At 40.8% G+C, this 476,506-nt stretch overlaps 3 protein-coding genes and 1 long non-coding RNA gene across 9 annotated transcripts; 3 read left to right on the top strand and 1 right to left on the bottom strand.

Annotated features, from left to right (window-relative positions):
• Positions 1-1,097: 1,097 nt before the first annotated feature.
• ola1 (Obg-like ATPase 1) lies at positions 1,098-271,899 on the top strand. Of its 5 annotated transcripts, XM_069935751.1 has the most exons (14): positions 1,098-1,166; positions 2,686-2,769; positions 30,954-31,117; positions 61,642-61,745; positions 80,010-80,153; positions 101,072-101,199; positions 169,182-169,357; positions 171,360-171,440; positions 171,678-171,775; positions 244,557-244,697; positions 246,763-246,859; positions 251,062-251,184; positions 269,958-270,056; positions 271,225-271,899. In XM_069935751.1, exons 3-14 carry the CDS (start codon positions 31,091-31,093, stop codon positions 271,324-271,326), a joined length of 1,320 nt encoding a protein of 439 aa, XP_069791852.1. In that variant the 5' UTR covers positions 1,098-1,166; positions 2,686-2,769; positions 30,954-31,090; the 3' UTR covers positions 271,327-271,899. The 5 variants fall into 5 exon arrangements, with proteins under 5 accessions (XP_069791852.1, XP_069791854.1, XP_069791857.1 ...); XM_069935753.1 differs by lacking the exon at positions 30,954-31,117; XM_069935755.1 differs by lacking the exon at positions 269,958-270,056 and having other exon boundaries at positions 1,103-1,166.
• sp9 (sp9 transcription factor) lies at positions 3,038-4,893 on the bottom strand. The gene is made up of 2 exons (XM_069930537.1): positions 4,873-4,893; positions 3,038-4,699 (listed from the first exon to the last, which is right to left on the bottom strand). Exons 1-2 carry the CDS (start codon positions 4,891-4,893, stop codon positions 3,371-3,373), a joined length of 1,350 nt encoding a protein of 449 aa, XP_069786638.1. The 3' UTR covers positions 3,038-3,370.
• A 24,851-nt stretch (positions 271,900-296,750) lies between the features above and the next one.
• LOC138762187 (transcription factor Sp3-like) lies at positions 296,751-389,564 on the top strand. Of its 2 annotated transcripts, XM_069935749.1 has the most exons (7): positions 296,751-296,842; positions 296,930-297,021; positions 297,223-297,318; positions 336,848-338,303; positions 367,414-367,639; positions 381,307-381,506; positions 388,081-389,564. In XM_069935749.1, the coding sequence occupies exons 1-7, from the start codon at positions 296,836-296,838 to the stop codon at positions 388,407-388,409; spliced, it is 2,406 nt and encodes an 801-aa protein (XP_069791850.1). In that variant the 5' UTR covers positions 296,751-296,835; the 3' UTR covers positions 388,410-389,564. The 2 variants fall into 2 exon arrangements, with proteins under 2 accessions (XP_069791850.1, XP_069791851.1); XM_069935750.1 differs by lacking the exon at positions 297,223-297,318.
• An 18,971-nt stretch (positions 389,565-408,535) lies between these two features.
• On the top strand, positions 408,536-423,298 carry LOC138760180 (uncharacterized). The gene is made up of 2 exons (XR_011355489.1): positions 408,536-408,651; positions 422,933-423,298. It is a non-coding gene; the product is annotated as an uncharacterized lncRNA (long non-coding RNA).
• The last annotated feature ends 53,208 nt before the right edge of the window (positions 423,299-476,506 follow it).

Genomic DNA, 476,506 nt, shown 5'->3' with positions numbered 1-476,506 from the left:
CACTGGGAGAGGCGACGGTAGATGGTCTTTGGGAAGGGGCACTGGGAGAGGCGACGGTAGATGGTCTTTGGGAAGGGGCACTGGGAGAGGCGACGGTAGATGTCGCTGTGAGGTCGTGACTTCGAAAAAGGAGACCGTGAAGAAACGAAAAGCAGGAATCTTCGCTAAATGTTAGAAGAAGGTTAGCAGAACAGTTACACTTTGTGGACATCACTGCCTTTTGACGTTGCTGTTAGAAAGTTGGGGAAACTGTCCTTTCACCCTTTTCCGTTTCATGAATCCCACCCAACTCGCTGAAGTGACAAGCCTCTATCCTTGCGCTGAGTGGCTTGTCTCCAGAAATTTTTGTTCGGAGGAACTTCATGCACAAAATCAATTGGACATTTTTTCTCCGTCAAATGATAGCTGCAAAAGGAACAGTTTAAAGAAAAATGCTCTTCCACGCAAAAAAAATAAATGGAGCCGCCTCTCAATAGAGATTCCAATTAGGTTTAAGAGCAGTTTATAATAATTGTGGCCCTACCAAGCTGGCGTCATGCAGTCTGCCCAACTATTATTATTTAATGTTCTGCGATGCTCCGTTTTAGGCTCACAAATGCTTGTTTCTCGAAAACTCTTCCTATTTGTTTCCTCCACATAATTCACAAATACTCGAAACCGTTCCCGAAAATCTAATTTGAAGCGTTTACTAGGACAAAAACTGAAGTTTCCTGCATTTTGTTAATTCTTTCGCGTCGGTGGACACAATTGTTCCTTTATCCGGCCAAGATTGTCTTTCCATCTTTAATTGGTGAAATAGCTACAAATCTTTGAGTTTTGATCGTTATTGGGAATGATCATATAAAGTGAAAATTCCGTGTCCTCGCCAGCTGGTTCAACGATTTGAGTCCCGAGGAGGGAGTGGAGTGGCCTATTTCCCATTTCCTCTCACACACATCTGATGGCCATTTGAATATTGATCTCCAAAATTCTTTAAAAACGGAATATTCGAAGTTTGTGAACAGTGGCAAGTTTTTAAACAATTTTAACATCGCGCTTTTTTGGGAAAGCACATTCCACATCACGTGCGCATTCGCATTGTTCTGTTAAACTGGGGAACGGTTTTCATTGAATTAAAACAACTTGGGTGACAGCTGAATTATACAACGATTCGACTATTTTAGGGGGTGAATTTTACATATTATAGTGTTTTGTTTTACCGCGTTCTTCTCAATGTATCCTATATTTTTCCCGCGTCTAACTTTTATGATCTATGTCTGACAACTCAAGACTTCACTTAGCCAATTCGGTAATCGTTGTAGGTTACCTATCTGAAAATTAATTATTGAAGTTAGCCGACGACTTGCGTGACGTCTCGTGTATATATTGTTACAGTCTTTCCAGCCCCGTAGATTTCTTGAGTTGTCTAACCATCATTTCTCATTCGGGGAGTTTCAAATGATGGACAACCGTTTGACCTGCGAGGGGCAAAAGCAATCCAAACTGCTCCTTGATCATTCAGCTGGTCATTGTAACCCTGTGGCCTGTCGTGAAGCGGACCAGTAAGGTTTGCTTTGATCTTCTTTGGTTCGGTCTGGAAAACAATGCTGACTTCTGCCCAGCGCTCACTGAGAACGCATAGCAGAAAAAAGCACCAGCAAACAAGCGTTCCTGGTGTGCAGACACCAGCCCACCTTCCCCTGCAAACTCGCGCACGCACAATGATCTGGAGCAGAACTTGTTATTTCAATTTCGTGACTTTTGCACGGACAAACCCGTCTATTGACAAGTCTGCTGATAAACCTTGACTTTGATTGTGGAGGCCGATTCTCATGTTGCAGATAATCACCCTAATGTTTATGGCGCCTGCTTGTGTGTTTAATATTAGGCAAACCTCAGAATTTTGAGAGAAGATCATGGGACGGATCCTTCAAACTATTGGGGGGGGGGGGGATCTCCGCAGATTTGCAGTTGTGATGCGCGCGTTTGAGAACAAAAGATAATTAAAACTATTTTCTTTCCGATAATTACCTTCTGGTCAATTTAACTGTATAGAGTTTGAAAGAACCTGGGTAAATGAGATCCCGGTCCCAAACGTGTTCCCATGCCCGAGTCTGAGCTCTCTAATTATTCGTTTGGTTTCATTTGCTTCAGACGCTGCAGTGAGTAATCACAAAGAAGTCCGAGAGCATCCTTCAACCTTTTCAATACCCAAGCCAGTGATATTCAAATAACGTTTAAGGGCCATTTGACTGGGAACATAAGCATTTCAAATTCAACATTAGCATACATTTACTGCGTCTGAAAAGCAATGAAACAGTTGCCTTCATAACATAAAAAAAGCAAGGTTATCAAATCGAGGGCCCCATTACCCCCCCCCCCCCCACCAACGCTCACATTTTATCTTGAAATAGTTTTTTTAAATTCGTTTGACATGCAAATATGTCCAGTTAATTTGAAAAATTAAAATTGATCTTCAGTGACGCTTTGTCGCGAGAAGTCTCAAGAGTTTTACTCGGACAAAGTTCAAGGGAACAAATGATGTCTAAGAGATTAATTGGATATTTGATAAGACATGAATCTCTAATCGGAGTACAAGGCACTGGGGGCTGCTATGTATTCCAAGTCAAAATTACTAACATTTAACATGCTTTCCATTAAGGCATGAAATGTTTGCTACGGGGTATTAACTGTTCTATTCCACAGAGAACTCGGCTGAACCCCCATCCTAACAGCATTGTAATCGCTTTGGACGTCAAACATGTTCATTCAAACGACTTATAAAAACAGGTAATAGTATACGCAAAGAAACTATTCTGCAATTGTCTAAATCTATAGCTGAATAAGCAATTGGAATTTCTTCATGTTTGAAAACCATTTGATCTGTTGATATCAAGTGCGTTCGATTGAGTTTAGCAGATACCCTGTTAATATTTGGGGCTAAAAAAAAGGTAACAAAGAAATGTCCCAAGTTTTTTACTTGCACAATTTATTTATACAGATAGATGCATATAATACTTTAGGCGGCGCAGATTTGCTATTCATATAGTATGTGGACGAGCTGATTAATATGTAATTTATTACATATCGACTTTCACAAAGTGCATCAATATCATATATTTCCCAGTTTCAAGTGCGACCCGGTCACAAAATAGTTTTATGGAACACTTACAAGAAAAAAAAGAGAAAACACAGGACATTTTGAACTTTTTTTCTGTACATAGAATGTTAAACAATCTTATACATAGAGAAATAAGTCCCAAGCATTTGATGCACATTTGCTCACCTCCTTCTAAGATGAAGCTTCGGTCAGAGCACAGGGCTTAGAACTCCAGGTACTTTAGAGTCATTTTGGACACGCTTTAATAATTTCCCATGGCAGGGTTTAGATTTAGGAATCATTTTGTACCGGGGGGGCTGCCTTGATCGCTCTATTGGAGTGTATAGCCTCCATTGGGATATCTGGCGATTCTGATCTGGGGGTCTCCAAGTTGCTGGTGTCGGTGTCACTGTCGCTGCCCTTTTTGCCGCCGCCGCTGTGTGTTTTGATGTGTTTACTTAGGTGGTCGCTTCTCATAAAGCGTTTGTTGCAGACCGGACAGGCGAAGCGCTTCTCTCCCGTGTGGGTTCTCAAATGTCTCTGCAACTCGTCCGATCGCGTGAAGCGTTTGCCGCAGAACAACCAGTTACATACGAAAGGTCTCTCACCGGTGTGCCACCGTAAGTGTGCCTTGAGGTGAGACGTCTTGCCGTAGACTTTCCCGCAGCCTGGAATGTGACAGCTGTGCAAGCCCTTCCTCCGAAGGCTGGCTCCTGCAGGTCCAAGGCGCTCGGCCTCCTGGCAGTTGGGGCAATCGCAGGTTGCTCTGCCGGAATATCGTCGGGAGGACCTGGCTGAGCTCCCCAGTGCAGACGGACCGGAAATCATGGAGTTCGCCGTGATTCCAGCCGAGGTGGAATCCGTATAAGATGGAATCATAGGCTTGAAGCCATCTTGGGCGAGGAGGTGTTGGCCAGTGGACAACAGGTGAGAAGCGGTGGAACCGAGTCCGGTGGAACTGAAGGCGGAATGGCTCAGAGTGGAGAAGTCTGCGTTGTAAGTGCTAAGCTGGGTGTGCAGGGAAGCCTGGGCTGTCCCGGAGTGCAGGGCGGGCTGGAGTCCCCCATTCGGGTTCTGAACTTCCAGCCAGCTGGGGTTCGTGTGCGCGTCCCACCAGGTGGAAGCCCCGCTGCCAACTTCGCCAGAAAGGCTCGGATGGAACCCGGACTTGTACCACGATTCATATGGATGAGCCATCCCGACCCTCGGGTACATTCCCTGGAGAGTGTCAGCGGAAGAATGGACTTTGGAGATGAAAGCCGATTGCCCCGTGTCTTGCGGGTTGACACTCGCGGAGACGGAATTGGAGAACAGATTGTATTCGGTGCTAAATGCAGAAGACGTCGGAGAAGTGGAAGCTAAACAGAAGGCGCTGTTCCCGGAGCCGTTGCTCACGGAAAAACTGTTGCTGATACCGCCTGAAGCTCGACTGTTGGCCACGCTGAATCCTGTCAGGCCTGATCCCAAATTACAATTGGAGACAGAACGTTTCCACGGGTGAAATCCGCCTTTCCCAAATGCACTGGATTCTGGCAGAGTGGTCAATGGGCTTGTGTTGCCAATCTTGTTACAAGTTGCGGCCAGCATTGCCAACGGAGTGGTTCCAAATCTGGGTTCTTCCTGGTGGGTCGAAAATGGAAACAAAAAACACCAAATACAATCATTGAAAAACTATCTCCAAAGTTTCTGTATTTTCCGCTTCTTTAAAATCAATCACTGCAACGTCTAACTGTCCGCAAACTATTACGACATATCCGAAGAAGCTTATTTACCATTAAGTTTTCGCAACTTACCCCAAGTATCGAAGTTGCCATGACCGTTTCTTTCTTTTGCTGTGCAATGTCTTAAAATTCAAGGGAACTCAACGGTCACAGTTGAGGATGATGTCGACTTACTGCCTTGTTCTCCGGACTACTCGACCTAATTGTAGTGAGCGCACCCTTTGAAGTACCGCTGTGGACCTCTTAGCCAATCAAACATTTCATTACACGGACAGGGCGAATAGTCAGCCACTCAGAGTGCCCGGCACACCGCGAAAGAAGGTCACAGCCAATCACGGGATCTGGAACTGGGCAGCACGCGTCAATCACCCGTTGCAGCTTCTCAGTGCTCTCCACGTTGATGTAAATAGTACATTCAAGTTCGCTTAGACAGTACACGGTCATTCAGCAGCCAGTTTGATCCATTGCCAGATATTACGAGCCTCGAGTATTACGAAATGTTTTAGTATGCCGAACATTTTCAAAGGGGTGGAGAGAAAATGGGCCCTTCATCAGTTGAAGGAGGGCCTCCAAACTTGTTTGCTTTCCAATTGAAATAGTATCTTGACCGAAACACAAACGTGGCATTGATGCAATTTGGGGGGTGAAACCTCTGGTGGGGATCAGGATTGTGGCATTCCCCGCACTCTCTTGTGGTTGCGAACATCTTATTTAAGATTCTCTGTGCTAATTTATCCGATGATTTCTGAATGCCATTCCAGAGCATTTACTGAAACCTACTTCGAGAATTAAAATCATTTTTTTTTAATGGATCAGATGTTACTCTCGACTTGTGGCTATTTGCATTTACTTTGCCACGGTTATTAATCTGTCAGGTTGCGATTTTGTTGTTCCATTTTTTTCTGTGTGGGGGGAGGAAGAGGGGGAGAGGTGTGGAAGAATAATTTCAACTCCGACTAAACTATGTCGAAAGACTTAATGGACGTGTACATAAACGGCCAAATTATATCCTTGGCTTCGATGTAAATGTTTCACGTGCATGCAATTCCGATTGGTTTTGCAAAGTGAAAAGAGCGTTAAAAAATGCATGCCGACTGCACAGAGGCTCAACTCAATTGTTTGTGTAAGTAAAAATAGCGGAAGAAGAACTGGAGATGAGTATTAGAGAGTTAAACTTGTGTCAAGATCCAGAGTGCGAATGGCAGATCTGAATTAGTAACCGCACGTTGGTCTCAAGCCTGAAACGAACTAAAGCTTATCCTTGGGGGCTGAGATCTTCATCAAAATGACGCTGTGGTTCTGGTTCTTGTTTGATCTGCTGAGAGCAAGAGCGAAGCTGTTTAGACTTGCCCTTATTGGAGCAGGTGAATATGGCTGTGGACTGTGTTTCAAGGTGGTCAGTCTGTTTATTTCTGCAATGTCTGCTGGGTTTTACCGACAGCCGTGATTACAAGATGTCACTGAGGCGTTTCCACCCGGCCCAGGGGCAGGAGAGGGAGGGAGGGAAGGAGAAAGGCATTTTTTGTGTGTCGAAGGAGGCTGATTGACGGTGTAACAAGCGAATTTGTGAAGAATCGTTTTGTTCTTATTCATTTTGTTTGAACAAGTGGTCAAGGGGTGTAAAGATCTGGGTTCTTAAATCTCGACAAACATCGTCAGTTAAAAGACTTCTCAGTATGTGTACCCCGTGGATTAATTGAGAGGCCTTCGTTTTATAAACATTGGTTTTAACAGTCATCTGGGAGTGAAATAATTCAGATTGCTAATAGAACCTGAAAAAAAACTTCGAGTCGGTGAGCATTTTGAAACATTAATCCGCGAGGAGGGAGAATTTAGAACTTTTAAGAACCATGAGCAGAACGTGGCTTGAAATGGAGAATCGTGCAATTATGCGAGTTAGTTTTGCAAACGGTTAAAACATTTAGAGGTAATGACAATCTAACAAAGGCCTGGTGCCGAGTGAGTGTAATCGCTTAGGACTCATCATCCTTTTTAAAAGTTAAAGCAATTTCAGGAGGAGAGATGCTTTCAGTAACTGCTTTACATTATTCAAAACGGCCCAAATAATACTATTACGGGGTTTGAATGCTGCCAGTCAGCAGACGTGCAATTTATCGAAAACCTTTAATGTGCCCAAATACCACAGTCTTGATAAGGTACTGAAGCTCAACCATTTTCTTCGACTCTCTGCACAAATTTCGAAAATTGCTGCCCATAATAATCATCCCAATTTGAGGAGACGGCAATTAGTACTATTAAACCTGGCTTCTGCATAAACAAATTGAATAGAAATGCAACCAGTTACTTTGTCACAAAGGAAATTCAGTTCCATAAATGCTTTTCTTGATCACGTTTCTCATTCTGCTCGTGGAAAATCAGATTTAAAGTTTATTTTAACGACTGTTGAACGTTTCAAGTAGTCTGGTGAGGAGAAAATGATTTCACTTTGACATCAATTGGACACTATATACTTGAGTATAGTTGGAAGCTTTTAACCCCTCGCCATGTTTACAGTATTTTTTTTCCGATACCTTTAATAGCCCATTTGTACTTAATGATTTTTAAAAAAGTAGCGATTTGTAACTTTAAGAATGTAACGTCAAATTAATTCAATTCGACATAGGTTTTGCCAATTTTAGTTTGAAGAAACATTTCTTCCATTCTTGACCATCTCAATTCTACTAGGTTCGGGGAAAACGCTCTCAGACATTTGGGTCTGAAATGATAAGCACAGACGTTGTTGTCTCCATGTTGAGACAAGCCGCCATCAAAACACATTTCTATTGCAAGACAAGTTCCCACACCTTCATCGCTTCAAGTTGGTTAAAACCTTTATTTTCACTTTTGCAATCTTCAGGTGTAATTAAGCAAACATAATTTGTTGTTGATTGGCCTTGCCCAGGTCAACTCCTCGATTCAATTTGTTCCTTGTTGGTCAAAGTTAACGATAACGGAGTCTAAAATTCAAGCAGAAATGCGATTTAAAAATAAAATCGGCACAGAGGGAGTTTCAAAATTCTCACTGCAGAATATTATTTCTGTTATCAATAACCCCGTTTTATGGGGTGCCCAGTATTTTATGAGTTATCTTTTGTTTCAAACAATACTTCATTGATCTTCAAATCCAATTAAAATTGGATCACATCAAGGGAATTCTTAGTTTTTAATGATCGGCTTAAAATACCGTGGAATCATTACAGACATCAATAAGAAAATACCGTTGAAGTACACTGCGGACAAAGAACAGATACATGTGATTGAGTCTGCTTTGTTATCTTGTCCCTGTGAATGGAAGTTTGATTCACCCACGTTTTGGGAAAACCCCCGGGCCTCTCGCGAAAGACTCCGAAAGGCGAAAGCAGTGAGAAGTGGCAGGTTGCCGAAGATGAAGGCTCCATCTGGGATGCAGGGTTTGAATTCGAGTGATTATGCACAGATCGCCCTCATTCATTCATCAGCTGATCAGTAAGTGACGCTGTCAACGCTTGGCAAAACACGGTGGTGATCAGGCAAATTATTGCAAATGAGTCGCAATATTCTGATCTGAAGTGGCCCCAGAGTAACGACCGACCCACTCGATCAAGTCTTCCACCATCACGTGTTGTTGAAAGTATAAACAAACAACATTTATAAATATTTATTCGGGCTCGCAACTGTTGGCCGAAGTGTCAAGACCACCCCGAGCAGTTTTATTTTGTGGCTGGACCTCGTGTTTGGATCTGTGGCGGTCCCGGCCTCACTGGGGATGTGATTTAACGGTCGGTGCCGGTCATAAACCAGGAGGAAGAGACGGGGAATTCAATAGAACGGGTGAGATGTTATTTCGGGATTGCCGAAGAAATGTCAACCTTTCCGTCTTGTAGCCGCCATGTGTGAGGTTAAGGTAAGGTGGAAGAAAATGAATAGGTCGATTTCTTCAAAGTCGTTTTTCTCCAGAGTTGGTTTTTGTTCCTGGTCCGCCTGGTGTCCACGGGTCGCGCCGCCGCCTCTTCTCGGGCTCCGGGCAATACGCGCAGCCACAAACACGGTCCAGGCGCATGAACTCACCTTGGGGCGAGAAGCCGAGTCGCACTGAAGTCGGCACCAAGGCCCGATGATCTATCTGCGCGGGGTGGTTTTGACTGAATTTCCTCTGAAGGCTGGAAGTGAACGATCTCCGAGTCCAGGCAAAAGCCATATCCGAAATCTGGGCAACAGATGCATCTGAATCTCTGAATCCTAACGTTAGAAACGTTACCTCCAACGGATTGGACAGGAGCGCCGACTTTTCCACTGGTTTTCAATTCTATTCCACCTTTCAAAGGTACCAACCCCCCTCCTCCCCCCGAAAACGAACTGTGCGTGTTTGGGATTTGACACTAAGATTCGCCTAACAGGGATCTGCGATGAGCTTATTGCACAAAGAAGCTTCAGTCCACTCGTCCAGGCCTCGTTGTCTGAGCCCCAAACACTGAGGAGCTCCACCGCGCTTCCAGGTTTATTTCCCACTCATTGTCTTATTGCACCTCATGACGTGGCGGCTTTCCATTTTCCCCTAAGGTATCTGGGTGAGTTCCTACAAGTGTTCATCAACCTTGGCTACGGTCGTGATCTTTTCGTTTAGGAAAGAGCACAGCATGACAGGTTTTAGTCAAAGCAAGCCAATTCTTAGAAGAGCTTCCGGACCTCAATTATCTGGCGCTATTAGAAGTCCTTTGTGTGGTTCTCAAAATGATGCAATTCGAATAATAAGTGTTTAAAAATACAATCGGACAGTTGAAGTCTTAATGCCCATCACGGAAAAACACTTGCAGTTCCATTTGACGTTCACTAATGAAGCGTTATTATACTTTTAATGTCTTAACATTCGTTATTTCAACAAGCTGGAAGTGTCACCTGAAGACATCACGTTATTCTGAAATCAATTCAATGTGCAGTGTGAGGAAGTAACTTCTCCGGATTTCCCTTTCTAACAGGCCACATTTGCCACATTTAATTTAAGAAGATGGATTTTCTTAGCTCGTGTTTTTTCTTGCATCTTTTTTAATTTGGTGCTAATATTCTTATTAATTAATCAGCAAGCTTCAGAATGGCTGACAAAAGGGTCAGTCTTTTCATTGATGTTTTCGGTCATTTTTTTTATAGCTTTTGCAAAAGTTATTCGGCTGTGCTTTTATAGTCAGTCTTAGAATATTAGACTTAACAAAAAGAAAGATGTTATTATCATATTTATTATAAAAAATTCTTTCTGGCCCCCACAGAATGAGTTTGATTTGCAACATCATTTATAAACAGTGCAACTAATTTAAATCTTAAAATAAATCTGAAAAAGTGCGCATGTGGACCTTGTCCCGCACCTCGACTTCCTCAGGAGTTTGTGGAGGTCAGAAACCTTGGCACATTTCTGCAGATGTGTCGTGGAAAGTGTGCTGGCCAGATGTAGGGGGCATCTCTGAGCGGAATGCCTTCAAAATGGTAGTGGACGCCACTGAGTACATCACAAGCAGAACCCTCCCCCGCCAGCGAGAAAATCGCTATGGAATGCTGGCATCCGAGAGCAGCAACAATCATCGAGGATCCACACCTCCCAGGATATGCTCTGTTCTCATTGCTGCCGTCAGGGAAGTGGTAGAGGTGGCACAAGACTCGTGCTATCAGGTTCAGGAACAGTTGCTACCCCTCTACCATCAGACTCCTAAACCAGAAACTCAGAGATTCATTTAAGAACTCTCACTTTGCACATTATTTAGTACTGATTTTTTTTCTGTATTGCAGTCAGTTGACATTTTTTGTTCACTTTTCTCTGTTGGATACATCACTTTTCTTGAGTCCAGTTTTTTACACTATGGATAAGTAGAAATTCTGCCTGAACTGCAGGCAAAAGAATCTCAGGGGTGTATGTGATGTCATGTATGTACTCTGACAATAAATTTGAACTTTGATTAGCTCAAAATTATGAGAAGTGTAATAAAACTGTAAAGCATTCATTTCTACAGAGTTCCGATAGTCTGTATTGTGCTGTGTGATTATAAGTTGTGGATGTTTCCAAGTCTTTCTCTGCTGAGATATTTTCTGGAAACCAGGAGATATCTACGTGGCTTGTAAAATTCAACCTCGGTGTCAGAATAGCTGGGGATATGTCTCTGATTAAAAATTACTTTTCATTTTTGAGGGCAAGAGTTCTGAGTTTTGATGTTAACCTGCTCTCAGAATATGATAAAGTGAATGCACAGACAATAGACAAATAGTTGAATAGAGAAGAAAAAATAAAGGTTTGAGTGGTACAGAGCAATTAGTTCGACTGAAGAAAGTAGGGTACTGAAGGGACAATTGTTATAATCATATACATTTGGATTTATATTTAAGTATCATATAAAAATGTGTAAATGATACCCAAGGATGGAGTATCATTGAGTATTGAGTATACCAAGGAACAATGCAAAACTGTACAAATAGCCAATTAATTGTTAAATTACCTTTAACAAAAGTGTGAGTTGATCACTTACAAGGCTAGGGGGTAGGTCAGATTTTAAAAACTAAAAAAAAATCTCAAACCCTATTCCAATTTACCCACTGTCAATTTTAAGAGCCAGAGTGGAAGGCAAGCTACCACCTCTCTCCCTCTTTGGGGAGGGATGGTTGAACATTTATTATCATGAAGCTTGCCTTGAGTTTAAACATTCCTTCATATTTAACCTGACTTGCCTGGTTTACATAACATTTAGAATTATGGCAGCTAAAGAGAGACAAGGACTGCATTTCTGAATAATTAAGTGGTATTCCTGCATTTCTTGAGAGATATGGAGTGTTTTCTTGACCTTGATCAGGCCATATCATCAAGTCTAACAGGTGGCCTTCATTCCTGTCTTTCCAGACAACCACAATTTCTGTCTGGATTAGCACTTGATCAGGATCTGGGATTATGTATCTCTTGGTGTCATCCCCTTGGGATGGATCAGACCACCTATTCTCTCCACTAAGATTAGTTGACTCTTCCGAGTATTGTACCTTCCCAAAGTCGTCAACCACTCCTCAAGATCTATACTTTCCTCCTTCTACCAGCCTGAGTCTGTTCTCTGATTCTGTTCCTAAATTGTGGTCTCTTCCATCGAATTGCTTACCCGTAAGAAGGTCGGTATTGTTAAATTAATTCTCCTTTGGTTGAAAAACCAGCTGGAAAATGGTTGCAAGATGCAATGTTAAAACTGCACAGCACAGTGAAAATATTGGTTCCCTGTTAACCTAGTTACCTTCTTTCACATTATCCCATTCCTGCACAGGTCAGTCATAACACTTAATGCACAAGATCAGAAACCGTATTCCATCTTGGGGAGAATCCAAAATTAATAGCCTTAAAATCAATATATTAAAGTATTTAATTCAATTTTTTTCAAACTCCTCCCCCCCCCCACCCCGAACTCTCATTTCACCTTAAGCAATCCCTATGGCATAAGTGCTTTGTGATTAGTAAGGGATTGCTTAAGGTGGTATGTGAGTGGAAAGAAAGTTTGAAAACCACTGTTCTAATCATCCCTAATTAACTCATTATATGAATGGTTTCATAACTCTAAAATGAGCCCATGACAATTTTTCTCAAGCAAACTATTTCCGTAACATTTGGGTCCAGAGCAATGGTCTAGAGGGGCAGTTTGAAAACCACTGATCTAATTCAACAAATATCAACACTTTTCTACTCAGAGTTTCTAGACTTGAATTTGCAGCCATAAGAAGCTCCTGAGAAAATAGCTCAGATGCTTTCAAAAGGAAACTAGATGAGTGCATGAGAGAAAAAGGATTAAAAAGATATGCTGACAGGATAACACTGATAGATGGAAAGGGAAGATATGTGAGTGGCGCATACATACGTCTGTGGATTGGCTGCCACAAATCCAAGATATTCTGTCATTCTAAGTAGGGCATCAACTTGAATTCTTGGCAATATTTGAATATATTCAGTGAATGGTGCATAGGATCAGAAAATGAGTGGCCTTGTCCCTTTGAAAAGGGGATGTATCTCTTAGGGTAAGTTGCACTTCCTATCATCATTTTGATGTCTTGCTGGAGGTGTTTAAGAGTATGATGGGAAAGTATTCAGTAGGCATAGACAAGGATGACTGAAATGGTCAATATTAAGAGTTTTAACCTCAAAAAGGAGAAAGGGTGAGTTCAGCATTTCTTTTTCAATTACTATCAGTTGTGTCTTGTTATGTATGTTTTACCTCTTCATCCACTCTTTTCAGTTATTCATTCCAAACACACTATTAATATCCAACAATGTGCAAGATGTGGCTTCTCTCTATCTCATTTTATAAATATTCACCCTTCTTTTCCCAGCCATTCATAATATAATCAGTATTCTGTCCTCAGAGTGATATTTGCAAAAGCAGTAACTCCTCTCAGGACTTCTTCCTGACTTTATATGCCAGACAGTTGGTTTTCTATTCATTATTTTCCCATCCTGATAACATTCAGTCTCAGTCTTATGCAATGTTGTCCCATTGTCCCTTAGTCAATATTAATGAGAATTTACCATCTGTTATCCAACACATCTCATTACTCTCAGTGACATCAGAAAGAAACAGAGAGCTGAAGGTTATCCCAGCATCACACTGCTCATAGTAGCTCCAAAGATATGCCATCTTAAATAGGAGATGGGAAGTTAATGTAGGGCCCTCACAAATACCTGGTAATGAAGTAATATCTCATGCAGTCACATGTATTCAACCCTCACTTGTGGAGTTGAGGTGAGCAACAACTGAAAATAATGCAGTGGACACTAAAAATCTTAGTTTCTTATATTAACAGTTCTAATACATCTCTCACTTCTGAAAAATCCTCCCAAGAGAATGTACCAGCTCAGATACTCGTACTTCAGTAGGAAAGATAATTAGATTTTCAGTTGGTGACTGAGATATAAAAAATGAGCAAGTACAAATGGTGCAGATGGGGGAAAACTATAAAATCTGTGCTGGAGGGTGCAATATGCATAAGCATGAATGAGATATAGAATGACAGGGATATTTGACAAATACTCTGGGAAAGCAGCAGGGGAAACATGAGGTAGGGAGTTACACTGGATGTGTTTGGAGAGACAAGAAGAATTTGATGAAGCAGGAGAGGCATACGTCTTGCAGTTTTAGCTTTTATTCATGGGAAGAATGGTTTCTCACATGGAACATGAAATCTGACAATCTCATAATCAGTCTATCATTCTAAATAGAGCATCAATTTGAATTATTGGCAATATTTGAATATACTTCAACTCATGGATGGGTTGGAAATGGATGGCCCAGTTGATTTTTTTTTAAAAAGGGAATGTATCTCTTAATGCAATGCAATGCATAAAGGGGGTGCATACCATGAATACAAGTGTGATTTTTTTTTCTCCCCCCCCCCCCCTAAATAAGGTGAGATTGCCAAACAAGACAGGGGTCCATGGTATTACAACATGGGTAAAACATGGATAGATGATTGGCTGACTGGAAGAAGGCAAAGAGTGGGAATAAAGGCAACCTTTTCTGGCTGGCTGCCAGTGACTAGTGGGATTCTGCAGGGGTCAGTGTTGGGTCAACTACTTTTCATGTTAATGATTCAAATGATGGTTTTGTGGCCAAGTTAGCAGATGCTATGAAGGTAAGTGGATAGTGTTGAGGAAGCACTAGAGGGACAGAGAAAGTTGGGAAAATGGGCAAAGTGATGGCAGGAAAAGTGGGATACAGTGAAAGCAAGTGTATGGTAATGGACTTTGGCAGAAGAAATAAAGTTGTAGACTTTTTTAAATGGGGAGGTAAATTAGAATTCAGAAAGCAGAGATCGAAAGGGATTTTGCAGTTCAGTGCAGGAATGAGTCAATGGTAAGAAAGTCAAATGCAATCTCAGCCTTTGTTTTGAAAGGATTAGAATATAAAGCAAAGGTATATTGCTGAGGCTTATTAGGAATTAGTGACCACCTTTGGTGTTTTGCGAGCAGTTTTGGACCCCGTATCCAGGAGGGATATGTTGGAGAAGGTCCAGAAGAAGTTTGCAGGAAGGTTAATGCATGAGGAGCATTTGATGTCTCTGGGCCCATACTCACTGGAGGTTAAAAGGATGATGGGGATCTCATTGAAACCTACTGAATTATGAAAGGGCTGGATAGAGTGGACATGGAGAAGATTATTCCAGTAGTGGGGGAGTCTGGGACCAGAGAGCACAGTCCCGGTAGCCAGCTATTTCATTTCTGCGTCACACTTTCATATTCACATGTCTGTCCATGGCCTTGTGTATTATCCCACCAAATCCACCTGTAAATTAGAGGAACAACACTTGATTTTCTGTCTGGTCACTCTCCGGCCAGATGGCATTAATGTTGACTTTTCAGGTTTCTGCTAACCTGCTCTCCTCTTTCTTCCCCCCCCCTCCCCCTCTATTCCAAGCCATCCCTCCTCCCCTTGCTTGCTGCTGTCCCCTCCCTCTCTTCACCTATTACCTCCTGCCACTGTGGCCATGCCTCTTCTCCCCCCACTCCCCACCCCACTTTTTTTTATTTGGAGACCTGCAGACATTTTTCCATACCTTGATGAAGGGCTCAAGCCGGAAATGTCGGTTACATAAGGACATAGTTCTACCCGCTGAGTTTCTCCAACATAGTGTTTTTACTCCCATTAGAACAGAGTTGAGAAGAAATTTCTTCAGCCAGACGGTGGTAATCTGTAGAATTCATTGCCACATATGGCTGTGGAAGTCAAATCATTGGGTATTTTTACAGTGGATGTTGATGATTAGTAAAGATGCCAAAGATTATAGAGAGAAGTGTTAGCATTATGGTTAGGAGTTGAGAGGAAATGTACATCAGCCATGATATGAATGACGGAGCAGAATTGATGGGCTGAATGGCTAAATTCTGCTCCTCTACCTTATGGTCTAATTGGATAGGCAACAACCTAATCGTAGCATTCAGCACTTTACTAATATGCCACCAAGAGAGAGTGGTTAGTAACTTGCTTCCAGGTGGCGTGTAGGGTTGCCTTGAATGTGGCAATTGTGATGCAGACATGAAAGGAGGGTCTCAGATTAAAGTCCTTCCACCTGATCCATTTTCCCCCATCTGATTAAAAGGTATAAACAAGAAATTCCCGATGAGGGGCTCAGGCCTGAAGTGTTGATGGGTAGGAATTTTATTTCCTATGTATGCTGCGTGACCTGTTAAGATTCCCCAGCACTTTTGTGTGTGCCACAAGTACCTTCAAAGCTCTCTTGACTGTTGATTGTGGATCCATCTACAGTGGGACTCACATAGGCTGTAAAACTGGAAATGTACCAGGCAAGAACATCTCAGAAACGAAAAAAAAAGATTCCAGGAGCTTGGCCTGTTATCTCTCCTGGAATTACAGGAATTGCACGGTTTAGGGCCTGTAGGGAAAGAATGGTAGAGAGCATTCCAAATAATGTTCATTAGGTTTCAATTCATTTGACTCATATAAACATTATTTATTGGTCTAGTATAGAAAATTTTCTGTTCATGAATGTCAGATGGCCTTTTAGCATGAGGAATGGGAAGAACTGGATTGATACCAAACGTTGGGAGGTAGGTAAGAAAGCATGGCTGTTTGCAGGACTGATTTGCATTTTTGTAAATTTCTGGAGGGAAGGTTAAGCGATGAGGAGAACATGTAGGTAATGAAAAAGGAGTGGTACAACTTCCTTTTCATTCCTGCTTCTCCTCTCTTCTTATTCAAACAGAGCCCTTAATCTCAAAGATACATCTTCAACTTTTGCTGCTGGAAACTGTAGAGCCAAGGGAACCTGACTTGAATATCAAAGAGAACCGCCACATCTCTGCAGACTACTGAAGTGCAGCTTCAACAGGCTGATGGATTTCAGTCAGAATTCTTCTTGATAACCAGTTTGCTTATACTACACCTGGGGCTCATTGTTTTATTTCCTGTTGGGCATTTATTAAGGGGGGGGGGGGGAAAATCCCTTGACTCTGAAAAGCCTGCTTGGATCTGCAAAAGCCTCTGAGAGTAGACTACTGCAAGAAGAATGCTTCAAGGCATTGTGAATCTTGTTCACTCTACATGGAATCCAAGGGTAGAGTTCAAACTTATTAAGATTTAGATCTGGTGCTAGATCCATAATCCATTGAACACCACCACAACCCTTCAAACCTCTCCCATCCATGTACCCATCCAAATGTTTCTTAAATGTCAAAATTGAGCCCACAGTCACCCCTTCAGCTGGCAGTTCATTCCACAATCTCACCACTCTGCATGAAGATGTTCCCCTTAATGTTCCCTTTAAACGTTTCTCCTTGCACCCTTAACCCATGCCCTCTAGTTCTTCTCTCACCTAACCTCAGTGGAAAAAGCCCACTTGCATTTACTCTGTCTATACCCATCATAATTTTGTTTACCTCCATCAAATCTCCCCTCATTCTTTTGCGCTCCAGGGAATAAAGTCCTAACCTGTTACTCAGATCCTGAAGTCCTGGTAACATCCTAGTAAATCTTCCTCGACCCTCTTTCAATCTTATTGCTATCTTTTCGGTAATGGGTGACCAAATTTGCACACAATACTTTAAATTTGGTTTCACCTACGTACAATTGCTTCATTGCATCCCAACTCCTATGCACCATACTTTGATTTTAAAAGTCCAATGTGCCAAGAGCTCTCTTTATGCCCCTATCTACTCATAATGCCACTTTCAGGGAATTACAGTACCCTCCATAATGTTTGAGACAGACGCATTTTTCCTTTATTTGTCCCTGTTCTCCACAGTTTTAAATTTGTAATCAAACAATTCACATATGATTAAAATGTAATTCCAGACTTTATTCAAGGTTATTTGTATACATTTTGGTTGGACCATGTAGAAATTACAGCACTTTTTATACATAGTTTCCCCCATTTCATGGCACCATAATCTTTGGGACATTTAGGTGTTTATGATTACTCAGGTATGTTTAATTGTATCATTGGTGCAGGTAAAAGAGACTCAACTTGCTTCTAAGCTTTTGATCACCGTTGCCATTTTTCAAATCGAGGACCAGAGTTATGCCAATGAAAGTCAAAGATGCTTGATAAGACCGAAAACAAGAATAAAACAGAAAGAGACATTTTGCCCAAATCTTAGGATCACTAAAATCAACTGTATGGAACATCATTAAGAAGAAAGAGCGTACTGGTGAGCTCAGTAATCACAAAGGGACTGGTAGGCCAAGGAAGAGCTCCACTGCTGATGGCAGAATAATTCTCATCACAATGAAGAAAAATCCCCAAGTGCCTGTCTGACAGATCAGAAACACTCTTCAGGAGGTAGGTGTGGATGGGTCAATGACGACTGTCCGCAGAAGACTCCACAAACAGAAATACAGAGGCCACACTGAAAGATGCAAAGCACTAGCCCCAGAAACAGGATGGTCAGATTACAGTTTGCCAGGAAATATGTAGAAGACCCTGCAGAATTCTGGAAAAAAGGTTCTGTGGACAGATGAGTCCAAAATTAACCTGTATCAGTGTGGTGTGCTGGGGTAGCAGCAGGCAAGCACAAAACTGTACAACAGGCTTTATTCCAGTAAAAATCTGAACACTAGTTCATTGCCTTTGTGGCTCCCTGGGTGACTGGCTCAGGAGGGGCCTGGTCTATATTCAGCTAATTGACAGCCGGCCGGGTGGAGTCAGCCCCTTGGGTGGTCTATTCAGGTTGGCTGATTGACAGCCAGCCAAGTGGAGTCAGCCCCTTAGGTGGTCTTCCTGCAGATACAGAGATCACCCCCTGCAGAAGGCTGGTGGTTGTATCACCACAATCTGAATGATGGCAAGACCAAAGCCTGGAAGCATAAAGGAACTGCCCAAGATCCAAAGCATACACTTCATCTGTGAAACATGGTGGTGAGGCTGTTGTAGCCTGGGCATGTCTGGCCGCCACAGGTACTGGTGCACTTAACTTCAATGATGATGTAATTGATGATGGTGGTAGCATAGTGGATTTTGAGGTGTATAGAAACATCTGATCCTATTAAGTCTGAGCAAATTCCTCCAAATTCATTGGATGGTGCATCGTCCAACAGTAAGACAATGATCCCAAATATACCGCTAAAGCAACAAAGGAGTTTTTCAAAGCATAAAACTGGAAAATTCTTGAATGGCCAAGTCAGTCACCCAGTCTAAATCCAATTGAGCACGCTTTCCATATACTGAAGAGAAAACTTAAGCGGACAAGTCCCCCAAAACAAGCAGGAGCCGAAGATGGTTGCAGTAGAGGCCTGGCAGAGCATCACCAGAGAAGATGCTCAACATCTGGTGATGTCTGTGAATCACAGACTTCAAGCAGTCATGGCATGCAAGGAATATGCAATGAAGTACTAAACATGACTACTTTAATATATATCCCATTGCTATGATCCAAATATGATACCCTGAATTGAGGGGATTATTTATAAAAATTCTGTAATTTTACATGGTCAAACAAAAATGTACAGGACTGCCCTTCAATAAAATCTAGAATGTGGACTTTAATCACATGAATTGTTTGATCACAAATTTAAAACTGTGGAGCACAGGGGCAAATAAAGAAAAATTGTGTCTTCGCCCCAAACTTTGTGGAGGGCACCGAGTTCCCAGATCCCTCTGTTCTACTGCACTCCTCAGTGCCCTACTGTTTACAGTACAGAGTCAGTGCCAGAATGAATGTTAGGGGGGGCATTAGTGTGTTAGAGGGGGGCACATGGAAGGTTCAGAAACTTGCTCAGCAGAGAGGGAGGTGCTATTGAATTTTGGGACATACCTGCCAACAAACGTTAGCTCAAACCACCCCTCTAACATAGGAAACGAGGGCATTGCTTTTATTGCATAAAGCATCACTAGACGCTACTGATGCTTGACGCATGCTAGTGACACAGCCAGGTGTGGGTTAAGTCGCTATCATGTGTCAAGCTTGACACTAGTGATGTGGGAGTGGGCCTGATGGTAAGTGATGGCCACACCGTTTGATGGCAGCTGGCAAGCTTTTGGGAAGCCCAGTTGTAAGTTGGCCTGGTTAAAGCCCTTGTGGTTCATGCAAGAGGAGAGGACTGGCTGTCTAATATTTCACTTGGAATGAGAGAAACAAAAAGGAACTCTGTGGTGACCTGAAAGAAAGAGATTATCATCTGGAGAACCCTGAAGGGGTAGGTTTCATCAACAAGACACTGAAGTGGCTGGGTGTCCATCGTACCAAAAATCTCTCTCTGAAAACCGACAAGAGTGGTTCCTGAGTGGTAACCATTTACCTTTCAATCATCAAAGCCAGGTGAACTTTATAAATGTTAAATTCTGTGCACAGTACAAGAATTGCCTGCAACCAGTGAACTTGGAGGAATGAGAAGTGAGATTGGACTGTGAACCAAAGAACTTTTCTGAACTTGCACACATATTACATACACATGCGCTTAGAATTAGAAGGGGGTTAAGTCAGTCAATAAGGAGATGAAGTTTGATTGTATTTTCATGTTTAAAGATAATTAAAAGCAACATTTGTTTAAGTAACCATTTGTCGTGGTGAATATCTATTGCTGCTGGGTTTTGGGGTCCTCTGGGCTCGTAACAATATATATGATTATTATGTATTGTGTGTGTATGTGTGTGCACCATGGAACAGAGAAACATTGTTGAGTTGTAGATGTACAGTCAGATGAAAATGAACTTAATTGACAGAGTAATATGTAAATAGCTGTCATCATTACTCTGGAAGCAGAAGATACCTGAACAGCAAAGTGGAGATGTGAGCTGGGAGAAAATGATTAATGGAAGGAGTAAACAACTAGAAGAACTCCTATTGTCTATCATTAGTGTGTACATTCACAGTAAAATGAAGTCCTCCTTTGCCTTCAACTGTTTTATTTTAATTACTATCTTCTCTTTGGCTTGGCTTTGCGGACAAAGATTTATGGAGGGGGTAAAAGTCCATGTCAGCTGCAGGCTCGTTTGTGGCTGACAAGTCCGATGCGGGACAGGCAGACACGGTTGAAGCGGCTGCAGGGGAAAATTGGTGGGTTGGGGTTGGGTGTTGGGTTTTTCCTCCTTTGCCTTTTGTCAGTGAGGTGGGCTCTGCGGTCTTCTTCAAAGGAGGTTGCTGCCCGCCAAACTGTGAGGCGCCAAGATGCATGGTTTGAGGCGTTATCAGCCCACTGGCGGTGGTCAATGTGGCAGGCACCAAGAGATTTCTTTAGGCAGTCCTTGTACCTCTTCTTTGGTGCACCTCTGTCACGGTGGCCAGTGGAGAGCTCGCCATATAACACGATCTTGGGAAGGCAATGGTCCTCCATTCTGGAGACGTGACTGTTAAATAGCAAAGCTAATCAGGAAGAGAAGGTATGAAAATTTGGCATTGTGACTTTACAGGTGAGAATATTGGAAATGGGAATAAACAGAAGTTAATTATTTTTAGGCATTAACTAACCTGCATAATAGATTGTTGAATTGTTTAAAGAGAATCTGCTTATTCATACTGTTGCAAGCTCAAAATTGATTGCATCCTATATTAATCTCTGACTAGAAGATGCTAATATTATAGACAAATTTAATTATGATTTAGAAGTCCAGTGGTCCAGAGGTGGAGAGGGTGAGCAGATTTAAATTCCTGGGAGTCACTATCTCGGAATATCTTTCCTGGACCCAACACATGGATGTCATTGTGAAGAAACTACATCAGCACATCTACCCCCTCAGATGTGTCGTGCAAAGTGTGCTGACCAGCTGCATCATGGTCAGATTATGGGGCACCAATACCCCTGAGCGGAAAGTTCTGCAAAAGATGGTGGAAATGGCCCAGTGCATCACAGGCAAAAGTCAAAGTTCATATTTAATGTCAGAGTACATGAGTGACATCACGTACCCTCCTGAGATTATTTTTTTCTGTGGGACAGGCAGAATTTCTATTTATTAGTAGTGGAGATAAAAACAGCACTCAAGAAAAAATACGTATGGGGAGTCACGTGATGGAGTAGTGGCCGGACGGTGAACTCCAGCCCTCTCCAGAAAAGTCGGGAAAAACAAAGGAAAACACAGAGGCACAGAAATAAAAGTTACAGAAAAGTGAGTATAAAGGTGGAAAGAAGATGGCAACAAAAAAAAGAAAAATCGAAAGCAACGGTAAGAAGAGAGGAAGAGAAGACAAAGGAGGAAAAAGGTGAAGGCCTTACCTGTCCGAAGAGGCACGCTGCGGAGAGAGAAACCCGCTCCCTCAGGTCGGTAAATAATGGACTACAAAAATGGCTCGCTGAGCCGAGTAAAAGTGCGCAACCGCGCATGCGCGAGGAATCGCGCATGCGCGATGCGAATGAAAAAAAACACACCGACGGGAGGGGGGACCAGCTGGGGTGTCGATCTCCACAGCCGGCAACGACAGCTGCAGAACACCTGCAGCAAGAAGAGACCACAGAAGACAATAGAAACAAGAAAGAAGAGGAGGAAAGGGCACCAAAGAAACAACAGATGGTCAACCCAGAGGAAGAAGAAGAGGAAGTACAGTGAAATAGAAGAAGAAAAGAAAGGCAAGATAAAGGATATACTTTCTCTTATTAAAGGATACATGGAGTCATTTAAAGAATGGCAAACACAGGAATTTAAGGATTTAAGAAAAAGAATAAACAACACAGAAGAGAAAATGAATAAAATAGAGATGACCTTAACAGAAATGGGAAAGAAAATGGACAAGATGGAAGAGTGGGCAGTAGCAGCAGAAATGGAGGTAGAGGACTTAAAAAAGAAATTGGAGGAATCTAATAAAAAAACTAAAGAGACACAAGAACTACTAGCTCAAAAAATAGATACAATGGAAAATTATAACAGAAGAAATAACATAAAGATAGTGGGCCTTAAGGAAGATGAAGAAGGCAAGAATATGAGGGAGTTTATAAAAGAGTGGATCCCTAAGACCCTAGGATGTCCAGAACTACAGCAAGAAATGGAAATAGAAAGGGCACATAGAGTATGGGCCTCTAAACCACAACCACAACAAAAACCAAGATCTATTGTAGTAAAATTCCTAAGATATACTACAAGAGAAAAGGTACTGGAGAAGACAATGGAAAAAGTAAGAGAGGGCAACAAACCACTGGAGTATAAAGGGCAAAAAATCTTCATTTATCCAGATATAAGTTTTGAACTCCTAAAGAAGAGAAAAGAGTTCAATACAGCAAAGGCGATTTTATGGAAGAAAGGGTATAAATTTATACTAAAGCATCCAGCGGTATTGAAAATATTTATTCCAGGACAACAAAACAGACTATTCTCGGATCCAGAAGAAGCACGAAAATTTGCAGAACAATTACAAAAATAGACTGAGGGATGAAGACGGGTAATGAGAGTAAAAATGATCACGATTGATATGTATGCGGGTAAAGAGGTATAAGAGTGAATAGAGACAATGTGCATACATGAATGTATCTGTACTTAGAGGAAAATATGGATAGTATAGACAAGAATTAATAAGGGAAGGTAATGGAATAGAGAGAATAAGGAGGGAATTAAAAGAGTGACCTTTGTGACATATGAAAAGTGAAATCTTTTCTGGGGGGGGGCGGGGTGAGGGGAAATAGCGGTCACTGCAAAATCAGTTGACGCTTGCGAGTGGATTCGCAAATCCAAATGGAGAGGGGAGATGTGGTTGTCCGACAAGGGATAAAGGACAACTCAGGAGGGGAAGGGGAGAATGGGGATAAATAAGATAGAAATAGGAGAATAAGGAAAATGTTGGATGTTGTAGGAATGTTGTCTTATAAAGAGTTGAAAATAAGAAAACAGAAATGGAAAAGGAGGAAAGGTAATGATGGAAAAACGGAAAGAGAAGATAAACAAAATATAAAAGGGCTACGCTGAACTACATGACTTTAAATATTAATGGAATACATAACCAAATTAAAAGGAAGAAACTACTAAATTTAAATGAATAAATGTATTCCATTAGAAAAAATAACATATAGGTTAAGAAATAATATTGAAATATTCGAACAAGTATAGGAGCCTTACATTAAATACAATAGCGAAAACCTACCGGGGACAAACATTACCTAAGTTGATGGAAGGAGAAGGAAAGAAAAGAATGTACTCAGTAGAATTTCTGGTGTATTTTTGTTGAATGACAACATTGTCTGACTGGCTTAATGCAACCTAGATTGTATACCTAAAATGGATGAGAGGGGGGGGTAGGGGGGTGGCTTGGGAGGAGGGGGGGGGAGAAAAAGTCACTGTATATGTGTGAAAAAGAAATAGTGTATATCATGGCTAATGTGATTTATGGTGTGAAAAATAAAAAATTTAAAAAAAAAATACGTATAAATATGTAAACAAGATGGAAGTGCAAACTATACAATAAATATTAAGTAACAAATAATTTTCAAAGTAAGAATCCTTAAATGAGAGTCTGATTTAGTTTTTTGTTCAGGAGTCTGATGGTTCCTGAACCTGGTGGTATGAATTGTGGCACTTATACCTCTTTTTTGATGGCAGCAGCGAGAACAGAGCGTGTCCTGGGTGGTGTGGATCCTTGATGATTGTTGCTCCTCTCCAATGGCAGAGTTTAATGTAGATTTTCTTGAGGGTGGGGAGAGTATTGCCTGTGATGTACTGTCCACTACATTTGCAGGGCATTCCATTCTGAGGTATTGGTGCCCCCATACTAGGCCATGATACCATATAACAGTTTATGGCATGGAAACAGGCCATCTCGGCCCTTCAAGTCCACTCAAACAACTCCATTAGATCCCCCTGCCTATTCTCCGCTCATAACCCTCCAACCCCCTCTTATCCCATGTATATATCCAGCCTCCTCTTAAATGAAAGAATAGTCAACTATTTCCTCCAGAAGATTATTCCATTCAGACACCACTCTCTGAGTGAAGAATCATCCTCTAATGTTTCTCCTAAAATTTTGCCCCCTTACCCTCAACTTGTGTCCTCTTGTTTTAATGATATTAATGATTTGGATGATGGGGTGGTTAACTGGGTAAGTAAATACACAAATGATACGAAAATAGGGGGAGTGGTTGATAGCGAGGAAGGTATTCAGGGATTACAGAGGGATTTGCTTTGTCTGGAGAGTTGGGCTGAAAGATGGCAGATGGAATTTAATGTAGAGAAGTGTGAGGTGCTTCATTTCAGTAAAAATAATCAAAATAGGACATGTAGTAAAGGGGAGGACATTGGGGAATGCACAAGAACAAAGAGATCTCGGAGCTATGGTGCAGCATTCCTTGAAGGTGGATTCCCATGTTGACAGGGTGGTTAAGAATGCATTTGGTATGCTAGCCTTCATAAATCATAGCCTAGAGTATAGGAGCTGGGAAGTGATGCTGCGACTGTTTAAGTCGTTAGTGAGGCCAGGGTTGGAGTATTGTGTTCAGTTCTGGTCTCCAAATTATAGGAAGGATCTAGGTAAGGTGGAGAGGGTGCAGAGAAGATTTACAAGGATGTTGCCTGGCTTAAAATACCTAGAGTACAGAGAAAGATTGAAGAGGTTAGGACTTTATTCATTGGAATGTAGACGGTTGAGAGGGGATTTGATAGAGGTGTTTAAAATTATGAAGGGAATAGATAGACTAGATGCAAGTAAACTCTTCCCCCTGAGAGCAGGGGAGGTTGAAACAAGAAGACACAAGTTGAGGGGTGTAAGGGGGCAAAATTTTAGGAGAAACATTAGAGGATGCTTCTTCACTCAGAGAATGGTGGCTGAATGGAATAATCTTCCAGAGGAAATAGTTGACTATTCTTTCATTTAAGAGGAGGCTGGATATATACATGGGATAAGAGAGGGTTGGAGCGTTATGAGCGGAGAATAGGCGGGGGGATCTAATGGAGTTGTTTGAGTGGACTTGAAGGGCCGAGATGGCCTGTTTAAACTGTTATATGGTATCATGGCACCAATACCTCAGAATGGAATGCCCTGCAAATGTAGTGGGACCTAGCACCGATCCTTGAGGCACACCGCTCATCACAGGATTCCATCCTGACAGACATTTGTCCACCATGACATTCTGCTGTCTATCCTCCAGCCACCTCTGAACCATCTTACTATTTCTCTATTAATCCCTAGTGACTGAACCTTCCTTACTAACCTTTCATGTGGAACCTTATCAAAAGCTTTGCTAAAATCCAGATAGACTACATCAACTGGCCTACCTTCATCCACCTTTCTTGTCACCTCTTCGAAAAACTCAAGGTTCGTTAAACATGACTTCCCCTTCACAAACCCATGCTGGGTTCTCCTGATCAATCCCTCCTTATCTAGATATTTATACACACCGTTTCTAAGAATACCCTCCATAACTTTCTCTACCACCAAAGTCAAGCTTACAGGCCTATAATTACTTGGCCGACACCTCGTCCCTTTTTTAAACAACAAAACTACATTAGCAACCCTCCAATCCCAAGGCACCACATCCTCCTCCAGTGATCATTGAAAAATCACTGACAGTGCCTCCACTATTTGCTCCGTGACCTTCCTTAACGTCCTGGGGAAAATCCCATCAGGACCAGGAGACATCCACTTTTACTGACCCTAGAAGCTCCAAAACCCTCTCTTTACTAATCCCTATCTTTTCCATAACTAAGCCATTTGCCTCTCTTATCTCACATAGTCCAATGTCCTTTTCCTTCGTGAACACAGATGAGAAAAAAATCATTTAATATCTCTCCCATCTGATATGGTTCCTCGCACAGTTCACCGCTCTCATTTTCCAGGGGTCCTATTCTATCCTTAACCCTCCTTTTAGTATTCACATATCTGTAAAAACCCTTAGGATTTACTTTTACCTTATCAGCTATTGACACCTCATACCTTCTTTTTGCCTAATTTCCTTCTTAAGGTTTTTTCTTCAATCTATGTAATAATCATACATCTTATCCATTTTTTGCTTCTTAAATTTAGTAAATGCCCCCCTCTTATCCCGAACCAACTTCCTTATTTTTCCAGAAAACCATGGTTCTCTTAAGTTTTAGGCCTTGTCTTTCGATCTGACTGGCACATAAAGATCCTGTGCTCTCAATATCTCTTCTTTAAATACCCTCCAAATCTCCTCTACATTCTTTCCAGAAAAAAGATTAGCCCATCTAATTTTCTGCAAATCCCTTGTCATTTCTTCAAATCTAGCCTTTCCCCACTCGAAGACCTTCAACCTCGGACCTGACCTATCCCTTTCCATATTTAAGTTAAAGCATGATCACTGGATCCAAAATTCTCACCAACACACACTTACATCACCTGCCCTATTCCATTCCCTAACAATAGATCTAACACTGCCTCCCCTCTATTAGGCACCTCAACATACTGCTGTAAAAAGCAATCCTGAACATATTGTAAAAAGTCTAACCCATCTGCCCTCTCACTGATTGTGTTTCCCAATCAATGTTAGGAAAATTGAAATCCCCAATTATCACAACCCTATTTCTACGACACATCTCAGCTTTTTCCCTGCACATTTGCTCTTCCAGTTCCCTATCCTCTTTTAGCGGCCTATAATATACCCCTATATTTGTAGACTCACCTTTCTTATTTTTTAGTTCAACCCACAGAGCCTCGTGCGATGAGTCCTCCAGTTTATCTTGCCTCAGCACCCTGACAAGCAACGCCACACCTCCCCCTCGTACCCCACCAATTCTGTCATGTGTAAAGCAGCGAAATCCGGGAATATTTAGCTGCCATTCACAACCTTCCTTCAACCACGTCTCACAAATTGCTATAACATCATAACACCACGTGTCAATCCACACCATAAGTTCATCCACCTTGTTTACCACACTCCTTGTTTTGAAATAAATGCATCTCAGAGATCTTCCACATTTAACTTTCTGCCTCTCACCCTCTCTACAATTGTAGAGCCAATCAGGACACTTTCCACTACACACCTGTAGAGGTTTGCTAAGTTTTTCATTGTCATACCAAAATTCCACAAATTCTTGAGAAAATAGAGGAGCTAACATGCCTTATTCATGATGACATTCGTGTTTTTGGTCCTGCAAAATAGTGGTTCCCAGGAATTTAAATTTGCTCACCCTCTCCTTCTCTGATTTCCCCCAGTGATCACTGGATTTTACACCTCAAGTTTTCTCCTCCTGAACTCCACAGTCAGCTCCTTGGTTTTGATGTCATTGAGTGCGAGGTGGTTGTTGGTGCACCATTCAGCCAAGTTTTCAATCTCCCTCCTGTATGCTGACTTGTGTAACCCATTACCGTGATATCATCAGCGAATTTCTAGATGGTGTTATTGTTATACCAAGCACACAGTCAGAGGTGTAAAGTGAGTAGACCGGGGGATGGGGGGGGGGGGGGGTGGTGACACGACAAAGTACTTTGGTGGTCCAATGCTGATCGAGATTGTAAGCCTTGTTTTGGACCTTCAATTTGGAATATGTAATACATATTAGGAATAAATTTACACACATTCCTCTTTCCAATTAGAATCTCCATGTCACTACATTTAGGCAGGGTCATTGCTGGTCCCAATTTTTCCCTCAAAAAAAATCTTATTTGCAGATAGCAGAAGAAAGTTCTGTGGACAAATTATACTTATTTCTCAATTGCTCAAAAGACATAAGCCATCACACCCCCCCCCCCCCCCCCCACCGTAACAATCCTTGATACACCTGATCCCTCTCTAGCACCAGGTGTAGTCAAGGGAATTAAATTATTCTTAATCAGGGGCATTTTGGGGGTTATCAATACCTTGTTTTATCCTTTTCCACGTCTGAAGTACATGTTTTGGGATGGGGTTATCCATTTTAAAAGTAGTTTTGCATCCCATTTATAAATAAATTCTTCGGCTATCTCTTCACCTAATGAATGTAGCCCATGCTGGGGCCCCCTCTCCCTCAAATAGAATGGCAATAATAGGATGCTCAATAATACTTTTTTAAGTCAGATAATTTAAAATCCCCAATTTATAATCTCATGTTAACTTTTCCATGGAGATTCTAGCCACTTTCCCATTCTACAGAAACTTTCTGACACACTTTGTTAAGCACTTTTTTTTAAAAAAAGCTCAGAGTCGATGCAATGGATAATGACTGGAAAAGATATTGGAGCCTTGGCATCACCTTCATTTTGACACAGTTGATTCTGGCCATCAATGTAATGGGCAGAGTCCTCCATCTGACCAGGTCTTCCTTAACCTTCTGGAGCAAAGGAAATAATTAAGCTTATACAAATTACGTGTCCTTATCTACTTTGACTGCCATGTATTTTATGCCTTCCCTCAGCCACCCGACTCACTGTTGCATTGATACTGATCATAATCCCCATTTTGTCAGAAGCATAACTTCGCTCTTATCCAAATTTACTCTGTACCCCAAAACCTTCCCATAATCCTCCAGTATGGTCCTCAGCCTGGCCAATGAATCCCTGGAATTCGTCAAATATACTAATGCATCAGCAAAAAGGCTGATTTTTGTGTCCCACCTGTCCCACCTTGAACCCCCTTATGTCTGGATCCTGCCGAATAGCCTCTGCCAGCGGCTCCATAGGGTCAAAGGGCAACGCTGTCTACTTCACCTGTTCAAGAAAAACACTGAAGATATCTGCCCGTTGGTAATAATTTTGGCTTGAGGTTTATGGTAAAGAGCCGTAACCCAATTGATAAATGTCTGTCCCAGTCCAAATTTCTCCAGTACCTTGAACAGAACATCCCACTCCATTCCGTCGAAGGCCTTATCCGCAACCAAAGCTATGTCCTCTCCCGGGTCCACTCTTGACTGTGCTAGATGTACAACACTTAGCAGTTTAGCTATGTAATTCACCAATTGTCTGTTTTCTACAAAACCCACCTGATCTAGGTTTGTTAACTTCAGCAGGTGTTTCGCCAGCCTGTTCACCAATGCTTTTGCAATAATTTTGTAATCTGCATTCAGCAATGAGAGAGGCTTATATGAGGTAGGTTTTGGTGATCCCTGTGTTTTTTTTTGGTATTACCATAATGATCACTGTTGAGAAAGATTCCTGGAGAATATGCATCTCCACCACCTTCAAATGGAGCAAGAAGAGGTTGGTACAAAAATCAGCCTTTTTGCTGATGCATTAGTATATTTGACGAATTCCAGGGATTCATTGGCCAGGCTGAGGACCATACTGGAGGATTATGGGAAGGTTTTGGGGTACAGAGTAAATTTGGCAGGGAAGCCATCTTTCTTCCCCCCCCCCCCCCCCCGCCCGCTCCTTCTCTCCTAAAATTGGTAAGTCCAATAGGTGCAGGAACTCATCTATTTTGGTGGGGTCTCCCCTGACTCTGATTTATAAAGTTCTTCATAGAATTCTTTAAATACATCATTTATTTCTTTTGGCTTGTATGAGATCTTGCCTTCCCTTGTCTGAATTATGTTGATTGTTCTGGAAGCCTCCTCCACCCTCACCTACGAGGACAAGACTTTATGGGCCTTCTCCCCCAGCTCAGTACTGCTGTCTAGATCTTAGAATCAACTTTTCCATCTTATATGTTTGCAGCATATTGTACTTGAGCCTCTATTCACCAAATTTCTATATTTCTCTTCCGTGCCCAACCTCTGATACTCCTTTTCCATTTCTGTTATCTCCAATTCCAGATCATTAACCTTTCTCGTATACTCTTTTTTAACATTCTTGGTGTACCCAATTATCTGGCCTCTTAAATAAACCTTCAATGTTTCCCATTATCTGGAAGTTATCCTCAGTAGACGGACAGTTCATCTCACAGAACAAATCTCACAAAGCTACAAAATTCCAGTTTTCCCAACAACATTGTGTTCAGGCACCATCTATACACTGGGTCCTGCTTATCCAGCATTAAAATTGATGGGACCAAAGGCAAATGGTCTGACAGCAGCCACGCCTTGTATTCGGCTTCCACTATCCGACCCTCCAGTTGGACTGATGCCAAGAAAAAAATCAATCTGAGTGTAAGAATCGTATTGCAGCAAATAAAAGGAATAATCACTCACTCTTGGATTCAGCCTCCTCCAGACCCATATAAGATTCAGCTCCTTCATGAAGGCCAGGGTGGACTTAGCTGCCCTAGTCTCCATGACCTTCCTTGTTGATTTATCCATGGCTGGATCCAGACAAAAATTGAAATCCCCTCCAATCAGCACCTTCTCTTCCCCCACCCACCCCCCACGCCTCCCCGATACTTTCAAAAATATATTTTGTATGAACTTATCTTCATTGTAATTTGGGGAATATACTTTATCAGGCTCCAGGATTCTGAGTATATTTGACAATGCATCATCACAAATCTCCCCGCGGGGTCAGTGACCATCCCCTGGACCACCACTGGAACATTCTTCTCTGTCAGGATAGCCACTCCCCTGGCTCTGGAACTGAAGGAGGATGATGCCACTTGACCTACCCACTTTGGTGAGTTTCTTGTCAAAATACTCTGCCTGTCTGTGTCTTTTTAAGATGTGCCAAGACTCTCTTCCCCTTTTTCATCCCATTGATCCCATTAACATTCATACTTACCACCTTAGTTATCTCATTCCTCACCTCAGGGTCTTCCTAATATCTTTACCCTCCCCCCCCTTTCTGATCTTCCTTTGGTCCATATCTTCCAGTCCTTTTTCCCCCACAGATCTTGGATGCAGACGTCACCGCCCCCCAGAACTTGCGTAAATTAAAAAAAATTAAATTAAAAAAAATTAAAAAGAAAGCCATCTTTGGCAAATAAAACAATATATCTCCCCCATACAACCTTTCCTCCTCCTCCCATCCCCCTAGACACCCCCTTCCCTTTCTGGCACCACTAACAACCTGTTTGGAGCCAATTCCCACACCAAACTTAGGTGTGCCCGCGACACCCATCTTACTCCCTCCCCCTCACATCATCCCCGAGCTCCACAACTATATACATCTAGAAACAACAAAATGCCACTTTAGACAGAACTTAATAAACAATAAAATTCATTTACATGAATACAAAAACCTTCATACACTCCAGCTAACAGCCCTCCTCCCTGGCTTATTGCCCCTCCTCCCTGGTAACCTCAAGGAATTTGGCAAATCTCATTGCCTCCTTTACCTCTGAATAGAACTTTTTCTCTCTTTCTCCCCCACCCCCCCCCACCCCCGCCAATCTCTTCCCCCTGAACAATAGCACTTTTAGCGTTTCTGGGTGCAATAGCTGATATTCCACCCCTTTGCTTCGCAGGACCCTTTTCACTTCGTCAAACCGTTTCCTTCATTTCAGTAGCGCCCCACTAGTGTCTGGAAAGAAAAAAATTTGATACCCCTAGACACAGCTCGATGCCTCCCCTCATCTGCCCAGAGAACTCTTTCTCTATTTCAGAAATTTTCAAAATTGAACATAAAAAAGTATATCAAGAATATTTGAGTCTGCTGTTTGAGGAAAAACATTCAATTTAGACTGATCACAATTCCTAGCATGCAAACATCTAAAGAAATGTCTATTGGAGAGCTTAAATTTAACTGACAGTTGTTCAAAAGAAGCAAAGTTATTTCGCACAAGTTATTCCAATTATGAGAATTAGATTGAGAATATCGGCTCAATTTCGGAAATTTTTTGGTTACAATAATTTTTCTCTGGCTAATTCTATCATAGATAACTATCTATTCCTGTCTTCAGTATTAGATGAAAGCTTTAAGGAATGGTGCAGATTTGATATTAAATTGCAATAGCTATCATGCTCTCGAACTTGCCTTGCTACACTAATTATGGATTGATCTGACACAGCACGAAGGACTGTACTATCAAAGTTACTTTTTAATTTATCACATCTTTTTCATTTAACTGAGTATACTCAGTAAAATTCCTGATGAAAGGCTCAGGCACGAAAAGTTGGTTATCTTTTTTCTAGCCATATCACTTCTCAGTTTCTTTCTCTTCTACCCTTCCACCTATTACCTCTTACCTGTTTGCCTTCCTCCTCCCCTTTTCATTTCCTCCTTCCCTTCCACTTCCTCCTCCCCACCCCGCCAATTTTTTATTCAGCCATCTATCTGTTTTTCCAAATTCCAAAGCCCAGGTGCTTCTTGGTTATAACCCAAACCCCCCTCATCTGCAGATTTTCTTGTTTAATTACTATTTTTCTTTTGAACAAAGTATTGTTTGGGCTGCAGCAAGAACGAATTTAGGTGCATCTGTACATTGTACAATGTATATGACAATAAACTCATTATCATTATGAAGAGAAAGATAGGCCAGATGAATTTGTGGCTGAGGAGTGAGTGCAGGAATATTTGGGGTCTCCTCTGGGGGCTGAGGCGACCTGTTCAAGTGAAATAGGTCCCACTTGAACCTGAGTGGGTTTGCTAAGGCTACGTGGTGAGTTTATTGGATTTGCAGAGGGTTAGGATCCTGTGCAGGATGGTATGGAGGGTGATGAGTGAAAGTTTAATGGACAGGAAAAAGATAGGGAGCGAGGAAGGATTGCATCTATTTTAACATTAGAGGCTGGTCAGGTGAGGCAGATGAACTTGGGGCATGGATAAACACGTGACTGGTACATGAAACCTGTTTAAAAGAGGGGCAGGATTTGCTGTTCAACATTTCAGGGAACAGATGTTTCAGCAGGGATGGAGGAAGGGATAAAAGAGGAGTGCTGTATTATTGGTTAAGGAGGATATTATGGCATTGGTCAGAGGTGACATTATAGTCAGGTCAACTCTTGAGGCAGAGTGGACTACAGGCCCCCAAACAGACAACAGGAATTAGAGAACCAAATATGCTCAGAGGTTGCTGTTCCACTGAGAAAGTCAAAGTCCAAAAGGTTTACATAGGATGGAATTTGTCAAATGCATTCATGAAAGTTTCCTCTCATAATATGCAGAGGGTCACACACAGTAGAGGGCTACACTTGATCTAGTCTTGGGAAATTGGGAAAGACAAGTGGATGAAGTGTTCATGGATGAGTCTTTGGGGATCCATAACTGTTAGGCTTAAAATAGCTTTGGAGTGAGACAGGGTGGGACTATGCGTTAAAATGTGGAATCACGGCAAGGCCAACTTTAAAGGTACAAGGAAAGAACTAGATCAAGTTAATTGGGGAGAGCTTGTTTTGCAAGTTCATTCAAAAGATTTGTTTGAAGGAGGAGAAATATTAGAAAAATGGGATGTCTTTAAAAGTGTGTTGACAAGAATCCAGAATCTGGATGTACTTGTTAGAGTGAAGAGTCAGATCTGCAAATGTAGGGAAATTTGGATTACAATAGAAATTCAGGCTCTGGGCAAGGGTGAGGAGGCATGGGGTAGGTAGAAGCAACTAGAATCAAAGTGATACCTGGAGGTGTTTTGGGAAAAGAGGAGCAAGCTAAAAAAGGAAATCAGGAGGGCAAAAGGGGATAGGAGATAGCTCTGTCAGATATCATTGAGGATAATCCCAAGAGATTTTATAATTATATAAAGGGAAACCAATGAAAAAGATGGAACACTTGAGGGATCAATGCGGTCAACTCTGGGTAGAGCCTCAGGAGATGGGCAAGGTCCTTAATGAGTATTTCTACTCACTTTACTGTAGAGAAAGATGTGAGGATGCGGAACTTGGGACAGTCAATGGTAATGTCTTGTGAACAGTCAGTAAAATGGTTGAGGAGGTGCTGAAAGTCCTGACGAGTATGAAGGCTGACAAATCATCTGGGCCTGATCAGATATATCCGAGGACACTGTCGAAGTTGGATAGAAAGGGCACACAAAATTACTGAGGACCCTACCACCCCAAATAGCAGCTTTCAGCTACTCCTGTCGGGAAAGATATACAGGAGTGTCAGAGCCAGGACCACCAGGCTGAGAAAACAGCTTCTTCCCAGAGGCAGTGAGACTGCTGAACTACCAAAGGAACTGCTCACACTGACCATTCAAGACTCCAATATTTACTAAAGAATACATTCTTGTTACTTATAATATGAGAGATGATTATGATAAATTTTGCCAAATATGGGAGCCTTATAAGATTTATAAGTATAGACTAATCCAGACCTTCTAATCCAATCCCTCCCTGAAAATGAGGTACTTTCATCAAGAAATATGTTATGGTATTATTAACGTGGTTATAATTATTACGAACCTGTTCTTTCTTTTTTTTCTTTCTGTAGGGGTTAGGGGTGGTGAGAGGTGAGGGGGTGAAAATTGAAAATTATTTAGTATCGATTATGTAATGTTATAGCAAGTCAATTTGAAATGTATGAAGATACTAATAAATAAAATTTTCAAAAAATAACTTATTTTTATATAGAACCATAGAACATTACAACACAGAAACAGGACCTTTTAGCCTTTCTAGTCTGAGCCGAACCATTTTTTTTCTTGCCTAGTTCCACTGACCTGCAGCCAGTCCATAGCCTTCTATACCTCTCCCATCCATGTATCTGTCCAAATTCTTCTTAAATGTTAAAAATGAGCCACATTCACCACTTCAGCTGACAGCTCATTCCACACTCCCACCACTCTGTGTGAAGAATTTCCCTTGATGTTCCCCCAGACTTTTCTCCTTTTACCCTTATTATGAGACCAGAGGACTCCAAAACCCAGCAGCAATAGATATTCACCGACAAATGGTTACTTAAACAAAAGTTACTTTTAATTAGCTTTAAACATGAAAACAGAATCACACTTTAACTCATCACTATTGACTTAATTAACCTAACTTAACCCCCTTCTAATTCTAAGCGCACGTGTATGTAAGATCAGAAAAGTTCTTTGGTTCACAGTCCAATCTCACTTCTCATTCCTCCAAGTTCACTGGTTTCAGGCAATTCTTATACTGTGCTCAGAATTTAACATTTATAAAGTTCACCAGGCTATGGTGCTTGAAAAGTAAATGGTTACTGCTCAGGAAGGTTCTTGTTGGTTTTCAGAGAGAGATTTTGTGGTACGATTGACACCCAGCCGCTTCAATGTCTTGCTGAAGAAACTTGCCACATCAGGGTTCACCAGATGATGACCTCTTTCTTTCAAGTCATCACAGAGTTCCTTCTTGTTTTTCTTATTTCAAGAGACATTAGACAGTCAGTCCTCTCCTCTTGCATGAACCACAAGGGCTTTGACCAGGCTGAACTAAAAACTCACAACCTGTCTTTCAAATGGGGTTTTTCCACAAGCTTTCCAGCTTGTCCTGTTCCAGTCCCAGCTGCTGTTGCTGACTGTAACCCTGTAGAACTGATCTATGTGTCTGTCTGTTTGTCTCTCTCTGAGAGAAAGCCTGTTTTACTCTCTCTGCTTGCAAAACCACATGACTCTCTTAGAACAGCAAGTTCTCTTCCAGACAAAATGCGGCTCTGACAATCTCTTTCATCTGTTGCCTTTTTGTAAACAACAATCCATTAGTGAAGTCTCTTGGGCATTCTCCAACGCTTTTGCAAAAGCTCTGAGGCCCCAACATGTCTAGCATTAGCAGAGCTTCAGTATTTCAAATAAGATCTGTTTTAAAGTGTTTGTATGTGACATACACTAACAAACCTTTCCCAAGTTATCTCCAAAAAACATATCTATATTCTGTCACACCCTTAACCCATGTTCTCTGGTTTGTATCTCAGCTACCCTATGTGGGAAAAACTGCGGACACAAACTCCCCAGGTACAATGAGCAGGGCTCCGTAAACCAACTCTGTCGATGAGGAATTGAGATCTACTTTTGGTTTTGTTCTTATTCCTAGGAGGATCCATGGCAGCTCATCCGCCCTATCAGGTCCCTGGAGGCGAGCCATCAGTGCAGCCTTCATGTGCCTATGGAACCGCTCCACCAGGCCATTCAATTGTGGGTGGTAGGCTATCATGTGGTGGAGCTGCATTACCAGTAGTCACAGCAAAACATCCAAGAGTGCGGAGGTAAACTGTGGGCCTCTGTCGAAGGTGAAGTGTGTGGGTAGGCTGAACCAAGATACCCAGGCAGAAATAAAAGCTCTGGCCACCTAGTGAATCTGTCAATGACTGTTAACAAGTATCTAGAGTGACCCTTGTGACACCGGAAATGGGCCGACAATGCCAACATGCATGTGGTCGAATCTGTGCTGAGGTGGCTGGAAAGGCTGAAGCGGCACCTTCACGTGCCTTTGCACTTCTGCAGATTGGCAGTCCATTCATGTCTTTGCTCAGTACGTGACCTGCTTTTTGAGTCCATGCCATACAAACTTGTTGGCTATCAGGCAGACCATCACACATATTGAAGTGTGGGACAGTCCATGAATGGCATCGAAAATGTAACGTCTCCACGCTGCCGAGACGATAGGGCGAGGCTGACTTGTGGAAATGTCGCACAGGAGAGTGGTGCCTTGTGGCCCAAATGCTACATCCTCAAGTTGCAGGCTCCTGACAGCAGTTCTATAAGTTGGGAGTTTGTCATCCTGGCATAGAGCTTTGGTGAGTGCCAGGTAGTCTACACCCGGAGAGAGGGCATGTACTGCTTGAACGAAGGAGCGGGACAGGGTAACAGCTACCACATTACTCTTACTGGAGATGTGTTTAATCCTGGTTGAACACTCGGATACATAAGATAGGTGGCGTTGCTGGCAGGCTGACCAGGGATCAGCGGTTTGTGGTCAGTAAAAACCGTGAAGTTCCTGCCTTCCAAAAAATAGCACAAGTATCTGACCACTTGTGGATGGACCAGCAATGTCGCCTCACTAGGGCATCTTTGGTCTGCTGGAATGCTACTGTTGTCTCCTTTGTCGACTCGAGTTCTTTGGCATTGCTGGACATGAAGTCAAAGAGGGCTCTCATAATATGAGCTGCAGAGGGTAGAAAGCAACAATAGAAATTGACTATTCTCACAAATTCCTGGAGTCCTTTGATGGTATCGGGCCTCACGAATTTGAGGATGGTTTCCACTTCATTATTGTAGTGGAACAACACCTCGGCTACTGATCTGATGTCTCAAGAACTCGATAGAGGACTGCCTGAATTTGCTCTTGGCGGCAGAGTAAACACAGATGCTGCAGATGCACTTTGTTGGAGTGACTGGTGACAAGTTTGTCATCAAAGTATACAAAAAGGAAGTCCATGCCATACTCCAATTCGTCTACTAGTCACTGGAGTGTTTGTGCAGACATTTTGAGCCTAAAAGGCCTCTTCAAAAATTTGAATAGGCCGACGTGATGGAGTAGTGGCCGGACGGTGAACTCCAGCCCTCTCCAGAAAAGTCGGGAAAAACAAAGGAAAACACAAAGGCACAGAAATAAAAGTTACAGAAAAGTGAGTATAAAGGTGGAAAGAAGATGGCAACAAAAAAAAGAAAAATCGAAAGCAACGGTAAGAAGAGAGGAAGAGAAGACAAAGGAGGAAAAAGGTGAAGGCCTTACCTGTCCGAAGAGGCACGCTGCGGAGAGAGAAACCCGCTCCCTCAGGTCGGTAAATAATGGACTACAAAAATGGCTCGCTGAGCCGAGTAAAAGTGCGCAACCGCGCATGCGCGAGGAATCGCGCATGCGCGATGCGAATGAAAAAAAACACACCGACGGGAGGGGGGACCAGCTGGGGTGTCGATCTCCACAGCCGGCAACGACAGCTGCAGAACACCTGCAGCAAGAAGAGACCACAGAAGACAATAGAAACAAGAAAGAAGAGGAGGAAAGGGCACCAAAGAAACAACAGATGGTCAACCCAGAGGAAGAAGAAGAGGAAGAGTATGGTGAAATAGAAGAAGAAAAGATAGGCAAGGTAAAGGATATACTTGCTCTTATTAAAGGATACATGGAGTCATTTAAAGAATGGCAAACACAGGAATTTAAGGATTTAAGAAAAAGAATAAACAACACAGAAGAGAAAATAAATAAAATGGAGATGACCTTAACAGAAATGGGAAAAAAAATGGACAAGATGGAAGAGCGGGCAGTAGCAGCAGAAATGGAGGTAGAAGACTTAAAAAAGAAATTGGAGAAATCTAATAAAAAAACTAAAGAGACACAAGAACTACTAGCTCAAAAAATAGATACAATGGAAAACCATAACAGAAGAAATAACATAAAGATAGTGGGCCTTAAGGAAGATGAAGAAGGCAAGAATATGAGGGAGTTTATAAAAAAGTGGATCCCTAAGACCCTAGGATGTCCAGAACTACAGCATGAAATGGAAATAGAAAGGGCACCTAGAGTATTGGCCTCTAAACCACAACCACAACAAAAACCAAGATCTATTGTAGTAAAATTCCTAAGATATACTACAAGAGAAAAGGTACTGGAGAAGACAATGGAAAAAGTAAGAGAGGGCCACAAACCACTGGAGTATAAAGGGCAAAAAATCTTCATTTATCCAGATATAAGTTTTGAACTCCTAAAGAAGAGAAAAGAGTTCAATACAGCAAAGGCGATTTTATGGAAGAAAGGGTATAAATTTATACTAAAGCATCCAGCGGTATTGAAAATATTTATTCCAGGACAACAAAACAGACTATTCTCGGATCCAGAAGAAGCACGAAAATTTGCAGAACAATTACAAAAATAGACTGAGGGAGGAAGACGGGTAATGAGAGTTAAAATGATCACGATTGATATGTATGTGGGTAAAGACAAAAATAGACTGAGGGATGAAGATGGGTAATGAGAGTAAAAATGATCACGATTGATATGTATGTGGGTAAAGACAAAAATAGACTGAGGGATGAAGACGGGTAATGAGAGTAAAAATGATCACGATTGATATGTATGCGGGTAAAGAGGTATAAGAGTGAATAGAGACAATGAGCATACATGAATGTATCTGTACTTAGAGGAAAATATAGATAGTATAGACAAGAATTAATAAGGGAAGGTAATGGAATAGAGAGAATAAGGAGGGAATTAAAAGAGTGACCTTTGTGACATATGAAAAGTGAAATCTTTTCTGGGGGAGGCGGGGTGGGAGGAAATAGCGGTCACTGCAAAATCAGTTGACGCTTGCGAGTGGATTCGCAAATCCAAATGGAGAGGGGAGATGTGGTTGTCCGACAAGGGATAAAGGACAACTCAGGAGGTGAAGGGGAGATTGGGGATAAATAAGATAGAAATAGGAGAATAAGGAAAATGTTAGATGTTGTAGGAATGTTGTCTTATAAAGAGTTGAAAATAAGAAAACAGAAATGGAAAAGGAGGAAAGGTAATGATGGAAAAACGGAAAGAGAAGATAAACAAAATATAAAAGGGCTACGCTGAACTATATGTCTTTAAATATTAATGGAATACATAACCAAATTAAAAGGAAGAAACTACCAAATTTAAATGAATAAATGTATTCCATTAGAAAAAATAACATATTGGTTAAGAAATAATATTGAAATATTCGAACAAGTATAGGAGCCTTACATTAAATACAATAGCGAAAACCTACCGGGGACAAACATTACCTAAGTTGATGGAAGGAGAAGGAAAGAAAAGAATGGACTCAGTAGAATTTCTGGTGTAATTTTGTTGAATGACAACATTGTCTGACTGGCTTAATGCAACCTAGATTGTATACCTAAAATGGATGAGAGGGGGGGGGTGGGGGGGTGGTTTGGGAGGAAAGGGGGGGGGGGGGGAGAAAAAGTCACTGTATATGTGTGAAAAAGAAATAGTGTATATCATAGCTAATGTGATTTATGGTGTGAAAAATAAAAAAATTAAAAAGAAAAAAAAGAAATTGAAGGAATATGGAGAAATATTGGGGTACAAGATCAATGCAAATAAAAGTGAAGTGATGCCAATGAGGTCAATTGGGTGTAATTGTGCAGCACGGCCTTGTGGGCCAGAAGGATCTGTTACTGTGCTGTATATCTAAATTTAAAATTAAAATTTAAAATTTTGCTCAAATGCTTTAAATGCTTTGTCATTCCTCTGTCTGAAGGTTCCATCAACCACAGACACTTTGGTCATTAGCATAAAGTTCCTGTTCATATTAGGAAAATGTTAAAAGTGCCAACATCTTTCCAAAAAAAGCCATGAGCAAGCACAGATATTAGACTAAACAAATTTTCAGTTTAAAATTATAGAAGTGCACTTAATAAGAGTCCAAAAATTTTTTTTAAATGATCATGTTTCTTGACAATTTCTATTTCTATTTTAGATTTCCAGCATCTGCAATCTTTTGATTTTCAATCTCTATGCCCGGTGTGGCCAAACTGTGGCTCATGAGCCACTCGCAGCTCTTTGACATGTAATGTGCGGCTCACGGAAATACATTGTCTGAGACAGGAATCGTACAGTGGTAGTTTTAATGAGGGTGGCTTGTGATTGAAAATATTTGGTATGAATACAATACAGTATATATGTACGTAATAGTTGACTCCCTAAATTTTATCCTAAAAATTGGTCCACAAAATTCAACTATTACATGCGTATATATGGTGTGTGTACATTTTGATTGTTGAAACTTGTGGTGATACACCACTAGCCTTCTGTGTACCTGCAGAAGAGCACTGGAAGACAAGGCAACACCTGGCCGGCTGTCAATCAGCCAACCTGAATGGACCAAGCCCCACCCGGTCAGCTGCCAATCACCCTCCGGGATGTAAGCTGAATCCGGCCCCTCGAGGTCAGTCTGAGAGCCAGCACAGCCACACACAGCTAGCTCTGTGGAAGTTTATGTGGAACAAAGCCTGTTGAACAGACTTTATACTTTGTGTCTGCTTTTCTGCTTGATAGCGCATCACAAAACTAATACAAATTTGCAGTTTAAAAACTACATACATGAATAAATATTATTATATACATGTATTTCTTAATATTTATATGAAATTTTTGTAATAAAATGTGCATTTAAGAGTTAAAAAAAAAAAAAAAAAAAAATTTGAATAGGCCAAATGGTGTTATGATGGTGGTCTTGGGCACATCCTTCGGGTATACATGTATCCACACACCAAGTCAATTTTAGAAAATCTCCTGGCCCCATGAAAATTAGCTGTAAAGTTTTGTATATGGGGCACAGGGTGGTGGTCTGCAGTGGTAGCGTCATTGAGATGCATGTAATCCCTGCAAAGTATCCAGCCTCCCATGGCTTTGGGCACCATATGTAGTGGGGAAGCCCACCGGCTATCAGACTTGCATATGATTCCAAGTTCCTTTATCTTGTGGAACTCTTGTTTTACAAGCCGCAACTTGTCATGTGGCAGGTGTTGGGTTCAGGCGTATAGAGGAGGTCCTTGGATGACAATTGGTGTGCGATGCCATGTTTGGGTGTGGCAATGTCTGTAAACTCTGCAAGAAGTTTGGCGAATTTGTTGTTTGAGAATTAAGAGTGACTAGGTGCGAGGTGGGTAGTTTGACTTTTCCATGGTGGAAAGTCTGGAACATTGTGTTCACCAACCTGTGCCCTTTTAAGTCCACCATGAGTGAGTGGGCTCTGAGGAAGTTGGCACCTAGCAATGGCCGGGGCACAGCAGCAAGAATGAGCTTCTATGTGAACTTGTTGTCCCAGATTTCATGGGTATAGTCCATGTGCTGTACGTATGAATCAAACTGTTTTTCACTGCAGTGAGTGTCAGAACCATGCTCCTGGTTCGAGTATCGAAGTCTGAAGGAGGAAGGACACTAACTTCCACACCCGTGTTGACTAGAAATTTGTACTGGGAGAGTTTGTCCCAGATGTAGAGTAGGCTGTTACAGTGGCCAGCCGCCGTAACCATTGTCACGGAGCCATGCTTGTCCAGAGAACATGTACCCTCATCACCGATACCCATGGAGCCTGAGCCTTTGGATGTGACAGCATTAATTTCTGTGGGCCTTTCACTTTGCTGTTTCATGCGCCACAGAATGTCTGCATGGGCAGCCACTGTTCGAGGGTTATCAAAGTCCTCATCAACCAACATGAGGCAGATATCGTCTGGCATATGCTCTAAAAACGACTACTCAAAGATCAGGCAATGGCTATGATCATCTGCCAGTGCCAACATGTCATTCATTAACTCTTAAGGGCTTTGGTCCCCCAGGCCATCAATTAGGGAGGAGGCGTGCAGCTTGCTTGCATCGTGAGAGACCATAAATCCAGAGGAGGGGTTTTAGGGCTTTGTACTTGCCAAGAACTGGTGGGTCCTGAAGGAAATCCACTATTTGACTGGGCGTGTCCTAGTGGAGGGCATGATAATACTTAGTAGCGTCCACTTCTATCTTGTGAATGTGGAACTGCACCTCAGCCTGCCCGAACCAAACTTCAGGTTGAGTGGTCCAAAAGACAAACAGTTTGAGCGAAACCTCTACATTGTCTATGTTGGGTCCAAAATCTGTTTGGGCCTGTTGGGGTCACCAATGTAGCAACTGTGTCGCAGTGTGAATTGAAGAATGAGAAACTGATCAGATGTAGTAGAGTAGAAGTTCAGTACAAGTCATTTACTCAGTCATGCGCAGCTTTTTAAAACCCTGCGCGTTCCAAATGACATCATCACATTGTGATGTCATGACGCCACTCAGAACCTCCCGAACTGGTTTGATTACGCCTCCAGTGAGCCGCTAAAGAAGGTTGTTGTCAGACTGGAGGCCTGTGACTCGTCGTGATCCCACAGGGTTCAGTGCTGGGCTTATTGTTGTTTCAAGTGCAAGTTTATTAAACACTGACTAGCGTATACAGCAAGATGAAACAGTGTTTCTCAGATTTCAGATTTATTATCAGAGTACATATCTCACATCGCATACAATCTTGAGATTTTTTTTCCCTGCAGGAACAGCAGAATTACCACTTATTGGTAGTGCAAAAAATTAAACTGTACAGAGCGTAAACATGTAAACAAAGAAATGTAAACAGATAACAAATGTAAACAAACTGCAATACAAAGAGAACAAAAAGAAAATCAATAAAGTGCACAAGTAAGAGTCCCTCAATGAGTCTCTGATTGAGCTTCTCCTTGAGGAGTCTGATGGTGGAGGGGTAGCAGCTGTTGCTGAACCTGGTGGTGCGAGTCTTGTGGCACCGATACCTCTTTCCTGATGGAAACAGTGAGAACAGAGGGTGGAGAAGGTCTTTGATGATTGCTGCTGCTCTATATCGGCAGCGTTCCCTGTAGATGTACTCAGTGGGGGAGGGTTTTGCCTGTGATGACCTGGGCTGTGTCCACTACCTTTTTCAGGGCTTTTCCCTCAGGGGTATTGATGTTCCCATGCCAGACCATGATGCAGCTGGTCAGCACACTTTTTAACCACACCTCTGTAGAAATTTGCCAGGGTTTCTGATGTCATACCAAACCTCAAAAAACTGCTGAGGAAATGTGCTTTCTTCATGATGCCATTAGAGTGTTGGGTCTAGGAAAGACCTTCTGAGATAGTGATAGAACCTGAATGTGCTCACCCTCTCCACCTTTGATTTCCCCAATGATCACTGGATCGTATACCTTTGGCTTTCCTTTCCTGAAGTCAAAATCAGCTCCTTAGTTTTGGTGGCATCGAGTGCAAGGTTATTGTTGGTGCACCATCCAGTCAAGTTTTCAATCTCAATCCTGTAAACTGACTAATCCCCATCCTTTAAACAACCCACTACTGTGGAATTGTCAGCAAATTTATAGATGGTGTTATTGATGTACTGAACTACACAGTTGAAGGTGTAAAGTGAGTAAAATAGGGGGCTAAGAACACAGCCCTATGGTCTTCTGGTACTGATGGAGATTGTGGCGGAGAAGTTCCTAACAATCTTCACTGATTATGGTCTGGAGGTGAGGAAATCCATGAACTATTTACATAGTGGAAAATCACAAAATTCTCTAGACACTGTGGTTGAAGTAAAAAAAACAAAAATTGCTGGAGAAGCTCAGCAGGTCTAAGGGCAAGGCGGGTAGTTTGGCTTGTGCTTTATAAAGCAAAGGTAAAGATACATAGTCGATGTTAACTCCAAGGTCTTGGAGTTTGGTGATCAGTTTTGAAGGGATAATGGTGTTAAATGTCAAACTAGTTGAAAAAGAGCATGCTGATGAATGCATCTTTGCTCTCCAGGTGTTCCAGGGCTTTGTGTGGAGCCAGTGAGATGGCATCTATCTGTTGTATGATAAGCGAACTGGACCATGGTGCATATGCATTTACACACACAATACATAATAATCACATTTATACATAAAGATAGAATTTTAAATAAATATAGGTAAATATTTTGGGATGGTTACATGGTTTCATCAACCCAGAAATAATTTTCGGCTGTGTTTATATTATATATAAATATGTTAGATCTATACCGTGACAGAGGTGCACCAAAGAAGAGGTACAAGGACTGCCTAAAGAAATCTCTTGGTGCCTGCCACATTGACCACCGCCAGTGGGCTGATATCGCCTCCAACCGTGCATCTTGGCGCCTCACAGTTTGGCTTGCAGCAACCTCCTTTGAAGAAGACCGCAGAGCCCACCTCACTGACAAAAGACAAAGGAGGAAAAACCCAACCCCAACCATCCAATTTTCCCCCGCAACCGCTGCAACCGTGTCTGCCTGTCCCGCATCGGACTTGTCAGCCACAAACGAGCCTGCAGCTGACGTGGACATTACCCCTCCATAAATCTTCGTCCGCGAAGCCAAGCCAAAGAAAAAGAAGAGATATTAAAAATGTAGATGAACATGGCTTGATTAGCAAGTTTGCAGATAACACTAAAGTGTCGGGTATTGCAGATAATGAAGACATTTGCCCAAAATTGCAGCAGGTGAGCAAAGGAATGATGGATTTTTATGCAGAGAAATATGAGATGTTGCAATTTGAGAAGTCTAATATTAGTAGGGATCTGGGGAGTGTTATAGAGCAGAGGGATCTTGGTGTACAGGTACATAGTAACTTGAAAGTGGAGTCACAAGTAGGTTGAATGGTCAAAAGGGTTTTTGTATATTCGGCTTCATCAATATTGGAAGACCATGTAGTAGCTGGAAAAAATGTTGGTGAGGACTCTGCTCAAAGTTCATTGCCCCCCCCCCCACCTTCTCTGTGAAGCAGTCAAGTTTAATTGATTTATTCCATACTTCTCTCCTACCGACTGCAAAAAAATTTGTATGTGCTGTGGCCCCCAGGTGGGGAGGCATATGGCCCCCATTGAGAATGGCTGGTTGATATGCTCTATAAATAACTCCAAAGACAGTGAGTAAGAAATGATAGGCTTTAATACACTTTAGATTGTAGCTGGCCCAATTCCATGTGGTTGAATGAAGAACAGGAGGAAGGTCGACCTTTATGGCCTGGGCACAAAAGGAGTCATCAGTGGGCAGGCCAGCTACCCATACACAGTCATACATACGTATTACCACATTCGCCCCCTCTTTTAGAACAAAACCCCTGCCGGGTTAAAATTCAAGAGGCTCAGCCGGTCGGGTGATCTCCTTTGCCTCAGTGACCTGAGCAGTTCCGCCGGTGGTGTATTGGTCGGATTGATTGCCGGTTGTGTGTCCTGAGACTGGGGAGGGAGGGCAATCTCTGTTGGAGGTGGGGCTTTGTTGTATGTGGGGGCAGTCATGGTGGTCGGAGCAGCTAGAAGGGGGTCTGGATGTGTGGCATAGGGGCCTGGGGTATGTCGCTAACCTATGTGTCCCTGAGGGGGGTGATGGGGGTGTAGGTAGGATCTGGGTTGAATGGATTAGGGAGTGGGTAGGGGTCTCCGGCATGTGCCAGGGTCTCCGGCATGTGCCAGGGTCTCCGGCATGTGCCAGGGACTGTGTCCTCATGGCTGTCAGGGAAAACCACGTAGGCTTACTGAGGGTTGGCATGCAGCAGTTGTACCTATTCAACCAACGGATTGGTCTTATGACCTTGCGCATGTTTCCATAGCAGGATGGGTCCTGAAGATGAGAACCAGGGAGGTAGAGTGGTTCTGGTCGCCGACTTCCTGGGGAAGGAAAACGCATTCATGTGGGGTCATGTTGGTAGCGGTGGATAGGAGGGATCGGATAACATGGAGTGCTTCCGGCAGGACTTCCTGTCAATGGGATACTGCCAGGCCTTTTAAGACAGGAGGACCGCCTTCCACACAGTGGTTTTTTTTCTCTCTCTACCTGGCAGTTCCCCTGGGGTTGCAGCTTGTTGTCCTACTAGTGGCTATGCCTCTAGCCAACAGGTACTAATGATGGAGGGGTTGGGTGGAGAGGCTGCAGGTTTGGGCTGGCTGCCGGGTGGGTGGGGCCGAAAGCTGGTAGTTGTATACTTTTATGGGCGGTTGTGGTCCTCCTGAACTGGCTTTGGAAGTCAAGGCCCAGGAGGATCAGTGCGTAGAGCTGTGGCATAACAAGGAAATGAAAGTTATCATAATGTTTGCACCCCCCCCCCACCCCTGTTAACGGCACAATACAATACCTGCAGATCTCAGCAGATTGGTCCTTTGCAGCCATTGAGATCATGCCGCTCATTGGTCTAACAGAGGGAGAGAGAAAGTTTGTTGGCAGTGTCCAGATGGATGAAGCTCTCTGTGATCCCACTGTCAAACAGGCAGTTAGTTCTTTTCCCGTTTACCTCAATCTCCAACGAGTGGGCAATCAGGTGAGGGCTGCCTTGGCTCAGTATGTCGATGCCAGAACTAGATTATCGTGGGGGGGCAGATTGGTAAGATGGCGACCCCCTTGTTGACCACATAGTCATACCAGGCAAGGAGGAGGAAGAAGAAGCTGAAGTGACGTCGTCCAGGAGGAGGAGGAGGAAGTGGCATCCTCCAGGAGGAGGAGGAGGAAGTGGCATCCTCCAGGAGGAGAAAGTGGTATCCTCCAGGAGGAGGAAGTGGAGGAAGAAGGTAGAAGTGACGTTGTCCAGGAAGGTGGAAGTGACGTCCGGTAAGATAGTGATTCCTGGGTCGCACACATGTTCAAGCCATTCGGAACTGGCAGTGTTGTCTGGGTTGATGGGCCGCCCCTGGAAGTGCACATGGTGCTGCTCAATTGGGAGGGTTTGGACTTTGATGTCCTCTCTTCCTGCACCCCGAGCAGGTGGCTTCCTTCGCTTGATACAGCCGTCAGGGGTGCTTCAGCTGGCTGCAGAAGTAAGACTTGGTGCTCGATGGCGGTGGGGTCATGGAGGACCTGTTTTTACCGGCAGTAATCGACTCAGCGTTATGTTGGGCTGCATCGAGCGTTTTAGCAAACTGGAGGGCTCTCTTCAGAGTCAGCCTGTCCTCCTCAAGCAGTCGCTGACAAATGTAGTCGGACATCATTCCAGACACGCAGGCATCCCGAATCAACTCCTCCACACATTGGTCTGCAGAGACTGAGGTCCAAATGTTGTTCCTGCAGTCTCTCCCCAGGACGTGCAGGTTGTCCATAGACTCACTGGGCAGCTGTTTCCTCAACGCCAGGAGGTATCATGAGTAAACCGTTCACCAGGGGTCAGTAGAGATTGTGGAGTTCAGTCATTGCAGCTGGGTAGGTTGTGCAGTTTCTGATCACCTGGTATGCTTGGCGGCTGAGTCTCACTCACAGGACATTGAGCCTCTTCTCATCCGAGTCCACAAGGTCCACTGCGACTTCCAGAAAGTTTGAGAAGCACTCTATCCACTGGTCGTACTGTTCAGCTCCACGTGTCTGTGGATTGATGTCTAGCCTGTTGGGTTGCAGCAGTTTGTTCATCCCATATGGAAATTAAAGTGATACTTGTCATGATAATGAATATGTATGAGATGTACTTGAATTCATGTGGTATGAGAGAGATAAGAACACAAGCAAGAGAACAAAGGACACTAAGAAGTTTACCTGATAAACTTGTGTTTAATGTTTTATTAACTTCACATTTCGGGCCACAAATGTGACATTGGCGATGAGGATGAAAGAAGCTTGAAGAAAATTAAAGAGTAAACAAGATTACAGAGGATTACAGACAACTTCAAGGTGATAAGAATTTAGGAGGGAGGGGGGAGGGAGAAAAAGTCACTGTAAATGTGTGGAAAAGAAAAAGTGTATATCATGGCTATTGTGATTTATGGTGTGAAAAATAAAAAATTTAAAAAAAAAAAAAAAGGTGATAAGAATTTTCTCTGTGACTCAGTACTTTTGGGCTGGAATATTTCCTCATGGCTGGTGCAAACTGTGACTTTCTAATACATAGTGGAATTGCTCATTTTGACCCGACTGGTGATGCAAGCACTGTAAGTTTGAAGTGGAAGGCATGGCTGGAAGAATTTGAATCCTATGCCGACAGTCATGGCCTATTTCTAGATACCGGTACGGTTGAACAAAAAGTGCAGAGAAGGGCGTTACTTATTTTCACTGCTGGACCTGCAGTCCGGGCAACATTTAAAACACTTTTAAATACTGGAAGAAAGGATGAGTACCGGAAAGCGGTAGATGCATTAAATTCACACTATGTAGTGACACCGAATGCTACATTTCAACGCCATTTGTTTCGGAGAACGAGACAAGAAGATGGCCAGACAATTGCTCAGTACGTGACGAGACTACGCCAGCTAGCTGTTGGATGCAATTACATGCCAGCTGATTTGGACAACCAATTATTGGATCAAGTCGTACAGCACTGTAGATCAGATAAACTCAGAAGATGTCTACTGGAAAGAGGGAGTGAGTTGGAACTCACCGATGCTTTAACCATTGCTGCTGCATTAGAGGCTGTTGAAGGGCAATTTCATACCATGACCCTGAAAGACAACTCAAGCCAGCAAATTAAGAGGCTCTCACATCACCATAATCAGCCAAGATATACGTTGACACAGGACGTGGAGTGTTATCGATGTGGAAACCGAGGTCACTTTGGAAAAGACCCATATTGCCCAGCCAAAGGCAAAGTTTGCAGAATGTGTGGAGGTAAGGACCATTTTGCAAAGAAGTGCAAAAGCAAGTCCAATGCAGACCAGAAGAGGAAGAGTACAACTTCCAAAGACAAAGTCTGGGGGAAAGGAAAGTATCCTGGAAAGAAAGATACCATTCGCCAGATAGACGGTGACGATGATGATACCCAGGAGGAACAGAGTTGTTACCAATTTACGTTGAATGAAGTACATCATGAGAAGGTCCCAGTGATCATTGGTGGAGTGACAGTTCAGGTCATTGTAGACTCAGGCAGTGACAGTAATGTAATTGATCGACATTTATGGGAGAAGTTGAAAAGGAAAAAGATCATCTGTACCTCAAAGAAGTGTTCCAAGAAACTGTATCCATACACAGCAACCAAGCCATTGCAGACCATTGGATGTTTTACTGCAACTGTTAAAGCTGGAGATAAGTACACCGAAGCAGAGTTTATGGTCATAGAAGAGAAGGGAGAACCATTGCTGAGTAGAAGCACAGCGCAAGACCTGGCAATACTTCATATTGGAGCTTGTGTCAATTCAATTCAGTCATACGAGGATATGAAGCAAGAATTCCCCGTAGTCTTCCAAGGAGTAGGAAAGCTGAAAGGTCGACAATTGAAGCTAGCGGTAGATGAAACGGTCAAACCCAAGGCACAACCAATGCGCCGAACTCCGTTTGGACTTCATGGGAAAGTCGAAGCCAAAATTAAAGAATTGATCGAACAAGACATTATTGAACCGGTGGAACATTCGACACAATGGGTCAGTCCCGTAGTGATTGTGCCCAAACCAAAGGGTGACATAAGACTATGTGTAGACATGAGAATGGCCAATGAAGCTATAATTAGAGAACGACATCCTATACCAACAGTGGAGGAAATACTTCAAGAACTAACTACCAGTAAGATATTCTCAAAAATTGATCTGAAATGGGGCTATCATCAATTAGAGCTGGATCCAGGTTCCCAAGATGTAACTACATTTGTGACTCACTGTGGATTGTATCGTTACAAGAGACTATAATTTGGAATTAATGCAGCTTCGGAGATCTACCAGTATGAAATCCATCGAGTGATTCAAGGCATTCCTGGAGTTGCCAACATTTCTGACGACGTCATAGTCTTTTTTTTTTTAATTTTTTATTTTTCACACCATAAATCACAATAGCCATGATATACACTTTTTCTTTTTCACACATTTACAGTGACTTTTTCTCCCCCCCCTCCCTCCTCCCAAGCCACCCCCCCACCCCCCCCTCTCATCCATTTTAGGTAGACAATCTAGGTTGCATTAATTCAGTCATACAATGTTGTCATTCAACAAAAATACACCAGAAATTCTACAGAGTCCATTCTTTTCTTTCCTTCTCCTTCCATCAACTTAGGTAATGTTTGTCCCCGGTAGGTTTTCGCTATTGTATTTAATGTAAGGCTCCCATACTTGTTCGAATATTTCAATATTATTTCTTAAACTATATGTTATTTTTTCTATGGAATACATTTATTCATTTCTATATATCATTGTTGTATTTTCAAATTATCTTCCAATTTCCAGGTTGACATAATACATTTTTTTGCTACGGCTAGGGCTATCTTAACAAATCTTTTTTGTGCATCTTCCAAGTCAATTCCAAATTCTTTATTTTTTATGTTACTTAGGAGAAAGATCTCTGGATTCTTTGGTATATTGTTTTCTGTTATTTTATTTAATATCTGATTGAGATCATCCCAAAATTTTTCTACTCTCTCACATGTCCAGATTGCATGAATTGTTGTTCCCCTTTCTTTTTTACATCGAAAACATCTATCAGATACTGTTGGGTCCCATTTATTTAACTTTTGCGGTGTAATGTATAGTCTGTGTAACCAATTATATTGTATCATACGCAGCCTCGTATTTATTGTATTTCTCATCATTCCAGAACATAATTTCTCCCATGTTTCCTTTTTTATCTTTATATTTAAATCTTGTTCCCATTTTTGTTTAGTTTTACCATTTGTTTCCTCATTCTCCTTTTCTTGCAGTTTAATATACATATTTGTTATAAATCTTTTGATTAACATTGTATCTGTAATCACATATTCAAGGTTACTTCCCTCTGGTAAACTCAAATTGCTTCCTAATTTATCTTTCAAGTAGGATCTCAGTTGGTAATATGCCAGCGCTGTATCTCCAGTTATATTGTACTTATCTCTCATTTGTTCAAAGGATAAGAATCTACTTCCTGAAAAACAATTTTCTATTCTTTTAATCCCTTTTTTTTCCCATTTTCTAAAGGAAAGGTTGTCTATTGTAAAAGGGAGTAGCTTATTTTGCGTCAATATTAGCTTTGGTAATTGATAATTTGTTTTATTTCTTTCTACATGAATCTTCTTCCATATATTGAGGAGATGGTGTAATACTGGAGAAGTTCTATGTTGTACCAATTTTTCGTCCCATTTATATAATATGTGTTCAGGTATCTTTTCCCCTATTTTATCTAATTCTAATCTCGTCCAGTCTGGTTTTTCCCTTGTTTGATAAAAATCTGATAGGTACCTTAATTGTGCGGCTCTATAATAATTTTTGAAGTTTGGCAATTGTAAGCCTCCTTGTTTATACCATTCTGTTAATTTATCTAGTGCTATCCTCGGTTTCCCCCCTCTCCATAAAAATTTCCTTATTATTTTCTTTAACTCTTTGAAGAATTTTTCTGTCAGATGTATTGGCAATGCCTGAAATAAGTATAGTATCCTTGGAAAAATGTTCATTTTAATACAGTTTATTGCCTCCAAACTCGAAAACCTTCCGACAGGCCTCTCGGACCGAATCATGTCCATGCGACTCCCACTTCAAAACAAGCGTCACATCACCCTCATCAGTGTCTATGCTCCAACCCTCCAGGCGGAACCAGCAGAAAAGAACAAGTTCTACACCGACCTACGCAACCTCATCCAACGTACCCCTACAGCCGACAAGGTTGTCATCCTGGGCGACTTCAACGCTCGTGTCGGCAAAGACTCAGAAACCTGGCCAGGAATCCTGGGCAAGCATGGCGTCAGCAAGTGCAACGACAATGGGCGCCTCCTGTTGGAGCTCTGCGCAGAACAGCGACTTGTCATTACAAACACCCTTTTTCAGCAGAGGGACAGCCTTAAGACCACCTGGATGCATCCCCGATCCAAACACTGGCACCTCCTGGACTACATCCTGGTGCGAGAAAGTGACAAACAAGATGTGCTCCACACCAGGGTCATGCCTAGCGCGGAATGCCACACTGACCACCGGCTGGTTCGCTGCAAGCTCAACCTTCACTTCAAGCCAAAGCCCAGGAACAATAAAGCCCCCAGAAAGAGGTTCAATGTTGGAAACCTGCAGTCAGACGAAGCGAGAGGAAACTTCCAGGCAAACCTCAAAGCAAAGCTCGACGTTGCAACCCGCCTCACGGACCCGTCCCCTGAAACCCTCTGGGATCAGTTGAAGACTACCATACTGCAATCCACTGAAGAGGTACTGGGCTTCTCCTCCAGGAAAAACAAGGACTGGTTTGACGAAAACAGCCAGGAAATCCAGGAGCTGCTGGCAAAGAAGCGAGCTGCCCACCAGGCTCACCTTACAAAGCCGTCCTGTCCAGAGAAGAAACAAGCCTTCCGTCGCGCATGCAGCCATCTTCAGCGCAAACTCCGGGAGATCCAAAATGAGTGGTGGACTAGCCTCGCCAAACGAACCCAGCTCAGCGCGGACATTGGCGACTTCAGGGGTTTCTACGAGGCTCTAAAGGCTGTGTACGGCCCCTCACACCAAGCCCAAAGCCCGCTGCGCAGCTCAGACGGCAAAGACTTCCTCAGCGACAAGATCTCCATCCTCAACCGATGGTCAGAACACTTCCAATCTCTTTTCAGTGCCAACCGCTCAGTCCAAGATTCCGCCCTGCTCCAGCTCCCTCAACAGCCCCTAAGGCTAGAGCTGGATGAGGTTCCCACCCTGGATGAGACATATAAGGCAATCGAACAACTGAAAAGTGGCAAAGCAGCAGGTATGGATGGAATCCCCCCAGAAGTCTGGAATGCTGGCGGCAAAACTCTGCATGCCAAACTGCATGAGTTTTTCAAGCTTTGTTGGGACCAAGGTAAACTGCCTCAGGATCTTCGTGATGCCACCATCATCACCCTGTACAAAAACAAAGGCGAGAAATCAGACTGCTCAAACTACAGGGGAATCACGTTGCTCTCCATTGCAGGCAAAATCTTCGCTAGGATTCTACTAAATAGAATAATACCTAGTGTCGCCGAGAATATTCTCCCAGAATCACAGTGCGGCTTTCGCGCAAACAGAGGAACCACTGACATGGTCTTTGCCCTCAGACAGCTCCAAGAAAAGTGCAGAGAACAAAACAAAGGACTCTACATCACCTTTGTTGACCTCACCAAAGCCTTCGACACCGTGAGCAGGAAAGGGCTTTGGCAAATACTAGAGCGCATCGGATGTCCCCCAAAGTTCCTCAACATGATTATCCAACTGCTCGAAAACCAACAAGGTCGGGTCAGATACAGAAATGAGCTCTCTGAACCCTTCTCCATTAACAATGGCGTGAAGCAAGGCTGTGTTCTCGCACCAACCCTCTTTTCAATCTTCTTCAGCATGATGCTGAACCAAGCCATGAAAGACCCCAACAATGAAGACGCTGTTTACATCCGGTACCGCACGGATGGCAGTCTCTTCAATCTGAGGCGCCTGCAAGCTCACACCAAGACACAAGAGAAACTTGTCCGTGAACTACTCTTTGCAGATGATGCCGCTTTAGTTGCCCATTCAGAGCCAGCTCTTCAGCGCTTGACGTCCTGCTTTGCGGAAACTGCCAAAATGTTTGGCCTGGAAGTCAGCCTGAAGAAAACTGAGGTCCTCCATCAGCCAGCTCCCCACCATGACTACCAGCCCCCCCACATCTCCATCGGGCACACAAAACTCAAAACGGTCAACCAGTTTACCTATCTCGGCTGCACCATTTCATCAGATGCAAGGATCGACAATGAGATAGACAACAGACTCGCCAAGGCAAATAGTGCCTTTGGAAGACTACACAAAAGAGTCTGGAAAAACAACCAACTGAAAAACCTCACAAAGATAAGCGTATACAGAGCCGTTGTCATACCCACACTACTGTTCGGCTCCGAATCATGGGTCCTCTACCGGCACCACCTACGGCTCCTAGAACGCTTCCACCAGCGTTGTCTCCGCTCCATCCTCAACATCCATTGGAGCGCTTACACCCAAGCGTCGAAGTACTCGAGATGGCAGAGGTCGACAGCATCGAGTCCACGCTGCTGAAGATCCAGCTGCGCTGGATGGGTCACGTCTCCAGAATGGAGGACCATCGCCTTCCCAAGATCGTGTTATATGGCGAGCTCTCCACTGGCCACCGTGACAGAGGTGCACCAAAGAAAAGGTACAAGGACTGCCTAAAGAAATCTCTTGGTGCCTGCCACATTGACCACCGCCAGTGGGCTGATAACGCCTCAAACCGTGCATCTTGGCGCCTCACAGTTTGGCGGGCAGCAACCTCCTTTGAAGAAGACCGCAGAGCCCACCTCACTGACAAAAGGCAAAGGAGGAAAAACCCAACACCCAACCCCAACCAACCAATTTTCCCTTGCAACCGCTGCAATCGTGTCTGCCTGTCCCGCATCGGACTTGTCAGCCACAAACGAGCCTGCAGCTGACGTGGACTTTTTACCCCCTCCATAAATCTTCGTCCGCGAAGCCAAGCCAAAGATCCTTCCTATCAGTGTTAGTGGTAGCTCTTTCCAATGCTCTATATCGTCCTGTAATTTTTTCATTAGTGGCTTGTAATTGAGTTTATATAATTGGCCTAGATTTTTGTTTATTTGTACACCTAGGTATCTTATTGCCTGCGTTTGCCATCTGAATGGGGATTCCTTCTTAAATTTTGAGAAATCCGCGTTATTCATAGGCATTGCTTCACTTTTATTTACGTTTATCTTGTATCCCGACACTTCTCCATATTCCTTCAATTTCTTATATAGTTCTTTTATTGATAGTTCTGGTTCTGTTAAGTACACTATCACATCATCCGCAAATAGACTAATTTTATATTCCCTGTCTTTTATTTATATTCCTTTTATATTATTATCTATTCTTATCGATTCTGCTAGTGGTTCTATAGCTAGCGCAAACAATAATGGTGATAGTGGGCATCCCTGCCGCGTTGACCTGCTTAAGTTAAATTGCTTTTGACGACGTCATAGTCCATGCACCAACGAAGGAAGAGCATGACAAACGGTTGAGGCGTGTACTATCTAGACTACAGGAGGCAGGCCTTACTGTGAATGGAAACAAGTGCCAGTTTGGTGTGTCAGAAATGGACTTCATGGGAGACAGACTTACACGGGAAGGACTAAACCCTGCAGAGGCCAAGGTGAAAGCTATTGCAGAGGCACGTGCACCTCAGAACGCAACAGAGGTGAGGAGTTTCCTGGGATTGGTTAATTTTTGTGCAAAGTTCATTCCTAATTTCGCTACAGTGGCAGAACCACTAAGGAAACTAACCAGGAAAGGTGTACCATTTCATTTTGGATCTGAGCAGAAGAAAGCGTTCACAGCGCTGAAGCAAAGCCTGACATATGCAAAAACTCTTGGATATTACGATCCGCCGGCATCAACCAAAGTCATAGCAGATGCCAGCCCGGTTGGTTTAGGAGCCGTGTTGGTCCAGATGCATGATGGAGGACCAAGAATCATTGCCTATGCCAGCAGATCGTTATCAGATGTGGAAAGAAGATACTCTCAGACAGAGAAAGAAGCACTTGGACTTGTATGGGCCTGTGAGAGGTTCCATGCATATTTATACGGCATTGAATTTGAACTCATCACAGATCATAAGCCATTAGAGGTGATCTATGCACCTAGATCCAAACCATGTGCCAGAATAGAGAGATGGGTACTCAGACTACAACCCTACAAATATAAAGTAATCTACATTGCAGGGAAAGCAAACATTGCTGATCCGCTGTCCAGATTGGTGAAGGTTGGAGGTCCACAATCCAAGTCAGAATTGGGAACAGAAACAGAGAGCTTTGTACGCTTCATAGCTATTCAGTCGACACCGAAAGCTGTGACTACGAAGGAGGTCGAGAGAGAATCCGAACCTGATCCAGAACTCATGGAAGTAAGAGAATGCATACAGAGTGGACAATGGGACAAGTGTACTCACAAGGCTTACATTCCCATTAGAGACGAACTTTGTTGCATCGGACAGTGTGTATTAAGAGGTTGCAGATTGGTGATTCCGCAAAGATTGAGACCGAAGATCATATCCTTAGCACATGAAGGACACCTAGGTATTGTTGGTACCAAGCAAAACCTCAGAACCAAGGTATGGTGGCCAAGTTGTGATAAAGACGCCAAGAAATTTGTCAAAACTTGTCACGGATGTCAAATCACAAGTAGGAGTAATCCGCCAGAACCGATCCGGAGTACGCAACTTCCGACAGGACCATGGATCGACGTAGCTGTTGATTTTCTTGGACCTTTACCAACAGGTGAATCAATTATGGTAGTGATAGATTACTACAGCAGATACTATGAGTACGTGGTGTTGAAGTCCACAACCACTGAAAAAACAATACAAGCGTTAGCAGAGATATTCGCAAGATATGGATTACCTGTTACATTATACTCTGACAATGGTCCACAATTCATTTCAGAGACATTTGCGGAATACATGAGGACCACAGGTATCCACCATCATAAAGTAACTCCGAAATGGCCGCAAACCAATGGAGAAGTAGTGAGACAAAATCAGTCCATTGAAAAACGATTGAGGATTGCACACGCAGAAGGACAAAATTGGCGAGAAGCATTGCTATCTTATGTGGCTGTCTATCAAGCAACGCCTCATGCAACCACTGGAAAAAGTCCTGCAGAAGCATTTTTTGGGAGAAAAATCCGCACAAAAATGCCAGAAATAAAGGAAATCCAAGACGATCAGGAGATGAGGGACCACGATGCTGAAAAGAAAGGTGCAGCAAAGCTGTACACAGATTCGAAACGTGGAGCCAAGTACTCAGACATCATGCCAGGAGATAATGTTCTAGTGAGGCATGAAACTGGTGGTAAGCTAGACACACCTTATTACCATCAACCCTATACTGTTGTATCCAGAAGTGGCAGTATGGTGACAGTCAAGTCTCCGACTGGAGTCCTGTATAAGAGAAATGTCTCAGGTGTAAAAAGGTACCAGTCCAGAGATACATCGAGCGAAGAGGTTGAAAGGCCAATACGAGATGCTGAAACTGAGAGACCTGATGATGTTCTAGAGGCAGTTACCAGCACTCCTGATGAAGTGACTAGAGCGCCAGAAACACCCGAAGCCGTGGCGAGCAGTATTTCCGACGCCGAGAGTGAACAACCGAGAAGCGACGACAATATCGCAGGCAGGCCGAAACGAAACCGGAAAGTGCCCAAACGATACGAAGACTTTGTGCCATAGTTTTGATAAGAACTTTGGGACAGTATTTTAATCCTATATCATAAAGTGCATGTATGAATGCTGTAGGAAGTAAACTTTATGTAGTGAGTTATAGTATTACCATTAATTACGATGTTTGTAAGTTTCCGAGAGATATTGGTAAGTGAAGGTAAAGTTTATTTCTGATTAAAGGAGGGATGTCATGATAATGAATATGTATGAGATGTACCGGAAGTCACGTGGTATGAGAGAGATAAGAACACAAGCAAGAGAACAAAGGAAACCGGAGAATAAAAAGACACTAAGAAGTTTACCTGATAAACTTGTGTTTAATGTTTTATTAACTTCACATTTCGGGCCACAAATGTGACAATACTCTCTATCAATAACTCCAAAGACAGTGAGTGAGAAACAATAGGCTTTAATGCACTTTAGATTGTAGCTGGTCTGATTCCATGTGCTTGAAAGAAGGACAGGGGGAGGAAGACTGACCTTAATGGCCGGGTCACAAAGGGAGGAATTACTAAGGAGCGAGTCATCACCACACTGTGCTATAAGGAATATGTTGTCAAGGTGAGGATCTATGAGGATGTTGTCAGGTGTTGGGGGCCTGAGCTACAAGGAGGATGTGAGCAAGCTAGGGCTCTATTCCTTTGAGCACATGAGGATGGGAGATGATCTCATAATCATAAAATGTAAAATGAATAGATTGGATGAACACACAGAGTCTGTTGTTCAGAGTTGGGGAATTGCTAACCAAAAGATGTTGGCTTCAGGCGAGGGGGAAGAGATTTAATAGGAACCTGAAAGATAAAGTTTTTTTTTTACACAAAGGGTGGTAGATGTATGGAATGGGCTACTGGAGGCAGGTACTATTGTCATGTTTCAGGAAAACTTGGACAGAGTCATAGGAGAGGTTTAGAGGCATTTGGGCCAAACACATGTAAGTGGGACTGGGTATGGGCAAGTTTGGCAGAAGGATCTGTCTCCGAGCGGTATCTAGAAATCCCTTTATATTTTAAACAGGACCACAAACCAATGGGTTGGTTGAGATGGGTCTGGTATTATAGGCTCTCTAAGGAAGATGCATTTTCTCGTCCTTTAAAAGCAGTGCTCGGTTTGTGCTTTAATTTTGGGAGGGTCATCGAGAAGCCATACCTTTCCTGCTTGCCTCCCATGCAGATTTCCTGGCCCAACTGTTCTCTTAAAGGGTCCATTATGCCACGAGGCATGGTATGAATAATGGCTATTGCGAGGATGGAGCATTGGGAACCGGTTTTATTTGGACAATGATCTTGAGCCTACTTTTGTACATTTTAATTGGTGGCCTGGTGTTTTTTGCAGAAATGTGATAAAGGAGGCACATTTAAACTCATGGTCATGCCCCTGATCAGTGACCGACCGCTATCTCGGCTGCAGTAATTTAAAAACAAAAACACACGGCGGCTTCTTGTCCGTTGCCTCAATGAATCATCACGGGTGAGGGGAGGAAAGGTCTTCCCTCAACTTTCTCCTCCCCTCCCCTTTCTCCTCCCCTCCCCTTTCTCCTCCCCTCCCCTTTCTCCTCCCCTCCCCTTTCTCCTCCCCTCCACTTTCTATTCCCCTCCACTTTCTCCTCCCCACCACTTTCCCCTCCCCTCCCCTCAACTTTCCCCTCCCCTCAACTTTCCCCTCCCCTCCACTTTCTCCTCCCCTCCCCTCCCCTTTCCCCTCCCCTCCACTTTCCCCTCCCCTCCACTCCACTTTCCCCTCCCCTCCACTTTCCCCTCCCCTCCACTTTCTCCTCCCCTCCCCTCCACTTTCTCCTCCCCTCCACTTTCTCCTCCCCTCCACTTTCCCCTCCCCTCCCCTCCACTTTCAACTCAACTCCCCTCCACTTTCCCCTCCCCTCCACTTTCCCCTCCCCTCCACTTTCCCCTCCCCTCCACTTTCTCCTCCCCTCCCCTCCACTTTCTCCTCCCCTCCCCTCCACTTTCTCCTCCCCTCCACTTTCCCCTCCCCTCCACTCCACTTTCCCCTCCCCTCCCCTTTCAACTCAACTCCCCTCACTTTCTCCTCCCCTCCCCTCCACTTTCCCCTCCCCTCCACTTTCCCCTCCCCTCCACTTTCCCCTCCCCTCCACTTTCCCCTCCCCTCCACTTTCTCCTCCCCTCCCCTCCACTTTCCCCTCCCCTCCACTTTCCCCTCCCCTCCACTTTCAACTCAACTCCCCTCCACTTTCCCCTCCCCTCCACTTTCTCCTCCCCTCCACTTTCCCCTCCCCTCCACTTTCCCCTCCCCTCCACTTTCCCCTCCCCTCCACTTTCCCCTCCCCTCCACTTTCCCCTCCCCTCCACTTTCCCCTCCCCTCCACTTTCTCCTCCCCTCCCCTCCACTTTCTCCTCCCCTCCACTTTCCCCTCCCCTCCCCTCCACTCCCCTCCCCTCCACTCCCCTCCACTCCACTTTCCCCTCCCCTCCCCTTTCAACTCAACTCCCCTCACTTTCTCCTCCCCTCCCCTCCACTTTCCCCTCCCCTCCACTTTCCCCTCCCCTCCACTTTCCCCTCCCCTCCACTTTCCCCTCCCCTCCACTTTCTCCTCCCCTCCACTTTCTCCTCCCCTGCACTTTCTCCTCCCCTGCACTTTCTCCTCCCCTCCACTTTCCCCTCCCCTCCCCTCCCCTCCATTTTCCCCTCCCCTCCACTTTCTCCTCCCCTCCCCTTTCTCCTCTCCTCCCCTCCACTTTCCCCTCCCCTCCCCTTTCTCCTCCCCTCCCCTTTCCCGTCCCCTCCCCGTTCCCCTCCCCTCCCCTTTCTCCTCCCCTCCCCTTTCTCCTCCCCTCCCCTCCCCGTTCCCCTCCCCGTTCCCCTCCCCTCCCCGTTCCCCTCCCCTCCCCTTTCTCCTCCCCTCCCCGTTCCCCTCCCCTCCCCTTTCCCCTCCCCTCCCCTTTCCCCTCCCCTCCCCTTTCCCCTCCCCTCCCCGTTCTCCTCCCCTCCCCGTTCCCCTCCCCTTTCTCCTCCCCTCCCCGTTCCCCTCCCCTCCCCGTTCCCCTCCCCTCCCCGTTCCCCTCCCCTCCCCTTTCCCCTCCCCTCCCCTTTCCCCTCCCCTTTCCCCTCCCCCCTCCCCGTTCCCCTCCCCTCCCCGTTCCCCTCCCCTCCCCGTTCCCCTCCCCTCCCCTCCCCGTTCCCCTCCCCTCCCCGTTCCCCTCCCCTCCCCTCTCCCCTCCCCTCCCCTCCCCACTCGCTCTCGCTCCTTTTTTTGTCCCGCGGCGTTCGTTCCTCCGACGTCGCCATTGGCCCTGACCTGAGCCAATGAGCCAGGGCCGTGCGCGCATGCTCCAAGCGCCGGTGCCTGGTGCCGTTCCCCTTCTGGCCGATCGGCGCGTGCAGTGACTCTGCCTGTTCTGAGTTTTACTTTGAGCCGACTCGCTTTTTTAAATCAGGTGAAGTTTATGTCGCACTGGGGGACCCCCCCCCCCCCCGCACAATCCATTCCAAGCAAGGGGGCGTGTGTCCCCCCCCCCCCCCCACCCCACCCCCCTGTTGCTGTGCGGGCCTTCTCTTCGAGCGCGGGGGAGCAGGGCCTGGTCCACCCGGCGCGTTCTGATAGCCGAGCGGGGCAGCGGCGGGTGAGAGGTGCCAGCACTCGGTCGTGCACAGGCTCTCAGGAGCGTGACTCTGCGGGGGAGCTGCATGCGGGGCAAGCAGCAGCTCGGTACCCGTGGGCCCGAATGGACATTCCACATCTTGGCCTTTTGTCGAGATCCAATAGCTTTCCTGGGAAGTTCTGGTGTGTTACCCGTAACGTGCTGCTGTTCATCAGAAACCTATAACATGGCTCTTAATTTGACAATTTCTCTTTTTAGAATATGCCTCCAAAAAAAGCAGACGGTGAACTGAAGTTACCACCCCTCATTGGGCGATTTGGTACCTCCTTGAAAATTGGCATCGTTGGATTGCCAAATGTAGGGTAAGCTATATTTTATTTATGGCAGTGAACCATGGGGGACTTTAACTTCCACATAGATGGTCGTGGGAGTCTGGAAGAGGACTTCATAGAATGCATCCACGATAACTTTCTTGAGCAGCAGAAAATGAGAAAATGCTCTCCTGGATCTAGTGTTGTGCAATGAGGTAGGTAGAGTAAATGATGTAATAGTCAGAGACCCTCTGGGAAATAGCGATGATAGTACGATTGAATTTCTCATTCAGATGGAAGGGGAAGGAGTTAGATCTAAAACTAATATATTATGCTTCAACGGGGCTGACTGCCATAGGATGAGGGAGGAATTGGGCAGAGTGGACTGGGAGCACAGGCTCATTGATGAAACAGTTGAGGAACAGTGGAAGATTTTCAAAGAAATATTTTGTAATGCTCAACAAAAATATATTCCGGTCAGGAAAAAGGGCAGCAAGAGAGGGAAAGATCAACCGTGGTTAACAAAGGAAATGAGTATAAAATTCAAGGTGCAGGTGTACAAAGCTGCAAAGAGCAGTGGGAAACTGGAAGATTGGGAAAACTTTAAGAGACAACAAGGGGTTACAAAGCGAGTAATAAGAAATGGGGAAAAAGGATTATGAAAGTAAATTGGCACAAAATATGAAAGCAGAAAGCAAAAAATTTTATAAATATATAAAACGGAAGAGGGTGGCCAGAGTTAACATAGGACCCTTGGAGGATGAGAAAGGAAAACTGGTAGCAAAAAATGAGGAAATGGCCGAGGCATTGAACAAATATTTTGTGTCAGTCTTCACGGTGGAAGACACTTCCAGCATGCCCAAGTGCAGAGTTAAGGATGCCAATGTTAGGGAGGGCCTTGATAAAATAGTTGTTACAAAGGAAGTAGTGATGGAGAAACTAATGGGACGACAGCCAGACAAATCACCTGGTCCTGATGATATGCATCCAAGGGTTCTGAAGGAAATGGCAGAAGTTAGAGTTGATGCATTGGTGGTCATAGACCAAAATTCCTTGGATTCTGGGCAGGTCCCAGCAGATTGGAAGACAGCAAATGTCACGCAACTTTTTAAGAAGGGATGTAGGCAGAAGACTGGAAATTATCGGCCAATTAGCTTGACGTCTGTAGTTGGAAAAATGCTTGAAGCCGTCATTAAAGATGAAATAGTGAAACTTTTGGAACATAAGGGTTCAATCAGGCAGACGCAGCATGGTTTTAGAAAAGGAAGATCTTGTTTGACAAACTTGTTAGGATTCTTTGAGGATATAATGGGTGCGGAGGATAGAGGGGAACAGGTTGATGTTGTATATTTGGATTTCCAGAAAGTGTTTGGTAAGGTGCCGCACAAGAGACTTCTCAGTAAGTTACAGGAAAGTGGAGTCCGGGGAAGTCTATTGGCCTGGATTGAAAATTGGTTGTCTGACAGGAGGCAGAGAGTCGGGATAAGTGGGAGTTTTTCAGGTTGGCAGAGAGTGGTAAGTGGGGTGCCGTAGGGGTCAGTGTTAGGCCCACAACTGTTCATCATTTACATTGATGAGGAGGAGGGGACAAAATGTGGTGTAGCCAAGTTTGCGGATGACACCAAATTGAGTGGAAGAGCACATTGTAATGAGGATGTGGAGAGACTGCAGAGGAATATAGTTAAGCTGGATGAGTGGGCAAAGGTCTGGCAGATGGATTACAATGTTAGTAAGTGTGAGGTTTTCCACTTTGGCAAGAAAAATAAAAAAAGCTGAATATTATTTAAAGGGTGAAAAACTACAGCATGCTGTTGTGCAGAGGGACTTGGGAGTGCTTGTGCATGAATTGCAAAAAGTTAGGTTGCAGGTGCAGCAGGTTATTAAGAAGGCAAATGGAATGTTGGCCTTCATCGCTAGAGGAATTGAATTCAGGAGTAAGGAGGTAATGTTGCAACTGTATAAGGTACTGGTGAGGCCACACCTGGAGTACTGTGTCCAGTTCTAGTCTCCATATTTGAGGAAGGATATACTGGCTTTGGAAATGGTCCAGAGGAGGTTTACTAGGTTGATCCCTGGGATGAAGGGGTTGACTTATGATGAAAGATTAAATCGTCTAGAATTGTATTCGCTCGAGTTCAGAAGAATGAGAGGAGATCTTATAGAAACATATAGGATTATGAAGGGTATGGATAGGATAGATGTAGGAAGGTTTTTTGAGCTGGCTGGGGAAACTAAAATGAGAGGACACAGTCTCAAGATTCGGGGGAGTAGATTTAGGACAGAGATGAGGAAAAATAGTTTTTCCCAGAGAGTAGTGAATGTTTGGAATTCTCTAACCAGGGAAGTGGTTGAGGCTGCCTCATTAAACATATTTAAAATTCGGTTAGATAAATTTTTATATGATAGAGGAATTAGGGGATATGGGGAGAAGGCAGGTAGGTGGAGTTAGGTCATAAATTAGATCAGCCATAATCGTATTGAATGGCGGAGCAGGCTCGATGGGCCATTTTTGGCCTACTCCTGTTCCTACTTCCTATGTACCTATGTTCCTAAATCTTGCACCAATAATTTTACCAGTTATAAACTTCCTTGTTAGGTAATCTGAACTGCCCAGTATTCTAAATGTAATCTCACCAATGTCTTGTACATCTGTAACATAACATCTCAACTCTTGTACTCAATGCTCTGTCTGGTAAAGCTTCTGCGCCTTTTTTTTTAACCTGTGTAACCATTTCCAGTAAACTATGTACTTGTGTCTCCAGATCTCTTTGTTCTGCAACACTTTCCAGCACCTTATTCAATATGTATGCTATATGCATACCAAAATACACTCATTTGCACTTGGAACATTACAGCACAGAACAGGCTAAGAATAAAGTAGAACTGGAGAAATAAATGACACTGAAAACTAATGCATCTCCTTGCGAGAGGATTGGCATTCAATGCTACTCAGACTTAGCTGTGGAAATAATGGTTGCATTGGTTTCATTTTTAGAGAATTTGATAGATTCTGGGATCGTTCCTGCAGATTTGAGGGTTACAAATTTACCCCACCAATTAAATAAAAAGTAGGAGAGAAGAGAAATAGGCGGCAAGCTTAATGTAGTGGTTAGTGCGAAGCTATTACAACGCCAGCCACCCAGGTTCCAATCTGGTTCTGTTTGAATAAGGAGTTTGTACGTTCTCCCCCTGTCTGTGTGGGGTTTTTCCTGGGTGTCCTGGTTTCAGGTTTCCTCCCACCCTCCAAGGCGTACAAGGTTGTAGGTTAATTTGGGTGTAATTGGGTGGCAAATGAGGAATAGGCTTCCACCATGGTGTAAACAAAAATTAGATTTTTGAGATGGCAGATGGCAACTAGTGGCATTCCAAAAGGATCAGTGCCTGGGCCTAGCAACATCACAATCAATTATTTGGAGGATGGAATAGAAAGTAAATTTTTGATGTTTGAGCGCACTGAACCAGAGTGGAACATAGGTTCAATTGCAAATTGAAGAGGATGCAAAGATGCTTTAAGGTGACCAGCATGCAATGGTACTTGGATGTTCTTGTACATCAGTTGTTGAAACCAAACATGCAAGTCATGAAGATAAGAAATCAGGCAAGGGGATCTGAGAACAAGAGCAAGCATCTCTTGTTATGATTATACAAGGCTTTAGAGAGGCCATTCCTGGATTTTTGTGTGCAGCTTTGGTCTCCTTGCCTATGAGAGAATATACTTGCCAAAGAGAGAATTGCACAGATTCAACAAATTGCTTCCAAGGATGGCAGGACTGTTTTTTGTGTTGAGATTAGATTGATGAGATTGTGTTTGCTACAGTTTAGGAGATGAGAGGATCTCATTGAAATTGACACTATTCTGACGGCTAAAGTGACACGTGATATGTTACAGCTGTAAGGCCACAAAAGATTCAGGAGTGTTACGAAGACTAGAGGGCTTAAATCATAAGGTGAGACTGAACAAGCAAGGACTTTGTTCCCTGGAGCATAGGAGATTGACAGGTGATCTGAAGTATATACACTGAGGAGCACAGATAAGGTGAATAGTCAGTCTTTTCTCAAGGGCAGGGAAGTCTAAAACTAAAGGTTTAAATGCAAGGGTGGGGGGGAGGATTTAAAAGGAACCCGAAGGGTAAACCTTCTCTACTCAGAGTGTGTGGAAGTGGTACAATTTCATTGTTTGGAAGAGATCTGGACTGCTTCATGAGATGTGGGCCAAATGCAGACTCAAAATAAGTAATTTGGTTGGCATGGATGAGTTGGACTAAACACCTTGATTCTTTGCTGTATGGCTCTGATTCTCTGACTTGGGTGTTGGATGGATTCTTTCCTTGGCAGGATGCCCAGCATGAGATCATAATCTTGATTTGTATGGCAAAAGATTTAGGATTAGGATGAAATGTTTCTTCACTGAGAGGATGATGAACCAATGGATTTCACCACCATAGAGGACAGAATCAAGTTGCCAAATATATTTTAGAAAGATACATTTCTAGCTGCAAAGACATTAGGGAATATATAAAGTTGGAACATGGTAGCAATTTAAATGGTCAGCAATGGCAATAATTATTTTGAAAGGTGGAACAGGCTAGAAGAGATGAATGGATACTTTTGCTCCTATTTTGTATATTTTTATGCAAAGCTCAAGATGGGAGTGCCATGGAAAACACAATTGTTTAATTGTACAATTTGTGTTCAATTTCAAGCATCTTGTTTATTTAACATCCCATCTAATCACCAGTGCATTATGACTGCAGTGTGTGCTATCTATGAAGCTGTTTTTAAGCCTGATGGTTTCTGCTCTGATACTCCTGTATCAGAGTAGCTGCAAGATGCCTCGTGTGGTGTGACGGGGATCCTCAATGATTTTGTGAGCACTCTTCAAACAGTGATCATGGTAGATCACATTAAGGGGTGAGGGGGATGGAGACCCCAGTGATCCTCTCTGCTGCTCTTATGGTCCTATGGATTGACCTCTGATCCAATGCTCTGCAGCAACCATACTACACTGTGATGCAGCCAGCCAGGATGCTCTCGATAGAGCTTCTGTAGAAAGTTGACAAGATGGTGGCCGATAGCCTTGCCTCCTCAGTTTTCTCAGGAGGTGCAGTTGTTGCTGGGCCTTCCTGACGAGTGAGATGTTTTTCCCAAAATAGGTCACTTCTTAAGTGGCCTCCGAAGAGCTTCATGCTCTATCCTCTCTTCACTACTGAGCTACTAATGTGTAGTGAAGGGTGATCGTCCCTGGTGTTCCTGAAGTCCACAATCATCTCTTTTGTCTTGTCCATGTTTAGACTGGTTGTTATTCTTGCACCATATCATGAGATGTTCCACCTCTTCTCTGTAGTATAGCTCATTGTTGACATGTCACCTGCAAACTTGATGACTCTGTGGGAGTTGGATCAGGTGTTGTGGTTGCAGTCATGGGTCAATAGCCCGAGCAGGCTGAGTGTACAGCCCTAAAGTGTGCCAGTGCTCATGTGGCAGTGCTTGGAGTTGTGCAGCCAACCCGGACAGACCGTGGTCTTTCAGAATCAAGTTACAAAGATGGGTGTTGAGTCCCAGAGAGGACAGTTTATCCACCAGCCTCTTGGAAACTATTGTATTAAATTTCGAGCTGAAGTCGATGAACAACAACGTGGCATATGAGGCGTTGTTCTCCAGGTGGATCAGGACAGAGTGGAGGGACAAGACTGTCGTATCATCAGTGGAATGATTCCGACTGTAGGCAAATTGAATGGGTCCAGTGTCCATGAGAGGTGCGTTTTGATGCGTTTCATCACCAAATGATGAAATATTTCATAAGGGTAGAGGTCAGTGCCATGGGGCAGTTGTCATTCAGGCCTGTTGCTATCACCCTCTTTGGTACTAGGATGATGGTGGCTGTCTTGAAACCCAAAGGGATGATGGACTGCTGCATTGATGTGTTGACCTCCAAGAATTGCTTTGTGCAGTCCTTCAGTACTCGACCATGTATGTTGTTTGGGCCTGCTGCCTTGTGTGGGTTCACTTTATGTTCTCACCTTGGTTGCGGCTATTCAGGGGACATGGAGCTTTTTTCGATGTTGGCCTATTCTTCAGTCTGCCCAGAAGGGAGGCATGATTGTCTTTAACTTGCAAGGTTTTCTTCTGGTCTGTTATGGTCTTGATCCTTTGCCACCTGCGCCTTGTTGCTGGTGTTGCCCAGCGCTCTATGCATCTTCTGTGTGTACCCACGCTTTGTCTATTGCAATGCATGGGAGAGTTCAGCCCTGGTTGACCTTAGTGCCATCTTGCTTCCTGCACCATGAACTCTGAGAAATGTCTGGTCCTCTGCATCCAACTGCGGTTTCTGGTCAGACCTGGTTGTGAAGCATTTGATCTCTGTGACATCCTCAATGCATTTGCTGATGTAGCCTGTTACTGAGGTCTTGTTCGCCTCTGTTTATTTGACTGTTGTAAGTGGCCATCTCAAACCGGTCTAGTCTGAAATCTCAGAGCAGTTTTGTAGTGCGAATATGCTCCCCACCCCAATGCAGATAAAAATTTGAATTAAACTTTTTCCTAAAGTGTATTGGAAGACACTGTCATATTTAACTTTGTTAGGTTTGGATCAAATTCAACAACCTAAGTCTTTTTTTTTCCATTATAATCCCAATCATAAAATAATGTTTATAAAAGAAAAACTCACCCTTGTATAAATTAAGGAAAAATAAAACACGAAAGTCTGTGGGCACCGGGGTTGAAGTAAAAACACAATGCTGGAGAAACTCAGCAGGTTAGTGACCTTTATATAGCAAAGGTAAAGATACATAACTGTCATTTTACGTTTGAACCCTTCATCAAGATGAGGAAAAATTGTAAACAGGTGACCAAAGGAAAAGCTAAGAGGGGAAGCATAGTCATAAAGGAAGGAAGTAATAGGTGGAGAAGGCAGGGGGGCACAGCAGCAAACGGGGAAGAGGGATGGCTCGGTGAATAGAGAGGGAGGCGGGGTGGAGAGCTGAGGGAAAGAAGACGGGTGGGAAGGGAAGATAGCAGTAACCTGCTCTTCTCTACCCCCCCCCCTTTTATTTTGAATATTTTATTTATGGTTTTTCCACACAAACTCCAACAATTGTCAGTATCATTATCAACGATATCCACATTTCATATTTGTTAATTCCTTGCAGACCTCTCATGAAGTTTATTTCTTTTAATCAGCTTCTCTTTCCTCCCTCACCCATCGTCCCCCACTGGATGTTAAAATTTTAAAACCAAACTAATTATACTTACAATGACCAAATCACTCACAACAAAGGTATGAAACTTATATTTGGGGATTTATGGGTGTGTTTTGTCCTTCCCACCATCTTATTTACTCAGCTCTCCACCCCTTCCTTCTCTATTCGCCTTGCCATCACTCCTGTTGCTGCTGTGCACCCCTCCTTTCACCACCTACTACCTCTTGCCTTTGCGACCATGCTCCTCCCCCCCACACCTCCCTCCTTTTTATTTGGGCATCTGCTGACATTTTTTCCATACCTTAATGAAGGGTTCGAGTCAAGTCACTTTTATTTATCGTTCATTATATGCTAGCATGGTAGAGATAGTGTTTCTTCAGGACCACAGAGCATATTTTCATAAATATGTGAGAATAGAAGTTAAAAACATTGAAATATTAAGATGTACCATGGACTTTTACTGGGAATTCAGGAGTCTGATGACTTGGGGTAAAAACTGTTGCCCAAACCAGAAACATCAGTTATCTATCTTTATCTTTCCTATATAAAGGACACTGACCTGCTGAGGTTCTCCAGAATTGTGATTTTACTATAAATTGATTAAACCTGGTTAACTTTTTTGGCCATCAATTTCATTTTAAAACACTTCCTAAAATTAAAAAATTTAAAATTGGTTAACTAAATAGAGAGTGTAGTAGCATAATGGTTATTTGCTGGAGTAATATTGGTTCATTTCAAAGAAGCAATTCTGTCAACTTTATTTGGTCCATCCTACACGTCTCCAGAAATGGTCTGTGTAGGGCAGTGGGTCTCAACCTTTTTCTTCTCACTCACATCTTTGGCTTGGCTTCGCGGACGAAGATTTATGGAGGGGGTAAAAGTCCACGTCAGCTGCAGGCTCGTTTGTGGCTGACAAGTCCGATGCGGGACAGGCAGACACAGTTGCAGCGGTTGCAGGGGAAAATTGGTTGGTTGGGGTTGGGGGTTGGGTTTTTCCTCCTTTGCCTTTTGTCAGTGAGGTGGGCTCTGCGGTCTTCTTCAAAGGAGGTTGCTGCCCGCCAAACTGTGAGGCGCCAAGATGCACGGTTTGAGGCGATATCAGCCCACTGGCGGTGGTCAATGGGGCAGGCACCAAGAGATTTCTTTAGGCAGTCCTTGTACCTTTTCTTTGGTGCACCTCTGTCACGGTGGCCAGTGGAGAGCTCACCATATAACACGATCTTGGGAAGGCGATGGTCCTCCATTCTGGAGACGTGACCCATCCAGCGCAGCTGGATCTTCAGCAGCGTGGACTCGATGCTGTCGACCTCTGCCATCTCGAGTACTTCGACGTTAGGGATGAAAGCGCTCCAATGGATGTTGAGGATGGAGCGGAGACAACGCTGGTGGAAGCGTTCTAGGAGCCGTAGGTGATGCCAGTAGAGGACCCATGATTCGGAGCCGAACAGGAGTGTGGGTATGACATACCGCTTTAAGTAATCCCTATGCCATTGGTGCTCTGTGACTAGTAAGGGATTGCTTAAGGTGGTATGTGAGTGGAAGGTTGAGAATCACTGCTCTAGACCCAATTGTTACTGAAATATTTTGCTTGAGGAAAAATTGTTATTGGTCCATTTCCTTTGGAGTTTGAAACCGTGCACATAACGAGTCAATTTGGTACGATTTAAAACAGTGGTTTTCAAACTTTCTTTTCACCCACATACCACCTTAAGCAATCTGTTTCTAATCACAGAACACCTATGGCAGAGGGATTACTTAAAATGGAATGTGAGTGGAAAGAAAAAGGTTGAGAACCACTGGTGTAGGGCAGTCTAGGATGGATATAAAACACTGACTTTTCGAAAGCATTTCAAAAGCAATACCACATACTTTAAAGATGGCTATGAATATTACTGCTTTGTCCATTTCATACAGATTTTTATTCATTTATCATTGTCAGAAAAAATAATGAGGCAAGACAGTAATATTCACAGTAGTTTAAAATCATGCAGTATTTTCCAGCAGGATTCAAAATGGTAACTTAGAAATTACAACTCCGTTTCGTGTGTTTCATCACAATGTTTCCATACTTATTTTAACGGTGGCATCAATTTCACTTTGGTGTTGATCTTGCTGAAGAGCAGTAGTGTCCATGTGTGGCATTGTCATGCAACCTCATATTATCAGTAAAACTACTGAAGCCTACTCTTGAAAATGCTTTGATAGCTAGATAAGTGAATACCCAAGATTTACTTTCAAAATTTCAGAGCTGAAATGATTGCAAGCTGTTATTTTTCAAACTTTAAAAAATATTTGAAAAGCATGAAAAATAATTAAGCGACTAACATTTTTTAATAACACTAGAAAACACTTAAAACAAATACATGTTACCTCTATTCAAAAACTAAATGAGTTAAAAGATGTTCTGTTCCTCTCTGTTGGAATGAATGGAGTTCCTGCTTGCATTAATCCAAGCTAGTGGAGATTTGAATTCCCAGTGTATTTGGTGGGAAATTACAGGAAAAAAAAGCAAACCTTTGCTGGAGTGAAAATACAGAGATGCTGGAGGAAGGTCTCGCAGCGTCCACAGGAAGGAAAGATCTATCACTGACATTTTGGACCTGACCCCTTCGTCGAGGTATGAGTAAAAAAAATTCAGTATAGCAATGGTGAAGGTCTTGTGGTGTGAAACTTTCAGTTCAGTAAACCAGAGCAGCAATTGAAATGGTTAATTTTTTAAATATAAAATTTAAATTCAATCTTTTAAAACATTTACATTTTTAAATATTTAAGCATATAGCACGGTAACAGGCCACCCAATTACACTCAATTGATCAACAACCCTGGTACGTTTTGAAAGGTGAGAGGAAACCAGAGCCCCCTCAGACACGGGGAGAATGTACAAACTCCTTGCAGCAGAGGATTTGAACTCCTGTCCTGATTGCTTTTGCACTAACTGCTAAACTAACCGTGCCGCCCATAATTAATTTTGTTAATTTAGGCTTCCTGGGGGTGGGGTGGGGAAGGAACTTGTACTCTGTTCTACAGCCCAATTATCATTCACACTGCTTTTATTGTCCCTGTTCGTTTGTGGGTTGACAGATTAGTGAGAAATTAGTTGACACTTTAAAAGTCATCGGGCTTTATAATACTATAGCACTGCTTGTCATGAAGGCCCACAACTGTTGGATCTCTTCATATTAGGGCAGTCATTCTGCTCCTATATTACTTTAATGGTGGATAATTAAGATAAACTCCATTTCTCCTTTCATTTTAATCCCTCCCCAACCTCCACTTTCCCCACCTCTCAAGTCATCACAACCAGACTAAGTGTCAAAATGAAATGATTAGGAGCAAAGTATTTTTCAACACTTCACTTTTTAGACTTTTGAGTCTCCAGTGGGAAAGAGCATACACTTCTCCATTGATTTAATCAATAATTCCCTCCTCCAGTGTCATTTCAATGAATCTATTCTTTCCCACTACTTTTTGTTTTGAGAGTTTCAACTCTGCAGAACAACAGCTTAATAATTGAGAACTACCTTGTTCTGTCTTTGAGCACTTGACATGAAAGTGTCCTGTTAACTTTAAGTGCATTATGTTCTCAACTCCTACTTAAAATGATGTGCTGTGTATGGATACCAAAAATGAATACAAGAATAACTGCTGAAGCTTTTGTTATTCTAATGCAAATCATTAATCTTGTATTGCAGGATGTGGTTGATGGGAGTAATGTGGCAACTTGAGAGGGAAAATTCCATCATTGTTCATTACCATTTCACATCAGCAAGGGGGAAGGCTTTTGCATTTTACCTGTCATTTCTTGACAACATCATCTCTAAAATGCCATGGTCGTGACAGTGTTGTGACATTTTCACACTTGGTTCTTCTGTTGTTGATGGGTCATATGGTACAATAGTTTACTAGTAAATGAATTGAGAGGTCAAAAGTTCAGTTTCTAAGCTGCCACAAAATTATGTGCATTGATGCATGGTTTTCTGATACAATTCGACACATGTAGCTTTTATTTTAGATTGTGGTAGAATGTTAGAACATTGAACATTACACCAAAGGTACATTTGGCCGATAATGTCGTTCCTGATCGTTATATCAATTTAAACTGTACATCTGCTTGCACTTGGTCTATATCCTTTCATTCCCTGCCTGTTCATGTGTCTGTCTTAATAGATACATTGCTATTGTATCTGTTTCCACCACTTCCTGTGGCAGCATTGTTCCAGCATTACACACTGTGTGTGTGTGTCTGTGTTGTATATAAAAACCTTACCTCATAAAAAGCCTTTAAACATTTTTACTCTCTAATCTTTTAAAGCTACAGTATGTTTCTGGTTATCCAAAAACCATTTAACTGAAAATCTGTTATCTGAAAAAATTTTCAGCGGCAACATGATGTCACAAATTAATTTTTTTTTCACCTGACATGATCATGTTGGGCTCTGACATACTATTAGTGCCAGTCTGGTAATAGCAGAGCTCAGAACCAGCCAGGAAGACAGATGGCTGGACATCTGCTCAGAGAAGCAGGCTGGAAACTTGAGCCGTCAGTGAATGACGGGTCAGGCAATGAATGACGAAATTGTCCTCGTTTCAGGTAACCCTCCCCACTCTCTTTCCATCTCTTCTTTACCCTCCACTGTACTTGGTTCTCTGCTGTCCTGGTGTCATCAAGGAGAGTGGCCTCCCAGGCAGGAGCATGGACCGGGCTCCCGTGCATGAGCAGATGTGACGGTGTTGGGGATTGGTGACGGCTGATTCTGCTGATGCCAAGGGTTGCTTAAAGCCATTTCTCAGTTAACCGATACACGTCTGGTCCCAAGTGTTTCAGATAATCAGAAACTTACTGTATTGCATTTGACTCTATTTGTATTTTAAAAGGTTGTATGCACGGTTCTTCCAAAACTTTTCTCTATTGAAAGTGAACCAGATCATTCCCATTGGAAAAATGTGATTCAGGTGCAGGAGTAGGCCATTCAGCCCCATATTGTTTATAAAATCACAGCTGATTTAATTGCCATGTCAACTGTATTCTATCTGCTCACTGTAACCTTTCACCCTGCTGCTTATATAATGAACGTGTATGCCTCTCTATTAAAGATATTCAAAGACCAGAATTCTGAAGAATCACGACCCACAAAGGAGACAAACAGACTTTTATTTAAGATGGGTGACTCATTTTTAAACATTGACCTACTGTTCTAGATGATCCTATAAGAGGAACATCAACCCTTAGGAAGTAGTTGAGGCCGGTTCCTTGTCAATATTTAAGAGTGGGTTAGATTTGGACCTTGTAGCTAAGGGGATCAAGGGGTATGGGGAGAAGGCAGGAACCGGGCACTGATCGGCCATGATCAAATTGAATAGTGGTGTAGGCTTGAAGGGCCAAATGGCCTACTCCTGCACCTATTTTTTTATGTTTCTATGATCTTGTGTTTTCATCAATTTCTCTCTCATTCTTATAGAAATCATATCTAGATGAAGAGCTGATGCCAAAAACCTTGGTTATGTATCTTTATCTTTGCTACATAAAGTACGATGTTTGACCTACTGAGTTTCTTCAGCAATTGTATTTTTACTTCAATCCTGGCATCTGCAGACTTTAGTTTTTTACTCCTGTTAGTTAAAGCAGTCATGTGTATGCAAGCAACAAACGGATGGACCAGAGTTGTAAAAGATGAACCATAGCTAAATAGAGAGGGAAATAATTGTTTTTGTGATAGAATGGATATATGCCTCCCCAAAATTGCAAGCTAGTTCAGTTTGAGTTTATGTGAAGAAACAGAGGTGATTAGATATTCTAATTCTGGAGGAAATGTCTTCCCACGATATTTTGTGGTGAACAAGCAGTATTTGTTTTGAGGGAAGGATGATGATATAGTAGAACTCAATATCATTCTGTGTGAAATTTGCTGCAGAGACATAGAACGTGGTAACAGCTCTTTCAGCCCACCAGCTGTACACAGTGTAGAGGAAAGAAGTCGCAGGAACCCTGGGCAAGATATTTATTTAATCGTTGAGCAAAATTGAGGTGGCAAAAGACTGGAGGGTGGCTGATTTTTGTGACTGTATTGAAGATTTAAAAAAAAAATTCTGCAAGGTTTAGCCAGGGAATTACAGGCAGGGGGTAACATTAGCTGCAGATAAGTTACTGGAGGGGTTTCTGAAAAACTGGATCGACTTGCATTTGGAAGAGCAAGGACTGATTGGGGTAGTTGTCATGCTTTTTTGTGTGGGTAATCGCGTCTCATGAATTAGACTGATTTTTGAAGAGGTGACCAAGAAGATTGATATTAACAGGGTGGTAGATGTCGATGTGGACTTTGGTGAGGTCCTGCATGGTAGGTTGGTATTGAACGTCAGATAGTAATGATCTGAGGTGACAACAGGATCTAGGAAAGTGGGCTTAAGAATGACAGATGGAATTTTACAAGGTCAACTGAAAGGTTTTGCACTTTGGTCAGTCACACCAGGGCAGGACTTGAAAGGTGAATGGTAGGATCCTCAGGAGTTCTGTTTGAATGATATTTTCAGACAAGGCATTGTGAAAAAGAGCATGTGTCATGTTACAATACAGGATTGTTGATGAGACCACTTGGAGTATTGTGTAGAGTTTTGGTCACCCAGCTGTTTGGGAAATGCAATTAAGCTGGAAAGGGTGCAAAAAGATTTGGGAATACTGCTAAGATTGCCAGGATTGAATTGTTTCAATTGGATTGGCCAGAACTTTTCTCCTGAAGTGTTGGAGGCTAATGGGGACTTGAGAGAGGTTTTATAAAATATTGAGGGGCATAGTTAAGAGAAATCGCAATAGCCTTTTCCCCACAGTAGGGGAGTCTTAAACTGAAGGGTATAGATTTAAGGCAAAAGATTTAGGACTAAAATGAAGAGGAACTGCTTTTACCAGTGAATGGTGAATCTGTGGAATTCTGCCCAAGGAAGCAATGGTGGTGACCACATTGAACATATTTAAAACACAAATTTTTGTGTAGTAGGTTGAGCAGAGTCCACAGCCAGATCAGCTGTGATCTTATTAAATGGAGGAGCAGGCTTGATTGTCTGAATGGCTTGTTCTATTTCTTGTTTTCTTGTTGTAGGAGAAAGATTTAAAAGGGATCTGAGGGGCATTTTCACACAAACTTGGCGATGTGTACATAGAACAACCTGCCAGAGGAAATGGTAGATAGTCAAAATTGTACAGCATGGTAAAAGGCCCTACAGCCCAATTCATCAAGATGCCCACATAAACTAGTCCCATTTGCTTGCTCTTAGCACCTTCCTCTCAACCTTTTCTATCTATGTAATTCCAAGTTTCTTTTAAATTTTATGAATGCACCAGCCTCCATCAATTTCTTTGGCAGTTCATTCCTTATACCTATTGCCTTATATGTGGGAAAATCAGATCCTCTTTAAATCTATTCCTTTATTACCTCTTGCCTGCTTGCCAGTATTCATCCTTCTCCCTTTTCTCACCACCCACCTTTTTAATTCAGGCGTCTGTCTGATTTTTAAAATTTTCCTGATTAAGGGTTCGGACCTGAAATATCGGCTGCCTTTTTACTTTCGATGGATGCGGAGTTTCTCCAGTTTTTTTGCATTTCTTATTAACCAATGCTTATTTATTTATCTTTTCATTTGTTTTTTTTTGTCTTGGCATTTATGATAATTTGACATTTTATTTTTGTACTTAGTCTTTTAGATTTAGAAGGTAAGAGTTTTGGTGCATCTGTACATTGTACTTGTGTATGACAATGAACATACATTGTCACATTGAAATAAAACATTGAATACAAATCCTGGGTATTCAAGTTGTTAGGTTGCTGGGATTGGTAGAGAACAAAGTTTTTTTTTAAGAAGGAAATTGAGGGTTAGAGGAAATAAGTTGTGATACTGGAGAAAAAAAAGAGGTAAAGCCATCATTTAGTGCATGGTCCCCATTGACACGATGGTGGCTTGGGGTGAATATGCCGTGGAATGCAAAAGCAGATGGGGAGGTGCCATTAAGAGAAACATCTCATTATTCATTAGCCAAGTTAATGTCTAAGCCATGTTTACATAATCGACCATGAAGCTGGGTTCTTTTCACTCCATTTTCTCTGTCCTCCGTTCTGCTGAAAAGTTGATGTCCTTGCCTTTGTTCCATTGCCTAATTCATTCTCAGTTTCTTTTCAGGATAATCTACTCATTCTAACTGTGTCCGCCTTGTAAGAAACTGCACTAATGTAATCATGGCCAGATGAGCCAACCATATCATAAATATATTAACCTGCACACTGTAGTTGATGGATATAAAGTGGAAAGTACTTCAGTGGTTGGATTTTTCTGTTACCAAAGAAGGTTGAGCTGGTCTGAAGATTTCCTTTGTATTATTGCAGATTTAACTTTTCAGCTGCTTCTTCAATGGCTTTACTTATAATTGACCAAATCGGCAGATGATTTTGGTGTTACATTTCTCAGAAAATAATGCAGTCTTGCTTGCATGCTGCAACATCCAGACAACATTCAGGTGTGGACTTGAAGGTAGAAAATTATTTATGCCACAGGTGCTGGGCGAGTATAACAGTCTGCACTTGCCTTATTATCATTGCCAAGTCCCCCATCAATCCTGGATTGAGCGAAGTGGGAGTGCTTGTCACCATTGACCAGAAACTCAACTTGTAACACTGTGGCAGTAAGAGCAGGTCACGGGTTAGATCGCCAAAAGTGAGTAATTGATTTTCTGGCTATGAAGACCATTTCAAATCAGAGGTGTTGTGGGATCCATGTGTCAGAATGCAATTGGAGAAACACTGCAGAATCTCAACAACATCCAGCATAGATGATCAACTTGGTTGGATCTCATTCAATTCCCTAAAGTTTATTCCTTGCCGTAGTTGTCACAGTATGTTCCTTCACCTATGGGTGCTACTTTCTGTCACAAACCTGATGATTTTGAAATAGTTGATCCTTTTTCCATAACTTTTTTGAGTGACCTACAAAGTTTACTGTTGGAGTTAATTGAGAGGGTTGGAAGGGAGTTGTTGCAACAGTTCCAAAATGCTGCTCACTAGCATGAGAACAATTAGAATCTGGTAATAAATGCTAGCCAGGTGTTTAAATGCCTTCAATTAAATATATGGAATATTTGTTCTATTAAGATATCAAGAATTGGGTTTTTTTGTGTTTTTGGAAATAGCCATTGAAACAGACTTCATTTTGACATCCAGAATAAGTTTGCTCGTTGCAGGTTAACCATTGTCCAACAATGTTCCTTGACTTTTTTTTTACACCTCTTGAGTACTTTTGGTTCTCTGACTTTGGTCTGACTTACACTGAGGTCAAATTTGTACAGGTACTGGATAGTTCTGGAGAAATTGCTCATTGCATTTCCCCACTCTATTTTAATATCGAAATATTTAGAGAGTTATTCAGACTTTGTAGATGTTCTTATTTTCTTAGATTTATTATAACCCATGTTTTGGAAACAGTTACTCTTTTGATTAACCCAGTGGTCATTTCGTACATACTGACAAGACCTTTGTATTGATTGAGCCTTTGTGTGGAAAGAAACTGTTTCTCAGCCTGGCTCTGATACTCCTGTATCTATTTCTCTGTGTAGGATGGCAGGGGTCCTCAACAATTTTGTGAGCCCTCTTCAAACAACAATCCTGGTAGATCCCATTGAATGAGGGGAGGGAGACCCCAGTGATCCTCTCTGTCGTTCTTGTCCTGTGGATTGACCTCTGATCAGATTTTGGAAAGACATTTTTTCCAAACTTTATTAATGATTTTTAAAAACAAAACAGTCCATTAATTGCCAGATATACTTCTGTCTGCAACTCAGGAGAAAGTTTTAGCCTTTACCATGCTGATAGCCAGATGAACAATTTTATTGAAATGGAAAGATGATTCTTCACCTTTCCATACACAGTGGATATATGATGTAATGTTCTATTTAAGCTTGGAGAAAATTAGATACAACATTAAAGATAAAAAGTTTAAATTTGCATTTTATTATTTTTAACCTATAGTTTAGGATGCAAACATGTATCTTTAAATGCCCAGGTGAGGTGGTATTTATTTATTTTTGTGTTGTCTAATGATAACTGCATCTTTTACCAGGTTTATTTTTGTTTCTTCCATTAATCTCTCTGTATTTTGGTAACTACTTTAACTTTTTAAGTTTTTAAATTTGATTGGAAGAATTAAGAATTTTTAATGTTGCAGAGGTTCTCTGTCCGATGTCAGGAGGTCGCTATACGCTATGATTTCCCTTTTACCTTGATTAGAGGGAGGAGGCAAATTAGATTTTTTAGGTTTGTTTGTTTTGTTTTCTTTTATCAATTTTTATTTGGATTCATTTGGCAAAAATAAGTTTCAACTTTGTTTTCATAGATTAATTCAATAACTTGTTCCTCATGTGGATTAAGGAACTGTCAACGTAGTTCCATCCATTTATTTATACTTGTATTTATATGAGATGACTTATGTGTTTTCCTTAAAATTCTGAATGCAAGTTTTATTGAGTTTACATATAAAATATTTAAAAAAGAAAGAAAGACCTCCAATCCATTGCTCTGCAGCAACCATAACACACTATGGTGAAGCTGGCCAGGATGCTCTTGATAGAGCTTCTGTAGAAAGTTGACAGGATGTGGCAGGTTGCTTTTCCTGCTTCAGTCTTCTCAAAAAGTGGAGTTGCCATTGGCAAGTGAGATGTGTGTCCAGGATAGGCCATGATCTCAGCGGACTCTGAGGAACTTGGTGCTCTCTACTCTTTCTACTTCCGAGCTTTTAATGTGTAGTTGAGGGTGTTGGCCCTGGTCCTCCTGAAGTCCATAATCATCTTTTTTGTCCACGTTGAGACACAGGATGTACATGATATTTTACACTTCTCTGTAGTGTGATGAGGCCGACTTCTGTCATGTCATCAGCAAACTTACGACTGTTGGAGCTGCCATTGCTGTGGTGGGCCAGAAATATGAACCGGAGTGGGCTGAGCCCATAGATAATTGAATTGATTATTATTTTATACAGGATGTTGTCTTGCAAGATAGTCTTGTTATTCATTCACTTGCATTGCATCAAGTAGTTTTTAATCAAAATGTTTGACAAAAATTTAACTTTTTTTTTTGTAAAACAGGAAATCTACATTTTTTAACGTTCTTACAAAGAGCCAGGCAGCTGCAGAAAACTTTCCCTTCTGTACTATTGATCCCAATGAAAGCAGAGTGCCTGTTCCAGATGAGCGGTTTGATTTCCTTTGCAAGTACCATAAACCTCCCAGGTATGTTGATACATTTTCCTTGCACCTCAGCAATACTTCCTTGGAAATTTCAGTATTTTAAATGGGAATGATATTTTGGAAAATTATAATTTTGACATCTCCATATGTTGTGATTTATTGACCAACCTCTGGATATTTAAAAGAACTTAAGAATTTGTATCTCAGACTATGTTTAGCCAATTCTTGAAACTCCATAGAAAGCTTTTCGAAAATCCTCATTTGTATCCGTGGAAAAATTTTGCAGTATCTTTGGAGCATCTTTAAACACCTGCCAATGAACTGATCTGAAATGCTAGTTCCTGTTGAGAAAATTTGTTTGCAGTGCAATCTCAAGTATTCCATTATGACTAGTTTATCAGTTTCTGGGATGCTTCATTGTAGTTTTGTTTCCAGTTGAAGTATTTATTGCGCAGGTCCAAAGGCTTTCTAACAGTGGTGTGCAGCACATCAGTGACTGATACAGTGTATGGGGAATTGAAAATACAAATGTGCATCATGTAGCATGTGTGCTACCGCGAAATGTGGAAAGAATGACACGCACCCAAGAAGTCGAAGACTGATTTATTGGGCTGGCAGCTCTGCTTATATTTTTTCCCTGCAGCTGATGACCGGAGTGATGTCACAGCAGTGCCAGCTTCTGATTGGTCGGCATTGCTCATTGTCACCTGGGACAAAGATCATTGCCCCCCCCCGCGAGGTCTGTGTGGTCGTCACGTTCGTCAGCCATCTTGTATACTGGGTCATATCCTGGTTAGCAGGCTGCTACAACCATATAATTACTTTGAAACAAATTGAAAATAATCATTGGTTTAATGATCTTGGTGAAATTATTTTGTTCACTGAGTTTGGTCTGGGGGGAAAAAAAATTTGGTTCAGGAGCTTTGTATCGCCTTGCAGTGACAAAGAATCTTAGCTTGCCAGAAAAGTGACCTTTTTTCCTAATTTCTGCTTGAGCATATGACATTAGGAATTGATGTCGTTAAATTAATTATAAATTTTGAATACAAGTGCTGGTGAGCTCTAGAGTTCTGGCTTGTTGGCCAGCAACAACCTTGCACTCAAAATTACCAAAACTAAGAAGCTGATTGTTGACTTCAGGAAGGGAAAGCTAGAAGTATACAATCCTGTGATATTTGGAGGATCTGAGGTGGAGATAAGCAAATTGAAGTTCTTGGAAGTCACTTACTTGGAGGATCTTTCCTGAACCTAACACACTAATGATATCGTGAAGAAAGCATGCCAGTGCCTCTACTTCCTCAAGCGTTTGGAGGTTTGGTATGACACCAGAAACCCTGGCAACTTTCTACAGATGTATGGTGGAATGTGTGCTGACTGACTGCATCATGGTCTGGTACAAGGTTATCAATCCCTTTGAACTTAAAGCCATCCAAAAGACACAACCAAGGACATCACAGACAAAACCCTCTCCACTATTTCGAATACTTACAGGGAATGCTGCTGTTGGAGGGCAGTAGCAAGCATCGGCTCCGTTCATGCTATTGCCATCATGAAAGAGGTATAGGTGCCACATGACTCACCACCAGGTTCAGGAACACCTGCTTCCTCTCTGCCATCAGACTCCTGAACAACAAACTCAGTCAGGGAGACATTTAAGGACTCTTGTGCACTTCATTGATTAAAAAAAATCTCCCTATATTGCAATTTGTTTATTCATTATCTGTTTACAGTTCTTTGTTTACATGTATGCCCTATGTACAGTTTTTTTGCACTGCCAATAAGTGGTAATTTTACCTCGCCTGCAGAAAAAAGAATGTGTTGTATGATGACATGTATGTACTCTGACAATAAATCTGAAATTTGATTTAAATCTGATACTCATTGCACTTCTTTAAAAAAAAATTCTTTTGTGCATGCACCACCACTGACTAAACTAGCTGAGTATTGATGGATAGACACATTTATCTTGAGGGGAGTTGGGTTTGTGTGATGACCTGGGCTGTTTTTACTACTCTGCTGTTTCTTGTAGTCTTGGATAGAGCAGTTTCTGCACCAATCTGTGCTGCATTCCATTGGGCATCTGAAAAGTTGGTAAGAGGCCGTGGGGATGCTGAATTTTCATAGGCTTCTGAGAAGGTAGTGAAAGGTTGTGGCTGTCACGTGATAGCACTGCCCACTACTGGTTGGAAGATGCCACCTGCCAATTAAGGTTTGGCCCTGCCCCGACTATTTTGTGTACACCTTGCTGTTGGCTAATTTAAATTCCTTTGTACTTGACCTTGGGCCATTGGCCTTTGTAATTGACTTAACCTTGCTGGCATTGAGTCATTTTCCCCTTGAAATGATCTGGTATAGTACCTCCAATCCTTCTGAACTATAAAGGGCACCAAGTTTGCTCAGCTCGCCCTCTTTGCCATCTTCGAGGGACCCCTCTGCTTCACTCCAGGTCGAGTACTGTGGAATGGCACTGGAGAAATCGTTGGTAAGATGTGCTCTGTTAAAGGTTTGGGAGCATTTTAATTGGTGTCCCTAGTGGCATCGAGCCATGCCTGTAGTGAGTCAAGGGGTGGCAGGTATCGTATTGTTTTTCCTTGATTGTTATACGTACCCAGATTTTGTGTGTGTAATCCCTGTTGTGAATTTTTTTCCCCACGCTTGTCTATAAATTTTGTGCGTATGCATTATTCCTGTTCCCATTTTCCCACGCGTATCTTTTGTTAGTAAAATCATTCAGATGGTGTTCAGAATCCTTGCTTTTGAGACCTATCAAATCTGTTTTCTTATTCACAACAATTGGCACTGCAGGCAGGTTCTCAAAGGTCTTGGCTAAACACGTGCTGGGAGGGATGTTCTGGAACATAGGCAAGAAAGCTAGTGTAGGCACCGAGGATAAGATCGCTGGGTGGACCGACAAGAGGGAAGGATTTGGGAGCTTGATCAGCATGCTGGCAGTCTATGATAAACCAATAGACTGGTCTGAGCAGATAGACCTGTGTGTTGAGAAACTAGGGGACCATGTGGTCTCCTTCCTTTATGGTTTTTACACAGTCATTGTGTAATGGGAAATTTTCAAGTTTTTTTTAAGTTCAGAATGGAAATGAAAAATACTTTCCCATTTCAAAATTTTTCCTGTGCCATCCCTAGACATTTTTGCAGATTCCTGCAGTCTAAACTGAAATGCAGGCAGTCCGCAACAATGGGCTAATGAATATGACATGCACGATACGTCACTGATGGTGTCGGTGCAGCGATGCTGTACGTCGCACACAGGCCTACCACATCCAGCCTTTGAAACTACCACAACTTGGGTATGTAGTAAATTGTCCTTCCTGTGTCAACAGCCACTCTGTTAGGTAAGTGTAAAAATTATCGACAGGAAATTGTTGTGGCAGCTGTGTTAAAACTATACTTAAGAATTTGGATTTTCTCAAAGCTAAGGCAAGTCAAAGGGGTGACCTCTGGCTGATTGGGTCCCTCCTGAGACGCACTAACACTGCCTCTGCCCCTCCCCCTCTCTAAACAGTCTCTCCTGTCCGCGAGGCAGAGGTCAGAGACCTGTTGAGATGGGAAATGTCTCATCTCTACTGGCATGAAAATTCACCCATGGTGTGGCAGATCAACCCCCTCCCTGGGGCCTCCCATGTGCTGCCCATTGCAACCTGGACCAGCCTCCCCTCTGGCCCTCCCCTACTGGATGTGGCCCCTATTACTCTATCTTTTGAGCTCTCCCAACCCCCCCTCCCCAAACTGGAGAAGACTACTCTTCAGTCCGTTCTCTTCTGATGTGAGGGTCTACGAAATGCTCATCAATATGGAGCCAGGACCTTTACAGTAACCAGCAAGACCCATTTTGCCACTTGTTATGCAAAGAATTCTCAGCAAGATGGGCAACAGCTGTGGCCATGGAAATATCACTGGACATTCCAACAAGAACACATCCTTTGTTATGCACCTTCCAAGTACAGCCTTTGTAATGGACTTTTTATTGGCACCCTGAGCTGTGGTATCTAACTATGTATAATGTCTAAGCACACTCAGGGAATTAAAGTTACAATTTATACATTCATAGTTACAATTTGTAGATGCAAAGTTACATTTTGTATGTAGATTGTCATTGATCAAACCATAGTAAGAAATGTATTTACCAGGGGTGTCAAACTCAAATTCACGGAGGGCCAAAATTAAAAACTTGGACTAAGTCAAGGGCCGAACTAAATATTTATTGAAAATTTTCAACAACATCTGCAAGTTTTCTCTTCTTTCAACATATGTAATGTTAAACTTTTTCTTATTAAAATAAATGTTTAATAATAGTATTGGATAAACTCTTTCCAGAAGCATTAACAAATGAGAAATAAAATATTCAATAAATAATATTTCTCTATAGAGGATTTGTCAAATGTTGCTAGTGTGCTGTCGAATAGTAAAATCTGAGGGCTATTGAGAATGTGGGAGAATAACATGATTCCTGAAACAATCAAATGGGTGACTGATTGTGGGCATGAACTCTAGCAGGGTTATTTGCCATGCCCTTTTTCCATTGGTACAGATATCCTTTGATTTACACACTTTTCAAGTTTTATGCCTAATGAGCTTGTATCCAGGTGCAGGACCATTTTTAACCAGGAATATATTTATCACTGTGACATGAAACTATTGCAAGATCGTTTTATCCTGAGATTAAAGTTCATAATACTTACTCAGGCCTGTGTGCGGGAGGGCGGGGTTTGCGGGCGATCGGGTTGGACAACTACAGTGTGGGGGCATCAGCTCTCGCTGCAGGGCGGCATCTCGGCGGATCAGCGGCCCCGTCACCGTGAGTCGTGGATCGGCCTGCGGCAGGGAGGGGGAGTGGGCAACGGTCCTGGCGAGGTCAGGGCCCCCCTGAGTTTCTGCCGGATCCCCCTTGACCTGCTGAGTTTCTCCCGGACCTACCTTTACCTGCTGAGTTTCTCCCAGACCCCCCTTGACCTGCTGAATTTCTCCCAGACCCCCTCTCCTTGACCTTCTGAGTTTCTCCCGAACCCTCTCCCCCTTGACCTTCTGAGTTTCTCCCGGACCCCTCCCCTTGACCTGCTGAGTTTATCTCAGACCCCCCTTTGACCTGCTGAGTTTTTCCCAGATCCCCCCTTGACCTGCTGAGTTTCTCCCGGACCCCCCTTGACCTGCTGAGTTTCTCCCGGACCCCCCTTGACCTGCTGAGTTTCTCCCGGACCCCCCTTGACCTGCTGAGTTTCTCCCAGACCCCCTTTTCTTTCCGTGCCCGTGTCCCAGGACCTTTCCAGGGCAGTCTCCGCGCTCAGGACCGCGCTGGGATCCCGGTCAGCGGTGGAGGAGCAGGTGAGCGCGGCTAATCCCGATCCAGCCCACGCCACTCCCGAGATTGGCGGGGGGTTCCACCCTACCTGCCCGACCAGCCTCGCTTTCCACATGTACTCTGGGCACCCGCCGCTGGTCCGGTGGGAAGGCGCAGGGCGGCCGGCGGCCCCATCGCCCGGCGGGGAGCCCCTATCTTCCCTCCGGCGTCCCGACTCCATCTGCAGCTCCAAGAAACGCTGTGCCACTGGGGTTGCGGGCGCTGGGAAGCAGCGGCCAGGCCGCGCTGCGGAGGGGGGGTGGGTGGGGGGACACGACAGCGTGTTTATAAAACCACCCACCACTACTTTTCAAGGACCAGGATTTTTCTCTCTCTCTCACCCTGGGACACAGCGGTTACTGTGCATGCGCTATACTGGCGTGGCGGCCAGCGGGCTACCTCTAATACATTTTGGATATGATCTTGCGGGCCAAATATAATTACATCGCGGGCCAAATTTGGCCCGCGGGCCAGAGTTTGACATGTGTGGTATATACTTTGTTTCACTTGACAATGACAACATCACTTCAGAACTCCCATTAACAGAAAAACACCTCGTGGGGTGGGGGCTTCAGGAGCTTTTATTTATAAACACTAAATTGGCTAACTTTCAGCCCTGACTCCCCTTGGCTATCATTATAGGGATTCAATTGATGCACTTGTGGTACCCTTTGAATGAGAACGCAAGCAGAAACTGCATTCTGATGTCACACGCCATCCCAGAAAAAAAAGGAGCTTGGGTACACCTTGGATGTATTCCTGCTGGCTTGCCCCCTGCTTCACCACAAGATGGCACAGTGACAGGCATCTGGGATCTGTGCTTAGGGAGTGCCCAAGCGTGAAGCCAAGGTGTGGGATGTGCAAGCCAAAAGAGGACTCTGGCACCTGATGGATGATCTTGTACTGCTTGCTTTCACACGTTGGTGGTAAAGGTGCTCACATTTGCCAACCGAGCCTGAGGAACCAGGCATGCAAGTTGGTGACCAAATACATTTCTTTCTCTACTCCCCTTTGATACTGGAGAGCAGCAACTCCACAACACCCTGCTCCATCAGCAACCCTGCTTGGTTGGGGGGGGTGGGGGGGGGGTGAGGCGCTGTCATTGAATTTGATTATGTGCCCTGCTCCAGCGTACGAAAGGCACGTGTATATATTGATCCTCTTGATTAGTATCATTTTTTTAAGCATGACTGCCTTTCATTAGTCCTGTATATTAACATATCGTTTTAGTGTGTAAATAGTTGTGATCATTGCTGAGCTCGGCTGTGGTCCATGGGCAGCTCCAGAGGGCCGACTCTTTGGGCCCGTCCTGGATTCCAAGCAGGGGTGACACTGGAGATCAGGGTCATGTGGATGTACTCATCAGTTACACAGTATACTGTGCCTTTGGGTGGTGGGTGCTGAAGTTAAACCCTCGTTTCTGGGTATATTGTGCCTGTGTTCTGTGTACATTAGCCTGTGTGAGCATGGGACCTTATTGTGAATCCTCCTGTGAAGGTTAAGACTGCTATTAAGATATAGTAGCTTTCTTCTCACTGTATTCCATGTAATAATTGGTAAGTGGTGTGACTTTTGTGGTGAATTGTATTGTGAAGAATCGTGGCTGTCATGTGACAACACTGCCCTCTACCTGGTTGGAAGATTCCATCTGCAATCAAAGTTTGGCCCTCCCCATTTAGTGCATACCTTGCTTTTCGCTAATTTAAATTCCTTTATACTTGTCCTGGGCCATTGGCCTTTGTAATTGATTTAACCTTGCTGACATTGAACAATTAGATCCCTGTAAATTATCTGAGCTGGGCCCTCCTGCTATAAAGGGTGCCATGTGTGCTCAGCTCACACTCTTTGCTATCTTAGAGGGGCCAGCCACCCTGCTTCACTCCATGCTGAGTACCATGGAATAGCGCTGTCGAAATTGTTGGTAAGATTTGTGCTGTTAAAGGGTTAGAATTGCTTTAATTAGTGTGTGACAGAGTATTTAGAGGTGGCTTGGCAGGAATTATTAGAGCAAGTTGCACACAAACATTTTAAAACACAGAATCTTTGCAGGACTTTTGCAGAAAGCAACAAAGTTGCAGAATACAGCTTACCTGGGAGAGCATGTGATTTTTGCAGGCAGACTCAGAACAATTTTGCTCTGAGAGGGAGGGAGTGAAACAGTGAGGAGAGACACAGAAATCAGTTCCAGAAGGACAAAGCTGGCAAACTTTGGAAGGCTGCCTGGTCGAAGGAGAAGACTGGCGGACTGAAAAGTGACCTGAAAGAAAGAGGATCATCTGGAGAACCCTGAAGTGGGCAAGTTTCATCAGCAAGACTGAGAAGGCATCAGTGTGGATGTCCTGGAAAAGGAATCTCTCTCTGAAGACCCAACAAGAGCCCATCTGAGTGGTAATCATTTGCCTATTAAGTGCCAGAGACTGGTGAACTTTGTTAATGCTAACTTCTGTGCACAGTACAAGAATTGCCTGCAACCAGTGAGATTGGACTGTGATCCAAAGAACTTTTCTAATCTTAAATATACATTACACACACCTGCGCTTTGTATTAGTGGTGGGATTAAGTAGTTAGGTAGGTTAAGTAAGTAGGTTAAGTAATAAGTTAAAAGTTTAATTCTGTTTTCTTGTTCAAATATAATTAAAAACTGCTTTTGTTTTAAGTAACCCTGTGTTGTGGTGCATATCTATTGCTGCTGGTTTTTGGGGTCCTCTGGACTCTGTAACAAGTGTCCCTAATAGCATAGAGCCATGCCTGCACTGAGTCAAGGGGTGGTGGGCATAGTATTGTTTTTAGTGTTGTATGTGCCCACTTGTGTGTTATCCCCGTTGTGATTTTCCCATGCTCATCTATAAATTGTGCATGTATTTGTTTTATTTCTGGTGCAATTTTTTAAAATAAAAGTTCCCCCCCCCACGATCAAGTATAAATTGTGTGTGTATGTGTTATACCCGTTACCATCTTCTCAACTCATCTTGTTAATAAAATCATTTACTACCAGATGGTGTTCAGAGTCCTTGCTTTTGAGACCCATTGAATCTATTTTCTTATTCACAACTGTGATGTCTTTTCTTGGTTGTAACATCAATGTAGTTGTTGGTGATAGAGTACTTTGAAGAACCTCAATAGCTCCACCTCAGTAGTATTGATATATACAGGGACATATCTTTGACCTCAGAAAATGGAGGGACCACGAATTTCTTCATTTTCTTGACATTGAGGGAAAGTTTTTTATCTTGACGTCACGCACCAGATTCTCTGTCTCATTACCGTACTCTGTCTATTCATTGTTTGAGATCTGGCCTGCGATGGTGGTGTCATCTGGTGTAGATTGAGTTAGAATAATAATGGCCACATCATCATGAGTGTTTTGGCTGCAGTATGCATGTAGCTGAGTTCTTAGCAATGTGGGTCGCTCGTATTAAGGATTATCATGGAGATGTTATTAACAATTCTCATCAATTGTCTTCGTCAGAAAGTTGAGGACCCATTCTGGGGGGTGGTGGTGCTGATACCCATATCTCTTTGGAAATTAGTTTGTTGGGTCTATAGTATTGCAGCATGAGTTGTAGTCAATAAATAGGAGCCTGACATAGGTGATCTTGTTGGTCCTTTTATAGTATATGGATGGTCATGTGGCGGCCCCTCAGGGTGCCTCACAAAATGAGGGACGAATGGGAATGCAGGCTGCACGAGGCCCGCAGCGCTGCCCTGCAGTTGGCCACAACTGAAGGAGCCTAACTGGCCTATCAAGGAAATTGGATTGCAAATGCACCAATCAGCATTGAGGGGCTTTGACCATACCCCTCAGTTTGAGAATAAAAGCAGGGCTGTGAGCCCAATAAAGCTCAGTGTTAACTACACTGAATTGTGGTTCGTGCCGTTCTTTTTTGGAACAGCGTGTTCTTTCTGAGGTAACCTACATACAGCTATAACCTATCCTGCGCTATAAGCTCTACAGAGCCATAGCTTGTAGCAGCTAGCTACAGTCACAATCTTTTCCCCTGCACAGTAGAGTCTAAAACTAGAGTATAGGTTTAAAGTAAAGGGAAGGTGGGGAAGATTTAAAGGGGTTCTGAGGGCAAGTCTTTACCTCAGGATGATGGGTATTTGGGATGAACAACCAGAGGAAGTAGTTGAGGCAGGTGCATTTAAAGCATTGAAAAAGCACTTGAGCAGGAAAGGTTTAGAAGGATGTGGCCCAAAAGCAAACAAATGGGGACCTGGGTCAACATGTATAAATTGGGCTGAGGTGCCTGTTTTTGTGTTGTACAATCTTGGATACTTCTATCAGATCATCTCTCAGCCACCTTTGCTCCAGAGGATTCAAGCCCAGCCAATACCAATCTTTCCCCATTACTCAAGTCTTCTAATCCAGGCAACATTCCAGTAAATCTACTCCTTACTTACATTTTTGCTTAGTGTTGAATTGGGCAAGATTTTTTTCCATGCTGTTTAACTCCTATGACTTGGTTATATTTGCCATTTAAACAATCCGTGTATTTAGACTTTTTAATCCACGTCTCGTCCAGCACCTGAACTGTTTTTCTAAAGGCAACTAAAAGTTGTAGTTGTAGTTTTTCAACTTTGGTGAAGATGGGAGCTAATATTCAGCCAGTGAGTGGCTAAGTTTGTTTGTAGCAGCTATTTGAATAAAGTTGGGTGATATCCTGTGATATCTGTCTCTGAGGGCGACGTCAGAACATGATTCAAGAGGGTGAACTTTTGCAAGGCTTCAAGCCCTGACTAAGGAGATGATTGTGGACTTCAGGAGGAAGTCATGGGAACACCACCCAGTCTTCATCGAGGGCTCAGTAGTGGAGAGGGTAAAGAATTTCAAATTCCTGGGAGTCGACATCTCTGAGAATCTCTCTTTGAGCCTCCACGTTGATCCAATCAGCAAAAAGGCTTGCCAGTGGCTATACTTTGTGAGGTGTCTGTGGAGATTTGGTATGTCACTGAAGACTCTTGTAAACTTCTATAGGTGTACCTTTGAGAGCATTCTGGTTGGTTGCATCACTGCCTGGTATGGAGGCACTAACTTGGCCTGTGACATCACAGGCACCAGACCACTCCATCAAGGACAGGTGGCTGTCTTAAAAAAGCAGCCTCTATCTTCAAAGACCCCCACCACTGAGGCCATGACCTCTTCATTCTGCTACCTTTGGGGGGAAAAAGGTTCAGGAGCCTAAAGACAAGCACTCAGTGGCACAAAGACAGCTTCTTCCCTGCTGCCATCAGATTTCTGAATACTACGGAGCCTAACAAGGCAAAAGTGTTTGTGGATTCATTGCCTGAAAGAGAGACAAGCTGTGGGTGACACTTGAATGAAATGCATCACTGAATGATTTCAGTTTTTATTACAGTAAAAAATTTTGAGAGAGTTTAATGGGGAGGAGGGTTTTAACCGATAAATGATCTATATATATTTAAAGGATCCATAAATGACCAAGAATGTATAGACATAATGCAACTGGAGACTGTATTTCATTTTGAGTGAATTAGTTGGGAGTATGGAGCTAACTGCTGTGGAGTCATGAATGCTAGTGTGGTTTCGACCACAACCTGAATAGAGCAGGGCTTTAAAGACATTATACCAACATTGTGTGCCTTTTGGGGAGGGGGATTTCTATCTTTATTCTGTTTTCTTTCTTTTCTTTTTTATTTATACACCTAGATTAATCAAGACTATTATGAAGTACGTTGTTAATATTATGAGAATGGGAGGAATGGGAGAAGGAGGGATGGTTGAAAGATTTAATGAAAGGGTAAATTTAATTTTATTTGTATAAATATTAATGGAATACAGAACCTAATAAAATAGAAAAAATATTAATGTATATGAAAAAAGCAAAAGTGGGTATTGCTTTTTTTTAACAAGAAACACATTTAACATAAAAAGAATGCTGAGGAAAAAAAATAATTGGAATCAAAAAAATTGAGACTTAATACAATACAAACCTATAGGGTAGAAAGAGAACACGACAGAGGTATTACAAATTAGGTGAAAGAGCCCATAAAGTATTAGCAGGGCACTTAAAAGCTGAGCAAGTTTCCAGAGCAATAATTGCAATGAAGAAAGAAACTGGTCAAGTCACTTACAAGTTGCAGGAAATAAATGATAATTTTAAGAATTTTTATGAAAAATTCTATCAATCAGAATCTCTGAAAGATGGGAAAAAAGGACTATTTACAAGTTAAATTGCCTATGTTAAATACAGATGAAAAATTAGTGTTATCTCATTCTTTATTCTTTATCGAAGATCGAAGTATAAGAGATTTTGATGTCAGTACAAAACAATAAAACCCTTGGAATTTTATAAAGAATTTAAGGAATTACTAATTCCTGTACTAATGGGTGTATTAGATCAATTTAAAGAGGTACATGACTTGCCAGATTCCTTTAAAGCAGCATTAATAACAGTTATTCCAAAAAAAGGAAATGGTATTTTTAAAACCTTCTTCTTATAGATCTATATCATTATTGAATACAGATTTTAAAATTGTATCTAAATTATTAGCTAATCAATGAGCTAAATATTTACTAAAATTAATAAAATGGATCAGACTGGTTTTATTAAAAACAGATGATCTGTAGACAATATAGTTAAATTTATGAGTTTAATTAGTGTTACACAGAAAGTAAAGAAAAACGGGGTCGTGGCAAGATGGCCTAGAGGGTACCCTTCCTCAGCCAGTTTTTTAAGCACCCATTAAATTTTATAAAAGTGATTAAAAGTTGCATTTTTACTTTTGGAAACATTAGTGGGTCATAATGGCTGCTAATGTTTAAAAAAAATGAAAACTCAACTACAGAAGAAATTACCTTTTAAAAGTGCTGAAGAATTGAGCCCTACCTGTTCAACTGAAGCCACGGACTTGATGTTTGGAACCTCCAAGGCACAGAGAGAACTCCTGCCAGGCTAAGTATTACACCGGCGCTGATCTTGCCTCCACAAGATGGCGCCGGCATGATGACGAGCTTGGCCAATGTCGAACTGCGCGTCCGCGATGTTGGGCGTGTGGGTGACCTGGCTGAGAGAAGAGCCCGTGCTGCCATCAGGTGGGCTGGGGATGCATAGAATGGCGTCGGAAGTCACCTCTGCGCAGTCCCTAGCCTTACCGGGCATGCATGGCGCTCCAAGGGTCCACGAGTTACTGGACTGTGTGTGGGCTGCCGGGTGTACAAACCTGCAGCCACACCGGGAGGGGACCGACAACGCTGGAAGAATGAGCAGCTCACAGGAACAATTGGAGGTGGAGATTAGAGAAGGTAGGCCTCAAAATGTGGAACTGGAATCTGGAATGGAGTCTGTTTGTACAGTCCTGGAAGGGATTGCTTATCAAATGGACAATATGTTTAAACAAATGACTCAAGGATTTTTGGATGTGACAACCAAAATATCTAATATGTCAAAAGATATATCTACAGTTAAGAATGATGTTAATAAATGTATTAAATCAGTGGATACAGTGTAAGAATTTTTAAAAAAAATTGAAACAGCTTTTCTTGAATGTAAAAATCAAGTTGAACGTACTACCGACAGAATGGAAAAAATGGAAGATTCCTTTGTGGATTGGAGAATCCAGAAGAAAGACTTACTGAAAAAAATTGATTCATTGAAAAATCAAAGTTGGAGAAATAATGTGAAAATTGTGGGTCTCCCAAAAGACATTGAAGGGTTTGATCCAATAACATTTTTCAAGAATTCGATTCCCGAGGTGTTGGGGAAGGAGTTTTTTTTGGAAGGCTTAGTACTGGAGAGGGCACATAGAGCGATACGAAAGAAACCGTTACCGGGATAACCGCCACGGGTGGTTTTAGTTCGTTGTTTGAACTACCAGAACAGAGAAATGATATTACGGTTGGTGGTACAGAAGGCACGACAAAGTCAAACTCCAGTGATGATCCAAAATAACAGAGTATTTTTTTACGCAAATCTGAGTCAAGAGATTATTAGGCGATGACGGGAATTTAATTCAGCTAAAGAAGTACCGTGGCGGAAGGGTTACAAATTTGCTTTTCGATACCCTGCCGTGTTAAAAGTCTTTTATGGTAACTTTCAATCTCAATTTTTTGAGAATGACCATGATGCATTAATTTTTGCTAATTCATTACCGGATTTGCGAGGACATGGAAGATCTTCGCTACCGTCGCCTAAAAAGATGGAAATGGAAATGGGAAAAATGAAAAGAAAGAAGTTTTAACACAGTCTTATTGACATTGAAGATCCGGAACAATCATTGGGAATGGAGTCATTGGGTTGAATATATTTACAGAGTGTTGATGTGAATAATGTATTTCTGGCTGGGGAGGGTGGATGGTACTGAAATCTTTGATAGTCATCCACCATTAGTGGGGTTTACCACACCCAGTGTTTTTAGGGCGTTACTACCTTTGGGTAGGTTTTTTTTGGGGGGATAATTTAATTTTTTTTCTAAAAATATTTATGGGAGGGATAGTGGTCTTGAGTTAACTATAAAGGGAGCGATATTCTGTAGTAAGTGACTATATTGTTAGTTTGTAAGGATGTCTAATTTGAAATTTGCAACTTTTAATGTTCAGGGGTTAAATAATCCGATTAAGCGAAAGAGAGTTTTGGCTTATAGCAAGAAAATGAAAATTGATATTGCCTTTTTTAAAGAAACACATTTGAAATTGAAGAGAGATTGGGTTGGACATGTGTATTTTTTTTACTTCATTTCATTCTAAGGCAATAGGTGTAGCAATTTTAATTCATAAGAATTTGTCTTTTGAATTGCAAACTATGGAAGGAAATGCTGGAAGGGTTTTAAGGGTGAATTGTAAAATTTTTGCTGAATCTTGGACTTTGCTCAATGTTTACGCACCTAACGTGGACAATGAGCATTTTATTTCGGATCCTTTTTTGTTGTTAAATCAAGCTAATGAAAATATCTTAGTTGGGGGAGATTTTAATTGTGTCTTGGACCCTTTGCTGGATAGATCTCCAAAAAGTATGAAGAAATCAAAGATGGTGACACAAATTGGGGCCTTGATGAAGGATTTAAATTCGTCTCGACATGATTCATTTTCTAGAATAGATTTTTTAGTATGGGCACATTTACAAGGAAGTATATTACAGGCAGTGTATAAAAGCAGGGTTATATTATTTATTCTTTATTATTTTTTCTTGCATAATTCCAGAAGTGGTACGTTCATCTTGTAGATGGAGAATTAACACAATGTTGTTGAAAAAAAGAGTTTGTTACCTTTGTTAAAGATCAGATTACTTTGTTCTTGATTGAGAATGCTAATTCAATAGAAATTCGTTTTGTGTTATGGGATGCATTAAAAGCTTACTTAAGAGGACAGATTATTAGTTATACTACTAAAGTTAAGAAGCAGTATATGGCAGAATGTTTAGAATTAGAAAAGCAAATTGATGAATTAGAGAAGGAATTTCAGAAGGAAGTGACAGATGATTTTAAAAAAAGTGGCTATGGCTAATTTGAAATTGCATTATAATACGTTGCAGACTTATCAATTTGAATGTTTAATTAATCGATCTAAGCAGCATTATTATGGGCACATAAGGTACAGGTTTCACAGACTATTATTGCTGTAAAAAAGAATTCAACCGTTTCCTATAAACCTCAGGAAATTAATGATCAGTTTTATTCATTTTATAAAAAATTATATACTTCTGAGGGGAAACAGGACAGTGGTTCTATTGATTCTTATTTATCTAAGTTAACATTACCAGCATTAGAAGAGGAGGATGTTATGGATCTGGAAGCTCCATTTACAGAATTTGAGATTAAGTCGGCTATGTTGGAGATGCCAAATGGGAAATCACCAGGCGACGATGGATTCTCGGTGGAATTTTATAAAACTTTTTATCAAGATTTATCATCTGTGTTTGAAGAGGTATTAAAACAAGTGACTGAAGAGCATGAGTTACCAGAATCTTGCTCTAGTGCTTTAATTACTGTAATCCCGAAAAAAGATAGAGATCCGTTGAAAGTGTCTTCGTATAGACCTATTTCTTTATTGAATGTAAACTATAAAATTATAGCAAAAGTGTTAGCAAACCGACTTGCCAAGTATTTACCTAAATTGATGCATGTTGATCAAACAGGTTTTATTAAAAATAGAAATGCATCAGATAATATTCTTCGATTGATTAGCTTGATCAATGCATATCGACAGCAGCTTGATGCGGAAAAAGCCTTTGATAGGGTCGAATGGGATTTTTTATTTAAGGTATTGGAGAAGTTTAAATTTAGCCCTTTTTTTTATTGGTTGGGTTAAAGCTTTATATATGAACCCAATTGCTAGGGTGGTGACAAATGTTTTAAGTTTAATTATCGTTTAAATTGATGTGTTCAACCCAACAAAGCTGTCCATTGTCACCAGTCCTGTTTTCATTGGCTATTGAACCGTTAGTTCAAACAATAAGACAGAATGAGCAGATAAGAGGGATGAGAGTTATGGATGATGTTTTGATATATTTAACAAATCCAGAACAATCATTGCCACATTTGCGGGAATGTTTATTACAATATGGAACATTATCTGGATATAAGGTTAATTGGGTCAAGAGTGAAATTTTGCCAGTTGGAGAAGGAGACTATTCGGAATATAAAAATATTATAAAATTGAAATGGTCTGATAAAATTAAATATTTAGGAATAATTGTAAATGCTGAGTATCAATCTTTATACAAGTTAAATTATGTTCCTTTATTAAAAACGATTAAAGCAGATTTAATTAAGTGGAAAGATCTTCAGTTAACTTTAATTGGTTGAGTTAATTGTATTGAGATGAATATTTTCCCCGTATTCAATATTTATTTCAATCAATACCATGTTCTCTTTCAAAGGGATTTTTCAAGATCTAAATAAGGCTGTGAGAGAATTTTTATGGGAAGGTAAATTACCACAGGTAGCATTATATAAACTTACCTGGAAGTATGCGTTAGGTGGGTTTCAATTACCCCATTTTCAAAATTATTGTGAAGCAGCCTAGCTGAAGTTTATTAGTAGATTGATGGATTTGGACCAACCCCCGAGTTGGGCTAAAGTTGAGATGGCTTGTATTTCTGAAGTCGAAGTGCATCAATTTATATTTCGATGGAATGTAAACTTGTTGCAGGAATATAATATGACGATATTAAAACATTTATTAAAGATATGGACAAAGGAAAATAAGATTTTAGGATCAAAAGATAAATTGTCAATCTTAACCCCCTTGTATAATAATCAGCTTATTCCTTTTTCAATGTTTAATAATCATTTAAAGACTTGGGATTCTAAAGGAATAAAGATGTTACAGGATTGTTTTGTAGGACAGTTTCTTTCTTTTAATCAATTGAAAGAGCATTTTGATATTGTTGAAAATTCTTTGTTTGTTTATTATCAACTTTGAGTTTTGATGAAAGATATGTATGGTAGAGAGATGATTTTACCTGTATTGACAGAATTCGAATCTTTGATTTTTTCTATACCAAAAAAGGGTTATATTTCTGTTATGTACCAAGTGTTACAAGATAATTTGGATAAACCAGAATGGGACAAGTCTAAGTTTAAATGGGAAAATTATTTAGCTTTTGTTTTTCCAGAAGATTATTGGGTGGATACGTGTTATGATAGTGTTACTAAATTGATGAATGTGTGGTATGGAATGGTTAAATTATAATTTTTTACATCAGCTGTATTTAACTCCAGAGAAGTTGAAAAAATATGGTTTTAGTAATTCGGACTCTTGTTTTAGATGTGTGTGTATTGGTACTTTTTTTTACATGCTGTTTGGTCTTGTGTTCATGTACAACCATTTTGGGAAGAAATTAGGTTAATTTTGGAAAAATTGGTTATATGGTTCCTTTAAAGGGTTTAGGGTTGGATAAATTTCAAATTGTATTTGTACGCTTAGCATTGTGTGTTGCTCGAAAATGTGTTGCAAATACATGGAAAGATAATATAGTGATTAACATAATGCGATGGCATAATGAACTGAAAGCTTGTATTATTATGGAAAAATTACATATAATTTGCATGAGAATTTTTATTTTTTTTGTTAATAAGTGGTTACCATATTTGGAATATATGCATTTAGATGTAGTTTGATTTATTATATATTCTTAGTTTCTGTTTGTTTTTGGCTTTCCTTAAGAGAGCTGGCTGATGGGGTGGGTGGGGATTTTAATTTTAATTTTAATTTTTTATTTTCTGTTTTATTTCTTACTTTTTTTAATATATTCTTACATAAAATTGTCTTTATGGATTGTATGCTGTATTATTACTAATGATTTTTCAAATAAATAGTTTTTTTTAAAAAAAGAAAGAAAAGGAAAACCAGCAGTCGCAGTTGCATTAGATGTAGAAAAAGCATTTGATAAATAAGAATGGGACTTTTTATTTAGAGTATTAAATACATTTGGAATTCCGAATGCTTTTATAAATTGTATGAGGATTATATTATCAACCAAAAGCTAAAGTAGTTACAAAAAGACAAAAATAAAAACCTTTTCTATTAGAAAGGTCATCTAGACAAGGATGTCCGTTAATACAATGTTTAATTGCATTAGCTATAGAACCTTTGGTGGAAATAATTAGAAGAGTTAAAGAAGTTAAAAGTTTTGAGATAGATAATAAAGAACGCAAATTCAGTTTACTTGTGGATGATTTTATAGTTAACAAAACCAGATATTGAATAAATTAAATGTAAGACGAGCAGAATATGGCTTAGTATGGTTATAAAGTTGATATTGATAAAAGTGAAGTGAAGCCTATGGTTGACATGGACTATATGCAAAATAAAAACAAAATGACGAAGTTCAAATGACTAAAAGAAATGATATAAATTTGCACAATTTATTTAAATTAAATTATTTACCATTGCTAAAAATGATAGAGAATGATTTAAAAAGATGGAAAGATTTACCAATATTTTTAATACGGTGTGTAAATTGTAATATTTTTCCAAGAATGCAATATTCGTTTCACTCATTACCCATTTCTATACTAGAAAATTTTTTTCTGAAATGTAAATAAAAATGTATGGGAATTTATTTGGAAAGGTAAAATGTCAAGACTTGCTTTGGAAAAACTAACTTGAAATTTGAACAAGGACTAAAATTACCACATTTTAAAAATTATTATAAAGCAGCTCAATTAAGATTCCTGTCCTCCTTTTATCAAATTGGTGTTAAAACATCTTGGAATAAAATTGGAGAAGCTATTCCAGAGCAATTTCTGTATAAGTGAATAGTGAATTGCTAAAAGGGCAATTAGAAGTACCTATTTTACAACATTTATTGAAGATATGGAACAGGATGCATGTGGAGAGAGGAATTAAAAATGATCAAATACCCAACATTATATTAAGACAAAATCAACTTATCCTTTTACTTTAAATAATTCTTTATTTGATAGTTGGTATAGAGGATGAAAGATGTTTTTCAGATCTTTTTTCTGACTTTTGAACAATTGAATGAGAAATATGACATACAAAATAACACATTTTTACATATTATCAACTTAAATCATATTTTGAAAGGAAATTATGTATGAATCTAAGACTTTCAGAACAAAGTGAATTTGAATATTTAATTATAGATACATTTATTGAGAAATTTATTACTAATATGTATATAAAATTCCAAGATGCAATGGGGAGAAAGGATTTGTATAAATCTAATCAAAGGTGGGAAAAAGATTTAAATATACAAATTCAAGAAGAAATATGGTCAAGACTGTGTCAAGCGAATGTTACAAATACGATTAATGCCAGGTATCAAATGATTCATACAACTTTCTACATCAACTATACCATACTCCTTATAAATTAAATGGACTTAACTCCAATTATTCTGATAAATATTTTTGATGTAATTAGGGACTTTTTTCACATTTGATTTGGTCCTGTGTAAAAGTGGAAGAATTTTGGAAGTATTTGAGTATATTATTAGGAGAAATTACAAAAAGATCTGAGAATTATTCCACATTATTGCTATGCATTTCTTCTCTGCCACTATTGCTATATTCAGAAATTTTGTTTGATATTTATACAACTTCAATTTCATATCTGCTTTATATATATTACCAAGCACAAATAACTAGGTAGCTGAGTAGGGTAACAGATTGTAAAATTACATATGACTGGAATATAGTCTGAATGGAATATGACTTTGTGAGATTTGGTGTCAATGTGAAATGATGGTGAAATTTTAGTTTAGGTGTGGTTGGTCTGATTCCTTTTATGCTGTTGAATGTTTGTGATAATGTCACCACTCATTTGCAGAAGTATCGTCAGACGATCTGGCTTTTGAATATGCCAATAATCTTGGATTGGTTTTTAGAAATATTTTACTGAGATTTTTTTTTTACAAATTAAGCATTCATGGAATGTAAACTTAATCATCATGAAACATTTAAATATTAATCCAGTAGATCTGAGAAAGATGACAATCATTAGGATTTGGACATGCATTAGAAGGTTATGCTCTGCGTGGGGCATATACCCTCAAAGGTCTATGATCTTTTTAAAAATGCATGCTGCTGCTCCACATTGACCCATGCAACAGATCGTCTCCAAAAAAGCAAATAAAAAGCTGCATTTGTGGTATCTTTAATGGACATGAAATAATGAAGCATTCCTTAGCCAACAAAGCTCTTTAGAAGTGTAGCAGCTCTTATGTGAGTCAGTTTCTACATGGTAGTCCCACAAATGGCATAAGTGTTCCGAAAGTTGGAATTAAGTGACTTTTGAAGAGAAAACAAATCTCCAATTGATAAATAAAGTTGGTATACCAATTTATGAACACCAATGTGGATGTGTATTTCTTGCAAAAGAGAGGTTTCGGGGCTGATCACAAATGTGCTATTGGATGCTTGATGTTGGAAGAACATGCCACTCAGCTTTTTCATTCCATATCTTTTAATCAAAGGATCTCTGGCTTCCAGACTTTGTCCCTTTCCTGTTTGTATGCATTGCCTGGAAGACATGCAGGCAATCAATGGATTTGTACCTCTGGGCATTGCTGGGAGGACAAAATACCATTCTTAAGAAACCCTAGTAATTGCTTGTCCACAGGAAATAATGACAATAAATATATGCGTGTTTTGCAGTCTTTATTTTACATCATGAAATGGACTCTCATGCAGCCTAAAATAGCAATAACAATTGGCCTGATTTGGCAATAAATCTATCAGTAGTGTTGGTAGATCATGAATCAAAGTGCTTTTCCAAGGATTTAGTGCTTAATCCAGGATGACCCGTAACTGCAGCAATTATTGGAATGTATAACCAGGGTTCCATCAGCCCATTCAGGCGGATCTATTTAATCTTTCAATCAACAGAAACAAACCATTGACTACATTTTTTTGCTGTTGCTGGAACTGCTTTATGGAAAATTACCATGATGTTTTCTCATGATATATCAGGAAATCAAATGCATTTCCTTCTCTTTCTATTTCCCTTTTTTTCCTCCTTTGCCCATCTTTAATACTCCTGATCCTGCCGTGGAGTGATTGTGTATAATATAAAAAGTGTATTACAAATGTATTCATATTTTCTGATTTTAGGGTTGTGAATTGAGTTTGAGGTATTGATTAAAAAGCAAATTTAACTTTGTTTTTTTTTGAATAGTAAAATACCAGCATTTCTGAATGTGGTTGACATCGCAGGACTTGTGAAGGGTGCTCATGCTGGTCAAGGACTTGGAAATGCCTTCCTATCTCATATCAGTGCCTGTGATGCAATCTTCCATCTTACAAGTATGTATGAAGAGTAATCCATTGTCATTTGAAATGTTACAATATTTAGTATTTTTTCCTAATTCTCAATCTCATTATACTGTTAGATTTGCCGATTTTAGGTGTTTGCTTTGACATAGTTATAGTGTCCCTTCTTTACAGTCCAAAAGTGGTAGGTTGAAAGGGAATCCTGTGACATTAGAGTTGGCATCAACTTGTTAAAATGTTAAACAGTTCCGTTTGTTCAAGTGGGCCTAAAGTTCCATTGCACTTGAAGAGTTGGGTGTTCTTCATATGTTTTGAGTAGAATCAGTTACCATCAGTCAATCATCGCTGCTAAAATTGATTAACTGGGTGTTTATCTTGATAACTGATCATGGATGCTTTTCTGTGTGCAAATTGGCTATTATGTTTTTTTTTTTGCAAACAGTGTTGTCTAAATATTTGTTGGGGTAATCTTTTACTAAATTTAAAAAATGTCTAAAGCTTTTACACTCTACCTGAAACATTGTGCTTTGCAAGATTCTGAAAATTCATTACAATTAAAAAAAAATAGTATGCTGGTTATTTGCTCATCTTGTCTTTGCTTATCCCACCATCCGGCACTGGATCTATAGCTCCACAGCTCGTAGCTCTTCTAGGATGCATCCAAATATTTTTTAAATGTGATGAGGGGTTTTGTCTGTGACAATTACTTTGAATTTATTCACCTGAAGCAGCGGCTCCTCTGCTCCTGCAATAACACACATAACCAGACGGGTTGAGCTCAGTGAGCAGACTAGTTTATTGCAGGCTACTGGGCTACACTTGAACTCCCAGCCCAGACCTGGCTGAGAACCGCGCTGGAGGGTGCTGACGTCACCCAGGTGTCATATGGTCCCCAAGCGTGGGTTTCTGAGCCCCGAGCTGGAAGGAACGGAAACCTACCCCCCCCAAAGGCGCCATTTCGGCCGGCTGCCCCGCCGCGTGGCTTACAAGCGGGGCCGGTTTGCCTGCCTTGTGGTGAGCCACCACACCTTTGTTTTTGAATCCATTGCTAAAGGTATGAGGTCTTTCACAATTTCTTGTGGAAAGGTACCTCATAATTTTGTGCATATTAATCAAATTTCTCTCTGGCTTTATTTGTTCAAAGAAAGCAGCTTCATTATATCTAATATATATCCATACAGCAAGTTTTTTCAGTCCTTTCTTTTCTTTTCTTTCTTTCTTTTTCAATCTTTTTATTATTATTATAATTTATAAACACATACAGTTCAAAGAGATATAAAAAAATACATAGTAAGTAATGAATTAATACAGAGATATTAAACAATAATATTACAGAATAAAAATATATCATAAAAAAATTTTTTTTGATCAGTTTAGGGTGTGAACTATCTCTAAAAAAATATATAATTAATAACAATATATGTTTTTTTTAAAGTTTTTTTTAATTCAGATTTGTTTTTTTTCTTTTTTGGGGTTTTTTTTTTCAGTCCTTTGCTGTAATATAACCAGAACTTTGAAATTGTGTTGTGGCCTAACGAGTATTGTGCACAGTTCTAGTATGACCTCGCTATTCTTATTTTGCATCTCAGCTAATGAGAGGAGACATCCCATGCACAATTTTAATTGACTTATTGATCTGTTCTGCTGCCTTTAAAGATCTTTGGACCTGTATTCCTTCTGTTTCTCCAAATCTTTTGATACTTTTTTTTTTAATATGTAAGCTTATTTGCATATTGTAGGTTGAATTGAAGCATTTTGCGTGTCGGTGAGGGAATTAGCAAGACACTAGTATCACTATAAAAGTGAGACTGTCTCGATCAGTACAGTCTCACTGTTGGCAGTGTGCCACATATTGCCATGTAACAGTGATTTGGAACTATGAACTGTTCTGCCGCAAGGAAAATCTTGAGGGATTTTGGAAATTCACCTCACCACATGGGTCTGGAATTGAAAGCATATTATGGTGTGGGTGAATTAGCTATGGCCAAATTGTCATGAGAATATCTTGAGAGAGAGGAAGGTGAAAGGATAAAACAATTACAAAAAAAAAATCTAAAACAAAGTCCAAAATTAATTGATATCAAACTTCCCATGATAGATGTAGTGCCCTTCTTTCTTTTAGCTGAGGACTCCATGGGCCTGAAAGGGGTCCTGATTATTACTTGTGATCGGCTGAGTATCTCCACAAATTCCTCTTCACTTTGTGTCCCTCAGAGGATACCAGTATTGCAGCAGAATATTTACGCAGGACAAGAGTCGGCAATTACCGATGATGAGTTGAACTCAATTGCTGTACAGAGCAAGTGATGCTGTCTGTTGTAGAGGCATGGATTCATCCTACTGATAAACTACCAATCTTAAGATTGGCAAGCTCTGAGTATTAAAGTGCAGTTCAGTCCCTTCACTGAGCATTTGGACTTCAACATTTTTTTTAAAGTGAAAGATGCCAGCTCTTGTCTGGTAAGCTGAAGACTGTGTACATGATACCTGCTGTACTGACAAGATGGCTTTTTACAGTCATTCAAATGATGGGAGTTTACAGGGTGAGCCAGGATTTAATTGCTCATCCCTAGTTGTCATCTTGAACAATGGCAGTTTTTGTGGACTGGGTGTACTCCTAATTATTTTAGTGAAGGAGTTCCAGGATTTTGTCCCAGTGATGTTGAAAGAATGGCGATATATTTCAAATTAAGGATGGTGTCTGGCATAAAGGGAACTTACAGATGGTAATGTTTCCATGGTTTTATTGCTCTTGCCTTCTAGTTGGTTGAGACATGGATTGAGAAGTTGATGTTTAAGGAGTCTTGTGAAGAGTTGTTACAGTGCATTCTGTAGATGATGCAAACTGCTGATTCCGTCAACAGTGGTAAAGTGAATGAATGATTGTGGGTGAAGTGTCTTTTAAGAAGGCTGCTATGTACTGTATGGTGTTGAAGCTACAATCATCCAGGCAAGTGGAGTTTATTCTATCAAAATGCTAATGCTAGAAAGGCATTGCAGAGTGAAGGAGGTGAGATGTCTGCTACAGAATTCCTAGCCTCTGACCTGCTCTTTTAGCCATATTGTGTAGTTCCTAGTCAAAGGTAACCCCCAGATGCTGATAGTGGGAGATCCAGTGATGGTAATGCCATGGTAGTGGGTTGGAATAAAAAGGCGAGAAACAGGAGGGAGATTGAAAACTTGGCTGAATGGACAACCAACAATAACGTTGCACTCAAAATCACCAAAACCAAAGAGCTGATTGTTGACTTCAGGAATGGAAAACCAGATATGTGGAATCATTGAGGGGATCAGAGGTGGAGAGGGTGAGCAAATTTAAGTTCTTGGGAGTCACAATCTTGAAGGATCTTCCCTGGAGCCAACACACAAATAGCACCATGAAGAAAGCATGTCAGTGCCTTTACTTCCTTAGGAGTTTGTGGAGGTTTGGATTGACATCGGAAACCCTGGCAAATTTCTACAGATGTGTTGTGACCGGCTGCCTCACTGTCTGGTACAGGGACACCAATACCCCTGAGCGTAAAACCTTGTAAAAGGTAATGGACATGGGCAACCTCCTTCCCACCATCGAGAACATCTACGGGGCCACTGCCGTTGGAGAGCAGCAGCAATCATTAAGGATCCACACCACGCAGCACACGTTCCCTTCTCACTGCTACCACCAGGAAAGAGATATAGTTGCCTCAAACCACTAGGTTTAGGAACAACTATCACCCCTCCACCATCAGACTCCTCAGCAATAAACTCAATCAGGGACTCATCTAAGGACTTGCTTTTTTTTTCCCCTTCCTCCTTGTAATGCATTCAGTTGTTTGCATTTGTTTTTGTTTACATGTATACATTTTTTTTTGGATTGCCAGGCCTGAAAGAAAATGAATCTCAGTTGTATGTGGTTATAATGCATGTACTCTGGAAATAAATCTGAATGTCAGAGGATAAAAACTGAATTTTTTCTTTTTGGATATTGTCATTGCCTGGCTCTTGTGTTCTTTGACACTCATCAGACCTAGATATTGTCCACGTCATGCGGCATTTGGTTGAGAACTGTTTTGTTATTTGAACACTGTGCAATCATCAGTGAATATTCCTATTTCAGACCTTGTGGTAGAACACTGCCATGAACGAAATGCCAAAGAAAGAACAATTAGGGACAATGCAAGAATCGGGGTATACTATCTCTAGATATGGGAAGAATAAATGTAAGTACAGTAACAGAAAATGTTTGATCAGGCTGCCTAAAGCACATTGTGAATATTAAATATAATATTTTTTCTGATCAAACCATGCCCTGGAGATAGCCGTTGACATCAACTGCATTTGATTATTTATTGGATGTGATTGTCTTCATAATTTCTTAATCACACACAGTAATCTCCAATAGATTCTGGTTATAGACTTTGAAGTTTGGGGAGTCACGTGATGGAGTAGTGGCCGGTCGGAAAACTCCAGCCCTCTCTGGAAAAGTTTAAAAAAAAAACACAGAAAACACTAAGGCACAAACATAAAAATTAAAATAAAGTAAAAGTAAAGGTGGGAAGAAAATGGCAGTGAAGAAAGAAAAGTCGAAAGCAACGGGAAGAAGAGAAGAAGAAAAGACATCGGAAGAAGAAGGTGAAGGCCTTACCTGTCCGAGGAGGCCCGCTGTGGAGAGAGAAGCCCGCTCCCTCAGGTCAGTCGAAGTCCTGAGCTCGGGACTACAAAAATGGCTCGCGGAGCCAAGCAAAAGTGCGCAACTGCGCATGCGCATGACAAAAAAAACACTGAGGGGAGGGGGGACCAGCTGAGGAGTCGATCTCCACAGCTGAGAATGACAGCTACAACACAACAACAAGAAGAGAACATAGAAAACAACGAGAACAAGAAAGAAGAGAGTAAAAAGAAATCAAGGAAACAACAGATGACCAACCCAGAGGAAGAAGAAGAAGAAGAACATAGAGAAATGGAAGAAGAAGGGAAAGGCAAGACAATGGATATATATATTTTTTAAAGGATATATGGAATCAGTAAAAGAATGGCAATCACAAGAATTTAGTGAAATAAAAAGAAGAATTAAAAGTACAGAAGAAAAAATGAATAGATTAGAGATGGTCATGTCAGATATAGGAAAAAGAGTGGACAAGGTGGAAGAATGAGAAACAGCCGTAGAAATGGAAGTAGAGGACTTAAAAAAGAAATTAGAAGAATCTAATAAAAAAGTTAAAGAGACACAAGAGCTGTTAGCTCAGAAGATAGATATAATGGAAAATTATAATAGAAGAAATAATATAAAGATAGTGGGCCTTAAGGAAGATGAAGAAGGCAAGAATATGAGAGAATTTATAAAAGATTGGATCCCCAGGGTCCTAGGAAGACCAGAATTACAGGAAGAAATGGAAGTAGAAAGGGCACATAGAACATTAGCCCCTAAACCACAGCCACAACAAAAACCAAGATCCATTTTAGTAAAATTCCTAAGATATACAACAAGAGAAAATATATTGGAGAAAGCAATGAAGAAAATAAGAGAAGAATAAAAAGCCACTGGAATACAAAGGTCAAAAATTTTTTTTCTATCCAGACATAAGTTTTGAACTCCTGAAGAAGAGAAAGGAGTTTAATACAGCAAAAGCGATCCTATGGAAAAAAGGATATAAATTTATGTTAAAGTACCCAGCGGCACTTAAAATAGTTATTCCAGGGCAGCAAAACAGACTATTCTCGGATCTGGAGGAAGCACGAAAATTTGCAGAACAACTACAAGACAGACAGAGAGATGAAGACATGTAACGAGAGCAAAAATGACCACGAACTATATGTATGTGTGTGTATATGGATGTATCCATATTTAAAGGAAAATATATAGAGTATAGATAAGAATTAATAAGGGAAAGAAAGGGAAGAGAGGAAGTAAGGAGGGAATTAAGAGAGTGACCTTTGTTATATATGAAAATTAAAATCTTTTCTGGTGGGGGGCTGGGTGGGGAGGAGTTACGGTCACTGCGAAATCAGTTGACGCTTGCGAGTGAATTCGCAAATCCAAATGGAGAGGGGAGATATGGTTGCCCGATAAGGGATAAAGAGCAACTCAGGAAGGGGAGGGGATAGTGGGGTTAAAGAAATTTTAGATAGGAGAATAAGGGAAATGTTTGATGTTTTAGAAATGTTGTCTTATAAAGTGTTCAAAACAAAAAAGCAGAAATGGATAAGAAGGAAAGGTGATGATGAGGAAATGGAAAGGAAAGATAAACAAAGTATGAAATGGCTATGTTGAACTATATGACTTTAAATATTAACGGAATACATAACCAAATCAAAAGGAAGAAACTGCTAAATTTACTGATAAAAGAAAAAATTGATATAGCATTCGTGCAAGAAACACATTTAACTGAAATGGAGCACAAGAAATTAAAGAGAGATTGGATAGGACATGTAACAGCAGCGTCATATAATTCAAAAGCTAGAGGAGTAGCTATATTAATCAGTAAAAATGTACCAATTAAAATAGAAGAGGAAATAATAGATCCAGCAGGGAGATATGTAATGATAAAATGTCAGATATATTCGGAGTTTTGGAATTTACTCAATGTATATTCACCTAACGAAGAAGATCAAAAATTTATGCAAGATATTTTTTTGAAGATAGCAGACACGCAAGGGAACATATTAATAGGAGGGGATTTCAACCTTAATTTGGATTCAAACATGGATAAAACTGGGAAAAAAATTAACAGAAAGAACAAAGTAACCAAATTTATAATTAAATCGATGCAAGAAATGCAACTTTTGGATATATGGAGGAAACAACACCCAAAGGAAAAGGAATATTCATATTATTCGGGTAGACATAAAACATACTCAAGAATAGACCTATTCCTGTTATCAGCTCGCATGCAAGACAGAGTAAGAAAAACAGAATATAAAGCTAGAATATTATCGGACCACTCACCCCTGATATTGACAATAGAGTTAGAGGACATCCCTCCAAGAATGTATAGATGGAGATTAAACTCCATGCTACCTAAAAGGCAGGATTTTAGAGAATTCATTGAAAGACCAATTAAAATGTACTTTGAAATAAATACGGAATCAGTGAAAAATAAGTTTATACTATGGGACGCAATGAAAGCGTTCATCAGAGGGCAAATAATAAGTTATGTAACCAAGATGAAGAAGGATTACAATCAGGAAACAGAGCAGTTGGAAAGGGAAATAGCAAATATAGAAAAAGAATTAGCAATGAAGGAAGACACAACTAAAAGAAGAGAATTGGCAGATAAAAAAATAAAATATGAAACACTACAAACATATAAGGTGGAGAAGAACATAATGAAGACAAAACAGAAATATTATCAACTAGGAGAAAAAACGCACAACATTCTAGCATGGCAGCTTAAGACAGAACAAGCTAAGAGAATGGTATTGGCATCAAGGAAAAAAGACAAACAAATCACATATAATCCAACGGAGATTAATGAAAACTTCAGAGAATTCTACGAACAATTATACCAAACTGAAAACGAAGGGAAAGAAGACAAAATAGATGAATTTTTAACTAAAATTGAACTACCAAAATTACAAATAGAGGAACAAAATAAATTAACAGAACCATTTGAAATAGTAGAAATACAAGAGATAATAAAAAAACTACCGAATAATAAAACACCAGGAGAGGATGGATTCGCAATAGAATTCTATAAAACATTTAAAGATTTATTAATTCCTCTCCTCCTGGAAATAATCAACCAGATTGATAAAACACAAAGCTTACCAGATTCATGCAAAACAGCAATAATTACAGTAATACCAAAGACAGGGAAAGATCCACTCGCACCAGCGTCATATGGACCAATATCTTTACTTAACACAGATTATAAGATAATAGCTAAACTATTAGCAAACAGATTAGCCGACTTTGTACCAAAAATAGTAAATCTAGACCAAACTGGATTTATTAAAAAAAGACGAACAACAGACAATATTTGTAAATTTATTAACTTAATTCATGCAGTAGAAGGGAGTAAAGCTCCAAGAGTAGCGGTTGCTTTAGACGCAGAGAAGGCCTTTGACAGAGTATAATGGAATTATTTATTCAAAGTACTACAAAAATTCAGTTTACCAGAGAAATATATTAATTGGATTAAAGCATTATATAAGGGGCCATTGGCGAAAGTGACAGTAAATGGATATATATCAAAGCAATTTAACTTAAGCAGATCAACAAGGCAGGGATGCCCACTATCACCCTTATTGTTTGCGTTAGCTATAGAACCACTAGCAGAATTGATAAGAACAGAAAATAAAATAAAAGGGATAAAAATAAAAGACAAGGAATATAAAATCAATTTATTTGCAGATGACGTTATAGTATACTTAACAGAACCAGAAATATCAATAAAAGAATTACATAAGAAAATGAAGGAATATGGAGAAGTGTCGGGATACAAGATTAACGCAAATAAAAGTGAAGCAATGCCAATGAATAATGCGGATTTCTCAAAATTTACGAAAGAATCACCATTCAGATGGCAAATGCAAGCAATAAGATACCTAGGGAAACAAATAAATAAAAACCTCGGCCATCTATATAAACTCAATTATTATCCACTAATGAAAAAATTACAGGACGACTTAGAGCATTGGAAAGACTTACCACTTACACTAATAGGAAGGATAAACTGTATTAAAATGAACATTTTCCCAAGGATACAATACCTGTTTCAGGCATTGCCAATATACTTGACGGAGAAATTCTTCAAGGAGTTAAAGAAAATAATAAGGAAATTTTTATGGAAAGGGGGGAAACCGAGGATAGCACTAGATAAATTAACAGAATGTTATAAACAAGGAGGCTTACAACTGCCAAACTTTAAAAATTATTATAGAGCCGCACAATTAAGATACCTATCAGATTTTTATCAAACAAGGGAAAAGCCAGATTGGACTAGATTAGAACTAGATAAAATAGGGGAGAAGATACCCGAACATATATTATATAAATGGGATTAAAAAATTGGTACAACGTAGGAATTCTCCAGTATTACATCATCTGCTCAATATTTGGAAGAAGATTCATGTAGAAAGGAATACAACAAATTACCAACTACCAAAACTAATACTGACGCAAAATCAGCTAATCCCTTTTACAATAGATAACCTTTCCTTTAGAGAATGGGAGAAAAAAGGGATCAAAAGAATAGAAAATTGCTTTTCAGGAAATAAATTATTATCCTTTGAACAAATGAAGGATAAATATAATATAACTCACGATACAGTGTTGGCATACTACCAACTGAAATCCTACTTGAAGGACAAATTGGGAAGCAGTCTGAGTTTACCAGAGGGAAGTAATTTTGAATATGTGATTACAGACACAATGATAATCAAAAAATTTATAACAAACATGTATATTAAACTGCAAGAAAAGGAGAATGAGGAAACAAATGGTAAAACTAAACAAAAATGGGAACAAGATCTAAACAAAGATAAAGAAGGAAACATGGGAGAAGTTATGCTCAGGAACTATGAGAAATACAATAAATACGAGGTAACGTATGATACAATATAACTGGATACACAGGCTATATATTACACCTCAAAAGTTAAATAAATGGGACCCAACAGTATCTGACAGATGTTTTCGCTGTAAAAAGGAAATGGGAACAACAATTCATGCAACCTGGACATGTGAGAAAGTGAAAAAATTTTGGGAAGATCTAAACCAGATATTAAATAAAATCACAAAAAGCAATATACCAAAAAAACCCTGAGATCTTCCTCCTAAGTAACATAAAAAACAAAGAATTTGGACTTGATTTGGATGGTGCACAAAAAAGATTTGTTAGGATAGCCCTAGCTGTAGCAAAAAAATATATTATGTCAGCCTGGAAATTAGAAGATAACTTGAGAATACAACAATGGTATATAGAAATGAATAAATGTATTCCATTAGAAAAAATAACATATAATTTAAGAAATAATATTACAATATTTGAACAAATATGGGAGCCATACATGAAATACAATAGAGAAAACCTACCGGGAACATCTACCACCTAAAATGACAGAAGGAGAAGGGAATGAAAAGAATTGACTCAGTGGAATTTCTTGTTTATTTTTATTGAGTGACAACATTGTTTGACGGGTTTAATGTATCTTAGATTCTGAACTTTAAATGAATGGGAGGGGAGGTAGGGAGGGTGGGATGGGAAGAGGGAGGGGGCGATGGGAAGAGGGCGGGGGGGAGAAAACGACACTGTATATATTTGAAAAGGAAAATGTATGTATCTTGATCAATGTGGTTTATAGTGTGAAAAATAAAAAATTAAAAAAAAAGACTTTGAAGTTTCTCTATTCAAAGCTGATATGACATCCTTATGGTAATGCCACTTGTGCCAGTCACCAGGATAAGAACCAGTGGTTCCTCTATTCCATTGAGCAAACTTTTATGTAAAAATTACTTAAAATATTTTCACAATGGAAAATAGCAAGTTAACTGTTATGAAATTTGTTGAAGGTAATTGATCCGACCTCATCAGCTACAGATTGGCGTGATCTTATTGTAGTTTAGTGATTTATTCACTTCCAAAAATAAAATAACTTAACGGAGAAAAAAAAATGGCAGACAATTTGGAGATGGATGAAAGCCTGGCTCTTCACCCCGAGAAATCAGACAGCTACATTTCCACCAACATATCCCACTGTTTAATCTTCAGCAAGTACGACAGAGATGGCCTTATCAGATGTGATGTTCAATTTTAAGTTGACATTTCAAGCAGCAGTTCATTTTGTCACATTGTGTGGAAAGGCTGCCACCTACACAGCTGCCTATAAACAAGAAAGGGAGGATGTTTTAAACCATGATCACAAATGAGAGCCAGTATTGTTTGGGGACAATGAGGCAGCATATAGAAGGGAGATTGAAAACTTGGTTGAACAGCTTCATGTATAATGTCACCAAAACCAAGGAGCTGATTGTGGATTTAGGAGGGGGAAACCTGGAGGAGTACAATCTAGTGATCATTGGTGGATCAGAGGTGGGGAGGGTAAATCTATTTAAATTCCTGGGAGTCCTCATTTCGAACAACCTTTACTGGACCTGTCATGTGATTGTCATTGTGAAGAAAGCACGTTAGCTCCTCAACTTTCTCAGGAGTTTGCAAAGATTTAGTATATGACATTGAAAACCTTGGTAAACTTCTACAAATGTGTAATGAAAGCGTGCTGACCGGCTGCATCACTGCCTGGTATGGGGGCACCGATACTTCTGAGCGGAAAGCTTTGCAACAGGTAGTACATCACAGGCAAAACTCTCCCCACCATCGAGAAAACCTACATGAAGTATCTTCTATTGAAGAGCAGCAGCAATTATCGAAGATCCAAAGGATCCACACCACCCAGACAGGTGCTTTGATCTCGTTGCTGCCATCAGGTTCAAGAAGATTTGCTAGCGCATCACCATCAGACTTGTAATCAGAGACTCCTTTTAAGACACTTACTTTGCACATTATTTATTATTGAATATTTATTTTCTGCATTGCACAGTCGGTTTGTTTACACTTCCTTTGTTTACATTTCTCATGTTTGCTTATGTAAATTGTGTACAATCTTTGCACTACCCATGGGTAGAAATCCTGCCTGACTCATAAGAAAAAGAATCTAAGGGTTGTATGTGATGTCATGTATGTACTCTTGACAATAAATGTGAACTTTGAACTTTTCCTGCCAAGTTAGTCCATTTTACTATTTTTCCCTTGTATTCCTTGTGCTTTTACTTTTTTTGATAAGATCCATACAGACAACTTCACAAACATTCTCTTCATCAACTTCTATTGTTACCATCTCAAAGACATGTTGTTGAAATTGGTATTCCCTTTAAAATTCATGCTGACAGGTGTTAATTAAACTGTCTTTTGAAATGAAGATTTGTACCAACCCTCAGAATTAATTCCAGTACTTTGTCCACCACCTGAAGTTAACTAACTAGCTAATTACTCAGTTTATTCCTTTCCCCTTTTTAAACAATGATACAATATTAGCTTTCCTCCAATCATCTAGTTTTATTCCTGAAGTGATAGCGGATTGAAGAATTGTAGTTAGAATATCTGATATTTTCTCTCTTTTTTACTGCTTGGGCATAATTTCATCTGAACAGTGATTTATCTATTTATAAAGGTGCCAAATTGTTTAAACTTAGATGTGCTTAATGTATTAAAATTGGTATATCTTGCAAATGATAAGGTGAATTCAGAGACTGGTGAGGTACAGTATAGAGAACCAGGGGAATGTTCAGGAGGAGAATGTGTGAAAACAGACATCCAGCAAATAGATAAATTGTGGTCAAAATGTGGAACTAGCAGATGCATTTTTCTCTCGCATTTTGGGAAAGGGACTATTCCCTTTGTGACTCTGGCGTATTGCTCTGTCTCCACCAACTATCCCCTTTCTCAGTACACTTTTCTTTGCAACTCAAGATACAATATGTCCCAAGATTCAGAGGCCCTTGATGTTCTTCCAAATGAAGTAACTATTTGGTCTTCTAATATAGTGTACATAAGTAGGATGAAGGAGAGAGATTTGCTGCAGGAATGTGAGGAGACAGGTTACAATTTAAAAAGCAGAACTACAAAGAGAATGTCCAGATTACACACTGATATGGATGCAAATGGGCATGGGGAAATAAAATCAGAGAAGCAAATGCATGTATCATGCTGGTGTGGGAGATATTGTCTCAATTCATGGGGCAATGGAGAAGACAAGGTTGTTTCTCCAGTTTGGGCATTCCTCAATTCAGGCTGGCACCAGTATCTTAACAGAGTGGGTTACTGCTTTTCTGAGAACCTCCACTCTGTGGATCTCAGCTAGAACTCCTGGTTAATAACCATTTTAATTGCCCTGGCGATTTCCACAGAAGCATGCCGGTCCATGGTGAGACCAAACATAAACGAGGAAGAACATGTTTTCCTCCTGGGCGGCTTTAACCTAACTGCATGATAATCAAATTTTTCAATTTCATTCTCGAAAATTATATTAGAATTAGACAGTTGGATTGAATTATGAAAGGGTGTATTGATTATTTTCTTTTATAGTCCCTTGGAGGATATCAGAAAAGTTATGCATCACTCATTCAAACAAATTTGTACTTAAGTTGAGTTTTCCAAAGTTTATTAAGCAATATTAAACTTTGAAAACGTTATTATCAGTTACTATACGTTTTACAAGCCATTAAAACATTGTTAGACGGTCAAAAGAAATTGTCGGGTTGGATGGCTTCCCTGATCCCTCCATTTCACACAACAAAAGAACTAAATTAAGCATCTTATCTTTCTATCATGGCCGAAAAACCATCTGTAACCTTGGCTCAAAAATGTTGCTAGGAGACAGCATAAAAATGTTAAACAACAGCCAGAAAGCAGAACTGCTTGTGAGTTTGAAATCCATTTTAACCCTTACAATATCGACGCCCAATTATTATATTTAAAAAATAATAACTATCACAAAGAAAAAAAATCAAGCATAGTCCTATAGTATATTGGATAAATTTCAAAAGAAAATATGTCAATTATTAAAACTTTCTGCCTCTTGCAAAAGACAGAGTTTGGTAATTAGATGATGAGATACCAAAATCCATTGTACATGAATGGAGATGCTGGATTCAGGATCTTCATAAGCTGCAAGATTTCAAGATTGACAGATGCTTCAAACCCACAAATTTTGGAGCTGTGACATCTGCTCAATTGCATGATTTTGGTGATGCATGTGAAGACAGTTATGGAACCATTAGTTACCTGTTACTGTACGATAACAATGGATTTGCAATGGGAAAGACCAGAGTGGCTCCAATAAAACCAGCCACTATCCCTCGAATAGAGTTGATGGCTGCTAGCATGGCAAGCAGAATGGACACAATGCAGTAAAGAGTTGTGAATGGAGCTAGCAGACTCCATATTTTAGTCTGATAGCACATCTGTGCTGAAATACATCAACAATAAAACTTTTGTGGCTAATAGAATCACTGAAATTGATAAAGTCTCACTTCCAATACAGTGGAGATACATTAATGCAGTTAACAATCCTGATCATCTGGCATCCCAAGGTTTGAAATCCAAGTCTTTTCTAAAGAAAGAAATGTGGGTGTCAAGGCCTCGATTTCTTCTACAGCCTCAGAAAAAATGGCCTCAAAATCTTTATAAATTAAAAGAAATTTTAACCAGAAGACCGTGAAATCAGGAGTAGGACTGCAAATGTTGTTCAGATAATGTCTGAACAAGTGGATCCAGTTATCATCCTGGAATAGTTTGAAAAGGCAACAGCATGAATGCTCAGACTTTAAAAAACTGCTTCTGAATCATAGCAGAAAGGAAAACAAACAAGTGATTTTCCCTGCTCAATTTCAATCGAATAACATCCATCAAAGAAATCTACCACAAAAAGAGAGATCTTGAGACTCTTGATAAATGGTGGTCTCACGGTTGAAGAATTGGTTAATGCTGAGAATGAGATACCTGCTTTTGCCAGTGGAAGAGATTTGCAAATTAAATTTAAATAGTATGTTGATAGATGCCTTACCTAGATGTGGTAAAGAACCTATTGTCATCACTGCAGACATTGAAGCAATGTTCCACCACGTTAAAGTCTTCTCTTGGCAGTCAGGACATCTGGTGCCAATATTCCTACAGGATCATATATCAAATCAAGCTGACTGTTGATAGAATCCCCCTTCTTGAGAGAGGCTGGTCCTTCAAAATAATTTTGTACTTAAAAATGTCACACTGAATATATCATTGTGCATCTAACACCCTCTTCACAGGAAGGTTGTCATAGTCTAATTCCAAATTCTTTTTTTTTGCCCTTTCTCTTTGAGGTTTGGCAGCCAGTACATGACGACTTACTTATCCACTTGATAAGTAGAAATCCTCCCTTGAAACAGATTACTCGCAATTTATGATAAAGAGCTCTTGCTTATTCTGTAGCTACAGAATTAAGACAGTCATCAATATAGAAATTATTCCTGGTGGTGCTTATAGATTGAGAGCTAAACTGTTTCATATTATCCTCAGCACACTTTCTAAGGGGAAAATTTGCACAACTTGGTGATGAAGTTGCTCCAAACAGATGCCCTGTCATTCTGTATTCCTCCATGTTCTGGCCACCAAACAAATCGTAGCAAGTCACAGTCTTCTTTTGATACTTTAACGTGGTGGAACATTGCTTCAATGTCTGCAGTGATGACAATAGGTTCTTTACCAAATCTAGGTAAGGCATCTATCAACATACTATTTAAATCTGGGCCCTGTAAGAAATGAGAAAAGTACTTTTTTTTTAAACCATCATTACGTTCCAAGATATCATCTGGTACTTTCTCTGCATAACCTTTAAATATCATTTCACTAGAACAATTCCAAGTGGCTGCTCAAATTCTGTTGATTTTTTCTCAGTAATTCTGTGGGATTTGTATTCCCAGCAGCCGTAACCTTCTCTCTTTCTATTGCCTCTTTCAGTCTTTGAAGAGTAGTTTTGGCTCCACTTGAATCTAATCCCTGATGTTGTAATTCTTTTAACTTCCTTGACCTTCATCTCCTCGACACATACCTCCTCAGGGGCAGCTGCTTCAGCATCGGCTGCTATGTTATCCATCCAACCGACCGTCATTCTCAGGCATCAAACTTGCACAACAATAACTCAAAAACAAAAACAGCCCATAAAGGACAAGTAGCAGTTTATTCAAACTGTGTCCTAACTTGCAATAAACACATAGAAGAAATCCTTAAGTAAGGCTTACCACTTCTTCATTGGTCTTGATGATGTTGTTGATCTCCTTCAGTTTGAAATGCTCTTAACAGAGTCCAATCGGTCGAGTCCAAATTCAGTTTTCAACTTTTCTATTGACTTAATTGTAGTGACTATTGTCCTTTATAATCCCTTGAAGGATATCAGAAAAGTTGTTGTTGTCTATGACTCATTCAAACAATTTCGTACTAAAGTTGAGTTTTCCAAAGTTTATTGAACTATATTGTCAGTTGCTATACATTGTTACAAGCCATTAAAACGTTGTTAGATTGTCAATAGAAATTGTCAGGTGTCTTCTCTGATGCCTCCATTTTGCATAGCAAAAGAACTAAGCATCTTTATAATATGGCCAAGAAATCATCTGTAACTTTAGCTCAAAGATATTGCTTGGAGACAGCATAAAAATATGTTGAACAACAGCCAGAAAGCCTCAAACTGATCTGCTTGCGAGCTTCAAATCCATTTTAACCCTTACAAAGGGATATTCTGTTGAATAATCTGTTGGTTTTTTTTTGCCATTGTAACGGACAAAGTTTGACCAATGCAGTAATAAGGGGCTTTGGCTGTTTTGCTTTACATAGAAATGGAACAGGCCCAATGGTTCAGGGTGCCTGTGCTAAACATGATGCCATGTTAAGATACTCAACTGTCTGCAAATTGGCTGTCAGTCTCAATGTCTCTAAAATATTGCTGTTACATTAGTTTCAAATGCCTCCCTTGTATGTTCCAGGCACTTACCAACTTTGTTAACAAGAAAAATCTTGCCTCGTAGTTCTTAAACTTTCCATCTCTCACCTTAAATCTATGCCCTCTAGTATTTTGCATTTCCACCCTGGGGAAAAAGACTATTTATTTTGTCTGTGCAGCTTGTAATTTTATGTACCTCTGTGGTCTCCCCTTATTCTCTAACACTTCAGGGAAAACATTCCCCATTTAACCAACATTGTAGCTCATTCTCTCTAATCCAGGCAGCATCCTGGTAAATTTCTTTACCCTTTCCAAAGCCTCCACATCTGGTAATGTGGTGACCAGAACAGTGTGCAATACTTCAAAAGCGGCCAAACCAAAGTTTTCTATAGCTGGAATGAGATCCTGAATTTTCTCTTTAGCATCTTGAGCGATGAAGTCAAACGAGCCATATGCCTTTTTTTATGACCCCTTCTATTTGTGTTACCATTTACAGACAGCTTTGGACTTGCACTCCAAGATCCCACTGTATGTCATTGCTTCCAAAGATTCCTCCATTTACTGCATATTTTTCTCTTACATTTGACCTCCCAAAGTGCAACACCTCACCTTACATGAATTAAACTCCATTTGCCATTTCTCTGCCCATCTTTCCAACTGATTAATATCCTGCTGAATCCTTTGTCAGCCTTGCTCACAATTCTGTAATCTTTGTAATCACCTGCTCAGTTACCAATCAGCCTGGCTACATTTTGGTCCACATCATTTCGCAAATATAAGAGAACCCAGCGCTGATCCTTGTAGAACACCACTGTTCACAGACTTTGTATCAGAATAACATGCCTTCATCATTACTCTTTATCTTCCATGACTTTCCATAATTTTCTGGATAAGCCTACCATATGGAACATTGTTCAAAGCTTTACTAAAGTCCATGTATGCAACATCCACTACCTCATTCTCATTAATTATGACTTCAAAAAAACTATCAAATTTGTTAAATGTGACCTGCCAAGCACAAAAGCATATTGATTATCCCTCCATAAGATGTGCTTTTTCAGATGCAAGTCTGTTCTATCCCAAAGAATTTTCACTAATTTCTCTCCCACTGACAAGAGAGCTCAATGTCCTAAAATTTCCTGTTTAGCCTCTGTCTTTCTTGAACAGAGCATCACTATTGGCTATTTACCAGTCCTCTGGAATGTCACTCTTGGCCAAAGATGATACAATGATATGTCAAGTACCCTACAATCTGTCTTGCCTTTCGCGTGTACTTGGTGTCAATCCATCAGTTCCTTGGAACTTATCCACCTTAATGCTCTTCAAGAGGTCAACAACACCACCCTCTTGATATCAATGTACCCTGACCTTGAAATTCTTGGTGAATATTGATTTTAAAAAGTATTTTTTTACTATCTTGCATACTTGCCCTGAATTCAGGCATAAATTCCTGCAGTTACCCTATTGCTTTTAATAAAATAAATAGAGACATAGGAGCAGAATTATGCCATTCAGCCTATCAAGTCTGCTCAACCATTCAAATCATGGCTGATGTATTTTTCCTCTCATCCTATTCTCCTGCCTTCTCTCTGTATCCTTTGACACCCTTCCTATTCAAGAAACTGTCAACCTGTTCTTTAAATGTACCCAATGACTTGATTTCCACAGCCATTTACTTGATCTCCACACATTGCACAATTTACCACCCTCTGGCTAAAAAAAACTTTTACTTCACTTCTGTTATAAAGTTTTATCCTTTTATGGTGAGGTTGATCATTTTTAATTTTTGAAGAGTTTAGGTTATGGACATGTTACAAGTCCAGAGGACCCCAAAACTGAGCAGTAATATTCACCGACAAAAAGTTGCTTTTAATTATCTTTAAATATGAAAACAGAATCACACTTTAACTACTATTGACTTATCTAACCTAACTTAACCCCCTTCTAATTCTAAGTGCACGAGTATGTAATGTGTGTGTTAGTTCAGAAAAGTTATTTGATTCACAGTCCAACCTCACCTCTCATTCCTCCAAGTTCACTAGTTGCAGGCAATTCTTATACTGTGTACAGAATTTAACTTTTTTAAAGTTCACCAGGCTTTGGTACTTGAAAGGTAAATGGTTACCACTCAGGAAGGTTCTTGTCAGTTTTCAGAGAGATATGTGTTGTTTGCTGATTCCTTTTTAATCAGCTACTTCAATGTCTTGCCGAAGAAACTTGCCCCCTCCGGGTTCTCCAGATGATAGCCTCTTTCTTTCAGGTCACCACAGAGTATCTTTTTGTTTCTCTTATTTCAAGTGAAACATTAGACAGCCAGTCTTCTCCTCTTGCATGAACCACAAGGGCTTTGACCAGGCTGAACAAAGCACTCACAACCTGTCTTTCAAATGGGGTTTTTCCACAAGCTTTCCAGCTTGTCCTGTTCCAGTCCCAGCTGCTGTTGCTGACTGTAAAACTGAATTTTCTCTCTCCCTCTCTTTTTTTCCTCTCGCTCTCTCAAAAAACCTGTTTGACTCCCTCTGCTTGCAAAACCACATGACCCTCTTAGAACAGAGACAGTCTGCAGCTCTGACAAGCTCTTTCGTCTGTTACCTTTTTGTAAACAACAATCCATTAGTTAAGTCTCTTGGGCACTCTCCAAAGCTCTTGCAAAGGGTCTTGGCATCGACATGTCTAGCATGAGCGGAGCTCCAGTGTTTTAAATAAGATCTATTTTAAAGTGTTTGTATGTGACCTACACTAACAAACCTTTCCCAATTTATATTCCAAAAACAAATCTATATACAATACAAACACAACATAATCTGTCACAGACAGTTCTCAGGAACAGCACACCCTATGGTAAGTTGGAGTCTTCCTGAAGTTGTATTATGGCAGCTTGGTTAGGAACACAATTTGTTCTGCATTAAATGACTTGCCTCATGATCGCTCAGAGCTTTTCTATAACAAATAATGCAAAAAAAAATTCTAATCTTGATATACAGAGCCTCTAACATTAATTCAATATTATGCAGAAGAATGCAGCAGATTTGAATTGAAACCTATCTGTCACCCACCTTGTAGATTGATTCCCCAAATTATTCTTGCAGTTTTTTCTGCAATATTCACCATTTACAAAATGGACAGCTGGAACAGCAAAGTGTCTACAACAGCTCTTCCCAACCCCGTGACTTCAAGAGGGACAAAGGCAGAAGGCCTATAGAAATAACACATCCTGCAAATTTCCCCCTGTCTTACATTGTCATGACTTGAAATAATCTTGGCTGGGGATCAAAATCATGTCAACCCGACATAACAACATAAGGGTACTTACATTATGGATTATAATAGAATCATAGAACACTGCAGCCCAGAAATAGGTCCTTGGCCCTTCCACTCTATGCCAAATTATTAGTCTGCCCAGTCCCGCTGACCTACACTCAGACCTTATCCCTCCATAACCCTCTCATCCATGTACTTGTCCAAATGTTTCTTAAAATGTCAACACTGAACCCATATTCACTAATTCAGCTGGAAGTTTGTTCCTCACTCCTGTCACTCTCTGCTTAAAAAAGTTCCCCTAATTTTCTTTTTAAAGGTTTCCCCTTTCACCTTTAACAAGTGTCCTCTATTTTTTGTCTCTCCTAATCTTAGTGGAAATGAACTTGCTTGTACATCTCCATCAAATCTCTCTTCATTCTTCTACACTCAGGGGAATAAAGCCCTAATTTGTTTAAACTTTCTCTGTAACTCAGTTGTTCAAGTCCAGTCAACATCCATGTAAATTTCCTATGCACTCTTTCAGTCTTGCTCCATCTTCTTCTTTAGCTTGTCTTTGCTAATATTTTTTTCACCCCATCTATTTTACCATACTTTATCATCTTCTAGGCTTTCTGCTGTACCAGACAGTAAAGGTTTAACATAATCTAGTTCCAGAATTTGTATATTTTTTTGATCATTTTGAGATGGACAATAAATGTTTTCATTGCCAGCTTTGCTTGCATTCCTGGACGGGGTACCACAATTTTTTTTGTTGAAATTTTATTTATTAGTATCATACATGCATTTCAAATGAGCTTGCATTATCATTACACAATAAATACTAAATAATTTTCAATTTTCCCCCCATCTCTAATTTTCCCCACCTTCCCTAACTCTTACTGATAGAAAAAGAAAAAGAACATATTCATAGTAATACTTGTAATTACATTAATAATACTATATATATATATATATATATATATATATGTGTGTGTGTGTGTGTGTGTGTGTATATATATTTCTTGATGTAAATACCATATTTTCAAGGGGGGAGTTGGATTAGAAGGTCTGGATTAATCTCTACCCATAAATCTCATATAGGGCTCCCAAGTTTGACAAAAATTATCATATTCATCTCTCGCAAGTATTTTTTTCTAATGGGAGACGATGCTTTATTTCAATAAACCATTCTTCTATTTTTACATTACTTTCCATTTTCCACGTTATAGCTACACACTTTTTCACTATTGCTGTTGCTAAACTCAAAAATCTTTTTTCATATTTTTCTAATTCCAAAGTAATATCTTTATCATATATATGCATTACCCAACACAAAGATTCTTGGATCTATTTTAATCTTTACTTTTAATATTCTTCTCTATCTTTTGCCTTTTCACACAACCTTACTGAGGGCAAGAAATTAGCAACTTTTTTTACACCTAAAACATTGAGTAGAGAAATATGGATTAATTTTATTCAACTTGTACGGTGTATTTGATGTAAAAGAAAAAATTATATTGAACCATTTGATATCTGACATTAATTGTATTAATCTTGCTGTCTCTACATAGTTTCGTCCATATTTCCTCTTGAATTTGTATATTTAAGTCCTGTTCCCATTTCAATTTAGTTTTATACAGATCTTTTTTTTCCTTTGAATCTTGTAGTTTATTATACATGGTAGTTATAAACCTGTTAATAATAAAAGAATCAGTAATGACAAATTCAAATGGACTCTGCTCGGGAGTCTCAAATCTGTTCCTATTTTCCTCTTCGAATATGATCTTAATTGATGATATGCAAATATTGTATTTTGTGGTATCCCATATTTCTCTTTAATTGATCAAATATCATGAAAATTGTACCTCTAAAACAATCTTGAATTTTCTGTATTTTTTCATACCAAATGTCAAATCAAAAATTATTCATTGTAAATGGAAGAAGTTGATTTTATCTTAAGGTTAAATGAGCCAACTGATAATTTCTTGTACCTCTTTCTACATGCATCCTATTCCATATTCGAAACAAATGTTTTAAAATTGGTATTTCTTTCCTAACATTAAAAAATTTCATAATTCCATTTATACAGTATTTTCTTTGGAATTTCTTCACCTATATTTCTCTGAGAGTACCACACTTTCTGACTTTCCATGGGTTTCAGTGCTGGGTCCCTTGGTGGGATACATGGGTTTCAGTTTCGAGAGAAGCAGGAAAAGCTGAGAGCAACATCCTAATTATTACATCCATCTCTGCATGAAAGTTGCTGTTTGATTTTTATTCATTGAGTTCTAATAGACATCACTTTTTCTCTTGCTTTCTGTTCCTTTGATCCCCTAAGCAAGTAAAAAAATTGTCATCACAGCATTTTTGGGATTTGAAGTGAATCAGATTTTCTTTCTTTACAATTAATGGGTTCTTCTATGAGTTTAATATTTTGATTTTTGGTCAAGCCAAAAAAATATGTTCAGCCTTTTCAGTTCTTGAAAGACCAAGGTGACTTTTGTTAAGAAGGTACACTTTTTTATTTTCTGGGAAAGTTTACAAAATCCAGTTGGGCTTTCTGACATAGACTCGTTGGGCTGATTGGAGTCCTATGTTGACTCACGGAGCAATCCCATTCCTCCACTTATTTCCCTGTAACCTATTATCTTATAATCTTCAACTCCATCATCAAGCTGTACTGGGGATAATTCATAATAGTCAATTAACTTATCAACCAGCATATCTTTGGGAAGTGGGAGAAATGTGTGGTGTGACAGAGAAAGCATGTAAATTCTATACAGCACCAATGGATTTAACCCAGGTTCCTGGAGCGATGAGGCCGCTGCCTGCTTTGCCACCGGCTTATTAACAGCTTGTAAACTTTTAACTTGAAAGCACTTGTGACAGTTAATAAATGTCTCTGTTTTGGACACAAAAATGAAGGGAAACTTTGCAAATTTCTCCAACTTCTCTAGATGCTTGAAACAACTGTGGTGTTAATTTCAGTGAGCACCATCCTGTGAAAATTATCTAACTACTCACTGCTACATTGTTATCAGTCTAACCAAAATGCCTTTTCCCCCCCATTCCCTCTCTCCCTCCCCACGCCACAAATACATTTAAATTCTAAAAGCATGCTGATCACTTGTCATCTATCAATGGCACCATGAAAATTACTTGTGGTACAATGCTTGCAAGAAAATCTTTTGTGTGTTAGACATCAGCTTTGTTTTCCACAATTAAAGTATTACATGCTAGAATAAGTTGTATGTTGTAAAAATGGTGATGCAGCCTTTCTGTTACAGCTGAATTTGTTTGCTGATTCTTAGCAGCCGTTGACTTGTCCTTTGTATAAGGAGCTTCTTGATCAGTCATCTTGTGATCTCACTTGCATAAAACAATATATTCCAAGATATTACGAAAACAAATGGATAATATTTTTATTTTATATTTTGTTCATATTTAAGTGTCGTGTTTATTGATTCACATTGTAACTCAATGTGACTTTGTAGGTTGTGGGTCACACCTGAGACCTGCAGGCTGGCATCCAGTATAATACTCATGTCTGTGTGCTGCACTGCTCAAGATATTAGATGTTAAACCAAAGGCTGATCTGCATTCTTATGAATGTAAAAGTTCTGATTTTTTTGGGGGGGGTGGGATTATTATCAGAGTAATCCCTGTACTCAACATTTGTCTTTCAATTTGTACCTGAAAATCTGATCATTTGGTCATTGTTATGCACAACACCAAATTGGTTGCTACATTTTCTGTATTTCAAGAGTGGCTGTACTTCTGAGATGCAGCTTTTAGTCTAAAGTGCTTTTATGACAACCCAAGGTTGTGAAAAGTGCAGTATAATTGAATATTTTAAATATTCTTCTACTCCACTGAGAATGCAATGTGTTTGACTTAAATGTGCTGTGTCTGCTCTTTGTAGTTTGAGATTGTCCAGTGGTGCTTGTGATATCTTGATTTTTGTTTGTATTTTAACTGGTAATGGGTGCATTTCGTTTTATGTTTTAATGTTAGAATTGTAAGAAATTTTTTACAATATTAACAATATTGGAACCTAGTGTAAATAAGTGCTTTCTTTATTGAATTCTGTGTGTCTTGCATTGATCATGCCCTTGGAGCTCTACAATTCATAACTATAATTTTGCATCCCTTTGATTTTTTTAATTGTTTATTCATTGGAATGGTCGTTGCTAACTATCTCTAAATGCCCTTGGGAAGGTGATGGTAAATTGCTGCCTCGGAAACCCCAAATAAACCTCAGCACCGTATTTTGACCCACTTCAATGAAGGAATGGTAACACATTTCCAAGCTTGCGTAGTATAACCTGGAGGAAAAATTTCAGGTGTTTGTGTACCTCTCTTTTCCTTCTCAGTGGTTAGAGATCTTGTGCTTAGGGGATGCTTTATTTAACTTGCAGCTTTCTTTTCCCTAGAGTCTGTTCTGCCATTGCCTTTGGCCTCTCAGCTTCATTGTTATGACAAAACATCATAAATGAGGAAAGCCTACAGTCAACCCTTACAGATGAGGGTGTCCTAACTGTTTCTCAGTTTTTGGTATTGGCTCATCCTTTTTTAACTGTTCTCATTGGTATTCCATGGATTTCCTAATTTGAGGCTGCTGTCTGGCTTATTTATATTTCGCAATGTATCCTACTTTGCTCCAGTTTTATTGATGCTGAAGATGGAGATCGTGGCATTTCATCCTTTGCTCCCGATGAGCAGGTAACCAGACTTATTCTGCTGTTGTGATACTTGCCATAAAGCAAAACATTGACCCTCTGTATTTTTCTATTCATTCGGCTTTTCTTCCCGATACTCTGCCATTGTCCTCTCAAAAATTATATTTACATACATGGTCATCCCTTTATCTATCTGAACACATATGGTCTTTTAATATGAAAGCTTAATCATAGTGGCCTGTACTCTTGCAACTTGCCACAAACATCTGTCGAAACCGAGTTTTTGTATGCTACTATGGATCAAGTGCAATTTTGGCACAAATGCTTCCCTTTTTCTGACTATGCAGGTTACAGTAGGATACCAATTAAGTTACTGGACTAAGGGATATCTGGTGGTCCATTGTTCCAGAGAGTTGGGTTTTCATCCCACCATGGCAACTGGGAAATGTAGGTAATTCATTTAGATTTATTAGCTATGGTTTTAATTAAAGCTAGTGAGTAATGACAAATGTCATGAAACCCATCTTGTTGGGCTAAAGAAATCTACCATTCTTATTGTTGAGCCATTTTGTGACCTGAAACCAGCCAATATGATTCACTTTTGACTGCCTCCTTCATTCAAGGCCAATGAACTGGGGTATCTTCAACCATGAACAAATTTTAAAAAAGCACACACACACTTTAGCTAGTGAGGGTTTGACTCTTCTGCTTTATTTGATTCACTTGTTCTTTGACTGCTGTGTGTTCTAGGAGAATCTAAACTTTTTGCTCAGAGTGACAAAGATGAGCACAGGACTGGTTATTGCTGGCTTCACCTACATCAGAATAAACTCTGAAATGGTGTCCATTTTTAACTGCTTTTAATTCAGGGTTATCCCAAGAATCAAAAATAATCAATGTCTTTCGTTCATTTTGATAAGTTGATCCTCAACATCTTTTTCTTTCATCCACTGCACTCCATGCCTCTGTTGTATCTTCAGTCTATATTTGGTTTCCAGGAGGCCTAACTCCTGAGAAATAAGATATCTTGCTTCAGGTACAGGTATCTGTTGAAAATGGTAACTCCTGTGCTATTATGAGGGCAACATCTTGTGCCACATGTATGTTTCAGTGCAGATCCACACAGAATTGTAATGGGTTCTTTAACCACAAAAATGCTGTGATCAAACAATCAGATGACAATTTACATCAATAAATAACAACAGCAGTTGAAAATATGTATCCAGCCTGATGCTCCCTTTTGAAGTCAGCAAATACTTTAATAGCATGATATTTTTGCATGTCTTCTAATAAAATAGAAGTTTCCACACGCCATCAAAACCTTTGAATTAATGCAATGCTGCTAGAGTATTTGCTGACTTCAAAAGTGAGCTCGTGTACGATCTAAGTAGTAATAAATAGCATCAGACAATTTTAACATTTAGATTTTTGAAATTTTGATTTAATTGTATTTTTATATTATGGTCTTCACTTATAAAACATTGTTCTTTGTTCAGTGTCACTTCTCTGCATTGATCACCAAATTTCCTTCTTTGGAATACTTTATTAACAATAAAGAACTGAAATAAAAGGATTAATTTCACACTGTTACTTCAGAATTGCAGGCATGAAATTGAAGTAGATATATGGCTTTAATAACCATACCTCAATCACCAATCAATGCAACGGTGCAGAAATTAGGCAATGAGTAAAATTAAGCTAATGTCCAAAGGTCAAGTACAAATCAAAGTAAGTCAAGGTGGAAGCCATGTGGAGAGTGGTCAAACTATATGTTGAAAAATTTAGCCTTATCTGACCTTGATGTAGAGGAGACAAGACACAGTTCAGACATGATCCACATGAGTAGAATCAGTTCCAAGAGAAGGCACAAAACTGATCTCTAACATCAGAGCAGTGATGAGGGACATATGGAGATGAAAAGTATAGTGAGCCTCAATCCTGAAACAAGCTACAGAATAAAGGAATTAAAATCAAAAATACAGTTGAGGTTGAGCAATAAATTGGTGTTAATGCTGCATTTATTGCTTTGTCAGCTATTTCTTTTTTTAAAAAAATTAAAACACATCCCTGTCGTGGACTTTAATGAGGAAAACAACAGTGTGGCAGAATTCACGAAAGAAGATGTCTATCCATTGTTCTACAGGTATTACATAAAACAATTTTGTTGAATATCATAAATTGTCCTTTGAGCTAATTAATAATTTAATTTAAATTTGATCTTTTTGTATTCTTACAGAAATGATATTTAACTTACATTTTAGACACTTATAATATCCTGCCAGTTGCTGCAAAACTTTAAAGAAAACTATATTTCCCTTTAATCTGGGAGTTATGTCCACCTGCACAAACAACCAAAATTAAAAAAAAATCTTTATTAAAACTACTGTACAAATATTTTGTATTAAAAGTACTGTATTCAGTGGTCCCCATTCCCAGCGGCAGCCCAATTCCCCGACTTACAACCAAATCCGAGTTGCAACTAATCCTTCGATCCCCATTATTATTGAAAGTCAGGGACTACCTGTACTTTCTAATTGACTTCAACATTTGTTATTGTTTGGGGCTCATTTTCTGTTTCTGAAACAGCTATTTTTCAATTAACTAATTGTAAAGATTAATTCTTAGATAAAGGAAATTGGAATTTTAAACACTTCAAATCTGTGAGATAATATGTGGTTCAAGTTTAGATTTTTACATTGTCAGATGACTGCCAAATGAAAACAGCTCACTAATGGCTAAAAAATTTGATATGTTGTGGCAAACTAATATGTTCTGAATGGCAAGCACTTAAAATAAAGCTTAATAAAATATCAAGATAATTGTCCAATTTTCTGGAGTCTACCCTTGTTTTTATGAAAATAATTACATCTCTTTTAAAGGAGGATGCTCAGGATTTGATGAGGCCCTGTATTCTGAACCATTTGGGGATTCTGCATTATTATTCTGCTGTCTTTATAACCTTGAATATATCTAAGTTCAAAAAATGGAAATTTACGCAATCATCTGTCAAGAATCTTGCATTGCAAACCTTCCAGTGTCAATTTCAGAATTCATATTTGTTTTTGGCAGAAGCTTCAGTGAAAATGGTACATGGTGTGTTTTCATTGCTTGTTGAAAGACTTTCATGCAGTTAAAATAAGCATTTTGATACTGGTTGAATTACAAGTTTTTGTCAGTCTATTCTCATCATGGATGATTAGACTAAAAGGTCTGGTTGTCTTGACTTGAGATCACCACAGCTTCAGATAACATGCTTTGTGATTGAAGGTCGAAATATTTTGAATTCTAATAGGCTGCCAGATGAATTGCCTGAAATAGACTGTAAAATTTCAAGGCTTCCTTTTCCATCTGCTGTGAAAAGAGCCGTTGGGAATGGCTGAGCTTGATGATCATAGAATTACTGGATGGTGATTCTAAGACCCTCAAAGAGAAGTTGCTATGGAGATCAGTTCCAAACTGTGAAATGATTCACCTCTGAAAGGCTTGAGGGACTGAGAAGCTGAACACATCATTGTTCAGGTGGTCTTGGTTAGGAAATTGCTAGTGCCTTTGTAATCGGCACTCCTGTGATAGTTAAAGATCTAAAAAGGTTTGTAACTGGAATGTACATAAGATGGATTCTTTCAATCATTTCTTATTTAGTCTGGGACAAATGTAACTTAACTGGCAAGGAAATGAATCTCAAAAATAGAACAGTGTGAATATAAAATAAACCTTTAATGAAATTGAGCTTTAAAAATGTGATTTACAGTTAGAAAATTACTCAAATTGCATCATGTATTTAAATGTTTGTAAATCAATTTGTAGGTGACTTGTTTTATTGTTTAGAAGCCTGAAAGAGTTGGATTATAGCATTTTTCTGTACACTGCTACAATGGTGATGTTCCTCTTTTCGCAAGAAAAATAAATGAATGGCACATAGTTATTCATTAGTTTGAAGGTTGACAAATAAATTCAGTTTTGTGAAATAATTCGGTCATCAAGTTGTAATATTCCCATCTTTTACTATGCATTTGTTTGGTATAATATAAGCAGTTACATGGAATTTCACAGCACCGATAGTTTGAAATTTATCTTTGGAGTTAACAGATTAAATGATACAAATTTTTCAGTGGACATATTCATGCTTCTGAAAATTGAATTACCACAATGGGCATGGAGATCAAACACTATAGCAGCTGGGAAATTTAAAAGAGAAATTAGATGATACAAATGTTATTAGTGGTGGTAATTGTTTGATCATTACTATGTCTGGAGAAGGAAGAATGAAGGCGAGAAGAAACACATTGAAGAAACAATGTTAGAATAGGGCAGTTGGTGGAAAAAATTGAAATGTGGCAAATATTCAGCAGGTTAAGTAGTTATGTCCCTTGTTTGCTCCTGTCTTCTTCCTTAGCTCCCTCCTCCCTGCCACCCCTTCGCCAACCACCTAATGTTAACTGTTGTCTTGGTAACTGCTAAAATCCCAGTAAAATATTAAATGATGCATTAATTTGAAGCTAGATTTTATATCAGTTTTATTCCCATTCTGGCACCACAATATCTCTGTCTCTGTAGAACAGGTACTTACAATCATTGAAGATCTAATTGTAGTGATTTACCTTCCATTATACACAGAATGGAGCTATTCACGTTGAATGAAGATGATGGGAAGGAATTGGGAAAATTAAAGCAAATTATTGGACAAAATTAAAGCAATTTACATTGGAACGTAAAAATCTCAAAATAGGAACAATTGATAAGTCACAAGCTGTGTTGCATTCAGCTATTCATCTGAATTTTCCAAAGCAAGGTTTTGGCTATAGAGGGAAAAATATTTTGCTTGTAGTTCTAGGAAAGTGTATTATATAATTTGATCTTTTGAAATTAAACATTTTGTAATAAAAAAACAAGCATTTCTAAAACTGCTCAAAATTCTGCTCTAAATTCGAGCAGAATATAATCTCAGTGTTTTTCTGAACTCTGGAGCTTTTCAAAATAAAAATTAACTATAAAAATATATTCATCCACATGTGTAGCTGGAACAATGAGATTCCACATTGATGTTTTAATAAGGGAACAAGATATCCAAATGGATGTTTTTCCAAGACTTTGGACTGAAAACATGCAACTTCATTTCAGATTGTTAAAATTATTTTCTTTATCTCTCCAATTTGTTTTTCTCCTATCACCCAATATTTGTCCCTTTTTCCCCTTAGTGGGAGCACAATTAAGCAACGCAGTTGCTCCAGGAAGATGTATTTTTATGTTGCAACAATAACTGATCAAACAGTTTTTTGATAAGGCATCCTATGGAAGCAAGTCCACACTCATTAACACATGGGATTTTATTTGAATAGCTATGCACATGTTTACTTTTAATGAAATGTTTTTTTAAATCTTTCACTGAAATCACAAGAAAAGTTTGTTTTGAGTGAATTAGATCAGACATTTCAGAATCTGATTTCTTTATTCTGCGTATCATGGGCCGAATTGCCTTTGCCTTGAATAGTATATACCGGAAACACTGATTAAATATTTTTTCAGATACTCATTAAGTGGTAGAGAATACGAGGAAATGGAATTTATTGGATTTATTGAACACAAGAAAAATGGAATTTATTTCTGCTGTATACTATGTAATTCCAAGTATTGGCCTCTCTAAAGATCTTAAAAATATTGTGGGTCTGAGGTTTTTACAATTATTAATCTTTTGCTTTTAAACAACTAAAATGTATATAGTTTGTATCTCCCTGCAATGGAATGTCCATTAAGATGTCTTGTTAAGAAATGTAATTGAAACATTTTTAAAAGCAAGGGAACAATTTACTTCAGATGAAGTGTAATTTTTTTATTAGGTTGCTGCTGTATTCTAAACAAATGAGAGCCTCCATCATCCTTGCATCTTAATTTCTCCATGATATTGATTATGAAAGTTGAAGTACTTCACTTACCTCGTACATAGCCTTATGAGGACCATTATCCCTGCTTGCTGTTTGTTAATTTGATTCACAGATTCAATAGTAACTTTTAAGTGTTTATCTTGTCAAATATAACACTTCAAAAGTGATAACACTGTGGACCAGGGTGGCAGTGCTGCTGGAGCTCACCAGAATATCGCTTCAGGACCTCTGAATAAAAATAAAGGGCAAATAAATAAGTGGGGAAATTTAACAGCGGCTGCATGTTAAATACATGCAGGATTGGCGTCATGCACATCACTTCCTCTCTTCCCCCGCCCCCAACAACCTCTGAGAGCTATTATGGACATGTAAGGAAAACTGTATCTTCTGCGACTAAAACACTCATCTTCCTCTCCTCATTCTACCTTTTGCTCTCAATTCCACAATGCCAAATACAACATGGCAGCCATCAAGGCCAGGTCTAGCGAGAGCTTGTCGCCGTTTACTTTGACGCATTGGCCACCCCTGCTATAGGAGCTATTTTGCTTAGATATGTCAGTGACCCCCCGCCCCACTCCACTCCCTGGTAGTTATCCTAATGACCCTCTATTAGATTTGTTCTGATGCCGACGCTAAACACAGGATTTTATGGAAGTGGGTGGTGGATGGGGAGAGGCTGGCGAAACATACCACCAATAAAATTTGATCATTTTTGGTGAGCTCCGGCACCTAAAAAATTAACACTGCACCCCTCCTGTGGATGTGTTGGACTTGAGTTTTTTAAAATTAAAATATGTTCAATTATAAGTAAATGCTTATAAAAAATATGAAGAAATATGTTTCTGTTAAAGTATCCTCAGTTTGAAACAAGAACATTCAGCATTTTTATTTAAATGCTTCCTTTCCTGACAACTACTTTGCATCGAGGTGTTGCTCGTGCAATTCAAGTTAGAGTAATTGCAGGCTGGAAGTTTGATTTCAGTTTTTCTATTTTTAATCTGTTTGCATTTCCATTTAATTCTTGCATCAAATTCCTTTCTTCATGATAAAAGGAACCCCAGTTTTGCATCTCTACAGAAGATGGTATCGTGCTCTTTAGTGTTCTTGCCAGGAATTGGACCTGAATTGTGCAGATATTTTAAAAAAAAACAGACCTTTGCTAAAACTAAAATATCAAAACTGTTCTTCATACTTGTACTTGCAACTTCGCTTCTGCATATCACATCAAATTTGTAAGGCATTCAGTAGCAGGGGTGAACTTGTCAGATAGCTGGACTTGAGTGAAATTGGAAAATTGACTTGTAGGTACTGATCATAAAAGAAATGGGTATCTCACTGAAAGAGAAACAAAATCATTAGATTGCACAGTTGCTACGGAAGAATGCATTGTCACTCACTGAATCCTGAACTTTTACAGTCATAGATGTTGGACTGATGGTTGCAAATTATGTATTATTTGTAAATTCTCAATTGCAAATCAAGACCAGGACAAACTTTAGGTTTGACCTGACAAGTAGCAGTTCACATTGCACTTAACATAAGTGGAAGGTATGGCAGCATTCAATGTGAGGGGTATTGTGGAATGTTTATTCTTTTATGAAATTCTGTTGTTGCAACCACATACAATAAACTTACTAACATCCCCTGATACTGTTGCTTATAGACCAAATGTTCAAATGAACAATTTCAGAGGGTACTTGGAACATTTGGATGTGGATAAAAAAGTGGACATCAGGAAAGAGATTTTGCTAGCTTTCAGTTAAGCAGGAAAATCTGATTGCAGTGTAATGCCTCGATCAAGTCAAATTGTCACCCTTATTTGTTGTTTATACCATGCATTGCACAGAAAAGATGAGATAGCATTTCTCCAGTCCCACGGAGCAGATTTATACAAATATAATTTCAAACAGAAGTTAAAATATTAAGGCATATACAGTAAAAGTCCATGGTGCAGTATCCTCATATGATTAGGGAATTCAAGAGCCTGATGACTTGGGAGAAAAAACTGTAGCCCAATCTGGACGCAAGGGCCCGAGGTCTACGGAACCTCCTACCAGATGGCAGAAGGGAGAAAAGTTTACATGAGGGATATGTGAAGTCTTTCACAATGTTTATTGCTTTCCACATGCATCATGTGTTGTAGATGTCTGTCATGGTTGGAAGAGAGCCCCCAATGATCTTTTGATCATTGCTTCAGACAATGACGAAGGCTTCAGGCCCAAAACGTTGGTTGTCCTTTAATTTATATAGATAGTATGTGAACTGCTGAGTTTATCCAGTCCTTTTGTGTATTGCTCATTCTTGGTATGGTCACACAATGCACAGTTTAAACTGGATTGTAGCTTGATCAGGAATTTAGTTATTTTGGTAGTTTTGTTTTGGGGAAAGAAAGCAAGAGGAACACGTATCTGAACTGAAGAGGAACCAGGATCGTGGGTTTGTGAGGGCCTAGTTCAGAGGGTTTAAACGAAAGTGGCAGAGGGAGGGAATCAGAGCAGTAAGTGGAAGCTTTCTGTCCTTTGCAGACCTGTATAAGACACTTTCAAGAAGGCAGCCAATATAATAAAGGATCCCCTCCACCCTGGTTACAACTTCTTCTGACTGCTACTTTTGGCCAGAAGATATAGAAATCTGAACACCAGCAGTTTCAACACATCGAAATGCTGGAGGAACTCAATTGGTCTTTCGGAGTCCATAGGAGGCAAAGCTATATTGCCGATGTTTCGGTCCTGAGCCCTTTTTCAAGGAATAAGCCAAAAGCAGGAAATCTTAGAATTCAGACAATAGAGAGAGGAATCCGGACCAACAAAAGGTGTTAATTGGTTATAATAAGGGGAAAGGTGAGAATTTATCATGTTTGTGCAAAAGGAGACATGGAAAAGGGGGAGGCAAAGCTAAGGGAAGAAGTGAAGGGGTGGGGGGGGGGGCAGTTAAACAAAAACCAGAGAAGTCGATTGAAGGGTGGCAAGTTGGAAGATAAGGTGACGTTCCTCCAGTTTGCGGGTGGTCTCAGTCTGGCATTGCATGACACCATGCACAGACATGTATTATGAGCTCCCGTTTTAGTAAAGTGGGATTATTACTGTAAGAGGTGGTATGGACAGGAGGGACTGAATAGTCACAGTTAACATTTCACACAAGCACAAGTCAGAGCCCAGCGATAATTCGATACATTGGAAGAACTGAGGGATGGTTTGTCTGAGGGATGGTTTGTCATCGTCTGTTCCAGAATTTGATACATTTGCAAAGACACTGTGATTTTGCAAAATTAAGAACCATTGTGACAGCTGAAGAGAAAATGGCTTTTTAGAAGCAGCTCTTGTGACCAGCCATTTTTGTGGAATTCAGAGCAAAGCATGTTCTGTGAATGCTGGACTTTTTTGGTGGATTGACCTGTGCCAGGAGGGTCTTTTTGGGAAGTAAAGTGCTTCATTTTGATTTTGACTAACAGTGGAGGTTACATGGAGAGACCGGTGCCAGGGTCTTGGAAGCTTCATGGAGGCCACCCATTTCGAGTCTTGCTTACGGAAGTACCAGGAGTGTAATGACCACAGCTCATGAGTCTGTAGCAGTCACAACTCCAGTCTTTCCATCAGTTCAACATTAATTGTAGGCATCAAATTTCAAAGGTCCGCTTTTCAACACTGAATTTGAAAGACTGAAATAACTTTCTAGATTTTGGCCTGGACTATAATAGTTTGGGTATATGACACACACCACAGACATCTGTGCATAGCGGGGGATAGATTTTGTGTTAAGGATAGTTTAAGAGTTTAAGAATTAGAAATAAAATTAGTGTTTTAAAATTAAACAATGGTTAATTGTCTATTGCTGCTCGTTAAATGCGGTTTGTATCATGTCAGAAAGGGAATGGGGAGGGGAATTGAAATGGGTGACCACTGGGATATCCACGCTATTGCGATGGACAGAACCAAGGTGCTCAACAAAATGATCTTGTGTTTCACTTAAGTTTTTTTCCAGCAGCTGTTATAATCTTAAATCTTCCCTTGTTGCACCCCTTGTCTGACTGCTCAGACAGAACAAAAAGATTGCATTATTGCAAGTCAAGTAAATATTTATTATCTATGTTGTGTATTGTTTTTTAAATTACTGTATATTTTGGCGTATAAGTCAAACGGTGTATGTTGACCCCCCTTCACCCCCCCCCCCCATTTTTCAGCCTCATTTTAAGCGTTTTATGCTTATCTGGCCTATAAGCTGACCCCCCCCCCCCCCACCCAAAGCTCGCGATGCCTGAGATGGGGTGTTGACCAGCATATACGTCGACCCCCCCCCCCACCCCCCCATAGGTCTCACGGATTGATCCGTTGGGTATTGGCTGGAGATGATTGCTATCATGGAGGGTCCAGCGACACAACGCAGCATGCAACAAAAATATGAAGTGAGGTTTGAGTTGAAAGTGGTAGAAATGGCCAAGAAAACTGACAACTGCACTGCTGCAAGAAAATTTGATGTGTATGAGAAGAAGAGACTTTAAGAAACATACCAAAAAGGTTATGTTCTTTGAGAAAAGAAATCATTCAATGGCCAGAGTTGGTAAATCATGTTGCAGAATGGGTACATTAATAGAGGCAAGATTGCTACATAGGCTTGTGAAATGAAATAAGAAAATAAGTACTGCAGTGAGCCAAATCTCACCCAGATCTCAGTGATAAATTTGAGGCTACCGTAGGCTGGTGCAATCGTTTCATGGACAGGAAAAAATTGGTGTTACGCCAAAAAACAAAAATTGCACAGAAGCTACCAAAAGATCTTGATCATAAAGTTGTAATTTTTCACCAATATATTCTACAGAACTGGTCAAAACACCAGTTTGTATTGGCAAATATCAGAATCATGGATAAAACCCCCATGAATTTTGACATGATAGGCAGTAGAAGAGTGGAATGGAAAGGTTTTAAAACTGCAAACCAGAAGTAAGGCCACGAAAGGACCAGGTTTACCATGGTGTTATCGTGCATGATTGACGGGACAAAGTTAAGACCCATGGTAATCCTCAAATGCAAAATCAAACTGAAAATGAAATTCCCTGCAGGTATATTTGTACATTTTCGTGAAGGATGGATGGATGAAAATGGTCTACATAGATGTCGAGTGCAGAAAAATCGTTTACAAAAGGCAGGACATTGGGTTGTGCATCACTTGATATGCTGTGTAACTTAGCGCTCAAGGCATGGGACAAAGTTAAAGTAGACTGATAAAATCACTTAAAATGTGTGGTATCTCTTGTGCAATTGATGCCACGGAAGATGATTTATTGTGGGACACTAATGACGAAGCTGAAACCGCCTCATCAGGTACAGACAGACCCATATGATGACTGTTAAAACAGTGAATATGGATGTGCTTGCTGCCATTTTTGCTTCAGATGAGAGTGATTTTGAAGGGTTCTAAATGTGTTGTTGTTTTCAGACAATGATTGTGATTTTGAAAGGGTGCTAATTGTGTTGTTATTTTCAATAAAAATCTCAATGAAAATCAGTTGCAGTTGGGTTTTTGGTTTTTCAAGGGTCACCTTATACGCCAGATCAGTGAGAATTGGAATTTGAACTGAATTTAAGGTCTCAAACATATCGGGCATATAAGTCGACCCCCATTTTTTGAGAGATTTGTTTTGTGTCTCATGAGTCGACTTGTATGCCAAAATATACGGTCATTTAAGTTTACTATTTATAGATGTTCTCTTTTACAAATGCATATTTGACTGCAGCAGGTAAGAATTTTGGTGCCTGTGTATATTGTACAATATGTATGACAATAAACATTAGCATGTGACAGCATCAAAAGTAAGAAAAATGAAAAGTAAAAGAGGTCTGAATAATCCAAAAAGGACCACTTTACAAGACTCTTTCTGTAAAGACAATAGGTGCTTACAAAAAATTAGGCTGAAGGTTCTTTATTTCAATGCAAGGAACATCCACACTAAGGTGGATGAGTTTAACAGCATAGGTAGCTATTATCTGTTATGACCTGATTGGGATTATGGAGATGTGATTCCACAGTGAGCAGGTTTGGGACCTTGATATTCAAAAGTACTTAACATTTAGAAAGGATGGATTGACAGTTAGAGGAGGTGGAATAGCATTGCCCATTGAAGAGGAAGTTAATGCAATTTTATGGAAGGAGATCGGTTTAAATAAGGTGGAATCTGTGGGTTGAGTCGTTGAACACCAGAGGGCAGGAAAGGTCAGAGGCAGTACTGTACAGATCATCAAACCGTAGTAATGAGATTGGGGATGGCATCAAGCAAGAAGTAAGGGAAGCATGGAATAAAAGTACAGCAGTAATAATGGATGCTTTGATATCTGTGTAAATTAAGAAAACTGGTTAAAATTTATGGTACTCCCAGTACTCTGGTTATGATTCTGTCAGCTCCACACAGGTTTTTAAAAACGGGCTGGTGGCATTTTTTAATCTCAAATTCATAGAGGTCCATGCCCATGCTTGGCAGTAAAGCAGGAGAGATATGCAGGGCACCAGAACAGGAGAACCTCTTTCTTCCCCCCCCCCCCCCCCCCCACTTCTGCTGAGAAGGAAAATACTGGGAGAGGTCCATCCAGGGAAAGTGACACCACAGCAGAGGCTGAAGGTCTCACGCCAGACCTTCGGGCTGGTGGAGACATTGGGATTTGTGAGGGTGCCAATGGCAAGAAGTGCTCCCAAAGGACCTTGGGTTCCAAATAGTATTGGAGGTTCGGAACTAGGAGCTTGAGTTCAACACTGGGATGAACGGAAAGGTTACGGGAGTGCAGGAAGCAAGAACACAGACACTTGGTGTCTGTGGAGGGACTCTGCTTCTCTTTCTCTTATTGGTGGGAACATTGGTGAGTGAAACAAATTTTGTGTATCTGACAGAGGAATCTTGATAGTAATACCAGCAGAGGAAGTTTTTGTGGAGTATGAGCAATGGTTTCCTTAACCAATATACCGGTTCCTTGTGGAAAGAGTGACCACAATATGGTGGAATTTTTCATTAGGATGGGAAGTGACATGGTTAATTCAGAGACTTGGATCCAGAACTTAAAATAGAATAAGAAAGGGGCTATTTGGTATGAATTGGCTCAGATAGATGGACTAGATACACCCTGTTTAAAAACCAGGAAGATGGCTCAAGAGGGAAATCAGGATGAGCATTAAGTACAAAGCATGTAATTGGTTTGGAAAAGGAGAAAACCTGAGGACTGGGAGAAATTTAGAATTCATCAGAGGAAAATTAAGGGCCTAAAGGAGCAAATGGAATATGAAAGGAAACTTGCAGGGAATGTAAAAATTAATTGCCAAAGCTTCTATTAATAGGCAAAAAGAATGTGACTAGTTAAAACAAATGTAGGTCCCTTGCAATCAGAATCTGGGAAATTCATAATGGGGAACAAAAAAGTGGCAAGCCAATTGAGTAGATTATTTGATTCTGTGTCTGTAAGGAAGATGCATAAAACATTCTGAGAGTACTAGAGATCCAAGAGACTGCCATAGAGTAGGAATTGACAGAAGTTGTCATCAGTCGTGTTTGGTAAATAGCTGGTGTTGAGAATTGATAAATCCCTAGGGCCTAGAAGTCTGCATCCCATGGTGCTTAAGGAAAGATGGAGGATGCATTAATGATTATTTTTCAGCATTCTCCACATTCATCATTTATTTTGGATAGATTGAAGTTTGCTCATGTGATAGCACTTTTTTTTTAGGAGGGAGAGAAAAATTAGGGAATTATAGATGAGTTAGCCTGACTTCAGTGGTGGAAAAAATGTTGGAGTCGATTATTAAGATGTTATTGCTGTGCATTTGATGAGGAGTGACAGGATTATTCCTTGTCAGCGTGGATTTGTGAAACGGAGATAATGCTTGACAAATTTTCTGTTGTTTTAAAGTATGTAACCAGTAGAGTAGACAATGGTGGACCAGTTAATGTGATGTATTTGGATAGTCAGAAGTTTTTAATCAGGTCCCGGATGAGATTGGTGTGTAAAATTAGAGAACGTGATATAGGAATTAATATACTGACGTGGTGAGAAAATTAGTTGGCAGGTGGGGTACCAAAAGCTTCAGTGCGAGGACCACAGCTATTTACAATATATTAATGATCGAGATGAAGGAATGGCCTAATGTCTCAAAATTTGCAGATAACACTAAGCTGGATGGCAATAAAAGCTGTGAGAAAAATTCCAAGAGGGTGCAATGTGACTGATTGGGAGAATGGGCGCCCATGTCCTCTAATAATTCTCATCTTGCCCAATCTTAATGGGAAAACCCTACATTCATTTACCCAATCTATACCCTCATAATTGTGGATATTAAATCTCCTTCATTCTCTGACACTCCTGGGAATACATTTCTAACCGAATCAACCTTTCCCATAATTCATTTTCTCAAATCTTCGTGACATCTGCTGTACCAGAGGTTCCAACACACTTGATTGCTGCTACACCAAGATAAGAAAGGCTTGAGGTACTCACATATTTCTTTCCTGAGGCTGCGTTTTGAAAAGTTATATTTCCTGACTGTGCTCCTTCTGCCTTCATACAGACAGAGCCAAAAAAGAGAGGCTCCAGAGATCAGAACAGGCAGAAGATGGTCACAGGAGGCTAAGGAATGGTTACAGGAGTCAGTGGTTTGGTTCAAGCATTGAATGATTACACCAGGGTTATTGGAGACTTTATCTAAAGGGCTGTGGATGAGTGTGTCTCCACCAAATCATTCAGGGTTTTCCCTAACCAGAAGCCCTGGATGAACAATGGAATCTGGAAGCTGTTGAGAACCAGATCACAGGCATTTAAGTCTGGAGATCCAGAACACTGCACAAGGAGCAGGTGCGACCTACAAAAAGCCATTTCCCAGGCAAAGTGGAGATTCCGGACGAGAATGATAATTAAGGATATCAGACAGTTGTGGTAGGCTTAAATGGCATAACCAGCTACAAAACCATATCTGGTGTAGTAGGAGACAGCAAAGCTTTACCCACAGATGAACCCAGTGCCTGATATTACCACCAGAACAAGGAAGAACCACTGCACACTCCCATGTCCCCTGATGATCCTTCACTGTCAGCATCCAAAGATGATGTGTGGGCTGCCTTCAAGAGACTGAATCCAAAGAAAACATTGATCTTGCTGAGGTACTGAAAACCTGCGCTGACCATCGTATTCACAGATATCTTCAACATATAACTGCAACAGAATGAGGTACTCACATATTTCAAACTGGCCTCAATTGTACTAGTGCCCAAAAAGAGTGGTAATCTGCTTGAATGACTACCAACCAGTTGCAGTTACATTCACTGTGTAGTGTTTTGAGAGGCTGGTGTTGAAGCATATTGGCTCCTGTCTGAGCAGCAGCATAGATCCATTCCAATTTGCCAACTTCAGCAACAGTTAACAGTGTACGCCATCTTACTGGCTCTACACAAAACTCTGGAACACCTGGACAGCAAAGATATATACTTCAGGATGCTCTTTATCGACTACAGTTCAGCATTCAGCGCTATCATCCCCTCAGAACTGATCAGCATACTCCAAGGTCCCAGCCTTCTGTGTAAATAGATACTGGATTTTCTCACCTCCAGACTCCAATCAGTACACATTGGCAAGAACATCTCTACAATCTCCATCAGTACTGGAGCACCACAGGGCTGCTTAATTGGTCCCCAGCTCTAATTTGCTATACACCTATGACTATGGCTTGGAATAACAACACTGCCACCTACAAATAATAAAAAAAAAGGCGATGAATCCGAATACAGGAGGAAGATTGAAAACTTGGCTGAATGGTGTACAAACAGCAACCTCACACTCAATGGTATCAAAACCAAGGAGCTGATTGTGGACTTTGAGGAGGAAAAAAACTAGAGGTGTAGGATCAAGTGATTATTGGAGGATCAGAGGTGGAAATGGTGAGCAAATTTAAATTCTTGTGAGTCACTACCTCGGAGAACATTTTCTGGATCCAATGTACCAATGTCATTGTGGGGAAAAAAAGAACCTCAGTGTCGCTATTTCCTCAGGAGTTTGCAGAGGTTTGGTATGACATCAAAAACCTTGGCAATCAGATGTGCAATGGAAAGTGTGCTGCATCGCGGCCTGGTATGGGAGCACCAATATCTCTGAGCGGAAAGTCCTGCAAAGGTAGTGGATGCAGCCTAGTACATTACAGGCTAAACTCTTCCCACAGTTAAGAAAATCTTCATGGAACATAGCCGACAGAGAGCTACAGCAATCATCAAGGATTCACACCACTCAGGATATGTTCTGATCTTGCTACTGCCATTAGGAAAGAGGAATATGTGCCTCAAAACTCATACCTCCAAGTTCAGGGCCAGTTGCTATTCCTCCAATAGACTCCTCAACAACAAACTCAGAGACTCATTTAAGGACTCTTGCTTTTGCACTTTATTTATAACTAATTATTTTTTTATATCTTGTACAGTTTATTTTTCTCTTTTTCTATTCCAGTATACATATTTTTCTTGCATACAAGGTATAGTCACCACTAAATAGAATTTTTTAATTCTCTCTGTATTGCACAGTCAGTTTATTTACATTCATTGGGGAAGAAAAAGAATCTCAGGGTTGTATGTGATGTATGTACTCTGACAATAAACCTGAAATCTAAAAAATTCTGCTGGCCTGTAGCAAAAAAATAATCTCAGGGTTGCATCCCAACTATATTCAGTAAAAGCTCTCATTGTGATACTATCTGCTTGTGATGTCACTTTCAAGGAATTATTGTGTGAAGTTTTGGGCTCCTAATCCTAGGACCAACATTCTTGCTATTGAAGGGCTGCAATGAAGGTTTACCCAACTGATTCCTTGGACAGCAGGACTGATGTATAAAGAAAGATCTGAATAGACTAGGGTGAATTCATTGGAATCTTGAAGAATGAGAGGGGATTTCTTTGAGACATACATTTCAAAATTCTGACAGGACTAGACAGGTTAGATGCAGGAAAAATGTTCCTGATGTTGGGGGAGTCAAGAACAAGGGTTCACAGTCTAAGAATAAAAGGTGTAAGCCATACAGGACTGAGATGAGAAGTAAATTTTTTACTCATTTGTGAACTTGAGATTTCATACCACAAAGTTGTTGAGGCCGGTTGAAATATATTCTGATTGAATTGGATGTGGCTTTTTTGGCTAAAAGGATAAAGGGGAATGAAGAAAAAGCAGGAAAAGGTACTGTATACAAATGTAAAGTCATGATTGTATTGAATGATGGAGAAGACTCCAATGGCTGAATGGCCTTCTGCTCATAATTTTTGTGTATTTCAGTGGTAATTAACTTTTTAAATGAACTTAAAGAGCCAATTAAACACTCTGATGTTAAATGTGGACTGGGAAAATTTGTAGATCCTTAACTTCTATGAAAAGCCTAGATTTATAAGCTTGAGTACCATCTTGGCAGTAGAGGTGTATAAATACAAAGAAAATTGGAATGAAATCGAGAAAAATTAAAAATAAAGGGCTCCATGGTTAGTGTAGGGAAACACAGATAAGGTTATAGCTAGCACAACACTCTTACAGCCTCAGTGATGTGGGTTTGAATCCAGTGCTGCCTGTAATTAATTTGTACGTTTTCCCCCTGTGTCTGTGTGGGTTTCCTCTAGGTGCTCCAGTTTCCTCCCACATTCCAAAGACCCATGGAGGTAGAAGGTTAATTGGTCACATGGTGTATTTGGGTGGCACCGGTTTGTAGGCCAGAAGTGAGCCTTTAACAGTACTGAATCTCTAAATTAAATAGCATTTACAAAATTGTGAATGAAGAGTCTAATATCAGTCAGCGTGCATTCAACTACCAAATTTAAATTTCATAAAAATTTATTTATTAATACCTTCCTGAATGGGAAATCTCCCATTCTTCTTTGGTCTGGAATGACATTTGGGTGTATCAAGTTGCATGTATAATTATCAATCTAAGCCATTGCATTAGCTGCAGACTTGTGTGGTCTCTCTCAAGAACTTGTACCACTGAAACATTATATTTAATTTCTGTTTTCAACTGTTGGTTGAAATTGTGGAGCAATTTTTTTAATGTAACATTAACATATTTGCAGCCAACCTACATTTCTTTCTCGCGATTAAATGCTATGCTGTCTTCTTTTGTATGTTGTTCATTCATTCTTTCAATTTTCAAACACTGATGTGTAACAACTCTCCAATGGTGCTAATCAGCTCTCCAATTTCAGTTTCCATAGTTCATAAGGGAGATTGATTGAATGTGGAGGCATATGGGTTAGAAAGTGAGATCCAGCTGAGATGAGACTTCAGACTCAACAATGCAATTGACTGTCATTTGGTTCTTCAGTTTATAACTATGGATGCTCAGTAATTGTTGGCTATACTACAATCAGTCTCTTAAAATATTTTTTGGTCATTGGGATGGTTCATTAATGACATTACATATTAGATTCAAATTTGTTCACAGGTCCCAATTGGTTTTAAAAATATGTCCTTACAACTGTTACTTAATGCTGAAATGTTTTGTCTAAAATGTTAGTTTTACCCTGTAACTCTATAAAGTAATTTAACAATTTTCTCAGCCACACCAATGCCAAATTTAATCTGTGTGCTTTGGTTTTAGCCCAGATATTTGTGTCCGTTTGATGATAAATAAAATCAGTCTTAATACTGATTCCTTTTATTCACTTGCAGACATGAGGTGTAAATAGAATTATATTCTGAACAATTATGATTTTTAGAATCCAATGTCGGAAAAATAGCAGAAAAAATTAACATAATTCACACTGGGCACTTTTCAGACTGCAAGTACCTGAGTGCAACAGTCCTAGTGGTTGGACGAGCAGTCGAGTGGATGATCATCAACATATTTTTTCTGGTACAATTTACTCTGCAGGCTTCCTCCAAAAAGTTGTAGGGGCCCTGCAGGATAAATCGTGGTGCAGGAATCGACTCAAAATTCCTGCACATTCCTTTTTAGACTGCCCGTGTAGCGGCAAAATTCCTTGATTGTGCCGTTACATGCCTGCAGTCTAAAAACCTTTAATGTTACCTCAAATTGCCTGGAACTCGCCATTCATGTTTGCGTAACAATACTGGTCTCTTGGACGTAGAGGCAGTTCCCAAGTTACGAATGTTCAACTTATGGACAACTCGTAGTTACTCATGGACTTGGCACGACTTCAGCAGTTTGTCAGCTTTTTTTTTTTTTTTTTTAATTTTTTATTTTTCACACCATAAATCACAATAGCCATGATATACACTTTTTCTTTTCCACACATTTACAGTGACTTTTTCTCCCTCCCCCCTCCCTCCTAGCAGTTTGTCAGCTTGAGGAAGGAGAATATCGTCCGCCACTTTAAGTTGGATCATGTTAATGTTGGTGATGATGGTCAAAATCGGTATAATATGCCTGTACTTTAGTGCAAGAAAAGGCTCGAAGCCTTTTCAATGATTTAAAAGCTGCATGTGCAAGAAGTTCCGATTTACCTACGTTCAACTTAGACTTAGGAACAGATCTCATTCATAACCAGGGGACTGCCTGTAGTGTCAAAGGATGATTGAAAGTTGCAGAGTAATATCTCAATGAATGAGTTCCTACTTTTGGAAGGGCATGCAGAGAAGTCAGTAAGGACAGTGGTGGTGGTCAGGGTGGGAGAACCACAAGGTATGGGAAAAGCTTGAACAAATTTAGAGTTGTGAAGTTTCTGAAGTGTATAGTGAATGGAATGGATGCAATTGGCTTAAAGTTACAATTACTTTCAGGAAAAGTCAAAGGAAATGGGATACCAATGGAATTTGAATTTTCCCATTGTGCAATTTTCTACTGGATAATTTTTGTGACTATACAATATTGTCATTGTTTTACAGTCCCTTTCTAAGGAACCTCATAACCATTATCAAGGAGCTGATCACAAACTTTGAAGCCCTTGAGAAAAATTTTCAGTCCAAACTATTAACCCATTCTTCTCACTGATGCTGCTTGACCTGCTGAGGGTCTCTAGCAGTTTATGTTTAGCTTTCAGATTCTAGGATCTGTAATCTGTGTGTGTCCAAGTCACTTCACGGCTGCATTTCTCAATTGAAAGAATAGTGCTCATGTGGCCATTCCGTCAACTATCCTTTGTATTGGAAGGCAGTTGTATCCCTGAAATGTAGATTGTATTAGGACCTTTGAAGGTGGATTTGGCACAGGCTCAGTTGAAGATGAAATGTAGAACATGACATTTACAGAATAAGACGTTCACCCAATGTTTCCTTTCTGGCTGTGTGCTAGAACAACAAAGACTGATCTTAATGTTTCCCCTAACAGATATTGCAATCAAGCCATGTGTGAAAGCACACCGTTCTCCAGATGTCCTGTGAATGTGTAGGGATTAGGAGCAGGCAGGGTATGGTAGAATAGAGGGAAAAGGATTTTCTTAAATTTTGATTGTACCCCTTGTAATTAATGTTCCAATCAGATAAGTTATATGATCATTCTCAAAGCCTCAATTGTAAAAGCTTCACCTAATATGCTTTGTTCTACATACTCAAATAAAAATAATACTTGAACTATTCTGATTATAAATGAGTGTCTCTGTTCTTTCTATCGTTGGTCATCTTAAACTGCAAAGTACCTTTAATTGTCTGACATTCTTTGTTCTATGCAAATGTATCATTATTCTTTTAAATTTAAAGTATTGTTCATTATTTAACTTGATCAACATTGTGGCTATTCAGCAAATTAAATATTTGAAGCCCTCTGCATGTTTGCCATCCAACTTTTCAGTATCTTTTTCTTGTCATTGTTTTTCTTATTAACTCAGTTCTGTTTATTAATGTCTTAATAAATTATTTTGGACCCGTATTCAGTTGTGAAATGCCTAATTTTGACTCATCATCAAACTTTGGGTTGTTTTACACTCAGATCAACTGCACCTGGAATAAAAATGGACCCAGCACTTGGTCTTCAGATAGGCCATTTACGGCCATGTTGAACTATATGACTATAAATATTAACGGAATACATAACCAAATCAAAAGGAAGAGGCTGTTAAATTTACTGAAGAAAGAAAAAATTGATATCGCATTCGTGCAAGAAACACATGTAACTGAAGTGGAACACAAGAAATTAAGGAGAGACTGGGTAGGGCACGTAACGGCAGCATCATATAACTCAAAAGCCAGAGGAGTAGATATATTAATCAATAAAAATGTGCCAATCAAAATAGAAGAGGAAATAATAGATCCAGCAGGGAGGTATGTATGATAAAGTGTCAGATATATTCAGAATTTTGGAATTTGCTCAATGTATATGCACCTAATGAAGAGGATCAAAAATTTATGCAAGATATCTTTTTGCAGATTGCAGATACGCAGGGGAATATACTGATAGGAGGGGACTAACCTTAATTTGGACTCTAAAGATGGATAAAACTGGAAAAAAGACTAGCAGAAAGAACAAAGTAACCAAATTTATGGTTAAATCATTAAAGGAAATGCAACTTTTGGATATATGGAGGATTCACATAAAGGACATATACGGCACTGTAAATTAAATTTTTTATTTAACTTCTGTGGTGCTGCCTGTGGTTGCGTCGCTGCATTGGTAACCTTGTACTGCAGTCATAAATCTCGTTGTATAACTTGTACAATGACAATAAAAAGCTATTTGATTTGAATTCTCATATTATTCGGGTAGACATAAAACATACTCAAGGATAGACCTGTTCCTGTTGTCAGCCTACATCCAAGGGAGAGTTAGGAAAACGGAATATAAAGCTAGATTGTTATCAGATCACTCACCCCTGTTATTAGCAATAGAGCTGGAGGTCATCCCACTGAGAACGTATAGATGGAGATTAAACTCCATGCTACTTAAAAGACAGGATTTTAGAGAATTCATTGAGCGACAAATTAAAATGTACTTTGAAATAAATACGGAATCAGTCAAAGATAAGTTTATACTATGGGATGCAATGAAAGTGTTCATCAGAGGGCAGATAATAAGTTATGTAACTAAGATGAAGAAGGACTACAATCGGGAAATAGAACAGCTGGAAAGGGAAATGGTAAGTACAGAAAAAGAACTAGCAACAAGGGAAGATACAACAAAAAGAAGTGAATTGGCGGACAAAAAAATAAAATACGAAACACTACAAATGTATAAGGTGGAGAAGAACATAATGAAAATAAAGCAGAAGTATTATGAGCTAGGAGAAAAAACACACAAAATACTAGCTTGGCAGCTTCTTCTTTGGCTTGGCTTCGCGGACGAAGATTTATGGAGGGGGTAAATGTCCACGTCAGCTGCAGGCTCGTTGGTGGCTGACAAGTCCGATGCGGGACAGGCAGACACGGTTGCAGCGGTTGCAGGGGAAAATTGGTTGGTTGGGGTTGGGTGTTGGGTTTTTCCTCCTTTGCCTTTTGTCAGTGAGGTGGGCTCTGCGGTCTTCAAAGGAGGTTGCTGCCCGCCAAACTGTGAGGCGCCAAGATGCACGGTTTGAGGCGATATCAGCCCACTGGCGGTGGTCAATGTGGCAGGCACCAAGAGATTTCTTTAGGCAGTCCTTGTACCTTTTCTTTGGTGCACCTCTGTCACGGTGGCCAGTGGAGAGCTCGCCATATAACACGATCTTGGGAAGGCGATGGTCCTCCATTCTGGAGACGTGACCCACCCAGCGCAGCTGGATCTTCAGCAGCGTGGACTCGATGCTGTCGACCTCTGCCATCTCGAGTACTTCGACGTTAGGGATGAAAGCACTCCAATTAAAGTTGAGGATGGAGCGGAGACAACGCTGGTGGAAGTGTTCTAGGAGCCGTAGGTGATGCCGGTAGAGGACCCATGATTCGGAGCCGAACAGGAGTGTGGGTATGACAACGGCTCTGTATACGCTTATCTTTGTGAGGTTTTTCAGTTGGTTGTTTTTCCAGACTCTTTTGTGTAGTCTTCCAAAGGCGCTATTTGCCTTGGCGAGTCTGTTGTCTATCTCGTTGTCGATCCTTGCATCTGATGAAATGGTGCAGCCGAGATAGGTAAACTGGTTGACCGTTTTGAGTTTTGTGTGCCCGATGGAGATGTGGGGGGGGCTGGTAGTCATGGTGGGGAGCTGGCTGATGGAGGACCTCAGTTTTCTTCAGGCTGACTTCCAGGCCAAACATTTTGGCAGTTTCCGCAAAACAGGACGTCAAGCGCTGAAGAGCTGGCTCTGAATGGGCAACTAAAGCGGCATCGTCTGCAAAGAGTAGTTCACGGACAAGTTCCTTGTGTCTTGGTGTGAGCTTGCAGGCGCCTCAGATTGAAGTGACTGCCATCCGTGCGGTACCGGATGTAAACAGCGTCTTCATTGTTGAGGTCTTTCATGGCTTGGTTCAGCATCATGCTGAAGAAGATTGAAAAGAAGGTTGGTGCGAGAACACAGCCTTGCTTCACGCCATTGTTAATGGAGAAGGGTTCAGAGAGCTCATTGCTGTATTTGACCCGACCTTGTTGGTTTTCGTGCAGTTGGATAATCATGTTGAGGAACTTTGGTGGAGAAGAACATAATGAAAATAAAGCAGAAGTATTATGAGCAGAAGTATTGTGTGAAAAAACACACAAAATACTAGCTTGGCAGCTTAAGTCAGAACAAACTAAAAGAATGGTATTGGCATCAAGGAAAAAGGACAAACAAATTGCATATAACCCAACAGAGATCAATGAAAACTTCAAGGAATTCTACAAGCAACTATATCGAACTGAGAACGAAGGGAAAGAAGACAAAATAGATGAGTTTCTAGCTAAAATTGAACTCCCGAAATTGCAAGAAGTGGAGCAAAATAAATTTTATAAAACCGTTTGAAATAGAGGAAATACAGGATATATTGAAAAAACTACCAAACAATAAAACGCCGGGAGAGGATGGACTCCCAATAGAATTCTATAAAACATTTAAAGACTTATTAATTCCTCCTCTCCTGGAAGTAATGAACCAGATTGAAGAAATACAATACATGCCAGATTCATGCAAAACAGCAATAATTACAGCAAAACCAAAGACGGGGAAAGATCCACTAACACCAGCATCGTATAGACCAATATCTCTACTTAACACAGATTATAAGATAATAGCAAAACTATTAGCAAACAGATTGGCCGACTGTGTACCAAAAATAGTAAAACTAGATCAAACTGGATTTATTTAAGAAAAGACGAACAGCGGACAATATCTAAGTTCATTAACAATCCATGCAGTACAAGGAAACAAGACACCAACAGTGGTGGTTGCCTTAGATGCAGAGAAAGCCTTTGACAGAGTAGAATGGAATTATTTATTCAAAGTACTACAGAGGTTCAACCTACCAGAGAAATATATTAATTGGATTAAAGCATTATATAAGGGACCATTGGCGACGGTGACAGTAAATGGATATATATCAAACCAATTTAAATTAAGCGGATCAACTAGGCAGGGATGTCCACCATCTCCCTCACTGTTCGCGTTAGCTATAAAACCTCTGGCAGAACTGATAAAAACAGAAAATAAAATAAGAGGGATAAAAATAAAAGAGAAGGAATATAAAATCAGTCTATTTGCAGATGACATCATAGTATACTTAACAGAACCAGAAATATCAATAAAAGAATTACAAAAGAAATTGAAGGAATATGGAGAAGTATCAGGGTACAAGATCAACGCAAATAAAAGTGAAGCAATGCCAATGAATAATGTGGATTTCACAAAGTTTAAGAAAGAATCACCATTTAGATGGCAAACACAAACAATTCGATACCTAGGTATACAACTAGATAATAATCTAGGCCATCTATACAAACTAAATTATCAGCCATTAATGAAGAAATTATAAGACGACTTAGAACATTGGAAAGACTTACAACTAACACTGATAGGAAGGGTAAATTGTTTTAAAATGAATATCTTCCCATGGATACAATACCTATTTCAATCGTTACCCATTCATCTAACAGAGAAATTCTTCAAGGAGCTAAAGAAAGTAATAAGGAAATTCTTATGGAAAAGGAGGAAACCGAGGATAGCGCTAGATAAATTAACAGAATGGTACAAACAAGGGGGCTTACAGCTACCAAACTTTAAGAATTATTATAGAGCAGCACAATTAAGATACCTATCAGATTTTTATCAAACAAGGGAAAAACCAGATTGGACCAGATTAGAGCTAGATAAAATAGGGGAGAAGGTAGCAGAACATATACTATATAAGTGGGATGAAAAGCTGGTGCAACATGGGAATTCACCAGTACTCCACCATCTGCTCATCATTTGGAAGAAGATTCACGTAGAAAGGAATAAAATAAATTATCAACTACCAAAACTAATATTGACACAAAATTAACTAATCACTTTCACAATAGATAACCTTTCCTTTAGAGAATGGGAGAGAAAAGGGATCAAAAGAATAGAAAATTGTTTTTCGGGAAATAAATTATTAACTTTTGAACAAATGAAGGACAAATATGGTATCACCCACGGTACAATGTTTGCATACCACCAACTGAAAACCTACTTGAAGGACAAATGGGAAGCAGCCTGAGGTTACCAGAAGGAAGCAATTTTGAATATGTGATTACAGACACAATGATAATTAAAAGATTTATAACAAACATGTACATCAAGCTGCAAGAGAAAGAGAACGAGGAAACAAGTTGTAAACCCAAACAAAAGTGGGAACAAGATCTAAACATAAAGATTAAAAAATGAAAAATGGGAAAATCTATGCTCCAGAACTATGAGAAATACTATAAACATGAGGTTACGCATGATACAATATAATTGGTTACACAGGCTATACACCACGCCCCAAAAGTTAAATAAATGGGACCCAACAGTATCAGACAGATGTTTTCGCTGTAAGAAGGAAACAGGAACAACAGTACATGCAATTTGGGCATGTGAGAAAGTGGAAAAGTTTTGGGAAGATCTAAACCAGGTATTAAATAAAATCACAAAAAGCAACATACCAAAAAATCCAGATATCTTTCTTCTAAGTAATATAAGAAGTAAAGAACTTTGCCTCGATTTGGATGGAGCACAAAAAAGATTTATTATGATAGCCTTAGCTGTAGCAAAAAAATGTATTATGTCAACCTGGAAATTAGAAGATAGCCTGAGAATACAGCAATGGTACATAGAAATGAATAAATGTATTCCATTGGAAAAAATAACATATAATTTAAGAAATAACATCACAGTATTCAAACAAATTTGGGAACCGTACATGGAACACAACAGAGGAGTCCTAACGTGGACCTCCACCCCCTAAAAGGACAGAAGGAGAAGACGACGAAATGAACTGACCCAGTATGTAAAAGTAGAAGACACAAATTTCTTGTTTATTTTCATTGTGTGATGACATTGTTTAATAGGTTTAATGTATTGTATATGTTGAACGTTGAGTGAGTGGGGAGGGGGGATGAAGGAGGGAGGGAAGGGAGGGGGGGAAAGGGGAGAAAATGACACTGTGTATATTCAAGAGGGAAATGTTTGTGTGTATTTTGATCAGTATGGTTCATAGTGTGAAAAAATAAAAAAATGTTAAAAAAAAGATAGGCCATTTACTTAATAACCCTTCCCCCCCCCCCCCCCCCAGGATGTGTAAAATTCACTTAACTAACTTGATCTAGTCTATTTGTTTGACTTTCAATTTTAAGTGCAACATTTCCTCACAGCACGCTTGATTTTTTTTGTCTTTTTGCAGTCATTGAAATTCTATATAGCGTTGATACATTTTTTGATTACAGGTAATTAGAAAACAATCCATATGAAGTGTGCCTCCTCTGCTACAAATCCATGTTCCTTTGCATTCCAAAGGTTCACTAATTTTATTCAACCTTTATGTTCCAGCTTTGCATGGAACTATCAGCCAGGCCATCAGTTAACTATTTACTCTTCTCTCTCCTGTTTACTACTGTCTGGTTACAATTTGCATATTTGAGGAGGATTGAAATTGTGACTAATTTGCATCTCCTTCTTTCAACCATTAAAGTTTCTTAATTCATTCATATACTTCGTCTTTTTTCCTACATACAATTACTCCTAATTTTTCTGCAGTTTTTAGTAACCTGTAGCAGTGCTATTATGACACTACCGCCAGTAAGGGCTATGGTGACACTACAACTCCAGTGCGTGATAACGTCAGCGTGTGTCGAGTGCGTGACTCAGGCTTTTAAAGGTTGCACAGGTGATGAAGAGTAAATCCATTTGATTCACTCTAAAAATACCTTGTGTGGTTATTTTGTCGTGTTCACTACGATTCCCGTGGCCACAGTTGGTGACCACGATGAGTCCAAAAATGCCTTTTTGGACAAACACGAACTCTGCAGCCATTGCTGTGAAGCTACCACCTTTCTGGACAGGTGAGACTGAACTGTGGTTCCAACAGGCTGAAGCATAATTTCACCTTCGCAAAGTCAATTTGGACACCACTCCCTGGACCAGGCCGTCGCTGAGGGTCGGCGACTTCCTACGGGATCCAGCAAGTATGATACTTTAAAAGAACTTTATTGCGAGTATATATTATGTCCTGTAGGAAAAGGACAGCCAAACTACTACATTTCAATAGGTTGGAAGACTGCGCCCTTCAGAACTAATGGATGAAATGCTGTTCCTGGCAGCTGCCGAAAGGCCCAACACGTTATTTGAGCAGCTCTTTTTAGAGCAAATGCCAGATGATATTAGGCTCTTGTTATCCAAGGGATGTAATGGCGGAAGCAGACATTCTATGGCTGGCTAAAAAGGACAGCAAGGAAAGACAAGTCTGCACAACCAATCCCTCTGATATTGACCCCGTGACACACTCTCGTGCTCTTTGCAAGCCTACTATATGTAAAGGACCAGTTGTCCCAGAGAACATTTCTGGTGGACAGGGGTTCAAAGTTAGTGTATTTCCACCCTCCAGTTTTGACACACGCCATCCTACTCCGGACCTGCAACTACGAGCAGTTAACAGTTCCAACGTTCCAACTTTTGGCATCAGGAACACGAATATCAAGTTTGAGAATCATCTCTACACTTGGCCATTTATTATAGCAGCAGTATTCCGACTTTTGCTTGGTGCAGATTTTCTTCGGGCTCATTCATTCCTTGTCAACTTAAAAGGCCGTCAGCTAATAGATGGAATTACTTTTCAGACCATTTCTCTGGCAGACACCTATACCCCTGCTCTGCACCTCCAAAAATTAAGTAAACCAGTAGATGAATTCTCCAAGCTGTTGGAAGATTTCTCTGAGATTACTACTATACAATTTTCTGCCTCCCCTGCAAAGCCTGGTGTTGCTCATCACATTTGTGCTAAGGGCTCTCCTATCCACGCAAAAGCACATCGCCTGCCTCCAGAGAAGATGCTTTTAGCTAAAGAAATGCTTACCAAGATGGAGGAACTAGGCATAATTCATAGGTCTGGACAGTCCCTGGCACCTCCATTGTATATGGTCTCGAAACACAATGGAGGTTGGCAACCTTGTGGAGATTACAGGCGGCTTAACAATGCCACCATCCTGGATCGTTATCCGATACCTAATATTCAGGATTTCTCGGCTAATTTGCATGGAGCGAAGATCTTCTCCATAATAGACTTGATCCGTGTCTATCACCAAGTATCAGTAGAGCCAGAAGACATTCTGAGAACAGCAATAATTATCACGTTTGTGTTGTTCAAATTTTTACGAATGCCATTCATATTAAAGAATGCCTCTCAATCATTTCAACGGGTGATGGGTGATTTATGACATGGTATGACCAATTACCTCGGCAGCATTTTAGTGGCCAGTGGGACTAAGGAAGAACATTTGGAACATCTTCGTATACTTTTTATTCATCTTCAAATGTTTGGACTGACCATCAATCTGGATAAATGCATTTTTGGATAAGAAATGATTGATTTCTTGGGGCATAGGATTTCTCAGGAAGGACTTTGCTGCCATTCATAGTTAAGGTCATTACCGAATACTGAAGCCCTGCTATGGTTAAAAGACTGCTGAAATTCTTGAGAATAGGAGTTTTGGCCATTTACTTGTCCACTCGACACTTCCATTATTTTCTGGATGGTAGAGACTTTACTATGTACACCAACTACAAGTCCTTACTATTTGTGTTTTCCAGAGCCCTGATCAGCTCGACAGCAAAGGCAAATTATCATTCATTTCAGAATTTTCCACAAAAATACTACATATTTCTGGAAAAGACAATGTAGTAGCTGATGCACTTTCCTGCTCTGATCCACTCGAGGTTTCATCTATAGATCAATATATTGATTACACAGCTTCGGCTGCTGCCCAAGAAAATGACCATGAGACAAATGCTTATCAGACTGCAATCACAAACCTGCAATTGAAAGATGTCCAGTTTGGAGTTGATAGCAAACTACTCCTCTGTGATATATCAACATGACATCCATGCCCAGTCGTTCCGGCATCACGGAAACGTCAAGTATTTGACTCTGTGCGTGGTCTCTCACATCCGTTGATTAGATCGACAGTTCGTATGGTTTCAGACAGGTTCATGTGGCACGGTCTTAAAGAAGAAGTTACACTAATGGCGAGGTCCTGCATTGCCTGCCAGAAAGCAAAAGTTTAGCGGTATACAAAGGCACCACTGCAGTCCTTCCCAAACTCACTGTTTGGCTCATGTCCACGTGGACATTGTTGATCTGCTTCCTGGCTTCAAGAGGATACCGTTATCTTTTTATAGTAATAGGTTTATGCAGTGGCCTGAGACTGTGTTACTGGTATGGTAGAATGGTAGATGCTACTGCAGACACTTGTGCTCAGGTGTTCCTCAGTTCCTGGATGTCTCGTTTTGGTTTACTGGCACATGTTACTTCAGATAGAGGATCACAATTTACTTCCTCATTGTGGACGGCCTTGTCTTGCTTGCTTGGTACAACAATCCATCATACGAGTGCCTATCATCCCCAGGACAATGGATTGACGGAAAGATTTCATCGACATCTCAAGTCAGCCTTGATGGCTTAGTTAGAGAGCCTGAACTGGGCTGATGAGATGCCCTGGGTATTACTGGGCATTAGAACAATTCCAAAGGAGGATTTCAAAGCTTCATCTACAGAGCTCGTATATGGCACACAGCTGATGGTTCCAGGGGAGTTTGTCCCCTAACATTCCAACTCCAGTGATAATCCTAAGGAACTGTTGAGCAGGGTAAGGGAGATGGTAGGAAAATTGACCCCTATACCACTATTGTTGCATGGAGAACACTCTTCCTTTGTGCCTGAAGACATCAAATATTTATTTGTCCGAAGGGGAACACTTGGTCAACCTTTACAGACAACCTACGAAGGACCTTATAGGATACTCTAGACCTGTATTTTGGACATTGGAGGGAAGCCAGTCTTTCACTATTGAAAGGCTTAAACCAGCTCATGTGGATAAGTCTTGCCCATTGCAGCAGCCAACACTCTGTCTCAGAGATCGACTACCTAAAAGACAAACAAACCTTTCTGCTACTTCTGGTGGGGTGGGGGGGGCGTGTAGTGGTGCTATGGCGGCATCACAACTCCTAAGGCATCAAATTGGCCATCTGACATCAGTGCATGATGACATCAGCACATGTTGAGTGCATGATTCTGGCTTTTAAAAGGTTGAGCAGGTGATGAAGAGTAAATCCGTTTGATTCACTCTAAAGACCCCTTGTGTGGTTATTTCGTCATTTTCACTGCGATTCCAATGGCTACAGACCGTGTAGATCAGTAGCATCCATCTTAATGCTTGATTTGCAAGTTTGTGTGTGGGTATAAATAGCGCCTTTGGAAGACTACACAAAAGAGTCTGGAAAAACAACCAACTGAAAAACCTCACAAAGATAAGCGTATACAGAGCCGTTGTCATACCCACACTCCTGTTCGGCTCCGAATCATGGGTCCTCTACCGGCACCACCTACGGCTCCTAGAACGCTTCCACCAGCGTTGTCTCCGCTCCATCCTCAACATCCATTGGAGCGCTCACACCCCTAACGTCGAGGTACTCGAGATGGCAGAGGTCGACAGCATCGAGTCCACGCTGCTGAAGATCCAGCTGCGCTGGATGGGTCACGTCTCCAGAATGGAGGACCATCGCCTTCCCAAGATCGTATTATATGGCGAGCTCTCCACTGGCCACCGTGACAGAGGTGCACCAAAGAAAAGGTACAAGGACTGCCTAAAGAAATCTCTTGGTGCCTGCCACATTGACCACCGCCAGTGGGCTGATAACGCCTCAAACCGTGCATCTTGGCGCCTCACAGTTTGGCGGGCAGCAGCCTCCTTTGAAGAAGACCGCAGAGCCCACCTCACTGACAAAAGGCAAAGGAGGAAAAACCCAACACCCAACCCCAACCAACCAATTTTCCCTTGCAACCGCTGCAATCGTGTCTGCCTGTCCCGCATCGGACTGGTCAGCCACAAACGAGCCTGCAGCTGACGTGGACTTTTTACCCCCTCCATAAATCTTCGTCCGCGAAGCCAAGCCAAAGAAAAAAGAATTGTATAACATAAGCAGCTCAAATATGTGCCCATGCAGCTTTCTTAAGGTGCGTCTGACTTGTGCATCTGTTTGCAAATTTTGTTGACTCAGTGTACATATTAATTGCCAATTGTGTATGTTGCATTATTGTCTTTCATAAGAATTGCTTTACTCGACATTCCTCGTACAGTGGGATTCACTTGAAACCATTGGAATGATTAAAATATATGAAGATGGGAGCTTTAGAAACTACACAGAAAAAATTCTTGTTTTGATCAGTGTAAAAAAAATCGAGCAAGTTGATGGTCCTTTAAATGTGGTTTGACTTCTTATTTCTAAATTTTTACCATTTGTTAAGAATTCTGCTTCAAACTTGATATTGATTTTAAACTTGCCATCTGTTAATCAAAAAGACTTTTACCGGGATAGCCCGTGAGAAGAGCTTGCTGCACTTTAATGCCAAGCACAATGAAATATACCTAATTTTGTGTTTGCTCTCGGATCCTCTAAGTTGAGGATTTGCAAAGTAACACTGCAGAGTAAACTGAAGTTGAGGCCTCCTATTAAGTGTGACATTCTCCATTTTTACCGATTTCTTACCTTCCTAAATAGACAGAAGAGTCTTTAAATGCTGTAAACTGGAGCAAAAACCAAGCTGCTGGAAGAACTTAGCTGGTCAGGCAGCATCTGGGAGACAGGGACAATTGACATTTCTGCTTGAGACCTCGCTGTCATTTGATTTTCTGTGGTTATTTACTTTTTGTAACAAGTTTGAACAGTTTTAAGTAAAAAATAGTTAAATTTTCTGTAATATTTTAATTGACATTCTCAAACTTGCAGTGGTGCATTCATCAAGTGTTGAGAATATACTGAAGACCTCCACAATGTATGTGGTAGTCAAAAAAGCGAATTTGTTGCAAATTACTGATGTGCCCATCCATTATGACAGTAAGGATCGGATGTCCCAATTACCTTTTTGGAATACAATCTGTGTGAAAAATGTGAAGGGCATAAGCTTCTAAGTTGAGTTCAGGTCAACTTTTTTGCCAATATCTAGCTGGTCCATCGGGTGAGGTGGATTTGGAGCATGAAAAATGGTACTGGCAATCAATGATGACATTCAGCAGGCTGCAGAGATCCCTACTACCTTTCCTTTTAAATACTCACCTTCTGACCTCCTTACACTGTAATTGGCAGCATGCAGTCTTCTCTCCGACCAGCTGCTGAACCGCATTAACAATCTTCAAGTCTCCCAGGCAACAGCTAAGTCAGGCTGGCTGGAATGTAGAGGTCTTAAAGGGCCAGGCCACCACCAAGGTCAAGGCAAGAAATGAGGCTGGGAACCAAACCAGACTGAGGCGCAGGGACTGAGAACTTCCCTACGTCTATACTACTGGCGAATGTCCAGTCATTGGAAAATAAAATTGATGACCTCTGGATAAGGCTGCTTTATCAGACTTGGGTGAGGCAAATTTCAGTCATTTGCTGTTCTCATACCTGGCTAAGAGAACAGGCAGGATGCCACAGAGGTTTTTATCCTTCACAAACTGGATTGGATACTCGCAAAGAGCGAGAGGGCGGTGAGTGCATTTTAGTTAATACTGGCTGAGGCATGGACGTTGGTGTCATGTCAACCTCCTGCTCCACTGCCTTAGATTAAATGCAGGCCCTCCTATCTACCACAAGAGTTCTCATCATTGATTCTCACCAGATTTTATCTCCCTCTTGATGCTGATTACAAACTAAATTTTTAAAAAATTATACAGGCACTTGTGGAGCCTCCTGTTGTGGTCACTATACAGGAGATGGCCCCACCCCAGAGCACTAAAAATCATACTCGGACACTTTAACCAAACTTGTCTTAAAAAAACCTTGCCCAATTACTATCAACACATAACCTGCTGTACCAAAGGTCCCTGCACACTTGATCACTGCTATACCAAGAAAGGAAAGGCCCATTCTGTTCTGAGACAGCATTTTGGCAAGTCAGATCACTAGCTGTGCTTCTGCCTTCATACTAACCGAGAGGCCCCAGAGATCAGGACAGCCTGATTACAGCCAGGACAGGTCATGGGAAGCTAAATAACGGTCACAGGACAACCTCAAGTCAGTGCACTGGATGATGTTCAAGAACTCAGCTGAGGCTCTTGAAGATTACACCAGGGCGGTTACGGACTTCATCAAAAGGGCTGTGGACAAATGTGTCTCAACCAAATCATTCATGGTTTTTCCCAAATAGAAGCCCTGGATGAACAATGAAATCTGAAACCTGTTGAGAGCCGGATCACAGGCATTTAAGTCTGGAGTTTCAGAACATGACACAAGGAGCAGGTGCGACCTACGAAAAGCCATCTCCTAGGCTAAGTGGAGAGTCCGGTTGAAAATGGAAACAACAAGGGACACCCAACAGCTTAAATGTCATAACCTGCTACAAAATCAAATCCAGTGAAGTAGCAGACAGAAAAGCCTGCTCCCAGAGGAATTCAATGCCTTCTACACCTGATTTCACAATGGTAACAATGAAAAATCACTTTTCCGCACACCTATGTCCCCTGATAATCCCATCCTGTCCACATCTGAGGATGACGTGCGTGCTGCCTTCAGGAGAGTGAATCCTAGGAAAGCATCCGGCCCAGTCGAAGTACCTGGCCGAATATTAAAATCTGTGCTGACCAATTTACCAATGTAGTCATGGATATATCTCACTTCAACAGGGCGTGGTACCCACCTGTTTCAAACAAGCATCATACCAGTGCCCAAGAAGTGTGTAGTAACCTACCTTAATGGCTATCAACTAATAGCACTTACATCAACAGTGATGACTTGTTTTGAAAGGCTGGTGTTGAGGCATATCGGCTTCTGTCTGAGCGGTGACATGGATCCATTCCAGTTCACATACCGTAGCGACGGGTCTACGGCAGATGCCATCTTACTGGCTCTACACAAAGCCCTGGAACATCTGGACAGGAAAGATGCATACATCAGGATGCTCTTTATCAACTGCAGTTCGGCATTTAAATCCATCATCCCCTCAAAACTGATCAGCAAACTCCAAGACGTGGGACTCAACACCCCACTGTGTAATTAGATCATGGATTTCCTCACCTCCAGACCACAATCAGTGAGGATTGCTAAGAGCATCTCCTCCACAATTTCCATCAGAACCGGAGCACCACAGGGCTGCAATCTTAACCCCCTGCTCTACTCACTTTACACTATGACTGTGTGGCCTGGCACCACCAACAACAACCTTGCACCCACTGTCACCAAAACTAAGGAGCTGATTGTTGACTTCAGTAGGAGAAAGCCAGAGGTATACAGGTATCACTATCTTGGGGGTTCTTTCCTGGACCCAACACATAAATGGCATTGTGAAGAAAGCACATCAGCACTTCTACTTCCTCAGGAGTTTGCAGAGGTTTGCTATGAAACCCTGGCAAATTTCCACAGATGTGTGGTGGAAAAGGTGGTGACCGGCTGCATCACAGTCTGGTATGGGGACACCAGTAACACAAAGTGAAAAGCCCTCCAAAAGATAGTGGACACAGCCAAGGACATCACAGGCAAAACAGCTACAGGGAATGCTGCCGTCAAAGAGCAGCAGCAATCATCAAGGATCTACACCACCCAGCACACTCTCTGTTTTCATGCTGCCATCAGCAAAGAGGTATAGGTGCTACAAGACTCGTACTACCAGGTTGAGTAACAGCTGCTTCCCCTCCACCATCAGACTCCTCAACAACAAACTCAATCAGGGACTCATTTAAGGACTCTTGCTTGTGTACTTAATTGATTTTAAAAAAAATTCTCTATTGCACAGTCCGTTTGTTTCATTCATTATTTATTTATGTGGTAATTCTGCCTCGCCCGCAGGAAAAAGAACCTCAGGGTTGTATGTGATCTTATGTATGTGCTCTGACAATAAATCTGAAATCTGAGTCAGTGACAAGAATGGAAACAACGAAGGATACCCCGCAGTTGTGGCAAGGTTTAAATGACATAACCTGCTATGAAACCATATCTGGTGCAGTAGAAAACAGCAAAGTTTCATTCCCAGATGAACTCAATGCCTGCTACACTGGATTTGACCCTCAGAACAAAGAAGTACTGTGCACCCTGATGTCCCCGATGATCCTCTACGCTTAGGGGAACATGCAGGCTGCCTTTTTGAGGATGAATCCAAGGAAAGTATCAGGTCTGTTGGGAGTACTTGCCAAGTACTCAAAACCTGTGCTGACCAACTTGCTGATGGATATCTCCAACATCTCTTTGACAGGGTGTAGTACTCCTCTAGTTTCAAACAGGCCTCAGTCATACCTGTTGCCAAGAAGAGTTTGGTAAACTGCATAAATGACTAATGACCAGGAGCACTCACTTCCACAGTGATTAAGTGTTTTGAGATGCTGGTGTTGAAGTCCTCTAGTTTCAAACAGACCTCAGTCATACCTGTTGCCAAGAAGAGTTTGGTAAACTGCATAAATGACTAATGACCAGGAGCACTCACATCCACAGTGATTAAGTGTTTTGAGATGCTGGTGTTGAAGCACGTTGGCTCCTGTCGTAACAGCGACATGGATCCATTCCAATTTGCCTACTGCAGCAACAGGTCAACAGCAGATGCCATCTTACTGTCTCTTCACAAAATCCTGGAACACCTGGACAGCAAAGACTCCTGCATCATGATGGTCTTAATCAGTTACAGTTCAGTATTCACCACCATTGTCCCCCTCAGAATTGATCAGCAAATTATCATCTGATTGTTCAAGTACAACCTGATAAAACAGCATTCTCCGATTCTCAGTGCTGCATCCTGCAAACACACACAGACGTAACACACTACAGACAAATGATATGAATGCACAGTACTTGCATACAAATATTACAATGAATAAATATTATGGTTAAATAATTAGTTGTGTTGTGGAGGGTTTGTATGAGCCTTTTATCAGTTATTCTGCAGTCTCACTGTGGGAAGCAGCTGTTTCTCAGCTTGGTAGTTGCTCTGATACTCTTGTCAGTAGCTGGAAGGTAATGTGTGTGGGCTGGTAGGGGTCTGTTTCGTGAGTCCTCTTTCAACAAGGACCCCACTAAATCCCACCAATTGTGGGGGTGGGGAGCAAGACCGCTGGTTTCTGCCTCTCTTGGGGTCCTGTGGATTGACCTCCGATCTGTTGGTCTACAGCAACTGTACCAAAATATTATGCAGCCAGCCAGGACGCTCATGATAGAGCTCCTGTAGAATGTTAACAGGATGATGACCGGTACCCCTGCCTTCCTCAGTCTTCTCACTACTGAGTAATTAATGTGTAACAGAGGATAGTTTCCTGAAGTCCACAATAATCTCCTTTGTCTTGTCTACATTGAGACTCAGGTTGTTATTTTCGCACCATTTCCCAAGGTTGTCCATCTCTTCTCTGCAGTGCAACTTATCGTTGTTGCCAATGAGACCATCTACTGTAATGACATCTTCAAACTTGATGATTCTTTTGGAGCTGGATCTACTGTTAGTCATTGGTCAGTACCATGAACAAGAGTGGGCTGAGCACACAGCCCTGAGGTGCAGAGGTGTCCAGCGTAATGGTGCTCGACATTTTGCAACCAACTGGGACAGACTGTGCTCTTTCCAGGATCCAGTTACCGAGAGGCGTGTGGAGTCCCCACAAGGACACCCACAAGCCTCTGAGGTATGATCCAAGAACTGGGCCTCAATACCCCACTGTAATTGGATATTGAATTTCCTCACCTCCAGATCATAATGAGTGAGGACTAGTAACAACATCTCTTCCTCAATTGCCATCATTACCATGGCACCACATGGCTGTGTTCTTAGCTTCCTGCATTATTTGCTTTACACTCATAACTGTGTGGCTCAGTACGACAACACTATCTCCAAATTTGTTGATGATACCATGGTAGTGGGTTGTATATAAAGAGGCAATAAATCAAAATTCAGGAGGAAGATTGATAACTTGGCTGAATGGTGCACTAACAATCTCTCACTCAACATCACCAAAACCAAGAGCTGATTGTGGACTTTAGGAAGAAAAAATCAAAAGTGTATGACCCAGTAATCATTGGGGGACCAGAGGTGGTTTGAGTCACTATCTTGGAGGTCCTTTCCTGTCATCATGAAGGAGGAATTCAGCACCTCTACATTCCTAGGAGTTTGCAGAGGTTTGATATGACATTAAAAACCATGCTAATATTCATTGGATGGGCAGCACAATGAGCGAGGTAGTCAGTGTAACACACTATTACAGCACCAGCGATCAGCACTTGGATTCAAATCCCACACTGTCTGTGAGGAATGTATACATTCTCCCCATGTCTGCGTGGGTTTTACCCAGGGACCTTTCGAAATGTACTGGGGATTGTAGGTAATTTGGGTGTAATTGGGCAGCATGGGCTTGTGGGCTGAAAGGGCCTGTCTAAATTTTACAAAGATTGAATGTGTTGTGGAAAGTGTGCTGACTGGTTGCATCACTGCATGGTATGGGGGACCAATGCTTCTGAGCAGAAAGCCATGCAAATGCTAGTTGGACACAGGCCAGTACATCATAGGCAAAACTCTTCCCAACATTGAGAAAATCTACATAGAACATTGCTGTCAGAGAGCAGCAGCAAACATCAAGGATCCACATCAGCCAGGACATGCTTTGTTCTCCCTGCTGCCAACAGGAAAGAGGTATAGGTGCCACAAGACTCGTTTAGGAACAGTTGCTACCCCTCCACTATCAGATCCCTAAACAACAAGCAGACTCATTTCAGGACCGACATTATTTATTATTGAATATTTATTTTCTGTACTCTACAGTCAGTTTGTTTACATTTCTCCATTTTGTTGTATGTATTTCTGCTTGAATACTTCTTTGCACTTCCAATAGAAATTCTGCCTGGCTTGTGGGAAAAAGAATCTCTGTTTTGTGATGTCACATATGTACTCTGACAATAAATCAGAACTTTATGTCTTTGAGGAAATTGAATGGGGGAGGAGGGCAGTTAGAATCTTGGATTAAGTTGTAAGGAATGAAACTGCAAGAGAACACAGTACCTGTATTTTCTGATAGTGATGGTAATTCAATTAGATGTCAGAGAAGCATAGAAATGTATAGCACAGAAATGAGCCCCGACGCCCCACCTTTTCCATAATGTCTCTCTAAGCTAATCTCATTTGTTCGTATTAGTCCTGAATCCCTCTGCACCTTTCTGATCAATATTCCAGTCCAAAAATCTTTTATCTGCCTTCACAAGCTCTCGTTGATTTGTTCCAGATATTTACCATCCTCTGAAAATCTTATCCCTTTGGATTACTTTCGGTGTTTCCATTTAGGCCTTAATCTTGTACCCAGACTCCTTCGTTGTGGAAAAAAAAGATTCTGACTATCCATCCTATCTTTGTTCCTCATCATTTCCCAAATTTCATCAAGCCCACCCTCTACAGCTTCCTACATTCCCAAAGAATAAGCTCAGTCTATTCATTGTCTCTGGTCCAGGCACTATTTTGTTTATATAAAAATGTCAAAGATAGATATGAATAAAAGTTCTTTAAACAATGTAGTATTGAGACACCATCTGCATGTATTCTCTTGCTTTCCATTGTTGCTATAGTTAATATTAATGGAGAATGATCTGATAGAAGCCTCGCTAGGTATTCTGATTTTACCACTGTCCTTTTTAACTGGCAGAAATTAAAAATAAGTAATTCCTTGTATGTGAGTCATGAACCATTGAGTAAAAAGAGTAGTCTCCCCCTGTGGGATTTAACTGCCTCCATATATTGATAAGATTTAGACTTTTCATATTTGAAATTGTGGTTTTTGTTGTTTATCTTGTCAATTTATCTGGTATTGGGGCCAAGCACAAATTAAAATCTCCAACCAATATATTTTGTCTTCCCTCTGCTATTTTTAAGATGATATCCTTCATAAAAGCTTCATCGTCATAAATTTTGAACATAAATATTCATAAATGCCCATGCTTCTTCATAAATTTTACAATATACCATTACCTACCTTCCTGCTTGATCTTCTGTTAAGACTAGTGTATTGTTATTAATTAGAATTGCCACCCCTCTTGCCTTTGTACCAAAGGAAGGGAATATTATTTGTCCTACCCATCCTCATCTTAATTTATCATGTTCCAATTTGGTAAGATATATTTCCTGCAAAAAGGTTATATCCACTTTTAATTTCTTTAAGTATGCCAAGACCACCCCCCCCCCTCTCAATTTTGACATTTTAAGCAAAATTTGGCAGGTACATGGATGGGAGGGGTATGGAAGGATATGGTCTGGGTACAGGCCAGTAGGACTCGGCAGAATAATAGTTTGGCTCAAATGAGAAGGGTTGAAGGGCCTGTTTTTGTGCTGTAGTGCTCTGATTCTATGGTTAAGGGAAGTAGAAAAAGGGTGAGGCTTGTTTAGGGACTAAAAAGTTGATTTAAATGTGGAGGTGGAGAGTATGGACGCTTTTTAATAAATACTTTTCAGTTGTCGGATTGATGGTAGTGGTGCAGTTGAAGATGAGTATAATCTATTGGATGGGGGGAACAAAAGGCGGCGCTGCCTGGAGCTATAATGATGGCAGTATTGGTGCTGGTGCAGACCTGGTGAGAGCGGGAAGCAGAAACATTGTGCTCTCCTGTGGGGCCATACCTCCCAGTCCTACTGTACAGTTCTACTGCTGGTGGCTCTGTTCAGGCTTTAAATGTCTTGTTAATGGAGCAGAGGTTGTTTTATTTAAAATCCTGTGACCACAGTGTCTGAGCCAAAGATGGCGGTGCCTGTGTTTGGCAGCAGCCTCGATGCATTGCAGACTCTGGGGGAGAAGCACACTGAGGCAGAACGCCATTTACATGGAGAACAACCCGCATTGAGAAGGAGACGCAGTGGAGAGGACCCAAAGGATGGTGCCCACAGTGGCAGACCAGCAAGGATCTTGGCAGCTGAATAGCATACACAGACAGTGAACTGTAGACAACATGCAGGCTAGGAACTCAAACAGGCTGCGAGCTGCTGGCGACGAGGTTGATGTTCTCACGGCAGGCTGCGGGCTGGTGGAGGTTTCCTTGTGGGAGCCAGGTGTTGGGGCTGGTATTCAAAAGGATGCTGAGAGTAAGAGGGACTCCTGAAGGGTTATGGGCGCCGAAGGTTTCCTCATTGTGTCAGAGGTTTGGATTTGGGCTTGGGCTACAGATGGTTTGAACTGAATTGGAGTCTACAAAGGCTACAAGAGCGCCTCAGGCAAATCCACGGACACTCAGTGACTCCAGGGGACTCTCTTTTGCTTCTCTTCCTCTGTCTATAAGGGGCCGGGCAATACTCATGGTAAATCTTTGCCATATGGCAGACTAAAGGCAATTTTGTGTAATATTACATTTCTGTTTCATTACATAACAATAAAATATGAAGGGATTGGCATCTTTGAAGTAGCAAAATTGCCAGGCTTATGAAATGTGTCAGAACAGCAACAAGAATCAAAATTGCTGAAGTTTTGTCTACACTTTTTAAATTTTCCCTGCCTGCAGGAATTATGTTGGAGGATTGGAAGGCTACTAATCTTGTGCATTTGTTGAAAAGGGAAGATGTAATAAACTGAATACAATCCTGACAGAAGGATAAAAATTGTGGGTTTCGATTCAAAATAACTGATGGAATTGGAGGTCATGTTTTATTCAACTGGAGGGTAGCTGGAGTCTGGAATTAATTTGTCTTCAGGCTTCTGAAGCTCCGCAGGAATCTCCTAGCTGTTCTCCCTGACTCCAAGCTCTGTCTGGACTTCCTTGTTCTCTCATCTGACTTTATGCTCCCATTGCCCCACCAGGTCATTCTCCTCCTTCCACTGCTACTGTTGTCACTATAATTACACTTTACTCTTTCCTTCTTTTCCCTGTTTCCCCACTCCACCCAGCACCTCACACACAAACCTCTTCTCCAATTGCCCTCCCCTCCCATTACCTTCCCTTTGACTGGACTCCATGCCTTGCCCCAGCTCCAAACCCTGGTGGGTCTTCACCCTCTTCCCTACCCCCCTCTCTGATGCTAAACAGTCAGTACTCAGCAGATGTTTAGCTACTCCTCAGTGAGATTTAGACCCATTGAGATGCTGAGCTCCTCTTCCATTAACTCAACCTTCGTACACACTTCTTTGGGAAGAAGTCAACCCCCAAGCTGTCCCTTCCCCTCCCCCACCTCACTGGCATCTCCAACTTCCTCGGACACCCTCTTCAGGCCTTTCACCCTCCTGACCTTTTCATTTTCAGTTGTCTGAGATACTCTCCTCACTCACTCCAACCTCATCTTGTCCAAACGTGTAAAACTCCATTCAAATGAATAAATCCTAACCTGATCCTGAAAGCCACAGACAAGGCTGGTGCCCCTGTTGTTTGGCAGACTGACTTTGACCTTGCTTTCGGATTCTTCCTCATTGTTACCCCTGAACTATCACCGAATCATTGAAGACAAGGCCACCGTCTCCCAGACCATCTCAGATCTCTTCGCAACAGGAGATCTCTCCTTCACAGTGCCTTAATCCTGCACTTACTACCTCTATCTCTTGTCCAAGATCCATAAGCAAGACTCTCCTATTAGGCCCACTGTTTTTGCCTGATCTTGCCCCACTGAACTTGTCTCCTCATTCTCCTCATTCTCTCTCCCCTATCCATTCTCTGCCCACCTACCTCTGAGATATTGTGCAAACCTTCCATTATTTTGACAACTTCCAGTTTCCTAAACTCCATTGCCTCATCTTCATCATGGACATCAATCATTATACTCATCCATACCCCCACAGGAATGCCTAAAAGTCCTCAGCTTAATTCTGCAATAAAGATGCAACCTATTCCCCTCCATCAACCAGGCAGAACCTGATCTAAGGTGAAACAACTTCCCATTTAACTCCTTTCACTTTCAAAAAATCACGGGTGTAGTCATGAAAACTCTCATAGGTCCTAGCTTTGGTAGATTCTTTTGTTGGTTGTATAGAACAGCCCTTGTTCCAAACCATTGGAACCATTCCCCAACTCTTTCTCTGTCTCATTGAGAACTTGGTAGGAACCTGCCAGTTTTCCACCTTGCTCTCAAATTCACTTTGACCATTTCTAAGACCCTTTTCTAGATTTCTATCTTCATTTCAGGAAATAAATTATCCATGGATTGATTCCTGAATGCAAGGTTTTGATTGAAAATGCTGAAAGTTCTTGCACACAACCCCCACTCCCCCCACCCCCATCCCTGCAGATTCTACTCAAACTTGTATTTCTTCCAGCAGTTTTTTGCTCTGGAATTAAATGCCTGAAAAGTTGGAAGAAGCAGAATATTTCATGATTAAGTAGGATTTGAATATGTATTTAATGTGAAGGACTTGCAGACTGTGGATCAAGTGTTGGAAGGTGAGATTAGGCTGGGTGGCTCCTTTTCAGCCAACACACTCATTGTAGGCCGAATGGCTGTGTGTGTTGTAAATTTTCTCTGAACTGTGTCCTTTCATTCTTATCTATTGCAGCTGACTTGGAAAAATCCATAAATACATAATAACCTTTTGAAGTAATGAATCATTGTATTTGAGATGTAAGCTTGGCCTTTATGTTCACTGCAATCTATTCTTTTCAGAATAACTGTCCAGCAATTGCAATCTATATTAAACTGATATTTTGTTGTTTTTATAGTTGCATCATTTTTTATGGTTTCCTTTGGCTGTGGTAATTTATAGATGTCATTCTTTAGAATCGTATTTAAGCAGTTTGCTTGCATAAGCTGAATAAAAATGACATGGAAGGGCATGAGTCAGTACACATACTCCAGTAATATCTGGTTGTTTTACACTTTTATTTCCAGTTGGCAATTTAAAATTATGGCCCTATCTGTACTTTAAATATGTGATAATGACATGTGTACCTAATAAGGGCCAGAACCATTTCTTCAAACTGTGTGAATAGTTGTCATTCACAAATGACAAATGCGCCGTCATTTGCTCTTTTCACGGCTCCCTAAAATCTATACCCTGGAATCAGGGCGATGAAATTAGCTGCTGTGTAAATTGTGTGTCTGAATGGTTCATTATCTAATCACCACTGGAGCTCGAATGATAAAATAGATTTGATTCTGAGAAGAGCTATGGCAGATGAATTCAACTATCTTACAATTTGCACTTAATTTCTTCTAGAAACAAGAATGGTGGGGTTCAGAATTAAATGGAATATTGAATGCAGAGGTGCACTTCATAAATGCACTGTTGCTATCTTCAGTTTGTTATTATATTTGTATCAATGTATGGCAAGAAGGTACATCTATAACTCCTATTAACAAACCTGTTTTTAAAATTTTGTTAAAAATGTATCTTTCAGGAGCTTTTGAGGACGATGAAATTGTACACATTGAAGGGAGTGTGGATCCTGTTCGGGATATTGAAATCATTCACGAAGAACTGAGACTAAAGGATGAAGAGCTAATTATGCCCATTATTGACAAACTAGAGAAAGTGGCAGTGAGAGGAGGTGACAAAAAGCTAAAGCCAGAATATGTAAGTAAAATATCAGCCCCTTCTCCCCCAGTCGCGCCCCCCAGCTGTGTATGAAATAATTGAAATGCAATGTTGGTCTACTTTCTACTTGTTATCCTTGGTCATTCTCTGACAGTTGCATTGTAGGATTGAGTTTAACATGATATTTCTATATATAAATTATAAAAGTCTGAGGCCAGGAGTTGTAGACATCATTAGCACTAAGTTATTCATTCAGCGAGTAACCTCGGGTCAGAACGCCAGGCTAATGAAAGTATTTGGACAGGCCTTTTTACATGTTCAGAACACTATACGGATCTTTAAGCCTGCTGCTTGATGTGACAGCTAGGGAAAATAATTCCAACTTGTGTTTTTTTTATACTTGTGCAGAACATCATTTATGTTCTACAAGTTAAAGTTTTGGCCTTTTCATTATTTTCTCTGTCATTTATCTTGATGGAGCTATTCTGACTCTTTGTTGTATTAACCAGCTGGGCCATTTCACCTGCTGAAACCATTAGGGGACTCAGTGTTTTCTCAGATTAATCCTCCTGACATTGGTTTTTGCAGTGATGGCTGGAGCAGGCATTCAGAATTTGCAGGTGGCCAGTGACGCACATAATTGCTGACAATTTTAGGCAATGAATAAAAATGGTCTGCATCACTTGTCAAAGGTTGTATGCAAAGATGCCAAGTGAAATCTCCTGGATGCCTTTTTATGCTTTAAAGAATAGTTAGTGAGCATGATGTTGAGCATTTTTGTATTATAATGTACGTGTAAGTTCTTAGTGTCAGATCATTAAATTTAAAAAAAAACTAGAAATCAAAAATATGGTTGTTGAGGTTCCAAAGGAATAGAAAATCGACTTTGCAGACATTTCACTGTTGTTTTCACTGAATAGTGTTTGTAATAGTGACCAATTGTAAAATCTTATTTCTTGAGATAAAATGGGCATAAATTTATATTCTAGAATATTTGTAGATTCTTGCTGTTTTAAATGACTGCGCATCTTGCGGATGTTCAAAATAAATTGCAACTGGCCTTTTCTCATTCTGGTTTGAATACTATTCCAGTAGTGTTCGGAAATCTTTTCTACAAAGGTGAAATAAAATTTTAGGGTAGAGCATGTTTGGCAGATATCAATTTTCTACAACAAATTAGATTTAAAAAAATATTAATATGGAAAAATAGTCTGCATTCTGTCTTTAATATTTTTACTAAAATATTTCTATCACAAGTATTTATCAAAAAGTAATATACATTTTTATACTGGAGTAGAGTTTGACCTTTTCAACCTGCCTGTCTTTTATTAACACCTGCATGTAAAGGGAATCGTGCCACATGCAGTTCTCAATTCAGAGCAGTGAAATGGATAAGGAAAGGCTTCAAGAGTTCAGTTTGTGTCACTTGCTGTTTGCCGTTTCCATTTCACAGATGATTAATTTTTCTTCAAGGAAAATCCAGAAACAAAGCAAGTTGTCTCTTCCTGCAGTTGCACTTTGTGAATGCTCATTGGTTTGATAACTAGAAGACCTTTAAATTTCCTGTTGAGAAAGATGTTATGAAACTGAGTGCAGCTGGTTGGAGATCACCAGAATGATTCTGTTGCTATTGTGCAATTGAAGAGATTTTTCCCACCTTCATTTTCTGGAAGTTAGGAGATATTGGCAAAAAGCAAATATAGAAGCTTTTGATGGTTTTTACCTGCTTCTGTGAAGTTGGATAAATATGAATGTTTTATTTAGCATCTTTCTCCCTCTATTTTTCTTGCCTTTCAGTCATTTATTTATTTTAACCCTGGTTTCCATTATCGGCTTTCTTGCAGTCAGTCTAATAGAAGAGATTGCATGTTTCAGCAGAAGGTATAATGTTAACAAGTACTTTTTCCTCTCCATCCCATGAAGCTTTTGTTTGGGGGAAAATATTATTTTGACAACTGGAAAATAATAACCCAATTCTTATTGTTGAATCACCATAGGTTTACGAATTGTAACACATTTGTTTATACTTGATCTTTTCAAGGATATAATGTGCAAAGTGAAGAACTGGGTTATGGAGGAAAAGAAGCATGTGCGCTTCTATCCCGATTGGAATGACAAGGAGGTAGGATTTGATGAGCAACGTATTATCTATAAACTATGTTAGATGCCACTTCATTGTACAGAAATCTTGTAATTAAGTTGTAAGAAGGGTTGTTGTATAATTAACTGATTCACTTTGTTATTTTAAATATCTCACAAGTGGTGGACTAAAGCTGCTAAATGGGAAAAGTAGTGCTGCCTTCTAATTTAGATCAGGCTCTGCATTCTTTGCATTATATTTATTTTTTCTTTTTAACAGATTGATGTATTGAATAAACATTTGCTATTGACTTCAAAACCAATGATTTATTTGGTTAACTTATCTGAGAAAGACTACATTAGAAGAAAGAATAAATGGTAAGTTTTCTGCTAGAAAGAGGAAATTGCACTTTAAACAGGAATGTGGTTGATCTGTGCTCTTATCTGTAACAGCGAATACTAAAAAAAGTTCCTTAGAATAAGTCTTAAATACATTTTTTTTATCACGTATCTCAAAAAAATTTTTTAACGCTAGTTTGATAAATGTATATCACTGCAGCTTATTATAGTGACATATGGGATAACCATGGTGCACGAACTTGGTTTTTTTCATTGAAGAAACTTGCAAATATTTTAGAATAAAACTGCTCCCAATGCATAATTACCCAACATTTAGAATAGAAATTATCTATGATGAAAGGCAATGAAAAGTAGAAATATGGAGGGTTAAAGAATATTTCTTAATTGAACACTTGAAGTGAATAAAAGTAATTTCCTTGAAATAAATAAAAGTAATGGTTCAAGTTGAGATTATGGAATACAACGGGTATGATAACCATTGTAAATTATTTTGCATCTGTTGTCAGCGAAATCAATGAGGAAATTATGCCTATTCAAAAAGAATAATGCTGAAGTCACTTTAAAATTGAAGCAATATTTGATGAATGAATAATTTTCATGGATTAATATTTAATTGCATTTCCATATTTAGTTTCAGCAGGCAAAAATCTTTACCTAGCTCTGCCTAATATATTACTTTTGTTTTTATTGCCCCTTTTGTGGGCTAATTATTGCTATCTGGACTTGAATCTGTCTCTTATCTGATAAATGATTTGTGAAACTAAAAGTATTTCACATTTGTACAGAGCTGGTTAAAAATGAAGGTGGCTGGCTGTAATTGTTTAGTTATTAATAGACACTGATAATAAGCAAACTTTCAGGAAACATTTGCCTACGATTATGCTATGAAACGATTGTACTTTTGATTGGAAGTTGATATATTGTTTTTGCTGGAGGAACTGACTTTTTATTTATCACAAAAACAACTTTGATTTGGAAGGTTCATTTTTCATTGTTCAATATCTAGAATTTAAAATGTGTGGCACATTGTAATATCTTTCTGAGACGATCAAACTCCTTGCAAAGGAGTGATGTTCCAAAAGTAAATTTGCCACAATACCATTTTTTTTCCTGAATAGATTGGTGCCTGTTGTTCTTGTTTTCTCTCTTGCACATTATTGACTACCCTTGCATGCCCTTGCCTATAAAAGAATGATTAAAGAAGTATTTTTCATACATTTTTGAGTGGAAATATCGCATGATAGGGATGGCATCTACCAAAATTGGGGAGGTTGCCATGTTTCTTCTCTATACAGATTGTCAGAATTTTTTTTCTGTGAACAGATTTTGTACTTGGGTCTAAAAAATAAACTTTAAATTCCTTAATGTAAGTTTGAGTATTTAAGGAAATGTCATTCAGTAAAACCTCGTTAGAACGCGGTATTGGGTCCACGATTTCACACCGCGTTACAGCTGGGCCACGGAACAGATGCATATATGTGGCTGGAGACCTACCAAAGTGGTTACCATCTTTACTGCCTCCTCAGTTCAGGAACAATTCATACCCAGTCATGTAGCAAAACTGCAGATATCGTGGTTGAAGTGAAAACACAAAGCTGGTGAACATCAGCAGGTCAAGCATTTTCATTTATAAAGTTTGGGGTCCACAGACACCCGCGCTACAAGCGATTCCACAGATTAACGAATCATGTTCTAACGGGGTTTCAGTGTATTATCGCAAGGCAGTACTTACAGTGCAGGATCTTAGTTTGCAAATGTGAAAGGTTAGTGCAGATGCCATTTGTACTAGGTAATTCTTAATTGATACCTTAACTGATGCACCTTGACTTTGGTTCTTGGAACACATCAACTCTTTGAAAGAACATTTGAAAATAATTGTATTATTAGGGGAGGGATGTAAGATTAAGTGCACAAGATATGTGAATACAGTACAACTCCGATTATCCGAAATGGTCAGGACCAGGCCTATTTTGGATAAAACGTTTTTTTGGAGAATTAGTCATTTTTAAAAAAACAGCCCAGCAGCAACAGCAAGGGAAGGGAAGGTTTTTTAAGTATTAAAATAATGTTTTATTTTCACAAAAATAAAAATGCTGGCCACTGCTGATCACCGACCTGCTCAGCTGGGAGCCTGACGTCCCCAGTTAGTTCGGCTCTGGAAACAAAAAATTGGATAAGTAAGGAGTTCTGATTTATTTCGGATATTCTCATTTATCCAAAATATTTTCAAAATTTTGGAGAATCTGATTTTGGATAATTGGAGTTGGAATGTAATTATGAGTAGTGTTGGAAAATTAATTTTGTGCTACCTAAAATAGGTTGTTTATTTGTAAATATAATGTATCTTTTTAATGTGATTAGAATTGGCGCCTCAGAAAAGGTATTAACTTTTATTTAGTTGCCTTGTTTTCACTGTTACTTGGCATAATGTTTTCTATAAAATGGCAAAAAAAAATTCTTTGAATTAGACGTCTCTTGCTTCTGTGCAAGTATTGCTTTCATTAAAGGTTGGAGTTATTGGAGGGAGAAATTTTTTTATAGTTATGGTATCCTATGCAGAATCGTAAAGCAACAGCTGTGGTCAAGACTTTTAGTCTCCACTGAAAATGTGCTAATAGGTGGGCATGAGGACCTCAAAGGGAAACAACAAAAAAGTCATTTGTTAGTTTATGAAAAGTTGTGCTGCATTATATCTGATGGTATTTTTTTAAACACGAGTCTGTGTAGATTATTTCACATAAGAGTTTTTTAAAAAAATTCTACAACAGAGTCTAATAAAGTTATGTAAACCGTAGCTATTTCACCAGTGTGCAATGGGGCTCCTTTGATGTAAAACAGAAAATTAATGGTTTAGAAGTTCTGGGACATTTGATTTATACATTACTGTATTCACAACAAAAAAGTTTAGAATCTTTTACCGGAGACACAGATTTCATGACATACAGAGAGAACTTGGATGCATACTTGAAGAGCTATGTCCTGTAGGGTTACAAATAAAATTTAAATTAATTTTTATTTAAAAAAAAATTTTAGACATACAGCATGGTAACAGGCCATTTTGGCCCATGAATCCATGCTGCCTCCCCCCACCCCCACCCCATACGTTTCAAACGGTGGGAGGAAACCGGAACCCTGAGGAAAACCCACACAGACATGAGGAGAAAGTACAACTCCTTACAGACAGCGCAGGATTCAAACCCTGGTCCCAATCGCTGGGGCTGTAAAGGTGTTGAGCTAACTGCTATGCCAACCGTGCTGTCCTCCATGAGTTACTTGTAATTAAGCATAATCTCTGAAATAACACACAGACTTGTGTGACCTATTTAAATTGAATATCTTGTTATGGGGAAGTTTTCAGGAGCTTTACATCCCGATTATACTTCATCTTTCTCAGTTACAAAAAAAGATTTAAAAAAATACCATGTAATTCCTTAAAACATGCATTCCTCATCTTAGTACGCAAAATTCATGAAAGTTTTTGAAGTGGTCTGTCAACACTTCCAACCTTCACTTATGAGCACTGTGAACAAAGATTCAATTCATTCTTGAGACAATAAATGACCTTATTTTCAGAAGTAGAATAGAAAGAAAAATAAGAGGATCAAAGTTTGAAACTGGAGGTAGGTAGAACTTTCATCCAAGACTTGCAATGCCTCACTATAAATTGCACCATGAATGAAGAGTAATGCTCAGATTTGTCCCAGGACCCAAAAAAATCCATACATCAAATCAACTTTGAGGATCACTTCCACTCTAGCCCTATAGGAGCTGAAGTGGATGAGAATCCCTCCATGGGATTGCAGATTGTCAAAGGCAAAGCAAGTGATGCTTGATGGTTTATTTGATTATGCTCCATCTATCTGTTTCTGTTGCAATGTGGAGGCTTCCCTTCCCTGATGACTTTCTCGATTTTCTTTCTGTGGTGAGAAGCCAGGGACTGGAGCTAGTTGCCCTTTATCAAAGTCTCCTTGCTTGGGATGTCGTTGACAAGGATCCCTACCTTTGTTTATTCTGGAGCATTTTGCAATGAGAGGCCTACTGCTGTTTGTCTATGAAAACATTGGAGAGCAGAAATTTCTCCAGTTTTGGACTCTTGAGTTTGCTACTAGGTTTGACGCCTTGGTGTTGGCTAAAGCTCTTCTGGTATATTAGAAATGTCAAGTTTTGTCATCATTTATCTTCCTTCATTGAGAAGTATGTCTAGACTTGGAAATTAACATTTTCTAAGTTTCTTATTAGTGGGTACTATTGTTTGATAGGAGCAGGTTTACATGTTTTCTTTCTGCATGTTACAAGTAAATGCTGCTTAACATCCATTCGGGCAACATTTGGCTGTATATTCATCCGTCTTTCGTGGTCCCATAGGTTATAATAGAGTTCAGAAATTCCGATCGGAGAATGGGACGTAATCGGATATAGACAACAACTTCCCGCGTGCAACATGTGCATCTTATGTCTTTTGTATGTAGATACTGTACTTTCTATCTACATGACTCCCAAATACAGCAAAACTAGTGATAGCTGCAGCAAGAGGTAAAGGAGAAGTATTGATTTGGAAGTGAAACACAAATGTGGGAAAAACAGTGAATGTGATTGCTCGTGATTTAGGCGCATAGCACGAGACGATCACGACGATCCGCAAAAATCAAAGAAAAATTCTCCAAGCTGTTAGAGGGTCGGCTCCACTGAAAGCTACAAGGCTAACGAAAATGCGAGAGGGACTGATATCAGATATGGAGAAATTGCTAATGTCATGGAAAAGTGAGTCCCTCTCAGCACGTTGATGATCACTGTTAAGGCACGAAACTTGTACCAGATACTTAAAAAGACAGCTGGACCAGACTACGATATCAAATTTAGTGCTAGCTCTGAGTGGTTCAGGTGCTTCAAACAATATTTTTCGCTGCATAATGTGAAAGCGAGATGTGAGTCTGTGAGTGCTAATGCGAAAGCAGCAGAAGAATTTGTTGAAACCTTGGATAAGCTAATTGTAGAGGGAGGTTATTTGCCCCAGCAAATTTTTAATATGGTCGAAACCTCCTTATTTTGGAAGTGAATGGTCCTTCATCCATAAGAAGGCCAAGTCACTGCCTGGCTTTAAGGCTGTAGCAGTGTTGTTAAGAGGCAATGTTGCTGGTGACAAGTTAAAACCATTTTTTTATTTGACATAGGGCTTTTAAGAACACCATACTGGCTTATTACAGGAGCAATAAAAAGTCCTCTGACATAAATGCTGTTTCATGATGCCCTTCTTGATTGCTACGCCAGTGAAATAGAAAAGTACTGTTTGGATGAAGACATACCTTTCAAGATTTTGCTATGTGCTCAAGGACATCCCCCTTTCATTAGTGACCTCTAACCCCACATCAAAGTGATCTTCCCACTAAACATCACCTCTTTAATCCAGCCAATGGACCAAGGGGTTATTGCAGCATTCAAGGCCTAGTACCTGAGGAGGACCTTTGTTCAGGCTGTTGTTGCAACTGATGACACTGGCAAGACACTGATGCAGTTCTGGAAGGAGGACAACATTTTCCACTCCATAAAGAACCTTGCTTGGGCCTGGATGCTGTAACCAAAGAGTGCATGAATGGCATATGGGAAAAAAATACTGAAGCCTTATGTGCATGACTTTAAGGGATTTGAAAAAGATAATGATATTGCAAGGATTAATAGAGCTTTTGTCGACATGATAAATGACAACCTAAACCTAGACATAGATGATGACAACACTTAATAACTCGTAGAAGTGGTTCCTGAGGAACTAACAAATGAAGAGTTGCTGGAACTAGAGGAAGAGTGAAAAGCTGAAGAAGAGGCAAGGGAAAAGGAAATTGCAGAAGGAGAAGATGAACAGATGAAGAAGAGGTTCACTGTTAAGGGGTTAGTTAAGTTCTTTGCAGACCTTAACAGCTTGCTGAAGAGATGGACCAAAACACCGAACACTTTTCACTGATAGAGAGGAACGCTCATGCATTGTTTGCTGCATATATGAAGAAAAGAAAAAGCAAACTGGACAAGTAATACTGGACATATTCCTGAAGAAGCCGACACCTCACAAGAAGAGCCTCAGCCTGGTCCTTTAGGGATTACAGAGTGAACGGTTCATCAGTGGAGGTTATTCCACCTGAAACTCTTCCAGTGGAACACTGAGATGTAGCTGTTTCTGATCCTCTTTGTTAAATTGTGTATGATGTAGGCTAAAGTGTTTACATAAAAATTTTAAAAGTGAAAAAAAATTAAACAATTTAATTTAGAGCAAGTTCTGTATCCCATATAGCTTTGTAAGTATATGCAGTAATATTGTGTTTGCACAACATCCACATCACATAACACCAAATTTCATAGAATATATTGTGGACATTAAGCTGTGCATACCTGTGCTTTTTTTCATAATGACAGCCTGGTAGAAGGCTTTTCCTGCCCATGAAATCTGTGCTTTTTGCCAAATTAGACCCAATTAACATGCCAATGGCTTTGGAAGGTGGCAGGAAACTGAAGATAACTGACGCAGGTTATGGGTAGAATATACAAATTCCTTAGAGACAGCGCCGAATTTGAACCTGGGTTGATAGCGTTGTAATGGCATTCGCTATCTGCAACGCTAACCATTCCTTCTACTATAACCAGTCCTGCGAAAGACAGAACAGGTCATTTAATAGCTACATATATAACTAGTAGCTAGACCCTCAGAAAATGGAGAGCAAAATCTGGATCCAATTTTCATTGGAACTTTTGAAGTGGGGTGGTGTTTAAGGAATTTTGATAAGTTCCTTTAGTTTATTTTGAGTACTGCCAGAACTGTTGTAATGGCAGTACTGCTGCTGGTGTTGACCTGGGAGAACGGGCACACTGCCCTGAAGATTTCAACTGCCCAATCCTAATGTTGGTGGCTTCGTACAGGCTTCAAACGGCCAGTTAAAGGATCAATTATGTTTGTAATTAAAATTGTGCAATCGTTGTGGCTTGTGTCCAAGATGGTGGTGCCTGTGCTCGCCAGCAGCCATGAGGGATTGCAGACTCTGGGGAGCAGTGGACTGGTGCAGGGCACCATATGCAGAAAGAACAGCCCCCCACCCCCTCCCCAATCCCCCAGTTGAGAAGGAGAAGCATGGGAGATGAGGCTGCAGGTTGGTCACCATGGCAGTGGACCAATGAGGGGCTCAGCGGCTAAAAGACCCACACAGGCTGTGGGTGCCTTGCAGTCAGGGGACCTGCACGGACTGTGGGAACCAGGTGATGGAGCTGAATTTCGTGAGGGTGCTAAGAGCAAGAAGGGCTCCTGAAGGTCCTCAGATGCTGAAGACCTCCTGATTACATTGGAGGTTTGGATCTGGAATTCTGGTCGCCGATGAATCGAACAGGAGTTTGTGTGGCTCAGAAGCTGCAAGAGCGCTGGAGGCAATCTATGGACAATCAGTGCTTCTCTCTCGTACTGCACCGGGAAATGCTAATGCTCTTTGTCTGCCTTACATATTATTACATGACAATAAAAGGAACCTTGAACCTTGGAGGGATTGAATGCCCAATTCAGTGGATGGAAACCATTCAAAAATACTGTTCTGTCTTGAATTGAACAGTTGTGGGAATGCTCTTTGAGTAGGAGTCATCCAGCCAAGCAGTTATGATTCTGTATTCTCCTGACCTTGGTCTCGTAGATGATGCAAAGGCTTTAGGGAGTTAGATGGGTATTTATTGGGGGACTTGGGTTTCTGGTTGATGGTGACCCCTCGGCTGTTGATAGTAGGACATTTAGGAAGATGATATTGTTAGATGTTGATTATTAGACTTTCTCTTGAAGGAGATGGTCATTATGCTGAACCCTTTTCCTTGTATTTAATAATTGTTAAGGAATGGTTTGTTCTTGGAACACATGGTTATTATGTTGTTCACCATCAGTCAGAACAGAATATGGTGCAGCAGCGTAGTTTTGATCTGGTTCATTGGGGAATTGCTCCGATGTTGGCAGCATGCATTCCCTTGTATTCATGATGGATGTAAACCCTTTCTTGTAATTTCATCACGAATTTCAGTGTATTACACAAATGTGCTGGAGAAACTCAGCAGGTCACATAGCATCCGTTAAGGGTTACCAATATTTCAGCCCTTGGGTAGTAAGATGGCCTTATAATGTTGAAGTTCCACTCCAGAATGCCCTCATTAGCCTTGACTCTAACCCTATTTAAAACGATGCAGACAATTAAAAAAAAAATCAAAACTAGTTATTTAAAACACAAAACATTTACCAGCCAGTTAAAGCAATAAATTAAGATAAAGTAAAGAAAAAAAAAGGACATCTTCTCCATTCCAAGAATTGCCTGGGAAATCTAATTTTGATACTGTATCAAAATTAAGATTCCAGAGGCATATTTCCCAATGCAGTCTGGGACTGACTTGTGCAGGGAAATCTCAATACCTTTGTGCCAAACAGTGAGAATGAAATTCATTTGTACATGTGTCCTACACTTACCTCCATTGAAAATATAAAGAATGCAGTAGTCCATGTCATACTTGTCCCCTTCTCTAAGTTTAAGGGTGAACTAATACTTTTGCTTTTTTCCCCACTTGTGAAGATGATTTTATTTTACTTGAAATTTCATGCATGTGGCCAGCAAATGGGAAATCTACAGTTGCCACTAAATGAATAGTACAACAAATACAGTTCAGTAATAATATATTTTCTGTACAAATGCATTAGAAATAGATTTGACAGGAACATCTTGAATAAAACTCGTGCATATTTTACACTTTGTAGTTTTGTTTTGTGCAACATTTCTTAAGATGTAGTGGATTTAACTAAAGTATACTCATCTACTTGACTACATTCAGAAAGTTTTGGAGGTTTAATTTAATTTTTAGCTATTTCCATTATTGGAAATGTTTGCATGACTTTGTTTCATTTTCCTTTAAATCTTGAAAGATGTGCATCTTAGAAATTGCTGATTGCTAATTAACAAATATGGCATGTGATGCTTGGCAGCCAGATAGCATTTAAAAAGTGATATGTTAAATGAGAAGCAAAATTCCTTGAGATGGAATCCTAGTTTTGATCATGTCCCTTTTTTCATTTTTAAAAGATCCAACTTTCTGTGATTCATGTTGCTTTTTAATAAACATTTTCAATCCATGCTACAGTCAAAAATTGCAGTTTGAATTTTGAACTACCAATAAACAATATGTAAGATTGAATTCTAATGTCAAAATTTCCTTTTTTTTTAGTATTATTGTTCAGTTTGGAATGTTACATAGGCCTTTTTAAAAGTGACCAATAGATACTGTCTTTTTGTTGAAGAGGGACAATATCTTGAACACAAAAGTCTGCAAACACTGTGATTGTAGTAAAAACAAAAATACTGGAGAAACTCAGCAAGTCTTGCAGCCTCCATAGGAAGCAAAGATAGATAACTGACATTTAGGCCCTGAGCCCTTCTTCAAGCTATGAGCAAAAAGCAGACAGTCCATTAAAGTTAGGTTACTCTTTGAATAATGCATAAATATAAAACAGTTTAGAACTAAAAACTCACACACCAGGTTTTATTGTGCGATAAACTATCATAGCTTCATCTTCCAAGGCCTTTTGTTCTGTAATTTTTGTCCAAACCTCTCTGCCTCTCTATAACTATTATCCTTTAAGATGTTTCTTAACATTTGCTACCATAAATAAGTTCTTGCTCATTTTAAACTGTTATTGGCTTGTAAAACTTTGCTAATAATTTTTGAAAGGTTTAAATTGTTATAATCTGTTTAAGAAATGCTCTGTGAAATAAAATATTTACTTTGCTTCTGAAAGACATCCATTTAACTACTTTTAAGTAATCTTGAATTATTAAAATAAGGCTAGAAAGAAAAATGCTCTTCAGGAAATGATTGTGGTGCCTTAAAGTCAATGACTATGTGCCAGTATTATTTGAAGGAAAAGCTGTGGTGATGATATCCCTTGCAAGAGCAAAGTTATCCTTTCAACCTTGACTCGTAATTCTATTATGACAGCTACTAAGAGTGATTGACAGCCACTTTGGAAGGGCATGTTTTTGTTCAAATATATTAGCGATTTATAAACTATATTTTATCTCAACAGACACTGTATATACCCATATAATCGTCGATGTTGTGTATTAGTTGACCCCCACCCCCTTTTTAGCCCAAAAATCATGTCTTCTATATTATTCATGTAAAAGTGTCTCCCCCACTCCCCCTATTTTCGCCTCAACTGTGAAACCTTGCCTCGGCCACTTGCCCATGTGAGCTCCTAATGCCCCGCCACGGATTCTTGCCTCAGCTGTCCACAGATCCTCACCTTGGCTGCCCTCCCATCGTCAGAATTTCAGATTTATTGACATCACATACAACCCTGAGATTTTTTTTCCTGCGGGCATGGCAGAATTACCACTAATTAGTAGTGCAAAAAAATGAACAGTACATAGCGTAAACATGTTAACAAATAAAAGAATTATAAACAGATAACTGACTGCAATACAGAGAGAACAAAAGAAAACCAATAAAGTGCACATGTAAGAGTCCTTCAGTGAGTCTTTGATTAAGTCTGTCATTGAGGAGTCTGATGGTGGAGGGGTAGCAGCTATTCCTGAACCTGGTGGGGTGAGTCTTGTGGCAACTGCACCTCTTTCCTGATGGCAGCAGCGAGAACAGAGTGAGTGTTGGGTAGGACCCTTGATGATTTCTGTTGCCCTTCAGTGGCACCATTCCCTGTAGATGTACTCAGTAGTGGAGAGTGTTCTGCCTGTGATGTCCTAGTCTGTGTTCACTACCTTTTGAAGGACTTCAGGGGTATTGGTGTTCCCATACCAGACCGTGATGCAGCCGGTCAGCACACTTTCCACCTTTCCACTTTCATACCAAACTTCCACAAACTCCTGAGAAAAGTAGAGACACTAGCATGCTTTCTTCACAATGCCATTGGTGTGTCGGAAAGATCCTCCGAGATAGTAACTCCCAACATCCTAAATGTGCTCACTCTCTCCACCTCTGATTCCCCCAATGATCACTGGATTGTATACCTCGAAAGCCAGCTGAAGCCAATTAGTTCCTTAGTCTTGGTGACATTGAGTGCAAGGTAGTTGTTGGTGCACCATTCAGCCAAGTTTTCCGTCTTCATCCTGTTTGCTGATTCATCCCCTTTCTTTATACAACCCACTACCATGGTATCGTCAGAGATTGTGGAGGAGTTCTTACCAATCTTCACTGATTGTGGTCCTGAGGTGAGGCAATCCATGATCCAATTACACAGTGGGGTGTTAACTCCCAGATCTTGGAGTTTGCTGATCAGTTTTGGGGGGGATGATGGTGTAAATGCTGAACTGTAGTTGAGAAAGAGTATCTTTGCTGTCCAGGTATTCCATGGCTTTATTTGGAGCCAGTGAGATGGCATCAGCCATAGACCTGTTTCTATGATAGGTGAACTGGAATGGATCTTTGTCACTGCTGTTGATGTAAGTGCTACTGGCTGATTGTTGTTAAGACAGATTACTACACTCTTCTTGGGCACCGGTATGATTGATGCCTGTTTGAAACAGGTGGGTACCACACTCTACTGGAGTGAGATATTGAAGGTATCTGTGAATATCTTGGTAAATTGGTCAGCACAGATCTTTAATACTTGGCCAAGTACTCCATCTGGGCCGGATGCTTTCCTTGGATTCACTCTCCTGAAGGCAGCACACACGTCATCCTCAGATACGGACTGGATGGGATCATTAGGGACATGGGGGTGTGGAGGGGTGGTTCTTTGTTGTTACTGTCATCAAATTGGGCATAGATGGCATTAAGTTCCTCTGGGAGAGAAGCTTTGCCGTTTGCTTTACTGGATTTTGTTTTGGAATAGCTGTTGGTATTTAGGCCCTGCCACACGTGTCCCTTCTTGTTACCATTTTCATCCAGGATCTCCACATTGCTCGGGAGATAACTTTTAGCAGCTCATACCTACTCCTGCTGTTCTGATCTGGATCACTGGACTTAAATGCCTGCGATCTGGTTCTCAGCAGGTTCCAGATTTCATTGTTCATCCAGGGCTTCTGGCTGGGGAAAAACCCTGAATGATTTGGTGGGTCACACTCATCCACTGCTGTTTTGATAAAGAGTGTGACAGCCTGCTGTACTCGTTCAGATTCTCAGCAGAGTCCTTGAACACCGTCCAATCTGCTGACTTCAGGAAGTCCTGTAAACTCTTCTTCAGCCTCCTGTGACTACCTGAGCTCCCGATTCTCCACCTGCACATCAGAGCTCTCGATGCCCTGGCCGTCTGCCCACCAGAGCTCCCAACGTCCCAAGTTCCTGCCACTGGAGCTCCTCACTGCCTGCCCTCCAGAGCTCCTGACGCTCCGACTACAGACTCTCTCCAAGGCCCCAACCACCTGCCCATCCGAGCCAAATGCAGACTTACCACCCGGACCTGGCCATTCGAGCTCCTGACGCCTTGAATGACACAGGTAAGTACCAAGGTATGACCTGTGTAAAAGTCAACCCCCCCCCCTCCAAAATTTGTCCTGAAAAATTGGTCCAAAAAACATACATGAGTATATATGGTATATGCATTATTTCCACTCCTGGGAATCGATTAGAGTTTGTTGAATAGGGAGCATCCCTATTCATCCCAAAATGCACTGACCTTTTTAATGTAAAATTTCCTCTTAATTCCAGAATTAAAGGACAGTCTAATTTTGATTGTCTGCAAACAATATTGAATTATATTTGGAAACCATTTATGGCATGAGGTAAAAAAGGCCAAATACAGTGAGATGGTTTGTTTTGTAAGCTGCCCAGCTCGTCGACAATTCATTGTACAGCAAAAAAAAAGCACAGAATGCAGTGTTACAGCCTAACAGAGAGAGGTCAATTAAAAATTTTAAAATGCCATGCTATTTTACTAGTGTGAGATATGTTCAGAAAGGGAGAATGAGGCAACTATGGCTGATAAGGGAGGCCAAGGACAGAATAAAAGCAAAAGAGAGGATTAGGCAGATTTTAAAAAGTCAACAGGATACAACTAAAAAAGCAATATCGAGAGGAAAAAATGAAATATAAAGGGAAGCTAGCTAGCAACATAAAAGAGGATGTGAAAAGTTTCTTCCTGTACATAAAGAACAAAAGAGGCGAAGGTGGACATTGGACTGCTGGAAAACAACACTGGGGAGAAGTAATGGGGGCAAATAAATGGGAGATACACTTAAATATTTTACATATGTTCACTGTGGAAGACACGAGCAGTGTGGAAGAAGTTTGAGTGTCAAGGGGCAGAAATTTGTACATTTGATATTACCAAACAGAAGGTGCTGAGAAGTTGCAAGGACTGAAGGTGGATAAATCACCTGGGCCAGAAGAATGACTCCCCAGGTTTTGAAAGAGGTAGCTGAAGAATTTCACGATTATATGTAATGTCATCTATGTACTCTGACAATTAAACCTAACTTTTCAAAAATATTTAATATTACATACATGCAATTACTACAGATATCAAAAAGAACAAATTGATTACATACATGATGGTTTTCATCCCATCCCAAACCCCCCCCACCCAACCATCCCCCTCGGAGAAACAATATACAAATTTAACAAAAAAATCTTTATAGGTATAAAAAGAAAAGGAGGAAGAAAAAGATAAACAGATCTTTGGATTGCAGAGTAATGTCGTCCAGTCCAAATCATCAGTTCTAACGTAAGCAAACAGAAGAGAATCGCAGGACTACAGGGATAAGAAGGATTTCACTACAAATTTTAATCCCATTATTTGAGTGTATGGGTGGATAAAACTAAACTTTGAAGAAATTGTTGTAATCTTTTGGGAATCGTTAGATTCTTGAATGGTTCTGGAGGATTAGAAAATTACAAGTGTCACAGCACTCTTTAAGAAAGGAGGGATGCAAAAGACAGGAAATTATAGGCTGCTGCATCTGACCGGTGTTTCATAAGATGATAGAATTTATGATTAAGGATGAGGTTTCATTATACTTGGAGACACACAGTATGGTTTCCTGAGGAGGAAATATTGCTGAACAAATCTATTGAAATTTTTTGTGGAACTAACAAGGACAAATAAAGGAGTCAATGGATGGGGTTTACCTGGAAAAAGACTTCTGACAAGGTGCCACACATGAGGCTGATAAGCAGGATGAAAGTCTTACGGGAAAGATACTAGCATGGATTGGCTCACCAGCAGGAGGGAGAGAGTATGGATAAAAGGGGCCTTTTTTGGTTGGCTGCTGGTAACCAGATATGCTCTGCAGGGCTCGGTGCTGGGGTCCTTCTTTTCAAGCTGTATGTTAATGATTTTGATGATGGATCAGATAGCTTTGTGGCTATTTTTCCAGATGATACATAGATCTGAGGAGGGGCAGGTACACAACGCAGTTCAGGTCCTTAAACCCTCCCTACTCCATAACCCTCCACTTTTTCTCCATCTATGTGTTTAAGAGTCTCTTAAATGTCCCCATTTTTTTCAGCTTCCACCAACCATCCCCGGAACAACTGTCCCCTGATGTCTCCCCTAAACTTCCCTCCCTTCACTTTGTAGATAGGCCCTCTGGTGTTTGCTGATCTTGCCCTAGAAACAGGTGCTGGCTGTCCACCCTACCTCTGTCTCTCATAATCTTGTCGACCTCTATCAAGTCTCCTTTCATCTTTCTACCCTCCAAAGTGAAAAGTCCCAGCTCTGCTAACGTTGTATCATAAGACTTGTTTCCAAATCTAGGCAACATCCTGGTAAATCTCCTCTGAACCCTCTCCATAGCTTCCACATCCTTGCTATATTGAGATGACCAGAACTGAACACAATGTGGTCGTGTAGCAGGACTAAGGCAGCACTACAACCTCCAGAAGGTATCGATCCGGCCACGTGACATCAGTGTGTGATGACGTCAGCACACCTCGAGGGCGTGATTTGGGCTTTTAAAATGTTGTGTGGGTGATGAAGAGTAAATCCGTTTGAATTCACTCTAAAAATGCCTTATGTGGCTATTTTGTCATATTCACTGTGATTCCAGTGGCCACAATTGGTGACTCTGACATATCCAAAAACGTATTTTTGGACAAACATGGACTCTGCAGCTGTTGCTGTGAACCTACCACCTTTATAGACAGGTGAGCCTGAACTATGGTTCCAACAGGCTGAAGCACAATTTCACCTTCGCAAAGTCAAATTGGATTCCACTCGTTATTACCATCTTGTCAGTGCCCTGGACCAGGCCATCACTAAGAGGGTTGGCGACTTCCTATGAGATCCACCATGTACCAACAAGTATGGTGCTTTAAAAGCAATTTAATTATGTGTATACATTATGTCCCGTCGGGAAAGGACAGCCAAACTACTACATTTCAGTAGGTTGGAAGACTGCGCCCTTCAGAACTAATGGATGAAATGCTGTTCCTGGCAGCTGCTGAAAGGCCCAACATGTTATTCAAGCAGCTCTTTTTAGTGCGAATGCCAAATGATAATAAGCTCTTGTTATCCAAGTGTTCATTTGAAGGCCCAAGGGCTGTAGTGGCGGAGGCAGACATTCTATGGCTAGCTAAAAAGGACAGCAAGGAAAGACAAGTCTGCACAACCAACCCCTCTGATATTGACCCCTTGTCACACTCTAGTGCTCTTAGCGTATCACTCCCTACAAGCAGGCAACGCCCCAAGACAAGCAAGCAGCCTGTGGACCCCTCATCTTGGTGTTATTACCACAGGTGTTGGGGAGTAAATACCCACAAGTGTCTTACACCCTGCCCATTTGCAGGAATCGCCCAGGCCAACTGCCAGTAAGGGCTGCGGCGGGTGGCGAGAAACATACAAGCCTACTGTATGTATGGGACCAGTTGTCCCAATGAAAATTTCTGGTGGACAGGGGTTCAAAGTTAGTGTATTTCCACCCTCTGGTTTTGACACCCGCCATCCTACCCTGGACCTGCAACTATGAGCAGTTAACAGTTCCAACATTCCGACCTTTGCCACCAGGAACATGAATGTCAAGTTTGAGAATCATCTCTACACTTGGCCATTTATTATAGCAGCAGTATCCCGACTTTAGCTTGGTACAGATTTTCTTCGGGCTCATTCATTCCTCGTTGACTTAAAAGGGCGTCGGCTGATAGATGAAACTACTTTTCAGACTATTCCTCTGGCAGAAGCCTATTACCCTGCTCTGCACTTCCAAACATTAAGTAAACCAGTAGATGGATTCTCCAAGTTGTTGGAAGATTTCCGTGAGATTACTACTCTACACTTTTCTTCCTCCCCTGCAAAGCACAGTGTTACTTACCACATTTGGCCAAAGGGCCCTCCTATCCAGCTAAAGTGTGCTGCTTGCCTCCAGAGAAGCTGCGTTTAGCTAAGGAAGAGTTTGCCATGATTGAGGAAATAGCGTAATTTGTAGGTCCGACAGTCCCTGGGCATCTCCATTACATATGGTCTCGAAACACAATGGAGGTTAGCGACCATGTGGAGATTACAAGTGGCTTAACGACGCCACCATCCTGGATCGTTATCCGATAGTCAGGATTTCTTGGTTAATTTGCATGAAGCGAAGATCTTCTCCAAAATAGACTTGTTGCATGTCTATCACCAAGTACCGGTCGTACCAGAAGACATTCCAAAAACAGCAATAATTACCCTATTTCGGTTGTTCAAATTTTTACGAATGCCATTCATATTAAAGAATGCCGCTCAATCATTTCAACGGGTGATGGATGGTTTAGAATGTGGTATGACCAATGTCTTCATTTACCTGGACAACATTTTAGTGGCCAGTGGGACTAAGGAAGAACATTTCGAACATCTTCATACACTTTTTATTTGTCTTGTGACGGGCTCAGAGGACCCCAAAACCCAGCAGCAATAGAAATTCACGAAGACAAATGGTTACTTAAACAAAAGTCACTTTTAAGTATCTTTAAACATAAAAACAGGATCAAACTTTAATTAATTACTATTAATTTAACTTAACCTATTCTAAATGCATGTATATGTAATGTGTGCATAAGTTCAGATAAATTCTTTGATTCACAATCCAATCTCACTTCTCACTCCTCCAAGTTCACTGGTATCAGGCAATTCTTATACTGTGCACAGAATTTAAAATTTATGTATCTTCACTTGGCTTTGGTGCTTGAAAGGTAAATGGTTACCACTCAGGAAGGTTCTTGCTGATTTTCAAAGGGAGATTTTTTGCTCGTTGGACACTGATTCCTTCTGATCAGCTACTTCAGTGTCTTGCTGAAGAAACTTGCCCAATCAGGCTTTTCCAGATGATAATCTCTTTCTTTCAGGTCACCACAGAGTTCCTTTTCTGTTTCCTTTATCTCAGGCGAAACATTATACAGCCAGCCATCTCCTCTTATATGGACCACAAGGACTTTGAACAGGCTGAACTCAGAACTCACATCTTCAAAGTGGGGTTTCAAACAAGGTGCCAGTCTCTCTCTCTCTCTCTCTCTCTCTCTCTCTCTCTCTCTCTCTCTCTCTCTCTCTCTCTCTCTCTCTCTCTCACCCCCCGCCTGGTCTCCTTGCTCGCTGCTTCCAAAACCACATGACATTCTTAGAACAGCAAGCTGCATTTAGGCAGATTGCAGCACCAGTACTCTGTTCATTTGTTGCTTTCCAAAACAATAATCCATTTGCTCCACAGCATATCCAATTAACACCTATTTGTGGAGTCCTTCAGCAAAGCAGTTTCCATTGTCTTTACCAAGGCACTGAGAGCCTGGGGTGTCTGGCTTGAGCAAACCCCTGGCATTGTGTTGTGAAGTGTTTGTGTTTGTTTGTGACCTACACTAAAAAAAACGCTACAATTTATCTCCTTTAAAACATATCTGTTTACAATATAAAATATAACATAATCCGTTAGAGCCTTCATAACATTGGACTGACCATCCATCCAGATAAATGCGTTTTTGGTCAAGAAATTATTGATTTCTTGGTACATAGGCTTACTCAGGAAGGCATGAATCCGCTGCCATCCAAAATTGAGGCCATTACCAAATACTCAATACTTAAAAGCCTGCAGAAATTCTGGAATGGCAAATTTTTACCATCGGTTTCTTCCAGGAGCAGCTCATATCATGGAAGCCTCTTTTCAATTTACTGGCCCAAAATTCCAGGACCATTCGTTGGACTGAAAAGGAAAACGATGCCTTCTTGAAGACTAAAGATTTGCTGATTCATGTAACTATGCCCAGCCACCCAGTTTTAAATGCAGCCATTGCCCTTTCTACAGACACATACAGAATGGCCGTAGGAGGTGCACTTCATCAATATGTCAACAGACAATTGAAGCCATTAGCATTCTTCAGCCGCCATCTTCGTGAAGCAAAGAAAAAATACAGTGCTTTTGATAAGGAGCGTTTTGGCCATTTGCTTATCTATTTGACACTTGCGTTATTTTTTGAAGGGCAGAGATTTTACTATGTACACCGACAACAAGCCCGTAACATTTGTGTTTTCCAAGGTCGCAGTGCCCTGCTCAGCACGACAACAATGGCAAGTACATTCATTTCAGAATTTTCCACAAAAATGCTACATATTTCTGGAAAAGACAATGTAGTAGCTGATGCACTTTCCCACTCTGCTCCACTCAAGGTTTCGTCTGCATATCAAGGTATTGATTACACAGCTTTGGATACTGTTATCTTTTTACAGAATTAGGTAGGTTTACGTGGTGGCCCAAGGACCAAGGCCATGCCTATTGTAAAGACTACTGCAGCCATTTGTGCTCGGGCGTTCCTCAGTTCCTTTGTTTTGTTTTGGTTTACCGGTGCATGTTACTTTGGATAGAGGACCACAATTTACTTCCTCATTGTGGACAGACTTGTCTTACTTGCTCAGTACAGTTCATCATATGAATGCCTATCATCCCTAGGCCAATGGAGTGGTGAAAAGCTTTCATCAACATCTCAAGTCAGCCTTGATAGCTCAGTTAGGGGGCCTGAACTGGGCTGATGAGCTTCCCTGGGTATTACTAGGCATTAGAGCAACTCCAAAGTAGGACCTCCAAGCATTATCTGCAGAGCTCGTGTATGGCGCACCATTGGTGGTTCCAGGGGAAGTTCGTCCCCTACCATTCTAACTCCAGCGATGATCCTAAGGAAACCATAGGAAAATGGACCCCTATACCACCATTGTTACATGGAGAACACTTCATTTATGCCTGAAGACCTCAAAAACTGCAAATATGTCTTTCTCCAAAGGGGAACACTTGGTCAACCTTTATAGCCATCCTACAAAGGGCTTTATAGGATACTCAGACGAACTAGGTAGACCTGTATTTTGGATATTGGAGGGAAACCACAGTCTTTCACTATTGACAGGCTTAAACCAGCTCACATGGTCATGTTCCCCACTGCAGCAATGAACACTCTGTCGCAGAGGTCGACCACCTAAAAGACAGACAAACCTTTCTGCCAGTTTTGGGGGGGTGGGGTGGGGTAGTGGGGGAGGCGGATGGCGTGTAACAGCGCTATGGCAGCACTACAAGTCCCAGAAGGCATTCAACTGGCCATGTGACATCTGTGCGTGATGACGTGAGTGCAGGTCGAGCATGTGATTCAGTCCTTGAAATGTTTGTGGAGATGATGAAGAGAAAATCTGTTTGATTCACTCTAAAAAATATCTTGTGTGGCTATTTCGTAGTTTCCACTGCAATTCCAACAGCCACAGTCTTACTAAAGGTTTGTAGAGTTGGAGCATGATCTCTCTACTCCTGAATTCAATCCCCCATTAATAAATCTCAGCATCTCATAGGCCTTCTTAACTATCCTATCAACCTGTGTGGAGACCTTGAGGTATGTATGGATTTTCACCCCAAGGTCCCTCTGTTCATCCACACTTTTAAGTAACCAACCAGTAACCCTGTACTCCGCCTTCTGGTTAGTCCTTCCAAAATGCATAACCTCACACTTAGCCAGATTGAAATTCAATTGCCACTTTTCCCCCCAACTCTGCATCCTATCTGTATCTTCTGTTAACCTTCAACATCGTTCAGCTTCATCCACAACTCCCCCAATCTTTATGTCATCAGCAAATTTACTGACCCATCCATCCACCCCTTCATCCAGGTCATTTAAAAAAATTATAATGAGCAGGGGTCCCAGGCAGATCCCTGTAGCACTCCACTAGTCACCGAAGCACTGAGTCTGCAGAAGAACTTTGGGAACTTTGGTTAGGAGATTGACAGAGGGAATGAAAATGGAGCACAGAATAGAGATGTACGATCATGCACTTTGGTGGAAGGAATAAAAGCATAGACTATTTTCTAAATTGGCAATGAGTTTAGAAATTGGAGGTGCAGAATGCTAGCATTTATTTCTAGAGGGGGATAGAATATGAAACCAAGAATGTGGTGTTGAGGCTTTATAACGAGTCAAGTGAGACCATACTTGAGAGAAGGTTTACAAGGATGATCCCTGAATTGAAAGGGTTTTTGTATGAGGAGTGATTGAAGGCTCTAGATTGTACTCACTGGAGTTTAGAAGAATGATGGGGGAATCTTGTTGAGACCTGGAGTTTTTTTTTAAACAATGGTGATGCTCTTGGAGTTGTTGTAATGGTTGTGAAGCTGACAGCTGAGAGCTCCATTCAGGTTTTAAACAGCCAGTTAAAGAAGCAAACAGTACTTTTTCAAATCCTGCAATCAAGAAAGCCTGTGTCAAGATGGCAGTGCTTGTTTTGAGCAGTGTACCACAAGTGTGAGACTTGAGGGGAGCAGTGGACTGATCCAGGGCACCAGAAACAAGGAATACACCTTTTGTGAGAAGGAAAAGCATGAGCGACGACCCTGCACATATGTGATTACGGCAGCGAACCAGCGAGAGGCTCAGTGGCTGAAGGGCCTACACGGGCTGCGGGCTGCTGGAAACTGGGTCATGGGAGCCAGGTATCAGAATCCGGATTCAAGAGGGTGCTGAGGGCAAGAGGACACCTGAAAGGCCTTGAGCATTGAAGACTTCCTGATCGTATCAGAGGTTTGGATCGGAGCTCAGGTTACCAAAGGACTGAACAGGAGTCTGTGAGGTTGCAGGGGCACTGGAGGCAAATCAGTGGACATTTAGTATCTGACTGGACTCACCTTTGCTTTTCTATATCTTAATATTAACCTAATGGCAACTCTTTGCCTTACAGCAGACAAAAGTTGAAATATATCCTATATTACATTTTTGTATTAATACATAACAATAAAAGGAACCTTGATCATGAACCTTGATGGAATGGAGATGTGGAGGGGATATCTGGGATCAGAGGGAACAGTCTCAACACAAAACTCCCTTTAGAACAGAAATGGAGATGAATGACTTTAGCCAGAGGGTGTTGAATTTTCTGGAATTTATCACCATAGATGCTGTGGAGGCCAAGTCATTGGGGATCTTTGAGACTGAGGGAGATACCTTCTTGATCTGGAAGGGAATCAAGGTTATAGGGAGAAGCAGGAGTCGGCCATGATGGAATGGGGAGGTAGACTATATAGGCCAATGACTGAATTCTGCCCCTATGTCTTATAGACATAGTATTATGGGATCCAATAATAACCAGACAGAAACTGGCCTTGAATCTGGTGGTGCATAATCTCACACCCATTAATCTTTTATCCTGTGGGATATGAAGACTGTGGTAGGATTTATTAGGTTGGTGGCTTTTCTGAGTCAGTTGGAAGTTGGTGGAGGGACAGGGGGTTGTGTAGGCCAGTGGATCTCAATCTTTTTCTTTCCACTCACATTCCACTTTAAGTATTTCCTAATCATAGGTGCTCTGTGATTAGTAAGGGATTTCTTAAATTGGTATGTGGGTGGAAAGAAACCCCACTATTTTAATCTTACCTCATTGACTCGTTATGTGCACGGTTTCATAACTCCAACGGAAATGGGCCAATGACAATTTTTCTCAAGCAAAATATTTCAGAAACAATTGGGTTGAAAGCAGTGATTCTCAACCTTCCCCTCCCACTCACATCCCACCTTAAGTATTCACAAAGCACTGATACCATAGGGAATACTTAAAGTGGTATATGAGTGGAAAGGAAAAGGCTGAGAACCACTGGTGTAGGTTTCGTTCTCAACTCGGCAGTTTCTTGCTGCCTTGGGCGGAACAGTTCCCATACCCTAATCCTGGAACACTTGACGAGATTGTTGAACTGTTGGAGGACTTGAGATCTGTAAGGTAAAAACATCATGAGATGGGACCGGAGAAGGAGTCACCCAGTGCTGGGCCGTAACAAGATGCAGTTGTGACCTTGTACTCTCAAGATAAGAGTGGGGATGACAAATTGATGTGCAGGAGGCTAGCAGAGAGGGACAGCAACAGTTTATTCATTGGACAATGTCATGGTATGATAATTTACTAAGTACGTATCCTAAGGTATATAAAAAACACCACTTGCTGATAACGGCAGAATGCGCCTTCTCCAACTAACACTGTTAGTTGCAAGTGTTACAATCCGGCAATAAAGAACAAAGAACCTTGATTTCGACTCAGTCTGGTGTTTGACTCACTCATTCATGAACAAAGCAGACCTAACAGATCCCTTGCAGTGGTTCTATCTTTAGGATGATTCTATTTCTCTGAACTTTGTTCCCCTTTTTATTTCTATCTTCATCTTTTCACCAGCTCCCAGAGTACATAATCTCAATCATTAAATTGATTCATGACCATCTTTCTCGAGAGATATGAATGCAGAAAAGCCAAGCATTTTCTAGCTTGGGTATCTGCCTTGAGAAATTGCACTTTTATCTCTTGCACAGACATTCTCTTACACCAATGTGCTGGAGAAACTCAGCATGTCATGCAGCGTCCATAATCTATTAATTTCCCATGCACCAGACTCAAAACTCTTACCTTAGGACCCCTGTCCCAAACTTTTAATATTTGTATCTGAAATTCCATTAACTGAAAAGTAGTATTAACCAAACTTTTCTCGGCGCCAACATGATGTCAAAAGTTGAAAAATATTTATCGCTCGACTTGCCCATGTGGGGTTCCTGTGCTCCATTGGTGCCTGTTTGGTAAACACAGACCACAGAACCAGCCAGGAAGAATGGTTGGATGTCGGCTCAGAGAACAGGCTGGAATCTCCATCATTGAGCGACTGGAGGAAGTCAGTGGGTAAGGCAACGCATGGGGAGAAATTAGAATGCCAATTGCCCTTGTTTGAGGTAACTCCTTCCCCTCTCTCTCTCTCCATTTCTTCTTTACCATCCACTGTACTTAGTTCTCTGCTATCCTGGCATCATCAAGGAGAGCGGCTTCCCGGCCCTGGGCAGGAGCAGGTGTTGGGGACTGGCGAAGGCTGATGCTACTGTGCTGTTTTTGGGTTTTTTTTGGTTTTGTTCTGTTCACTGAAAAAATATCCAATAACTGAAAACTATTCGGTCCCAAGCTTTTCGAATGTAGGGAAACGTACTGTATTTCCATCTTTTCATAATTAATTTTTTTAAATTCTGTGTGGATGTGAATGTAAAGATTTGCTTCTTACTATAAAAAGGATACTTTTTTAATATTTGCCATTATAATAGTAGTGAATATGTTGTTTAGACTTTAATCATGACTGCAGGCTTTATGTGACCACATTTAAATGTTTTTTTTAGCAGCCATCTTTCAGTTTTTTTGAAGTTGCAGCCATCTGATCCTTTAGCTTGAGCTGCCTATTGTCTGATACATTAATTCCATGCAGAAAATGAACTTTATTTGATCAGCTAAAATTGACAAGGATAAATAGCTGGGTGTAAACATTTATATAGAAGTTGAGAGCTACCACATTGATCGTTATGCCTTCCATTTCAGAGTATGTTTTTGTCAAAGAAACTGTCATTATCAAGAGTAAAACATGAAGGTTTGCAGACACTGTGATCGAAGTAAAAACACATGCTGGAGAAACTCAGCAGGTCAAACAACAGTGTACTTTATATAGCAAAGATAAAGATGCATAACCAACATTTTGGGATTGAGCCTTTCATCAAGATGTAAGCAAAATGTAAGCATTTGCCTGAACAAAACGGTCGGGGGGGGTGGGCAGGGGGAGGAGCAGTCCCACAGGTAGGAGGTAAAATGAGTGGATAAGTACATAGTCATAAAGCTTGAGAGCTACAGGGATTAAAGAAGGGGAGCAGTGAGAGAGAATCCCATAGAACTCTCTTCAGAGATTATCAGGTCAACTTTTTTAAGAAAAAGGTATTATCAAACAAGAAAAATTTACAAACTGAGGAAATAAAATTACCTGTTTGTGCAAAATGAAATGCGAAGAATTAGTTTTTCTTTGTTGCTTTGCTCTATGCAGCTTGAGATGGTAATGTGTCTAACTTTTTCCAAAGCTAACCCATCCATAGGTACATCAAATAGCAGATTCTAAGAAAATACCTTTGAGAAATGAGCTCTTGTTGAATGTCCTAATGTATATTATGACTTTCCAACAAAAAGGCCCCGTTTATGAATATGTGATGTGGCAATAAAAAGTCATAGTGGGAAGCTGCTTATCTTCCGAGCAGTCAGATTTCTGGGACATCAGTAAAGCCACCACATTTCCTGTAGATTACTTGTATATTCCTCCTCATAAGTCTTGCAATCTACATTGCGATAAAGCATTATTAGGGGACTGAGAAGAGAATAAGGCACGTTTGGATAAAGTGTTCTGAAAAGGTACATATTACAATTTTAAACTATATGAATACATTTAGTAACACACAGTAACAATTATCATTTGAAGAGTATATTCTGCGAATTTATGGCAGTAAGTAATTGAAAGTTCTGCATATGAGCCCATTTGAAAAAGCTGTTTTCACCACATCATTCTGACATTTTGTGTATATTATAAGTAACTGAGCAATATTTTTCTTTTCACTCTAATAGAGTATGCAGTGCAGCCTTATGTAATTTAGATGATCTTTCACATACAAAGGTCAAAAATGTGCCAAAATCTATGGAAATTACCAGTCTAATTGCATCTAGGTGACAATAAAACTAATTCCCCAAGGAACATTGAGAGACTGCAATTGATCTTGCTTGGCTTAACTGTTCTTGGTAGTTTGTTCCAATATGGTGATCTGGGCTGCAGCATTCAGTGGATAGAATTGCCCAATTTGCTCGTGGAGAATATAAATCTGCTTTTTAAAAAAAAATCATTTTCATTGCTTTTAAAGCATCTGGTCAAATTGACACTAGTGCAGCCCAACTGCAGTATTTATGCTTTTTTATGTAGTAGCCTGCTGCATATCATGTAAGTTACTCGGTAATGCAGAGAATCAAAGGACGCAAAAGTCAATAAAATTGAAATAATTGGGGGCAGATTTTTATTTGCTCTGCACCATTGTAACTTTTCAAATTTTTTTTCGTGTAACATTGATCGCAACCACGTGAAAATACTTCCGAAAAGCTACCTAGCTAATACATTTATTAATGAATTACAAAATATGAAATATCCAACTGATTTCAAGACCTTCTCTCAATGCAAAAGTTGCCAAATTGGACTATAAATCATTCTGTAAAACTCAGAGGCTTGGCCCTAATCTCAGACTCATTACCCAAGGTTTTGACCAACATTTTTTCTGAATGTGGAAATACGCAGACAAGCCATACCCATCAAGTGATATAGAATAGGCTCCAAGAAATAAGTAAACTGCGATGCAGTGGATGTTTATAAGCTTAGAAATCTTGTGTTTTTAATAAAGAAGATTAAAGCTACAGTAGAGTTAATAAGGGTATTTATGTTTATTACATTAAAGCACTAATAAATACTGTAAAAGATTGCACAGCAAGCGACTTGTAGCTAGCTTATCTACAGGGCTGCCAAACCTCTTCAGTTTTCCATGTTGGTCGAATGGGAAGTGCATTCGGCCAGATAGCCAGGTTCTCTTGGAAAGACAGATTGCCAAAATAAATACATTATATATCTATTTTTTTTTAAAATAGACTTGAATTGCTAGCAAGTGAGGCCAGCAATCTTCTTGGAAATTTTCTGCTTTCAGTTGGGCCATTGTTCTTCTCTTGTCTTGCATGAACACAGTTACCTTAAATACATTTTAATGAGAATTCCCCGATAAAAATGACAATGCTAAGAATTATTAGAATATCTTAATCATAAAATTTGTTCTGTAATGTTATCAAAAGTAGCTAACTTGTCTGGTTGTTGGAGCTAAAGCATTGATGAGGGAATTGTAAGTTTGCCATGAAGAGTTAAGGTACAGTATATGGGCCACGCGTGATGAGCTCAGATAGACAACTTGGTAAGCATGGAGTAATTTAGCCAAAGGGCCCATTTTGGAGCTATATATTTCAACAGCAAATGGTTTTCCCCTTGAGTTTTGTAGTTATCCTTTAAATACTGCTGTGAATGACAACTTCATATGTACCATGAGAAATATTTGTGCTTTTCCCATGTCACACTGTCTAGGTTCTAAGAATGTTACTTTAGATGAAAGCAAAAATGAAGTAATCAAGGGCATGCACTAAAGATGTCTCCTCAAAAATAATTGTATTAATTTTAATTTTATTAATTAATCTATTGGTGTTTCATTGAAAACAATTATTATTGCATATCTTTTGTGTTTTGCATTTGATTGTTTTGCTAAGTTTTATTCCCAGGCTCCTGATAATTTTTGCTGCTTTTCAAAAGGCCCATTTATATTATCCTTAATTAAGCAATTTAATTAATGTATTGAAGCAGAGGAAAGGAAACTTCAGCAATTGAAGGTTCTAAATAACTGAATGGATATTAGGGTATTGATGTGCAAAATAAACCATTTGAATAATTTTTAGTAATACAGTAAAATCCCCATTTTTTGTCTCCTACGGGGACCGTGGATGTCGGTATGCAAATTTTCCAGTTGATTGAGACTCAATCTTCCAGAGCCTAATATCCTTGCATTAAGAGTACACCATTTAAAAGATAAAAGACAGTGCAAAATGTAAAGTGATTTAAAAAGAAATTTACAAATCAACAATTTAAAATTAATTTAGAATCAGTGAACCGGTGCGGACTTGAAAGGCCAACATGGCCTGTTTCCGCTCCGTAAATGGTTATATGGTTAACCCCGGTTGCTGCCGCTGTGTTGTGCTAGCTGCTATGCCTACCGTGCCTTCATCATAATTAAGACCCACTGCCCCGCCCCCGCACCCCCCGTTTACAGATAAAGCCGTACTAATACACTTAATACTAATAAAAATTAAGAATCTTACCAGGCAGGGATAGGGAGACACTTTGGGAGAGTTGCCCCAGCGGCAAACGGCATCAACCAGCTCTTCAACCTGGGCACCGCCGTTTCATTCCAACACAATTTTATTCAAACTTTATTCAAACAGCTGCTGTGGTGGGGTTTGACCGGGGCGCTCCATTGGCTGAATGTTTGCTCTCATTTTCAAGGCAACCTGATTCACCTCCAATCAAGTGTCTCAGTCAGGCCTTCTGCACACCTTCCTCTTGCTGACAACCTGACTTGCCTTCACACATGTGACGACAGTAAAAAGAATGCATGCACATTCAAAGGCATTGCTAGTTCAGCAGGGCAAACCTGTGAGTGTCCAATGAAGCCTCAGTGCTCTCCCGTGGAGTCTAACCACCCATTCTTATTCATCAGATCTATTTATTTATTTATTAGCTGATTGTTAATTTCTGGTTGATTGCATTCCAATAATGGGTATTTTTTTGTTTCTGATTGTAAATGAGCTGGTACAGACTGATATCCAAATTCAAGCCTGGATAAATCTTTATATTTTTGTACATTATTTTTCATGAATTTTATTTTTCTATTGGCCTCATCTTAATCTCTGTAGCTTTTGTTTTTCTTTCTTGTATCTATCTTTAAAATTGCTGCACTCACTTGTTTTCCTTCAAGTGAAATTAATTTAATAGAAAATGGGTATAAATTTAAGAGAGTTGTCTTTATCCCCTTTGCTTTTTTTTTGTTTTAAAGTAGCTGATGCAGGCAATCAAGAAAAGAGATGGCATCAAACTAGTTAGGTATTGAGAGTGTTTAAAGAATATTTAGTGCTTTTGTAATATAAAATAACATGTTCTTTTGATATTACTAGTTTAATTTCTGAATGCCAGCTATGCATTTTAATTGATTTCCTTTTCCCCATTTCTGCATGCCACATCTTTCCACTCCCAACTTTTTATTAATTTTTGCTGTTAATGCCTCCTATTCTTGGGTATTGTTCTGAAATAACTGTTAATTATGCATGTCTATTGATAGGATTCTTTTCATCAAAAGGAACCTCAGTCGTGATGAATCCTGCCATTGGAGTTCCTTTAATGGTAACTTTTCAATAGTACAGGATAAGTAATAATTTAACCCATTTACTACAATATAGCCTACTCAAAGCAGACTGGGAATTCAACAGGGAACTTTTTTGTGGTATTGATATGTTGCATAACTGGCTGGAAGCCTGTTGTACCGATTGATATAAACTTCAGACAATGTGAAGGTTGTGTTTTGTCATAAATTAAAATTGTGATTATGCTATGGAATGCAAAATCCAGAAGTTTTGTCTCCTTGAGGATGTCCATTACTATGTGCAAATATAGGCCATTTTAATGGCTGCATTTGCAAATACAGTTATATGGATTTGGAGCAGGAATAGGCCACATAGTTTCACAATCGTATGCTTAACAAGATCAAGGCTGATTAAAATATGACCGTAAGTCTGTGTTCCTATCAACCCCTGGTAACTTTACATCCCTTGATGTTTTGAGAATTTGTCTATGTCTGCCTAGAGATATTCAATGTCTCTGCTTCCACTGTGCTTTGAGAAAGATCCTTATTTTTAAAAAATATTTTATTTAAATTTCATACATGTAAGACTTGTGATTCTTAAAGCAAAAAAAAAGTCACCTTGAATCCTAAATGGCCAACCTCTTAGTTTAAAACAGTGTCTCAAGTTGTCAGTCCTCCAACGAGAGGAAACATTCACTCTATATCAAGCCCTCTCAGAACCTTAGAAAATTCCAGTTGAAAGTCACAACAAAGCATGGTTGGCATAGAAGTTAGTACATCACCATTACAGCACCAGCGATAGGGACTTGAGTTCGAATCCCATGCTGTCTGTAAGGAATTTGTACGTTCTCCCCTTTTCTGCATGTTTTCCCCGAAGGCTCCAGTTTCCTCTGACCCTTCAGAATCTACAAGGGATTGTAGGTCATTTGGGTGCAATTGGACAGCACGGGCTCATGGGCCGAAATGGCCTGTTACTGCACAGTATGTCTAAATTTTAAAAAATAAAATTTACGTTTAGAATTTTTAAAAAACCTATCCCAAAACCACCAAGATATGTGCACTACTGAAACATCACTTTTTTTCTTGCATTAACTGTAACTGTGAGTACTGTACTTATTTATCTATCCTTTGATGTTTATTATCTCTTTTACTGTCTTGCATGTGGTCATTTAGTTTTTACTATTATAGTTGATGTATCTTCACTACCTGTTTGGCTGCAGTAAATAAGAATTTTAGTGTATTGTACCTCATGTTTAAATTATCTCCTTAGGTATTAAGATTTTCTAGGAAAGTAAGATTTGTCTGATGGAAAAGAACACTTTTAATTTCCAGCACCAAGTCAACTAGAGCAAAGCTATGTTCAGAGCAAAGCTTCCTTCCCTCATTTTTCAATTGAAATGAAGTCCTCCCTTCCCGATCGTATCATTGAAGCAATATAATTGTACATTTCTTGCAGTAATTTCATAGCTAGATTTGATTCAGTTCTGTAGACTCTTAATGATCACTGATATGATTTGAGGCTCACCAAACATTTCACTTGGGGATACCAGACACTGAAGCCTGTTATTTGGAATGAAAGATCAATGAATAACCAATTATATCACCCATTATTTTTCCAAATCATTCTTTTATTCCATTATTGTGCAACATTTGAAGTTCTTTTGATTTACAGGGAATTTGGTTCAGTTTAATTTATATAAAATATAAATTAATTTATATAAAATATAAAATAGAAGAGGATTAGTTATACCATAAAGTGTGTAAATTATAGATAAAACTAAAGCCGCTTTCAGGTGGAATAGCTGGGAGAATGCGGGTCCAGAGCTGGCTGCAGGTGTGTGTGAAGCGACCTTCAGGTGGCAACGCTGAAGGCGCTGTTCTGGCACCTGAAAGGTCCGCAGCAGGGAGAGGCGCTGCGGAGCAAACGCCGGCTCCTGTTGACTGTGGCCGTAGTCCCGCCCACTTTCAGGTGTCTAGGTGCTTGGAAGCAGAGAATACACCTACTTGGGGAGGGTTGGGTAAGTACTCCTCGGGTCAGGATTCTCCGCTTTCAGGTGGCCTCCCAACAGCCGCATTTGGGTATTTTAGGCGGCTTTATGTTGGGGTATTCTGGCCACCTGAAAGCAGATTAAGATGCATTGTTTTGATTTTGGCTTCTTATCACTTTGCAGTTTATTGGCAACATTGTTTCCTAGATTGGTTGAATTTCATTCTTGTAAGCAATGTCATAAACTTTTAACTGTCATATTGTCAAACTGTTCAAGTATTTCAGGTTTTTATTGATAAATAGATTCACATGTAAAAATACATTATTGATTAGAATTTCAACATGGATTACTGATTCCTGGAATTTGTTGTTTTATGTCTTCAGAAGGCTGTATACTTTAAAGGTTGTTTTCATGTTTTATATGCATTGAGTATCAAATTATTCAGATGTCCAATTGAAACTATAGTTGCCATGAAACAAAGACTCAAAGGTCTTTTCATAATGGCAACCTGCTAAATTGGTGTGTGAACGACCCGTTTGAAATACCAGAAGGGCCATTCACACTGGACCAAGGAAAATCGGTTCGCGCACCCTTTCACATAACCAACCTGGTATCGCGGAGCTGTAAGGAAGTTAACACCTCACTCCAGCCCCTCACTCTCCAGGTGTGGAAGTGTGTGTGTTATGAGTGAGTAAACAGATGAACACAGTTTGCTGAAAATGACTTTATTTACAAAACACAGGTCTGGGAAAATGGTAATGGGGATAACATACATACATACACACACAGTTTATAGCAAGCGTGGGAAAGTGGTAGTGGAAATACAACACATACGAGCGAAGGAAAGTCTATCCCTGATCTGACCATAACACTAACCCTAACCCTTGGTTTGACACTAGGTCTGCCAGATTGTGAGCAAGCTGGTCTGTGGGTTTGACCTCATTTTGAACAGTCTGATCTGCTCCCCCACCCATAGCACGCCACTAGCCCCCAACTATAGGTAGCATTGATTAGAAAGGGGTTACTTAAGGTGGTATGTGAGTGGAAAGAAAAAGTTTGAAATCCACTTCTATAGATCAATACTTGTAGTAGATTTTCCCCTGCTCTTTCATACACTGTGCGCGTTTGTCTTACTAAATTGTGCGTGTATTTTCCCATGCTCCTTTATTGTGCGCGTATGTCTTATTAAATTGTTTTTCCCATGCTTTTTTATATATTTGTGCTCATGTGTTTTATTCCCGCTATTTTTCCCATGCTCTTCTATGAATTGTGTGCTAATAAAAGTAACGTTTGATAGCAAACCCTTGTTTCCAGACTCGTCTCTCAAAGACCTGACGCTTTCTCAACACAACAATACATACAAACATTTCCCTCTTAAATATACACAGTGGTATTTTCTCCCCTTTTTTCCCCCCCTACCTTTCCTCTCCCCTTCCCACCCCCCCTCCAAACCCATTAAACGTTCAACATATACAATACAATAATACCATTAAGCAATGTCATCACACAATGAAAATAAACAAGAAAATTGTGTCATCTACTTTTACACACTGGATCAAGTCATTTTGTCTTCTTAACATTTTATCATTTTAGGGGGTGGAGGCCCGAGGCAAGCCCTCTCTGTTATGTTCCATGTACGGTTCCCACAACTTGGAAATCAGAAGAGACCCTGAGAGTACAGCAATGGTACATGGAAATGAATAAATGTTCTGTTCCAACTTGAAGCTCAGTTTTAATTGCAGTACACTGGTAAACAGCAGTATCAACATTTTATATACGTTGAATTGTAGTTGGCTCAAGGTGTTTTGTATTAGATAATTTAGAACTTGTTTAATAATTTTGCAGATATTTTGTGAACTATTGAGGCATTCTGAAATATTTGGGGTGTATTGTGTTGATCTGGCCTTCAGCTGTGCTTTCCATTCCCTTCAAAACACAATCCTCTTTCTGATAACTGGTATTATTATGTGGTTAATGCTCATGGCAATGCTTTGTTTGCCTTTCGGCAGGCACAAGTTGAAGTATCTCTTCTCTTTGGCTTGGCTTCACAGACGAAGATTTATGGAGGGGGTAAATGTCCACGTCAGCTGTAGGCTCGTTTGTGGCTGACAAGTCCGATGCGGGACAGGCAGACACGGTTGCAGCGGTTGCAGGGGAAAATTGGTTGGTTGGGGTTGGGTGTTGGGTTTTTCCTCCTTTGCCTTTTGTCAGTGAGGTGGGCTCTGCGGTCTTCTTCAAAGGAGGTTGCTGCCCGCCAAACTGTGGGGCGCCAAGATGCACGGTTTGAGGCGACATCAGCCCACTGGCGGTGGTCAATGTGGCAGGCACCAAGAGATTTCTTTAGGCAGTCCTTGTACCTTTTCTTTGGTGCACCTCTGTCACGGTGGCCAGTGGAGAGCTCGCCATATAACACGATCTTGGGAAGGCGATGGTCCTCCATTCTGGAGACGTGACCCACCCAGCGCAGCTGGATCTTCAGCAACGTGGACTCGATGCTGTCGACCTCTGCCATCTCGAGTACTTTGACGTTAGGGATGAAAGCGCTCCAATGAATGTTGAGGATGGAGCGGAGACAACGCTGGTGGAAGCGTTCTAGGAGCCGTAGGTGATGCCGGTAGAGGACCCATGATTCGGAGCCGAACAGGAGTGTGGGTATGACAACGGCTCTGTATACGCTTATCTTTGTGAGGTTTTTCAGTTGGTTGTTTTTCCAGACTCTTTTGTGTAGTCTTTCAAAGGCGCTATTTGCCTTGGCGAGTCTGTTGTCTATCTCGTTGTCGATCCTTGCATCTGATGAAATGGTGCAGCCGAGATAGGTAAACTGGTTGACCGTTTTGAGTTTTGTGTGCCCGATGGAGATGTGGGGGGGCTGGTAGTCATGGTGGGGAGCTGGCTGATGGAGGACCTCAGTTTTCTTCAGGCTGACTTCCAGGCCAAACATTTTGGCAGTTTCCGCAAAACAAGACGTCAAGCGCTGAAGATCTGGCTCTGAATGGGCAACTAAAGCGGCATCGTCTGCAAAGAGTAGTTCACGGACAAGTTTCTCTTGTGTCTTGGTGTGAGCTTGCAGGCGCCTCAGATTGAAGAGACTGCCATCCGTGCGGTACCGGATATAAACAGCGACTTCATTGTTGAGGTCTTTCATGGCTTGGTTCAGCATCATGCTGAAGAAGATTGAAAAGAGGGTTGGTGCGAGAACACAGCCTTGCTTCACGCCATTGTTAATGGAGAAGGGTTCAGAGAGCTCATTGCTGTATCTGACCCGACCTTGTTGGTTTTCGTGCAGTTGGATAATCATGTTGAGGAACTTTGGGGGGCATCCGATGCGCTCTAGTATTTGCCAAAGCCCTTTCCTGCTCACGATGTCGAAGGCTTTGGTGAGGTCAACAAAGGTGATGTAGAGTCCTTTGTTTTGTTCTCTGCACTTTTCTTGGAGCTGTCTGAGGGCAAAGACCATGTCAGTCGTTCCTCTGCGCGAAAGCCGCACTGTGATTCTGGGAGAATATTCTCGGCGACACTAGGTATTATTCTATTTAGGAGAATCCTAGCGAAGATTTTGCCTGCAATGGAGAGCAGCGTGATTCCCCTGTAGTTTGAGCAGTCTGATTTCTCGCCTTTGTTTTTGTACAGGGTGATGATGGTGGCATCATAAAGGTCCTGAGGCAGTTTTCCTTGGTCCCAACAAAGCTTGAAAAACTCATGTAGTTTGACATGCAGAGTTTTGCCGCCAGCCTTCCAGACCTCTGGGGGGATTCCATCCATACCTGCTGATTTGCCACTTTTCAGTTCGATTGCCTTATATGTCTCATCCTGGGTGAGGACCTCATCCAGCTCTAGCCTTAGGGGCTGTTGAGGGAGCTGGAGCAGGGCGGAATCTTGGACTGAGCGGTTGGCACTGAAAAGAGATTGGAAGTGTTCTGACCATCGGTTGAGGATGGAGATCTTGTCGCTGAGGAGGACTTTGCCATCTGAGCTGCGCAGCGGGCTTTGGACTTGGGGTGAGGGGCCGTACACAGCCTTTAGAGCCTCGTAGAAACCCCTGAAGTCGCCAATGTCCGCGCTGAGCTGGGTTCGCTTGGCGAGGCTAGTCCACCACTCATTTTGGATCTCCTGGAGTTTGCGCTGAAGATGGCTGCATGCGCGACGGAAGGCTTGTTTCGTCTCTGGACAGGACGGCTTTGTAAGGTGAGCCTGGTGGGCAGCTCGCTTCTTTGCCAGCAGCTCCTGGATTTCCTGGCTGTTTTCGTCAAACCAGTCCTTGTTTTTCCTGGAGGAGAAGTATGGAAACACCAATATCCCTGAGCATAAAGGCCTCTAAAAGGTAGTGGACACAGCCCAGGACATCACAGGCAAAACCCTCCCCACTATTGAGTACACCTACAAGGAATACTGTTGTTGGAGAGCAACAGCAATCATCAAAGAACTTCACCTCCCTCTATTCTCACTACTTACATCAGGAAAGAAGAGCTAGACAATTTGCACCAGTTCAGCAACAGTTGCTACCTCTCCACCATCAGATTCCTCAATGATAAACTCAAGCAGAGACTGTGTTAGGAACTCTTACTGATTTTCTTTTCTCTCTGTATTGCACAGTTTGTTTACATTTGCTATCTGTTTACAGTTCTTTCTTTGTTTACATGTTTTACGCTGTGTACAGCTTATTTTTAGGAAAAAGATTCTCAGGATTGTATGGGATGTCATGTGTCAATCCTGACAAATCTGAAATCTATATTACATTTTTAATGTAGTATTAAGTGAAAGCTTAGCCTGATTCTGATGAATCTGCACACCAGCCTACACCCACCATCAGTCCATGAAGCAGCATAGCCATTTCACCTCAGATGTTAAACATTGAGATACTGTCGACAGAATGCTCAGCTGCCCTTTTGACTGTTGCTGTCAGTGACCTTGGAAAAACATCTGATTTAATGACTTTAGGTAATTTAAAAATGTTACTGAAGTAAAATAAACGTACTTGAGCATGCTTTAAGTGGTAGGAATTAATTCAAAGCATTAATTAAAATAGAAAAGCTGAATCGCTTACCTGCAATTACATTTCCAGTCAATGTCAATGGTCTCATTCAAGTGAATGGGCTGAGACTACTCAGCCATTCCAGGTGTAAAGAGATGAGTTCAAGGACATTTTTTCACAGCAGGGTGAGACCAAATGCAAACTATTGAAACAAAAAAAAAGCACAGAAACAGGCCCTTTGGCTCATCTAGTGTAGATCTATGATTCTGCCTAGTTCCATTGACCTGCACTGGGACCATAGCCCTCCTTTTTTAAAAAACTGAGCCCACATTCATTACTTCAGCTGGCAACTCATTCCATACTCTCATTGCTCTGCATGAAGTTCTTTCTCATGCCCCCTTGAAACACTTCACCTTTTAACCTTAACCCATGTCTTCCAGTTGTTGTCTCACCTAATCTCAGTGGAAAAAGGCCGATTGCATTTACTTTATCTATACCCGTCATAATTTTGGATACTATCAAATCTCCTCTCATTCTCTGACACTCCAGGGGGGAAAAAGTCATAACTGCTTTAACCTTTTGCTGTTGATCACCACCTCAAGTCCTGGCACTTTTGTTTATTGTCATATACTTACTTTGATTAATGAAGGTCAATATGCCAAAAGCTCTCCTTGTGACCCTATCTACCTGTGACTCAACTTGAGGGAATTATGTACCTGTATTCTCAGATAGCTCTGTTCTTCTGCACTCCTCAGTGCCCTACTGTTTACTGCACATGTCCAGCCTTTGTTAGTGCTACCAAAGTGCAGCACCTCTTACTTGTCCATATTACTCTGCTCTACTCAATTGTGCGGCATCATCTGCAAAGAGTAGTTCACGGACAAGTTTCTCTTGTGTCTTGGTGTGAGCTTGCAGGCGCCTCAGATTGAAGAGACTGCCATCCGTGCGGTACCGGATGTAAACAGCATCTTCATTGTTGGGGTCTTTCATGGCTTGGTTCAGCATCATGCTGAAGAAGATTGAAAAGAGGGTTGGTGCGAGAACACAGCCTTGCTTCACGCCATTGTTAATGGAGAAGGGTTCAGAGAGCTCATTGCTGTATCTGACCCGACCTTGTTGGTTTTCGTGCAGTTGGATAATCATGTTGAGGAACTTTGGGGGACATCCGATGCGCTCTAGTATTTGCCAAAGCCCTTTCCTGCTCACGGTGTCGAAGGCTTTGGAGAGGTCAACAAAGGTGATGTAGAGTCCTTTGTTTTGTTCTCTGCACTTTTCTTGGAGCTGTCTGAGGGCAAAGACCATGTCAGTGGTTCCTCTGTTTGCGCGAAAGCCGCACTGTGAACTACTCTTTGCAGATGATGCCGCTTTAGTTGCCCATTCAGAGCCAGCTCTTCAGCGCTTGACGTCCTGCTTTGCGGAAACTGCCAAAATGTTTGGCCTGGAAGTCAGCCTGAAGAAAACTGAGGTCCTCCATCAGCCAGCTCCCCACCATGACTACCAGCCCCCCCACATCTCCATCGGGCACACAAAACTCAAAACGGTCAACCAGTTTACCTATCTCGGCTGCACCATTTCATCAGATGCAAGGATCGACAACGAGATAGACAACAGACTCGCCAAGGCAAATAGCACCTTTGGAAGACTACACAAAAGAGTCTGGAAAAACAACCAACTGAAAAACCTCACAAAGATAAGCGTATACAGAGCCGTTGTCATACCCACACTCCTGTTCGGCTCCGAATCATGGGTCCTCTACCGGCACCACCTACGGCTCCTAGAACGCTTCCACCAGCGTTGTCTCCGCTCCATCCTCAACATCCATTGGAGCGCTCACACCCCTAACGTCGAGGTACTCGAGATGGCAGAGGTCGACAGCATCGAGTCCACGCTGCTGAAGATCCAGCTGCGCTGGATGGGTCACGTCTCCAGAATGGAGGACCATCGCCTTCCCAAGATCGTATTATATGGCGAGCTCTCCACTGGCCACCGTGACAGAGGTGCACCAAAGAAAAGGTACAAGGACTGCCTAAAGAAATCTCTTGGTGCCTGCCACATTGACCACCGCCAGTGGGCTGATAACGCCTCAAACCGTGCATCTTGGCGCCTCACAGTTTGGCGGGCAGCAGCCTCCTTTGAAGAAGACCGCAGAGCCCAGCTCACTGACAAAAGGCAAAGGAGGAAAAACCCAACACCCAACCCCAACCAACCAATTTTCCCTTGCAACCGCTGCAATCGTGTCTGCCTGTCCCGCATCGGACTGGTCAGCCACAAACGAGCCTGCAGCTGACGTGGACTTTTTACCCCCTCCATAAATCTTCGTCCGCGAAGCCAAGCCAAAGAGAGAGACTCAATTGTACAGCTCAGTACAACAGTTAACACCATCTACGAATTTGCCAGCAATACCACAGTAGTGGGTTGTATAAAGGGGATGAGTCAGCGTACAGGATGGAGATTGAAAGCTTGGCTGAATGGTACACCAACAACAATCTTGCACTGAAGTAGCCTCCACTGCTTCAATGGGGAGAGAATTCCACTTTCTTGGAAAAGCAGTTCCTCCTCATCTGTCCTAAATCTACTCCACTGAATCTTGAGGCTATGTCCTCTAGTTCTATTCTCTCCACGCTGTGGAAACTACTTACTGACCTCTATCTTGTTTAGGCCTTTCATAATTTTATACATTTCTACAAGATCTACTCTTATCCTTTTGAATTCCAGTGAGTACCGTCCCAGATGACTCAATCTCTCCTCATAGATTCATCCTTTCATCTCTGGAATCAACCTGGTGAGCCTCCTCTGCACTCCCTAAAGTAAGGAGGCCAGAATTGCATGCACTAATCCAGATGTGGCCCCACGTACCCTGTGCAGTTTCAGCATAACCCCTCTGCTCCTAAATTCAATCCCTCAGACAATAAAGTTCCACATTCCGATTCATGCACAAGCACTCCCAAGTCCTTCTGCCCTGAAGCATGCTGCAATTGCTTGCCATTTACAGTGTCCTCCATAATGTTTGGTTCAAAGACTTTAAAAAATTTATTTACCCCTGTAAGCTCCACAGTTTTAAATTTGTAATCAAATGATTCACGTGTGCACATTCCAGATTTTAAAGTTTTTTTTGTATACATTTTGGTTTGACTATATAGAAATTACAGCAGTTTCTGTACATAGTTCCTTGATTTCAGGGCTCCATAATGTTTGGGACATTGGGCTTCACAGGTGTTTGTGATTACTTCAATATTTTTACTGTAAATATTCATGTATAATACGAAAAATTTTGTACAAAAATTTGAGCTCAAAGTAGGGGGGGTCGCATTATTTAACAATTTGTTCTACTAGGTTTAACAATGCATAAGATTATCAGCAGCTGCCTACATTGACGTCAGCACGACTAGATTAGGCGGGGGGGGGGGGAAATGGCAGCGTGAATCGGGCGGATGAGGGGGGAAGGAGAGACGCCAGCGTGACTCGGACAGGCGAGGGGGGGGGAGAGACGGCAGCGCAAATTGGGTGGGTGAAGGGGAGAGAGACGCCAGCGCGACTCGGATGGGCGAGTGGGGAGAGACGGCGGCGTGAATTGGGTGGACGAGGGGGAGAGAGACGCTAGCTCAAATCGGGCAGGCGAGGGGAGGGGGGTTGTATTATACACGGGGGTAAAATTTTTCTCCCTTTTTCCCCATAAAATTGGGGGGTCGCATTATACACAAAACGCATTATCCACAAATATTTTCGGTAACTGCTTCATTGGTCCAGGTACAAGAAAGCTAAGCTTGCTTCTTAGCTTTTGATCACATTGGAGTCTGTAGTTGCCATTTTTCTTTTTATAATTTTCATTTTAGAGTTCTTTTAAAAAAAGTAACTCTGACTCCAGGGTTTGTGGAAAAGTTACACAAGTCATAAGTTATAAAATATAAACTTATCCATAAAATAGAAACAAACATGGTAGTAAAAAATAAATATAATAACCGTGTGCATATTTAGACCTCTAATAATGGGCGAAAAAAATCAGCTGTTCATTAATATGCTTCACCATTATATTCACCACTATTCTTCCCACCATTATACTTGTCTGAATCCAATTTTGGGAGTATTTATCCCCAAATAAACCCAAATGTGTCTCCCAAGACAAAAAGTCTGGGGCAAAATGGAATTTGAATACCTGAAACTTCACCAATATACTTATGTATCATAATCCAAAATTCTTGTATTCTGGGACAAGACCAAAGTGCATGTCCTAAGTCTCCTTTATCCACCTCACAGCACCAGTAATCATGGGTATTTTTCAACCCTAATCCATATAACCTTGCTGGAGTCGAATTAAAACTGTGCAGAATCTCAAGCTGAATTAGGCGTACTCTCAGGTCTCGACGTTACTTTGATGTTTTCACAAATTCTGTCCCTTCTGTTTCAAAACCATACTCAGGGTTATGTTCCAAGCTCTTAAGACCCAACAGAAGTTTATCCCCTGAGATTTGTGTTAAGGCTGAATAATAAAATGAGGCTTTGTGATCTTTACCATATGCACCCAGTAGAATAGACAACATCATAGCAACTTGTGGGGTTGCTGTGTAGAACTAAAAGTTGTGTAGAACCATGGAGCACTACAGCACAGAAAACCAGTCATTAGGCCCTTCTATTCTGTGCCAACCATTGTTCAGCTGTCTCAATAACCTGCTCCCATTCCATAACCCTCCAGACCACTCCCATCCCATGTATCTATCCAATTTATTCTTAAATCTCAAGATCGAATCTGCACCCACCACATCAGATGACAGCTCATTCCACACTCCCACCACTCTGAGTGAAGAAGTTCCCCCTAAACCTTTCCCCTTTTACCCTCAAGCTATGTCCTCTCGTAATTATCTCCTAATCTCAGTGGAAAGAGCCTATTCACATTTACTTTATCTCTCTCTACCCCTCAATTTTGTAAACCTCTATCAAATCTCCCCTTATTCTCCTTCGTTCCAAGGAAGAAAGTCCTAACCAGTTTAATCTTTCCCTGTAATTTAATTGCTGAAGACCCAACAACATCCTAGTAAATTTTCTCTGCACTCTTTCAATCTTATTGATATCCTTCCTGTAGCTAGGCAACACAATATTCCAAATTTGGCCTCACCAAGGTTTTATATAACCAACATAACATCTCAACTCCTATGTATCCAAACATCTATGTATCCTACATCTCAGAACCTCTTCTAATAATTTACCAACTACTGACGTCAGGCTCAATGGCCTGTATTTATCTGATTTACCTTTGGAGCCTTTCTTAAGAAGCAGGACAACATGAGCTACTCTCCAATCGTTCGGCACTTTTCCCTTGGCTAAGGACATTTTGAGTATATCGGTTAGTGCCCCTGCAGTTTCAATACTTGTCTTCCACAATTTCTGAGAGAATATCATATCTGGCCCAGGAGATTTGTCCACCTTTATTTGCTGTAAGGCAGCAATCACCTCCTCATCCTCCTCCTTAATCTCCATATACTTCATGACACTTCTATTTGTTTCCCTTCCATCCATGTGCATTAGGCCAGTTTCCTGAGTAAATACAGATGCAAAATAAAACTGTTTAAGATCTACCCCATTTTGTGAGACTCCACACAGTTTACCACTCTGATCTTCTAGGGGACCAATTTTGTCCCTAGTTATCATCTTACTCTTAATATACTTGTAGAATCTCTTCAGATTTACTTTCACATTATCTGCCAAAGCAACTTCAAATCTTCTTTTTGGCTTCCTGATTACTTGCTTTATTATTCTCTTACATTTTCTATACTCTGCAAATACCTTATTTGCTCCTGATTGCCTATACTGGTTATACACCTCTTTCCTCTTAATCATATGACTAATATCCCTGAAAAACCAAGGTTCCCTATGCCTGTTAATTTTACCTTTTAATCCTGGTAGGAACATGCAAGCTCTGCACCCTCAAAATCTCACCTTTGAATGCCTTCCACTTGCCAGGCACATCCTTGCCAGAAAACAGCTTATTCCAAATAGACTCTTCTGAGATCCTTGCACATTTCCAAAAATTGGCCTTCCTCCAATTTAGAACCTCAGCTCGAGGACCAGACCTATCCTTAACCATAAGTAACTTGAACCTAATGACATTAGAGTCACTGGACCCAAAATGCTCACCTACACAGACTTCTGCCACCTGACTTGTCTGGTTCCCCAATGGGAGATAAAGTATTGCATCCTTTCTCATTGGTACCCTACATATTATTTTAGAAAATTTTCCTGTACACATTTGACAAATTCCAAGCCATCCAGTCCTTTTATAATATGGGTAACCTATTCAATAAGCAGAAAGTTAAAATCTACTACTACCACAACTTTGTTTCTTGCAATGGTCTGCTATCTCCCGACAGATTTGCGCCTCCAATTCTCTCGGACTATGGGGCGGTCTATAATACAAGCCCATTAGTAGGCTCACACCCATCCCATTCCTGAGCTCCACCTATATGGCCTCTGTAGGCAAGTCCACAGAGCTGTCCTGCCCAAGCACAGCAGTGATATTTTTCCTGATTAGCAATGCCACTTTTTCCTCTTTCATCCCTCCCCTCTATCATGTTGAAACATCGGAACCCCCGAGCATTGAACCGCCAGTTCTGCCCCTCCTGCAACAAGGTCTCACTAATAGTAAAATCATCATAATCCCACATGCAAATGCATGCCCTATTATGAGGCTAAAAAACAAGAATAAAACAATCACAATTACCAAAATCAACAGTTTGGAACATCATTAGGAAGAAAGACCACACTGGTGATCTCAGTCATCGCTAAGAGACTGGTATTCCAAGGAAGACTTCCACTCCTGATGACAGAATAATTCTCATCATAATGAAGGAAAATCCCCAAACACCTATCCGACAAATCAGAAACACACTTCAGGAGGCAGGTGTGGATGTGACAATAACTGCTGCCTGCAGGAGACTCCACAAACAGAAATACAGAGGCCACACTCCAAGATGCAAACCACTAGTTTCCCACAGAAACAGGATGGCCAGATTACAGTTTGACAAGAAGTATTTAAAAGAGCCTGCAGAATTCTGGAAAAAGGTCTTGTGGACAGATGAGACCAAGATTAACCTGTATCAGAGTGATGGCAAGACCAAAGTTGTGGAAGCGTAAAGGAACTGCCCAGGATCCAAAGCATATCACCTCATCTGTGAAATATGATGGTGGGGTTTTTTGGCCTGGGCGTGTTTGGCTGTGACAGCCAAACTGGAAACTAAAAACTGGAAAATTCTTGAATGGCCAAGACAGTCATCTGATCTAAATCCAATTGAGCATGGCCTTTCACATGCTGAAGAGAAATCTTAAAGGGAAAAGCCCCTGAAACAAGCAGGAGTTGAAGATGGCTGCAGAAGTGGCCTGGGAGAACATCACCAGAGAAGATACTCAGCACCTGGTGATGTCTATGAATCACAGACTTCAAACAGGCATTGCATGTAAGGGATATGCAACAAGGTACTAAACATAAATACTTTAATATCCATATACCATAGCTATGTCCCAAATATTATGATGCCCTGAAATAAGGGGACAATGTGTAAAAAGTGCTGCGATTTCTACATGGTCAAGCCAAAATGTACTTAAATACCCCTTAATAAAATCTGGAATGCCCACTTTAATCACATGTGAATTGTTTGATTGCAAATTTAAAATTGGAGCACAGGAGCAAATAAAGGGGGAAAAAATGTGTCTTTGTTCCAAACATTATGGAGGGCACTGTAAATAATAATTTGATCTTCCATTTTTCCCTCCAAAGTGGATAACCTCAAATTTACCAGCATTGTTCTCCATCTGCCAGACCCTTGCAACTCACTTCACCTATCTTTAAATCTCTGCAGACTCTCCGTATTTTCTGCACAATTTGTTTTTCCACTCAATTTAGCCAACTTGGATACCCTGTGCCCTCTTGCAGATGATTAATATATATTGTGTACAGTTGCAGACCCTGCTGCTCACTGCTCATCATTGATTGCCAGCCAGAAAAAACCATGTATGGCAACTCTTTGCTTTCTATTGATTAACAACAAATCCTCTCTCTATGCTGATGCATCACCCACAACTCTGCATTCTTCTGGAGGATTTTTATGTGGCACCTTTTTGAATGCCTTCTGGAAATCTAACCTTCAACATTATTGATTACACATCCAAACCTCATCATCAAACTTATTTCTTTTGTTACCTCCTCAAAAACCTTAATTAGGTTCTTGTGGCATGACCTTTCCCTCAAAGCCATGTTGACTATCCTTGAGAAGACTGTATTTTTTCTAAATGCTCGTAAACCCTGTCCTTAAGAAACCTCTCCAATAGTTTTCCCACCACTGATTTAAGACTAGTCGGTCTATAATTCCCAACATTCTCCCTATTACCTTTTTTAAACAAGGGGACTGCGTATGGCATTCTGCAATCCTCCGGCACCTCTCCTCAGGCCAAGGAAGATGCAAAGATCATTGACAATACCTCACCAATCTCTTCCCTCCTGGGATATATCTTGTTCAGCCCCAGGAACTTATCAATCTTAATGTTTTTAAGAAGATCTGACACTTCTTAATCTCAACATGGACCAGCATATAAGCTTGTTGTATTCTGACTTCACCTTAACCAAGGTCCTTTTCTCTGGTTAATACTGAAGCAAAGTATTTATTAAGACCTCCCCACCCTTTTGCCTATATATCCTTTTTTGAACAGTGGTGTGATATTTGCCATCTTCCAATCTGTCAAGACCTGCCCAGAGTCTCTGCCATTCTTTCAGTACCCTTGGATGCATTCCATCAGGACCGAGGACATGTGTATCTTCAGGCCCACAAGTTTTCTCAGCACTACCTCTTTAGTGATAGCTTTTGTAGCCAAGTCCTCCTCTCTGATCGCATTCATAACCTCTGTCTTTGGCATGGTAGACGTCTTCCATCAAAAAGACAGACCAAAAACATTTCCTCATTATGCAATATCAATTCTCCCTTCTCATCCTTCAAAGGTCCTGCGTTCACTTTGGCCACTATTTTCTGCTTTGTATAATTATAAAACCTTTTACTGTCGGTTTAGATATTTTGTGCTCATTTCTTTTCAAAATCTGTTTTCCCAATCTTCTAGTTTCTCATTGCTCTTGGTGAATTTGTTCACATGAGCTTTTAGTTTGATGCTTTCCTTTATTTCCTCAGTTTTCCAAGGCTGGCTATCCCCACCCTTACTGTCTTTGCTTTTAACTGGAATATACTTTTGTTGAGCACTGTAAAAAATCTCTTTGAAAGTCTTCCACTGTTCCTCAAACCATCCTGCCATATCGTCTGCGTTCCCAGTCTACCCTGGCCAGCTCCTCCCTCGTCCCCTTGTAAATTCCCTTGTTTTGGCCTAATACACTGGTTTTAGACCGAACTATTGTACCCTTCATTTGGATGAGAAATTCAATCATACTGTGATCATTCTTTCCAAGAGGGTCCCAACCTACAAGATCACTAATTTTACCTGTCCCATTACACAGGTCCAAATCCATATAAACATGTACCCTTGTAGGTTCAGTAACATGCTGTTCAAGAAAGCTATAATGGATGCATTCTGTGATGTTCTCTTCAAGATTGCCTCAACCAACCTGATTCACCCAGTAATGTGCATGTTAAAATCCCCACAATAACTGCTGTCCTATTCTTACTTGCCTCCAACATTTCTTGGTTTATTGCCTGTGCCACTAATGTTATTATTGGGTGGCCCATAGACAACTCCCATCATTTATTCCCCCGCCCCCCCCCCCCCACCTATCCTATACTATTCCTAATCTTTACACAGATGGATTCAAAATTTTATTCCTTAGGGCTTATATCATCTCTCACTATTGCCCTGATATCCTTAACTAAGAGTGCTATCCTATCTCCCTTCCCTTCCTGCCTGTCCTTCCATATTACCTGATATCATTGGATATTTAATTCCCAATCCTCTCCACCCTGCAGCCACATTTCTGTCATGGCCACTAAATCATACCCCTTTGTACTGATTTGTGCCACAAGTTCACTGACCTTGTTCCGAACACTACGAGCATTCAGATAAAGTGCCTTATACCCTGATTTCATTGTGCTTTTAAAATCTTGTAATCTTTGACTCTTTTGCATTTGACTTTTATGCACTCGTTTTAACTTTTGCTTTTATCCACACCTAATCTAGACAATTCTTGATTAGGTAGGGCATCAAAAGTTATGGGGAGAAAGCTGGACAGCTGAGCTGAATGGGAAAATGGATCAGCTCATGATGGGCTGAATAGCCTATACTTGCTTCTGTGTCTTATGGTCTTGTACTCCAGTGTTGTGTTGGAAGGAGTACCACACAACCAGAGGGGCCATCTTTTAGGTGAGGCTTTCAAACTGAGGCTCCATCATCACCCAGGAGTGCATATAAAATATTCAATCACATTACAGTATCATCAAGGAGAATTCTAATTAGTGCTTTAGCCAAACATCATCAGGGGATAAAGGGGCTAAGTTCTGGGGACAAATGGGACAGTGAGGGTTTGAACATGGGATGATCTATTTAACTTGTTTAAAACAATCAAAAGAGTTGCAGTGGATGGAGTGAAATGGTCCCTTCTGGCAATTGGAGTTTGGGGTAAATACACAGAAATAGTTCGGCACAGGCTAGAAGGGCCAAAGAGCCTGTTTTCAGTGCTGCATTGTTCTTCTCTTTTACTCTATCCATTTTTCTCCAATCTGTTGAGCCCACCACTCTGCTCATAAGTTTAAAGACCTATCCCGGTTCTAATTGTGCAATGCTGGAATCTTAGTCCCGTCACGGTTCAGATGGAGCCCTTACCCTTTGAACTATTTCTTCCTTCCCTAATGCTGGTGCCAATATCCCATAAATTGGAACCTATTACTCTCTTTTAGTTCTGCTTTTTGATTTGATCCCGAGCTCCTTAAAATCCCTCAACAGACCTTCTTTCTAACTACGTCGTTCCTACCCATATTGACCACAACAACTACATCTTCCTTCCCTCCCCCACCCCCGTCCCTGACCACAGACTGAATTTGAGGCAGCTATTCTAATGGGTGTGACTGCCTCCTGAAACAAAGTATCTAGGAACCTCTCCCTCTTGATGTGTCCCAGTTCAGATTCCAGGTCATCAATTTTGAGCCTGCGTTCCTCAAGCAAACAACACTTTTTGCAGATATGGTCACCAGGAACCACAACAGGGTCCACCAGAACCAACATCTTGCAGCTACACACATCATCTGATCCTGCATACATACTTTATTTAATTAGTCATAGTTTGGTGACTTCTGTATAATCACTACAAGAAGCAGAGTGTCTGATCTAGGTCTGTAGTGAAGCCTTCCCCCAACAACCAAAGGTGTGGAAGCCAATAGCTCAATGACTGGGCCCTGCAGGCGGCAGATTCAACATGCCCTGGCCTGTACTCTGCCTGCACGCTCGCCTGTGAGGTTGGCATGCCTGTCTGGCTGCACTTCCTCCTGTGGCTTCTGCCTCCTTCACCTCCTGCCCTGCCCAGCTGGCTCACCACCACAGGCCTCACACCTGAGCAGAGCAGAAGGGCCCAAGGGTGGACAAAACGATCAACTAGTTCCAAGTCTGGAGTCTAACCTGCTTGCGGCATTGCTCCTGATGAGCGACAATATGGATGCGAGCTCCAGTTGGCGTGACAGGATTTTATCTTAAGAAGAAACCGCTGTCAATGGAGCGGCTGAGTCAAGCCGTATCCTCTGGCCTTGGCAGAGATAAACAGGCCAGCAGGCACTTGGCAGACATGAAGGGAGTGAACTCACAGCGCATTCTTACTCCTGCCTGCCTAGTGTGCAGCCTTGACTCTGGCTCATCAGCATGAGTCCTGCTCTCTGTTCCTTGGGCTCAGGCGGTGAGCTCCTCCCCCTCTATCAATGGAACTCTGGAACATTAAGCTACCAGTTCTGCCCCTCCTGTCACCAAGTCTCACTAATGTCCACAAAGCCATAATTCCATGGGACAATCCACACACACTCTCAGCTCATCGGAAATAAATACAACTCGGAACATTACTGGAACATTAAGCTACCAGTTCTGCCCCTCCTGTCACCAAGTCTCACTAATGTCCACAAAGCCATAATTCCATGGGACAATCCACACACACTCTCAGCTCATCGGAAATAAATACAACTCGGAACATTACTGGAACATTAAGCTACCAGTTCTGCCCCTCCTGTCACCAAGTCTCACTAATGTCCACAAAGCCATAATTCCATGGGACAATCCACACACACTCTCAGCTCATCGGAAATAAATACAACTCGGAACATTACTGGAACATTAAGCTACCAGTTCTGCCCCTTCTGTCACCAAGTCTCACTAATGTCCACAAAACCATAATTCCATGGGACAATCCACACACACTCTCAGCTCATCGGAAATAAATACAACTCGGTACATTACTCAGCCCTTTGACTTCTATCTTTGTTGAGAGGTTTAACAACCTATTTTTCCACAACCACCACACTATCTGCTCTGACATTCTGGTTCCTACTTTTAAAATATTTTATTTTTGATTTTCAAAGACTCTTATAAATCCAGACAATACACTTTCAATACTTTTGTATAATATACAGAGTCCATTTTCCCCCTCGCCTCGGCCCCAACCCCAATTCAACTGAGAATAAAGTGATATAAATTATACAAATAAAAAAGCACAAATACTGGTGAGGTCAACGACCCTTCCGAAAAATTAAAGAGAAAAACTGAAAAAAAAACAACCCAGGTACAAGTAAAAAGCGGATAAGGGACAAGAAAACTGTGCCACATCCCACTTCTTAGATCCTAATCGCTTCCCTGCTGGGACGGATTGTTTCATTTCCTTCATTCTGAAGGCGTGAAATTATCTGTGTACCTATGTGTTTCAGATAAGGTTGTCTGGTTCCCATTCTTCTACAAATCTAGTTTAAGGGTATTTGTCCCCAACCAATTCAGATGCAAATTGCCTTTTGATGAATTGAGCAATATTCTTTCTGGAAAGCTTTGAACCCAATGACATACATATCAATTTCTTTAATTTTAGTAATTCCCACCTCCATTTGGTTCTATTGTTTCCATCTTTTTAACCTCAACTGTTATTTTCTCTCAAACCTTCCCCTTCCTGTACCTGTCTTTCTACCTTTTCTACCTTCTATCCAATATTCTATCACCCCTTAGCCCTTCCCCAGCTTCCTCTCCTTGATATAGTTGATATCTCCCCTTCCATTTTCATCTTGATAAAGGGTCCCAACACAAAACCTTGACTGATAATTTCTATCCATGGAAGCTGCCTGACTGCTGATCCCTCTCGCTTCACATTGTTTGTTCAAGATTCCAGCAACTGCAGTTTTTGTGTTTCACAATGTACATCCTGCCCATCAGAGCAGAATTCACCAGTGTAAAGCAGTCAGAGGTGCTAGCATCTGTCCTTCAGCTTGTTTCTGACATCCTCTTTGAAACAATAGATCTGCCTTCTGCAGTGAGTTGGTGCTCAGCAGAGCTGCCAATTGAAACAAACTCAAATCTTATCCTTTTGGTTTTGACGGCCTGGGATTTGACTTGTATTTTCAACACTTTTATTCGTGAGCAATGTTTTCTCTCTTGCCCTTTTTCACTGCTGTTATCCAAAAATCTATTTGTGAAACAATATTCACAGATCTATTGAATTTTTAAAAATCCAAGGATTCGCAACCCTTTTTTTAAAAAAATGGTCTTCGTAATCTGTATCGTAACTGGGTTTCCCTTTATTCTGGGAGTTCTTGTCTCTCCCACCAAAAGAAACAGCCTCACAGAATATATCCTGTTAGATTCCCTCAGAATCTTCGATGTTTCAAAAAATCATTCTCATTCTTGAAAATTTCAATGTGTATGGGCCCAGTGTGCTCTCTTTCCTCAAAAGAGAAAATTGGGAACCAATGTCATGAGCCTTTCCTGGATGGTCTACCTTCACTCCCTAAAACTGCATGTGGCACTCCAGATGTGGTCTCACCAAAGCCCTACATATATGCTTTTTTTAAAAATTCCATCGCTTTTTCCAACAACAGTGTGGGCTCATCCAAGAAATCTGGTCTAAATGTTCCTATTTCTTTTAGTTAATGATACAGATCAACTATGATTAAATGGCAGCCTTGATGTAATTTTTAACAACATTGCATCTGGTATCAATGCTTATTTATCACAAAAAATGTTGATAGATATTAAGCATACTTTTTAAAAAGTTCCAGTAAAATTATATGATACAAGGTTCTTGCTGAATTAGTTTTAACGGCAGCATTTGGAGTTCTTGAAGGTATCTATATGTGTTTTGTATTTTGAACTCAAAATTATTATTTTTTTCATAATTTATTCGTTCAATGCTAATTCTTTTCATTTGAACAAAAGTAAGAAATTGAAATGATTACAAATATTATATTAAGCTGATAAAGGCTTAGCAGAAATAATTATCCTTTTTGCAGTCATTACATTAAAATGTGGCGAACATCATGTAATTTTTGTACTTGGTATGCAAAGATTTCCATTAGATTTTCACTCTAAGCCATTGAAAGGCCATTAATACAAGAATAAAAGTTGCAAGCACCATTTATTCAGGGAAGTAAAAGGCCTGGTAGAAATCAGGTCTTGGTATTTATGAAATAATAGGACATCAGATCTTATTCCGCCATTCATCGTTACTCTGTCTGAAATATCACAGTAAAGTGGATCACCGATTAAAACCCTCAATTTTAAGGCCTTAGTTGCTGTTGTAATGTGATGTGAGAAATTTAGACTTTTAAATGTGATCAGTAAGTATCTGTTTTAGATAATACAATTGGAAAGTACTTTGATTGATATACAGTGCTGTCCATAATGTTCTCGTTACCTACACCAATGAAGCAATTAAATGTGCTTCAGTAATCACAAACACCTGTGAAGCCAAATGTCCCAAACATTACGGTGCCCTGAAATGGGGAAACTATGTATAAAAAGTGCTATAATTTCTACATGGTCAAATCAAAATGAATGCAAATAATCTTGAATAAAATCTGGAATGTGCACTTTAATCAGGTGATTTGTTCAATTACAAATTTAAACCTGTGGAGCTCGGGCAAATAAAGGAAAATTGTCTTTGCCCCAAACATTATGGAGGGCACTGTATTAGGGTAAATATTAAAAGCTAAATTTCTCCAATATTGGTGTGAAAATTCAACTACTGACTTGAATGGTAGTGAGAAAATAAGAGAAAGAAAAGAGGATGTGTGACATCTTGAAGTCAGTTTCAGCAACATTGTGTTTATGTCACCTCTTAAAAATAAAATGTTCAAAGAAGCATTTTGAAACATAATCTGACTGTATTGATATATTCAAACAGATATTTAAAGCTGCATTGATGAAGAGGTTCATAATTGAGGGAAAGGGGGCAGAGTTTAAAGGGGGATTTCTAGTGCTTGGGATGTTGATAACTGGAAACAAACCTTGAATCAAAATGACCAGTGCTCAAGAAGTTGGAATTGCAGAAGCACACGTTAATTCATGGCTTGGAGGACCGACGTTAAAGGCAGAAATAGGAGGTAGTGAGTCTGTGGAGGAATTTTAAAACAAGGTGAGAACTGAGATACTTGAATAAATGGCATAAACACAAGTTAGGGCAAGATTGACAATTTAACCATATAACCACTTACAGACAGAAAAGGCCAGTTCGGCCCTACTAGTCCATGCCGAAACAAATCCCCACCCTCCTAGTCCCTCTGACCAGCACCCGGTCCATACCCCTCTAGTCCCCTCCTATCCATGTAACGATCCAGTCTTTCCTTAAATGTAACCAATGATCCCGCCTCAACCACGTCTGCCGGAAGCTCATTCCACATCCCCACCACCCTTTGCGTAAAGAAATTTCCCCTCATGTTCCCCTTATAATTTTCCCCCTTCAATCTTAAACCATGTCCTCTAGTTTGAATCTCCCCCACTCTTAATTGAAAAAGCCTAGCCACATTTACTCTGTCTGTCCCTTTTAAAATCTTAAACACCTCTATCAATCTTCTACGCTCCAGAGAAAAAAGCCCTAGTCTGCACAACCTTTCCCTGTAACTCAAACCTTGAAATCCTGTCAACATTCTCGTGAACCTTCTCTGTACTCTCTCTATTTTGTTTATATCTTTCCTATAATTTGGTGACCAAAACTGCACACAGTACTCCAAACTTGGCCTCACCAATGCCTTGTACAATTTCATCATAACCTCCCTACTCTTGAATTCAATACTCCGATTTATGAAGGCCAACATTCCAAATGCCTTCTTCACCACACCATCTACCTGAGTATCAGCCTTGAGGGTACTATTTACCATCACTCCTAAATCCCTTTGTTGCTCTGCACATCTCAATAGCCTACCATTTAATGCATATGACCTACTTAGATTTGCCTTTCCAAAATGTAACACTTCACACTTATCTGTATTAAATTCCATCAGCCATTTCTCAGCCCACACCTCCAGCCTTCCTAAATCACCTTTTAATCTACGGTAATCTTTCTCACTGTCCACAACACCACCAATCTTTGTATCATCCGCAAACTTGCTTATCCAATTCTCCACCCCTACTTACAGATCGTTAATATATATAACGAACAATAGTGGACCCAGGACCGATCCCTGAGGAACTCCACTAGTCACTGGCCTCCAATTGGACAAACAATTTTCTACCACTACTCTCTGACACCTCCGATCCAACCATTGCTGAATCCATTTCACTACCTCCTTATTTATATCTAATGCCTCCATCTTTTTTCCTAACCTCCTGTGGGGAACTTTGTCAAAAGCTTTACTAAAGTCTAAATAGACAACATCCACAGCTTTCCCTTCATCAACCTTTTTTGTAACCCCCTCAAAAATCTCTATCAGGTTTGTCAAGCATGATCTACTCCTGACAAAACCATGCTGATTACTCCCTATCAATCGCTGTACCTCCAAATATTTGTAAATACCATCCCTCACAACACTCACGGGCCTATAATTTCCAGGTTTACATTTGGACCCTTTCTTAAACAGCGGAACCACATGCGCCACCCTCAATCCTTTGGCTCACCCCCGTGACCAGTGACATCCTAAATATCTCTGTTAATGGCCCCACTATCTGTCCACAAGCCTCCCTGAGAGTCCTTGGGAATATTTTGTCCAGTCCCGGAGATTTATCCACCTTTATCTTTTTCAACACAGCCTCGGTTATCCTTATGTGCTTCATGACCTCCCCACTATTTTTCTTTACTTCAACTGGTTCAATATTTTTTTCCCTAGTGAATACCGAGCAAAAGAAATCATTCAAAATTTCCCCCATTTCCTCTGACTTCTCACTCAGCCTACCTTCGCTATCTACAAGGGGTCCAATTTTATCCCTCACTAATCTTTTACTTTTAATGTACCTATATAAACCCTTTGGATTTATTTTTTGGATTTATTTTTACTCTGTCTGCCAAAGCCTCTTCGTGCCTTTTTTTGGCCTTTCTAATTTCTTTCTTAAGATTCCTTCTACACTCCTTGTAGTCCTCCTTCAAACTCTCAGCTCCCTGCTCTTTATACCTCTTGTACACCTCCCTTTTTCTCCTAACCAAATTTCCAATATTCCTCGAAAACCAAGCCTCCCTATGACTTCCAGCCTTTCCTTTGATCCTCATTGGGACATATCTACTCTGTACCTGCAAAATTTCTTTTTTGAATAACCTCCATTTTTCATTTACATCCTTACCTGAAAATATCCTGTCCCACTCAATACTCCCCAAATCCCTTCGAAATTTGCTCTTTTCCAATCCAGAACCTCAACTTTAGGCCCCTCCTTGCTGTTCCCTAAAACTACCCGAAAACTAACAGAGTTATGATCACTAGACCCAATTGATTCTCCAACATTAATGTCCGATACCTGACCTAGCTCATTCCCTAACAGGAGATCTAGTATTACACCGTCCCGAGTCGGTTCTTCTACTAATTGATTTAGAAAACAATCTTGAACACATTTAACGAACTCTAGCCCATCCAGCCCTTTAACTGTATGGGTATCCCAATCAATGTGAGGGAAGTTAAAATCTCCCATGATCAATACCTTATGATTCTCACACATATACGTTATCTCCCTACAAATTTGTTCCTCTAATTTTCTTGGCCCATTTGGTGGTCTGTAATACACCCCTATTAGCACCCTTATGCCTCCTTCACCCAAACAGCCTCACTGGACGATCCCTCCAGACCATCCTGCCACCTCACGGCAGTAATCTCCTCCTTAACAAGCAGAGCAACTCCTCCCTTTTTTACCCCCTGCTCTATCACATCTAAAACAAATGTATCCTGGAATATTAAGTTGCCAGTGCTGCCCCTCCTGTAGCCAGGTCTCACTAATTGCCACAATATCATGACCCCAAGTATCTGTCCATGCTCTAAGCTCATCTACCTTGTTCACTATGCTTCTTGCATTAAAATATATGCATTTCAGAGAATGACCCTCACCTATATTCTCTTTTCTACTTTTTACCCTAATCTCCATCCTACCTTTGTTATCGTTATTATTCCTATCTAGGTGGCCATGCTCCCTTGACACTGCACTCACACTCTGTTCCCCACCCCCCTGCCAAACTAGTTTAAACCTTCCCCCACAGCTCGAGCAAATCTGCTTGCCAACACATTGGTCCCCCTCCAGTTCAAGTGGAGTCCGTCCTTTTTGTACAGGTCCGACCTTCCCCAGAAGAGATCCCAATGATCCAGAAATCTTATCCCTTGCCCTCTGCACCATCTCTTTAGCCACGCATTCATCCTCCACAACCTCCTATTTCTACCCTCACTAGAGCATGGCACCGGCAGCAATCCAGAGATTACTACCTTGGAGGTCCTATTTTTTAACTCTGTTTTATTAAAGTCTCCATATGCATTTTTAATTCTGGATATACCAAAAACAGGGATGAGGGTTTCATAAAATAAACTAGAGTTGGGAATTCATCCTGATTTGCTGCGTGTGGGAAATTTATAATGTGATTGCCAGATTGCTGGCATAATTTTGTTGGATTCCAGAAACCATGGAAGATAATTGTTCATACTGTACTTAAAATTTACACCACATTTTCCAAGTTTCAAAATGCTCTTGTAACCTATTATTTAACATATAGGCATCATCTATCAAATCTAAATATAACCGGAACTTGCTATATAATATTAAAACCATATATCAGTTTCTTTCATAAGTTTTATTTTCAAAATGATCTGTAGCAGTATTTCCTTTTCACTATAAATTGTATAAAAATGCAACTTTAAACAATTTTTCTCAGTTTATATTCATTCTTTTCCATTTACAAGGTAATAATGTTTGAAAGCTGAAATTCGTATTATTCATAAACCTATGTCATTACTTCTAGATGAAGAATTCAGGAGTAAAGAATCTAATTTACATGCGCAACCTTGTGCTTCTCTATGATAGACACTCTCTTTTATGAACCCTACTTTTTGTAGATCCACTAGTAATATTATGTGTCCTGAAGCACCCCTTGGAAATGACATTTTTCATGTAAAAAGAGGCACATCTTCATTCAATCTTGTAGGGCTTTGCACTCTGGTTGAAAAGCATGACTACACTGTGTCTGCCATTTAATTATGGGTCACTATACTAAATTAAATATTTGTCTAATTCTATTTCTCAACAAAAGTTAATTTGGATATGTGTTCACTTATGCTGTCCAAAGGACTCTTGCAAATGAATCCTTGTGCTTTGCGTATTGTTTAGTTCCAGATCAAAAGAGAACAACTCAAAGAATGATCTTGCATATTTCAAAAAGGTTTCTTTCCTAATTCAAAATGTCACTTCCCTGGAATTTCCATTGCTAATATTGGCATGTACCTTTGCAGATGGTCTGCTTGTGCCTTTTCACAGCTGGATGGAAATACCCTTACAGACATGAACTTGCTCCTTTGGTATGTTGCTGGAAAGGGATTACATGGTAATCGTAAGCTTTTATATTGGAGGAGAGAGTTTATTGAGTAGCTTGATTGACGAAACTCTACAATGTTGAGTTCACCTCCTCTTCAGTAGAATGAATTTGACCTTAATGGGAAAGAATCCTTGACAGAACTAGAATTTCTTTGTGTAGCCATGTGAAGTCCGAAGCACTCCAAGAGGCAACATTAAAGGGAGATGAAAGCAGATTGAGAGAGTGCTAACATTGATAAAGGGTGAAGGAGAAGACCACCTCAACATTTTTTTTTAAGATATCTTAACAAGAGTTGGTGAGCATTGGACCAACAGAAAACGAATGTGGAATTTAATAATGGAAAATGAGATGGCAGATGAATCAAATATGTAATTAGCAGGTTCATGTAACATTCCAGAAATGGATAGAAATCAGGATTGGAAGGGAGTCAAGAAACTAGGGGGGGAAATTAGAAATGCCTAAGTGGTGGTTCTAAGCAAACCGTTGGGAGTGTCTAGGTCCTAATAAAAATTTCCTGAGGCCTTAAAAGAAGGGGCTAGTGAGATTGATACATTGGTTTTATTTTTCCAAAATTCCATCGATTCCTAGGGTTAATTAGATAGGAAATTAGTAAATGAAACTTCTTCAAACAAAAAGGCTATATGGTGCAGAAGATAACATTAGTGTGAATAGAATATTAATTAGGAACAGTGTAGGCATAAGTATATCTTTTACTGGTTGGCAAAATGCTGGTGCCTCACTTTATTGCAATTTAACTGAATGTTTTAGATGATAGCACATAAGCTAATGTTATATGCACAAATTGCTAGAAAAATGGGTTGGAAAGGAGGTTATGAAGAAGACCTAAGGTGGCCTTCATGACCCTAATTAAAGTCAGCTAATCAGGAAATGGCATCTTGATTTGAGTCATATTGTATATTCAGCATTGATCCTGGTATGGAGCATCTTAGCTCCTGCTGCCCATGGCATCTGTCCTTTACAATGACACTTTTGGAAATGATCAAGTTGATATACCTAGTAAATTGATGATGAACAACTGCTTCTTGAACATCAGACCATTTCATATATATTTTTTAAATATAACATGCTTTCATTCAGATGGGATGGGATGTTTCCAATGATGGGAAAATCCAGATCCCGGGGCCATGGTTTGAGGATAATAGGCAAACCATTTAGGACCGAGATGAGGATGAATTTCTTGACCCAGAGGGTGGTGAATCTGTGGAATTCATTGCCACAGAGGGCAGTGGAGGCAGGTTCATTAAATATATTTAAGAGGGAATTAGATATATTTCTTCAGTATAAGGGTATTAAAGGTTACGGAGAGAAGGCGGGGACGGGGTACTGAACTTTAAGATCAGCCATGATCTCGTTGAATGGCGGAGCAAGCTCGAAGGGTCGAATGACCTACTCCTGCTCCTATCTTCTATGTTTCTATGTTTCTATTCTTTAACGTGTGTGATGAATTGCAGTTCATGAACAAGTTATCTGATGCATTCAATAAATTTGGCGTGGCAATTGTATCAATAAAACAGGCTGCACCCTGGATCCAAACAAAATGGTAAAAGTCAAAAAAGTTATTAAGATTGAAGACATTCTGGCAAGTGGAGGAGACTATTGGCTGAAGAGAGATGAACAGATCTGCTTTCAAAAAGAAGTGGAGAGTCTTGAAATCTTCCTGATTGGGAATGGATGTGTGAAGGGATTGCACATCCATGCAGACGATAAGGCTGTGGGAGCCAGAGAATTGGAATTCTTCACATAGGTGGAGAGAGTGAGTGGTGTCCTGGATGAAGGGACTGGATGAGGCAGGACAAGATGAGGTCATGATATAAGAAGATGTTAAGTTCAGTAGGGCAGGAGCAGGCAGAATCAATGGGTCCGGGGCAATTCCTTATCCTGGGATAGAAAACACTTTTTCATTGGAAAAAATAAAGGATGTAATATGTGAGAATTTTTCAGAAATGTTAAGAATGGAAGTCAGGGAACAAACTGTTTATGAACATCTATTATATTACCCATTGACTGTCACACAACTAGGATGGCACTTCTTCCCATACTGTCCCTTGTAAGTATGCCATCTTTTTCTCACAATTTCTCACCTCCACTGCATTTGTTCTCAGGGTGAGGACTTCAACTCCAGGATACTTGAAATGTCCTCTTTCTTGAATAATTGTAGATTTTCTGTTACTGTGAGAAAGTCCTGTATCTCCTCTTTACTCAGACTTCTACCATTCTCATACATCTCTTCAGGTAAAACAAGGATGGAGTCCCTCTAGTCCTTACTTTGAACCCCACCAGACTCTGCATATGCCCAAGGCAATATTCTCAGACATTGCTGCCAACTTCAGTGAGATCTCACTACTAGCCACATCTTCCCTTTTTACCCCTATTTCCACAGGAATGTCATTCTGAGACTCTCTAGTCTTCTCTTCCCTCCCCACCTGCCGTTCCTACCCCCTTAATTTCTTCCTGCTGTAACCATAGAAAGTACAAAACTTGTCCCTACCCCCATCCAGGGCAACAAAAAGACATTCCAGATGAGGCAGGGCTTTACATGCACATTGTCCAACTTCATCTAATGCTTTTACTGAGGTCACTCAGTGTGACTGCATTGGTGAGACCAAACTCATTGTGTAATCACGGTGACAAATACCTATGCACAGTTTGAGTCTAAATTTTACCTTCTATAGCCAACCATTTCAATTCTCCCGTCCATTCCTGCAACTTGTTTGTTCTTAGCCTTTATCCATTGTCAAGATGTTTAAAAAAATAATGTTTTTTTTATTTTATTCTCTTTTTAAAAACAAATAATATCACGTTGAAAACACTTATTTTTAACATATTTACACATTCTTTTAATGCAATTCACTTCTGAGATTCAAATACAATATTAATTTACTTGTAATTCCCCTCCCTTCCCCCAAACATCAAAAGAAAACAAAACAACTAAAGAGGCAGAACATACTAAGAGGTGCGGTGATTTAAATTAATAAAAATATACCAATAATAATAGAAGAGACATTAACTGATCAAACTGGAAGACTTGCACTGGCACACTGTAAAATTTATGCAAAATCATGGACGATGAAGTCTTTATGAAGGATATCTTTTTTAAAAACTGCAGGGGGAAAGCAAAATATATCGATTGGAGGAGATTTCAATTTTTGTTTAGATCCAATATTGGACAAATCAGCGACAACAATAACAAGTGTGAAAGCTGCAAAAACAACACTATCATTTATGAAGGATTTAAATCTAATTGATATATGGAGGTAGCTCAACCCCTTAGAAAGAGACTATTCATTCTACTCAAGGGTACGTGACTCACATACAAGGATTGGCTTTTTTTTTAAATGTCTGTCCAGTTACAAAGTAGAGTGGTAAAACAAACCGGGGAAAAGCAGAGGACACCATTATGTAAAAATGTACTACTTTCTATGAATCTGGGTAACAATTTGCAGAATACATAATGAGTTTGGTCTCACCAATGCCGAGGAGGTCACACTGAGTACTCTAAGACTTTTATCAAACCACTCACCATTAACATTAACATTAACTATCACTATAATGGAAAAGTAAGAAAGTATGTTCAGGTGGCGCCTTAATGCTATATTATTAAAAGGGAAGGATTTTTGTGATTTTATTAAGAGACAGATAGGAAATATTTTGTGAAGACTATTTTCCTTCCACTGACAACAGTTTTCTAATATGGCATATGAGGGGTCAAATTATTTCTTACACAAAATCTTGAGAGAATATGTGAGAGATATAGAAGGTCTAGAGAAGGATATAACAAATTTGGAAAAATAATATCAGATATCAAGAAAACGAAACGTAGAATATTAGGGAACAAAAAGTTACAATAAAATACACTACAAACATAGAACAGAAAAAATGATGTTAAAAACTAAACAAAAATATAATGAACTAGGAGAACAGGCGCATAAAATGTTATCTTGGCAGGGTAAAGCAGAGGAAACACTCAGAATGATAAATGCAATAGAAATAAAAGCTGATACTATAATATATAATCAAAAATAAATAAATAACACATTTTGACAATACTATATGAAAGAATTAATAGGAGATGAAAACGAGATGGAAGAATTTTTAACAAATGTTGAACTTTCTAAAGTAGAAGAGAGAAAAAAAGATGATTTAGATATTCTTTTAACAAGGGAAGAAATAGAGAAAGCTCTGCGTACTTTGCAAGCTATTAAGTCCCCGGAAGAAGATGAGTTTCCACCTGAGTTCTTTAGACAATTTAAAGATCTGTTGATGGCTCTTTTGATGTATGTGGAGACTCAAATCCTCCCGGAAACATTTTCAATTATATTTTCAATATAATTACAATACTACTGAAGAAAGATAGAGATCGATTTAAAAACCTCATCATACCAATGATTCTTCTGAATGCAGGCTATAACATTCTAGCAAAGGTGCTAGCCAACGGACTGGGTGAGTATTTACCAAAATTAATACATCCAGATCAGGTGGGATTTGTTAAAGGAAGACATCATTCAAATAGCCTAGATAGATTATTCAATATAATACATATGGCAAAATCAGGGTTGAATCCAAACATAACTATTTCTTGAGATGCAGGAAAGGCATTTGATTGATTAGAATGGTCTTTCTTATTTAAAATGTTGGGAAAATTTTGATGTAGGTAGAAAATTTATAAACTGCATTAAAATCTATCATAAGCTAAAATTATAACTAATAACCAAATGTCATCTGTTTTTCCCTTGAGTAGATCAAGTAGACAGGGGTGTCTTCTATTACCAGCATTATTCATCCTAGCTATTGAACCTCTGGTAGAGATTATAAAAAGGGATCCAGATATTAAGGGCTTCAAAGTTGGAGAAAAAGAACATAAAAATTAGTTTATTTGCTGATGATGCGTTATATATGACTGATAAGATTACAAACAATATTAGAAAAAAATTTGAAGACCATCAGGATAGAAAATAAATAAGGATAAAAGTGAGATAATGCCATTGCAGAATTTTGATTTTGAAAGATACCAAAAAGGTAGTAGATTTAAATGGAAGAAAAATGAAATTAAATACTTAGGAACAATGACAGATAATAATTAACAGAATTTATATTAGCTTAATTTTACCCCTCTATTAGAAAAAATAGAAAATGATTTACAGAAATTGAAAGATCTGCCAATTACATTAGTAGGAAAGGTAAATTGTATAAAAATGAAGGTAATGCCAAGACTACAATATCTCTTTCAATCGTTGCCTATTGTACTAACTAAAAATTTCTTTAAATTATTACTTAATTGTAAAAGACAATTCCTATGGAATAACAAAGTACCAAGAATTGCACTGGTAAAGTTAACATGGGACTACAAATTGGGAGGACTTCGACTTCCAGATTTTAAGAGGTATTATCTATCAGCACAAGAAAGATTTCAATCATCTTTCTTTGAAGAAAACAGCCCCCTTTCGTGGATTCGAATGGGACTGAATTCAATAAAAGAGGAGACCATGAAGGACTTTCTTTATAAGTGGAATGTTAAATCAACAATAAAAACCAGACAATCTTATATTAATACTCATGATTAGAATATGGCAAGGAATAAATTAATGAACTGGGGAAAAGCAGAGGACACTATTATGTAAAAATGTAGTACTTTCTATGAATCTGGGTAACAAAATATTGAATTCATGGTATGACAAAGGAATAAGATATGTTGATGATTGTTATATGAAAGGATCTTGTCTTTCGAACAATTAAGAAATAAGTATGGAGTAGTTAATGATAAGATCATTCTTAAGAGAAAGATTGGGACCAAACTTGGCCCCACCTGAAATTAGTGAGATGGAACGAATGATTTGGCTGGGGAGCACACCTAAATTTATAGCTAAGATGCACTTTGCTCTCCAAAATGAAAGTGCAAAACCAGGTTTACAGTGATTGAGAGAGAGAGATCTGAGTCAGATTTACGTGTCGCAATAATAGAAAGATGCTGGTCTGATTGGTGTTTGGATAGCATGGTGTCAATTATAAATGCAAGATATGGATTAGTACAATATAATTTTCTACACCAATTATACCTCACACCACAGAAATTTCATATCAAAATCAGAAATATTGGAAATGTGTTTTAGATGTGGAATAGAAATAGGTGGTCATGTGAGATCTTTCTGGCAGATTATTACAGAAATACTAACAAGGATAACAGGGGTGGCCTTTGCAGATTACCTGGAGCTTTATTTTTTGAGCAACTCTATTTAAATAAGTAATAAACTAACTAAATTCCAAATTTTATTTGTTAAAATAGCTTTTGCTATTATTTGGAAATCCGATTCCCCTCCACAGATAGCACGATGGAAGACAGAGAAAATCACATATAATCTAAACAAGAAATATGACGTATTTATAAAAATATGGCAACCATATTTGGATTATATAGGGGCCCAAATAATTTTTTTTTTAAAGGTGTTATTATTATATAAATGTGACCTCCCCAATGGAAACTTTCCTTTTTTAAACCCAACTGTAGCTTTGACAGTGTACAGATTTACACATATATATATATAGGGGAAAATTTTGATATGTATATTTTTGGGATAAAGACAAATATAAATTTTTTTTTAAAAATCTATAAAGGTATGCAATCTTAATACTGAAACTTTGTGTGTAAACTATTATTAGCATATATTAAAAATTAATTTTGTACATAAATGAATATTTGCATTTATTCCCACGAGATGAATTTTCTCATTTGTATGTAATGTTCCCTATTCCTCAGCAACCATAATTTATTCTGACATTCTTTTCAATATTGCTGCAGTACTTCAATGTATTAACTATGACAATTGTATATTCTCACGTGAGTATTTTCTTTATAGTGACTATTATGTTTTAAATTTTAATCAAATTGTTCTTTCCTTTAAGTATTGCATGGATCTGCTAGCTTTTTAAAACAAAGTCTACACGTGCAAGATTTCATGCTGGCAGTAAAGTGTCTGATTTCTACTAAGTGGATATCATGAAACAGCTAGAAAACTGACTGGATAATAAGATAATTTAAGACTTCACCGTTCCTTTATTATTACGCATATAAATGCACAAAATTTGTTTACTTTTGTTTGCCCATAAAGTATATTATTCACTGGTCTGTGCTGTGTATATGATGTCAAATTGGCCAGGAAGTTTTTTTTCCATTTCATATGTGGCAGACATACGACACGAAGGCAATGAATGGGCTGTTTACTCTGTACATGGTTTTTTAAAAATATTTTTTCTGCTCGTCATTCTTTGTCAGGTTTGTTCTCAGTAACTGTGGAAACCTTAAGACCTTCAAACTCATTTGCTGGTTGAATGTACCACTTTTGAAGATAGGCTGTCAAAATTTGAAACCGTGCTTTATATTTAACTCCTCTTATAATATGCAACATTGTCATGGTTTCTTTACCTCCACTGTAAATCATATTTTAATTTATCAAAGTCATGTGTGTAGGTCAAAGCTGATTTTGTTAATTTGTTTGCAAGAAAATAAAATGCAAGTCCAAAAGAATTTGATTCTTTGCAGTGACTAATGATCGTATCTCCCAAAATTAGTTTAGAATGTCATTACACAGGATTTGTGTCCTGGCCCAAAGTGGTGGTCAGCCAGCATTCTCTTCCAATGTCAATAATCATGGATTGAAATGCCATACTTAAGACTGCATCTTGAAAAATATTAGACGTAAAATAGTTTTAATTTTGAAAATGCATGAGCTTTGCTATTTGCATTGCCATTTTTTTTTTCCCGGGGAAAACAAATGTTTAATGGGATACTTATTGCTTTTATAGCCATGTTGCAATGAAAAGTGCCCTCAGGCCTGTTATGTCCGTGATGCCTTTTTTTGTCCATCCACATCAGTTTAATCTGTCCATGTTAGTTTGATATTCTTCTATGTCTTTCCCATTCAAGTGCTTGTTTAAATGTCTCTTTTTTTAAATATTTAAAACTTTTCCATATGTGTAATTAATAAATAATTAATACTTTGTACCGGACCACCACCACAGAGATTAAGCGGGCACATCGTGCGGCGCGCATTGTAGTAAACAGCAGCCTAACACACAGTAACACATCCCTTAACACAGCGAACCGACGCAGTTGAAAGCTGGAGCAGGACAAGACCAGCAGTCCTAAAATGGCACTGGCCAAACTGCCCAGCTAACAGATCAATAACAGGATGGGGAAGAAGGGTATTCACATGCAAGAATGTTCCCGCCCACTATTGTTATTCATGCGGCTGATGTCAGTCAATCAAACAAACAGCGGGAATCCAAGTGTATAAAAGAAGCCTTTCCAGCCTCAATAAATCTCAGAGCTTAACTTCCCACACTGTGAGTGTGTGTAGTTCTTTGTTGCAGTCGGCTACAATATAACAATAAAAATTTAAGTTGAAATCGTTACATGATAATTATGATCCCTACCCCCCACACACCTCCACAACCCCCACCCCCAAAAAGTTGATATATAAGAAAAGTACAATAAATAGTCATATATTTAAAAAATTGTCTGTTATCTTATTCCATACATTAATCAAGTGCTTCAACAATGGTGTTTCTTTAATTTTAAATCCCCATTTTTATATATATAAATTCTTCTGCTAATATCTCTCCTATTTTATCCAATTCTATTTTAACCCATGCCGGCTTTTCTTAAAAAAAAAGAAATAAATCTCATTTGAGTCTCTTGATAATAATTCTTAAAATTAGGAAGCTGTAGGCCTCCCAATTGATATTTCCACATTAACTTTTCTATAGAGACATTTTACCTTTCCAAATAAAAAAATATTTAATTCCTGGAAAAACCTTTGAAGTAGTAATATACGTAAAGTTTGAAAATGATATGTAATCTTGGGAATATATTCATCTTAATACAGTTAACCCTTCCTGCTAATGTTATTGATAAAATCATACATTTTTTTCACGTCAATTTTTGTAAGTAATGGTAAATAATTCCATTTATATTAATTCTTTAAATTATTATCTTTACGAATCCCTAGATATTTAATCTCCAATGGTAAGGGGCATAATTTCACTTTTATCCCAATTTATAACTGGAAATCTTTCCATATTCTTCCAATTTAAAATTTAATTTTCGCAAGGAACTTTCATGTTCTGTCAAATATATTAGAACATCATCTGCAAATAAACTAATTTTATGCTCTTCTTGACCAACTCTAAATCCCTTAATTTTCAAATCACTACTAATTGCCTCGGCAAATGGCTCTATAGCTAATATAAACAAAGCTGGAGATAGGGGACATCCTTGTCTACTAGATCTCATCAATTGTAATAGTCATTACAATCTGTCCATTAGTCACGACTTTAGTTTTAGGATCATTATATAATGCCTTAATCCTGTTTATAAAGGTCTGTCTAAATCCAAATTTATCCCACACCTTAAACAAAAAGTTCCACTCCAATCTGTCAAATGCTTTTTCTGCATCTAGAGCCACTATAACAATTAAGTCTCTTCTTTTTATGCTAAATGTATAATACTAAGTAATCTAACCACATTAAACCATTATGATCCAGTACTTGTGTTTGAAGTATCAGAGTGCCTGAGTATAAACCCGTGTGCATCTGTTTGGAACTGCCGTGTCATTCCCAAGGTCCCTACTCCTGCCCGGGAGCCCTATGGTCCCGCTCCTGCCAGCAGCCTGGTGCCCCAGCCTCTTCCGGGAGGTCAACATCCATGCTTCTGCCCGGGAGCCCGATGGCCCAGCCTCTGCCAGGAGCTCAACATCCCCGGTCCTGCCGGGAGCCTGATGTCCCCGGTCCGGCTGGGAGCTCGATGCCCGAGTCCAATGACTCATCATGTTATATCCAAATTAACATTCAATCGCAGTTTCACTGTAGGTGATGTCATGTACATATGCTTACAATAAATCTGAAATATGACACCACCTAACCAGCTGATCTATCTTCATCCTGTAGCTTCCTCATTGCCACCTGTGATTCTGCCGATGACCGTGGTGTCATCGTCAAAATTGTAGATGGCATTTGAATTTAATCTCTGTATAATATTATACAGTATCTTTCATTGCTTGTTCAAATAAAATAGTAGCATTGTTGTGAAACAAAAAGACATTTAAGCATTGATTTTCTGTGAAATCAGAATATGGGATTTTTAAAATTAATTTTATAGTCTGCAAGTACACAGGCAAGACTGGTATTTATCGACCAGCCCCCTTTTACTATTGAAGGTGATGGTGAGCCAATTTCTGTGGGCTATATTTTTAAATCTATTTCTGACATTTTAAAGGAAGGAATAAAACAAAATTATGGGAATATTCAGCAGGTCAGGCATCATCTGTTTTGGGTTAAAGAAACTGGGAAAGAGAAAACGATTGCTTTAGTAGCTGTGAAGAGGAGGGGGCATGAAAAGGATTAGAGGGGATATTTCTGATAGGCTGAGCCCAGGGTTGCCATAAGGACGGATTGCAGAGGTCATCTGGTCAATGGGTTAATATTGGCATTTAGAGAGTGAGAATATAAATTGAGAAGCATGAAAAGTTGCAAAATGTCAGGCTTTAGGACATGTCCAGATGGTTGGATTGTGTTAATGGAGAGAGGAAAAATAGCTGAATCACTATCACAGATGGGTGACTTGGAGTAGAGTTGAAATAATTGTGAGGCGGACGATGCAAATTACTGTTAGGATTTGAGAAATATAATGCACTGGTGTTCCTCAAGCTCTGTTGAGCCTCATAATATTACAGGATGCTTTGGACAGGTCAGATTGAGAAATAAAATGTAAAATTAAAGTAGCAGGCAACAGGAAGCTCTTGGTTGCACCTGTGGATTGAACCAAGGTGCTCCACAAGCCAGTCACTCGATCTGGGTTTGGTTTCTCAAGAGGAGACCGCCAAATGCAGGACATTATACTGGAAGAAATGTAAGTGAATCACTCCTTTCCCAAAAGGACTGTATGAATTTCTGGATGGTGAAAAGGCATACTTTTGTCCAGTAACATGAATGATATTGTGACTTTTAAGTCCACATTGATGATACATTTCACAGATTAGTGAGGGGGAGGTAAAAAAGGTGACCGGAAGCTATGTTCTTCAGGACTAACTTGGCCATTAGTGAAGGGCATTGAAGTATCTAACCCAGAAAATATTTTGTGCCATTGTTTCTCTGCACTGTTTCTAAATATAGTTCAACTTGGCAGAATACTAAATCATAGAGTGAGAGAGGATAACTGGTGATGTCCAGATTTTATTCAATGCTTTGCAAATTTGAGTTCTGGAGTCAATTTTGAGGACACCAAAGGAGCAGTGTTTTTTTGGATGAAATTCCAAGTCTGATGCTGGGCAGTCAATGCAGTTTTATTCTGCTTGATATAATTGAATAACTTGCAAAGCTATTCAGAGAGAGGGCTGTTGAAAACCAGCTGATGATCTGGAGCCACATTTGGATTAGAAAGCCTTTGTGCAATATTTTACTTGTTGAATTTACAGCAGCCATGGTGAAATTTTACCTTGTTTTTCTAGGCTGGTAGGATAGGTCCATAGATTATGTCATTAAAAAAAAATCACAATCTACTATAGAAATCCTGAAATGTAAACAGAAGCCAATTTTAACCTTACAGGACAACTGTAACTGAAAAATAGCTCTGTGGTTGAGATTTGATCTCAGCAGTAAAAAGCCAGCCAAAGCTACCTCGTACTAGTAAAGTAGAAAATACTGAATTCAGTCTGAGACATTACCTAGTAAAAACACAGAAATGCTGGAGGAACTCAGCAGGTGTCGCAGCGTCCATAGGAGATAAGGATATATTACTGATGTTTTGGGCCTGAACCCTTCTTCAAAGTATTAACTAACATTAGCTAACTCTACTGTACTTTTCACAAATGCTCCTTGGCCTGTTGAGTATTTATGGCATTTTCTGATTTTAACTTTGTACTTTCAGGTCATGTGACCCTTGTTTATTTAACTGTCATTAATTTAATATCACTGGTAAATCTACACTGATTTTTTTCTTAATATTTTATATTTCCTTAGACTTTCTACCCACTGTATTGTAGGTAAATGTAATCATTTGCATTGGTTAATGTGCATTGTTTTATAATTATGGTGTTAAACAATAGAACCAGGACTGTTGAAGTGTATTTTTATTATATCCTGTTAATGTTTTAGGAATCAAACAGTTTATTTGTGAAAAGTATGATTCAATTGTAATTCATTTATCCCAGATCTCCAATCGGGTTGCTCACATTGAGACTAAATACTTGGTTCTGCACGAATCAGGGTGATAGCTCTTATATTATAGGGATCACAATTTACAGTCACTGAATAGATCCGATTGTATTTTTTGATAATTTGTCTCCAATACTTTGGTGGTTGAATTCAGTGACTTGTTTTATTCTGCGAATATTTTTTTTTTGCTTCAGTTATTATTATATTTGTATTGCTTTGTCAAACTGAGGTGATGGAACAAATAGTTGTTTTTTAAAAATTTGTACATACATGTATGTCTATGTGCAGCACTTTGCTCTTGTGTGCCAGGTCTTTTCTGTATTCCTTACTCTCAATATCATCAAGAGCCCACAATTCCAATCATGTTTGCCAGTGAAGTTCACCAACCCATTACCCTTCTGCACTTATTACACCACAATTCCTACCATTGTGCTCTTATTTCCTGCATCCCCACCCTCTCCTTTGCGTAGAATTGAAATACCTTCAGCAGTTATGCAATTCTGATATAACCATTTACGGAGCAGAAACAGGCCCTGTCGGCCTTTCCAGTCCGCTCTGGTTCACTAGAACAACTCCACTAGCTCAAACTTTCCGCTCTCTGCCAATAACCCTCCAACCCCCTCACCTCCATGTACACATCTAACTTTCTCTTAAATGACAGAAGGGACCTTGCCACAACTATCTCATTCGGAAGATCATTCCTTTCTGCCACGTCTCGCTGAGTGAAAAAGCCACCTCTAATATTTCTCCTAAAGTGTTGCCCCCTTACCCTTAACTCATGGCCTCTTGTTCCAACCTCCCCTGCCCTCAGGGGAAAGAATCTATTTATGTCTCGTCTATCTATTCCTTTCATAATTTTAAATACCTCTATCAAGTCCCCTCCCAGTCGTCTACGTTCCAAAGAATAAAGTCTCAGTCTCCTTAATCTCTCCCTGTAATCCAGATGCTGTAAGCCAGGCAACATCCTTGTAAACCTTCTCTGCACCCTCTCCACCTTATCTATATCCTTTCTATAATTTGGAGACCAGAACTGAGCACAGTACTCCAAACCTGGCCTCACCAATGCCTTAAACAGCTGCAGCATCACCTCCCAGCTCCTATACTCTATACTATGATTTATGAAGGCCAGCATACCATATGCCTTCTTAACCACCCTGTCTGCATGGGAATCTACCTTCAGTGAACTCTGTACCATAACCCCCAGGACCCTTTGCTCCTCTGCGTATCTCAATGCCCTCCCCTTAACTGTCTATGTCCTATTCTGGTTATTTTTACTGAAATGCAACACCTCATACTTGTCCACATTGAATTCCATCTGCCATCTTTCAGCCTACTCTTCCAAACAAACCAAATTCTTCTGTAATCCAGGAAAATCTACCTCACTATCCACCACTCCCCCATTTTCATATCATCCGCATATTTGCTTACCCAGTTAACCACACCCTCCTCTAAATCATTAATATAAATGATAAACAACAAGGGACCCACCACCGATCCCTGAGGCACCCTGCTTGTCACAGGCTTCCAACCTGACACACAGTTGTCCACCATGACTCTCTGCTGTCTATCTCCCAGCCACCTCTGAACTCATGTCACAATCTCTCTACTAATTCTATTTTGAAGATCGCTCAAAAGCTCCTTTAGAATTAGACTGTAATGAAACTCTTTCAGCAAGGAAATTTCTAAGCCCCTAAAACACATGGTATCAAGTGCAAGATGGTTGGCAGTAGTGGACCAGGACTGCAAAAGTTTACCTCAATAAGGAATTAAGTTACAAGCCCACATGTAATTTTTTTCCCCCTGAAATAGTATGCATTTTCCAGATGTTGCAGTGTTATTGTGGGAGATATACATTGACATGCATTATTCACTGCCACCTTGTGGACTTGTAGCAGAGAACGGAGAAATAATACTGACATTAATAGTGAAAATTCATTTCCTTGACTTCTAAAGAATTATAAATATCAACTATATTGCTACCTACTGACGCAAATACAGATCGAACATTTGAGATTTCTTTCGACAGAATGGATATCAATTGCAATTTTTTGTTCCCTCTTTGACCACCCCCCTCCCTCAACTGTCTTGTCTACTCCACATCTCACTACTGGCTCTGGCTCTCTCTGTCTCCCGGCCTCTTTTCCCAAGATTTCAGCTCACTTTCACATATCGCTTTGCCTGCTCTCCCTTCCTTCGATATTTGCGTTTCCATCGTAGAGTCTAACTTTTTCTTTTTGCCATATCACTCTTCCCAGCCTGGTCTTTTCATGTAGATTTGCATCCTTCCTCTCCTTTTTTGCTTTGCCATTTTGTCTCGCTTTGTTGAATTTATTTTTCTTGAGTCATAGCACATACAGCTTGAACCCACAGAGTTAGCATTGACTATCATGTACCCATTTGCATTAATCTTATTTAATCCTCCAACATTCTCGTCAACTCCTCCAAATTTAACCACTCGCCCATGCACTAAACACATGTTACCGAATCTGATTATCTTATTACCTACATATCTTTATTCATGGGAGAAAACTAAGGAGTCACTGAGTTAATGTTGCAAATTCCACACAAACACAAATTGATAATAGGTAGGTTCTTCTAGCTATGCTACTCTATCACACTAGAGGCCAAGATTTATTTTTCTTGTGAGTCATGCAAAATAATTGGGAGCAAGTCCATTCCAAAGGAAGCTATTCATAATTGTGAAGAAGTATTTAATATTGGCAAATGTACTATTTTTTGCCAATTGAAATGTTAATTGATCAAGAGACAAGAAGCACTTATTGTGAGTTGTGCAGTCTGACATTAATATCAAAGTTCAGATTTATTGTCAGAGTACATACATGGCATAACAAATAACCCTGAGATTCCTTTTCCTTCAGGGCTAGGCAAAATGGGGAAAAAAAACTACTCAAGAAAATATACATGGACAAAAAAAAAGAAGGAAGTGCAAACTGTGCAATACAGCAAATAGTAAACAATAGTAATGTGCTTTAAATGAGTCTCTGATTGAGTCTTGTTCAGGAGTCTGATGGTGGAAGGTTTTGGGTTTTGTGGCACCTAGACCTCTTTCCTGATGCATCAGCAAGAACCGAGCATATCTTAGACAGTGGTCTTCCTGATAGCTCATCTTTTTTCCTGGAACTGAAGAATATTTGAAAATCAAAAAATGCCGATGTTTACAGTTTGAAATAGTGTTAGAAATACTTGGCACTTCAGGCACTATTCTGTGGCAAGAGAAAGAGTTAACATTTCAGGACAATATCCCTTTGAACTGTTCTAGAACTGAAGTTCATTAAATCCATTCAGTTGGTGCAGGTATTTATTTTTGTTCATCTGCAAAGCTACTCCTTGCATATGTTCACTTTATTAACCAAGCCTGTTCTTGAAAAATTGCCAAATGTTTGCTTAAATATCTAACTTGCTGCATTTAGTGTTTTCCACCACGTTGTAGCTTTTTCTCCTAAATTCTGTTTTAAATTTACTTAATCAGCTTTTTCCTTCATCTGTCCTCCCATTTTGCTAATACTGTTTGCTTTCTTTTCCCTTGAAGTAGACTCATTTACTTTTCCACACTTGAAAACTCTCCATATTAGTTTGGGTTTCCCCAACTTCTCGCTTTATCTAAAGCCTTTCACAAGCAGTCTCTGATAGAGGCTGAGAGGAATTGCAGTAATTTTCACAACAGCGCTCCACATTTCCGTATACAATGTCACTTTCTGGCTGGTTGGTTTTTGAGGTGAGTCAACTGAACCATGCCATTTTTTTAATTGTGTAAAATTTGTGGTCCACAATGATTGGGTGGATCTTCCAACGGAAAGTGAGAGAGGCAAAAATCCTCACCTCATTTTTAAGAGTACTTGGATTTCCACTTGAATGCTCCAAGCTACAAACCAAAATCTGTGGGATTAATTTTCATAGCTTTTGATTTGGTTGGCATGGGCATAACTGCTGAATTGGCCTCTGCTTTGTAACTTCCAGCAACTTGTCCAGGCCACATCTGCAGTAGAGATTTCTATTTTTATGTTTTCCTTTTTGCTCCACAGCTGATAATATTCTTCTTTTGCTCATTTGCACATGTAATTATGGTAACATTATGGTAACTCTACATAATACATGGGCACTCTTACTTTAAAAATTCTTTTTTTATACATGTGTCTACTTAAATTTAGATGGTTTGTATCTCTGAACGACTATATTCTGAAATATATAGAAGGCAAAGCTCAGCTTATCAAAAGTAATAAAGTCTTTTGTTACTTTTGGATTAAAAAATAAATCAATAATAAGGTAAAATTTATGTTGAGTTTTGGAGTTTTTTTCGTGAATTAGTGTAACGGGTCAATGGCCACATTATCGTTATTCAAAATTAAGTTTCTGCACACTTTAAAGGTGATTTATAAACACAAGGTCAGATTATTTGAGATTTCAATTAATTGTGACGATTGTCAGCTTCAAACAGTCTTTAAAAATTAACCGTACATGGCATTGCATCAGCAGTTTTATATAAAATAAAAACAAACATCTTGATTGAATTTCATGTGTCCCTCATGTCTTGGAAACAGCTCAGTAATTTTATTAAATGCTATTTTTTTCTTACTACGGTTCTTTAACATGAAAATACTCCTGAAATGCCCGTTTATTATGATGTTCCAGCTCAGAAAGAAAGGGATAGAAATTGTGGCATTTAATTTATTATGCTGAGTCCAGAGCTGCACTGATCACATTGTTCTTACCTCCTGGTACTTTGTTCAGAATTAATGTTTTGAATAAACTCTATACAATCTGCTGTTGAGAGTCATGAACATTTTCAGCTCTCAGATCATTTATACTTTACCCCATTTGCATGTCTTTATCCTGAAATATTATTAATAGTTTTTGTCTTTAACCATGATATAAAAAAGAATGCGTCTTGTGCATGTTGGTTCCATTAATTAAATTCTATGTTAACATTTGCCTTCAGAACATCTTTTAAGCATTTAAAAATAACATTATAATGTCTTTAATAAGACTTTTGAACATTGCAAATCATTTTGGCAATTGAATAATAATTTGGTGATAGTTTTGGTTCAATCATGGGACTCACCATGAAAGCCAGAAGTTTTGTCCATCCTTAATTGTCTCCCATTCGATTTTCTAGAGTATCCCTCTATTTTCCCTGTCAAAATGCCTTTCCATTGTTCACTTTAAGCATAAGCCCTCCAATTTTAGACACCCTTCTACAACTTGGGGTAAAAGACTGACTAATTAAGCAATGTCCTTCATATCTAATAAAAGTCTGAGGTTACCCTTTTTAACTTGTAAGTAATTTGTGTGTCTAATTTAGTTTTTGCCTCAGTGATCAAGGAAAAGATGAGTGCAATATTGTAATGGTAATATGGATTCTTAATGAAGGTAAAGAATGTCTTTACCTTCAAAAATGTACACAGAAAAATGGCATTAGAAAATACAGATGATGGATAATGTTGCAGTGAAGCACTGGGTGCTGAACAGTGTTTTGCATCTTTTATGTAGGTTGATAAAAATTAAAGAATGGGTGGACAAGCATGACCCAAGAGCACTGGTCATACCTTTCAGTGGAGCAATGGAACTCAAGTTACAGGAAAAGGAAGATGAAGAGAAAAAAAAATATCTGGAGGAAAATAAAACACAAAGGTTACTTGGCATTTATTTTAGATTATAAATTATTTCATTTAAATAAACAGTAGGAGTTACTTTTGTTTTATATTTTGCAATTCCATTATTTTATGTTTTCATGTTTGTGATGTGGAAAGTCTCTGAATTTGTTCTGAATGCACTTTAAATGGAGAAGCAGTAGAAAAACTTTTTCTGGTTCAATTGAACCTTTGCTACTCATGATCCTGCACCTTTATGGTCACTACTCTTTGTTAAAAGGTTGAAGCTACTTGCTTATGACCCACTTCTGCATCTTCTCAATTTTACCCACTGAACACCCTAAACACCAAAATTTGTTCCACAAACCCAGATTGCTGGAATTTCCCTATTCAAGATGTCCCTTCAATTTCTTCCTTCTGTGCACGCACCTCTGATTCTTAAGACTGAGCAAAAAGGGGAGAATATTTTGTACATTTTTTTTAAAAGTTCAATCTTGCATTGGAGCTAGGAGTCAACTTCACTGGTTAATGGGAGGAAGAGTGCTGCATAATTAGCAAACTGGCCGAATGTTGTTGTGAAGATCCTGTTTCTACACTTAGTATCTTTGGGGGTGTTATTCCAGCAGGAAACAGCTCCAAATGACCATTGGCAAACAGTTTTGCCTGTCATATAGCCAGCTCTAACCTAAGTAGCCATGGCAGCTCATGAAATTCTACCCCAAAAGATAAAACAGTTCTTTTTTTGTCCCTAACACTGATTGCTGGATCTGATTTGTAAGTACTAAGAGTTAGTTGAGTGTAGACGGACTGAGTTTATTGTCAATTTTTTTTTAATTCAGTGCTAACATGAGTGCTAAAATTGATCGCCCTGAAATGGCCTTTTTTTTGGATGAATATGTTTCTGCCAATTCGACATTTAGTATTCTGATGGGGTGGGGGAAGGAAGGGTTACGAAGTCACTTTTGCCTCACTGTTCCAGCAGTCCAACTACATTCACACAAGTTGCTGATGTCTGGAATATCAGCAGTAGAAATTATAAATAAATACAAGAGCTGAAAAATTTCACATACAGTGCACAATCCTTTATCCAGACATCTAAAATCCAGAAAGCTCCAAAAACCGGCATTTTTTTTCCTGGTGCTGGTATAGCGGAGGGAGAGAGAGAGAGATAGAAAGATGGCAGCGCGACCCGGGTGGGCAAGGGGGGAGAAAGACGGCAGCGTGACTCGGGCGGGGGGGGTGGAGAGAGACGGCAGCGCGACTCGGGCGGGCAGGCGAGAGACGGCAGCGCGACTTGGGTGGCAAAGGGGGAAATGCCAGTGTGACTGGAAGTGGATGGATATGGCAGCACGTGGGCTTAAATCTGGGGTAGTTGGCTTTTGTTCTGAAATCTGGAAAAATCCGAAATTCGGAACACACTGTCCCCCAAGGGTTCCGGATAAAGGATTGTGTACCTGTATAATGGAGAGTTGCGAAAGCCCTTCTGAATCAACAAGAAGGTAGACTGAAAGATAGGCAATCAGGCCAGGGTATCCGCTAACAGGTTATTAGAAGAAATGCTGCAGTGTTAATTGAAATAGTAGAACTCAAGAAAAAGGTTGCTGAGGTATTAAGTTAAGGTTCTGAGAAAATAGTGAACATAATGTTATTTTAGACACTGGTATAAAACTAAAATTTTGAGGATATTATACTGTAAAAATACTTCAATTTTTACTTACTGTTATCTAAGCTTTATTTTTGAAAAGATTTGTGGTAGTTTATAGTTTTTGGAGGTTCCTGACAGGCCATGGATAATATATTCTTAAGGTCCTCTTTCGAACTTTGATTATCACAGAAAAAAAATCTTGATTATATATAGATTGTAACCTTCATTTTTAGGCTTTTCCTTATATATGTTTATTCTCTGTGTATCATCAGAAATGTTTATTATTATGAAAAGATCTACTGGGGAATAGAACATTATGTAATTAGATGATTTTGAGGTGATATATCTCTGTGATGTACATTTTCAGAATTCCAAGATATCTACAAAAGATTTTTGATAAATGTTTACACTGAAATGTTTTGAATGTAATTTTTCTTTTAAATTATGCTTATCATTTAAGTGCATTGGCCAAGATCATCAAGACTGGATTCTCATCTCTTCAGCTCGAATATTTTTTCACTGCAGGTCCAGATGAAGTGCGAGCGTGGACCATAAAGGTATGTTTCAAAGTCCTGTTGTCAGCCACACACAGTTCCACACTGTTGAATTCAGATTGATATCACTGACTTTTAAGCTTGTCATGGCAGTGGTTAGCTAGTCATTATGGATGAGGTTTTGTTCGTGTTAACTTTAATTATTTGTGAGCTGTTGAACAGTGAAAGTGGGGTGCATTGATTGAGGAAGGTAGCAATTGATACTGCCTATTCCATCGTATGAATTTCTTCATCCTGCAGAATCTATCTTCCCTCCTCCTGTGGTCAGAGATAAGACACCTCAGTATTGTGTTTGCTTAATCTGTGTGACTGAGTTTGTCCCGGTAAAATTGATGTTGCTTTTCGTTGAGTATTGGTATTTGCTAAGTTTGTGTGGCTACCTCTCCTGCTTTACTTGACTAATGTAGACTTGTTTTAAAATAAGAACACTATAATCTGGGATTCATGTGCAGTATGTTTTATTAGCTACTGATCAGGAATACCTTCTTTGAAACTACCATTTTTAAACTGTGTGGGCACATACATGATGCATGATGCAGTCAAGTTCTTTCTGATATTAATTATGGTTCAAAATGTGAGCGCCTCCCATGCTAGCCCTAGGGGTTGTTAGTTTTGTGTTGAACAATTCCCAACATGCAGTCAGCATTGACATTATAGCCTGATGCTATCTGGAGGCAATTCTGATATTTCCAAATATCTTAGCATCATTCTGCATGAGGAGACCTTTGGGAAAAAAATAACTAGAAGTTTTTCTTTTAACTGCACTGTTTAATTTATAATCACATGAAACTGCTATTAACGTAAATGTATATTGAAATGAAAATTAAATGCTTAGCATAGCATGTTATAAATGATGATCAGTAAGTGGAAATAGAAAATGCTAGAAATACTCAGCAGATGAGGCTGCCTCTAGAAAAAGAAAGAACTACGGTTTAGGCTCTGATGGGTTTTCGTTCTGAAGTGTTAACTCTGCTTCCCTTCCCACAGATGAAGCCCGATCTGAGCATTTCCAACATTTTCTTCCTTCATTTTTGATATACATCTACAGTTTTTTTTTTTAATTTTCAGGTAAATGGAGGTGCATTAAATGCACCAGTTATGACTGGCATAAAGCTGAGGATTATGATACAAATTGTGTGACTCCTTGGCTCAGCACTATGTGTCAGATGTAGTGGTGAGTCCTGGAACAGTACAGACATGAATTTGACCTCCAATACATTCTGACTTCTAAACTGTAGTGCATGGACATGCAATTCTGAAACCCACTCCCAAGAATAATATATCAAGTAAGTGGAGACAGATCCACTGCTAGCCAAGTCTCAATTTGTGTGAATTATTCCCAAATTCAGATTTGCCATGTCAATTAAAGTAAATTTAAGAGTGTCAAATTGATATTTTTTGCATCATTGATAGTGAAGTTAATTGCAATAGTTGATTCTACAGGTAGTCCCCGACTTCCGACCTACACGAGTTACACCCACTCGTACATACGAGCAAATTTTTAAAAAAATCTTTATTAAAAGTACTGTATGCAGTGGCCCCCGCTCCCAGCGGCAGCCCGAAGTCCCTGCTTCCCATTCCCCAAGGCAGCTGTAGGTCCCCGTTCCCCATCTTATGACATGACCAAACCCAAGTTATAACCAATCCTGCGATCCCCAGGTCGTGTCGGGAACTACCTGTATATACAGTATAATTGACTATACTCAAATACAAGTTATTTGAATGATTTAAACATTTTGATTGCTGTTAAATTGTGAGCAACATTTTACCTTCAAACTTAATTGCTCTGGTTTTTTCCCCCTATTTAAATGACCTAGTTCCCAACAATAATAATTTTGATTATTTTTGAACGCTTTGTTATGACTGTGGGTACAAAAGATTTTAAATTATTTGATATTATTATACAGCTTAAATTAATTTGAATAACTTGAAGGGAATTGGACACAATATAAAATCATCACATTTCTTTGCTGTTTTATGGCCCCTAAATAAATGGTTGGCAATTAGAATTATAATTTATATTCTTGAAATCAAGCCCTGAAGACACCCAATAATTTGTATTGTATGAAGACCCACAAACCTAGATTTAAAAGTAAAAATTAAGAAAAAGGTTGAAAAATTACAATGGTGGTCCATAAAATTAAGGTGCTGAGAGAGGGAGGCTGGACTAGATAAACAGGAAGCATCTATTTCCCTTTGCAGAAGAGACAAAAATAATTGGTAGAATTAAAAGACAAAAAATGTCTTCAACTGAAAAGTGGAAAAGATAGAACCTTTCCTTACCTTTAAAAATACTCAAAAATGTTCTTAGTGCTTAAGTGGGCCAGGTGCTGGCAGATGGGGTTGAGTTGGGTCGAGCTTTTTTTGGTCAAAGCTTCTTGAGGGACAGAATGACTTCCTTCATTGTAACTTCAATTATTTTATTTATTTAATTAAAGGATATTTGTGAACTAGTATTTTTTTTGGTTGATAATTCTGAATTATAACCATATAACAGTTTATGGCTTGGAAACAGGCCACCTCGGAAAGATTCTTAACAGTATGGAAGAACCGAGGGACCTTGAGATCCAAATCCATTATCTCTCAAGGTTCCCATGCAGGTTGATAGGGTAGATAAGAAGGTTTATGGTGTGCTGGCTTTCATTAGTTGGGGGATTGAGTGCAAAAATCGAGAGGTAATGTTGTAGCTCTATCAAATTCTGGTTAGACCACATGGAATATTGTGTTTAGTTCTGGTTGTCTCATTATTGGAAGGATGTGGAAGCTGTGGAGGGAGTTCAGAGAAGATTTATCAGGATGTTGCCTGGATTGGAGAACATGTTTTATGAGGCAAGGTTATCAGACTTTTTCTGTTTGAAGCGAAGTGGATGAGAGGACCTCATGGAGATTATGAGAGGCATAGGTAGGGTGGACAGCCATCACCTTTTTCCCAGGGCAAGAATAGAAAACGCCAGAGGGTATCTGTAGAAAGTGAAGGATGCAAGGATGAGGTTTTTTTTAAACACAGAGAGTAGTGGGTGCCTGGAATCTGTTGACAGGTGTGCTGATGTGGCTTGGTACAATGGGAACATTTAAAGACTCTTAGACAGGGACATGAATGAAAAAAAAATTAAGGGCTATGAAGTAGGAAAAGTTTAGTTTTTTGAGTAGGTTTATCTAGGCCAGTACAAAATTATGGACTTCAGGGCTGGACTGTGCTGTAATGTTCAATATTTTAATAGCAGCCAATTTAACTGTACTCTTGAGATTGCTCTAATGCGTCAAGGTTCTTGGCACAATGCTTTTGATATTATCGACAATATAAAATTTGGACAAATGCACAATATTGTATTCCTTTCAACCACTGTAAACTTTTAACTCTGATTTATGGTAATTATATTTTCAGTACTCTCACTGGAATGGCTTGACTTTGTGATAATAGAATATAATCATGGAATATTGTTAGCATTTTTCCTTTATGTTCTGGAAATGATCTTGTATCCCAATTTTCAGAGATGAAGCAGAAACTTGGCACTAATGGTCAACTGTCATTATTCATTTCAGATTGTACATACAATGTCTGAGCATAGAATAGAATTAATTACTTTTCTGTTTTCATTCGTAGCAAAGGCTATGAATCATACTATAAAACCTAATTTTTGGGTTTTCACTTTAATTAAGTTATTTTCAGCAAACAGGATTGTATTATCTCCTTTTGTATCAGTTTATAATAATGAAAATTGAGAGTTGAAGAAGGAAAAATATTCAACTTCTGTTTGAAGAGTTTAGTACAAATAATGAACTGTGAAAATGTAGCAAAGCTAAAGCCCGTCCTAACATTCTTCAAAATGAGGTTCATGCCCTTTTTGAGTCAATAAACTAAATTACAGTTTCAGATCATGTAACCAAAGTGTTGTCTCAGATACCTTGAATGAGAAGAGATGTTGCTTGGCTCATGGTGACAGGATTACTTCATCTAAAATCAATACTACCTTCCAAATCTGTATCATAAATTGCTGTTTTGCATTGATAACAGAGGACACTTTATCCCTGGTTTGCTAAATGGATATCCAATATCAGGATAAGGCTGATTGTGGATGTGACAAGTCAAGTGATATGAAGTAAAGTTTCTCTGAAACCTAATTTTGTATCAAAGAGACATGCATCTCTTCCTGTAATCCATCTTCCTAAAAACAATTAATTTTCCTTTGGACTTCTACTGACAGAAAGGGACGAAGGCACCTCAAGCTGCTGGCAAGATCCACACAGATTTCGAGAAGGGCTTCATTATGGCTGAAGTAATGAAATTTGAAGATTTTAAAGCAGAAGGCAGTGAAACTGCTGTCAAGGTGAGAGTACCTTTGCAGATTTTTAGACATTTCTTTGAATTAAGAGAAGTCTCTAGTGATAAGCCACTGTGGCAGTCACATTCAGTTTTAGAATGGCTGTTAATACAAATGTACTGTGAGTTTACACTGGGAATTATTCTGCTTCTGTTGTAAAATACATAACAAGAGTTCAAGAATGAATGGCAGCTTAGAAGGACAAATATTGTATTTCAAAAATCAATGCAGTAACACAGATACAGTCCCTTTGGGATCAATGTAGAAATCAAGGCTATAAACAACATATTTTAAAATTGTTTGATATTTTTATGGGTTTTATTTTTTCCATTTAAGTTAAATGATTTTCACCCGTGAAAATCCAGCATCATTTTCAGAAACAAGTCAGCTCAATATTTCATGTTCATTGCCAATACATACTTTGCAACTTCTCAGTTTCAGAACTTGAAACTTTTATTTAATATTACAGATTAACAATTTTCAAAATCAAATTTGCCATCTTTGTCAGTATTTGCAACATCAGATCAAATTTGAAGTCATTTTGAATGAAGTCATATGTCTGTCTTGCCAGGGCCTTCGTCACAGTTTAAATGTTTTCAAGACAAAGCACATCATTGTCTTAAAATCTAGTAGGGTCTTGAATTAAACAAATGATAGTAATTCAGTAAATGGATTTGTTTTATTTGATGATGAAGGTGGGTATCTTTATACTAGACTAGGTATAGGGCTTTTCAATCTCCGTTTCAGGAAAAATTAAAGAACCACTCTAGATTTTTAAGAAAATGGCTGCAAATATAATTGATGTTTTCTAAACTCTAGATTACAGTTTCAACATGGTGTATTTGTCACTTTTCAAATCACCAAAGACCCAAGCATGTTACTTGTTTTAATTGTAATAATTATTGCATCAAGTTACAGGAATTACTATTTCTATTCGCCTTTTATTAACTGTAGCTCATGACTTTTATCAACTGTTACTAACTTGGATTTCGCATAATTTTGAGATGAAATTGAATACCCAATCATAAAGCCATCAACAATAGCACAAGAAATAGGAGCAGGAGTATTTGGCCCATTGAACCGCCACCATATAATTCAATAAGATCATGGATGATTTGACCACGGGCTCAGCTCCATTTGTCTGCTTCTTCCCCGAAACGCTTAAATTTCCCTACTATTCAAAATATGGCTATCTGTGGCTTGAGTACGTTTCATGAGGCTTCCTCTACAGTCACCGATGAAAAATAAAAATTAGACACTCCCTTGCAGAATGTGCTTTGTGGAGTGTTTCATGAACTGTTTTAGTTGTAACTTTAAAGCTTAACGTGAAATTAGAACAGTATTTTCTTTGCAATTGAAACGCTCTTTTATGATCGTCGTTTATTAAAAAATGGATTCTTAATTTGAACTTCAAAACCAATATAAAATTATTACCATATTGAGCTGTGGAATATTTTTATTGTTACATTGTTCCAACTGACCGAGTGAATAATGCATTGAAAGCAAAATATAATCCACTTTGTATTTTCATTGGGTCATTTAAAATAAACACACTCTTCTCTCCTCGATATTTCTGTGACCTCAGTTGCGTTTACTTGGTTATGATCAAATTATCAATTTAAACAAAAGGTTTCACGGTAATCTGAGTCAGGAAAGGCATGTACTAGTTTTTTTTTCTCTGAAGTGTCTTTATTTGGCATTTGACTGCAGTGCTGGATACTGTACAGCCTCTTCCCTACTTATGACCTATGCGACTTAAGACCACCCATACATACGACCGGCAAAAAAAAAACAATATGTAATTTTTTTTAAATAAAGAAAAAATGTACGTAAATATAAAAATTATGCTTGGTCGTACGACCACCAGTGCTAACGGCTGCATCTGTATGCTCGTGACCATCAGACAACATCCCAGCATTGTGTACATCACAGCCTCTCAGTTCTCAGGATAAAAGAGTACAGGTACAGTGAGCTGTCGGGAGAGTGCGAGGCAGTGGGATCAGTATGAGGACTTAGCGGGCTGTAGGGAGAGTGCGAGGCAGTGGGATCAGTGCGGGGACTGATAACGGGCTGTCGGGAGAGCGTGAGGCCGTGGGATCAGTGTGGGGACTGATAATGGTCTGTCGGGAAAGCGTGAGGCAGTGGGATCAGTGTGGGTACTGATAATGGGCTGTCGGGAAAGCATGAGGCAGTGGGATCAGTGTGGGGACTGATAATGGGCTGTCAGGAAAGCGTGAGGCAGTGGGATCAGTGTGGGGACTGATAATGGGCTGTCGGGAAAGCGTGAGGCAGTGGGATCCCTGTGGGGACTGATAACGGTCTGTCGGGAAAGCGCGAGGCAGTGGGATCAGTGTGGGGACTGATAATGGGCTGTCGGGAAAGCGTGAGGCAGTGGGATCAGTGTGGGGACTGATAATGGGCTGTCGGGAAAGCGTGAGGCAGTGGGATCAGTGTGGGGACTGATAGTGGGCTGTCGGGAGAGTGTGAGGCAGTGGGATCAGTGTGGGGACAGATAGTGAGCTGTTGGAAGAGCGCGGGGCAATGGGAACAGTGTGGGTACTGATAGTGGGCTGTCGGGAGATCATGGGGCAGTGGAATCAGTGTGGGGACTAATAACGGGCTGTCAGGAGACGGTGAGGCAGTGGGATCAATGTGGGGACTGATAGTGGATTGTCGGGAGACAGTGAGGCAGTGGGATCCGTGTGGGGACTGATAACGGGCTGTCGTGAGACCGTGAGGCAGTGGGATCAGTGTGGGGACTGATAATGGGCTGTCGGGAAAGCGTGAGGCATTGGGATCAGTGTGGGGACTGATAATGGGCTGTCGGGAGACCTTGAGGCAGTGGGATCAGTGTGGGGACTGATAAAGGGCTGTCGGGAGACCGTGAGGCAGTGGGATCAGTGTGGGGACTGATAATGGGCTGTTGGGAAAGTGTGAGGCAGTGGGATCAGTGTGGGGACTGATAGTGAGCTGTTGGAAGAGCGCGGGGCAGTGGGAACAGTGTGGGGACTGATAGTGGGCTGTCGGGAGAGTGTGAGGCAGTGGGATCAGTGTGGGGACTGATAGTGAGCTGTTGGAAGAGCGCGGGGCAGTGGGAACAGTGTGGGGACTGATAGTGGGCTGTCGGGAGAGCATGGGGCAGTGAAATCAGTGTGGGGACTAATAACGGGCTGTCAGGAGACGGTGAGGCAGTGGGATCAGTGTGGGGACTGATAGTGGATTGTCGGGAGACAGTGAGGCAGTGGGATCCGTGTGGGGACTGATAACGGGCTGTCGGGAGACCGTGAGGCAGTGGGATCAGTGTGGGGACTGATAATGGGCTGTCGGGAAAGCGTGAGGCATTGGGATCAGTGTGGGGACTGATAATGGGCTGTCGGGAGACCGTGAGGCAGTGGGATCAGTGTGGGGACTGATAACGGGCTGTCGGGAGACCGTGAGGCAGTGGGATCAGTGTGGGGACTGATAATGGGCTGTCGGGAGACAATGAGGCAGTGGGATCCGTGTGGGGACTGATAACGGGCTGTCGGGAGACCGTGAGGCAGTGGGATCAGTGTGGGGACTGATAATGGGCTGTCGGGAGACCGTGGGGCAGTGGGATAAGTGTAGGGACTGATAGCATGCGAACTACATGCCATGCTAACATACATCCAACTTAACGTCCACTTCAAGATCTTGCTGGTCAGTTAGAATGGAATTCAGCCGTATGTCGAGAAATGGCTATATATAAAGAGAGGACAGAAATGTCTTCAAAGATCACTTTTTCCAAATATTGAGGAGATGATGTAATACTGGAGAAGTTCTATGTTGTACCAATTTTTCATCCCATTTATATATGTGTTCAGGTATCTTTTCCCCTATTTTATCTAATTCTAATCTCGTCCAGTCTGGTTTTTCCCTTGTTTGATAAAAATCTGATAGGTATCTTAATTGTGCGGCTCTATAATAATTTTTAAAGTTTGGCAATTGTAAGCCTCCTTGTTTATACCATTCTGTTAATTTATCTAGTGCTATCCTCGGTTTCCCCCCTCTCCATAAAAATTTCCTTATTATTTTCTTTAACTCCTTGAAGAATTTCTCTGTCAGTTGTATTGGCAATGCCTGAAATAAGTATAATATCCTTGGAAAAATGTTCATTTTAATACAGTTTATCCTTCCTATCAGTGTTAGTGGTAGATCTTTCCAATGCTCTAAATCGTCCTGTAATATCTCAATCAGATATTAAATAAAATAACAGAAAACAATATACCAAAGAATCCAGAGATCTTTCTCCTAAGTAACATAAAAAACAAAGAATTTGGAATTGATTTGGAGGATGCACAAAAAAGATTTGTTAAGATAGCTCTAGCCCTAGCAAAAAAATGTATTATGTCAACCTGGAAATTGGAAGATAATTTGAAAATACAACAATGGTATATAGAAATGAATAAATGTATTCCATTAGAAAAAATAACATATAGTTTAAGAAATAATATTGAAATATTCGAACAAATATGGGAGCCTTACATTAAATACAATAGCGAAAACCTACCGGGGACAAACATTACCTAAGTTGATGGAAGGAGAAGGAAAGAAAAGAATGGACTCAGTAGAATTTCTGGTGTATTTTTGTTGAGTGACAACATTGTCTGACTGGTTTAATGCAACCTAGATTGTATACCTAAAATGGATGAGAGGGGGGGGGGTGGGGGGGTGGCTTGGGAGGAGGGAGGGGGTGGGGAGAAAAAGGCACTGTATATGTGCAAAAAAAAAGTGTATATCATGGCTAATGTGATTTATGGTGTGAAAAATAAAAAATTTTAAATAAAAGAGATCACTTTTTGACCGAGTGTATTAACAGAAGTGGTAGGAATAGAACGTCATGCCCCTCAAATGTGCCCCATTGATTGTGCCTGACATATTGGATTAAAATTCCTTGTTTCAGTTTCCAAGGTTGTTCTTATGTTAGAACTGGCATTAAAAGATGTAGATAAGAAATATAGCATTCTGTGGTTGGTATATCCATGGATAAGGCTCTCCTATTTTAATGATTGCATTTGAAGCATTATGAATACACCGCTGACCTTGTGCTGTTTATTTGAAAAAGAAAATTTAAATAGAATTGGAGTATGTCACATGACATCTTTACCTAGCCCCCACCATTTGATTAGATTGTGGTGGTATCTCATCTACTTTGACTTATTCCAAAATGTTATCAGTCTTGGTCTTGTAGGTGGGGACTCAACTTCCACACCCATCAGCAGTATGAAATTCAAAAGATTTGTAAGCTTAAGCAAAAAGAAATTACCCCCAATTTCATTTCAAAATAATTATTTTTTATCCTGAAACATTGACCCTACTTCCAGACCTTCCAGTTGGAGGAAACGTCCACTTGGCCTTTAATCTGTTATCAGACCCTTGTATGTGCCAAACTTAAATTGGGTAAGGTTTCAGAGAAAGTAGAAAAATAGTTATTCTACCTTTAAAAATCATGCACTTGTCTGAAGGTACGTTCTCTGCCAGAATCCTTTTTAATTGCAATCATTATAATAATTCTGAAAAAAAGATAGAGACCCAATGAAACCTGTATTTTATAGACCAATTTTATTATTAAATGTAGATTATAAAATATTAACAAATAGATTGGCAAAGTATTTACTGAAATTAATACATATGGATCAAACTGAATTTGTTAAAGGATGGAAATTTGCAGATAATGTAGCGAGGCTTCTTAGTTTGATACATCTGGTTCAAAAAAGGGAAGACCTCCATGTGGCAGTGACTTAGGATCCTGAAAAGGCATTAGAATGGGATTTCTTTAAAATTCTGGAGAAATGTAGATTTGGGTTAAAATGTTGTACAAAAAACATCTTTTGAATTAACTAGATCAAGTCGACAAGGTTTCCCATTGTCACCAGCTTTATTTTTTTTAGCAATAGAACCGTTAGCTGAATTAATAAGACAGGATTCAAAGATTGATGAAGCAAGAAGAATATAAAATAAATTTATTTGCAGATGATATTTTGATTTATTTAACAGATCCTTTAAATTCTTTGTAACAACTTAAAATTATAATAAAACAGTATGTTGATATATTGGGTTAAAAAATTGGGATAAAAGAGAAATTATGTCTTTAGTTAATGGGGACTATGAGAAATGTAAAGAAGTAATTGAATCTAGATGGCCAGATCTTGGAATAAAATATTTAGGTATTTGTGTTCAATCAGATTTGACAAATTTGTTTAAATTAAATTATTTATTTTTATTAAAGAAAATTAAAGAGGATTTGGAAAGATAGAATATGCAACCTATTATTTTAATAGGTAGAGTAAATTGTGTTAAGATAAATGTTTTTCCTCAAATACAATATTTATTTCAATCAATTCCAATTTCAATTCCCAAAAATTCTTTAAGGAATTAAATGTTTGTGTTGGAACATTTTTATGGAAAGGTAAAATGACTAGGGTTTCTTTGGAGAAATTGATGGGGAAATATGATTTAGAAGGTTTGCAGCTCCCCAATTTTATGAATTATTATAAAGCAGCCCAGTTGAGATTTATTAATATAGTGTATGATTTAAATAATGTTCCAACATTGGTGAATATAGTATTTGATAAATTAGGAGAAACAGATTCAAGACATTTTATTTATAAATGGAATGCAAGATTGTTTATAGTCAATAGAGAAACACCAATACTGAAACATTCAGTTGAACTTTGGAATAAAGTTGCTAAAGAGGTTTAATGTCTGAAAGAACACCTTTCTTTCAAAATAGACTTATTCCATTTTCTATGGAAAATGATTGTTTTAAGATTTGGCAAAATTGTGGTATTAAGTAAAATAAAGATTGTTTGAAGCCAAGAAATGTATTACTTTTAGTAGAATGAAGGACAAGTTTAAGATATTAGAAAATACAAAATTTTGTAATTATCAAATCAAGAGATTTTTTTTGTGAAATTTTTGGTCAAGATTTAGTATTACCAGTTGAGACAGAAGTAGAATTATTATTATGCACTAGAATGTAAAGAAATTTATTTCAGAGATGTATAAATTATTACAAAATAAAACTTGAAATGAAGGAGTTCATAAATCAAGACCTAAATGGGACGTAGATGTAAATAAGTAAATAGATGAATGTAGATAAATTCAGATACAAAGAGAGAGTATGAAAAGTACAATAAATGTGAGATATCGGTTAGTTCAATATAACTTTATTCATCAATTATATTTAACACCACAAAAGTTACAAAATATGAATTATACTTATTCAAATTTATGTTTTAGATGTGGATAAGAAGTTGGTACTTTTTTGCACTCAACTTGGCAGTGTTCCACAATTAAACCTTTTCGGCCTGAAATGGGTAATTTATTAGAACTGGAATAAAATTCCCACAGGATTCAATGTTATTTTTACTGGGAGATATTAGAGGAATTAAAAGTGAATATGTATCAAGTAAAATTTGTTCAAATTGCTTTGGCAATAGCTAGAAAATGTATTTCTATAACTTGTAAGTCAGATATTGGTTTGGGAATGGATAGATGGCATGCAGAAGTTCAGAGTTGTATTTCACTTGAGAAAATTACTTATAATTTAAGAGATAAACATCATACATTTTGGATCACGAACATTCCCTTTCGCTTACGGGCATCTATATATATTTATACATTAAAAGGTATCAGAAAGTGAAGAATTCCTGTTGTGGTTTTCTTGTCCCTCTTTCTTTTTCTTTTTTGAGTTTTGTAGGGAGATGGTGGGGGTGATTAATAGGATTTTCTTCTTTTTAATTTCTTTTTACTTTCTTTTTTATATAAATACCACATGTATTTGGATTAAGTTTGAAATATGTTTGCTTAGTGGTTTTATTTTAATTAAAGTTTTGAAAAAAGAATCATACAGCTGCCTGCATTGATGAGAAGGAGGTAGAGAGAGTCAGAACCTTCCTGTGAGTCAATATCAAAAAGATCTTTCCTGGAGCCAGCATATCGAGGCAACCATGAAGAAGACACAGCAATGCCTCCACCTTCTAAGGAGTTTGAGATGCAGCATGTCATTGAATGCTTGATCAAATTTCTACACTGTGGAAAGTATGTTGGGTGGTTGTATCAGAGCCTAGTTTGGTAGTCCAGGTATTCAGAAGGCTGCAAAATGTAGCAAATGTGGCCAGGTTCATCACAGGCTCTAACCTCCCATCTGTGGTAGTCATCTATGTAAAGTGCTGCCTCAAGAAGGTGACCCAACATCATAAAGGACCCCCTTTACCCTGGTCACAACCTCATCTCACTGCTACCTTCAGGCAGAAGGTACAGATGCTTGAAAACCAGCACCTGTAGATTCAAGAACAGTTTATTTCCAACAGACTTCAGAATCATAAAACCTCCCCATGGGCAGAAGAGATGCCATGAAAAGAGGAAGTTATTTTTTAAATCATTGTTCCTAAATCAGAATCCATTGGAAGCTAACAAGCAAAAGAGTGATAGGTGAATTGGACTTCGTGCAGGTTGGATGCATTTTGGGTGAATGCACTGAAGAATTGGCCTTAATTTTTGTGCTCCAATCTTTAGAATAGAATGTGAAAATATGGCCTTTTGACTCAAGTTTGAGGTCGGCTACCATTACTGACCTTTAGCTGAACTCTTTTTGGGAAGCATTTTTTTTAAAACATTGAAGCACCCCAAAGGCTCTTCACAAGGGTGTCAGGTACAAAATGGGGTGTTGAGTCCCAAATTTTGGAGTTTGCTGAGCAGTTTTGAGAGGATGATGGTGTCAAATGTTGAAATGTAGTCAATAAAGAGCATCCTGATGTATGCATCTTTGCTGTTCAGGTGTTCCAGGGCTTTGTGTAATGAAATGGCATCCTGTTGCTACAATAGGTCAATTGGAAAGGATCCATGTTGCCGCTCAGACTGGAAATGATATTCTTCAGCTCCAGCCTTTCAAAACACTTCAGCACTGTTGTGTGAGTGCCACTGGTTGATAATAATTTAGACAGGTTACCACACACTTCATGGGCACCAGTACAATTGACGCCTATTCGAAACAGGTGGGTACCACGCCCTGCCAGAGTAAGATGTTAAAAGATGTCTGTTAAAAGATGTCAGCACAGATTTTTAATACTCAGCCGGGTACTCCATCCGGATCGCATGCTTCCCTTGGATTCATTCTCCTGAACGCAGCCTGCATGTCATCCTCAGATACTGATAGCAGAGGATCATCAGGGAACATGGGGGTTCACAGTGGTAGTTCTCCTGTTCTTGTGGTAGGAACCGAGCATAGAAGGCACTGAGTTCCATCAGGGAGTGAAACTTCAGAAAGCATCCGATCCGGACAAAGTACCTGGCCGAGTATTAAATACTGCACCCTCAAACCTAAATATCCAAAACCTAAATAACCAAAAAATCTTGGATATGGAAGGTGATCCAGGTTTTAGTTTTGATTTAAAGATTTCATCGTTCATATATCTTGCTCATTGATGAAATTTAAACAAAAAGATTATGCAGTTGGAATTTCTGGTTATTCCGTCATCAGTTGAATTTAATTACTTGAACTTTCATTTGCATTTGTAGTGGTAGTTATTAAAAAAAATTAAATTATTTAGCCTTTTGTAACTGTACATCCCATCAGGTCTAGATTATTGGGCTCTCCCATTTAGCTGCTGTGCCTTTTGATGTTGCTATCCTGAGCAGTATTCTTCCACCTTGCTTGCTCTCTCCTCTTCTAAAAATAGTTCCCCATTCTTGCTTTCTGTCACAAACCAGAGGCGTTCCTTAATTTCTTCATCTCTGGTTACTTTCAGCATTAGTAAGCAGTTTGGAATGTTTTAGTAAGCTGTCAGTTCAGAAGACAGAAGTAAACCTGTGAAGGTAAATAATTTAAAATAAATTACATCGAACGGTACTTAAACAGAAGAATACATTTGAAAGATAGGTACTTTGAGATGGAAAGATTCCAAAAAGCATGGAGAAGGGATTATGAGCCAATCTAATAAAATTATTATTGGAGCGCATACTGTCATGGGTTTGACTAATGGCACGTACTGATTGTTCTGTGAACTTCACATTGAATAGATCTGTGAGAGCTTTGTAGTCAACAGGGATGTTGCATTATTAGCATTCGTATCTGGTTGTGAAATGCTGGCCTTTCCAGATGTCTGCTTTCAAGTGCAAATGAACTGGTTTCACATCATCTAGTTTAATACATATTTAAGGTCTCACAAATAGTCAGACATTTTTTAAATAGTCTTTCTCCAGATCACAAGAAGAAAATAAATAGAACCCTGAACACTGGAAAGATTAATTTGGTATTTTAATTTTTAGTAGAGCAAGCACCCTAAATGATAAAAATTGGTAAACAATATTAGCGTAAAATTATTTAAACTACTGTTTTTCTTATGGTCAATTTTGCTTATCATTATTTTAAAATAACCAGTGAATGTTAATATGCTTTGCTAGATTTTGGCTTATTTATTATTTCAAACTATTCTGTTTAAGCACTTGCTGTGATTGCTGTTTTGATCATTTAAGAGACAAATGTGCTTTACAGTATCATGGGCACACAGAAGTTGCAAAACAAACGTTTGATTGAAATTTTATGGTGAATGCATTCCATTCAATTAACATTTCTTCAGGTGGCCAGCAACTGATTAAAATTATTTCATTTTATTGATTTCAGTGATAACATTCACAAAATAATGAGTCTGATGTTTAATATTCACAAAACAAGGGTCCCCTACCAGCAATGTCCGCACCCCACCTCCCCCTGAGAAATAAAGATTCATGACATTCCCTTTGGAAAACCTGGTTGGTTTTCTACATCTTGGCAGCCATTTCTGAGCAAAATAGCTATTAGTGAAATTCAACACAATCTTTTTGTGCATCAGTTCAAACTTTGGCAGTTCAAGAGTATTCAAAGATCAAGACCTTAAGGTCTACCAGCTGACGTTGCACTTTGCCTTCATCTATGCTCCAGAGATATGAACTACATCCAGGAACATGGGAGAGGTAAAAGCCAGCGCTACCATTGCAAAATCCTCCAAATCCATTGACAATTTACCAATCTCAACACCCTCTCTCATGTCAACTTGCTTAGCGTTAAAGCTCTAATTTTACTCACTGGGCAGGTTGCATCTTTCACATGCCTTAGATCAGACTCCTAAAGCAGTCATTCTGCATTGAGTTTTGTCATAGCAAGGGGCTACCAGGAGAACAAATGAAACAATTGAGTAATATTTTCAGAAATTCCTTCAAAATATGTAACATCCTCTGTTGGCCCTTTTTACACAGCCTGAAAAACAGTAAATACCAGCTTTTAACTGCTTCACCTACCTGTGTGAATGCGACGAATGCTGGATTGGCGGGGGGGGGGGGTTACTTTTCAACCCATGCCTGATACCATCAAGGTAGGTAGTATCAGAGCTGATGTGATTCGCAATGGCTCCTGTGTGAAAGGGGAACTGGTCCAGGATAGATGTAGGCTGTGACACTTTGATGATGTTGAATGCATCATTGATGATGTTGCTCCCACCATTGTTGTGTACAGAGAAATGCCACTGCCCAGCATACATGTTTTACACCACACAGGATGCCAACTCTACTGCTGCATGTCCCACCCCTATTTGCACCAGAATGCCAGTTTGCCAATAAAAAAGGTTGCACTGACCCGGCTTTTCTTGTTTCAGTGTGAACGATCAGAGGTGGTATAAAAAAACGGGTCATTCACACGCCAATTAAACAGGTCTTCTGTGTAAAAAGGCCTACTGACTCCCTGGTCTATTATCTCATAATTATGAAGGCATTGAGAATTTTGAGGTCTCGTGAAAACAATGGAAAATGTCTTAAAGAGAGATGAAACACAGAAGTCTTGCAGTGTTTATTGGAGGTAAAAATATATAATCGACTTTTTGGACCTGAACCCTTCTTTGGGGTATGAATAAAAAGCAGGCAGGCACCTGAATATAAAGGCTGAGAAGGAGAAAAGAAAGAGTAGGCTGAGGAGAGCAGACCAACAGGCAAAGATAATTGGACATAGATAAGAGGATAGGAGAGGAAAGGTGAGAATTGATAGGGAGAGAGGGTAATCTGTGAATGCAGAACTGGAGGAAAGGAGAAATAAGAATAGAAGGGAGGAGGGAGGGTGGCGGCTCATGGAAACCAGTGAAGTCAATGTTAATGTCATTTTGTTGAATGGTACCCAGAGGGAATATAAAGTGTTCATCCTCCAATATGTGGGTGATGTCAGTCTAGTAGTACATGTCGGCATAGGAATGAGGCAGGGAATTGAAATGGGTTGTCATTGGGAACTCCCTGCTATTGTGGTGTACAGAGCCGAGGTGCTCAACGAAGCAGTCTTCCAGTCCGAGTCCAACCACCCTGATGTAGAGCGGACTACAATGGGAGCACTCCATGCATTAGGTGATTCTTGCAGATTCACAGTGGAGTGTCCTTTCACTTAGAGAGACTCTTTGGGGCACCAAATGGTGGTGAAGTATGGGGTCAGGTTTAGCACTTCCTGTCATCACAGAGGTAAGTGTCAAGGAGGTGAATGGCAAGAAGGAAGGAGTGGACGAAGGAATCACAGAGGAAGAAATCCCTGCAGAAAGTGGAGAGGGGAAGATTTGTCTGATGATGGGATCACGTGGTGGAAATGGTGACGGAAATGGCAGAGGATGATATATTGGATGTGGAGGCTAGTGGGGTGGTGGATGAGAACAAGGGGAATAGAACTCAGCAGATCCTGCAACCTCTGTAGGTGATAAAGGTATATAACCAACTTTTTTAAAACTAAAGGACTTTATTCACAATAAGTTTTTTGGAAAAGGAAATCCGTTCAAAGTCTCTTCCCACCCGTAGTTTCCTATCTATACATTTCCAGCACTGTACTTCATTGCATTCATTTCTGTATACACCATTATTACCACTATGACACCTTGTCAACTTTCCCTCCTCTGTTGTTTGGGGGACTTCCCCTCAGTGTCTGGGAACGGAAGGATTCTAATCTGTGGTCCATCATCCTAGCACCCTCATGTTGGCTGCACCAAGCCTCAGTGCATCCTTCAGCACGTAATCCTGCAGTCTGGAATGTGCCAGTTGGCAGCATTCCCACACCGACATCTCCATATGCTGAAAGACGAACAGATTTTTGGCAAACAAAAATGTCTGACTGCGTGTGTCTCTCCGGAAACAGTTCATAAATCAGAGTATCCTCTGTCACGCTGCTGCTGGGGATGAACTGTAACAAGGACCCTTGCATCCTTCGCCGTGCACTTTGAACGAACCTGCATTTGGCAAAGAGTTGGGCGACTGTCTCCAGTCTTTCGCAGTCATCTCGGGAACAACATGCATGGTGGGTGATGTTCCAGAATGATCTAACTGGGAGGGCTCTTTGCATCACCAGCCAGGCCAAGTCCTGGTGCTTGTTTGTGAACACTGGTGATGAGGCATTCCGCCAGATGACCTGGAAGGACTGCTCCGAGAACCACTTCACCGTGTCAATTAAATCCTTGTCTCTCAGGATGTTCCTGCTGACTGATGCCTGATACCGCTGAGGTCAAAGTTGTTTGGAAAAACATTTCCATGAAGGACAAGTAGTGTGGCAAAGTCCACCTGACTGGGTTATTGCGTGGCAACGGGGCTAGGACGATCCCTCATAACACTTGATGCCTTTGGATTTTTGTTCCATGCACAGCCTGATGCAGCCACGCATGAAGGTAGGCATCAGAATGAAGGCTACGTTGAGTATGCCCTTGCCACTGTTGTTTGGTGACTTGTACATGGTGACCCTTTCCATCTTGGATCCCCATATGAACCAAAAGACTAGTCTGGTGACCGCCAGGAGGAGGTGCAGGAGATGGGCCACTCTGCGCTATGTATAGTGGAATGAGAGCACCACACACCTGTTATTGAGAGGGACATTGTGCCCACAGACCCAATTTCTAATGGACCTTTGCGATCCACTCCGATCAGTTTTTGTTGCACGCCTCGGCCTATCCAAACCAGATCCCCAACACCTTCAGGTAGTCAGATCTGACTGAGAAGGGAATGGTGGGACAGTCAGACCAGTTACTGAAGTTATTACCTTGCTCTTCTTCCAGTTTACCCTGGTGCCCGATGCAGACTCAAATTGACCAAGCTGATCAATTTGTGGACTGACCGTGTGTCTGAACAGAAGATGGCAACGTCGTCCATGTACAGGAAGGCCTTGTCCTGGTCTAAGCTGACCAGGTGGGTGTCCATCCTCCTGTCCAGCATGTAGGCAATGATATCTCTCAGCAGCGTAAAGCTGTGAGAGAATTTACTGCCCAGAACCATGTGGGTTTGGTATGGGTGGATCACCTGCCCGAGGGCAGACTTAACACTTGACAATGGCTTTCGACTGGATTTTATAGTTAAGGTTTAACAATGGTATGGGTCCCCATTTCCTGATATCTCCTTCTCTCCCTTCTGTTTTAAGATGAAGGTAATGATGCCCTTCCTCATTGGTTCTGACATGCTGCTTGTCAGGACCATAGCGTTCTATACTTTCAGTAGGTCTGGGCACGCCCAGTTCCATAGAGCCGATAATGGCCAATAAGTTGTCACTTCAAGGAACTTTTCTCATCCAAAAGGAACTTACAAAGTCCATCAGCTCCCCCAGGGTAAATAGGTGGTCCAGACTCTCCTGCTTGCTGTTGTTTAAGACCTTTGTGATAGAGGATGGGAAATTTTGGGAGGCCATTCTGTCTGTAGTCTTCATGTAATACAGTTCTGCTGACCCTCTGCCTGCCCATCTTGGAGGATGTGACTGAGCCGTACACTTCCTTAAGGCTGTGAATTACAGAGCTCACTCTGTGAAACCTTTGGAAGAAACATGAGCACAACTAACCCTGCTGGATTGTTGGATGATTTTGGAGGACTTTGAGGTGAATAGTGCAGCCTGTTGGAGTTTGTCTTTCACATTCACTCTTCTCGACTGCAGGTCATTCTGGAGTTGACTCAGTTCCCTCTGCCTCTGTCATGCTCTCCGATAAAGAACCACTTGATGTTCTCCTTGGTCACTTACCACCAGTTCACTAGGGAGTCAAAGAAGTATTTCATGGTTCTGCAACCAGTGTACTCCTTCTTTAGTTCCTCTAAGTTCTCTGGCATCAACACGTTCAGCTTCCAGGAGGCAAAGGAGGCAGTGGTCAGAGAAAAACACTGGCATGACTCACTAGTTTTGACTGTGACAGCCTTCGATGAGTCTATCTGAGACCAGATTGAGCAGTCCAATCTCGATCAGGTGGGTTTGCAGCTCTCTCCACCTACAGGGATGCTGAAGTCATCACATAGCTGTACGTCCTTTCACATTTCCATCAGGAGTCTGGCCAAAGCGACCAGCCCGGAGGTCACCAGCAATGGTGGAAGCTGCTGGAAGATGGCCAGGCTTTCGTTCTGCACAGGTGAGGAGTACACATTAATGGGCTGGAGTGGGGTGTCACGGTACATTAGATATGCCAAGAGGAGACGCCCCCCTCCCCCAACCACCTCCTTAATTTCGGTGATTGCAAAGTTGCCTCCCCACAGCAAGGTACCCAAATTGAATGTGCAACAATCCTCTCCCCATTTCCCTCACCCCACTGACGATACAGACTACCCACAAGACCACCATCGTGACCACCTCTGATAGTTCCTGAGGTATGGCAGCCCACACTCTTGTATGAAAGTTACATCTGCCTTGACTTTGGCACGCAATTTACACATTGCACAGAGCATTTGACAACGTGGACCTTGAGGGATGCTGTTTTAATCTTCACTGTTTATTGGAGTCACCAGTTCACAGTCCTTAACAGTCCAATGTCAATCAACCTGAGCCCTCAAGCCACTGCTTTGGTGAACTGCATCACTGATTTCAGGCTCAGGAACAGGGCATGGTCTTCCTCTGGGAGTGGACTTTCATCAGGCGAACCTGGTGGTTTTGCTGGGGAGGGGGGGGGAGATCCGGCTGTGCTGCTCTTTTTCCATCTCCTGGCTGGCTTGTATTCTTTTTTTGTCCAGACCTGAGGGAAGGGTGATGGCCTCTGCACTGCTCACGATCTTGCAGAGCTGGGGATCACTGGGTGCTATGCATCTCACAGTCGGGCTTACTGGTGACCCGCTGTCTTCCTATTTTGCCCTCCATCTTGACATTTCCTCTCCCTTGTCCAACATTCCTATTAACTTCAGCCTCAGATGATGAGAGATTGCTAACTTCTGTTTTTGCATTGATCCTTTTCTTCCCACTGTTGTCAGTTTCTTCCATGGGGCATTCTGGGTTTTTCCTTCACCGTCTGCTCTTTTTCCTCCACAGCTCCAGCTTCCATTGACCCTGCATCCTCAGTAGGGGCCTCCGGTCTCGTAGCTTGGGCTTGAGCATTGGAGGTATATGTCTACTCACTCCCCCTGGTCTTGGTTTCTAGCAGGGTCTCTGTCGCAGTCGTGGTTGATCTCTCTAGAGGTGGTGATGTTGGCCACTTCCTCTCTTATTGCCTGAGCCTAGGTGGCTATATGTTTTGGGTAGGCTCCGTAGACGTGGCCTGCTTCCCCACACCGGTTGCAGCACTTGCTTTCTGCACACTCCTTGGTCTGGTGGCCTTCCTGCTTGCAGATCTTACAAATATCTGTGCTGCATTCTCATCTCTTAGCTTCATCTTCACTTGGCATTTTGACTGGTCCAGATTCCAAACATGTCTTTGACATCCAGGCAGCTCCCTATCCCCTCAACATAACAGCTCAGGAAGGTGAGCATGTACACCGTGCCCACTCGTTCCTTCTGTGTTGGAGTGTCTTTGCCTTCATTAGCGAAAGTGGAGCCACATTCCCCTCTCCTGGAAGTCCTGGAGCATACTCTGCCATCCTGAATTGTCAAATCAAAGTGACTGCTCTCTGCGATGTCCTGGAGGCAGTGGATGTCCTTTGCCATAAAATTTCTGGACGAAGAGATCCTGGGAAAATGGAGAATCTTTGCTCAGGTCTGTCACTGCCACAGCTCTGCACTCTTTGTCCTCCCAAGGAGTTTGCTGCTGCAGTCATCCTCATGAGACTGGTGGAGTTGGGATTACTGCTGGAAAGGGCGTTAGATTGGTCCCCCAATCAGCATGGATCTGCCCCTGCATCAGCAGGCCAGCTCACTCCAGACTATCTCTTCTGCTCTAACGGTCCTCTCAAATGTCTTCCTATTCATTCCTTTTCCCGTTTGATGCTACAGCTTCTCATGGATCTAGTTCATCAGCTCACAGTAGGTGATCTCCACTTGGTCGTGAACCAACATTTTTGGAGTAGGGCCTTCTTCGACATTCTAGCAAAACACAGGCAGGCAATGAATAAAAAGGCTTAGGGAGGAGGGAAGAAAGGACTGGGGAGGAGCAAAGGCCAACAGACAAAAGATGATAATTGAATATGGATAGAAGGACAGGAGAAGAAAGGTGAGAATTGATTAGGAGATGGGATGGCTCTGTGAATACGGAGCTGGAAGAAGACAGAGAGAGAGAGCAAGAGGTGAGGAGGGAAGGGGAGAGGTGGTACTAATGGAAACCAGAGAAATCGATGTTAATACCATCTAGGTGGAGAGTGCCCGGACAATATATGACCTGTTGATCCTCCAATTCATGGATGGTTTCAGTCTGGCACTATAATGGAAAAAGCATGTCATTTCTCAAACCACTCACTTGCCCCTATTTTGGTCATGTGTGACTTCAGCAGTCATCTCAGAATTCAAAGAATTTGAGAAAAGACATCTTTGATGAGAAGAAAAAGACAAAAACTGAGCACTTGGAAGTGGGTGTTGCCCAATTTAAATATCCTTTGCTTTTGGTGGCACATTCACCCATTTCTGCAGGTGTTCATTGCAATATTTCTACAGGTTCAACACATTGCTATAGGTGTGAACTCTTGTGTAGATGATACAGTAAGGGTGACAATTTATTTTTTCTTTAAAGTATTCCATTTCCTGAAAGATTTTGATACCCGGCTCCTTTTTGTAAGGTAAATATTTTTTCAGACCTTAACAATTTCAACTTCTGTGACAGGATTTTAATTTGTTCCTGGATCATTCATTCAAGCCTGTGGAATACTTGGCCAGTAACACACACCAAATCAATTTCCATTGTTACTAATAAATACTAAAGATCTAACTTTCATGGGTAGAGGTTGTTACTAATAACTTCTAAAGATCTAAATTTCATGGGTAGTTTGAGATGAGCATTCACTAAGGTGCTGCACGAAAATAGTTGGATTCAAACCAGCTCCTCTGATTAAACATTTTGATTTTCTGTATCAGTCTTGGCATTTGGATTGGTACTGGGCTTGTGGGGAAGATGTGAAAATAAGTTGCATTAAACCCATTTGGCACCATTCATCAGTATTTCAGCCCACAAGTCCATGTCGCCCAGTTTACACCCAATTAACCTACAATGCTGAGAGGAAAGCAGAGCCCTCAGGGGAAAACCCTGGTCACGATCGCTGGCGCTGTAAAGGTCTTGCTGCTAACCACTACGCCCATGTTTAAAACAGTCACACAATGGATTTGGTCTCTTTGTTAAATGAATATTTGTGACAAGGGAAGAAACTTTAAGTGATAAATTACATGAAAGAGGGAGTGAACTTTATTCCTTTTCTGATGAACAAGTTAAGGTTATTTTCCTCAATACAGGCATATAATCTTTTATCTGAAATTCTGAAAACCAAAACCTCCGAAAAGGGATATTGTCTACACACCAAAGCTCGCATTTTGCGCCAAACACGACCTGACCTGACCCACCCCGTTCAGTGCCATGTCTCAATGCTCCTATCAGATGTGCCTCTGCTACTCACAGACTTTGAAGACCGTGAAAACGTCAAGAGCTGCAGAGTCCCCTATGGGTAACAGAGAGAAGCAGAGAAGGAAACGTCTGTCATTATCGATAATACAGAAGGTAGAGTTATTATAGCAGCTTGATCATGGTGTATCTGTGCAGCATCTTACTGAAGATTATGGTGTTGGAACGACCACCCTATATGACTTAAAGAAGCAGAAAGATAAGTTGTTGAAGCTTTAGAGTGACAGTAATGACCAGAAACTAATGAAAAATAGGAAAACATTGCACAGGACAAAAAACACAGATCTTGACCGCGTGCTGACTGAGTGGGTTTGGCAACGAAGAAGAGCACTGACTGGTTTGATTGTCATGAAACAAACTAGAAAATTCCATAAAGAACTGAACCTTGAAGGCAAGTGTGAACATTTGCAAGGTTGACTGCAGAAATTTAATAAGTATCTTGGTGTAAAATATCTGAAAATCTGTGGTGAAGAAGTCTTTAAAAAGACTCCAAACTGAAGACAATGGTTACCATATTTTCAGGTGTTTAGCTTAGTTTGAGCCAATTTAGGTTTGAAGTTTTACTATATGTCTTACTTTAAAATAAAAAGTACACTAGTAATTTTACGATTTATCTTTATCTCAGTTTATTTACCACTATCCCCCCCCCCTCCCAGTCCAGTGCCACCGCCAACAACCTCCCCCCCCCGTCCAGCGCCACTGCACCTCACCCCATGTAGCACCACCGTTCACCAGCCCCCCCCCCCCCCACCGGGTCCAGAGACGCTCCTGAAATCAGCGCAGTTATTTAACGTAACGACATTTCTATTAAATTCTGAAATGTGTCTGGTTCAAAGAATTTTGGATAAAAAGATGATGTACTTGTATAAGTTTGCTGGGTGGGGGTGGGGGGTGAGCATTGATTATTACAGTTCACCTACCATGACAGGATGTACTTGTGATTAATTTTATGAGCTTGCTATTTTCAACAGGCTGCTCGCTAATAGGTTGCAATTTTTTTCAGTGGCTAATTTGATTCCAAGGCTAATAATCATAAAATGAGGGAAGAAATGACCAAAGATCAAGTGGTCAGATTAATTTGGGGGGGGGGGGGCAATGTTGAATAGGAACTGAATAAAATTGCAGCTGATAAATTTAATTATGGATACATTTATAAATCATGGATGTTCATAAAAAATGTTACAAAACCGTTCTTAAAATAATTTTTACATGTCATCCAAATTGTGATTGTTTATTCATTTCCATTTTTTCTAATTGTTTGCAGAGTGCCGGAAAATACAGACAACAAGGTAGAAATCACATTGTTGAAGACGGAGACATTATCTTTTTCAAATTCAATACTCCACAACAGTCAAAAAAGAAGTGAATTTAAAATACAACTTTCTCCTGTCATAAGGCAGTAGAACGTAATAGGCACATATTTAAACTTGCAACTTTGGATGGATTCTGAATCATTAAGATTGGCCACATGGCAGCAGTTACAACAAATGAAACCGATAGGATTCTGCTTATATTCAGCTTATTAATCTGACATGTGGATTTAACTATGTTCTAAAACAACAGAACTGGTATTGAGTTTACTTATTTTTAAATATATATTTGGCTGTGAATTCCGATTCCAACCTGACTGGGGATAGCCTGTTATTGCTTTAATTGTAAACCTCATGTTTGTTCTGGAATTAAATAATGTTATTCCAATTAAAACGTACCTTTTCTAAATGTTGACAGCTTTAATTTAAGATTAAAGCGCTCCTCTAAATTGGAACATTTCAAGAACCATATTACCCTCATGGTACTTCATTAATCTCCATCACGAGATGCCAAATCTGACACACTTGACAGAAAAGACAATGCCACTTGTTTCTTTCTGAATCTACAGATAATGCATGTTTTACAGTACTCCAGATGTTTACAGTCAATAAAACATTTGACAAAAACAGTCTTGGTGTGTTTGGGGATGTCTGTATTGACTGACTGTGGTGTGTTAACTGTGATATGGCACCTGGTGTTTGCTGATTACAGAATTTAAAGACGTGTATGATACCATAACTGCCAGAGTGGGGCAGCTTTTATTATATTTCAGAAATGGTTCTTTTCATAAAAAGATAAAGATTAGGGTGCTGATTTATTTACTGAAAGCATGAATAGATAGATATTTGTTGTGAATATAAATACTTTTATGTCTGTATGATAAGAGTTCATGATCTGGATGGGTTTAATGCAGAGGCCTTTTTTTGGCAAATTGTTGACTTTTGCATGCAACTAGGAGATACACCTCAGTGGTTTGCTTTTATTCCTTTACAGTGAACCCCTTTGGACATTGAGAAACGGATTGTGCTGTGTTTGTGAATAAAGCTCCAAAATACATTTGCCATCCAATGCATTTGGGCTGAATTCATAACTTAGGGTTGAATTCTGGTCTGTGTAACTTTAGAAATATTTATCTCATGTCTTTCATTAAATTTGTTCACTGATATATAAATTTTGTGCCATCAATTTCCAGTGAATGTTAAACAAGCTGGAAACACACAACTCAGAGGTCAGTATCTCAAAGGGCGAAATTAATACAGGAAGGGTCACCTTGAAATAGGATCTAATTTTCTTTCAGATCTGCGCATTTGTCATTTGTTGAAATTTACAATGGTATTTGGGGATTTTTATGCCTGGAATACCCTTTGAATAATGGGTATGTGGCCACTGAACAAATTTACTTTCCGTTGAGGAAGAGGATTTTCTTTTTGAACAATAGGGGACTGAAAGAATATCTATGTAAATATGTCAAGTGACACAGATGGCATCTTTAAAGAACAAAGACTTTTCTACTTCGTCCTCAACCTAAAGGACAACCTTCTTGTGTTTAGTGTGGGTTTAAGTAATTTAAAAGGAGAGTTGTGGTTATGTGTTTTTAAATGTATGTAAATATTATGTTTGGGAAATATCCTTGGAAAATAAAATTTGCATCCTCCATTTGAAGATTTTTTTAGAGTAATTTTCAACAAGCAGAAATTATGCCTATACGTAATATGAACAAGAAAGCAAAGGCAAAAAGGCAGTATGTGTATAGAAAAAAGATTAGCGCTGAGATTATTTTTTAAAAAGAATATTAAGATGACTAAAACAAAAGTGAAGAATACGGAACATTTAAGGGAGGACGTATGGGTGCAAATGTAGCATTTCTTGCTCCACAGGTAGGTACGGCAGGGTGAGTGATAGGAAAGGATGAGTGGGCAACAGAGTCTTAGAGGAAACAGTCCCTGTGAAAAGCAGGGAGGGGAGGATGTGTCTGACGGGAGGGGGGTCACTTAACGGATGGCAGAAATTACGGAGGTCAGATGCAGAGGCTGGTGGGGTGGGTTACTGGTGTTCCCACTTACTGCCTCCTTGGTACCTGCCCGCAACACCATTTGGGGTTCCAGACAGCCTTTCCAAGTGACGCACTTGTGAATCTGCAGAGGTCGCGTTCTGCATCCAGTGCTCCTGCATGGCCTCTACATCAGAGAGTGTGGATGCAGACTGGGAGATTGTTTAGTTGAGCACCTTTGCTCTGTCTGCTGTTATAGGCCACCATTTCAATTCCACATAACCATTCCCACACCGACTGTTTTATCAATAGTCTCATGCACTGCCAAACCAAGACTACCCATAATTTGGAGGAACAATCCTAACATTTTCATCTGGGCACTCTTCAAACAAACAGCATTAACATTGACCCCCACTTTCCGATAAACCCTTCCCCTGAATCTCTTTTCTCCCCTCTTCGCCTTCCACAGGGACCACTCTATGATTTCCTCATCTACTCATCCCTTCCTACCAATCTCCCTTGTAACCTACCCCAGGAAATGCTACACGTGCCCACACCTCCTGCCTCACCATCATTCAGGGCCCCAAAAATTTCTTCCAAGTGAAGCAATACTTCACTTGTGAATCTGAAGGGGTCTTTTTACTGTATCTGGTACTCTTGTTGTGGCCTCCTGTACAGTCTGGACGCAAACTGGGAGATCATTTAGTAGAACACCTTTGTTCTAACTATTGTATTACCAGGGATCTCCCAGTGGCCCTCATTCCCTAGCTGTCATGGCTGTCCATGATCCCATGAGCTGCCAAATTGAGACCACCCTCAAATTGGAAGAACAACACCTTATGCAATGTCTGGACAGCCTCCAACCACCTGGTCTCTATTAGGCCACCGCCTACCCCACCCCCCACCATTCCTGATCCCGATGTCTACTTTCCTCCAGCTCTGCCTTCACAGAGTTACCCCCTCCCCTGATCATTTCTCTCATCCTCTCTACGGCCTAATACCTTGACGAAGGGCTCAGGCCCGAAACGGTGGTTATGTACACTGTGGGGCCTGCTGAGCTTCTCCAGTACTTTTGTGTATTAATTTTCTTATCCCTCTGCCTCCTTTCCTCCAGCTCCCTACTCCCCACTCCCTTTCCTCGCCATCCAGAGAGCTACCCGCTCCCTCTATCACTTCTCAGCTTTTTTCTCTTCTACCCTCCTATCAACCTGCTGAGTCTCTCCAGCACTTTTGTGTATTGCACAACACCACCAGGGTGTCCAGACTTTCCTGTTTAAGGTCTTGATCAACCAGTTAAGTTGGTGGAGAAATATCAGGTGGAGCTTAATTCAGATAAGTATTTTGGAAAATCAAACCAAGGTTGGATAATGCACTGTAAGTGGATAGTAATGTTCACCAAAGATATTTGAATAATTAAGTCCTTTGCTTCCAGCTTGGATACTCAGGCCAAGTATTCAAACCCTGAATACAGACCACTGGTACACGTCAAACCTGTTCATAGGGAGATCGGGAGCTGGCCAAAAGAAGCCACAGCATTTCTCCAGGACAGCTTCAAAAGCACAGACTTTAGTGAGGCAGCCACCTATGATCACTAGGTCAACATTAATGAATATGCGAGCTCAGTGAGCACATAGGCAAGTGCATTGAGGATATGATGATCAAATGCTACACAGCCATGGCAAATCAGAAACCATGGCGAGATTTGTGCATTGCTTAGAGTTTGTGAAGCTGCCTTCTGGTCGGGTGTCAAAATTACATTAAGATCAGCAAGGGCTGAGCTCTGCCGTGCATTCAGGAAAGCAAAGGGGAGTGTTCACAGAGAAGCCGGACACCTATGATGCCAGCAACATGAGGCCCATGTGTCAGGGTATTAAAACCATAACTGACTATAGCTCATGACTGATTGGCCTTTGTTTTTGGATACAAATCTAATTTGTAAAGGTGGAGCAATTTCTCTGCTGGTAAAGGGGAGCTTTTTTTTTAAATGTGTTCCTACAACTTAATTGTGAATTCTTAAAATCGATAAAGACATGTAATTTGTTACTCTGACATTCATTTCGCTGGAGAAAACATCTTGCTATTTATGAATGGTTTAAGTTATTCCGAATGGGATCAAGTGAATAGCTGTTGCAGCACCAGGTGGGTCGGGAAGAGCAATTAAATAATAGTAGAAGGTGCTCAGAAACTCAGTGGTTCTCGCATTTTCTGTTTTTATTTAAGATTTCCAGTATCTGAAACTCACGGCATACGAGTTGTTCAGGAGATGATAAAGACAACATTATCAATACACCCTTCCAGAGACTAACAGATTGCTTTGTTAACCATACAAATTTGCATACCAATTTAACGTTCATCACACTACAGAGGAATAAAAAGATTAACAAGATCACCTGGGAATCTGGTTAGAAAGATTGAAAGGAGAAATATAATTTGGAAGAGAAAGCAATAAATTAATTCAGGTGTGTCACCTGGCCAACTTGGATGGGAAAGGAAAATGAATACAAAGAAAAATCAGCAAAATGAATCAGACATCCATTGGGACTGCATTGGAACAGGATTTTTCCATCAGGATTTCTGATATTTGGGACTTAAGAGGCTGTGGGAACATGTTCTATAATGTTGCTGTGAGTTTTAGATGAAAGATATCCTGTCAACAAACTTGTTGTTCGCCACAATGTGTTCATTCTCAGTCTACCAGCCGATCAGTGCAGTATTTCCATGTGGCCTTGCAGACGAACCCTTTTCAGAAATATTCTCACTTTGCTTACCATCGCTGTTGGTAAGCTATCATCTTGGTCATTGACACCAGTGTGGTCAAGAGATGCTAATTAATATACAATTAAGACATTTTCCTATCAAGAAATGTAAGCAGCTGTCAAATGATATTTTGTCTTACATTGCCTCTTTTCAAATCTAGTCAAGGCCTTGCCTTCCCTATTTCTTTAATAGTCTGTACTCAACAATGCAGAATATCAGCGTCTTGAACTTTCCCAGTCTTAATTATTCCACTGAAGGCAAATTCAATATAGAATGAAGCACAAAACTTGTGACAATGTGATTGTACTTAAAAACACAAAAATGCTGGAGGAACTCAGCATGTCTCGCAGCGTCCATGGGAGGTAAAGATACATAACCAACATCTTGGGCCTGAGCCCTTCATCAAGGTACGAGCAAAAAGCAGGCAGGCATTTGAATAAAATGGTGGGTGGAGGAAGGACACAGGCCAACAGGCAAAAGGTAATAATTGGGCATGAATAGGAGGACAGGAGAGGGAAGGTGAAAATTGATCAAGGGAGGGGTGTAGCTGTGAATGCAGAGCTGAAGGAAAGGAGACTTAGGGATAGGGAAAGAGAGCAGGGGGGAGGAGGCTAATGGAAATGAGAAGTCAATGTTAATACACCATATGTTTGGTGGGTGCCCAGACAGAATACGAGGTGGTGTTCCTCCAATTTGAGTGTGGTTTCTGTCTGGCAGTGCAAAAGACGGTAGGCAGATGCTGGCATAGGTAGGACTGTTTTGGTGAATGTGCAGGGGTCATTAATTGCGTCCAGCGCATTCGTCGTCTTCTACATTGGAGAGCTGGCTGCAGACTGGGAGATCACTGAATATCTTTGCGGGGATCTGCCAGTGTACATCCATTTCAATTCCCTGTCCTATCCTATGCCAACAAATAAGGAGGACAACAGGTTATGAGTCAGCCCGACTGTGGAGTGCATAGCACCCAGCGACATCCAGCTCTGACAGTAGTGCCCCTCAGATCTGGGAGGAAGAGGTGCAAAAGGTCTCCCTCCAGCAACACCACCAGCTTTACCTGAGGAGACCCCACTACCAGAGGAAGATCACCCCCTGTTCCTGAGCCCTAAATTAGTGAGCATTTCACCAAAGTTGTGGGCATGAGGGCTCAAGCTGATTGAACTGGACTGTAAGGATTGCGAAGTGGAGACTCCAGGAAACAACAATGGTGATTAAAGTAACAACCCTCAACATGCATAGTGACAAATGAACTATGCAATGTCTAAATGCCTTGCAATACCTTAATAAGTCGAGGCAGATGTATCATACAGGAGTGTGGACTTCCACACTTCAGGAACTATAGGGTTTGGTCATGATGATGGTGGCCCTGTTGGTTGTATGGTTGGTGGGAGAGGGAAACAATTGTTGCGTCTCCTGTATCTCACTGCAGGGAGGCAACTTTGTAATCACTGATGTTAAGGGGGTGGTTGGGGGGCATCTCATGGTGGATCTAAAGTACTGCGACATCCTGCTCCAGCTGATCAATGTGTACGTCTCACCTGTACGGAACGAGTGCCTGGCTGTCTACTACAAACTCCCACCGTTGCTGGTGATGTCCAAGTCGATTGCTCTGGCCAGTACCTTCATGTGGCAGGAGAATTCCCCAGTGGTGACAACAGACTGGACAGCTCCTCCCAACCCCTGACAGAGACAGGAAAGGACGCACAGCAGTGTGGCACCTTCAACAACCTCGCAGGTGTAGACAGCTGCAGCCCGCCCAGTCGAGATCGGATGACTCAACCCAGTTTTGGATAGATCGTCTTTATGTCAAAGGCCATCATGGTCAGAACCAAAGGTATCATGCCAGTGTTCTCTGACCACAGCCTCATTTGCACCCCACTGTCTCCTACAGGAGGACCAGAAGGCGGCAGGGGAATGTTGAAGCTGTGTGTGCAGTTGACCCCAGAGAACATAGAAAAACCAAAGAAAGTGTACACTGCTTGGAGAACTGTAACCTGATAGGATGTGACCAAGGAGAACATCAAGAGGTTCTTTATCCTCAAAGCTATTTGGAGAACAAGGCAGAGGGAACTGAGTGAACTTCAGAATGAGTAGTAACTCCGAGAGTGAAGGGCTGGCAAGCTGCACTGTTCCAATCCAGAGTCATCACAGTAGAGCCAGATGAGATCTCACTCTTCTTCCAAACAGTGCACAGAGGGAGCTCTGTAATCCACTTCCATAAGGATTATGGAAGCAGTATGACCTACTCAGAGGTGATGGCTGAGCTATGGGCACTATACAAGCCCAAGATCAACGAGGTCTACTCCCATTACCTCCTGGTGTCCAGTCCTCTTCCATGAGGATGGCTCAGTCACATCCTCCAAGATGGGCATGCAGATGATCAGCAAAACTGTACAACACCAAGATAACTGACAGAATAGTTTTTTAAAACTTCCCATCCTCTATCACATAGGTCTTAGATGACTGCAAGCAGGAGAGTCTGGACCAACCAATTACCCTGGGAGAGCTGACAAACTCCATCATTCTTTATGGTTGAGTAAAACTAAAAGAAACTATATCTTACTCGTGAAGTTGTGCACAGCTCTGAGGGACTGGGTGGGCCCGAACATATTGGAAGTATACAATTCTTGCTCTTGTCAGGAAACATGTCAGACTCCATGAGGAAGGGCATCATTACCCTCATTTTCAAACAAAAGGTGGAAAAGGAGAATATCAGGAATTGGGGATCCATATTATTAAGCCTTGACTACAAAATCCTGCAATAAGCCATTGCCTGTAGAGTGAAGTCTGGGACAGGAGATCTACCCAGACCTGGGGGGGTGGGGAAGTCACATAATGTGGTGACAGATCAGACGTAAACTTTCAGCCCTCCTGGAATTTGTAAAAAAGAGGTTTAAAATTATTTTTATAATAACTTTCTGTCATGATATGGATTGTATATGCTAATTGGCTCTGGCTGGCCACCCCCCCTTCTCACCTGGACTCCTCCCCTGGGACCCAGGTCATAAAGGTCTAAATGCAATGTCTAAATGCCTTGCAATACCTTAATAAGTCGAGGCAGATGTATCATACAGGAGTGTGGACTTCCACACTTCAGGAACTATAGGGTTTGGTCATGATGATGGTGGCCCTGTTGGTTGTATGGTTGGTGGGAGAGGGAAACAATTGTTGCGTCTCCTGTATCTCACTGCAGGGAGGCAACTTTGTAATCACTGATGTTAAGGGGGTGGTTGGGGGGCATCTCATGGTGGATCTAAAGTACTGCGACATCCTGCTCCAGCTGATCAATGTGTACGTCTCACCTGTACGGAACGAGTGCCTGGCTGTCTACTACAAACTCCCACCGTTGCTGGTGATGTCCAAGTCGATTGCTCTGGCCAGTACCTTCATGTGGCAGGAGAATTCCCCAGTGGTGACAACAGACTGGACAGCTCCTCCACCTTTCCCTTCCCTGCACTTCCCTAGTTTGGATCTGGGTCAGCTCAAGTGCCCAACAATTTATTGCACAAAAATCTTACGTCTCCAGTAATGGAGATCTTGCTACACCCCGATCGGCTAGAGGTGAATCCCCAAGTCCTGGGTGCATCGGAGCTCTTCAAGCAGTGGGTCAACTGCTTTAACAACTTCCTGGAGGCTGTTGCTGGAGTGGTCAATTCAGATGAAAAGAGGCTAAAGGTCCTATAGGCAAGAGTTGGCCAGAGGGCTTTCCAGGCCACCTGAAACAGTACGACCTACTCAGAGGTGATGGCTGGGCTATGGGCACTATACAAGCCCAAGATCAACGAGGTCTACTCCCATTACCTCCTGGTGTCCAGAAAACAGCAGCCTGGTGAGTCGGTTGAAAAGTTCATCCGAGCCCTGATCACACTGGGAAAAGACTGTTTGGGGAACCCCCATGGTATCTGTGTTGGGGGCCTAGAGCGTGGAAGACCTGGTCCAGGATGCTTGCGTGTTGGGATTGAGGTGGGACTATATCCAATAACGTCTCCTCAAGGAGGATCAACTCCCACTGAAATGGGCGATCCAACTGGCCAGAACATTAGTCTCGGCCCAGCGCCATGCGGAGTCGATCGCGGGCAGAAGCAAGCCTACCCAGTACCCGCCACTATGAGGGCCACCATCCTGGGAATCAGCATCGGGGACAACCAACCCGACTGCGGCTGCAGTAGCACCAGGATTGTCAAGGTGCAACTTCTGCAGGTAGGCAAGACATCTGCAATGTCTCTGTCCCGCGAAAGGAGCTACCTGCTCGGGCTGTGGGAAAAATGGCCACTATCTACGTGTCCAGAGCCCTGTCCTAGAGCAGCACGGCATGTATGGCCGAGGAGCTTCCAGTGCCGGCCACGTGCATGGTAAGGTGAGCACCATTTTACCTGCTCCCTCCACCATCCTCTGTGTAGCAGCAACTCTCACCAGTGACATCAATTCCACCCCCGATTACATCACTTCTGCCTCCTTCACCAGCTTTGGCAGCGTGGTCAACATGGAGGCCACCATCTTGGGCTTCGGGCCTCCCTACTGATGATGAAGATGCCCCCGTCCTGGCATCGATCACCTTGGACCAAGCCAGTCCTCACCCGATCACGAACTCCATGATGCAGATCGAGATGAATGGGCACAAATCAAACTGCCTCTTCGACAGTGGCAGTACTGAAAGTTTTATCCACCCCAAGGTGGCCCATAAACTCTCGATCCCCATTTGGCCGATGACCGGTTCCGTGTTGATGGCGGCAAAAGACCAGCAGACGTATCCGGGGATACTCTGTGGCATCTCTGAAGGTGGGGGGTGGGGTCTTATAAAGATTTTCTATTGTTGGTCATGCCCCAGCTCTGTGCACTGATTCTCCTGGGCCTTGACTTCCAGAGTCAGTTCAGGAGTGTGACGATGGTGTTTTGGGGGGCCCCAACCCCTGCTCACCATTTATAACCTGCAGGTTACGGGACCTCCCCCCCCCCCCCCCACAAAATCCAGCAGCCAGCTTTCGGCACCATCCTGCAGCCTCACCATCCTGCGGGTGGCCCCTCTGTTACCATTTGCAAATCTCACCCAGACTGTAAACTGATCACCAACAAGAGTAGGCGCTATAGCACAGAAGATATGGCATTCATCCAGGCTGAGTTTCAGTGACTTTTGGTGGAGGGGGGTCATAGCCCCTAGTTCCAGCCCTGGAGGGTGCAGGTCTTTGTGGTCAGAGGGGCGGGCAAGCCATAGTCAAACCATCAACCACTTCACCCAGTTGGATGTGTACCCTCTACCTCGGATAGCCAACTTGGTCAATAAGGTCGCACAATACAGAGTCTTCTTGACCATTGACCTCAAGTTGGCCTATCATCAACTTCCCCTTCGCCCGAGCGACTGGCTCTACATGGCTTTTGAGGACAATGGCAGACTTTTTCACTTCCTGCGGGTGCCCTTTAGTGTTACTAATGGTGTCTCTGCTTTTCAGAGGGTCATGGATCAGGTGGTGGAGGAGCACAAGCTGACAGCGATGTTCCCATATCTCGACAATGTCACCATTTGCAGACACGACCAATGGGACCACAACATGAACCTCGCTAAGTTCTTGTGTATGGCAAAGTCTCTCAACTTGACGTACAATAAGGACAAGTGTGTGTGTTCAACACAGACCATCTGGCCCTTCTCGGTTGTATTGTGACACATGGTGTCATTGTCCCGGACCCCGATCGCATGCAACCCCTTATGGAGCTCCCATTCCCAAACACCCTAAAGGTGCTAAAAATGTGCCTGGGGCTGTTTTCCTATTATGCACAATGGGTGCCCAATTATGCCAAAAAGGCCCACTCCCTGATTAAGTCCACAACCTTCCCGTTAACGGCGGAAGCCCAAGCTGCATTCTATCAGATCTGAGGAGACATCGCAAAGGCCACGATGCCGTGGTGAGTCCATCCCATTTCAGGTGAGAACGATGCTTCTGATTTAACCAGGCAGGCAGGCCAGTAGCTTTTTTCTACTGCACCCTGCATGGTCCTGAGGTACGTCACTCCTCGGTCGAGAAGGAGGCCCAGGTGATCGTTGAGGCGGTGTGCCACTGGCAACATTACCTGGCCAGTGAACAGTTTACCCTGCTGACAGACCAGAGGGCCATGGCCTTCATGTTTAATATTAAACAGTGAAGTAAAATCAAGAATGACAAGATTTTTAGGTGGAGGATCAAGCTCTCCACCTATAATTACAACATCTTGTACCGACTAGGTAAACTTAACAACCCTCCAGACGCCCTATCCAGGGAGACACGCGCCAGCATGCATCTTGACCGTCTCCAGACCCTCCACGATAGTTTGTGCCACCCCAGAGTCACAAGGTTGTACCACTTCGTCAAGACTCAGAACCTCCCGTACTCCGCTGAGGACATCCAGTCCACAGCCAGGCACTGCCAGATCTGCACTGAATGCAAGCCACAATTCTACCGGCCTGAGAAGGCACACCTCATCAAGGCCAAACGTCCCTTTGAACGACTCAGTGTTGATTTTAAGGGCCCCCGACTACTCCCCTGGGACCCAAGCCATAAAGGTCGGGCCATCTTTCCCTTCCCTAGTTTGGATCTGGGCCAGCTCAAGTCTTTTGTGCAATAAAGCCTATCATTCCCCTCAAGACTTTGTCATTGCAATTATTGGGGCTACTGATAGTGCCCAACACTTTCTTTGTCTAAACAATATCTGAACATACTTATTAATGGGTTGAAAGAAGAACAAGATGTACCAGGTGGCCTCTGGAACACATTGGCAGAGGGAAGGTGCAAGGGAGCAAAGGCCCTTGCACAACAAGAAGCCTGGGAATGAAGTTTTCCCTACCTCCCACTGAAAACATCTTTTCCTGGCTCCAAAGATGCGATGGGAATGATGTTGGCGATGGAAGAAACTGCAGGAGGAACCCTTTGCGAGATTCAATGGATCAACTGTAAAAGTCTGAACTAATCGAGGAAGAGGAGTTGTCACAAAATAGTGACTCCAATGAGAGTTCAGAAGAAGAAGAGACTGCCAGAGTAACAGAGAAGAAAAAGGCAAAGAAAGTTAAGTATAGACATAATATAGATGATGTATTAAGAGCTTCGGATAGAAAAGAGAAATACAAATAAGAACTGCTGGAAGACCATCAACTCACTTTGGTCTAACCGAAACCTGTAGGCCTTTCAGCACACGGAAATGTCGATGTGGGAATGCTGCCGACTGGCTTATACTGAGGCTTGGCACAACCAACGTGAGGGACTGAGGAGAAGCCCCTCTACAGTGAAGGGGGAGTAATGACAAGGTGCCACAGTGACAGTGACATTCTAAATGGAAATGAATGTAACAGTGTACAGTGATGGAAATGTATGTGTGCAAATCTAAGAGTGTGAAGAGGCTTTGAACAGTTTGTAAATAATTTATGTTTGATTTTTGATAATAAAAATATATTTTCACCTCCTCACCTGAATTCCTCAAGCATTTTTGTGTTTTTACTTCAATATAGAACCCCCCGAGCACTAGGATCCCTGTCTAAACGCTCCATGTTTTCCCCATTGTAAAATGTGCTTTACAACCAGCTACTTTTGGTTATAATTATGTGGAAAAGAATGACATTTTATTATCATTCTTATGGAAAAGCCAGGGATTTTAAATGTCTTCATTCTCGAGCAATCTATTTTCTAATAGTATAAAATGTAAGTTGAGGATTAGATTGGAAGTCTTCCCACCTTCTTTTGATGAGATGATACATGAACAATCCTCTGGAGTTCCCTAGATGGTGTAAAATTAATGTAATTGCCTTCATGTATACAAAATATGAGTGCAGTTGTAAAAATAGGAAACATGGCAATTAATTGGCATGTAGCTGTGTCCCACAACCTGTTTTAGTGATGTTGTTTGAGGATTAGATTGGTTCAGATTTCTTGTTTTCTTTCATACCATGGTATTTTTTACATCCACGCAAAGGCCAGGCATGCTTTCATTTTAATGTCAGGTCAGAACAAAGGCACCTCTGACAACATAAGACTCCCTCAGCATTGCATGGGAGTGTAATATTAGATTGTACTTATCTGGACTGAGCCTTGAAACTTTCCTGAATCACACAGCTTGAAAAAAAAATGTGCAAATGAATTAAGTAGCTTTTCTCATTTCCTTAATTATTTTTTTGAATGGTGAAAGAATACACAAAGCTGAAAAGGTAAAAGTGAATAATATATATTTTTTCATACTGCATGCAGTTTGAGAGCAATCTCAGGAAGATGTGGGGAAGTTATGGGAATGAAATTAGGAATCAGCTATGGAAAGCAAAATTAAGAATTACTCCAAAGAATGACAAAAGAGTATGACCTGGTAAAGTCAGTCATTTTACAGTATATGAAGAGTTAGAAGGCAACACTGGAAAGAATAATATTCAATCCAGACCAAAAGAAGAAATGAAATTAATTGAGGTGGACGGGAAAGTACGAAATATTCAAAATGATTATGTGGAGAGGGACAAATTAAGAACTCTAGTTTTTTTCCAAGGAGATTGTGGTTCACATACTGTTAAGAGAAACAAGGAAGAAATTAGCAGAGACCCTGATTGAGATGTTAATCTTGTCTTTAGTTCAAGCACTTGAAATTGCTCATGTAGTACTGCATGAAAAAGGAGAATTGGACAAATATTGCCCATTCAGACTTAAAACAATATTTGGCACACTATGAGAACAATTTTGTGGAATTGTAAAAATCATCCACTTAGAAAGTGGTTAATCAAAGCCTCTCAGTGTGGATTCCTTAAGGGAAGATTATGTGAATATAATTTATTTTGTAAAACCACTTTTTCTCAACAATCCATATCATATCTGATGTTATCAACTTGGATTTTATTATGGTATTTCAAAGGTTGTACGGACCAAATTAATCAGCAAATTAAACACTGATTTGAAACAAAGGTTAGAGGCTGAGAGCAGAAAGTAATGTCTGACAAATGACAAGACTTCAGTTGCTTGAGTGGTAAGTGCTTACTTTTCATGGTCCATATTGTGTGATGAGGGGAATTAACTGATGATTTGTGGTACAGAGGCCATAAGGGAACAATGATCACAATGTGGTGATTTTAAATTAAAATGAAAAGAATTTAGATCAGTCTCAAGTCTGAGTAAATCAAAGAATGAAGGTAAGAGATGTGAAATGGTTGTAGTAGTTTAGGAAACTATACCTAAAAGGTATGGTTGGTCACTGGAATCCTACAGTGCACTCGTTACGGCATTCTTAGTCCCCCAGTCCAAACAGTCAGGTACTCCTCCCATGCTTTAAAGAAGACAGTCACTCAGGCTTCCTGCTGCTCTGTTAAACACTTGGTGGCTTCCCTGTTGCTGCATGCTAAATGTGATGCAAGCATCCTCAGCAGTAAAAAAGATGCAATTGTGCCTGACCCATGGAAGAATGAATCTCAGGGTTGTGTAGCCATTTTAAAGCAAAGAAAATCTGGAAAAGTGCTCCAGCCATGTCAACCAAGAGCCTATTAGACTAAAGCAAACAGATAATGTGATGCCAAAAGAATCAGGAAGCCTGGGGTTTGGTGAACTTCCAGAATTCAGCAAAAGAGACCGAGGCATTGTTAAGGAACTGGAAAGAAGGACACAAGTAAGGACCAGTGAGATATTTACAGCATGGAAACAGGCCCTTCAGTCAATTCATTCACACTGACCAAGTTGTCTGCATGTTAGTCCCATTTGTCTGTGTTTGCCCCAATCTCTAAACTTTTCCATCCATGTACCTGTCCAAATGTCTTTTAATTGTTGCTTTTGCACTCACCACACCACTTCCTCTGGCAATGTTGTCCACTAACATACCACCTCCATGCGATAAAGGTTCCCTTAAGTCCTTTTTAAATCTTTTCCCTCTCGTCTTAAATTAATACCCTTTAGTTTTAGACTGTTGTACTCTTGGGGAAGAAAAAGACTATGATTCTTAATCTATGAAGATCTATCCTCTTATCAATGAGTCCAACGTCACTTGGTGATGTGGAGGCTTTTCCAGCTGTGGACTCTTTCTCATTATTATCAGCATCAGCTTCAGTTGGTAATTGTGGTTCCACTGTTTACTCTATCAGTTTATCATCAGTTTCTTTGGGAGTGTTACCTTCTGTATCCGTAGCTGGTCCTGGTCTTAGATCAGCGGGGTCAGTCTTTGATTCATATTGATGGTGATGTCTAGCGAGGAAGTCAGTCATTGATCTGGACCTTTTGACGGATTCTTCTGGCCCGCTGTCTCTGTGCTGCTCCACTTTCATATTTTTTTCATGGTGAAAATCTTCTAGGCCAGCAATTTTGCTTCCACCCACTAACCAATAGATTATATAATATTGGTAGTAATATTTTGATATTAACCAATAAAACAAGAATCAATGTAAGTGTGTAATTTTTAGTTCCTTTACTTGTTTAATGTTGGTTAAAAATAAAATATTACCACCAGTATTTTAAAATCTATTGGTCAGTATGTGGTAGCAAAATTACTATATAAATGCAAAAGACAGCACTAAACAACAAAATGAAATAATTAATTTAAAACATGATATCTTTTATCAACAAGCAATGGAATTATTCACAGGCCTGACTACTCAAAGTGATAGCATTTATCTACTTTGTTACAAGCCCAGAAGAGTCCAAAACCCAGCAACAATAGAAATTCACGAAGACAAAAGTTACTTAAACAAAAGTTGCTTTTAATTTTCTTCAAACATGAAAACGAGATCAATCTTAAACTATTACTATTAACTTAACCTAACTTAACCCCCTTCTAATTCTAAGTGCATGTAACCATATATAACCATATAACCATTTACGGAGCGGAAACAGGCCACGTTGGCCTTTCGAGTCCGCACCGAGTCACTGATTTTGTGCGCCCTCTTCAGGCAATGGTCCCGATGGGTTTGGCCCTCAAATTCCAACTTCAGTGGCTGAATTCTTCCGTTATTCCACCTTGGCAAAGTCCAAGAGTCTCGTTTGCAAAACGTTTTCTGGCCCAAATGATCATGATTTTTTTTTTTTGCTACCACCAGTGATATTTTGATAAATGAGATTTGATATTTGGTCCATTTGTCATTTATTTCCATTAAATTATCTAATAGATATAGCTCCAGGTCCCCCGTGAAGGCCACTCCTCTTATCCTGGTTAATTTTTCTGCGATTTCTTGCCAAAATTGTCTCACTTTCACACACAACCATGTGGCATGTAAAAAAAAAGTTGTGTATGTAATGTGTGCATAAGATCTGTAAAGTTCTGTCCAATCATTCACTTTTCACTTCTCCAAGTTCACTGGTATCAGGCAATTCTTATACTGTGCACAGAATTTAACATTTATGAACCTTCTCCAGGGTTTGGTGCTTAAAGGTAAACAGTTACCACTCAGGAAGGTTCTTGTTGGTTTCAGAGAAAAATTTGTTGCTCATTGGACACACACAAACTGATTTCCTCTAATCGGTCACTTCAGTGCCTTGCCGAAGAAACTTGTCCCATTATGGGTTTTCCAAATGATAACCTCTTCTTCCAGGTCACCTCAGAGTTCCTCTTGTTTCCTTTATTTCAGGAGAAACATTCTAGTCAGCCATTTCCTCTTGTAAGGTCCACAAGGGTTTTGAACAGGCTGAACTCAGAACTTACAACCAGTCTTCAAAAATGGGGGTTTTCAACAAGCCTGCCAGCTTGCCATGTTGCAGCCTCAACTTCTCCTGTAGAACTGACTTCTCACTCCAAAAGATAAATCACTTGTTTGTTTTTCCCTCTCTCTGCTTGAAAAAAAAAACAAAAAAAAGCCTCTCCCAAGGCTCCAAACCCAATTTTTGAAAGATCTTATCAGTCTCTGCCTAGCCATTATTGATTGTCTCAATTCAGCAAGCTCTTGCATTTTAAGGGAGATATCTTTTGTTGTGTTACTCTGTTTGTGAAGTATAACCTAAACTAAACCCCCACAACCTATCTCTTTTAAAGACATATTTTACCCATACCTATTCGAACATATCCTATAACAGCTGTCAAAAACAAGATTTCTGAAATATAGAAAAGAGTTGTGTCATAGAAACATAGAAAATAGGTGTAGAAGGCCATTTGGCTCTTCAAGCCTACCACACCATTCTTTTTGATCATGGCTGATCGTTTACTTAGTACCCAGTGCCTGCATTCTCCCCATACCCGCTGATCCCCTTAGCCACAAGGGTAAAATCTAACTCCCTCTTAAATGTAGATAAGGAACCAGCTTCAACCACTTCCTGTGGCAAAGAATTCCACAGATTCACCATTCTCAGTTTTTTTGTCAACTTTATTTAAAATTTTACAAGATTCACCATTCTCTGAAGGAATCTTTTTTTCTCATCTCAGTCCTTCCCCCTTATCCTTAAACTGTGACCCCTGGTTCTGGTCTTCCCCAGCATCAGGAACAACCTTCCTATATCTAGCCTGTCCAATCCCTTAAGAATTATCAATCTAGTGAACCTTCTTTGCACTCCCTCTATGGCAAGAATGTCTTTCCTCAGATAAGGAGACCAAAACTGTACACAATTCTCTGGGTGTGGTCTCGCCAAGGCTCTGTACAGCTGCAGTAGAACCTCTTTGTCCTGTACTCGGATCCTCTTGCTATGAATGCCAACATACCATTCACTTCCCTCACTGCCTGCTGTACCTGCATGCCCACTTTCAATGAGTGGTGCACAGCGTGAGTGTATGTGGGTGCTGCACAGGCTCAATGTAGATATCCATTTATAAACCAATTACACAACACAACAAATATATGAGCATGAAGAAACTAATGGGGAAGACAGGCTCTGTTGACCTACTACTTGATAGCAAAGCAGACAAAATCACTCATTCCCACGCAACGTGTGTACATGGTGAGTGTTGTGGGGATCGTGAGAAGAGTGGGAAAAGATTTTTTTTGTGTGTGTGGCTACCACACTAAGAAACATAATAAATTTGGAACATGAGTTGGTTTCAGTTATCTGCATTTATTTATCTATATTTTATCTGTATTAATCTTTTATGAATCTTCTTTAAAATATTATTAGTTTACTAAGAATACCCTCCCTTTGCCTCTACCAAAGCAAAGTAGGTCCCCACAAAATCATAGGCCCATGCCAAATGGCCCAGCTGCACCCCCACCCCCACACCCCCCACCCCCTGTTCTGGCCTATCTTCCTTGCAAAATATATATGTACTTAGGATAGAGATAGTACGGCAAAGTTTTCAGCAGATTAGTCATCTGGGATTGTGGGATTGTCACTTGAGAGATTAAGCAGATTGGGCTCAAACGCTGAAGTTTAGAAGAATGAAATGTAATCTGAAATCATACAAAATTTGAATACAGTAGTGTAGCTGGAAGAGGTGATGTTTCTGCTGGCTGGGAACCACTTGCACATTCTCAATGTAGTCAGCATTTGGGAGATGAATGGTTGGAATTATCTAACAGAAGTTCAATAATTCTGAGAGGTTGATGGTTCTTTAGATAATAAGCGAATCAAGAGATATGGAATTAGTACAGCAATGTGGAGCTCAGGTAAAGATCAAGCATTATTTTATTGAATGACAAAGCAAAGATGAAGGACCAAATGATTGTCCCACACATCACTTTCCAATAGAGGTAATAACAACCTGATCAGTTCCCTGTGTGACAGAATATATAGATATGTTTTTGGAAGATACATTGGGAAAGGTTTGTTAGAGTAGGTCACATACACACTTTAAATAAGATCTTATTTGAATGGTGTTGTAAGTTGGTTTTGCAAGCAGAGAGAGAGAGAGAGAGAGAGAGAGAGAGAGAGAGAGAGAGATCACTTCTACAGTATAACAGCCAGCAGAAGTAGCTGGGACTGGAACAGGACAAGCTGGCAAGCTTGTGGAAAGCCTTTTTGGAAGATGGCCTGGTTAAAGCCCCTGTGGTTCATGCAAGACGAGAGGACTGGCTGTTTAATGTTTCACTTGGAATAAGTGAAACAAAAAAGAACTCTGTGGTGATCTGGAGTACTCTGAAGGGGACAAGTTTTGTCAGCAAAATACTGAAGTGACTGATGGGAAGTACATCAGTTGTGGATGTCCTGGAACAACAAATCTATCTGAAAACCGACAAGAACCTTCCTGAGTTGTACCATTTACCTTTCAAGCACCAAAGCCTGGTGAACTTTATAAATGTTAAATTCTGTGCACAGTATAAGAATTGCCTGCAACAAATGAACTCAGAGGAATGAGGTGAGATTGGACTGTGAACCAAAGAACTTATCTGAACTTCCACACACATTACATATATGTGTGCTTAGAATTAGAAGGGGTTAATTTAGGTTAGTTAAGTTAAAGTGTGATTCTGTTTTCATGTTTAAAGATAAAAGCAACTTTTGTTTAAGTAACCATTTGTCTTAGTGAATATCTATTGCTGCTGGGGGTTGGGGTCCTCTGGGTTCATAACACCTGCTAAACTGATTGTGCAAAGAACAATAGGTATTGAGCATGTGCATGGATGGAATTTATTTAGGTTAGTTGAGCAAAAAAAAAATATTTGACCTCAAAGGTAGTTGGGAATAGCTGGTACTTTTTAAAAATAATATTTATGGCTCATGTTGAATTTGAAGTCCACCAGTTTTCTGATTGGAGTCCTGTGACCAATAGTGTTCCACTGGTCACAGGACTCCAAATTGTATTCATTGAGCATCAAAAACAACTTCATTTACATAGTGCTCCTATTTTCTTTGTTTTAAACAGGAAAACCAACAGAGATACCCAAATATTCGCTATACCCTCACACCCAGACCCACCCCCTCCCCATGACTACCTTGGCACTTTTGCTGACATTATCATCGGTACTGGTACAACCATCTCGCAGTTAATTTTTTACTCAGTAAACACCCATAATTCAGAGAAAAAAAACATACAAAGGGTTGCCATTTGTGAAAAATATTTCCAGTGGACCCTCTTTATGTGTATTTTATTTTCTCCAGTTTAATAAAGAAACTGATATCCTTAATCCATTGTGTAACAGAAGGATCCCTGTCCGACTTCCAAGTGTTACAAGATTAGATGCTTGGCTAATAGGGATGTAAATGTGTCTTTCAGCAAGAATTTAGGGAGTTGTCAGAGATTCCAAATATTCCAATCAATGGGCAGGGTTGCAAGTTAACTTTAAGTATTTTGCATAATGTGTTAATGTCTCTGCCCCAGAACCCCTGTATTTTGGGATACTGATGAAAGGAGCCATTACATTTATTGAGTTTGTCCTTCAGGATAAATGGCTGCTAGTCTGGATTTTGAAAAGTGAACTCTGTACAGCACTTTGAACTCAGCGAGTCCCATGCAAGCGCAGGTCGTGATTCTGGGTCTCTTTGATCAACAGTATAATCTAATCTAAAGTGAGTGAGGTGTCCAGTTCCTTCACCTGGTTAAGGTCAATGACCAGAGTTGTAAGATTGTTAAGAAACTAGTTCATTGTGGTGTATTCATATTTGTAGAGTGACGAGCAGAAAGATTTAAATATAGCATTGATTTCCATGGGATCAGATGTTGTTATTGGAAGGGTCTCTAATTTGGGGTATCATCTTTGATGCAGCCTGACATTTCAGTTGGTGGGCCAATTGGCGACTTGCCTTTGCCCCATGTTTGTAAACCACAAGTTTGCATTAATAACTGCCCCACCTGTGTAGTTGATAGATCAAATTCCGGCTGAGTCCACTGTTGATTGTTATCTATATTAACAAATTGGATGGCAATATAGTTAAATTTAGAGATGATGCCAAAATTAATGGTGTAGTGGGCAGTAAAGAACAATATCTAAGTTTACAACAGAATCTAGTTGGGAAGTGGCCAAAGGAGTGGCAAACAGAACTAACTCTGAATGTGTGAGGTGTTGCACTTTGTTTAATCAAACCAGAGTAGGACTTGCATGGTAAATGACAAGGTCCAAGACAGTGTTGTAGAACAGAGACCCTAGCAGTATAGGTGCATAGTTCCATGAAGATGGTGACTCAAGGGATCAGAGTGTGGAAGAAGACATTTGGCATGCGTGGCTTCACTGGGCAGGATATTGAGAACAAAAGTTGGAACTTTATGAAACTAGTTATTGGTGAGACCACACTTCAAGTACTGCCATAGGAAAAATATCAATAAGCTGGAAGGGTGCAAAGAGGGTTCACCAGAATGTTGCTGGAACAGGAAGGCTTGAGCTATAAGGAGGGATTAGATCAGCAGCAGGAAGCTAAAAGGAAGACCTTTTTGAGGTTTATAAAATCATGAGGGGCATGGATACAGTGAATGATCAGTTTCCTCCAGGATAGACAATTCAAGAGCGAGAGGTTGAAGGTGAGAGATTTAAGAGGCACCCGAGGGGGGATTTTCTTTTAATCTCCAAGAGTATTCTGAATGTGGAATGAACTGCTGGAGGAAGCTTCATAAGCTTCATGTTTGGCACTTGACATCACTCTGATTCTGGATTTGTTCAGCTCTGGCTCTAGAACTCCATTAGATCTTAGAGATTGTGAATTTCTATTGGACCATTCACACTTTATCTTCAATCAGAAGAAAGTTCAGTGCTTTGGAACAGCATGGGAGACCTTGAAAATATTGCAGATGGTGGAAACATGAAATAAAACAGAATATTGTGAATATTGTCAGTCAGACTGCAGTTACTGTCAAGTTGTGAAGCATAGTCATTAATTATTTCTCCCACCACAGATGCTGATTGTGATTAGGAGTTGGTGATCCTCCTGACCACTAGAGGGTGATGGAGAAGGAATATCCCACCTTGAGTTAGATGCACAAAATGGATGTGTTCCATGAGGTTGTAAATTGATAAAATACAATACAGAAGAACCCAAGTTTCTTTATCACAATAGAAGAAACATCACATGGTAGCAGGAATGGGTATCAGTAGGAGATATAGAAAGTATGAAGTAGCCTGATGCTGTGAATTGGACTGGGAATGTTGACCACAAGTGGTAGTTGTTCAAACGATTCATGCTGTATCTGCAAGTCATTTGACTCGATAGCAAACTAAATGCACAGAAATTGCACGTGTTTTTGCTGAGGCAGATGATGAGGGCAAGTTCAAAAATGTAACTGAGATGTTTGATAGACACTGCTCATCAAAGAAAAATGAAATGTTCGAGAGGTAAGATTTTCGCTCGTGCACACAGCTGCAGAGAGCTTTGATACTTTTTTTAATGGATTTGAAATTGAAAGCAAGAAAATGTAATTTTAGATTGCTGCAAGATTCAATGATCCGTGATCAAACTGTGTTTAGAATTATTGACAAGAAAGTGAGAGGTTGCAGAGAGACAGAGCTTACCTTAGCTGGAACTGCAAAGATATGCCACGCCAGTGAATTAGCGCTGCATCGCGTGAAAAAGTTCAGAGTGCAAGGGCCAGTGAATATGAAGCACAGCTGTAGCCACAGTGTCTGGAGTCACACATAAACAGAGAACAAGACAGGAAACAACAAAAAGGAGAGACATTCAATAGTAAGCAACGTGGCACTCAACATGCAACAAAACAATACCCAGCCTATGAAAAAGTCTGTAACAAGTGCAAAGGACAGAATCACTATGCAAAGCAATGTTGTTCCAAAGGGAAAGAGAAGTGAAAGTACACACTATTAGAAGAAACTGCCCTTGGTGGTACATTCTTCATGGGCATGGTAGTACAGGAAGTTTTCAAACCAAACATGGACAGCCAAGCGTGACCAGAATTGAGGATGAGTAGATGGTGCTATTGCGTGCAAATGGAGCAGATATTCCTTTCAAGCTAGACACAGGGGGCAAAGGCCAAATTGATCTTGAGCTCAACATCAGAGAAAAAGCCACACATCCAACCAAATTCTGATCAGCTCAAGGCCTACAATGGACAGAGCATTGACATAAAAGCCACATGTCAACTCAAGGTGGAAGTTAAAAGAGCACCACCTCATATTTGCAGTAGTCCCAGATGGACTTGACTCACTGCTTTGTGACAAAGGATGAGAAAACATAGGCCTAGTCAAGAGAATGTACCACCCATGCATATAACAGTGTAGAGGAAATACTTGTTCAATTTCCAGACATCTTCAAGGAGTTTGGTGTTCTACCTTTCACTAAGATACAGTTAAAATAGTGCACATCGCAAGGCAGGTTCCAGCATCACTAAAAGAAAAGCTCAAGCAGGAACTTGACTGAATGATGTCACTAGGCATCATAAAGAAAATGAAGAAGCCCAGAGAATGGGTGAATTCAATGGTGTGTATGTGTCAAAAAGAACGGTGACCTACACGTGTGCATAAACCCAAAGCTTGAATGCCAATATAAAGAAGAAACATTATCAGATTCCAACCAGGAATGAAATTACAAGTGAGATGGCCGGTGCAAAATTTTTGACTAAATTAGATGCATCCCAGGGCTTCTGACAATTAAAACTGCACGAAGAAAGGAGAAAACACTGCACATTCAATACACCGTTTGGCTGATACTCCTGTTTAAGGATGCCTTTTAAAATTTCCTCAGCTCTTGAAGTGTTCCACAGGTCAGTGGAGCACATCATAGAAGGCAAAAATGAGGTATATGTGTACATGGATGACATGATCCTATGGGGATCCACACAGGAGCAAAACGAGAGGCTCATCAAAGTGCTACAACACATCTAGGAATATGGATTAAAGCTAAACAGAGCAAAATGCCAATTTGATGTGAAGGAAATTACCTTTCTGGGAACAAAGCTATTGAAGGTAGGTGTGGAGCCAGACAAGAGTAAGGTGAATTCCAGAGATGCCCAGACAAAAAAAATGTATATTGAGAGTGCTGGGAATTCATACCAAACTTGTCTTCCAAAACAATATACCTGAGGGAGTTCTATATGACAAATGTGAATTCAAGTGGATGGCCAACCATGAGAAAGAATGGGGACAATCGAAGACCGTTCTAACTACAGAACAAGTGCTTTTGATGTTCTTTGATCCATCTAGAAGGAAAAAAAAATCTAAGGACACTCCAAAAGATGGAATAGGTGCTGTACTACTTCAGGCTACTAATCTATTCAGATATAGCGCTGCTTCCCAACATGTCTACTCCCTGCATAATCAGATTCATTAAGTCAATCTTTGCAAGACATGGAATTCCTCAAATCACCTCTAGTGACAATGTACCATGTAGTTGTATAGAATTACAAAATTTTGCAGAAGAGTATGATTCTCGACATGTGACTTCTAGTCCTCTGCATCCTCAGTCAAAGCAAAAAGGAGTTCACATAGTTAATCAGCTGCTCAAGAAAACTGAAGACAGTGGCTCAGATCCTTATCCAGCTCTGTTGAGTTACCAAGCTTCACCACTTGAACATGGCATATCACTTCCTGAGCTCCTGATGGGACGTAGACTACACAACACACTTCCCTACGCAACAGATCCAAAGAAGAGTCAAACGGAAAAAAATGCATCTGCAAGTCAGCAAGCTTAGGGCCACAGGCACAACACGACACACTTGGGAGATTCCAATACCCGGGACAAGGCCCCTGTTCTGGAGGAAGTAGATCCAAGATCTTACTCTGTCAGAATTGACGATGGGCAAATACTGAGGAGGAATCAAAGGAGTCTGCTGAAAACGCAAGTGTCGCTGCAAGAACAGACAAATGCAGAAGATCCAGCCTGCGCAGCAACAGAGGAAACACCCCTAGTGCGAGAGAGCAGTGGACTAGCAGAGCCGACACATGCCACCTGAGTTGAGAAGTTCCACGTTATCAAAGCACCTGACAGCCCGAATCTCTGAAAGAGAGAAGACTGAACACTTAAAAAAAAACCCAGATTGTGCTGTTGAGATTTTACTGTATTACCGTGCAACGTTGCTCGATTGAACATCTCAAGGAAAGGGGATGTGGTGATCGGTCTCTGACCCACTAGGGGGTCGGAGACCGAATGTCCCACCTCAGGTTAGATGCACAAAATGAGTACGTCCCACCAGGGTGTGAATTGGTAAGTAATACAAAAGAACCCAATAGAAGAAACGTCACCCTGCCTCGCCTCAATTTTGTCCCCCTCTGTTTTGTGGGAGGATGATGAGGTGTGTTGGCAAGATGGAAATGAGCATGCCTGCATTGAGTGGACGTGCAAAGGAGGATCAATAGGTATGGTGGCAAAAGGTGAGGAGTGGTGAATAGGTCAGCAACACCATTGCCTCGGACTCCATGGTCGAATCGGTTTTCAAGTAGTCCTGAGGTCGACGGACACCAGGGCCTTTCGCTGAGGAAGCCACGGGGCGGCCATCGTATTTGAAAACGACTCGAGGATGCAGGGACGTGGGACTTTGTCCACTGGCGCCCGATTGCTCAGCCACCGAAATGGCGCCAGAGCGTGGCTCGCGCCTGGCCGGAGCATCGCTTCGCCTCAGGCACCGCAGCTCCGGGTGCGGTCCGGCGTCGGAGCGGTCAGCGTCGAGGTGCGACCTCCCAGCCGCCCACAAACCCCGCCCCCCGCCAAGAAAATGACACGACCTCAACGCAACCGGATGAGCGGAACCCGTTGTGATGGACAGCCTCCTCTCCCAATCAGCGCGCGCCTCGGCGGCCCGTCGGGCCCAATGAGCCGAGGGCGCGAGGGGCGGGATTTCCGCCACCGCGTTGGGTTGACGCGGCCCCCAAACGTCGCGCGCGGGGGGAGGAGGGCGGGGGGTTCTTTTTTTTTCCCCCCCCTGACTTCGCGCGCGCGCGCGCGAGCGAGCCCCCCCCCCCCGGACGGTCCCGGCTCCAAGCTCCACCCTTCGCCGTTCCTCGCACCGTCAATCAAAGCGGCGGCACTCAGGAGCAGACCCGAGCGAGGCTCGGCCCCCGCCGGAGAAGGGCACCATGTCGCGCGTGTAAACGTCGCCCCGCCGCCGATCGCGATGACTGGTACGTGGGTGCGGGCGGCAGGCCCGAGGCCCGAGGCCTCGTCGTGGCTCTCCCGACCCTTCATTTCTCTTTGTCGTTCCTCCGCAGCTCCAGAAAAGCCAGTGAAGCAGGAGGAAATGGCTGCGCTGGACGTGGACAAGCAGGGCGAGTATCTGCAGCACCGGAGCACCGTGGCACAGGTAAGGGCGGCCCGGGCTCCCCTTTTGTCTCCTCGGGAGGGGGAGGGGGAGATGGAGGGGGGGGGGGTCGGGACCCGGACCTCGGGGTCTTGCTCACACGTTTAAATTTGATGTGCACGGTGAACTTCCTGTGTCAGCCCCGCACTAATTCACACCCACTTTCCTCCTGAACCCGCCCCCCTGTGGGTCGAACATTCACAGCCGTCACCACTTGCACTGCTGGCAGCGACGTGCAGCAAGATCGGCTCGCCGCCCTCGGACAGCGCCGGAGCAGGCGCCGCAGTTGGAGCCGGGCTGGTGAGTGAGTCCATCCTCGCATGGGCAGCGGCACGCACTCAAACCGCTGACCGGAGTCTCTGCACCCCCCCCCCCCCGCCACAAAGAAAGCCCTGCCCTCCCCCCCCCACAAAGAAAGCCCTGCCCTCCCCCCCCACAAAGAAAGCCCTGCCCTCCCCCCCACAAAGAAAGCCCTGCCCTCCCCCCCCCACAAAGAAAGCCCTGCCCTCCCCCCCACAAAGAAAGCCCTGCCCTCCCCCCCCCACAGAGAAAGCCCTGCCCTCCCCCCCCCACAGAGAAAGCCCTGCCCTCCCCCCCTCAGAGAAAGCCCTGCCCTCCCCCCCTCAGAGAAAGCCCTGCCCTCCCCCCCTCAGAGAAAGCCCTGCCCTCCCCCCCTCAGAGAAAGCCCTGCCCTCCCCCCCTCAGAGAAAGCCCTCCCCCCCTCAGAGAAAGCCCTCCCCCCCTCAGAGAAAGCCCTCCCCCCCTCAGTGAAAGCCCTCCCCCCCTCAGAGAAAGCCCTCCCCCCCTCAGAGAAAGCCCTCCCCCCCTCAGAGAAAGCCCTCCCCCCTCAGAGAAAGCCCTCCCCCCCTCAGAGAAAGCCCTCCCCCCCTCAGAGAAAGCCCTCCCCCCTCAGAGAAAGCCCTCCCCCCCTCAGAGAAAGGCCTCCCCCCCTCAGAGAAAGGCCTCCCCCCCCTCAGAGAAAGGCCTCCCCCCCCTCAGAGAAAGGCCTCCCCCCCTCAGAGAAAGGCCTCCCCCCCTCAGAGAAAGGCCTCCCCCCCTCAGAGAAAGGCCTCCCCCCCTCAGAGAAAGGCCTCCCCCCCTCAGAGAAAGGCCTCCCCCCCTCAGAGAAAGGCCTCCCCCCCTCAGAGAAAGGCCTCCCCCCCTCAGAGAAAGGCCTCCCCCCCTCAGAGAAAGGCCTCCCCCCCTCAGAGAAAGGCCTCCCCCCCTCAGAGAAAGGCCTCCCCCCCTCAGAGAAAGGCCTCCCCCCCTCAGAGAAAGGCCTCCCCCCCTCAGAGAAAGCCCTGCCCTCCCCCCTCAGAGAAAGCCCTGCCCTCCCCCCCCCCACAAAGAAAGCCCTGCCCTCCCCCCCCCCACAAAGAAAGCCCTGCCCTCCCCCCCCACAAAGAAAGCCCTGCCCTCCCCCCCCCACAAAGAAAGCCCTGCCCTCCCCCCCCACAAAGAAAGCCCTGCCCTCCCCCCCCACAAAGAAAGCCCTGCCCTCCCCCCCCCACAGAGAAAGCCCTGCCCTCCCCCCCCCACAGAGAAAGCCCTGCCCTCCCCCCCCCACAGAGAAAGCCCTGCCCTCCCCCCCCCACAGAAAGCCCTGCCCTCCCCCCCTCAGAGAAAGCCCTGCCCTCCCCCCCTCAGAGAAAGCCCTGCCCTCCCCCCCTCAGAGAAAGCCCTGCCCTCCCCCCCTCAGAGAAAGCCCTGCCCTCCCCCCCTCAGAGAAAGCCCTGCCCTCCCCCCCTCAGAGAAAGCCCTGCCCTCCCCCCCTCAGAGAAAGCCCTGCCCTCCCCCCCTCAGAGAAAGCCCTGCCCTCCCCCCCTCAGAGAAAGCCCTGCCCTCCCCCCCTCAGAGAAAGCCCTGCCCTCCCCCCCTCAGAGAAAGCCCTGCCCTCCCCCCCTCAGAGAAAGCCCTGCCCTCCCCCCCTCAGAGAAAGCCCTGCCCTCCCCCCTCAGAGAAAGCCCTGCCCTCCCCCCTCAGAGAAAGCCCTGCCCTCCCCCCCCCCACAAAGAAAGCCCTGCCCTCCCCCCCCCCACAAAGAAAGCCCTGCCCTCCCCCCCCACAAAGAAAGCCCTGCCCTCCCCCCCCCACAAAGAAAGCCCTGCCCTCCCCCCCCACAAAGAAAGCCCTGCCCTCCCCCCCCCACAGAGAAAGCCCTGCCCTCCCCCCCCACAGAGAAAGCCCTGCCCTCCCCCCCCCACAGAGAAAGCCCTGCCCTCCCCCCCTCAGAGAAAGCCCTGCCCTCCCCCCCTCAGAGAAAGCCCTGCCCTCCCCCCCTCAGAGAAAGCCCTGCCCTCCCCCCCTCAGAGAAAGCCCTGCCCTCCCCCCCTCAGAGAAAGCCCTGCCCTCCCCCCCTCAGAGAAAGCCCTGCCCTCCCCCCCTCAGAGAAAGCCCTGCCCTCCCCCCCTCAGAGAAAGCCCTGCCCTCCCCCCCTCAGAGAAAGCCCTGCCCTCCCCCCCTCAGAGAAAGCCCTGCCCTCCCCCCCTCAGAGAAAGCCCTGCCCTCCCCCCCTCAGAGAAAGCCCTCCCCCCTCAGAGAAAGCCCTCCCCCCCTCAGAGAAAGGCCTCCCCCCCTCAGAGAAAGGCCTCCCCCCCTCAGAGAAAGGCCTCCCCCCCCTCAGAGAAAGGCCTCCCCCCCTCAGAGAAAGGCCTCCCCCCCTCAGAGAAAGGCCTCCCCCCCTCAGAGAAAGGCCTCCCCCCCTCAGAGAAAGGCCTCCCCCCCTCAGAGAAAGGCCTCCCCCCCTCAGAGAAAGGCCTCCCCCCCTCAGAGAAAGGCCTCCCCCCCTCAGAGAAAGGCCTCCCCCCCTCAGAGAAAGGCCTCCCCCCCTCAGAGAAAGGCCTCCCCCCCTCAGAGAAAGGCCTCCCCCCCTCAGAGAAAGGCCTCCCCCCCTCAGAGAAAGCCCTGCCCTCCCCCCTCAGAGAAAGCCCTGCCCTCCCCCCCCCCACAAAGAAAGCCCTGCCCTCCCCCCCCCCACAAAGAAAGCCCTGCCCTCCCCCCCCACAAAGAAAGCCCTGCCCTCCCCCCCCCACAAAGAAAGCCCTGCCCTCCCCCCCCACAGAGAAAGCCCTGCCCTCCCCCCCCCACAGAGAAAGCCCTGCCCTCCCCCCCCCACAGAGAAAGCCCTGCCCTCCCCCCCCCACAGAGAAAGCCCTGCCCTCCCCCCCTCAGAGAAAGCCCTGCCCTCCCCCCCTCAGAGAAAGCCCTGCCCTCCCCCCCTCAGAGAAAGCCCTGCCCTCCCCCCCTCAGAGAAAGCCCTGCCCTCCCCCCCTCAGAGAAAGCCCTGCCCTCCCCCCCTCAGAGAAAGCCCTGCCCTCCCCCCCTCAGAGAAAGCCCTGCCCTCCCCCCCTCAGAGAAAGCCCTGCCCTCCCCCCCTCAGAGAAAGCCCTGCCCTCCCCCCCTCAGAGAAAGCCCTGCCCTCCCCCCCTCAGAGAAAGCCCTGCCCTCCCCCCCTCAGAGAAAGCCCTGCCCTCCCCCCCTCAGAGAAAGCCCTGCCCTCCCCCCCTCAGAGAAAGCCCTGCCCCTCAGAGAAAGCCCTGCCCCTCAGAGAAAGCCCTGCCCCTCAGAGAAAGCCCTGCCCCTCAGAGAAAGCCCTGCCCCTCAGAGAAAGCCCTGCCCCTCAGAGAAAGCCCTGCCCCTCAGAGAAAGCCCTGCCCCTCAGAGAAAGCCCTGCCCCTCAGAGAAAGCCCTCCCCCCCTCAGAGAAAGCCCTCCCCCCCTCAGAGAAAGCCCTCCCCCCTCAGAGAAAGCCCTCCCCCCCTCAGAGAAAGCCCTCCCCCTCAGAGAAAGCCCTCCCCCTCAGAGAAAGCCCTCCCCCCCTCAGAGAAAGCCCTCCCCCCTCAGAGAAAGCCCTCCCCCCCTCAGAGAAAGCCCTCCCCCCCTCAGAGAAAGCCCTCCCCCCCTCAGAGAAAGCCCTCCCCCCCTCAGAGAAAGCCCTCCCCCCCTCAGAGAAAGCCCTCCCCCCCTCAGAGAAAGCCCTCCCCCCCTCAGAGAAAGCCCTCCCCCCCTCAGAGAAAGCCCTCCCCCCCTCAGAGAAAGCCCTCCCCCCCTCAGAGAAAGCCCTCCCCCCCTCAGAGAAAGCCCTCCCCCCCTCAGAGAAAGCCCTCCCCCCCTCAGAGAAAGCCCTCCCCCCCTCAGAGAAAGCCCTCCCCCCCTCAGAGAAAGCCCTCCCCCCCTCAGAGAAAGCCCTCCCCCCCTCAGAGAAAGCCCTCCCCCCCCCTCAGAGAAAGCCCTCCCCCCCTCAGAGAAAGCCCTCCCCCCCTCAGAGAAAGCCCTCCCCCCCTCAGAGAAAGCCCTCCCCCCCTCAGAGAAAGCCCTCCCCCCCTCAGAGAAAGCCCTCCCCCCCTCAGAGAAAGCCCTCCCCCCCTCAGAGAAAGCCCTCCCCCCCTCAGAGAAAGCCCTCCCCCCCTCAGAGAAAGCCCTCCCCCCCTCAGAGAAAGCCCTGCCCTCCCCCCCTCAGAGAAAGCCCTGCCCTCCCCCCCTCAGAGAAAGCCCTGCCCTCCCCCCCTCAGAGAAAGCCCTGCCCTCCCCCCCTCAGAGAAAGCCCTGCCCTCCCCCCCTCAGAGAAAGCCCTGCCCTCCCCCCCTCAGAGAAAGCCCTGCCCTCCCCCCTCAGAGAAAGCCCTGCCCTCCCCCCCTCAGAGAAAGCCCTGCCCTCCCCCCCTCAGAGAAAGCCCTGCCCTCCCCCCCTCAGAGAAAGCCCTGCCCTCCCCCCCTCAGAGAAAGCCCTGCCCTCCCCCCCTCAGAGAAAGCCCTGCCCTCCCCCCCTCAGAGAAAGCCCTGCCCTCCCCCCCTCAGAGAAAGCCCTGCCCTCCCCCCCTCAGAGAAAGCCCTGCCCTCCCCCCCTCAGAGAAAGCCCTGCCCTCCCCCCCTCAGAGAAAGCCCTGCCCTCCCCCCCTCAGAGAAAGCCCTGCCCTCCCCCCCTCAGAGAAAGCCCTGCCCCTCAGAGAAAGCCCTGCCCCTCAGAGAAAGCCCTGCCCCTCAGAGAAAGCCCTGCCCCTCAGAGAAAGCCCTGCCCCTCAGAGAAAGCCCTGCCCCTCAGAGAAAGCCCTGCCCCTCAGAGAAAGCCCTGCCCCTCAGAGAAAGCCCTCCCCCCTCAGAGAAAGCCCTCCCCCCTCAGAGAAAGCCCTCCCCCCTCAGAGAAAGCCCTCCCCCCTCAGAGAAAGCCCTCCCCCCTCAGAGAAAGCCCTCCCCCCTCAGAGAAAGCCCTCCCCCCTCAGAGAAAGCCCTCCCCCCTCAGAGAAAGCCCTCCCCCCCACACAGAAAGCCCTCCCCCCCTCAGAGAAAGCCCTCCCCCCCTCAGAGAAAGCCCTCCCCCCCTCAGAGAAAGCCCTCCCCCCCTCAGAGAAAGCCCTCCCCCCCTCAGAGAAAGCCCTCCCCCCCTCAGAGAAAGCCCTCCCCCCCTCAGAGAAAGCCCTCCCCCCCTCAGAGAAAGCCCTCCCCCCCTCAGAGAAAGCCCTCCCCCCCTCAGAGAAAGCCCTCCCCCCCTCAGAGAAAGCCCTCCCCCCCTCAGAGAAAGCCCTCCCCCCCTCAGAGAAAGCCCTCCCCCCCTCAGAAAGCCCTCCCCCCCTCAGAGAAAGCCCTCCCCCCCTCAGAGAAAGCCCTCCCCCCCTCAGAGAAAGCCCTCCCCCCCTCAGAGAAAGCCCTCCCCCCCTCAGAGAAAGCCCTCCCCCCCTCAGAGAAAGCCCTCCCCCCCTCAGAGAAAGCCCTCCCCCCCTCAGAGAAAGCCCTCCCCCCCTCAGAGAAAGCCCTCCCCCCCTCAGAGAAAGCCCTCCCCCCCTCAGAGAAAGCCCTCCCCCCCTCAGAGAAAGCCCTCCCCCCCTCAGAGAAAGCCCTCCCCCCCTCAGAGAAAGCCCTCCCCCCCTCAGAGAAAGCCCTCCCCCCCTCAGAGAAAGCCCTCCCCCCCCTCAGAGAAAGCCCTCCCCCCCTCAGAGAAAGCCCTCCCCCCCTCAGAGAAAGCCCTCCCCCCCTCAGAGAAAGCCCTCCCCCCCTCAGAGAAAGCCCTCCCCCCCTCAGAGAAAGCCCTCCCCCCCTCAGAGAAAGCCCTCCCCCCCTCAGAGAAAGCCCTCCCCCCCTCAGAGAAAGCCCTCCCCCCCTCAGAGAAAGCCCTCCCCCCCTCAGAGAAAGCCCTCCCCCCCTCAGAGAAAGCCCTCCCCCCCTCAGAGAAAGCCCTCCCCCCCTCAGAGAAAGCCCTCCCCCCCTCAGAGAAAGCCCTCCCCCCCTCAGAGAAAGCCCTCCCCCCCTCAGAGAAAGCCCTCCCCCCCTCAGAGAAAGCCCTCCCCCCCTCAGAGAAAGCCCTCCCCCCCTCAGAGAAAGCCCTCCCCCCCTCAGAGAAAGCCCTCCCCCCCTCAGAGAAAGCCCTCCCCCCCTCAGAGAAAGCCCTCCCCCCCTCAGAGAAAGCCCTCCCCCCCTCAGAGAAAGCCCTCCCCCCCTCAGAGAAAGCCCTCCCCCCCTCAGAGAAAGCCCTCCCCCCCTCAGAGAAAGCCCTCCCCCCTCAGAGAAAGCCCTCCCCCCCTCAGAGAAAGCCCTCCCCCCCTCAGAGAAAGCCCTCCCCCCCTCAGAGAAAGCCCTCCCCCCCTCAGAGAAAGCCCTCCCCCCTCAGAGAAAGCCCTCCCCCCCTCAGAGAAAGCCCTCCCCCCCTCAGAGAAAGCCCTCCCCCCCACAGAGAAAGCCCTCCCCCCCCCACAGAGAAAGCCCTGCCCTCCCCCCCCCCACAGAGAAAGCCCTGCCCTCCCCCACTCAGACAAAGCCCTGCCCTCCCCCCTCAGAGAAAGCCCTGCCCTCCCCCCTCAGAGAAAGCCCTGCCCTCACCCCCTCAGAGAAAGCCCTGCCCTCACCCCCTCAGAGAAAGCCCTGCCCTCCCCCCCTCAGAGAAAGCCCTGCCCTCCCCCACTCAGAGAAAGTCCTGCCCTCCCCCCCCTCAGAGAAAGCCCTGCCCTCCCCCCCTCAGAGAAAGCCCTGCCCTCCCCCCCTCAGAGAAAGCCCTGCCCTCCCCCCCTCAGAGAAAGCCCTGCCCTCCCCCCCTCAGAGAAAGCCCTGCCCTCCCCCCCTCCGAGGAAGCCCTGCCCTCCCCCCCTCCGAGGAAGCCCTGCCCTCCCCCCCTCCGAGGAAGCCCTGCCCTCCCCCCCTCCGAGGAAGCCCTGCCCTCCCCCCCTCCGAGGAAGCCCTGCCCTCCCCCCCTCCGAGGAAGCCCTGCCCTCCCCCCCTCCGAGGAAGCCCTGCCCTCCCCCCCTCCGAGGAAGCCCTGCCCTCCCCCCCTCCGAGGAAGCCCTGCCCTCCCCCCCTCCGAGGAAGCCCTGCCCTCCCCCCCTCCGAGGAAGCCCTGCCCTCCCCCCCTCCGAGGAAGCCCTGCCCTCCCCCCTCCGAGGAAGCCCTGCCCTCCCCCCTCCGAGGAAGCCCTGCCCTCCCCCCTCCGAGGAAGCCCTGCCCTCCCCCCCTCCGAGGAAGCCCTGCCCTCCCCCCCTCCGAGGAAGCCCTGCCCTCCCCCCCTCCGAGGAAGCCCTGCCCTCCCCCCCCTCCGAGGAAGCCCTGCCCTCCCCCCCTCCGAGGAAGCCCTGCCCTCCCCCCCTCCGAGGAAGCCCTGCCCTCCCCCCCTCCGAGGAAGCCCTGCCCTCCCCCCCTCCGAGGAAGCCCTGCCCTCCCCCCCTCCGAGGAAGCCCTGCCCTCCCCCCCTCCGAGGAAGCCCTGCCCTCCCCCCCTCCGAGGAAGCCCTGCCCTCCCCCCCTCCGAGGAAGCCCTGCCCTCCCCCCCTCCGAGGAAGCCCTGCCCTCCCCCCCTCCGAGGAAGCCCTGCCCTCCCCCCCTCCGAGGAAGCCCTGCCCTCCCCCCCTCCGAGGAAGCCCTGCCCTCCCCCCCTCCGAGGAAGCCCTGCCCTCCCCCCCTCCGAGGAAGCCCTGCCCTCCCCCCCTCCGAGGAAGCCCTGCCCACCCCCCCTCCGAGGAAGCCCTGCCCTCCCCCCCTCCGAGGAAGCCCTGCCCTCCCCCCCTCCGAGGAAGCCCTGCCCTCCCCCCCTCCGAGGAAGCCCTGCCCTCCCCCCCTCCGAGGAAGCCCTGCCCTCCCCCCCTCCGAGGAAGCCCTGCCCTCCCCCCCTCCGAGGAAGCCCTGCCCTCCCCCCCTCCGAGGAAGCCCTGCCCTCCCCCCCTCCGAGGAAGCCCTGCCCTCCCCCCCCTCCGAGGAAGCCCTGCCCTCCCCCCCTCCGAGGAAGCCCTGCCCTCCCCCCCTCCGAGGAAGCCCTGCCCTCCCCCCCTCCGAGGAAGCCCTGCCCTCCCCCCCTCCGAGGAAGCCCTGCCCTCCCCCCCTCCGAGGAAGCCCTGCCCTCCCCCCCTCCGAGGAAGCCCTGCCCTCCCCCCCTCCGAGGAAGCCCTGCCCTCCCCCCCTCCGAGGAAGCCCTGCCCTCCCCCCCTCCGAGGAAGCCCTGCCCTCCCCCCCTCCGAGGAAGCCCTGCCCTCCCCCCCTCCGAGGAAGCCCTGCGCCTCCCCCCCTCCGAGGAAGCCCTGCCCTCCCCCCCTCCCTCCCCCCCCCTCCCTCCCCCCCTCCCTCCCCCCCCTCCCTCCCCCCCCTCCCTCCCCCCCCCTCCCGAGGAAGCCCCGCCCTCCCCCCCCCTCCCGAGGAAGCCCCGCCCTCCCTCCCCCTCCCAAGGAAGCCCATCCTCCCTCCCCCCTCCCTCCCTCCCCCCCTCCTCCCTCCCCCTCCCTCCCCCTCCCCTTCCTCCCCCCCCTCCCTCCCCCTCCCCCCCAAGAAAGCCCTGCCTTCCCTCCCCCTCCCCCCAAGAAAGCCCTGCCCTCCCTCCCCCTCCCCCCAAGAAAGCCCTGCCCTCCCTCCCCCTCCCCCCCAAGAAAGCCCTGCCCTCCCTCCCCCTCCCCCCCAAGAAAGCCCTGCCCTCCCTCCCCCTCCCCCCCAAGAAAGCCCTGCCCTCCCTCCCCCTCCCCCCCAAGAAAGCCCTGCCCTCCCTCCCCCTCCCCCCCAAGAAAGCTCAGCCATCCACACTGCGAACTCGGACTTTGCTGTTGATGTATATTAATATGCGGAGCCAGACCGTCGGGGTGAGATGGCAAGTGAATGCCAGGGTGATGTAAGTTCCAACATGAATCGACTTCCTTCGTCTCCCCTTTGGGATTTTGAATGCTAAACCTACAGTGCTGGGGGAATTGAACTCTTTTCACAGTTTTAAAGGCGTTTAGACAGACTTCACCCCAGCGCATATTGTCTGAGGTTGGTACAAGCAAACTAAATGTTATACCATTGACAGTTGCCATTTCGGCAATCATCTGTATTGCATTTTGTTTTTTAAAAAGTTGCGATGCAAAAAGGGGTAGTAATTCAACCCATTGTCTGTTTTTTTTAAAAAGAGTGCACCAGTCGAATCACAATTTCCAATATATAGTTCATAACTTTGGATAACTCTTTTCAGACAGTGGATTCCAGATGCCAAGTATTCTGGGTGAAACATCCCCCCCCCCACCCCGCCTCATCTTTAATACTCTACTGTTGCTTTCAATTTACTCCAGCTGTTTTTCTTCCTTGGCCATTTTTTCTATTACTTTAGAGCTGCAATTTCTATCCAAGAGACTTTTAAAAGTGTCCATTGTACCAGCCTACACCACCACCCATGACAGTGCATTCTGGGCATCAATCACTCTTTGTTTATTTTAAAAAAACCTCTGACATTTCCCTTAAACAAATGTCCTCTGATATTATTGCTGTCCTGGGAAAAAATTGTTTCTATCCACCCTTTCTATGCCTCTCATAATCTTGTACACCTCTATTAAGTTGCTTCTCCCTGTTGCTTAGTCTTAGTTTGGTTAACCTTTATTCATAAGACATCTTCTCCAATCCAGGCAACATTGTAGTAAATCTATTGCATACCCTCTAAAACTTCCATATCCTCCCTAAAATGAGGCAACCAGAACTGAACACAACACTCTTGAGTGTGGTCTAACTTAAGTTTTATAGAGCTGCAACATTATTTCATGGCTCCTGAGCTCAGCCCTCTTATGAATGAAGGCCAGCACACCGTATGTCTTAGTCACCCTATCAACTTGTGCAGCAATCTTGAGGGATCTGTGGACAGACCTCAGAATCCCGGTGATCCTCCACACATGAATCCTGCTGTTAACCACATACTCCTGCTGCAAGTTCGACCTTCCATAGTGAATTGCTTCATACTTACCTGGATGGAATTCCATTTGCCACCTTTCCACCCAACTCTGTATCTTGTTCATATTTCTATTATTACCGACAATGAACTTCTACGTTATCCACAACTCCACCTACATTTGTGTCTTCTGCAGATTTACTGAAATGCCCCTTCCACTTCTTTGTCCCAGTCATTTATAAAAATCACTGAGCAGGGTTCACAGAACAGATCTCTCTGGAGCATCACAAATCATTGACTTGCAGGAAGAATATGCTCCATTTCCTACCACCCTTGACCTTCTGTGGCCAACCAATTGTATAATGGATGCAGCCAAATTCCAATTTTTTTTTTTAGGATGATCCAACCACAGGAAACCTCGACAACCGCTTTACTAAGATCCAGGTACACCACATCCACTGCCCTACCATAATCTGTGTCTTTTGTCACCTCAAAAAACACTCATTTAGGCTCATGAGGTGTGACCTGCCTTATGATGACGATCCCTAATAAGATTTTGCTCCTCCAAATTTTCATAAATCTTAACTCTAACTTAACCCCACTATGAGCAAATGTACAAGTGTGTGTGTGGCAAAACCATTACAGTTCTGGTATAATTCTGAAGAGATGATTTCAAAGTTCAGTCTTTTTTGTTTTAAAACTCAAATTTTTTAAATTGTTGCTCAACAGCAATTATGAAGTAGATGTGAGGCATCAGACCTCTTATGAGCTCATAAATTTACTTGTAATTTTCAGAGAATTCTTTTTTCATATGCATGATTTTCCCCTCTTGCATGGAGAGTTTAGTACTTGTGTTTTCTTCCACGATGATTTTTTTTGAAGACTTTATTTAAAATTTTATAACATGAATACAATAGAGAACTACATTTAAAGAAAAATTTTTTAAAAATTAAAATGGTATGATTACAATATTACATCAGAAAACTGCACAAAATAACCCCCCCCCGTTAATTGTAACACAATATTAGTAATCTAATTTAAAATTAGTCCAGCCCCCCCCCCCCCCCCCAAATAAAGAGTGAAGAGTTAATAAAATTAACAATATTATATATGGAAAAAAAAATACCCACTTACAAAAAAAAAGAGATAAAACTTAACCTAAAAAAAAATTCTAACAAAAATTTTTTTTTTATCAATACTAAAATATCACGCTTAAACATATATTTAAATCAAACTTAAATGCATATAATTAGCAAACGGAGTCCACTTTAACTTATAAAAAGACATCTTATCCTGAATTGAAAAAGGTGTCTTTTCCATAGTCAAAACAAAATTTCATCTCCAAATACCACTTATCTAAAGTTAATATATTTTTATTTTTCCAAGTAAGTGCTATACATTTCTTAGCCACGACTAAAGCTAAATAGATAAAGGAAATCTGATAATCCTCTAGACCTAAATCAATTAATGATTGTATGTTCCCTAATAAAAATATATCGGGATCTAATACAAGATGGATATTATATAAAGTGATAAAAATAGATTGAATTCCTTTCCAAAACTGTTGCAATCGATCACAAAGCCAAACAGTATGCAAAAAAGTATTGGCCGTCTGATCACATCGAAAACAAGAATCCAACTTACTAAGACCAAATTTTTAAAATTTCTCCGGCGTTAAATATAGCTGATAAATAAAATTATAATTAATCATCGCTAGTCTAGTGTTAATTAATTTCCGAATACTATTCTAACAAATTTCCATCCAAGCTTCTTCAGCTATTTTATGTCCTAAATCTTTTTCCCATTTCAACTTATCTTTATCCCAGTCTTTTTTACTATCAATTTCTTGTAAAATACAATACAAATCAGATATATATGCCCAAGCAAGGGTTTGAAGTGCCATGTAGAAATGGACACAGCAGGACTGCCCCATCTCTCAGAGACAGTTGGAAGTGGTCATTCTCTTTCAAAATCCATTTATTCTGTGTTCCCCTTTGACCAAGAGTTATTGTATCTTCAATCATGTCTCAAAAATGTCTGTTTTCAGTAATATCTTCTCTGAAAATGTCTTTAATCATGTAATATGACATCACACTGTCTTTGAAGTTTATTTCAAAGTTATTTCATCTATATGCTGAAAGCATAAGGCTTCACCTCTTTGACCAACCAGCAGAATGGCTGTGCATGTACACAGATGTTTCTGAGCAAACATCTATTGTTCAATGGAGAACAGTCATGAGACTTTTATGACTGTTAACAGCTTTGAATTAGCGATTACCCTGTCTCTTTAAGCAAACCGACTTCCAGCAGAACAATGACAAAGCAGACTTTTTGACTTCCAAAATGGTTTCCCACTGAGTGCAATTGTGTGCTTGTGTGTGATCCAGTCCATCTATAAAATAACTTCACTAAAAGTATATATTTTTTAGCTAAAGATTAATAACACAATTCTGTCACAATGTTACAGTAATTTTTGAAGGAGTTGATGGTGGAATAACATTTGTTCAGTTAATTTCTTTTGAACTTGTGTCAGCAAGTCTTGATACACATTTGTTTGTAAACCATGCATGGAATACTGAGGAAATTCCTACTGCTGTTAGAATAAGTAAAATTGGCATTTCTTTATGATCAATACCGTATTTTCACTCGTATAACGTGCACATACCACGCGGGTGTAGTATTCCAAATTCCAATTGGCAAAAGCAATTTGCATTTAAGTGGGACATGAGACAAAGCATAAACCAGTGTCTGCCACAGTTAATCACCTGCAATTAGCACCCAATCAACTTCCCAATGATATCCTGTGCAACACATTAACAAGCTTTGGTGAGGAATCAATTAAATAGATCAAAGACTGGCGTCAGGGTTGAGCAGGATTTTAATTCTAATGTCTCAAATCAGAGGCACTTGATATGTTAATCTCCTCCCTCAGGGAGGAGTCTGGGCAATTAAATTGATATGTGCAGTGCCCTAGCCAGAATGTCCTGTTTCTAGGAATACCATGGCATTCAGTACAGAGATATGCCCAAGATCAAAATTTCCCATGCCCACAATAAATTGTACAGGTTCTTTCAATGCCACTATTATGTTCCCACGCTCACTATAACTTTCCATGCTCGCTATAAATTGCTGGCATGTCTTTCTCATGGCTGCTATTGTGTGCATTCTTTCAACATGTAAAAATATTCTCATATACTACACACATGTACGTAAACGCGCGGGAGGGGGGCTGATTTGTAAAATTATGTGTAAAAATATGGTGTACAAGCTTCTTTTGTCCCTTTCAGTTTAACTATTATGGGAGTGTGGCAATTTACTTTAAGAAAAATTGTATTTTTCTTCTGTGGTGGTCCAATGGAACAAAAATTGTATATTTTCATATGAATGTTCTTGTGAGCACAGAAACATTTCAGCATTTTACTACTTTGAATCCTTAAGCATATTGGATTGTGTTTTATTTTGGACATTGGTTCTCAGTCACTGGTTGCTTTATAGTATTTTGTTAAAATTGTGCTTGGAAAGAAAACCAGTTGCAAATGTTTTTTTCTAGCCTTTTTATTGTTTGCATCTACTGTAAGCAAATTCTTGTGCACTATTCACCTGCCTGAATAAAAAGGTGGAGATGGGGTGGAGAAGCCAGGGAGAGGATCACAGGATAACAGGTAAAAGATACAGATGGGAGGGTATAAGAGAAAAAGCTGAGTAGTAGTGGGGAGAGGGGACCTCTCTGATAGAGAGAGAGTGAGGAACTGGAGGAAAGGAGACATGGGGAAAAAGAAAGGGGGGAGGACTTAACAGAAATTGCAGAAGTCGACGTTAATGTCATTGATTGGGGAGTGCCCAGGTGGAATATTAGGTGTTGAGGGTGGTCTCAGTTTAGCAGTGCATGAGGCATGGGGTGCAGAATTGAAATGGTTAGCAGCTGAGAGGTCCCTGCTATTGCAGTGGACAGAGTGAAGGTTCTCAACAAATGTTTCCCAGTCTTTGTTCAGTCTCACCAAGGCGACAATGGGAGCACTGAATGCAGTAAATGACCTCTGCAGATTCACAAATGTGACTTCAATTGGAAGACTGTTTAGGGCCTTGAATGTTGGAGAGAGTATAAGTATAGCATTTCTTATAGACCCTGTGGAAAGAGGGGAGGGGAAGATGTTCTTGATGGAGGAATTACATAATAGATAGTCGAAATTGTGGGGGATAATATATTGGTTGCAGAAGCTGGTAGCTTGGTAGATGAGGACAGGCAAATTGCCCTTATGTTTTGGGGCAGATGTGGCCAGGGCAGATGAGTGTGGAATAGAGGAGATATGGATTAGGGCTAATTTGATGACAATTATGCAAAGTCATGTTTTATTTTGAGGAAGAGGGTCATTTTTGATCTTCTGGAATGGAAGATCCCACCAGCATCCAACATTTTGTCCTCCACAATTTTCATCACCTTCAAGGTGATCTCACCACCAGAGACACAACTTCCCCTCTTCTCCCTTCTTTGCTTCCGCAGGGATTGATTGTTCCCTCCAGGACTCCCTTGTCCACTCATTCCTTCCCTTTAATCGCCCCCTCACTACCTGGACCCTAACTGGGAGATAGCTTCGTTGAGGATGTTTGTACTGTCCACTTCAATAATGGGAACTCCCAGTGGCCAACCATTTCAATTCCACACCCCATTTCTATAGCATGTCTGTCCATGGCCCCATGCACTGCCAAGCTGAGACCACCTATAAATTGGAGGAACAGCACCTAATATTCTGTCTGGTAGTTTCCAACTAAATGGCATTAACATCGACTTCTCCAGTTTCTGTAAGGGCCCTCTCCTGTCTTTCTTTCCCAATCCCTGTGTCATCTTTCCTCCAGCACCCCATCCCCTTTCTCTCGAGAGAGCTACCCTTTCCCTCCCATCCATATCCACCTATGACTTGTTGCCTGCTTAATTTCAAGTTTATTATCCTGATTGTACATATACAATCTGATGAAACAATGTTTCCAGACCATTGTGCATGCACGTAAATAAAGTAAATATTTTAAAATATTTGGGATGATTGTCACAGTTACAGGATACTGTTCGGCAGTCTCACAGCCTGTGGGAAGTAGCTATTCACCAGCCTGGCATTCCTGATTTTGTGCTTCTGAGCCACTTTCTTGATGGTAGTTGGTTGAAGATACTGTGTGGTGAATGAAAAGGTTCTTCTATAATTCTTAAGCCCTATTTAGACAACACTCCCAGTAAATCTTGACTACAGAGGAAAGGAGACCCCAGTGATCTCTGTTTTAATGATCCTCTGTAAAGACTTCCTGTCTGATGCTTTGCAGCTTCCATACCACATGATGATGCAGCCAGACAGGATACTCTCAATTGTGCTTCTGTTAAAGGTTGCCAAGATGGGGGCCAGTAGCCTTTCCCTTCTCATTTTCCTTAGGAACTGTCAGTGCTGCTGTGCCTTACTGACTAAGGAGGAGGTGTTGAGAGTCCAGGATATGTCGTCCTTTCTATGCATTCCAAGGAATTTTGTTCTCCAATCTCCATGACAGATCTGTTGATGTGTAGTGTAGAATGGTCAACCTTCGTCCTCCTGAAGTCCACAATCATCTCCTTTTTCTTGTGCATGTTGCGACTCATTGTTGTTCTCACACCATTTTGCCAGTCTTTCAACCACAACTCCTTATTGTTGCTGATGAGACCAACTATTGTATAATTTGCAAATGTAATGATTCTGTTGGAACTGAATGGAGTAGTGTAGTTGTGAATCAGCAGTGTGAACAGTAGTGGGCTAACCACACAGCCCTGAGGTTTGCCAGTGCTCAACATGATGGGACTTGGTTTTGCTGCCAACCCGGACAGACTGTGGTCGCTCTGTCAAGAAATCCAGAATCCAGTTGCAGAGAGGTGTGTTGACTCCCATGAGGACAGTTTATACACCAACCTCCGGTATGACTGTGTTAAATGCTGAGCTGAAATCGATGAGGCATATGAGGCAATGTTCTCCAGGTGGGTTAGAACGGTGTGGAGAGTCAAGGCTATTGTGTCATCTGTGGACTTATTTGGATGGGAGGCAATCGGGAATGGGCCCAATGTTGCTGAAAGGTATACTTTAATGCATTCCATCACCAGCTACTCAAAGAACTTCATGATGACCACTGGAGTGTGGTCATCTCGTCCGGTTACAATTGCTTTCTTGGGGACTGGGATGATGGAGGACTGGTGCTTCTCCCCTACCCCTTCTGTCCTCCTCCCCCTACCTTTTCCTTTAGGCACCTACCTACTTTCTGTTCATACTTTGATTTAAGTCTCGGGTCCAAAATGTTGGTTAAGTACCTTTATTTCTTATAACGCTGCGTGATCTGTTAAGTTTCTCCAGCACTTTTACGTATTGGATGACAATGTTAGCATCTACACACTTTCCCGTTTAATTCCCCCACACCAAGCCAAGTTTGTCAAATATAATGTTGGATCCTGACGGTAGGTGTTGATGATGGCATTACTCTTTTGTTTCATGTATCAATATATTCCTGTTTTTACAATATGGCTCTCGTAGAACTATAGGCATATTTGATTGTGTTTACTCCGATATGTGCCAGATGAGCACTGAATGTAAAATGGGCTTTTCTAATTCTGTGGCATCATTGAGTTCTACTGCTAATTTTAATACTCTGGCAGGGAATGGGCCAACTTGGTTTTTAAACCTGAATTTGAATCTAAGTTGCATTCAATGATGATACATTTCCAGTTTAATTTCTAGCCAAATTGTGGTATCTCACATATCTTGGTGATTATCACTTCCATGACTAACCAGTTAATCAAATGTCCAAAGATAGTGGTGTGTACTTTATCAGTTTTCTCTTCTGTTCTGCTTAAAAAATGTTAACTCCAAGTAACTAATTTCATAAGTTGACATCCAGGAATAGTTGCATTATTTTGGTTTTTTTTATTTACTGGTAATTCACCTGGTCAATTAATTATTATGTTTCTTGCATGGTGGAATACCTTGAGGAAGTGAAATTGATACCCCTAGAGATAATTATGACTGTTAAAATTGTTAGTTTGCTGTCTTTGTTAATTTGTGCTTAATGGAATTGCCATCATGAAATGATCGGTGATAGTTTTAATTGACAATTAACTATCCAATTTATCATACCTTGGGGAGCTTCTGAAATATGTCTTGGCTTTTCTGAGTGAGGGCTAAACAGGCAGATTTAAGGTCTTAAATGCATTTTGTTACTGAGTGCTGATGTTTTTAAAAAAGAGCCCTGTAATCAAGATTAAGACATTAAAAAAAAGAAGCAGGGGTAGGCTATCCAACCTGTCAACCTGCTCCCCCAGTCAATGAGATCATGGCGATCTCATTGTTGACTTAATTCCAACTACCTGCCTTTTCCCCATATCCCTTAATTCCTTTAAGTAAAAATCTATCTAACAAATCGTAAATATGTTTAATAAAGTAGCCTCAACTGCTTTCCTGAGCAGAGAATTCCACAGATCCACTACTCTGGAAAAAGTTTTTCCTCATATCTGTCTTAAATCTACTCTCCAGAATCTTGAGGCTGTGTCCCCTAGTTCTGGTCGTACCAACCAGTGAAAACAATCTTCTTGCTGCCTCTATCTATCCCTTTCATAATCTTTTACATTTATACAAGATCTCCTCTCATTCTTCAGAATTTGAGTGAGTATAATCCCAGGCGATTTAGTCTCTCCTCATTGGTAAACCCCTCATCTCTGGGATCAACTTGGTGAACCTCTTGTCTGCCTTCAAGGCCAGTATATCCTTCAAGTGTGAAGACCAGAACGGTGCCCAGTGCTCCAGTTGCAACCTCATCAGTACTTTGTACAGTTGCAGCATGACCTCTCTGCTCTTGAATTCAATTCCTCTGGTAATGCCATCTTAATAACCTGTTGTACCTGCAACTCAAGTTTTTGCAATTCATGCACGAGCGCTCCCATGTGCTTCTGAACTACTGCATGCTGGAGTTTTTCACCATTAAATAATCTGGTCTTTATTTTTCATATTAAAGTCGATGACCTCATTTATTAATGTTTACTCCATCTGCCAGACCTTTGCCCATTTAACTAATGATATCCTTCTGCAGCCTCTCCACATCCTCTGTACAGTTTGCTTTTCCACTCAATTTAGTATCATCCGCAAACTTGGCTACACTGCACTCCTTCCCCTCTTCCAAATCATCAGTGTTAATGGTGAACAGATGAGGGCCCAACACTGACCCAGGTGGCACCTCCCCTCATCTATCTCTCGGTTAATTGCTTGTGCTATTGTTATTTGGTGGGTGATAGACAACTCCCACCAGTGATTTTTTTTTCCCTTGACTATTCTTAATCTTTACCCAGATTCTGCTCCTTAGGTCTTGTATTGTCTCTCACTATTGCCTTGATCTCATCCTTAATTAAGAGCGCCACCCCATCACCTTTACCTTCCTGTCTTATCTTTTTTTTATTACCTGATACCCTTGAATATTTAATTCCCAATCATGCCTACCTTGCAACCATGTTTCTGTGATGGCCACTAAATCATATACTTGGGTACTGGTTTGTGCCTCAAGTTCACTAACCTTGTTTCTAATAGTACAGGCATTCAGATAAAGTGCCCTTATGCTCATTGTCCTTTTAGAATCTAGTGACCTCCATATTCTTGCTCTTTGACTCTCATGCCCTCTATTTTTCTTTTTCTCTTTCCTAACTCTAGCTTTGATCTCTGTACCACCTTCCTCATTCTTCGTTTTGCAGATTCCCATCCCCCTTCCCCATTAGTGCTGTGGGGGAAGGTTTAAACTAGCGAACAATCTCCATAGGACATTTATCTCTGCCATGTCCAGATGTAGACTGTCCAGTTTGTACTAGTCGCATCTGCCCCAGAACCGGTTCCAATGCCCCAAGAAACTGAAACCCTCCCTCCTGCACCACTGTTCAAGCCACATATTAATTCAAATTATCTTGCTATTTCTACTCTGACTAGCTTGTTGCACCAGTAATAATCCTAAGATTATTACTTTTGAGGTCTTACTCCTTAATTTATTTCCTAGCTCCCTAAATTCACATTGTAGGACCCCATCCTGTTCTTTTCTTATATTGTTGATACTTATATGGACCACGGCAGCTGGCTGTTCACCCTCCCCTTTCAGAATGTCCTGCAGCTGCTCAGAGACATCCCTGACCTTTGCACATGGGAGGCAACACACCATTCAGGAGTCCCGTTTGCAGCCACATAGGTTCCTTTCTCTTTCCCCTTACTATAGAATCCCTGTAACTATTGCTCTATCACTCTTTTCCCCTCCTTCTTGCACAGCAGAGCCACTTACAGTGCATCAGTGCAATGCCTTCCCCTGATGGGCCATCTCCCCCAACAGTATCCAAAGCAGTATATCTGTTTTGGAGGGTGATGACTGGCCCAGACTCCTGCACTACTTTCTGTTACTGCTCTTGCTGTTGGTCACCCAGTCCTTATTTTTCTCTACTCTCTTAAGCTGCGGTGAGACCAACTCACTAAATGTGCTATCCACCACATTCTCCGCATCCCAGATGCTCTAAAGCAGGGGTGTCAAACTCAAATTCATGGAGGGCCAAAATTAAAAACTTGGACTAAGTCGAGGGCCGAACTAAATATTTATTGAAAATTTTCAACAACATCTGCATGTTTTCTCTCAACATATGTAATGTTAAACTTTTTCTTATTAAAATAAATGTTTAATAATAGTTTTGGATCAACTCTTTCATTGTCATTGTCATTGGCCCATTTCCTTTGGAGATCTGAAACCGTGCACGTGACGAGTCAATGAGGGATGATTAAAGCAGTGGTCTTCAAACTTTTTCTTCCCACCCACAGACCACCTTAAGCAATCCTTTACTACTCACAGAGCACCAATGGCACAGGGACACGAGTGGAGAGAAAAAGGTTGAGAACTGTTGTATTGTGGTAACTCCACATCTGATTAGGTTAATTGTTAGGCAAGTGGTCAGAGAAGGACCCCCCCCCACCCCAAGAAAGGCTTAAATCACAGGAACAAAATAAGCTTCCGTCTCACTGCTCCCAATCTTACACACAGTCCTGATGTGGAATGTGGGGTCGCAGTTCCACGTTCATCCGAGTTCAGGTGCTGTCTGTGTGGAGTTTGTACGCTCTCCCCTTGTCTTGGACCAACAGGTCGGTCGCCTGACAAAGGCACCCGAACCCTCTGTTGAAACGCCGGCGGTGGAGGAATTGGCTGAGAAGAGCGCATTGCTCCCACCCCCATCCCATGGTTGGAGAGGGATTAAACTGCGATCTCACGGCGCCAGGCTCGTCTCCAACAAAAGGAGTGGGAGGCAGGGTCCGCCGCACACGGAGCAAGGGGGAAGGCATCGCCAACGAGACGTTCGGTCCGGCGACGCCGCTGAAGCGCAGACCCAGCGAGGATGGTCCCCAACTCCAGCCGCGTCTGTGTGTCCGGGAGCCGGGCGGGCTGAGTGCGGCGCTCCGATCCCCAGGATTCGGGACTCTGAGATCCCTCCACACCTCCGACGTCTTCATTTTCACCTTCAGGGTGCATGCGCTATTCTGGCGCGGCGGCCAGCGGGCAAACTCTAATATATATTTAATATGATCTTGCGGGCCAAATATAATTATATCACGGGCCAAATTTGGCCCGCGGGCCAGAGTTTGACATGTGTGCTCTAAAGTGAGTCCATGCGCAGCTCCAGTGCCGTCATGCGGCCTATCAGGAGCTGCAGCTGGACACGCTTCCTTCACGTGTAGTCCTCAGGGACACTGTCAGTCTGAGTTCTCACATGGCACAGGAGGAGCATGACGAGGGTAGGAGTTCACCTGCCATCCTTAAAACGAACCCCTGTGATTATATTAAATGGGGAAAAAAACCATTTTGCCTGTGCCTCAGCCTCCCAAGCCAGAGTCTCGGTGCTCCACCCCTTCTCTGTGCCACTCACTTGTTTGCCTGCTCCTTGATCTTCCCCTCCTTTTATTAGCCCCTACCAATTTTGTTGCCCTGTTGCTTGCTTCTTCATCTCTTGCCCAAACTAGGCCAGAGACTTGTAAGTGCCCCCTTTTGAAGTGAGTAAAATATTGGAATTGGAGATTTACTTTGTTTAAAAGTTGAATTTATATCAGTAGTCTGTTTTGCAGAAAGTTGAAGAAGCATTTTTTCAGAAACATGTATTTATTGTAATGGCATTATTTAAATATGGGAGAGGGGCAATAGAAGATTAAAGGGAGTGAGAGTACACAAAAGCTTTGATCCACAAGGTGAGTTTTAAAAAGTTTTAAAGAGAGATTAGGGTTTATAGAATATTTTTCCAGATGTGTTCCACTCAGCCATTTGTGTAATCTTCCACCCAGACATCACCAGGGTTCCTGATTCTCTTCCCCACTTCTTTCACTTCTCTCCTCATAGTTTCTATTATTCAGCTTCTCTACTTGTCTGGTTTTTGAACTGGTAGCCACTGTTCACCTTCCTCAAAAAGTCTGCTTCACCTTAACGTCGTCTCCACCATGCCCTTTTTTCTTTTGGTTCTACACTTTTGGCTGGCACCATTTGTTATTTTTCACTCTCCCTGGTTCACCACACCCCTTCTGATCCCTGTCCAACTCCTCCAACTGTGTCCTTATTTCATTGGCCATCTACTCTCTATTCTCCCTCTTTTTTGAATATTTAAAAAATTCCATGCAGGTAGTAGTCATAATCAATTTAATAGTACAGATTGTAAGAAAAACTGAATAAAAATACATGCATGGTTTTTACTCCCACCCCATAACCCACTCCCTCCCAACCCCCCTTCAGAAAAAATATGTACATAACTGTATAAGAAAAAAATAAGTTTTTGGATTGCAGAGAGAGATGTTGTCCAGTGCATATCTGCAAATACTTCATCAATCAGAGGAGAATCTCGCAGGTGTACAGGCATAGATAGTATATTATTACAAATTTAATCCAATTACTTGGTGTACAGGCACCAAATTTTCAAAAAGGTAGGTACTTATTCCTCAAATTGTATGTCATTTTTTCCAAAGGGATACAACTTTGAATTTCCACATGGTACCTTGGCATACCCAAAGATGTATCAGATTTCCATATAACTGCAATACAATTCCTCACTATTGCTAAAACAAATTTAAGAAATTCTAATTGATAGTTTAATCGTTTTAATTTTCATACCTTTAGTGTTTCCTAATAAAAATAAATCAGGACTTCGCAGAAAAACAATTCCTGTAACTTGTTCTAAAAATTTCAGTATATCTGCCTAAAAGAGGTTTGCATTTGGACAAAATATTGATCTGATAAATCTGATTTTAAATCTATTCAACTTTTGTAGAATAAGATATAATTGATGTAAAAAAAAAAAAATGGAACTAATCTATATCTTACATTAATAGTATTAATCATGGACTCCCTATATAACTTTTCCCATATTTGTTCATCAATTACGATATTTAGGTCTGTTTCCCATCTCTGTCTAGATCCATGAACTCCTTGCTTAGAAGTACCTGCTTGTAATAATGAATATATCATAGAAGTGTAGTGGCATTATAGATTGACTACAACTCCCAGAAGCCCACCGAACTGGTATGGGACGTCATGACGTGGCACATGGTTTAGTGTTTTAAAAGAATACACATGACTTAAGTAAATGAGTTCAGATTTACTTTCAACTGTGTGTTGTTATTTCATGTTCATCAGCCACCACTGTGTTTTCAGTGGCTACAATTGGTGACCTCATTGGGTCCAAAATAAGCTTTTGGACCATATGGATACTGCAGTTGTAGCTGTTAAGCTACTGCCTTTCTGGATGGCAGAACCAGACCTGTGGTTTAGACAGGCTGAGGCACAATTTCACCTCTTGGAAAATCGAGGTGGACATGACTCGCTATTATCACCTCATCAGTGCCTTGGACCAAACCACTGCTAAGTGAGTCGGTGACGTCCTGCGCGATCCACTGGTGCTTGGAGGGCGCATGTATGATACTCTAAAAGCGCTCCTGCTGTGAATTTATGGCTTAGCCGCAGAGAGAGGGCCTCCAGTCTATTACACATGGAGGAGTTGGGTGATGGCGCCCCATCTGAACTAAGGATGGCATCCAGCCAACGCCCAGATATGTTATTCGAATATCTCTTCCTGGAGAGGATGCCAGAAGACACTAGACTTCTTATCGCAGAGTTCTTTTGAAGACCCCAGGGCAGTAGCTGCAGAGGCAGACGTTATGTGGCTGGCAAAAAAAAAAATCAAGAAGTCTTCAGACAATGTCATTGAATCACAGCTGTCTGCACCCAGCATCTCCATTGTTGACACAACTTCCAAAGTCATCGGTTTCAACACACCAGCTCCTATAAAGAGGCAACATCTCAAGTCAGGCAGACAGTCTGTCGACACTTCCACCTGGTTATTTTGCCACCAGCGTTGGGGAGTTGATGTGTGTATGTACCTGCCACCCTGTGGCAATTTGGAAACGCCCTGACCGACCGTTGTTAATGGCTGCATCGGTGGGCCGATTTCTACGATCCTTCTATATGTTTGGGATCGGCTACCCCAATGTAAATTTTTGGTGGGCACAGGATCAGTTGTTTTTCTACCACCAATTGATTTCTATACACATTATCCTATCCCAACCTCAAACTCCCAGCAGTCAATAGTTCCAACATACCTACATGTGGCACCAAAACAAAATGAATGTTCAGTTCGAGGGGAACATATAAGCATGACCTTTTACTATAGTGGCAGTGTCACAACCGCTACTTGGAGCCAATTTCCTTTGAGCACATTTGTTTATGGCTGGTGGATGGGACTACTTTTCAAACTATTTGCCTGGCAGAATTGCATGTTCCTGTACTATGCCTTCAAGGCCTGCATAAGACTGTTGATATATTCTCCAGACTTGTAGAAGAGTTTCCCGAGTTCCCCACCCCCCCCCCCCCCCCCCCAAAACCGTGAAACATGGAATAACTCACCATATTTCTACCAAGGCATGCTAAGGTATGTCAATTGCCTCTGGAGAAACTGCAGTTAACTAAACAAGAATTCCACAAAATGGAAGAGCTGGGGATAATTTGCAGGCCTGACAGCCCATGGTACCTCCATTACATTTAGTACAAAAATGCAACAGAGGATGGAGATTATAGACAGCTCAATGATGCCACTATACAGGATCACTACCCTATTCCCCATATTCAAGATTTTTCAATGAACCTGCATGGAGCAAGAATCTTTTTAAAAGTGGATTTGATGTGCAGATGTCACTGGAACCAGACGACATCCCAAAAATGGCAATCCTTTCAGATTGATTGAATTACTATGTATGTCTTTTGGGTTTTAAAAAAAAATGCAGCTCCGACCTTTCAGCGAGTTATGGATGCAGTAGGGCGTGGCATGACATATTAGTCACTAGATGACATATTAGTCACCAGCAAAACTAAAGAACAACACATGGAACATCTTCATACACTCTTTAGATGTCTGTGATGTTTTGGACTGACCCTCAGTCCAGATAAATGTGTTTTTGCACAACAGTCCAAAGAATTCCTGGGGCATATAATCACCAACTGGCTTGGTTCTACTCCCTTCCAAGATCGATGCCATTACTGAAGGGTCTGCAAGAGTTCCTGGGCATGGTTAATTTTTATCGTCAATTCCTTCCAGCAGCAGCTCACGTTATAAAGCCTCTGTTCATTCTGCTGTCTGGTGATGCCAAATCTATTCAGTGGACAGATGAAAAGTCAAGATGCTTTCATGAAGACAAAGGAACTATTAGGTCATGCAACCATGCTTAGTTATCCATTCCTAAATGCAGCCAACACCCTTTCGACAAATGTCTGATGTGGCCATAGTGGGTGCTCTACAGTAGTATCTCGATGGACAATTTAAACCATTGTAATTTTTTTAGGCTCCCACCTCCGTGAGGCAGAGGAAAAGATACTTCCGTTACTTTTTGGAAAACAGACACCATGTTCACAGACCATAAACCCTTGACCATCATGTTTTCGAAGGTGTCAGAGCCCTGGTCAGCTTGACAACAGCGGCAGTTGTCCTTCATTTTGGAATTCTCTACCAGAATAATGCATATTTCTGGAAAAGACAATATAGTGGCTGATGCACTTTCCTGCTCAGTTATGCTCGAGATATCAGCTATGGGCCATGCTATTGACAAAGCAGCTCTCGCCGCTGGCCAAGAACAAGATGGTGAGATGGAGTCGTATTGCACCTTGATGACCAAGGATGGAAGGATGTGCAAATCTATGGTGAAGGCAAGCTGCTCTTTTGTGACGTATTAATAGGACATCCATGGCCAATGGTTCCAGCTTTGTGGAGACGTCACATTTTTGATTCTGATCATGGTCTTTCTCATCCGTCCATCAGATCGATCATTTGTGTGATTTTCAGACATTTGTTTGGCACGATTTGAAGAAAAATGTCACACAAATGGCGAAATCAATTAGCATATGAAAGCACTGCTACAACTCTTCCCACTGGTAACTTGCCGCTTCGACCATGTCCATGTGGTCATTGTGGGACCAATTTCAGTTTCATGAGACTACTGCTATCCCTTCATGGTGATTGATAGGTTTACAAGACTGCCTGAAGCAGTCCTCATGACGTATGCTTCTACAGACCTTTGTGCATGAGCATTCCTGAATTCCTGGGTGGCTCACTTTGGCTTACCAGCATACATCTCTTCTGACAGAGGACCACAATTTGCATCTTTGTTATGGATGGCCTTATCTTGGCTGCTCGGCTCTAGGCTTCATCGTACTAGTGCCTATCAACTGCAGTCCAACAGGATGGTTGAACTTCCACCTTCACCTTAAATCAGCCTTAATGGCCTATTTGGACGGTTCAGACGAATTACCACGTATGTCGCTCGCCATTAGGACGACTCCAAAGGACTATCTTCACATTTCTTCTTATCCAATAAAGATGAAGATCCCAAAGAGCTGCTCAGCAGACTAATGGATACCATAGGCAAATTATCCATTGTGCCACCATCATCACGTGGCAAATATGTTTCTTTTGTACCGCACAAACTGAAGGACTGTGAGTACTGTTTGAATGCAGAGGGACATGTGGACAGCCCTTGCAGGTGCCATATGAGGGACTGTACAGGGAGATGAGACGTACAAGATCGACCTGCATCTTGGATGTTGCTGGGCAGCCTCTATCATTCACAATTGACAGGCTCATTGCCCATGTTGACAAAACTGCCCCTATTCAACAGCCAGACAGGTTGATCTCCCAAAAAATCTAACAGGTGATGGTGCTGGTTGGGGGGAGGAGGGCATGGCATGTAGCAGTGCTATAGATGGACTACAATTCACAGAAGTCTAGCAAACTGGCATAGATGTCATAATGTGCCATGTGTGGTTCAGTGTTTTAAAAGAATAAATGCGTAACTTGAATAAACGAGTTCAGATATACCTGCAACTGTGTGTTATTTTGTGTTCATCGGTCACCACTGTGTTTTCAGTGGCTACAGAAGCAAATTTTTTAACAATTCCTTTCCTAACAAGAAGTTTTACTTAAGTACAACTGGATAAAAACATAGTGGGTCCAAGTTTGTTCCTCAAATATGCTCTTAATTGAAAATAACAAAAAAAAGTATTTTGAAGAATAGCATATTTATTCTTCAGCTGTTAAAATGACTAACTTTTTGGAAAATTTTATTTAATATCATACATTTCAAGTTAACTTGACATAAGATGCTAATTTTCAATTTCCAACACATTTATCATAATAATTAAACCACATTAATAACACCATAATACATTTCTTGATGAATGTACCATATTTTCAGGGGGGATTGGATTAGCAGGTCTGGATTAGTCTATATTCATAAATCTCATGTATGCTCCCAAATTTGAGAAAATTTATCATAATCATTACTCAAGTTTTTTTCTAATAGGAGACAATATTTTATTTCATTAAACCATTCTTCTATTTTTACATTACTTTCCATTTTCCATGTTTCAACTACACACTTGCTATTTCTAGTCTCAAATCTCTTTTTATATTTTTCTAGTTCCAAGTTAATGTCTTCATGTATATTACCCAACAAAAAAAAAATTCTTGGATCTAATTTAACCTTCACTTTTAATATCTTCTCTAACATTACATATAATTCTTTCCAGAAATCTTTTACCTTTTCACACAACTATACTGAATGCAAGAAATTGCCAGCCTCATTTTTTTTTACATCTAAAAAAATCAGGTAAAAAAGATTAGGTTAAATTTATTCAACTTGTAGGGTGTGTAACACATTTGATGTTTTAAAAAAAAAAATTGAACCATTTGATATCTAGTATTGATTCGATTAGTGTACAAGGAATTATTAGTTGGCTCAATTGACTTTGAGACAAAATCAACTTCTTCACCTTACAATGAATAATTCTTTACTTGACAATGGGTATGAAAAAAGTATATAGAAAATACAAGATTGTTTGAGGTTCAATTTTTATGACATTGGATCAATTAGGAGAAATAAGGGATATTACAAAATACAATACTTGTACATTATCAATCAAGATCATATTTGAAGAAAATAGGAATGGACCTGAGGCTCCTGAAGCATCGTCAATTTGAATGTTATAACAGATACCTTTATTATTTGAAGATTTATAACTACTATATGTAATAAAGGAAAAGAAAGATTTGTATAAAACTCTATTGAGTGGGAACAGGATTTAAATATACAAATTCAAGAAATATGGATGAAACTGTGTGCAAATTATAGTAACTGACCCCTTTCATAATAATTTTCAACTTTTAAAATCCCCTTACGAAACCAAATATTCAAAAACTGATTATCCCTTAAAAGCTATGTGGATTTTGTATCAATAACATTTTAGGTGACGTAGACCCTCTTACACCAATCTGATCATTTACTTTATTCCAAATATTGGGAAACTATTTCAAAAATGGTGTCCACTTATCAGCAGCCATCAATTTCTATTCCCACATATATAAAATCTGTATTCCTCTCTCCTATTTTATTTAGTTGTATATTGATCCATGCCAATTTTCTTCTTTTAAAGGAAACAAGAAATCTCATTTGTACCACTATAATAATTTCTAAAATTAGGAAGTTGCAAATCTTCCAATTTCTATTTCCATGTCAACTTTTCCAGAGAAATTCTTGACATTTTACCTTTCCAAAGAAATTTCTTTACTTTTTAAAAAAAAAAACTCGGGTGGTGGGGGGGGGAATTCTGAGATATTAAAATTGGCAATGTTAAACAATTAACTCTTCCAACTGAAGTTATAGATAAGTTAATCCTTTATTTGTACGTATACCTAAATATTTAATACCTTCTGGCCACTTAAACTGAGTATCCCTTTGATATTGAGTATAATTTCCTTCTGTTAATGGCATAATTTCACTCATCCCAATTTATTTTATAATCCAAAACTTTTCCATTTGAACATATTGCATTCACCCTCTTGAACATCCTTTTTCACTCACTGATATGACTCAACCTGCTGAATTCTTGCAGCAGATTGTCTTTGCTTCTCTGGATTCCAGCATCTGCAATGTCTTGTGTCTCTGCAGTAATGTATAATCTTCGTGATTTTGCAAAATAGCATTGTATCAGTGAGTTGAGCATCGAAATGTGAACTCTTGGTTGTACTTTATAAATGGGCATTGAATAGTAAAGAAGACCAAATGACAGAACCACGATGCTGAACTCTAATCGATTGCGGTCTTTAAACCTGTATCAGTTGGTGCTAGGCAGGAATTGTACTGCATTCTGAAGTGAAGGTGATTTAATATAATTGCACTGAAAATAAAGAGTAATACTTGAAGATGTCAACTGACCTCCAAACTGTAATACCAATTTGAAAAATTGCTACAATGAAAGTACACATGGGATGAACATCTCAACAAAATTGTGTAATGTGGTAGAAAGTGAATGACCTAAAATTGGATGAGGCAGTCTGAGAAAGATAAACTGCTGGCAAAAAGCTAGGCTGTTAGGTTTTTAGACCATCAATTGAATAATCTTGTATCACAGTTCCCATTTTTAATCAAATGCAAAATTTTGAAATGACATTTGTTTGTAAAGAGAAAACTGATTTAGCTAACCAACTGAAACAATTAGATCAAAAGGTATGCTCTGGCTCCAGACCCTGCTTTATATAAATGATGTGTGGAAATTAAAACTAAATATGAGCTTTTACTAACTTAAAACACTGAGCTTTTGCATAATTAAAAGTCAACTTTTAAAAGCTAAAAGTGAATTCTATATTCATGGAGATAAAACAGGTAAACTATTGGCTAATGCAGTGGTTTTTAACTTTTTTTGCCCTACGCCCTACTTTAATTTTTCTAAAATATATATGCCCCATAATTAGCGGGAAAAAGTTAAGTTCAAAAGAAGTTTTAATTAAATCATTTACTACTAATGTATTTCAATGCAATTAAGGTCAGGAATGCACTGGAGCACATTTCATATTCAATTACTACTTCAATATGTCAACCATCTCAAACTCACATTCAACAATTGTCGTCACTTCAATGGGAACCTTGCCACTGATGCTTGCTGCAGTTTTTTTTTTATTTGAGGGACTAATTTTGTTAGTTTCAACCTTAAATTTCCACGTTTTGTGATTTACATTAGTTTTCTCTTGGCTTGTAGCAAATCACTCACAGCACTGAAGCAACATTCTACTAAATAAGACGATCGGAAATATTATCAACAATTCCCTTGCTAAAGTAGTTGTGTTTGGGTGTAGTTTTCACAGATTCTTCATGTTGCAACTCTGATAACTCCTCTTGGTATTGCTGGCTGAGTTAACCAAGAAGGAAAATCCATTGACTTTAAATCACAAAATCTATCATTGAAATTGGTAACCAACATTTTCAAATGGTCACAGTGATGTTTGTAGCAGCATTAGTTACCTCACACTTATTCAACGAATATAATTTTTAAAAAAATTTATTTAATTTCACATATGCATTAAAAAAAACTTGTACATAAAATTCTTATTTGAAAATAATGAAAAAAATTAATACACATTTTTAAAAAATTTCTTCCTCCCATCCTCCAACAACCCATTAGAAAAGAAAGGAAAGAAAAAGAAAACATCTCGATAAGATTTATAAAAACTTACTAAAACTATTCTAACATATCGGAAGGTTCAGGTTGGGCGATTGCAACTTAATTCCTACAATTTGTAAATATGATTCCCAATTTTTTTCAAATTTGTTGCATAAATTGTATGTAATTTTTTTCAAGTGGTATACAACTACCTATTTCAGAATGCCATCTACCCATTCCCAAATACACAGCTGATTTCCAAGTTACTGCCTTACATTTTCTGGCTACTGCTAGGGCTATTTTAATAAATTCATTATTTAATTTCAATTCTGTGTCAAAAAAATTTACTATTTTTTAAAAACTTGGATCTTGAGAAAACTTTTGTAACTTTCCAAAAATAAACCCAGTTCTGTCCAAAATGGTCTTAATTTTGAACATTTCCACGTAGCATGTAAAAAAACCCTATTTCTTTATTGCATCTAAAACATTTATCTGAAAAATTAGAATTTGATCCATTTAATTTCTGTGGAGTGAGATATAATTGATGTTAAAAAAAAAATTGTTTTTTACCATCCTGTACCAGACATCAATTGTATTAGTCACACTATCCTGACAACATTTCTTCTTGAATATTTATTTTTAAATCTTTCTCCCATCATTGTCTTGACTTATGAGCTCCTGGTTTATTCATTCCTTTTTGCAAAATTGTATGCATAATTGAAATAAACTTTTTAATATTTATGATAAAATGTTCCAAATTAATTTGTGCAGGTAGTATCAAATGTTCTCTTGGACATGCCTTTAACTGATAAAAAGAGAATATTCTATTTTGTATTCCATACCTACTTTTCAATTGCTCAAATGTCATTAAAGTTGAACCTTGAAAACAATGTTATTTTAATTCCTTTATTAAATCAAATATAGAAAAGTTTATTATTTATTGTAAAAGGAATAAGTTGATTCTGACTCTCATTCCTGATATCTGAAAAATTTTTATTCCCATTTCTAAATGTATTTTAAAGAAATGTTTTAACAAACGAATATCTCCATTTCCAATAAAAAGCTGATCATTCCATTTATATATAAAATTCTCTGACTTATATTTTATTCCTTTCTATATAAATCTATGCTGGCTTCTCTCCCTCTTGAGAAAAGTAGAAACCTCAATTGTGCTGCTGTATAATAATTTTTTAAAATTTTGTAATTGTAGTCCTAATTCAAATGCCCATGTTAATTTTTCTAATGTAACTCTTGCCATTTTTAGTGTCTGAACCAAATACTGTTCCCTAGGGAATTTATTCATTTTTATACAATTAACCCTTCCTACTGATGTTGTATGTAGTTCCTTCCATTTCCGTAAATAATCTACTTTCTGAAGCAATTATTTAAATTGTTATCAATTTTAATACCTAAATATTTAATTGCATCTCTTTATAACTAAAATTGACTTTCCTTTTTATACTGCTCATAATCAGCCTTTACTATAGGCATTTTTTCACTTTTATCACAATTGAACCAATAGAATTGACTAAAATTTCTTGCAGAAATATTCCTTTGGTATAATTTTAGAAGTGTCATGAATCCAAATATCTTTGTTTTTGCATCAACGAGCATCATATTTGATACTTGGAGTTGCTTGTTCAATGTACTTATTTTCTCAAAAATGTCTTGTGACAGTATTTAGATATGTTTTTGGGAGATAAATTGGGGCAGGGTTGTTTGTGTAGGTCACATACAAACACTTTTAAACAGATCAAATTTAAAATACTGAAGCTCTGCTAATGCAAGACATGTCGGAGTCCCAGAGCCTTTGCAAAAACTTTAGAGAATGCCCAAGATACTTCACTAATAGATTGTTGTTTACAAAAAGGCATCAGATGAAAGAACTTGTTGGAGCCACATTCTGTCTGGAGTGGGAACTTGCTGTTCTCAGAGGATCATGTGGTTTTGCAAGCAGAGAGAGAAAAACAGGCTTTCTGTGTGTGTGTGTGTGTGTGTGTGTGTGTGTGTGTGTGTGAGCGAGACATGCACACGCGCACACATACGCACCTTAGTTCAGCCTGGTCAAAGCTTGTGGTTCATGCAAGAGAAGGACTGGCTGTCTAAAATGTCACTTAAAAGAAGAGAAACAAGTAGGAACAATGTGATGACCTGAAACAAGGAGGTTATCATCTGGAGAACCCTGAGGAGGAAAGTTTCTTCAAGACACTAAAGTGGCTGAATTTAAAAAAAAAGGAATCAGTTGTGGGTGTCAGCATACAGCCAATCTCTCTCTCTCTGAAAACTGACAACCTTCCTGAGCGGTAACCATTTACCTTTCAAGCACCAAAGCCTGGTGAACTTTATAAATGTTAAATTCTGTGCACAGTGAGAATTGCCTGCAACCAGTGAACTTGGAGGAATGAAAAGTGAGATTGGACTACGAACCAAAGAACTTTTCTGATTTTACACACACATTACATACACATGCACTTAGAATTAGAAGGGGGTTAAGTTAGGTTAATTAAGGTAATAGTGATGAGTTAAAGTGTGATTCTATTTTCATGTTTAAAGATAATTGAAAGCAACTTGTGTTTAAGTAACCATTTGTCTTGGTGAATATCTGTTGTTGCTGGGTTTTGAGGTCCTCTGGGCTCGTAACACCGTCGAGTTACTCTAAGTGTTGCCATCTGTTGTTAGCAAGAGCTTCATTTTGGGTTTGTCCTTCGAAAACTCACTGAGGAGATCAAACAGTTCCATAAACCTTTTGAAGCAGTTTCCTTTTGACAACCACTGTACTTCAGTGTGAAACAATGATCTTACATGTTCTGCATTTTTATTGACACAAAACTGCTTAAACACATGTTCACATTTGGCACAAGCTTTGGTGGCATTGATACACTTGATCACAGAGTGCAGTATCTTGTGTAGAATGGGGAAACTTTCTTTGCAACTAAATCTTCTTGGTGGATAACACAAAGCACAACCAACATGTTTGGATTTTTATCCTTCATTAATTTTAAACACTTGTTTTGTTAAACCCATAGTAGCAGGTGCACCATTTGCAGCACAAGATACAATGTTTCCTTTTGGTATTTCATTTTCATCCAAATAATTTTTGAGCTTGCTGTAGATTCAACTGCAGTCGTGATTGTTTCCTAATGATTCACAAAGCAACGTCTCTTCTTGAAACTCTTCCTGATCAATATATCTCATGTATGCCAATAACAGAGCCTCACTGTCCCATGCAGTAGATTCATCCAGTTGTATTGAAAACTTTTGTGTTTCAACTTCTCAATAAGCTGTTTTTCAACATCTTGATCCAAGTCATCTATTCTGTTACAGTTATTGCTTGGACATCTTTGTCATCCTTTTGCAGAATTGTTTTGAGAAGCATTGATATTGCAGGTTTAATCAGTTCCTTCCCAATCGTATGATTCTTCCCATGTTTTGCTATCAACAGAGAAATTTCATAGCTAGCTTCAAGGGTATGATTAGGGGCTGTAGTTGGCGCAGCGAATAATGAAGTGATTTTTTAAAAAATCTATTTTCAAACTTCTCTTTCAGTGATTTTAAAATAATCCAATTTCGAATTGCTATGGTTAGCATGTTTTACCCTCAAATGAGCTTCAAGACTGTCTGTTTTCATTGTTTCATTTGTCAAAGTCTTTTAGTATAATAGGCAAAAAGGTGCACGTTCATCATGTACAGCAACTATAAATGCTTGACCTCTTAATTTTGAATATACAACAGCCTGAACTCCCTGAAACAGATTAATCAATATTTTCTTATGTCTTAGAATTGAAAAATGTAATAAAAGTAATGATTGAATCAAAGGAAGAATATTGACTCTTTTTTAAAAAAAAACACTAGCTTGGTTTCTGACATTTTTTTCTCACAAAGTGTGCATCAAAACTGTGCTAGTGTCATGCTTTACTTTCTGGGGACTATATTTTTTCCCCCAATTTTGGTGTCTCTCTCAGGCTGCCACCTGGGGTGGACCCCTCCCCCCCACCCCGCATCACCATCAATACACATACACAGAGATGCAAACATATACAGGTCTCATTCACTAGTGAACTGAAAAAGTAAAGGAAACATGATTGTTGAGATCATTTGAAATCCTCATTGCCAATGAGATAATGCATGATAATAAGACCAGTCAAAAAAAAATTGTTAACTAAGGATAAGAACAGTTAAAATAAGAGAAACAATGGAGAAACAGAGAGCAACATCGGAAGAGCAAAAACATGTTATGAAAATAAAAAAGTGATTTTACTTGAAGTTGCCACAATTGTGTCGTACTGATAGTGTTGCCAAGTCACATCTTTCACACCAACATAATGAGCTTATTTTCTCAAACCAACTTTTTAAAGATTTCCCAAAATATTTCTATGCCCCATTAAAATATTTTAAACCTCAGGCTCCATCAAAATAGTCCCATGCCCCACCAGTGTGGCATACACCCCTCCTTGAGAATCTATGGATTAAACACTTCTCCCTGACGCATGTGTAAATTTCTCGCTCTGCAACTTGATTGGTCCACTGCTAATGTGAAAAAAATGAAGAACTGACCAGCAATCAATTGGAAATACTAGAAATTGCATAGGCTGTAATCTAGAGCAGAAAACCCAAGCTTTTGAAGGAATTCCGCAGGTCAGGCAGCATCTGTAGAGGGCATCTATATATTTGGGGTCAAGACCCTGCAAAAGGATTGAGATAATGGAGGGGAGGCATGAGGCAGGGTCTGGCAGTAAAGTAGAATAGATAAACTAGGACAAGGATGGGTGGAATTGTGAAATAGTGGTAAGTGGGTGAAACCTGGAAACAGTCAATGAAAGGGAAGAAGTGTAGAATAAGCTAGGTGGCGAAAAGAAATTGGGTGGGTGGGTGGGTGGGGAGGAAAATAAGTGGAAATGTGAGACTGTAGTTAAGGAAGGTGCAACCAGATCAGGGATGAATGATGGGCAAATGGAATCGGGTGAGGGCGGGAGTGTGACTGCGAGTGAGAGTGGGAGAGGAGAAGGAGGTAGAAAGTAATACAAGGAGTGGGGGTTACCTGAAAATAGAACATTATTGATTTGTAGATTACCCAAGTGGAATGCAAGATGCCGCTCTGATTTGTGTTTGGCTTCACTCTGCCAATGGAAAAGACTGATAGGTTGGTGTATAATCCACAATAACTTATAAGAGTGGCAGAGAGATCACTAGAGTCTCTCTCTCACCCTGCTCTTCTCCCCCCCCCCCCCCCCCCCCCCCATGATGTGATCCACTGGGATCATTGTCTGACGAGGACGCACAAAATCATTGAGGATAATTTTCACCCTTCACAAAGCATCTTGCAGCTGCTCCCATCAGGAAATAAAAACAGGAGTATCAGAGCCAACACCACCAGGTTGAGAAACAGCTTCTTCCCTTTGTCAGCGAGAATGCTAAACAACCAAAAGAACTCCTCACACTAACCACACGAGATTCTCATATTCATAAAACTATTTATTTGTTCATGTGGATACTTGTCCTGCATATGTATTGTTTATAGGTGTTGTGTATATCTGGTTGCGTGTCTGTGTTTTGCACTGAGGACCGAAGAACACTTTTGTCAGGTTGTACTTGTAAACTCAGATGCCAATAAACTTGATTTGAAAAATGGGAAGGGGATGTAAAATGGCATACAATTAGGAGGTCAGGGCTAGGGTGTCCACAAAATGATTGTTTGGTCTCCAATGTATAGGAGGCCACATCAAGAGCACATAATTCAGTTAACAAGTTGGAAAGTGCACATAAACCTTCATCTGATCTGGCACAGCTGTTTGGGTCTCTGGAAAATGGTGAGGCAAGAAATTAAGGGACAAGTGTTGCATCTCCTACAGTTGCAAGGGAAAGTCACAGGGGTTGGGGAGTGGTGGGATCCTTCTTTATATAGTCAGACCACGTGTAGACTAGGCAAATTGATTTGTGAAGCACCTATACTTTAATGGCTACTCTTTCTACAGCAGCCACCTTAACCTGGTTGTATGCCATTTCAAAAATTTAAACGTGCAGCACAGAAACAGGCCATTTTGGTTCATGCTGCCTAATGAACCTACATCCTCTCAGTACATTTCAAACAGTGAGAGGAAACAGGAGCCCCCAGGGAAAACTCACACAGAAATGGGTAGAACATACACACTGCTTTCAGACAGCAAGGCGTTGCTCTAACCACTGTGCCACCATAAACTCCTCATTTCCACATTAACTTGCTGGTTCTCTGCCTTCTTCACAGGCAGGGTGAGAGACAGTAGAAATACAGCACCTTTGATTCCTTCCTGGTAGTCTGCAACCCTATGGCATGAATATTGAATTTTCTATTCCACATGTTCTGGGCTCATTTCTCCCTCCTGTTTCTTTTTCCTCATCAAGGTTCCATTTACCCATCCCTCCCTTACCCATCACCTCAATATTTCATCAGAATGTAGTATCTTCAGCCTTTTGCATTTCTCTGTCACCTCTTGTCACCTACCAACTTCTAACTGTCTTTACCCTTCCCTTCCTCTGCCTGGCTCCATCTGCTTATCTTCTTCCTCACCTGGATCCTCTGCCTGCCCGTCTCACCCCCTCCCTTACTTGTTTATTTCTGACTGTCTCCCCTCTACACTCTGACCTGATGCAGAATCGTGATCTGAAACATCGATGATCACTATGTATGTTGCTGCAATAACCTGTTGAGTTCCTCCAGCAGTTTTTTTTGGAGGAGCTAATTAAAATGGTCGAGTGTTTGGATTGAACGTTTGGGAGGATTTAGGGCACAGATGCGTTGAGACCAAGGCAGTAAGGTAAAATTATTTTTGATGGAGTGAATATATGGTTAGAAGCTTATCTTGACAGACGTGAAGATTGCAGAAGTTATTGAGCCATTATCACAGAGAGTTGCCAGTGAGGAGACGATGGTGAAATCGTTTGGTGGGCAACAAAGTTGATTTGTTCAGTCTTGTACTCAATCAGAACAAATTTATGCTCATCAAGTACTGGATGTTAGACAGGCTTTGTGACAAAGTAAAAAGGGAAGGTGAAAACCTGAAGTTGGATATTGGCTCCCTGAATAAAATATTTATTGTAATGACATTGAGAGTAAACATGTAACTAAAGAAAAGGAAAGGATAATAATAGATCTTTGCAGTTGACTTGATTAAGAAAGAAATACAGTAAGATGTGTTCCAATCCACTCAGCTGGATGCCTGAGGAGAGTAGCTACAAAGAGATGACACAATCACGTGTTCAAGGTTGAGAAGGTTGATGATGTTCAGGTGACTGTCATAAAATGTCATTGTTACATTCTGGGCTGTTTCATTGCTGTGATAAGAGGATAATAGAGAGAGACTTAAGTATGGAGTTGAAAAGGATGCAACCAGAATTGGGCAGCATTGGAAATGGGACAGTAGTTTGTAAAAGTGGAGACGAGAGTATTTGAGGCTGTTAGTGTCGGCTAACTGATTTTAAAAGCAGCAGATAATTGGGTAGTTGGTATTTTAGTAATTAGAAAGTGGGTCTCGTGGATAATGCACATTCAGTGAAAATTGAGAACCATAGAACAATTATAGCACAGTAATAGGGCCACCTTGGCCCTTTTAGTCTATGCCAAACTATTGTTTTTGTCTATGAGGAAAGGTGGGTGTGAAATACAGTACAACTCCGATTATCCAAAATGGTCATGACTCTGATAGCAAACCAGTCATTTTATAAAAACAGATAAGTAGGAACAGCAGATCACTTGTAACAGTTTTTATACAACAAGGTAAGGCTTTTTAAGCATTAAAATAAAGTTTAATTCTCACCAAAATAAATGCTAGCCACCGCCGATCGCTGTCACTTCCTCACTGAGGCCCCACTTGTGCAATGAGCCTGAGAGTCCTGCTCCTACCTGGAAGCTTGAAGTCCGCTGTTGCCAGTGCCAGGGGCCCAAGGTCAGTTCAGCTCCAAATACATTTCAGATAACTGAGGATTTCGGAGAATCCAATTTTGGATAACCAGAGTTGTACTGTAGATGCTAGTTGGGGGATCTGACAAGGCAGATGTCTCATAGAATGTGACCTGTTAATGATAAATGAGGTATTAATTTTCCAAGAATAATTCTTTGAGCTTTTTCAGAGGGCATTTTAGTCAATCTATTGGCAAAAATAGTATTTTATTTTCTGTATGTCAAGGGTCCGATGCGGGACAGGCAGACACGGTTGCAGCGGTTGCAGGGGAAAATTGGTTGGTTGGGGTTGGGTGTTGGGTTTTTCCTCCTTTGCCTTTTGTCAGTGAGGTGGGCTCTGCGGTCTTCTTCAAAGGAGGTTGCTGCCCGCCGAACTGTGAGGCGCCAAGATGCACGGTTGGAGGCGATATCAGCCCACTGGTGATGGTCAATGTGGCAGGCACCAAGAGATTTCTTTAGGCAGTCCTTGTACCTTTTCTTTGGTGCACCTCTGTCACGGTGGCCAGTGGAGAGCTCGCCATATAACACGATCTTGGGAAGGCGATGGTCCTCCATTCTGGAGACGTGACCCATCCAGCGCAGCTGGATCTTCAGCAGCGTGGACTCGATGCTGTCGACCTCTGCCATCTCGAGTACTTCGACGTTAGGGGTGTAAGCGCTCCAATGGATGTTGAGGATGGAGCGGAGACAACGCTGGTGGAAGCGTTCTAGGAGCCGTAGGTGGTGCCGGTAGAGGACCCATGATTCGGAGCCGAACAGGAGTGTGGGTATGACAACGGCTCTGTATACGCTTATCTTTGTGAGGTTTTTCAGTTGGTTGTTTTTCCAGACTCTTTTGTGTAATCTTCCAAAGGCGCTATTTGCCTTGGCGAGTCAACATCCTCAACATCCATTGGAGCGCTTACACCCCTAACGTCGAAGTACTCGAGATGGCAGAGGTCGACAGCATCGAGTCCACGCTGCTGAAGATCCAGCTGCGCTGGATGGGTCACGTCTCCAGAATGGAGGACCATCGCCTTCCCAAGATCGTGTTATATGGCGAGCTCTCCACTGGCCACCGTGACAGAGGTGCACCAAAGAAAAGGTACAAGGACTGCCTAAAGAAATCTCTTGGTGCCTGCCACATTGACCACCGCCAGTGGGCTGATATCGCCTCAAACCGTGCATCTTGGCGCCTCACAGTTTGGCGGGCAGCAACCTCCTTTGAAGAAGACCGCAGAGCCTACCTCACTGACAAAAGGCAGAGGAGGAAAAACCCAACACCCAACCCCAACCCACCAATTTTCCCCTGCAACCGCTGCAACCGTGTCTGCCTGTCCCGCATCGGACTTGTCAGCCACAAACGAGCCTGCAGCTGACGTGGACTTTTTACCCCCTCCATAAATCTTCGTCCGCGAAGCCAAGCCAAAAGAAAGACATTTAATAAGATAATAACTGATTGGATTGTAACCACAGCTCCAGATTTAAGCTCTTGGCAGAAGCAAATGTGCATTCAAATGTTCGAAATATTTCTACGTTGAGTTGTTAGTGACAGTTTTCTCCCAGGGTCAGAAGAGGAGGTCTGTTGGTGCTGTGTTCAGAGGTACCTTGCCTGCAATTGACACAATAGAGTTGGCAGGCTAGAAGGTGTCTGAATTTTCATATGGAAGCTTTTACGTTGTAAATATCAATCAATATTCAGTGATCAAATTTTAATACTGGGTAATTTTAAGACTTTTCAAAAAAGAGCAAAACTTGTAATATTTAGATATTATTAAAATAATGCTCTTTTTTTTTCTCTCTTCCAGCCGTTTGACTTGGCTCCCGCACAGTTAGCAGCATCAAATGGATGGCAGATAATAACTTCAACGCCCACTGTAGTAACAAAAGATACTGCAGGTAATTTCTTGCAAATTGCTGGACAGGTTCCTGGATCTCCTGTCACAGCTTCTGTTCCAACAAGTGGACAGTACGTTTTACAAGGCTTGCAGAATCAGCAGGTCTTTGCTGTTGCTCCAGGATCATCCTCTACTACGACAGGTGCCGTCCCCAACGTTCAGTATCAAGTTATTCCACAAATACAGGCTGGAGACGGACAACACTTGCAACTGAGCTTGACCTCACCTAATGCAGAAGCAGCATTACAGCAAGATGGTAATGGCCAAATTCAAATTATTCCTGGCACCAGCCAAGCATTAATTGGTGGTAAGACTCCTTCAGGCAATATTCTGACCCCCCAAAATCTTATGTCCTCCGCTGTTTCAGTTCAGTTACAGCAGAATAATGCACATTCCCCAGTGCAAATCCAAGGAGTCTCATATGGTGGAGGTACTTACCCTGGTCAAACACAGCTTGTCACTAATGTTCCTGTTGGATTAACAGGAAATGTGGCTTTCGTGCCCATTGGAAATGTTGATTCACACGGAACACCTACTTCACAGTCCATGACTCAGAGTAATGCTGCAGCAATTACTACTTCAAGCCAGATGATACCTGTTTCGTCAGAAGCTATAAATACTATTGATACCTCAGCAAGGACAGATGAGCAACATATTTCTGTAGCTGTGCAGAATTCAGCTTCTAGTGATTCTAACACTAACATAGCTTCATTTGTGCCAACAACCTCCGTGGGTCATATGATTGTTTCAGACGATCATATTGATGCTGTACAACAAAACTCAAGCCGTAATTCTACTGCAGCCTCTGAGCAGATAGAAGCAACAACTGATCTTCATGCGAACCAGCCTACTGTTGATCAAACGCAGTTACAAGATATACAAAGTTCAGTTTCGCAACCAGCTGGCCATCATGTTCAATTTCCGTCACATCAACAATTTGCTGTCCAGCCACAGATTGTTCAGAGTATTCCACAGCAGGCAATACAAACAATTGCAGGACAAGCCATTACTGCACAAGCTGTTCCTCAGCAGGCTTTGCAGAATCTTCAACTGCAAGTAGTTCAAAATGCTGGTTCCCTGTTACTTCGAGCTCCAACATTAACCCCATCTGGAGAAATTACCTGGCAAACCTTTCAGGTACAGAACATCCAGAACTTGCAAAATGTGCAAATTCAAAATGCACCAACACAGCAGATAACTCTTACTCCAGTACATACTGTCACATTGGGCCAAGTGGCATCCAGTGGAGCATTGACTCCAATTGCACCAGCTCCATTAACTGTTAGTAGCCCACAATTACAAACTGCAACTGTGAATTCATTCACCTCTTCAGGCATTCAATTACAGCAAGGTGTACACAATTCAAGTAAGTATTTTGATCAAATTATATTTATAATGCAATATAATATCCTGAATTTGACACCAAGAATGTTACTGTTCCGTATCTTTGTGCTTTTCTTGTGTCATGGACTGTCTGCAGCAGTGTAGAACAATGTCAAGATTTTTCAATTGACACTATAAAATTGAACCTATAAAACTACTTTCTTAATGAGATGGAAAAGATTTATAATTCCTTTGTTTTGAAACTTCTGTTTCAGTATTCTAGAAGACACTTAACTGTCAGTTCCTGCACCGTCCAGTTTATCATGCTTCTCAAATAATGTTAATATATCTATAAACAACTTTATATGTCCAGCACAACACAACAGCGTGAAAATTGTTATGTATTATATGTTTAGGTTTGATGTTTGAAAGTATTCTAAGGATTGGTTCACAAGTTCCACATCCTAATTTGTGGCAAGGTTAATTTTGATGGCAATGAACTTGTGAAGCTGAATTGGGAGAAGCACTTTGCAGGTTAAGGAGTGTCTGGCAAGAGGGAGCTTTGGAAAGAAATAGAAAGAGTTCAGGGTCAGCATGGTCCTGTTGGACTGACAAGATTAGGGAATCCTGGAAGACTAGAGATATTAACACTCTTATGTCAGCTATAGACAGGTAAGATCAAATGAATCCTGTGAAGTGCATAAAGGATGTCAGGGTTCACAAGAAGGAAATCAGGACAGAAAAGGAGGAATATTAGAAGGTTGTGGCAGATTGAGTTAAGGAGAATCCCAAGAGATTCTATTTATTGGGAGAGAATATGACCGATAAATGAATTCATCTATGTGTGGAGCCACAGGAGATAGGCAAGATATTAAATAAGTATTTCTCATCAATCTTTATTATGGAGAAAGATGTGTCGGCTAGGGAACTCAGTAAATAGTGAGGTCTTGAAGAAAGTCTGCACAAAGAAGAGTAGGTGCTAGAGACATAAAAGTACATAATTCCCTACATCCTGAACAAGTGTCTCCTGGGGCTTTGTGGAAAGCTAAGGAAAAAATTGCAGGCGCTCTTTTGGAAATGGTTGCATTGTTAGATGTAGGTAGGGTGCTAACAGACTGGAGGTGGTTGATATTGTGCCTTTATTTAAAAAAGACTGCAAAGAATTACAGGCTGGTGAGTTTAACATTAGTTCTGGATAAGTTACTAGAGGGGGTTCTGAATTATAGGATTTCTGTGAATTTAGAAAGGGAAGGACTGATTAGAGATGGTCAGCATAGTTTTGTGCATGGGGAATTGTCTTCCATATTTGATTTTTTTTTAAAGAGATGACCAAGAAGATTGAGGGCAAGATGGTAGACGTTGACTACATGGAGTAAAACACAAAATTCTGCAGTCACTGTGATTGAAGAATGCTGGAGAAACTCAGTGGGTCAAACAGTGTACCTTATGTAGTAAAGATAAATAACCAACATTTTAGGCTTGAATCATTCATCATGTTGATTATATTGACTTCATGGAGATTAACAAGGTCTTTGATAACATATCACATGGTAAATTAGTCCTAAAGGCCAATTACTTGGGATCTTGGATGAGCTGGCCAATTGATACAGAATTGGCTTGATGTTAGAGTCAGAGGGGTGTTGATAGATTGGAGGCCTATGACTAGTACTGTGCTAGGTTCATTATTTGGTATCTATATGAACACATAGATGACCACATAGGCATAGTAAATAAGTTTGGGGATGACACCAAAATTGATGTTCTCATGAACAATGAAGAAGGTTATCTGAGATTACAACAGGATCTGGATGAACTGGGAAAGTTCGCAGATTGCACTTCAGTAGGTTAAACTAAAGTAGGACTTGCACAGTAAATGAAAAGATCTATGCATTCATATAAGCTTACAGTTTGGAAACAGGACTTTTGGTCTGACTAGTCCTTGTCAACCAAGGTATCTGCTCTCACATGTCCCATTTGTCTGTTTGGCCTATATCCCTCTCAACTTTTTCTATCCATGTGCATGTCTAAATATTCTTTTAAATGTTATTGTACACTCCTTTAGTATTTCCTCTGCCAATTCAGTTCACTTACCCACCACCTGCTTGTGGATAACATTGACCCTCAAGTCCCTAATAAAACTTGCCCTTGTCGCCTTAAATCCAAGCATTACAGTTTTCATTTCCCAGTAACATTCGTGTTATTTATTTCTTCATCCTTTTAAGCTTCATGACACCTTTCCTATAGCAGGTGGTGAGTTGTGTACCAAATATGGTCTCATCAATAGATGCAACCTGATATTGTAGCTCCTGAGCTCAGGGGCCCTGACCAATCAAAGCCTTTTTCACCACCCTGTTTACTTGTGATGCCACATTTATGCAATGATGTATCTGCAATCCTGTCTCTCTGTTCTACAACGTTCTTGAGGGCTTTAACATTTATTGTGTAAGCCCTGCCAAAGTGCAGCACCTCACATTTGTCCAAATTAAATTCCAACTTTGCTCACCCTTCCCCAGTTCACAAAGATCATGCTGGAATCTGATAGGTTATCATATAACCATATAACCACTTACAGCACAGAACAGGCCAGTTTGGCCCTACTAGTCCATGCCGTAGCAAATCCCCACCCTCCTAGTCCCACTGACCAGCACCCGGTCCATACCCCTCTAGTCCCCTCCTATCCATGTAACGATCCAGTCTTTCCTTAAATGTAACCAATGATCCTGCCTCGACCACGTCTGCCGGAAGCTCATTCCACGTCCCCACCACCCTCTGCGTAAAGAAATTTCCCCTCATGTTCCCCTTATAATTTTCCCCCTTCAATCTTAAACCATGTCCTCTAGTTTGAATCTCCCCCTTTATTAATTGAAAAAGCCTATCCATGTTTACTCTGTCTGTCCCTTTTAAAATCTTAAACACCTCGATCAAGTCCCCTCTCAATCTTCTACGCTCCAGAGAAAAAAGCCCCAGTCTGCACAACCTTTCCCTGTAACTCAGACCCTGAAATCCTATCAACATTCTCGTGAACCTTCTCTGCATTCTCTCTATTTTGTTTATATCTTTCCTATAATTTGGTGACCAAAACTGTACACAGTACTCCAAATTTGGCCTCACCAATGCCTTGTACAATTTCATCATAACCTCCCTACTCTTGAATTCAATACTCCGATTTATGAAGGCCAGCATTCCAAATGCCTTCTTCACCACACCATCTACCTGAGTATCAGTCTTGAGGGTACTATTTACCATAACTCCTAAATCCCTTTGTTGCTCTGCACTCCTCAATTGTCTACCATTCAATGTATATGACCTATTTAAATTTGCCTTTCCAAAATGTAGCACCTCACATTTATCTGTATTAAATTCCATCAGCCATTTCTCAGCCCACACCTCCAGCCTTCCTAAATCACCTTTTAATCTACGGTAATCTACCTCACTGTCCGCAACACCACCAATCTTTGTGTCATCCGCAAACTTGCTTATCCAATTCTCCACCCCTACATCCAGATCGTTAATATATATAACAAATAATAGTGGACCCAGGTCCGAACCCTGAGGAACTCCACTAGTCACCGTCCTCCAATTGGACAAACAATTTTCTACCACTACTCTCTGACACCTCCCATCCAACCACTGCTGAATCCATTTCACTACCTCTTTATTTATACCTAATGCCTCCACCTTTTTTCCTAACCTCCTGTGGGGAACTTTGTCAAAAGCTTTACTAAAGTCCAAATAGACAACATTCACAGCTTTTCCTTCATCAACCTTTTTTGTAACCCCCCCCAAAGAACTCAATCAGGTTTGTCAAGCATGATCTCCCCCTGACAAAACCATGCTGATTACTCCCTATCAATCCCTGTACCTCCAAAAATTTGTAAATAGCATCCCTCAGAACACTCTCCATCAACTTGCCCACCACAGACGTCAGACTTATAGGCCTATAATTCCCAGATTTGCATTTGGACCCTTTCTTAAACAGAGGAACCGCATCCTGGTAACACCACCCAATGTATATCTCCCAATCTGTGTGCTGTAAACCTCCCCCTTCTCAGTGCCCTTTCCCGGCTAGGAGACTCGCTGCTCCACCTGCCCACCTCTCAGTAACACACACGCTTACACGTACACATGTTTCAGGGAAACGTTAAATAGGTTAGTCTTGTGGAAAAACAATGTGACTGCATAGGTCAAATTGAAATTCCAGAACCCTGCTCAGAGCACCAAATGTGGTGTTCAGAATGGGTTCAAAGAGAATCAAGGCTGGACACATATTATGAACAAACAGTGGTCTTTGTTTATGCTCAGGGAATTTACAATAGGTCACACATTTACACAGACTAACATACAGAGCACACAGTCACAGTATACAGAGAAACTAGGGTTTAACTTGTTCAGCACCTATCAGTCACAGTAGACCGTGTAACAAATGAATGGGTACATACACCAAAACTTGGTTTTCAGCCTTGACTATGGTTCAGGATCTGGGACAGGCCCATTGCAGTCAGCTTTCTGGAGCTGCTTGCAGCCTGGAGCTCAGCAATGGTCACAACTAACAAATACATACATATAAACATGGTTTCCAACATTGACCATGGCTTAGGGTCCAGGACTGGCCCATTGCAGTCAGCTTTCTGGAGCTGCTTGCAGCCTGGAGCTCAACAATGGCCACAACTAACAAATACATACATATAAACATGGTTTCCAACATTGACCACGGCTTAGGGTCCAGGACTGGCCCATTGCAGTCAGCTTTCTGGAGCTGCTTGCAGCCTGGAGCTCAACAATAGCCACAACTAACAAATACATACATATAAACATGGTTTCCAACATTAACCACGGCTTCGGGTCCAGGACTGGCCCATTGCAGGTGGCCCTCAGGAGATGCCTGCGGCCTGGTTTGAACACTTGAGGAATCAGAGCAAGACAGATGGACTGCATCTTTTCAATGCAAGGCCTGTCCACGTGACCTGTGAGGACCATTCGTGAATCAGGCTCACCTGTGGGCAGATCTAATTATTTATTGTCATCTGGAAGACCAATTGCACGTCAGCTGCCAGGACCAATCACTCATTAGCCTCACAGTGGCAAGACCCAGCCAGATGTCAAATAATCTTCCGCGATCCATATTCCCACCAGGTTCCAGATGGAGAGATCACATGACCTTCTGCAGTACACATTCCCATCACGTTCCAGATGGAGAGGCCACATGACTCTCCACAATCCACACTACAGATGTTGGGTCTCAATTGTACAAGGTGTTAATGAAACTGAGAAGGATATTAAGTTGGAAAGGTGTGAAGAGTCACAAGAGTGTGACCAGTTTTGGTAGGCTTGAATTATAAGGATAGGCTGAGGCATTTCTTTCTAAAGTGTAGGAAGCTAGGGGCGGGGGAATTTTAGGGGTTATAACATCGTGATCGGTGCAATAATGGTAAATAGTCATTAAATAGTCATTAATCACCAATTTACTGGTTAACATACCAAGTGTGAAAACTCTCAAACTGACATGCGGGGATCAAATCGCCCCATGGATGAACTGTCTAGGGCGGTAGTATCGCCGATTCGTTTGGAATCAGTGGTTAGACCAGTGTGAATGGGACAGGGTGTCCCTGCTGGAGGATAGGTGCCTATTCGCTTTGCGAAGCTAGGTGGTGAATGTGAAAGCACAGAGAACTGGTTAACGTTGGTCCATGTGAAAGGCTCTACTGTTATTTTAAAACGGTTCCTTGATATGCCAATTTAGCAATTTGCCAATGTGAAAGGGGAAATGTCTTTTTCCAGTGTACGGAAATCTAAAACTGGAGGGCAAAAATTTGAAAGGAACCTGAGGGGCATCTAGTTCGCACAAGGTAGTGCATGAATGGAATGAGCTGCTAGAAGAAATGTAATATTTAAAAGACACTTTAGATAGGTGCATGGAGAGGAACAATTGGAGAGATGGGCCAAACACAAACAAATGGGACTAGCATGGGTAGATAACTTCATCGACATGGATAATGGGCTGAACAGCTTGTCTGTTTCCATGCTGTAAAACTCTGGATGGTTGTTCAAATGTTAACTTGGATTAGTAAAAAAAAACCATGTGCATTTTTATTCTTACACGTTCATTTATTGTCATCTTACTGTACATATCCATATAGAACCTGATGAAACTGCATCTTTGGACCATAGTACAGACACAGGTACACTGTATACACAACATATATAAATAGTGATCCAAAAAAAAAATCATTTATGGGTTTCTAGAATTGTTCAACAGTCTCACTAACTGTAAGTCTAAGCTGTTTCCCAGCCTGGTGCTTCTTCTTTGAAATGTTGCAAAGATGCTGTGGGCTGGACAGTAAGGGTCCTCAATTATTATCTGTGCCTACTTTAAGCACTTCTCCCTTTAGATGTCGTTGACAGAGAGATGGGAGACCACAACGATGATCTCAGCAGTTTTAATCACCCTCTTATCTGATTTTTGCAGTTAGCATACCACATTGTGATGCAGCCAGCCATGATGCTATCTATTCTGTAGAATGTTGTTAGGATGGTGGCCAGTAGCCTTGCCCTCCTTCCTGACTAATGAGAAGGTGTTGTGGGTCCAGATTAAGTAGTCCTTTAAATGGACACCAAGGAACTTTGGTCCCCACTTTCTCCATCACTGAGTCATTGATATGTAGTGGGGAGTGGTCCTTCATCCTTCTGAAGTTCACAATCATTTCCTTTGTCTTGTCTGTTAGGTCTGCTTTGTTCATGAATGAGTGAGACAAACACCAGACTGAGTCGAAATCAGGGTTCTTTGTTCTTTATTACCGGATTGTAACACTTGCGACCAACAATGTTAGTCGGAGAATGCATTCTGCCGTTATCAGCAAAATGGTGATTTTTTTATACCCTTGGATACGTGCTTAGAACATCATCATATCATTACTTGTCCAATGACTAAAACTGTTGCTATCCTTTCCCTGCTAGCTTCCTGCCTCTCAATCCATCAATGTCTCTCTTATCTTGTAAGTACAAGGATGCATTCACATCTTGTTACAGCCCCGCACAGGGTAACTCCTTACACATTCCCATCTCATGATGTTTTACCTTACATGTCCACATTGAGACTGGTTGTTGTTTATCCATCACTGTACAAGCCTATTCTCTCTGTAAGCCGACTCATTGTTGCTGATGAGGCTAACTACCTTTATGTCATCCACAAACTTGATGATCCTGTTGGAGTTGAACCTGGCAGGTTAACAGCTTGAGCAATAGTGGGCTGAGCACACAGCCCTAAGGTGCACCAGTGCTAAATGTGATGGGACTTGCCATCCCAAACAGACTGGGGGAGGGATGGAGCAAGCGGGAGGGTGGAGGTGGGAGTGAGCACGGGGCTGGAGAAGGGAGGGAACAAGTGGGCTGGGGTGGGGGGAGGCAGTTTAAATTTTAAAAAGGTGGCCAACCTCATGCCAAAAGAAATCAGAGTCTCTTTGGTTGAAAATGGTGTCTTTGAGGACTGGTGTCTGCGTTGATGATGTCAGTCCTCAAGAAGCCATTTTGTTTGTGTTGAGGCAACTGTTTAGAAACACAGGTAAAAAGTAATTTAAATTAAACAAAACAATTATTACTACCAATTTCTTCTGCGGAACCCCTGCGCCTTTTTGGGAAACACTGGTCTAACTTAATAAACCATGAATATCCTGAGGGATAATAACAGGGTAGATATTAATGTTACGAGCCCAGAGGACCTCAAAACCCAGCAGCAATAGAAATTCACCAAGAACAAATAGTTATTTAAACAAAAGTAGTTTTAAAATTTTCTTTAAAAATAAAAACAGGATCACACATGTACATACTGTGTATATGTTCAGGAAAGTTCCTTGTTTCACAATCCATTCATTCACTTCTCACTTCTCCAACTTCACTGGTATCAGGCAATTCTTATACTGTGCACAGAATTTAACATTTACGAATCTTCACCAGGCTCTGGTACTTAAAGTTAGGTTCTTGTTGGTTTCAGAGAGAAATTTGTGGCTTGTTGGACACATACAACTGATTTCATCCAATCAGTCATTTCAATATCTTGCTGAAGAAATTTGCCCAATCAAGGGTTTTCCAAATGATAACTTTTTCTTCCAGATCACCACAGAGTTCCTTTTATTTCTCTTATTTCAGGAGAAATACTCTAGCAAGTCATTTCCTCTTGTAAGGGCTACAAGGGTTTTGAATAGGCTGAACTCAGAACTCACAACCCATCTTCAAAATGGGGTTTTCAACAAGCCTGCCAGCTTGCCATTTTGCAGCCTTAACTGCTACTGTAGAACTGACTTCTCTCTCTCTCTCTCTCTCTCTCTCTCTCTCTCTCTCTCCCCTCTCTCTCTCTCTCTCTCTCTCTCTCTCTGCTTGTAAAACCCAAAACCTCTCCCAAGGCTCCAAACCCAATCTGTGAAAGATCTTATCAGCACTTGAGCCTGAACATTTCGATTTGCACCTGCTTTTGAAGGTCTTTCCAAAGCAGTTGCAAAGCCAACTGGAACCTGAATGTCTGGCTTCAGCAAAGCTCTTGCATTTTAAATGTGATGTGTTTTACTGTTTGTGAAGTAACCTACAGTGAACCCCCTACAATCTATCTCTTTTAAAGACATTATCTATGACCATAATAATATAACCCGTAACATTGATATTTCTACCAGTAGAACTTTGAGCAAGAGTACGTAATTACAAAATGAAGGATGGTCATCTTAAATGAAAGTGTTTTGTCATTATTTTTGTTATGGAATTTTCTACCTAGACAGTTGTGGAAGCTTAATCATTGTGGATATTTAACGAGGAGAGAGACAAACTGTTGAAATTTTAAGTGAATTGAGTGCTCTGGGGAATTGGCACAATGGAAGAGGCCAAATGAACCATGATTATAATTTAAGGAAAACATTGTGGTTGAAGTAAAAACACAATGCTGGAGAAACTCAGCAAGTCAAACAATGTGCTTTATGTAGCAAAGATAAAAATACGTAACCAATGTTTCGTGCTTGAGCACTTCATTACGTTATGACAAAATGTAGAATTATAATTGTATAGTGGGGCAGACTTGGAGACCAAATGGCCTATTCCTGCTTCTGTTCTCTTTGTTATTTTAACTGAATAAATGTGTCAAAACCAAATTGAAATACAAATGTGTTGGAAGGAATCAATTTGCTGGGATTGTGGTGAAATTGACTACCTGCACTACCACTATCTTTCATAATGTATTGCACTGCAATCACATCATCTGCAGACTTTCCTGTTTAATTATCCATGATTGAACTGGCTAATAATCGGACTTGATGGGACAAATGCCCAAATTCTGCTCTTGTGTCTTGCAGAAATGGAAGTTCTGTTACAGTTGTGCAGGATGTTAATGGTCCATGGTGTGTCACATTTCGGTCCCTTTGAAAAAAGCTATACAATTATTGAAGGTTAGGGTTATGGAAGTTAAATTTCCTCAAGATCCAATTTTTTTTGATAAATAATCTTTCTGGAATTCGGCCAAAATTAAAGCTTAATAAATATCAAGCACAATTTGTGAAAATTGCTTTGGCAGTTGCAAGGAAAAATATAGCAGTCTCATGGAAATTAAATTCAAATTTGGGAATAGATAAATGGCACTCTGAAATAAGTAGCTGCATATCTCTTACAAAAATTACATATAATTGAGAAATAGATATGATAACTTTTTAAAAATTTGGTGCCCATATTTATGTATGGTAGGTATTACATTATGAAAGATTCCCTGAGCCTCAACTTATATATAAAATAAAATGAGGTTAAAGCCAAGAATAATTTAATTTTTGTTAGTTGTAATCAGATATTCTTCTATTTTTTCTATCCTATGAGCTCATTATTTTGTGGGGGGGGGGGGAAGAGTTTAGGTGGGAAAATATGTACTATGTGTTATGAGTTTATATAAAATTGAAAATCATTTTTGTATTTGGATATTAATACATGTATGAAATGCTTTTAAAAAAAGCATTGGAGGTTGGGCAAAAGAGACTGGTTTCTGGAATGAAAAAGTTATTATAAGTGGCTAAAAAATACACTTTAGTAGCATGAGGCTTGATGTTATTTAAATATAAGATTACAAGGAAGCCTGGCAAGATGGATGTTGAGGTGTTACTGTCAATGTGAAAAGGGTACATACTCACAAAATAAGTGGTGTTCATTTTAAAAGTCAACCTAGTGATTTTCTTCTCTGAGAGTGGTGAAGGTTTGGAATTCTCCAGGAGGATTTGAAGGTTTGATCACAAAATATTTAAAGAAATAGAATATTTTTGAAAGATTTGGGGAATTAAGGTTGAAGTGGAACTGGCCCCAAAGAGAAATTGAGGCTGTAGGACAGTCATGATTTTATAAGGTAGGATAAGCCTGAAGAGCCATCTGGCTTAAATCTGTTTTCTTCTACTATGTATTGTACAGATTGCAAATCCCAAATGAAATACATGGGATCTGATCTTGCACTAGGCTTGAGTGGAGAAAGATTGGAGAAGCAAATTTCTCCGTGTAATGCTGGAGAATCCAAACAAGACTGGGCTCTGTTATTGGGGTTCCTGGTAAGGCCAGGACATAAAAATAGGTTCATATAGGTTCGGGATAATTTGGTCAATGCACTTTGAGTAGGGAATATTGTCCAATAGCAGGAACTGTTCAGTAATTGCACGATTTCCCTGGCTGTCCAGGTCCTGAAGCACTGAGCTGTTGAACCGAATCGTCAGCAGCTGGTGAAATTGCACATGCATTAAATCTACTTAAATATTTTTGTTTATCTACTTATTCATGAGTATTGTTGGAGTAACCAATGCAGAGTCCTTGAAAAAATCTGCAACTTTTGACGGGTACATCATTGTGTTGTGTGGCACTACCATTGTGCTAAATGGTCAAAGGCAAAACAAATCAAAACTGCTAACCTCCAGATCTTGAGTATTGGATTCAATTGAGGAAACCAGTCTCATTTCAGAGCTGTGTAGAAGTCCACGAGGACATACTTCACATAAGGTTCCAACCTGTTGAAGCTGCAACACAAGATTTAATGCAGTCTCAACAGCAAAAATGACATGCAATAGAGCTAAGTAATTCTCAAAACCCATGAATCAAAGCAATTCAGTGATGTTACATCCAGCTATGAAGGACATTTAAAACTGTTAACAGCAGAAGTAACCTTCAAGAGCATCTCCATTCCTGCTGATCACAGATCCGGTGAGCCTAAAGACAGGTGAAGCATTTCCAACCCCATCTTCAGCTAGAAGTGCTGGGATGATCCATCTCTGCTTCCTCCTGAGGCCTCTACTGTAACGGGAACTGGTCTTCAGTCAATTCATTTCACTTCATGTAAGGTAAATAAAGAACAGGAAACATTGAATATATCAAAGATGCAAGACCAAATGGTATTTTTGTTCTTTTCCTGAAGATATCCACTCCAGAATGGAGTTATTACAAAACTGGATATTTATTTGGGTGCTTTCCACAAAAATTGACAACTTTGGTCTGCTCAATTACCATCATATCAATTGACTCTTGTCATCAGAATGATGGAATGTGTAATCAACATTGTCGATGAGTAACTTGCTCATACATGTGTGGGTAGTTGGTTTCAATGGACCATTTACCCCAGGCTTCATTATAGTCTTGGTCTAAACAGAATTCCACTGCCCATGATACCAGAACACTATGTGACAAGAGTGATAGTGAGGCAGTCCGTAGGAATGCAGAGAGACTCTCTGGTTGAAGTCAATGTGTACAAAGGAAGATGTTTATGGTCATTATACATTAATTATCACAATTTAACCACATCTAGGTGAAGCACGTTTCAAAGTGCAAAGAAATAATTTGATCAGTTGCTTTAATGCATAAGCATTCTCTGGTAATCATATCCAACTGAATGGAATTGTGTGCATAGAGGATGGAGTAAGGAGGGTTCAAGGAGATTTAGGCAACTAAGTTGGTGATGCAAACAACAGTAGAATATCTTGGAATTTTGGAAGAATGCAATGTATTCTATTTTGGCATACAAAGTTTTTTTTTAAGGAAAGAGATTTGGTTAATATTGAAATGTGTGTAATTGCACACAAGCCACTAAAAGCCAGTATATAACTGTAACAGGCAATTAAGAAGCCAAATAATCTGTTAACCTTGATGTGAGGTTATTTTGACAGAGAAATGAGGAGATATTCCTGCACTTGGAAAGGGCTTTAATGCAATTGCACTTGGAAAGTTTTGGTGCAGTTTTATTTTTCTTGCTGAAGAAGAAAATGTGCTGGATTGTTTTCTGGATGGTGGCTTTGTTCTATTGGAAATGGAGTAGACTAGGTAGACTTCCTTTTGTATGTAGAAGAATGAGAGGAAATCAACTAAAGCAATCTGAAAGAGCCACATCACTGTCACATTTGTGGCCCGAAATGTGAAGTTAATAAATCATTAAACACAAGTTTTATCAGGTAAACTTCTCAGTGTCTTTTTTATTTTCCCGTTTTCCTTTGTTCTCCTCCTTGTGCTCTTATCGCTCTCTCATACCACGTGACTTCCGGTACATCTCATACATATTCATTATCATGACAATCACCTGAATGCAGGGAAGATATTTCTCTGGCTAAGGAATCTAGAACTGTGAAGAATAAGGGATGGGTGTTTTAGGACTTGAAGCCCTAATGATGGCTTTAGATGACATTTTCCTTCTCCTAATATATCTTAATTTCAAAGTATTATCTTCTAAAGCATGAGGTACAATATCCCAAATTTTGATCTCTTTAATCCAACAAATCAAACTCTGTGGCTGTTACCTTATGTAGTCTTAATTCATTGATAAAACGGATAAACTTTGCATAGCTTCGCATTAAGACTTTCATAACGATGAATAACAAAGTATTTACTGTATGATAAAGATACAAAAGATATATTAAAAAGCTTTTAAAGAAATACACAACGGTATTTAAAGAGATAAAAAATTTCAAAGAAAAATTTCTTTTGCTCAGTCTTCCTTCATGCCCTATAGAATTAGCCTGGGCGGATATTACAACATATTACATCATAGTCACTATGGTAACACAACAAACAATAGTTCTCTTAGAGACGGGCACAAAATTAACTAAGAATTAAAAAACAAGGTTTAAACCTTTACAGTGACCTTAATCATAATGTGCAAAGAAAATGTCTAGATATGAGAATGAGTGCCATTTGACAGGGTGTGATAACAAAAAAGTAGATGTTCTTTCCAAAGGCTTAACATCAATCTAGAAATGCCATGTGCAGTCGATCCAAAGTTTAGTATAGCTGAAGCATGATTTGTTAATTCTTAAACTCAGTGTCCTGACCAGTGAGGGCTAGCATTATGTATTATGCCTTCTTTACCACTGTACCTAAATTTAAATGTAGACGTACAGCACTGTAACAGGCCATTTTAGCCAATACTCTCAGAATGTATCGAAAGGTGGGAGGAAACTCAAACCCCCGTGGGAAAACCACACAGACGGGGAAAAGGTACAAACTCCTTACACAGTGTGGGATTCAAGCCCTGGTCCCAATTGCTGGCGCTGTAGAGGCATTGCGCTAACTGCTATGCCAACCTTGCCACCCACCTACTTTCAAAGTATTAACTTGGCAGTTAAAAATGGAACTAGCTTCTAGAACAATAAATGCTATTAGATTTGATTCAATGATTACATATAAACCTCAGGAAATTAAAGATATATTTTGAAAATTTTATGAAAAATTGTATACTTCTGAAGTATTGGAGGATGAGGCTAAAATTGGTTATTTTTTAAAGTGATGTATATTGGGGATTTGGGTGCTTCTTTTACTGCTAAAGAAGTAATAGATGTACTTCGATCTATGCTTAGTGGGAAGTCTCCAGGGGATGGTGGTTTTACTTCTGAATTTTATAAAGAATTTCAGGATTGATTAATCCCTTTATTGATAGATGTATTGAAGCAGGCAGCAGAGGTTCATTCTTTTCCAGATACTTTTTCTAAAGCAATTATTAGTTATTCTTAAAAAAGGTAGGGAGTCATTGAAAGCAGGATCTTGTAGACCTATTTTTTTTAAATTAAATGTTGATTACAAAATTGTGGTGATGATTCTGCCTAACAAGTTAGCTAAATATTTAGCAGATTTAATTCATTTGGATCAGGCGGGTTTTATTAAAAAATGGTTATTCGGCAGATAATATTGTGGTTGATTTCTTTAATTAATCTTTCTCAGGAGGAATCAAAACTACCAGTGGTTATTTCATTGGATGTAGAAAAGGCCTTTGATAGAGTAGAGTGGAGTTTTTTTTAATTTAAATTTTTGAAGAAATTTAAATTTGGCCCCTTTTTTATTGGTTGGTTTAAGGCTTTATATAGAAGTCCTACTGCTAGAGTCGTGACAAATGGACAGTTATCTTCACCTTTCATGTTCACCAGATTGACTAGGCAAGGCTGCCGTTTGTCACCAGCTCTATTTGCATTAGTTATTGAACTTTTGGCTCAGGTGATTAGACAAGTTAGTAATATTAAAGGTATTAAGGTGAAGTCTGATGAATTTAAAATTAATTTGTTTGCAGATGATGTTTTGATATATTTAACAGAATTTCAGAATTCTTTGAGGAACTTATATAATAGATTGGAACAGTATGGTGAGGTATTAGGGAATAAAATTATGCCTTTGGCTGAAATAGATTATTCTTTGTGTAGGCATATTGTGAAATTTAAATGGTCAAATCAGATCAAGTATTTAGGTATTAAGGTAGATTGTTTATTATTTGACTTTATTGTCTAAAATTAAATATGATTTGAATCGATGGAAAGATTTACTGATTACATTAATAGAATGAGTTAATTGTATCAAATGAATATTTTTCCTCAAATTCAATATTTCATTCTATTCCTTGTAAGTTTCCTCAAAACATTTTTAAAGTATTTAAATGCTTTGGTGAGGAAATTTCTATGGAAAGATAAAATGGTAAGGGTATCATTACAGAAATTAACTTGGAAATATGAATTAGGAGTCTGCAATTTCCTGATTTTCAAAATTATTATAAATCAGCACAATTAAAATTTATTAATAAGATGTTTGAAGTAGATAAACCTTTGATATGGGCTAATATTGAACTATCTCAGATTGGTGAGAAGGAGATGGATCAGTTTTTTTATAGATGGAATCCTAATTATTGAGTAATTATAATTTTCCTGTTTTGAAACACTTTATGGATTTATGGTATTTAAAAAAAATGAAGTCACAGGTACTGAAGGCAAGATTTCAGGTAAAACTCCATTGTATTAAAATAAGCTTTTCTCCTTTACACTTAATAATCAACTTTTGAACTTATGGGATCAAAAGGGTATTAAATTGGTGCAAAATTTGTTATGAAGCAGGTTATTTTATTTCTTTTCAAAGAATGAAAGAGAAATATACATCTTCAAATACTCTTTCATACTATCAAATTAAAGCCTTATTGTTGAATAATGTTGGATATACTCTATGGTTACTTAGACAATCTAAGTGTGAAATTTTACTTAGGGTGGTAAGAAGGGATTTGTATCTGAGATATATGTTTTATAACAGAATAAAATGCTTAAGCCGGATATTCATATATCTAGAATGAAATGGGAGAAAGATTTAGGTATATGTATTTCTCAGGATGATTGAATGAATTTATGTAAGGATAATATTACAAAAATTGTAAATGTAAGGTATCGATTGGTTCATTATAATTTTATTCATCAATTATATTTAACTACGTAAAAATTAAGGAAATATAATTTTTTATTCGGATTTATATTTTAGATGTCATAAGGAGGAGGATTATTTTCTACATTCTACTTGGTCATTTGAGACTGAAACCTTTTTGGAATAAACTTAAGGAATTTCTAGAAGTTATTTTGAAAGTGAAATTTTTATAAGATCCTGTGGTGTTTTTGTTAGGCAATATTAAGAGGATTAGTTTAGAACTGAAATTAAATAGATTTCAAATCGCTTTTTTGAGATTGACTTTTGCTGTGGCTAGAAAATGTTTGGCAATTACTTGGAAAAATGAGATTGATTTGACTATTCAGAGATGGCATATGGAATTGAGGTCTTGTATTCCATTGGAAAAGATAACATAATTTTTGCGATAATTATTTCTTTTATTGTAAAACTTGGAGGAGCCCATATTTGGATTATATGGGGTTGAATTATTAAATCCCCTTTTCGCACATTAGTGGTGTTGCTCCAAACCATGGTAATTAATTGATGAATTTTGATGTTATGTGATTTTTTAAAAAATTTTTAGGCGTAGAATAGAGGGGGGTGGGTGGGGTAGGGATGGTGGTGGAGGGGGATTAGTTTTTAAAAAAAAAATCATATATATTTTGTGCCGTTTCTAAGTTTTATTCATTAATTGTATGTTTAACATACGCAACATGATTTCATAAATAAAATTTCAAAAAAAGGCAAATGGAATGTTGGCCTTCATTGTTAAAGGAATTTAATTCAAGAGCAGGGAGGGGATGCTGCAACTGTACAGGCACTGGTGAGACCGCATCTGGAATACTGTGTGCAGTTCTGGTCTCCATGTTTGAGGAAGGATATACTGGCCTTGGAGGCAGTCCAGAGGAGGTTCACCAGGTTGATCCTGGAGATGAGGGGGTTGACCTACGAGGAGAGACAAAATCATCTAGTATTATAATCACTCAAATTCAGAATGAGAGGTGATCTTGTAGAAATGTATAAAATTATGAAAGGGATCGATAAGATAGATGTAGGAAAATTGTTTTCACTGGTAGGTGAGACTAGAACTAGAGAACTCGGCCTCAAGGTTCACGGAGTAGATTTAAGACGAAGATGAGGAAAAACTGTTTTTCCCAGAGAGTAGTGAATCTGTGGAATTTTCTGCCGGTTCACGGAGTAGATTTAAGACGAAGATAAGGAAGAACTGTTTTTCACAGAGAGTAGTGAATCTGTGGAATTTTCTGCCGGTTCACGGAGTAGATTTAAGACGAAGATAAGGAAGAACTGTTTTTCACAGAGAGTAGTGAATCTGTGGAATTTTCTGCCCAGGGAAGCAGTTGAGGCTACTTCATTAAACATTTAAAATTCAGTTAGATAGATTTTTACATTAAATAAAAAGGAATTAATGGATATGGGGAAAAGGAAGGTAGGTGGAATTGAGACAATTATTAGATCAGCGGGGAGGGGGGGTGCCACATGATAACATGAGGCTAGACTTGATTTCTCTACTCGCTCTGAAATTAAATTAACTCTTTTAAAAGAGTTAAGTCTGAACTGACTGCAAAATAATAGAAGAGGAAGCTATCAGAAGGCCTTCAAAACAATATACAATGCCACCTAAGAAAGATAAATTGTTACTTATCAAGAACTTGATTAAGATAAAGAAGCTGATAAAGAAGAGGTCTACCTTAAAGAAGGATCCGAGAGCTCTCCGGAAGGCAAGTACCCATGGTGACAGACCTGGAGCTGGGGAGATCTTGAATATTGGTGTACAAATTCTCCCCCACGAATGGCCGACTGCCACGGGTGAAGAAGTGACACTGCGGGTGCATGAGGAGTCGCGCATGCGCAGACCACAAAAAAACCGAGGCAATTTTTTTTAAAAAAAGCTCAAGAAGCCTCCAACTCCAGTGATCAAGAAGAGGAGCAGGAAGAAGAAGAAGAAATGTATGTTGAACACAGAGTTTTGGCCAAAAAAACAGAAGAAAATAAAGGAGTCTTGTATATCTACAACTGAAATGAAGAAATATATGGATTCTTTCCAGCAAACTTTGTTACAGTTAACAATGGAAGTTTTAAAAATGTAGAGGGTACAATTGAAAATAAGGGATCTATGAGGAAGAAAGAATGCTGTCTCAAATGGAACAAAAATTTGAAGTGATGGAATGCAAAAATTAAAGGTAATGAATTTGAAATTCAGCATGTTAAAGAGCAAATAAAGAAGGTTCAAGCTGAGGCGGCTGCAACTAAAGAACAATTAACTCAAAAAATTGATGTTAGAAAATTTTAATAGAAGAAATAATATAAAAATTGTTAGACTTGAGGAAGGCAATGAAGAGCAAGATATGAAGAGATTTTTTTACAACTTTGGTTTCCACAAACTTTGGGGGTAACTGAATTTCAAGGAGATACTGAGATTAAAAGAGCTCATCGAGCATTATGACCTAAGCCAGAGCCAGATCAGAAGCCATGTTCGATTCTGGTCAAGTTGCTTTGTTATGAAATGAAGGAGAAGATCTTGCGAAGCAAGCGAAGGAGAGACAATCGCTGTTGATTTATAATGATAATAAGATTTTCTTTTACCCTAATATAAGTTTTGATTTATTGAAAAAAAAGAATTTAATGCTATTAAAAATATGCTATGGATTGAAGGTTACACTTTTGTTTTAAGGTACCCAGCAGTGTTTGTTCCTGAGGGTAAAAATAGATTTTTTTATGGAACTCAAAGAAACGGAAGTGTTTGCAGATTCGTTACTTGAGAAAATGAATGAGAACTGGGAGATATTTGAAGAGAGAGGAAATGGAAAGTTTGCAGTTGGGGATGTATAATGAAATGATAGAAGTTTTAGGAGGAGAGAGAATATTAGAAGGGACAGTTTTTACCTGATAGATCTGTGTTTTTAAAAAAAAATGAATTGATCATTGTAAGTTTGAGTAGATTTGAGGCATAAGAGATGGTATAACTTTGGGGGAGTTAGGTGAGAGTATGAGCCTGGCCTCCGCGGAATCTAGTGGGTGGGTGTGGTTTTCGATTACAACTCCTATAGATCAAGGGTACAAAGACGCCACAATGTACGCCTTTGGTGGGGGGTACGGTTTCTGTTCTTTGCTGTTTCCTTTTTTCCCTTTAATACACCTAAATTTAACAATTGTGTTAAGAAATATTTAGTATTTTGGATGTAGGAGGAATGGAGATGGAAAGTTAGATGGTTATTGGATTTTGAGAGTTTAGATAGCTGATAAATTGAATTTTATTAGTATTAATATTAATGGGATACAGAATCAAATAAAACAGAAAAAACTATTAGTTTATATGAAAAAAATTAAAACAGACATAGCTTTTTTACAGGAAACCCATTTGACAGAAAAAGGACATCAAAAATTAAAAAGAGATTGGGTAGGAACAGTAATAGCATCCTCTTTTAATTCTAAGGCTAGAGGTACAGCAATATAAATTAATAAAAATGTATTAGTTAAAATATTGGATATTAATATAGATGTAGCGGGGAGTTGCGTAATGGTGAATTATCAGATTTATTTGGAACAATGGACCTTAATGAATGTATATGCACCAAATATAGATGATGGCAAATTTGTGCAAGATATATTATTGAATTTATCAAAAGTTATATTGGGAGGGGATTTTAATTTTGCTTTAGACTCTAAATTAGATGAAAAATAAGGTAGCAAAAATGGTAACAGATTTGAAGAAAGATATGGATTTAGTGGATATTTGGAGAAAAATCCACCCAAATGAAAGAGATTATTCTTTTTGATTTAAAACATATTCGTGGATTGATATGTTTTTATTTTCTGCACAACTTCAATATAGAGTACAACGAGTGGAATATCAAGTGCAGGTTTTATCAGATCATTCACCTTTAATTTTGTTTATTTAATTGGAAGAAAAACAAAAGGTAGGTTATAGATGGAGGTTAAATAATAGTTTGTTGAAGAAAAGGGATTTTTATGATTTTTGGGGCAACAGATAAAAAATTTTCTAGATATTAGTAAGGATTCAGTTGTGAATAAGTTTGTATTATAGGATTCAATGAAGGCATATTTGAGAGGTCAAATAATGTTATACTTCAAAAATAAAGAAAGAATATATGAAAGAAGTAACTCAATTAGATAAAGAAATAATGAAATTGGAGAAAGAAATTCAAGTACATAAAGGTGAGGAGAAGAGAAAATTGTTAGAGTTGAAGACTTAATGCTGTGTAGACTTAGAGTGGAGAGAGATATAATGTGAACACGACATATTGCATGTTTGGTGAAAGAGCCCATAAAGTTTTAGCATGGCAATTAAAAACAGAACAGATTTCTTGAACAATAATTGCTACAAAGAAATTATTATGACAGATAACATAAAATGCAGGAAATAAATGATAATTTGAAAGTCTTTTATGCTAAACTTTATCATTCAGAGTCTAAGAGAGATGATAATAAAATGAGATTATTTGAGACATATTAAATTACTGGTGTTAAAGGAGGACAAAAAGATAAGACTGTCCGAGAATTTTTCAGTAAAAGAAGTTTATGAGACTAATGTCTCCACAGGCGCCACGTGAAGATGGTTTCCCACCAGAATTTAATAGAGGTTAAGGGGCTATTAATACCTGTATTGATGGCGGTATTAGGACAAATGAAATAGGTTTATGATCTACCTGAATCTTTTCAAACAGCATTAATAACTGTAATTCCAAAAAAAGGGAAAGATTGTTTACAGCCTTCTTATAGACATACAATTGAATACCGACTATAATATCGTAACAAAATTGTTAGCTAATAGGCTAGTTGAATTTTTGCCAGAATTAATAAATTTAGATCAAACTGCTTTTCTTAAAAATAGAAAAGCATCAGATAACATAGTTAAATTTTTAAGTCTGGTAAATATAGCACAAAATAGGAAGATTCCCCTGGTAGCATTAGATGCAGAGAAAGCATTTGATTGATTGGAATGGGGTTTTTAAATTTGAGACATTTAATGCTTTTGGGATTCCAAATACTTTTATAAACTGGATAAAGGCATTGTATGATCAACCAAAAACAAAAGTGGTTATGAATAAACAAATCTCAGAGCCCTTTTTGCTTGAAAGATCTTCTCGACAAGGTTGTCCATTATCACCCCTTTTGTTTGCATTAGCATTGGCAGAAATTATTAGAACTGATAATAAAATAAAAGATTTGAAATGGGTAATAAAAACATAAAATTAGTTTATTTGCTGATGATGTTATAGTATATTTAATGAGACCAGAAATGTCTTTTAAAAAAAAGTTGAATGAGAGATTAAAAGAGTATGGGTTAAGTATCAGGTTTTAAGATGATAAAGTGAAGTAATGCCTATGGTGGATATGGATTACTCTCAATGTAAAGGATTGACAAATTTTAAATGGCAAAATGAAGCAATTAAATACTTAGGAATTAAAAGTAGTAGAAATGTAAATAATTTGTTTCAACTAAATTATTTGCCGTTGTTAAAAAAAAATTGGAAGAGGATTTGAAAAGATGGAAGGATTTACCAATAATGTTAATAGAACAAGTGAATTGTATTCAAATGAATATTTTTCCAAGAATACAATATTTGTTTCATTCATTGCCTATTCAAGTATCAGAATTTTTCTTTCGAAACTTGAATTAAAAATACGTGCATTTCTTTGGAAAGGTAAGCTGTCAAGAATTGGTTTAGAAAAAATAATGTGGAAATTTGATCAGAGTGAACCAAGACTACCAAATTTTAAGAATTATTTTAAAGCAGCTTAATAGAGGTTTTTCTCCTGTTATCAACAGGTGAAAAACCAGCTTGGATTCAAATAGAAATGAATAAAACTGGTAAAATTATTCTGGAGTTAATTTTGTTAAAATGAAATAGTGGGTCATTTAAAGGAACTAAAAGATTTTCTGTATTGAAACATATTTTAAACATATGGAGTAGAATTCATAGTGAGAGAGGAATTAAAAATTATCAATTACCAAAAATGTTGTTAAAACAAAATCAACTTCTTCCTTTTGCTTTGAAGAATTATTTATTCATTAATTGGTATATTAAAGGTATACAGAGAATAAAAGATTATTTCTTATGATCTTTTTTCTTAATCTTTGATCAATTAAAAGATAAATACAATATACATAATAATACAATTTTTGCATATTATCATTTAAAAATGTTTTTGTAAAAGAGACTGGGAGCAGATGAGACTCCCTAAACAAAATCAATTTGAAAATATAATAACAGATACATTTATTGTTAAAAAATTTATTACTAATATGTATATAAGATTACAAGAAACTGTAAAGAAAAAAGATTTATATAGATCAAAAATCTGATAGGAGAAAGATTTATATATATATATATAAATTCAGGAGGAGATTTGGTCAAAATTATGTTATGAATACAGTAAATGTTAGATATCAAATGGTTCAATATAATTTTCTTCATCAATTGTATTATGCTCCACCTAAGTTAAATGGACTTAATCCTAATTATCCAAATAAGTGTTTTCGATGTACGAAAGAAATAGGGACTTCTTCATTCAGTGCAGTCTTGAGCATAAGTTGAAAGATTTTGGAATGAACTGAGTTTATTATTAGGGCAAATTATGAAGGTAAAGATACCAAAGGATCCAAGAATATTTTTACTTGGAGATACTTATGAAAAGGATATAAAATTGAAATTGGACAAATACCAAGAAAAACTTTTAAGTATTGCAATTGCAACTGCAAAGAAATGTATAGCGATATCATGGAAAGATGATAGAGAAGAGTTATTAAGTAGATGGAATAATGAGATGCGAAATTGTATACCTTTGGAAAAATTACGTATAGTTTAAGGAATCGAGTTGAAAATTTTTATAGTATTTGGAAACCATATATGATTTTATGGATAATTTTCCATCCACCTTTTTTGTCTTATCTAGTCCTCTTAATTAGCAATTATTAATAACAGTGATTGTATTTGCTAATATTATTGTATATTAAATGGTATGTATTTTCTTTCCTTTTACTTTTGGTTGGGGGATGGGGAGAAAAATATAAAAGTTTTTTTGTATCATTGGCGATGGATATTTGATTAATGTTTTATTCATATTTATTTCCCTGTAATGATGCAGACGATTAAATAAAATGTTTTAAAAATGATCAGATCAACCATGATCTTGTTAAATGGCAGAGCAAGCTCGATGGGCTCCTATTTCTATTTCTCCTATTTCTTATGTTCTTATTTGTCTTCCTTTTCTCTGAACCGTGAGTTCCTTCACAACTTGGTTAATATTAGCTGACCACTATCGTTTTCTATATCACTTCTACCAAAAACAAATGACAATTTCTGTGATTTGTATTGTTGTATAACTAGCGTTATTCCCTTCCCTGTATCTTTCAGCATTTTGTTGAAAAATCTCCTCCAGGATGATCCAGTTCAACAATTTCTATCAACACCCCTGTGCTCATCACACAAAGTCGCCGGAAATACCTCAACTCTACTCTTCCTTTCTCCTTTCTTCCAGACTGTGTTGGAGCCCAATCCTGGTATTGACAGAAGCAGGGACTTGTTCCTTCCAATTTAGTGGTTACATAACTCTCACTGTCGTACCCTGTGCATTAGACAAACCAAATGCATGTGCCTTGCTGGGCAAATGTTTGGTCTGCAAATGCAAATCCAGTTTAACCAGTCACTGAAATCTTATTTGAATTGGTAAAAAGCCTAATACTTTAGAGACAATCTTCAAAGTTCAGATTTATTGTCAAAGTATGTACACGATATCACATACAACCTTGAGATTTTTTTTTCCTGTGGGCCAAGCAGAATTTCTACTTATTGGTAGTACAAGAAACTGTACTTAAGAAAAGATGCAGAAACAAAAGAGAGAAATGTAAACAAACTCTGCAATGCAGTATAAAAAAAATCAGTAATAAATAATGTGCAATGTTGTTTAGAGGTCTGAGATGGAGGGGTAACAAATGTTTCTGAACCTGGTGGTCAGAGTCTTGTGGCACCCATTCCTCTTCCCTGATGGCTGCAGTGAGAACAGAAAGAGCCCTGCGTAGTGTGGATCCTTGATGATTGCCGCTGCTTCTGACAGCAGCATTCTGTGTAGATTTTCTCAATGCTGGGGAGAGTTTAGCCTGTGATGTCCGTGTCCACAACCTTTTGCAGGGCTTTCTGCTCTGACGTATTGATGGCGCTGCCATACCAGGCCATAATGCATGCAGTCAGCACACTTTCCCCTACATATCTTCGAAGTCTGCCAAGGTTTTTGATGTCATGCCAAACGGAAACTCCTGACCATGTAGAGGCACTAACGTGATTTCTTCATGATGACATTCGTGTGTTGAGTCCAGGAAAGGTCTTCTGAGATAGTGTCTTGCAGGAATTTAAATTTGCTCACCCTTTCTGTCTCTGAAGTGATAATTATCAGTAGACACATCACAATCTTCTGGATCTAGCATTATTTTAAACAATTCACCCCTTGATATTATCACATTTGCAGTACTGTATTTTTATGCATATAATGCGTGCGCTAAATGCTTTTTTACAAACCGGGTTACCCACTGTGCATTATCTCTTTAAACACGCTATACCATTATTTTGTTTATGTCCTCCCAATACCCACCTTTCATTATTCACTCATGCTTTTACCATCCCTTTAACCTATCATCAATTCTTCATCTCTTCAGACTGCCATCCTTTTTTAAAAAAATTTTTCATCGTACTTTAACTAATTTTACTTCTAATATTTCATATTACAACGGCAATCATCAATGTGTCTATAAACTTTTCATTCCATTGATGATCCTTGACATGAGTATTTCCAACATTTCAGCTTTATTTCCCATTTCAAGCATGAATTTGAAATTTGAATGTGATTGGTTACTAAGCACTAATTGTGAGTGTATTTGACTTGCTTGATCTTGATTAAAACTCTTTGGATATGGCTCATATGACCAAATTTCCAAGTAAACTTTTTATTTTCAGTCCTATTGCTGAAAACAAGTTCACAATCCTGGGCATTAACACGAATTCTGGTTGCACAATTGCACCAGAAATGTAGCTTTCTTTTGTGTCCAAATACTTGCAATTAAATTTTGTCTTGTGGCACTTTTTTCCAAATGAATAACATTGAAATATTGGATCAAATCTTAATATCAACTAGCAAGTTTTATGAAGTGCCAGTTGATGAAGTAGACGATGTGGTCAAACAATAATCACGGCTTTTATTAGCAGAAACTATTAGTACAGCAAGGCTAGCCGAAGGGAAGACAGACAGCTTAGCAGAGATTCACCACAGTCTCCCCCTGGCAGAAGAAAGGTTAAAGTCAAAAGGGTAGCTGCTAGGTAAAACTTAAGCAAGAAATACATGGATACCATATTTGGCATTGAGAATTCTCTGACAGCCAAAATATGCCAGTAACTAGCAAAGCAATCCAAATATAATAAAATGTTTTATAAATACTGCAGCCTCTCAGGTTGTTTACAAATTCTAGTTGGTTTTCTCAGAGGAACAGGTGGAGGCCTTGTACGCTTTGCAACCTTGGGAACTGATACAGGTCCTGGGTCTGTTGTTTGGGATGGTTGGACTTCTGGACCCGCTCATGAATCGCCAGCATGAGGCAGTGGACCCTCAGCATGGCCATCTGAATGCTTACTGGGGGTCACAGGCTGAGTGGGGGGTGTCCAATCTCTCAGGCTCACTCTGAGTCAGGGTGTGAGGAAGGGGCGAACCAGGTGGGGCCAAATCTCTTAGGGGTACAGTGTCAGTGCTCCATTCTGAGAATTTAACATGAGCATAGTTGGGATTAGTATGCAGTAACTGAACTGGTTGGACTAGAGGGTCCATTTTACACTTTCGAGCGTGGCTGTTCAGCAGCATGGTCCTAGGCTCAGATAAACAGGCTGGCCAGTCCATCACAGTTCCTGATTTCATAGGAAATGCAAACATACGTTCATGAGGAGTTTGATTTGTTGCAGTACACAATAAAGACCGAATAGAATTTAGCGCCTCAGGCAGCACCTCCTGCCACCAAGTAACAGGGTTAACCATATGTCTTTTAACGCAAGGTTAACAGTCTTCCAGACTGTTAGCCCTTTCGACCTGCCCATTGGCCTTTGGGTTGTAGCTCATGGTACAGCTGGTGGCAATCCCTTTTTGTAGCAGCGTTCATGAATGCTGAGCCTCTGTCTGTATGAATGTAATTGGGAAAACCAAAAACACTGAAAATTCTGTCAAGTGCCTTAATGACAGATGCTGACAAGACATCACGGCAGGGTATCGCGAAGGGAAACCTTGGATATTCGTTAATTACAGTAAGGAAATATACATTTTTGTTGTTGGAAGGTAGCGGCCCTTTAAAATCCAAGCTAATCAACGTAGTGCGGTTTGCATTCTGCGCAAACAGGGCAGCTTTTAGTCAGTTTTCTGACTTCTTCCAGGGTGTAAGGAAGGTTGTTAGCTCTTATGTAGTGGAAGAATCTCGTGACCCCTGGGTGGCACAGTCTACTATGGATCTCTTTTAGCCCCTCCAGCTGAGCACCAGCAGCAGATCGTGACAATGTGTCAGAGGGATCATATAACTTGCCAGGTCTGTACTGGATCTCATAATTGTAAGTTGAGAGTTCTAATTGCCAGCGTGCCATCTTAATGTTTTTGATTTTACTTTTGTGTTTAGTACTGAACATGTCGGCTACAGATTTTTGATCAGTGACCAAGGTAAATTTTCTGCCGGCTAGAAAGTGTCTACAGTAGCGAACAGCTTCAATGATAGCCTGGGCTTCTTTTTCTATGGCAGGATGTTTTAGTTCAGGTCCACGTAACGTGCGGGAGAAGAATGCCACCGGTCTTCCCTTTTGATTAAGGGTTCCTGCCAAAGCACAATCTGAGGTATCAATTTCCACTTGGAATGGGACATCCTCGTCAATGGATGAGAGTGCAGCTTTGGCAATGTCAGCTTTAACTCTCTCGAAAGCCCTCAAGGCCATTGAAGAGAGAGGAAAAGATTTAGTGTCAAACAGAGGGCGCGCTTTCGTAGCAGTCACATACCCATTTGCAGTAGTAGGAAAAAAAAATCCCATACACCTTTAAGGGCTTTTGCTGAGTTGGGGGTGGTAACTTCTTAAGGGGAGCCATTCTTTCCGATTGGGGCAGATTTCGCCCTTGCAGACAATGTAGTCCAGAATGGGTAGCTCTGTCGCGTTGAAAACACATTTGCCCTCGTTAAATGTAAGGTTGAGTTCTTTAGCTGTTGCTAAAAATTTCTTTAGGTTGCTGTTGTGTTCAGTCTGTGTTTTCCCACAGATAGTGATGTTATCCAGATGGGGAAATGTACCCTGTAACTCATACGTTCGAACAATCTTATCCATCTCTCTCTGAAACACTGACACTCCATTAGTGACTCCAAAAGGTACCCTTTTAAACTGGTATAACCTCCTATCAGCCTCAAAGGCCGTATTGGGTCGTTCCTTTTTTTTAAATGGGGATTTTGTGGTAAGCTGCTTTGAGGTCGATAGTGGAGTACACTTTGATTGCGCTATCTGATTAATCGTTTCATTGATGCATGGCAGGGGGTAGGCATCCAGGTTAGTGTAACGGTTGATTATCTGGCTGTAGTCAATAGCCGGTTGTTTCTTAGTATGAATTTTCACAACTACCACCTGGGCTCGCCACGGACTCTTACTGGGTTCAATTACTCCCTCTTTCTCCCTCTTTAAGCAATCGCTGGGTCTCAGCTTTGATAAACTCACGATCCACTTTTCAATGATTTATCGGGGGATAAATCATTGAAAAGGGAGGGAGCTTTGATCTTTAAAGTGGACAGACCACAGTAACTAGCGCAGGGGATGGTAAGTGGGTAGCGGCCCATCGAAATTTAACCCTACACTTTTCATCTGAGATTGAATATCCAACCCCAGTAACACAGGAGCGCAGAGCTCAGGTATAACAAAAAGCCAGACATCAGCAAGGCAATGTCCCTGCAAATTTAAAGTAACTTTACACTTGTCCTGTACTGTTTTCATAAGTTACTACAAGCCATCGATATCTTTCGATTTGCTGGATATCGCCGCAAATTTAAGGCTTTGGCGACCTTTTCGTGGATGTGGCTGTCAGTACTCCCCGAGTCTATTAGGCCATTGAGAGTCTCACCATTCACCTCCCCCTTCATAGTCGATCGTTGCAGTCCGTAACATCCCCCAAGCTTTACAGTCAATTGAGCTATCACAGGGGAACTTTGTGCTGATCTCACATCGCTGTCACTTGAAGTCGGTTCAGTCAGCTCGTCTGAAGATTCCTCCTTTTCACAGTTGTCTTCTATTCCCGCAGCCCCAGGATGAATTTTCTTGGTGCTTCTCTTCTTCTTATCAGTGGGAGTACTTTTCACCTTACACGCTTTTAGGGAAGTGGCTGAGTTTCCCACAATAGCTGCAGGTAGCAAACCAAGCCGGGCACTTCCGTCTGGGGTGCCAGCTGTTACCACAGAAGTAGCATTTGCCAGGGGCTCGCCATTTTCTTTCCTTTGGGATTCCAGCACTCCAGGATGTTCCCCTTTCGGTTTCTAGCATTTCATTGGACTGCATAGCACTTCTCAGTGTTTTGGCTCGAGTGACTGCCCGGTCGTAGGTTAAGGGCTCCATCTCCAGCAGCCTCTGACAGATGTAACTGGAGTCGATTCTGTTGACAAAAGCATCCAGCTTCAAGGCGTTGAGGTGTTGTTGCACATTGACTGCCCTGACATCACATTCATTTGCCAGGGAGTCGAGGGCCAGTGCATAGGCAGCATCACTTTCCCCGGGTTTCTGGGGTCTAGTCAGCAACTGGTGTCGAGCAAGCACCACGTTCCGTGGCGCTCCATAGTAAGCAGTCAGACGTTCCCAGGCTATAATCAGAGTGGTAGCTCCTTGCGTTACGGCGAAAGGGACCTCACCCAGCAGGGAATTCAGATGGCCCCACTGTATCGCCTCATCGACCACGTTGTTTCGAGCGATGTAGTAATCGAAACCAAGCAATCCAGTGATTGAAAATTTCTCTGGCCCTCGGGGCAGACTGGTCGATTATCATCCGCTCTGGCTTGACAGCTGCGTCCATTTCTGCTAATAAAATTGAAGTGCCAGTTGATGAAGTAGACAAAGACGATGTGGTCAAACAATAACCATGACTTTTATTACCTGAAACTCATGGGACAATAATGAAAGACAATGGGTGCATCTACAGTTATACTCAAGGGGAGTGTCTTTAACAGTAGAAATAATGCACAGCCAATGTTAGTACAGTAAGGCTCACCAGAGGTGGGGCGGGGAGGGGGGTGGGGTGGGGGGAGGAGGGAAGACAGGCAGCTTGGCAGAGATTCACCACATTTTGAAAATAATGACAACTGCATATTTGTACTTTCCAATGTCCTTATGGTTGATAAGCTTTACTTAAGAACTTTTGTGGTCTTGAAATACTTAGGCAAGGATTTAACATGATCTTATTCATTCCAGATATTCAAATAAAAGAAGAAGAAGAAGATGACTCTGAATCATGGCAACTCGCATCACAACCTTCTACAGTGACTAATGTGGGAAATGCATCAGTCCTTGGTTCCAATGACTTGGCACAAGTATCTGTAAACCTGGATGAGGATGGTAATGATCAGCAGTACCAGGCAGGAAAACGACTCCGTCGAGTCGCATGCACCTGTCCTAATTGCAAGGATGTTTCAGGAAGGTATGCTTGTTTTTAGTACAGAATCTTTCAATTGTTGCATAGAAATTCCTTTGTCTTGCCTACTTCATTACCACCATACTCATAATTCTGGTCTTTCTATAAAGGTCACAGTTAATTAATTTTGTTTTAACTGATGCTTGATTGAGTAGTCAAACCTTCATAGATGCATGTGATGGTTTTGGTCTGAGAGTTTAACTAAATTTGTTCCTCTTCATTAAATATTATGTTTTTAGCTTAAAAGTCTGCCATCAATTAAAAAGGTTTTAATGCAATTGAATATCTATTGTTTTATCAGTGATGAATTACATAGTCAGAGGCTGTGGAGAGACCTGATGGGAATTAATAAAATAATAGGAGGCGCTGACTGGATAAACAGTCAATATCTTTTTTCCCCCCAGAGTAAAATGATAACATATTGGAGGAGTAAATAGATTTAAAGAATGGGGGTGGGGGGTGGGGGGAAGAGTGTGGAATTCAGAAGAATGAAAGGGATCTGAAACAAACAAAATTATGAAAGGTGTACATAAGTTAGAGGTAGGTACGTTGTTTACATTGGTAGGGGAAACCAGAACTAGAAGGCATAGCCTCAAGATTCAGGGTAGTAGATTTAGGACGGAGATAAGGAGGAACTGCTTTTCCCAGAGGGTGGTGAATCTGGAATTTGCTTCCCCTTTGAAGCAATGGAGGCACTCAGTAAATATATTTAAGACAATGGCAGAGCAGACGTGATGGGCTGGATGACTAACACCTGCTCCTGTTTCTTGTGCTCTTATGTTAATCTCAGGATTGCTACCTGTGTCACATACTAGTCAGCAGGAATAGCAGGATAATTTGGGTGAATACTTTGCTCGAACAGTGGTGAAGGACAGAGGTTTCAGATTCCTTGGGCATTGGAACTGGTTCTGGAAGAGGTGGGACCAGTACACACCTGGGCAGTACTGGGTTAAGTGTCCTTGGGGATTGTTTGCTGCTTCAGTGCTGTTGGGGAGGGTTTAATGTAGTCCACAAAAGTGCTTGGCAAACTCAGCAGTTCATGCACCATCCATTGAAAGCACAAGGGCAGTCCCTGGGGAGGCTTTAAACTAATATCTAGGCAATAAGATGGGAAAGAAATGGAGAGTGCAAAGCTAAATAAAGTTAAAGGCTGCTAGACTTGGAACAATGAGTGTAAGGGCTTTATCTGAATGCCCATAATATTTGAAACAAGGTAAACCATCTTGTAGCATATATCAACACAAAGTGGTATGATATACAGAAACATAGTTGAAGCGTAGAGATGATTTTTGAGGAAACAGCCACATTTCAACCAAATTACCAGCATTTCCAATCTACAAGCACCATTGCATACAGAATCATATTGTTGAGAATGAGAAGCAGAGGTGACAACTCGACAGGACTGTGACCGTGGTGGCAGACCAGTGAGGGGCTCAGTGACTGAGGGACCCACACAGACTGCAGGCAACTTGTGGTTGTGGAACCCACACGGGCTGCTGGAGAGTGACTCGTGGGAATTATGTATCCAAATCTGGATTTGAGGGTGCTGACGAAAAGAAGGGCTCCCGAAGGGCTTGTGACGCCGAAGGCTTCCTGATCATGTGGGAGGGTTGGATCTGGAGCTCGGATTGCTGATGGATCGAACAGGAGTCCGTGGCTGCAGAGGCTGAGGGAGCGCTGGATGCAAATCCATGGGCAATCTGTGACTCTGAAGGGATTCTCTTTTGCTTCTCTTTCTTTCTTACTGTGAGGGGTGCAAGGAAACATTAACGGCGACTCTGCCTTGTTGTAGACAGAAGGCAATTCCATGTAATATTACATATTCTGTACTGATACATGACAATAATGGAATCTTGGAACTGGGACTTGAGTATCCAAGAGAATGAGGTAATATAGAAGGATAAGCAGGAAGGTAAGCACTTTTCTTCAACAATAATATATTTTTTAAAAATATGTGTACAAGTACTATGCAGATGCATAATTTGTATGTGTTTTATGTATGTATGTTTGCAATATGTTGCACCTTACACCGGAGAATGCTGTTTTGTCAGGTTGTAGTTGTACAATCGGATGATAAGTAAACCTGAACTTAGCTTTGGAGGCAATTCAAAGGAGGTTGCCCAGGTTGATTCCAGAGATGTCTGGAAGAGGGCATACAAAGTCATTGAGGACCCCTTCCACCCTGCCCACAGTATCTTTCAGCTGCTCCAGTCGGGGAAAAAGATACAGGAGTATCAGAGCCAGAACCACCAGGCTGAGGAACAGCTTCTTCCCACAGGTAGTGAGAATGTGGAACAACCAAGGGAATTGCTCACACTAACCATCTGAGACTAAAATATGTAAAAAAGAATATTTATTTATTTATGTGTATTGAAGAAATACTTGTCCTGCATATGTATTATGTTATGTCTGGATGTGTATCTGCATCTTTTGCACCGAGGACTGGAGAATGCTGTTTCATCAAGTAAAACTTATACAATCATATGACAATAAACTTGGCTTGAGATTAGGGGATTAGCCTATAAAGTGAGATTGAGTCTGTATTGAGATTGATTGAGCCTGGAACTGTATACTGGAATTCAGAAGAATGAGAGGGAATCTTGTTTCTTTTAAAGAAGAGTGTGTGTGTGTGTGTGTGTGTGTGTGTGTGTGTGTGTGTGCGTGTGCGCGCGCGTCCGTGTGTGTGTGTCCGTGTGTGTGCGCGTGCGCGCTGTAAGGTAAAACATCATGAGATGGGAATGTGTAGGGAGTTACCCTGTACAGGGCAGTAACAAGAAGGGGAGGTGTCCTTGTACTCCTGTTAGGTAAAACATCATGAGATGGGAATGTGTAGGGAGTTACCCTGTACAGGGCTGTAACAAGATGTGAATGCATCCTTGTACTTACAAGATAAGAGAGACATTGATGGATTGAGAGGCAGGAAGCTAGCAGGGAAAGGATAGCAACAGTTTTAGTCATTGGACAAGTAATGATATGATGATGTTCTAAGCATGTATCCAAGGGTATAAAAAATCACCATTTTGCTGATAACGGCAGAATGCATTCTCCGACTAACATGTTTAGTCGCAAGTGTTACAATCCGGTAATAAAGAACAAAGAACCCTGATTTCGACTCAGCCTGGTGTTTGTCTCACTCATTCATGAACAAAGCAGACCTAACAGCGCGTATGTATGTGTATGTTAGTGTGTGTCCGTGTGTGTGTCTCTATGTATCTGTAAATCTGTCTGTATATGTGTGTGTGTCTGTGTATATATGTTTGTGTGTGTCTGTATATATATGTGTGTGTATAAATGTGTGTGTGTGTGCGCGTGTGTATGTTAGTGTGTGTGTGTGTATATATATGTGTGTGTGTGTGTGTATATAAATAAATGTATAAAAGGGATAGATAAAATTGAGGCAGGAAATATAACTAGGGACATAGCCTCAAGAATGGAGGGAGTAGATTTAAAATAGATGAAGAGGAACTGCTTTTCCTAGAGAGCAGTGAAACTGAAAAATCTCTGCCCAGGCAAGCAGTGGAGAAATCTATCTATCTGCATTATAAATATGTTCAAAGTAGGGGAATCAAGGGTAACTGGGTGGCAAAGGCATGTGGGTGGAGTTGAGTCCACAACCAGATCAGCTATTAAATGACTGAACTCACTTGAATGGCTGCCTTCTGCTTCTTTTTAAGTTCTTTTTCCCTTCCAAGCCTTTCCTAAATTTCTCTTGAAACTTTCCTTCCTTCCTTCATTTCTTTTGGCACAAGCAGCTCAGAAATATTGGCCTTATTTTCCCTTGTTCCTCCTTTATAATTCACCACCTTATTTTATTACAATGGCTCTCTTATGGAATCACATTTGATGGGATAAAGGTCTGAGGTTACGATACCACACCACTATCACCCCAAAATCCAGTAATTGTTTAGAAGTCAGCTAATCCTTATTAATTTAGCAACTCTTTGCCCTCACCTGAATACATTAGCAGTTTCTTGGTAGGTCTTTATACTGGTATTATAAGAGCATTTGAAAAGTGGATGGCATAGTTAGCGTAGTGATTAATGCAAAGCAACCTGGGATTGAATCTGCTGCTGTTTATACAATCCCCCAGTGACTACATGTGCTTCCTCCAGTTTCCTCCCATGTTTCAAAGATGTATAGAGTTAGTAGGCTTATGGTCCAGGAGGGCTTGTGGTCCAGGAGGGCTTGTGGTCCAGGAGGGCTTGTGGTCCAGGAGGGCTTGTGGTCCAGGAGGGCTTGTGGTCCAGGAGGGCTTGTGGTCCAGGAGGGCTTGTGGTCCAGGAGGGCTTGTGGTCCAGGAGGGCTTGTGGTCCAGGAGGGCTTGTGACTATCCTATACCTCTAAATTAAAAATTCAAGTATGTCTAATGTCTATTTCAAGATGAAGTGTTCAATAACATCTGGGGATTAATGCCTAAATTTGGAGAACTGTCCCACAATCAAATCAATTCATGACATTAGCATATTGTCAAAATCATCATTTGCAAACAACATTCCAGATTTCTCCATCATAATCCGCTAATATATCCCATATCATCAGTCATAGTGATATGCAAGCAGGCTTAATAAGTCCTTCGTACTGGCTCATGCAGTTCAAACAGTAGCAAGAACACCATGTAATGTATTCTGCTCGCTCAACTAATACAAATTTATGTTTCTTCATGTTGAATAATTCTTGGAAGCAAAGTTACAGAATATGATTTGAGAGGTCATAAATGATGACAATAAAGTTGAGTTAATTGTCATCTACATTGTGCAATGTATGCATGCACTGAGATTCTTGCTGGAAAAGAAACAAAAATCAATTACAGTTGTATACTTAATTGAATTTAAAAGAGACAGTAGGTACAAAAAAAACACAGCTAATAAATATTCAGTTAAACTGATGCAAAAAAATTAACTTTGCCTGAGTCCAGACAATCCCTTTTTTGATGTTGGACAAATCTTTGATAGCTGTTAGAAAGAAATGGTTCTTGAATTTTGAGATGCTGGACATCAGGCTTCCGCCTGAAGATAGCAGTGAGAAGAGGTTGTGACTAAAAGATAGTTATGCTTCATGATGTTGGCTGCCTTCCAGAGGCAGGGCCTCATTATTGATGCATTTCAGGAGATGGGAGGTCGAAGCCTGTAGTGGATCTGGCTGTTTGTTAGCTTCTGGAGCCCTGAGATTATATTTCCTGCTAGCCAAGCAGAATTTCTACTTCTCAGTAGTGCAAGAAACTTTATTCAAGAAAAAAAATACATATGCAAAAGAGAGAATTGTCAAAAACAATATTGTACAATACAGGAAAAAAATGCTGTAATAAATAATTTACAAAGTAAGAGTCCTTAAATGATTGTCTGATTGTTGTTTAGAAGTCTGATGGTGGAGGGGTAGCAACTGTTCCTGAACTGGTGGTGTGAGTCTTGTGGCACCTATACCTATTCCCTGATGCCAGCAGTGAGAGTAGAGCATGTTCTGGGTGATGTTGCCTCTTGATGTTTGCTGCTGCTCTCCAATGGCAGCATTCCATTTAGATTTTCTTGATAGTGGGGAGAGTTTCACCTGTCATGTACTGGGCTGTGTCCATTACCTTTTGTAGGGCTTTCCACTCAGATGACTTGCTATCCCCAAACCAGACTGAGATGCAGCTGGTCAGCCTACTTGCACTACATATTTGCAAAAGTTTGTCATGGTTTCTGATGTCATTCCAAATCTCTACAAACTCTTCAGGAAGTAGAGTCATCAATGTGTTGGGTCTAGAAAAGATCCTCTGAGATCCTCTGAGATAGTGACTCCCTGAAATTTAAATTTGCTCTCCCTCTCCACTTCTGATTCCTCAATGATCGCTGGATTGTTCACCTCTGGTTTTCCCTTCCTAAAGTCCACAATCAAGTCCTTGATTTTGGTGACATTAGGTGCAAGATTGTTGTTAGTACTCCATTCAGCCAAGTTTTCAATTTTAGTCCTGTATGCAAATTCCTCACCCTTTTTTTATACAAGTCACCACCTTGGTATCGTCAGCAAGTTTGTAGATGGTGTTTTTGTCGTACTGAGCCACACATTCATGGGTGTGAAGCTAATAGAGTGGGGGCTAAGAATAAGAGTGGTGCTCCAATACTAATGGAGTTTGTGGTGATGTTCTTACCAATCCTCACTGATTGTGGTCTGGAGGTGAGGAACTCCAGTGTCCAATTACACAGTGGGATATTGAGGCCCAGGTCTTGGAGTTTGAACAGTTTTGAGGATATGATGCTGTTGAATCCCATCCTGTAGTCACTAGAGCTTCCTGATGTATGTATCATTCCATTGGTCATTCTTTGAGGTGGCACCTGCTATAGATGTGTTGCTGCAATAGTCGAATTGGAACAGATGCACGTTGCCACTCAGGCAGGTGTGGTAATGCTTCAATATCAGCCTCTCAATGGTAGATGTTAGTGCCACAGGTCGGTAGTCATTTAGGCAGGTTACCACACTTCTTGACCACTAAAGAGGATAGTTGTAAGATAAGGTGTTAGTTATTTAAAACTGAAATGTTGTGGCAGCCCCCTCGGGGTGCCTCACAAAATAAAGGGTGAATGTGATTATCCAGTCGGGCACAAGGCCCACAGCGCTGCCCTCCAAATGGCCACAACTAAAGAAGCCTAATGACCTATCAAGGAAAGCAGATCGCAAATGCACCAATCAGCACTGAGGGGCTTTGACCACACCCCTCAGCTTGAGAATAAAAGCAGGGCTGAGAGCCCAATAAAGCTCAGTGTTAACTACACTCAAATGAGGTTTAAGTCATTCCTTCTGGAAATAGTGTATTCTTTCTGAGGAGTGGGGGGGCGTGGCGTGAAGGCGTAGGGGATAAACGTGGGTGGTCATCTCTCCTGGCAGATTTGAATAAAAAACTTTTTAAGTGCTCTTTAAATATATGAAGATTTTAGTGTTTGTTTTTTTTTAGAAGTAATTAAATATAAGAATGAAAAAAACGAGAGCCCAAATGATGAAGAAACCAATTTTAAAAATAATTGGTTATTAGAAGAAGTTTGGCCTACCTCGGAGCTGGAACCAGGTACATTAGGTATTCGTCCTCCTCGCATTCAGCGATGACAGCTGGCGACTCCGAAGGTGATGCCGGCGCCTGGGTTACGGAACCCTAGTCAAGATGGCACCCAATGTTCTTCTGCTAAAGTTGAAGAATCTTCGCACATGTGCACTATTCCGAGTATCTTTCACCCCGGGGGTGGGGCAATCTAGTGTTCATCGATCCAGTGAGTCGGGATCAGCAGAGGACAGGCCCCAAACCCGAGGGGAGGTAAAAAAGTTACCGTTGTAGAAGAAGATAAAATAACTGGTGCAGCAAGAGAGGAGAGGTATCAAGAAATAAGCCCTAAAGAAGATTTGGTTAGTGAACAAGAAGAAATACAAGAGAAGACTGTTGCAGGCCAGGGTAGGCATTTCTCTAAATATAAAGTTATTTTGAAGTACAGTTTCAGATAGTGTCACAACAGATTTCTTTGGCTTTACATCTGTTAATAGTAAGCTTGCAAATGTAATGGAAGATATTTCAACTGTTGAAGCAGATGTTGCAAAATATGCAAAAGTGGTGGATAAAGTTCAAGAAAAAGTTAAGAAGATGGAAGATAAGTTGTAAGATTGTGTTTGTGATATTGATCAATGTCAACAAAAACTAGATACTTTTGATGATTCTTTTACGGATTGAAGGATTGAGAAGGCTGATTTATTGAAGAAAATTGATTCCTTGGAGAATCAGAGCTGTAGGAATAATGTGAAGATGCTAGGTTTACCGGAAGATTTTGAAGGATCGGACGGAACAGGTTACATTTTTTCAAAAATGTATACCAGATGTCTTAGGAGTGGAAATATTTCTGAATGGTTTGGAATTGGACAGAACACATAGAGCTTTGAAAAGGAAACCGTTGCCTGGCCAACCACCTCGATCTGTTTTGATTAGGTGTCTGAGATATCAGGATAGAGAATTAATTTTAAGATTGGCAGTTCAAAATGCAAGACAACATGGAGGTCCTTTGATGGTTCAAATTAGAAGTCTTTTTATGCGGATCTTAGTCAAAATATTATTAAAAGATGTAACAAATTTAATTCGGCGAAAACTGTTCTTTGGCAGAAAGGATATAAATTTGCTTTTAGATTCCCGGCTATCTTAAAAATCTTATGGGGAATATGAGTCTCAATTTTTTGATGATGATGGAGAGGCTTTGATTTTTGCTAATTCTTTGCTGGATCTTAAGAAAGGTCGGCCTTTGTCTTCTCAAGTGCAAAAATCGAATGGAGCTGTTAAAAAGAATGGTAATAGAGATCAGAAGGGACAAAAGAAGAAAGTGCAGGAAGATCGGTTGGAGGAGATGTGGCAGAAAGATTCAAGTGATTCTGAAGAGATTTTGATTGATGATGATCAAGTGAACAAAGATTTGGAAGAAGCTTACCACACTTGAAGTTATGGACTTGTATAATGTGGTTAATCTGTTTAGGGGAGATGTAAGATCTCATTGTAGCTCAGCCGACACTGTCACTCACTTAGTGGCTTACAGGTACTTGGTACTGAAAAGGGGAGGGGGAAGGGTGTTTGTGGTTTTTTTGTATTTTTTGAATATGTATCTTTTATTTTCTTTCTTTTTATTCTTTGAGGAGAAATGTTTATTTTTTTGTGGAGATGGAGATTCAGCTGCATGGATTATGGTTGCCATATTGTAGATGGCTAATTTAAAATTTGCTACATTTAATGTGAGTGGGCTTAATAATGCGATTAAATGTAAGAGGGTGTTAACTTGTATTAAGAAATTTAAAGTTGATATTGCATTTTTTCAAGAAACTAATTTGATGGAAATTTAACATCAAAAGTTGAAAAGAGACTGGGTAGGACAGGTTTTGTATTCTTCTTTTAATTCTAAAGCTAGAGGGGTGGCGATTTTAATTTGGATTCATTGTATGAGTCAATTGGAAGGGTTTTGATAGTTAATTGTAAAATGTTTTCAGAATCTTGGACTTTGGTGAATATTTATGTACCAAATGTAGATGATGAGATGTTTTGCTTAATCTATCATTGAATGATCAAATTATGATAGGGAGTGACTTTCATTGTTGTTTGGATCCTTTAGTTGATAAATCAAGTAAAGTAACACCCAGGACGAAGATGGCTAAGCAATTGTTATTTTTGATGAAGGAATATATAAACAACCAAAAGCTAGAGTTATGACAAATGGGGTTTTGTCTGGAGAAAATTAAACCAAAAAGGGAGAGATTATTTGTATTATTCAACTCAATATGATACTTATTCTAAAATTGAATTTTTTAAATTGTCAACTCAATTATTGGATAATGTAGTTTTGACTGAATATAAACATAGGACCTTGTCAGATCATTCATTGGTTTTATTAACATATGCTGGAATGGATAAGATGGTTTCTTCTTATTGCTGGAGATTTAATTCTTTGTTGCTGAAAAATGATTAATTTTGTAAGATATTAATGAACAAATTCAATAATTTTTGGATATAAATATAAATAGGAATTCTGTGAAAAGTAAGTTTGTATTTACGGGGTTAGGTTATTAGTTTTACAGTTAAAAAAATAGTGGAAGTTGATAAGTTGGAAAAAGAATTACAGAAAAGTACATTAAATAAGGGAGAAAAAAGTCTATTTAGATTCTGTGAAATTGAAATAATACATTACAAATTTAAAGAATTAAATGTTTATTGCAAAGATCTAAACAAATATGAGTTGGGGGAAAAGGCACATAATGTTTTGGCATGGCAATTGAAATCTGATCAAATGTCTAGAACGATTAAGGCAGTTGAGAAAAATTCAAAAATTTCTTAGACCTCAAGATATTAATGAACAGTTTAAAGAATTTTATTTAAAAAATATACTTTTGAAGTGCAACAGGATGATGATAAAATAGAGAGTTTTTTAAAATAGTTTGCAGTTACCTATATTGAATGATTAGACTAGGGAACAACTGGAGAAACCAATTGGTTTTGAATTCAATGTGGATGGTTTTACTGTGGAGTAGAGATCTACTAGACAGGGTTGCCCTTTATCACCAGCATTATTTGCATTTGTGATTGAACCTTTAGCTCAATTAATAAGGCAAGAAAGGAATATAAAGGGTATTAAATCTGGATTGAATGAATATAAGAAATTTCAAAATTTGTTGCTTCCAGTGTTTGGTGAAGTTTTACAGCAAGTTTTAGATACACAATCTGTTCTGGAATCTTTTTCACAGGCTATTATTATGGTGATTCTTAAAAAAGATAAAGATCCTTTGAATCCTAGTTCATCCTAGTTCTTATAGACCAATTTCATTATTTAATGTTGACTATAAACTTTTGACTAAGATTTTGGCTAATAGATTGGCGCAGTACTTCCCAAAGTTGATTCATATTGATCAGACAGGTTTTATTAAGGGAAGATATTCTGCTGATAATGTATTTAAAGTCATTAGTCTAATAAATATTTCTCAGGAGGAATCCACCTTACCAATGGTCATCATTGAATGGCGAGAAGGCATTTGATAGGGTGGAATTGAGTTTTTTTATTTAAGGTTTTGGAGAAATTTCGGTTTGGTTCAATGTTTATAAATTGAATTAAGGCAATATATAAACAACCAAAAGCTAGAGTTATGACAAATGGGGTTTTGTCTGAGTTTTAATTTAGAGAGATCTACTAGACAGGGTTGCCCTTTATCACCAGCATTATTTGCATTGGTGATTGAACCTTTAGCTCAATTAATAAGGCAAGAAAGGAATATAAAGGGTATTAAATCTGGATTGAATGAATATAAGATTGGTTTATTTCCACTTGATGTATTAATTTATTTAACTGAACCATTGGAGTCATTGAAGGTGTTACAGGAAAAGTTAATACAGTGTGGAGAATTATTGGGTTATAAAGTGAATTGGAATAAAAGTGAATTTATGCCACTGTCTGAAGCTAATTTCTCTGTAAAGGAGTAGTACATTTTAAATGGACAAGTCAAATTAAGTATTTGGGTATTAGAATAAATAGACATGTAGATCAGTTATATGATTTAAATTATTTGTCGTTAATTTCTGTAATTAAAGAAGATTTAAATAAATGCAAGGATTTACTGTTAACTTTGGTGGGTAGGGTGAATTGTATAAAATTGAATATATTTCCTAGGCTTCTTTTTTTTTTCAAAATATTATTTGTACTATTCCTAAAAAGATTTTTTAAAGATTTGAATAAAATAGTTAGGAAATTTTTATGGAATGGAAAATTAGCGAGAATTTCTAAGCATAAATTAACGTGGAAATATGAATTAAGTGGTTTGCAATTTTCAATTTTTAAAATTATTATAAGGTTGCTCAATTAAAAATTATTAATAGAATGTTTGATTTGGATAGACCTTTGACTTGGGCAGATGTAGAATTAAATAGACCTGGTGAAGATAGAAGAGATTATTTTATAAATGGAATGTTAAATTAATAAGTTCTTATAAATTGCCTATTTTATCTCATTTGATAATTGGGAAGGGATAAATAAAGAATTTGGTAATCAAGGTAAATTGTCCATACTCCTCTGTATCAGAATAAATGTTTTCCTTTTATGGTTAATAATTACCTTGTTAAGATTTGGGATCAAAAAGGGATTAAGATGATAAATAATTGTTATAAATTGAGTCATTTTTTTATTATTTGAAAGATTGAATGAAAAATATCAAATACTGACTCACTCTTTTTTGTTATCAAATTAAATCAATGTTACATGATTATTTTGGGAAGCATTCGCTTTTACCTAAAGAGTCGAAATTTGAAATGGTGGTTTGTGATGGTGGGAAGAAAGGTTTTATTCAGAAATGTATAAATAATTGCAACAAAAAAAGTGGCTAAAATTGATTTGCATAATCATGGCTTAAATGGGAGAAAGACTTGGGAGTTGAATTTGATAAGGATCATTGGAAAAAAATTGCAGAGATAGTATGACAAAAATTATTTTAATTTGAAAGATGGAGATTTGGGTGCAGCGGAGTCTCCTTAGTCCACATTAAGTGAATTGTGTTTAGTATTCTCCTCTTTTTCCTTTCTTTTTCTGTTTTTTGGTAGTTGGGGGTTTTGGGGAAGATTGGAGGGGGGTGTAGTTTTAGGTTGGGAGGAGGGGAATGGGTTTTTTTTAAATAGTTACTTTTTTTTGGAAAATATAAATACATACACACCATGTTTGAATTTTGATATATTGTTTCATTGTATTGTCTGTAATCATGGTTGTTTTTCTTATAAATAAAATATTCAAAAAAAACCCTGCATACAGCTATAATTTCTCCTGCACTATAGGCTCCACAGAGCCATAGCTTGTAGCAGCTAACTACAGCATAACCTTGCTGAGCAAAATAGCTACTTTGTTTTATCAGTTGGACTTCCTCTTGTGAGGACCACTCTCTTTTGCACCATTACTTTTGGTGTTTCTTGAGGGTCAAGCTTATCTTAGCTGTTCTATAATGGAAGCATTAAAACAAGATACCGGGAAAAACTTGGTAAGTTGAGCAGCATCTGGTTGGGGATGGAGTAGGTGGTGGACATATGTCAATTTTTCAGATTAATGAACCAGAGAAAACAAGAACTTGTTTTCTTTTCTGGATAGTGTCACTGAGCTTCTGGCATTTTACGTTTCTAATATCTGCACATTTTTTGTTTCTGTAACTCTGACTTCATGTTCCCTCCTCTCACTACCTCTGTCCATATTTCTAAAGTTAATCACTTTGCTTTTGTATCTGTATCCACAATTCAATTTTTGCTCTTTTTATTGGAGTTACTTCTTTAAGTTCCCATTCCAATGTTTTAATCCTTCCATAATTTTACCTCTTTTATCTTTTTTCCCTTCATTTCAATTCTCCTTTAATTTTCTCCCATAAGTTTGAACAACCAAATGGCTTCAGCTATATAGATCCTCAGATATTTATATTTAATGTCCAGTCTATCAAAGTGAACATACTACCTCTTAGATTGCAGAAGAGATTTGTTTCATTTGCCTGCCTTGGAGAGTAATAGCTGAAGGGTTGGACAAATTGGACAAGCAGGAGCTTGAGACCTGAGGGGATGACCTGATGGAAATTTATAATATTAAGAGCACACAGGATAGGTAGTCAGAATCTTTTTCCTTTAGTGGGGATATTTAAAAACAAGAAGCAGATAAAATAGCAACATTTGAGAGCCATTTAGAGAGGCACGTGAACATGCAAGGAATGGAGGGATATGGACCATATTCAGGCAGATAGCATTTATTTAATTTTGCATCAAGATTGTTCTATTTTCATTCAATTAAATTTAAGCATTAAATATCTCAATTTCATTATTTTTGTATAATGTATTTTTGGAAATGAAAAGGCTCACTGTATATTCCTTAAAAATGTGAAATAAATTTTACAATAATTGAAAAATTTGCATCTAGTTCTAAACTAGATGCAGAAATAAAGGACGATGCTCTCCATTCACTGTTGGATCATAGTACAGTACATCCTGATTTATATTCTTGCATTTTCTTGAAAGCCACTGTTATAATGTTTTAGAAATAGATGCCAATTTGATTTCAGTTGTGGTTACTGTTAATGAAGTTGCAGTTAAATGTGCAGAATTTTAAAAAATCATTTGCATATTTATGAAGAATCGAAATGAGGTGTTTCACCAATATATGAATTTTTTTTTCCCTCAGATCCTCCAGTAATTTGGGCAAGAAGAAACAGCATATATGCCATTTTCCAGGATGTGGGAAGACTTATGGCAAGACATCCCATCTTAGAGCTCATCTTCGCTGGCATACAGGAGAACGGCCTTTTGTGTGTAATTGGGTTTTTTGTGGAAAACGATTCACCCGCAGTGATGAGCTGCAACGTCACAGAAAAACTCACACAGGTCATTTTCATATTTCTGGCTTTTGAAAATATTGATGTCTCAATGTAATTTTTTCTCCCTTGTGAATTCTTAGTTGTTCCCAGCAGAGCTCTTTTCAGAGTTTGTGTAAAAAGACTCTTTTATAGTTTGTTACAAGTACAATTTATGTATGCAAGTCATTGGCTCGACACCATTTATTTTTCTCTAAAACCATGCTGTGCAAAGAGCCAACATTCAAATTATATTCTGATCTGAAACTCCAACAGGATCCCATGTACCCCTCCCACCTAGTTAACCTGTGCTCCTCCCCATCCCTTTTCTCCTCTTCCTTTTTTTTATTCTGGTGCCTGCCTGTTTTTTGCTCATATTTAGTAAAGAGCTCAGGCCCAAAAGTTGGTTACCCTTTACTTCCGACAGATGCTGAGTAACCTGGTGAATTTGCCGAGCACATTTGTGTATTTCTTGTTTAACTCCCATAGGTCTTGAGCTCTTTGCCCATTGTAGTTATCATTAAACTCTGCTTCTGAGCCTCACTATCATTCCAGGTTACTTCAGAGTTCCCTCTCTTTAGGTACTGCTTACTAATTCATTTTGGAGGTGAAACAAATATACTTGTATATGGAAGAAGACACTAAATATTTTTCTTTAACGTCACAGGAGACAGTTGCTTGTATTACAGGATTCCCTAAAGAATAGGTGTTCATAATTGATTTGTGGCCTTTAGGATATCTCCATAACAACCAACAGAACATGAATGTACCAATGGGATTTTCCAATGGCTACTATGCATAAAAGTGCACCTACTTCAGGCACTACTTTTCACCAGCCATTTTGGTAACTTTGAACACCTGGGACAGCACTTCTGCAACTCCACCACTAATCATTGGAGCATTCAGTAACAACACTCTTCTGCAGCTTGGATTTTGCTACCTGTATTGTTGTGTCCATTTAAAATCTGGCTGCAGATAATGCACAGCTTGGGCTAAATTGCAGCACATAACCATATAACAATTACAGCACGGAAACAGGCCAATTTGGCCCTTCTAGTTCACACTGATCCAAGTACCCTCCTCTAATCCCACTTACCAGCACTCTGCCCATATCCCTCCATCCCCCTCCCAATCCATATTCTTATCCAACTCTTTCTGAAATGACAAAATTGACCCTGCCTCCACCACCTTTCCTGCATTAAACTCCATCTGCCATCTTTCTGCCCGCTCCTCTAAGCAGTTTAAATCCCTCTGCAATCTTTGAAAACCCTCTTCATCATCCACAATTCCCCCTATTTTAGTATCATCTGCATATTTACTAATCCAATTTACAGCCCCATCCTCCAGATCCTTAATATATATGACAAACAGGAACGGTCCCAATACCGAACCCTGAGGTACACTGCTTGTCACCGGCCTCCATCCTGACAAACAATTATCTACTACTGCTCTCTGGCACCTTCCTTCCAGCCACTGTTGAATCCATTTGTCTATCTCCAAATTAATACCCAAAGACTTAGCCTTCCTAACTAACCTCCCATGCGGAACCTTATTGAAGGCCTTACTGAAGTCCATATAGACAACATCCACTGCTCTACCCTCATCAACATTCCTAGTCACCTCTTCAAAAAATTCAACAAGATTGGTCAAACATGACCTTCCACGCACAAATCCGTGTTGAGTGTCCCTGATCAGACCCTGTCCCTCCATATGAAGAAATGTTTTGAGAGAACTCTGCACTGAAATTGACTCTGATGCCATTAATTGGTTAGGAATCAAATAACAGGAATTGATCATCTGAAAAGGATTGGTCACGTGCGAATGATTGTAGATCTGCATGGACAGTTTTTTACACTTTTGAAAAGTACCAATACTTGGCACTAAGATGACAAAAACAAGTAGCAAGAATGAATTGGTCCTCAAGAGAATTTCAAAGCTTCTTTACTCATGGAATGGTAGAGATATGGAATTGTATATGTCCCCTTGTTTAAAAAGATTAATGGGGAATATTCTGGAAATTGTAGACCAGTCTTGGGTAGGTGGTGGGCAATCTGTTGGAGAGGATTCTCAGGAACAGCATTTATTAGCACGTAGAGAAATATAGCCTCAGGGACATTCAACAGGTGTTTGTAAAGGGCAGCTCATGCCTCCTACACCTAATTGAATTTTTCAAGGCATTGATGAAAGAAATTGAAGGTAGAAAAGTTTATATTGATTTTAATAAGGTGCTTGACAAAGTGGTCCCCCATTGGTAGACTCATTCAGAAAGTCACAAAGCATGAAATCCATAGAAACTTGACTGAATTTTGAATGTGCTCATCTGCATTTTGAATTTGTTTGCTTGCAGAAGGCAGAGGTAGTAATAGATGGAATATATTCTGCCAGGAGGTCGGGGATTAGTAGGGTTCCGCAGGGATTTGTTGTGGAACAGTGCTCTCTTTCATTTTTATAAATGATTTATATGAAAAAGTGGAGTTTGAAGAAAGCACAAAGGTTTGAGGTGTTGTGGATAGTGCAGAAGTTTGTCATAGGTGACAACAGGATTTTGACAAGATGCAGAGTTGGGTGGAGACATGGCAGGTGGAGTTCAATTCAGGTAAGTCTGAAATAATGCACTTTGGAAGGTCGAACTTGAAGGTAATGCATATGGTCAATGGTAGGATTCTTAACAGTGTGGAGAAACAGAAGGATCAGAGTCCATAGACCCCCCTCAAAGTTGCCACTCAAGTTGATAGAGTTGTTAGAAGGTGTATGGTGTGCTGGGCATCATTAGGGGATTGATTTCAAGAGCCTTGAGATAATGTTGCAATATTATAAAATTCTGGTTTCCTCAACAATTAGTTATTTCATCTTTGATAATTAACAATTTACCAATAGATGTAAGACTGGCTCAGGGAGTCCAATCCTCTGATACTCTCTCCTGGATTTTGCAAGTTTTGAAAAAAATAAATTACTGGGTTCACGAGTTTTGCGGTCACTTTTTCGAAAACCCTTTTTGTTTTGTCCACCTTTAGCACTGTGATTTTCTCTAATCGTTTGTTATTGGGAGTTTTTTAACAAATTCCTCCTGTTGATTTGAAGTTAGCCCATCTTGTTTTTTTGGGATATTTGTAGTGCCCTCCACAATAACGCCTAATGCACATAATTGATTTAGCATATCTGCCATTTCTTTGTTCCCTCTTATTAATTCACTAGCCTCATTATCTATAGGTCCCATGTCCCGACCTTCTTATTTAATGTGGTCAGCAAAGTACAAAGAAAATAAATGGATGCTGATCCATCCAGGAAAGATTGACAAAAATAGTGCTTTTGTTTAGAGCTTTTGAATGATTAGCATCCAACCTTAAATTGGCAATGAGGATTGTTAAAGAAGGAAGTACACTGAAAAATCTGTAACTGGAAAGTGGCTGTGGGAATTTAGTACAGTACAACTCCGATTATCTGAAATTGGATTCTCTGACATCCTCATTTATCCAAAGAAAAAAAAAAGTAAAATTTCAGATAAAGGAGGATATCTGAAACAAATCAGAAATCCTCATTTATCCAAATTTTTTCGGAGCCGAGCTTATCTGGGACATCGGACTTTCGGCAGGAGCAGGGACATCTGGCTCCTGGCACAAGCGGGGCCTCGGTAGGGAGATGTTCGTGTGATCGCCAGCAGCCAACAATTTTTGGTGAGAATTAAATATTTTAATACTTAAAAAGCCTTCCCTTGATGCTTGTTATTGTTTAAACATTGATACAAGTGATTTGCTGTTACTACTTGGCTGTTTTTTTTAAAATGACCAGTTCTGCATTAAAAACCATTTATCTAACATAGGCCCAGTCCCGACCATTTTGGATAATTGGAATTTTCCTGTATATTACACTGGAAAAGTTATAGGGAGATGTGCTTCCATTGAACACAAATGAAAAATGTTTAAATTCAGCTAATTTGCGAACCAACAGCTTATGAATCTAAATTAAAATTGTGATGATGGAGTGCGAATAGAGGTGATTGATCAACTAGTATTTTTTTCTGGACTGGAAGGTGGAAAATAGTTTTTACAGCCTTAAATGGAACAAAAATAGATGAAATGATTCAGTAACATTTAACGTAGTGTCATTTAAAGCAGATGGGATGCAGTCAGATTTAGCCACAAGTATTTGTCCAATACATGGATTGTGGGTATGGCCCTGAGATAGTTTGGATGGACAAAGGGGTACCTCAAAGTAGTGGGTGTCTTGTCACATACAACCTATCAAGATTTGCAATAGAGAGATTTTGCTCAATGTTGTGTCTGTCCTTGTGCAAGCTGATTGATGCATTGGTGCTGTTACGAAGAGAAAGTGTACCAGTACAGAAAATTAGAAACCAAGTACAGATCACTGGGAAATGAGAGTTTATTTGTTTAGTGGAAATATCACTCAGTGAAGTCCTGTCAAACTACTAAATGGAGTAGATGGTTTGGAAAGATAGGTGTGGTTGATTGTGTTAAAGGCTGCACAGAAAAAAGAAATAATGCACTCTGATCACAATTGAAAGTTGATAAATGATTTATTAAGGCAGCTTGTGTTTAGGAAAGGACCAAATCTTTTGGAATTTTGATTGATCTGCAGAAAGTGGGGGGAAGAGCTCTAGATAAATACTGTAGGATGTTGGTAAAGACTATTGGATGCTTTTTAAAAGTTTGCAAGGAGAAAAGGGTGATGCTTTTTGCATGTTATATTTGGAGGAAATAGTTACTTTGGAGTCATTGAATGCATCTTTTACAAAAGTGAGAAGCAAGAGGTAGCCTGTCCTGATCATTTCCAGAGAGAGATTAAAAACAAGTTCAGGCTGAAAAATGGGAGCACTTGACAATGAAGAAGCAGTAGCAGAGACATTTAAAAAGTTGATTTTTAAAAAAAATACACAACAATGCTGGAGAAACTCAGCAGGTCACGCAACATACTTTATGTTAAAGATATGTAACTAATGTCTCGGTCCTGAGCTCTTCATCAAGGTATGAGCAAAAACCAGGCAGGTGCCTGAATGAAATGGTGGAAGGCGAGAAGAACACAAGCAAGAGTGAGGCCAGAAGAGAAAAATGCTGGAAAGCATAAGGGGGCGGTCAGCTCTCTGAATGGAGGTGGAAGGGATTGGAGGTGAGGGGCAGAGGGAGGAAGAGAGAATTTTAAATCAACCAAATTTTTAGCATTTCTCATGGTGGAGTTTAAACTGATGGGTCTGGGGAATGTGAATGCATGCAGAAAAACAAGAGGGGAACAATGTAGACAACGGCCACAGTGGAAAAATAAAAAAGTAAAACTGGGTCACAGAAAGGTCAAATGCAAGCTACAGATTACAAGATTCTTAAAAGGAAAACGAGTGTAAGGGCACTTTAGCTGTATGCTCATTGCATTTAAAGCAAGGTCAGTAGAAGAATTATCTATTAGGTAAAGATGCATGGAGTTGGAGGTAATGTACTGGCTTGGATTGAGGATTGGTGAACTAATAGAAAGAAGAGAGTTGGGATAAATGGTTGCTTTTCCAATTGGCAATCTGGTGAGCAGAGTGTTGTGGTAGCATTTGGAAGTAGACTTGTAGCTATTCACACTATATATTAATAATTTGAAAGAGGGGACCAAGTGTTGTATATCGAGGCTTGCTCTAATGACACTAAAATGAGAGGAAAAACAAATTATGTAGATGGTGTGGAGAGCCTGCAGAGAGAGCGAGTGAGAAATTGGTTGAATGAGTGGGTGAAGGTCTGGCAGATGGAGTATATTAGCAAATGAGGCCATCCATTTTGAAGGAAAAATAATTGACTAGTCATTATTATTTAAATATTGAATGGTTGCAGGGGACTTTGGAGGTGTTAGTTCAGGAATAACAAAATGTTGGTTTGAAGGTGAAACAGATAATCAAGAAGACAAATGGTATGTTGGTCTTCATTGCTAGGGGATTGAATTTAAGAGCCAAGAAATTCTGCTGCAACTATGGAGAGTAACTTGTGAGAGTGGAGTGCTCCTGAAGTACCCTGCACTGATCTGCTCTACTTGAGAAAGGAAACATTAGCCTTGGAGATGGTGCAGAGGAGATTCACCAGGTTAATTCTGGAGATGAGGGGATTAGCCTGTGAGGAGAAAGAGTTGCCAGGGACAATCCTCACTGGAATTCTGAAGAATGAGAGAGGATCTTTGTCGAAACATATAAAGTTATGGAAGGAATCGACAAGATAAAGGCAAGAAAAATGTTTACCCTGGTCGATGAGAGTAGAACTAAGAGCCTCAAGATTCGGGAGAGAAGATTTAGGATGGGGAGGAACTACTTTACCCAGAGAGGAGTGAATCTGTGGAATTCTCTGCCTGAGAAACCAGTGGCGTCTGCCTCCTGGAATATCCAGTATTTAAGACATGGATAGACTTTCACTCAGTAGGGGAATAGAGGGCATTGAGGGAAAGGCAGGTATTTGGAGTTGAGTCCACTGCCAGGTCAGCCATGATTTCATTAAATGGCAGAGCAGGCTTGACAGGCCAGATGGCTTACTTCTATGTCTTATGTTCTTATAAGTAAGTGTAAATTTGTCTTTCAAAAATATGATTTTTTTTTCTGTCCTCCCTGCCACCCCTGTTATCTGCAGGTGAGAAAAAATTTGTCTGCCCAGAATGCTCCAAGCGCTTTATAAGAAGTGACCATCTTTCAAAGCACATTAAAACACACCAGAACAAGCGGGGCAACCTTTCCAGCCACAACAGTGCAGCTATTTCATCAATGGAAGTGACATCTGCCTCAGATGTAGCTATTCTTGCATCAGGAGGAACTATTATGTCTCCTGTAATAGCAAACATTCAGCAGGTTCATATGGAAGGGATTGGAACAGAATCTTCTGAAGGTGCAAATACTGAAGAAATATTGCATAATACCGATATACAGTTAGTCACTATTGGTGGGGATGACTGTATGGACTAAAATTTATAGAGAAACAATGTGTTAGTGATTTTATAAAAAGAGCAAAAGGCTGGTAAATTTTATGCTTTTTCTGCGGTCTTTTTATCAGTGTGATAAAATTTCATCAATTATGAAAAGTGAAATGTCACTAAAATGCCTTATTTTCTATGTATTTGTAAAACAGTATTCATAACTGAACATTGGCAATGTTGCATGTACATTTTGCAGAAGCTCACCACGTAGCAATTTTCAAATAGAGCACTCTGGATAGATTATAAACACAGGGAACAGCTATGCAAGACTGAGGGGGTGGGGAGTTCTTGAAAATTGAGGCTTGGGGTTGATGCAGTCCAGAATGGGAAAGTTGATGGACATCCTGAACACAATATATTGTGATATATCTGTTTTCTATCAAATTTCGTAGCAGTTTTCTTATTCGACTCATTACATTTTCTGATATAATAAGCATATTTCAAACAGAAGGGTCACTGATAGTCTGCATTCTATAACTAGAGAACTAGCTGTTTGTCACTTCAGTATCAAAGTACAAATTTGTGTTACCAAGCTCTTTATAAAAGAGGAATATTGTAAAAATGGGAACTGAAGTCTTAATCTATTTTTTCAATTTAAGCCATTTTTTGCTAATGTTAAGGATCATCTGCCAAATAACTGTCTTGATTATATTTAACCTTGAAGTTGCAAAGTGGTTACTCAATGAAGTTGCTTTGACACTTTGCCGATCCTTGTGCATCTACCCTTTGTAATTTTCTATATTCTAGTTTGTACCTTAACGATTTGTTGCGTGCGTTTGTGTGTATATGGATATACATATATACACATACATACATATATATATATTCAGTTTGTATTTTTATTTGATTTGTTAAGGCTACAGAGGTATTGCTCAACTATTTAATCGATCATTTCAGCAAACCATGAAAACAGGGGTGAAGATGCTACCATTGGACTTTTGTTTCTTTCCAGTCTGCTGATGTGCAGTACTCTTAAAGATTACAACATTTTCTTCCCAGAATATGCTAGAGACATCTTGTGGAAGTTTTAAAAATACTGAATCACCTCATAGTTTGTACCCTTTTGAAATTTATTTTTAACTGTCTTGTCCTTTTTGTAATGAAATCAATTGTGCAAAATAAACATTCAGATTGCAATATAAAACTGCTTTGATGAACTAAATTATAGTTTCATTACTTCTATTTTGGTTCTTTGAACCTGAATCACAACTTTGAAGGGATTATCAGTGTTACGTGATTCAACGCTAATCCTGAGGTGAAATAGCGTTACGTGTATAAAAACACAACTTTGGACCGAAATGTTTAAGTGCATCTATTGATCAATTTTTAGTCCATTTTCCATTTGTGTGGGAGTGTCACTTTAAGAAAACAAAACTAACAAAACCCTGCAAGCATTGGAGTTTGACTGTGAAGCTGACAGGCATGTTCCTAAATTGGAGATATATCTGAAGAGAGAGGAAGTGGCTCTGGAAAACCCAGGTGCATAGACCATGTGACCAACAGATTCAAGACGGAGTACACAATTTGCTCAAGGGCTATTTTAGGGAAGCAGTACTGTGGAGCAGAGCTCATGAATGTAATATGGTATTGAAGTGGCCTTGTGTGGTTACAATCTATCTGATTTATCCATGTAATAGGCAAAGGAGGAAAAACCCAACACCCAACCCCAACCAACCAATTTTTCCCTTGCAACCACTGCAACCGTGTCTGCCTGTCCCGCATTGGACTTGTCAGCCACAAACGAGCCTGCAGCTGACGTGGACATTACCCCTCCATAAATCTTCGTCCGCGAAGCCAAGCCAAAGAAGGGGAGTGAGTATCAGCCATTTTAAGGAGACAACTCTTGGAGAAGCATCCTTTGAAGGGATACTGTGCTGAAGATGGCCTCGTGTGGTAATGGACAATTTGTCTGATTTCTCCATGTTATGGGGAATGAGAATATCACTCTGTGACCAAAATAAAATGAAAGTCATTGTGAACAGCTGACCCACGGAAAAGGTTCTGGAAGCAGAAGAAATACTGCAGTTCGGCTGACCCACGAAAGGGTTTTTTTTGGAAGCTGTGAAAATTGCTTGTTTTATGTCCCATCCACCAAGGAAAAGGGGAGTTTGATTGTCACTTGTCTGAAAGGACATTTCTCTGGAAGCGTCTCATTTCGTGAGTTAAGAAACAGTCTGTCACCTTGATCTCCCACCTACTTCTTTGTATCCATCTAAAACCTTCGTGTCACATCTCTTTAAAACCTGCATGTCAACATTGGATTTTGTGAGACTGAACTTTGAACTGCCTTTCCAGAATTAGGCCTGAGCTGCAGTGGGAAAGGCTTTATACACACACACACACACACACACACACACACACACACACACACACACACATGCATCTGGTACATAATAATAGTTACTCTTTAGAATATGTATATGATCTTTTTATCTTGTCCGTTGTGAAACAGTAAGGGAGCAATTAAATATTGAAAAATAACTTGCAGGAAAGAAAGCCACTTTTAAAGCATCATAAAGTATGTAATTAAAAATTTCAACTTTAAGAATGAACATTCTTTGTCAAAATTGAAAACCTGAGTGTGGCAAAGTGGTCATCTAGTAGAATTTCTGCTGTACAGACCTGGGTTCAGTCTTGACCTCTTCTGCGGAGTTTGCACATTTTCCCTGAAACTTTGTAGGTTTCCTCTGGGTGCACAGGACAGCACAGGTAGCGTGATGGTTAACACACCGCTATAACAGCGCCAGCAACCTGGTTTTAAATCCCGTGCTGTCTAAGGAGTTTATACATTCTCCCCGTGTCTGTGTGGGTTTCCTCCAGGTGCTCCAGTTTTCTCCCATCCTTCAAAATGAATGGGGGTTGTCGGTAAACTGGGGCATTTGGGCTGCACAGGTTCGTGAGCCAGAAGAGCCTGCTACCGTGCTATATGTCTAAATTTTAAAAATCATCGCTGTGCGGTTGATATGTTAATTGGCAAATATATTTTTGCTAGTGTGCAGATGGGTGATTTTTTTTTTTAAATTAGATTTTGAGGGAAATGTGGGAAGAAGAAAATGGGTTTATTCTGAATGGATTCTGAAATGGCAGCATGGATTTGGTGAATCAAAAGGCCTGTTGCTGTGCTGTAGGTCTGAAAATACCAGAAGGGAAACATGTTGATCTGAAGCTTGGACAATGCTCTTGTTTTAATGCTACATTAACTAAATCTGGAGGACATTACAAAAATAGGTTAACCGCACAAAGCATTTTTTAACAATATTGATAAAATAATTTAGAGATATTTGGATTTGGTACACTTCATTATTACATCAATCTATTACATCAGAAATCATTAGTTGGATCTTGCGTATATGTTTCATTTGACTTTATTTGCACCGTTTCTACATTTTCTACAGTGGATTTTTAGATAACAATTGATCTGGCAAGGGCAGGAGAGATGATGGGAATTTCCAGCCTGGAGGTCCAATAATATTATCTCCTTAACCATTGTGATTTTAGTTTTTAAATACAAGTGGCAAAGATCTGGTAAAGTTTTACTAAAAGTGGAGGAGCAAAGGGATCAAGGATTGCAATAATCCCAATGCACAGTTTTTTTAAGACATACCAGGCCGTAATTTATTCTGTATCAACAGCATTTTCCATCCAATTCTAAACCGACAATTAACCTTAATTTAACTTCACTTTGGAAGTGTGCCATTTCTAGTTGTCATATTTAGTGTGTAAAAACAATTTACTGGTTAAAAGGAATGAGTAGGGAACAAATTTCTACAGTAGACATTGGTGTGTAGAATTAAAATGGTTGATTAAAATGGTTGGCCACTGGGATGCAGTGGACAGAGCAAAGGTGTTCAACAAATTGATCTCACTCTTTGTCCAGTTTCTCTGATGTTCAGGAGGCCACAATGGGAGCACCAGATAACGCCTGCAGATTCACAAGTGAAGTGTTTCATTTGGAGGGACTGTTTGGAGGCACAAATGGTGGTGAGGAAAGAGATATGGGTGCAAGTGTAGCATTTCCTGCAGTCACACATGAGAAGATAGTGAGGGGGTGATTAGTGAGAAGAAAGCAGAGGAGAAGATGTGTCTGGTGGTGGGATCTTGGTATAAATTGAAGAGGACAATATTTTGGATGTGGAAGGTTGTTGGTGAGGACAAGGAAAGCCTGTCTGCTGCATCTCAAGGTGGAGGGGCCAGGGCAAATGTATGGGAAATGAAAATGTAGGTAAGAGTTGTGTTGATGGCAGTAGAGGGGAAGCCATGTTTCTTGAAGGAGGTAATCTCGGATGTTCTGGAATGGAAGACATCATTCTGGGAGATGCAGCAGAGGAATTGAGAGAAAAGAATAGAACCCCAGGGTGTGAAGAGGTATAGTTGAAGTAACTGGGAATTGGTAATTTGTAAAAAAAAATCTAAAGAGTTTTCCTCCTGAGATGGATGGAGAAAGGAGAGTGTTGTTAGAGATGGATCAGGTAAATATGCAGTCGGGTAAAAATTAACAGCAAAATGGATAAAGTTGACTTGCTCATCATATGTGCAGGAGGCAGTGCCAATGTAGTTGTCAATGCAGCGGAGGAAGAGTGGAGACTTGCCTTTGTAAACTTGTAGCATGGATTGCTCCACATAGCTAACAAAAAGGCAGGCATAGATGGGACCCATGCGGGTACACATGGTTAAGCCATTAACTTGGAAAAAAAAATGGGATGACACTTTTTTTGTGACAATAAATTCTGATTCTGAGCCAAAGAAGTTACTGTGGGTGAAAACAAGTTCTGCCAGGCAGAGGAGGAGGGTGGTGGTGGTGGTGAAGGGGGACTGGTTGGATCTATTGTCGAGAATAAAAATGAATGGCTTTGAAGCCTTTAGTGTGGAGGCATAGAGGTGCATAGAAATTGGATACCCATAATGAAAATGAGGCAGTAGAGTCCGTGGAACTGGAAGTTGTTGAAATGGAGGACATGTGAGGTATCATGGAAGTAGGTTAAGGGACTGGACCAGAGGGACAAAATGTATTTGAGTTAAGAGGATACCTGTGAGCACACAGAAACAATGGGTTCATCAGGACGATTTGATTTGTGAATCTTGGGTGAGAGATGGACTTGGTAAACAATAAGTTAAAGGCTGTGGGAGGGAGATAACTGGAAATGATGAGGTCAGTGATACTGTAAGAGTGGCCTGATGTTTCTTGGGGCGGTGCTGTACAAGGAGTGAATAAGAGGTGCCTGAGAGCTATTGTCTGGCCTCCACACGATAGAGGTCAGTGCACCAGACCACAACAACACCAGAATTGATAGTTTTGGTCATTTGTTGCTCTTGTCTCCTGTCAAATTTGAGATATCTCCCCATTCATTCTCACTAAATTGACAACCTAGCATCACTTCACAGCCCTCAATGCAAATGAAGTTATAAATGGTTTTCATCAATCTCTCAAAACTAGCAAATCTTTTTACCACGATCCTCAAATTTACTGTCACAAGTTTAGACTATTTTCTCTGTGAAGTAGTTCAAAGCTTTGTTTTAAGTTCTTTCCAAAAGCTTAATTTAAATCTTTTTAATTTAAAGTTCTATCCTGGGAACAACCACTAAACTAAAAAGAAAATCAAAAACAAGTCATTGATGCCTTTTAATGTAATTGGCCATGCATTCACTTCCAACAGTTAATCTAATTGTAATGCCCTTTCCCACTCGTGTGATATGAAGTTAGTTTCCACCTGCAGCTTTTGATATTCAGTTTCTTGCCACCATTTTTCCCAGTGCTTCCACTAATCAGCGACTTTAAGATTTTCTTCAGTTCCTTTAACATGTGGTAGATTTAATTTTCTTACTCCCTTCTCCCACCTTTCACCTGCAGTCTCACATGGAATCAGTTTTTTTTTTAATCAACTAACGTTTTGACTATACTCTCTAGAAATTTGTGTGGCATGGTTAACGAAGAGGATAGCACAATGCTATTACAACATCAGCAACCAGGGTTTGAATCCTCTGTATTCTTCAAGGAGTTTGTAGTACATTCTCCCTGCAGCTGTGGGAGTGCTCCAGTCTCCTCCTACATTCCAAAGATGTACATTATTGGTTGGCCACATTTGGCAGCATAGGCTTGTGGGTTGGATATAGATTGGTGCAATATAACCTGGCCAAATTTGCTGATGTCGCCAAGATAGGTAGCAGAGCAGGAAGTGCTGAAGAAACTAAAGTTGCAGAAGGATATAGACCGATCAGGAGACTGGGCAAAAATATGGCAGATGAATACAATGTTGAGAAGTGTTTGGTTCTACATTCTGGCAGTGGAAATAAACAGGCAGAGAACTATTTGGATGGGGAGAAAATTCAAACCTCAGAAGTGCAAAGGGACCTGAGTGTCCTCGTACAGGGAAACCTAAAAGTTAATGACCAGGTGGGATTGGTTGAGAAGAAAGTGAATGCTATGTTGGCATTCATTTCAAGAGGAATAGTGTACAAGAGTAAAGAGGTGTTGATGAGGCTCTATGGGGCACTGGTGAGACAGTTTTGGACCCCCTATATTAGAAAGGATATGATGTTATTGGAGAAGGTGCAGAGGAGATTTACTAGGATGATTCCTGGAATGCAAGGGTTAATGTATGAAGAATGTTTAGCAGCTCTTGGATTGTATTCATTGGAGTATAGAAGAATGAGATGGGACCTCATAGAGACATTTTGAAAGGTTTTGACAGTGGAAGTCTGATTCACATCTATGTAGTCATTGGAATGTGGAAATGTGTTCCCCTTGAGAAGATCACCTATAACCTGAGAAATAAGTATGAAGTGCTTACAAATATAGCAAAATGCAGGTGCAACTAGGGTATTTAATTATGTCCCATCTCACCCACAAGTTCTATGCTAATACCCCCTTGAGATCTAAGTAAATTTTGAAAGTGTGAAATATGTGAGACAAACGATGGACTTCTGACAATCCCTGTCTCTTTCTTTCTTATTCTTACTATTTTCTCTTCATTTTTTTATTTGAGGTTTATTTCTTTCCATTCCTTTACTTACTCTTCATGGGAGAGTGGGGAGGGGGTGGAAGAGATGGGGATTATAGCCATCATGTGTCAAAGATTTTTTTTAAAAACTTTTTCAATTTTTTTTGTTTTTGTTGATTACATTAAATTTTATTTAATGTAAAATTTAAATAAAATATTCAATACAAAAAAGGATTAAAGGCAATGTTAGCAGGCTTGGTTTTCAAAGGATATTGGGGTTCTGGAGTGGAAGAAGAGAGGTGTATTGCAGGTACAGGCAAAACATGGAGAAAATGAGTTATTTGAGGGGTATAAAAGATGCAAGGAAATACTCCAAGGAAACCAGGAAGGCTAAAAGACACGAGTTTGCTTTGGTAAACAATATGATGGAAAATCCGAAGGATTTCTACAAGTATATTAAGAGCAAAAGGATAGTAAGGGACGTAAAGAACACAAAGGATTAACCACATCTTCTGTGAGTGTGTTCTACAGTGGGAGGACATACAACAGGAATATAGGGAGTTAGGAAGAAAGTTTAAAAAGCAGGGCCTCAAAGGTGGTAATCTCAGGATTACTGCCTGTGCCATGTGCCCGATGAATGCGTGGCTGAAGAGTTGGTGCAGGGGGCAGGATTTGTGGATCATTGGGATCTCTTATGGGGAAGGCCTGACCTGCACAAAAAGGACAGGCTACACCTGAACTGAAGGCGGACCAATAACCTGGCGGAAATGTTTGCTGGAGCTGTTGAAGAGAATTTAAACTAGTTTGATGGGGGGTGGGGGGGGGGGTAGGGTAGGAATCAGAATGTGAGGACAGAAGGACAAAAGCATGATACCATTGGTCCATTGGTGATGAAGGACAGGGAGGGGATAAAATATAAAGGTAGCCAGTTAGTGGGTTTGAAATGTATCTATTTCACTGCTAGGAATATGAGCAATAAAGGTGATGACTACCATGCTGTGGTGTTACTGAAACTTGGCTGGAGGAAGGGCAATATTGGCTGATACAGGTATCTGAGCCTAGGTGTTTAAAAAAGAATAGAAAGGGAGGTAGAAAAGGGTTTGGGGGGAGCATTACTGGTCAGGGATAGTATCACGGCTTTAGAAAGGGACACTACAGAGGGAGTGACAACTGAGTTGATGTGGGTGGAAGTTAGAAATAGGAAGAGAGCTATCACTGTGCTGTGAGTGGTCTATAGGCTCCCAAATAGCCCTTGGGACACCGAGGAACAGATACGCAGGCAGATTTTGGAATGGTTCGGAAAATACAGGGTTGTAGTTATGGGTGATTTCAACTTCCCTAATATTAATTGGCACCTATTGACTGCAAGAGGGATAGATGGGGCTGAATTTGTCAGGTGTATAAAAGAGGATTCCTGACACAGTATGTAGACCGGCTGATTAGAGGTGAGGCATACTGGATCTGGTAGTGTGAATGAACCTGATTAGGTTACGGACCTCTTGGAAGGGGAGCATTTTGGTGAGAGTGATCACAACTCCCTTTGCTTCAACATAGCTATGGAAAAGGATAAAAACAGTCACACTGGGAAAATACTGAACTGGGGAAGGGTTAATTATGAAGGAATGAGACAGCATCTAGCGAGAATAAATTGGAAAAGGATGTTTAAACGTGAAAGCGCAGAAGTAATGTGGAGGAAGTTTAGGGACCATTTGAGCAGAGCTCAAGATAGGTTTGCCCCACTGAGACAAGGAAAAGATGGTAGGAAAAAGGAACAGTGGCTGATGAAACAGATCAGGCAACAAGTCAAGAACAAGAAGGAAACATACATTCGATAGAGGAAGCAGGAAACAGGAAGGGCTCATAAGAAGTATATGGTAGGCAGGAAGAAGCTTAAGAAAGGACTTAGGAGAGCTTGAAGGTGGCATGAGAAGGCCTTGGAATGTAGAATTAAGGAGAATTTCAAGGCATTCTACATGTACATTAAAAACAAGGATGACGAGAATGAAAGGATAAGGGAGGTAACGTGCCTGGAGGCAGAGGAAGTTGGGGAGGTCCTAAATGAATACATTGTGTCAGTATTCACAAGAGAAAAGGATCTTGATCACGGTGAGGTCAAAATTGAACAGGCCTGTGCATTGGACAGCATTGAAATTAAAGAAGAAGTGTTGGATCTTCATAAAAACATTAAGATTGATAAGTCTCCGGGGCCTGACACAGTATACCCCAGGCTGCTGAGAGAAGTGAGAGCTGGGCAGTAGCTATGATCTTTGAATCCTCAGTGGAAGTGCCCGAGGATGGGAGAATGGTAAATGTAGTCCCCTTGTTTTAAAAAAAAAGTAATAGGGAGAATCCTGGGAGTCAGTGGTGTGTAAACTAATGGAGAAGATTCTTAAGGATAGCATCAATGACCATTTGGAAATGTGCAGTCTGCTAAAGAATAGTCAGCATGGCTTTGTGAAAGGAAGGTTGTGCCTCAGGAGCCTAAATGAGGAGGTAACAAAAGAAATTGATGAGGGTAGGGTGGTAGATGTGGTCTACATGGATTCTAGCAAGTTATTTGACAAGGTCCCCATGAGAGACTCATCCAGAAAGACATGAGGATGAAGCGATGGAAGGATGGGTCAGTAAGTTTGCAGATGACATGAAGGTTGTAGGAGTTGTGGATGGAGTTGAAGGTTGTCGAAGGTTTCAAGATGAAATAGACAGGATGCAGAGTTGGCCAGAAAAGTGGCAGATGGATTTCCATCCAGATAAGTCTGAGGCAATATATTTTGGAAGGACTAACCAGAAGACTGAGTACAGGGTTAATGGTCGCTTACTTAAGAGAGTGGATGAACAGAGGGACCTTGGGTTACAAATCCATACATCCCTCAAGGTCACTGCACAAGTTGATAGGATAGTTAAGAAGGCCTGTAGGATGCTGGGATTCATTAAAAGGGGGATTGAATTCAGGAGTACAATTCTATAAATCATACTTGGAGTATTGTGTTCAATTCTGGTCACCTCATTATAAGAAGGATGTGGAAGCCATGGAGAGGTGCAGAGGAGATTTGTCAGGATGCTGCTTGTATTGGGAAACCAGTCTTATGTGGCAAGGTTAGCAGAGGTGGGACTTTTCACTTTGGATGAGAGGAGACTTGATAGAGGTCTACGAGATTATGAGAGGCATAGATTGGGTGGACAGTTAACACCTGCTTCCCAGGGCAGGAACAGTAAACACCAGAGGATATGTGTACAAAGTTAAGGGAGGGAAGTTTAGGGGAGACATCAGGAGTATTTTTACTCAGAGAGTTGTGGGTGCCTGGAATGCTTTGCCAAGGATGGAGGTGGAGGCTGAAACATTGGGGGCATTTAAGAGTCTGTTAGACACATGGATAAAAGAAAAATAGAGGGTTATAGGGTAGGGAGGCTTTAGTACTTTTTTTTAGCAAGGGATACATGGGTTGGCACAACATCGAGGGCTGAAGGGCCTGAACTTTGTTGTATTGTTTTATGTCCCTCTGTTCATTACCACTCTGAAATAACTGGCCATAACCCTCCACTCAGCCTTCTGGTTAGTCCTTCCAAATGAATTACCTCACACTAGTAGAAATCCATCTACCATTTTTTCCACCCAACTCAGCATCCTGTCTATATTCTTTTGTAACCTTCGATAACCTTCAGCTCCATCCACAACTCCTCAAACCTTCGTATCATCCACAAACTTACTGACCCATCCTGCCTCTTCAGCCAGGTTATCTATAAAAATCACAAAAAGCAGGGATCCCAGAACTGATTTTTGCAGAACTCCACTAGTCACTGACCTCTAGGAAGAATATTTTCCTTCCACCACTACTCTCTGCAAGCCAATTTTTTATCTACACAGTCATAGATCCACTGATCCCATGCCTCAAGACTTTCTGAATGAATCTCTTGTGGGGAACATTGTCAAATGCCTTAATAAAATGAAATTTGTTTACAAACCACCAAATAAAATTACAATTTTAGGCAGATAAACCCCCTGACATAAATTATTGCTTACTCACAGGAAATAAAATTAAGTATGTTTTTTTTCCATTGTATTTTAAATAGTCTCATTAAAATCATGGCATTTAGAATGAATTCAAAAGGCTTTTTAATCCTAAAGGATGGATAAGTGAAGAGCGTAAGTGTAAGGTGACTGGCGAAGAACTTGATGTAACACATTGAAGAACTTGTATTTTAAAACAGACACAGTTGAAATGAAAATGCAGCAGGCTGAGAGTGAGTTTAAGTATCTGCTGCCTTTAAGAATGGGATAAATACTTGGAAATAAATATAGAAAAAAAAATTGTGAGGCTAATGAAATTCTTAAAATGACTGAGTGGTTTTTTTTGCTGATTTAATTTTGTTTGTATTTATTTTTCAACAATTCTCATTTCAAAAAGCAAAATATTTTATAAAACTGGCAGAAAGTTGAGAAATGATCTCACGAGGGAATTAGTGCCAAATGGAACACCTAACAATTTGATTCAATGAGGTAACATAATTGAATCATTTGCAACAGATTGGAAAGTAATCCCCTTGAGCAGAAACATGTTTGCTCAAGTGAAGAGTATCTGCTTGTTTAAACAAGAAGGCACCAATTGCCAATATTTTCAAGTGGCAATTGAGACAGGATTTGGGAAAAGTGGAACTACCCATTTTGTTTGATAACATTGCAGTGAGTGCAGCCAGTCCCCAAGATTTTTAAGAAATGCAAGTGTATGCATGTAATCAGGTTTGCTCATTTTTTTCTCAATTGAATGAACTGACTCTCTTAACCGCTTTGTTCACTGTAGTTTAATACATTCAAGGAGCAACGAGCAGAATTTCATTGAGATGCGTTACTAAATCTAAATGATTTGGGCGCTGTGTTTCATTGTGCAGTGTAAATGAAGTATTTTTTACTTTTGATGAAACTGTTTGTAGTACATTACATGGTGTTATTTCTATAAGCAGGAAATTTAGCCCAACATCATATATGCTGAATTGTGAATTGTCATGTTGCACAAGGGAAATTTCTTTTCTTTCTTTGGCTTGGCTTCGCGGACGAAGATTTATGGAGGGGGTAAATGTCCACGTCAGCTGCAGGCTCGTTGGTGGCTGACAAGTCCGATGCGGGACAGGCAGACAAGGTTGCAGCGGTTGCAGGGGAAAATTGGTGGGTTGGGGTTGGGTGTTGGGTTTTTCCTCCTTTGCCTTTTGTCAGTGAGGTGGGCTCTGCGGTCTTCTTCAAAGGAGGTTGCTGCCCGCCAAACTGTGAGGCGATATCAGCCCACTGGCAACATTGGTAGCAATTTAAATAAAGACTTTGAGGAATTTCTGTCCTGCATGATATGAATTAAATATTGTCGCCATCACAGATGTGGAATAGTTTTCATATCTGGTTAAAGTTTGCAATGAAGACCAAAGTTGAGTAGTTTTGATGATCCTCCACTCCTTTGAAGGAGACATTATTGACCAATTTTGCTTTCTGGGACAATAAAACATATTGCTAGATAAAATTGTAGAGTTAGTTATCTCGAGAAAATTTTCCACATTTGTGTTTGGGGTCTGGGATAGATTGACTCAGACAAATTTAATTTTTTTTTGCTCTGCAGGTCTCAGCATTAGTTTGATTTCTTGCTTTTTTTAAAAAAAAATCTAAAATTAGATGAGATTGGTTACTATTGAATTCCAGTTATTACAATCTTTGTTTTAAGAAGTTTTCTATTGTGTCATTTTCTCAACAACAGACCCAACTAGCCCCCCTCCTTTGCAAGTCAATAACTTCTCCTGTGACTCATCCCACTTTCTCCAAGTCAACGAAGTAGGCATGGGCCCGAGCTGTGCCTGCCTTTTTGTTGGCTATGTGGAGCAATCCATGCTCCATAGGCAAGACCATTTTTCCTCCGAGTCAGTGATGACTACTTTGGGGCTATCTCGTGCACCCATGATGAGCTCGTCGACTTTATCCACTTTGCTACCAACTTCCGTCCCGACTTCAAATTCACTTGGTCTCTCTCTGGCAGCATTCTCCCCTTTCTCAATCTCTCTGTCTCCATCTCGGGAGGCAAACTCTCAACAGAAATTTCCCTTGAACCCAGCAACTCTCACAGTTATCTCGTCTGCACCTCTTCATACTCTGCCTCCTGTGAGGATTCTATTCCTTTCTCGCAATTCTTCCATCTCCATTTGCTCCCAGGACAAGATCTAAAAATGTGAGATCATCCCACATGTCGTCCTTGTTCAAAAAGAAAATGTGGCTTGCCCTCTGCTACCATTAACAGCCCTCACCTGCATATCCTTCATTTCCTGCATATCATATTGTTCAGGCAACTCTGTGGAGAGGGATGAAACTGCAAATGCAGTGACGGTTCAATATTTTCAAAGGATATGGTTGAAAATAAAATAAACTGCTTTAAGATTTATATATTCATGCAGGTGAAACTTGTTCAGTGTAAGTACACTGTAATATTTTTGTCTTTTGTCTTTAAACCGTTTATTCTTCAAGCAGGTGTATTAGTTAGGCATTGTATGAGCTTATCCAGGATCTACCAACCCCCATGGGATCTGATAGCAGGGGTTTTAACTGTACTAATGCGTGCCCATACCTCCCCTCCTCAACTCCATTTGGGGCTCCAAACAGTCCTTCCAAATGAAGCATCACTTCACTTGTGAATCTACAGGAGTTGTCTACTGTATCTGGTGCTCGCATTGTGGCCCCGTCTACATTGGAGAGACGGGGAAACTTTTTAGTTTAGCACCTTCTCTCTGTAGTGGGGGTCTCTCTGTGGCAGTCTATTTAAATTCTCCACCCAATTCCCATGCCATCACATCTGTCCATGGTCTCATGCACTGCCAAGATGAAGGCCACTCGCAAACTGGAGAAAGAACACTTCATATTCCATCTGGGCACCTCCAACTAGATGGCATCATTATTATTGACGTCCAATTACCTGTTGGCCCCAGCCCCTGTCGTTCTCTTTCCTCATCCCTCTGTCTCCTTTCCTCCAGTCCACATTCACAGTGATCAATTCTCAGCTTTTCTTTCTTGACCTCTTATTCACTTCTACCACTTGGCTGTTGGACCGTGCTCCTTTCCCGGCCCATTCTTCTCACCTCCCCCTGCCTTTTTATTCAGATGCCTGCCTATTTTTGCTCATACCTTGATGTAAGGGCATAGGCCCAAAACCTTGGTTGTACATCTTTGCCTCCTATGGACCCTGTGGGACCTGCTGAGTTTCTTCAGCAGTTTGTGTGTATTAATTGCATTAATAGTGTCTGCAGACGTTCTTGTTTTACTGCCATTTGAATGAAGAAGGAAGGGGGTGGAGAGCTGAATGAAAGAAGACTGAAATGTTGGTTATGTATCTTTATCTTTATATACCATAAGAGCCATCTCACTGGTTGTACACAAAGTCCTGAATCACCTGGGCTGCAAAGTTGCATACATCAGGATACTTTTTATTGACTACAAGTTGGCATTTAACCATCATCCTGTCAAAATCCAAGACCTGGGACTCAACACCCCACTCTGTAATTGGATCATGGATTTCCTCACCTCCAGTCCACAATTGATGGGGATTAGTAAGAACTTCTCCTCCACAATCTCCATCTGTACTGGAGCACCACAGTGGGTGCGTTCTTTTCCCCCTGCTCTACTCACTTTCCACCAATGACTGAGTGGCCTGGTACAACACCATCTACAAATTCACTGACGATGGTGAGTTGCATAAAAAGGGGCTCTACTTCCTCAGGAGTTTGCTGAGGTTTGGGATGACACCAGATAACCTGACAAATTTCCACAGAGGTGTGGTGGAAAGTGTACTGACTGGCTGCATCACAGACTGGTATGGGAGCACCAATACCTCTGGGCATAAAACTCTGGAAAAGGGTAGTGGACACAGCCCAGGACATCACAGGAAAAATCCTCCCCACCATTGAGAACATCTACAGGGCTCTCTGGTATTGGAGAGCAGCAGCAGTCATCAAGGATTCATGCCACCCAACACTTCCTCTATTCTCGCACCTGCCATCAGGAAAGAGGTCTAGGTGCCACAAGATTTGCATCACCAGGTTCAGGAACAGCTGCTACCCCTCCCCCTTCTACCATCAGACTCCTCAACAACAAACTCAATCAGGAACATTTAAGGAGTCTTACCTTTGCACTTTATTGTTTGATTTTTTGTTTCCTCTCTGTTTTGCAAAGTTAGTTCATTTTCATTTCTTTATTTGTTTATGTGTATACGATTTTTTGTAAGTGATCATTCTGCCGTGCCCACAGGGGAAAAAAATCTTGGGGTTGTATATGGCAATAAATCTGAAATCTGAATCTGAAATCTATAACAGGCACTCTTTGTCCTGCTGAGCTTCTCCAACATTGTGTTTTTTACACCTACCATCTGTTCTGTCTTTGTCTTGGGGGTGACCAAAAACACAAGCATGATTATTAGAGAAGGAGGAATATCCTCTTTGGCACCTCAAGCCTGCCCTCCTCTTCCATAAGATGATGGTTGATGTGGATGTAACTGTAATACCACATTCTTGTATTGTTTTGGTAACTTTCCATGTCTTTATTAAAATTCGATATAGCTATTCCTTGAAAAAAATCAAAGGTTCTGAATCTGGTGCCCTTTGAGAAAGAGAGTTGTAAAGACTCGTAAACTTTGGAGAAAAATATTATCACACAGCTTACTTAGATAGCTGACCACTTATAGTGACTTGGTAAAAATTCTTCTACAAGAAATAAAATCCCCTCCACATTCATCCTGTTGAGACCTTCAGGAACTTGTAGATCTTGTTGTTCAATCAAATATGTCCCCTCATTCTTCTGAACGCCTGCAGATACAAGCACTGTGTGGCTAACTTTTCTCACAAGGTAAGCCAGATATTAATCTCATAAACTCTCTGAACTACTGCCCATTCATTTGCATCTTCTTCGATATACTTTAATAACTTAGACAGGATAAATTTTCCAAGTTTGTAAGTGACACAAAGCTTCAAAGGATGGTCAACTGTAGGATAATATTACGCTAGCAGGAGATGTAGACTGGCAGAATGATTGGCTAAGTGACAAATGAAATTTAATATAGTAGTGTTAAATAATGCATTTTGCAGAAAGGTTAGGAAGATGATACTGACTAAATGGTATACCAGAACAGATGTGCCTCCATCCCTGATAACTGGGGATGCTGAGAGGGTGGATGGTAAAACTCCAGGGAATCTGGAATTAATTAATGGAGGTGTAGATCACTGAAGCATGGATGTTGATCTTAAGCTGTGTAAAATACTGAATGGGTCACAATTGGTTATTGGGCTAATTTGGTTTGCCACACCCTGGAATGAATGGAGCAGTCCTAGAGAGTTTGGAAAAAAAAGATGTAGTGTGGTTACTAGAATGTTTTCTGGTGCAAGAGCTTTCAGGTGTAAGTTTGAACTGGACAACCAGGATTTTTTTTTTTGTAACTATTTTTTCACACCATGAACCATATTGACCAAAATGCACATCAACATTTCCCTCTTGAATATACACAGCGTCATTTTCTCCCCTTTTCCCCACTCCCTCCTTCCCACCCATCTCCCCACCTACTAAACGTTCAACATATACGATACATTAAACCCATTAAACGATGTCATCACACAATGAAAATAAACAAGAAAATTGTGTCATCTACTTTTACACACTGGGTCAGTTCATTTTGTCTTCTTCTCATTCTATCATTTTAGGGGGTGGAGGTCCGCGGTAGGACTTCTCTTTTGTGTTCCATGTACGGGTCCCAAATTTGTTCGCATACTGTGATGTTATTTCTTAAATTATACCAGAATTGAGGGGAAATTTGATGCATTACAAAATAATGTTGATAGAAGAATGTTCCTATTATTGAATTTTTCAAGGTCCAAAGAGACTGGTTAAATTTTGAACAGAACCTGGAAGAGGGATCTTATTTTTTTTCTGCAGAGAGTAGTTATTATCTGACCCCCACTGCTCTGCACACATGGTGAGTATAGAAAAATACGGCAGACAGTTGGACTGCCTCATGTGAAGAGGATTTACTGGGTTGAGAGGAAAGAGCAGGGGGGTGGGGCTAATAGAATTGTTCTCACAGGAGCCAGCATCGACTCAATGGGCTGAATAATCTTGGGTATTGTCACCATTCTATCATTGTAAAGATTTTGGAGAAAGGAGGTGGAGCAGTTTGGTGCAATCCACAATTAAAATTCAATTTAAAAATCAAGTTTTAAAAAATCTTTCATGACTTGTCAACACACTGGAGATGCTGGAATCTGAAGTCAAACACAATCAGCTGGAGTTTTTATAAAGAGTTTGGACTCATTGTTGATCATACTTTCTTTTCTCCAGGGAGGCTGCTTGGCCAGTAGATTGTATATACAGTAGCTATCTGTCCCTCACTTCGCAGTATATGAAAAATAATTCTTGCAATGATGGTTGGCCTTGACCTGGTGAGAATTAGGAAGGGGTGTGTGTGCTTGTGGTGGGGGCAGATTTATGTTATGAACTATCTGCAATAGAATGATAAACTTTATGTGCGACAGCAAGCCACACTAAAATCTCCACATTTCCACCAATAACTGCGGGTGCAGGCAAACATCAGAAAAGGGCTTGATGTGGAAATGCATTTCGATTCCTTCATTGTGTTGAGTTCAAATACTGGCTCTCCCTTTGCAAAATCACTGAATTAATAGCTCATGAAAAGGATTGCAATAATTCAGGAAAATAGATCATCACCTTTCAAGGGCAGATGGGAGATGTGGGAAGACTTTTCAAAAGCCAACCAAAAAAAATTTTTTTTAGAATAAAATAACAATACTAAGATTTGTTGGAACTATTATCAACATTACTGGAAGTTATCATGAGGAGGGCAAAACAACAGACTGGGGGGAAAAACGACTTTGAAACCAACAGCAACTACTGAAGAACTTGGGCCTACCTTGCAAACGGAGCCGATTCCTCATCTGCCGAAGTCTAAGTGACAGCCACCACCTAGCATTCAGGTAACTGGATGGCGCTGGTGCTTGGAGACGTCCTCCTCCTGAATCCCAGGAGCAGCTGCGCGTGCGTGGAACTCTGCGCAGAGTCCGATTCTTGCTGTGTGTGGGGGGGGGGTTGACTCCTCACAGCCCAGCAGTGCTGGACTGTTGAGGGAGAGGCCTAGACCCTGCAGAGAGATGGAGCTGCCGTCTATGTCGACGGAGGAGGAGAAGGAGGAAGATATCATTGGGGTGGTTGAAGAAGAGGAAACAGTCAATTATCAGGGTAGGCCCTGAGCTAAAATTGTTAAATATACTGAGAGTCAAACCGGGCCTGCAACTTGTGCAGCCCCATCAAGTCAGTTTAATATTTTAACTATAGAAATGTCAACTTTATCAATTCAAATAAGCAAAGGTTTTTCATCTATGAAGGAACATTTTAGAAGTTTGAAGGATGAAATGTTGACTATTAAGACTGATGTGGCAAAATGTGCAAAGCTGGTGGATAAAATGCAAATTAAATTTTGGAAAATTGAAGAGAAGTTTCAGGATTGTCATGAAGATGTGGTACAATGTAAAGATACGGTTAATAAAATGGAGGATTCTTTTACTGCTTGGGAAGTACAAAGAAATGATTGATTAAAGAAAACTGATGTTTTGGAAAATCAGAGTCGTAGAAATAATGTTAAGATTGTTGGTTTACTGGAAGAATTTGAAAGCTTGGATCCGGTAGTTTTTTCAGAATTAGATTCCTGAGGTTTTGGGAAGAGAGTATTTTCCAAATGGTTTGGAATTAGACAGAGCACACAGAGCTATTAGGAAGAAACCTTTTCCTGGTCAACTGCCATGCTCTGTTTTAATTAGATGGCTACGTTATCAAGACAAAAAAATGATTTTAAGAGTTGCCGTTCAAATTGCAAGAAAACACCAGACCCCTTTGATGGTTAAGAATAATAGAATGTGTTTTTTTAAATGCAGATCTGAGCCAAACCATTGTTAAGAAGCGTAAAGAATTTAACCCTGCTAAAGCTGTATTATGGAAGAAAGGATATAAATTTGCATATAGATACCCTCAAGGGTTTTTTTATGGTGAATATCAAACCCAGTTTTTCACTGATGAAGATTATGCTCTTTTATTTACTAATTCATTGCTTGAAAATAAGCAGAAAAAAAGTCAAGATCAACTTTCTCTCAATTGAAGCCAGATCAAGAAAAAGATGGTTCACAGAAGATGGGATGCTACGAACTAACTGAAATTGACATTGATGATGACCAAGTTAACAGAAATTTGTAAGCACCATTTTATACTTGAAATGTTTTTTTAAGTATTGCGTTTACTTAATTGTTCTGTTCAGGGGAGGTGGTTTTGATTGCCTCTCCTTCTGAAGTCCTTGGCCACTTAGTGACGTTGGTCACTTCCCGTATAATAGAGGGAATAGTACTGCTTGTCAGTGTTTTTTCCTTTGAGAAAGTGGGGAGTTTAGAGAGAGAGAGAGAGAGAGAGAGAGAGAGAGAGAGAGAGAGAGTCACAGCTGAAACAAGCAGGAGAAGCTGGTTGGAACTGAAACAAACTTCAGAGCTGTGGATGGCTGGAAGTGCTATCTGTCTGATGTTTCTCTTGGAATAAGTGGAACAGAAATGGACTCTGTGCTAGCCTGAAAGAAAGAGGTTATCATCTGGAGAACCCTGATGGGGCAAGTTTCATCAGTATGACATTGAGGTGACAAATGGTGGTACCTCAGTTGTGGAATTCCTGGAACAACATACCTCTCTCTGCAAACCCTACGAGAACCTTCCTGAGCAGTAAACATTCACCTTTCGAGCACCAAAGCCTGGTGAACTTTATACATGTTAAATTCTGTGCACAATATAAGAATTGCCTGCAACCAGAGTATTTGGAAGAATGAGAAGTGAGATTGAACTGTGAACCAAAGAACATTTCTTAAATTTACACTCACATTACGTACACGTGCGCTTAGAATTAGAAGGGGGTTAAGTAGGGTTAGTTAAGTTAATAGAGATAAGTTAAAGTGTGATTCTGTTTTCATGTTTAAAGATAATTAAAAACAATTTTTGTTTAAGTAATTACTTGTCTTGGTGAATGTCTATTGCTGTTGGGTTTTGGGGTCCTTTGAGCTCATAATAGGTGTCATAAAGAAGTAGGTTCTTTTTTACATTCTATTTGATCATGTGATACTATTAAACCTTTTTGGACATGATTTAAGGAGGTCTTAGAGAAAATTCTTAAGATTAAATTGTTAATGGAACCAAAATTATTTTTATTGTGTAATGTTAAAATGTTGGGTTTGAAATTGAGATTAAGTAAGTATCAAATTGAGTTTTTGAGATTAACTTTGGCTGTAGTGAGAAAATGTATCATGATTAAATGGAAAAATGAGGTTGATTTAAGTGTATCTCTTTTTCTTTCTTCTATCTTTGGGGTTGGGGTAGGAGGGAGAGGGAGAGATTGGAGGGAGGGGTATTGGGGTGGATGGGAAGGTGTGGGGGAGGAAGGATTTGGTATATACCACATTGTTCTTTGTATATGAATTATTATATTTTAATATATTTGAATGTAATGTGGCATAAAATTTTAAGTAAAATATTTGGAAAAAAATGATCAATGATAAATATTGGTTTGCCAGTGATTGCCATACTCCAAACAGGTACAAATGGATTGGAGCTCCCAGTAATCTGTTATCACATTCTTAAACCTGGCCCAAGTAATGAAGACTAATATTAGATACTGAATATAACATTTTAATGGGGAAAATATAAAATGATTGATCCAATCAAATTTCAATCAAAAGTAATTTAATCAGTTTTTGTTTGAATAATTTTGTTTTTCTGATGACATTGTAGCGGCTGTGTAGCCGGCCAAGCGGACGCTCAGTGTGGTAATGCGAACCGCCACCATCAGTGCAGTGCACGGACTTACCTAAGGGCTGGCATGCCAGTGGTACTGAGTGCCAAGGGATGGCACGTTGATCAGCTGGGTCCCCTGCTGAAAGGCACGGGACATTAACAAGTCTCAATTTAAACCTGCTGATCCCGTGGACCAGCAGCCATCCCTTAACGAGGTCCCACCTTTTACCGTGGAGCCTGGGACAGGCAGGGAATAAAAGCCACTTGTAAAGCTTCAATAAACCAGTCTTGAGTTGACTACTCTGGCATGTGTTTGTATTTTTTTTTAGTAACTCTACCATAGTAGCCACTACAATTGATGACCCCGACTGCAAGATTTAACTGAAACTTGAATCTCCAGTCATATCAGACACAGCTACAGCAGCAGGTGCAGCCACCGCCACAGTGGCATTTAACACAATTGGACTTCATTTACCTCCTTTTTGGACACATCAACCTCAGGTTTGGCTTTTTCAGGCTGAAACCCAGTTTTGTCTTAGGGGCATAACGGTGGAGGACACAAAGTTCTGGCGTGTCGTAGATGCATTAGATGCTGCTACTGCATCTCGAGTGAGCGAATTTATTCCCAGACCTCCGGCAGAGAACCAGTACACCAGGTTCCACCAGCAAGGCATGAGCGCGGCATGCAGTTTTTTAACATGGGTGACAGGAATCCATCAGACCTAACGAATGAGATGCTGGCATTGGCGGATGGTCATTGCCTGCTTTTTGAAACCTTATTCCTATCAAAGCTACCAGCTCGCGTCGCCATACCCATTGCTAACAAGGATTTTCGCCATCCCCATGACATAGTACAGGAGGCTGACAGGCTCTATCCTACACAAGAGTCTGCTCAAATACTGTCTGTTTTGGCAGCAGATACATCACCCGCATCCTACGAGCCTCCTGTATCTGCAGTCCAATCACAGAAGGAGGAACGTGGTGACGTACCATTGCCGTTGGGGGAAAAATGCCCATAATTGCATCCAGCTATGTACCTATTACAGGAAAAAGGCGGGAAACAAAAGAGCCGGCTGCCAGTAGTTGCCTCGGCAGCTGACACAAATACAGGCCTATTATATCTTCAGGATGACGTGGGTAAGCGCAAGTTTCTTGTAGACACAGGTGCTGAGCTTAGTTTACTCCGACCGACCTATTTTGAAAGGACGCATAAACAATAGCACCTGGCTCTTCGAGCAGTGAATGGAACTACCATTCCCAGCTTTGGCAAGCAACAGATCACAATTGGAATAGGTGGGACCACATTCCATTAGAAATGGGTCTTAGCTTCTGTTGCTCAACCTATTTTGGGTGCAGACTTTTTACGATCCCATGACTTACTGGTAGACGTGAAACAAAGGAAATTGGTTCATGCCACCACCTTTCAGACATAACCACTAGCATGCAGCAAAGGGAAAGTTTCCCAGCTCGGGTGCATACGCTGCACAAGGATGCCCTGCTCAACGAATTACCCCATATTCTCACTCCTAATTTCAATGCCTTGAAAACAGCCTCATTACATATACACTTCAGGGCCACCGATTCATGCCAAGGCTTGTCGTCTTGCATCTGATAAACTGCTGCAAGCAAAGGCAGAGTTTACAGCAATGGAGGAGCTGGGTATCATTCAATGCTCCAACAGTCCTTGGGCATCACCATTACACATGATACCCAAGAAGACAGGTGGATGGAGACCCTGCGGCGATTACCGTAGGCTTAACGATGTCACTACACCCAACAGGTACCCAATTCCTCATATACAAGATTTCACCACCCATCTACATCATTGACGCATATTCTCCAAGGTTGATCTGGTAAAGGGATATCGATACCGATTCACGAGGATGACGTTCCCAAAATGACAATTATTACCCCATTCGGACTTTTTGAATTTCTTAGAATGCCATTTGGATAGAAGAACACCGTGCAAACTTTCCAGCGGCTTATGGACGCTGTAGGCAGGGATTTGGAATTTGCATACATTTACTTGGAATACATCCTTATAGCAAGTCGAAAAGAGCATGATCACCCCCTGCATTTGCACCGCCTTTTCCAATGGCTCCAAGACTTTGTGGTCTAAAAATCAACCCCGACAAATGTAATTTTGGCAGATCAAACATGGAGTTCTTAGGGCACAAAATCACAGCAGATGGCATATTCCCATTATCAAACAAAGTAGACGCCACCCGTACCTTTTCCAAATCTACTACCGTCAAAGGTCTACTGAAGTTTTTGGGAATGATAAACTTTTATCACAGGTTTATTCCTGGAGCTGCTGTTTAACATTGTCTCCACCAAACACAAGAACATTATCTGGACCTCGGAGGCAGAGGTCATGTTTATGTCTGCCAAAGAAGCATTGGTCAAAGCAGCAATGCTTGCACATCCCAACCTTGAAGCTACTTTGACGCTTAGCACCGATACCTCAGGTACAGCTGTGGGTCCAGTTCTTGAACAGTGCATCAATGTTCATTATCAACCCCTTGCCGCCTTCAGTTGCCATTTAAGACCAGCAGAAGTAAAATATAGTACCTTTGATCGTGAACTGTTAGCATTATATCTAGCTACACGACACTTCTGTTATATCTTGGAAGGTCGACATTTCACTGCATTTACAGACCATAAACTACTCATTTTTGCCTTTAGCAAAATGACAGATCCATGGTCGGCAAGACAGCAACGCCATTTGTCCTACATTTCAGAATTCACTACGGACGTATGCCACATTTCAGGAAAAGACAATCTAGTCATGGATATGCTGTCTAGACCAAGTGTGTACCATATTCAAGGTGGAATCAACATTGCTGAACTGGCTGCGACACAGGCCACAGATCCTGATATTCAGGCATACAGTACAGCCATTACTAGACTGGACATTCAGCAGGTGGCACTGCAGCACGGTGGACCAGAACTCCTTTGTGATTTATCATTAGGCTATCCTAGACCATTGGTCCCATTGTCATGGAGGCAATATCTTTTTGACAACATTCAGAGTTTGTCACATCCATCCATCAGGACAACAGTCAAGATCATGTCAAATAAGTACATATGTCATGGACTAAAGAAAGACGTTGCTCAATGTGCATGAAGGTGCATCTCCTGCCAATCTGCAAAGATTCAGCACCACACCAAGGCACCCCTTCAGCCTTTCCTGACAGTACGCAGGGGGCTCGAGCACATACACGTAGACCTGGTCGGACCATTACTAGTGTCACAGGGCATGAAGTATATTCTAACATTGGTAGACTGCTTCACACGCTGGCCAAAGGCCATCCCAGTACCAGCCAGTGATACTGAAACATGTGCTAGAGCGTTTATCCTGAATTGGATCGCTAGATTCGGTGTGCCTACGAACATAACTTCGGACCACAGGCCACAGTTCACTTTGGCATTATGGTCTACCCTTGCACATTTTTGTGCTACACAGCTGCACCACACCACGGTACACCATCCGCAGTCCAATGCCTGGTGGAGCATTTCCACCGACAGCTTAAATCTGCACTTAAGGCCCGACTCACCGGCCCCATCTGGGTCGATGAGCTACCATTTGTTTTGCTGGGGGGTACGCATGCCTCCAAAAGAAGACTTGTCTGCATCATCTGCAGAGTTGATGTATGATGTGGCCCTTTTGGTTCCCGGAGATGCTCATTTCACAGCCAACTCTGAGCTAGATGTCCTTCAACAACTCCACAGTGGTATTGCTTACAGCAAGCCGACTTCTACCAACTGGCATGGCAACCCTGGACAAGTTCCCCCATCACTCCTGAACGCCAACTTCGTATTTGTTCGTAGACAGGTCCCAGGGGCACTGTTACAAAAAAAACCATACAAAGGACCATTCCGCATCATTAAGAGAGATGGAGTCATGTATATCTTCGACATTGGGGGACATTCACAACATAGACCGAATTAGGCCTGCCCTTACGGACCCTACTACACCCATTCAGTGTCCTCAGCCCAGACGACATGGGCGTCAGCCTATGACATGCATCTCTGGTGTTTTTAAATTATGGTGACGATTCGGGGGGGGGGGGGGGGGTGATGATGTAACGGCTGTGTAGCAGGCCGAGTGGGCACTCAGTGCGGTAATGCAAACTGCCACCATCAGTGCTGGCATACTAGTGGTACAGAATGTCGAGGCACAGCACGTTAGTCAGCTGGGACCCCTGCTGAAAGGCACAGAACAAGTCTCAATTTAAACCTGCTGGTCCCGTGGACCAGTCCTCCCTTAATAAGGTCCCATCTTTTACCATGGAGCCCGGGACAGGCAGGGAATAAAAGCCGCTTGTAAAGCTTCAATAAATCAGACTTGAGTTGACTAATCTGGCATGTGTTTGTATTTCTTAGTAGCCGCTACAACATGATATTTCTAATAAAATATCTTAAACATTAGTTTGATTTTGCATTTGATTGCTTTTGGTTTTTTTTTGTTTTGCATCAACCAATCAGCAAATGAAGAGGAATAATGTATTGCATAAAAATGTACCAATAATGGCAGGCAACCTGAAGTGATCTCAAGAACTCTGCAAAAGAATATTATCAGAGAAATTAGTTTTAATATATCAATCATTGGTAAATATTGTTTTGAAACTGAGAAATTATTGTTTTGTGGCAGCTCACCCATGTTGCAGGCAAACTGGCGCCAGCAGTCGCGGATTTGTCCAGTCAGAGACGTACTCAGGAGCTCTCAGTGTGGGGCAAAACAACGGTCAGGAAGTTGATATCATGTCCGCCCTGCATGAGTGCTGGGACCAGCATGGACCTTTTAAGCGCGCAAGTTTGAATCAATAAATCAGTTGGTCTGAAGCTCTACTTGACTCATGGTGGCTGATAGCCACAGTTTCAACAATTTCCTTTCTTTTTCGATTGGAAATAAATGAAGCAAACCTGATTTTTGAGAAATCAAATTGTGCCAGATTGTTGAAGAACATATCTTCATGTTGTGGACAGAAAATCCAAACACAAGTACATTCAAACTTGACGGCCATTTCTATATTGGAACAAGGAATCTGTTTTATACTTTGAATTTCAGTTCTGAAGTAATTTTACCATCTTGGATGTAGTTATCTAGTGTATGATTATGTTATTGATGTTTCCTTTTATTTAGGAGAAATTCAATTGCTGAAACAAATCAATATCACTTTTTCAGTTTTCATCTGTACTTCTACCTAAAAGAATTCAACAAATTGGACATAACATTAAATTTGTATGTTAAAAAAAATTCTTGATGTGGTAAATATATATTTATGTATATATATATATATTTTTTTCTTTGGCTTGGCTTCGCGGACGAAGATTTATGGAGGGGGTAAAAAGTCCACGTCAATATATGGACTGTATTTTCATCTTGTGGCAGAGATATGTTAGCAATTATGTATTACAGAAATTCTATGTTGTTTACATATCCTTTCCAAATAAATATGAAGTAGTTGACATACCTTACAATTTGTTGGATGAGCTCGAAAGGCTTTTACAATAGTCCAATTTATGTGTGTGCCTCTGGCATTTGTAATTAAATTGTATTTTTTATTGATCGTGTATAGCACAATTAAAATCTGTTTTGCATGCTTTATAGACAAGACAATTCATACAGCAGGTAGTATAATTCTCTCGTGTATCTGTAAACATTGGTAAGAGACTGCATATTTAAAGGAGTTACATGACTTGTTAACATATTAACATTTAAAAAGCTAAATTAATAAAGCAATTACATAAATCTTAATGAATTCAAAAGAAACTATGAATGACCTGAAACACGTTTCACCTTTTGTAACTGCTCCCCATTTGAAAAGGGGCAGCACGGAAGGCATAGTAGTTAGTACGCCGCCTTTACAGCGCCAGGGTTAAAATCCCTCGCTGTCTGTAATGTGTTTGTATGTTCTCCATGTGTCTCCGTGGGTTTTCTCCACTGCCTCTGGTTTCCTCCCACCATTTGAAATGTACCAAGGGTGTAGGTTAATTGGGTGTAAAATGAGCAGCATGGCGTCGTGGGCTGAAAAGGCCTGTTACGGTACATTTTAAAAAATCTACATAGAAATTGTAGTTTAGTGTGGTTTAGTCAGTCAATTTACTGCACTGGTTTAGAACAACAGTTGGCAAGTTTCAGGAAGTGAGTATGTTGCTGCTGGTCTCCCAAGTTAGGGTTAGGGATAGGGTTAGGGTTAGGGTTAGGGTTAGGGTTAGGGATAGGGTTTGATACTTATGTTAGTATGCTGATAAAATGACTGCTGTGAAAGACAGCTGTCCATGTTTGTATGAGTATCTCTCAGAAGTAATTTTGATTGTGACTGACTGTTCCAGAATAAAGTAGTATTTTCATGCAATCTGGTGGCTTTCAATTTAAATCATTAAGAATCATTATCTAGCACGTTGTGTGAACATTTGTGTTGTAGATGGTATTTGGCCAACTGTTATGTTGAAACTGTTGGTGCCAGGTAAAATAGCGGCCCGGCCATGGTCTAGATGTCATGCTGAAAATTCCTTTTTGTTTCCCTTCGAGAAGAGATCATAAGCCAGGGGAACTCGAGTAAAAGTTATTAGTTGAAGAATTAGAAAGGAAATGAAGAAAAATACTTTTAAATCAAGTTGGTGGGATCTGTCAGTAAGGGTGGTTGGAGCTGCAATATTTAATGCATTGAAGTAGTATGAGATAGTATTTGGTCTGAACTCTAGGGACTGCATGGGTTTCTTTACGATCATAAATTTCTAACTCAAGCTATCTCAGAGGGTTCCAAGTTTTGGAACCCTCTCACGGGAGAGTTAAATTCAAAAAGTTCAGACGTGGTGATTTTAAAAATGGGCCCATGGTGGAAATGGCCAAACTTTGGATTGGTATTCAGTTCATTGAACAAATCGCAGCCATTTGACTGCTTGATATGGTAGCACAGGAAAAATCTCTCGTGATTCTACGAAGCATTTTATGGATGGCGCACGTTATATTTGTCTTGTGACGTTGACAAATTATGACTGACTGATGCAAACTAAGTTATAGATTGTATACAGAAAAAATTTCAATGATCTCCAAATATGTTTCTGGACTAACAGCCATCAGTGGTACCCCAAGGTGGAGTCTATGTTTTAGATTTAAGTTGTTGCAAATGGATTTAATCATAAAGTTAGTTCTCTGAAAATTGGAAGCTTATACCTGAGCTCTACAACTGTCCACATGTGACAATATCCATTTGTGTTTCGGAATGATTGTGCACTAAAAATATATCTTAAGGGGTAGATTAGATTGTGGGGGTTTAGATATAAGTTTACATTCTACAAGAGAACCTAACATTTCACAAAAGACATCTCATTTAAAATGCAAGACCTATGCTTAAGTGTAGACTCCATGCCTGCCATCGACTTTACAGAAACCATGAAGAGTGCCCGTGAAGACTTCACAAGTAGGTGTTATTTGGACTGATGTTGTAGAATTGAAATGGATTATTGTCTTTAAAGAAACAGCATGTAGGAACAGATGACCAGGCTCAGAAACTGATTAATCTTTTATTGGTAAACTGGTGCCAGTGATCCAAATTTCTGGTTGAAGTCTGCTGTTCTATGAGGGGTCATGTGGTTTTGCAAACAGAGAAAAAAGATGTCATTCTTTGGGGGGGGGGGGGAGGAGAGAGAGGGAGAGTCAGGTTTACTGCAGCAGTTGGTGTTGAAGGCTGCAGGTTTTCAGACCTGTTGCAAGATCTCATTTCAAGATGGGTTTTGAGTTCCAAGTTCAGCCTGTTCTAAATCTCTGTTGTCAATTACAGAGCCTGTGGCTGGTTATTGTGTTTCACCTGAAATAAGGTAAAAGAAGAACGCTTTGTGGTCACCTGGGAAGAAGAGGTTATCTTTTGGAAAAACCCACGAGGGGCCAAATTTCTTCAGCAAGACACTGAAGTGGCTGATTGAATACACACAAACTGATCTTAACAAGCAGCGATTAATCTCTCTGAAACCAACACAGATCTTGCTTTGCGGTAACAATTGAAGTTAAAGCATCAGAGCCTGGTGAAGATCATAAATGTTAAATTCTGTGCACAATATGGAAAATTGCCTGATACCAGTGAACTTGGAGAAGTAAATGATTGTCAGTGAAACAAAGAACTTTCCTGAACATATGCACAATACAGACACGTGTGCTTAGAATTAGAAGGGGGTTAATAGCAATAAGTTAAATATTGATATTATTATGTAGGAAGAAAATTTAAAACATTTGTTTAGGTAACCATTGTCCTGGTGAATTTATATTGTTGCTGGTTTTTTGGACTCCTCTGGATTTGTAACACTTATTGAAGGTGTTCTGGAAAAAAATAATTAGCTGCTGAACCCAGCTACTGAATCCATGACAGGCTGAGAGTTCATTGATACGGTATACAAGTAGCAGACTAAAGATCTGATCCAAGATGTGAACAGCAGGAAGCTGAAAATCAAATGTACTGTGGAGACAACACACACAATACTGGAATAAATTGTCGTCTTTGTTTTTTTTTGTAAAAAATAAATAGCTTTGATGAAAAGAAAATAATGGTAAAATGTTCTAAGTTAATTGAAGATGGAAGAAAGATCAGTCACCAATTACCATATTTTATAGCATATAAGACCCTTTCTCTTTGGCTTGGCTTCGCGGACGAAGATTTATGGAGGGGGTAAAAAGTCCACGTCAGCTGCAGGCTCGTTTGTGGCTGACCAGTCCGATGCGGGACAGGCAGACACGATTGCAGCGGTTGCAAGGGAAAATTGGTTGGTTGGGGTTGGGTGTTGGGTTTTTCCTCCTTTGCCTTTTGTCAGTGAGGTGGGCTCTGCGGTCTTCTTCAAAGGAGGCTGCTGCCCGCCAAACTGTGAGGCGCCAAGATGCACGGTTTGAGGCGTTATCAGACCACTGGCGGTGGTCAATGTGGCAGGCACCAAGAGATTTCTTTAGGCAGTCCTTGTACCTTTTCTTTGGTGCACCTCTGTCACGGTGGCCAGTGGAGAGCTCGCCATATAATACGATCTTGGGAAGGCGATGGTCCTCCATTCTGGAGACGTGACCCATCCAGCGCAGCTGGATCTTCAGCAGCGTGGACTCGATGCTGTCGACCTCTGCCATCTCGAGTACCTCGACGTTAGGGGTGTGAGCGCTCCAATGGATGTTGAGGATGGAGCGGAGACAACGCTGGTGGAAGCGTTCTAGGAGCCGTAGGTGGTGCCGGTAGAGGACCCATGATTCGGAGCCGAACAGGAGTGTGGGTATGACAACGGCTCTGTATACGCTTATCTTTGTGAGGTTTTTCAGTTGGTTGTTTTTCCAGACTCTTTTGTGTAGTCTTCCAAAGGCGCTATTTGCCTTGGCGAGTCTGTTGTCTATCTCATTGTCGATCCTTGCATCTGATGAAATGGTGCAGCCGAGATAGGTAAACTGGTTGACCGTTTTGAGTTTTGTGTGTCCGATGGAGATGTGGGGGGGCTGGTAGTCATGGTGGGGAGCTGGCTGATGGAGGACCTCAGTTTTCTTCAGGCTGACTTCCAGGCCAAACATTTTGGCAGTTTCCGCAAAGCAGGACGTCAAGCGCTGAAGAGCTGGCTCTGAATGGGCAACTAAAGCGGCATCATCTGCAAAGAGTAGTTCACGGACCAATGGGCATATAAACCCCCATTTCAGCAGGGAATATTAAGAATTCTTTTAGTGTATTTATGGCTAATGTTACAAAGTTCTGTGTTGTGTATTGACCTATGTGTTGTATGGTTTTATGTTAAAAAGTGACAGTTTGCCTTAGAGAGCCAAGGTGGACTGCTGAGAGAGTGGAAGACAGACTGGGCATGTGCAGAAAATGATCTAAAAATTTCTGGACTTGGAAGACAAACCACCACTGGGGGTGCTGTGGAGTGGAAGGAGGCCCAGTGCATGAGTCATCATCTGGAGGACAGACAGTTTAGAATGTTGGAATTTTAAAAAGGGATGAACATTCCGAAGACAGCCAGAAGGATCTGGACCAAGCCATTGTCCCTCTCTCTGCAAGCAACACAAGACAACTTTGAATTTTGTTCTCTCTCTCTCTCTCTCTCTCTCTCTCTCTCTCTCTCTCTCTCTCTCTTCTCTCTCTAAGATCTTTTGGCTTCAGTTTACCAAACAAACTGAATTTTGTTTATGATCTTTGCTTCGGTTGAGATCGAAGTTTTGTGTTTGTTTTGTGTCTAAGTTTTTCTGTGGGATGGTTGGAAATATAACTTAGACTTTAATTACATATGTTATATTTAGGCTGGGGAATTTATTAGTTTTACACCGTTATAGAAATTTGTATAGTAACCAGTGGGCATTGTTATAAAAGGGGGGGATTTTGAATTAAAGTTTGAAGGTGAATTTTTCTTAATAAAGTAATTACTTATCTTTACCCCTGTGTGATATGCCTTCTTTGTGGTTGCTGGTTTGATCTTGTAACACTAAGTAGAATGTATTTAATTCAGTTCTCACTTTGCTGTGTGGCTTCTCCTCGGCAGGCTACCCAGCCCCAGGGCCCGGATTCCCCACTGGCAACCCGTGGGTTTTGGCAAATGGGTTTCTCCTGTACCTCTTGCGCTGCTGGCAGGGGCCACTGTGGTCGGCCTTTTCACTGAGGGAAGTGAACGACAGTGATGGCGGCTCCAGAAAGCACAGGCGAACCAAGGGAAGGTGGCCTGTGAAGCTGTGGGTCCGCTTCCTGGACAGCCGCAGCACCTCCGTGGGCTTCTTGAAGCTGGGCGAGTAGCCGGTGACCTGGTCAGTGGTCATCGTGGAAATACTGAGAGGACAGTGGGGCATCCCTCCCTCCCTCCCTGATTCCGGGACTGGGCAGCAAATACTGGGTAGACAGTAGGGATCCCTCCCTGATACTGGGGCCAGGTGGCAAAAGTGGGCAGAGAGCAGGGGATCCCTCCCTCCCTGATACTGAGCCACGCAGTGATGATTATCACTGTCGACATTATTCACCATTATCACCCTAATTTCAACTTTGCATACAAGACTTGGGGATTTTTTTGGTAATATTTTATCATTTTTAAAATATTTAGCAATCATACCAAATACAAAACATCCACCCCCTTCTATCTCTTTGTCCTATTAAACAGAGAAAGAATGAAGAAAAAGCAACAGAACAAAACCATCCCGTTGTCAGAGTGAACAGTAAAACATATGGAGATATGATAATACCACATTTTAAAAAATCTTTACAGAGATCTACTGGCTAGCCAGTACCGGTCAGAACCCTATATTGGCATCAGTGAGGTACCTGTATGCTCTGTCAGAACTTTAGGAAGGTGTTATATTCCCTTCCTGAGATTGTATGTGTCCTTTTCAATTGGGATATAGCTACTTATCTCTGAAGACCACCTATCCATGAGTAGATTGGAATCAAGCTTCCATGTTACTGCTATGCACTTCCTGGCCACAAATAAGGCAATTTATGTGAATTTAATTTGAGAATTCAATTGAAAGACCTCAACAATGAAGACGCTGTTTACATCCGGTACCGCACGGATGGCAGTCTCTTCAATCCGAGGCGCCTGCAAGCTCACACCAAGACACAAGAGCAACTTGTCCATGAACTACTCTTTGCAGACGATGCCGCTTTAGTTGCCCATTTAGAGCCAGCTCTTCAGTGCTTGGCGTCCTGTTTTGCGGAAACTGCCAAAATGTTTGGCCTGGAAGTCAGCCTGAAGAAAACTGAGGTCCTCCATCAGCCAGCTCCCCACCATGACTATCAGCCCCCCCACATCTCCATCGGGCACACAAAACTCAAAACGGTCAACCAGTTTACCTATCTCGGCTGCACCATTTTATTGGATGCAAGGATCGACAATGAGATAGACAACAGACTCACCAAGGCAAATAGCGCCTTTGGAAGACTACACAAGAGAGTCTGGAAAAACAACCAACTGAAAAACCTCACAAAGATAAGCGTATACAGAGCCGTTGTCATACCCACACTCCTGTTCGGCTCCGAATCATGGGTCATCTACCGGCATCACCTACGGCTCCTAGAACGCTTCCACCAGCGTTGTCTCTGCTCCATCCTCAACATTCATTGGAGCGACTTCATCCCTAACATCGAAGTACTCGAGATGGCAGAGGCCCACAGCATCGAATCCACGCCATTGAAAATCCAACTGCGCTGGGTAGGTCACGTCTCCAGAATGGAGGACCATCGCCTTCCCAAGATCGTGTTATATGGTGAGCTCTCCACTGGCCATCGTGTCAGAGGTGCACCAAAGAAGAGGTACAAGGACTGCCTAAAGAAATCTCTTGGTGCCTGCCACATTGACCACCGCCAGTGGGCTGATATCGCCTCAAACCGTGCATCTTGGTGCCTCACATTTCGGCGGGCAGCAACCTCCTTTGAAGAAGACCACAGAGCCCACCTCACTGACAAAAGACAAAGGAGGAAAAACCCAACACCCAACCAATTTTCCCCTGCAACCGCTGCAACCGTGTCTGCCTGTCCCGCATCAGACTTGTCAGCCACAAACGAGCCTGCAGCTGACGTGGACTTTTACCCCTCCATAAATCTTCGTCTGCGAAGCCAAGCCAAAGAGAAGAATTTGAGAATTAGTTAGTGATCTACCAACCGTAGTAAAGTTCCCCAAAAAAACAAAGCTCTGGGGCAACTGGGAAGGTGACTCCCATGATCTTGGTTAGGGTGTCACAGAGGTCATACCAAACGGGCCTCCAGGGGATATTTTTGAGCCAATTTTTGGGGAAAAAAAGTGGGTCTTGTATGCCGTCAAATACGGTAGTCAAGGCTAGAGTCGTTAAGCATCATTTTCTATAAAAGTGCATTTTGATGCAGTTCTTTGATGAAAGCTTGGGATACATAATGCACTGTGGCACAGGTGACCTGCATTTGCATTGACAAGCAGACAAAGGCAAAATTCTCATTGCTCACTCAATTGTAAATAGTTTTTGCTTTGCCTTTGCATCATTGACTTTTAAAATTATCTAAATATATTTAACAAAAAAAGCCACAATCCTTGTGCAGGAAGTGAAGAAAAATGAGATTATTTATAAAAGCTTTGGTTAGCAAAGCTAGCAAATGGGTATGTTTGAGGTCGAACTAGTTGCTCCCCTATCTCGAGTGATTCAGAAATCTATGCATGAAGATGCTCTTTTGTAAGAATTCTTCCTTTTATATAAAGTTTCCAGACAATGCTGGTATGAACAGCATAATTGCTTGCAACATAGACAAAGCTTTGAAAGCATTAGCAAATTCTGAAATGTTCCTGAGTGTATTTTTGAGAATTAAGCCTGATTTCCTACTATTCTTATTATAAAGATTTGAAATGTCTTTGTACATGAAATTTAAATATAATCCATTTTTCTTTGATATCTGAGAAACCTAAGTGAATTTTATTCTGCACTAAATCTGAACTTGATGCTTATTTTAGATTAAAATTATAATTAATTTGTTGCTTAAGTTGTTTAATGCCTGAATTAATGCATTGATTATGATTCTATTTCCTGAACTGAATATAATGATGTGGTAATTATACAAATGATATAAACCATTTTAGTGATTTTATGATTTAGTGTAAGTATTGTCTCAAATGCAAACTGTGTTAATCTGCATTTTTACATTTGCCTGATATTTAGCTTTTGAAGGATTCCAATTAATTTGACTTTTAAAACCAAAGTATAGCAGTAATCTTTATTATTATTTTGTTACAAAAGGCACTAAAGAACCTATATATTTTTTCTTCCCAAAAGTTTGTCTTTCAATGTGCCTCTTCTAAACGAACAAGAATGACTCAAGAAAAGGACGTAATCAAAGGAAAAGCTGCAGAAGCAAGAAATCTGTAATTGAAGCTGTTTTCTTGGTCAACTTTTTTGGAACATTATATATCCAAGATAATGCATTTAAAGGCATGTATTGCTTTGGTTCAAACTTCAAATTTATTGCCAGAGTACCTACACGACACCACATACAACTCTGAAGGTCTTTTTCCTGTGGGAGAGGCATAATTTCTACTTATTGGTAATAGTACTTAAAAAAATGTAAAGAAAGAATGAAATGTAAGCAAACTGCACAAAATAGAGAAAAATATTCATAATAAATCATGTGAAAGTCTTTAATTGAGTCTCCAACTGAGTCTGTTGTTAAGATGTCTAATGGTGGAGAGCTAGTAACTGTTCCTAAAAGTGGTGGTACGAGTCTTGTGGCATTTATGTCTCTCTCCTGATGGTAGCAGCGAGAAAAGGGAATTTCCTGGGCGGTGCAGATCCTTGATGATTGCTGCTATGCTCCGATAGCCTTGTTCCCTGTGGATTTTCTCGATGGTGGGGAAATTTTGCCTGTGATGTTCTCGGCTATGTCCATAATCTTTTGCAGGGCTTTCCGCTCAGAGGTTTTGGTGCCCCCATACTAGGCCATGATGCAACAAGTCCGCACACTTTCTACTACACATCGGTAGAAGGTTTTCGATGTCCTACTGAATCTCCGCAAAAACTCTTGAGGAAGTAATGGCGCTGATGTGCTTTCTTCATGATGACATTAGTATGTTGGGTTCAGGAAAGATTCTCTGAGATAGTGACTCCCAGAAATTTAAATTTGATCACCCCCTTCACTCTGATTTCCCCCTCCCCCAATGATCACTGGATCATACACCACTGGTATTCCCCTCCAAAAGTCTACAATCAGCTCCTTGGTTTGGTGACATTGAGTGAGAGGTTGTTGTTAGTATACCATTCAACCAATGGTTTCATGTTGGTTTCTAATGGTTGTTTCTAGTGATTAAACTCTTCAAATCGTCTTTGTTAAGTATAATAAAAAGGAGCTAGATATTTAAGGAGCTTCTTTTAACCCATGTGATCAATAGGTAAGGAAATATTGCACATTTTCTCAATGTAAGACTCTGGAGTTAAAAATACACAGTTAAAATGATCAGTAGAGCTACAACTGAACTCAGGGTGTGAATTTAGACTTTAGATTTTCTAGATTGTAAATGTTTGAGCTCTAAATTACATAATAATTTGTTTACTTAATTACATTTCTTAATAATATTGGTTTTACATCTTGGGTGTTGATGAGACATTTTTCTGATTGATTCTCATTTGTCCCCAATGGCCTTGAGCACGATGTTGCTCAGAGCCAGGTTCATTTTTCTTTAACCCTGTCACAGCACTAACTGGTCACAAATGACATCTTTTGTGATCATGATGTACAATTCTACCTTGCCTCTTATTCGATTTTATCATGGTTGATTACTCTCTCCTCTTGTGTACATCTGCTCTGTTCAGGTTATTAGATTCTCCTTTTGAAAGTCCCAGACCTCCCTGTCTGATTGCATCCAGTACATTTACGGTCAAGATTTCTCTTCCCATCTGGCACATTTGCCTTGGCTCTCTCCTTTGGTGCCTCATTTATTTGCATGTTGAGCTTAAAGTGGACCTGTGATATTGGTAGAATGTAGATAAATGCTTTTTACTGTAACAGTTACAGGACAGACTATTCAAATCAGGATGTTTATTCTAACTTAAATAACAAGGGACTCACTGCATATTCAACTTGCGTCATTTATGAGTACTCCATGAAATGGAATTCTTGTTCTCTGATCGCATAACCTTTTTAAAATAACTATATAAAATGCACTAAACTGTGTCCCCCCTGAAGAAAACATGTATAAACTGTTTTCAATTATACACTGCTATTATAGATTTTCTAATTTACTGGCTTCCTAAATCAGTTTGATCTTTTCATTTGTGTCTTTGTTTCGATCTTGGCATTTGTTCCATCTCTAAGAACCATGTAGCTTCTTGGCTCACTATTATGACTGAACGGTCATCGACTTTGTGTTGATGTCAGGAATAGATTTGTTGTTAAGAATTACTTTAATATCTGTTCCTTTTATTTGATAAACATGAACATTTCTGACATGATTAATGGTACAAATGAAATGTTCTTTGGGTGACAGATTTCGACAAGTTCATAAAAGTCCCTTTGCTCATTGGCCCTGATGACTCACACTCTGTTAGAAAGTCATAATTGCTTTTCTTTTCCTTGAAATTTGGCATTTTGCTTCTATTATAGCCCCCTATTATAGGAAGCTCAAATGAATGTGTAAAGGACAATTCATTAACACTTCACTGGAGTAAAACCAGTCATGGAGTTGCATGTCATTTAAAAAGGAAGTTAGCCAGTGATTTATTGTAAGGCTGAAATAGCCTTGCTTCTCCAAGACATTTTTAACCACACTGCCCCACCAACGGTGAAGAGATATAGATATAGAAGAACTAATTATGTGTTGTTTTGCATATTGAGATATAGAGAAAAGCTTTGTGTTTCTTATCCAAGCATTTGTAACCACAGCAGGGTAGTGCAAGAGTAAAGGCAAGAAAGCAGAAGTGCGGGTGTCTTGCGTCAGGATGTATTGTATTTGACAGCATATAGGACCCCATTTTTCCCCAAAAAAAATAACCTAAAAAAATCACCGTGTCCTGTATGTGAAGGTGACATTTTGGTGCTGCCATTTTACAGGTTGGCAACAGGAGGAAAGCTCTCAAACTACTCACCTGTGCTTTTCAGAGTTGATGCTGCCACTTACCTCCCCCAGTAAGAAGGCTCGCTCTCTCTCCCTCCTTCCCAGTCACTTGTGCCCGCCTGCCAGCTCTCTCTCTCTCTCTCTCTCTCTCTCTCTCTCTCTCTCTCTCTCTCTCCCCCTCTCTCTCCTCCTCCTTCCCTCCCATCTCTTGCTCTCTCCTACAGTGTTTTGACGGGAGCACTGAGCCTCGACGATCAGGCTTTGTTGGATGACCACAGCCTCCCGAACAGATTGAATGAAGCATGATCAAGCCACTCGCTCACTGCCACCCATGCCTCATTCAATTTGCTCAGGGGACCAGTCGCTCACTCCCTCCTGTCACTCGCTCTCCCACAGATTTTTGGGGGGGAGCGCTGGGCCTCAATGATCAGGATCACCGAGAAAAGCTTGATCACCGAGGCCCAGTGCTCCCCTCAAAGCACTGTGGGAGAGAATGAGTGGCAGGACGGAGGGAATAAACAAATTAAATGTGTTTGTTACAGGGTATATTATATATTATATTTTATTAATATCTCTTTAAAAGAGATAGATTGTGGGGGTTTAGTGAGTAGATCACTTCACAGAGTTACACTTCACAAAGCACATCTCATTTAAAATGCACGACTTTTGCTCAAAACAGACATCCAGGCTCTGAGTGCCTTTGAAAAGACAATGAAAATACTTTGGAAGGAATTTTAAAAATTTGGTGCAAATGGAAAGTCCATGCTCAGAGGCTGATAAGAGCAGACAAAGATTGGGTTTGGAACCCTGCAAGGATTTCTGGTTTTGGAAACAGAGAGAGAGAAAACTATTCTACAGTGGCTTTAGAGGCTGCAACATGACAAGCTGGCAGCTTGTTGAAAACCCCATTTTGAAGACTGGTTGAGTTCTGAGTTCAGCCTGTTGAAAGCACTTATAATTCTTACACTCTAGCCAGCCATTTCCTCTTGTTTCTCCTGAAATAAGGGAAACGAGCAACAAATCTCTCTGAAACCATTGAGAACTTTCCTGAGCGCTAACCATTTAACTTTAAGCACCAGAGCCTGGTGAAAATTCATAAATGTTAAATTCTGTGCACAGTATAAGAATTGGCTGATACCAGTGAACTTGGAGAAGTGAGAAGTGAATGATTGGACTTTTAAAGCAAAGAACTTTCCTGAACATTACATACAAGTATGCTTAGAAATAGAAGGGCTTAAGTTAATAGTAATGTTAAAGTTTGATCCTGTTTTTATGTTTAAAGATAATTAAAAGTAACTTTTGTTTAAGTAACCATTTGTCTTGGTGAATTTCTATTGCTGCTGGGTTTTGGGGTCCTCTGGACTTGTAACAGAGGTAAATGCACTAAAACAAACTTTTCCTGAAATTTCATGCTAAAAATGGAGAGGGGTTCCTATATGCTGTTAAATACAGTAGTATGAAAAAAAAGTACAGTTGAACAGTGCAAGGCATATCTGATACCGCTGGGAGTCCAATAAAAAATCTGGTGACTGATGGTAGAAACTGTTCTTAAATCTGGAGTTGTGTCATAAAGGGCAACTCAGGAGGGGAAGGGGAGATTGGGGATAAAGAAGATAGAAATAGGAGAATAAGGAAAATGTTGGATGTTGTAGGAATGTTGTCTGGTAAAGAGTTGAAAATAAGAAAACAGAAATGGAAAAGGAGGAAAGGTAATGATGGAAAAATGGAAAGAGAAGATAAACAAAATATAAAATGGCTACGCTGAACTATATGACTCTAAATATTAATGGAATACATAACCAAATTAAAAGGAAGAAACTACTAAATTTACTGAAAAAGGAAAAAATAGATATAGCATTTGTCCAAGAAACACACTTAACTGAATTGGAGCACAAGAAATTAAAGAGAGATTGGGTAGGACATGTAACAGCAGCATCGTATAATTCAAAAGCAAGAGGAGTGGCTATATTAATTAGCAAAAATGTGCCATTTAAAATAGAAGAGGAAATAATAGATCCAGCAGGGAGATCTTCTTTGGCTTGGCTTCGCGGACGAAGATTTATGGAGGGGGTAAAAAGTCCACGTCAGCTGCAGGCTCGTTTGTGGCTGACCAGTCCGATGCGGGACAGGCAGACACGATTGCAGCGGTTGCAAGGGAAAATTGGTTGGTTGGGGTTGGGTGTTGGGTTTTTCCTCCTTTGCCTTTTGTCAGTGAGGTAGGCTCTGCGGTCTTCTTCAAAGGAGGCTGCTGCCCGCCAAACTGTGAGGCGCCAAGATGCACGGTTTGAGGCGTTATCAGCCCACTGGCGGTGGTCAATGTGGCAGGCACCAAGAGATTTTTTTTTTTTTTTTTTTTTTTTTAAATTTTTTTATTTTTCACACCATAAATCACATTAGCCATGATATACACTATTTCTTTTTCACACATATACAGTGACTTTTTCTCCCCCCCCCCCCTTTCCTCCCAAACCACCCCCCCACCCCCCCCCCTCATCCATTTTAGGTATACAATCTAGGTTGCATTAAGCCAGTCAGACAATGTTGTCATTCAACAAAATTACACCAGAAATTCTACTGAGTCCATTCTTTTCTTTCCTTCTCCTTCCATCAACTTAGGTAATGTTTGTCCCCGGTAGGTTTTCGCTATTGTATTTAATGTAAGGCTCCTATACTTGTTCGAATATTTCAATATTATTTCTTAACCAATATGTTATTTTTTCTAATGGAATACATTTATTCCTTTAAATTTGGTAGTTTCTTCCTTTTAATTTGGTTATGTATTCCATTAATATTTAAAGGCATATAGTTCAGCGTAGCCCTTTTATATTTTGTTTATCTTCTCTTTCCGTTTTTCCATCATTACCTTTCCTCCTTTTCCATTTCTGTTTTCTTATTTTCAACTCTTTATAAGACAACATTCCTACAACATCTAACATTTTCCTTATTCTCCTATTTCTATCTTATTTATCCCCAATCTCCCCTTCACCTCCTGAGTTGTCCTTTATCCCTTGTCGGACAACCACATCTCCCCTCTCCATTTGGATTTGCGAATCCACTCGCAAGCGTCAACTGATTTTGCAGTGACCGCTATTTCCCCCCACCCCGCCTCCCCCAGAAAAGATTTCACTTTTCATATGTCACAAAGGTCCCTCTTTTAATTCCCTCCTTATTCTCTCTATTCCATTACCTTCCCTTATTAATTCTTGTCTATACTATCTATATTTTCCTCTAAGTACAGATACATTCATGTATGCTCATTATCTCTATTCACTCTTATACCTCTTTACCTGCATACATATCAATCGTGATCATTTTTACTCTCATTACCCGTCTTCATCCCTCAGTCTATTTTTGTCTTTACCCACATACATATCAGTCGTGATCATTTTAACTCTCATTACCCGTCTTCCTCCCTCAGTCTATTTTTGTAATTGTTCTGCAAATTTTCGTGCTTCTTCTGGATCCGAGAATAGTCTGTTTTGTTGTCCTGGAATAAATATTTTCAATACCGCTGGATGCTTTAGTATAAATTTATACCCTTTCTTCCATAAAATCGCCTTTGCTGTATTGAACTCTTTTCTCTTCTTTAGGAGTTCAAAACTTATATCTGGATAAATGAAGATTTTTTGCCCTTTATACTCCAGTGGTTTGTTGCCCTCTCTTACTTTTTCCATTGTCTTCTCCAGTACCTTTTCTCTTGTAGTATATCTTAGGAATTTTACTACAATAGATCTTGGTTTTTGTTGTGGTTGTGGTTTAGAGGCCAATACTCTATGTGCCCTTTCTATTTCCATTTCATGCTGTAGTTCTGGACATCCTAGGGTCTTAGGGATCCACTCTTTTATAAACTCCCTCATATTCTTGCCTTCTTCATCTTCCTTAAGGCCCACTATCTTTATGTTATTTCTTCTGTTATGGTTTTCCATTGTATCTATTTTTTGAGCTAGTAGTTCTTGTGTCTCTTTAGTTTTTTTATTAGATTTCTCCAATTTCTTTTTTAAGTCTTCTACCTCCATTTCTGCTGCTACTGCCCGCTCTTCCATCTTGTCCATTTTTTTTCCCATTTCTGTTAAGGTCATCTCCATTTTAATTATTTTCTCTTCTGTGTTGTTTATTCTTTTTCTTAAATCCTTAAATTCCTGTGTTTGCCATTCTTTAAATGACTCCATGTATCCTTTAATAAGAGCAAGTATATCCTTTACCTTGCCTATCTTTTCTTCTTCTATTTCACCATACTCTTCCTCTTCTTCTTCCTCTGGGTTGACCATCTGTTGTTTCTTTGTTGCCCTTTCCTCCTCTTCTTTCTTGTTTCTATTGTCTTCTGTGGTCTCTTCTTGCTGCAGGTGTTCTGCAGCTGTCGTTGCCGGCTGTGGAGATCGACTCCCCAGCTGGTCCCCCCTCCCGTCGGTGTGTTTTTTTTCATTCGCATCGCGCATGCGCGGTTGCGCACTTTTGCTCGGCTCTGCGAGCCATTTTTGTAGTCCATTATTTACCGACCTGAGGGAGCGGGTTTCTCTCTCCGCAGCGGGCCTCTTCGGACAGGTAAGGCCTTCACCTTTTTCCTCCTTTGTCTTCTCTTCCTCTCTTCTTACCGTTGCTTTCGACTTTTCTTTTTTTGTCGCCATCTTCTTTCCACCTTTATACTCACTTTTCTGTAACTTTTATTTCTGTGCCTTTGTGTTTTCTCTTGTTTTTCCCGACTTTTCTGGAGAGGGCTGGAGTTCACCGTCCGGCCACTACTCCATCACGTGACCGAAAACTCCACCAAGAGATTTCTTTAGGCAGTCCTTGTACCTTTTCTTTGGTGCACCTCTGTCACGGTGGCCAGTGGAGAGCTCGCCATATAATACGATCTTGGGAAGGCGATGGTCCTCCATTCTGGAGACGTGACCCATCCAGCGCAGCTGGATCTTCAGCAGCGTGGACTCGATGCTGTCGACCTCTGCCATCTCGAGTACCTCGACGTTAGGGGTGTGAGCGCTCCAATGGATGTTGAGGATGGAGCGGAGACAATGCTGGTGGAAGCGTTCTATGAGCCGTAGGTGGTGCCGGTAGAGGACCCATGATTCGGAGCCGAACAGGAGTGTGGGTATGACAACGGCTCTGTATACGCTTATCTTTGTGAGGTTTTTCAGTTGGTTGTTTTTCCAGACTCTTTTGTGTAGTCTTCCAAAGGCGCTATTTGCCTTGGCGAGTCTGTTGTCTATCTCATTGTCGATCCTTGCATCTGATGAAATGGTGCAGCCGAGATAGGTAAACTGGTTGACCGTTTTGAGTTTTGTGTGCCCGATGGAGATGTGGGGGGGCTGGTAGTCATGGTGGGGAGCTGGCTGATGGAGGACCTCAGTTTTCTTCAGGCTGACTTCCAGGCCAAACATTTTGGCAGTTTCCGCAAAGCAGGACGTCAAGCGCTGAAGAGCTGGCTCTGAATGGGCAACTAAAGCGGCATCATCTGCAAAGAGTAGTTCACGGACAAGTTTCTCTTGTGTCTTGGTGTGAGCTTGCAGGCGCCTCAGATTGAAGAGACTGCCATCCGTGCGGTACCGGATGTAAACAGCGTCTTCATTGTTGGGGTCTTTCATGGCTTGGTTCAGCATCATGCTGAAGAAGATTGAAAAGAGGGTTGGTGCGAGAACACAGCCTTGCTTCACGCCATTGTTAATGGAGAAGGGTTCAGAGAGCTCATTGCTGTATCTGACCCGACCTTGTTGGTTTTCGTGCAGTTGGATAATCATGTTGAGGAACTTTGGGGGACATCCGATGCGCTCTAGTATTTGCCAAAGCCCTTTCCTGCTCACGGTGTCGAAGGCTTTGGTGAGGTCAACAAAGGTGATGTAGAGTCCTTTGTTTTGTTCTCTGCACTTTTCTTGGAGCTGTCTGAGGGCAAAGACCATGTCAGTGGTTCCTCTGTTTGCGCGAAAGCCGCACTGTGATTCTGGGAGAATATTCTCAGCGACACTAGGTATTATTCTATTTAGTAGAATCTCCCTGCTATTCTACTAAATAGCAGGGAGATATGTTATGATAAAATGTCAGATATATTCAGAGCTTTGGAATCTACTTAATATATATTCACCTAACGAAGAAGATCAAAAGTTTATGCAAGATATCTTTTTGAAGGTAGCTAATACGCAAGGGAACATACTAATAGGAGGGGATTTCAATCTGAATTTGGATCCAAATATGGATAAAACGGGGAAAAAAATTAACAGGAAGAACAAAGTAACCAAATTTATAATTAAATCAATGCAAGAAATGAAACTTGTGGACATATGGAGGAAACAAAACCCAAAAGAAAAGGAATACTCATACTACTCGACTAGACATAAAACATACTCAAGGATAGACCTATTCCTGTTATCAGCCCACATTCAAGGGAGAGTTAGGAAAACGGAATATAAATCTAGACTATTATCGGACCACTCACCCCTGTTATTGGCAATAGAGCTAGAGGACATCCCTCCAAGAATGTATAGATGGAGATTAAACCCCATGCTACTTAAAAGACAGGATTTTAGAGAATTTATTGAAAAACAATTAAAAATGTACTTTGAAGTAAATACGGAATCAGTGGAAGATAAGTTTATACTATGGGACGCAATGAAAGCATTCATTAGAGGGCAAATAATAAGTTATGCAACCAAGATGAAGAAGGACTATAACCAGGAAACAGAGCAGTTGGAAAGGGAAATAATAAACATAGAAAAAAAATTAGCAATAAAGGAAGATACAACCAAAAGAAGAGAATTGGCGGATAAAAAAATAAAATATGAAACATTACAAACATATAAGGTGGAGAAGAATATAATGAAGACAAAACAGAAATATTATGAACTAGGTGAAAAAACACACAAAATCTTAGCATGGCAGCTTAAGACAGAGCAAACTAAGAAAATGGTATTGGCAACAAGGAAAAAAGACAAACAAATTACATATAATCCAAAAGAAATTAAGGAAAACTTCAGAGAATTCTATGAACAATTATACCGAACCGAAAACGAAGGGAAAGAAGGGAAAATAGATGAATTTTTGACTAAAATTGAACTACCAAAACTACAAATAGAGGAACAAAATAAATTAACAGAACCATTTGGAACAGTAGAAATACAAGAGATAATAAAAAATTTACCAAATAATAAGACACCAGGAGAGGATGGACTCCCAAGAGAATTCTACAAAACATTTAAAGACCTAATAATACCGCCCCTCCTGGATGTAATCAACCAGATTGATGAGACACAAAACTTACCAGATTCATGTAAAACAGCAATAATTACAGTGATACTAAAACAAGGGAAAGATCCACTCTCACCAGCGTCATATAGACCAATATCTCTGCTAAACACAGATTATAAGATAATAGCTAAACTATTAGCGAACAGATTAGCAGAACAGGTACCGAAAATGGTAAATTTAGACCAAACTGGATTTATCAAAAAAAGACGCACAACAGACAATATTTGTAAATTTATTAACTTAATTCATGCAGTAGAAGGAAATAAAGCACCGGCAGTAGCAGTTGCTTTAGACGCAGAGAAGGCCTTCGACAGAGTAGAATGGAATTACTTGTTCAAAGTATTGCAAAAATTCAGTTTACCGGAGAAGTATATTAATTGGATTAAAGCATTATATAAGGGACCGTTAGCGAAAGTGACAGTAAATGGACATGTATCAAAGCAATTTAACTTAAGCAGGTCAACGCGGCAGGGATGCCCACTATCACCATTATTGTTTGCGCTAGCTATAGAACCACTAGCAGAATCGATAAGAAGAGATAATAATATAAAAGGAATAAAAATAAAAGACAGGGAATATAAAATCAGTCTGTTTGCGGATGATGTGATAGTGTACTTAACAGAACCAGAACTATCAATAAAAGAACTATATAAGAAATTGAAGGAATATGGAGAAGTGTCGGGATACAAGATAAACGTAAATAAAAGTGAAGCAATGCCTATGAATAACGCGGATTTCTCAAAATTTAAGGAGGAATCCCCATTCAGATGGCAAACGCAGGCAATAAGATACCTAGGTGTGCAAATAAACAAAAATCTAGGCCAATTATATAAACTCAATTACAATCCACTAATGAAAAAATTACAGGACGATTTAGAGCATTGGAAAGAGCTACCACTAACACTGATAGGAAGGATAAACTGTATTAAAATGAACATTTTTCCAAGGATACTATACTTATTTCAGGCATTGCCAATACAACTGACAGAAAAATTCTTCAAAGAGTTAAAGAAAATAATAAGGAGATTTTTATGGAGAGGGGGGAAACCGAGGATAGCACTAGATAAATTAACAGAATGGTATAAACAAGGAGGCTTACAATTGCCAAACTTCAAAAATTATTATAGAGCCGCACAATTAAGGTACCTATCAGATTTTTATCAAACAAGGGAAAAACCAGACTGGACGAGACTAGAATTAGATAAAATAGGGGAAAAGATACCTGAACACATATTATATAAATGGGACGAAAAATTGGTACAACATAGAACTTCTCCAGTATTACACCATCTCCTCAATATATGGAAGAAGATTCATGCAGAAAGAAATAAAATAAATTACCAAATACCAAAACTAATATTGACGCAAAATAAGCTACTCCCTTTTACAATAGACAACCTTGCCTTTAGAAAATGGGAAAAAAAAGGGATTAAAAGAATAGAAAATTGTTTTTCAGGAAGTAGATTCTTATCCTTTGAACAAATGAGAGATAAGTACAATATAACTGGAGATACAGCGCTGGCATATTACCAACTGAGATCCTACTTGAAAGATAAATTAGGAAACAACTTGAGTTTACCAGAGGGAAGTAACCTTGAATATGTGATTACAGATACAATGTTAATCAAAAGATTTATAAAAAATATGTATATTAAACTGCAAGAAAAGGAGAATGAGGAAACAAATGGTAAAACTAAACAAAAATGGGAACAAGATTTAAATATAAAGATAAAAAAGGAAACATGGGAGAAGTTATGCTCTGGAACGATGAGAAATACAATAAATACGAGGCTGCGTATGATACAATATAATTGGTTACACAGACTAAACATTACACCGCAAAAGTTAAATAAATGGGACCCAACAGTATCTGATAGATGTTTTCGATGTAAAAAAGAAAGGGGAACAACAATTCATGCAATCTGGACATGTGAGAGAGTAGAAAAATTTTGGGATGATCTCAATCAGATATTAAATAAAATAACAGAAAACAATATACCAAAGAATCCAGAGATCTTTCTCCTAAGTAACATAAAAAATAAAGAATTTGGAATTGACTTGGAAGATGCACAAAAAAGATTTGTCAAGATAGCCCTAGCCGTAGCAAAAAAATGTATTATGTCAACCTGGAAATTGGAAGATAATTTGAAAATACAACAATGGTATATAGAAATGAATAAATGTATTCCATTAGAAAAAATAACATATAGTTTAAGAAATAATATTGAAATATTCGAACAAGTATGGGAGCCTTACATTAAATACAATAGCGAAAACCTACCGGGAACAAACATTACCTAAGTTGATGGAAGGAGAAGAAAAGAAAAGAATGGACTCAGTAGAATTTCTGGTGTATTTCTGTTGAATGACAACATTGTCTAACTGAATTAATGCAACCTAGATTGTATACCTAAAATGGATGAGAGGGGGGGGTGGGGGGGTGGCTTGGGAGGAGGGAGGGGGGAGGGAGAAAAAGTCACTGTAAATGTGTGGAAAAGAAAAAGTGTATATCATGGCTATTGTGATTTATGGTGTGAAAAATAAAAAATTAAAAAAAAAAAAAAAAAATCTGGAGTTGTGTCAAACTTGCGTATCTTCTGCTCAAAGGGAGAAGAGAGTGTGACCAGGAAGGAATGTGTCCAATAAAATATTGGCTGCATTGCTGAGGCAGCAGGAGATGACGATGGTGTTGGGAGAGAGGAGGTTAGTTTAAATGATGGTTGAGCTGCATTCACTTCTTTATATTCTTCTGCAGTCTTTGGCAGAGCCATTCCCATAGCAAGCTGCAATGCATCTAGACAGGATATCTTCTCTGATGCAGCTGTAAAAATTCAGACACTGGGGGCATGCTGAATTTCCTCAGGTTTCTGAAGATGTGGAAGTGTAGATTCACATGATTGGCCCAGGATAGACTGTTGGTGGTCATTCCTAAAAAACATAAAGCTCTCCGTCCTCTTCACTTCAATTCCATTAATACAGATAGGGGCAAGCAGTCCAACCCACTCCAGAAATTGATGATCAGTTCCTTTATTTTGTTGATATTGAGGGGACTTTGTTGTCCTGACACAAGATCCTCTATCTCCTTCCTGTACTGCATCTTGTCATTATCTGAGGTGTCATCTGAACACTTAAAGCCCCTGGAAATATGTTGGCTGGAAGAGATACCAGAGCTCATGAAGCTGCCCCGGGACCCTCCAAATCCCTGCAGCCAGACCATGTGTACTTTTTGATTATTGAAGCTAATACAAATTAACAGTTTAAAAACATCAATAAATATTTTTACATGCATTTCTTAATATTTGTATAAAGGTTTTGCAACAAAATATGCATAAGGAATAAAAATGTAAACGGAATTTTTTTCATATTTCGTGACTCTGAAACATCTGAAGTTTATTGCATGTGGCTCTTAGGTTAAGCAAGTTTGTCCACCCCTGATGCATAAGGTCATCATCATCCAACATCATTTTTACAACCCACCACATCCATGCTGACCTTTTAGCCCATCTACACTAATCCCATTTGACCACATTAAGACCATATTCTCCAATGCCTGGCCTACTTGAGTGTTTTCCAAAGTGCCTCTAAAGTGTATTAAATATTTCTGATTTCACCATTTCGGCTACCACCGTGATACCTATCAACTGCTTCCTGTGTGTATATGTATAAAAAATTCCTGAAGATCAACTTTAAATCCACTACCTTTCACGCTCAAACTATGCCCTCTTATTTTGCCAGCTGGGGAAAAGATTTTGACTATCAACCCTACCTTTTCCTTTCATAATCTTAAAACTTCTCTTCATTTCCCTTTCAGCTGCTTCACTCCATGGAAAACGAGTTCACTTTATTCAGTCTCTCCCCATGGCTAAAATCCTCCAATCTCAGTAATTTAAAATGGGATGTGAGTGGAAGGAAAAAGGTTGAGAACCACTGCCCTAGGAAACCTGCTTGTTGTTAATGTGCATTTTCTTCCCTACCAAAAGGTGTTGCAACTTTTACTCTTTGTATCACATTCTATACTTGAATTGTCTTCCTTGGTCCCATGTCTCAGCGCTGGTGTTGACTGGAGTTTTCCTGCCTCCCTTTGATCTGATGCTGAAGACTGCGTAATTGGACTTGCTGAGTTCATGGTCAAGTGTTTCTCTTTTTGCTTGTAGCTATGGAGATTTCATATTACTGTACCGATATGTTTTTAAACAACTATTACCTGTCACACAGCTTTGAGCAGAAGTATTTATTCAAATTCTATTAATGGGGAATGCACTATGTGTGGTAAGTGATGTGTGTTACCCTCTGACGACATTACTTATTTTCATCATATAGAAATGTTGCATTAACAAATGGAGATTAAATGCATGGATCATTTAAGTTTTTAGGTAAATAGATAAATTGCAACAAAATCCATACCAATTGCTGTGGAATGTTCAAGTGTCCTCCACTGCTAATCTCCACATTGTTACGAGCCCAGAGGATCCTAAAACCCAGCAGCAATAGATATTCATCATGACAAATGGTTACTTAAACAAAGGTTGCTTTTAATTATCTTTAAACATGAAAACAGAATCAAACTTTAACTTATCTCTATTGACTTACTTAACCTAACTTAACCCCCTTCTAATTCTAACCGCACATGTATGTAATGTGTGTGTAAGTTCAGAAAAGTTATTTGGTTCACAGTCCAATCTCACTTCTCATTGCTCCAAGTTCATTGGTTGCCGGCAATTCTTATATTGTGCACAGAATTTAATATTTATAAAGTTCACCAGGCTTTGGTGCTTGAAAGGTAAATGGTTATTGCTCAGGAAGGTTCTTGTTGGTTTTCAGAGAGAGATTCGTTGCTTGTTCGATACCCACAACTGATTCCTTCTGAACAGCCATTTCAGTGTCTTGCTGAAGAAACTTGCCCCATCAGGATTTTCCAGTTGATAACCTCTTTCTATCAGGTCACCACAGAGTTCCTTTTTGTTTTCCTTATTCCAAGTGAAACATTAGACAGTCAGTCCTCCCCTCTTGCATGAACTACAAGGGCTTTGACTAGGCCATCTTCCAAACTGGGTTTCTTGACAGCTTGTCCTGTTCCAGTGTACAAGTGATCTCTCTCTCTCTCTCTCTCTCTCTCTCTCTCTCTCTCTTACTATCTCTCTCTCTCTGAGAGAAAGCCTGTTTGACTCTCTCTGCTTGCAAAACCACATGACCCTCTTACAACAGCAAATTCTCCTTCAGACAATAGTGGCTCCAGCCTGCTCTTTCATCTGTTGCCTTTGGTAAATAACAATCCATTAGTGAAGTCTCTTGAGTACTCTTCAAAAGCACTTGAGTCTAGCATTAGCAGAGCTCCAATATTTTAAGTAAGATCTGTTTTAAAGTGTTTGTATGTGACCTACTCTAACAAACCTTTCCTAATTTATCTCACAAAAACTTATCTATATACTCTGTCAAAACATGGAGTTGTAGAAATACCATAGCATCAATGGTGGAAAAATAGCTCTTAAATCGTGAGCCAGGTTGAATTAAGATTCCCAAACGTATTGATTTCAGTGGGGATTACTGCTTGAGAGCAGAAAGAAAAGATGAAGACAAACGTACTTCCTAATTATTTTCCTGCTTAATGTTGTAATTAACTATTTTAACTGATATCATTGATATTTTAATTGTTTTAAGTTTCTTAAAATAGATTCATTTACAGGTTCCTGTATTTCAAAGTAATTCAGAAACTTAAAATTCCACACAGCTTTATCAATTGGTAAATTGTTGGAGATTTCAGGAGCACAGATTGAGGCACCTGGGACCCGATGCTGGTTGCCTGGGATGGAACCTGCCTTCCAGGACGGGCATATTTGATATGAAGCCACTGGGATGAAGGACTGAGCCAGCAAAGTCTGGTTCATTTTGGCAGCATTTCCTTAATTTTTTTTTAACAATTGAAGGATAGTGTCAGAAATGTTTTACAAGCATTCACCTCTGCGAGATTGTTCAGCAAACAGGCTTTTCCGACTACTCCTTTTCTACAGATAGTTGCTGCCTGGCCCTCTAAGTGCTTCCGGAATCTCATTGTTTGCTCAAGATTTCCACATCAGCAGTTTTTTTTTGTATTTCAAGCATTCCTCAAGATAACAGGTCAAGGAACACAAGCACTTTTACTTTAACTATATTTAAGCTTTGTTCTTGAAGACTATTTTTGCTATGTCTTACAGTGTAAATCAACTAGTGGGTTTTATTGATGTAACAGGGGAGTGCATTATTTAAAAAATGGGGACAATGTCATGGACAACCTGATGGGAGTCTGTGTTTGGGAGTTATCGGCAGAGCAAACTTGTAAATCTCTGAGAGAAGCAGCAGAACCGCGGTAAACCTATGGACAGAATCATCCAGATGTGTTTATGCAGCCCTTGAGGTAAATCAGTACCAGTATCAAGTACCACCTATTTAATTTGTGTGTTTACTTAGCTTTGGATCTTCACATTTATAATTGTTTAATGCTGGTCCTTGGATCCGTACACTACAGCTTTTTATGAAAATAATGAGACAATATTTTTAAAGCAGGCAGGGAAATAGTTACAAATCTTGACTGCATTGAAAAGCCTTTCCACAATTTGAATTATTTTGTCATATATTTAGAAAGAAATTGAATATGTCTAGGTACAAAATTAAATCAGATTAAAAATTATTGCCTAAATAATTCGCAACACTGTGCAGCTAAAACATTTACAAAAATACAATTTTACATGCTTGACTAATGTATTATGCATATTTTCATCTCAAAAACTTCAGGAACTGCTTTAACTGCAAAGCATGAAGTGGCACCTTTGCAGTCCAATGAAGTGTCTGTTATCAGAAGGAAATGTGTACAGTTTGAGGTGAGATCGGTTTTGGCTCAGTGCTTTGAACCAAATGATTTCACAATTTTTGTTCTGTTAACAAGCTAGAGGTAAGCTCCAGTGAACCAAGAAATTGTAAACTCTATGAAACTGTGATGTCCAGAGATAACAATTATGTGTTTGACAGTTATAAATTCTAAATGGATCTGATAATGTAAATCTTGGTTTATAAAAAAGGAGTAATTCTTCCTCCCCTTTCACTGTGAATTATTCTTAATCCGGTAGGCTATGAATCTCCCTTGGTAATTGGTTGCAGACCATATAGGCATTCTTTATTGACTTGCTCTGCAGTGAAACAGCATTGCTGTAAACAAAATGTGCTATTAATATTTAACTACAGATATTTATAAAAGAACAACTTGTATGCCAGCAACTTTTACATTAATATTCTCTAAAATTTGCTGTATTTGACATGCAAGTCACAATTGAATAAGATTTCTGAATGAGAGTTGTGAATAATATAATGAATGTCTCCAAATGAGCAGTTATTCTAAATGAGGTATATCTGTGGTAATGGAAAATGTTTCTTTTCAAGCACCATTTTTGAAATTCTTTTATAAAATAATTTCCGTTTCCATACTTCCCATGCAATTATGTGGTCAGTTCCAGAATGGGGGAATAAAACACAATTGTTCATCTGCAGACATCTCCAGAGATGTCTCAGTGTAGATATTGTTCATCAAAACATCTGGGACTTCATTTTTTTCCCCTCAAGGTTTTATTATCACTTAATGCTATTTATTTGTTTCAATTAATAAGTTTTTAGCTTCTTGCCTATAATGACCCTTTGATCAAAGCTCAGGAAAAGTTAAGAACTAGAAAAACTAGTAGAAAAGCAAAAATCCACTCTTGGGTGGATCTACATGTCACATTTTAATCTTGTGTGGAATATGTTTTATCTGACAATTAAATCTTGCAAACTATTTTTAGATGCATAACAAATTATTTTAGTCAATAGAATATAACTCAATCAATCTTTTGAATTTTGCTGGGCAGATGCAATCAGTGTCTTACAAGATTAAAATTGATGCAAAGTAATTTATTATTTTTTTTTGCATAGATGTTTGATTATGATGTAAAGCAAGTTCCTGCTTTGCGGAAACTGCCAAAATGTTTGGCCTGGAAGTCAGCCTGAAGAAAACTGAGGTCCTCCATCAGCCAGCTCCCCACCATGACTACCAGCCCCCCCAACATCTCCATCGGGCACACAAAACTCAAAACGGTCAACCAGTTTACCTATCTCGGCTGCACCATTTCATCAGATGCAAGGATCGACAATGAGATAGACAACAGACTCGCCAAGGCAAATAGTGCCTTTGGAAGACTACACAAAAGAGTCTGGAAAAACAACCAACTGAAAAACCTCACAAAGATAAGCGTATACAGAGCCGTTGTCATACCCACACTCCTGTTCGGCTCCGAATCATGGGTCCTCTACCAGCACCACCTACGGCTCCTAGAACGCTTCCACCAGCGTTGTCTCCGCTCCATCCTCAAAATCCATTGGAGTGCTTTCATCCCTAGCGTCGAGGTGCTCGAGATGGCAGAGGTCGACAGCATCGAGTCCACGCTGCTGAAGATCCAGCTGCGCTGGATGGGTCACGTCTCCAGAATGGAGGACCATCGCCTTCCCAAGAGCGTGTTATATGGCGAGCTCTCCACTGGCCACCGTGACAGAGGTGCACCAAAGAAAAGGTACAAGGACTGCCTAAAGAAATCTCTTGGTGCCTGCCACATTGACCACTGCCAGTGGGCTGATAACGCCTCAAACCGTGCATCTTGGCGCCTCACAGTTTGGCGGGCAGCAACCTCCTTTGAAGAAGACCGCAGAGCCCACCTCACTGACAAAAGGCAAAGGAGGAAAAACCCAACACCCAACCCCAACCAACCAATTTTCCCCTGCAACCGCTGCAACCGTGTCTGCCTGTCCCGCATTGGATTTGTCAGCCACAAACGAGCCTGCAGCTGACGTGGACTTTTTACCCCCTCCATAAACTTCGTTCGCGAAGCCAAGCCAAAGAAAAAAAGAAGAAAGCAAGTTGTAATTCAGTTTTGCAAGCTGTCCTAAAGACAATGAAATATTTTGATCCAGCCATGATGATAGATTTTTTTTGGAGAATTTAAATTATGTTGGGTCCACCTTCAAAATATTATCATTCATGAGAACACCTTTACAGATTTGCATCGATTGAGGACCCTAAAACATGATGGTCCTGTTTGACATGTGCAAAATTTAAATACATCAGGAGATCAAAAGAAGCTCTCTTTCTGCAATGGAGGACCTTCAAAATATTGCCTTTTGGCAGGTTAGTTGCAAAGCAGCAAAGCTATTTTTAAGATTAAAATAAATAGAATTTAAAGATGTTGCAACAATTAACAAAGAAATCTCTCAAATGTTAAAAAGGTAACCTGGTCTTGTTGGGTGGGTATGAAGTATAATTTTCAGTCATTTTGACATAAAACTTTTCCCAAATGTCCTGCCAAACTCTGTTTTCAAGCTAATGCAGTTGTTCTCCTATACAAAATTAATCATAATAGCCTGTTGGCTTTGCCCCTCCCTTGTTCCCTACCTTCAATTTCCTCTTCTTGTTGAGCAACCATTTGAAGAAAAGCCATTCGCTGCCTAGACATTCTAGAGGATGTGTTTGAAGTGAGGGAGAGGAAGAGTGGGGGAAATCTTTCGAGGTCGATGGACGTTGGATAATGAGTGGGTGATATCTCTGTGGGTTCACTGAGTTGTAGCTTTGTCGTAACTGAACATGGCATTCAATTTGGTCAGTGTTTGTTTGATAAATTAAGATAATTTGCTAATGGGCATGTGTTTTGCCATTTTGTTATTTGCCAAGTTTCAAAGAATAATATTAATTTACTTGTGATAGAGCAGCATTGATGATTGGAGTAAAGCTCAATAGAAACAAATATATATTGAACAAATGGATATAGTATTAATGATCTCAATGCAAATTGTTTAGAATGTACCCAACCCTATAATTTTACTTTCCGAGAAGGAGGCAAAAGCCCTTGATAAGGAGGTTCAGTTATGGAATAAGATGGATTAGAACACACTGTTTAAAATATGTTGATTTCCCTTCTGGCTATGAGAGAGTTGTAGAGTCCTACAGTCAGGTTGAGGCACTGAGAGTAATAATGAAGTCAACAGGGGTAAAATATCAGATTATATTTTGAATGCCTATGTAATGTTGATTTAGTTTTGTTTCCAAGGAAGGAAATAATGTTTCGCTTCCCAAAACAATTGGAACCTTTATTTTGACAGGTCAATTTCATCATGAATGTTGACTCCACCCTTGGGGACTTGTTAGCTCTGCATCAAAATGGAGTAGAAGTGAAATATATTGCGGATACAGTGAAGGACGTGGCCATAGAAAAGGTAGGGGATTTATTTTTATTTTTTTTTAAACTTTTTGGGACCATGATTCTAACATGAGTAAAATCATTACTACTACTTCAAGTGTACTAAGAAATTGGTCAAATATGGAGTGTAATGGAATTTTCATATGAAATGTTTCACTGCACTGGAACACCATTGTTCAAGCCTGATGCAAGCCAGGTTGAAACTCAATAACCAGGTGCAAATTTACTTCCAAGTTTCTGGAAGAGCATTGCAGAGGTGAAAAGCTTGTGTTTATGATTTATAGTTATTTTAGGACTTTTCCTTTAAGGATTAATTGTTTTCGTAAAGTTACCATAGTTACTATGAAGTCATGCGTCGTAATATCTGAGCGGACCGAGAGTTCTCTTTTCTCATTCTTGGAATGACCATGGAAGAGACGTGAGCTCTCGAGAAACTTTTCTTTGAATTTATCATTATTCTCCATCATCATTAATATTAATTATTATCATTTTAATTTATTTATATTTATTTGAAGTTGAGTTTCATTATCATTTACAATATATTTTGTTTTACTCATCGTTATGAAGTGTGAAGCAATGAAAATGTTTATTCGCTTTTATCAGCAAAAAATTAAAGCTATTTACAGCTGCAATTACGAAGTTTGATTTATTTGGATGAATAAGATCCAATTCAGAATATCGAGGCTTATTTCTCTTGGAAGGTGGTGTGTTTGGAGATTGAGAAATATTAGAAGCTGGGAAGTGTCACCTACAATTTATTCAAAGAAAAGTGTTTTATAAAATTGTGAACTTGTTTGGAAGAAAGAAGATAAGATTTAAAGAAAGTCTGTTAGAAAATTCTGGAAGCTTCTATGAGAGCATCTCGGGAATTGTACAGTTAGAGCAGGCCTGTCTGACTTCAGGCATCTGTAACCTTGAAAGAGAAAAACGTACGATACCGCTCTACCAGCCGGGTAAATTGGCAGGAAGCCCAGATTCTGTGTTCTATAAACACAGATAACGTAGCCAGTTTGTGCAGAATACTACAGGACTAAGACAACCAGAAATACTCTTAAAGGGAATTATGCAAGAAACAAATTCGTTTACAGTTCCAAGTAGAGGCCAAGAAGACGGGCTGCAGTGTGAAGAATCCAATATGGAGAAGTTGTCTCATCGGGCTAGAGACCTCAAGCAAACAGCTCCTCTCACAGAGCTGTCTGATTGGGAGTTGAGCCAGCAAGACAGATGGATAAGGCTTGGCACAAGATTGGAGTCAGTTACCAGAGAAGAAGGAGCTACAAGAGGCCGTTGGAAGGTGAGGGTTTAAAAACTTTGCTTACCGGGCTTTCGGCCTACAGGTTTGGGCGAGGATTCAGAGGTGGCGGAGATTCTGTGCTCGGGTGATTGACAGAGAGGAGGAGGAGCTCCAATCTTTTCTACGCTAATTGGTCAGGGGCAATAAAAGGAGAGTAAGACGAGAAGCAGCCCAGTGAGTGAGTGGCACAGTAAAGGAGTGGGTCCTTGAGGGTTTTGCTTGAGAGGCTTCAGCGTGCAGAGACTGAGGACGAGCGTGCTGGACTGAAGGTAACACATTCACAGTTAATTTAATAAGGTGTGAGGAGAAGGAGGAAGGATGAGTGTGAGGGCAGTTTTCTGCTCTCAGTGTCACATGTGGGAAGTCATGGAGTCTTCACATCTCCCAGACGTCCACATGTGCACAAAGTGTGCTGAGCTGCAGCGTCTAAGGGACCGAGTTAGGGAACTTGAGCTGCAGCTCGATGACCCCACTCTGGTTAGGGAGAATGAGGCTATTATAGACAAGAGCTACAAGCAGGTGGTCACACAGGGGCCATGGGAGGATGGGCAGTGGGTTACCATTAGGAGGAAGAAAGGGAGGGGTCAGGTTCATGTGCAAGCATCTGAGTCTGAAATCCTCAGAAATCGGTACTCCACCTTGAGGAGGGGGATACTCAGACTATGGTGGGCAGAGGGGTAGTGTCAACCTCTGTGGCCCAGAAAGGTAGGGATAAAAGGAAAATGATGATAGTCATAGGGGATTCAATGGTTAGGAGGACAGACAGAGGTTTTTGTGGACGCGATAAGGAAAACCGGATTGTGGTTTGACTCCCTGGTGCCAGGGTCCGGGATGTGACTATGTGCGTTCAGAACATCCTAAAAGGGGAGGATAAGGAGCCTGAGCCTGTGGTTGTGGTACATGTTGGTACCAATGATGTTGGAAGGAAAGAGGAAGTGGTCCTGCTGAATGAGTATAGTGAGTTGGGTAGGGAGCTTAAAAGGAGGACCATTAAGGGTGTAATCTCTGGATTGCTTCCTGTGCCACGTGACAGTGAGGGTAGAAATAGAATCAGGTGGAAATTAAACATGTGGCTAAAGGGGTGGTGTAAGGGACAGGGTTTCAAGTTCTTGGACCACTGGGACCTTTTTTGGGGGAGATGGGTCCTATACCATAACGATGGGTTATATCTTAGTCCCAGAGGGACCAGTCTCCTGGTGGGAACATTTACTAGGGCTGTCAGGGGGGTTTAAACTAGTTGGGGACAGGGTTTCAAGTTCGGCAGGACAGCACCAGGGAGAGGGTTTGTAAACTAAGGAAAGAGGCATGTTTAAATAATTTGAGGGAGGAACAGCAGGAAGTAGTAAAAAGATGTTGTAGTGGCAATTGTGAGAATGGTAGAGAGAAGGAGAGGCAGAAGTAAGAATGTAGGAGAACCCTGAGATGTATTTATTTTAATGAGAGAAGTGTGGGAAGTTGGATGAGCTAAAGGTGTGGATTGACACGTGGCATTAGCCATTGTGGCCATTAGCCATGTTGTGGCCATTAGCGAGACGTGGTTGAAGGAGGGTTGTGCTGGCAGTTAAATATTCCAGGATTTCACTGCTTTAGATCTAACAGAATGTGATGAAGCTGTGTCATCCTGTCAGTCTGCCCCGAGGGCCAGAGAAATCTTCAACCACTGGATTACTTGTTTCGATTACTATATGGCGCAGAACAACGTGGTTGATGAGAAGATACAGTGGGGCCACCTGAACTCCTTACAGGGCGAGATCCCCTTTGCTGTAACTCGAGGAGCTGCGACTCTGGCTATAGCCCGGGAACGACTGACCGCTTACTATGCAGCGCCACAGAATGTGGTACTTGCCCGGCACCAGTTGCTGACTGGACACCAGAAACCTGGGGAAAGTGATGCTGCCTATGGACTGACTCTCGACTCATTGACAAACAAATGCGATGTTGAGGCGGTCAATGTGGAGCAACACCACAACGCTTTGAAGCTGGATGCTTTTGTCAATGGAATCGACTCCAGTTACATCTGTCAGAAGCTATTAGAAACTGAGCCTCTGACCTATGGCCAAGCAGTCACGCTAGCCAAATCACTGAGAAGTGCTATGCGGACCAGTGAAATATTGGAAACTGAAAAGGAAACATCCATGAGTGCTGGAACCCTGAAGGGGATGAAGGGACAAACACCTGGTAAATGTTACTTTTGTAATAAGAGCTGGCACCCCAGATAGAAGTGTCCAGGTTGATTCACTATTTGCAACTACTGTGGGAAACATGGCCACTTCGCTAAAGCCTGTAGGGTAAAAAATACTCCCACTGATAACAAGAAGAAAAGCGCCAAGAAAACTCATCCTGGGGCCGCTGGAATGGAAAACAACTGCAAGGGGGGGGGGGGGGGATATCTTCAGATGAGCCCGCTGAATCGACTTTAAGTGACGGTGAGGTGAGATGAACACAAAGTTCCCTTGTGATAGCTCAACTGACTGTGAAGCTTGGGGGTTGTTACAGACTGAACGGTCGACTATGAAGGGGGAAGTGAATGGTGAGACTGTCGATTGCTTAATAGACTCTGGCAGCACTGACAGCTACATTCACGAAAAGGTGGCCAAAGCCTTAAATTTGCAGTGATATCCAGCGAACCGACAGATATCGATGGCTTGTAGCAAACTTAAAAAGACTATAACGTTATTCTGAACTTGCAGGGACATTTTGTTGCTGATGTTTGGCTTTTTGTTATGCCTGATCTCTGTGTTCCCGTGTTACTGGGGTTGAATATTCAATCTCAGATGAAAAGTGTAGTGTTACATTTCGATGGGCCACTACCCACACTTACCATCCCCCACACTGGTTACTGCGGTCTGTCCACATTAAAGATCAAACTCCCTCCCTGTTCAGTAATCTATCTCCCGAGTGTCGACCAATTGCCTCTAAGAGCCGTTCTTACAGCAAAGAGGACCATGAGTTTATTAAGGCTGAAACTCTGAGACGAAAAGAGGGGTGTGATTGAACCCAGCAGGAGTCCAGGTGGTAGTGGTGAAAAATCACACTAAGAAATGACTGGCTATTGACTACAGCCAGAAAATTAACCATTATACTAACTTGGATGCTTACCCACTGCCACGCATTAACGAAATGGTTAATCAGATAGCACAATATAAAGTGTACTCGACTATCGACTTTAAGGCAGCCTACCACCAAATTCCCATTTTTTAAAAATGGGAATTTGGGGGGCTATACTAATTTAGGAGGGTACCTTTAGAGTACCTTTCGGTGTGTCAGTGTTTCAGAGGGAGATGGATAAAATCGTTAGCATGTATGAGTTACAGGGTACGTTTCCCTATCTGGATAATGTCACTATCTGTGGTAAGACCCAGACCGAACATAATAACAACCCAAAAAAATTTATAGCAATGGCCAAAGAACTCAACCTTACATTTAATGAGGGTAAATGTGTTTTCAATGCAACAGAACTACCCATTCTGGGCTACATTGTTTGGGAGGGTGAAATCCACCCCGATCCTGAAAGAATGGCACCCCTTAAGATGTTGCCACCCCCAGACTCCGCAAAAGCCCTTGAGAGGGCAAATGGGTACGTGCCTACACTATGAAAGCACGCCCCCTGTTTGACACAAAATCCTTCCCTCTCTCTCCAGCATCCCTGAAAGCTTTTGAGAGAATTAAAACTGATATTGCTGAAGCTGCATTCTCGTCCATCGACGAGGATGTCCCATTCCAAGTGGAAACCAATGCCTCGGATTGTGCTTTCACAGGAACCCTTAATCAAAAGGGCAGACCAGTGGCATTTTTCTCCCACACACTATGCGGACTGGAACTTAAACAGCCGGCCATTGAAAAAGAAGCCCAGGCTATCTTTGAAGTGGTACGCTACTGGAGACACTTTCTAGCTGGTAGAAAATTCACCCTGATCACTGATCAGAAACCTGTAGCTTACATGTTTAATACTAAACACAAAAGTAAAATTAAAAATGATAAGATGGTATGCTGGCAAATAGAACTCTCAACTTACAATTATGAGATCCTGTACAGACCTGACAAGTTAAATGGTCCCTCCAACACAGTCACGAGCTGCTCCCGGTGCTCAGCTTGAAGAACTAAAGGAGATCCATACCAGACTGTGCCACCCAGGGGTCACAAGATTCTTCCTCTATACAAGGGCTAACAACTTTCCTTACTCCCTCCAAGAAGTCAGAAAACTGACTAGAAGCTGCCCTGTTTGCACAGTATGCAAACCGCAGTATTTTAAAGCTCCAGGGGCCACTATCATTAAAGCGACCGGACCTTTTGAAAGGATCAGTTTCGATTTTAAAGGGTCATTAACTTCTCACAACAAAAATGTGTTTTTCCTTACTGTAATCAATGAACATTCAAGGGTTCCCTTTGCGATACTCTGCCCTGACGTCTCAACGATCTCTGTCATTAACGCACTTGACCGAATCTTCAGTATTTTTGGTTTTCCCAGCTACATTCATACAAGCAGAGGCTCAGCTTTCACGAGTGCAGAGCTGCGCCAGGCTCTGTTACACAAGGGGATTGTCACCAGTCACACCATGAGCTACAACCCCCAGGGCAATGGGCAGGTTGTGATAGTACAAATTCTATCACCAATGTGTATAGTAGTGTAGGATGACTGTGATTGGCTGAGAGTGTAGACACACCAACTGGCAGGTCTTAAAGGATTGCTCCTAGCCAGACCAGGTCATTCTGGACTGGTCGACCTACTTGTGATATGATCCAGTCTTTTAGTTAATAAAAGCCTTGGTTTGGATCAACAAGTCTTTGGTTCTTTTGACGCGCTCTACACAGGTCGAAAGGGCTAATGCCACAGTCTGGAAGACTGTTAACCTCGCACTAGACACATCATTACTCTGTTACTTGGTGGCAGGAGGTGCTGCCTGAGGCGCTACATTCTATTTGGTCCCTATTATGTACAGCAACAAATCAAACACCTCATGAGCATATGTTTACTTTTCCTAGGATATCAGGGACTGTGGTGCACTGGCCAGCCTGTCTATCTAAACCTGGAACTGTACTGCTGAAGAGACCCACTCGGACACTCAAAATGGATCCCCTAGTCCAGCCAGTTTAACTATCGCACACTAATCCCAATTATGCCCACATTAAATTTCCAGAGGGGAGCAGGGTAGAATCTTTCTCCCACTACCTAACAGCTATTTTAATCTGTAAAAGCTGTTCTTCTTGGGAATCATGAGGTTCAAGGGATTGTCAGAAATGAAGTAACTTGTAAGGTTTTTTTGTATGTAGATGACCTATTAGTTTATATTTCTGATAGATCTATCCCAGCTAAATTATCTGTGTTTTCTCAATTCAGCCCTTTCTCTGGATATAAATTAAACCTTCATAAAAGTGAACTTTTTCTGATTTAATATGCAGGTCTCTATCTACAGACAAATTCCATTAAAGATTGTCAGAGATAATTTCTCATACTTAAGGATTAAAATGACTAAACGATTTAACTCAATTTTTCTCCTCTATTCGAGTATGTGAGATTGTCTTTTTCTAGATTGTCTTCTTCCTTTTTCATGGGAGGGGGGGGTGGGGGAACAACCAAGCTGGGGAAAAGATCAGTGGCTATACCTCTGGCATGAAGATGGCCTCTGTGGTTTAGAAGGGTAGAGAAAGGAAGAGGAGGGCAGTAGTTAGAGGCAATTCAATAGTTAGGAGGGCAGATAGGGGATTCTGTGGACACGCTAAAGAGAACTGAATGGTGGCAGGGTCTGGGATGTAACTTCCTGTGTCCAAGACATCCTAATTTGGTAAGAAAATGAGCCAGAGGTTGTGGTGCATGTTGATTCCAACGACCTAGAGAGGAAGAGTGAAGAGGTCCTAAAAAATGAGTATAAGGTAGGGGGCTAAAAAGAAGGACCACAAAGGGAGTAATCTCTGGATTACTACCTGTGCCATGTGACAGTGAAGACAGGAATAGTACAAGGTGGAAGATGAATGTGTGGCTGAAGGAGTGGAACAAGGGGCAGGGATTCAATTTCTTGGATAGACCTTTATTGGAGGAGGTGGGACCTGTACCAAACAGACGGGTTGCATCTGAATCCCACAGGGACCAGGATCCTGGTGGGGGCATTTGCTAGGGCTACTCAGGAGGCTTTATACTAGAACGGTTGGGGGAAGGGAACCAAATAAAGGAGAATAGCAAAGAGAAGGTTAGACTGCAAATAGAGAAGGTTTGTAGGCAAAGTTTGGGGGTGGATAGACAGGTGATTGAGAAGGAAAAGGATCAGTACAGTAATGGAGGGGAGAGGATTGAAAGAAATAATAGAGTTGACTGTAAAGATGGGGACAAACAGAGAGAAAGATATGTGAAATCTCTGAAATGCATATACTTTAATGCTAGGAGTATTGTAAGGAAAGTGGACAAACTGAAGGTGTGGATAGACACTTGGCAGTATGACGTGGTAACGATTAGTGAGACATAGTTGGAGGATGGTTGTGACTGGCAGCTAAATATTCCTGGATTTCACTGCTTTAGGTGTGATAGAATTTGAGGGGTAAGTGGGGGGTGGGGGGGGTGGTGGCATTGCTTGTCAGGGAAAATACTAGAGCGGTGCTGAGGCGAGATAGATTGGAGGGCTCATCAAGGGAGGCGGTGTGGATGGAAAGAAGTTACACTTATAGGGTTGTATTATAGACCACCTAGTGGGGAGCAAGAAATAGAGGAGCAAATTTGTAAGGAAGTAGCAGATATTTGTATTAAGCACAGGGTTGTGTTAGTGGGGGATTTTAATTTTCCTAATAAAGATTGGGAAACACATTCTGCGAAAGGGCTGGATGGATTAGAATTTATAAAATGTGTGCAGGGGAGTTTTTTTTACAGCAATACGTTGAGGTACTGTTAGGTCTGCTTTGTTCATGAATGAGTGAGTCAGACACCAGACTGAGTCTAAATCAAGGTTCTTTGTTCTTTATTACCGGATTGTAACACTTGCAACTAACAGTGTTAGTTGGAGAAGACGCATTCTGCCGTTATCAGCAAGTGGTGTTTTTTTATACCTCAGGACACATACTTAGTAAATTATCATACCATTACACTGTCCAATGAATAAGCTGTTGCTACCCTTCACTGTTAGTCTGCTGCTCATCAGCTTGTTAGTGCCAAGCTTATCTTGAGTGTACAAGGTCACATCTGCATTCTGTTACTCCTTAGTACTGCGTGACTCCTTCTCCGGTCCCATCTCATGATGTTTTTACCTTACAGGTACTGACTATAGAAGGGGCAGTGTGGATCTACTGTTGGGGAAAGAGATAGGGGGATAGGCAGAGGTATGTGTTGGGGAGCACTTCGGATCTAGTGATCATAGTACCATTAGTTTCAATGTAATTATGAAAAGGGATAGGCCTGGTCTAAAGATTGAGATGTTTGAGTGGGGAACAGCTAGATTTGAAGAGATGAGAAAGGACTTGTGGGGGTTGATTGGGATGATTTGTTTTCTGGGAAAGATGTAGAGAAGAATTGGAGGTCTTTAAACGTGAAATTTTGAGAGTACAGAATCTTCATCTTCCTGTTTGGATAAAAGGCAGAGCCAAAAATTCAAGAGAGCCGTGGTTTTCAAGGGAAATTAGAAATTTGGTTCAGATAAAAAGGGAGATCTACATTAAATATAAGAAACGAGGTGTATTGGAAAATACATTGACCGTAAAAAGAAATTTGGAAAGCGAAAAGAAGGTAAGAGATGGCTATAGCAAACAGGGTGAAAGTAAATCTGAAGGGTTTTTTACAAGTATGTAAATAGCAAAAGGAGAGTGAAGGATAAAATTGGTCCCGTAGAGATTCAGAGCGGACAACTGTGTGCAGAGCCATTTGAGATGGCGGAGATATTGGACAAGTTCTTTTCTTTGGTATTTACTATGGAGAAGGATATTGAATTGTGCAGGATAGGGGGAGCAGAAAGGGTATTTATAGAAAATGTAGGGATTAGGAAAGCTAGGGTATTGGAGTTTTTGAAGCATATAAAGGTGGATAAGTTTCTGGGTCCCGACAGGATTTTCCACAGGACCTTGAGGGAAGTCCGGGAAGAAATAGTGGAGGTTCTGACAGTGATTTTTCAAAAATCGTTAGAGAGGGGCATAGTGACGGAGGATTGGCATATCACATATGTAGTTTCTTTGTTTAAAAAGGGTTTGAGAAGTAAGCCTAGCGATTATAGTCCTGTAAGTTTGACGTTGGTGGTCGGTAAGCTAATGGAAAGTATTGTTAGAGATAATATACACAAGTATCTAGAGAGATAAGGTCTGATCAGGAACACACAACATGGATTTGTGCATGAAAGGTCATGTTTGACAAATCTTTTTTTTTGGAATATTTAATCTAAAATATAAGCAACCATGATTACACCAATAATACAGATATATCCTTAAATTTAACAAGGTTTATATATTAAAAAAACAAAAAGAACCCCTTCTAACTACCCCTAACCCCTACAATAATATACCCCACTCCTTCCATCTCTACCCCACATATTCCAACTAACTCCTAATAGGAAAAAAAAGAGGAGAAAACCAAAACAAAAATTAATACATCGTGGAATAAGAAAACCACATTACATCTAGATCAAAATCTTCAAATTTTCCAATTAAAATAGTCCAGATATAGGCTCCGACTCTTCTTGAAAATATAATATTTATCCCTCAATTTATACGTTATCTTCTCCAATGGGACACAAGACCTTAATTCTGAATACCATCTCTGTAAACTAAGTCCTATCTGATCTTTCCACAAAATTGCTATACATTTCCTCGCCACTGCTAATGCCAGTCTCAAAAAAGCTATTTGAAATTTATCCAATTTATATACCAAACAAATTCCACTTATGCCATCAATTCAAAAATATTTTGAGTCTAAAGAAAATTTTATTTTCAAAATATTCTGTAAACAATCTTTAATCCGAGACCAAAAAGGTTTAACCTTATCACAAGACCATACTGAATGTAAAATTGTACTTTTCAGACCATTACATCAAAAACACAAATCATAAAAAATCAAATTGTATCTTTTTAAATGCTCCGGAGTTAAATATAATTGATGTATAAAATTATAAGTTACAAGTCCATTCTGGACATTTATAATTTTTGTCATACAATCATTACAAATAGTCTTCCAATGGTCAACTCCCAAATCTTTCTCCCATTTGAGTCTTGATTTATGCAAATCAATTTTAAACATTTTCTGTTGCAATAATTTATATATTTCAGAAATAAATCCTTTTTTCCCTCCATCACGAACCATCATTTCAAATTTTGACTCATGGAAGAAACAAATTCTTCCCAAAGAAATCGTACAACATCGATTTAATTTGATAATAACAAAAAAGAGTCTGAACTGGTATTTGCATTTTTGATAAATCTTGTTGAATTTTTTGAGGAGGTGACTAGGAATGTTGATGAGGGTAGAGCAGTAGATGTAGTCTATATGGACTTCAGTAAGGCCTTCGATAAGATTCCACATGGAAAGTTGGTCAGGAAGGTACAGGCGCTTGGTATTAATTTTGAGATAGTCAAATGGGTTCAACAATGACTAGAAGGTAGATGCCAGAGAGTCATGGTGGATAACTGTGTGTCAGGATGGAGGCTGGTAACAAGTGGTGTGCTTCAGGGATTGGTATGGGGGTCCCTTGTTATTTGTCATTTACATTAATGATTTGGATGATGGAGTGGTAAACTGGATTGGTAAATATGCGAATGGTACAAAAATAGGTGGAGTTGTGGATAGTGAAGAAAGTTTTCAGAGACTGCAGGTGTTGGACGGCTTAGAAGAGTGGGCTGAAAGGTGGCAGATGGAGTTTAATACTGATAAGTGTGAGGTGCTTCATTTTGGAAAGAATAATCAAAACAGGACGTTTGTAGTAAACAGGAGGGCACTGAAAGATTTAGGAATAATGGTTCATTGTTCTTTGAAGGTGGAATCTCATGTGGATAGAATGGGAAAGAAAGCTTTTGGTATGCTGGTCTTTATAATAATAGGAGTTGGGAAGTGATGTTGAGACTATTCAAGGCATTAATGAGGCCAAATTTAGAACACTGTGTACAGTTCTGGTCACCAAATTATGGAAAGGATATTAATAAGGTAGAGAGGGTGCAGAGAACATTTACTAAAATGTTTCATGGATTTCAGAATCTAGATAACAAAGAAAGATTGAGTAGGTCTTTATTCCTGGGACCATAGAAGATTGAGGGGGGATTTGATAGAGGTATTTAAAATTATGAGGGGGATGCATAGAGTAGGTGTGAATAGGCTCTTCCCCTTGAGGGTAGGTGAGATTCAAACAAGAGATCACGAGTTGAAAATTGGGGGCAAAAGTTTAGAAGGAGCATGAGGGGGAGCTTCTTCACTCAGAGAGTGGTGGCTGAGTGGAATGACCTTCCAGAAGAGGTGGTCACAGAAAAGTCAATTTTGTCATTAAAGGAAAAGTTGGATCGGAATATGGATTGGAGGGGATTGGAGGGTTATGGGCAAAGTGCAGGTAGGTGGAACTAGAAGAGATCCCTTAGATCAGTACAGTCGAGAGGGGCCAAGATGGCCTGTTTTCGTACTATAATTGTTATATGGTTATATTAATGGAGTTAAAAAGATAATATTACCTAGGTTTTTATATCTATTTCAAGTGAGTCCAAAGTCTTTTTTTTTTGGGTAATTTTGACTAAAAAGCTTCTTCCTTTATTTGGAAGAACAAAAAACTCCTCTAGAATTAGTAAATTTCATTTACAAAAATTGAAAAAAGATGGAGGTTTGGCCCAACCTAATTTTAGATTTTATTACTGGGTTGTTAATGTTCATTATCTAACATTGGATTTTTTATTCTGACAAATTGGATCCCCCATTATGAACAGATTTAGAATTGAAATCTATACAGCAGTATTCAGTGGCCTCTTTATTGGGTACTTCTCTTCCATTTAGTTTTCTAAGATCAACAAGGATATATCTGATCCAGTACTCAAAACATATATTGTGAATTTGGTTCCAATTTAGGAATTTTTTAATTAAAAAAAAACTTTGTTTTATCTAGTGCACTCTCTCATAATTAATTTTCTACCATCAATAATTGATCAATCTTTCTCTATATGGAAAATCAAAGGTATTACTTCTTTTGCTAATTTATTTAAGGAAGGTTGTTTTATGTCTTTTGAACAGTTGACTAATAAATGATTTACCAAATTTTCTTTTTTTTAGATATTTACAGACTAGAAATTTCTTAAGTACCATATTACCAGACATTTCATTTGTGTATCCACCAGATCTAGTTTATAATATTTTTCAATTGAATCCTTCTCAGAAAGGATTAATTAGAATTATATATTGATAGATTATTGAAATTACGTCAGTACTTCATGATAACATTAAAAGAGCTTGGTAATTGGAACCTGCAAGATCCTTATCAGAGGATCTATGGGTCATAATTCATGAGAAGAGGAACCAAGCAGATTTGAGTCTAAAATGGTCCAGAGTAAACCGTTAAGTAAGGATAGCTCAGGACAGGTACTAGCTGGTTTCTAATAGCAGAATAACTATTAATATTCATAGATGAGAAATAAAAATATAGAAATTCTTAAAAGAATTTCAGCTACTCCATGCTACGTTTTGATTTTGTTTATCCTGTTGTCAAAGTTTCATAAAACATGAGAACTTCAAAAGGCAGACTAACAGGAAAACATGCTTGAATTTTTGTGTGTAAATTCCATGCTGAAATTATCGAGTCACATTTTACTCAGGGCTCTCTATCAATGTATTGCAAGTTCTCTCAGTTGTTGTTGTGTAATATGGAGATGCTATCCTTGCTTTAGTTGATGCTGTCTCATAGTGGAACAATTTACTACCTCACCACTCCAGCGATCTGGCTTCTGCCCTGAACTCTGGCCCTGTCTGTGTGCGGTTTGCACATTCTCCCTGTGATCATGTGAGCTTCCTCTGGATACTTCAATTTCCTCTCAAATCTCAAAGATACAGGCAGGTAGATTATTGGTCATTGCTGTAGTGTGTAACTGAGTTGTCGAATCTGGTGGGAAATGATAGAAATGTGGGAAATTTTTAAAAAAAGGAAATAGCTATAGATTTATAAAAAAGGTTACGGGAAAATCAGAGCAAACTTGATGGGCCAAAGGGGAATTTTCATACTGCACCATTCTTGTGAGAAAAAGGTTGGACCCTGGAAGGTGTATCGACTTAAAGGTGTGTGAAGTAAAAGGCTTTAATGTTGTGTCGCCCTTGGCAGAGGGATGCATTCTACAAATTGCCCTTTAGCTCAAAATGATTTGTGTGCCAAAATATTTTCTTTTGTATTTGAGAAAGATGATCAAAGATTGTCTTGTAATTTAAAATAAATTTAGCAGTTTCAAGTTTTGTGCTTTTCATTTTTTTCTACAAAACATCTATTTTTGAAAATTGAAGTTGGCAATTTTTTTTTCAGTGGGTGCAAGTAGTTGGCCGTGTCCAGGGTGCAAAACAGTCTGGAACCTGCCCTGCTTGCACTTCCAAAAAAAAGGTGAGAGCAGATGCGTGGGAAGTAGATGAGTGACAGTCATGGGTTTTGTCCATTCTGGCAGAGGGAAGCCACTGTTCATGTAAACATTTAAGTAGAACCTTTTGGAAAGTCTCATCATTATAGCAAACATAGAGAAACTGGAAAATGGAATGGAGGCAGGCTGAGGGGAAATATGATCTAGTTAGCCCCAGGAGTCTGCAGACTTGTAATTGATGACCATGGAGAGAGGAGGGCTCTGAGATGGACAATACGGAAACTGGCAGCAAGTATAATGAATTTTTTGTGTGCTGTGTTGATACTGAAAGCAGCACCAAGGCAGTCATCTATGTACTGGAAAATGGTTGCGAGAGGGTGCTCAAGTAGGACTGAAGAACTGTTTCACACATTCCACAAGATGCAGGGCTTGAAACTGCGCGTTCCACAGCAATACCTTTTGATCTCTAACTACTGGCTTTGCAGGATGTATCTCGGGTGCTCCCTCCCCATCCCCTAATACTCTCCTCATCTTCACAGATACCATCTTTCCTCTCCCCCCCCCCCCACCCCACTGACTTAAGCACTGCATTAGAAGAGCATGGTGTTTACTGTTTCTTGATGTGCCTTTTTGACCTTGCTCTCAGTAATGCTGCTCTGTTTACTGACATGGGTCAACAATCCATATTTGAAACTTGCATGCTAGTTTCAGCATCTTTCTGCTGAGCTTCTGGTCAGTTTACCGACATGATCAGGACTGATTGACCATTGCAAATATTATGCTGCATGTTTAGATAAAATGCGTGTGGATAAATTGTGGCATTGCAGCACCATCTTTCTTAACCATTGCTACCCAATTTATTTCCCAGGACTGTAGATCTCTGACTCTTGTATATTTTTTTCAGTATACTGTACAGTATTAGGGAAAGCAGCATAACTTAATTTAGTTCAATAAATGGCTGCTTCTTTAGTAATGCAACAGCGCCAACGTTCTTCACGTCATCTCCCATCAAATTGACAGTAGTGGATGAGAAAACTGTCAAGGAACTTCCTAATCAGTAGTTTGGACTGTTTTACTGACTCCTTTTTTAGGTCCAGGTATGTCTGTTTCTCATCATTGTTACATGTTCTGTGATAAGAAATGGGAAGACTGACCAATGGATGAGCACACAGTCCTCAATTTTAAATCAAAATTTGTTGAGCATATCATTGCTCTGTAAAAGGAAAATCATGTTGATAATTTTTAAGCATTGTTCTGGTCACAATATCTGTCATGTTTAAAGTATACGGTTAAACATATACTTTTCCCAACTGTTTGTTATTTTTGCTTTGCCTCAAGTTGTCTTATGAATCAAGCACTCATTGAATACCTAACATGACAAATAGTGTATTGTGACTTATCTTTTTGAACAGTCAAACATAATTAATTTTATTACAGATTGTGCAGCAAAATGTGCTTTATAAACATGCCGCGTGGCAAATCACCCATGGGGATTGTCAGAAGAATATGACAGTCTGTACAATTGATGTATATGCCAGAGATGTTACAGCAAAGCTCGTAATGTGCAAGGTAATTTGTTTTTAGCAATTTATACTAAATGCATCTTAAAAGCATAAAATAAACATGATTTCTTTGATTATTCCGTTGCTTTTTGAAAAGAAATGACATTATTTTGATTCAGTCAGATGTGCTTCTTCTTTTGATATGTTGCTTACGTTTACCAGCTAAATGCAAAGATCAGCATCGTAATATTAAATCTCCATTATTATAACCCTGTACAAATACAAAGGCGAGAAATCAGACTGCTCAAACTACAGGGGAATCACGCTGCTCTCCATTGCAAGCAAAATCTTTGCTAGGATTCTCCTAAATTGAATAATACCTAGTGTCGCTGAAAATGTTCTCCCAGAATCACAGTGCGGCTTTTGCGCAAACAGAGGAACTACTGACATGGTCTTTGCCCTCAGACAGCTCCAAGAAAAGTGCAGAGAACAAAACAAAGGACTCTACATCACCTTTGTTGACCTCACCAAAGCCTTCGACACCGTGAGCAGGAAAGGGTTTTGGCAAATACTAGAGCGCCTCGGATGCCCCCCAAAGTTCCCCAACTGCACGAAAACCAACAAGGTCAGGTCAGATACAGCAATGAGCTCTCTGAACCCTTCTCCATTAACAATGGCATGAAGCAAGGCTGCGTTCTCGCACCAACCCTCTTTTCAATCTTCTTCAGCATGATGCTGAAACAAGCCATGAAAGACCTCAACAATGAAGACGCTGTTTACATCCGGTACCACACGGATGACAGTCTCTTCAATCTGAGGCGCCTGCAAGCTCACACCAAGACACAAGAGCAACTTGTCCGTGAACTACTCTTTGCAGACGATGCCGCTTTAGTTGCCCATTCAGAGCCAGCTCTTCAGCGCTTGGCGTCCTGTTTTGCGGAAACTGCCAAAATGTTTGGCCTGGAAGTCAGCCTGAAGAAAACTGAGGTTCTCCATCAGCCAGCTCCCCACCATGACTAGGTCTGGTTGGCTGTAGAGGATGTGGGAGGGCTGGTGGCCAATTCACAAATACTCAGTGACTCTGGGTGGGGGGGGAGGGAATACTCGCTTTTGCTTCTCTTTTTCTGACTGTAAGAAGTGCCGGGCAATTTATGATGATGGCGAATCTGTCTGCCTTATGGCAAACTAAAGCAAGTTTCATATAATATTACATCTGCATTATTACATGACAATAAAGGAATCTTGAATCTTCTTAAATATTTTGGAGGACAATGAAAGACCAGAGGCTGTGGTTCATTCCAGTCTCGATGACACAATTGGACAAAGGCATAGAGCAGATTGCAAGGAGCCGCCAAGTGTGACAGCCTGACTCTCAGGTGTTTATACTTTCTCTGCTATACATCAGTGAATATAAAAGTAAAGATATACTTGTAGAGATGTGTGGATGGAGAGGGGATGCAGGAAGGAGGGCAATATATTATTGATACAGTTTTTTAAGAAAATGTAGGCTCGCAACATGGTAACAAGCCCTTTTGGCCCACAAGCCCGGCCTGCCCAATTACACCCAATTGACTCACAACCCAAAGACGGTCCGGGGAACGGTGGGAGGAAACCGGAGCCTCTGGGAAAAACCTGCGTAGACACGGGGAGAACGTACAAACTCCTTGCAGACAGCACGGGATTCAAAATCCGGTCCCAATCGCCGGCGCTGTAACAGCAATGTGCTAACCGTGCTGCCCCTGTCCTTGGAGGGGGCGGCAGGTAAGGCGTGTATAGGCTGGGCAGAGTGCAGCTCAGCAGAAGTAATGTCATTAACCCAGAAACAGTGAAGAAAGATTCATGTGAATGCTATTGGGACCGGCAGGCTTGAATTCGAATAAGCAGCTGGATAGATGGGTCTTTTATTCTCCACTGTAGAGCAGTATAGGAGGCTAAGGAGGGAATAATTATAGAGCATCATAAAATTATGTGTGATGTAGATCAGATAAACCATATAGGCTTATTTCCTGGGTTACTGGAGTCCAATACTAGAGAGCATAGATTTAAGGGTGAGAGAGAAAAGACTTGAAAGAGTCTTAATGAACCTTCATCACACAGAGGGGTGGTAGGTATATGGAAGGAAATGGAAGAGCTGGAGACGATTGCAATGTTTAAAAGACATTTATGAATGGGAAAGGGTTTGAAGGATATGGGATGAGAGCAGGCAAATGGCACCAGCTTAGTTTGACAGCTTGCTCAGCAAGGACTAGTTGAACTTGTTTCAATGCTGTAAATTTTCTAGATCGAATCAAACTGATAAGAGAGAGTACAAGAAGATAGGCTTACAGTGCATGTATGCAAATATTAAATGAGTTTGAATTAAAAGTATGCAAGCATGTTGAATTATGATGTAATGGCAAAGATGGTTCGTAAATGTTTTAAAAACTGTTTCAGAAATGTGGGGAAATGATATTATGGATTAAGGAAAATATTGCTGTCCTTGAAAGAGAGGATGTCCTTCTTGCATTCATATGTCCACCTAGAACCACTACCCCTGCCAGCTTGTTCCAAGCATCTAACATTCCCTGTGTGGAAGTGAAAAAACCTCACACATCCTTAAACTCCCCCCACCCCTATTTGTTGATGCATCGAATAACCAGACAACCCAAAGTAGCAACCTCTGACGATTGCTTTACTGTTAAATACAACAATGCAATGTCTAACAGGAGCTCCTGGAAATGGTGTCCACCACCAGCCAAGCTCCGTCTCCTTTTTTTAACTAGCGTGCTTTGCAAGGACTAATACATGCGCAATAACGTCGTGGCAAGTACAGTGGCTGCAGCAGACAGCCAATAGGAGCACTGTCTACACACCCCCTGCCCACCCCTCCACCCCTATCCCAATCTCCACCCTACATTAATTACATGTCAGTGGCTAAGAATATTTTAAATATTTCTTCCAGAGCCCCTGAACTTTCTACACTAGCCTCCCCCACAGTCCAAGAGAATATCCCTAAGCTCTGGGGATTTATCCACCCTTATTTGCATTAAGACAACAAGCACCTCCTCCTCTTTTCTTCTTCTTTGGCTTGGCTTCGCGGACGAAGATTTATGGAGGGGGTAAATGTCCACGTCAGCTGCAGGCTCGTTTGTGGCTGACAAGTCCAATGCGGGACAGGCAGACACGATTGCAGCGGTTGCAAGGGAAAATTGGTTGGTTGGGGTTGGGTGTTGGGTTTTTCCTCCTTTGCCTTTTGTCAGTGAGGTGGGCTCTGCGGTCTTCTTCAAAGGAGGTTGCTGCCCGCCAAACTGTGAGGCGCCAAGATGCACGGTTTGAGGCGTTATCAGCCCACTGGCGGTGGTCAATGTGGCAGGCACCAAGAGATTTCTTTAGGCAGTCCTTGTACCTTTTCTTTGGTGCACCTCTGTCACGGTGGCCAGTGGAGAGCTCGCCATATAACACGATCTTGGGAAGGCGATGGTCCTCCATTCTGGAGACGTGACCCATCCAGCGCAGCTGGATCTTCAGCAGCGTGGACTTGATGCTGTCGGCCTCTGTCATCTCGAGTACTTCGACGTTAGGGATGAAAGCGCTCCAATGAATGTTGAGGATGGAGCGGAGACAACGCTGGTGGAAGCGTTCTAGGAGCCGTAGGTGATGCCGGTAGAGGACCCATGATTCGGAGCCGAACAGGAGTGTGGGTATAGGTTCTATGTCCTCACTGCTTGCTTTCTGTGCTTTCCTTAACTCTGCGTCCATTTCCTGAGTAATACTAATCCAAAAAACCCATTTAAGATATCCCCCATCTCTTTTGGCTCCATACATAGCCGACCACTCTGATCTTCAGAGCACCACTTTTGTCCATTACTGTCCTTTTGTTCTGAATATACCCGCAAAAATCCTGAGGGATTTTCCTTCACATTGTCTGCCAAAGCAACCTCATGTCTTCTTTTAGCCTTCCTGATTTCTTCCTAGAGGTTTTGCTTGAAAATTTTATGCTCCTCAAGTACACCATTGCTCTGTGTTGCCTTCTCCCCGAACCAGATCCCCAATACCCCTTGAACACCAAGGTTTTCTATGCCAACTAACCTGCCTTTGATCCTGACTGGAACATACAAACTCAGCACTCTCAAAATTTCTCCTTTTTAAAAAATAAAATTCCAACAGTGATCATTTTAGAAGATAAGACTTACCAAGGAAAATGTAAGCTTTGATTATACCACCAGAAGCAATTAGGTGGAAATGAAATTGCTGTTTTGTATCCTGTTACCATATTTCTGTAAGATGGATTCAATTCTGATTACCATGTAGGATGGTGTCTGTAATACAGGTCAAGTACCCCTTATCCAAAAAGCATGGGAACAGAAGTGTTTCAGATTTTGGATTTTTTTTGATTTTGGAATCGTGTGGTTAGGTAACCAGGCAGCACAGTAGCATCAACAGAATCCCTGTTTCAGCTGTTAAACAGTAACAACACCAGCAGGCTTTCATTTTCTGCCTACAATGCTGTGCTTTGATCAAAAAGTTTTTCAACACACTAATGTTGCTGGCCCATGTTACTCTAAAACGTGACATTTTAGGTGGAGATGAATTTCAAATGAAAATAACATTTTGTACTTACCAATAAAAAACTTCTCTGCTTACAAAAGGAGATAATTGTAGCACCAAATTCTGCTGGGTGGCTTTTTAAATGTTTCCTCCAGATACATCACAGTGAATAACGCACGTCGGTCTGGCAGTGACGAGGGTTGGCAGCAAACTGGCACCAACAGAGCCCCACATGGGCAAGTGAGGGCAGGTGCGGAATTTTCCTCTTGTGGCGTCATGTCGGCGTTTGAAAAAGTTTCAGATTTTGGAGCATTTCGGATTTTCGGATAAGTGCATTTTAACTTTTTACTCTGAGAAGGGTTTTAATAATGCGGGATTTCCCAACAGGAGCTGTGAGAGGAGACTTGGAATGAGAGTAGGAGTGTTTAAAAGGCACCAGGAAAGGTAGATGCTTGTTAATTTCTTCCATTGACTAATTAGCTGTAGTCAATAAAAAGAAGGAGGGGCTAAAGAGATGGTACAGGAGGAAGAGGGATCAAGTTTCTGGATATTTGAGCTCTCTTCCAGGGAAGGAGGAACTTATACCAATGGGATGGCTTGCATCTGAACTGGAGGGTGTCTAATATCCTTGCTGGAAAGTTTGCTCATCATGCTCCAGGGTTTGTTGGGGGGGGGGAGGAAGGGTAAATTTACATTTGGAGTGGGGTGAGAATCAGAGAGCCAGAGCAGATCATGGAGTGGTCATGTGAAGACTGCATACAAAGACAGGAATCAAAGGGTTGTGCCTGGTGGGGAAAAATGTTCTGAGGTGTGTCTATTTCAATGCAAGGAGTATTATAAGAAAGGCAGACGAGCATAGAGAATGGATTGGCATGTCATTGTGACCATTAGTGAAACTTAGTCGTTGAAGGGTCAGGACTGGCAGCTCAATGTTCCGGGATTCCATGGTTTTAGGTGTGATGGTGGGTGGGGGTGGGGGGGAGGGGGGTATGGTGGGATGGCATTACTTGTCAGGAAAAATGTTCCAACAGTCCTCAGACAAGACAGACTAGAGGATTCTTCAACTGAAGCTATTTAGCTGGAATTGAGGAATGGGAAAATTATGAATATGCAAATGTGGTTGTATTATAGACCATCCAATAGTCAGGAACAAATCTGCAGAGAGATAGCAGACAGCTGCAGGAAACATAAAGTTGTGATAGCAGCTTTCCACATATTGGCTGAGAATCCCATTGTGTAAAAGGGCTGGATGGCTTACCTTGTCAAATGTGTTCAGGAAACATTTCTAAATCAATATCTGGATGTACCAGCAAGGCGTGCAATACTGGATCTCCTGTAAGGGAATGAGACAGGACAGGTGACAGAAGTGTGTGGGGTGAATTTCCACTGTAGTGCATCCATGGTAAGTATCATTTTGAGAGGCCAAAAATTGTGAATTCTACTGGCTCTCTATAATTGCAGGAAGATACCTTAGTTGCTGTACTCAAGTCCTGTTGCTGGTAAAAGCCGATGGAAAAGTGGGAAACTGGGGAGATGCTAGTGTTCATAAACCACAGAAGAAATTAGTAGTCATTTAGAAAAGCAACATGGTTTTATGAAAGAAATGTCATGTTTTACAAATGCCCTTAGTGTATATCAAGCATGCAGAGTTAACAAATGTCAATCCAATGTATTTAGACTTCCAGAAAGTATTTGACAATACTTTATTTGATGTTTGGATATACCACATGAAAGGTTGATGCACACAATAAGATATAAGGGTATTGTGTAATACGTGTTAACATGGATCGAAGGCTGATTGTCACATAGCAGACAGGGAATCGAAATAAATGGATCTTGGACTGTGTGCTTCAAGGATCGCTCCTTGACTCTCAGTGACTAAGTGGCTATTAATTATTTGGATGAAGTGGCAGAGCATAAGAGATCAAAGTTTGCTGGTGATGTGAAAATAGAGGAGATGGTATGTACAATAATGCATAGATTGAGTGAATGGACAAAAATTCTTAGCAAATGGGGTTTAATGTTGGAAAGCGTGAGATCATACATTTGGATCGGAGGCACATGCAGGTGCATGAAGTAAGTATGAAGGCAAATGTTATTTTGACCTCTATTCCTGGGGCGGTTGATGTTTAAAAATGGGCATTACTCCAGTTGCAGGGGTGAAACTGAAGGCGTATGAAAATTTTTTTGTTCCCCATATTTATGAAAGAATGTGAGAGAGTGGACACTGGATTCTGGGATGAGACAGTTGTTTTTAAAAGAAACTAAAATAGACTGGTATTCCAGGAATTTGCAATAATGAGGCGTGATCTTACTGAAAGATATAAAAGCGTAAGGGATCACAACAAGATAGATGTAGAGATGTTTCAACAATGGAAGAGTCTTAAACAAGGAGAATTTGTTACAAGATGAGGGGCCCATCATTTAAAACTGAGTTCATAGAAATTTATTCTGAATGGATGATGAACCTCTACCTCTAGAAGAACTCTCTACCCCAAATCTAAATCTAAAATGTTGTGGAGATTAGATTGCTGGAAGTATTTATAACAAAGGTTGATCAATTATTTTGGGGAAAAAAGAGAATTATGTTCTATATGGAACTGGTGTAGAGAGATGAGATCTGGGACAGATCAGCTGCGATCTTAGTTCTAACCTCTGTTTTCAATTTGCCCACCAACTCTAAATTCTACAGTACCATGTTCATTCCCCTGTATGGCAAGTTATCAAAATCTTTCCGAAATTCCACTTAGAATTTGAGAGAGCATGGCTTAGGGGGAACTTCATCACTCACAGAGTGGTGGGAGTGTGGAATGAGCTGCTATCTGATGTGGTAAATGTGGGCTCACTCTTAAGTTTTAAGAGTAAATTGGATAGATACATAGATGGGAGAGGTCTGGAGTGTTATGGAGTGGATGCAGGTCATTGGGACTAGTGGAATGACGTTTCGGCACAGACTAGAAAGGTCAAATGGCCTGTTTTCTGTGCTATAATGTTCTATGGTTCCAAAACTGAAATCCAAAGAAGTCCTAAAGATTTGTCCGATGTGATTTTCCCCATGATAACTCCATGTTGATTTTGCTCCAACAATATTTTTTCACTGAATTGATATTGCATCCTTCACAATATATTCTGAGATTTTCTCAAAGAATGAAATTGGGCTAAAAGCCAGCAAGTTCTGACTTTCCCTCTCCCTCCTTTCCTCCATAGTGGTATCATATTTGCTGCCCTGCAATCTGTCACCACAATGTCCACTGTCTGTATAGTCACCCTTTTCCAAACTCTGCGATCATCAGTATCAGTATTTGATTTATTGGTTTTCAGGCTTCTTAACATAGCTTTTTCTTATTTTATTTTCTGTTCCACTGTATTTCTGAGAGGTTATTTTTGTGTTTTGCATGAAGGTGGGGCAATTTATTTATTTAATTCCTATGCCATTTACTGCATCTTATCATTTTTCCCAGCTCAATCAATAAAGGGCTTGTGTTTGGTGATGTCTTGGGTGCCTTCCATATGTGTTGCGGATAGCTTAGCTCTTGCAACAGCTAGGGCTACCTTGTCATCCGCTCTAAAGGCCATGTCTTGATTCCTGAACAGTATGCGGACCTCAGCTGTCATCCATGACTTCTGATTGGAGTGAGTTATGATGGTCTTGGGCACAGTGGCATTGTCAGCACATTTACTGATGCAGCTGGTCACTGATGCCGTGTACTCCCCCAGGTTGATGCAGTCGCCACTGGTTGCCGCTTCCTTGAACATGTTCCAGTCTGTGCACTCAAAGCAATCTTGGAGTGTATGAATGGCCCCCACTGGCCAGGTTTTAACCTGCTTCAGAACTGGTCTGGAGCATCTGACGAGCTGTACCATGCAAGAGAGATGTCAATTTGAAACCCATGATGCACCAGTTTATTTCAGAATTGCGCCTGCAGCCGGAGGATAAATTCATGTTACAGTAGTTGATGCTTTATTTAAAGTAAATCAAAATAAGCTGATCAAGTACAATTTGCACTCTTTCATAATATACTGTGTGTGTGCGTGTGTGTGTGTGTCTGTGTGCGCCTTGTGTTTCTCGCAGCAGCTTAACATCTTTACCTTGTCATGCCACTTCAGACATTCTTCCCGACTGAATTCACTATTGCATTTTATTTCCAGGCGATGGAATTTTTTTTGTTTGTTTCTGTGTTTATTTTATATATTAAAATGTATTGGTTGATAGTTAAAACAATTTGAAAATGATCAACTTCAAACTGACTGCATTTTTAAAGTTAAAATAAAATAAGTCAAATGTTTTCTGTTGTGAAGAAAGTTTGTTTTCTTGTTACACAATTAGAGGAGCTGTTTAGTAGTGCTACGTTCAGTTTTTATTGAGCACATTGCTGGAATTGGCAAGAGCCAAGAAAGTGAAAATACTCTCGTTGAAACCCATTTAACACCAAAAGTATGACCATTTATGACCAATCTTATTTAAAATGTTGTAGGAGACAATATTTTAAGCCCTGCAAGTTGTGCAAGCGCCCATTTACACTAATTCTATATCAAACCCATTAGATTGTCCCTACATCCTGTCAAACCCCCTGCCCCCCAAGATTCTATTACTCAAGTACAGATTATGGGCAGTTAACAGCACCGAGATAATTTGCATTCAGAGGAAAACATACAGTCATAGAGAGAATTGAATCCACCTAACGCACAACGTTAGAGGTCAGAGTTAAACATGAGTTGCTGGAGGTGTAAGGTTACCGGCTACTCCTTGGTTGAGCTTTGATGAGCATTGCCCTGGGGATTGACTCTGTAGTTGATTGGATGCTGGTGGGTGGAGGAAGTGGGGCTTTTGTTATGGCAAACTGGAAGGTTGTGAAGGCGTAGCTGAGTGAAGCCAGACACTTTTTGTTCATGTGTAATTTAGAGTTAGAGTTGGGGGTTGTATTAGGTTCAGCAATACAGGACAGTAAGTCAGAAATTGGGATTCATTGAAGGTGTCTTCGCAACAGAAGGGGATTGAGTCGAAGATTGGAATGAAACAATTTTTCTCACTTGTAGGGTTCCCAATGCAATTCTGTGCCTTAGGATTCTGTTGCACCAAGAATGCTCCCCAGGATGATGAGGTCCAGATTCCCTAGTGGTGCTCTTAATGGAACATTGTCAGGGAGATAATATGTTATCACATCCTCCCTCATAGAGAAATAGGGAAGACAAATTGGATATGGCATAGCATTTAGTAATGTATTCACACGCTGACTGCATTTGAGTTCACTGAACCACTTGAGTTCTGCACCATAGCACATCTGTCTCTTTCTTGGCTTTATCGCAAGGGTTATTTCAGCTTCCCCACTCTTTGGAAAGCTTTATGATTACCCGTGGTTTCAAGCTGAAAACACCTTTCCACCTTCTCAGCTGAGAACTCCAATGTAGAACTGGAAAACTGTGGCCATCATGAAATGCTCTTCAGATTCTTACTTTAGCTTCAGTTGGTGATTGCTGGCCAGCACTGTACAACACCACTTCTGTATTTCCCCTTCCTGCTCAATTTATCTCAACAGCACCATGTTAATTTGTGAACTCAGATAGGACTGCTACTATCCATGCAGAGCTTTGACCCCTTGCTGAATATTCAACCAAAAAGCTGAAATGAGAGATCATGAAATTGCCATGTTACTTGATTTCTGATAAATGACTGCTTTTCACTTTGCATTTTTAAATCTTCACCGTTTTCACAATCTTAAAAAATTCTCCCCTCCCCTCTCACTACCCCTCCCCTCTCACTACCCCTTCCCCAGCACCTCCTTCCCCCTCTTCCCCTCTTCCCCCTCTCTTCCCCCCTCTCTTCCCCCTCCCCTCTCTTCCCCCCCTCTCTCCCCTCTCTCTCCCCTCTCTCTTCCCCCTCTCTCTCCCCCCTCTCTCCCCCCTCTCTCTCTCCCCCTCTCTCTCCCCCCTCTCTCCCCCTCTCTCTCTCCCCCTCTCTCTCTCTCTCTCTCTCCCCCTCTCTCTTTCCCCTCCCCCCATCACCAACCCTCCCCCTCTCTCCCTATCTCCTCTGCCTTTTTTTAAAATTTATCTTTCTTTCTTTGTTACACACAGTGATGTGTGCCAGTCTGGTGCTGATAACTGATACAATGGGGACATTCAAAAGGTTCCCAGATAGACACATGGGATGCAGAAAAATATAGTTAGGGGTGTGAGAAAGTGAATTGGTGTGGAGGAGATTTATTTAGGTTGGTACAACATCGTGGTCTGAAGGACCTGAGCTGTGCTGCAATGATCTGTGTCCCAGAGTCTATTCTCATTCAAGAACAACGTGTAATGGACAAATCTATCACTTTTTCTCTTCAAATTGCATCGTAGCCCTTTGCCCAAACATGACCCCAAACAGTGAAGTTCCAGAAGCAAGATAAGAATTGAGAGTAATACAGTTGATATCAAGGCAACTTTGACTGTGTGCCATCGTGAACCCTGGTTGAATTGATGTTCGGGAATCCAATGGAAAAATTCCAATATGAATATGGTTGGGGATATTGGACATCAATTAACCAGGCCCCAGGACAACAGCAGGGATTCTTCAGGGTTGTATCCTGGGCACACACTCTTCAACTACTTCAACAATGTCCTTACATTATCAAATCAGGTATTACTCAATGTTTGATTGCATTTACAATTCTTTAAAAAATGTAGTCACGCATATGCTTTCAGCAAGACTGAGTCAACATTCAGGTATGAGCTTTAAAGTGACAATCTCATTCATTGTCATTAAAGTGTCAAGTTCTGACCATCTCCAACAGTCTAATGACTTACCGTTCATTTCAATAGCAAGATCAATGCCTTATCATCAACATTCTGGGGTTATTACTGAGCCAAAACTCAATTGACTTGTTAGATAACTACTGAGACGATAGGTACAAGGGCAGATCAGAAACTCCTCATCCTGCAGTCAGTAACTAACCCCCTGACATCCCAAACCCTTTTCATTGTGGCTACATGGTATAATTCAAGAACCTGAAGACATACTCTTCCCCCCCTGCCTGAATGAGTGCAACATCAACACCACTCAAGGCTGCAGTTTTAACTGTGACAATAAGCGCAGTTGCTCACACAGATTTCCACAACAACAGACTGAAAAGCAGTAAGAGGTATTTATAGGCCATTTCACCCGTCAGGCCTCCACCTGGAGGCTGCTACAGGAGCGGATCGAAAACTTAAAACTTACCTTTCAGACAGCAGGCCTGAAAGGCTGCTCCAGCATCGCGTTCATATCCAGAGGTGGCTTGTAGCACCCTCCGGATCTGATGGAGGCAGGGCGACTGGTGCTGTAGCGCCACCGGCCATAAAAATGTGGCAGAGCAATGGCTGTCTTCCCTACCCATAATCCCCCATGCACCTGGAACTGCTCTGTGGTTCCCAGAACAGTTCCAGCTGCATGGGTGATTATGGGTAGGGAAGACGGCCATTGCTCTACCGCATTTTGAGCTGCAGAGAGCAGCCCCGAAGACAGAAGTGGCCCAGTGTGGCTGCCTCAGCCCATATCAGCCGCCCACTGATGACTACCACCAGCTCCCTCTGCCCCGACGACACCTGCCTGCTCCCGCTGCCTCGCTGGCTCCCTATGGCCCCCCGCTGCCCCAATGGCTCCTGCCCACTACCCCTACCTTGAAGAGGTCATGGAGGGAGAGGGGTGAGTGGGGAGATGGGTCGTGGGCTGACGGTGTCATCAGCCCGCCCCTAACCAGACGCTTACAGTGACTGTACATGCAGGTCAGGCGGTGGAGCTCAGCACTCAGCTAATTATCCTTCCCTGAGAAGGGTTGGAATCGGCACCTTGGAGTCGGCCACAGTGCATTCATAAAGGTATGTCTTTAGGTGTAAGGGCGAAGAAAGTCCATCTTTACAGATGGGTGTTTTCCCTGCTTGAAAGTGCCTTGAATTGTGAGGCAATGGGAATCTCCAACAAACAAGAAGGTAACTTCCCTTGGACAATGGCTTCACAACATCTGCATCTCTTGTCATCAATTCCTGGGGGTGAGAATTCACCAGGAACATAATTGGCATGCAAATACAGAAGTTAAAGGACCTGTAAGGTATTGGACAATCTGCATTGAAAGTACCATTTATTGACTTTGTAAACTGCTTTTTTTGCACAGGTGCATGTTGGGATACTCCATGGATGAATGTAGTTAAGCAAGATTAACTTTATCCACTCTCCAGCCCACAGGAACCTATTTGTTTGACACCCCGTCCATTAGCTTTGCATGGTTATGACTGGAGCATGCCCAACCTTTTTTTTTCCATCCTAAAGCACCCAGTTTCTCAGCCTCTCCTATTTAAAAGGGTAAGGACATGAAATGCTTTAGCATCTAATAAAATGTCTTTGGCAGGTCACTTCACTATTCTTGGCATTGACTTGGAACTCTCTCGGCAGTCCTTGAAATCCAATACTCAGTAGCAAAGTGGAAGAACCTTGTCTCAAAAGCTGCGGAATATTTAAAGGATGTCTCGTTAATTGATTGCTGGGAATGGATGTTAAATGATAACTGCAATGTGAGCATCCCATTGGTCAATTTAAAAAAATAAGTGCCTCCCTTTTGAAGCCTTGAATGAATTCAGCATGTCTGGTTAGTGTTCAACACTTAGAGCAAAGTGAAAGAGTGATTTTGAGTCAGTTTGAGGAGCGAAGAGCACAGCGGGCAACAATGGCTTACATTCAGCAGCTGTGGCAGGGCCTACCATTCCAGGATCGGCCTCCATAGCCACAGTTGACCCTGCTAAACAAACCAGGGACCACCAAAGATGCAATACCCATGGTCGATCACGACCGACAAGAGGCCAAGAGAGAGAATGTGCTCAGATTCGTATGCAAACAATGAGAGGCTGGAGGAAGTTGGCAGGTCAGGCAGAAATAGTTTGGGGTCAGATTTGTGCTGTTTTAACATATAGTTTATGCTTCAGAATAGTTTTATTTAATCTGAAAGGAGTGCATTGGAATAAACAGCTAAAATTCGCCAATTGGAATTATTTTTTAGGCTGCAAAAGAACTTTATGAGCATCCACATCTATTGTCTTACAAATAGCTTCATTCTCTTAATGATTAATTGCTTTTCTGAGATGAGGATGTTGACTGGTATGAACACTGCCTTCTTGGATCATGTCTAGAATGACTAAGAATGGTTAAGATGAAGTTGTATATGGATATTTTATGATTAGGAATTGACCTCAGACTCATTTTTTTTTAAATAAAATAAAGTTAGAAGAAGATACAGGCCAAACCTTTGTGACCCATCACAATAGGGTTATTCTGCAAGAGGTGACGTACTGCCTATTTTAACCGCTGTAGCATATGATTTCTGACACAGACCTCTGGGCTTCCTGCACCTGTGTCTTCATATAGCTGTTCTGTATTTGGACCTTAGATGGTCCTCTGAGAATTTTTTCAGATCTAGTAAAAGGAAGCACAAACCTTGTCAGGCCCATAAAAAGAATCGTGGGTCTGAAATATGGAAATTTACACCCTAGCAGAAAAATGTTGGGCATTGTGTTTTTTTCCTAATAGCCCTATAAATACATTTATTTATGCTTGAAAAATTTTAGCATTCTGCTGCTATTACTGCTTTGATGTTCCATGATCTAATAACCTTCAGTGGTTCTTTTAATGTTAAATCTTTGGTTCAGGTCGCAATGATTAGTGAAAATTGTTTTCTATTTTTGTCTTGTCAAAATACTTAATAGTTTAGAAAATATATTTTCCATAAATGTATATTAATCATAACATATACTGAAAATATAATCAAGACCTATATTTCTCTGCATATTATACCAACTATAACAAAGCATCAAAAGCACTGCCATTATTTCCTTACCCAATTCTATCCATGATGACTTTGAGACATTGTTCTGCGAGGACCAACCCTTCAGGGCCTAGTAGAATCAAAAGCACTGCCATTATTTCCTTACCCAATTCTATCCATGATGACTTTGAGACATTGTTCTGCGAGGACCAACCCTTCAGGGCCTAGTAGAATCAAAAGCACTGCCATTATTTCCTTATCCAATTCTATCCATGATGACTTTGAGACATTGTTCTGCGAGGACCAACCCTTCAGGGCCTAGTAGAATCAAAAGCACTGCCATTATTTCCTTACCCAATTCTATCCATGATGACTTTGAGACATTGTTCTGCGAGGACCAACCCTTCAGGGCCTAGTAGAATCAAAAGCACTGCCATTATTTCCTTACCCAATTCTATCCATGATGACTTTGAGACATTGTTCTGCGAGGACCAACCCTTCAGGGCCTAGTAGAATCAAAAGCACTGCCATTATTTCCTTATCCAATTCTATCCATGATGACTTTGAGACATTGTTCTGCGAGGACCAACCCTTCAGGGCCTAGTAGAATCAAAAGCACTGCCATTATTTCCTTATCCAATTCTATCCATGATGACTTTGAGACATTGTTCTGCGAGGACCAACCCTTCAGGGCCTAGTAGAATCAAAAGCACTGCCATTATTTCCTTATCCAATTCTATCCATGATGACTTTGAGACATTGTTCTGCGAGGACCAACCCTTCAGGGCCTAGTAGAATCAAAAGCACTGCCATTATTTCCTTATCCAATTCTATCCATGATGACTTTGAGACATTGTTCTGCGAGGACCAACCCTTCAGGGCCTAGTAGAATCAAAAGCACTGCCATTATTTCCTTATCCAATTCTATCCATGATGACTTTGAGACATTGTTCTGCGAGGACCAACCCTTCAGGGCCTAGTAGAATCAAAAGCACTGCCATTATTTCCTTACCCAATTCTATCCATGATGACTTTGAGACATTGTTCTGCGAGGACCAACCCTTCAGGGCCTAGTAGAATCAAAAGCACTGCCATTATTTCCTTATCCAATTCTATCCATGATGACTTTGAGACATTGTTCTGCGAGGATCAACCCTTCAGGGCCTAGTAGAATCTGGATAATCTACCGTCCTCTTCTTCACAGGGGTATTGAGCATTTCCTAGTGTATCCTCCTACCTTTTTGAATGTGTCAGTCTGCAATATTCCCAAAACTGGAAGACCAACAAGTTCAGGGCAGATGAAAAATGCTGTTACAGGAAGTGAAGCTCAAGTCATAACAAGTTTATCGCCATCTGATTCTACAAGTACCCACAATGAAACAGCATTCTCCGGTCCTCGGTGCAAAACATGCAGACGCACAACCAGACATGACACACATACAGACAAACAATACATTAGTAGGACAAGTATTTAATCTAAGCAAATGAACATTGTTTCATGAATATGAGAGTCTCGGATGGTTAGTGTGAGCAGTTCCTTTGGTCAGTCAGCGTCCTCACTGCCCGCATGAAGAAACAGTTCCTCATCCTAGTAGTGCTACGTCTGATGCTTCTGTATCTCTTTCCCAATGGGAGCAGAAGCAAGATGCTGTGTGCAGGGTGGAAGGGGTCCTCAAAGATTTTGCATGCTCTATTCAGACAACGATCCCAGTAGATAATGTTGACGGAGGGGAAGGAGACTCAATGATCCTCTCTGCCATTCTTAAAGTCCTGCGTATTGACCATTGATCCATTTCTCTGCAGCAACTGTACCACATGGTGATGCCCCTGGCCAGAAAGCTCTCGACAGAGCTCCTATACAAGATGGACATAATGGTGGTTGGTAACCTTGCCCGTTTCAGGGTCCAGTCACTGTCGCGCCTTCCTGACAAGTGAGGAGATGTTGAGTGTCCACGATAAGTCACTAATTAAGTGAACTCCAATGAACTTGGCGTTCTCCACTCTCTCTACTGCAGAGATGTTGGTATGTCATGGAAGGTGGTTGATCCTCATCATATCACCACATTCACTCCCTCTTTAAAACAAAACCCTACTGGGTTAAAGTCCTAGCCGATCAGGTGGTCTCCTCTGCCACTGTGACCTGCGCAGTTCCAGTGGTGCTGAACTGGTCAGCTCCATTGCCGGTTATGCATCTTGAGACTGGTGCAATCGGGCTGTCTCTGTAGGGGATGGGATTTGGTCATATGTGGGGGTGGTCGGAGCAGCTGGAAGGGGGTTGGGTGTGTGTGGTATGGGGGCCTAGGGGGGTGACGTTGATCTGCACCCAGTCCCTGAGGGGAGTGGTTTGGTGTAGGGGAGTGGTCTGGACTGTTGTGGGGAGGGTAGCAGTCTCTGGCATGTGCCAGGTCCCAGATAGGGACTATGTCCTCATGGCTGTCAGAGTACTGGACGTAAGCTTATTGCGGGTTTGCGTGCAGGAGCTGCACCTCTTCGACCAACAGATCGATCTTATGGCCCCTCACATGTTTTTGCAGCAGGATGGGTCCCGGGGATGTGAGGCAGGGTGGTTCCTATCACCGACCTCCTGGGGAAGGAAAACATGCGTTCATGTGGGGTCATGTTGGTAGCGGTGCATAGGAGGGATCGGATGGCATGGAATGCTTCCAGCAGGAAGGAGGACCGCCTTCCAAATGGTGGCCTTTTCTCTCTCTACCTGGTCATTCTCCCTGGGGTTTTAGATTGTGGTCTTACTAGTGGCTATGTCTCTAGCCAACAGGCTAGAGTGCCGCAGCTCGTCACTCATGAAAGAGGACCCCCGATCACTGTGGATATAGTTTGGGTACCCAAAAAGGGTGATTATGCTACAGAGTTCCCTGATGACAGTGGCTGTGGTTATGTTGGGACAGGTGATGGCTCATCCCTTGGGATAGGGAATCTGGTATAGGATATCATAGTTGTAGGTGGAGAGCTTGATTCTCCAACTCAAGATTTTATTGGTCTTGATTTTACCCCGCCATTTGGTGTTGAACATAAAGGTCACAGCTCATTGGTCAGTGAGCAGGATAAATCTTTTCCGGCCTGTGCCTCCTTCTCGATGGAGGAGTGCCGTGTCTCGGAGCCATGGAGGGTGTGGGAAAAAAATGCCACGGGCCTGCCTGTCTGGTTGAGAGTGGCGGCCAGCACAAAGTCGGAGGCATTGCTCTCCACCTGGAATGGGGATGGATCAGTCCACGGCATGCACAAAATCAGTGAACCGGTGCGGACTCGAAAGGCCAACATGGCCTGTTTCCGCTCCGTAAATGGTTATATGTATTGTGGCTTTTGCGATGTTGCTTTTGATTTGGGTAAAAAGCCATCTCACAGACACAAATTCACTCTCTTGAGATCCATTCCCAATCTGGTTTTCCGGTTTTACATGTTAAAATCCCCCACGATGGCCATACGTTGCCCTTCTGACACACCTTTTCCTTTCGCTGCTGCAATTTGTTGTACGCATCCCGGCTGCTGTTTGGAGGTATGTAAATAACAGCCAATAGTGTTCTTTTCCCCTTGCCATTTGTTAACACACAATGATTCTATATCTTCCAATACTATGTCACCTTTTCCTAATGATTTCATGTTATTCCTTACCAACAGAGCCACAACACCCCTTTTGATTATGTGCCTATCCTTTCGATACACTGTATCCTTGGACATTCAGCTCCAATGACATCCATCCTTTAGCCATGACAATGTGTA

This window comes from Narcine bancroftii, chromosome 4 (genome assembly GCF_036971445.1).
Source record: "Narcine bancroftii isolate sNarBan1 chromosome 4, sNarBan1.hap1, whole genome shotgun sequence".
In the NCBI taxonomy this organism is placed as follows: domain Eukaryota; kingdom Metazoa; phylum Chordata; class Chondrichthyes; order Torpediniformes; family Narcinidae; genus Narcine; species Narcine bancroftii.
The sequence above is the reverse complement of the archived record's forward strand: the minus strand, read 5'-3'. Positions and strand labels throughout refer to the sequence as shown.

Bases quoted from the DNA above. Each gene is read 5' to 3' on its own strand.
- sp9 (XM_069930537.1), bottom strand. From the start codon at position 4,893: ATGGCAACTTCGATACTTGGG. The intron at 4,700-4,872 runs GTAAGTTGCGAA...TCGACCCACCAG, and splicing joins TGGCAACTTCGATACTTGGG to GAAGAACCCAGATTTGGAAC.
- LOC138762187 (XM_069935749.1), top strand. The intron at 297,319-336,847 runs GTGAGTGAGTCC...TCTCTCTTCCAG, and splicing joins CCGCAGTTGGAGCCGGGCTG to CCGTTTGACTTGGCTCCCGC. The intron at 381,507-388,080 runs GTCATTTTCATA...TGTTATCTGCAG, and splicing joins TCACAGAAAAACTCACACAG to GTGAGAAAAAATTTGTCTGC.
- ola1 (XM_069935751.1), top strand. From the start codon at position 31,091: ATGATGCCACTTGACCTACCCACTTTG. The intron at 171,776-244,556 runs GTAAGTTTTCTG...TCTTTTATGTAG, and splicing joins ATTAGAAGAAAGAATAAATG to GTTGATAAAAATTAAAGAAT. The intron at 251,185-269,957 runs GTGAGAGTACCT...TGCTACTCACAG, and splicing joins GCAGTGAAACTGCTGTCAAG to ACTTTGAAGACCGTGAAAAC.